Source organism: Nothobranchius furzeri, chromosome 14 (genome assembly GCF_043380555.1).
Source record: "Nothobranchius furzeri strain GRZ-AD chromosome 14, NfurGRZ-RIMD1, whole genome shotgun sequence".
Taxonomy (NCBI): Eukaryota; Metazoa; Chordata; class Actinopteri; order Cyprinodontiformes; family Nothobranchiidae; genus Nothobranchius; species Nothobranchius furzeri.
Window position 1 is genome coordinate 15,914,833 of NC_091754.1, and position 576,716 is coordinate 16,491,548.

Here is a 576,716-nt window from a genome sequence, read left to right on the forward strand (position 1 = left end):
CTCCACGATTTCCCCAGCCATCAAACTACAAATGGCCCTACAGCCTTATCCAAGCAGAACAAGCCACTCCAGCCAGGACAAGCAGAATCACCTAGCAACAGTGGTGTCGACTCTGCTGACTCAGCTAGCAGCAGCCCTCAGGACAGGCAGGGATATCACGGCACCAACCCCTCTTCAGTCCTCAGGTCTCGAGCCAGTCCAGCTGTGGTCAGTTCAGGGGAGCGAGTTATAATTGCATCACCGGGAAGCGGGACTGGTGTGACGACAGGGATGAGCCGAGCAGCTCCAGAGAGGCCTGCGAGCCAGGAGATGGTGCGTGTATTTGGACGAGAGGGCCACGAGTTGCGAGCCTTCCAGTGCGAGCACTGTCGAGTGCTCTTCCTAGACCATGTCATGTACACCATCCACATGGGTTGCCATGGATACCGGGATCCACTAGAATGCAACATATGTGGCTATCGAAGCAAGGACCGCTATGAGTTCTCTTCTCACATAGTCCGCGGGGAGCACACTTTCCAGTAAGAGGATGGGCCGTAATAAAGGAGAAGCTTCAGAAGTGAAAGGAGCAATAGTCGCTGATTACCCTCCAGAAACGGAATAGTTGAATGGCACTGTAGACACGTGTAGCACAATCATAGACTCTTTTTAAGCTACTTGTAAATTGGAACTATTGATCAATCATATGAAGGTATGGGCCAAAGACACATTTTCTACCTATTTAAACAGAGAAAAGAAGTTATGTTTGTTGAATTATTTCTTTTAAAATGGAGCTAGGTCAGCAGCCTTTATGGTTTTAAATAGTTTTTTTCTATTCCTACATGAAAATAGCTTTTTGTGCTTTTGCCTTCACTAAGTTTGTGTTTGTGATATGAATGTTATTGTGACTTACCACAAAGTTATTGGCCTCCATCGTGACTTACTTATCAAAAACCGCAGTGAGCCTTGATTTAGCTAATAGGTAAATCAATAAATGAAGACAACTTAAAAATTAGAAAAAGAAATGAAAGAAATGAATGTTTGTGATTCAAAACACACAAAGGTAGGAAACAGCCTTTCTGTGTGGAGTTTGATGTTCTCGTGCACTCGTCTTTGGGTATTCCTGTTTCCTCCCACAGGCCAAAAACATGCATATTAGGTTAAAGGTGTGGTTCCCTGAAAACCCTTTGTTTTTTTTTTATTATTATTTCTGATTATAATTGCTCACTCTGAGTTTTTGCAGCTGAACGTGAAAATAGTCTCCTACACCTATCTTCTACATTCGATTCTGATAGAAAATATACAGTGAAACTCTAGGATTTGAAAAGCCTGGCAGATCTACATCACACTGTTATTAATGTTCATGGACTCACCCATCTTGACTCACGACGGGGAAGGGCTGTTGTTGTTTTAGCATCCATTAGCATTAGCAACTTCACCACATGGCAGAAGCTCCTCCAGGCTTGTGTTATTTGTGGAGATAAAACATCAACGTTGCACGTTAGTGGTAGGGTCACGTTAAAAAAGATTGTTATGTCAGAGGTGAGATGTCCAGATATCAGGAAATGTGACTTCTGTGATGCAGGTAACTGCTAGTTCCTGGAAATGGTGCACCGGTATATTTTTTCCCTCCTTCACTACGTGCAATGCATTCATTCCTACTAGAGACCATTACAAATGTATTGATTAAACAAGCGAGCCACACCTTTAAAACAGGAAATTGCTTTGGACAAAAACATAAGCCAGTTTAATCTTTCTTCCTCACAAAGTACTATGAACAAATATATATATTCAATTAGGTTTGTTTTGATTATTTCCAGTTTTGTTCAACAATCTCATGTTCTTTCAACTCAAAGCTCAGCATTAGATCATCAAGTTGTTGTTTATCAAACTGGAAAGATTTCAGTGATGATTATTCATTTTTGTTTGGGTAACATTTTACAATAATGGTCCCTTTATTAACATTACTTAGTGCATTATTACGCATTAATAAACTATTAAATAAAGTATTAACAACTGCTTAATATTAATGTTATTATTAGGTAATGCATCACTAAGCAGACACCCCAGCCCACTGTCCTAACCTTAAGGACTCTTAATAGCTAAAAATTTTGGGAACATTAATAAAAGGATCCTTTGTTTATTAATGCTTAATAATGCACTAAATGACGTTAATAAAGGAACCCTCATTGTAAAGCATTATCTTTGTCTTAATTTTTTCTGCTAACCATTTTAAAGTGACACATTTACTTTACTACCTGGCTGTACGATGGTGCTTAGTGACATGTGATCAAAGAGATCGTCTCGATGTACCTCACTTAATGGTTCTATGGAGTTTGATCCTTTTGCTATGAGATCCTGTTTTGAAAAACTCTGTGTTTTTTGTTCAGTTTGCATACCAGGGTTAGCCTTTTTTGGTACACAACCACAAAACAAAGAAACGTTTATTGAAGCTAATGCCTGTACGTTGCTATGCTACCTTCCTCTTATTGTATTATTAAGCATATCCTGCCTGAATAATGCTGCTCGCGTCTACCTTTCTTCAACACCATCTCACAAACAAGCAAGTACACACTAATGTCGGTTACTTTCTCTAGTCTGAACCTTGCTCGCTGCATTGCTTTATGTCACCACATTCATGCATGACCTTTCAGAGCAAAAATCAAGAAAGGGACAACATGAGCAAGAGGAAAATTTAACAGTGTGTGGTTAAAATGTGCAGCAATACTACTCGGAAGGCACTTATGAAAACTATAGCAAATGTTCTAGATAACCTCAACTAACCTCTAACATTTGAGGCTTGTATAAAAATGTGATGTAAAAGTCATAGTAGTACTTGTAGTAGTAGTAGTACTAAGTTAGAAAAATGTTGTTTCCTGCAAAAGGATTCAGAGCTGTTCTAGGTACAGCTGGTCTTGGTCATGCACTTTATGTAGGCTATATTAACAGGCAACTTATTATTATTATTATTATTTTTTAATTGCAGGTAAAATAGAAAACAATGCAGCTTATCTGTAAAGCAGTCTTGGGGTAAAACATGTAGGACTCCTTTGTGGTTTTATCGTTATGTCCTATTATATGTGATTCTAGTTTAACAAATTTCATTTAAAACAAACCTGGCATTACACATCACTTTATATATTTTCTCAAAAATCTGCAGTTGCTTTGAGATAATTTCTTTGTTTGTTGTCAACTTTTACTCAAAAGGCAGCTTTTGCTTTGTTTACTTTTTGCTTCTTAGCATCAACACACGTTGCAAAGTTTTGGTATTGGAAATAGTTTACACCTTGCAGCTGTTGTAATAGATTCTGTACATTCGTATTATAAAACGACCGCTGTAAATATTTGCAATCTGACAATTCCTGCCGACACGGGTCCAACATTCATTTAATGTCAGCTAATTCTACCCAGATTTTCTGTCCTTTTTTATCTTTGTAAATACAGTAAGAAAAAAATCTTTAAAATGTATCGATCGATTGATCTCTTGATATATTCATCTATCTATCAATCTATCGATCTACCGATCTACGGCAGCCATACAACCACAAAAACAACCGTCTTCTACTTGAAAAGTCCACTCGTTGCTACTGCTACATACTGTGGGGATGTGTTTTGTACGTTTTAAAGGTGAGTGTTTGAAATGTCTATTTTTCTGCTGAAATGCCGATACAAATAGTTTTGTGAACTTTGAGTGACATTCTGAAGTATGAACATGTTTACAAAAATGTACAAGGCAGGGTTCTGGGTGCGTTGTATTTTTTAATAGCTATTATTGGTGCAGAACATTCCCCAGGAATCTGCGCCGACTGATCAGTCTGGTTTTGATATCGACGTTCTGATGTGAGGGCTCTCAGGTATTTGTAAAGGCCTTGTATTTTTTTTATTATTTATCATAAAGATGCTCAGAAATGTTTATTTTTCTGTTGCTTCTTAACACTGAATGTGGTGAAGGAAGTTGAATGATGGCTCAATACTGTGGGTTTTTTCTTTTTATTATTATTTTTCTACAACGTTGACCTTACATGAAGACAGACTGCTGTGAAGATTACTATGTATATTTTAGGCATGGCTTTCTCTTGAATAAAGAACTGGTTTTACTGCTTCACGTGTGATGTGAACTTTCACACAGGAAGTCGGGAGTTTTCTTCTTTCATTTAAGCATTTTTAATAATTCACTCATTCGATTAAAAGCTTCAATAGCTGGTGAAAATGTGGAGATTAGCATCAAAGGTTCTGAAACAAGTTTAAAAAAGGTTTTTCTACACATGCAACCATTACGGTTTCAAAATAAAATGTTCTATTTTAGTGAAATCATAAATTAGAGGAATTATAACATTAACTATTTAAATCACCACTCAAAAAATATTTTGTTTATTTAGGATTTATGTCAAATTTTGACAATTACGCTTATAGCAAAGTCAAGTTGAAATAAAAATAATAATATTAAAGATAATTTAATCATAATATATGAGAATAATCATTAACTTATTATTCCTTGTATATTTATTTTAGAAATAATCAGTTTTGTATATTTCTGTTTTGTTTTCTGCTTTTTATTTTCATTTCTTAAGTAACTGAGAGTTGAATGTGTTCCACAAAACATATCTACAGTCGAGACAGTCATCAAAGTTGCAGTTTCAATATGTAGATAAATTTAGATTTGATCCAAGTGACTTAAGAAATGAAAATAGGAAACCTTCATTTGTCCTCAGTAATTTTCATGTTTTGCAGCAACAAACAGAAAATATTTCAAGTGGAATAATAATAATATATAAAATGAGTCATCCAGATAATGAAATGACAGGAGAAAATGGGTGTTTTGATGAGCTGAAGCTTTTCCATTTTCCAATTAAACTTTACTTTGATTATTTTTATCTATTACATTTTCAGTCAATTGCAGAATAATGCAACAACATTATATTGTGCTGTATGTATGAATATATTTGCAATGCAATTTTTTTTACTGAGAAATTTCAAGTACAAAAACTGACTTAGTTTACGTTTTTCTGGTTGTGTTTGTTCCTCTTGAGTCTTTGTCTATGAACAGGTGGGCGCCACCGCTTGTCGAAGTTTCTAAATGTCAGAGCTGTCTCCTTCACCCCCTTACTTCTTTAATCTATGCAACACACACACACACACACACACACACACACACACACACACACACACACACACACTTTACCCAGCAAGCACACACAAATCAAAGCTACCTGAAGGCGGTAGCAAAACCGTGAGGTGTAAACGCCTGAACAGACCCCAGACTGTATCGTTTCATCTTCAGATTCCGCTATTTACCTGCTTGTCGGTTGATTGTTTGTTCCCATCTAGATCTAATCTCAGTTTGAGTCATACTTTCAACAAAGGGAGTGATACACCTGCCTTTGCTTTGAGTCACTTTTACACCTCGAATGCTTTTCATACAAACCTGTTGTTAAAGACAGATTTACAAATGATGGAAACGTTGGATTGTTTTAAAAAAAATCTCAGTTTGATTTAAAGTTAACATAGAAGTTACTTTTCCCTTTGTGATGAAGGACAAAGGATAGAGTATTGGAATAAAAATAACTCCAAATGACAAAATCTGCAATTCTGTCCATTTAGAAAAATATTTTAAGTACTTTGTGCATGTGATATGGCTCACTGTTAGACAGAAACATAGCATAGACTGACTCTGACTCTCTAACCCCCCCCCAAATATACATATATCCATCAATTTCGGACGCTTATCCAGGGCCTGGTCGCGGGGGCAGCAGCCTAAGCAGGGAGGCCCAGACTTCCCTCTCCCCAGGCACTTGGACCAGCTCCTCCGGGGGATTCCCAAGGCATTCCCTAACCAGCCGTGAGACATAGTCCTCCAACATGTGCTGGTCTTCCTTCAGGCCTTCTCCCACTTAGACCTGCCCGTAAAACTTCACCAGGGAGGCGTCCAGGAGGCATCCTGACCAGATGCCCGAGTGACCTCAACTGGTTTCTCTTGATGTGGAGGAGCAGCGAATCTACTCCGAAACCCTCCCGGATGACCAAGCTTCTCTCCCTATCTCTAAGGGAGAGCCCAGCCACCCTGCGTAGAAAACTAATTTTGGCCATTTGTACCCGCGATCTCATTCTTTTGGTCACTACCCAAAGCTCGTGACCATAGGTGAGGGTAGGAAGTTACGTAGATTGACCTGGTAAATATATATTTAGATAAAGCTCCTTCTAAGCTCAGACCCTCTACCAGAGACCTGGGAGCTTGAGGGTTCTGTGCAGTATCTGAGCTGTTCCTAGAGCTATATTTTTCCAGGCTGAGATGTCTGATGTTTTTCCTAGGATCTGCTTTAGCCACTCCTCCGGTTTTGTGGTTACTACCCCGAGTGCCCCAATGACCGAGAGCACCACTGATGTCTTCACTCTCCAGACTTTCTCAAGTTCTTCTTTGAGGCCCAGGTACTTCTTTAGTTTCTCATGTTCCTTTTTCCTGATGTTGCCATCACAGTATTGCCATCTCAACCACAACAGCTGCTCTCTGTTGTTTGTCCACCAACACAATATCCGGTTGGTTCGCCATCCCCATTTTGTCAGTCTGGACCTGGAAGTCCCCACAGGAACTTGGCTCTCTTGTTCTCAACCACCTTAGGGGGTCTTTACCACTTTGACCCTGGGACTTTTGTCCCATAATCTGCACAGATGTTTCTGTACACAATGCCAGCCGCTTGGTTGTGGCGTTCAATGTAAGCTTTCCCTGCCAGCATCTTACAACCTGCAGTTATATGGTGGATTACCTCAGGGGCTTCTTAGTACAGCCTACGCCTTGGGTCTTGTCTGGTGTGGTAGGTCTGGGCCTTTGTTGCTTTGGTGTTCAGGGCCTGTTCCTGTGCAGCCATGACGAGTCCCTCTGCGTTGTCCTTTAGAGCCACTCTTTCTAGCCATTGTTGGGATTTCTTGATATCAACCACTTCAGTTATGCGTCAGTGGTACATAGCGATGGGTACCGAATTCGGTACTTTTTAAGGTACCGACCAAATTCCATAGTACCGACTGAGCACCGATTCACGTCATTTCAAACGGTGCCTCGTTTCGGTACTCATCCTTCATAACGAGAACTTGCCTAGACAGCTGCGCATGCGCAAGAGCGTTATGTCGTCGGTCGCTGCGAGCCAGTTGTAAACAGAGCAGCATGGTAGAAAGAACGCACGCTAAAGCTTGGGTCCACTTCACTAAATGTGATGGGTAACTGGGTGATGATGAAACCAGCGACAACAATCTAAGTGAGACATCCTCATCTTAATCTGCTCCGGTAGGTAAATAAAATGTTTAAGATAACATTAGCTTGATATGTTAGCTTCTGTTTCGCTAATGGTGCATTCACATTCTCCTCGGAACTCAGAATTTCCGACTAGAAGAACATGAACGCGCTCTAAAGTTTGGCTTCACTTTACTAAATGCGACGGGTGATTGGGTGAAGATGAAACCAGTGACAACGATTTAAGTGTGAGGCATCATCGTTTTAATCTGCTCCAGCAGCTAAATAAACTGTTAAAGATAACGTTAACTTGATATGTTAGCTTCCATTGTCACCATTGTTATCAGCTAATGGTGCGTTCGCTTTCCCCTCGGAAATTCTAACTTCCCAGTAGGAAAAATCAAATGAAAAAAGACGGCAAAAGGAATGAAGATACACAGTAAATTTAGTTCACAGTAAAGCTGTTAGCTTCAGTTTAATTATCAGCTTATAAAACTACAAGGACAATGTTAAAATACAAACAGTCGTATGTTATTTATCGTGATATTTATCAAATGTTGTTATATATTGAGAAAAAAATATATTTAATTATAAAAGAGAATTAAAATAATAAACACTCAAAAGTATCAAAAATTGGTACCGTTAAGTACCGGTATCGATTCCTAGGTACCGGGAAGTAGTACCGGATCGATTCAAATCAAAGGTACCCATCCTAGGGGTTTGTACTCCCACAATGGTGCTTCCAGCGCCTCCTCCTCCTCTCTTCACTGCTGTCTGAGACATTCACTGAGCATGTCATCTGTTGGGGCCTTGTCCTTGATGTACTTATGGATCCTGGATGCTTCATCCTGGAAAGTGGCTCTCCCACCCATTATTAATAACTACCTGACCCATGCGTTATATAATGTAGTATGCATATCTATATATATATAGATATACATACATACATACATATATAATGTGCATTTTATATATATATATATATATATATATATATATATATATTGTAGTAAATATACATACTACATTATTAAACGCCTGGGTCAGGTAGTTATTAATAATTATATAAAGGGTGTTTTTAAATGGGCCATTCTCAGAATACACTGGGTCAAACAGCTGCAGCAGCTTTGTGGTTGGACCAGACTTCCTCTGTTGGTTTCCAAGGCCACGTCTTTCACATATCTTGTCAGACACCAAAGACCAATGGAGGTATCAAAATCTCTGAAACCATTCCACTCACACCTAGACTCAGTCTGCCCTTTTCAATTAGTCAAACACGTAATGGGACAAAATGTTAGTTGTAACATGGCATGTTATTTTGGATTTGAAGAAACACACAAGGAGCAGTTCCAGGGTGAATCTTCCATGATGTTGCTTAACGACCTTGTGACGAGTCTTATTCCAGTTTTTCCTGCCAGGTGGATGTTTGGACAGGCCCTTAAACCTTTACACATGCCAGAAAAGATTTGTGTGCAAGTACACACACACACACACACACACACACACACACACACACACACACACACACACACACACACATACACACTCCTAGTTAGTTTCTGTTACACACCCATATTTAAGAAGTTAGTAGGGCTAGTTGGAGCATGGTTGAAAAATGATATCAGAAGCAGTAACTGTGTGAAATGTTCACGTCACATGCATTTGTTGTAATGTGAGAAAGTGGGAAAAGATGAAGTCAATAACTGTTATGGTTGAAACATAAGCAATAAGTTAAGGTCAGGGGAGGAGCAATTAAGCTTTAGAATATCTGGGCTACACAAATGTTTATAGCTTTTACGCAGTTTTTTCATCGTGTCACTTTTCTTACTCAAAGCCACACCAAAGACATTCCCTGCTTCTTCATCCTACTGGTTGAAAGCAGAATTACAACTGTGGTAAACAATCCTGCAGCAGCCTGCTGTAGTTAGTGGTAACAAAGAGCTAATGCTAACACGAGTCAACCGGTACTAAAAAAGCCACAAAGTAGAAAGGACTGCACTATTGGAAAAAATATATATAACAAGTCCAGTAGCACAAAACCAGGGGAACATTGATTTTGTAGCCTCTGTCAGCTCCCTCAAATGTAGGCCGCGCCTATGTTCACCCTGTTTTTAGCTCTTTGCTTCACCTCCGAAGACATTACTCTCTTACTTTTACTTCCAGGCTCTGCCATGATGCCAACATAAAAAGTGAAATTCTACTTCTTCTCTTTGGTGTGCTTTTTATTTATAGGCAGCAAACTACAGCTAACTGCTAGCCTTTATATTAGCTAGCGGTGGAGTAAACAGCTATTGCCGTAAAGCAGATAGAGACTTCCACCTAGTGCACCTATCAGAAACAGGCTAAATGTGCTTTCTGGTCAGCAGAGGGCTGCAGACTGCTGTCCAATGTGAAGATGATCTATTTTCAATGTTGAGAATCACTGATACCAGTTTGAAAGCAATAGCTTAAAGTGTTAAAAATATTTATTGTTGCTTTAAATGTGTAACTTGGGATTATTTATTCATGCAAAGAAGGATAGTTTTGTAGCATTGTTACTGAGAAAGATAAAACTAAAATTAAATTTTAATTAAGTTCCTGATTCAAGCTTCTAAGGCCAACTTTATGCAAACACTGTGTTAGTTGTGTGTTGGTGCAAAGGCTTCTGGGTAATGGTGGGCAGGTTTGTGGTTGAAGACCGAGGTCTACATATTATTGTGGGGAGGAAGGGAACTTCCACTTCCCTTCCTATGCTTACCCGCGTTGTGAGGACTGCGGGGTGAGCAACAAGTACAAAGAAACAGGTGGAGGAATGCATTTTTGTAAAAAAGACTAAAAGAAGTGCAGCTACAAATGACTGTGGAAAAGTCAGAAGAAGAGCAAACTAGATAAAAGAGAGCGTGCAGGCAGGAAGGAAGAGTCTGCAAAGTAAGCCGAGAAACACCCCAGAGTTGCATTAGTTGCTTCTTGGGAAGTCAGACTGAAAGAAGGAAAGACATTGTGAGAAAGAACAACAGAGAAACTGAGTCAAGAAGACAGAGTTAGAAAGAGGTATAAATGCATCTAACACAGGAAGACAGCATGTGACAGAAAGAGAGAAAGTAGGGGTTTGTGGAGCGGTGCACACCTGCAAATCGGCTCGAAACTGTGAAAATAAACTGGAAAACAAAGATACAGTCTGAGGCCTGCCATTCAGCAGTAGCACCGGTTTACTGTGGGACACTGGGATGTGGGGTTGCAAACACCGGTGGTTTTTGGATAAATGGATACACAGCTGCTAAGAGCTGAACTGAAAACAGGGAATAAATGTGAACACAAACCCATTTTTCAAACATCACAAATAAAGAGAAGGAAGTGTCATCAGTTTAAGGCTTAGTGCAGCCTAATCTGAGTTTCAATTGTGGACTGACAAGCACATGTAAACACTGAAATTATTAAGATAGGAAGAGCTCAAATGTTTCCCTTTTTTTAGTTTTTTCAAGAAAGCCACTCTCCCACTTCAGAGTGTAGCACTTTTTGGGGGTGGGACCTAAAAGTGGTCGCACGAAAGGAGTCAAAATTCAAACAGTAACCACATGTTCAGCAAACCAATATGTGTTAAGCCAAAATAGGCAGCCTTAGCTGTTCCTCCATCACATCTTCTGCTACTGATGGCTGGGTTGAAAACACATCTCGCCTGTCACTACTGTTGAGCTCCGCATTTAAGAATAAATGATCGAAACACTCAGAATCAGGCAGATTTTTGTGCCTTTTGTGTTCTGCTTCGTAGAGAACTTGTGACATACGGATCATGCAATGTTGCTTCTGTGAAAAAATGCTGAGAAGTTGCCAGGAAATTGGAGATGTTTGGCTTGACTGTACTTGTCAGAAGAGAGGAGGGACACAGCTGGTTAGTCCAACTGAAACAATACATTTTTAGGTTTTTAGCCTTGCTGTGTGTGTGGGTGTGTGTGTGTGTGTGTGGTTTCACTGCAGGTGACAAGATACATTGTTTTCTAATATATATATATATATATATATATATATATATATATATATATATATATATATATATATATATATATATATTCAGTCAAACCAGAAGGTCTCAAATTAAGAACATTAATAACTACTTTGTCAAATAGAGCAAAATAAAAGAAAAAGACTAAAGAATGGAACAATCGGTGCAACAACTTCTGTCACGCTTCACATCACTTTTTTTTAAAAGTCAGCACTTTTGTGGTCACACATTCTTGGGTCAAGAGGAGAGTGGAGGAGACGGAAAGACTGACACACTTTGAGGCTGTTCTAGTGCCTGTAGAAAAAAACAAGACTTTAGTGGAACATGTTCTAGTTCAGCCACACGTTTTTGCCTCACTGAGTTCAGGATGTGGATACTTTATCTTGATAATTCATTCACATTGAATTTAAACAGATTTCCTCCTATTTCTCATTTAATTTGGATTTAGATGAAACAATGGTTCTGGAGTCGTCCTTTTTAGTCACATCTCTTATTTTTGAACATACTCAAACATTAAACTTTGATTTAGTTTTGGAGCCAAATTGAACAACTGTCCAAACTAACAAATGCATAATAAACAAACACATGAGTAGAGCTTCTGTTTTGGCCGCTCCTGTTCGGACCCTTTCCTTTACTGCCATCTAGTGGTGATTCACTGATCAACACACTGAGACTTTGTCTCTTTTGCTTTGGTGCATTTTACAAAACAGAGATACATTTCTATTAACTGTTATATCCACCTCCAAAGCACTTTGTCATTTGTCATAGTAGCAGATGATCATTCCTATCAACACATTAGAAAAGCTTCTGGGCGTGCTAATGTTATTTATGTCATCATGTCAGTAAAAATCAACTAAACTTGAATAGTTACCGCATGTATTCTTAATGGGCCTCAATTATCTACCTCAGTTAGTTGAAGTAAAACGTTGAACTTGTACAAGTTGGGGCGTATGTAGGGGGCGACGGTGGCACAGGAGTTAAGTGCTCGCCCCGTAATCGGAAGGTTGCAGGTTTCGAGCCCCGCTCAGTCTGTCGCTGTCGTTGTGTCCTTGGGCAAGACACTTAACCCACGTTGCCTGCTGATGGTGGTTGGAGGGACCGGTGGTGCCAGTGCTCGGCAGCCTCGCCTCTGTCGGTGCGCCCCAGGCCAGCTGTGGCTACATCGTAGCTCATCACCACCAGTGTGTGAATGTGTGTGTGAATGGGTGAATGACTGATTGTGTTGTAAAGCACCTTGGAGGGTTCCAGGACCCTAGAAGGCGCTATATCAAATAAAGGCCATTTACCATTTACAAATCAGTCAATTTTATGCATTTCTGGATGCTGTGATTTATTACTTTGCTTTTGCGCAAACCTTTGAACAAAAGAATTGCAGAGAGTCCATCCATCCATCCATCCATACATCCATTTTCAGCCGTTTATCTGGAGTCGGGTCACGGGGGCAGCAGTCTAAACCTGTACGCCCAGACATCCCTCACCCCAGCTACTTGAGCCAGCTCTTCCGGGGGAATCCCAAGGCGTTCCCTGGCCAGCCGAGAGACATAGTCCCTCCAGCCTGTCCTGGGTCTTCCCTTGGGTCTCCCCCCAGTTGGACGTGCCCGGAAAACCTCACCAGGCAGGCATCCAGGAGGCATCTTGACCAGATGCCCGAGCCACTTCAACTGCCTCCTCTCGACGTGGAGGAGCAGCGGGTCTACTCCGAGCCCCTCCAGGTTGACTGAGCTTCTCACCTTATCTCTATAGGAGAGCCTGGCCACCTTGTGGAGTAAACTCATTTCGGCCGCTTGTATCCGTAATCCCGTTCTTTCGGTCACTACCCAAAGCTCGTGACCCTATAGGTGAGGGTCGGAACGTAGATCGACCAGCAAATCGAGAGATTTGCGAAGAGAGTATGAAACAAAAATGTTTAACATGCATATTCAGTGTACCTCACTAAATGCAGCAATATTTAACTTAACTTAATTCCAATGGTTGTGCAAATATTGTACAGTGTCGTCTTGAGCATTTGTCTCAGCAAGATTTGGCTTTTTGCTTTGCAAAAAATCTGCAGAGTGAACTGTCTTGATGACACCATGACAACCATGAACATTTACAAATCACTATCTAAAACAAGGACTTCAGGAATTTTCTTATTTGATGACATTGACTCTTTCATACTTGTTTTTAAGGACTGAGCTTTAAATCGTGTGCAAGTGAAAGACTTTTGCAGGTTATCAGCTAAGTTTTGCAGTCGGTTCTAACTGTTCTGGGAAATGCAGCAACCGTTGATTCTGATCAGACACGACCTGTCTGAGGTGTCTCGGCGGTAGGGCACACGATCCCACAACGATGGAATTGCTTCTCTCCTGCAGACTGTTGATATTAACTAGCACGTCACATGTGTTTACTCAGATTTTTACCAATAGGAGGCTCATGTATGAGCAGTAAACATGAAAAAGACTTTGCTATAAATGTTTTTGGGGATAATTAAAATGAAAAGATTCACACGTTGAGTTCCGGGGGACTTCAACTCTATAGTGTTGGCTCTAGTCTTGCTCTAAACTCTCCATCCAGTAGATGGTAGCATTGTAATACCAACCTTGATGTCATTGCTTCCACCTCATTAGCACAGTAAAGCTCATTTAGAGCAGCATTAATAAGTTGAGAAGAGTTGTCTCTCTGCTTTATGTTCAAGTATAACGCAACACAGCCTCATTAAAACCTCTGACTGCCCTGAAATCTGCTGCGTAAGCAATCCAGTTTACAACACATTCCCAAGGGCGCATGGCAGCGATTATTCATCAGTGACTGGTGTGTGAGTGTGTGAGAGAGTTTGAACATGATACCTTACAGAAATGATCACACACACACAGGAGAAACCAACCTTCATCCAAGCTTCTCATGGCTGAATTAAATCACAATAAAATCACTTCAGAAAATCAACAAATGTGAGTTTTTTATTTTTTATTTTTCCTGCATTGCAGTGAAAATAAAGTGAAGTGTTTTAGCCCAGCCCCTCACCGATCTGATGGTTTGGGGAAACTGAGTATTTCCACTCACAGCTGAATTAGCCTGCTTCACTCAGTGGACAGAGAGCATTCGTCAGCGAACTGCAGTAAGATGCAACTCAATGGCAGTCAACATTTCCCCTAATGGGAAACAATTACACACTCAGTGGATTCTTCACTGACTTCTGATGAGACTCATTCACTGAGGAAATGGCCACGTAATCATGTGTGTGTAATGCGCCAACGCTGCCGATTGCTCACTGAATCGGGCTCGTGCAGACCCAGTCGGAGCTTCAGATGACTCTTTAGACATGATACGAGTGACGGCGGAATAAACGTGGAGTGAAATGGCTGACAGTACAGCATATGTGATCAGAGGAGTAGCATTAGTTGTTTTTTTTTTCATTTAAATGGGTGAACACAAGTCCCCCACAAAGCCAATAAACTCTAATGCAGCTCTTTCTCAGGAGAGCAGCAGTGTGAACAAATTGCAGCGGGAAAGAGGCACTCTGTGGGATTTATTTTTACTGACATACACGCATCGGCATTTTTCTTCCACACAGAAATCCTTGACATCATTTTGTAGATTTAGTGTTTGTTTTTGTACCGACTGGCTCAAGAGAGGCTTTGCAATCTCAAAACTAGAAAATGTGTTCATAAATATCTTTGCTCAAATTTTGACTTAACCCAAAAGTACTCCATCAGTAAGAGGAATTTGGTTCTTAGCTGTTTTTACTTTGATGCAAAGGTGACATTATGCCAAAAAAACTTTATCATACAGAAATGTTTTGGAAAAGAAAAAAAAATCTAATCAGATTGTTTTCATGACTTGAGTTAGCTATACTCTATTGAGTCAGTCGTTAGTCTGATTGCATCAACAATGTAAAACCAAAACAGAACATAAACAGTTGTGAGATTTTATCTTATTTATTATTAATTTTCATCCCTGAACGTGTTTTTTGGTTTGAAAGTCGTGATCCCGAGAACAAAATGATCAGATGTTTGTGGTTTAGTGACATAATCGTACGTTTATCTGTCATGTATGGATAAAATCTTCTCTAAAATGATTAATAACTACGTTTTCTAATGCCACCATTCTCTTCTGGACTAAGGTTTAATCCTTCAAAGCTTGAAATAATTACACATACATGCATGTGCGCATGCACACACACACACACGCACTCAAACAAGTTCATTTAGTAACTGCATTGATGCCTAACCCTCCCTAGTGTATTCCTAAGCCTAACTGTAACAAAACTCAATGTGCGTCTCACCTCTAAACCTCCTCCCTAAGCCTAAAACAGGGGCTCCACCATATTAGGATTGGATTTTGGTCCTAAAAAGGGCCATCGGTCTTCAGGAGATTAGTGAACATGCCAGTGTTCACACACACACACACACACACACACACACACACACACACACACACACACACACACACACACACACACACACACACACACACACGTAGGAGCATGCATGCAAAAATGTACACACACACACACACACACACACACACACACACACATTGGTCCTTTCCAACTGTAGATCCTCCACTAGAGGGCAGCAGACTTGTACATACGACAGGTTTACGTACCATAGAAGATACTAATACTAATCCCCCATCTGGACCCTTTAAGGCCAGAATTGGTTTAATGGGAATTTGCAAGAAGTTAGATGTTTTAGTGAGAACTTATTTTCTGATTTACATGTCAAAGCTTTCACTACCTAAACTTTTCAGATTATTACAGAACAGATCTAACAGAAACCTTTTTAATAAAGTTTTGCAGTTGCACAACTACTGACCAAACAATAGATTAGAATTCACATAGAAATGCAGTTAGTAAGAAAGCACATAACTTAAACAAAACAATCTGAGTGAGGATAAGCTTTGTTGTCATATTTACACGACTGATTATTCTGATTTGGTCTATTTTTGTGCGTGTTATGAACATTTTTATAACATTCCGTATGAAAGAGACTCGAGCTTTTATTCTTGTTTGGTGTCAAATGTGTAAAGCCTCAAACCGTTAAAGATTGTTGAACCTCGTAACAAAAAGATTAGGCTTAAAATAAATAAATAAACAAAAGCAAAACAATTAAATAGTTCTGATTAAAATCCCGTCCATCTAAATACTAAAACCATGTCTCATTTGAGCAGAAACAGTACTTTGAGGCAAGGACCCAAAGTCCTCTTTGGGGGATGCTGGGTCCCAGGAGATAAAACTTTTAGTTTGTGACTTTTTAATAAAAAGAAGAAAATAACTAAAAAAAAGCACATTATGCAGGTGTGAAACATACTCCTTTTAATCTGCGACTCATTAGAAAATGCAAGCAAACTGTAAAAATTCTAATTAAACCAACAACTGGTTTGACCAACAAGAAATTCTAACCTAATTCGACGCGATTTTTAAATAAATGCAAAAATAAAATGACCATTTCAAATTGTAAAAACCATTAAAGCTTCTTTCCGAGTATTTCTCTTATCCAATGGTACCATCTAGTGGCTGACAAGCGTTTCACACAAAACGCTGTTCCTATGTTATTTAAGACGGCGACTTCACGTTTCTGTTTATAAATGTGCTTCTGTAGCCGACAAACAGAGCTAAAACACGTTGTTTTACGAGTATTATTCTCATGTCATGTTGTGTTTTCATATATTTATATTTTAGAGACTTTCTTGTCCGTGAAAAGTTCCTCAACTCTGCATCAGCCCAGGTATTCCTTACATGTGAAGCGTCTAAGCGGTAGTCTAACGCTATTGGTTAGCTCTGGTCGGCGCTCAGTTTCCTATTGCACGGAGCTCTGCCGGGCAGGGGGCGTGCTTAGCAATAATAAAAAAAGACGTATTGCTTATATTATATCACAGTTCATGATAAGATAATCACTTTTACGGATTTCTGACAAATCAAACATAATTTCTGAAAGAGGAAAACTCCGGAAAGCAGCTTTAATAACAGTAAGGGAGACTCTGAAGCAAATACTATTCCTTGATCCAAAGTTTGTCTCCTTTTAAAATGTAGAGTTATAATAAAATGGTTTAATAGAAATCAGACACAAGAATATTAAAACCCATGGAGTTTCGACACTTTAAAATTCAGACTTCATCTTTTTGAAAAGAAAAGTGTCCATTAGGAATGAATAATCACTGAGAGGAACAGGACGGTGGGGGCGGCTGCTGATTGAATTTTTATCAGTCAACATGTCGAAGGATGCGTCATTGCTGTTTATCTTGTGAGACTTGAGAAGAGCCCCGCAGCCTGAAATGTCAACCGACATAATCAGTGGTGATCTACATAAAAGAAAATTCTCATTATTTCTGTTTGTCCTTGTGATTATGGAACAGGAATATGTCCAGCCCTTACATCTGATCCAAAGTCATTCACTTATCCATAAGTACGTTTTAAATAGGGGAATGTGGGCTAAACCGACAGGTAAAAGAACAAAAGGAGCTTTAGCAGGAAGGGAGTTAAAACTATGTTTTCACCGAACTGTGTTCACGGCGATTAATGCAGGTGGCCACCCTGAAGGTGATTTGGTATTCCAGCAGTGTATAAGAAGTCTGAAACACTCCGAGGTGTTGTCTTTTAGATTTTTCATTCCCCAGACAACTTCAGTGCTATCTATTAAAACAAGCCTCCTCTTTTTTCTGAAAGAACAAATACCTCTCAGTTGTGCTTTTTCTGAAAAAGACAAGTTCTTTCTTCTCATTTCTTTTTGAGAAGTCTTTTAAATACATACTCCTTTTGTATTGTTTGGGGGGGTATAAGACACACTGAAAGACATGAAAACAACCTGCAGCACTACAATAACTTTTGTAGGAATATGCGAAATAAATAATACCAAAACATGTTTTGTTTTCTTAGTTTATCATTTTTGAGCTATTTACTGAATACTGCCTTTCAAATCAGAGACTTTATTTTAAAGGGGACATATTATGACTTTTTCTCATTATAATAGTTCTATGGTCGACATGTATGGAGTTCCCATTCACGTGAAGCAATTTTAGCAGTTTGGTGACTCTTGAAATTTTCAGTATATTCCAAAATGAGCCATTCCAGGGCTCTGTTACTTTAAGAAAAAAACTTGGAGCAGGCCACGCCCACCCATCCCCCACTTAAACTGCCTTAAGCAAAGAATCTCTGATATGCCGGAGGGTCTCAGAGTAGAGCCGCTGCTCCTCCAGCTACTCTTTCTTGCACGTGAGAGGTGGTCCTTTTCTAATTTCCGCGCTTGTGACATCACAAATGGGGATTTTTTTCAAACGGCTTGTTGTAGGCAAATAATTCTTAAAACTAAACACTGACAAAAACAGATGGATAGATTTTGTTCATGTTTTGAATGTGTATAGAGGCAGTATTGACCCACACTGCATCACAAAAGAATGTAAAAGGTGAATTTTACATATTATGTCCCCTTAAAGAACTGTTTTCTGCAACACTGTAATTATATAGTCTTGCCAATTTAAACTTGCATAAATAACACACACACACACACACACACACACACACACACACACACACACGCAATTTGTTACCTGTAGTAATTCCTCACCACATAAAACTACATAAACCCCCTCATTCAAATAAAATAAAAAAGGCTAATGAAAAGCCAATCACTAGCGTTGTTGGGTATGCACTCCTCTCCTATAAGCCTCCTTTCCTCTCTGCAACATGTGGCTGGGACAGTTTATCTTACTGAAGGTTTATCTAAGTGTGCGGGAGAAGTGTTCCGCTGCAGGGAGAGATTGCCTTTACTTGCACGGCACCACCGGAGCAAAACAATGTGCCGCATGATAAAAAATGGCTTCATAACGCTCATATTGTGTGTCTGGCATCATTATGAGGCACAATAGCCTCTGGAGGGCCAGGCTTTTATTGGCGTGCTTCTTGCAGCAGCAAAGTCTCATCTATTAAACAAATCAGGGGGTTATGTATTAGATTAGCAGTACAACAGGCGCTGGGGAACGGCTAGAACACATGAAACCCCTTCTTACTCTGTCTCATAATCCCTGGAATAAAATACCTAATTGACAGCATTAGTTTGACACTGTCAGAGGGTGCCTCCTTAAAGCATAATGAAAACACACCGTGTTGGTAAATTGCATTTTTGGTATTAAAAGTGATAAACGGTAGCCATTTGGGGCATATTTAGAGTGAAGCCTCTCCTCATAGCCTGCTGCCAGATCCAATTTTTCCATATTTCTTAATACATTCGAGGTGTCACTGATATTAAAAGCTCAGTTCTGCTGAGAAATATTTAATAAAGCACCTGCATGTGATGGGAAGCCAATGTCAAAGTGAGAGACAGGAAACTAGCTGGTGGCAGGTTGGATTGCCCCCCACCTACTGTGCCACTTGCTGGTACTGCGACCTAAGTGAGGAGAACCGGACTGCCCCCCACTGGTTAAGGGTCAACTGCAGCAGAAGTTCAAGAAGTGCCCCTCACAGTTCAGTGCACTATTCATATCAAAGCCAATGATAGTGCTTTGACTTTGCAGCTTTGTTTGCAAGAGTGTTGGTTGGACTTGGAAGTTTTTCTCAGTTTGAGATCCAGCATTAAGGCAGAATGGTGCGGGTGAGCAGGATAACTCCCTGTTCGTGTACAGAAAAGTACTCCATCATCTCTGGGGAGGAGCGACCTTCCAACTGCTGTGAGAGAGTAATGTTTATGAGGCGGTTGCTCACACACATAAGGGAGGAAACCCTTTTCCTGCAGTCTTTATAAAGCTAACTTAATTCCAATCGCAATAAAATGCAAACTTTGGTATTTTAAGATTTATAAATGTAATTTCCAGATGATGCACCTGCGTTAGATTTTTAAAAATTAAATAAATATAACAGAACTGCCCACATATCACCTATGATAAGGCTCGTTGATACTGAATGACAACGTTTTTTTGACTTTTAAAGTTACATATTTTAAGTGTGTGGAAGTTTTTTATGTGTCAACAGAACTGAAGGTGAAGGAGGGTGAGAGGATGTCAATGACATCAAAAACCTGTCCAGATGTGTGGACATACTGGAGCTCCAGGAGGCCTTTAACCTGCTTCTGAAGTTATAACCTTTTGTCACATTGTTTGCGTAACTTAAATTTCTCGTTGGTATCTTGCAGTCACTGCAAAGTCATTTTCTTTTAAATAACTGTGGAGTAGAGAAAGCAAATAATAATAATAATAATAATAATAATAATAATAATAATAATAAATAACAGCCTTATAACCACCAAGCTTTTTGATTTCTCATTTATTTGTGTTTATTTATTTTCTTTAGTAGAACGATGTGTGTTAATTAGGAGTCTACAAAACAGTTTTTATTTTTTTTAAAATCATTATTACTTTGAGAGAGATGGGCCCATTTGTAATGTGGACAAAGCGCATGGGTCCCAACAGGTTTTGTCCACGGTTTCTATGGTGGCCCCACAGGGTTTTGAATGGGCCAATGAATGAGTCAAACCATCTGGGTCCCTCTGAAAACCTATTAAAATCTATGTGGGCAGACCCCGATGGGGCCATCATAAAGCTTGGTTTATGCTTGACGCATTCACTTTCCGCGCGGTGATGCGGCTCGCGGATGGAACGCGCTTCACAACTCGTAGCTTTTATGGTTCGTGCGGCTCGTCTCTGCGGCGAGCCAATATTCTCCCAAACTGTAGGAGGCAGCATGGAGCTCTACGGCAAGCATCCAACACTACACCGTGGTAGAAGTAGAAATTACTGTTTACAACATGGCATTCCAGCATTTTTAACAGCGTCCTCGTCTTTTCCGACAGTGCGAGCTATTTCTCTCCAAGAATTATTAACAACATGTTGATCCCGGTGATCTCTGAGAGCTGAATCATACAAATGTCTGTATTTACGAACCTCTGCCATACTAATTCTTGCCGGTCCGCCATGTTTTTCCGCGTCCGTCCGTCCGCGTGGTTAGAAATTTTCCGAGGTGCGCGTTGCGGAAATTCTGGGCCATGCGGAGACGCGGTGGAGGGGCGTGGTTGTTAAAATGACGCAAAATTACGCAACTTTTCAGCGTGGAGCCGTGCGGACCTCGCGGACGCGTCAAGCATAAACCAACCTTAAGAAACCATTGTCAAAACCTCTTGGGACCCATACAGTTCCCGAATATATTCCATATGTATGCAGGTGAAACTAAAAAAATTTGAATATGGTGCAAAGTTTATTTATTTCAGTCATTCAACCCATAAGGTGAAACTAATATATGTAGACTCATTAAATATCAGCAAAGCGCATGGGTCCCAACAGCCACTCACCGTGTGAAGCTACAATGACATTCTGCTGAGTTGTGGTGCTCTCATGGAGGGGGCCATCATTTTGAACACTGTTGCTAAACATTCTCCCTCTCCTGATAATAACATTTTACTTTCCTCGAAATTGAATGTGCTACTACTAGTTTACCCGTTTAATTACAGATTAACTAGGATAAATACAATAAAGTTTATCTCCCACCAAATAGAATATTTACTAAGAAATCACAATGTAACCATAGACACATTACTTGATATATATATATATATATATATATATATATATATATATATATATATATATATATTGTGTGTGTGTGTGTGTGTCTTCTCGATCGTGAGTCGTGGAGGATGGCTGCTTATGAGCCAGGATCCTCTGTTTCTTCCTGTTAAAAGGGAGTTTTCCTCTCCACTGTCCCTAAGTGCTTGCTTAGTATGAGGATTGCTGTAAAGTCACTGACACTAGTCAATGACTTGATGCAATTTGCTGGGTTCCTTATATAGGAAAATTTTTTTCTGATTGGCTTAATGAACTGACCTGGATTGGAATGTTTATTATGTGAAGTGCCTTGAGACGACTCTTGTCATGACTCGGCGCTATATAAATGAACTTGAATTGAATTGAATTGAAATGCAAAACAATATTTTTCAAGCCTTAATTTTTTTAATTGTGATGATTATGGATTACAGCTTATGCAAACTCTAAATTAAAATGTCAGACAATCAGAATAATGTGAAAAGGTATCTCTCTATTCAGCAAATAAATCCAGAACAGCTGCAAAGGGTTCCTGAGCCGTTGGATCAGTTTTTCCTAAACGTTTTTATTGAGGACCCCCTTGTCGGTGTCCAAGAGAAGCCAGGACCCTCAACCCCAGCTCCTGCATGCATGCACACATTAAATGTGATTATTTACTAACTTTGTACATACAGAGTTAGAACTTCTGAATGAAGTTCTGTTTATGCCGTATGGTGTGTTCATGGGATTTCATAAATTTTGTTTTTACAGATAAATCTTCCTAACCTCACACCCTCCACATAGACAAAATTGTGGGGAGCCCAGTTTAGGAATTACGGCTTTAGATGGTCTCTCAGTCTAAGCTGAATTACTGAAAAAAATGACTTTTTCATCATATTCAAATGTATAAAATTTCACTGGTATTTTTGCTGCAGCCAACGTTTGACCACTCATGTCACCAACTATTTTGTAAAATTAGGCAAAAAAAGGTAATTATTATTATTATTTATAAAAACAGTACTAAATTAGAGTGCTGTTGTCATCAACAGTTCAAGTTAAACTAAATCATGCTGAACCCTGATCAGAATGTTCAAAACCACCTGTAGCGCTAGTCAGCTCTGCTTTACTTATTACACCTATAACTCCTTCTGGCAGAATATTTCTCCGCTGTGTTCGGTGTGACAGGTGCACCAGAACCGACGCACGGATTCAGGAGGTTTCTGGATCCCGCGCCAACCAATCGGTTGGTGCGTCAGGCTGTGGCTGGTGGGGTTTGGGGTGATCGCCGCGCCTCTGGTCCAATCACGGCGCTGGTAGGAGGGCTTCAGGGGAGCCGGGGGTGTGTCTGAGGAAAGCGAGTCTGCAGCTGCACATTGTGTCTAAGTCGGGGAGTAATGGCTTGAGTACTGCTTCACCCAATTTAGGGAAGCTTTTTTTTTAGCGCGTGAGTTGGAAATTGATACCAGAGTGTTTCTGATTTCACGTCAGTCACTAATTGCGCCTGCAGGGGCTGAGAGGCGACACAAAGAACACTTGGACAAACTAAACTTGTGCAGAAGCAGCCAAAGTCCCCAAACTCGCAGGCTGAGGGCTCGTCGGGCGCAAACGCGTCTTTATTTCTGGCTATAGGGCAAGAACACGTCGCTGGACATGTGAATTTAAAGGAGATACCTTCCAAGCACAACAATGAAACCAACGACTACCCTGGGCTGCCTCTGCTTCCTCCTGACAAGCCTCCTGTTTGGGTTCAGCTGTTCACAATCAGGTGAGTAAAAGCCAAGTGCCGGCCCCCTGTGTATCCGTGGACGGTGGAGCTGGTAAGTGCGCGCGGAGCGCAGCGCAACCAACCACCGAGCGCACTAAGTCTTTTTTTATCAACACTGTTCCTTCTTACGCACCAGACAGCTCTGTTGGGGGTCAGAAGACCCGAAAGCGTCGGTTTCTAATATTAAAGATTTGGCTCAGATAGGAAAGGGAGAAAAAAATCCCTGCGCTGGTTGGAGCAGATGGCAGGTTGTGGCAGTGAGCTAGATCTGAGGAGCTGCAGGAAACACGGCGAATGACTTCCTCTGTCGTCTTCTTTCACAAAGCCACACTGTTGATAAAGGAGAGCATCTGGTGTCCTTAACACGCGTCGGTCAGACAAACACAGAGCTTGGTGAGCTGGCTGCTCCTGTGGATAAACAAGCTGTCAAATGCGCAACTGGGCTAAAAGTTGCCCAGAACTGTGCTCCTAATTTATTTGGGATAAAAAGCCGCGACACAGTGGTTCCTGATTTAATTAACACGCCAGAGTTCGTTGGACAGCAGGTCTTTGCAGCGCTGGTTCAAAGGACACTCGTATACGTTAAAAACTTCCTTGTCTCGGTTGTCTGGACGTGTGGCGTTATTTATGATCATCCTTCAAAATGCATGAATTTATCAGCTTAAAAAATCATGCAAATCACTAAGATTTTACTCATCACCTGAGGGATCATGTGGACTTGAGTGCTGCAGCGCAGAGCGTTCACACTGACAGTGGCGCTACTGTTTGTACAGTGCAGTGACGCTCTTTACGCACGGGGCGGCATAGGTGCTCTCACAAGTGTTCCTGAAAAGCATGGAGATCAAACCCTCATCGTCATCATTGTGCACAATCATCTTCATGCAGGACTAGGATTGATCATAAACATAAACAACATAAATATTTATGATCAGACATAAATTAGCTCAATTATCCTCTTTTAGAAACTATTTTTATTAATTTATTGAACTTTTTATGAAATATCGCCACAAGCACATCATGCAAAGGAAAACAAGGCATTCATTCTAATGTGAATATGGAGTTGATTGTAATGTTTATTTGCGTAGAAGAAAACACATTTAAGTGTGGTAAAATTTTGATTTTGTTTAGTGATTAGTGTAAAAGTTTTTAAACATTTGCAGATTTTAGTTTATCTTGTAGAAAATAAAATAATGTTCCTTGAAAGAATTTGCTCTAAAACTGAGTTGGACTATTTTGGAGGCATGACTGTTGACAAGATGGGTCAATAAAAGGGTAAGAAGGAGAGACACACACGTGCATGTGCACGCACACACACACACACACACACACACACACACACACACACACACACACACACACACACACACACACACACACACACACAGAGAAACATGTTCACACACAAAACATGATACATGCATGCAAAGACATACATGCTCACACACATGCACACACCAAACATGATAAACACACACACTAAAACATTGCATTACTGAAAGTTTTCTTTAACCAGGATCAAAATAAATGAGACAATAATTCACTTTAAAAGAAAAAAAAATGGACTTTTAGTCACCAGTAAAGCTCCAAATTATGGAAATGCATGTGTAAGAAAAAAAGCTGCACGAAGGAAAGCTGCAGAGAAATGCAAAAAAAAAGTGGATTATACAAATATGAGTGTGAGAAATGGCGTAAACAGGGATTAACTTTTGTCAGTAAAAAAATGAAAAGACAACATCCTTCCTGTATGTGCGACCACGCAAACACATTGCCTCGTAAAAACACGATTCTCATGCACCTTCCTCTGTAATTTTATTTAGCTTTAAGTCTTCTAACGACTCAAAAACAAATTAGAATACAATCCTTCAACTTTTGTATTTTTCCAGCCTTTCTTTTGTTAAAAAAAACACTAGTGACGTTCGCAAATATTTAATTTCTTCAGTAAATTAGAAGTTTTCTAGACAGAAGCAGGATCTACCAACTGTAATATGCTGAGTTTAACATAAGTCCCTGCTCTGCACACTTCCTCTTCATTTGTCTGAAGCTGGATGAGCTCAGGGAAGCATACAGCTGTCAGTACTCAACCATATGCTCAGTACTCCAAAACTATCTGGCAATATGAATATTGATATAATGTGTATGAAGGAGTGCATCCACAGTGTATGTATAGAATGCAGCTGTTAAAAAAATCATCATAATTAGTATCACTTTCATGTTTTACTTGTTCCATTTCACTGCTTTTGACTTCAGTGTGTCTCAAAACGGAGGAAGTTGAAGGATATTCTGCTTGTTTCGCCCCTTTATCTCACGTTTGCACTCGCGGTTTACTGGGCTGAAATCGACAGGGCCGCTCCAGTGTGAGTTTGTAGTAACTCACAATGTTTACAAGGCTTGAGTGCAGCTAAATGAGAAAAAACAAAACAAATAAATAAAAAAATCAACAAGAGTAAAGGGAAAAATTAGTTTTTTGTCCTCTTTCCCTTTTTGTCAGATTTTTGTGCTTTTACAATGACCAGAGACTTTTTTGTGGGCTTCTCTGTGTCGTGTGTATTTTTCTTTACCAGCTGAAGCGCAGGGAAAGAATGGTGACACATTTAGCAGCCTACAGTGTTCCTCTGTGTCACAAAGCCCTCTCACAGTCATATCTGCTATTGCCTGTTAAAGGAGCTTTGACCCTGCACCGACACCAGGCTTTATATTAGAAGAAAGGCGGTCTTTGATTAGGTGGTGATTCACTTCCATTTATTGGGGGGAAAAAAAGGAATCTGAACCTTTGTGCTTTTGTCCCCTCTGTCCCCATCTGGGTTGGAGATGAAAAGCAACATTTAGTTATCGATCCGCTATAAAGAGAGTTCTGCTTAATTTAATCTCAACTATTTCTTTACTGCCTGTATAAACAGCAACATTTCTGTGGTAAATATCTCGCTGCAGGAAGGATGTAAGAAACTATTACTTATAAATCTTTAGATTATTGTCTGTGTCCCTGGTGAGTGTTTGTTGGCGTTTCCTCCGTCTAACAATGCTGAGAAAACAAAGATGGACCATCATTTGTTGTGTTTTTTCTCTCCTGAGGGTTTCACTCTGTAGACAGTAATAAATGATGAAAACAATAAGTGAGCTTTCTTTGTTTGGAATGCAAGATTTGTGAGAATTAGTTGTTTAGAAATCTGAGCGGTTGCATTGAAATATATTAAAAAAAAATAATATGGAAGAGAATTAGGGCCACTGAAAAGAAAAAAGGACATGAAGATAATTCTAACTTTAATCTCAGATTTTTTTTCTCAAAATTCTGACTTTAATGTCAGAATACTGAATTTATTCTCGGAATTCACACTTTATTTCTTAGTCAAAAAATCTAAATTCTTAATTCTGAGAAAAGTTAGAATTCTGTGAGGGGGGAAAAACCGACACAAATTTTGAATTCGAATGGAAAAAGAAAATCAAAATTCTGAAAAAAAAAAGTTGTCAGAATTCTGTGTTTTCTCAGTATTCTGATATTTATTTATATTTTTCCTCAGAATTCTTACTTTAATCTCAGAAATCTGACTGGTCTCAGATTTCTGAGATTAAAGTCAAAATTCTGACAAAAGAAATCAGAAGTCTGACATTTTTCTGAAAATTCTGAATTTAATTTCTTTATTAAACTTATTTTCTTTTAAAAAAAATCTAAATACTGAGTCTGAATTCTCAGATTCAAGACAGAATTTTGACTTGCATCTCAGAATTCTGAGATGCAAGTCAAAATTATCTTTCTTTTCCTTTTTTTTCTTTAGTGGCCCTAATCCTCTTCTCTATTACGATCATTAACCCTCTCAGGCTCAGAATAATGTTTGATAAAAGGACGAACAACTAAGTCCTTCAGCGGTACTTCATGAAACATGCATGTGGAGTAACCAGGTAGGTAGGTTTTACCTGTTGCAAATCTGCAACGCCTGCCTCCAGAGGGCTAAAACCCCTAAAAATCACAAAAGATTCTCTTAGCAAAACAAATATTTTTGTGCGTCATCCAAACGTTTGTTTCCTCGTGTTTTTTTGAAATGCGTTACTATCACTTGTGCTTTGAGTTGTTTTTCGTCTGAAAATAAAATAGCTGACATGTTTCCAGTTTGACTTGTTGATGGGCTCATAACCGTCCTGTTTTCAGACAGCAGAAATGATTGAATCGTATCCTCCATGACCTTTACAAACTCCCGCACCCTCATTTATCACACGCAGTCGTAGATGTGCCACACGTGTGCATGTGTTATATCATGTGTCATTATCACCATGGCTATTACATGTCCTTTTAGTGGGAGACGTCACAACAGGACTGGAGCATCATCCATGTCTGCAGTATGTTTCATTGAGCCAGCTGTTTATCACGTATACATTTAAAATGCAAATGTTGTGTTCCAAGCATGGATTACAAACAACTAAATTACCTCTGATTTTATAAGGTGTATTAGAAATGGCCTGTTTATTTCCTGGTAATTTGTCACCCTTTTTGGTGTTTTGTCTGCTTCTCCTTTGGTCTGCTGTAAATTGAGCAAACATTTATTTTTGCTTTTGAGAGCGGGGAGGAAAAACCAAAAAGGAAAGGAAAAAAAAATGGAAGTGCAGCCAACCGTTTTGCAACACAGGCCCTGAGTGTTGAATACCCGAGTCCTTCATTAACAAGGTAGTGCAGCAAACACTCATACGTGCAAACAGAGTAAGCAAAGTCCTGCTTTATATCTTTTTATTCCACCTCTAGGCAGGGAAAAGAATCAGCTGCACTTTGATTAGGTTGCTGAATGTGCACTTGACCACTCGAAAGAGCTTGAAAAAGGACAATGTTTTGTTTCTGTTAGCGTTTAGGCGTCTTGAGTGTGATGCAAAACAACAAACACAAACAACACTCCAAGAAGAAAGGCCAAGTGATGAAGTGTCATGCACGGTGAAGGCGCGTGTCATTCATAGATCTTTTCATAGGATTTGTCTCCCTGGAATTGCTGTTGCTGCAAGGTTCATGTCTGCTATTGTGGTACGGCAGTTCTTTTAACAAAGACTCAGTCATTTATTCCAAAGGAGAAAAAAAATTGTTCTGCTGCGTAGTCGGGAAGAATGTTGTTCCCATTTTTTTGTCTTCTTACCCCTTCTTTCCACCGGAGCCGTCAGCAGCACATCATAGCTGCTGATAGGAACCGCTGTGGTCAACAGAACCTTTTCCACTGGAGCCGTCAGCAGCGCGAGTCGGCCGCGTCTCAGGAGCAGCGTGTCGCGGCCTTTACGCGCCGGTTCTAATACGCGCGACGCCTCTGAAACGGGTCAAGTTCAACATTTTTTGGGGAAGGAAAGACAGGAAATCAGACGCAGAAAGGAGCGGAGCTCCCGAAATTTTCAGAATAAAGAAACGTACTGCCTTCCGGTTGCTTTAATAAAAAAAAAAGTTACTGACTGTGCGTCCCTGTGAGAAGTTATCACCTAGCTAGTGGTCTCTTTTGTTTTTCGGGTCCATATTGGCGATTATAAAACGGACAGAACATAAAACACAAACCTTTTGGAGCCGTGTTGGAATTTTCTCCTGCTTGTTGTTGTGTTTACTGACGAAGTCACTCGTGTGACTTCGTGCTCGGTCGGTGACAGCTGCTCCCCTGCTGCTTCGCGTCTCGTGGGAAGGGCCAAGCAGCAGCTTACGCGAGCAAGACGTGCTGCTGCAGTAACGTGCTGCTGACGGCTCCGGTGGAAAGAAGGGGTTAGAATAAACCTTTGATTACAACTGGTGGTGCAAGTTCTCATGTAGGATGTCGTGTTTCATTCAGAAATAATCACGCAGCGGGTCACGTTTGCAGTGATGATGCATTCTGCCGTGTCAAGTTGGCAGTGCTTTCTGGGATAGTGGAGACGAGGCACGTAGATCTAGAATTTGACTACAAATATCTTTGGACCCCCCCCCCCACCCCCCACCCCCCCCCCCGCAGACTGCACCAATGTTCACTCTGGTTTTAGTTCTTTGCTTTATCTCTGAAGACGTATCTCTCTTACTTTTACTTCTAGACTCCACCTACCAAAAAGGGTGTTTTTTATTGACAGTCCTCAAACTGAAAAAGCTAAATGCTAGCCTTCATATTAGCAACAGGCACAGTCAAGAGCTCCCAAAGGTGTTCCAATTAGGGGTAGACCAATATATTGTTCAGCCGATATATCAGTTTTTTTTGTCTTTATTAAAGCAATTTTGAAGTCAGGCACATCCTCGGGCAGCAGTGCTTTTGCAGAATTTAATTTAAATGTATTTTTACATTCACTAACATCTGCATAACAAATACTCTAAATGAACTTTATTTAGACTTTAACACTGAGCAGCGCACAAAGTTAAGATTTAACAGTTAGTTAAATTCCAATTTCAGTTCAAAAACTGATTTTAGCTTCAGAAATGTACATCATCTGATGTTAGGACATTTTAGCAAGAAAATAAGATGGAAAACGTCGAGAATTCAGTGATGAAAATCAGCCCATTAAAGTCTGCAGTACATAGCAACCCTCGGCTGACCATGCTTCCTACATATCGGCATCGGTATCGGCATTAGAAAAACCAATATGGGTGGATCTTTAGTTTCAACCCGAACCACAAAACTGTTAAGTGCAGTTTCTGGTTAGCAGAGGGCTACAGAGGGCTGTCCAATGTGAAGACGCTTAGAGATGCACGATATATCAGCATCAATATTGGTATTGGCTGATGTTAGTCATCTTTTAATATCTGTATCGTATCGTGAAGTAAAAACCGGCCCGAAATTGACAACCAATATTTTTTTCCATCTCGTCTCCAGGCGTGTTGATGCGTAATTGTTTAGTCATGTTACATTTATGATAATCGTTTCAGAAGCGTAAATGTGTGTGGTGTGTGTATATAAAATCATATATACAAACGCACGCACACGCGCACGCACACACACACACACACACACACACACACACATACATATAAATATCGGTATTGGCAAATATTGGTTAATGGCCATAACAGCTATATTAAAATCAAATATTGTTTTCGGCCCAGTTTTCATATTGGTGCAACCATAAAGAAGCTCAAGAGCCACTGAAACCAGTTAGAAAGCAATAGCTCAAAGTGTTAAACTCTTAAGTGTATAAGATTTTGTTTTCAGCCATTTACACGTCTTCCTTTTTGACATAAAATGTTCAGCTTTTGTCTTTCTGGGAACATGGTCTAACTACCGCTCAATAATGCGGACTCGATTGGTTCTTTTTCATTTTGTCCCACCTGTTCCTTCCACTGAGTGGTTGTTTTGTCCATTCCACGCATCTTTCCTGCCCTCTGAATGGATTTTTGACATTGTCAATTTTCGTCTCATCAGCGAAAAAGTCGATTAATTTAGTCTGTTTCATTTTAGTCTTTTTCCAAGTGTTTTTTTTTGTTTGTTTGTTTTATTTTTTTCCGCAAAAATAGATTTGTGATGACAAAAGGACAAAAATATTTAACAACAGAATTTTCACTCAAAATTTGACTTTGCGATGGATTACTATTTTTAGTATAATTCATTAAACGTGCTTGTTTATGCCAGTCACTCATTTATGAAAACTTGCTCCCACACACTTACAAACACACCCGCTGCCTTCACCCTGAGCTTTCGCTTGAAAGTGGAAGCAAATGTGCACGTTCCAGACCCTCGGAAGCCTCACTTCCGACTTGGCTAAACAACGTAGATGTCTGGAGCCTGAACGCACCATGTATGTCTGTCACTTTGCAAGGCTTTTGATCTCTTTTGTTGTTGCTGCTACTCTTTTAACAATAAGCCCGTCTATCCTTCTGGAGGGCTGCAGGAGGCTTTCAGGCACAGACCCTTTTTGACAACCACATTTTGAGGGCTTCAAAATGTGGCGAAAAGTGTGTGGAGAAATGTACGTATGCTGTGTGTGTTTCCCTGTGCGGTGGTTGTGTCCGTCAGCGTGCACGTGAATGCATGGTTGGAGGGATAGAGGGTGACTGACAAGCTAACCAAGCTCCAGAGACTCCCTCTCTGCTCCAGTGTCTGCTTGTTCGTCTTCCTCCGCCCACCCTCTGCCTTCATCTTTGGCTTTGTAAGCCTCCACATTATGTGGGAACATTAAAATGACAATGGAAATTATGGCTAATCTTTGCTAAGACACACTCATTACCGCCACGTTTTTAGAACGGGAGTTTGATGATAAGAGTCAGTCTGCCATGGGCTTTTCTTTTTCCCTCTTTCCTTCTTTTTCCCTCTGAAGAGACAGTCTGACATATTGGAGTGATGTGTTTTATTCTCACTTTTTGTGTTATTTTTCTATTCCCGCTCGCAGTTAATAATGGTGGCAAATATATGAAAAGATGATAATAGGCTGACAACTTGGGCTTGAAAGACTGGCTCCACCTTCAAACGAGCTTTTCATGCCGTTCGGCATGTGGGTGTGTGTGTTAGAGGTCTGATTTCTCAACTCCTTCTTTCGCCGTCTCTTTCCTTTTTTTTTTTTTAGTAATCCTGTTCTTCTAAATTATTCATAGCTAATCTGCACGTACGACGTAATTACAGGCAGATTTGAGTGATATGACCGGCAGAACACAAGCTTCATGCAAAACCTTCATTTGTGCGCCTGAATAAACAGACTTTGAATGCTATTATAGGGCTTAGAAATAAGAAATAAGGAATAATACACTAGATATAAATGTAACTTCTGTGAGATTTTGCATCGTGAATATCTAAAATTTTGATTTGACAGAAAAATGTTTTACCTCCAAATTCATGCTTTGCCCATAAGATATGTCACTGAATCACCACTCATGTCTTTCTGCTTTGCCCCCAAGGCTCATACCCTGTTGGTATCTTTTTTGTGCCGCTGGCCTCTGATTAATGGAGCGGTGTGCCCTGGATGCTATTCTTGCAGGTTGATTTTTCACTTTCGCTGGAAGGCGGGGTGGAGAGGGATGTCCTTTTTAAATGAAGCACTTGGTGTTTGTGACCTGTAATAAATGAGTTTGTAGTCCATCATAGCAGCTGTAAGGAGGCATCTGGGAGTGAGGATGTGAGGAAAAAAAAAGAGGGAGAGGGGGTTCAGACTTGGTTGGGAAACGGTTTACACATGCAAGGATGAAAAATGACTGCACCAAACATGCTTTCGCTTATTGATGTAAGAAAAAAAAGTCCTTTGCAATTTTAGGAGTTTCCCACTGATAAAGGAAAATGCAGCAACCCTCCAAAAAGATGTACATGTCAGGTTTTTCAAGTGCAGTTCCACTAATCGCCCAGCAGGGCTCTGAGATCCTGAGGAAACAGTCAGCAGGTAGAATCCCGGGTCAGAACCGGACAGGGTGAAGCTGCTTTTAGCAATCATGCTGCACACAGATGGAATCAGCTTCCTCATGTCCTCTAATGTGCCCCAACTCTAACTTTGAATCAAAATAAATAAAAAAAACCTTCATGTTTTCATCAGTCTTTGATTAAAAGTTTGTATGTTGTACATTCTGCACTGTAACTGCTCACCCTTTAACTTTAACTTGGTTTCCTTTTAATTTTGAACTGTATTTTCTGTCCTGTTTTTAACGTTCTTGGGGACGGTGAAATAGGAGTTAAGTGCTCGCCCCGTAATCGGAAGGTTGCAGGTTCAAGCCCCGCTTAGTCTGTCGCTGTTGTTGTGTCCTTGGGCAAGACACTTAACCCACGTTGCCTGCTGGTGGTGGTCGGAGGGACCGGTGGCGCCAGTGCTCGGCAGCCTCGCCTCTGTCAGTGCGCCCCAGGGCAGCTGGGGCTACATCGTAGCTCATCCCCACCAGTGTGTGAATGGGTGAATGACTGGTTGTGTTGTAAAGTGCCTTGGGGGGGGGGGGGGGGGGGGGGACTCTAGAAGGTGCAATATCAAGTACAGGCCATTTACCATTCTTGCTATTGTTGCTAATGAAGCATATTGATTTGCCTCTGTATGAAATGCACTGTATACGTAAATAAAGCTGCCTTCCCATGCCTAATCACAATAATTTACTTCCTGTAGAGACAAAAAGTTATAGCAACACTTTAGAAGTTTCCCGTTTTCCCTCATTTGTTGAAAACAGAGTTTCAACTGTTGTAAACAACCCTGCCATAGCCTGCTTTAGCTAGCACTAACAACAAGCTAACACTAACGTGGCCTACACTGTAAATTGCATTTACCCCTTTTTGTTGTCCCAACGTTTGATTTCGTGTTAATATAACAAGACTTTTGTATTGTTGTTGTGATAAATTAGAATAATTAGTTAAACACATCTCAACAACACTAAAAATGTTAAACAATAATTTTATGTCCAGTCAAATAAATTATCCAAGTCTACTTGACTTTTGAGCATTAAAATGTATGTCCACTGGGTGGCGGTAAGTGGCACAAAGTTTGTTTCGCATGTGCCTATGATGACGGAAGAAGAAGTCCACGGAGTTTGGGCTCAGTCAAGCAGTCTCACGTGGGCAATGTTCTGTCGGCTTGCTTCAGAAGGACTAACGACTCCAATTAGGGTTAAAACCAACTACTTTGTCCATCTAAAGGTGACACTGAACCAGTTCAACAGAGGCCCACCACTTTGGTAAGTTTTCTTTGGTTTTATGTTGAATGTGTTAGTTGTTAAATAGCATTAGCTCGATTAGTCATAGTGTAATGAATAAATAAAAGGTCTGAACCTGAAAGTAAATCGTGTAATTCTAAGTTTAATGTTGAATGCAACTTAGTATATCTTATATTTGAACGTTAGAAGTAGGTAACTCGCTGTTTGTTGGTTAGCATAGCAGGGTTGGCGGGGAAATTGTTTTGGGAAATGTTTACTCAGTAACACGTTAATTAACCTTTTTCCCGAAAATGTATACTCATAAAATTAAGCTAAATGCTAAATGCTCAAAGCCGGGTCCACATGGGCGCATCTGTGGCGCGAAACAGCAGCGGAATCTCGCAGCATCTCAGCCGTTCTCCTCGCTAAACTCGCGCGATCACAATCCCACGAGACTTCGAATGTCTCGGTTTGTTTATGCCATCCGCCATTAAACCAAGAAGACAATTTACATCACGTTTAAGATCTCTGTTTGATGTCATGTATACTGCCGTGCCTCTCCACTACCAGGGTTAAAACCGTGAAAAACACTTGTCGAACCATGCTGAGGGTAAATCAGCCGTGAGGTTACACGCGTGGACATCATCTACATCGATAATAAATCGCATCTATGTAACAGACTTTTATTTTGACACTACCGGTCAATTTAGACTTATGCTGTGTGTGTGTGATTTCCAGTTTGCTCAGCTGACATCTGTTGACCTAAGAAGTCTTTCTTCAGTGGACTGGATCAGCATTTGCCAAGGTTCCTGGAGCTATTCAAGGCCAAGAGTGGGAAATCAGCTGGACTAAGCAGGCAGCTTAAATGTCTTGATGACGTAAGCAAATAAATGTTCACATATTTTTGTTAGTATTAGTAACATTTCCTTTGGAGATTATTTACAGTTTTACCAGTTTTCAGTATTTAACAGTATTTTCTATTTTCTAATATAGAGAAGAAGAAAATTATGTTAACATTTTGTTGGGTTATTGTCTTTGGGTGAATAGAATTCAGTCATGCCTTTTAGGAAATCCATCAAATTGTAATTATCTTTGAAACAATCTGCCTGTGTAAATTTAGCAAAAAAAAAAAAAAAGCATGTTTCTACACAGAATTACCACAACCCCGGTAGCTTTCCTATAGTGATAGGTCAGAGTTGGAAAAACTTATCAGAAAAATTCTATTCCGAAAACTATAGTATTTAGAATTAAAAAAATGGCAAAAGGCTGCCGAATCCCCCTCCCAATAAAACAAAAACAGAAAAACTGTCAGTCAACACAAATTCTGTAGCAGACTTCTATTGCAGTACAGGTTTGAAAGAATTATTTGAAGTGAAAATGTCCAACTAATCAATTGAATATAGAAAACAGAATAAAAGAATCAGGATATCAATAATTTGTTATTCTCTTTATAATTAGTTGTTTTGTCTTTGTTTTTTCTCAGTCCTCTATGCTGAGGAAGAGGTCAGTTGTTCTTCCGGTGCCTTCCGTATTTTCTCAAGGATGATCCTTCAAATGCATTCAAGACTGTTCAGGTGAGCATTTGTATCAAAAATGATCTGTGAACAATTTCTTTATAAGTGAAAGTAGTGATGTGATATTAGATGTAGTTATACAAAGAAGGGTTTTAAAGCCATACTATGCAACTTTTTCACATTATTAAATCACTTTCTGGAGCCAGTATGTGCTAAAATGAACCTTTGCTGGGGTGATGAAATGTCACACAGACCCTTAAGCTTGGTTTATGCTTGACGCATTTACTTTCCGCTTGGTGATGCGGCTCGCGGATGGAACGCGCTTCACAACTCGCAGCGTTTATGGTTCATGCGGCTCGTCTCTGCGGTGAGCCAATATTCTCCCAAACTGTAGGGGGCAGCATGGAGCTCTACGGCATGCATCCAACACTACACCATAGTAGAAGTAGAAATTACTGTTTACAACATGGCATTCCAGCATTTTTAACAGCCTCCTCGTCTTTTCCGACAGTGCGAGCTATTTCTCTCCAAGAATTATTAACAACATGTTGATCACGGTGATCTCTGAGAGCTGAATCATACAAATGTCTGTATTTACCAACCTCTGCCATACTAGTTCTTGCCGGTCCGCCATGTTTTTCCGCGTCCGACCGTCCGCGTGGTTAGAAAATTTCCTAGGTGCACGTTGCGGAAGTTTTGGGCCGTGTGGAGATGCGGTGGAGGGCCGTGGTTGTTAAAATGACGCAACTTTTCCGTGCGGACCTCGCGGACGCGTCAAGCATAAACCAACCTTTACCGCCCTCTGTTCTGCAGCTCTCCATGAGAGGGGGGGTGGGGGGGTTGCACACGTTCCGCTGCTGTTTCTCACCAGTATCAGCTGATGGAGGACTGTTGTGCAGTTCGTGTCGGGGAGAGGGGGCGGGCATGACGCTTAGCCTGGCGGATGGGCAAACAAAGCCTGCTAAGCGCTGGGGGAAACTCTGAAATATGAAAAAGTTGCAAAGTATGCCTTTAAAAGGGCAAACGCACAGCGAGGAGATACAGTACGTTTCAATTCTGCTTTGACCACAGACAGACACCAGGGGGCACTAAAAACAAGCAAAACCGCCTAGTCTCCTTTTAACAAGGTTGTCTGTAGAATTATCCAAATATTGCAAGGGGTCATAGTGAGTAATTTGCTTTATAACTTGTGTAGGCCATTGACGAGGAAGCCACACTCACTCGGGGAATGAAAATTGGAGTTCTGCTGGTGAAAGATGGAGAGGACATCATTGCCACATCAGTCATTCTTGAGGAACAAGTGGTCCTGCCTGATGTGGAAGACATTCCTCATGCCATTGCTCTACTGATGGGTCTGCTTTTTGCCTTTAATATAGACTATCCAAAGGAACTCAGGTACACATTTGAAGTTTTTCAAAAGGTCCTGATGAACATCGGCGGAGGTCAGTGTTCCCTTGTGCATGGTTTGAGAAACAGACTATTACAAAAAACCATGTAGATTCTCCTGAAATGTCTCATCTCATGACTCATGGATGTCTGAGCTTTTTGAAAGCACTCAACGTTTCCTGTTAAACATTGTTCCAAAGGTCATATAGAAGTTTGGCACATGGTTTGGAATTCTTGTTTTGTTATTTCATCTGTTTAGGTTTATTCCATCAGAAAATATAGTCATATCAGTTCAAAGCCAATCAAATGCATAGGTTGATAAAAAGTATTGCAATAAAGAGGTCAACATAAGACCAAACGATAGATGACAAGATTAAAATGTGCACTATTTGTTTAGAACTACTATTTTGAATTGTATCATTTTGAATTTTATTTTATTGTTTTTATTTGTGCAAGGTTTTGTTAGATGCTTTAAAAGTGTATGCACTTGAGTTAATGTGCAATTACTTGTCTCATTTAAGACACTTAATATGTTCTAACTATAAGACCTTGATGCTGTGTTAATGTTTTTTTTTTGAGTGCAGACTGTTCTAAAACGTTTTCACTATTCATTACAAAACAAAACAGCTTCAGTAAATGTTGCAGAGCTGTAATTTCATTACTGCAAAATAAATAAATAAACTAGCTGAGCTGATGAACATGTGTGTATTGCTTCTGTTTTTAGAGGTGAAATTTATCACTAAATGGATCATTTTGTGTGAAATGTACATAAATTAATCATATAAATGTTTTAAATTTCCAATATACAGTGCCCCCATCTTTTTGCGATATGGCAAATGTTTTAAATGATTTAGTTAAGTTGACTTAAACATTTCTTCCAAATGAATTGATACTTTTAAATTGAGTCAACATACATTTATGGATTACACGGACTGTACCAGTCAGTTCTCTCAATACCCAAACTAGTTTTGACAACGTAAAATTATTAATTGTGGTTAAAGTTAAAAAAACTAAAAGAAGTTGAATCAACTCTTGATTATAAATTAAACTAACTTAAAAACATGTTGGTATAACAAGAGAGTTTAATTTGTGATAATATATGGTAATGTTAAGACAACAAATTTTGTTTTTTCATTTAACTCAAAATTTTAATGCAGCCCTTTCACTCGTATTTTTAAGTTGAAACAATATGTTTTATTTTACAGTGTAGTGATACTAACATATGATAAAGTAAAACGATCCACACTGTTGGACAAAAATGTTACAAGTCCAGTAGCAACAAAGCCAGGTCACCATTAGTCCGTGGTTTCATAAATTCCTTCAGCTCCCTCAAACACGTGTAGGTTGTGTCGATGTCCACTCTGGCATTAGCTCTTTAGTTCTTCAGTGTGAGATGTTGGAGGTGTGGCATGAGAGCCTGTGTACAGGGTCAAGTGTATGTTTTTCATGCTCATTGTGTGACAGTTAGCAGCCCTGAAATACATTACTCTCAGCCCTGAAATACATTACTCTCTTACTTTTATTTCTAGACTCTGCCCTGTCACCAACAAAAAGTAATATTCTTCTTCATCTCCTTGTGATTTTCATTGATGGTTGTTGAACTGAAAAGGCTAACCACTAGCCTTTAATTGCCGGCACAGTACTGTAAAGTTGGTAGAAACCTCCCTCTAGTGTTCTACTGAAAACTATAAAAGTGTTCAGTGCGATTTCTGGTCAGCAGAGGGCTGTCCAATGTTACATTAATCAAGTTTCTGGCTCAAGAACCTCTGAAACCAGTTTGAAAACCCTTTAGTGTTGCTTTAAAAAGAAAAAGAAAGTTTGAAAAGTAAAACATCTGGCTCGGTTGCCATGCTCGCATTTCCAACATTCAAGCTACCATAGTTTTCTTTCTGCCAGCTTGCTACCATCTACAGAATGACTACTAGGATTACTGTTCAACTTAAAGGGCTGGTCAAGCCTGCCTCAGAGTCCTTTTCCACCCACATATCAATTTTGAAAAATGCAACATTAGTAGGCGTTGCCTGGCGGACCAAGAGGGCGGAGCCGCAGCAGTGACAAAGCTAGCTTTTTTTCACTCTGAGCAGTTATTAGAATTGGAGGACTTTTCTCCCCTTCCTTACCCAGACAATCGAGAAGAAAGGGACCAAGTTTATTTGGAGGAGACAAGCGGACCTGAGCCTTATTGTTTTGAGCTTGTGAGTTGCCTGAAACCACCGGAACCGACCCAACAGAACCAGCTCTGAATGGTAGGTAGCTGTTAGCCGTAGCATTAGATTAGCTGCAGGGTTCTGCCCCACGACCTTAGAGAGCTGCTATCCAGCATGTTTTAGAAGTTTTTCTGCTTCAGCACACCTGATATTAATCAGCAGCAAATAGCTGAGCTGCTGAACAGCTAATCTAACATGTTAAAGCAGAAAAAGCACCGAAACGTGCTGGATAGCAGCTCTCTAGGACACGGCCACCTACCCTGGGCTAAAGTTACTGTCTGCTGCAGAGAAAGTTATAAAAATACCCCATGAGGATATTATTCTGTAATATTTTAATTTATGTTACACAATCACAAACAGCCCACTAAAACTGCCCTGATTTCATTATTCATTTGCTGATACCAGCTGTTCTCTTGGTCGTAGGTGATCCTCTGGTGTCAGCTACTGGGTCTCCTCTGGTGGTGTCTTGCCTTGGAATGATTCCTTCCTTCTCTAAACAGTTATTTGTTATATAAATTAAACAAATCCCAGTGAATAGGAAAGAGGGAAATCAGTGGACCCTGGGGAAGGTGGAATAGGTAGGGAGAGCAGAACAAGGAGAGGGTGATGAAGGTCACACAAAAGCCAGCTTGAACAAGTGAGTTTTCAGTTGCTTTTTAAAGGAGACCAGTGAGTCCACTGATCTCAGGCTCAGGGGGAGAGAGTTCCAGAGTCTGGGGTTCACAGCAGCAAATGATCTGTCACCTTTGGTCTTTAGCCTGGTGTGCTGCACAACCAGTAGGCTTTGATCACTGGGCCTCAGGGACCTGCTGGGGGTGTAGGGACTAAGAAGATCACCAAATGTAAGACGGTGCTTGTCCATGTAAGGCCCTATAGACCAGAACCAGGATCTTGAAATGAACCCTGAAGTTGACTGGCAGCCAGTGAAGCTGGAGGAGAAGCGGGGTGATGTGGGTGTGTTTGGAGGACATGGTCAGAAGCCGAGCACAGGCATTCTGAACCACCTGTAGACGGTTCAGGGAGGTTCTGCTCAGACACGTGAAAAGAGAGTTACAGTAGTCTAAGCGTGAGGAGATGAAGGTGTGGAGAACTGTCTCAAGTTCAGAGCGAGACAGAATGGGACTCAGCTTAGCAATGTTCCTGAGATGGAAGAAGGAAGAGCCAACAAGAGAACTGACATGAGAATCCAGGGTGAGAGCTGAGTCAAAGGTCACACCAAGATTCCTGACGGAAGGTTTGGTGTGAGATGCAAGCTGACCAAGAGAGTCTCTGACTTTGGGAACCAGCTTGTCTGGGGCACAAATGAGGATCTCAGTCTTATCTTCATTCAGCTGTAGAAAGCTCCCAGCCATCCAGGTTTTGATAGGGTCTAAGCAGGTGTGTAACAGCTGCAGCTTAGACATCTCATGGGCTTAAAGGAGATGTAAAGCTGGACTAATTATATATAACATCACGGTGTTGTGGGAGGAAGCTTCCAGAGATGACGAGAAACATGTGGAAAGCAGAGCAAGGATTGAGATGCAGGTTTTTCTGTTAGATCAGGAGGCCCTGAGGTAAAATGGGAATGTTAGTGTGAGTCTGGGAAGATACTCCTCTCCAGCAGTGACCAGCCAGGCTGCATGTAAGGAAAAAACAGAATACAGAGTACAATAATCAGATGAAAGCTGCTCAGAAGCTCTCCACCACACCTGTGTCTGTTCAGGAGTGTAGAAGCTGCTCTGGGTGGAATTGCCATCATGGTCCCAGTGTCACACACATTGTGGTGGGAGGCTATGTGAAATATAAAGAAACAGCAAATATGTTTATAGTTGTTTTTAAGAGCAGTAACACACGTGTGTAACAATAAGCTAAAAATAATGACATGTTAAAACAACAAGGTAAAGGTTAAAAATGCTTAGGCTCCAGCCTGGACCGGTGCAGGCTGGTGGAGGACTACATCAGTCTGACAGCAGATTTATTGGGCAGATTTAGCCTGAAATTAATAACATCACCTTGTTGTGGGAGTTTAGTAACTTAGATCATGTACAAAACAAACTGTCTAATATATGTGCTTTATAACATGGCTGGTGAGTGATCTGACTGCTCTCAGAGCTAACTCAGGGTCCAGAATCAGACATGTTCTAATGAGAACCGAGAACCGGGAACCGGTCTGCTTTTTAGCTGTAGGAGGAGCTTTTCCTCAGAGTCCCTCCTGCTCTCCATCAGCGCTGATAATTTCTAACTGGCACAAAATCTTAACCCAAACTCGTCTGTGACATTATAACACACAAAACTCGCTCTGAGCCTGCGGCAGTGTGGTCTGATACTAGCTAAATTCTGTTGAACCACGTCCACATCTCTCTTACTTTGCATTTATAAATATAGCAAGTATAGTTGCAAAATTATTGGTAGGGAATGATCCTTAGAAGCTGTTAAAAGTAATTATTTTGCTTACTCGCCTCAAATTGGGCCCAAAATCTCCATTTTGGTGAAGCGGCAGCTGGTGGGATCTGACTAATTACTGGAATGGCTTGGACTAATATTAGAAAATATTAATATTAGAAAATTATAATATTAGTAGCAAGTAAGTAAGTAAGTAAAGTTTATTTATATAGCACCTTTCACAGATATGAATCACAAAGCGTAGTACAACATGAGTAAAATCAGGGCAAATACCTCAAACCAATAAAAACATCATAAAAACAAAAGCAGTGACAACAATAGTAACCAAAATCAGGAGTAAAAACAAAGTCAAGGTGTGAACAAGAACAAAGCCATCTTTTAGAATATTTAGCGGGGGAAAGCCTGGATGAAAATGTGAGTTTTAATATGTTTTTTGAAGACCTCTACAGATTTCAAGAGACGGAGATTTGAAGGCAGACTGTTCCAAAGTCTGGGGGTAATAGTCTGAAAGGCCCTGTCCCCTTTGGTTTTTAGTCTGGTTCGAGGAACAGCCAGGAGGTTTTCAGATGTGGATCGGAGGTTCTGTGAAGTGGTGTGTGGGGATAAAAGCTCAGATAGGTAGCTTGGAGCCTGGTTGTTAAGAGCTCTATAGGTCAGGACTAAAACTTTAAACTGAATTCTAAATTCTACCGGGAGCCAGTGGAGGGACTGTAAACCTGGGGTGATGTGAGCTCGTCTGCTGGATTTGGTTAGGAGTCTGGCTGCTGCATCTTGGATGGCTTGAAGGTGTGAGAGGGAGGTTTTGCTGAGACCAGTAAAAAGAGCGTTGCAATAGTCTAAGCGTGATGACCAGTGGCGGCTGGTGAAAAATATTTTTGGTGGGGCTGTGCTATTTTTTTTAACAAACTTGTGCTTTCTGAGCTTTGTCTACAACTCCACTATTTCCTGAATTAAGCACAGCTCTTTTATTTCCTGTCTTACATTATTGGACAAAGGGATTAATCCACGTGTGTCTGACTATTGGCACGCTGCCTTGCGGACCAAGGTTGAAAAATACTGCATTAAATTGCACATAAAATAACATGACCATAAATGGTCCACATCCACATTACTGTTTGTGAATCTAACATACTGGAGAATTTCATCACAATAATATTAAATAAACAAGTACGTACCTGATCTTTTGCATGCTGTTGGTGAAGCTCTGGATGACCCCTGTCAGATGTAGACAGAGTCAATGTTCCTCTTCTGCAGCTGGTTGAACAGCATGTCCACATGTGGCATGATCTTGTGACACAATGCCAGCAGAAAGCCGAAATCTTCTTCCTCCAGCATTCTCACAAAGCCTCCTGCCTCTCTCTCAGTGATTGGATCAAAGTCATCCGAGTCTCTGATCATCTGGAAAAATCTGAGGAGGTCATCCTTGTGCTCATACACTGTGTTGACATCTCTCTCTTGGACAAAATGTGCCGGTTCTGATCCACTTCTTCATTGTGTTTATTCACTGCAAGCCTGTGTCCCTCGTCTCTAGCTGCAATGTTTCATGTCCGTAACTCCTGACTCAATCCATGCCTTATCTGTCCCAGTCGTTTTGAATAACAAACACGGAAAGCAAAATAACGCATTAGCGTGATTGCATCCAGCTAGCCAAGCCTTCCTGGTGTACCAACTTCGGTAGAAGCCTCGTGTGTACAGTTTACCTCTCTCCTTCTCCTGCTGGCTTATCTTTACGTCGGGCTGATCTGGTCCAAGCTCTTTGACATTAAGTTTTTCCACCATAGTTCTCCTCTCGAATGGATACTGGAGAAGAGACCAAACTGAATTCAGTGGCTGCTGAGATCCGGTATCCATGCTGGTTGTTGGCTCACTGGCGGCGTCCATGTTACATCTGCGTCACGACCAAAAACGACTCTGCCGAGTTCTACCGAACACCAACGAAAGCCTTTGGCGGTAGCTCTATCGCCCATCATGCTTCTGAAACAACGTCGACGCTGATTGGATACATTCCCATTCCTACCGTTTGATTTTCTTGTCAGCAATTGGTCGGCTGGTTCCGTGCTGTTTGGGCGATTCAACAACAGCCTACAGCCTTTCTGTCGCCTCCACCGCTCGGCAGAGAGCTTCTCATCAATATGGATATATAAATATATGATTTGTTTTTGTTACAAAACACACAATTAACTTAGAATATGTGATTGTTGTTAATTTTATTTTATTTTTTTTTAAATAAAAATTAAAAACACTGGGGAAAACTGGGAGGGCGGCGCCCTATCGCCCTCTACTGGCCAGCCGCCACCGGTGATGACACAAAGGCATGGATGATTTTTTCCAGATCTGCAGTAGAAACCAGTTTACGGACTTGTTTCTCAGTTGAAAGAAACAAGACCGGGAGATGGTTTTGACGTGAGTCTAAACTTAAAACCGGATCAAAAATAACTCCCAGGTTTCTAATGTTGGCCTTGGCTGATGGGCAAAAGGAGGCAATTTCCTGCTCGATTTTTGGTTGAAGTTCCGGGGGTGCAGAGATCAGGGTCTCTGTCTTGTTGGCGTTGAGAACAAGAAAGTTGCTGGAGCTTAGAAGCTTAGCTGGGACCCACACTCAATGCTAATGCTGACTACAGCTAAGCTACAGCATAAACCCTCACTTGTGGCCAATCCGAGTCCACTGCCACAAGGCTGAGGTTTGACACCTTACAAGGGACCTGGTTACGTTGCATGGGACGTTTGACCCATTGGTCGAGACAGATTTCAAACTGCCGTTGTAAATTTGTGTAGAATAATTTAGAGCTGAAGAGGGCTCTGGACTGAAGGTTTTGGGCTGACTTTTAAGTTTTTAAGAAAATGCACCAAAATGCAAAAATAACTACACATGTCTACAACACTATAATACACTTATTTTTACAAGTTATCAGCAAACTAAAGTAAATTATGGCGTGCTTTGCACTTTAAAAGGATCAGCTGAGTTCTGGTTTGAGGTAGGTTATTTTTATTTATTTTTTTAGAGGGATATTGATTTAGTTCCAAAAAACAGCATACACTTGCTACTCACTGCTTGCTGGAGTGATCATTAAGGTGTTAGTATTGATCAATAACTATAAAACACATTAAGACCAGTCACATCTTTTAAAGGTCCATCAGAAAGGCATCTTGTTTCTGTTCATTTTGAGGACTTTTTGCATCATTTGCTATTGGGATTCATTAAAATTGGAACAGATGCGAGTTTAATTAGAAAAAATCCCCACATTTGTTCACAGATTTCAATTATTTAATTTGAAGAAAAAAAAACCTACATGCTCTTTTCCTAGGCAGCTGCATTAAGGGTGGCTGTCGCTCCTGCAAAGCAGCAGTCACCTTGCAGCAGAGCAGAAATAGCGCAGCTTCTTTTCCCTGGATGTGAAGGGACATAAAGCACAAGATGAGAGGAGCAGGAAAGGCAATTGACCTTGGTTGCTTTTGGGGCTGGCTATATAGCCATCCAGTTGTATGCTATGGTTCTGCAGCAGAGAGGGCGAACAATAAAGGTACTAGGCTACGAATGATAGCTTTAGCTCACATGAAATGAAGAAACTTTCACCAAAATCTTGCATTTTCTCTGTTGCTTCAGAAGTTAATTGGAGTATTTATTTTAGGCTTTTGTGTAAACTAGCAGCTGTTTTTATATTTTACATGAGTGGTTATTTGATTAGAAGCATGCGTGCGGTGATATGAGACCGTGACCGCCGGGAGAGGAGCTGACTAAGTGCAAAGCAGGTCTAAAGTCAACCTTGCCATTTTGCCTTGCTGTGCTATAGTGTTTACCTGCGACAGGGGTGCTTTATCTCAGCCAGTCACCAGAGCATGTGTAAACACACAGGGGGGAACACACTGCGTATCATGCTGTTTTCAGCCCTCCTGCTTTTGTTCCAAAACCTCTCTCCCATAGAGAGACATTATCCCCCGACGGCAAGGTGAATGGGGTGCTGATGTAAGGTTATTTGTAGCAGCCAGAAAAGCAAGGGATAGAAAGTGGGAGGGGGGAATTCCTAATTATAGCCAAAAAAAGGGGCAGACATCAGCCTGGTTCGTGGCAAAAAGAGTCGGTTTTGTTGGAGGATGGGACACGGGTGAGTGTCTCGGGAGTCCTGGTTAAAACGGTTGCTATCACAGGAGCTGGATGGACAATTAATCAGAGGCAGCCCATGGGGGAAGTTGAGGCTTTGACGGGGGCACTTCATTCTGCAGGACACACATACCGTAGCTTTGTCACCCCTGTCTTTTTACTTTTGTTCTGTCACTATCTTATTTCCTCCTCCTTGTCCTCTTTTCTGCTCTCATCTCCTTTTCTTAAACTCATTTTTTTTTCATTCTGCCCTCTTCACACAGCAGTTTCGCTTCATTCTCCCGACTTTGCCTTTCCTTTTGTGACTTTCCTCTCCTCTTCTCAAACATGTGTTTAGGTCTGGGAGCCTTTTGATTAGAATCAGTTGTGAGTGCCTTTTGTGACCTGACAGCCGACACTCCAAACTCCGCAAGAGTTGGGAGTTTTCTTGAGGCTCGTGGATGGAAGGAGTCAAGAAGGTTGGCATCGAGGCTGAACTGCTGGCTGTTGCTTACCTTACACATCTCCCCTCACGCTACGTTCATCCTTCCATCTCCGCCGACCGCTTTGTCTTTTTGCGGCGGCCACTGAGTGATTGATGGATTCAGGTTTGACATGGCCCTGTTCACCCGAGGGCATCAGCAAGGACGCTGGTAAGACAGATGCTGGGATGTTTCAGAATGGGGAAAATAAACAATAAAAAATGGAATGAACGCATAGCTGGAGTTTGATGGCAAAATGCCTTTTTTGTTGCCCTTTGGCTTACACATTCTTGTACAAATGGTAATGCAATCTGCTTTGTGCCATTCTTTTTAATTATTTCATTTTCAACTTTTTTAGAAATTTAAACTTTCTTTTAGAAACATCCTAAATCCATTTCAAACCCAAGGTCACTGAGGGGGAACCTCTGATTAATAATGTGTCTATGCTAAGTCCGAGGTATGTGTGTCACTGTGAAAACAGGCTGCGTGCTGTTTCCTCTCCAGGGGGATCCTGGTCCTCCCAGTAAGCAAACATCCATTTGACATGGAGCTGACAAAAAGGGAACAAGGCCCACAGTGTCTCTCCCTGTTCCAAGTGCTTTGTCCTGAAGGCAGCTCCTGACACGGCTCCAGGCTAGCATCACCCCGTGACGCGCCTGAAGATGAGTGGAAGGGCTTTCTACTTCATGTCGAGTCCACTTTATGTTGCAGAAAAATACCACCCAGAAAAAGAAAATTCACTTAAGTCCACGCAATATTCACTTACATTGGGCTCAAAAGTCACAGCAGCACTGAAAATCCTGAGAACCTGCATAGATGGGGAAAAATGTGACAATAAACTTTACAAAGCAGCATATTTAAGAGATTACAAATGGTATTCTGGAGTTCTAAAAGACATTTTAAATGCTGACTAAATAAAAGAAACCATGTCCGTATAAGAAGCCTAAGTCACGCCTATCTACTGTCAAGACCAAAAAATGAATGGGAGGCTATCTATCGTTAAGTTATTTTCTGACCTTGTTTAAAATGTGCCATTGATTTAACATATGATATAAAGTGCTCATTTTCAACAGACTGCAAACATTATTTTAGGTTTTGAGTGAACTTTACTACAGTCGGAGGAACAAACAATCACAAATGATTCATCTTGTAACCCTCAGCCGAACTTCTCTTGAACTCTACACTACACCTTTACATATATAAGCAGTGCTCTGTCGCCCCCACGTGGTCGGTTCAGTACACAACATTTACAGTGTTCCATGTCATGTCAATACCACATATACTAATATTTACACTTCCCAACAAATCCCAAAATGGAGACCAAAAAAATCAAATAGACCTTGTGGCTACAGAAATGTACTCAAAGTGTGGGTGTGCCATCTCTGCCTCACTGACACCCATCCATCTATTTTCAGCCGCTTATCTGGGGTTGGGTCATGAGGGCAGTAGCCTAAGCAGGGAGGCCCAGACTTCCCTCTCCCCTGCCACTTGGGCCAGCTCCTCTAGGGGAATACCAAGGTGTTTCCTCTCTGACAATATATATATGTATGTATATATATATATATATATATATATATATATATATATATATATATATATATATATATATATATATAAATACACTGCCTGGGGGCAAATTGTCATAAACAATTAAATGCAATTAATCAAGATTAATTAATTACAAAGCCTCTGATTAATTAGATTAATGTAGCATTAATTATTGGCTATGTATGTATTAAATGATCAATAAGATGTGATAACTCCATATAAATATGACATATAAATCTGATTGATCTTTGAATGTTTAATCAGAAGTCTCTTTTACTTATTCAGGAACCATGCACACTTTATATTAATTTAGACAGAGTCTGGTTTATAATTAGGAATTTATCTCTATTTCCCTAAACTAATGATTATACAAAACAAGATATGAATACATCGATGGAATGTAATGGACAAAGTGATTGAATGGAATGGATGAAGTGAATGAATGTAATGGATGAAATAATTGAATGGAAGCTTGATATTTTAGCAAAACCCTTCTTAAGTATCTGAGAGAGTTTGCGGAGTCTGGGTTGTAAAATCAATTTGGCTGTATAGTTTGATAAGCTAGAGATTTGTTTATAAAACCATCTGACGCAATTTGTGCAGAGTCTATGCACCCTTGTGTGAAGATCCCCAAGCGATCCAGGGCGTCAGGAGGTCGAGATGGACACTGCCGATGGCGTGGACCTCTGGTATCGGAGCCCGTAGACAGCTCAGAATACGATCCTCCTAGTCTGAATAATCTTCAGGTAACGGTAGGAAGCTGGAGAGTCTATTTTGCAACAAAGACTGTTCGGTAGCTCTTAAAAGAGCTGTTGTGTCTGTAATCAATTGCAAGTATTGCAGAGAGGCTTTGACCTTGAGGTCAAAAGAGAGGATGATTTCAAAATGTTTGTTTACCAGTTTGGCCGAACCGGGTGGCAGCTAGAAACTGACTAGATCAGAAAATAATTTTGTTTGATTACCTACCTTGTTTATAAACGTGTACAAATCAGAATTTGACATGTTTGACGGCATTACTAAAGTACCTCAGAAGCCACGCCTTCAGTCAGATACTCAGAGAGGTTACGCTTAGTGAAGTGGAAACGTTTTTAACATTCATGTGAAGTGAATGGTAAAAATTAATAACAATCTTCTTACAATGTGTATGAGTATGCTGATAGATTAACTTGTTAAACTACACCAGATCAGTACTTGTTGATTTAAGATCTGAAGTGAATCATTTCAGGAAAAATATTCCTTTAAAAAAATCCTTGATTAAAAGCACAGATTATTCAAACATTTTAGGATTTAAAAATGTTGTTCATTCAACACATTTGATTATTTCAACCTATTAACTGTAACCTATAAACTGTAAAGTCATTTATGAACTTTATTCAGAGTGAAAAATTTGTTTCCGCATGAGGCCTCGAGCAAATATATTATGGTTTCTTTGACTGGTTGCATGTCACATACCCTTTATTTATTTATTTATTTATTTATTTATTTATTTTTGGGAGGCCAGACAGAAGTAATGCTGCAAATTAAAAGTTAATTTCTGTTCATGTTGATGAAAACTTGACCATTCGCTACAATATTTTTAACTGAGTTCCGCCCCTAATATATATATATATATATATATATATATATATATATATATATATATATATATATATATATATATATATATATATATATATATATATAATATATGTTCCTCAAATTCTTGTGCATGCTCTATGATTGACATCTAAATGAAAGCAGATGTCTAGTGCTACTGGCTAATACTGAGTGGCACTCAATTGCACAGCATCTATATGGGATGGTGGGACAGGCTTAGCGAAAACAAAATGACATATTGCATACATTTGATCACAAAGCAGAGTAAGACTATGTTAAATAGTAATTCACTTTCATGGATTCCTAAAAAATCATACATAATTCCTGATAAGGATAAAACTCCACATTACTTTTATAAAGAAATCTATAACTTAAATTTTAAGTTTTAGTGTACCTGAAACATGATTTAAATAGACAAAATTACCTTTCCAACTCAACTTTAGCTCTTTCACTGATTTTGCCCTTTGAGGAAAAAAAATTCAGCCACATTTGAAACAACTTGACAGTTGTTATCCCACATTTCATAAACAATAGACCACCGAAACCCCACAAAGTGGCAGATTTATCCTTTTTTGTGCAGCCGGTATCTTTCAATCTCCATCTGTAAGCTAAGTATGTGGTGTGTTTGTGTGTGTGTGTGTGTGTGTGTGTGTGTGTGTGTGTGTGTGTGTGTGTGTGTGTGTGTGTGTGTGTGTTTGTGCCACCTAGCTGTCTCAGGGATGCATGGGGCTATCTCCTCAGTAAACACAACAACAACAGGTGTCTTCTGCTCTTCCTCACTGCCGCCTACCACACTTCAGGCTTTTGCTCTCTGTCTGGGTTGGCAGCAATGCAAAGTCAATAGGATGAATAAAACATACCTGAATCAGAGCCCTCTACCCTGGGAAATGTCAAGCTGTCAGTATGACTTAATGGGAAAACATAGGGCCTTTCCCAAGGGTCAGACAGTTTATTGTGTTGCTCCTACAAAAATGTTCTCAGGCCAGTTGGGTTCTTTTGTGCATCACAAACACACGAGCTCCTCGCCTTAGCCGAACTTACCATAATGCAATGCTCCTGCATGTTTCAGAGAGACACAGATGACTTACTGGAAGACATTCAGTGTTCGCCAGGGATTTTAAGAGCTGGAACTTGTGTGCACCCTTAAAACTGATCATACTGCTAACCACTTTGGGCAGACACATCATCTAAACTGCATATGGTAAGTTCATTGAATTCAGCTGGTCTATGGCTGAATTACTGCCATTTATCACACATTAGTACACATATTACACAGTTCTTGTCTCAGCCGGTAGTGGTGGTGGCTAACCCCTGCAGCTAATTAGCTTTAAATTAGGTCTGAGGTCTAGGTTTAATTAGGCCTAGCCACAAGGAGGGTTGAAACTTAACAGTAACTCCAGCAACATGAGCTGCCAAACCTCATCAGCCTAATAGACACTCAACCAATGAGGGCCCTCGGGGGCTTGACAGGGTAGCCTGACTTTCTGCCTTTGCGCTAACCAGGGCTTGCACAAACACACTCGAACACACATGCTACTAGCTGCACAAACACCAGCCAGGTGATCAAGACCAAAAAAAAAAAAAAAAAGCATGAACGTGACAGGTTGTGCGTAAATGTAGCAGAGAAATCTGACTTTTTAATCATGTTATTCCAACATAGTTGTGTTAACGTCTTTTCGCCTCTGCTGCAGGGAGTGCAGCTCAGGAAAGTGCAACTCTTATCTCTGTTGCCACTAAGTGAAGATGATCAACTTTAAGGATCTGAGGACAAAATAAAATTGTTTATACATCTAAAAATTCAAGTATAAAAAGGATATTTTGATCAGCCAGGCTTCAAACCTAATGTCTCAAATGCTCGTTATTGCACCCAAAACAGATTTAGTCCTTGTATTGGACACATTTCAACTGATGTTAGTTAAGTAAGTAAGTTAAGTTATAATAGTTCTAAAAGCGATAAAAACATATTCATGATGTTCTGTGCTCAAAATCCTCCTTATGCGAAGCAATTGTAGCCGTTTTATTTTTAACATTTTCAGTACCCTCCATAATGAGCCGTTTCAAGGCTCTGTCACTAAGAAAATAAGCTGGATCTGGCCACGCCCACCCATTCCCTGTTTAGGCTAAAACTAAGAAGTTGTAATGTCAGGGAAAGGCTTGGAGTAGAGCTGCTCCCCCTTCAGTAGTAGTGGCTCTACTCTAGATGAGAAGTTGTTCTATGTTTTGTGACATCACAAACGGGGATTTTTCAAACTGGCTTGTTTTGTCCTAAAACCAAACACTGACAGATGGATACTTGGAGTGTTTATAGAGGCAGCAGAGACTCATATGTTATCTCAAAAGGATGCAATAAGTGAGTTTAGCATAATATGTCTCAGAGGCAACAGTGTAAAAAGATTCATTTTGATGCGCAAATACATTTTAAACAAATTGTGAAAAATGGTTCGCTTCAGCATGCGTCACATTATTAAGGCTCATCATTTTTTCCCAGTCGGGAAAACACTTTTAGTTTTACCCTTTTCTCTTAAGTCAGGTATGTGTGCCAAACCTTTGACAGTGATAAATAAGACTGAAAGAAAACACATCTTCCTACAGCATTAATGCAGCTTTTTCTTTTCTGTAACTTTTCTTGCCTGATTATTGTAGTAAAAATATTTTAGTTTTGTTTACGCTTCACTGCATACTTCTTCTATGCATGCATACCAAGCTGAAGACTTCTGGCATAAAACAAATCAATTAAAAGTGTTTCTAAAATGTCGACATGACATTGGAGGCAGAGGTCATGAAATTAATTTATGCACTTAATAACTGTCTGCATTCACATTTGTTAAGAGTTCAAGAAATCACCTTTATTCTTACTGCTAAGTCATTCTGGTCAGTGATAAAGAAAACAAAATGTTTGGAAATAAACAGAGGTAAGAGGAAATTAGTTATTTTTTGGGGGTGGGGGTTGGTTTTCAGTGAAAATAAATTAAATTTGTACCTTTTGTTTTTTTGACTTCACCACTTCCAGATCTGAGCTTTGACAACGTATTTCCTATAATCAGCCAAACAACAACATATTTATTAGGTGGAGATGCTATATTTAAACTAGGGGTAGGATGTGATGGAAAAAATCTAATTAATTAGAGGCTTTGTAATTAATTAATCTTGATTAATCACATTTTAAACGTTGAAGACCATTTGTGCCCAAGTTGTTTTTTAAATCTAAAATAATGTCAATGAGACACTTTTAACTCATCAACTGCCGGCCGTTTCCTAATCAGAAAAGTCTCTCGCTGCCAGCATATACAGTATATATATATATATATATATATATATATATATATATATATACTATTATATTATGTTATGCAGGGCATAAATCGTAATACAATATTTTTTGGCCCCCAACTGACGAATTAAACTTTATTTTAAATAAAATAATCAACCATATTTAACACGTTAAATTCACACCTCTTATGTGAACATATTTAATCAAAATTTCTTCCAAATTTGCAAATGAAAGATTTTTGCCTCAACCTCAAAGAATCGTCTTAAACCAAAGACATCTGAAGAAACTGCAGATGGAGTCTCGATGCAACTCTTTGATCCATGCATTATCCTGTCATCTCTTCTTCAGATGCTGATGGTAAATAGATAACGGCTGATCAGAAAATTGGCAGTAGCTGTGCTTGTTCAGTGCGCTCACGGCATGTTGGCTGCCTCTCTCCACCCTCATCTAGACTGTCTCAAAGGATTGAGTGATGGAGCGGTGTTGTGAAGCTGGCACGCTGCTAATGGATGTGACGCTAATCACCTCCAAGCCAATAAACAAGTGCTCCCTTTCTGTCCCCTCACCTCTGATCTCTGCTTTTGTCTGTTCAACAACCTCACAGGTATGAGCCGGTGAATTCAATGACGATGATTAAAATGTTATTTTAGGCAAGTAAGTTTCTTTTGCCGACAATCTTATTTAACAGACCGATAATTCAATTTTTTTGTGTTTTGTCTACACATAGCAACAAAAGATTTAGTAGATGCATTTTACAGAAATTCTGGACTTTGCACACAAATCTATAACAATAGAAAACCAATATTGTCTTGGAGAAACACAAATTAACCATTTGTGCTGATAAAAATGCTTCCTCGTGCCTTTTTATTTATTTTTATTTTTTAACAACCCCACTTTGGTCCCCTTTTTCCTGCCCCGGAGAAATGTCACTTGAGTGAGCATCGTACGTCAAACTGGCATCTCTGCCAGAGTACTCGACTAAAAGGCCATGCTCTGATTGGCATGGGATCCCCTGGCTGTGCCGCCTCTGCTCTGCTCCCCTTTTCTCAATTTTATCAGCCTTCTCAAAATGCTGACTTCCTGTATGTCATTTTTAAAATAAAAATGTGCAATTTTTTTCAAAACTTCCATAACGTTTGCATGACAATGAGGTCAGTGAACATATATATATGTATATATAATATAACATATAATCATATAAAATGACTCTGTTAAATACAAAATGTAATATTCACAGAGTAAAGTATCCTAGTATTATGTACCTGACAGAATACATACAAACATATATGTAGAAGTGTTGTTGCAGCAAAAACCACAGTTACTAACAAACTTTGCCTTTTCTAAAACATAAATTTCTGACATTTAATTTTAATTATATGTCTCACACTTCATGTTCAATGTGGGCTTTCTTCCTTTAGAAGGTGTTACTACAGGATTTATTTAACTCAGCAGACTAATGAGCAGATAGTGGGCTTCTGGATTAAAATTAGTCTATGTGAAAGACACCTTCTGTGGCTTAAAAGACATCTTAATTCACAGCTTTAATGGACTAAAATAATAAATGCATTTTAGGTCATCTGCATTAGATGGTGACAGTTGTAGATAAAACTTTTAATTTGCTCCTATATATTTTTAAAATTTTTTTTACAGCGCCAGTGGAGTTCAAACTCTTCAGGATATAATGCATTGTTCTGCCTAAAGAGCACTGAAAGTTATTTTATGTCCTCAGATTACTACTACTACTACTACTACTACTACTACTACTACTTTTACTACTACTACTACTACCACCACTACTACCACTAGAAGAAGAAGAAGAAGAAGAAATAATTTCTATAGCGCCTCTTAAGATAAAAATCAAGAGGCACTTCACAAAAACAAAAAATGTAAAAATATAAAAAAGAATTTGGAAAATGGTTAAAATATATTTAAAATGAGCAAAAATAGACAATTGTGATTAAAAATATGTTAAGAAAGAGAGAGAGTGAATAGGAAAGAGGGAAATCAGTGGATCCTGAGGAAGGTGGAATAGGTGGGGAGAGCAGAATAAAGAGAATGTTTGCTGCCAAACTTCAGTCAGAAACAGAAAATCCAGGTTTTTAGAGAGAATTAGATCAGGGCAGGAAGGACTTATTGTTAACAGAGCGGGTATTTAATAGAGCCATGCTGAGTGAGGTGGAGGAATCAGAAACTACAGAAACAGCTGGAGTTAGAGGACGTAAATTAGCAGGGCTAGATCCACGCTTTTTATAAAAACCACTTATGGAGGGAACAGGAGGAGAAACCACTGAGGAATGAGGAAAAACCAACCTTAAAAAACTAGGATGGAGAAACTGCACCGCAATGTGGCCTGGCGGGAATGCGCAAGTGGCACTCAGGTTGCCAAGCAAAGGACAAGAAGCTAGAAGATCATGCCGATGTTTACTAGATTAACCATGCTTGAAGAGAAGTCTTATTCTCACCTGGATTCCTGCTCGTTTACCTCTTTTCCTCCGATGTTTTCCCGGGACCGGATAAACATCGCTGGAAGCGCCATGGTTGGAATCGTCTTTTGGCTCCAGGCCAGTGCGCTACTCAGGTAAACAAACAGGCTACGACTACTACTACTACTACCACTACTACTACTACTACTACTAGTGCAGCTACTACTGCTACTACTACTACTTCTACTACCACTACAACAACCACTACTACCACTACTACTACTACTACTACTACTACTACTAGTACTGCTACTACTGCTACTGCTACTACTACTACTAATAATAATACTACTAATACTAATACTACTACTACTAGTACTGCTATTACTGCTACTACTACTACTACTACCACTACCACTGCTTCTACTACTACTATTACTACTACTACTACTAATTACTAATACTGATACTACTACTACTAGTACTGCTATTACTGCTACTACTACTACTACTACTACTACTACTACTACTACTTCTGCTACTACTACTACTACTACTACTACTACTACTACTGCTACTACTACTACCATTACTACTACTACTACCACTACTACTACTACTACTGCTACTACCACTACTACTACTACTACTACTGCTGCTGCTACTACTACTACTTCTACCACCACCACCACTACTACTACTACTACTACTGCTGCTGCTACTACCACTACTACTACTACTACTACTACTGCTGCTGCTACTACTACTACTTCTACCACCACCACCACTACTACTACTACTACTACTACTACTGCTGCTGCTACTACCACTACTACTACTACTACTACTGCTGCTGCTGCTACTACTACTACTTCTACCACCACCACCACTACTACTACTACTACTACTGCTGCTGCTACTACCACTACTACTACTACTAATAATAATAATAATAATCCAGAACAAAAATGACTAAATCTGAGAAAGGTATTTTAAATAATTGTTATCCTAGAAACAACATGTTTAATTTTAGTGAAAAGAAAATTGTACAATTCCCAATTTACTGTTTTGATTGTTTTTATTCTAGGAAATAATTTTTACAATGAATGCTACATGACTATTGGCTTTGTGTCATTGATAGCAGGATGTCTCATTCTTTTTCTTGGGAATTTTTTGTTTCATACAGTGATTAATATTGATCCCCCAAAAGGTCAATAAATCTGAGTTTCTGTGCGACTCTGTGGGCAGGTTTGAGGCTTGTTTTCACAAGGATCTGATTCTTTTAACGATCAACTTTAATCATGTTTTGAATACATCTGCAATGATCTCTATAGAAAGCAATGTCTTGTAAGTCGTACTGTAGGGAACAAAAGCTCTGATGTTCCTGTTTGAGGATGGAGAAATAAGCTGCAGGAAAAAATAGCTTCAGACAGCATGATCTGTAGTCTTATTTTGACATCTCGCCTTTGATTGGCTAACAATAACTCAGCTCAACCGCTGACTCCGTTTGATCTGCAACATGGATGTTTTATCTCCAAAAATAACACAAATCTGGAGGAGTTCTGCTGTGTGGTGGAGTTACTTATGCTAACGATTAGCTTCTTCTAGTCTAAACGTCTGCTGTTTCCTGGATGCTAAACCAACAACAGCCTTCCCCGTTGCAAGTCAAGATGAGTGAGTCCATGAATGTTAAGTCACAGTGTGATGTAGATCCTTTAGGATTTCAAATCATAGATTTTCACCTTTTATTTTTTTTATCAGACGCTAATGCGGGAGATGGGGGCAGGAGAAGTTTTCATGTTCAGCCCGCATGAAAAACTCAGAGTGACCAATTTTAATCAGGGATATTTAATTAAAAAGTTTTTTCAGTGAAGCTGACATTAGTAAATGTGACCAATTAAATTTGACTGAAAGTTTTTCAATCCAAACTACAATCTCACCCAGCTTTGTTTAAGAGACATAACTTAATACTAGAGTTAGCTGGAAGACTTTCCATTATTGACTATTTGTTGGTGACAGCAGGAACTTTATTCTGATGATTTAGACATCTGGGTTGCTCGTCAAAGGGCAGTCGATCTTCATTTGATTTCTTTTTTCAGTTGGTTTGTTTACTAATTTATTCATATTAATATCTCTGCACCGCTGATTGAATCTCACAGGTAAAATAAGCCAGAGGTTGTTTCATGAGTCAAAAACCTTCAATAGACATCAGACCAAAAGTTTTTTTTAAAGATACACTCATGAAATATTCATTATATGAGAAATTTTAAAGATATTTAATGAGACTTGATGGTTTATTTCCATTATAATGCCAGAAATGCACAAATCAAAATCCTGAAAACTTTTTCCACTAATCAGAATTTTTAATATAGTTGTGCTCATTTGGATGATTTACAAGGTTTACTGCATATCGGTGCCATGTGTGAAGCAGCAGAGCAGCCAGATTAGTGGGCAAAGTGGATGTTTCACCAAATGCGTCAGTTTGATTATGTCACCGGATGCTTGCACCCATCTCTAAGGTGAACTTGCTCACACAGTACATTAGTCTGTTTATGCATGCGCAGATGTGTTTGTGCACCCATTGCAAACCAAAGCATCTGTGCAGAAAATGATTTTATTCCATTACATCTGTTTGGAGCATGGTATAGTTTTTCTTTGCTAATTTACTGTGCCATGTGCTCATAGCAATCTTTGGAAGTCACTGAGTTTGTTCCTTTTGTGTGCTTTGTCACCAAACCACTAATGCAACCTGGGCCACGAGAAGGACAGATGGGTGGGTGCAGCAGTTTTCTCCTATTTATGCCATTTTCGTCTCTTATCTCTGTTCATGTACACGCGCTTGTGAAGTGGCAACCTTGGTTGGGGCGGCAAAATGTTCAGCTTTGGAAGTTGGGCTCCTAATTAGCGGAATTAGAGGTAGATCAAAGAGGACAATTAAGGGGGGTGTATGTGGTAACAAGGGCTCATTAGCATCACAACACATGGACACGGCAACGAAAAAGAGCGTGGCAGAAGGGATCTCATTATGTAGCGCCGCTGTGTGCATACAGCAGGCCGCGTGCAGACAGATTGAACATCAGAGGAGTGATCGAACAAGTAACAAGATACACACAGAGGGACATGGACGTTCTCGCACACTGCGTAACGTAGGAGATGATAATGCCTACGGCTATGGGTAAAGTTTCATGAACTCTTTCCCTCTTGCACGCACGCAGAGTAAGATGCAGCTGGTAATGTTTGGCACAAAGGAAACAAAACCCAGTCTCTTCCTGCTCTCATCCAATTTCATCTTAATTAAGAGGGGAATAAACTTTGATCCGTGCAGTGTAGGAGCTCTGCAGCCAAGCGCGTAGACAAAGCAAAAGCCTATAAGTATGCTTAAACCTCACCCTTAAAGTCAAACGTGGACTGTTTTCCATTCATACGCCACACACCGTTTGAAGTCAGCACAGATAAGGACAGGAAAGGTTCTATTAGGACTACCTGAGCCATCCTTGTTAGCCGAGATCTAACAAACTCGTGGCAGCAAGCCAATGTGTGTGGCTCTCCACACTAATGGGTATGCAAGAACAAAAGATCAAAGGTTTTAGGATGGCCCTTTACTTTAGCGGCTCTTTGGTCCAGTAACATGGATTAATGATGTACTAGAGCAGATGCTTTTAAAAAGGGCACAGGAAATTTTAGTGTAATTTAAGGCCCTGTCCACACGTAGCCGGGGATCTGCCAAAACGTAGATATTTTTCTACGTTTTGGCCTGTCATCCACACGAAAACTGAGTTTTTTCACACGAAAACAGATCTTTTTAAAAAACTCCGGCCAAAGTGAAGATCTGCGTTTTCTCCGTTTTGGGTGTCTGCGTGTGGACAGACAAAACCGGAGTTTTAAGGTCCGCAACGTCACTTTCCTCGACAAAAAACTGCTGACATCACGTGTGCAACCTGTGTTTACACTAGCCGACAGCATGGAAACCCTCAGAGCTGCGCTCACTTTATCAATTGTCCAAGCGCTTTCTGCTTGTTTGTTTTTGCAAGCGGAATTACTGCTCCTTGCGGAAGACCACAGACGAAGGACGAGGTTAAGAACGGGGGAAGTACTGCCGCCTACAGGTCTGGCATGTCCTTAACAACGTATTTATCCGGGTACGTGTGGACAGAGTTTGTTTTTAAAACACGGTGGTGTGGATGCAAGTTTTTGGAGGGGCGGATATTCGTTTTTAAAAAAACCCGGCTACGTGTGGACTAGGCCTAAATCTAAAAATCTGACACAGATATGCAAAGATCTCTTTTTTCCCCCCTAAAGACCACACAGCTGGGCACGATGTGTAGGCAATGCTCAAACTCTTAACTTATGCAGATGTGTCAAATATTACTTTGTTGTTATTTTTTGGTGGTTTGTTCCAGCAGACAATATCCTCCTTTGTGGTGAAGATGCTGGAATAGGGAAGCCCATTTTGGCAACCACAACCTCACAGTGGAGACAGAAGTGGCACAGAAAGGCAATGGAACATGGCTGTGTCAAGCAGAATCCATTATAGTCAATGGGGGTGATTCAAATCAGTCGTGGCCCTGAAATTTTCAGGTGCGTCCCAGATGCAGCATGCCACGCTGCAGCTCTAAAGATAGGATTGGTTTCTATTTTTGACATTTTTGGGATGCATCAATTTCCACAGTCAACATAAAGCTAGACAGGAAATCCCGCAGGGTTTCAGTGTAAAACATCTGGTAATTTTTAAAAAATAAGACTTGCAGTGATGTGATTTCATACATATATGTGCGTAGATTATGTCTGTAGGTTTCGTCTCGTCTTCTGCCTATCCGGGTCGGGGTCGCGGGGCAGCGTCCCAACTAGGGTGTTCCAGACCATCTTCTCTTGCTTTTGTTTGAAACACTCTTATTAAATAAGAAAAATAGTTATCTCATTATTTAAGCTATTTGACCCAATAAAAGATCAACAAACCCATAAATCAGATTATCTAGATTACTGCATCCTCCGATATCCAACCTCCAATCTCCTCCTCCTCCTCTCTAGCTGCTTTTCTTTCCTGTTGAGAAGTTTCCTTTTCCCTCCAGTTCTTGGGAAGGCTGTCTGTCTATCAGAAAATCCCTTCAGGCTACAGGAGAGGGGGGCAGTGGGATTTCAGAAGTGATCGGCAGGGGTAGGAGTGGGTGGTACACTCAGATTGACAGGATTGATAATCTGTGTAATAGGTGCATGTTTAGGAAAGTGGGAGCAAAGCAGATGTTTCCTAAATGCCCCCCCACTGCCATCCGGTTTGGTGACTGTTTCTCTCTGAGTTTGAGACCAGAAGAAACGATGAAATGAAGACACAGGAAGGAGGTAAGATGAATAACAGGAGAGGATGGTAAGGTAAAGGGTGACAAGATGTTCAGTCAGACACCAAAATTTAATTCATCTTCTGAAGTAGCTCTCTGGAATCAGCTCTCTGGGGATTTGGGTAAACTAGATGCACCTGAGAGAAAGTTTTAGGGCCAGCCAGAACAGGAACTCCTGAAATCAATTTAAAACAGAACAATTACTTAAACACTGTGGAATAATCATTTCAGATTATTTAAAGGGGAACCAGGCAGTTTTGCATTGCTTTTAGCTCCCCCTAGTGTCCATTTAAAGAACTGAAAGCAAAACTTATCTCCTCGCTGTGCGTTTGTCTATTTAACGCATTAATCTAACAGCTGAAACGTCTCCCCAGCCTTCCTTAGTGTCTGCAGGAGATATTCGTCACCAAATGTAACAAATCAGCTGTGTTCATGTTAGAAAACATGCTGGAGCCAGACTGCAGCACCAGGTATGTTAGCTAACAGAACAGAATAAACATTGGGTGTTTCTCAATGCCAAGGAAACTTACCTTGACGTCTCGGCCCCGCCCCGGTTGCCTAGGAGATACATTATCAGGAACCGCCAAGACATGTTCCAATGTTCATGTTCTACTGAGGCGTGTGCTCTCCATTTGTTAGCTGTATAGCTAGCAGAGCAAGAATACATGAGAGGTGTCTTGTAGCCTAGGCTTAGTCAAAAATTTCCCAGAATACACCGCGGTATCTTCAAAAGGATGACGGATCAGAAGCTGGCAGCTAATTCGGGGGCAAATTTCAAGTTTAAAAGTAAGTCAACTAATTGAAAATGTTTTTTTTTAGATCCATAGAAGTTAGCTATAGTTGGTTAGTTGCTTATTAGTTGCAGCTTCGGTGGCTAGCGGGTAGTAACTTGCTTAAATATGTAACAAATATAAACATAATAAAAAAGTAAAAGGCTCGTTATATATTTATATTGAAACTAATACGTATAAAATATAACATTATCTCCCATGTCACGTGACGTTACGTGACCGCCTTGGAAGCCGCGGTCACATGATACAAGTCTGTTCCATTTAACAGTTTTCTTTGACCAAGGAAGGGCAGTGTCCCTGTAAGCAAGGCGCCTGGCCTTGCAAGGCCACAGAGGTGACAGGGGCTGCATTAACCCTGTAAAGGGGCATTTTATGACATACTAGCTCAAGAAAATTATTTAAAATTATGAAAAAGTTGCAAAGTATCCCTTTAAATTATTTAATCACAATCTTGGACCAACACTAAACAGAAAATGGTGTAAATTGTGTAATTTGGTGTAAATTATTTATCTCGTCGACTCCCCCTGCCTCATCCAACGGCTGGACAGTTGAAATGGGGAGCCAAAGGCAATGCATGGGCCAGCGCTCGTCATCCGCAGCTCTTTTCTCCTTATTGACTACCAAATTGTTTCAAGAGTTGTGACCCACCTTGGTCTAGTTGGCCATTTTATTCATCTATTTCCGCTGTAGTGTTGTACAGGACAGTGTTCCAAGGGTGATATTCTTAAAAAAATATATCTACTTTGTTCCATGTTATAATCTTTGGGCTACCGTATGCAACTCCGGAGTACCTAACTGGTGTTGGTCCATCCCCATTGAGAGTCAAAGAGCGAGGTCAGGTGTTCCTGTAGTGACCTTAAGGTTAGAATTCTAAGCTCAGGGGTAGGGTTAATGTCCCTAAGGGTCAGGTTTTTTTTTAGGGTTAGGGGCCTGTTTAGTGTCCTAGAGGACACTAGGATAAGTCAGAAAATGATTTTATGTTCCTTAGAAATTTAGATAAATATGTTCTCTAGTAGTTAGACATTTGGGCAGGGTTCCTGGCCACCCCGAGCCCTCTTTTGGGAGCACCACAAACTTTTTTCTACACCTACATTAGGTGCATTTTATAATCACTTTCCCTTGTGAACTACATCTTCCCAAATGCTTTGCTTTCAAATGCATTGCTATGTAATAGAGGAAAAGAACAAAAAGACTGTAGTAAATTGTGTTATAAATTAGACACATTAAAGTCTGGCACTTTTTTGTTAAAGAAAGTTGCTAATTACATTAAAGAAAAAAGAAAAAAAGAACAGCCCCTTTCATGGTTTTAGTGTAATTTTTGTTCTGATTCTACCTTTCATCCTCATTATTTCTGTTACTCTTTTCTTCCCTGCCCCTCTGTTTTCTGCATTCTCATTTCCTGTTTAATATCTGCTCATTACACCAAATAAATTGCATTTTTTTGTGTGCATGCTGAATATAGCAGTTATCTTTAAACACACAGCTGTGAACACACAGATATGCCTATGCGGAGTGACTGGGATTTGTGCTGGGCCTTTGAACTTCAAGCACAGCTAATCATATTTTGTCCACACCACTACCAGGGCCTGATCAGTGTTTATGTACTACAAAGTACTGCTAAGCTTCTCTGTGTTCCTGCTTGGATGTCTGCTTTAAAAGGACATTTAAAAAGGGCACTGTACTGACTTGTCTTTACTTACTCTTTTCTTTTACTTTCCACCCCAAAAATGGACAGTTTTGTAATTTTTTTGTGTGTATGGATGCAGCGCATTCTGTGCATCACCACCCAAATGTAATTTACTTTTATGCCTTGCTTTATCAATTATTAAAATTTTGCTCAGGACAGAAATTCCAGCATGATTCTGTAAAACATTCATCACTAAGGCAATAATTAAATTACAACTTAATCATTTCTAACTTATAAGCTTGAAAAAGAAAATTACTGTAAGAACAATTGAAGTTAGTCACACAAAACCAACACAGGAATGTGTGTGGGTGTGTGTGTGTGTTCAGCCTTATTAACCCTGTTTTGACATGAGACTAGGGCTGCACAATATATCGAAAAATTATCGTCATCGGGATAACAGGACGTGCGATAGGCCCATCGCAAAACACGGCAAAAACAGTGATAAATGTTTGGTTCAAACATTTCCATCCTTGTCATACATCAGCTTTTTTGTAAACCAGCTCTGTTTTTTACGCGGAAGTATTATTTGACCAATCAAATGTAGTCCTTCTGATATGCGGCCAGTCAGATGGTTCCGTTCACGTAATACGCCCGCCCCCTACATAGACCCTTTTGGAAAGCAACACCCGAACTGAGTTAGCGGCGCCGTTCCCTTGTTCGTCATGCTGGCTCAGAGCAACAAACACACTTTGTGCTGATGTTTCTGGATTCAGCGCTGAACGTGAACGTGAGTCCGCTCGGTGTCGTTAATCATTTTTACCGGGCTGACTCCGACACGTGCCGGTGAACCAACCCACCTTCATGTCGCTAGTGTTAACCCCAGGCTCCGGTTAGCTTCCAGCTAAAAGGCTACAGCACTCTCCTCCCAGTCCCACCCTGCTAAAGAGGGCCTGGAAAAGTTCCCCCACACATCAAAGTGATTTTTCATTTATGAGCTTTTATAACCTTGTTAATCAGGATAGTTGATTTGCTGCTGCACATAAACTGTCAGTCAGAAGCTCTGCTAGCCGGTTATCTTAAGAGGAGCTAGTTCAATTTGTTAGCTTGTTATCAGAATCATAGTTGCAGTTTCATCATCTGAGCTGCTTTTTAAGATCTAGGTAAACTTGTTCAATTTGGGGTTAAAAACAAACGTTTTAACATATTTTCCATGTAGTTTTTTGCCAGTTCCTCTTCTGAAAGGTAGACCAATCGTTTTTCTCTTTCCCTCAAAAAATCTTAATATTCTCCTAGTTTGGCCCAGCACAGTTCATTCCCAATTACAGCAACAGCCTTATATCATAACCACATAAGTGGAGAAAATGCTCATTAGCAATGAGAGAATTTGCTGTTGCATTTAAGTGATGTTAACTATTATTTAACATTTAAACTTATTTTCAGATTTTTTTATTTATTCAAAAAACCCTGGTAAGGGATGTTTTGCTGCTAATACAGTAGCAGGTGCAGCTGCATATTTTTGCAATAAAAATGTTATGTTGTAATGGAATTCATGCATTAGTTTTTGTTTGCTTTGAACCCAGAGCGGACGTCACACGCCAGACGACATCAACACCGCACACTTTAGTATTTGTTCATTTATCGCGAGTAAAATTGATATCGCAATATTAAGCACTGTTATCGAATATCGCAGGTTTTCCTACTATCGTGCAGCCCTACATGAGACATTTCTCATTTTTCAGAAACGTTGTCCTTTATTTGAGTTTTTAATACTTTTATATTCTCAGTGTTCTTAACACAGACAAATGCAAAAACTTCTAGTTTAGTAATTACTCATTTACTGTCGTTTCCACATCAGTTAGAAGACCACAGAAGGGTTTTCAGATATGAGGTGCACCCTGCAGGTTCTGAGCCTCTGTGGTCAACACTGGGATCCATTCATTCATTTTAATTTGTCTATCTGAAGTCGGGTTGCAGGGGCAGCAAGCAGAGAGGCCAGACTTCCCACTCCCCAGCCACTTGGGCCAGCTCCTCCGGAGAATCCCAAGGTATTCCCTGCCCAGCTGAGAGACATAGTCCATCCAGCATGTCCCGGGTCTTCCTTTAGGTCTCCTCCTGATTGGACATGCCCAGAAAACCTCACCAAGGAGGCATCCTAACCAGATGCCCGAGCCACATTAACTAGATCCTGTCTATGTGGAGGAGCAGCGGGTCTACTCTGAGCCCCTTCCAGATGACCGAGCTTCTCACTCTATCTCTAATAAGGATAAGCCCAGCCACCCTGTTGAGAAAGCTTATTTTGGCTGCTTGTATGCGTGATCTTGTTCTTTTTGGTCCCTACCCAAAGCTCGTGAGGGTAAGAATGTAGATTGACTGGTAAATCGAGACCTCAGCTCTCTCTTCACCATGACAGACCGGTACAACGCCCACATCACTGCAGACACAGCACCAATCCGCCTATGGATTTCATGCTTGATCTTTCCCTCACTCGTGAACAAGCCCCAGAGACACTTAAACATTGTGATACTGAAGGAAAAAAAGACATCCATGCAAACAGACATAGTCCTGCTGTTACATGTCATTTCATAATGAACCAAATCTGCATGGTTTTGGATTGTGTGCAGAAGCTTTATTTCTAAAAAAAAAAAAAGTTGGTAAAATATCAAGTAGCACTCAGAGGAAAAGGCTTCATTTGCTTGAGGCTCTCATCAGGATCATCCTCTGTGCGAGAAATCTCTACATTTCCTAATAAATCTTATGCAGCCTTAAACACATTTGAGATTTTCATACAAAAAGAAGTAATGGTATTCAATTCTTGTTGCAGAAAAATAAGGAAAACATGCTTTTGCCAAAACAACTACATTGTTTTCGCCTTTAAAGGTGCACACGACTCATTTAAACGTGAAACCGTGGTTGTGGGTCAACGCTCAGGGTCACGAGGCCTGGCAGTCTGTTATTGTCGGATAAATATAAAACCTTTGAGAAACAATTTGGAGCCACTGCAAATTGTGCAAGATGTTCATGCAGATTAATTAATGAATTAATAAAAAATACAAAGATAATGCAAAACCACTTCATTTAAAAGCTGGACAATTCCATGTTGTAATGCAGACCCTAAAAATATATTTAAACCACGATCGGACAAAATGCAAAACATACTTTCCTCATCCGTCTTCTTAATTTTAATACACATTTTTCTTCAGTTGCAATTTACTGCTTTTCTATTTCCATCCATCCACTTTGAGCCGCTTATCCGGAGTCGGGTTGTGGGGGCAGCAGCCTAAGCCGAGACGTCCAGACTTTCCTCTCTCCAGCTATCTGGGCCAGCTCTTCTGGGGGAATCTCAAGGCGTTTCCTGGCCAGCCAAGAGACGTAGTCCCTCCAGCGTGTTCTGGGTCTTCTCTTGGGTCTCTTTCCAGTTGGACATGCCCAGAAAACCTCACCAGGGAGGTGTCCATTAGGCATCCTGACCAGATGCCCGAGCCACCTCAACGGGCTCCTCTCGATGTGGAGAAGTAGCGGATCTACTCCGAGCCCCTCCCGGATGACTAAACTTCTCACCCTATCTCTAAGGGAGAGCCCAGCCACTCTGCGGAGAAAACTAATTTTGGCCGCTTGTATCCACGATCTCGTTCTTTCGGTCACTACCCAAAGCTCGTGATCATAGGTGAGGGTAGGAACGTAGATCGACCGGTAAATCGAGAGCTTTGCCTTCCGGCTCAGCTCTCTCTTCACCGTAACAGAGCGGCACAACGCCCCTATCACTGTAGACGCAGCACCAATCCGCCTATCGATCTCACAATGTATTTATTTACATTTAAAGACAAAAGGGGTCCAACTTTTCAGCTCTGGGCTAAATGTGCTCCTTCGTGACGTTTTCTAAGACGTTTTGTTGTGTCACCTGACAGCTATGTTACCGAGGTCGTGTTTCCCATCAATCAGCCAGATCTAACCGCTCGTTACGGCCTGACAGCACTCTCTTATTAACCCATGCTCATTTGTGTATTTAGCAGGTCTGCATTTGTTTTGTAATTGAGTAATTATTTTTTATTTATTTAGACGATTTTGTCAAGGGTCCTACTAATTGATGATCAGAAAGAAAGAAAGCGAACTTGTGACAAAATACCAGAAGTGGTACTAAAGTAAGAAAGATCTTTGAGTTATTTTGCTCTGTCCAATTAAATCAAAGCCTCCTGGATCTCCCTGTTCTTCCCCCCTGCTTTCCTGATTTATTAATATTTCCCCACAGTGTTGCCCACTTTCATTCTTATTTCCAGCTTGTTATCCTTGTCTTTATGAATTTAATTTGCATCCATTTAGAAATAGATGAGATGCCAGTTCACATATCTTCTATTTTTTTTTTGTTTCTAAGTGATGGGCAACCCCGTTCTTTATCTAGTAGTGATTAGTCTAGCCAAATAGCTGGAATTAGCAATGTAAAAATCTGCTTATCCTGCCAGCTGAAGCAGATGCTCAAATTAAGCATCAGTGCCAAATTTTTAGCTGGCGTGAAGCTAAGCTGGAAGGCCAGCGCTGAGGAGGAAGAGAGGAGCAAACAAGAAAACGGGTTGAGAAGTGGATGATAATAAAATGTGCTTGTGAGAAAGAAACAAAGAGAAAGACAAAATAAGCGAGTGGGGCTAGGGGAAAAGGAGCGCGGGCAAAAGAAATGGCAAATTCTTTAGTTTCAGCCAATTAGGCTGAGAAGCCACTGGTAATTAACTCTCGAGGGACCCACTGAACAGTCATGCACCTCGTTTACATAATGAGGATGAGAGGCTTTCTCTCTCTCTTTTCTCTTTTCTCTCTGGTTTTCTGACTTTGGCCTCTTGAACAAAAGCTGAAATTGACTTTTTCCCATGTTTCATGACAGATGTCATTTAAATCCTTCTGACCTGATATCACAACTTCTTTTCGGATCAATTCACCATCAAAATGGCATCCCTTTTATGACGGGTCAGACCCGTTCATCAGTTTAGCAGGTTACAAACCTTTTAATGCATGGATGTAAATATTAGAATATTAGACACCCTGTTTGAACCAGACAAAGAAACATATTTCTAACCATTTATCTGGTGTTTTCTGATTATCATAAACTCTTTAAAGCATAATTTTTTAAATCCTCTATGCTTTTGTGAAGTTTAATCACTTCTCTGGGGCAACGGGAACGCGATGTAATATGAAGAAATGTCTATCTTTAGGTTGTATGATTTTTGTTCAGTAGTTGTGTCCCCCCCACCCCCCACCCCACCCCGCACACCCCCTTCCTCTGCACCTCCTTTGATGGTTGACTTGGGATAAAAGCTTTAAGCTCCCTTCCTCTTTTATTAAAGCTGGTCTAATTTAATTAGCTTGCGCTGCATGAGCCTGCTATCAGGCTCTTCTGTTCCTAAACCCAAGGTTTCTGACACTCTGAGGAGGAAAAAAAGAAACTATCTGTTGGTCTCAAAGGAGGAAGTGTCCTTTTAATCAGACTTCTGCTAAGATCCCATTATCCCCTGTGAGGAAGGGAGGGCATTGCAGAGACAGATGGACAGACGTACATGAGACGATGAAAATACGAGCCAGAATTCTCAGGACTAAGGACACTGGGATTAGACGGAAGTGCGGATGGCACATTGTGAACAAAAGTGCCACAAGTGTACAAAAATGTTTCTACTCTGACTTTCTAGCATTTTACTTTTCTTTTTGTGGGGAGCAAATTTTGCTAATTTTGTGCTAATTTTATTCAAACTCATTAGGAGTTGCATTTATTTTAAAGCATCCATTCACAATTACAATTTACAAAACTTCACACAGTTAATTGTATTTTTATGCTTCCAACACTTACATACTTCCAAGAAGTCTCCTCAATCTTTTGCACGGAGAAATTCTGAACGTAAAACACAGAATGCAGCATTTCTGTGTGAAACAAAGGATGTCATCTGCATTACATCGGTGAAGGAGAAGAGCAGTCGGATTCTGTCACTACGTGGACAAACTCGAGTCATACTCATGAAACTACTAGAGTAAAATATTTAACTATAATCCATCCATTTTCATCTGCCTATCAGGTGTCGGGTTGCGGGGGCAGCAGCCTAAGCAGAGAGACCCAAACTTCCCTCTCCCCAGCCACTTGGGCCAGTACCTCCGGGGGAAATCCCAAGGGGGTCCCTGGCCCGCTGAGAGACATAGTCCCTCCAACGTGTCATGTGTCTTCCTTTAGGTCTCCTCCCAGTTGGATGTGCCTGGAAAACCCCACCAGGGAGGCCTCCATCCTAACTAGATGCCCGAGCCACCTCAATTGGCTCCTCTAGCCGTGGAGGAGCAGCGGGTCTACTCCGAGCCCCTCCCGGATGATCAAGCTTCTTACCCTATCTCTAAGGGAGAGCCCAGCCACTCTGCGGAGAAAACTCATTTCCGCAATCGTGTTCTTTTGGTCACTACCCAAAGCTCGTGGCCATAGGTGATGGTAGGAATCGAGAGCTTCTCCTTCTGGCTCAGCTCTCTCTTCACCACGTCTGACCGGAACAACGGCCACACTACTATCCGCATAACTGTCGAAGAAATTTTATTGATAGTATGTATTAAATACTTTTTAGAAAGTCTTTTTCTTCCAGATTTCTAAGAGCACTTCTAAAGTGGTCATGGGCAATATTTAGAAGCTTTTTTAAGGTTTTCAAGGTTTTTTCTGCTTTTCCTTCATGGTATGTACTTTCAGTGTTATCCTTGTCCCTGAACATTTGTTCAGCCACCTGACACACATTGAATAACTCGAGCATAAAAAACCACAGAATCTGGAGTGATCAACCTGTGTTCAATGTTCACAAAAGGCTAAACAATTAGGGACCTTTTTAAATGTGTTTGCATTTTGTTTGATGCTTGCAAAACTCAAATGTCAAATTTACAATAATAAATATTTCACTTTAGACCAAACTGCATTCACTGGTGCTCAACTTCGTCACGTAGCCATCTCATATTTTTAGAGATGTGCAATGCCAAGTTACGCCATATTTTCAGCATTCACTTAAAATGGTCGTACCGCCTCATCGTTGCATCTTAAGCTTGAGATTTTTGGCCTGATTAACACTTTTTCTGAAGATAATTTGAGTGAAAATTGTTACCCTTTAGTCATGTAATGAACTTAATCATTTTCTAGTAGTGGTTATTTTTCTACCACCATCTCTAACTTCTCTGAGTTTTGGAGTAAGTTGACAGAATGCCCCCGTCTAATTTCCCCTGCATCTATCTAGCTTTTTAAGACACCACCGAGGCCTGGGGGCATTCTGTCAACCAGACGTTACTTCAAGGTTTAGTTCTCCCGATGTCAGAACCAATGTTGAGACGCACAGCAAATGCTGTTTTTTTCCGCTATTCTTGATTTTAAAGGTACTTACTTTTATTTTCTTTGATTATTTGACTTGAAACATTTTTTTCAGACATGCAGGGATATGCCTGCACTCCATGAGACTCATGCAAATTATCGCTGGAAATGGGAAATTAGTTAAATATGTTAGTAAAGCACAAAAATTATTCTGTTTGCATGCAGTTTATGAATCTCTCTGTGTGTGTGTGTGTGCCCGCGTGCGTGCGTGCGTGTGTGTCGTCATTGGGTTTATTTGACTCTTGTTTCTTTAACCTCCAACTAAACAGTTATAGGCTGCTGGACTTACTCGGGTTTAATCAGTAGCATAATGGCAGCACAAACCAATCGTTTCATGTGGCCTATCCCACGTTTATCTTGAATGTAGTACAGAACAGAGTAGTCATACTCGAGGAGTTGATGAATATACATGCAAATTAAAGCACAATAAAGCATTTAGCACAGCAGTATTTTGCAAAAAGAGTAAATTAAATAACATTATAAATATTCTTTTCATGCTGCTATCTCTACCAATTCTTACCCTTTCTCTGGATCCAGTGATACATTTTTCTTATTCATTTTTGTCCTCCTTTTCAGTTAAAATTTGTCCAATTAAAATTGCTCCCACATTTTCAAAGTTAACACACATCTCTTTCAACAGTGACAGTTTTTGCATCTTTACTGTTCCCCTGCTTCAGCCCTCCCCCCTCCCCCCGCGCAGCGGTCTCAAACTCACTGATGCGCCTGCTGCTCTAAACATTAAAATAATTATTTCATTTTCTGTTCCTCACTTCTGATTACCTTCAATGGTGTCTGTTTGTTGCAACCACCAGGTACAAAAACTAACTTGTTTTTATTTGACAAGTTTTCTGTCCTGTCTGTTTATTATCTTCCTGCATCTCCTCTCAATCCTAAAGAAAAACTGCTACCTGGCTTCATATATTTTTCACCTCATGAGTTACCTTTGAACTGCAGTTCAAAAAGATCTACCGACTGCAAATATAGCGGAGTGCGCACCGGCTGCACTAGTGCGGTGAAGCCACCGGAGGACAAAACAGGTGATGCTCTCCGCTCCGCAACAGCAAAACTTATCAGACACAAATAAAAGACAGAAATCAAAAAAGGATATGAGCCGACATGAATGATTGCGTGTTACATTTGTTTTTCAGGTGGCGACACTTTGATAATGTTACTGTGGCTGTGCTCAGGACGCATCTGTCTGGAGCGCGTCAACAATCAGAGCTCTGTGCCTCTCAGCTCTAAATAATCCCCGGAGAGTCCACATGAATAATGTAATACAAGTAGAACCAGGATCGTTTCGGGCCCCCCCTGGGTGTGTTGAGGGCTTCCAGAGGAGCGTCAGATTTTGGGGTGAGACGGGATCCCTTCAGCTCACCCATAATTCGAACCCTGCACAAGCAGTTGCCGGAACGGTCCTTTCACAATAAGACTGTTCCCAGATCGTGTTCCGGCAAGACCTGGCTCAAATTAAGCCCTGCATTTTACATTGTGATCTTTGTAAAAAGGACACGATTGCGCAACATTACCGTCACGGTCTGTGCACTTGTAAATGGCCTGAGGCTCTCTGATGCCGCCACTGCATTGCAGCAAATTGGCGGCATTGTTTTCTAAAAGAGGCTTAAGAGAGAGCCCAACCACCCTGCGGAGAAAACTTACTTCAGCCACTTGTATCCTCAATCTCTTTCTTTCGGTCACTACCCAAAGCTCATGACCAGATGTGAGGGTAGGAACGTAGATCGACCGGGAAATCGAGAGCTAAGTATCTTACAGTTTTGTAGTGGGCAACGGTGGCACAGGAGTTAAGTGCTCGCCCCGTAGTTGGAAGGTTGCAGATTCGAGCCCCACTCAGTCTGTCGCTGTCGTTGTGTCCTTGGGGAAGACATTTAACCCACCTTCCCTGCTGGTGGTGGTCGGAGGGACCTCGCCTTGCCTCTGTCAGTGTGCCCCAGGGCAGCTGTGTTCACATCGTAGCTCATCACCACCAGTGTGTGAATGTGTGTGTGAATGGGTGAATGACTAATTGTGTTGTAAAGCATCTTGGGGGATTCCAGGACTCTAGAAGCCACTATATCAAATACAGGCCGTTTACCATTTTGTTCACCAAAAATAGTGGTGGTCAAAAAACAGCAACAAAACTCCTTTGTGCTACCAAGAGGTACACAACCAGCTCCACCAAGTGTTTGGAATTTCAAATTCCAAAACCCACATCTCAGTTTATTCCTTTTTCAAATAAATAAATATCACTAAGTCTACAAATTTTGTTCTTTTTTCTGAACATTTCTTAAGATATATCTTTTTTCAAAAAATCTTTAAACTTTCAGCCCCGAACACCCCGGCACAACAATCGCCACCAATTGATTCTACAATATTGAAGATGAAAGCAGTGTACCAGTGATTAATTTGAGCTCAAGGCTACATGGAATGGAGGCAGGTTTAGTATGCATGCTGGTGTATGCTGAGTTTGTCCGGATAAAAAAGAGCTCAGTGAACGTGTGTAGCAGTGGCATACAACCAAATCACCTGCACCATTGAGAATTGGCATCCACCTCATTACCTGCAGGCAGCAGAACATGAAAACAGTGGATGTAAAGTCAGATTTTCCTGATCATTGACTCTAACCTCTGCAGAAAGTGCTTTTCTGTCAACCCGACTCAAGCTGATACAATGGTAATGCTCAACACGTGCTCATTTGGAAATGTTTTCATCCTGTTTACCTCTGCAGTTATTGGGACAATGATTCACTTGGAAATCATTCAGGATTAAATTAAAAAAACAACAACATGCAATTTTTATATATATATTTTTATGACCATGTGGTGTAGTAGTGTAGGAATCTGAATGGGTTCAATGTGAGAACACAAGTTAACACACTCAGGCACACATACACACTGTTTCCCATACCGTTGTTTATTGTATCTCTCCGTAACTTGTACATGATGGAACCAGTTGCAGCTGCCTGCTGACATAAAGCAGCATTAAGAAGCCTTCTTTGTGTCTTTATGACCACTGTAAAGTTACGCTGAGCTTTGCCTCACCCAGTCTTGCTCAAATGCCTGAGGAAGAATAAATTAAGCCTGCTGTGCTTGTGACTGACAAAGTCCACACAGTTGACATCGAGAGTTTTCTGCCAGCAACAGTTAGTCAGCCACTACATGGCCCCTTTTTTGTCTTCTCTGTGACTCTTCCTTCTTTATTTTATGTACCCTTAAAGTAATGGAGGGAGTATTTGCAGGTGGGATTCCCTGGACAAGTTGCAAGGGGGACGCTCCAGGAGTATGGGGTGGGTGGCCTTTTGTTAAGGGCCATTCAGTCTCTTTACCAGAGGAGCGTGAGTTTGGTCCGCATAGCCGGTAGTAAGTCAGACCTGTTCCCGATGAGGGTTGGACTCCACCAGGGCTGCCCTTTGTCAACGGTTCTGTTCATTACCTTTATGGACAGAATTTCTAGGCGCAGCCGTGGTGTGGAGTGTGTCGAGTTTGGTGGCAGGAGAATCTCGTCTCTGCTTTTTGCGGATGATGTGTTCTTCCTAGCTTCATCCAGCTCTGACGTTCAGCTCTTGCTGGGTAGGTTCGCGGTTGAGTGTGAAGCGGCTGGGATGAGGATCAGCACCTCCAAATCTGAGACCATGGTTCTCGACTGGGAAAGGGTGACTTGCCAACTCCGGGTCGGGGAGAGGTCCTACCTCAAGTGGAGGAGTTTAAGTATCTCGGGGTCTTGTTCACGAGTGAGGGTAGGAGGGATCAGGAGATCGACAGGCGGATAGGTTCGGCGTCTGCAGTGATGCGGACGCTGAGCCGACCTGTCATGGTGAAGAGGGAGCTGAGTCAGAAAGCCAGGCTCTCGATTTACCAGTTGATCTACGTCCCAATCCTCACCTATGGTCATGAGCTTTGGGTAATGACCAAAAGAACGAGATCGCAAATACAAGCGGCCGAAATGAGTTTCCTCCGTAGGGTGGCAGGGCTCAGCCTTAGAGATAGGGTGAGGAGCTCGGACATTCGGGAGGGACTCGGAGTAGAACCGCTGCTCCTCCGGATCGAAAGGAGTAAGTTGAGGTGGTTTGGACATCTGGTCAGGATGCCTCCTGGACGCCTCCCTTGGGAGGTGCTTCGGGCATGTCCTGCCGGCAGGAGACCCCCGTGTCGACCCAGGACACGTTGGAGAGGTTACATCTCCAATCTGGTCCGGGAACGCCTTGGGGTCCTGCCGGAGGAGCTGGTGGAGGAGGACGGCCTGGAGCTCCATAGTTGGGATGCTGCCCCTGCGACCCGGACCCGGATAAGCGGAGGAAGACGACGAAAATGATATTTGCAATAAAGTCCAAAAGTGAAGAATTTATGTTATTTATTACTTGATTGTTCAAGCTACTTCACAGAAGTGATCTGTTGTTAAAAATTAAAATATAAAGGTAATTAGATAAAAAATAAGGAACACTCTGGAACTGGTCCTTTTCTTTCTTTCTTTTTTATGTGTCGAAAGTATCGGCTCGGGACTCGGTATTGGCAGATTCTCAAAATCAAATGACTCAGACTCGGACTCGAGGGCAACAAAACCTGATCGGGACATCCCTACTCTAAACCCACATTTCCCGTCATTTCTGTCCACTTATTTTCATTCTGCTCCTTATTTTGGTACTCCTTCAGTCGTGGGTGAATACATGTTAATATTTTCTGACTTTTTCCGCGATGCGTTTTTTAACCAGTTCTGTGTGCCGCTAAATATCCGTTTCTTTATTTATTTATTTTTTTCTTTTGAAGGGACAATTCTGGTGCTGTTGACGATTTTACAGGAAGCGGTGTCTTGACCATTTACAAGCTTGTGGTCTCTGTCACTTTTGACGGATATATAAACATTTTGGCATGTCTCAGTCACCGTCTGCGAGCCTGCTGAGGAGCCCTTGTGCCAATGCATAATGACGTACTGCACCGACGTAGAAGTATAAATTAGACTTAACACTAGCCAACCTAGAGTCACACAAAATGGGCAATACATATGTAAAATGAATTGAGAACTGCAATTAACTAAAGTCTTGCTTTTTATAAACCGAGAGAGCAGAATTACCCATAGAAAATGTACATATGTACAAAGAAAAGCTGCAAATGTCCAGAAAAAAGGCCCATTTCAAACCCAAACATCCATCCTACCTGAATGGCAGCATTACTGACTACTACACTACTTTTGTGTGGGACTGCTTCACATTTTGTTTGCTATTCATAGCTCCACACAATGATACAAAGATCTATGTTTTTACCATCGACATACATATATGAACAATAGGTTTCCATAGACTCCAATAATAAGTTTTTGTACTAAAATGGGAGGTGGCCACCATCGCCATTTTGACCGTGTCACAGGTTCCGTCAAGCCCATACAATTCCATGAAAGGGAAGAGAGGAGGAGCTGAGGGTGGGGCTGTAAGGCTGGGATAAACTGACGACACCCGGTCGAACTAGCTACAAGCTAACCTGAAGCTAACCCAAAGCTAATGCGGAGGTGGGAGCTAAGCTAACGGAGGTAGCAACCTAGCTACACCCGGAGTTAACTGTGCACAACACCAGAGCTTCTGAGTCAGAGATACGCTGGGCTGACCACTGGGTAAAACCGGGTGGAACACAGAGGTCTCCGAGACCTCCACAGAGGTCTCCGAGAGCTCCACAAGCCGGCAGCCTCACAGCAGACAAGCGCCGCTGCGATCTGAGATGCGCAGAGCTGCCGCTGGGGAGAACCGGGTGGAAAGGTTTCCATCCCAGAGCTCCACAAGCCGGCAGCCCGCGCAGAACACAGAAGCCGCGATCAGACAGAGATGCGCCGGGCTGCGGGGAGGGGAGAACCGGGTGGAAAACATCGGTCTCCCGAGAGCTCCACAAGCCGATAGTCGGAACCCAGCTCCACCAACATGTTATATTTCAACCCATTTTCTAAAGTGCAGCATTATGTTAAATGCACTGGGTTTTACCCTATTACACTTAAATTTCATGGTTAAACAGTACATGTTAAAATCTAAGCTCAGCTCAGCAGTGACCTAAAATACATAAATATAATTTTACTTACCGAAGCACATGCGGGGTGCCTCAGGGATCAATTCTAGGCCCAGTGCTTTTTAACCTCTATATGCTCCCTCTGGGCAGCGTCATCAGGAGACATGGGGTGAATTTCCACAGTTACGCTGATGATACACAGTTGTACATCTCCGTGTCTCCTGATGACGCACAGCCAATGGAAACACTTTTTAATTGCATTTTAGATATTAAATCATGGATGACTGAAAACTTTCTCCAGCTCAACCAGGGCAAAACTGAAGTTTTAGTCATCGGTCCTGAGGCCCAGAGAGAGAAACTTTTACCTAAACTACAGTCAATGTCTTTTTATCCATCACTACAAGTGAAGAATCTGGGCGTTATTTTCGACTCTGAGCTGACTTTTATCCCCCACATTAAAAACATCACAAAAATAGGTTTTCACCATCTTAAGAATATCGCCAGAGTCCGACCCATTCTCTCTCGAGCCAATACGGAGACGCTAGTGCATGCTTTTGTAACCAGTAGAATTGATTACTGCAATGCCCTGCTTTCTGGTCTTCCCAAAAAGAGCATCTCAGGTTTACAACTTTTACAAAACTCAGCAGCACGTGTCCTGATGAAGACCAGGAAGCGGGAGCACATCACTCCGGTTTTAAAATCACTGCACTGGCTCCCCGTATGTTTCAGGATTGATTTTAAGGTTCTTTTAATGGTTTTTAAGTGTCTTAATGATCTTGGGCCTTCTTATCTTTCAGAACTGCTTTTACTGTCTAAACCCTCGCGGTCTCTGCGCTCCTCTGGCAGCCGTCTCCTAGTTATCCCTAAAGTTAAGACTCACACCCACGGCGAGGCGTCCTTCAAGTATTACGGCCCTCGCCTTTGGAACGGGCTGCCGGAGGACCTTAGGTCCGAAGGGAACATCCAGGCTTTTAAGAATAGGCTCAAGACCCACCTTTTTAGCTTAGCTTTTAACTGATCACTATTTATCTATAAATACATATTTATCTCTTTTATTATTTTTATCATTTTATCTACATCTTAGCGTTTTTACATGATTATGTTTTCTTTTACTATCTTCATAATCACTTTTTATCAGTTACTTTTTATCATTATTAGCTTTTATTATTTTATATGTTATATATCTTAAATCCTCCAGTGTTTCCCCTGCGGAGCCCTCTGCCTTGGGGCCGGTGGTCAGGGGCGGCGGCGGCCAGGGCGCTCCCCGGGTAGTGCCCGGGCACTGGTGGGGGTTTCCGCCCTACGCCACTGGGTGTCATGGGCCGGTGTCTTGGCTGCTGCCGTGGATCTGTTGCTGCCAGGGCAGATGGCTCCGCTGATGATGTGTCGTTCATTACCTGACCCATCTGAACTCAGCATATTATTTCCTCTGGTGTTCACGAGTGTGTGTGTGTGCGTGTGTGTGTGTGTGTGTGCATGGACGAGTGTGCGGGTGATTGTATGTCCACTTTGGAAGTTGGGTGCGGGAGGGGAACTGTAATTTTTAATTGTTTTATACTTTGGGAGGGGGGCTGGGATGGGAATGTGGTATCTATGGGGCCATTTTAATCTGTAAAGCACTTTAAGTTGCATTTTTTGTATGAAAAGTGCTATATAAATAAAGTTGATTTGATTTGATTTTATTTGGAAAAATGAAGTGGAGACTCCTTGGATGCTCTATTAGTGCAATTATTGCCACAGCAAGTCATTTTGTCCAACAATTGCACAAAAAATATCCAAAAAAGAATACACAAACACAAAGACTCAAAATGCCGGAGCAGTTTCCAAGCCAGACCGAGGCTCTACTGAGGCCTTTCCACAGAGCTAGCTCTGTGGTCACGTGGGTCTGATGCTCATTAATTATACAGAATTTTAGGCTTTTAATACACTTAAACAGAAGAGTGAGAAAAAAATTCATCCCCTTCAGAGTAAACTAGATCATTTAAACCAAAAACATGTTTTGGTACCAGGCTGTAAACATGTTTATTTCTGCTGTGAAATTGGTATTTTTAACATGGGAGTCAATGAGGATTTGCTCGCGTCTGACACCAGCTCCCAGCGGATGAGGGTGGAACTGCAATTTTTGGTACTTCCGGGTTGAGACCAATTTCTGAGCTGCATTGTGGGGGCTTGGTTTTTACTGGATTTAAGTCCCCGCCCCATAACTACAGTGTTGCAGGTTTGAGCCCACTCAGTCGGTGGCATTTGTTGTGTCACCCTCTTTGTCTACTGTTGGTGGTTGGAGCGACCAGTGGTGCCTATGTACAGAAGCCTTGCTTCTGCCTGTTAGCCCCAGGGCAGCTGTGATTACAATGTAGCTCATCACCAACAGCTTGTGAATGAGTGAATGACTGGTTGTGTTGTAAAGCGCCTTGTAGAGTTGTAATACCCATTCATCTAATTTCTTCTAAAAGTTTAATGGTTATACAAATTACAGTATAAAGTTTAAATAGATGCCCAGATTATTTTGTTTATCTGACATCATAATCTAGTAGCTAACAGGTGCATCCAACCATGGATGACAGAGTATTGCCTCTTGATTATGAATGTGCTCCATGTTGTAGATATCAAAGGAACTGTGCTAGGCTGGTTTAAATCCTACCTGTCTGATATATTTAATTTTGTAAACATACATGACAAATCTTCATACTCCAGGGTTACTTATGGAGTACCACAGGGTTCAGTGCTTGGACTAATTATTTTTACTAGATATATGCTTCCAGTTTGGTAAAATCATTAGACAGCATGGGATGAACTTCCACTGTTATGCTGACGATACTCAGTTATATTTATCCATTAACCCTGATGAACCTCATCAGTTAAGTAGATTACATGCTTGTCTTGAAGACATAAAAAATTGGATGACTCTAAACATTCCGCTTTTAAATCAAGACAAGACTGAAGTTCTCATCTTTGGACCCAAAATTCAGAAAAGGATATTGCTTAGTCAATCACCGGACCTGAACGGCATTAAATTAGTCTCCGAGCACAATGTAAGGAACCTTGGTGTTATCATTGGCCAGCACATGTCATTCAAATCCCACGTTAAACAGGTTTGTAGGATTTACCTTTTTCACCTTTGGAATATTGCTAAGATTAGATGCATCCTTTCCAGGAGTGATGCTAAAAGCTTGTGCATGCATTTATTACATCAAGACTGGATTACTGCAATTAAATATTCTCAGGAAGTCCACAGAATGTAGTTAAGTCTTCAGCTTGTCCAAAATGCTGCAGCTAGAGTTCTGATGAGAATTAAAAAGGAACTGACGTATTTAAAATACGAAATTTAGAACCAGAATAAAGGAAATGACTATCTCTGTTAATAGCGTGAGAATATGGAACAACCTTACCAAAGACATAAAAGAATCAAAGTCACTAAATATATTAAAAAAATGCATCAAATCAAGTGTATCACAGAACTACACAAACCTAAATTCAGTTGGTGTCTGATTAGGTTTGTAAGTTACAAGAATTTGTTTTTTATTGAGAATTGTATGGAAGCATTATTAAAAAGTTTGGTTTGTAAATAGGGGCAGATATGATATTTCTTCCTTCTGCCCCTTTTCATTCAAATTGTTTGGTGTTCATGTTTATGTATGTTCTTTTTGTTTATATATATATATATATATATATATATATATATATATATATATATATATATATATATATATATATACATATTTAACACTTTGAATGAAACAAATAAAGAGAGAAAAAGAGAGATCATATCTCTCCTGTCTTAGCTTCCCTACATTTGCTGCCTGTTAAATTCAGAATAGATTTTAAGATCCTCCTTCTCACATATAAAGCTCTTAATAATCAAGCTCCATCATACATCAGTGACCTGATTGTTTCATATGTTCCTAACAGAGCACTTTGCTCTCAGACTTCAGGTTTACTGGTGGTTCCCAGACTATCTAAAAATAGGATGGGATGCAGATCTTTTAGCTATCAGGCTCCTGTCTTGTGGAACCAGCTCCCAGCTTTAGTCCGTGAGGTAGACACCTTGTCTACTTTTAAGACTAGGCTAAAAACATTTTAATTGATAGGGACTATGGTTAAGTCTGATGTTAGCCAAGATCTGGACAAGTGAGGGATTAGAGGGAGGTGGAGTGTACAGTGGAGAATACAGTCAGTAAAGACGGCTCTCCCTTGCTCTGCCTCCAACATGCCTCCATCTAAAAGGCTAGGTTATCCAGAGTTATCTCTGTAGTTATGCTGCTTTAGGCTTAGACTGCTGGAGGACATACTGACCACTTTCCACACTCTACTTTCTTCTACAATCTGCTCTTTAACTGCATTATGCCCTGCTATTTCAGCTGTTAACTTTATTTTTTCTCTAAGCGTTTTTTTCCCCAGAAGTAGCTACAGTGGTGTTCTGCTGAGCTGAGCTCATGAAGAGGGCAATCAGCTTGCACACTGCTGCTAACAACTTAAAACATTCTCCCTCTCCTGATATAATAAATTTTTATTTTCTTTGACATTGAAAGTGCTACTACTAGTTTACCTGTTTAATTATAGATTCACTACGATAAATACAATAAAGTTTATCTCTCACTAAATTGAATATTTGTTAAGAAATCATAATGTAACCATAGAAACACTACTTGGTATATATGTTGTGTGTGTGTGTGTGTGTGTGTGTGTGTGGGTGGGTTGGTGTTGGTGTGTGCGTGTGTCTGCTTTATTGGAGCTCTATGGGAAGGGGGGCAGGCTTAGTTAAAAATAAAATAAAATAAAAATAAAAAAATAAAATACTTATTTCCTTAATTATATCACAGTACATTAGACAATCACTTTTTTTGGATTTCTGAATATTGATACATAATTCCTGAAAGGAGAAAACTCTGGATAACAAATTTAAGTAAAGTCTACACATGGGGACAATTTAACAAACTCACATTCCTAGTGCTAATTGTGCATTTTTTATTGAATAATGCAGGCTAAAGTACATTTAGTTTGGGCTGAAGTCCCAGAAATCTGAGTAAAGTAACATTAAAGTACATTATGCCATTCATACAAAAAAAAAAACTAAAACATTTGTTAAAACTGTATAGATTCACGCTCTATTGTGTAACATAAATTAACTTTTGTACAGTAAACCTTTTTTCCATATCATTTTTGGTATTGAACCTTTCATCTTTGTTGATATTCTACACAAACGTCATCTTCACCTCAGAAATCATTGCTCTTGGTTGGTCCATAGCTGTAGCACACAATAGCAGATGAACAGTAAAAAGAAAGAGAGAAGTGAAAATGGGTTATCAGAGAAATATAGAGGATAATGATTGTGCAGTTTTAAAAGAAACAAATCTGTTTTTTATTATTCTCTTTGATTTCAGCCCTCATCATTGCAGTTTTTCTGTTGACAGATAAAAAGAAAACTAAATGTAACTGTTCTTACCACCTGTGCTTAGTGAATGTTATTTGATGTACATTGTAATTTAATGTATGCATTTTACTTTTATCGCCCATCGCTTATTCCCCACAAAGACCTTGAGCACATCTAGTCTCTGATGATGAAAAAGGGGCACCAGCATTATTCAATGATGAAGTGTGACAAGGAAAACAGGCCTGTTTCTGACTACTGAGGACACACTGAGAGTAAACCATCATTTAATCTGTCTGCAGCTGATACCAGAGGCCAAGCCTCCCCATCATGCAGAATTATCACCCTCGGAGATTGCTATGCCAACACATCTGGCAGTTTTCATTCTTAACAGCCAGTCACACTAAATAATGGGCTGCGTTGGCCAACGGTTACGGTGCCATTTCCGCTTTAGCAAGCACACTCAACGAAATGTCTTGAGTTGTTTGTCACCTAGCTTTGGATGCAGCAACCCTCCTTTAGCAGTTCGTGGGTCTCTCCTGGATAAAACTCATTATCCCAGTCTGCTGCTCTTCAGGAAACTCATTATCCCATCCATCACTAGTGGACTCTCAGACAACAGGATGAATATGCCCTCTCATCGTTTAATTAGACTGCTTTGCCCGGAGTTTGTGGGAGAGGACAACAGCAGCCAACACGGCTATATCAGCTGTAATTATCTACCTAATACAACATCTTTAGTTTGGCATCTGGTACTGTTGTTGGTTAGCATCGTCTCTGGGTTTCTTGTCGTGACACACACAGAATTACTTTATAGCGTGTACTTTTGGTGTTTGGTTGATAATTGGAGGGCTCAGGCATTAGCCGTCCTTTGAGCAGTTTTTTTCAGTTCATTGTGAAGTTACACAGAAGTTGCTGAAGTTTATGAAGGTAAATATATAAATGTAATAAGTTGAAAAAAATTAGTCAATGGATAAAGAAAAAAAAACTTACAACTTAAAAGCCTCTTAGCCCCCATGTTTTTGAGCTTATATAGTTAACACTTCAACTTCCACCTCCAAACAAACAACAAGGAAAATCACAAAGAAAGCCTGAAGCTATTAAAAAACCCAAGATGCCTCGTTAGACTCAAAAGTGCTCAAAGAAAACAGTGAGAACTTGAGTGAAAATTGTGCAAATACATTAGAATTACTTTTCTATAGTAGTCATTCTACTAGTAAGCACCCCGTTTTTTTTCTAAATAAAAGCCACGCATTTACAATAAGCAGCAAATTCAAATGTTAGTCAAATCAAAGCCAATTGCTTAGTTTAATCCAACAATATTATCATCAAATTCAGTTAATACAATTTTGCCCTTTAAAAGTATTGTACAAAGGGTGACTATGTAAATCGGGCTAGGGAACCCTGGTCCTAAGAGTTGTTTCTCTGCTTCAACACAGTTGATTCACCTATTCAGCAGCTCATCAGGCCCCGTAGAAACCTGTTAATCACCTGCAGATTAAAATCAGGTATGTTCAAGCAGGAAAGCCTCTAAAACATGCTGGATAGCAGCTCTCTGGAGTTTCCTACACTGATGTAAAGGATCAAAACTAGCGGACAAAAACTGCAAATCTGTCATTGATTTCAAGATTCTGATTGTTTTTTTATTTGTAAGAAATGCATTATTTCATTCCTTCCTTCATTCATTCATTCTTTGGAAGTATTTTTAAGAAAACTCTTACTCATTTGAGAACTTGTTTGGTGAAAACTAGATTCCTAATCTCCACATGTAGTTGCAATTGTCTTCAACTTCACACTGTTGGGCATGACTTTAGTGTAAAAGTAGCTTGGCAAATTACCATTTATAAGTAAATATAAAGTGAGGCCACAAATCATAGAGAGCTTGTTTGTAGGGCGGGATGTACGGATGTTGTTCAAACAGTCTCTGCACGCGATTGAACAATGCTAGAACCAATCAGAGCAACAATGTGACATATTCATAGTTACAGAAATCAGTCAGAGGGGCAGTCCGCCATCCTTTTTTCGAAATAAAATACTTGAGTAAGTATCTGTCCATATTTCAAAGTCTAAGTCATCCAACGTTGATGCCAAAGCTGTTTTGAATGAGCGCCATTTCTGAGACAACGCCCTTTTTGCAGTTTTGCTCAATTGGGAACCTAAGTCACGCCCATCATCTTCTGGACCATGGGTCCTCGGAAGAACAAATAACACATGCAAGCCAGTGAGGCTAATAACACTATTTTCTATTTCTGCTTGTTATGTTCCACGGATTTCACATATGGTGTCCATGAATATTAAAGACGCATTCTGATGCCAAGAACGTGCTTACTTTCGAACGAGGGGAAATGTTATTTTAGGTTTTGTGTGAAAATGCGTCCAGGACTACAAATACGCTTCACGAAAGTGACGTCATCGAACCGGACACGGAGAAAAACTAGCAAAATTACTGTAAGTTCAGCAAACTTTTAATCCTTACTTCAGGAGGAAAGAACCACCATAAATCTGGCCATGCGGTAAGTAGCAGCTACTGTACACTAGTAGAGAGGAGATTATGTGGTGATGTCATTTTTGCGACCTACCAACATCTGATTTGTCGTCATTTACAAGCTGATAAATCTCAAAGCCCGTGACTGGTGTGGTCGAGACAAACATCATTAGTTTGAAGTTGAAGTACAACAAAGGTGCGATCCAGGGCGTAAGGCAAAGCGGATTAGAAAATAGCTCTTATAGCCCGGCTTACTTTCATTATTCATTATTTTGTTCCTCCAGGAACTCATGAGCCGACCGGAAAGGGAGGAGTCTTAGGCTCCTTATTGCAGCTCTGGTGTCACACACACACACACACACACACAAAAAAAAAGCTCTGCCGTAATGGTGTTAAGCCTGCCCAATATATCTCTACAAACATAGAGCATTGTGATTGGCCCGGCCTCAACTTAGCTGAGACAATAGTAGACCTGCGGAGTGGCTAGACCGAACTGCAGAAAAAAAATCTTTTTCTACTGCAACGGTTGCTCTAGATTTTTAGGCTAGTGATAAACTTCTGCAATGACATCCAGGACAACTTGTGTGTTGTAATTTTAATTTGTAGACGTTCTGTATAACACGCTGCCTTTTGTAACGAGTCATCAAAGCAACGTTCGTAGAAAAGGCACTGTTGATTATCCAGAAAACAAAAAGATTGAGTCAATGTTTCTAATGGGCACAGTTATCTGGGAAAGTATTTTGCTTTACATCCAATCATCTGAAGACAAGTGAACACTTCATGCCATAAAGAAGGGCCCCAACCCGACCTTCACCAGATCATTGCAAGGCTCACTGCTGGCTGTGTGTGGAGCTGGTCTGCATTACGACCCATAATGAACTGTGACCAGAAGTCATTGGATAGATGGATGGTCTCTGGTGCCTTAGTCCCATCACCTCCCACCACTTCACTTTCTCCCTTTTCTATTCTAACTCTCCCATTCATCCATCCTCTGCCAAAAGGATGTCTGACAATAGAGGGCCCTTGGACGAGCTGGAGAATAGATTATTGACTGGGACCAGAGATTTACACTGGAGCCACGGGGCTAGGCGGCCCAGCAGTGATAAATGGGACATGTAATTGAGTTTTGTCACTCAGTTGTGTTGGAGTGTCTATGGCATTCGGTGCAACCATGGTGGTGCTGGGTGGATGGTTGTACTTGCGGTGGCAGTGGGGATGAGAAGCATGAAGGTTTATGAGCCGTACAACGTGGCACTGTCGGGTCAAACAGAGGGCACTCAGACACTTAAGTTGTATAGATGTCAGGACAATGTCACAAAAGATGGAAAACTAGAGGAAAAATGTGCCTTGCAGATCTTTAGAGACCATTTAAGAACAGAGGATTCATTCAGGATAGTGTCAGGACAGGAATTTTAACATTTGATTCATTTCCTTGCGCTAACAGGCTTAAATATCTGAGTGTGGGTGCCAGAGGCCTTTTATTTTGGTTTATTTCAATCTCATTTCATACAACAAGAATTAATTAGGTGTACAGGCAAAATTAAATAGAGAAAAATACATTCAAAAATAAATTATAGCAGTGAAACTAAGATTGGCTATAAAAACACAATTAAACAGATTAAGGGAGGAAAATATAGTAAGAAAAAGAAATAAAAGTACTTAAACAACCTGGTAACTTGTTTTGGTCAAGTTTTCCTCAGGAAATAGCAACAGGAAAAAACCTGACATACAAAAGTACTCTCTAAAGTCTCCTTTTAGTCATCATCCTCTTCTGCAACACTTCCAGATGAGTGAAGTTAGATTTCAGTTTTACTCTGGTGTGGAGTTCATAAAGGACTTGGACCAATGGGAGAGATGCACTGTTACCACAGTAACCAGAGTCCTGGCAGCAATATGCGCTGTAGATGTGGTTGTGTGTGTGTGTGTGTGTGTGTGTGTGTGTGTGTGTGTGTGTGTGTTCTTGCTAGTTGTTACTAGAGCAAAAGTTTAAAATGGTACAAATTTAAGACATTCTTATGGGTGTATCTAATGTTTAGCCAATTAATGATGATCGTTAATTGAAAAGAAATCTCAGTGTGTGTTGGTATGTCTGTGTGTGAGTGTGATGCATGCTGTCTGTATGGTGGTTGGTGTAGAGAGTGTCTGAACAGAGACTCGGTTGGAAAGGATCAGGGATGTTGCCTTTAGAATAACAATAAGATCGGTCGCCTCCTTATCATGGGCCCCGCTGTGTTAGCACCCAAGTAGATACGTATGTAAACTCAGGACATAGAAACACAGTAGCAACTAAACTACTTTGTTATGATTTCTGGCCAAGTTTGGCAAATCAGAATTTAAATGATAAAGGACCCGCGCCTCTCAGAGTAAGGACTCCAAAGCGCTTTACACTACAGTGTATCATTCATCCATTCACACACTCATTCACACACTCATTCACACACTGATGTTGATGAGCTACGATGTACTGGGGCGCACTGACGGAGGCGAGGCTGCCGAGCACAGGCGCCACCGGTTCCTCCGACCACCACCAGCAGGCAAGGTGTCTTGCCCAAGGACACAACAGCATAATTCTCTGTCCGGAGCCGGGATCGAACCTGCAACCTTCCGATTACTTGGACAACCCACTCAACCTGTTCAGCTACTGCTGCCCCCGACACGTCTCTGAGTATTTACCAACATCCCTCAGAAAGCCACGCCTTCCTTCAGATACAAAAATGTTTTAACCTTAATATGTATCTCATTGTAATGTGCATGAGTGTAAACAATGATTAACTTGTTAAATCAAGCACATAGTGATTTGTGATATAAATGGATCATTGTAAGAACAATATTTATTTCAAATTCATTGATTTAAGCACAGGTTATTCATACATTTGATTTAAACATCTTGTTCATTCGTCACACATGATTATTTAACTTATAACTAGAACATCGAGGAGTCTTCAGTTGTTCAGAGTGAAGAATGCTGACGTCAGTGAGTGCAGGAACCTTGGGTGAGAGGGTTTGTTTGAATGTTTTGTCTTCATGGAATGTCAACACGCGTTGAACAGAACGTTCTGGATTTAGAACGCCAAATGAAAAGTGCATTTATTTCTGTAGATGAAAGGTTATTGTGTTAGTCAATATATCGGAGAAAATCAGCCCTTTTAGACGTTACAACACCGATGTAGTTTATAAAAGGTAATTTTTTTTTACCATGACTTAATAGTTAAAATACAAAAAAACTGTTTTAAAGAGAATGATTTGATAACTGTTATGCTGCGTGATGTCACACACACACACACACACACACACACACATCTAGATAAGGGGATTTCCTTATCGCGTTTCATTTTAAACTCTTGTTACATGAAATCTGAGAGGATGGGATTCTTTTCCTTTGGCGGCGGTTAACTGTGTCACCTGCCATGTGTGTTGAAGCATGTGCGCTGCGGATATGAGCGAAAGGATTATCGGTGGGCCCACTGAGACCATATGAGCACACGGATCTCCCTCAGCTTGTCTTAAACCTTTTGCATCTCTGTTCACTGTTGTCTAAACGCATGTATTCTCCTAATGCTCAGCATCATTTAATGGTGATCAATAAAAACCCACACAAGTTATTTACACAGCTTTTGCACAATGTTGTTTAATTATAATCAGCATTACATAAACCACTTGTTCAAGCTTTTCATTTATTTATTTTTTTTACTTGAACTTTTCCTCTATGATGTGCTGTTTAGAGGCAATGTTTTGCCATGTATACAGTGGTATTGATTAAAATTAATTAATTATTGCAATACAAAGATGGTGTGAGATTATAATATGATGCAACACATCACCGAGCATGAGAACTTACAACCCTAATGAGTTAAGGCAGATTTACAATAATAGGATGTTTATAAAAACATGAGTCTAAATGCATGAGAAAGCAATTGCTAACTCCCCATTCCTCCCTGTTCGATTGCTTAAAACATGTTTAAAAGGTAATAAATAATCTAAGTATCTTTTTAAAAGTTTGATTCCCATTTCTCAGAATGAAATCGAACTGCTGATTATTAGTCTTCCTGATATGAAAGAAGGTGAGAAAATATCACTCAGAAATCCCGTCTAACAAATTTAAAAACAAAAGGATAATTGAGGCTAGGAAGTGAAGTTTAGGACAACGTGCACAATTCTTTTACAGATAAATTAGGGATTTTTTTGTAATTGTGGTTTAAAATTTCATGCATGCAAATAAGTATTGCCCACTCAAGTCATCAGAGCCAATCAAAGACCAAGGTCAGATTTATTAATTCATCAGTGTTTTCACTCCCTTCTCACCCAATTTACAATGTCCTCTCAACTTGTCAATTTTGATACTTTCTAATGGAGTTCATACTGGATATTAGTGAGGGAAGGGGAGGGGGTCTAGTAATTGATTTACTTCTTGAAATTGACCTGCACACTGCATGCATAAATACTAAAATGTGTAAAATAATAGGTTGAAGTTTTAGCATCTACTTAGTTTGCAGAAGGGAACCAATATTTACAGAGGCCATTTAACAACATTGACCAGGTTATGCTTGTTGTCAATCAGTTCTGAGTTTGGTTGGCTGAAACCAAAGAAGGTGAAAATCTGTAAAATCTAAACATTTTTCTATTGAACTGCATCATACTCTATAGATTTAGAGAATGAAAGAACCGTTAGTGCAACCTGACTGGAACAGGTTGATTTTAGGGACATTAATTCAGGCCTGGAATTTTGAAACCATCCCAGGCCACCGCTCAATTCACGCTAAACTCTAAAAGTGGGTCAGGTTGGGCGGCTACTGATGTAAAAGTGTAAAACAACTGAATTAAAACTTCACATGTGCCCTGATTCTTTCCTCTACAATATAAATATTTGTGTTCTGCTGCTATAATCTGTGCTTATGTTGCATAAACTGAAATTTTATTTTATTCTGTTAAACGTGCCTCCTGCACATTAGATGAAATAGGCCGGACACCATCATCCACCTGAACTTAAGACTCACAGGTACCAGACCACATGTCTGGGTCAAGAGAATCACACCACAAGCAGAGACATAAAAAGTGTGTGTGTGTGTGCGTGTGCGTGTGTGTGTGCGTGTGTGTGTGTGTGTGTGTGTGTTTGGGAGGGTCTCACCATTGCTAAATGACTGCATCATTAGTGTCATTTAGGTTTACAACGTAGTGGGCACAGATTAAATGGACAGCCTCAACAATGGAAGAAGCCTTTATCAGATGGACACATCTCTGACATCAATATATACTGGCAGACCAGTATATATGGATGTTTTCCTCATAATATTCATATAAACACCAACAATAATACTAGGAGTTTAAAGGCTACCAGAGGTGAAGGTTTATGCATTTAACAAGACATCTCATAAATGATCATCAGGGCTGATGTTAAATCTAATCCAGATCAGTCCAGGTCAGAATTATCATCTCATCTGTGTCATGATCAGCTGCAGCTGGATGTTCATGGCCACAAAATTTCAAGTCAAGCACACTTCTTTTATGTCGCGTGTTTGCTCACGATCCATATTTCCGTTTAGAAACAGTTTCTCCTCCATGGATGTACCTGCCTGTCCGAGCGTTTAACCACTGGTTGGTCGGCTGATGCTGCTGTCAGTCATTGCGGGAATGTGTACGGTGTGGGGAAACCGTTTTAATTTCTCTCCTCTGCCTGAGCTGATGGTGACACGCGGCGCGCCTCGCGGCAGTGATGCGCCTTTTGCGCAAAATGCGGCCCTTCATGGAGCTCGTGCCAGACTGTGGATGACTGACGTCAGAGGACACACAGATATCTTTTCAAAAATCTCTGAGATTTCGACTAATGAATACCTGGAAAATTTACCGGTATGCACTGTATCCTAGGAAAAGTCCTGACATGCTGAAAGATTATGTTTAGAAGTGGCAGCGGTGCTGGTACCGGTCCAATGCACTGCTCTCCGTTCCTAAAGGATGAGTCTGATGATCTGATCATCATGACCCGTTACTGACAGTCGCTGTTTCTCCCTCCCCAACCCACCCCACGTACCCAGCATTGCGCGCTGCGTGATAATTAAACTGGCCCAAAAAATCCACCTTAAACCGGTTTTCCCAACATTCCGGGAACGTTTGATTTGCAAATTAAGCACTGGTCCTCTATTTAATTCCGGTCTCATATTTTGCAATAGAACACAGCTGATGTGAGAGGTTTTCTGCTCAGTAACATCAGAGAGGGAGAAACAGCCGGCTGCTACCACTTCAACTTTAGGACAAACTACCAGAGTCCCAACAGAAAACCCACCATTTGAAGACAACAAAGGATGTTTGGACCTAGAGATTGGTGACTGGTGTTTAGCACTATCTCCATTCTTCTGGCATCGTGGGCTTCCAGTTCCAGCAGAAGCATCTTAGGGAGAATACCCAAGGGACATTGCTCGTGTTTGCATTCAAAACCTAGCTTATTGTTCTTGATACAAGTCCTCACTGGTGTGATTAGATTTCATTCTAAAGCCGTTTTTGACCCAACGTTCCATTTTCAACTCACACAATCGATTATCTCTGCTTGTGATTTTGTCCATTTAAAATTAGAACTTTTAGAATCAGAAACCACAACTAAAACGAATCAACAGACATTTTCACTAATGGATAAATTAGCTCCAGAGGGGAATACGGATCCTGGTAATCTCTTTACTAGATGGTGCATCTTAAAGGCCCCATGTGTGAAATCCATTGAAATAACGATGAAAAAATGTGACTCTTTAGCGCCATGTAGTTCAGAGAAAGTATTACAGCTATGGTGACTCACTCACGAGTTTGACAATATAATCAATTTCCAACCAGTCTAGCCTAATCCACACAATGCTTAAAACTACTCTACCGCTTAAAAAAGGCATTTTTAATTATAGCTGTTTATTACCAGTCCTGAATGAAGCAAGCTAGGTCTGTTAGATCTTGAAGCGGTCACGATTCACACACGGAGGAGGGGTGACGTCAGCCAGGAGGTCAGATGTTGTGAGAAATTGTGTTCCCCTGAAATATTCTGTCCCCCCGTGTCGGGAGATCGCACTTCAGGCCATTTTCACAACGTTTGTGATCAACTTATATTGGAAAATTATGTAGTGTAATGTAATAATGTTATGCTCGAGATTCTTTATATTTCCTCCTAAAAACAATAAAAACGATACAGTAAAAACGTTCTTGTTCACTCTTTTGCAGCTAGCTTTTTTTTATCATTTTTGAAAGTTATGTAAAAGGATGTAATCTCACTCAGTTCAACCATCTTTTATTTGAGGTAGTTTAGTCCTCATAATGAACAATAAGTTCTGTGAATTTGGAAATATTTGCTCTTGACTGCCTAAGGGAAACGGAATACTTTAGGGGAACATAATTTCCCTCAACACCCGTTTCACGTGGATCACGGTGTGCTCAGTGTAAACAAACTGGCTGCCGCTACCAGCTTATATGGAGCGATCACTTGCTGCTCGTTAGCCATGGTTGGTGAAAGAGGGTTGGTGAGCTGGGAACATGCTGGAGATCAAGTAAACAATGCTGACTTAGCCACCAGCTAGCTGTGGCTCACGGCCGGTGTGGTGGAGATGGACGCCACGAGCTGCTAGTCAGCCACAGCTAGAGCCGGGGAGATGCTGTGTATGCTTCGCGTGAACTCCCACGGATTACCAGCAAAAGGAGACCCAAGTCTAAAGGTAACGGTTGAGAAGAAGCCTTCCGAGTCAGAGAAGCGTGTCATTTCTGTAACGCGTGGAGGACTACATCACTGTTAGTAAAGCGCTTGTGGAGATAAAGTAAACAGCGCTGCTGAGCGCTGGAGCGCGTTGGGAGAGACGGCAGGCTGCAGGAAGAGAGGAGACTTGAGTAGAAGGACTTTGGAAGCGACCCGTTGGGACTAGATCGGGAGTTCTGGTACTGAGAAAAGACTAATGAGCAACTTGAGGTGAGTTTGGGAGTCGGACACTAACCCCGGCTTTCCACGGGAGCCGTCAGCAGCACGTTACTGCAGCAGCACGTCATAGCTGCTGATAGGAACCGCTGTGGTCAACAGAACCTTTTCCACTGGAGCCGTCGGCAGCGCGAGTCAGCCGCGTCTCAGGAGCAGCATGTCGCGGCCTTTACGCGCCGGTTCTATTTTCTTCGCGCGACGCCTCTGAAACGGGTCAATTTCGACATTTTTGGGGAAGGAAAGACAGGAAATCGGACGCGGAAATGGAGAGAAGCTCTCAAGATTTTCAGAATAAAGAACGTACTGCCTTCCGGTTGCTTTACTTTTAAAAAAGGTTACTAACTGTGCGTCCCCGTGAGAAGTTATCACCTAGCTAGCGGTCTCCTTTGTTTTTCAGGTCCGTATTGGCGATTATAAAACGGACAGAACATAAAACACAAACCATGTTGTAGTTTTCTCCTGCTTGTTGTTGTGTTTACTGACGAAGTCACTCGTGTGACTTCGTGCTCGGTCGGCGACAGCTGCTCCCCTGCTGCTTCGCGTCTCGTGGGAAGGGCCAAGCAGCAGCTTACGCGAGCAAGACGTGCTGCTGCAGTAACGTGCTGCTGACGGCTCCCGTGAAAACCCGGGGTAACTGTAGGCTGACATGCAGATAATAGTGGGCGGGGATCTGAACATATTCGGCTTCCTTGTGTTGGACATGATGACGAACTGACACATTTTATCTGTCTTTGGAATTAATTAATTATTCAAACTAACGAGTATAGCAACTATGTATTATTTTCTATTTCTTAGTTGAATTAGCAGACTCCAGGCTTCCAGGGCGCACTGCTGCCCTATGCTGATTCTTTCAGGTTTCAGTCACAGCATGCATAACATGGAGCTCGTATGTCCCTAAACCGCTACTGTATTTTAAGATGGTGGATGACTATGGAGTGTCGACCACAGTTTATGTATTTAAAAATGTCAAATTTCAAGTTGATAGGAATATTTAGAATTGATGTTGGTGAGAAATATTAGTGAAAAAGGGCACGTTTGTGAAGTGGAAACACAGGATTTGTTAGTAAACAGGTTAACATATTGCACACTGGGGCTTAAAAAAACGCTTTTTGAATATTGCTTCAATGTAGTCTAATTCTTCATCAGTTTAGTCCATAGAATTTTTGAAGTGGAAAAAAAAATCCCTGGTAGGATTTGAATCAAAAGGACTTTGTGCATTTCAAGATTCAGTGAGAATTACCTCAGCCAGCTTTTCTGCTGAATCTTTACTCATCCCAAAAGATGTAAAAATCATAGACATGCTTTTCCATTTCCCATCCGTAGCACAGTCTGCTTTTTTCTCTCCTTTCATTTCATATCTGACATGCCTAATTTAGCAGAATAAGAAGAGCTAAGTCCTCAGATGTGTCGTCAGAGCATTTTACCAGGTGTTTTTTTTTTTATTCTGCTGCCTCACTAAGGTGACTAAATTGGTCTGGGATACAAGTCCTCTTGTTAGTGACTCATTTTCCTTCCTGCTACCCAGCCATAGCCCTGTTGCTTTCTCAGCTAAGTAAGCTGCCTTTATTTCTCATCTTTAGGTATGAGCTGAAAAGGACTGGCAATGCATGCCCTGAAGACAAATGTACACGTAGTTTGTGACAACCCATGCATGACTGCGATGTGCTGGAAGAGTATTGGCTTTGTCAATAATTCATTAAATATATGTATTTTGACTCAACAGCTGCTATGAATTATTAAAACGGTGATGGTGCCATTTTAATCCTTTTATTTTCTCAGGGTGACACACAGGAGGATAAGAAAAATACTGTTGTCATTAAATTTGCTCTCCTGGGTGACGATTGAAGTCATAATGGTGCCGGGGTTAAGATGAGTCAAGCTTATGGATTTCTTGGTTTGACAGGGAAGTACATCATTTAGATTAACACCAGTCATGGTCACAATCTGGCCATTGACATCTACAGAGTCCTTTAGACTGCAAAAGGTGAGTGACCAGGAGATCCATGGCCTAATAGGAATGATTTACGTACAGGACGGGGAAAGTGAAACACTCCATTTACTTCATTCTGTTATAATTAAGGAGTTTTTTTTAGAGTGGCCAAAGAAACGTTAAACATACACAGTTGCATGACATTACTAATTATGTTATACTAACATTCCAAATAAATGAAAAATGCAATATGTAAGAATGAAGCAAGAATGACATCCTGTGGTCAAATATGGTTACTGCAGCATATTTTGTAAACAAAACATTACTTTGTTACTCCCATTGCATGAGTTTCATGGCTAAATCAGTGCCAGAATATTCTGGCACTGATTTGGATAATGAGTGTATACGCTCGTTATCCAGAATCTGTGTATACACAGATGTATTCAGAATCTGTAGATGAATACATGGTACTGGTACCAATTTACGGTAGGGAGCACTTACTACACTTATGTGGTAGTATGCCTCCTGCATTAGAGTGCAGTTGTTTGCCGTCTTGCTGTTAGCTTGCTGTTTTAGTTTTGAACGACACAAAAAAGGAACTAAATGCCACACTTGACTAATTATTCACTTCTCACATACATTTCACTGTAATATTAAGTTGCTGGTAATTTTAAAAAGTAGCTTGAGATATTTTTTGAACACTATTTGCTTCTTAAGCTTGGTTTATGCTTGACGCATTCACTTTCCGCGCAGTGATGCGGCTCGCGTATGGAACGCGTTTCACAACTCGCAGTGTTTATGGTTTGTGCGGCTCGTCTTTGCGGTGAGCCAATATTCTCCCAAACTGAACGGGGCAGCATGGAGCTCTACAGCATGCATCCAACACTACACCGTAGTAGAAGTAGAAATTACTGTTTACAACATGACATTTCAGCATTTTTAACAGCGTTCTCGTCTTTTCCGACAGTGCGAGTTATTTCTCTTCAAGAATTATTAACAACATGCTGATCACGGTGATCTCTGAGAGCTGAATCATAAAAATGTCTGTATTTACGAACCTCTGCCGTACTAGTTCTTGCCGGTCCGCCATGATTTTCCGCGTCCGTCCGTCCGCGTGGTTAGAAATTTTCCGAGGTGCCCGTTGCGGAAATTCCGGGCCGTGCGGAGGCGCGGTGGAGGGGCATTGTTGTTAAAATGATGCAAAATAACGCAACTTTTCCGCGCGGTGCCGTGCGGACCTCGCGGACGCGTCAAGCCTAAAACAACCTTAATTCACCTTAACACTGTTAGCTCTATGTTAGCCTCTAGCCAGCTTCACCCGATTTTAAACCAAAAGAAAAAATTGCTGTAGCTTCTAATGGGTACAAGAAATAACTTCTGGGTCGCTCCTGTTTACTGACTTCAGTTCTTTAAAGAACTCAGAACGCCAGCTGAGAAGAAAATATTTTTCAACTTAACCTTTTTAATCACGTTTAAGGCATTCGACTGTTTTGGGATTATTTCACTGTAGATTTCTTACATATTGCTCCTTTAAAATGTATAAAACATGAATATTTAGAATTCTATATAGCCCAAATGCCAAACATGGTATTTGCAAAAGTATAAGTGGATTCTCTTCAAAAGAAGAGGCTCCGTGCGGGCAGTTCTCTTCATGCAGGGAAGATGTCTAAATTTTAACAGATTCCAGCTGAGGAGAGGGTGAGGTTAGCATATGATTTTGGACAGAACCTTTTGTGCTCAGCTTCCCAAAGGAAAAGATGTTTTCTGCACAAATAATCCAGATGCAGCAGCTACAACTGATACGGATCCGTCTGTCAGAATAGCAAGCTGTTTTATCTCTCTGCACTTCTGAGAGGAAAGTTTCTGTGTGGCATGTGCATTTATTTAGGTACCTCATTACTTAATTCATCTTGAATTTCCAGCAATTGTTTGTGTATGTTTGCATACCATCATGAAAAATAAAGCTTCATCACACAAACACAAAATATTCACTTGTGTTTTTAGGACTTATATGTACGTATGTAATTGTGAATGTGCAACGTATTTAAGATAAAGTACTTTAATACAGGGAGTGCAGAATTATTAGGCAAATGAGTATTTTGTCCACATCATCCTCTTCATGCATGTTGTCTTACTCCAAGCTGTATAGGCTCGAAAGCCTACTCCCAATTAAGCGTATTAGGTGATGTGCATCTCTGTGATGAGAAGGGGTGTGGTCTAATGACATCAACACCCTATATCAGGTGTGCATAATTATTAGGCAACTTCCTTTCCTTTGGCAAAATGGGTCAAAAGAAGGACTTGACAGGCTCAGAAAAGTCAAAAATAGTGAGATTTGATTAACCCTTTAAGTGCTCCTTTTAGCACATGCTGGCTCAAGAAAATAATTTTAAAATATGAGAAAAGATTGTAAAATTTTACAAAAGATTTTCCAGTTATTTCAACATAAACTACGTTAAATAACCTGTACCTGTAGAAAACCTGCCCTGAAAGAGCTCATCACTCACTTACATCACTGTGGAAGAATTATGAGCAGCTCTGTTTACCTATTTAGAAATGTTGTCTTTTGTAAATTTGCATGTTTACCATCAAACAGAAGAGTTCATGTTCATCCCAGTGATTATAAGCTGTGTGTCAACAAAACAAGCTAATGCCATCCATCCTTATGTTTAAAGGTGCTCTTGTTGATATGTTATTTGCTTTTGTGGAACATGATGAATTTTCAGCATCGCCACTTTGGTTTTTCCTTCCGTAAGAGCTATTCTTCAGAAGTCTCCTGGGCCCTCAGACTTTCGTAGAAACAGTTTTATAATCCTTCCTCCGACCAAGTTAAGAATGTGTGTACGAACAGTCAAAAGACAGATTTACGAAGCATGCTGTGGCCTCTTGTACGCATGTTCCTCCGCAGTCGCCTGATGATAAATTCCACCTGTGCGTACCCAGGTGCTCGTGTCCGTTCTCTGTCGTTTGCAAACACAAACACCCTCAATTAACCATTTTGGTCACGCTACATCCTCAGCATGTGAGGGGATTCCATGTTTGTCCCCCCCCCCCCCCCCCCCCCAAAAAAAAAAACAATAAGAAAAACTTCTTTGACAGCGAGATCGAAACGCCGGTTGCCGATGTTGCAGAGGTTGTAAATGCGGTCGGGACAGAGGAGAGGTTTCTGTCGGGAATAAGCCGGGGAGGTTTGCAGTTGTAAAATATAATATGAATTGGAATCAGATTCTTGAGGTTTGTCTGTCGCGCTCCAATGGGTACCAAATCCCAGCATAGCAGAAGGATTGAGATCAGTGCGCTCACATAGAACGTGTTCCTTCCGGTGTGCACACTCTGTTAAATCCTCCAATAACACAGATTAGTCATGACACAGGCATAATGTCCGATTCCAGTCAGTCACATGTCATTTATTGGTTTTAGCACCAATTATGCGAAAAAGCCGTTTTTCCACCGACATAGTGAGTAAATATGATTTGTGGATGAGAAACACGCGTGGATCACTGAGACTTTCAGAATGGCTGTTTCCCCATTCGTCCACTAGAGGCTGTTCCTATGCATGGTAAGAGCTGCTCTTATATTTAGGTACATTTTCATGCACAGGCACAAATTGGTAAATACCACATAAAGTCTAAAATCGGTGCTACGCACAAAATACTCACAGATCTGTTTATGAGTACGGTTGATAAATGGGCCCTGGTCTTTTCTTATGCAAATCAGCTGGACTGATGAAAATATTTATTTAAACAATAAAAATCTGTTTCACATCTGGTGGGAAGCAGCGGGAATGAAATTTTCTCCAAATCTTAGGCAATGTTCTTGGCTGGAAAACAGTGGGATGCTCTTTCTGAGTTGGGATTGAGTCTTTGTCTCAAGCAAAGGAGTTAAAATATTTTGGTGTCATTTTCATCCGTGGATCTGGAAATGGACCAGCAGACTGGGGCCTTGTCTTCAGTGAAGAAGGCTTTGCTCTAGTAGTTGGTAGTGGTGAACAAGGAGTTGGGTCAGAAAGTAAAGCTCTTGATTCACTGGTCTGACTTCATTCCAGCTCATACGTATGGTCATGAAATCTAAATCATGACCCAGACAACAACTGGGTTAAGTCATTTTTGTCTGTAGAGTGGCCACGCTTGGATTTCGAGATTAGGCGAGGAGCTCTGTTGTTTGACTAGATCCACTTCTTCATGCTTGAATTTAGTCTGAGTTGGTTTGTGGAAAAGGACGGCTCTTGGTTGCTTTCTTCTGCCAACCCTAGGGGAGGCCCCAAACTCAGTTTGCATGGGACTGACTTATGTTCCCCCAGAATAAACTGGATAGCATTTGGTGTTTCCTTCCTTTACCTGTTATTGGGCCTTTCCACTGGAGCGTAATGTTAAAGAAGCATACGCCTTTCCACTAGCTTTGAACCCTTTTGTTTTGGATGCATCCCAGAAGCGTAGAGACACATTGATGGAAAGCGCTTTATAAATAAAGATGATGATGATGATGATGATGATGATGATGATAATGAGAAATTAACCACAGGCCCTTTTGGATATGTGCTCCTGTTTTTGTCCTTGCTTGTTATCACATGAATTTTCTAAATGTTGCAAATTTTATGTTCATTTTGTGACCTGGGGACCATCTGCGTGGAACACTGCTGTTTTGTGTCTGAAATGCTTTTGGGAAGTGAACGTGCGGGTAAAACTCATTACGTTTTGCACCACTTACACATCCATTGGATAGCAGGTGTTACTCTCCCAACATTTCTTCGAATAAGTGATGCAGATATTTGCAGATTTGAACACAGATTGAAATTCTAGGACAACTAATCAAGCAAAATGAAAAATATCCAAGATGGTCATAACTTATGAATACAGTATTTATTCCTCACATTAAAAGAAAAACGGAATACTTTTGAAATAGACCTGTAGCCTTTCACAGATTGATGGCCTTCAACAATATTCTGCTATGATCAGTTCTCCTCTTTTCAGCTATGACAAGGTATTTTGTAGGTCACATTGCCAAGTTTGGTGACCTAATGCATGTGTCTGTGTGTGTACTAATCTCACAGAAACAACCACTGTTTAATGCTCATGTGAACCCAGAAGCTATGTCTTTCCATCAAAAGCTGTGCTTCCTCTCTGCTCCTCTAACCACTCAATGGATGGGGTTTGTAATCTGTCTCAGGGGAAGCTGCAGGAGTTTGCTCAGAACCCCATCTGTTTAGCTAGCGAGTAAACCTGATGAATGGGATTCACTGGTGTCTCATGCTTACTGAGCTAAACAGACAAACAGAAGGAGGTTTGCAGGGTTGGTTGCAGAGAATATTTGCTGGAATGCTTGGTTTATATTTGTGGCCTTTTTTCTACCAAGCTAATAACAGACTGTCTGAAAATGCATTGAGTGATAATGAAAAGTAACTTGATTATTATGCAAAACATAAAATGCAAAACTCATTTTTTGCATCCTTTGTGCAGCTATGTATCTATTAGGGCTGCAGCTATCGAATGTTTTTGTAATCGAGTACTCTATCAAATCTTTTATCGATCAATCGAGTACTCTAATAAATTACTCTTTTGCGTTTTTAAACCATTATATCAAATAGCACGTTATAAAATATGAAAGACCTCTTGAAATGAGAAAGCAATTGCCAGTTATGCTTCAAGTTTTATTCAAAATTAGTTTTCAAAACTTTAGCTCTTCAACTTTACTTCACAGTAAACAAATGCGAGCGACTGCGGCCCAAACGGCATCAGAACTGCTCACGGCGCATGCGCAAACATGGCTCGCCAGCTGTTTCCCTATTAACGCACGTTCGTTTTAATTTCTACACTTTTTTTCTGTCTCACACTAACCAGGACTGTCGAAAGCATGTTTGCCGTGGTTATGTCAAATTATACTGATCACAAAACATTTATTTACTTTCTTTCGTTTTCCTCCGCCACTCATAAATACCCGTGTCCTCCTGCAGCAATCCTGAGGAACAACGGACATCAATAACAGCACAGTAAAAAGTCTGACGTGTTATAAAAACTGCTATTTTTAGCACTTTTTTAAGTCCGACGTGTTGCTACCAGATGTACGGTGTGAGCTGAAACTGAGTGCCACAAATGAAAAAGTCGCAGTGTCCGCAGAATATATAGAAATACAGGCTAAAATGCATTATCTTGTAGAGGCTCCGAGTCCGCATGCAGAAGTGACATTTACATGTGCTGCAGCATGGAGGATGCGGTGTTGTGGTAGGCTAAATCCATTTTACAGTATTTATGCTGGAGTACGTTTTCCGCCTTACGACGTGAAAAATGGTCCCACAACTTTGACTTTTTGTGTCTTTTTCGCACTCCACCGGGGTCCACATTGTCCACCATGGATTAAAAGAAAGTTAAGTTGCGTTCGCCACTCACGTGTGCATTCAGTGCAGTGTGTATGTGCGTCACTTATTTCGGTCCGGGTGAAACATGACCACAGGCGATTGCAAAGCCATGAATTAATTAAACATGAATTAAACGAAGCTTCGAGGCAGAGAATTTGACTCGAGGATTTTTTGTACTCGAATTATTCGAGGTACTCGAGGAATCGTTTCAGCCCTAGTATCTATTGCATCAATAAATACTCCACGTCACTGTTTGAGTTTAGTAATTATATGTCTCAAAAGCCACTTCAACCAGTCCCTGTTTGTGACATGACAAACTGGAAAACCCGCACAGACCCACCTCTCCTGGAGCAGAGCAGCTGCTGCTCCCGGATATCTGAGCTTCTCAGCTTATAGCAGCTTGAGTGGGAGATGGGTGCACTTGGCCAGCAACAGCTACTTAAACCTTTAAGACCTGCCATAGAACAAGTTCGCCAGAACTAATATTTACACTTTTACATGCTGGGGTGCCATTTTTTTTGAGTTTTTTAACTTTCTATACATCAATGCAACCCTTACATTCAACATTTTAATTATACAAATGTAAAATGTTCATAGCAACAAAATATTTTACTAAAAATGCAATTATCTATACATAAATTGAAAATTGTTTTTTGTTTTTACACATATTTTTCATTATACAGATATGCCACAGCTTTATCCCTCAAAATTGTCAATGGAAAAAAGTTTCACACAATCTTTTCAAACAACCACAAATTTATTTTACACTCATTTATTCAAACTGTAACAAAAATGAAAACATAAATAATAATAATATGCAAGAGTCTAACATAATAATGTTGAATATTTGTAGCTAATTTTTCAGTACTAAGTAGTTTTCCTTTTCTCTCACTAATAACAATAACAATAATAAAGAAAATTGCATGAATATATATGTGAGGAAACTGAAAGTGAAACTTAAACATCCTCCGACGCTGTAATGGCGTCAACTGCTTTGAGGAGGGAATATGTAATGTTAGCGGGTCTGTGAGTCATCAAAATGTCCATATTGGTGTGTGTGTGTGTGTGTGTGTGTGTGTGTGTATGAAGTTTGTAGTGGGTGTGTGGTGTGTGTAGGATGTGTTTGTCTAAACGTATTATTGCGAAAAAGCACAAGAGAAAGCTAAAAGACTGGTACTACAAAGAACTATACAATTCACGGGAAAATTACGTCAAAGCAGGTGATTGGGTGAGTGATAATCATGTGACAGTTCACATTGACAACATGATGACGTTTATTCTAGCGTGTGAAGCCATGTGAGCTGCAAATCAGAATGACACAGCGTCTGTGTCTGAATGAAAACACTTTTCTTACTTGTGCATTTTGGTTGTTTTTTACAAACTCATTAGCAGAAATCCGCACCACTAGGTGACATTTTCAGTGTGTGAAATTTAAGTGTAACTCCTCCGGTTTAAAATGCAAAACATTTTTTGTTCTATCTTGTATAGTTTCAGTTTTATAAGCATTTGAACGCATTTATGCACCAGTCTTAAAGGGTTAACAGAACCCTGAAACAACCAAGAATAAAACTGCTGAGACTGCTTCATGTGAGAGAGTTGGTGCACAGAACTTCATAAACATGTCTTTTATTCACTGTGGAATTGATATAACGTGAGAAAAAGTCATATGTTTTTTTTAAAACATTCGATTCAAAGTTAACTTTTCTCAAAGTTCTTTTAAGAGAACCTTAATAATACTTTTCTTTGCAGCCAGTGCTCTCTAACCCATGTGCACCTCAGTGTTTGCTTTAAAGAACTAGATATGAGCTGCAGAATTTATATTAAAGAAAAAAAGAGGCTTAGCATTGATTAGACCTCTGCTTAAAAGATATTTCCCTTTGAAACATCAGTACATCCATATTGTTAACAGGAGAGGAACTCATTTTACTCAAACGCCCAAAAATATTCAGTTTTCTAAGCTTTAGCCACTTATATTGTTCAAAACGTTATTGGCCAATAAAACCAAAAAGAAAAAAATAACTGTCATGTCTCAACCAATAAAGTGTCAATTTGTGTATTTTATTATTACTATATGGCAAGAGTTGAATGGATTTCTTATTTATGTCACCAGATCTAATATGTTTGTCATCTAAAGAAGTTAAAAATCAACTGAAACCTCCGATTTCAGTCCTGCTTCTTGGACACTTGAAAACATCATTGTGTGTTTACTGGTGTCACCTTTTCTCCTGTAAAGATGAGTTGTTAAAATCCAATCCAATTTTATTCATAAAGCGCATTCACACGGCATTACAACCAAACAAGGCGCTGTACACTAAAAGTGTTGTTAATTAAACCGACATTATACAAACATGTCGAACACAGATAAAAGATAAAAAGGAAAATACAACAAAATTCCCAAAAACTAACAGCTAAAAATCAATAAGACACAAGGAGAATAAAAAATTAGAAAAACATTTTAAATAAGAACCTCAATAGTACGGAAGTCGATAATTGTGGAGTCCATTTTTTAACAATGCAGATGTCAGTGAGGTTCATAATTATGTGGTATAAGCTAGGTTGAAGTAGTGAGTTTTCAGGCGTGATTTAAAAATGCTAGCTGTTGGTGCTTGCCTCACTAGCAGTGGTAATGCGTTCCACAGCTTCGGTGCACAGACAAAGAAAGCCCTCTCTCCACGGCTTTTTAAACGTGCATTCGGAACAGCTAGGAGGAGCTTATCTTCAGACCTGAGCGCACGCGGCGGGTTGTAGTAATGGACAAGTTCACACAGATATGGAGGAGCTTGATGGTTCAAGGATTTGTAAGTCAGAAGCATAATTTTGAAATTTATCCTAAACTGCACGGGCAACCAGTAGAGAGATTTCAGAATTGGAGAAATGTGTTGTCTTCTGTCAGCTCCTCCAGCTTCTGTCAGTTGCAGAGGAGCAACTCGTCTGCAAGTACCAGTACACAATCCATGAACAGATTTCGGAAATGAGCAGCGTTTCCTACTCTAGTGGTCCTAATTTGTGTATTTTACCTCTCCACCACTCTAGCCTCCACTGCAATGCAAACATTCAAAATGCATTTTTGCATACAGAAGTACACGGTGCTAAATAAGACACAATGTTACACCTGAGAGGTTTCATTGCAGAAAAAGTCATTGCTTTAACTTTTCTTTGAGTGCTTTTGTGCGTTAGGTTTAAGCTCTGGGAATGTTGCATCATAAACTCTCTGGGAGGGCTGACGAGATATTCACCAAGTATGTTGGATGTGTGTTGGAATACTAGAGCAGATGACGCTCCAGATGGCAGAAAGTGGCTGGGTTATGGGGGTTTGATTCGGTAGACCGGCCCACCGGCAGGCTCTGGCCGCAACACCAGCGCAGCCTGTGACCGTGTCCTCGGGGAGACGAATCCCATCGAGTGCTCAGTGTGCTCTGCGTTTTCATTTTTTGGCGACAAAGTATTGTGTGGATGAGTGTAGGAGCATGTGTGCCAGAGGGAGTAAGGGAGACTGTCAATGATATTATTAGCACAATACTCAATGATAAGCCATTTGCCACAGAAACACTGTTCCTCATATGTTCAGAAAGCTACACACACACACACACACACACACACACACACACACACACACACACACACACACACACACACACACACACAACCCCTAAATGACTCTTTCTGGCCATGGTTTCCCCTCAAAGTTCACAGTTATCAAAGCTCATATTGCTTCTACCCGACTGTCTAGGGCAGAACGATTTGTCATGATTTGTGTGGACGCAGAACTTCTCTTATTCTCTGTGGATGTGCTGTCTAGACGGCATGCTCTGCAGTGAGAAAATTCATACAGCTGACGCTGCCTTTATTTAATTTTTTGATACAACTATTTCACTTTATTAATACAGCAGACACGGTACACCCTGGAGGTAGTTTGGTGTTCAGACTGTACAAACTATCTACTACATGCTTTTGCAGAACAAAACCAATTAGCAGAATAGCTCCCTCCTAATAGGTTGTAAAGTTCAAAACAATGCATTGTTTAATATTTATTTTAATGAAGTTGTAACATCCAGTGAGAAGCTGTTAAATGGAACAGAAGTGAAACTGAAGCGCACATAAATGACAATTTTTGATTGTTTCTGAATAAGACAAAAGCCGTTATGATGTCTTTAGTAACACGTCGCAGGTTATTTTCACACTCTTTTCCAATGGGTAAAAATAGATAATATATTAAGAGATCACTGATGCGAGCAGCCTAAATGAGTTTTCTCCGCAGGGTGGCTGGGCTCTGCCTTAGAGATGGGGTGAGAAGCTCGGTCATTTGGGAGGGGCTCAGAGTAGACCCGCTGCTCCTCCTCGTCGAGAGGAGCCATGTGAGGTGGCTCGGGCATCTAGTTAGGATGCCTCGCCCCTGGTGAGGTTTTCCGGGCACGTCCGGAAGACCTAAGGGAAGACCCAGGAAAACTTTAGGGACTACTGGGCCATTCCCATCTGTACCGGGTCGGCCCGGGCCGGGTAGCGTAGGTTGTTTACATATCTGGGTGGCCTGGTGTTTTTCCGGGCCAACCAAGGCTCATTCTCAGCCCTCTTCTCGAGGGGGTCTGCTTCAGGCCGACCAGGGCCAACACACCCACTGCTGACAGCAAATTCACACCTTCCATTAGAGCAAGCCTCGGATTGGTGGGTAGAATCAGCCCACATGGGCTTAAGGCAAGGATGTGTGGAATCAACTGGGCCAGGCTGGGGCCGACTGGGGCTACCCGGCCCGGGCCGACCCGATACAGATGGGAATGGCCCATACGTCTCTCGACTGGCCAGGAAAAACCATAGGATTCCCCAGGAGGAGCTGGCCTAAGTTGCTGGGGAAAGGGAAGTCTGGGTCTCCCTGCTTAGGCTGCTGCCCCTGCAACCCAACCCCAAGTAAGCGGTCAACAATGGATGGATGGAGCAGAATAAAAATGCAAACTATATGTTTTTTCCTACTTCATCCCTGCATGTTTTACTGTTTGCATATATGGAAAGTGTGGGGTTTAATTTATGTAATAATAATAATAATAAAGTCCTAAACATGAATCTACCACACATTTAAATTTACATTACAGGATAGAATGGTAGGCGCCCTAAACCAGGCGTTTCTTGTTACCCAGTTTCACTTTGTGTATTTGACTCAAATCTCAAAGCAAAGTTGCAGCAACTTTTATGGACGGTTTTTGAAGAGCATTTGTAAAGAAATTCCCAACATAGCCACGAGTTGCAGTCAGTCTGTCACCAAAACTTTGATCAAATGTCCTCTCAGAATGGCCACAGTGTCTTTCTCCATTCTCATGTGTCCAAAATTGTGTTGATAAATATGAACAAACTTTTTATTTGAAGCATTTTATGGCTGAATTCAGTAGCGGTTTTAGCCGAGGGTAGACCGGGCGGCTGCCCAGGGCAGCATTTTTTCATGACACAAAGGGGGCTCAAGGGATGTCACGCCCGGGGAGTAATTCCATGTAGAACCGCCACTGGCTGAATTGAAAAGTGACTACTTGCATGGTTGCAGTTTGTATGTCTTTCTGTGACATAAATCATATGACAGGTCAATATTTCTATTATAATGACAAAAGTATCAATTCAGTGTGATTCCAACTCACAATTTGCGCCTAGTCTTACAATTCTGTGTCTCCAACCCAATGTCAGCAGCTGCTGAATTCTTTGCTTTTTGTAATTTGTAACTTCTTTTGTTTTTTCTCATTTCTGCAGTTTTTTTTTCTCTGAACTTGCAGCTTTGATCATATTGGATTTTTTGCAGCTTTTATTTTACACAATTGCTTTGCTGTTTTTATTTTATTTTGTTTGTTTGTTTTCTTTTTTTAGTTAAAATTTATATTTGAACAAATTAAAGCCTAAGTTAAAGATTGAGCCAGAAATTGGGACTTTAAATTACAAACATTTTCACAATATTTAGCTATTTTAATTAATTCCATCTATAAAGACAGCATTATTGATTAGTTTATTTGAAATGAAATTGCAACATTAAAAAGTGGGGAAAATGAAACTTTTATGCATTTTGCTGTTTCTTTATAGCAGCTGATCAATTGTGCATTTGTTCATTTTTATTTCAGACATAATTTCAAACAAGAGGTAAACAAACAAGAGAATTATTGAGTTTTCTATTCATGCCGTTGGTAGTTAGACTCTCATGCTTGGATCAAGACATATTTCAGTTGTGAGGAAGAGCCTGTCCCATCGTCAGGCGTGCTGAAGGTTTGTCTCGAGTCTTTTTGGATGTTTACCAGAACTTGCAACCTTTTGTCTCTGATGTTGAGGCTCAACCACTGCTGCTTTGTGATTATCAGAGCTTCCTGGTTTCACTTCTAAACACCAGAAACACAGAATAGCCGATGTTTCTGTTAGAGTTAATCTTTATAGGGACTGTGGATTATTGACCTTCATTAGGGAGCTGTACTAATGAGTAACAATGTCCATTTTCCATCAGTTTTTAGAGGAGGGAGACCACTTTCACCAACTCTAAATCGTTTTTTTCTGAAATTAGTGACATAAAGGGCAGAGGAAATTCAATGAAAACTTATAGTTGATTGCAGTCATGGTTGTTTGTTTTGGTGTGTGTGTGTTTGCTCCTTTAGGGAGAAAATAAGCTTGTTGAAATACAAAGAGTCCGAGGTTGCATCTGATAATACAGTAATTAGAACCATCAGATAGATGTAAGGAGGCGAAATGCTGTTATTTAGATGGTATTTCATGGTACTGGGATCTTAGCAGCAGAATGTTTCACATCTCCCCACAGCCACGTTTTATCTGGAGGTCAAACTTGATTTTCAGCAAATTCCAAAAGATAAGTTTATCTTGACCCTGCCAAAAATTTGAAAATGCATTGCTTGCAGCTACTGGCAAACTTGGCTAAAAGCTACCAAAGTCCTTGCAGACTTTCCCACTCGTGTCAACAAACTCAGACCTAAACCTAATATCTAAATGACCTATGTGCAGAAATTTTAGTTTTCCTGGTAAGATCTGCACACATCTCTATTCTTTGGGAGAAAACTGCAAACCTGTTTTCTTTTTCTTGCCATTTTGTCTGCAGTCTCTGTCAAAGTGTTCAAAAATCTGGTGGAATATTTTAGTCCAGTAAGTGTTTGTTGTGTCTTAGTTGAAAGCTAATTAATTTTAGTTTTCAACTAATCTCATAATCTTCATGACAGTCAGAAGGAATCCTTTATAAGAATGGTTGAGCTCAATAAAGGATCACTTTTTTATACACAAGAATTGCATACGAAACAAATCTTGCTGTTTTGATCTCATTTGTGAACTATTATACTCCAAAAATATTCAGTTTGCCAAAACTATAAAAAATGATGTTAGTTGGATATTGATAGATAGATTAAGAGAGCTAGACTCGGACAATAGAACATCGTCAGATCCCGAGCCTTGGGACCTAAAAAACAATCTAACTGAAACTGAATCTGGTTTTCTTCAAACACTCAAAGCCAGAAAAACACAACAAATATCTTGGTTTACTCAGGCTTCTTTGAAATATCATTCCTCAAAGGCATCTTTTATTTTCCTTTTTTAGGACCAGTGCCAAACCATACACTCACACACGTACAGTCATACACACAAAAAGGCATTATTACTATTCCAGTCACATTTGCCACATCGGCTATTTGGTGAGATACTGTTTCTGATGTTTACGGATTTGGAGGAGAAACTTTTTCTTCCTGGTGTTTTATTTTCAGGAAGTCTCTGTGGAACGTTGAAGAGAATTTGTGCAGATGCTAGCTGTCATTCTGAATCACTGCTTAAAGTGCTTTAGAATAAGGAACAAACTAGCATAAATGACCTGATTTAGCCTTTTTCTTTCATTTATTCTTACTGTATAAGGTTAGAAAAACTGTAAAGTGACGGTGTGTATTTTCCTGGCAATAGGGGACAGTACATATGGAAATCATTTCAAGGAGATGATTTTAGACTTCAGAAGAAACAGGGTGGAGTCAAACACTGTTTCCATCATGGGAGAAGAAGTGGAGGTGGTTGAGGAATACAAATACCTTGGAGTTCACCTGGACAACAGACTGGACTGGAGAAAGAACAGCAAAGCCGTTTAATAGAAGGGACACAGCAGACTGCACTTCTTTAGGATGCTTAGGTCCTTCAATGTCTGTAGCAAGATGCTGCAGATCTTCTACAAGTCTGTTGTTGAGAGTGTAATCTCTTCAGCCATCGTCTGTTGGGGTAGCAGCATCAGAAGCAGGGACCTGAAAAGGCTCAGCAGCCTAATAACAAAGGCTGGTTCTGTTCTGGGGACGACTGTGGAACCACTGGAGGAGATAATGCAAAGAAGGATTCTCCAGAGAATCAAGAAAATGATGGACAACCCTGAGCATTCTCTTCACAAGACTGTCCGACAACAGAAGAGTGTCTTCAGTCAGAGGCTTCTTCAGTTTTGCTGCAACACTGACCGCTACTGGAGATCCTTCCTACCAACAGCCATTGTAATATACAACAACTCTTTGACGACTTAATTATTATTATTATTATTCTGAGCTACTACAGGAAGCAATTTCCCTCTGGGATTAATAAAGTATTTTTGAATTGAATTGAATTGAAGTAAGCAGTATTTTTGTGTTCGAATAAGACCATACCAACGGATGGCCATTAGGGTCAAATATCCCTGGGAGCGCAAATTTCAAACCAGGAATTTGTCAGATTGTCAGACCTCCAGCAAAATGACAGCACATCAGACTCCCTCGTATCACTGGCATCGAGCAAAGAGGTAAATGTGTAAAACATTTACGTAACATTTACATAACCACTTGCTACTTATCGGTAAATGTATTTTGTTCTCACGGGCTCATGTAGAAGGCAACTTTGCATCTAATATGGCGTTGCCGACAGACTCAGACCCGCTCCCATGTATTTTAGGTCTTACTTTTATTATATATTTTTTAATGCCTGGGCATCATTGAAGTCCTTTTCAATGATAATTTGATGGATATTTCCAGAGATTAATGGTAAAAACTACACAGTGTCACTTTAAACTTGAGGTTCACTGAGTAACATATACCACTACTTCTGCTCATGAATGGCTCTCATTTGAAATGGTTTTGGCATAAACTTTAGATGATTAAAACTTGAGCATTTCTTTGAGACAAGAGCAGATAGAGGTACTTAAGTCCTTTATTAAGAAAAAATAAGTATTTTCTACTTCGTTTTCGTATATATATATGTCAAACTGCCCCATTGAGAGGTTGTTGTAGCAATGAATAAGTTGCGTTGTTCACTGCTCTGATTGGTGCTAGCTATGTGTAATTGCGCGCCGAGGCATTTTGATCTATATGTTTGGTCTTGAATTTGTCTTCTGGTTGAACATGCCATGCAAAGATGTAAATGTTTCATTGCATGGTGCTTAATGTAAATCTCCTAAAAGTTGCTTATGTGTGGGGTTATAAAGCTTTACAGTTTTTTCACGAGCTCAAACAGGCTTTGTCAGAAACTGCGCTCAACATTAACGGCACACATCTACACTTTTAACTACCCAAACAGTTCTGTCCCTCATTTTCAACAGTTATGTCCACCGTCTTTCTTTCACCAGATGGGGTGCTCATTTTCTTCCATCTTTACCAGCGAAGTAGCTGCCACCTGCGTCCAGGGAGTAAAACTACACAAACATTAGCCGTTAGCAGTGTGTCTAGCTGGCTGCTGTGTGACCTTTATGTTGAGATTATTTCAACCTGTTCTCAAATGTCTATTGAGAAAAAGTTAGTTTGAAATTTACATTGCTGTCATCTTACCGCGCAGCCCTAATTTAGACCAAATTAAAAAAAGCTTTCGTCAGTCAGTCCTGCCTTTGAACTTCAACCATCTTCATCTCAACCTTGACCCGATTTGTTAGTTTCTTCATATATTTTGTATTTATTTGTCTTCAAAGCATTATTAATGAAATACATTTTTTCTATTAGAATACATTTATTCTGATATGTCACCCCGCAGCAGCCCGTCCACGGCTGCAGGTTCCGGATACAAAGGGGAAAACAAGCGACTCATGGTCCAAAGAACAGGCAGGGGAACCACAGAACACTAAACCAATCGTTTATTTGGAGGAGCAAAACACCGCTAAAAGTTCAAGTCTTTAGAGGCTGAAGTAGTAAAAACATAAAAGCAGTCCTAAAAACTGTCTAAAACATCCTGTGCAGCACCAGGGGCGGGACGGTGTCCAGTACAAGGAGCCACCTCATGGCTCCAGCTGACCCGTGTTGACCCACGTAGCTGGGACCCAGTCTGCCCCACCTTGTCCTTTGGCTGTCAGGCACAAAGTCGACCTCCTGCAGCAACCTGTCCGTGCTGCCGCCATGGCTCCAGCGTCGTCCCCTCGCCCGCTGGCTGCTGCACACACCGCCAGTCTCTCTGCAGCCCCCTGGCACAACTCCGCTCCCTGGACACGTCACGCCCTCCTCGGCCCAAGGCCCTAACAAGACGCAGAGGCACCAGTACCAACATTGCACCACTCACATGGGGGAGGAGAGGGCAACTCACAATCCTCCACACTTGGTCGCTTGTCCACATCCCGGGACGGTGCTCCAGGTGCCGTTCTGCATTCCAGGGTGGTCGGGCGTTCGTGTCCCTGCCAGAGACGTCACCGTCCAGGGTGCGTCTCTCACTCTCAGACCTCATGCATGTCTCTGGTGTCTGCTGCTCTCCTGGACTCTTTCCTCGGTTCCTTTTATACCTCGTTTGGAGTCCATTGCACCTGTGGGCATTCCACACCTGTTCCCATTTGTTCCAATTAGTGTCTCTGGGAGGTACCACAAAGGGAAAAAACCATTCCAAACACAAAATAAGCATGTCAACCAAAAAAACACAAATCATGCAACTTAAACTAAATCCAAACTTTTCCACTTTGTGACAGATACACAAAGCAACTTTAACCAAAGCAGAAATGATGCAGCAACATATTCCAACCTTTTTTATTGGAGATAATCATTGAGGAGGACTGAATCCAATGTGTTGGAACAGAGAAACATCTGTTCAAGGTGGATCCTCAAGACCAAACCTAGCTAATATTTGATTAAGTCTTACTTTCTCTGTGACTGTTGGAAAAAAGCACCGACATTCCACCATTCACAGGAAGAAGCAGTTTCACAAGTTGAATAGAACACTGGTGGATCTAGGATTTGGGGTATGGGGCCACCAAGGGGTCACAACATTCATAGAGGGGACAACGTCCTTACACAAGATTTGGTGATTAACATCACTTGTGTTTGGAGCCACCTATAATCTGATCATCGTGCAAAGGACAGATGAGTGACAGAACGGGGGTACTTTAGGGGGCCAATCAAATTAAAGCAGGGCCGATGTCCCTGTGACCCTTCCCATAGGGCCACCACTGGGAAAAGAAAAAGTATTTTACTTTGCCTGTACTTCACCATACCTTCTTCTATAGATTCCTATGAAGTTTCATCTTGGCACACCCCTCTTTTCCCTATACACTTGTGTCTATATCATCATCTTATTTTTGTTTATTTTAATGATATTGCCTTATGTGTTTGTTCTTGACCAACACATCCCCTCTGCTCCCTTTCTTCATTTCTCTCCTTATTCTTGACCTTCTTTATTTCCATCCCCCTACCTGCCTCAGCTTTCTCTCTGAAATGAGGTGATAACACCTTCCTACTCTCAGTGGTGTAAAGTCAGGAAGGGTTATCTTGTTCTTCCCACCACTGTAATATGACTCCACCACTTATTCCTACATATTCATCTTCACACCGACTGAGTGGTTGCCTTCCTGTGCCATGCATCTCATCAGATTTCAGCATGTAGTAAAATCAGCTTTCAGACCTGTGAAGCTCAATTTTAAACATTGATATTTATCTCAACTAGATCATGAATAAATTTATTAGTGAATATAAATTTTCAAATATTTGCTTACCATCACCTGCTTGTGTAACAGCTTGACAGGAGCTGAAAGTTTCATTGATTTATGTTAAAACATGTTTATGTTTTTGTTTATTTATTTGGCAGACGCTTTTATCCAAAGTGACTTACACTTTATAACCTATAGGGCATGTTGTGATCTGTGGGGGAACCAGAGTACCCGGAGGAAACCCACGCATGCATGGGGAGAACACGCAACTCCACGCAGAAAGGCCACAGCCAAGTTTCGAACCTGCAACCTTCGTGCTGCGAGGCAACAGTGCTAACAACTGTGCCACCATGCAGCCCATGCAGTTTTTATGTAAAACTATTTCAGAAGCTTTTTTGTTAATTCCAATTTTTTTTTAGTTCTTAGGTTAGCGACATATCAAAAATTATTAAGCAACACTAAAGGAATTTTAACACCATGAGCTATTGCTTTCAAACAGTTTTCAGTGGCTCATAAGCCTGAAACTTGAGCAAATTCACGTTTAACAGCACTCTGTTAGCCTCTGTTGACCAGAAACAACACTGAACAGTTTTGTGGCATGGGTAGGTACAGTAAGTGGAACGATCTACCTGCATTATAGGTGTTAGCTGCTAACACTGCTGTCATCTAATATAAAGGCTAGAAGTTACTCATGATTAAACATCAGCACAGCCTACACTGTTTGGAGGGAGCCAAACGAGGTTATGAAATCACAGATTGATGATGACCTGGCTTTGTTGCTACTGCATTTATAAGTAATAACCAGTAGCGCCTCGTCCACTGAGGGCGCTACAGCATCGCCCCTACCAGTCTCCCAGGAATAATAATAATAAGATGGGAATAACAAAATAAAATAAAAAATACAAGAAAATTAAACTAAACAATCAACAACATACAAAGTAAAGGTGTTGTGTATAATCTGCACTAAAGTGTAGTTTGAAATGTCCTCGCACACTTTTACCACAACTAAAACGTCTTGTGATGTATTTCCTGTTCCTTTTGGGTACAGCAATTTTTACCATAAACCTATGCTATAACTGGCAGATGTACACTGGGTTCTCCTCCAATACAAAGAATAGGAGAGCCTTGGTCGCAGAGGTTTGCGACTGAGTGAAGTTGCGGCTCAGATCAGGATGTTCACCCGGAACTGGAAGCTCTACACGGTTCACTGTTATTTTTTTTTATTTTTTTTTTTTTAGCTCACTGTTCTTTAGTCATTTTCGGGCAGCTGAGTACACCTCGTGGAGATTTTTTGAAACTGACAGATTGCGGCGTCGGATATTTAAAAACAGCAGGTAAAACAAGAAGCCCAAAGCAGTAAAAAATCAGCTCAGTGTGACATTAAGACAAAGGATTACACAGACTTATAGAGTTTTTTATTCGTCTCGTCTCGTCTTCCTCCGCTTATCCGGGTCCGGGTCGCGGGGGCAGCATCCCAACTAGGGAGCTCCAGGCCGTCCTCTCCCCGGCCTTGTCCACCAGCTCCTCCGGCAGGACCCCAAGGCGTTCCCGGACCAGATTGGAGATGTAACCTCTCCAACGTGTCCTGGGTCGACCCGGGGGCCTTCTGCCAGCAGGACATGCCCGAAACACCTCCCCGGGGAGGCGTCCAGGAGGCATCCTGACCAGATGCCCAAACCACCTCAACTGGCTCCTTTCGATCCGGAGGAGCAGCGGTTCTACTCCGAGTCCCTCCCGAATGTCCGAGCTCCTCACCCTATCTCTAAGGCTGAGCCCGGCCACCCTACGGAGGAAACTCATTTCGGCCGCTTGTATCCGCGATCTCGTTCTTTCGGTCATTACCCAAAGCTCATGACCATAGGTGAGGATTGGGACGTAGATCGACCGGTAAATCGAGAGCCTGGCTTTCTGGCTCAGCTCCCTCTTCCCCACGACAGATCGGCTCAGCGTCCGCATCACTGCAGACGCCGAACCAATCCGCCTGTCGATCTCCCGATCCCTCCTACCCTCACTCGTGAACAAGACCCCGAGATACTTAAACTCCTCCACTTGAGGTAGGACCTCTCCCCCGACCCGGAGGTGGCAAGCCACCCTTTTCCGGTCGAGAACCATGGTCTCAGATTTGGAGGTGCTGATCCTCATCCCAGCCGCTTCACATTCGGCCGCGAACCTACCCAGCAAGAGCTGAAGGTCAGAGCTGGATGAAGCTAGGAGGACCACATCATCCGCAAAAAGCAGAGACGAGATTCTCCTGCCACCAAACTCGACACACTCCACACCACGGCTGCGTCTAGAAATTCTGTCCATAAAAGTGATGAACAGAACCGGTGACAAAGGGCAGCCCTGGCGGAGTCCAACCCTCACTGGGAACAGGTCCGACTTACTACCGGCTATGCGGACCAAACTCACGCTCCTCTGGTAAAGGGACTGAATGGCCCTTAACAGAGAGCCACCCACCCCATACTCCTGGAGCGTCCCCCACAGGGTGCCCCTGGGGACACGGTCATACGCCTTCTCCAAATCCACAAAGCACATGTCGATTGGTTGGGCAAACTCCCATGCCCCCTCCATCACCCTTGCAAGGGTATAGACCTGGTCCACAGTTCCACGGCCAGGACGAAAACCACATTGCTCCTCCTCTATCTGAGATTCAACTATCGATCGGACCCTCCTCTCCAGTACCTTGGAGTAGACCTTTCCAGGGAGGCTGAGGAGTGTGATCCCCCTATAGTTGGAACACACCCTCAGGTCACCCTTCTTAAAGATGGGGACCACCACCCCGGTCTGCCACTCCCTAGGAACTGCCCCCGATGACCACGCAATGTTGTAGAGACGTGTCAACCATGACAGCCCTACAACATCCATAGCCTTGAGATACCCAGGACGAACCTCATCCGCCCGCGGGGCTCCGCCGCTGTGTAGTGGTTTGACCACCTCAGCAACTTCTGCCCCCGAGATCGGACAGTCCATCCCCAGGCCTCCCAGCTCTGGTTCCTCCTCGGAATGCGCATTGGTGTGATTGAGGAGCTCCTCAAAGTATTCCTTCCACCGTCCGACTATAGCCCCAGTTGACGTCAGCAGCTCCCCATCCCCACTGTAAACAGTGTGAGCGAGTTGCTGCCTTCCTCTCCTGAGGCGCCGGACAGTTTGCCAGAACCTCTTTGGAGCCGATCGATAGTCTTTCTCCATGGCCTCACCAAACTCCTCCCACGCCCGAGATTTTGCCTCGGCAACTGCCACTGCTGCACCCCGCTTGGCTATCCGGTACCTGTCTGCTGCCTCCGGAGACCCACAGACCAGCCACGCCCTGTAGGCCTCCTTCTTCAGCCTGACGGCTCCCCGAACCTCTGGTGTCCACCAGCGGGTACGGGGGTTGCCACCACGACTGGCACCGGCCACCTTACGACCACAGCTAGCAACAGCCGCCTCGACAATCGCAGAGTGGAACAAGGCCCACTCGGACTCAATGTCCCCCACTGCTCTCGGGACGTGGTCAAAGCTCTGCCGGAGGTGGGAGTTGAAGACCGTCTTGACAGGTTCTTCTGCCAGGCGTTCCCAGCAGACCCTCACTATGCGTTTGGGTCTGCCAGGTCTACGCGGCATGTTCCCTTGCCATCTGATCCAACTCACCACCAGGTGGTGATCAGTTGACAGCTCCGCCCCTCTCTTCACTCGGGTGTCCAAAACATACGGCCGCAGGTCAGATGATACGACTACAAAATCTATCATCGACCTGTGACCTAGGCTGCCCTGGTACCAAGTGTACCGGTGGGCATCCTTATGTTCGAACATGGTGTTCGTTATGGCCAAACTGCGGCTTGCACAGAAGTCCAATAACAAAACACCGCTCGAGTTCAGATTAGGTGGGCCGTTCCTCCCAATCACACCCCTCCAGGTCAAGCTGTCATTGCCCACGTGAGCATTGAAGTCCCCCAGCAGGACAATGGAGTCCCCTGATGGAGCACTATCTAGCACTCGTCCCAGGGACTCCAAAAAGGGTGGGTACTCTGAACTGATATTTGGCCCATAAGCACAAACAACAGTCAGGACCCGTTCCCCGACCCGAAGGCGCAAGGAAGCTACCCTCTTGTCCCCCGAGGTAAACCCCAACACACAGGCAGAGAGTCTCGGGGCTAACAAAAAGCCAACCCCAGCCCTCCGCCTCTCACCCGGAGCAACTCCAGCAAAGTAGAGTGTCCAACCCCTCTCCAGGTCTCGGGTTCCAGAGCCAATGCAATGTGTCGAGGTGAGTCCGACTATATCTAGCCGGTACCGCTCAACCTCTGCCACAAGCTCCGGCTCCTTCCCCGCCAGCGAGGTGACGTTCCATGTCCCAAAAACTAGTTTTCTTGTCCGGGGATTGGACCGCCAAGGCTCCCGCCTTGGTCTGCCACCCGATTCGCATTGCACCGGACCCTTCATGTTCCTCCTGCGGGTGGTGGGTCCACAGTTGGACGAGCCCATGTATCCGGTTCGGGCTGGGCCCGGCCGGGCCCCATGGGCGAAAGCCCGGCCACCAGGCGCTCGCTCACGGGCCCCAACCCCAGGCCTGGCTCCAGGGTGGGACCCCGGTAACCCTCCGGGCCGGGTACTCCGACTCTTCGTTTTAACCGCCATGAAAGATCCTTCGAACCGTTCTTTGTCTCACCCTTCACCTAAGACCAATTTGTCATGGGAGACCCTACCAGGGGCACCAAGTGCCCCAGACAACATAGCTCCTAGGATCATTAGGGCACTCAAACTCCTCCACCACGATAAGGTGACGGTTCAAGGAGGAGAGTTTTTTATTATAATACGGATTATTAGCATCATAAACCAGCAAAGGTAAGACTGAATTGATGCTTTTAACTTCATAAAATTATCTTAGATTTGCTGCTGCGTTGCTCTGTGAGTTTTGCAGTTACAGTAATGGTACTCATACTATTGTAATGTGGAGAGTCTGGGCTTTGATTTAAAAAACTGCTTTTGTGGATAGGATCACATCGCACTGTTGCTACTGTGTTTTTTCAATGTGTATTGAGCCTTTTTGTTGCATATATTGGTGAATATTAAGCAAGTATTTGGAACAAATTGTTTTGCTGGAAGTGCGCATGAACCGGTCCGTTGGGTTCAAGTTGTGTGATGCATAAGAATGGTAATTTGGCACCCCCTAGAGCAGTGGTTCCTAAGCTGGGGGTCCCGACCCCCACAAGGGGGCGCCAAAGCCTCTCAGTGGGTCGCCCTGACCTCTCCACTTTAAGGGGTTAAAACTTCATTTATTACTTGTTTATAGCCTACATTTTGCTCACATTTTTTTCATGAGTGAAAAGTTTACTGATATTAAGACAGGAAATAATTAGTACAGAAAGAGTAACACACTTTTAAGAATATTTTGCTCAGCTCACTGTTTTATTTTCAAGTGTCAAAAGTTCATTAAAGATAGGACTGGTTGATTAATCACAGCCTTTACAGTAAATAATCTAGTATAAACAGTAATATACATGTTTAAGTACATTTTGCTCAGTGTATTTTTTATGTGTCAAACGTTTGTTGAAAGGAATGATTGATTTATCAGTGTTTACAAGAAACAATGTGTTCAGAAAAGTAATACAAACTGTCAAGCACATTATGCTCTGTTTGGTTTTATTAATGACTTTGTTCTGTACTGGAGCCTACTATTACTGTTATCTATTGAATCAAAGCATATTAAAATGTGCTTGAACAATTTTATCATTTCTTAATACTGTTTGTGCTGGAAGAGAGAATGGGAGGGGGTCGTCAAAAATTTTACTGGTAAAAAACGGGGTCCCTTGGGAAAAAGGTTGGGAACCACTGCCCTAGAGGATATATGTGCTTAGCAAACAGATGTCAAAAATGCATCCCACCCAAAAAATAAAAAGCAAATTTCACCAGCCGCCACTAGTAATATTTTTTTCATCCAACAGTGTGGGTCTTTTTAATTTAGGGATTAATTTACTTCAGTTCGCTCAGGTTAGCATTAGCTCATTTCACATATTATATTTATTAAAATTATGAATATACATTCATGTATTTTATTAGAACTAAACTAAAAATTCTTCTGCCAACAACGACCAACTGAAGGACATTTTGGTTTTTCATATTTCCATATTCTTGATGCTCTATCTTGTAGCTGAGTAAGTTAACAACACATTAAACAACAAAAAAATAAACTCACAGACTCACCTATCGCCACAGACAAGGTTTCATTCATCAGACTTCCTCAGAATATGTCACATGGTTTTTATTTGAGTATGTTGTTATCCTCTAACCCAATTTTTTGTTCATAATTAACGGGTTACAATAACATTTTAGTTACAAATAGATAGAATAAATATCTAACCTAAGTAAACCAAATGAAACAAAGATATTGTCATTAAAATTAGCTAACCCTAACCCTTCAGCATCTTGTGAAAAACAATGTAAACTGAACTGTTGGTTCAGCAAAAAGATCCACTTGAATGTATTGATTCTTTTCTCTATAAGTTTGACTAATAAACTCAAACTTGTCTCCAGAGTGTAAATATCCAAGACCGTTGTCAACCTGTTATATCCCGCTGGCATTCAGATGATTTAATTTACCTGCTTGAGGTCGGTCAGCAGGCCAAAGCAGTCACACAGTGTTTGGTTATTGCCCGCTAAATCTAATGGGAGCACATTGGCTGTCCACAGTGAGCTAATTATTGATGCTCATGGCCTATAATGCTGGCAGCGGCCAAAGAATAGCGAAGGCCACTGAGATAAACTTCTTAGCCTCTGCTACCAAGTGAACTAGAGGGTTTTGTGCAACGTGCACCCCCAACACAGAGCTTCTTCTGTTTTCCTTTTGTCCCTTTTTCTCTTTCATAGATCTAATAAACCCCTCCTTCTCACACACACACACGCATACACACTGCTCATTTCACACTCAGATACCCTAGTATGTTGTTAATAGGGGTCACATTGAGATGGGTGTTCAATGGGCCTTTTACACACTCCTGTATCTAATGGTTTCTCTTCATGATAACAAGAACTCCTTTTTGATGCACATAAGTGAAGGTTGATTATGCTTTTTGTAGGTCATCTTTTGATTCCTAACTGCATGTTTTCTTGTGCAAGTCATCACTATGACAAATGCCAGCAAGCTTGTGTTTGGCTGTTTTTGTTTAGCACAGTTTTGCTCAAAAACCATTTTTTGTAACATTCTGCGCATGATTTCCTTCTCCCTCCCTTTTATTTGTCTTAGTTATCTTTACTACTCCTGCTGTAAGTGTTGCAATTAGCAGATCTGTTGGTCCAGCAATACTTTAAACCACCCAACCATTTTGACTCAGTGCAGACAAATGGATGACCAGTGAGTCAGGCCTGCAACTCTGTCATTTCTTAGGTAGACTGATCGGATTTTATTTGTCTCTGCACGGCAACCACGGATAAACGGAGTGGAACTGCATGGCAGTTGGCCAGCACTGAATGCCTAAATTCTCTGTGACAGGAGTAGAGATTGAGAGTGTGTGTGTGAGAGTGAAGGCCCTGAAGAACACAAAGTTTCAAGGCCAGGTTCTTTACTGTGGCAGCACAGCAAAGATGATGGAGGAAACATGGAGCATGATGTGACTGAATTTTAAAGCTTTGTCAGGAAACTGCAGAAAGTTTTCAATGATTTATTTTTGGCACTTGAAGAAATCTGTTCCTGCAAAACAAAATGTACAAATAAAGTGAAACCGAGGTGTGACTATTGATTGGACTGGTTGGGTAACTTCACTAGTTTACGTTTACTGGCTTGAAATTAGTTACTAATTTTCGTGTTTCTTTTAAATATTTGCGGTGGACTCTAATATGAGCAAAGACCTTTTGAGTCAATCGCTGTGTGAGGGTAAAAAAAGCTCTGGCACTCCTGTTTCAAGAAGTAGAAGTTGGCCAAAAGAGTGGGGGTCAGAAAATGGCAGGATTTGGAGTTGGACATCTCACCTCTGATTGGCTAACGGCAACTCGACTCGTCTACTGCCTCCATTTGCTTTACAGCTTTGATGTTTTATTTCCACAAATAACACAAGCTTTATTTAGTTCTGCCATGTTGTGGAGTAGCTTTTGTTAGCTTCTACCAGCCGAGACACTCCCTGCTCTCTCCTGGATGCTAAACCAACACTAACCTTCTTTGGTTACAGCCAAGATGGGCGAGTCAATGAGTGCTATTCGCAGTTGGAAGAAACAACATTGTGATTGTTAACTCATTCGCAGCCAGCCGTTTCCTGATTGGTAAAGCCCTTTGCTGCCAGCGTCTCTCACCGTTTTCACTGTTTTTTTTAAGAGTCACAGAACGTTGCGCTCTAGGATGATGTCGACGCCAAAACAACCAAAACAAAGCGGAGACTCACCTCTTACATCAGGAAGAATCCACACGTTTCGAGATTTATCCGTTCTTTCAAAATCCGTTGTTGAATTGTGATTGGCAGAAGCTTTTCCGGTTCGTGCCTCACTTTTTTTTACAGCAACGGCCCAAAACAATCTCCTAAAGCCTGGTTCATGCTTCTCCGTCAGCTCCGCAAGGGACAGACACACACGGATTGACTGAAGCGTTTTGCTCTCATACTTCTCCATTTCCTGGAGAGTGCTGCAAAGCAATTCCCCGGCAGGACAACAGAGGGCGTAGCGCTGTTCTGTGGTATCCTGTCATGTATCGGTCCAAGATAGTGCGTTTATATTGTGTTTTTTGTATATAAGAGACTTTTTCACACAGACAAATTTGTCTCTCATTCTCCTCCACCTCTTCATGCGCTCGCCATCTCTAAACCCACATTTCCTGTCATTTCCATCCACAATTAAAACACTTGCTGTGCATCTTTTCACTCATCCAGTCACAGGGGAATTAAACGTTCATTCTTTTTTTCGTGAGGTATTCTTCAAGCATCTCCGTGTCTGCCGCTAGTTATTCTCGACTCTCTTTATGTTTTTGAGGGCACAATGGCGGCAATGTAGACGACAGCAGTGCCCTGACCAATCACAAGCTTGCGTTCTCCGTCTCGTTCGACAGATGTTTAAAAAAAGTGCGTTCGACTCCATACGTACTTGCGTGCCTGCCAGGGCCCTACGCAAGTAAAATCACAGAAAAAGAGAGCTGCTCGGGTCGAGCAGGCTGCTTCATGCGCGTTCACGCTCAGGCATAGCCCTCCGAACCGTTCTTTGAACGTTGTTTCAGCTGTCATCAAGGATATAAATGTCACAGATACAATAGATGTCATTAGTGCTTTAACTTGCCTTGTAAAACGTCGGACTTTCATGCAGAAGATCCGGGTTCGATTCTAGATGCGAACATAGATTTTTTAGAGTTTCTTTTTTATATTAATGGTATATTTTTTTACAGTAAGATGCCCAAATTTTTATTTGAGACTCGCCGAACGGCATTGAATTTACAGATAAAAAAGATGTGGGTTCAACTTTCATTTTGGAACAATTTTTCAAGCAAGGAAAGGGAATGATCTGAGCATGCAGGAGGACAGACCCATCATAAACCTGTGTCGGCTGTGCTGAAGAGAAAGGTACAGAACCAAATAATTGAACTAATTAGCTGCACATTCTCCTGTTTTCTGTCCTCCAGGACACACACACACACACACACACACACACACACACACACACACACGGTACTGTCTCAGAGCTCTGTCTCAGCTGTTATTTTCGTTAAGGAGTGTGCACGTACAGCATGTGCGCCTCGTGCACGAGCCTACTGTTGAAGCTGCCGTTACGCTTTTGGCCTGAGGGGGGCAATCGCGAGCATAAAAATTAAAAACTCCGTAAAGTCCCTTTAATAAAGGGATTGTTTGTTCAATAATTCTTAATAATGCACTAAGTAATGTTAATAAAGGGACAAATATTGTGAAGTGTTGCAGGCATATGTTCTTCACTTGACCCTTTCAATGGTCTAGTGGTATGTGTCTGCCCTTACTCCTACTGCACACTGGAGGCATCAGTGGCGTGCAATGACACTGCTTGAAATAGAATCCATTTTAGTCTATGGAGTGTAACAAACCAGCTGTGATGCAGCAATTTTAAGATGCGTCCCAGAAGAAGCATGCCACACCGCTAAAGATAGGATTGTGTTATATTTTGTCTGCGAGCCGCTTCTGGGATGAGTCAGTTACCACAGTTAGTATAGCTAGATAGGAAATCACACACATTTTCAGTGTAAAATCCCCAGTAATTTTCAAAATAAAAGTCTTGCAGCAATGCAGTTTCATATCTATAAAGTTTACGTGTGACCTAATGGCTTATTTACTCACAGCATCGCTGAAGTGCAGAAGTGTGTTTTTCAAGGCTTTAGTCCTGGCGGTGGAGAGGAACAACATCATATATGACATCAAACAGCAATAACGTGATTTCCTTCTTTTTGGTTTAATGGTGGAGGGCATAAACAAACCATAACCTTTGAAGTCTCGAGGGATCGTGTGATCTCGCAAGTCGAGGAGGAGAAGCATGGCAGATAAGCTGAGACTCTCCCGGCGTGCACTTGAGTGCTGTTATTGTCGTAAGTAAACCGATCCGCTCCGCTGATGCTTTCAGTGTGCAGCTGGGGTTAGACTTGGTGAGCGTGGGTTCAAATCCATGGTCGGATCATACCAAAGTCTATAGAAGTGGGACCCAAGGCCTCCCTGCTTGACACTCGACAGCTTGGGTTATAACCGTGATTAAATTACTAATCCTAAACATGTTAAGTCATTTTTGTCCTCTTACCATAAAAAGTAGGGTTGTGAATTGGCAAGAATCTGGCAATATGATACTTATGATACATCACAATACAAGGGAAACACCATGATATATTGAGATGATAAGTTAAAAAGAATCTCAGGTCAGACGCTTTCAAAGAGCATCCACTGTTATCCCAGGATCAGAGAAAAACTGCTGCCACCTAGCAGTCGGAGTTGGAATTGCAACACACAAAAGAAATACAGCAAATGTTGCCTTTTTAAAATATCAATTCAGTATCAAAACACGAAATACACAATATTTCAGTGTATACAGTATATATTTTCCTAGATCTTTATAAAAAAGTAAATAATAAAGTACAATCTGTCCACAACACATCTGTGAAATTGTTTTACCACAAATGTAAATGTAATATAAATACATTACATATATAAATATTAGCATGATTTATTAATTACTGCATTGTGAGTAAACAAGGAAATGCACACGTGAAGGTTCTCAGTCATCCAGGTCACGGTGATTCAAAAGGGGTTCAAATGAAGGCATCTTTTGATGCTTCCCATCCAAGGAGTTTTACCAGTTCTGACTGGACTATGGCAGAGTCAAACTTTTAAACTGTAGCTGTCTATTGATGCTTAACGAGCAGAAATTACCTATGAGTACCCCTCCTGCCTACCCCCTGATGAGTCTTTAGCCTCTATTGTATGGGATTCATATTGATTAGATGAAGGAGGGTGTGATGAATAGGTTCTGCAAAGATAAAACCATGAGGCATCCTCTGTTATGATCGTTTGTACACTCTTGCTGCAAATTATTGCATGGTTAATGATATTTTCCTAATATGTTTAAACCAGGGGTGTCCAATCCTGGTCCTGGAGGGCCGGTATCCTGCATGTTTTAGTTTGAACTCTGTTTCAGCACACCTGATTTCAATCAGCAGCTAATTAACAGGCTTCTGCAGAGCCTGATGAGCTGCTGCACAGGTGTTTCAACCACTGAATCAAGCCTGTTGGAGCAGATAAACCACAAAACCTGCTGGATACCAGCCCTCCAGGACCAGGATTGGACACTCCTGGTTTAAACCGTAAACATGTCGTCCATCTTTAAAAAAAAGCCGTAATAGCCTGTTTTGGTTACTGAGCATCGTTTTTCTGGTTTGTTCTGTAATTCTGTTGCACATCTGCTGCATTCTCAAATGTCTCAACACTGAGTTAATGATGAAGAGGAATATTTCTTGTGCTGGTGAGGCAAGGACAGGCCCTGTTAACTTGGCTCTCTGGTGAGTCGCAATGACAAGAGGCTTCACGGGCCATAAACCCAGAGGGATGAGGGAGACTTGAAAATGGCCGACCGTCTCAATTTTCTGCCACGCTGCCTCCACTCATTTTTTTCCCCACCTTTGTGTGTGTGTGTGTGTGTGTGTGTGTGTGTGTGTGTGTGTGTGTGACTCATTCTGATTATCACATCCTCTTTTTTATGTCTTTCAACTTAGGAACTGTTTATGTGAGATTCTACTGGAAGTGTGCTGAAACTCCACCCTGGAGGTTAGAAGATCTGTTTGTGAATAATAGATTCAGAGTTTGAGCTAAGTATTACATCCACAGACTATCTGATGGTTGCTTATGGAACATTGCAAAACCCGCTGAGCAGACTGGCAGCTTCATTATGATTGCTGCTGGAATATCAGGTCGCAATTATCAACGCTGGCTTATTCACTCTTTAATTGCCTCATTTAATTTGTTCACATTTGGTAGCGAACAATGTCAACCTGCCGCAGTTGAAAGCGATTTGCTCCAAGCACATGCCATATGCACAGACACAAAACTCGTGTGTGTGTGTGTGTGTGTGTGTGTGTGTGTGTGTGTGTGTGTGTGTATGTGTGTACAAACATGTATCTCAGCATGTGCTATATGCAATGAAACATTGTTTTGGGCTTCGATTGTTCATTTTCTTTTATTTTGAAACAATTTGCAGCGACTTCAGCTGTATAACTGAGTCTCAACACTGCTAAATATGTGTGACATGAATTATTTGACTCTGAAGTTAGATGCAGAATTATTAGAGCCAAAGCTCATGAAACAAGCTGCAAAGGGGTTTTGATCATGTAAAAGACACATATAAGATAATCCTGTTTTGCAAGAAGTCTCTTATAATATTATTGATTTTCTCATTACAGCCCAATATTAGAGATATAAATATATAAAAGAAGGGTGACCTGAGGGTGTGTTCCAACTATAGGGGGGTCACACTCCTCAGCCTCCCTGGAAAGGTCTACGCCAAGATACTGGAGAGGAGGGTCCGATCGATAGTTGAATCTCAGATAGAGGAGGAGCAATGTGGTTTTCGTCCTGGCCGTGGAACTGTGGACCAGCTCTATACCCTTGCAAGGGTGATGGAGGGGACATGGGAGTTTGTCCAACCAATCCACATGTGCTTTGTGGATTTGGAGAAGGCTTATGACTGTGTCCCCAGGGGCACCCTGTGGGGGACGCTCCAGGAGTATGGGGGTGGGTGGCTTTCTTTTAAGGGCCATTCAGTCCCTTTACCAGAGGAGCGTGAGTTTGGTCCGCATAGCCGGTAGTAAGTCGGACCTGTTCCCAGTGAGGGTTGGACTCCGCCAGGGCTGCCCTTTGTCACCGGTTCTGTTCATCACTTTTATGGACAGAATTTCTAGACGCAGCCGTGGTGTGGAGTGTGTCGAGTTTGGTGGCAGGAGAATCTCGTCTCTGCTTTTTGCGTATGATGTGGTCCTCCTAGCTTCATCCAGCTCTGACCTTCAGCTCTTGCTGGGTAGGTTCGCGGCCGAATGTGAAGCGGCTGGGATGAGGATCAGCACCTCCAAATCTGAGACCATGGTTCTCGACCGGAAAAGGGTGGCTTGCCACCTCCGGGTCGGGGGAGAGGTCCTACCTCAAGTGGAGGAGTTTAAGTATCTCGGGGTCTTGTTCACGAGTGAGGGTAGGAGGGATCGGGAGATCGACAGGCGGATTGGTTCGGCGTCTGCAGTGATGCGGACGCTGAGCCGATCTGTCGTGGGGAAGAGGGAGCTGAGCTAGAAAGCCAGGCTCTCGATTTACCGGTCGATCTACGTCCCAATCCTCACCTATGGTCATGAGCTTTGGGTAATGACCGAAAGAACGAGATCGCGGATACAAGCGGCCGAAATGAGTTTCCTCCGTAGGGTGGCCGGGCTCAGCCTTAGAGATAGGGTGAGGAGCTCGGACATTCGGGAGGGACTCGGAGTAGAACCGCTGCTCCTCCGGATCGAAAGGAGCCAGTTGAGGTGGTTTGGGCATCTGGTCAGGATGCCTCCTGGACGCCTCCCCGGGGTGGTGTTTCAGGCATGTCCTGCCGGCAGAAGGCCCCCGGGGCGACCCAGGACACGTTGGAGAGGTTACATCTCCAATCTGGTCCGGGAACGCCTTGGGGTCCTGCCGGAGGAGCTGGTGGACAAGGCCGGGGAGAGGACGGCCTGGAGCTCCCTAATTGGGATGCTGCCCCCGCGACCCAGACCCGGATAAGCGGAGGAAGACGAAGACGAAGACGAAGAAGAATATATAAAAGGGAACAAGTTATGCAAAACTCACATTTTACATTTGTTTGTGCTGCCATGCGGGACTCCACTGCCTCTATAGTATAAACACTCCACATGTGAAAAGAAAAGCTATTCACCCATTTTCTGTTAGTGTTTGGTTTAAGGAAATATCTGCCCAAAACAAGCCGTTTCAAAAAGTCCATGTTTGTGATGTCACTAATGGGGAAATTAACATAGAACCACCTCTTGTGCAAGAAAGAACTGTTTCTAGAGGAGTAGTGGCTCTACTCCTAGCCCCTCCTGGATATAGGAGCTTCTCAGATTATGTATGTATGTATGTATGTATGTATGTATGTATGTATGTATGTATGTATGTAATAGCAAAAGTCTACGTGTTTGATACGTGTTTTTGCAAAGTCCTTAACTGGTTTTACAAGAAATTAATACATGAGTATGTCAGTCAGGTCTTTGCTTGTGTGTAAGTTGAGTTAGTGCCATTTTTTGAGTCCAGTGCTGATGTGGGTCTCATTAAGATTGATGAGAAGGGCTCAATGTCATGGCTGGGTTAGCAGCCTATTGGCGAGCCAAGAACAGAGCCAAGCTCTCCGCTCTGCATTGCACCACATAATTATCTGGTTAAACGTCAAATGAAGAGTCTAATTTATTCAACTAGCTTATTTATGAGCTTAAGTGGGAGTGGTTTGGGTAAGCAGTGCTTGTTTCATGCCCTTTCCAAAGGTGAGACAAAGCTATTTTTATTCACCTTGTTAGGAAATAACAGCCAGAAAGATTGGATAAAGGAAATGAAGAGATTTCAGCAATTATTACACCAAAATATGACATTACCTTTTTACTCATAGGCTGATTTTAAATGTGAAAGATCTTAAAACTTCTTTTTAATACTACCCTTGGGGTTTTCACATATAGTTAAACATTTAACCCTTTTACATGTTTAGATTTTGTATTTTTTTAATGCAAACATACTTTGATTCATCCACTGAGTTCTTACCCTTTATTAACAAAGTGCCATGTATGTTACCTCAATTTCTTTCTAAGTCCAGCAGACCGGACCTGCACTCTGAAGTTGCAAATGCGGTATTCTGGCCACAGAGAGCAGAGGGGGTCTGAGTGACATTTCATTAAAGAGTCATTTTAGCACATACTGGATCAAGAAAATGGAAACAATTACAAAGTATGTCTTTAAAAGACTCAATCCATCATGCGTTTCAACATTAAAGCAGAAGTATGAAGTTTTACCCTTTTCAGGAATTGTGAACTTTTTTTAATCCATTAAAGTGATAGCCTGGCAAGCCAGACTAAACAAATAACTCTGTTGTTTAGTCTGTCTAGGCTCCATTGACAGCTCTCGTCCGTTGTGTGGGTTCTACCATTGTCTTTCAAACTATCTCCTGCTACTGCTACATGCTGATGAGCAACGTGGTGTATTCATCGTAACGAATGTCAGTCAGCAAGGCAGTCCGCTGTTCAAATAGGCAAAAAAAACACCCTTTTTCTAAATAAAGGTATATGCTCCTGATTGTCAGAAACACCAACTCCAAATAGTCCAAAATTGATGCAAAAGCTGTTTCAAACGAGCTGTCGCCATCTGGTTCCACTCCGTTGCATCATCCCGCCCACCAAACCAATAGACTGCCTTGATTAACGCACAAAGCTGAGATTGGTCCACCACTGTGTTCCAATCACAGTGCTCTTTTGGTTTGAAACTCCAATAGTGAGCTGTGACTGGCCATCCATAATGCTGCTAGAGGGCCATGGAGGTTCCAATTGAGCGCTACTAGAATAAACTTCACAAAGCAACAGTTTGGTCTAGTAACGCTCCTGTTCACTAGACTAAGTCTTACCCTGTTCTGTGATATAATATAGGAAATGCATCCATTTTCTTTTGCTAGGCCATCCTCTAGAGCTCCATGCTGTTTGAATTTAGTACCTCTCAGCATTGGCCAATAGCGTTCTTGATAGTGACTTGATGCAGTCTGCTGGATTTTTATACATAGGAAACATTTAACTAATTGGCATAATGAACTGAACTCAGTGATCTGATAAGTAGGTTCAATAGAACTGTTTACTTTGTAAAGTGCTTTAAGATGACTCTTGTGATTTGATGCTTTATATCCATCCATCTGAATTAAATACCATTCAATGTTTGCCTACGTCCAAATCTCAATCATGGAGCATGCATGTGTTTGCAGACGTATCTAGGCTAATGTCAAACATAATACTGTGCAATCATTATTCTCATGTTAATGTGTCTGTTCACATTTCTGTTTATGAACAAGTGCGTCTTAAAAAATAATAATTATAAATATAATTGAAATTAATTTCCCACTGTTTCAATTCCTAGGAATTGTTTGCCATTTTTGACAACAGCTCCCTTATCAATTCCAGTCCCGTGCAAATCACCACACATGTTACATGGCTTAAGCATTTACTCAGCAGGAAACATGGCACCTAAGCGGCGCAAACACTTGAAAGTGTGGTTATACTGTATGAGAAAAGATGACAACAGGGTAACAGAATGGACAATGCCATTGATATTGATCAAAACATATCGATTCCCACCCCTAACCTGGACGCTGGTTCAGTGACAATAATGTGATTGTGAAACCTGACCTCATATATTTGGCTTGAGCGAAGGGTAAAGTGAGATAGTGTAAAAACACCTAATAGACAACTTAGATTGTTTAGCACTTGATCTGTTTTTTTTAAATACCTACCCCGGCTTTCCACAGCAGCCGTCAGCAGCACGTTACTGCAGCAGCACGTCATAGCTGCTGATAGGAACGGCTGTGGTCAACAGAACCTTTTCCACAGGAGCCGTCAGCAGCCGTCAGCAGCGCGAGTCGGCCGCGTCTCAGGAGCAGCATGTCGCGGCCTTTACGCGCCGGTTCTATTTCCTACGCGCGACGCCTCTGAAACGGGTCAAGTTCGACATTTTTGGGGAAGGAAAGACAGGAAATCGGACGCGGAAATGGAGAGAAGCTCCCGAGATTTTCAGAATAAAGAACGTACTGCCTTCCGGTCGCTTTACTTTAAAAAAGGTTACTAACTGTGCGGCCCCGTGAGAAGTTATCACCTAGCTAGCGGTCTCCTTTGTTTTTCAGGTCCGTATTGGCGATTATAAAACGGACAGAACATAAAAACACAAACATTTTGGAGCCATGTTGTAGTTTTCTCCTGCTTGTTGTTGTGTTTACTGACGAAGTCACTCGTGTGACTTCGTGCCCTGTCGGTGACAGCTGCTCCTCTGCTGCGTCGCGTCTCGTGGGAAGGGCCAAGCAGCAGCTAGACGTGCTGCTGCAGTAACGTGCTGCTGACGGCTCCCGTGGAAACCCGGGGCTAGACTTCACAAAACTTAAGAGTGCACAGAGGATTGACCGAAACAGAGAATTCACATGGTCTGCGTCTGCATCTTCCCTCATGTGTCTCCTTGTGTTCGCCATTTGTCCCCAGATCTGCAGCCCTCTAGGTTTCCTTCCACCGGTATCCCCCTCCCAGGTCCAGTGCTCCCGTGGTCCCCCTTAGTCACGCCCCTGTAGTTTTTCTTTCTGTAGTGTTTTCCTTTAGTTTTAGCAGTTCATTTTATTAGTCTCTTTAGTGTGTTTTTCCCACCGGTGTTTGTGGTTTTTCCTCCCCATTAGAATATTATTTATGTTTGCTGCTCTTCTTGTCCATAGGTTTTACTCTTAGGTCATGTTAGTTTCCTCCCTGATTAGTTAATTGCTTTCACTTGGTTTCTCTCCCCACACATCTGCAGCTCATCTCCCTCTCATCCTCCCCAGTGTATAGAACCCTGTCTGTATCTCAAGGTTTTGTCGGTCCATTGTTTGTGTCAGCGTTGTTTTGTTCCCCTCCACTTGGCCTCTAGGTTTGTGCTCTTTAAGTGAGCTTTGCTCTCCAGGATTTTAGGACATTTGTTTTTTGGCTTCCTGCCCCTTTGGATTTCTTTTTGTTCCTGTTACGTCCCCATCAGGTGTTGTTAAAAAGTGAAGGATGGGGTAACATAAGACTGGACAGTGGATATTAAAAGGGTTTTATTGTAACAAAAAGGTTCTAAAAACATGCAAACAGATCTCTCTAAAAGGTTAACATCACAACCAATTATCAACTATAAAAACACCTGGTTAGAACTTTGTTTAAAAGCTTAACCGAACAGAAGGTGTTTTAAAATCCCGAAGTTGATAAAAGTTCCAAAACAATATACTGACTAAAACACCTGGTAAAAACTTATCTTAAAAAGCTTAACCACAACAAAGGTGTTTATAACCGAGGTCAGTAAAATTGCCACAAACAAAGTTAACCTTAAAACCAAACTGCAAAAAGATCCCACTGGATCATCCATAGACTTCTTATTAAGAGTTAAAAACTACCAAAGTTTAAAACAAACAAATCCAAACGAAAAGGGGTTGAACCTGAACCAAACCAAACCAAACCAAACCAAACCAAACCAAACCAAACCAAACCAAACCAAACCAAACCAAACCAAACCAGGAGGACAGCAGAACCCCTGCACTGCTGCCTCCCAGACTGCTGAAGGCACAGCCTTTTTATACAGGTGTTGGCAATCAAGGAAGATTCAGCTCAGCTGTGCTCCTCAGCAGCCCGGGAGAGAGGAGGAGGAGGAGGGGCGGTGTCAGGCTGTTTCACCGGAGCTGGGTGATCCTGGCTCCTGCTCTTCCCTGGCCAGACTGGCAACCGTAACAGTTCCCATCCAAATAAAGGGATTTTACTTTACAAATCACTCCTGCCTCTTGTCGTCTGGTGTGTATGCATTTTGTGTCCACACCTCCTCCTGGCTCACATCGTGACAAGAATCACAGCTTTGCTGATATAAGGAGTCTTTCTTTAACAAAGTGGGGCAACAATGTGGAATGGATTTCTTATGTAAGGGGAGTGGGTGTCTTCCTGTGGGGAGAGGAAGTGAGTGTAGAATACGGTTACCATCACCCAAAAACCTCCTCATTAAGAAACACCATATGGTATCACCACGCAGAAGCCTGAAAGCCAGTGAGCCGAAGACTGTAGCTGGGTGTACTTGTTGACTGAAAAACCACCATGGTCCAAACTTGAGAAGAAAAAACCTGATTTCATCTTTGCTGATCAGTCTAATTACATGTAAGGAAGGGGAAGCCTCATAGGTGCAAATGAGAGGAATAAAATGAGTTTGAAGCAACAAAATGACTGATTATTGTCTTTAATATTGTCATTTGATTTAAAATTTCATTCGTCCGTCATATGTCACTAAAAAGCATTCGTAAGTGTTATTTTTCTTTACAGTTCATACCTTTTATGATCGGGTAAGCCTGAAAGAATGTGTGCCTGCTGCAATATTGGTCTTGCTTTTGCAGAAATACAGATCGTTTAGAAGAAGGAAGATGGGAGGAAAATGTTTCATAACAAGGGTTCACTCTTTTTTTTAAGTGTTTCACCTTAAAATTGTGTTTTTCTTTAATGCTGTGTATAAATTGTAATAATCCGCTTTATTCACGATCTACTTAAAGGATATGGCTCAGTAGAGCTAGGTTAAAAGAGAATTTTTAACAAAATGTTTGCCCTTCAGCAGTTTATCCTGCTGGATGGAAACGAGAGAAAAACAATGTTTGACATTATGTCTCCATAACTTCTTCACACAGTTCATCCCAGTGGTTTTCCAGTGGTTATCAATGTGTAACAAGTGCTTTTCCCCTCTGGTGATATATAAGACGATAGAGATGGGGAGCAAACGTACGACATTTTGTATGATGAACAGATGTAACACGTGTTAGGTCTGTGTTGCAGTGTGCTGCATCATTCGTGCATGATGCATTTGGGTGAAATTCAGTGTTCCTTTTTGTAAGCATGAGAGCATCATGATAACAGAAAAGGCAGCTATGAATGTTGATGGAAACATTTTTGAAGAATGGATTACAAAAAAAATTACAAATAGATTAATAAAGTTTCTTATAATAGCACCGTTCTAGCACATCTTTAGTTTTATTATGTTTTATGTTCATGTTTTTTTATGAATCCTGCGGCTGCATCATCCCTAGGTTGCATTTTAATGCTGATTATGTCACAGCAAAGATACAAACCTGTTCAAATTTAAAGGAAAATCAAAAAGTATTTTCAGTTTTCCCAAAATTTGAGGGCAGCTGTATCTTCATTGTCAAAGGCTATCCCAGGATTCATTGTAGTTTTTTTTTATATTTGAGAGTAAAGAAAAAATAATTAAATGGCAATATGTGAGAATTGTACAGTTAAATAGTCACGAAACAGTCTAATGCAGGGGTGGGCTGGTATTCTGCACCTTTTTGTTGTTCCTTTTTCAACACAGTTGATTCACCTACGCAGCAGCTCATCAAGCTCTGCAGAAGCTGGTTAATCACCTGCTGAATGAAATCAGGTGTGTTGAAACAGGGATCCACTAAGGCCTAGTCCACACGTAGCCGGGTTTTTTTTAAAACGAATATCCGCCCCTCCAAAAACTTGCATCCACACCACCGCGTTTTAAAAAATAACTCTGTCCACACGTACCCGGATAAATACGTTGTTAAGGACATGCCAGACCTGTAGGCGGCAGTACTTCCCCCGTTCTTAACCTCGTCCTTCATCTGTGGTCTTCCGCAAGGAGCAGTAATTCCGCTTGCAAAAACAAACAAGCAAAAAGCGCTTGGACAATTGATGGATCGGGTAGTGACAGAGCGCAGCTCTGAGGGCATCCATGCTGTCGGCTAGTGTAAACACAGGTCGCATATGTGATGTCAGCATTTTTTTGTCGCGGAAAGTGACGTTGCGGACCTTAAAACTCCGGTTTTTTCTGTCGACATGCAGACACCCAAAACGGAGAAAACGCAGATCTTCACTTTGGCCGGAGTTTTTAAAAAGATCTGTTTTCGTGTGAAAAAACTCAGTTTTCGTATGGATGACAGGCCAAAACGTAGAAAAATATCTACGTTTTGGCAGATCCCCGGCTACGTGTGGACAGGGCCTAAAACATGTAGGACAGCAGCCCTCGAGGACCAGAATTGCCCACCCCTGGTCTAATGGCTCAATCCTTTTGGAAGGAAGTTTTGTTCTCAGGCAGCTGGGCGGGGTGGGGTGTGTGTGTGTGTGTGTGTGTGTGTGTGGGGGGGGGGGGGTGCTCAGTTTTTCTCCTTTCAAAAAAAAAAGTTTGTTTAAAATGAGTGAGCTGGTGAAGTTGCGGTAACTCTGCCAAGCAAATGCTGAAACTTGGCATTTGTTGTTCAACACCAGCAGGTAAAAAGCTCCAGACTTGTTTAATGAACCAAAGTCAGTAAACAGGAGCGACCCAGAAGTTTTTTTTTCTTGTGCCCCTAAGAAGCCACAGCATCCTTTTGTTTTACTCTAATATCAGGTGAAGCAGGCTAACATTGAGCTAGCAATGCTAAGGGTGAATTAGAAGCAAATAGTCAACTTTAAAAATATCTCTTTTAATGACCAACAACTCGATGTTACAGTGAAATGTATGTATGAAGTGAATAATGAGTCAATTGTGGCGTTTTACTTCCTTTAATAAGTTACACCAGCAAGCTAACAGCAACACGACAAACCTCCACAGTTTCTCCAATGTCGGAGGCATAATATCGTAATAAGTACAGTAAGTGCACCCTGTTGTACAACACCCAAGAGTGCTAACATCAGATGTGACAATGTATTTATCTACTTATCAACCTACTGTGTATGACACATCTTTGCTTGTCATCTAGAATATTCTGATGCAAATCCGTAACTGGCAACAGCCATGAACCTCATGGAACAGCAGTGAGAAAATGGTTTTTGCTTAGAAAAATGGACTGCAGTAACCAAATTTGACCACATGATGCCATTCTTAATTCCATCTTACAAACTGCACCTTAAGGGGGTTGTGTTTCAGGGCTTTTTTGAATTGCCAGTTAGTTCTTTAAATTTATTTTTTGTAAATAAATAATAAGAAAAATACTAAAAATTGTTCAAAATGATGGGTCCTGTATTTGCTCAAGTATTGCATCTAAGATTAGGTGAACCTCTGTTCAGCACCATCACGGTTGCTAGGCGATAAGACGCATGCTCATGTAAGGCTGAGTATAAATATGGACACTAGACTGTCTGAATTCACTGACAGTCTTAGCGGTCTAGGAAGGAACCAAACTATGCGGCTTGGGTAGGACGAGTCCTCAGATGGGGCATGTCCAGGGAGTGGCCTGGGCTAACACATGCCACCCTTAGAATCTGACTGGCAAACCCAACTGAATTCTATTTAAATTTGACTTTAGATTGCTCACAAAAGACTTGGGATTACAAACCTCAAGCATGTACCTTTAACATTGGTTTCTAGCCCAGCCAGCAGAACATTTCTGTTTTATTGGCATTATCCTTTATTCATTATCCTTTAATATTTATTATCTAAAAAATGCGAACAAAGGAAATAAAAAGCACAACCATAGATGCCGCCCAAGCATAAACAAGTGCCCCACCTGGGCCACTCCATTTTAATAGGTCGGGACACACCACTGTCCTCAGATAGATGCTACCACTGGATTTGGACACGCCCACTGATATTTCAGTACTTGTGTGTCCATCATAGAAGGGTGAGAAGATTTGTATGAAATGTCTTTTGGAAAACATCCAATTAGTAAAGGTTATATCAAGAATTTATCTATCTATCATCTATCTATCTATCTATCTATCTATCTATCTATCTATCTATCTGTCTGTCTGTCTGTCTGTCTGTCTGTCTGTCTGTCTGTCTGTATTCAAATGCATCATCACATAAAGAAACCACGAGAACCTGCCCGTCATGTCACTGATACTTCATTATAAATTTAAACCATCCTGCTCAATGACTACTAAACTTCACTGACCCCTGCTGCTCAGGTAATTTCAAAGGCTTCACTTTTAATGATCCTAATACTGAAGATTAGTCATTGTTTTATTAATTAAAATTTGGGTATAATGGATATATCTAAATGCATGCTCTTCATCACATTCTCTCTAAATATCAATGCTTAACTTTATTATTTATTTATTTATTTAATGAACTAGTCTCACAAAGCTCGCTCTCGGCTGCGATAACACACGGCCTCGCCTCAAGACAAGCCCAATCCTGAAGCAGTTACTCCACCACTCATATCCCCCCCCCCCCCCCCCCCCCGGAGTGATGTGTGGACACTTGTGAGTTCTGCGCTTGCTTCATCACACAGCAGGTTTTTGTGGCGCTCATTGATTTCTCAACACCAGTCGCCCTCACACTATGGGAAAAGAGCTGAACTGAGAATTGATTTTTATCATCATTGGCCCCAATCGCCCCACTGCACCAACAGTCACAGACCTGTCATAAAAAGGTCAGAGAAATTATCGTTCCTGCCTCCTTGCACTGAAGGATTCGGGTATTTAAGGGCCTATTGATTAGTGAATTTGTGAAATTCCTCAATATGTTTACATATATTTACTTAAAGAATAACATTTTTACGTTTACGGTAAATTCGATGAACATGGCGTGTTTTTTTCCACAGTTGTGATTATTTGGTTTGTGCGTTTAGGTGTGGGAGTTATTTAACCGTATCCATGTGTAAGTGCATGACTGACTTTAGATGTTGTTTTAGTCAAAATGATTTTAAACTATGTGCACAAGTGTTTGTGTACCTGCAGATAAAAAAAACGTCTCTTTCAATAAAAAGTTAATTTTAAATTTCACAATTTTTTTATCCTATAAAACTAAACTACAGTGAATGCATTTTTTTCCTTCTACAATTATGCATAGAGATGATTAACTGTTGATGGAAAATGTTTTGATATGTTAAACAATAGACCTCAAAGCATCCTTCACTATTTCCTCAAGTTTAGATGAAGAAAAACATAGCGTGCACACACGCGGAGTACGCTTCCATTCCCGCGAGTTGTTCCTGATCAATAGGTGGCAAACGGGGCAGTCATCGATCAGCTCAGTGCACGGAGGCTAATTTATGCCACCGCTCCAGCAATCCCTCCGCACCGAGGCAGCAGGGTGTGAAATTCAAATTATTATTACAGCCGGGCAATTCCATTATCGGGGGGGAAGGATATGTCGCTCCGGCACATATTGGCTGTCTTCGTTGTGTAAAGTGAGAAAGAGTCTGAGGAAGAATGCAGACCCAAAGCAGCCCTTTGTGTCCATGGCTGGAGAGAAACTCATTTCTCTAGGTTTTGATGATAGCATTTTCTTCTTCTTCTTTGGTGTCCTTGCACGCTTCCACGCCTACCATTAAGAAAATCAAAGTGTGCACACCTCTTTTGTAGCTGAAACTGCTGCACTCTATATTGATAGACAATGCATCTTCCTTTATTTTCTTACCTCAGGAACATCCCTTAAGTCTTCAAAAGATGCCCCGCAGAGTAGTTAAGTCTTCCAGCAAAATGTATTATCAGAGCACCATAAAGGGTTGTGGGACATGGATGAATCCCACATGAGCAGCCAGTTAAAAGGTTTACAGGGTAAGATAAATATTTTATTCAATACTTGAAGTCATTGGGTGGTTGTTGTAAGGTTTCCTTTAGATTGCTCATGAGACTTTGTACACTAAGCCGTTGACATCCCTGGGGTTAATGATCTTGCTTCAACATTTCTAGAGATAGGCCCGAACAGATGTTTCTCATTTGATTTTTTATTGATTTAACTGATTTCTAGTCTTTAAGAGCAGTTTTTCCTGTTAAAATTCACAGGAAGGTTTTAGTAAAGTGGCTGAGACTATTTTTTTTACAATAGTTTTATATTGAATCTGCATTATGCACATGTATTAAAGTGCTCCAAATCTTACACTGAACAGTCTTTTACTAGCAATGTCCCGATACAACTTTTCACTTCCGATACGATACAGATATTGCAGCCTTTAGTATGTCCAATACCGATATCAATGTGATATGACATCGGCACAAATTATACATACTTTTACCTATTAGGGAGTGTGGAATTTATGAAAGTGTTGCTCAAGTGATATTACTCAATTGGAGAACAAGAGCCAATGTCCGTAAGTCTGAAAAAAAAAACTTTTTTTTAACCATTGGTTGCATAAATGGGAACCTTAACGGACTGCTCATATCAGGTATTTTTGATGTCATCCGATGCAATGTTTTTGGACCAATTTCGAATTACTTCCGATATCGATTTCGGAACGGGACATCCCTATCATTTACTATGGGATAGGTTACTACTTCTCATGGACCGGTTGCTAATATAACTTTATTATTTTAACTGTAACTTAGAGAACCGAATGGTTGTGAATGATGGCTCGTCCATAGGGGGTGCTGGGGCCACCCTCATTGATGTGAAGGGAGAAAAAAATCTAAATGGTAAAAATATCTACAATATATCGACATATATTTACAGTGAATGTGTTATTTTTTTTATTATCTGTGTGTACTAATATGTAATGTGAATTATTTAAACATAATTTTCAACAGCTGCCATTTATTAAACAGGGGAATTCCTCCAACATACTCACTAATATCTCTCCTGGGACGCTGGAAAAAGTGCCCCTGAGCTGCAGCTAAACAACCAATCAGTGGTGGCTGTTGATTTTTATTTTTATTTTCGTGGGGAGCAATTTAACAGCTTTTGTAACGAAAAGAGCATGCCAGCTGATTAACATGACCCGTTATGGGAAGCTGCTTATGAAAAACGAGGTTGTACTATGAGCATGTTTCTTATCCATTTGCTTCCTTACAAACTGATAGTTTATGGGCAGATTCATTGAAAAAAATGACTGTTTAATTGAAAAAAAAATCTTTAAAAAATGTGTAAATTTGAGTCGCATTCCTGGTTTTTTTTAAACCAGCAAAATTCAAGCAGGCAGAAAAAATAATCTAAAAAACAAAAACTCATAGATTAGAAAATTGTTCACATTATGAATGTATTAAAAATAGCCTCATCACTCATAATTCTAATAATTAAGTCTGATATGTGCGGTTGTGACGACTGGGCTGATTTCAGATACACTATCCACATATCACCACCAGGGAACGCCAAACCACCATTCTTATGTGACACAAACAGACAGGTAACAGCAAAATAGTTCCAAAAACGTGCTTAATACTCACCGATAGATGCAAAAGCAGCATAAAAACCAAGCAAAGCTAATTTCACGAAGTTAAAAGCATGAACTTAGTCTTACCTTTGCCGGTTTAAGGTTGTAATAATCCGTGTTTTAGTTTTTTTTTTTAAATCCAATTTTTACATGCAGGAGAGTGTTCAAAGTCTCTGATACCACATTCCATCATTTTCGGGTTCTTCATAATAATAAAAAAAACTCCATGAGGTGTACGCAGCTACTCTAAAACAGCACAGCACGATGAACTGTGGATAATTTCCGGTTCTGTCTTGACCTGAGCTGTGACTCGGCACCTGCCAGTCTTCTGTGCTTTTCTTCACGGGCACTGTACCCGTGTACTGGAGAGGGCATCCTGCACACATGCGCCATTTAGCATTGGCCTGCAATTATGGATCACAGTTGATCTCATGTTTGATAGAAAATTTACATAGTAGGCTTGTGTATATATTTGAGTAATAGTATGCATAGTATAATATGAAAGCACATGAACAATCGAAGGCCAAGCATGCTGACCTGATGGCTGAATGTCAGAGGGATGGATGCACATTCTGTTGGGAGCCCATTGAAGTGGGTTGCAGGGGCTTTGCAGGCTAGTCTTTACATCTGGTCTTGGGATTCCAAAGGATCTGTGGACTGCACAGGCAAAGAGCCTTGGAGAACTTCATGGAAACAGCTGAAACAGCTTCATTTTGGCTCTGGTTAAGGAGGGGGGATGTGTGGTGTAGTGAGCCAGCTTGGACAGATCTGGGCCTAGTCATTCCCGGCCTTGAGATGAGTCTAGTCTAATTAATGTGTAAAATTGATTTTCTGTAAAACTGCTTATTTGGAGAAGGGAAACAACTGATATATTTTGGAATTGTAGTCATTTTACAATTGTTCATTTGAATACTTATAGTGGACTAAGAAGGGAAATTATTTCACAAATAGCCCCACCAAGAATTTTTGTTTCACAAGCTGCTACTGCTGGTTGTGCAAAGAATGTCCTGAGCATCGCCCCATCAGCTTGTTTATTTCATTGATGTGGGCCAGAGTGATAAAATGTAATTCCGTTTTTTTGTCACATCAGTTCTCAGTGAAGAAATGCTTCCGAGTGGTCCTTTTTGGTTTTGAATTCAAGGATAATCGAAATGCAACTCGCCACTGGAATAACTAATGGGCTACTTTAATAAATTCTAATGATGTCTCTTCATTATTACGATATACTTCATAATATGTTTTGAATCTTTAAAAAAATCGAGCCTTTTCTCCTTTGCTGCCTCTTCTGTGCCTTCCTCTACTATAATGAACACTTTCGATGCCTTTGTGTCTCTCTTTCCAGTATCACTCAACCGTGACGACTTTGTCTATGAATGCACTAGGAATGAGTGTTGTTTCTGCTTTGAAATTAATCCCCTAAAATTACAAACAAAGCAGGAGACTTTGCTTTTGTCTGTAATCTCCTTAGCCTTCAGGAGATGCCAACCTTGAGTTTTAGAGCCACGTTGTAACACTTGTAAAGTGTGTGGCAAATTGTGGCTTTTTGTAATCATGAGCCAATAAGTAATCACTGTTGTCTACAAAGTCACCCTGATGGAGTCATTAGGTAAGACCACTTTTATCCGTGTACATTTTGGAAAACAAGATAAGGAACCTATTGGCAGGAAAGCAACTAACTGAAGAGTTGGAAAACATGGCCATGACATGACAGATGAGGAAACTGCAGTTTTAGTGGAGGTCGACTCATTAAAACGGAAGTTCAGTGCAGTGCTGGACGCTACGAGGCTTAGTCTTAAAATGAACAGGCGTTTTTCTTGGCCTTGAGTCGCAATTAATTATCACCACAAGGAGCCTCAACTCTACACTGCGTGCTCTGTTTTTTTTTTTTTTTGTGTCTAAAAAGAAAAGAAGAAAATTTGATGAAAGACAAAAAGGCAAACGAGAGAACATAAGTCACAAAGAGAGGTGGGACTGCTGGTCACCATTGTGTTTCTGACATTTTCGCTTGTTTTTCAGGTGGTCATGTTCTTTTTTCTCTAAATTTCAGCTGGCATCAGTTAAACTCTCCAGTAGGATCGACGATGTGCGTGAAATGGTCAAATGCAAACATTTCAAAAGGCACCCTGAAAAATCCCACCCCGTCAGCTGCGTGATCATTAAACAAAATGTTTAATTATAAAATGTGTGCAATGGGAGAGTTCAATCAAACGAACTTAACATTTCGCATTTAGATGCTGCAAATCTGCAGGTGTGTTTGTCTCCATATTTAGAGTAAATACTCAAAGTTCTCAGAGGGAAAACTGATGGTGGCAATTTTGATTAGTAGGAAAAAAAAGTTGCCTCCTGGATTTAACTAAGCAAATAGGTTTGAGCGTCCTTTTGTATAATTACTGCATGGGTGATTATCTTTCAGCTGCAACAAGTTGTTTAACCTCAGCTGGTGCAACGAGTTGCTTCTCCTTTCTCAAACAACCTTGTGGAAAGACACATCTGGTGGTCGTGGAAAATGTGTTGGTTTGTTTGAGAAGGCTCAGATCATTGGCACCAAGCAGAGAAAACATCTAAGATGATGCAGAAACAACTAAAACTGGGTTAAGAGCAGCCCAACGCATTATTAAAAAAAAAGTCTGATGAGTCCAGATGGACCCTGTTCCGGAGTGATGGTGCATCAGGGTAAGAAGAGAGACAGATGATGTGATGCACCCATCATGCCTAGTGCCTACTGTATAGGCCTGTGGGGGCAGTGTTATGGTCTGGGCTTGCTGCAGTTGGTCAGGTCTAGGTTCAGCAACAGGATGTGCTCCAAGAATGAGGTCAGCTGACTACCTGAATATCCTGAATGACCAGGTTATTCCGGGGCTGCGCAGTGGCGCAGTGGTTAGAGCTGTTGCCTTGCAGCAAGAAGGTCCTGGGTTCGATGGATGGACCAGGTTATACCATCTTTCCTGGTGGCACCGGCATATTCCAGGATGACAAAGCCAGGATTCATGGGGCTCAAATAGTTTAAGAGTGGTTCAGGTAACAATTTTATTGTTTGTTTTTAAGGCGCTGAATGGCTTAGCACCACCTTACATATCCGAGTTACTCACTCCTGATGTGCCAGGCAGGACTCTCCGTTCAGGTGACCTACACCTACTACAGATTCCCCGTCTACGCTGCAAAACCCGTGGTGAACGAGCTTTTTCTGTATACGCTCCAAAACTCTGGAATGATCTCCCGCTGAATATCAGACTCTCCTCCTCCATTGGGGTTTTTAAGTCTCACTTAAAGACTTACTTTTATTCCCTTGCTTTTACTGCCTAGCTATTTTATCGATGGTTTGTTTACACTGTTCCTTTACTGATTTTATTGACTTCTGTTGTTTGGTTCTTTGTTCTATGCTCTAGCTGTTTTATTCTTTTATATTATTCGTTTAACCTTATATGTTTTTACTCCTGTACAGCACTTTGGTCAGCTCACATGCTGCTTTTAAATGTGCTTTATCAAATAAATGGAATGGAATGAGACATCATTTTCACATGTGGATGGGCCATCACAGAGTCCAGACCTTAACCCCATTGAGAATCTTTGGGATGTGCTGGAGAAGGCTTTGTGCAGCGGTCAGACTCCACCATCATCGGTGCAAGTTCTTGATGACACATTAATGCAACGCTGGATGAAGATAAATCTTGTGACATTGCAGAAGCTCGTCAAAACTACGCCACCGTGAATGTGTGCCGTAATCACAGCTAAAGGAGGTTCAACAAAATATTAGTGTGACCATTTTTTGGTGGCGACTCGTTATTTTTTTGGGCCGAAGGTATTTTTAGTTCAGTTATTTGATCTTTTCAAATAGATGTTTTCAAAGAAATCGTGCATTCATTCTGCCATATGGAATAAAAGATCAATTGGTTTACTAATGAATTGAGCTCAAAATGTTTGTTCATGAAATGGCCTGAAATTATTTTAAAACTTAGTATCAAGTTGAGTGTGTGTGTGTGTGTGTGTGTGTGTGTGTGTGTGTTTGTGTGTGTGTGTGTTGTGATTGCATCATGTTTGCTCTACGTCTACACAAGTCAAAGATGTCGACTATCTGAAGACTTGGCTTTCCTCTGACATTTTCCCGTGGTTGTCCTAATGGCTTTGACCCGTTCCTTCATCCCAAGGGTTTCCTCTTCATGACAGCCGCCACATGAACTGGTGTTAAGTGAACAGCTAACAGGATGGGGTTGTTTTTAGTTTATCTTTTTTTTTTTTGTCCAAGTGGAGATTGATTTCTTTGCCTTGCGACCTTGAAAGGGTTAAACATCACCTAGCCCTCTGTTACAGGGAGATTACATTTAGCTCCTGATGCCAAACCAAATAGGCGACCAGTCCGTCTGGTTCGAGAAGATTCAGAGAAAGAGAAGACTAAAAGAGGGCACAGCAAGAAAAATGTACAAAAAGATGAATGATACCTGGTGATGCCACTCTTGATTTTGTCCTTCAACTAACTCATTCTGTTGTGAACATGAATTCTTGCAAAAAAATGATCCAGACTGTTTTCTTTGAATGACACACACCAATATTTTAGCACTCAGACAACATAAAACTTAGATTATATTTTTAAAATAACCTTTTTGTCCTGCAGGAATGTTCTCAAATAGGATTTCTTTTATCTAACCATTTTGTTTTCTGCTCTTTTGTCTTCCAGGTAACATTCTACTTTTGTCATCCCTGTCTCCTCAGCATCAATGATGACCACATGTGTGATAAGTAATGCAGATTTACACCGCTGAGCCAAGCAGGCTGTTGTATGCAAAACAGGAGTGACACAGTAGCTGTTATTGAACTTGTGCTCAGGTGACAAGATGCACAAACACTAATCCATGCAACATATTTAAATGAAGTTTCTACTTTTTATTAGCTTCATGATTTATCTTACTTCAGAAATATTTAGCATTATCTTATACTGGGATAACGTAGTACTCTCAGAAAATACAAAGAGTCAAGAAGTGACCATTTTGTTGCTGCACATCTGCTTGAATGCTATTTTGCAGAATGTTGTTTGATTTTCTGTTTGTGGCACTGTAATAATATCTGAAGCATCCATGCAGGCAAACATATTGCATTAGTTCTGGTGCAAATCATTATGTTTCCTTTATTTGGTAGAAGCAAACATGAGCGATCTCTTTGCAAAGCATTTTTTTCTTGGATCGGCTGACTCACTGGGTAAATAATATTCTCAAACACAAACATGCTTCTCTCTTTTAATGCCTGAGCTAGAAATACACAAGATGCTAATATGAGAGAGTCATTTGTTGTGGTTGGGTTTTGGGCTGTAACGTAGTTTGACTGGTTGTAAAGGTGACGTATCTAACGTGATCTGTTCAGACTTGAAGTGCAGATGTTGAGGTTGCATGAACTTCTGATCTTTGCCGGTTAACTTTTATCCAATTTAGATTCTTAATGTTTAGTTTAAAACCGCAAAACACAAGACATGACGATACAAGTTGGATGCATGTAGATTTTAAGACCATTTTTGACTTCTTTTAAGAAGTAGCTGGATCACATTGAGTTATTATTTTTTAAAGAGCAGATTTGTCAAGAAGGTATTTATTTTTGAGTTTCACATAAACTTCTACCTTTATGTCTTGCATTAGCCTCCGATAGAAAATAGATAAGGAACTGCTTGGGTCAGAAAAAGCCCCACAGATCTACCTCACATAGCAAATTTGCTCTGTAGCGTGAGTGCAAGTTAATTAATTATGACCAATAAGATGTGATGATTCCATATAAATATGAAATATCAACCTGACTGATCTTTGAATGTTTAATTAGACAACAGAGAAGGCTGTTGTTGGTTTTACTTCTAGGAGACAGCAGAGCACGTCTTGGCTAGTAGAAGCTAACCGTTAGCATTAGCAACTCCAGGCTTTGCTTATTTGTGGAGATAAAACATCCAGCAAACGGGAGCAGTGGAAGAGTCACGTTGCTGTTAGCCAATCAGAAGAGAGATGTCATATCATGAATAATATTAAGGCTCCAAATGCAGGTCCCCCCCCCCCCCCCCCCACACACACACACACACACCACCTCCCTGACATAGGAGCGTGATAGTGTTTTTTCCCTCACCAAAAAACAACTCAAAAAGAATTACTTCATCCTAGAGACCACAGCAGATTGATAAAAACATTTAAGTAGTCATTAATATGTTTGTTTGACCTATTCATCAGTGGGTGTTGTCTAATGAGTCTTGGCTAGTTTATGGGTGTCCTCACAGAATAAAACATCAGCATTTTCATTTACTTGTTATCAATTATGCCTTCTTGACATTCAGGAACATGTGAAACATGCTGGATTTTGAGGTTTTTTGGGGGGAATACATGTCTAATTTCTCTTATCAATGAATGATGAAATTATTAATGCTTCAGAAGCTGCAATCCGTTTAAACTTGGTATTGAAACATAAAAAAAGCTAATAAATCTCTAATAATACATCAAGTAGTTGCCATGCAGTTTCATCAGGCTGTACGCTCAACATGGGGGAAGTTGTGTGCATCCAAATTTCCTGGCAGACAGAAGCTTCAGAGTGAGAAAGTTTCAGTATTGTACGTTTGACAAAGCGCTGTTAATGCAGTCATTTACGCTGATGCATCTGTGCGTGGAAGTGGTTATTCCAGTCGGTGTTGATCATAAAGATGTCAAAACACACACACACCCCGCCATCACTCGGCTGGCTGTATGGCTACCTGGTGCTCAGCCAGCAGTTGTTAAATTTTTGAGTGCTTCTGCTGAAAAGTCGAGGAAAAAAATGTGCAAAGCTCGAGCAAAAGCAACGCAGCAAAACCAGAGATCAGAATGACGTTTTACATACTGCGAGGGGAGAAACTGTGTAAACAAAGAGTGACAAATGTGAGTGAAAGAGAGCCTGAACCAAACTGAGTCACAGCAAGTCGCCCTGCTTTGATTTCTGGTCTCATCTTGAATTTAGAAATCTCTGTAGTATCAGGTTTAAAATCACATGGTTATGAGCACTGAAACAGAGTAATTGCCTTGAGCAGTTGCACACACAGTCTTGAATAAATTATCTTGTTTTTTTTAAGCACACTGGGAAAAATGTGGAGTGAGATGAAATCTTTGCATTCAAGACAGAAAAAAATCAGGAGAAAATGAGACGGCAAAATATAAGAAATCTATATGAGCCAGCTTTGGTAACAGTGTTAAAATCTGTTTGAGTTTGGTGAGCAGAAAATCAACACGTCCTCGTACCCAGGGGTTCAATTGGGTTGGGACGTTTTAGCACTCAGCCTTGACAGATCCACAGTGCAATGCCCTTGTGAGTCATTTAATGCTGCAACATCCATCTTCACCAGTGGGCAAATTGTGACCAACAGTGACTCAAAAATAAATAAATGAATCACAGCAAAAACAAAAAGTTTTAGGTTTCATGCAAAGCTCTTTGTTCTACATAATTTTGCAAACACAGCAACTGGCTGCCCTGATTGTGTCAAAGTCTAATTTCAGTAAGAGAAAAATTGGTAAAATGTGTTTCACTGCATAACATAAACACATATGTTATGCTGTAAGCTCATCAGAACAGTGTCAAAGCAAATGCAAACCATAATGAAACATGAAGGAATGGAGTCTGACTCCTCCTTTCCACTAGACACGTGAGCAGCATGTGACCTAATAGAGGCGTTGTACTCACGAGATTCCTTCCCACCGAGAGCGTTTCAGCATTTCCACACAGCTAGTCCCACAAGCTCACAAAGTCACGGGAGAATTGCAACACCACACGCAATTTTGGAGTTTCCATGACGACAAGCAAGGATGCAGACGACCCCAAAAAGCTCTGTGGTTTATTCTGTTGTTTACCTCCGCTACGAAGATTTCACAGGGAATGTTGTACGTTTTTACTACATTAGTAACACCTAAATTAACTTTTTTGCCGATATGTTACTGCTTTTGTTTTTGACTTAACGTCTGGCCCGATCTGAGCTGTGGAAATTGACATGTTCTCGAATTGTAGTGAATAAAAAATTGACTCAAAATGTAAACAACGCGTCCTAATGCTTTTGGGATGTGTCAAAAACGTAAGTTTGTGACTGGTGGAAGGACCCCATCTACTATAATGGCAGATAATTTCCACAGCGTAGGTTTTGCGGCCGTTTCGTGGTGATTAAGCTTCCGGTGGAAAGGAGGGGTTAGGCAAATTCATTGAAAATGCTTTGCATAGATCAAATTCACTTCTCTCATCTTCCTACGTAAAGGTGTCAACCAGAAATCAAACATTTGCCTGTATTCATGTTCCAGTGACCACAAATTCAGCCATTTTATAACAATTTTCCATTTTTGTTTGTATAAAATCAGTCTCGACATCAAAGGTTTGTCCTTTCTGCTATGAGGAGCTCAGTTTGTGCAGAGTTGTCTGTTAGCAGGAGGTCAGCAGGTCCTTGGGCTGACCTGGCCTCCCTTTTGACTGACCTGCTGCTCATTAGTGCTGACCTGTAGTTGGCAGGCGTGAAGGTGATAGGAAGGGGTCGTGACCTGAGTGGGAGTGAGTTGTGTATCTGCCTGGACTAAATAATTATGAAAGGGGACAGTGGCAGGTGAAAGAAGCACCTGCTGCACAACTTAAAGTAGATTCCTAGGATAAGAGCACTCAAAAGTATACAAAATCACGACTTGAGGTAAAATGACAAAACTGGATAGAAGATTGAACCTACAAACTGAGAAATGCATATAGAACAATTATAATTAAGCATCCTCTAATTTCTTAAATGTGTGGTTTACTCATTTATTCAATACATTTGCAGTGTTCTCTAGTGTAAATCAAGGCCTGATGAGTCATAAAAAAGCTACGATGCTCTTGTTGTGACATGCAAAAGTTTGCTGGTGTAGATGTGGGCTGGAAACAGCACGATTACTCATTATTATTAATCATTTGCACACACCTTGCTTCTGATTGGCCAACAGAACGTGTTCAGCCATTATGTAAAGTCACAATCACCAAGACACTCTCTGCTCTCTTTCCGTGTTTCAATTTTTTTTGTTAAAGTCTGTCTGTGGGCAGGCACGAGACGAGATGGGCGAAGCCATGAATTCAAATTCACAGTGTGACATAGATATGTGAGGATTTTCAAATCGTAGTGTTTCAACATTTATTTTCCATCAGAAGTTAACGCAGGAAGTAGGCGTAGAAGACTGTCTTCATGTTCTGCATGTATGAAAAACTCAGACTGACTGATTATAATAAGACATAATAATAAAAAATGTTTTCTCAGTCAACCACGCATTTAATTTTTTGTAACTATAGAGAATTTGAATAAAATACGCAACTTTCCAAAAGTTCCCAAGTTCCCAAAAGCCTCTCCCCTGGCCTATACAGCAAAACAAATGGTTTACATGAGTGATGACCAATAAAGTTGTGTATGAAGAGGGAACTGTCGGTCAATGAGAATGCGCCCCAGTTCCCAGCATACACTGTGGGTCATGTGGACGTGCCTCAGTCAGCTTAGAACACCAAAATAACTTGAATGATAACTCAACCTAAATATAATTAATGCACCATACCATACCATGCTCTTTCGACCTTTCAGGAAGGAGCTGAAAGTGATGCCTCATACCACACATGTGCAAACAAATGACACTGTAACACTAATGGACAGGCAATGGTTTTGATATGTTCTTCCTCAGACACACCTGATTCTAATAAATATGCAGCATTCAAGCAGGGAAACATTTAAAACCATCAGGAATCTGGCATGCTTGATGCTATCTGATGCTTACAGGCAAAACCAATCTGTAGTGTAAGGTTGAACTAAACACTGATCACTTAGCTCCAATTTTAGATTGAAGTTTACAGACCGATATGCTGGATGTATCAATCATACTCTGCAAATCCAGGAGTGAGAGAGCTTTTAGATTGGCAAGGCTAACTTTGGAATGCATAGCTGTTTCAGGTCTGACAGGCCTCCTTCTTCTCAGTTTTGAAATGTTGTTTGAAGACCCATTTTTATTCTTTGACCTTTAATAGTGTGGCTTGTATTGTTTTTTGTATACAGATTGACTTGTTTTATTGTGTGGTTTTAATGGACAGCTCTTTGCTGAACTTTTTTGTAATGTGAAGGTGCTTTGCAAATAATATGGTATGGTAGAGCAGGGGTGGAGGCTATAGGCGTTCAGATTTCAAAATCTTCTCCTCCCCTTGATGACACCATGCTACAGACCCCAGATTTAAGACCTATTAAAACCTTTCTTTGTTTTGGGGGAAGCGGCTGGTGTTGACAAATTGAGGATAATAGATGCACGGGCTAAGACTGAATAAAAATGGGTTCTGTTCAAATGCTGAGCAGTAGCTCAGGAGGTAGAGAGGGTTGTCCAGTAATCGGAAAGTTGCAGCTTTGATCCTGACTCCCACCAGACTTGTTGCTGTTGTGTCCTTCGACAAGACACTTAACCCACCTTGCCTGCTGGTGGTGGTCGGAGGAGCCAGTGGTGCCAGTGATCGACAGGCCTCGCCTCTGTCTGTACGCCCCAGGGTAGCTGTGGCTACATCATAGCTCATGCCCACCAGCGTGTGAATGGGTGGATGACTGATTGTGTTGTGAGGCACCTTTAGGGGTGGTAGAACCCTCAGAAGGTGGTAAACACATAAAGGCCCCTTACTTTCTTAAATGTTGGATGACATATTTGATTTTGAATTATAGTTGATGAGATTTGTTTCCAGGATGTTTACTTAAATATGACAAATAACTGTTCAACACGATGAACTAAAAGCAGAATATAAACAACAAATACAGTTTGTGGTATCTAAGTCCCTTTGCTAAATTTCTGCTCACCCTTATGGAGACAACTTATGGAGCAATTAGGCTCAAGCAAATATGGCCAAACCTTGCAGATGCAAATAAATTCTTAACATAAAAATTAAGTGGAAAAAACCATATATCTGTTACTTTAAATACCACCCACCCCCCACCCCCCCACCACCACACACACACACACACCCTTCTTGTCTTAATAAATAATTCATGACCAGTAAAGTTCTAACAGTCCTTTAACCTTTACTAATTGATGTCTGTCAATTTCATCTTAAATCACCTGAAATTACTTGCTATGTTACAAGCAACTTCCTTCTTTGATAGTCTATTCAGGCAGATAATTAAGACAAAACCTGAACTCACACAATCAGGATAAAGATCAAGATTTTCATGATGTATCTAGAAATGTATTGACCGTAAGCTCTATAGCAGATCTCATGAGACCATACAGGTGCTGGCCAGTAAATTAGAATATCATCAAAAGGTTGAAAATATTTCAGTAATTCCATTCAAAACGTGAAACTTGTACATTATATTCATGCAATGCACACAGACCAATGTATTTCCGATGTTTATTACGTTTAATTTTGATATTTATAGGTGACAACCAATGAAAACATCAAATCTGGTATCTCAGAAAATTAGAATATTCTAAAGGCCAATGAAAAAATGTTTGTTTCTCTAATGTTGGCCAACTGAAAAGAATGAACATGAAAAGAATGTGCATGTATAGCACTCAATACTTAGTCGGGGCTCCTTTTGCCTCAATAACTGCAGTAATGCGGCGTGGCATGGACTCGATCAGTCTGTGGCACTGCTCAGGTGTTATGAGAGCCCAGGTTGCTCTGATAGTCGTCTTCAGCTCCTCTGCATTGTTGGGTCTAGCGTATTGCATCCTCTGCTTCACAATACCCCATAGATTTTCTATGGGGTTAAGGTCAGGCGAGTTTGCTGGCCAATCAAGGACAGGGATACCATGGTCCTTGAACCAGGTGCTGGTGGTTTTGGCACTGTGTGCAGGTGCCAAGTCCTGTTGAAAGGTGAAGTCTGCATCCCCATAAAGTTGGTCAGCAGCAGGAAGCATGAAGTGCTCTAAAACTATGGCAAGCCAAATGAGCATTTATTCTGATATCAGGATATCAGCCAGAATTGTCATGAACATGTAAGCCATTTCTATCCACTAGTTAACTAGTTAGACATGTTTGTGTCAACTAGTTAAATAGCGACAGCCTAAATGTCAACTAGTTAACTAGTAAGGCCTAAATTCTCTCTAGTTAACTAGTTAAAATGTTTCATATCTTACTAGTTAACTAGTATTGCTCAGTGTGTTCACTAGTTAACTAGTGGACAGATCAATGTCCACTAGTTAACTAGTTAAAACACATTTAGTTTTTACTAGTCAACTAGTAAGGTACAAAAACTCGTACTAGCTGACTACTGAATGTAAAAATCTCACTTGTTAACTTTGCCCAATTTGGCCAGCCGCTTGAGCATTAATTCTGATATCTTGTCAACAGGTCAACTAGTTAACTAGTGAGGGTCAAACTGTACACGCTAGTTAACTAGTGAACACATTTTGACCTTCACTAGTTAACTAGTTGACACAAAAATGGCTCATTAGTTAACTAGTAAAGGCCAAAATGCATACCAGTCAGCTAGTTGAAGGTATTTGTGTCTCACTAGTTAACTAGTCAGGGTCAAAATGAGCCCACCAGTTAACTAGTGGGAGACGGAAATGTTCACTAGTTAACTAGTGAACACATTTTGGCTTCACTAGTTAACTAGGTGACACAAAATGGCTCACTAGTTAACTAGTAAAGGCCAAAATGCATACCAGTCAGCTAGTTGAAGGTTTTTGTGTCTCACTAGTTAACTAGTGATGGCCAAAATGTGCACACCAGTTAACTAGTGACAGAAGAAATGCCCACTAGTTGACTAGTGAACACATTTTGGCTTCCTAGTTAACTAGGTGACACAAAAATGGCTCACTAGTTAACTAGTAAGGGCTAAAATGCATACCAGTCAGCTAGTTGAAGGTTTTTGTGTCTCACTAGTTAACTAGTGACAGTTCAAAGTGTCCACATGTTCACTAGTGAAGGCAAAACTCCTAACTAGTTAAGTAGTTGGAGTAGGGCAGTGCCACTAGTTAACTAGTGAACCATTAATGACTCACTAGCTAGCTAGTTGATTGTAGCAGGCTCACTAGTTACCTAGTTGATGCATCCATTGTCCAAACTAGTTAACTAGTGAGGACATAAATGTATACTAGTAAACTAGTTCAAGCCTACATTCACACTAGCTAGCTAGTTGCACAGAATTCTAATTAGGAGGCAGAGAATTTCTCAAATTGAGGCTTTCTATTGGCTCACTATGTTAAAATAAAATATGACAACCAATCACAGTGCGGAATTTTGCAAAATCCCACCCCAAACATTTGCATGCGGCACACAAGTTAACATGCTGGCCAGAGGAACCTCAGCTAGTAAACTAGTAGTGGCTTCAGTGTGACACTTACATGTAAACTTGTGAAGGCGGAACTGCTCACTAGTTAACTAGAGAGGGTACAAATGTCCACTAGTTAACTAGTGAGGTGCAAAATAAGTGTCACTAGTTCACTAGTGGGCCCCAAAACGCCCACAAGTTAACTAGTAGGGTGTGGATATGCTCACTAGTTAACTAGTGAGGTGCAGATTTGCTCACTAGTTAACTAGTGCACCCTTAAGCGCCCACTAGTTAACTAGTAAGGTGCAAAAAAGCATCACTAGTTAACTAGTAAGGTGCAGATATGCTCACTAGTTAACTAGTGGGCCCCAAAACGCCAACTAGTTAACTAGTAGGGTGCGGATTTGCTCACTAGTTAACTAGTGAGGCGCAGATATGCTCACTAGTTAACTAGTGACGTGCGGATTTGCTTACTAGTTAACTAGTGAGGCGCAGATATGCTCACTAGTTAACTAGTGAGGTGCGGATTTGCTCACTAGTTAACTAGTGAGGTGCGGATTTGCTCACTAGTTAACTAGTGAGGTGCAGATTTGCTCACTAGTTAACTAGTGAGGTGCGGATTTGCTCACTAGTTAACTAGTGAGGTGCGGATTTGCTCACTAGTTAACTAGTGAGGTGCAGATATGCTCACTAGTTAACTAGTGAGCATATCTGCACCTCACTAGTACCTCACTAGTTAACTAGTGAGCATATCTGCACCTCACTAGTTAACTAGTGAGGTGCGGATTTGCTCACTAGTTAACTAGTTGCATCTAAAAACACATACAAGCTGACCATTTTTGTCCACTAGTTAACTAGTGGAACAATTGAAATTTCACCAGTTTACATGTGTGGCAGTGCAGCAGCTCACTAGTTAACTAGTGCCTGAAACACAAATTATGCATATTCTAATGAGAAGGCGGGCAGAAGACTCCTGTTGGGTATAAGAATCCCACCCAGTCTAAAACGTATGTGCTGTGGCCTCACAATCACATACTGATGGGTGTCCCTGAGCGCCAAGGCTTGCACTCATTAGTCATGGTTTGACACCTACTGGTTGGTCGTTGCGGCGGGTTCGAATCCCGCAGATGGCATTCCGCAATTGCTGTAACATTATTTATTTTCTCTTTGTGTTGTAATGTTCAAAGTTTTATTGTTTTACTGCTTTTATTCCCCCCTCCCAAATCAAGTAAAGCACCTCGTTTGGTGTCGTGTAAGGGAGATCAGTTGGCGAGTTCAAGTCCCATTGAGGAGAATTGGAATTTAGTGTGCCAGTAATTTTATTGTAGTTCATTTTTGTTTGGTATTGAAAGTTTGGTATTGAAAAAGGCTATATTAAAAATAATTATTGATATATATATATATATATATATATATATATATATATATATATATATATATATATATATATATATCTCCATCCATCCATCCATCCATCTTCCCAAGAAATAGATCAAATGACACTGAGGGAAAAAACTGTGGTTATTTTGGAGAGGGTGCTGGCTGCAAAACCACAAAGGCGGAGCTGCACCCCGCCCATTCACGCAAACTCAGCCTAGCCCACTGACTTCCGTTTTTGTTTTCAACTTTATCGCAAACTGACCTGACCCACATGAATTACGGCTGTTACTAGTTTACAGTCGTTAATGCTATGTTCTATACTCCAATTAAACAAGATAAATATAACTTGCTACATGACAAAGACTGAATATATCTCGAAATGAAAAGGTTTCTTTTAGCGAATATCTGCCTACAGCTGGTCTAATAAAAGTGGTGTACAACAGCACTTCAGTCAATTGAATGGCCTCTGGTAGTCTAGTGGTAAAATCGTCTGAGTTGGTTTTTGCTTTCCCCTCAGCTGATGCTGGTTCGATTCTCGGTGGGGTCATCAGCAGTCTATTTAGCCACATTCAATTTGTTTATATTTTAGTTGTAATGTTTCTTTTCAGCAAAATATTTATGTCGCTAAAAGTTCTTTGAATTTGGTCGTTCCTAAACAGCATTTTAGTTGAAACTCTGCTCACAAATGGACTCACACTGGCTAAATAAACGAATAAATAAATAAATAAACACATTATATGTTAAACGGTATACCAGTAAATTGTTGTAAACATAGTACTGGCAAGTGTAGCTAGAAATGAAGAAAAGAGGTTGTAAACTACCTAAAACTTACACTACTCAGAGGCGAAACAGCATGTCAACCTGACTCCATAACCACTACACCACCACATCTGTTATAAATCAAGTGGCGTTACATGTAATTGTGCTGCCCAGTGTGTCTCTGAGATGGGATGTATGGTTTATTGGCGGTGTCTCAGTAGAAGTCATTTCAGAAATAATTTGTCAGAAAATTCACAGAATATCCAGATTTGAGAACCAAGACCAGACCCGCTTCGGGGGAGGAGACCAAATTGAAGCTGAGATGGGAGGAAAATGCATGAATGAGGCTAAAAATGGCTTTGGCGTGTTTCTTATGAGGAAATGACAATATAACATGATTAAAAGTTCCAAAAGTTAGATTTTTAATTATATGGAACCTTTACAAAAACTGTTCAATTAACTTCTCAACTCCGTCCTCAATCTCGCATTTTTTAGCTACAACACCCTCTTTGGTTCCAGAATGCTATCAAGTCTGACAACTGGAAGGAATTAGACTGACTCTAATGGAATGGGCGGGGCTGATTCTGGAATGGGCGGGGCTGACTCTGGTGCAGCTCCACCTTCTGGTGCAGCTCCGCCTTTGTGGTTCTGCAGCAAGCACCACTTGTTATTTTGAGCTAGTACCAGAAGACAGTGTAACCTTTTTTAGTTCTCTCCAGTCAAAACAAAACTTTAGACTTTTTTCTTTTTTAAATTTAACAGGGAACAGCAATCAATTGAACAGGGAACTGCAACCAGTAGTCACACAACAAAATAAAATCACACAAACAAAATAAAGTTACTCTCCTTTTTTCTTGGTGTCTGAAAAGGGCAGGGAAAACCATCAGACTCCAGTCACCCATCGAATGGACTCTTCACCCTCCTGCCCTCTGGGAAGCGCTACAGGAGCCTATGGACTAAGACTACCAGGTCCCGAAACAGTTTCTTCCCCACAGCTGTCAGACTCCTAAACTCTGCCTGCTGACATAACACCCCAAACCAGCAGCACGCTACATAAACTCTGTAGAAACAAGAAAGCCCTGCAAATCGATGCAGAGCGTCGCGGGATATGCCTGACTGGTCATATATATTACCTCTCATGACACTGACCTCTGACCCTATGAACTTGTGTATGTGATGAGTTTATTTACCTTTGATAGGGAGTTATGACCTCTGATTTTGTCAAAATCCTTCAACCCGTTCAGGAGATATTGCACACAAAAGCCAAATTTTCATATATATGGCCTCACACAACCTTGACCTTTGACCCTATGAGGTTTTGTACCTCATGAGTTTATTTACCTTAGATAGGGAGTTCTCACCTGCGATTTGGTCAAAGTATTTCAACCTGTTCAGAAGATATTGCACACAAAAACCAATTTTTCATATATACGGCCTCACACGACCTTTACCTTTGACTCTATGAGGTTGTGACCTGATCAGTTTATCTACCTTTGATAGGGAGCTATCACCTCTGATTTGGTCAAAATCATTCAACCCGTTCAGGCAATTTTTGATATATATATGACCTCACACAACCTTGACCTTTGACCCTATGACATTGTGTTCCTAATCAGTTCATGTACCCTTCATAGTAATAAAATACACAGGCGAGGGTCCGACTCTCTGGAGGACGCCATGTTGGATTCTATGTTTATTTAGCTGTATTTATGGTTTTGCTGGTGGTTTTTGACTCCTTTGAAAACTGTGCAACAACACTCTTCTTCTTCCTTTTCTCGTGTGTTATTTGGCGGATGGCACTCAACATAAAAAGATGCATTTCTCAAACAATTAATGTATTGGAGCGTGAACCTGAGTCATTAATCTCATATCCTAATTTGAGAGTTACAGCTAGAGTCCAGAGAGTTTTGTTGGCTTTATGAGCATTAGTTAGTAAGGTCCTCACTTGAACAAAAAATACAGCTTGTTTGCAGTGACTTTGGTATTTACTACCCCCTATTGCCAGAAATCTACACACTTTCCCTTTAAGCGCGTTGTCTCTTTAAGACTGGTCCTGGGTGACATTGGAGTTTACAGCGAGGCCGTAGAAATTCTCTGTCTGGATATTTATTGTGGAGATTAATGGACTAAAATGGGTTGCTGCACCGTGACTGTCTTCTCCTTTTTTTGGAGAGTAAAAACTATATTTTAGTTTTTAAATGCTGCCGCTGCACCGTATTAAGAAATCATATTACTGGTTGGTTCGAAATGGGTTGAAATGTTCACATTTCTTCTTTGCTTTACATGCTGATCACTAAAGCGTGCTTTAATTAATATTGCGTTTTCGTAAAACGTAAGAGCAAACAAGGGGGATTTTAATTGACAAAAATAATAAAATCAGCACATTTCCAAGCCAACTGCGGTTAACATTGGCACGTCGGCTTGAAAAATATCTCCTTTTTGCCGTAAATAACAGACATTTCATAGCTGTTGTGGGTTATGTATGTGTTCATCAGTGCTTGAGAACTGTAACTTTGGGGAGCGGGTCGTAATTGTGGGCTTTTAATGCGGTGCTGTCTGTGGCGAGGTGTTGGTAGGGTCTGATCGGAGCTGCAGCCAGAGCGTTTCTCCCGACCAGCGGCTGCTGGGAGCTGGTCCACGGTGAAGCAGCCCACGCAGCCGAATGAGGGCTTCCCGGCTAAGAGCTGACCGCAGCGGCCCCGACGACCGCGGGCCAGCGACCCGAGAAATAACATGGGGAGTCCTGCTGCTGCCTGCTGTTGTTTGTTTTCCGTAGTAAATACCTGAATATGCAGAGACTCAACAGGTCATTCAGTTGTGTGGTATCATTCAGATGATCAAATGAAATGTTGCAACATTAATATCAGTTTACCTGATCTTGATCAATAATCACATTGATGAATTGGTGCATGAATAACTACAGACCCTGCTTCCTGCAGCAGCTTTTTCTGCTCTAGATTTATGATCTGCTATTTGTATATTTCAAGGAAAAAGACGGAAATGGCATTAATTATTTAGATTTATTTGTGGATTTTTTTGTCGATGTTAACCCTGTTGTGTCTCAGTTCATGAAGCTGTTTTCAATGTTTCCCGCGATGCGAGCAGCTGATTGTGCAGCAGATGGCCGCGGATATGATCAATTTCGAAGTGCTAGTTCTGGATCAAGAGAAAGCCTGCTGTGCTGTGCCGATGATTTTATTTTGCGAGGATGGATTGAGGAAGGGGGACACACATGCTTAAATATCGACTGTCGGCAATAATCAGATTCATACTCATAAAATACTTGTTTACATGTTTTGTGTGTGTGTGTGTGTGTGTGTGTGTGTGTGTGTGTGTGTGTGTGTAACTCTGCCCACTAATCCGTTACGTATTTTGTTTCTTGTTGACATAAATACAAAAATTATGCAAAAGAAAAGAAGTGAAATAATGTACAAAACTAAAGTGTATGATCCAGTATCGAACCCACGACCTTCACCATTGCAGGCGAACGCGTTGGTCACTAGACCACCAGCACTAGGACCTACATCTCCACGCAAATTCATACCTTTAAAACACTATGAGTGCTGGCAGGCTTTACAGCATCGTATGTAAAATAGAGCCTTTTTTATCATTATAAACTTGTCGCTTCCGTACAAATGTGAAACAATATATCTGACGGAGATTTCTGCGGAGTTTCTGCACTTTCCTGTCAACAGAAACAGACATGCTGTCTGCCGCTGCCTTCCGCCTCCAGGCTTTTTCAGACTAATAACTGAAAACTAAAGACTGCACACGTTAACTGAACAAAGATTACAGCAATACACCACAACTTTCTCGCTACAAATATCGTCAAAACATATTTATGTGCTCAAACGATCTTAGTTTATCAAATTTTCTCTTAGAACAGCCTGAACAGAGTCCGCCATACTTTCTCTGTTTCTCAGTCCTACATGGACCAATCACATTGCTGTTCTGCATTTCTTCATTTGCATGTAAAGGCCGGATTTGCTCACTAGCTAACTAGTGAGCAGTACAGCGGTCGAACTAGTTAACATGTTACACAGAATGCCAGCCAAGTGTGTATTTATTCAAATTCCACAAATTTACTAGTTTTAGGGGCATTTTTCTGCAGCTAGTTAACTAGTGACAGTGTTTTGTGTTCACTACTTAACATGTAAGGCTCAGTTTGCCCTCTATAAGCTAGTGAGAAAAAATTATAATGCAGATATGCTCACTAGTTAACTAGTGAGTGCTTCCTGTCCCATTACAAGTGAACTAGAAAGGCCAAATATGTCAACTAGTTAACTAGTGAAGGTAAATTTGTCACTAGTTAACTAGTAAGAACACATTTTTACATAACAAGTAAACTAGATTGCTCCAAAAACAGCAACTAGTGTGCGTCTTGTGCGCACTAGTTAACTAGTGAGCATATCTGCACCTCACTAGTTAACTAGTGAGCATATCTGCACCTCACTAGTTAACTAGTGAGCAAATCCGCACCTCACTAGTTAACTAGTGAGCAAATCCGCACCTCACTAGTTAACTAGTGAGCAAATCCGCACCTCACTAGTTAACTAGTGAGCAAATCCGCACTTCACTAGTTAACTAGTGAGCAAATCCGTGCCTCACTAGTTAGCTAGTAAGCAAATCCGCACTTCACTAGTTAACTAGTGAGCATATCTGTGCCTCACTAGTTAACTAGTGAGCAAATCCGCACCCTACTAGTTAACTAGTTGGCGTTTTGGGGCCCACTAGTTAACTAGTGAGCATATCTGCACTTTACAAGTTAACTAGTGATGCTTTTTTGCACCTTACTAGTTAACTAGTGGGTGCTTTAGGGCACACTAGTTAACTAGTGAGCAAATCTGCACCTCACTAGTTAACTAGTGAGCAAATCCGCACATCACTAGTTAACTAGTGAGCATATCTGTGCCTCACTAGTTAACTAGTGAGCAAATCCGCACCCTACTAGTTAACTTGTTGACATTTTGGGGCCCACTAGTTAACTAGTGAGCATATCTGCACTTTACAAGTTAACTAGTGATGCTTTTTTGCACCTTACTAGTTAACTAGTGGGCGCTTTAGGGCGCACTAGTTAACTAGTGAGCAAATCTGCACCTCACTAGTTAACTAGTGAGCATATCCGCACCTTACTAGTTAACTTGTGGGCGATTTGGGGCCCACTAGTGAACTAGTGACACTTATTTTGCACCTCACTAGTTAACTAGTGGACATTTGTACCCTCTCTAGTTAACTAGTGAGCAGTTCTGCCTTCACAAGTTTACATGTAAGTGTCACACTGAAGCCACTACTAGTTCACTAGCTGAGGTTCCTCTGGCCAGCATGTTAACTTGTGTGCCGCATGCAAATGTTTGGGGTGGGATTTTACGAAATTCCGCACTGTGATTGGTTGTCATATTTTATTTTGACACAGGGAGCCAATAGAGAGTCTTAATTTGAGAAATTCTCCGCCTCCTAATTAGAATTCTGCGCAACTAGCTAGCTAGTGTGAATGTAGACTTGAACTAGTTTACTAGTATACATTTATGTCCTCACTAGTTAACTAGTTTGGACAATGGATGCATCAACTAGGTAACTAGTGAGCCTGCTGCCATCAACTAGCTAGCTAGTGAGCCATTAATGGTTCACTAGTTAACTAGTGGCACTGACCTACTCCAACTAGTTAACTAGTTAGGAGTTAAGCCTTCACTAGTTAACTAGTGTGCACATTTTGGCCATCAATAGTTAACTAGTGAGACACAAAAAACCTTCAACTAGCTGACTGGTATGCACTTTGGCCTTTACTAGTTAACTAGTGAGCCATTTATGTGACAACTAGTTAACTAGTGAAGCCAAAATGTGTTCACTAGTTAACTAGTGCACATTTATGTCTACCACAAGTTAACAAGTGTGCACATTTTGGCCATCACTAGTTAACTAGTGAGACACAAAAACCTTCAACTAGCTGACTGGTATGCATTTTGGTCTTTACTAGTTAACTAGTGAGCCATTTATGTGTCAACTAGTTAACTAGTGAAGCCAAAATATGTTCACTAGTTAACTAGTGCGCATTTATGTCTACCACAAGTTAACTAGTGTGCACATTTTGACCCTCACTAGTTAACTAGTGAGACAAATACCTTCAAGTAGCTGACTGCTATGCATTTCTGCTTTTACTAGTTAACTAGTGAGCAGTTTTTGTGTCAACTAGTTAACTACTGAAGCCTAAATGTGTTCACTAGTTAACTAGTGCGCATTTCTGCTGTCACTAGTTAACTAGTGGGCACATTTTCACCCTCGATATTTAACTAGTTGACACAAACATGTCTAACTAGTTAACTAGTGGACAGAAATGGCTTACATGTTCATGACAATTCTGGCTGATATCCTGATATCAGAATAAATGCTCATTTGGCTTGCCATATAAAACTTCCTGGTAGACGGCTGCATTGACCCTGGACCTCAGGAAACAGAGTGGGCCAACACCGGCAGATGACATGGCACCCCACACCATCACTGACGGTGGAAACTTTACACTGGACCTCATGCAACGTGGATTCTGTGCTTCTCCGCTCTTCCTCCAGACTCTGGGTCCTTGATTTCCAAAGGAAATGCAGAACTTGCTTTCATCAGAAAACATAACTTTGGACCACTCAGCATCAGTCCAGTCCTTTTTGTCCTTGGCCCAGGCGAGACGCTTCTTGCGCTGTTTCATGTTCAAGAGTGGCTTGACACACGGAATGCGACACCTGAATCCCATGTCTTTCATGAGTCTCCTCGTGGTGGTTCTTGAAGCGCTGACTCCAGCTGCAGTCCACTCTTTGTGGATCTCCCCCACATTTTTGAATGGGTTTGTCGTCACAATTCTCTGCAGGGTGCGGTTATCCCTAGAGCTTGTACACTTTTTTCTACCACATTTTTTCCGTCCCTTCGCCTGTCTGTTAATGTGCTTGGACACAGAGCTCTGCGAACAGCCAGCTTCTTTAGCAATCACCTTTTGTGTCTTGCCCTCCTTGTGCAAGGTGTCAATGATTGTCTTTTGGACAGCTGTTAAGTCAGAAGTCTTCCCCATGATTGTGGTGCCTTCAAAACAAGACTGAGGGACCTTTTAAAGGCCTTTGCAGGTGTTTTGAGTGAATCAGCTGATTAGAGTGGCAGCAGGTGTCTTCTATATTCAGCCTTTTCAGAATATTCTAATTTTTTGAGATACCAAATTTGGAGTTTTCATTAGTTGTCACTTATGAATATCAAATTTAAATGTAATGAACATTGGAAATACATTGGTCTGTGTGCATTGCATGAATATAATGTACAAGTTTCACGTTTTGAATGGAATTACTGAAATATTTTCAACCTTTTGATGATATTCTAATTTACTGGCCAGCACCTGTATGTAGACACACGGGTGTTTCGTACTATTCCCTGCAAAGTACATGTCAGCACCTCAAGAAATCTTTTATCTACTGGGAACATCTTACAAAACAGGGGGAGAAAACGGCATCATAGGGATCAATAAAGACAAACAGTTCGTCCTGAGGCAACACTATGTATAACAACTTCATCAGTGATTTTGAATGAACCTTGATGTTGTAGAACTTCTTTCAGGTCATAGAGAACAATCCAAATCTGTTGAAGTGAGAATAAAATCCAAGAAAAGCACTAAAATAAGACATTCCATAGAGTTTATCTATTTTTGTTGTTCAATAGCCATGAGTACAATAAGATACATTATGCTTAAAGGTGCAATATATAAGAAAGGCATCCTGTGGTTAAATTTGGTTACTGCAGCCCATTTTTCTAAATAAAAAGTTACTATCTCACTGCCTTTCTGTGAGTTTTATGGCTGTCGCCAATTACGGATCAGCACCAGAAGATTCTGGTTGACAAGCAAAGACAAGTCACACACAGTAAGTTGATTAGTAGATAAATACATTGTTATATCTGGTGTTAGCACTCTTGCTTGTTATACGGTAGGGAGCTCTTACTGCACTTATTACGGTAACATTCTTTCGGCATTGGAGGAAGTCTGGTTGTTTGCCATTCTGTTGTTAACTTGCTGTTATAGTTCTTAACGACTCAGTAACCCTCTGGAGTTGGTGGTATAATTAGCCACCTCATCAATACACAACACTATATTGGAGCAGGCGGAGGGAGACTAGGGGTTTTAGCACACCTCTGTTATTGTTTGGCTTCCTGGGGCTGGAGGCTAGGAGGGAGATCTGGCCGTCCGGTTGGGGTCTGGGGTGGTGGGTTGCTGTGCTCAGCGTTGGGCGGGGGAGCCTGCTCATCAGCACCCAAGCAGAAAGGGTCAAACTCTGGTAACCGGTGATGGTTGTACCCAATGTGCAGCAGTACCGGGACCAGAGTGAATAGGGTGTGTATGGGGAGCATGAGTGGGTGTCCGGTGTGCATTTTTGTAAGTCTTTGGTTGTATGTGTATGTGTGAGCATGAGGGAGGGAGTGTGTGACTGTGTTTGTGTATGACTGTATATGTAAGGTGGGGCCTTTGACTCCTCTCTTCTCCTGGGACTTCTTTTTATGATATAGATCTTCGTCTCCCCTCCCCCTGCCACACCTGGTGTGGGGTGTGGTGCCATGGTCTGCCTGAGTGTTCGTGGCTCCCGGGTCAGAGGGTTTAAGATTTTTGGTGCCTACCTGATCAATCCCGGTGGCTGCCTGGTGGGGTCTGGGTCCCTGGGCTCTGCTGGGTCTCCGGCGGGGGTGGTCACCCCTGAGTCCCGGGTCGCTGGGTCCCGGGCTCGGCCGGCTAGGGGGTGGGAGGCTGCGGGCGGGCCTGTGGGCTTGCCGCTGATATCTCCAGGGGCTCTGCCGGCTGCTGGTTGTGGCCCCCCGGGGCGATCCTCTGTGCCTCTCGAGGGGGGCGGGGGCCTTTCTGGTTGCAGCCTCCTTGGGGTTCCTGTGTTCTGGGGCAGTGCCTGGATCTTTGGGACTTGGAGCTCCCCCCGTCTCCTACGCATCTTTGGGGGGCGGATCTGTGGTCCCTCACACTCTCTGTTGGACGCTCCTATAGAGAAACCTTACATAAGCAAGTGCGTGTACACACACAGGTGCTCTCAAAAGTATGGGCTTGGGCACGTTCAACACATGTCTTAAGGCTGTCGTTGCCACTAAATGCACTATGATTTATTATCATGTGATTGTTCAGTTAAACAATGTTGATTTTATATTTCACCATCAGGTTGATGCGGCGATAGCTTGCTCCTGATGTATTGTTGTGTGTCCCATTTTGTTTTTCTTCTATTCTTTCTCTTTCTGCAGGACTAGAAGCAGACTCTTGTTAATTATTGTTTATTTTTGTGGAACCACCCCCACCTTTTGTCTTTTCCTTTGTCTTTCACCTCTGACTCCGTGTGTGGTCGGAATTACAAAGCAATCAAAAACAATAACAATCAAGTTTTAAGTATCAGGCGTGACATTAAAAGCAGACACTTTGATGCTCCACCCGAGAGTAAATCTTTAAGGCTTGTCACCAGCATTGCAGAACTAAACAGAGGACGAGTCTGGCAGACCAGGCTACAATATAACCTTCCATCCAACATAACATTAGATTGTTTTGTGATACTTTTACTGTCGAATTTTCACATATTGCTTGTTTACAGGAGCAGGAAATGGAAAACACAACTGGATCCTACTTCATAGTTAACGCTTATTATTTAATGGCAGTGAAGAAAATTATTAAGTGTTTTGCATGACTGCTTTAATGTGGGGATACATTAGTTTATGCAATAGTGAACACCTGCCTTTCACATTGTTCTGCAGACTTTTCTCTGCAGGTTCTGCTTTGATTTTCTCATCATGCTTCCCAGTAATAGATTTATCTGTATATTGTCTGTCATGCTTCCTGACAAGTCATTTTCTGTACAAGTGCATGTGAAATTGACAAGTAATGACTTGTTGGATTTCAGTCTTATGTGATTAGTTTTTCTAAACTATGGTAAAAGACTAGTTAAAATACACTTGGTCATTTCTTGAATTTCACTCCCATTCAATATTCATTGATGCTTTTGGCACACTCAATAAAGGCCTTTTGTTTTTGCTCGACTTCTGTCACAAGGTCAAACTTTTTTTTTTTAAATCAATGCTTTCTTGGATTTCACAGTAAACAGCTTATATCCACTTAAGCTAAATGAAATGTCTGAGTGAGACTTTGAGTTCAGGTTTTGAAGACTGGATTTGGGGGCTGGCTGGTGACAAATTCATCATGGGGATACATTAGTTTATGCAATAGTGAACACCTGCCTTTCACATTGTTCTGCAGACGTTTCTCTGCAGGTTCTGCATGTTTGTAAGTGTTTTGTTCTCAGTCCAGGGTGGTTTACTTAATTTCAATTAATCTCTAATAGTGTTTGACCTTTACATTTTGTATAAATTCACATAAAATACACTTTAGGCATAATCCTGCATATTTATGCCAACATCGTATTTTTCTAGTCTTTTATTTATTTATTTTTTGTGAAACAATTTTATAACATACAAAAGTTGCATTTAAATGATATATTTAAATTAGGCTTAGGGTCATTCATCCATGCACACACACACACATTCACACCCTGGTCGTGATGAGCTACATCTGACCTGGGGTGCACTAAGAAAACTTAGGCTGCTGAGCGCTGGCGCCACCGATCCCTCCGACCACCACCAGCAGGACAGTTGACTTTAGTGTCTTGCCCAAGGACACAACAGCAGTACTGTGATCCCTCGCTACTTCGCGGTTTGTTTATCGCGGATTCACGACTTCGCGGATTTTTTCTTTGGATCCTTATTCAAGGGAAATTTGCAGATTTGTGGTATTTTTCACCGATTCGCGGTATTTTTCTATGCGAAATATCAAGAAATTCCTGTTTTTTTTCATCAATTTCATCATAAAATGCACTTTTTGTAATAAAACTATAAAAAAACAAGTAAAAATACAGTACTATGTAAAGGGAGTGTTTTAAAAGTCTGAATACTGAATACGTACCTATTAAATAAATACTGTAAATATGGTGTCCCTACTTCGCGGATTTTCACCTATCGCGGCCAGGTCTGGAAAGCATCTACCGCGATAAACGAGGGATCACTGTATTGTATTATCTGCTGGGAGCTGGGATTAATCCCTGCAACCCTATGATTGCTTGACAACTTGCTCTATCTCCTGATCTACTGCTCCTGTGTACTTTAAATTTTTTAAATAAATTAACTTGGATACATTTTTTTATCTATTTTTTTCTATTCAGGATGTATAAAAACTATCTTGAACAACAACAAGGAGCATGTTAAAGACAGAACGCTGAGTTTGAAATCAACATTTTTATTGTATTGCTTAGTGTGCCTAAAATTTGTACCAAAAATATCGATCAACAATCTGTTTTTTTTTTTCAGGTAACACACACATATGAGCCGTCATAAGCTTGAACATCATGGAATCTAAGACTGTTCCAATAAGGGGCTTTAAAAGAAGTCTTAAAATTCATGAAAAACACAACAGTGTGTCAGTTTGTTTACCTATGACTCATATTCCTGTCTCCTGATGGCAGGAATGAAGCCTTCATAAGTGATGGGCGCCCTTGTAGTGCAGTGTGCTGCGAGCAGAATATTTAATAGACATGTTGATGCCGACACGATTAAAGAAAAAAACTTTTCTTTTAGGTTGTATTTGCTTTTTGCTTGTTTTGTCAACATGTGATGCATAAAACGAGAAAATGTTTTGAATCGGCGCAAATAAACCACAGAAACTTTGAAATTTCAACATCCAACTTCTAACAAGTATATGTTTTCTTAAAAAAATACTTATTTTTCTCTTTTGTCATGCTTTTCCACATCCAGCATACCTGCAGTCTTTTCCAGTCACATCCAACGCTCAATGTTTCCCTTTTTTATGTCTTCTGACATGTTGCGCCTCACGCAAAATCCTTCTAAATGTTTCCATCATCTTGAAGCTGTGTGATCACAGCAGAGATGTTTGCTCACATGCCGCCAGTGAAAGCTGACACTTGTCTGTTCATGCAGACGCCACAGCAGAGCTTCATCTGCCTGCATCATTTTCATTTTTTATTTATCTGTGGCTGTCTGAGAGCATATTGTTGTTGTGAGTGCGTGGTTGCATGAATGTAACGTTTACATTGACGTACCGCTCTTGTGAACGTTCATAGGGATGTCTCGGCTCAGAGGTGGGGAGCGGCAAACTGCAGGAGCAGGTTCACATGAAAAGTTGCCTGCAGCTGTCAAACATGATGCATGTTGGTGTGATGCGGAGGATTGATGACCCTGAATGGGAATGTGCACGAGAGGGCGGTGACTCTAATTTGTCCGTTTGACTCACATGTCTGTTTTCCAAAACCTTTGGCTGCTGCTGTTGGCTTCTATTAAATGTTCCTCTTTTTATATCTATATATTTTTTATTTTACTTCTGGAGGACAAAATGCACAACTATTCCGATGTGTAAAAAAAAAAAGTCTGTTCAGTCTGGGAGAAGGTACCATTAAAATATTCCAAGTGCAGGAAAAGGTGTGCTTTCTAAAAGACAAGCTGAAGATTAATAAAAAGATATGGTAGTGTATTATCTTGGAAAATCTCCCGGATTTGTTCAATAGAAAGTAACGTTAGGATGAGGCTGCATGTCTGGGATGATTTCACCGATTTCAGTGGTCACAGACAACCAGATGTTACACGTGAGTTGGTTTTTGATGTGTGAGATTAAAGGGATTTAGCACATAAACACCTTCTCGTCTGGACACTCCTGAGGACAAGCTCCTCTTTTTTTCCTCTTTCCTGCTTCCTGTCAGTTTGATGAATTCTAGACTTCAATTAAAACATTTTCTCACTCGTGATCTTTCGTGGATTTAAGCTTAGATTTGTTCTGGAATCTCCCAGGCTTCAGCTGTGCTGAAAGAGTCTGTAAAAGACTGGTGGTGGCCGAAGAGGTGGGTCTCTTGTGCTGAGGCAATCTGAGGAAATTATCGGAATAAAAATTAACATTTTGCTTCTTGGTGAACAATAATAAGATTTTTGGTAGAGAACAAAATAAGTAGGGGTGGGACTTGAAAAAAAAGGCTAATTAATTAGAGGCTTTGTAATTAATTAATCTTGATTAATAATTTCATTCTTTCAGAACAATTTTAGCCAAAGCAATATATAGGGCATATATTTTGATGCTAGATACCCCCCACCACCACCCCACACACACACACACACACACACACACACACACACACACACACACACACACACACACACACACACACACACTAATTGGGGGGTGCGTGGACTCTAGGGTTAAAAGCGATATTAAAACAGTAATAATCATAATAAGGTGTTAAATTTCCACCCCTAAAATAGTAAATCTATTTGGGGGAGGGGATGGGGGTGGTGGCTCTTGTATCTGAAAGCGTTTCTTGAGCGTATTCTACAACTACAGCGGAGGTTGTGATGTTTCTTTATCACACGATCCTGCCTAAAGGTGAACAGACCACAGAGGGCAAGATGGAAAGAGGGGCGTCGTGCCTAAAATCCAAACAGAGGAATTACAACTGATCACGCGGGTATTCTTGTGAAATGCATTAAAAACTAGCTCATAATTTCTGCTCTGTCATTATTGTTGCCTCTGATCTCAAAAAGCAAAGATTGGCAAACCTCAGAATGTTTCATAATTCATGAACAAACCACATTTTCTTCTCTTTCCCTTTGTAACACAGAACTCTCAGAACAGCCTTACCATGAAATCCAGTTTACGTATTGGGTCGTCAAAGTCTCCATTAGATAGGATGAGTGCTTCAAGACAGCGGGATTTTGAAGAGCTGACTTAGGGTAAAGGGATTGATTGTGCCCTGCATTCTGTGTCTTTCTTTTTCATCTTGAAATAGATTTTTTTACTGATTGATGAAAGCCCTCTTCTCCGTTTTTTCTTACAAGGATGGATCATATTGAGCTGTACAGTTAGTTCTCATGGCCTATTTATGCACGTTTATGAGCAGGGTTGAAATTGATCTTTAGGTTAATGAAAGTGTCATTGCTCACTGTTCTGGCTTGAAGTTTTTGTGTGTAAATGTATCCGAGTTTGTACTTTGATCATCTTCTGTGAGTGCAGACTTGCTTCTGCACACTTTTAGTTCAAGCACTGGTCCAAACAGGTGTAAGAGAGAGTTTGTAAGTGCATTTGCAATTAAAGTGTTTGCAGGCCACTGCAGAGCATTGATGCATGACTGTGTGTTCCACTTTATGATTGCAACAGTAGAATTTAGTTTTTGAACTACATTTGTGGTATTTTTTGGAAATTGGAAGTATTTTTAATCCATGCACTCTTCTGCTGAACTACTGTCCGGATGCTATTGCCTAGTTAAATCATAGGTTCAGGGTCTTGATTGGAGTACAATAATTAGGAGTGTGGGATTGTTTGTGTGCTTGCTTGTGTGGATGATGCATATCACGTTAACACTTAGTGCCAAAAATCCATTTGAAAGCCCTTCATCTTTCTAGCTGTTGGCATACGAGGAAAGATAAATTATTCAGCTACAGTCGAAAAGAGACTCGAGGGTCATCTAGACATTCATGGATAATCTTTTATCATTCTTATAAAAGAACATTAACACACCAGTGAGGCCTTTGGCTCTTCTCTTTCAGGGTAACATCAATTATCACAGATTTTGTTGCCCTTTTAAACATCATTCGTTGTCTGTAAAATGTGAAGTTTCCATATTCTTCCTATCTTATCTCATGCACCAGGGTATTTCTGCAGCATGTAGTGGAATTTGTGTTTTTCCTTCACTTGTAAGTGTTTTAATACTCACTTAAGGAGTTGTTATAGACGTCACACGTGTTCCAGGCTGGTATTTTTCATGGCAAGTGTCTCCTGCCTGCAGTTGAATTCATTATCTCTTTACATTAAACTTCTCTAGCAACTGACATGGGTGCTGTTTTAACAGTGGATAATTTCAACTACATTCTTAAACATGAGAATTGAGAAGTATTTTAGGATCATAAAAACTAACAAAGAAAATCCACATCAGAGTTCAAATGTTAGCATTACAGTAGCTTCTTGGAGAAACGTACTTTGGAACATGTTCTGCTCTGTCACACCTTTTTTTCTCACTACATCCATTTTGCAATTGGTGGGTTTTTTTTCTGCTTTGCTTCCAACATTGCTCTACTGTGTAAATACTGTCGAAAGAAACTGAAAAGATGGAATTTGGTGCAAAATTAGCAGCTCCACTAATATTGACTAAAAAGTCCTTGAAAATAGAATAAGTGCTCCGCCCACTATAAAACCCCCAAAGCATGACTCTCAGTGCTTTAAGAGCCTGTTGCACCACATTCTTAACCCTTACGAAATGTGATCTGCACCCTCTGTTTCTTCAGTTGAACAGACACTGTTGTGTTTATGCAACTTTCATTTTTTTCTTGATCAAGTTGCGTCTTCCATTTCTGCTTTTGCAAGAGCAGGCACTGAAATGTGTACGCCAACTGAGAATTGAGGATTTATGTAAACCATTTTGCCTCAAGCTGACTGGTTAGTGCATGTGTGTGTGTGTGTGTGTGTGTGTGTGTGTGTGTGTGTGTGTGTGTGTGTGTGTGTGTGTGTTTGCGAGGAAGGAAGACTGCAAGGGGGGGGGGGGGTATTATGAAGATTTGCTCACTTACTTCTTGTAAGTTCACAACCTTGAGATATTAATGATGCATGTCATTGCACAGGTTGATATGTTTGTACAAGAATCACCTGGATATTACTGGTTTCTCTGGTAACATATACCAATTTATTTGTAAAGCACCATTTCAAAATAGCGTGGCAGCTAACCAACATGCTGCACATAAAAGAGCCAAATTGAACAAATCAACAAAACACAATGAAAGCATGACAGTCAGGTGTAATATATAAAAACATAGCATAAATAATCAAGGATAAAATTCCTACAAAAAACAATAGAATAAGAGAACAGTTCACAGCACTATCAAAAATAAAATTAATGCAACGAATGATAAAAACCATTTGAGATGGCACAAATGAAACCAAACAAGCTACAAGATGGTGCGAGGTGTTAAAAGTGAGCTACAGAATCGTAAAAGCCAGAGTCAGAATGCATGGGAAACAAACGCTTGATCACAGTAAGAGTAACGTTTTAGGTAGCAAGAGGGTTAAGGTTAGGATGAGGGAGAGGGGAAGATTATAAATAGTGAAACGTTAAGGTTTAGGTGCGGTTAAACGAGCTGGTTCGGTGCCGCATCAGCGGATATCTAATCACGTCAGTTTTACGCTGCATTGGGATCTGCAGTTACAAAAGGGGAAAACCCCTTTTCGCACATAAGTAACGAAAAAGGGCACTTTTGGCGTCTGGGGTCTGACGTGGAGGGTGGCTGACCAAGCGTTTGTTTCCGACGCTCAGGGTGTGAGAATGTGTTGGTCAGATAGGATGGGGATGGGCAATACAAAGCCTTGTATACATGTAACAAGACCTGTAAATGAATCCTAAATTTGACTGGGAGCCAGTATAAATCTGCGATAATAGGTGTGACGTGCATGTGTCTGTCGGTGTTGGTTAAAAATCTGGCGGCAGCATTTTGAACCTTCTGTAGTCTGCTTAGAGCTGAAGCATTAATCCCAATCAGGAAAGAATTTGCATAATCCAGACGTGAAGTAATGAAAGCATGAATGACTGACTCAAGATGTGGGCGTTTATTTAAGACGTGATGCGGCGTAGTTGGAAAAAGCAGGACTTGACAGTGGCGTTGACTTGTGAAGTCACTGAAAGTTCAGAGTCCAGTTTCACACCTATGCTAGTGGCACATGTTTTGAGATTGAGTGAGGGGAGAGTTGGGACACCTAAAGCACCATTCATGTTAGTGGGGCTAAAAAGAACATGCAGGCTTTGGTCTCTGTGTGTACTTTAAATCATATGTATTTGAACTAGAGCCCTGAAAAATCAATACTGAATAATAAAATATGTTACGAATGGACTTTTTGTCAGAAAACTGATTAAGGTGGTAATTCATCAACATTTCTATTCCCTGATTCCAGTCTTTTGACTGAATGTTAATTTCTCTTCTGAAAATATGACTGCATTTATCTGGTTTACTCTGTTTTGGACCTTTTCTTTCATCTTATATACCGCCACACTTTATGATTTACTTCATGAAAAATGCACTTTATTTTAAATGGTGGATAAACAGAAGTCCGCTCATAGGCCAGTGTGTTTTGAGATTAAGATTTATTTCTGTGGGAGACAAATCTGTGTTGATTCTTTTTAAATGATCAAACACCCTGAGACTGAGAACTATTAATCGGATACGGTGTCAGAGCATGTGAAGGGTAAATTATAGGTTATCATGAATTATTGTTGAGCTAGTAGTTGTTTGAGAATGTTAACCTGCTCTTAAACTTCCTAAAACTGGATTAAATATGGCGGCCCTCTTGATGAAGCCAAGAGCCGCTTCTCACAGGGGGCTGAGCACCACCAAAGTCAAGTCCTACACTGCACAAACAATTTCTGTTTATCTAAGTTTTAGTCTAAAAAGAAAATCAAAGTTCTGCAAAAACATCACTATATAAAATCAAATGCATATTCTGAAATATAGCATTTTTGTTTGTTTTTAGTAAAAATAAAACTGCCAGTGGGGTAAGAAAAAGAGAAAACATATTTGCACGCGTCACCCTTCCCAATGGTAATTCCACTGTTCATTCAGTTCTTAGAAATTCTTACACTTGTTGTGAATTAGCTACATGTGCAGCAATCCTGAAATCCAGAAACTAAACTATCATTTGGAATTATTTGGAAATGTCAGTGTTCCTCTTTCAGGATGTTTTCCCCCCTTAATAACAATGCTATGGTCACTTCAAATCCCACTCACATAAAGCAATTTTAGCAGTTTTATTCTTGACATTCTCAGTACCTTCCAGAGTGAGTCGTTTCAGTGTAGAAAACAAGTTTGAGCTGGCCACGCCCACCCGTCCCCCACTCAGGCTGCTTTAAGCTAAAAAGCTCCGATATTCGAATTTCTGCGTAGAACTGCTACTCTTCCTCCACACGGTGAGACTGGGTTCTATGCTAATTGACCCATTTCTGACCTTGAAAGGACTTTTTTTTTGCAACGTTCAGTCAGGAGTGACTTGGGACACTTGTTTTGATTTCTTTTTTTTATTTTTTATTTGTTAGCCTGTATTTGTTTTTGTTGTTGGGATATGTTATGTTTATTTTTAGTGTTTAGCACTTTAGTCAATCTTTGCGTTATTTTAAAGTGCTTTATAAATAAATGGCTTGCTTTCTTGCTAAAAACTTCAGGCACATTGACATTTTTTCTTCACATTTGGAGTGTTTAAAGCAACAGTTGAGACCCACATGGCAGCACAAAAGGATGCAAAAGCAAAATTTGGCCTAATGTGTCACCTTTAGGATCGCCACTTGTCTGTTGCTGTGAAATATGGAGAATCTGTGTAGTCTGTTAAGTTCTGCAATTTTTTTTGCATACAAAAAACTTATTTTGTTGAATTTATCTAAAATAGTTTTTCCCCTAAATGTTATTTTTATACAAGTTGACAATACTTTAGCCTTATCAATGCTATTTTACCCTGAATTGTTCCAGTATGATGGGTATTCATAACTGAATATCAGTATTTTGCAAAGGTGTATAATGCCTATTTACTACTCTCAGAACGAAGCGTACCTATCAGTGGGTATTGGGGGAGTGTGAATTTAGTGCTGTGTGTGTACAGGACATAAATAGTGTTGGCAAGCCAATTAATTTGTTTATGAGTGTGCTCAGCGGGCTGTGTGACCTCGGAGCCAAAGCGAGTGAGAGTGCATTAAAGAAAGCTGATGGGTTCCAAATTAAAACTGCTTTGCGTCTATAAAAAAAAAAAGACCGGGAGGAGCGTGAAAAGGACTTGAATTGTTGTCATCCAACAGACATCAAAATGCTAATTTTTTTCCTGTGTTGTTTCTGATGGACATTCACGGCGTCCTTTTATTTAAAGCTCCAAAATCAACTCTGATGATTCTCATCCTTGTTGGATGATGGTTAAGACAGGTCCGAGGATGTGAGTTCATAGGTGCTGAAATTACGAGGTTGATCTCATTTTTTTATTTGATGACTTGCAAACATACCAGAACCCTACGGGACCACAGCATATTGTGATGCTGCCGAAGTACAAACACGCTTGAAAACTAGAGGATCGTAGTCTGCGACTGCAGACTCTGCGTAAAAATAAATAAAGAAATAAAACATAATACAAAGCAAAACCCTGTAACTGAAGTGATTTGAAATTTTTCGTATTGAAGCCCAAACACAACAACTCTGCCCCCACAAAGCAACAAACGGGAAGTCAACTACTTTTTTTGAATGGCACGAAGGCTGTCATCCGCCTTGGGATGCTGGATAATTGACACGGTTTCTATGGGGGTGTGATGGATTGCCTGATTAGGGACCCTGGCAGCAGTATGCCTCACAGATGGCAAATTAAACAGTAGACAGATGCCCCCAGACTTCCTGCCACCCTCTTATCCACCACACTAGTTCAGCACACCCTTCCTAACCTGCCTGTGTGCTAGGTTGCATTGCACTCTTTATGACACACTATCTGTTCTATTACCACCACTATAGCCTGGCAAGCCATCCTAATTATGTGAATTCCCAATCTGTCCACGACCCATAGACAGAGCTCAGTCATGTGGCAGAATCTACTGTTGTCTTTCAAACTGTCCCCACACGCTATTGGACAACAAATATTGTGACGTACTCACCGCTATGGACGTCAGTCAAGGGGGCAGTCTGCCATACACTTTCGAAGAAGAAGCAAATGCATCATTTTTCTAAATGGACTTACGTATCTCTACCTGAAGAAAAGCCCAAGTCTAAATACACCAAAGTTGATTCCAACACCATATCAACTGAGCCGTCGCCATCTTTGTTTTTTCACTCAGACACAGCGACATCCTGCCCACATAATCGAGCGCTGTGATTGGCAAGGCACAAGGCTATTCTGGCCTGCTGAGGTTCCTATGGAGCATGGCTAGACCAACCTGCAAGGCCAAAGCATTTTGCTTCTTCTACTGTCTGTCAAGATTTCTACTAAGACGACTTCTCGTCTACTTCTGATGTTTTTAAGACGCTGTACAAAAATGATGGCGTCTCTGTTAACAGAATAAAACAAGGGCACAGATGCACACACTAAAAGGAACCTTAATACCATTTGAGTGTTTAACTGCAACTTCTTTGTAGCATGCTGTCAGTGCATGGCTCTCCTGCACACAGGGAGCTTGTAACCACGGCCAGTGCATCATTAATACTGGCTCTGCAGATGTACCATCATCACCGAACAAATCGCTTGAGCTTGTCATCAGGAACATTACAATCCCCCGCACACTCCAGATGTACACATGTACCACGAAAGCGAACATACGTTTTCTCTCTTTTGCATCAGTAGATGCTCTGGCTCCAGGGTCTTGGTGAGGGCTAAGTACTTTAGGAGAAAAGTAGGCCTTCCCTCTAATGCGCAGCTAATCAAGCTTTGATGCGTTCCCTTGTCATACCCTCGACCATGTCTTTGTTTCATCTTGCTTGACTGAGTTTGTGTTTATTTAATTATTTCTTATGAAAAGGCCAGGCCTCCACACAGCAAGTGAAGTTCACGCTTCAATATCAGAGGATGTGGGCGACGGAGAAACGGTATTAATGCTATTGCACTAATGGCTTTTACCTGAGCGTCATTTTCACGGCCTGCCGCAAAATCGTACTGTCACTCCAGTGGTTTCAAAAGCATCTATTATATTCAGCCCACAGAGCAATCATGGGATTCAGGCAGAGCCAGGGCTCGTCACGTCTAAGGCTTCCTGTAAGTGCCCTTTGCAAATGCCAAAGACAATGATGGGTTGGAGAGAGCTGCTGCTCCATATCCATCTGCATCTGCATGCCTGACCAACCCAGTAGCTGGTGTCTCAACTGTTGTACTCACAGTGAAATAAGCTTTGTAATCCAATGATATCTTGTCAACTCAAATCTGCTGCTTGGGTCGTGAAGTTGAGCTTTCTTTCCTTTTTTTGTTGTTGTTGTTGTTGCAGTGCCTGGAGAGTAGCAAGAAGACATATTGAGATAGGTTGTGTGACTCAAAGGGCCGATAAGACTTGGTAATAAATTGGGTGAAGGAATAAATATTCCCCATACACATACACACTCTCTCATGCACGGATCTCTGCTATAGACAAGGCAGTCAGACTCTTTGCTGCAGGTTGCAAACAAAAATGCCCAAACATTGTGCATATGGGTTTAACTTTCCCTGCAAGCCCAACAAATCAATTTGCATGGTTTTGCACGAACAAAGACTCACCGCTTACAGACAACAAACAATAAATCATGCTAACTCAGCTGCAGACATCATAATAACAATCTCCTTTTGCAGTTTTCTCTGCTGCAGAAGTGTGTGCTCATACTCTAAATTACCATAACTGAATAGCACAAATGAGTCTAGAATGGTTTTGGATGAGCCGATGCACACACCGACGTATACACAAAACTGTGTCATCTTGAACGTGTTAAGATCCATCTGCCATGATTGGTTTATGAGTGGGTAGTGTGTGTGCCTCATCTTCCTCCAATCCTTCCCACTCACGCACACCTACTCACTCTGACTCTCCCCGTCTTTCCAGACTTTTGTACCGCTACTGATCCTCCTCCTCTTCTTCTTTCTTTAGTTTTTTCTTGTTTCCAATTTGTTTCTTCCTGCTATGTTGCCTGTTTCACCCAACCATGGTGCAGAAGGTTAATCTTAATACTTGTGGAGAGCTCTTGGTATTTTTTGGGTCAGATTTTGTACACGCGCGCACGCGCTTACACACACACACACACACACACACACACACACACACACACACACACACACACACACACGCACGCACACACACACACACACACACACACACACACCTGATGTAGGGAGCAGTGATGCAGGTTGTCAATGAAGCCAAATGTCTGCCTCTAAGTGGGCCGTTTGGGATTGTAGTAAAATTCAAGCTGCTTATGGTTTGTTGTCTTCTCTTTTTTCATTTCATCTCAAGTCTCCATTTTTATCTCTCCCTTTTGCATTTAAGCTTCTTCCTGACAATATTGTACATCTGTATCTTTTTGTTGTTTTTGTCTGGCTCTATGTCACATAAACAAAAGCGCGCAGACTCCGACTACGTATGCTTAGTACTTTTTAAATGTCAGTGTATCCAAGGCCCATGTAAAATGAATTATTCTACCTGGCATAGATGACCTTGTCCTTCATGTAGACCCAGATTGCATTAATGAGAAAATGTCTATACTGATGAATGAAAATGGGGGTTGTTTTATTTTATTTTTGAAAAGAAGCATTTGTGAGCAGACAATTTAATTTTAAAAACTCACGGACACTTTTCAGCCAGTCGATTTTTAGCTGAATGAGTCTTGATATTGTTCAGTTGAAAACGGAACTGAGTATTTCAATAAACTGTGTCAGTTTGGAGTGTTTTCTTCTTTGCATTTAGACACAGCAAGGCAGCTTTGTTTATATACCACACTTTATACATAGAGGCAATTCAATGTGCTTTCCATTAGCAAGAATAGCATGAATATTAAAATCAATTTGACACATTTAAAAAAGAAACAAAGTTAAAGGGTGAGCAAGCAGAGTGCAGAACATGTAGCATAAGAAACATTATTTGAAAGGCTGATGAAAACATGAAGGTTTTCAATTTTGATTTAAAAGATATGAGAGTTAGGGCATATTTAAGGTCGTATGGAAACTGATGCCTTCTGTGTGCAACATAGTAGCTAAAAGCAGCTTCACCCTGTTTAGTTCTGACTCGGGGTTCGACCTGCTGACTACTACCTGAGGATCTCGGAGACCTGCTGGGCATATGTACCAGAAGGAGATCCAACATGTATTCTGGCCCCATGCCATTGAGTAATTTATAAACTAGTAGAAGTACTATGAAATCCATTCTGTAGGTTACTGGTGACCAGTGAAGAGATGTAAGAATAGGAGGGATGTGCTTGGTTCTCTTGGTTCTTGTTAAGACTCTAGCAGCAGCATTCTGAATAAGCTGCAGTTGCTTCATGGCTTTTTTGGGAAGACCAGTCAAAAGACTATTGCAGTAGTCCAGCCTGCTGTAGATGAATGCATGAATGAGTTTCTCTAAGTCTTGTCTGGACATGAGACCCCTGAGTTGTGCTATTTGATGAAGATGATAAAACATTGATCTAGTTATAGCCTTAATATGACCAGTGAAGCTCAGGTTTGAATCAGTTATGACACCAAGATTTCTAACTTAGGTCTTCGTCTTTATTCCTCTGGGCTTAAGCTGAGCAATAACCTCCATCCTATCCTCCTTATTTCCAAAGACAATAACTTCAGTCTTGTCTTTGTTTAACTGGAGGAAGTTTGATTGCATCCAGTCCTTAACTTGTTCCAAACACTGACAAAGTCTAGAGGACCGCATTCACTAGGTGATGGAGCTAGATAGATCTGAGTGTCATCTGCATAATTATGATAGGCAATGTCGTTATTGTGTATGACCTGACCCAGGGGGAGCATGTAGAGACTGAAGAGCAGATTGGTCCAAGAACTGAGCCTTGGGGGACCCCACATGTCATGGTGATCAGCTTCAATTTGTGATCAACAGGAGAGACAACATAGCCCATGTTTTCAAGACAAGATTGGAACCAAATATGGACTGTGTCTGAAAGTCCCACCCAGTTTATGAGCCTATCAAGAAGGATGTAGTGGTCCACAGCATGTTTATTGTCATTGTTTTTGTCAACTAACATTAATATTAAGTAGTTGTTAATACTTAATTTAATAGTTTGTGAAAGCTTAATAACACACAAAGTATAATTAATAAAGGGACCCTCATTGTAAAGTGTTACAATAGTTGTATTAACAAGCACCATCTTAAAATATGACAGTGTTTGTTAAAACCTTAAGAGGACCATGTCTATCTTATTTTTCATTTATGAAAAGTAGAATAAAGGTAAGAAATAGGATTTTTTCCGTGAAATTTTTTTAGGACACAAGAAGAGATTGTTCATGTTGGTACCTAAATATACCCTTCCTGCCCCCTATCTAAGCAGAGCCAATTATTGTTTTGTCCACACGAGTAAACACAGGTGAAAGACCAACTACCCTACATTGTCTATTTTTACTTTTTGACTGGTTAAACCTTCATACAGCTTCCATGTCTTTGGATACTGTTTTTCTGCCTTACTTTCATCCACTGGCTCCATGGAATTGATTTCCACCCGCCTGTCTGCTGCCTTTGTGAGCAATGCACAATCTGGGGAAAAGGAAGAAGGGAGCGATGGAAGACCCTATATATATATATAAATTTTTTACCTCTTTTAAGAAGGGTTTCACATTCCTCCTGCGAAGGATGCATTTCGTCCTAACCCTTTCCGTTTTTGGACTAGAACAGAGAGAATATGTGGGCACATACGCATCAGGTTCTGTCTGGTGGGGTTAGGTGGTAGAAACTGAGAAGATGGGCAGCCTTCAACCCACAGAATCAATTCAGCAACAGGAACCTCCTTCACTTCGCTAAATGATAACACACCTTGAGAGGCTTGGCCCCTGACATTGGAGAAAAATAGCTGTGTAAAAGAACTGTCGTGGGAGATATAAACATATTTCTGACAGCCAGGCTGAAGTCGGCTCCATCATCTTGTGTAGGCATGCTTTACCTTTGGGGGCACCAGTGTTTTTCCTCTGTGCTTTTGTCTTCCAAACACAAAATTGTTTTGCTGTCTTCATTGTATTTTGTCCTGTGAGTGAGTGCTGGTTTTATCCTTGGTCTCGGTTTGTTATTTAACCGCCCTTACAACGATTTGTCTCTCGACCTCTTATGACGTTTCCCTTACTATACACTACCTATGCACTTGTTATCTAACATCTAACTACATTTAGTCATGTCTAGGCTAAACCTTCTTACACAAGTTGCGTTTTAAGTTATCACTCTAAGGTGTTGTCAGGATTTTATGTTTCCTTCCAATTAACATGTGGTTTATTACGGACACATTTTAAAAAGTCCTTGAGGAACAGTTTGTGTTCACACAAAAGCAAGAAAAAGCATATAAAGCATAATAAATGACCAGCTACAGCCACGAAGGGAGACAACAATCAACAGCAGAAAAACAAATAGTTAAATAAATAAAATGACAATAAATGCTGGAAAACTCTAAATTAATAAACATCAAAAACATAAATCCTTCTAGATATTGGAGTTTAGCATAAATATGTTAAAACAGATTTGAAAAACAAAATACAAAGTGTGATTTGGCTTTCAGATTTTCTCTTTCCGACTTTCTAGTAAAATCTATAAATTATTGGACTTTTTAATGATGTAATGAAACTATTAGAGCAGATAATGCATTTTGTATAGCGTAATCACACTCTAAACGTCCATCTTACTGAAAAAAAAAAGTTTTTTTTCTGGGTTTTTCATGCAGGCTGAACATGAAAATAGTCTCCTTCACCTATCTTCTGCATTAGCTTCTGATGGAAAGTAGATGGTGAAGCTCTAGGATTTGAATAGCCTCACAGATCTACGTCACATTGTAACTTAACGCTCTTGGACTCACCCATCTTGGCTCACGACGGGGAAGGCTCTTGTTGGTTTAGCGTCCAGGAAATAGAAAACTTCCTGACTAGTAGCAGCTAATTGTTAGCATTAGCAACTCCACCACAAAGCAAAACTCCTTCAGGCGGGTTAGTTGTTGAGATAAAACATTAATGTCGCAAAGAAAACAGAGTCAAAGGTAGAGTATCAGAGAATAGATATCCAAAAAACTAAGAAGCAAGACGCCAAATCCTGCCACGTCCGGCTGACTTCTACGTCCTCAAACAGGAGTCAGTAGTTGAGTCGTATTGCTGCTAGCCAATAAGACTCCAAATCCTGTTTTCTCCTCCATCTTACTTTTCCGTCCTCAAACAGGACCGCCTGAGCATTTGTTCCCCACTTACAAGGCATTCATTCCTAGTAGAGACCCCTGCAAATGTATCAAAATGAGTTGACCTTTATTCAATGCTAAAATGCTTTAACTGTAAAAAATACATAAACGGAAAACAAACCAAAAAATAAAATCTAGCTGTTAAGGCATTTTTAAAATTATTTTGCTACAATTCCTGTGGGTGAGTAAATCCCATGACATGTTTAAAAAAAGTGCTGACAGTGCCGACAAATCTATAAGGCTCTCTTTTTAAAGTAAACGTTTTTTTTTCATTGCAAGTTGTATCTGAGTTGCACCTTCACTTCCATTCACACTTTTTTAGTTCCTGAACATCACACCATCTCTGTAGGCTGCAGATCACCTAATATCTCATTTGCTGTGTTGCAAACTCGAACTTAAGGAGAAACTGAAGATGAACCAAAAAAAAAAAGGTGAATGCAGAGATGAGGGGGTAATAGCTGGAGCCACTACAAAACTTTTTAGTGGTTCTGGCATTTGATAAATCATGGTACAGAATTGTTAATGCATCCCAACATTTCTAAGCTCACTTGTTCTCAGAAATGTACTTCTGTTTGATTGTGTTTAGTGAAAAACCTCCCCCACTACCATTTCTAATTTAACCTGCAAGACAAGTCATTAGTTTGAGTCTAGTGTTCAGGTCCCTGCTGTGTTGGTTCAGAGTTGGAATGACTTTTTTCAAAGTCATTGTCGTGTGTTTTGGAGGTAGAGGCTTGGCGATAGAACTGTGTTCCTCTGCTTTGGTTCACTGCCAGCCTAGTTTGACTTCTAGTTGACTTCCGCTCCAGATGTTCCCATCGGTGTGTGTGTGTGTGTGTGTGTGTGTGTGTGTGTGTGTGTGTGTGTGTGTGTGTGTGTGTGTGTGTGTGTGTGTGTGTGTGTGTGTGTGTGTGTGTGTGTGTGTGTGTGTGTGTGAGTGTAGTTGGACATTTTTTCTACAGATGTGTTGATGTGACCATATGCAAATTTGTGTGATGATTATACATGTCAGTGGGTTCAGAGTTGAAAATATTGTTAAATATACTGTCACCTCACCACTAGATGCCACTATTTTTCATAGAGTGATTTCAGTGCATACAATAGCTCTGTTTCCATACTGTAGGTTCTCTCGGCCATTGTGTCACCACATTGCGATCGTTTTAGGAGTGAGTGATGTCACTGGTCAGCTCCACACACATTTATAGCCTTAAAAAGATTCAATCGGTCAAAATATTCTGTAATTTAGTCAATCCAAGGGACAAAAAGAGTTGTTGTGTGACATTAAAAGTGATGTTCAACAACCAGATGGTTCATTGTTTTTTACCATGCTCAGTAGAAGCCAAGAAAACAGCACAAATGACACCATTTTATGGGGATTTCCACCACATTTTACAGCATTGGGAGTTTATAAATGGTGGTTTTAAAGCAACATCAAGCAAGCTGCTTATTTTGTTTTTCTTGCATTCTTCTCCATCAAACAACTCTTTCAAATAAAAAACCGTGGGTTGTTTTGCAAGGTCTCCTGATGTAATTTGTTACTGAGTTACAACCAATCAGCATGATTTAACAACAAGACCCGCCCAGTGACTCTACCGGGCCATTTCCGAGCACCTACCCCAGTTCAGATACTCTGTTGGTCCCTGAAATCGTCCAGAAAGTGGTCCTTTTCAACCAGCCTGGTGGAATGGAGACATGTGCATGCAGGGTAGCTCTGGTAACATTTAAGATCTGGTAGTGGAAATGGGTCTAATTATGAATTGAGGCACTGAGTATAATGGGAATTCCCCAAAACAATAAAATATGCAGTGTGAAACTTAAATCAAGCTTTGTTTATGTTAGTGTTAGCTTTAGATTCGTGAATGTGCCCCTTTAATTTTTACTTTTGGAAATGAAACTATATTATGGTATTGCTCTGTTTTTCAATTATGTGGCTGAATTAGTCTTGGTGGAAGGTGGCTTTACGTTATTCTTCAGTGATAAGTGGTATAATTCAACACACGCAACAACCAGAATACATTTGGATTTTAAATAATTGTGTTTAATTTGGGCTAGATGAATATGGTGCACTCTGAACATCCCATTTGGGCTGCAGTTGTCACACTGGTGTGTGACATTTGTTTTCCTCAATTGACACATCCCCTGGGGGACCGGTGAGATGCAGATACAGCCGCGCTCTGCAACCATTTGTTGGTTCACACCCCCACCCCACCCCCCAATCGAACCCCTTAATGCTGAGTGTCAAGTGGGGAGGCAATGGGTCTCATTTTAAAAGTCTTTGGCATGACCCAGCCGTGGATTTGAACCCACGCTTTCCCAGTCTCAGGAAAGACACTCATGCCACTAGGCCACTGAGCCGGTTTGATATAGGTTTCAACGACGATGGGATTCAAACCCATGCATTCAGAGCACAATGGGTTAGCAATCCATTGCTTTAACCACTCAGCCACATCATCTAATCTTACTTTGTCAGTATTGTGTTCCCTAAACTCCCATTTTGTCACTTTCTAGGTTATGCTGTTAAATTACCTTTTTAATGCTCATTTGAAAACATCAGAGTTGATGTCCAGCCCAGGGACAATTTAGATTTTTAGTCCAAAAAGCTAATGAAGAACTGACCTTCCAACAAATCCTGAGCCAGAGCCATTCCTAAATCAACAAACCTAGAGTGACTGGGAAATAATGGTTTCCCTGCTACTGAATGAGGCAGCATCTATGGCTCAGTCGATTGATATGGCTTAATCATCTGCTCCTGCCTCCAAACCTTGCTGTGTGAGTAAATGGTTGATAAGTACCGCCTAATACATGAACAGAGAGCCCTTGTAGAGTGAGAATCATGGAAATTCATTGCAAACTGCTTAGAGTCAGAATCAGAATCGGTTTTGAATCAGTTTTGAGACTGAGGGGGTGCTGATGAAACCATATAAACAGCAAAATAGAGATGAAAGAAACCAGACAGTTCCTCAGGGAACGATGGAGGAGTTTGAACTGCTGGAAGTATTTGTCTTAAACAGTCCTGCCTTTCAAGGTTTACTTGTACTAGTCTCGCTGTAATGCTTTTTTGATTCCCATTCACTGAGTTGCGCTACATTCAGTGCTCTGCAATCCACTTCCCTTTTTCTTTCCCTCTCTTTTTATTGCATCTCATAAGCTATGGGGAAACATCCCAGCTGCTGCCGTGATGCCACTCACGGCCAATGTGCCCTGACAGATTCCAATTAAGTTGGGAAATGTAACGTATGAATATTAGAAAGTATTCTGACACTAACATCATCCCCTTCTTTTGTTGCATTATGCAGCTTGTAGTTGAGAGTTTCTGCTGGTCCACTATTTCCATAAAGTTTATTTCTTTACTATCTCCCTATTTTTTTTACTCTGTCAAGCTCTCTCTCTCTCTCTCTCTCTCTCTCTCTCTCTCTCTCTCTCTCTCTCTCTCTCTCTCTCTCTCTCTCTCACTCTTCCCCTAAGGCTGTTTGTTAACTGTTGTAAATATGCCCGCCATGCACACATAGACTTCCATTTAAGGCCCAAGATGTAATTTTGTCAATCAATGCATCTCTGTTTAGCTTCCTCTGCTTATTCAAATAAACAATGCAGCCTAAGGGTGAGAAATGGATGGTGGTTTGACACAAGAGAATGTAAAAAATGTTAAACCGTGATATCCCAAATCTGTGTGTGCTGAATTAATTAGAATATTGGCTGAAGGACTAGAAAATTGACGTTTTTTCAGGAATCACGATATATTTTTACCTGCCATTATGTCTGTACTCATCTGCGTGTCGCTGTTTAGGTCAAAACTAACTCTGTGGCTGTTACATTAGCACATGGTTTCACTCTGATAAAATTCTGTGTGTGTGTGTGTGTGTGTGTGTGTGTGTGTGTGTGTGTGTGTGTGTGTGTGTGTGTTCTCACTGGAAGCGCAATGAAGCAGAGTCATGGGTTCCATCACTGGACCGCTGACCATGTGTGACCTCATCTCAGCCTGGCAACCCATGTTACGTCAGATGGGAGAGATTGCCAATTGTATTGCTCACCCAATTGAAGAGCATCTGTTCCTTTATGTCAGTCATCTGCACTTAAGTTGATGTAATATTATTATTATATAAGACATATAATCTGATAACATGTTGACAGAAACTGAAAAAAAAACATGGAAGTCTCATATTTAGGACTGAATGGGTACTGCAGTATTGCAAATTAAATGCATCAAGATAAAACTCAATAGCAGTACTTGTGTGCTTTGAGTTAACGTCATTACCCTTTCAAACACAAAGCAAAATAAATGAGTTATTGTTCTTAATTTGATGCTTACTTAAATCTATTTGAATTGGCAACCTTTAAATGTTACCATCACAGACGTGTTTCTTCGGTCATTTAGCTGCTTTATTATGATGTACTGATCTGTTCACATCATTCGAGGTCAAGCAAGAAAAAAAAGGACAAAAGGTCCCCCTTTAGAACAAAGAACCACAGCCTCAGAAGTGCTAATTCATGTCCTTGTTGGTTTGCACCCGGCTGCACACAATCCCAGTTAACGCTTGGTGAAGCCGAAAGGGCCTACATCTGCTAAAAGCAAAGCTTTACTTAGCTCACTAAGCTGGATCATTCTGTATTCTTTGACAAAATCAATACATGCAACACAAAAACTGAGTTATCTCTAGTTAAACCTCCAGGACAATTACTGAAACTGGACACACCTCCTTTCTAAGTCCACAAAATACACATAAATATTGAGTAAATTCTTACGTACAAGACATATTTAGCATTTAAAAAGATGCTACCAATGTCATGTTCTGGGGCAAATGTCTAACCCAAGACACGCAGAATCAGGAGACTGACACAAATTAGAGGGAAAAATAAAATATTTTATTTAACGAGGAACTAAGGGCGCACTGGAAATCCAGCGGGTGAGCAACACATTCTCACACCCTAAGCGTCGGAAACAAACGCTTGGTCAGCCACCCTCCACATCAGACCCCAGACGCCAAAAGTGCCCTTTTTCGTTACTTATGTGCGAAAAGGGGTTTTCCCCTTTTGTAACTGCAGATCGCAATGCAGCGTAAAACCGACGTGATGAGATATCCGCTGATGCGGCACCGAACCAGCTCATTTAACCGCACCTAAACCTTAACATTTCACTATTTATAACCTTCCCCTCACCCTAATCCTAACCTTAACCCTCTTGCTACCTAAAACGTTACTCTCACTGTGATCAAGCGTTTGTTTCCCATGCATTCTGTCTCTGACAGTCAGAATCTGACTGTGAATTTTCGTATTTGCCGCCCAAGGGGGACATTAGAACATACCATCTGGCGAGGGGGAGGTTACACATATCCTCTACTTTTAACCTCCACCTTGGTAGTTGAAACCTCCCCCTCGCGTTGGCTCAGTCCAAACTCGACCAATCACGAGGCGGCTCCCGCCGTTCACTTCATAGAGCCGGCTTTTAGAGCGATCGAGACATCACTAATGTGTTCGCTAGCAAGATGGTTAAGGTTAGGATAGGGGTGAGGGGAAGGTTAAATAAGAGGATAAGGTTAAGGTGAGGTACAATGAGCTTGTTTGGTGCCCTGGCTGCGGACATCCCATCGTGTCAGTGTAACGCTGCATTGGGATGCAACGGTAGCGGACATCCCATCGCTTCAGTTTTACGCTGCATTGGGATCTGCAGTCAAATAAGGGAAAACCCCCTTTTCGCACATAAGTAACAAAAAAGGGCACTTTTGGCGTCAGGGGTCTGACGTGGAGGGTGGCTGACCAAGTGTTTGTTTTTGACGTGCTGGGAGTGAGAACGTGTTGGGGTGAGGGAAACGGGAAGCTGCATCTAGAGGGGAGAGCAAACAAATCAAAAATCAAATCACTTTTATTGTCACGTCACATGTGCAGGTACACTGGTACAGTACATGCGAGTGAAATTCTTGTGTGCGAGCTTCACAGCAACAGCGTTGTAAAAATACAGTAATGTAAAGACATGTAAAATATAAAAATGGCTAATCTAAATATACAAATGAATAAAGTAAACAATAAGATAACAGATATAATATATACAGTGGTTGGTATGTGCAAAACTGTGGCATTAATGTACAGTATGGAGCGTGTAATGTTGGAGTTTCAGTAGTGAGGGTGAGGTGTCTGCGATGTGTTCAGCAGTCTGATGGCCTGATGGAAAAAGCTGTCTCTCAGTCTGCTGGTTCTGGACCGGATGCTGCAGAACCTCCTTTCTGATGGAAGTAGTCTGAACAGTTTATGGCTGGGGTGACTTGAGTCCTTGATGATCCTCCCCGCTTTCCTCAGGCACCGCTTCTTATAGATGTCCTGGAGGGAGGGAAGCTCACCTCCAATAATCCTTTCTGCACACCGCACTACTCTCTGGAGAGGTTTGCGGTTGTAAGCGGTGCTGTTGCCATACCAGGCGGAGATGCATCCAGTGAGGATGCTCTCAATGGCACAGCGATAGAAGGTCCTGAGGATGCGGTGGCTCATGTCAAATCTTTTCAGTCTCCTGAGAAAGAAGAGGCGCTGCTGTGCCTTCTTCACTGTATTTTCCGTGTGCACTGACCACGTAAGATCCTCTGCCAGGTGAACTCCAAGGAAACGGAAGCTGCTCACCCTCTCCACAGCGTCGCCGTTGATGGTGATGGGGGGGTGTATTCCTCTGCACCTCCGGAAGTCCACTATCATCTCCTTTGTCTTTGTGATGTTGAGGGTGAGACTGTTGTCCTGACACCAGTGGGTCAGGGCGCTGATCTCCTCCCTGTAGGCCGTCTCATCGTTGTTGGTGACGAGACCCACCACTGTGGTGTCGTCCGCATACTTCACAATGATGTTGGAGTTTCTCGTGGCCGTGCAGTCGTAGGTGTAGAGTGAGTACAGGAGAGGGCTCAGCACACACCCCTGCGGTGCACCAGTGTTCAGTGTTACGGGAGATGAGGTGGTGCCGCCCAGTCTGACCACCTGGCGTCTGTCAGACAGAAAGTTCAGGATCCAGCTGCAGAGGGAGCTGCTCAGTCCTAGATCCTGCAGTTTCCTGTCCAGTTTCGATGGAACGATGGTGTTGAATGCTGAGCTGTAATCGACAAACAGCATTCTCACATACGTGTCTCTCTTCTCCAGGTATGTGAGAATGCTGTTTGTCGATTACAGCTCAGCATTAAACAGAGGTGAGTACTGGGAGTTGTAGTCCAACAAGGGAAACTGAAGAAGGGACTTACGGGTTCAAGGAGACCTGACGAGCTGGGGAGGGGATGAGCCGGGTTAATAGTCCAGGAGATGAATAGCATGTAATCCAAGAGGGTGAGAAGGCTTGTTTCCGAGAGGACAGTGTGAGGTTTGGAGAGGGAGCGGGGTACGGTGGAGAGTGGGTCGGTCCGGACAGGTGGATGGTGAACCAGGAAGCAGAGCCGGTGTGAGGTCTTATGGAGTTGGATGGAAATCCTGAAGTGAAGCCAAACCTGAGGTGAGTGATCCAAATAAACAAGAGTGGTTAGTCGAGGTCAGAAACGACACACACAAGAGTACAAAAACTAGAGACGAGTTTCGAGGGCAAGAGACTACCAGTCAGTAGTAATCACCCGGCGTCGAGTCGCGTTCACCATCCTCCTTATGAAGCAGACCCGCTGATTAGCTGACGAGGTACAGCTGTCGCTCCCTCTCCTGCAACCAAACACTCAGAGATTGTGAAAAGTGAGAAGAGTACTCAGCCCAGCTCATGACAACCAAAGCCTTAAACAATCGTTAGTTCAAACCATTTCATTAACTAGGGATGTGTATTGGTGAAATCATGGCAATGCAATACGTTTCACAATACGGGGTGATGATACAATATATTACGATATATTGCGATACGTTCAGTCAGATGATATTAGCGATTTTTTTGACTGACTTTATAATAGGAAAATTCAATAAACAGTCCAAACAGATACTTGACATCTTTAACATGAGATATCTGAACAATAATAGAGGGATTTATATTTCAATGGTGGAAACAAAACCCATTGCATACTGCTGCCAACTAGCGGTCAGTGTTTGAATTGCACCAAAAGAAAAGAAAATACACAAATGTTTGTATGCAAATTCTTCCAAAAATTAGATACACTACTTTTGAATATCGGAATAATGTTGCAGGAAAAAACATCACAATACATTGCAATGTGGATATTTTCGATACACTGCTTATGCTATCGATATAATATCGCTGATAAATAAACAAGATGTATTGCCATATCAATATTTTGTTGCTTCCATACAGTATAATTTACCACTGAAAAATGATTTAACCACCTGAACAGTTTACGGTTTACTGTTAGCCTGGACTTTTCACACTAGAAGGAGGATCTGTAATCTGTCTGAAAGTTTTCTTTTTTGGGATAAGCAACACTCCATCCTACTGCAAACAGTCGGGGTAATGCACTTTTTTTTTACTTCACTGAATTGTCTGATGGTATATCCAGACTTTCTGTGTCTAGTCAAAAGTTATGGTCAATGATCTCATCAAAATCCTTCCATGCTAGTTTTATTTCCTCTTCCAACTTCTAAAGTTGCACTCCACCAGCTGTCAGTTTCTGTAAGGACCAACTGTAGCCCCACAAACTTTGAAATTGCATAGAATAGTATTTGTTTTTTCTCTGGCAAAAAAAAAAAACTTTTCAAAGTAGATCATTGATAAAGGTTTGGAGGCTCAGTAAGCTGCTATTATGTATGTGTACACAAACGCACCAGTAAGCTCCTTTCCAGAATATAAACACAGCACCTGTCTAACACAAGCTACTGATGAGAGGAAAAACCTGAACAGTGAACATATATTTATATATAATGATATCTGGTGGAAAATGAAAACGTGAAAATTTCCACTCATTTTTCTTTCCCCAAAACATCCAACTATTTTCTGTTTCCTCAAACTTTAGAAGAGGGTAGCATGTCCAGGGTTTGCATAGCTTTGCAATTTGTTTGCATCTTTGTTGGAGAAGGTTCTCCACAAGTGCAACAGCTCGTAACTGTGTAACTGAACAGTTATTGGTCTAGGAAGGATTGACTGAACACATAGAAGACAACTTCATGTTACAGCATTTAAACTAAACATGTTAAAAGTTATACGTTCAGTATACAGACTGGCATGCAGTTTCACTTTGTTGCTATGATGTGACGTTACCAATGATTTTTCAAGGCTGCTTGTGCTATATCTCGTGCTATATGTGCATGAGCCAAAATCCCACTTGTGAAGCATTCAATATTATTTTCATGCCACATTATATGAAAATCAGTTAGCCTGCAGAATTCAAATATATTGTTCAATTGTAAAAGATTGGTTTGAGTGTAGATTGACATGTTAACACAATCCACTGTGTTTTATTTTTATTTTATTTTATTGTTTTTTCACTTCAAATAACGCATTTCTTTCACAAACATCACATAGTTGTTTACCTTGGGGCAAAAAGAAAACATTTGTCCCAGATTTTTGATGTGGATTTTACAATATGTTTGCTCACACATTTAGTCACATTCACAGCTATAATATCAAATATGTACAATAATCTATCTTAAAACATTGTAATGCCTCTTAACAACGTTCTAACATGGTCCAGCTATGAATATTTCTTGAAGGCAAAAAAACAAACAAAAGAAACAGGGAAGTGGTTTTCTTGCGTTTATTTAAAAATTTAGCCAATAACACGGCTCGGTTCAAAACCAATTAATGGACCATCCGGTTGTCTGTCCCACTGAAACACTGAACTTCTCCACTTCCCAGAAGACCCTTGGTGTGAGAGGTTCCCTGCTCAGTAATATCAGAATAGGAGAAACAGCCAGCTGCTTCCACTTCAACTTTATGACAAACTACATGAGTCCCAAAAAGAAAAACACAGTTTTAAGTTGCTGAAAACAAAATACATTTAGACCTAGAAAACTGTGACTGGTGTTTAGCGCCTTCTGGTTTACTGTGGCAATGTGCACTCACCATATGAAGTAGCCTAGGGATGATGGCAGATGGGCGGGGTGAGTGTCCTGTGACTATGTTTGTGTTTTAACCCTCTGATGCATGAATTATGAGATCTTCAACCATAATTTTTTAAACTATTTTTTCATTCATCTTATGATGTAAATGAAACAAATTTCAACAAATATTTTTGTGACATTTTGTTAATTTACAAATAATTTATTACATGTCCATCTCAGTGGACAGCGTGCATTCTGAACATAAAATATGTTGGCTTGCCTTACTGAAGTCCAAATGGAGGGGCTCACATGCAATAAAGTCTTCAACAGCTGTGCTTAACAGCAAAAATAAATAACAATTTTGAGTACCTGTCCACTGTAGTGACCATTATGCATCAAAGGGTTAAAGCTAGCTTGTTTAGCAGATTTGCCACTGCAGGTTTTACTTTCCATGTTTAAACAAATGCACAGCAGTGAGTGGTTGAGTGTGTTATCCATGTGTTGCAATTTTCTGCAAAATTACAAAATGTTCTTGTCTGCTGAATGCAGAAAAAAAGGCAAAATGCACAACTTGAAGCGTTACAATCAGACATTTGTCTTTGTTTACTCTAAAACTAACTGGTCAGTGATGTATTTAAAGGTGGACTGTGTTTCTGCAACATTTTCTCAGTATCCTTTGCACATTTGTACATTCTTTAATCTGGTTGATTTCTGACTAAAGCATAAAAAAATTGTAAAACCAAAATACCACGTCAACGAAAAAACAAAAACACTAAATTATCTTCTGAATTGTTCCTCTTAGAGAAGTGAACACAAGGAACAGAATTATACTTAGGTAACTTGTCCATCCCTCCCAGTTAATGTTAATAAACACGTGTGTGTGTGTGTGTGTGTGTGTGTGTGTGTGCGCACGCGTGTGTGTGTGTGTGTGTGTGTGTGTGTGTGTGTGTGTGTGTGTGTGTGTGTGTGTGTGTGTGCTTGCATGCGTGTACATGTGTGTGTGTGTGTGTGTGTGTGTGCGTGTGTGTGTGTGTGTGTGTGTGTGTGTGTGTGTGTGTGTGTGTGTGTGTGCGTGTGTGTGTGTACTTTATACAGGTGCTGGCCAGTAAATTAGAATATCATCAAAAGGTTGAAAATATTTCAGTAATTCCATTCAAAACGTGAAACTTGTACATTATATTCATGCAATGCACACAGACCAATGTATTTCCAATGTTCATTACATTTAAATTTGATATTCATAAGTGACAACTAATGAAAACTCCAAATTTGGTATCTCAAAAAATTAGAATATTCTGAAAAGGCTGAATATAGAAGACACCTGCTGCCACTCTAATCAGCTGATTTACTCAAAACACCTGCAAAGGCCTTTAAAAGGTCCCTCAGTCTTGTTTTGAAGGCACCACAATCATGGGGAAGACTTCTGACTTAACAGCTGTCCAAAAGACAATCATTGACACCTTGCACAAGGAGGGCAAGACACAAAAGGTGATTGCTAAAGAAGCTGGCTGTTCGCAGAGCTCTGTGTCCAAGCACATTAACAGACAGGCGAAGGGACGGAAAAAATGTGGTAGAAAAAAGTGTACAAGCTCTAGGGATAACCGCACCCTGCAGAGAATTGTGACGACAAACCCATTCAAAAATGTGGGGGAGATCCACAAAGAGTGGACTGCAGCTGGAGTCAGCGCTTCAAGAACCACCACGAGGAGACTCATGAAAGACATGGGATTCAGGTGTCGCATTCCGTGTGTCAAGCCACTCTTGAACAAGAAACAGCGCAAGAAGCGTCTCGCCTGGGCCAAGGACAAAAAGGACTGGACTGATGCTGAGTGGTCCAAAGTTATGTTTTCTGATGAAAGCAAGTTCTGCATTTCCTTTGGAAATCAAGGACCCAGAGTCTGGAGGAAGAGCGGAGAAGCACAGAATCCACGTTGCATGAGGTCCAGTGTAAAGTTTCCACCGTCAGTGATGGTGTGGGGTGCCATGTCATCTGCCGGTGTTGGCCCACTCTGTTTCCTGAGGTCCAGGGTCAATGCAGCCGTCTACCAGGAAGTTTTAGAGCACTTCATGCTTCCTGCTGCTGACCAACTTTATGGGGATGCAGACTTCACCTTTCAACAGGACTTGGCACCTGCACACAGTGCCAAAACCACCAGCACCTGGTTCAAGGACCATGGTATCCCTGTCCTTGATTGGCCAGCAAACTCGCCTGACCTTATCCCCATAGAAAATCTATGGGGTATTGTGAAGCGGAGGATGCAATACGCTAGACCCAACAATGCAGAGGAGCTGAAGACGACTATCAGAGCAACCTGGGCTCTTATAACACCTGAGCAGTGCCACAGACTGATCGAGTCCATGCCACGCCGCATTACTGCAGTTATTGAGGCAAAAGGAGCCCCGACTAAGTATTGAGTGCTATACATGCACATTCTTTTCATGTTCATTCTTTTCAGTTGGCCAACATTAGAGAAACAAACATTTTTTCATTGGCCTTTAGAATATTCTAATTTTCTGAGATACCAGATTTGATGTTTTCATTGGTTGTCACCTATAAATATCAAAATTAAACGTAATAAAAATCGGAAATACATTGGTCTGTGTGCATTGCATGAATATAATGTACAAGTTTCACGTTTTGAATGGAATTACTGAAATATTTTCAACCTTTTGATGATATTCTAATTTACTGGCCAGCACCTGTATGTTTAAGTGAACACATTTAGACTTAACCTCCATCGTGTGGACACTCCCACATTGTGGGGACATTTAGCTAGTCCACACGATGCAAAGCACTCTAACATTTGACTTTTGAGGTATGGTGTGAATTAGCTTTTACTTTAGGCTAGTTTAGGTTGGGGTTAGGCATAGAACAGCATTGATTAGGGTTAGGGTATGGTTCAGGCATATTGGGAACACTAAAATTAATGGAAGTCAATAGAGGTCCGCACAAGCATATAAATGTGTGTGTGTGTGTGTGTGTGTGTGTGTGTGTGTGTGTGTGTGTGTGTGTGTGTGTGTGTGTGTGTTGTGTATATTGGCTGTCAGTCTAAGCGAACCAAAGACCGATGCGTTTTCAAGTAACTTAGATGCTCTACTTTAAAGTAAATGCCCTCTCGTCCACCATCCTTTTACAAATCCCTCTTCCAGCAACGATCACATGATCTCCTTAAATCTTTTAGTCTGCGCTCTCTGTGCTGACATCCGACATTTTAACGGTCCGTTTGGTTACAACACTTTCCAAAAGAAATAGTGAGTAAGACTATGGAATGCCAAAACAATGGGGACAATTCTGTCACCTTAAAGCACACAAACTGACAGCAGAGATGCTTCATTTTGAGGCCAAACCAGACAGAAGCTGTGAATGTTTCCAAGGATGAACGTGACTGACATAAAACATTGTCTGTGCTCCTATCTCTATTACCATAGGCAGTCCATTATGTGTTGGTGGCATCCAGCTGCAAGCATCGCCTTGCAGTGATAGATTTATATTTCCTCGGTAACATTCTGCAGACAAATTATAGGGTTCCGGTGGACTTTGTCAACATTTCTCTCTGTTATTCAGTTTGTTCTCTTTTTCTTTCACTTTTTATTCCCACTCAATCTCTTTTTTTTTCCCCCAGTCTTTATTGCTCTTTGTCTTTTTGCCTGCTGGTCAATATTTCTTTCTCAGTATCTGCTCCCATCAGTGTGTATCTTATTCACATTCTCTCTCTCTCTCTCTCTCTCTAAACTCTATCACAAGAGGTCCACTAGAGTCTATCAGCTGAAAGAGAAAACCGTATCTCAACATATGTATTTTTGTCTTTGCCAAGAGAACTTCAACAGTAATATGTGGCCTGCTGTCTGATGCTAGCCTTGTCCACAGGTAGGCCTCTACAGCCCATTAATCTTTTGGGACACACACAAACTCTAAACACACTGGCATCTCTAAACACACACAATGCACACACACTTTACCTCTCCCTTCCTTGCATCACTCGCCACAGCCGGTTGACCTTAGCTCTAGTGAAACGGGTTTAGTGATGAGATCAGAAGCCACTGTCAGGCCCTCTCACCCACAATCACACACAGTGAGTGGATGAACGATGAACTGGGAGATTTAATCTAAGGCTACCGGGAAGTTGGTGAAGTGACTTTTACTTTAGAAGATCTGTTAATCACAAACTACAAGCAGCACTATGATGGAAAGAAACAACACAGGAAGTGTGCAACAAATGCACTTCTTTAGGCCTGATATTAGAGAACAGGTTCACTGAGAAACCATTTCTAATATTACGCAGTCACTCTGAGTTCAACATGGAGGCACACTGTCACTTAACATTCATGGACCCAGTTATCTTGACTCATGGCAGGGAAGACTGTTGTTGATTTAGACTCCAGGAAAGAGCAGAGAATGTCTCAGCTAGTAGAAGCTAACTGTTAGCATTTGCAGATCGCCACACAAGATAACTCCTCCAGGTTTGTGTTATTTGTGGAGAACAAATGGGCCATTCCCATCTGTACCGGGTCGGCCCGGGCCGGGTAGCGTAGGTTGTTTACATATCTGGGTGGCCTGGTATTTTTCCGGGCCAACCAAGGCTCATTCTCAGCCCTCTTCTCGAGGGGGTCTGCTTCAGGCCGACCAGGGCCAACACACCCACTGCTGACAGCAAATTCACACCTTCCATTAGAGCAAGCCTCTGATTGGTGGGTAGAATCAGCCCACATGGGCTTAAGACAAGGATGTGTGGAATCACCCGGGCCAGGCTGGGGCCGACTGGGGCTACCCGGCCCGGGCCGACCCAGTACAGATGGGAATGGCCCAATACATCAACATTCCAAAGCAAACCGAGTCAGTGGTAAGAGTCACATTGCTGTTCTACAATCAGAGTCAAGATGTCCAAATATCAGGAAATAAGACTCCAAATCTTGCTGTCTTTGCCACTTTCTCCTCCGGCTGACTTCTTTGTCCACAGGCACACCTGAGCGTTTTTTTCCCCCCATATAAAGACTAACAATGCATTCATTGTTATGAGTAAAGTTGATTTTTAATGTGTTAAATGTGTGAAACCCACTGAACCATCAGGGGTGAATGAAGAATTAAGGTTATCTTGTTTCTTCTAATCTGGTGTTACATTTTATTAGTTTACATCGTTTTGATGTATTTTATAATTTATAAATATCAGAAAGATTGCTCGCTGTTTAAATGTTGTCGTTGTTTCTGGCCTTTAGAATTTTGGAGATAAACATTGGCTCGTTGTTTTGAAAAATTAACATCTACTTTGTAGCGGTCACACTTTATAGCGTAACGACTGCATATTTAATTATGACCAATAAGATGTGATGATTCCATTTAAATATGAAATATCAACCTGATTGATCTTTGATTGTTTAACCAGAAGAGTTGCTTGTTCAGGGACCACACACACACTTAGTATTAATTCAGGCAGAGTCAAGTATAAAGTTAAAAGGAATTGTATTCTTTTCTAAACTAATGATAATACATGACAAGCTATGAATAATGATATGTGATGGAGTGTACGTATATGCGGGTATGAAATGTGAGTTGTAGGTGGTGTAAAGTAGACATCAGTTGAGACCTTGAGCAAGACACTTCACTCTCCTTGCCTGCTGCTGGTTGTCGAGAGAATGGTGGGGCCTGTGCTTAACAGCTTTGCCTCTCAGTTTGCCCCAGGGCAGCTGTGGCTAAACTGTCTCTCATCACCACCACTATGTGAATATGCATGTGAATGGGTGAATTACTACTCAGTGCGTTTACATGTAGCCAGTAACCCTTTTAAAACCCGAATATTCACAATAACCCGGTTCCGCACGGCCATGTAAACACCGCCAACAACCCGGATATGCTCATAACCGGGTTTTTAAAAACCCGGTTACTACACCTGGGGTAACCCTTTTCTAACCCAAATGTTTGGTCGTGTAAACGCATATCGGGATATCCCCATCAAAGCGTGTGTTCTGCGCATGCTCTGTTCGCAAGGAATCTTGGTCTTTTGAGTAGCGAGACGTCTTGTATGCGCCAGAACACCAGAAGTAAACAACAAGTTGGGAGCAACATGGCGAGTCGCGGTATGAGCTGCTGGTGGGTCAATACCAGCACTAAAGCGCAAACAAACGCGGTCGCTATCTCTTCCGAACTGGGAAACATGTTGTTTTCACGGATACCGGAACAAGAAGAACCGGAAATGACGCATATTGCGTCTGGACGTAGTCCATACGTCCTGACGCTATCCCAACGTCCGCATTTACATCGGGTTATGCAAGTTAGAGGTAACTCTTTCTATTTATGCTTGTAAACGGGTTATTCTGATCAACTCAGAAACCCGAATACCGACCTTAACCCGATCATAACCCGGATATTGGCTGCATGTAAACGTAGTCTACTGAGCAGTGTGAAGTGCTTTGGAGTCCTCTGACTCAGAAAGATGGTATACAAGTGAAGTGTAGGTTCATTATAATTATTAAAATAGGTAATATCATATAGGATGGTTATGGTCGAGATATGTCAATCATAATTATAAGGATATGTAAAACTACATAGTTAAGTTCTAGAACTTTCCCATGAGATGTGGTTTGATTTCTGGGGTTGTCTTCTGTTCTGTGGTGTCGGTGCTTTCCCTTGGGCAGAGCCTAAATCCTGCCTGTTGCTGTGCACTACCATCAAAGTCTTTCCGTTGCATCATTTGTGACCTGACAGATAAATTTTCTTGCAAAATATACCAAACTGTCCCATAACCTTAGGACGCTGTTAGTCGGGTCTCTCATGTGAAAATTGCAACATATTTGTTATAATGGCGTATTAGATTTGAAATGGGTGGTAAGTGTGAGAACTATCCAACGGTGGTAAATGAGGAGAACCTGGCCATGTAAAATCTCAGGGGATAAAATAAAAGTTATCTTTGGAACCAATATGGCTCTGAGAGCAAGTGCTGTGAGCTGACCAGTTATAATTTTCATGTTGGCTTTAGGGTTTGCTGAAAATACATCAGTCAGAAACATGAGGGCCATCAGGAGTACCAGAAAAGAAGACCTAAATGGAAGCTCACTGACATATTTGCCCTTTATCCTGGCTGTTAAACAAGTCCTTTAAAGAGTCAAGTCATACTCAAAGTACTCTTTGGGTTTTTATCTATATTTTTGTAACACAATAACCCTCTAAAGTCCTGAAACTGCCTGCCTCCCATCCTAGTTTAGCCTATTTTATAAATGTGTGTGTTTTAGAGGGAAATGGAATGAAAGCCTCCTGTGGTGAGTTTGTAGTGCATGAGGTCAAGCTTTGCTCCAAGACAGAGAGAACTGAAAGCAGGGCGGGGTCAGGGAGGTTACATGTCCTAATGAGATGGAGAGAGGGCGATCCTGGGCCCAATAAAACTTAAAAAAACGAAAAAGTAAAAAAAAAATCAATTCAAATCAAAAAAGCCAGCTCCTGCCAGAGGGGAGCTGATTCATTCATCAACACTTTCCCTTTAGTTTATTTTTCTTGTGAGCACATGTTCTGAGTTTGTTGAGCGAATCATGTCAGGTTGAAAGTCATTTTTAAGACAGAAGGTGGCTTTGGCTCAACAGGCAGAGCTCCCACCTCCAACGAGCCCTTCTTCTTAGGGTTCTTCTCTCATGATGCACCTCCAGATGGATTTTCTGGAAGTTAAAAAAACCAAATTCATTCTTTTAAGTAATTATAATCAAAATTTTTAACTACGATAGAACAGGACTGAGTCCAAAGCGAAGAACAAAGACAAAGCTTCTTCCATCTATCCTGTTTGATAACACCTAACTTTCTGGGGCTGTCTGGCAATCTGACCCAGGTCAAACTGACTGTTTTTAGATGTGTCCCTCCACTCCTTTATGGTTCCTGTCAGCCTCCCTGTGCTGATGTTAACAAATCAGTACATGCTCATGCCTCCACAGCTGAAGATGGCGCTGGTGGGTTCTCATGTCTGCAAACTGCTACAGAACCAAACAGTATTTTGTTTTTAATTCAGGCTGAATCAAAGTACTTTATTTGTGACTCAAAATTTTGTTCAGGGTATGAATTACACAAAGACTTCCGGGGGAGCCCCGTGAGAATATGAGCGGGGAGGTGCGCTGCACGTGCTGCTAGATGGTTTTGGTCGTCTGTCTGGGCGCAAACGTTAAAACTTTGCGAGTTGTTGAAGTGGATTATGCCAGTGTGCCAGTTGTGAGCTTCCGGGGGAGTCCATCATCTTTTTGGGGCAGCTGGATAAGGCTCCCCCTAGCTTCCCTGTAATTGGAACCCAGCTTTACCATCTGGATGAATCTGCTCCGGGAGCATACGCGATAAAGTTCTTACTTCAGTAAGATCCCTGGTTCGACATTGTCATAGTCCAAGGATTTGTGTATCTCCATCACTAAAAAACGTCCGTAGGCTTGTTCTGCTGGGCCAAAGACAGAGAGAGGTGATTTGCTGAAACATCAGCAGTAAATGTTCATCATCCTCCGTTTGCAGTGTGAAAACTTTGAGTTCAGACACCAGTTGACCTGTTGCTGAAGACACCTCTTTCTGCAATTTCATTGTCGTCGTGATCTGCTTTAGTCCATCCCTCTGCCAAAAATGACAGCTCCTTCACTTTTTGCCATAAATCTGCAAAATGTCGCTGCGCTTCCATCCACCTTTTTTGGACAGAGACACCTGATTAGTCGTCTGCTTGTTGTCATCCTGTTAAGCCTACTGCACACTGGAAGCATCAGCGGTGCGGAGCAGCAGTGGAACGTCACTGCTTCAAATAGAATCCATTAGAATCAATGGGGCTGATTCAAACCAGCTGCGACGCAGTAATAACCAGGTGCATCCCAGAAACGACACCCCAACAATTCCCGCAGTGAACATAGGGCTTGATAGGAAATTACACATGGTTTCAGTGTAAAACCCCTGGTAATTTTCAAAATAAAAGTATATTGCAGCAATGCAATTTCATATCTATGTAGATTACATTAATGCAAGTGACCCAACGGCTTATTTACTCCATGCATCGTTCCAGAAGTGCAGAAGTGTGTTTAGCATGGCTTTAAACCTGGCAGGAGAGGAATAACATCATATGTGACATCAAACAGTAATATAAAACATTCCGTCTTTTGGATTTAATGGCGGACGGCATAAACTCAAAGTACTTAACTGTGATCTCGCGAGTTACGCGAGGAGGATAGCGGAAGTCTCGAGGTATTTTGTGATCTTGTGGGTCGAGCAATGAGCAAAGCGGAGAGGCTGCGTCGCAGCTGAGACTCTCCTGGTGTGCACTGGAGTGTGGCAATTGTTGCAAGTAAACCTTTCCGCAGCTGTTCCACACCGCTGATGCTTCTGGCGTGCAGTAGGAGTTACTGTTTTGCAAATATGTTGATGTTTATGGAACAGAGTGCAAGTACTGCTGCCATCCTGTTGCCACAATAAAAGAAAACGCATAAAAATCAAAACTAGAGGGGATGAAGCCCTTGTTAATTTCAAACCCTCAATGCATATTTGAGAGACTTTATTCACCAGACTCAACAGACGGAGGCAGTCAATGTTAAAGCAAAGTTTGAATTTAAACTTCTGAAATGAAGCGGTCAGACACATGCTCAAATACTCTTCGTATTCTGAGTCAGCGGTCCAACAGGAGTGTGAAGTTATCAGAGATGGTCGCTTTTTTAAAGCTTTGCTTCCTCAGGAAAATGTCATGGTGATTCACCCAGACATGAAGACATTTTTAAAAGTTTAGAATGCATCATGAGCTGCACTGGGCTTCAAAACCTGAAAAGGCATGCTGGTGGGAGTTGGGTCTCTCACCGCTTGTATTTTCTCCCTATTTTGGATGTCAGTACATATTACTTATTGTAAAAAAGACAACTGAAGAGCACCACTTGCTGCCGGCCATTCTGGTTGATGCAGCATCAACATCATGACTTTTTATTTTGTGGAATGAACTTGGTGTGTGTGTGTGTGTGTGTGTGTGTGTGTGTGTGTGTGTGTGTGTGTGTGTGTGTGTGTGTGTGTGTGTGTGTGTGTGTGTGTGTGCGTGCTTGCGTGCGTGTAATGAAGCTGTAAGCCAGAGCACAAACACCGGAACAAAATCTATTTTTGTCAGAAAGTGACAGTGCCATCTGGGCAGTTTGGATATTTTGCAAGTAAATGTGGCAGCGTAGAAGTTGTAATGAAAAAAAAAATCAAAGATTATGCATTTCTTCTTAATTTTGTTCTGTTCCCTTTAAGGTGTTTATAATGAACATTTTCCATACTCTAGAGTAGGTGCAGTGCCATTCCATTCAACATGTTTACTTATCTGAAACATAACGTAACCTTAAAACGACGGTGGCAGATCTGCTTTCATCTCGTAATCAGAGGGTTGCAGCATTGAGTTTGACTCGGTCTGTTGCAGTTGTTGCCCAGTCTTTGGTAAATGGTAAATGGCCTGTATTTGATGTTGCACTTTCTAGAGCCCTAGAACTCCCCAAGGCGCTTTACAACACAATCATCCTCACACGCTGGTGAGGATGAGCTATGATGTAGCTACAGCTGCCCTGGGAAGCACTGACAGAGATGAGGCTGCCGAGCACTGGCGCCACCGGCCCCTCTGACCACCTCCAGCAGGGAAGGGGGGTTAAGCGTCTTGCCCAAGGACACAATGACAGTGACAAACTGAGCATGGCTCGTACCTGCAACCTTCTAATTACTTTGGGCAAGACACTTAACCCACACTGCTTGGTGGTGGTGTTCGGAGGGACCAGTGGCACCAGTGCTCAGCAGTCTTTCTTCCATCAGTAAACCTCATGGCAGCTGTGGCTACACTGTAGCTAATCAACACCAGTGTGTATGGGTGAATGACTGTTGTGTTTTGTAGTACTTTGGGGGGATGTATAATCCCAGAAGGTGCTACATTAACCTGCAGTGTTTCCCTTAGGAATTTTTGCAGCTGTGGCGGTGGGGCCGGGGGTGGGGGGGTGGATGTCCTGCAGTCAGTAACCTCTTCTTCTTTCATAATTGATCTTGCATTAGCCTCTTCAAACTTACTCATATCCCATTTTTAAAGGTGCAATTTGTAAAAATGTCAGCCTGTTGTCAAATTGGGTAACTGCAGTCTATTTTCCTAAGCAATAACATCACTGTCATGGCTGTTGCCAGTTACAGATCATCACCATAAGATTCACATTGACAAAGTCGAGTCATACATAGTGAGTAGATAAGTAAACAAAACATTGTCATATCTGGTGTTAGCATTTGGGTGTTTTACTGTAGGGAGCACTTTCTGCATATCGCTTAATGGACTGAACTGTACTGGAATGTTTGCTGTGTGAAGTGCCTTGAGACGACTCTTGTTGTGATTTGGTACTATATAAATAAACTTGAATTGAATTGAATTACTACACTTATTACGGTAATATTTCTCTGGCGTTAAAAGAAATGCAGTTATCGCCATTTTGCTGTTAGCTTGCTAGCTTCACTCATTCACTGTAATTTTGAGTTGTTGGTAATTGGAAAAGTAGCATGAGATATTTTTAGAGCAGACTATTTGCTTCTATTCACCGTTAGCATTGTTAACTCAACATTAGTGCTCCAGGCTGCTTCACCCGATATTAGAGTAAAACAAAAAGATACCATGGCTTCTTAGGGGTACAAGGAATGAACTCTGGGTCACTCCTGTTTACTGGCGTAGATTATGTAAACAACTCTTGAGCTTTTTGCAAGCCATGTCAGATTACAAATGCCTGTGCTACTGTGTTAGCTCACTGCAGACTTTGAAACTTCATAATATCAAAGGGTGCAAACGGTAACGAGGCCCCACCTTAGTTTTTTTTTTCTCAAAAGAAGGAAAACTGACAACCCCCCAGGTGACTGAGAATGAAATCTGTTTCAGTATAGAGAGTCTAAGTCCACTTCCTTTTACGGTCGGCTCATGGGTCCCCGGAAGAATGAAAAAATGAATGCAAGTCATTGGAGCTAAAAACGCTATTTTCTAATCCACTTTGCCTTACCCCCTGGATCGCACATACAGTATGTCGCACTGCAATTTAAAGGAAAAGTAATGATGGGTGTTTCAACCATGCCAGTTCCGTACTTTGAGATTCATCAGCTCGTAAAAGTTCGTAATTAGCATGACTACACACCAGAAATCAGCATGTCGCATATGTGACGTCACCACATAATCTCCTCTCTCCTAACATAGATGCTACTTACGAAGTGGTGAGATTTATGGTGGTTCTTTCCTCCTGTGGGAAGTCTGCTGATCTTACAGCAGTTAAGTTTTCTCCGTGTCTGGTTTGCATTTGTAGCCCTGGACTTATTTTCACACAAAACCTAAAAAAACATTGCCCTCATTTTGAAAATAAGCGCGTTCTTGGTATCAAAATGTGTCTTTAAAATTTACGGACATATATATGAAATCCATGGCACAAAACTGGCGAAATTAGAAAATAGCATTTTTAGCCCCATTGATGTGCATTCATTTTTCTGTTCTTCTGGGTACCCATGGTTCTGAAGTGATTTAGGCTCCCTATAACCTTCATTCCAACATGATTGAGACATTAGACTGTTTTGTGATGATTTCCCAGTAGAACTCTTACAAATTGCACCTTAAAAAAAGCATATAAGAACATGTTTTTTCCTCTGAAATCTCTTCAGATCAGGCTGAAACGCAGAGCTTTTCTACTAATAAAATCAGAGTTTTTACATGAACTGAAATGATTGTGGTTTGCAGATAGTTAAAGCTTCACTATGAATGGGAATTGGTGGTAAGACCTAGTACTCTCATAGCCCAGCGTGTTGTTGAGCAGGTCCACGAGGTTTCCTGCAGCTTTTCATTGAGTATCAACATCAATTCGCATATGATTGTGTAAGGGAGCCGCCATGGTACGAGCTTTAATGTGGACTAAAAAGTAGCGTGGAAAGGCGGGGGTGTGCTTTTTGTTGAAAACAGAAGGAAATGTCAGGCAAACTCTGGTAAATGGGGTTGTGATATTAATATTCCCCTGCACAGTATTGGTCTTAAGTTATCTCTGCGGAGTGTGTGGTAAACTGTAAATAAGAATACCAAAGGGGAGAAATGTCTAATCGCCCTTGAAAGGGATGTGCCACCGCTTCTTTTTTTTATGTCTTCTGCCACATTGCCCAGAGGTATTGCAGCAAGGTGGGAGGAGCTGTGTGGTGTGTATGTGTGTGTGTGTGTGGCAAGGGTGCCGTCGGTGCCGGGTGATGGGGCACTACTCGCGCACCATTGACTTTATTACAGCATCTTTCACATATCCATCCCTCACCCTCTTTAAATGCCCTTGCCAGCCACTAATTCACTTAATTCCATGATTATCAATTCTGACAGCATTCGGGCAGAAAGGTCAATGCTTTTTCGCGGTATGCACCTGAACTTGCAACAGTGATTTGAGAACGGCGCAGCCGTTTCATCAAGGAAAAGTTGAAAGGATGGAAACACGATGTATTGCAATCCTATGCTACTGGTTGGTTTCATTAAAATTTCATTGTTCAGATGCTCCCAGGCATATTTTAGGAGTGCAGACGAAAGGTATGCATCAGCACACACAAGAACAGAGAAAAAATAACCAGAATGCCCCCGCTTACACTATCCTAGACAGGCTACGATCGCCCAATTCTCTCTTGCTTCTCTTTCCCGTCTCTGATGCGATCGAGGTTGCCACGCCGTGACTGTACGCCGTAGACACACGAACAAGTGTTTCCCCCGAGGAGAGTCAATCTAAATGGGAAAGCAACATGACAGCTTTGCCACATAATCAAACGCCACACCCACAGTTACACACCGCCACTTGTGTTGGGGAAAGCTTCTCACTCTGCACCATGCATGTCAAATATGCAACAAGAGCTCATGTCATCCTCATCTTTGAAAAGACAGAATCAATTGGGGAAAATCCCCCATCTAAAAAGATGTGTGCTTTGATTCTTTAGTTTTATTGGAAACAAACCCACTGCTTAGGTGTGGCCCACCTTCTAATGCCTTGGATAAGGCAGCCGTTTTGAAGAATGTCACAGTCTGTTTAGCTTTTGCCCCACTTAGCTTAGATCTGTTATCGTAATAATGCGGGAATCTCATCCCGCTACAAGCCTGAGCATATCCAATTGCAGGTAAATATGATGATGACAGACATACATGATTTCCCAGGCTTTTACATTTCAGGCCACAAATCAAGAGGTGTCAGTTTATGACAAATATTTTCATAATTTATTCATTTTATGCAGTAAGATATTCAATGCCACATTTCAAGTTATAAGCCACTTCAAAGCTTTTAACTCACCACTTGGATGCATTTACATTTTACCATTCTTGTTACCCTCATGAAAGTTCTCACCTATGCAAAAGATCATTCTCCTAGATGATCAGAATGCACTATTAAAGCTAATGAACAATTGGCTAAATTGTCACAGAAGCATCTTGTCTGCCAGTACATGGCACTTAAAGAAAATCTATTTCTCAGCCCATAAAGTCTTCCTTGCAGCATCATTTCTGTGAGAAATGTCATTGCTAAAAAAAAAATCCTAAGTATAATGAAAAATCTTCAGGCCACTGTCTGGAACGAAAGTATTCAACTCATTCTATTATCAGAGAAGCTGTCAGTCTGGGTGATTGCATAGAGTTTGGGTACTGTTTAGTTTTGTGTACATAACGTGTGGGGGTGTTTGGTTTGTGCGCGATAGAGAGATTCAGAGACTGTGACAGGCGGATGGTGTGTGTTTAGTAGATGAGTGTGTCTGCCTGCATATGTGGATGTGTATACACCATCGACATAAATACTGACTCAGATATGTGAAGGGTAACATCTGACAGCCTTTGATGGAGCAGATAAAAGCAGAACACAGCACACCGGCATGTTTCTATCAGAGCACATTACACCGATTTACAATTACTGACTGGAATGTGGGAACAGATTACTCTAACCTAACCTTAATGCAAGCATAAATGCTAAAAATGAATGCATTTGAGCAAATGAGCTCTCTGTCTTCATTAGGACATGTCGGTGCATGGATAGACCTTCAGGTCAACAACAGTGATTGATACAATCGTATAAAACTCACATGCACACACACAGTAGGCCGTGTAGGAATGTTAAAGTGGTATCTGCTACACTACATGGGAATCACAGCCTCTGACAGCTTGGCTGAGCTGACTTGGCAGAGTAATCTGAGTAATTTGGCTTCATTTCTTTCTGTGTTTAATTCTCTCCCTCTTACCAACCACCTGGTCCTGTTGTCCATAGAGGTGGTGTCGGAAATGTCAACAGTGAGTAAAACATGATGGGCTTTATTAGTCTGGATTACTATATGAAAAACTGAAGAAACAGAAACTATTCCTGCAGTAAGAAAATAACAATTAACTCACAAATATTGGTGTGTAATACGCATAAATTGGTCAGGAATCTCCAACTTCTTGAACATACAGTACATTAAAAAATAAATAACAGATTCATTTTCACTGTAACTTGTGCTAAATTAAATGCAACTTCCTTTTTTACGAGCGCCACTATAGCTCCATTTTCTTTTTGTCCATAGTCTGAAAAAGCACCTTTTGAATCTTCAACAAAGCTTGTGTGTGTGTGTGTGTGTGTGTGTGTGTGTGTGTGTGTGTGTGTGTGTGTGTGTGTGTGTGTGTGTGTGTGTGTGTGTGTGTGTGTGATAAAAATATGGAATAACTTAAAGACTGATCACAAACAATGTCAACATATTCAGATTTTTAAAGCACACTACAAAAGAACAGTTTGGTTAAAATACATTACAAATGAGGATGGGCAATGATGTGAGTAAAGGTGTATGGGGATATATAATTAATGATATTGACAAGAATTGTTAAATTGTCTGGGCTACCATTATTATTATTGTTATGATTATGATTTTCTTTGGTCACATTTGTAAGGTTGTTGAATTTGAGTTTTTTCTACATATTGAATGTTAAACTATTAGTGAAAAATAGGGGTGGGCTTGAATAAGCTTGGCTTCTGCCCACTCCCTTTCAAACACGCCTACAACAATGTCAACTTGATTTATTATTGATTTATCTTGTGAGGTTTATTATTGATTTATATCCTTTTGTTAATTGTGACGTTATTGGCATGTTGGAAATAAATAAATGATGATGATGATGAAAGTTCGTCCAAGAGCTAGATCATTTCTAAACATTATCTATTTATGATGGCAAAAAATATTTTTTCATTAGAATTTTTATTTTTGCTTTCTTTTCACTCTCAGATTGAGATGTTCTATATGACATTTCCTGTGACCCATTGCACTCAAACATCAAGTAATGGGGTCAAAGAATGAGACGTCAGTATTTTTTTGTACTCATACGGGCTGTTTGTCATTGGCACGGAGACACCAGATATAGATATTCTTGCAAGAACTTTTTTCTGCAGCTGTTCTGTATTTGGCAAGATTTCCCCTCTCAGTAAAGACAGAAAACTGTATAGAACACCAAAATGTCTTTAGAAACAGACTGATTTTGAATGACTGCCAGCAGGACATGCCTGAAACACCTCCATGGGGAAGTGTCCAGGAGGCTGCCTAACAAGATGCCTTGACTCCTCTCGATATGGAGAAGCAGCGGCACTACTCCGAGTCTCTCCTGAATGTCCGAGGTCCTCATTCTATCACGTAAGCTGAGACCAGCCACCCCGCGGAAGAAACTAATTTTGGCTGCTTGTATCTATGATTTTGTTCTTTTGGTCATTACCCAAAGCTCTTGACCATAGGTGAGGACTGGGCGGTAGATCGACTGGTAAATCAAGAGCCTTGCTTTCCGGCTCAGCTCCTTCTTCACCACAACAGACCGACTGGTTCAGCGTCCGCATCACTGCAGATGCTGTCCCAATCCGCCTGTCGATCTCCACTTGAGGCAGGACCTCTCTCCCGACCTGGAGTTGGCAAGCTGCCCTTTTCCGGTCGAGAACCATGGTCTCAGACTTGCAGGTGCTGATCCTCATCCCAGCCACTTCACACTTGGCTGAGAACCTTCCCAGCAAGTGCTGTAGGTTAGAGCCTGACGAAGCTAGGAGGACAACATCATCCACATCAAGCAGAGATGAGATTCTCCTGCCACCAAGTTTGACACCCTCAACACCACGGCTGTGCCTCAAAATCCTGTCCATAAACATTATGAACAGGACCGGTAACAAAGGGCAGCCCTGGCGTCGGCCAGCCCTCACTGGGAACAGGTCTGACACTGCCGGCTATGAAGATCAAACTCACACTCCTCTGGTACAGGGACTGAATGGCCCTTAACAAAAGACCATCCACCTCTTACTCCTGGAGTGCCCTCCACAAGGTACCTCTGGGGACACGGTCACACGCCTTCTCCAAATCCACAAAACACATGTGGATTGGTTGGGCAAACTCCCATGATCCCTCCATCACCCTAGAAAGGGTGAAGAGTAGGGCTGTCGCGGTTGAGGAATTCCCCCTGCGGTGAGTCAGGGCGGCTCAATATTGCGGTATGCGATATTATTGCACCCTGTTTTTATTTATGTACTTAGCAAATTTGTTTGTTAATTACTAAACTCATGGCAATATTTCCTTTGAAACATTGTGCTTACACATTTAAAAAATGTTAGAAAAAATACATGGCCATTTTTAACACTTTATTGAATGCAGATCAAAGGGCAATAATGGCATTCTCTGACTGAACTTAAAAACAACATTCAGGAGGTTTAACTTTCAAATGCAAATTTGGCTGCAAGATCTAACAGAAATAAAAAAAATGTGCCCGTTTTGTTTTGTGGTTTAAAATGAAGTATACAAAATGAGATGTCCTAGGCACTGTCATTTCACTTTCACACACAAGAATAACTGTGGTTTATAACTCGGTCATGCCCTTGTTACGCGCAAGGAAAACCAGCATGTTAACTTTATGCGGTTTGAGAGAGGATCTGAGAGGGGTGACAACAATTCCAGCGACACTAAAAACCCTCTCGGATGGTGCGCTTGTTGCGCAAATACACATGTACTTACGTGCGACTTTGGAGAGCAATGGAAATCTCTCATGGTTGTTGCGCCACCATGTCAGGTTTTCATTAGGGTCAATGGGTTCCTCCTGCAGGTAGCGAGTGAGCTCCTGCTCGGCTCTAACTCTCTTCGGGACAGTTGCAGAAGACGTGCTTGTCCGTGGCTTCAGCAGGTCTCCAAGCGTTTTTTTTTTTTTTTCTTTGCCGCTGGTGGCAGCACTGCCTGCTTCAAGGTCTCTGGCTGGGCTGCAGCTGACGCACTGGCAACGCTCCCTCCATCTTCCATGTGTACTATCTTCTCGATCAGCGCGGACTTTACCTCTCAGCATGCGCTGTTGCGAGATTTAATCAAGTGCGGTAATGGCGGTGGCACGTCATGCAGCGCGGTGGGTTTCTTAATATTGTGATATTTTCTTCTTGCGGTTACCGCGACAGCCCTAGTAAAGGGTTGGTCCACAGTTCTACGGCCAGGACAAAAACCACATTGCTCCTTAATTTAAAAAGTAGCTTGAGAAATTTTTTGAGCAAATTATATGTTTCTAATTTACCATTAGCATTGTTAGCTCAATGTTAGCCTCTAGCCTTTTTCACCTGATATTGGAGTAAAATAAAAAGCTGCCAAAAATAACTTCTGGGCTGCTCCTTTTGCTGAACTGTGCATAACTCAAGAACTCTTTGCCAGTATAGGTACCTGATCTGCCCGCGATGCCAGATCGGCTCGTGGGCCTGCGCCTGCCGATGACATCACACTAGATGACTGGCTGGACGCATGACTTACGAAAGTTATTACTACATCCGTACAAGTTACGTTAGTGCATTGACAATGAGGATTTTGATTGGTCCAGATTAATTAGTGGCTGTAGTTCTTCGTAGGAAAATGGACAACTTTAAAAAAATAACTCCATCATCACCATAGCTGCATACAGTATACTGGCCAGTGTTGAAGTAAAAAGACAGATGCAGCAGAGTTAGCTGCGGCACAGACGTGATAACCCTGCAGGCTCACAGTATGTTAATCCAAGACCACGTCCCTCTTAAAAGGAGAGAACATACCAGGTTTAGAGGGAATGCTGTGTGCCTTATTTTAGCTAAATGCTTGGTCTTGTCCTCTGCCTGTCCAGGTGTTGTGTGCCAGGATCTTCATTAGCCCGGCCCTGCAGATGGACGCTGATGCCAACAAGCTTTTTGAGCTTCATTCTTTGTGACTGGTTGTTCATTAAAATCAAATTATGTGTCGGCAAGCATAACTTGTATGTACTGTAGTGCAGTTATTACTCAACAAGCTCTTTGTCTTGCATCACTTGGTGCCTGTGTTTGTCTTACACAGTCTGGCAGACTAATTCTGTGCATCTGATGGCTACATTTATGTCAGATGTTACTCAGATTTTTAGGCTTTTGAATGAGGGACATCTTTTGATTCTCTTTCTCTCACCCTCCTCTCTCTCTTTCTCTCTTTCCCCCTCTTTCTCTCTCTCAGTAATTGTTTTATTACTTGTTTTTTTAAAAGTATTTTAATAACTCTTTTTCATCCCATCTGCACCCTCCATACTAAAAACAAAAAGAAGGAAACAATTGCGAATAAATGTAATAGTCTTTGATTCACCCACATACCCCTATTGAATTAGCTAGCAAGTTCAAATCAATAGCAATGTTATCACTTGGCTCCAGGTGAGCAAGACATACAGAAAAAATCAGGTGTGACAACATTTCCTCGATCATCAGTAGAGTTCCCTCCTCTCCTTTTCCTGCCATTGACCAGATATTGACTGTTGATGGGGGAGAGAATTGATCTTCACTCTGACTCACTTTCACTTAGAGGTGACTCAACATGGGTAGTGAGAAAAAGACAATCCGAGGAATGGTTTAGACTGAGAACAAGGGAATGAAAGGAAAAGCACCGGGAAATTAAGTCATCCGAAGGGAACTGAGTCATCTTTAATTGGAGACTTTTGGCGCCTCTGAAGTAATCAAGGAGAAGAAAATCTTTCTTCAGGTCTGATAAAACTGTTAGTAGCTTCTGAAAGTTGAGTACAGGCATTTAGAGCTGTGCATAGCTCCCAATAAAATTTATAGAATGGATTTAGAGTTTGGCGAGACATTAACTGTTTGCAACAACACTATAAACGCCCAGCCAGCATCTCGTTCCCCTCCCCTTTCTTCATTATCTTTGAAAACATTTTACCAAAAAAAATTTAAGTGAAGGTTTACTGAGAAACCTGTGATGTTTGTTCTTTAAAAAAAAAGAAAAGATAACTCACTGAGTTTCACATGCATGCTAGACATGAAAATAGTCTTCCACACTTAATGCCAGTGAGGCGTTTGTGTCAAAAACACCATTCTGTCCTACGTCACAGGAAAAAATAAGGGCACGCCCACCTTGGCTCGCTCCCGCAGAAGGCTGTATGGGTTTAGCAGCCAGGAGAGAGAGAGCAGAGCACATTTCAACTAGTAGAAGCTAACTGTTAGCATTAGCAACTTTACAACATGGCAGAACTTCTTCAAACTTGTGTTATTTGGGGAGAAAAAATATCAGCGTTGCAGAGCAAATGGAACAAGGAAGAGCGAACAAATGCAGTGGAATAGTGGTATTTATTTTTTAGCCAGTGAGGTCATGAATATTAATGATGACTCCAAATCCTGCCAGATTTATTTTTTTCCCATAGAAAACAACTCAAAAATAGTGAAATTCCTGGTGGGATTTCTTGCCTCACTGAAGGTCTCATATTTAAATACATAGATTATCTCTCTGGGTGAAGTTTGTTTTCTTTGACTTTTCTAAGCATCATTTTTCCACTGTTGATAAACCTGCACGCTATGGTTGGTTTTCTTTCATGCTTCTGTTTTGGCATGGCGACCCGTTCAGGGCATCACCTGCTTCAGGCTTGATGAATGCTGAGAAAAGGTCCAGAAACAAAGGTCCTTAAACAAATAAAAAGTTCATGTTGAAAATTATTGAATAACAAAAATGTAAAACTAAATCCAGATTAAAAAACAAACAAATCTAGTGTACATGTAACTTGATGAGTTTGTCTAAACACAATGTTTTTTTGCTTTTGTTCTTTCTTTTTATGTTAGTATTTATCCCCAGAAAGGTCTTCACAGGAAATCATTGAGTCTTGTCAGCCGGCAAGAAAAGTTAGACCATCAAAGATAATTGCATGCTAATGTTCAATAAGCCTTGCAAGTTGCTGCAGATAAGTGTTGCAGCCAAACCCTCTTGCCACGGGAACGCTCCTCTAATCCCTTAGCTATGGCCTGTTAAAATTATTACCAAGTTCACTGGCCATCTACTTCCAGTGAAACAATTGCACAAGAGCCCACCAGAGCACAATTAATGAACAACTCAGGAGATGCCTAATGTACACATTAATACAAAGATGCATCTACCCACTAGCATTGCAAACAATTAAAATTAGAAACAAATAAAAGTGGGATGTTTGTTTGAGTTCACTGGACAGTGGAGTTCATGCAGATGGACCTTGATGTAAAAATTCATCATTCCTACCCCTTGCTTGCATCAGCATGGCAGCTAATTAAAATGTGCCACAACAAATACAGGGCTTGGAAATGAATATGTTTGAATTAGTGGCCAAAACGTTTTGTGTATTAATTTAGTGAGATGTTTTAGGTTTTTGTCAAATTGATATTTGAAGCATCATCACAATCCCACAATTTGCACAGTGTGTTTGGATATTTGAAGTACTTTCAATCACGGTCAATAAAGTGCAACCACTAAAAGATGTCTCTGATCTTGTATTTTTGTTTGATTGGTTAAGTAAAGAAGCTTTAGGACAGTGCTTTCATTTTTGAACAGTTCTGTACAACATGATAACATGTTTCCCAAGTGACAAGGTAGACAAAAAAAAATCCTAAATAGTTTAAATGCTTTCAGGTTTTCCATTAGCAGTTTGGCAAAAGTTACATTAACAGCATCACATGTTGTGTTTGAAGTTGCTTCATAAATAACAAGAGAAACATATCGTGCATCATTTGAACACATTACCTTTTCGTAGATTTGGCAAATAAATCAGATTCTGATATCCTGCCTAATGGTTTAATGTTTGTCTTCATCAGTGATTACATTATTAATTGTTATCAAGCCCCTAAGTCCCTTCTGCTGTTTTGTTACTGTCTTTAGCCAGAGAAAGACATCAGCGTTTGGAGAGTATTCCTGCAGCTTAGTAAAACCACAATATTTCCTCCAAAATCTCAATTTGAAGGTACAGTAAGTAACAATACTACAGTGAAATATTCACCAAACAGCCTAATGTTGGAAGAAAGGTTTCATTTAAACCAATTTCCTTCTCAGTTGACTGGGGTGGGGGGTGGGGTGGGGGGGGGGGAGTTTTTCTCCATTCAAAAATACAAAAAGACAAAATGACATAGTTAATGTTTATAATCAGTGACCCTGTGAGGTTCGCATGTCTCTAGCGAGCTAACGCTGCAGCTTGGCATTTGCAATTCGACCCCAGCTGGAAAAAAAGCTCCACAATTGTTTAAAGAACGGAAGCAGGAGTAACCCAGACATTATTTCTTGTACCCCTAAGGAGCCACAGCATATTTTTGTTTTACTCTAATATAAGGTGAAGCAGGCTAAAGGCTAGCGTTGAGCTAACAATGCTAACAGTAACATTTTTATATTTATTTTATATTTAAAATTTTTGGTTTTGTGAAACGCCTCGTGATTTTGATCTTGAGAGGTGCTATGTAAAAGATTGTTCTTTCATGTTTGTCAGCCCTCCTGTAAAACACTCGAGTGCTAGCACCAGACATGACAATGTCTTCATCTACCTATCATCTTACTGTATGTGAGTCACCTTTGTTTGCCATATAGAATATTCTGGTGCTGATCTGTAACTGGCAACAGCATCAAACTCATGAAAAAAGGATTGCAGTACCGTAATTTCTGGACTTTAGAGCGCACCTCAATATAAGCCGCACCGGGCTAAAAGCCGCAGATATCTACCGAATTGAAAACGTAGTTTAACTGAACGTAACTGAACTGATCAGTATCAAACAAAACAGAAAAGTTATTGATTAGTTTATTCATCGTCCTCCTGCACACTGAAACCACTGAAGTCATCTTCTTCAGTGTCGGAGTTGAACAGCCTCAGAAGAGCTTCGTCGCATACCTTTTCTGTGGCGATGTCAGTGTCACTGTCCGTGTTGCTGTCATCATCCCGGGGTGAAGCTGGGAAAACGAGCATTGCCGTTTTACTGTGAAAAAAATCCTCCTGGGCGCTTTCTGTAGCACTCCTTTAACCATTCCTTCATTAGACTTTCTAGCATCCATCCATTCTGGTTGACTAAATCCGCACCTCATTATGAGCCACATGGTTCAAAGCGTTGGAAAAAAGTAGAAGCTTATAGTCCGGAAAATACGGTAACTACTTTTGACCCTAAGTTGTCATTTTTACTTCATTCTTACATTTTGCACCTTTAATTACAAAGAAGCTCACATTTGCCTTCAAATTCAAAGAGCAAAACTGTCAGGCACATGCATAATCTGCTATTTTTTTTGGGGGGGGGGTCTGTGTCTTTTACAACATCTATGCATGGCCATTTACATTCGTCCTCTAAGCCGTAAAACAAATTATATTCGATCTGCTTTGTGATGAAAAAAGTGGCCCTACTGCAAGTTAACAGGAATGCAAGGTCACAAGGACAGCAGCATTACAATCAGCTTTTCTCCGGGTGTGTTGTGTAATAAAAACAGTCCATTAACCTGTGCATCTGCAATGCACAAGGAGTATAAGGCACATACAAAGAACTTCTCAGATTATAATCAGCTGTTTTCTCTCCACTGCAAAGTAAGTTCTACAGAAGTTTTTAACCATAATAATAAAATACGAAAATATTATCATTTAATTACTTTTTTATAAAATGTACTTTGTTGTATTTAATATAGATAATGATAATGGGCTAGTGTCACGTTAGTGCAATGAGAAACAAGCATTAATGCTCATGGAGCTCAGTGTTATGAAACTCCTTGTTATTCAAGTGAAGTTGCAGAAGGATGTGAATAACCAACAAAAAAATAAATAGCACATTCGCATTCAAACACACTCCTTACGGTTATTTGGGCTTTAACATGTCTGTTTTCTGTGTTTTCACAGGCTTTGCCTGTGAGCAATGCCTTTAGGCACCTAAAGCTGCTCGAATTCCCTTTCACAGAGCGACTCAAAATATTTGTTCAGATCTATAAATGTTTGGCACTTTGGCTGGTCTGCATGTCCATGTGTGTATTCCTAATTTAAGTCAGAATGTAAGTGAACAAGAAGTGAATAAATATGTAATTGCTGGTGCATAATCTTATGGTTTCAAGCCACACATTGCAGTCAGTCATGACTCACTGCACACTTAATGTTAAAAGCAATACACAACATATGTTAATGAGATTTACCTGTAGAAAGCACTTGGTTTGCAAGCATCCTGAGAAATTATTTATCTGCAAATGGGCAATGCGTGTGTGTGTGTGAGTGTGTGTGTGTGTGTGTGTGTGTGTGAGAGAGAGAGAGAGAGAGAGAGAGAGAGAGAGAGAGAGAGAGAGAGAGAGAGAGAGAGAGAGAGAGAGAGAGAGAGAGAGAGAGAGAGAGAGAGAGAGAGAGAGAGAGAGAGAGAGAGAGAGAGAGAGAGAGAGAGAGAGAGAGAGAGAGAGAGAGAGAGAGAGAGAGAGAGAGAGAGAGAGAGAGACTTTTTAATGGGGAAAAATGGGAGGCTGAGGAAGTGTTAGCAGAAGCAGCCAGGATAATTGATAGCAACTGTTTGGGAACAAAATTAAGATTCATGGGAACAACCACACATGGAGGATGGAAGCTGGTATGTGCTGGAGGCATGAAGGATATGTGGGACCATTTTGGCTGGACAGCTAGACTAATTGACAAATTGTCCCAAATGTAGTAAAAGTAAATAAATAAAAATTTACCAGTTGTTGTTTTTCTCTCAATTGAGGCGTCCAAACCTGGATCTGAGTAAAGAGTCACACAGGGCGAGGGAGAGGGAAAGACTGGGGTGGGAGAAATAAAGGAATTCAAAATAAAGTAGTTTGAGCCCAGGGCAAGAAAAGCAGGTTTGTGGGAGGTTACTGGTTCTTATCCCCAGACTGGCTGGAAACAGGCTGGAGGCAAAAAGAAAGTCTGCAAGTTGCACACTTCCACTCATCATCAACTACCCTTGAGGGGCCTTTCAGCAAGCTGGTGAAGCTTCTTAGTTCCTATCCATACAGTGTAACTCCTGCAGTGAAAGCAACTGTTTGTATGAAGAGTTACATGGAAAGTGAGCTCATCCGACTTTTCGTGGACTAACTTTTGATTATAACGTTGCATTTTCTTGTTCATGTATTTTACACTTTTGTAAAAGTAGCAAGCTCATAAGAAGCTTCTGTAATACTAGATGACGGTGGCTCAAGAGGTGGGAGTTAATTCTCTAACCAGTGGGTTACCGGTTCAAATCCGTGCTCCACTCGTCCAATGAAGGCAACAGGACTTCTTTGGTTTCTTGAAGACTTTTTGCTTCTCATCTGAGGAGCTTTGCCAATTCTAACTGGAATATGGGAGGGTCAAGCTTATAAACTGTAGCTGTCTATTGTTTCGTAGTGAGCTGAAACTACCTATGAATACCCCAGAGTGTTAGAAACAATAGACAGCTACAGTTTATAAGCTTGACTCTCCCATTTTACAGTCAGAATCAACTGGAATTGGATGAGAATTGAATAGTCTTCAAGAAACCAAAGTCCAGTTGCATTTATTCGAACCCCTTTGGATCACCATGACCTGGATGACTGAAAACCGTCACCAGCAAACTTGGGAAAGACTCTTAACCCACCTTGCCTGCTGGTGGTGTATGGAGGGCTCTGAGGTGTTGATTGTGTGGGAGCCTCACTTCTGTCAGCGTTTCCCAGGGCAGCTGTGGCTATGATGCAGTTTATCACCAGCATGTGAATGCATGTTACGTGTAAAGCACTATGGAGACCCTGGACTTGAAAGTGCTGAAACATAGATTTGTCTTGTCTTATTTTGTTTTACATAAAATGATCAATAAAAACCTGGCCTACTGTACTGACTGTAATTTATGCTGTAGTGAGAGGACCTCAGAAAATGAAGGAAGCAATGCACAGAATCTGCAATGAACAAAACTGCATTATAAGGGAAGGGGAGGGGGGCAAATGGAGGTCAAACCTGTTTTGAGTTGAGAAAATAAATCAAGCTCATTTGGAGTCACTTCACAAAAACAAATGATACTTGTTCGCCATAAATTCAGATTAAAATATAAAGTTGCTCATTGATGAAGAATTATGAAATAAAATAGCAAAGCACAAACATTTAAAAATGCTTTTAGAAATACCTGTGATCAGAATACCCCAGCTGACAAAAATATACCCAGAGAATGTTTCAATTGAAGGGACGGCTGAGGTCAATCAATTTGTTCTGAATAGGGGAAAGAAAAGAAAGTGACACCATGGATGGTCCAAAGAGCGCACCAAACCGAATGAGCACTGGAGGAGAAAAATAAATACAGACAGGACATTGTGAAGGACAAAAGGTATCCATCGGCATTGCTAACATCCCACTTCAGTGGTTTTAGTCCTACCTATCAGGTCGCACTCAATTCATTACTATCAAATCCTCCCACTCACAGCCCTCTTCTGTCTCTTCTGGTGTGCCCCAGGGCTCTGTCCTGGGGCCCCTCCTTTTCATTATATACATCCTTCCCCTTGGCAATATCTTCCGCAGATTCAATATTCATTTTCATTGCTTCGCGGATGACACCCAGCTCTATTTGTCCAGTAAGCCAAATTCTGCACTTCCTCCCTCCTCCCTCATCACCTGCCTTCAAGAAATAAAATCCTGGTTCAGTTCGAACTTCCTGAAATTAAATACAGACAAAACAGAACTTCTTTTGGTTGGTACCATGAATACCCTCTCAAAATTTGACAGTTTCTCTCTTACTGTTGATAATACTTCAGTTTCCCCCTCTCCCCAGGTCAAGAGTCTGGATGTCATCCTAGACAGCACACTATCCTTCCAATCTCATATCAATAGCATCACACGGTCAGCTTATTTCCATCTTCGTAACATTAATCGTCTTCGCCCCTCCCTTGATGTCCACTCTACTTCTATTCTTGTCCATAGTCTGGTTACATCACGTATCATTTATTGCAACTCTCTTCCCTCAGGTCTCCCTCAGAAAACCCTCCGTAAGCTTCAGTTGGTTCAGAATGCAGCAGCACGCATCATTACTAAAATTCCCATCTCTCATCACATCACCCCCATCCTCAAACAACTCCATTGGCTACCAGTGCACACCATGATTAACTACAAGATTCTCCTTCTCACCTTTAAGGCCATCCATAACATCGCCCCTCACTACCTCACAGATCTCGTTCACATCGTCACCTCGTCCCGTTCCCTCAGGTCCTCCTCCTCCATTCATCTCTCTGTGCCCTCCTTTCGTCTCAGCACCATGGGGAGTAGAGCCTTCAGCTGCACCGCTTCCAAACTCTGGAACTCCCTTCCCCCTCTCATCAAGAACATTAACTCATTCACAGAATTCAAAAAACAACTCAAAACTCACCTCTTCATAACCACATGCAGTATCTGCTTTGAATTTTAGAGTGCCTTGTTTGTTGATGTTAACGTATGTTTACTTACTGAATGATTTGTGTTTTTATTCTGTACAGTGTCCTTGAGTGACCAGAAAGGCGCTTTTAAATAAAATGTATTATTATTATTATCATTTGGTTTGGAGCTGGTGTCTTTAGTGACCCTTGGCTTGGAGCATAAACTTGAATCCACAATGATTAAAATGGCATTTTCCATAAAGAGACAATTACTAAATGTATACAGAAACGCGTGGGAATTTACATAACAACTTTGTCTAAACATCATGCCACAGCAATTGTTTTAACACTTTTCTTAACGAGTGGATTTGCAAGTTGCATGAAACATATTAGACATGTTTTTCCAACATGCTCAGCAGCGTGTCCCTTAAGACTGGGAGTGTTTCTACTGTGAATCTGTAGCAAGTGTTCCACGTAACTGGTCCTGCAAAGTTACAAAATCACTGAAGAATTGCAAGCTCATGCATGATGTTGGCAGTTCACGCAATAAAAAGCAAGGAAAAAAAAACCAGCAGCACGTTTATTCCCTTATTTAATTTTTTTTTTTTTTTACCTTGGCTATGGAGTATTGACATATTTTTTATACTAGTTAAGCACATGGAAAGCTGGGAGGGGGAGGTCCAGGAGGGGGGGGACCCAACCTTACCTGGATGTCCTATGTCTTATATATTCTGGAAGTTGTGCAAATGCAGGGATGGACGTAGATATTCTGCTGGGGTGGGGCTGGGTTGGTGCCCTCGGACTCTGTGAGGCTCTGCAGTGCTGCTGCTTTGGGCCCTGGCAAGATGGACTGGGGTCTCCATGCCCTGGGTGGCATTTTGATAACAGAGGTGCCTATTGGGGCCAGTGGGGGAGCTGGCTCCCTGGAGGGCTAAGCCGTACCAGCCATTCCTCCCCATCCCCGCATATTTTTCTCCTCTTGTTCCCTCATATCATCACACAAACATGCACATAGGACCTTGGGGGTGGAGAAGTCAGGGAGTGCGGGTATGGACCCCATTTCCGCATTCCTGTGGAACCTGCCCCCCAATTTAATTTGCACCTTAAACACTTCCACCAACGACATTCCACGCAAACACACACTTAGGGCCTTGGGAGTGAGCACATCCAACGGAAGTTGGCAGGGGGATTTCTCAGCCTCATCCCGAAAGCCGGTGCCCACTTCCAATTTTATACTGCACTTAGACACCGAGGGCTGTGGGTGCAAGTGGGGTGGTGTGGTGGCATCAGCTGGCATAGGCCAGACAATGCCCGCACTGCCCGCTCACCACAGCCAATGAATACACCTCATCAACACTATATTGGAGCAGGCGGAGGGAGACTAAGGGTCTTAGCACACCTCTGTTGTTGCTTGGCTTCCTGGGGCTGGAGGCTATGAGGGAGATCAGGCCGTCTGGTTGGGGTCTGGGTTGGTGGGTTGCTGTGCTCAGCGTTGGGCGGGGAGCCTGCTCATCAGCACCCCAGCAGAAAGGGTCAAACTCTGGTAACCGGTAATTGTTGTACCCCCTGTGCAGCAGTACTGGGACCAGAGTGAATAGGGTGTGTATGGGGAGCATGAGTGGGTGTCCGGTGTGCATTTTTGTAAGTCTTTGGTTGTATGTGTATGTGTGAGCATGAGGGAGGGAGTGTGTGACTGTGTTTGTGTATGACTGTATATGTAAGGTGGGGCCTTTGCCTCCTCTCTTCTCCTGGGATTTCTTTTGATGATATAGATCTTCGTCTCCCCTCCCCCTGCCACACCTGGTGTGGAGTGTGGTGCCTTGGTCTGCCTGAGTGTTCGTGGCTCCCGGGTCAGGGGGTTTAAGATTTTTGGTGCCTACCTGATCAATCCCGGTGGCTGTCTGGTGGGGTCTGGGTCCCTGGGCTCTGCTGGGTCTCCGGCGGGGGTGGTCGCCCCTGAGTCCCGGGTCGCTGGGTCCCGGGCTCGGCCGGCTAGGGGGTGGGAGGCTGTGGGCGGGCCTGTGGGCTTGCCGCTGATATCTCCCGGGACTCTGCTGGCTGCTGGTTGTGGCCCCCGGGGCGATCCTCTGTGCCTCTCGAAGGGGGCGAGGGCCTTTCTGGTTGCAGTCTCCTTGGGGTTCCTGTGTTCTGGGGCAGCACCTGGATCTCTGGGACTTGGAGCTCCCTCCATCTCCTATGCATCTTTGGAGGGCAGATCTGTGGTCCCTCACACTCTCTGTTGGACGCTCTTATAGAGAAACCTTACATAAGCAAGCGCGTGTACACACACAGGTGCTCTCAAAAGTATGGGCTTGGGCACGTTCAACACATGTCTTAAGGCTGTCGTTGCCACTAAATGCACTATGATTTATTATCGTGTGATTGTTCAGTTAAACAATGTTGATTTTATATTTCATCATCAGGCTGACGCAGTGATAGCTTGCTCCTGATGTATTGTTGTGTGTCCCATTTCTTTCTATTCTTCATCTTTCTGCAGGTCTAGAAGCAGACTCTTGTTCATTATTGTTTACTTTTGTGGACCCCCCCCCCCCCCCCCCCACACACACACACACACACACACACTTTTGTCTTTTCCTTTCTCTTTCACCTCTGACTCCGTGTCTGGTCGGAATTACAAAGCATTCAAAAACAATAAAGTTTTAAGTATCAGGCGTGACATGAAAAGCAGACGCTTTGATGCTCCACCTGAGAGTAAATCTGTAAGGCTTGTCACCAGCATTCAGACATCAATTCTGTTTGCTGCACAGCCAGACAGGACACGGGAAAAAAAGCACATGGAAAGCTGCACATGTCTTTTATTTTGAAAGTTGCCAGATATTTGAAAATACTCCCGGGTTTGATTTCCTGTCTGAACCGATCTGACCTGCTGAGATTTACGCGTTCTGGACTCGTATCACGTAAAAAAAAAAAAAAAAGACCCAAAGTGAACATTTATTGGAGTGACATGACACTTTTCTTCTGGGACTTGTCCAAAACACACCACTTCACAGCCAGTGGAAACACAGCTATTGACTCTAGCGGCAGCTATTAGTTGCATATTACGCTTTGTTGATGTTATGGCTCCGGTGGAAAGCCAACTAAGGCAAGCAAAGATGAACCAAACTAAGAGGTTTTCTGCCTGTCCCTAACAGGCTGTTATGTCCAACTCCGCTGAACCCCTGCCATCCTTTCCATCCCCAAAATAATTGTGATCATATATGAAAGCATTTTCTACCTGTGTTTCTTTAAATATGAGCTTATAAACTAACTTTTAGGTAATGGGATACATTATAATTGTACTATTTCTAATACGCAAGAGGAATAATTACCCTCTCCTTTTCACCACCTCCTGAGCTATCCTTAACCTTACTTACCAAATGTTTGACTTTTATTACTAAAGAGTTTCTAGTCATTTTGACATTCTATTTCATATTACACAATTTGTTTGTCGAGCTTTAGTGATTCTAGTGGAGTTTGGCGAGACTGGGCAGAACATAACATTCACTAATAATAACCACTGTGTAAGCATTAGGCTGCAGCATACCAGCTGCATACAATGCAATTAGAATATGTACTGCAAGTACATGGTGCACACCAGCAGCTGTGAGCTGTCCTCTGTGGAAAACTGTCAAAAGGTATCGGAAGCATTTGCACAAGTAAGAGTACGAATGCTAATTTATGGTGGGCCATATGGAGGCAGCCACAACATTGTTGGTAGGTGACTAGAGCTCAGAGGGCAGCAAGAGGTTGGTGTTACTGGACCATGGCGTCATTATGAACAGTCATCTAATTGTTGTTTCTGATGCTTATTAAGCTGCTCAACAGATGGACAATAATCTGGGCCATGATTACCATCAGAGGCAGTGGCTTGTAACTCATACTTACCCACCAAAGCTCAGATGGGGGACATTAGAGGACAATGGGCAGCTCTGACCTCAGACATAATTTTTCAGTGTGCCAGAAATAAAATGTAGTATTTCTCATGTAAGGAGGTGCTTCTGCTTCATTTTGACACGTTCTTCTGTTTCTTCAAGACCCATTAGCCAATCTCATCTGTTCACAGTGTTTTCTTATGTAAGTGACATTTGCTATTTTATTTAATTCAGTCAGTTACTACCTATTGGGATGACCTTTAGCTGGCTTCACTCGCAGAAACTTATAAACCTCAGAGGCTTGCCGGCTTTATAGGCATTCAATAATCGCACGAGGCAGTATTGATGAAGTTGTGTTTGTGAGCAGAAGTCCTGACAACATAGCGCCTATGTGATCTTTATAAAGATATTTATGAAATTGAAATTGATGAAAATGCAGCTAAGGGGGTATTTTATTCCCTTTGTAAACATATTTTTAATATATATTTATGTTATGAACCCACTGACTGTAGTGACTGTTAGAGACAGATGTATTGTGGTATTTTCTCGTGGCTATCTGCTAGAAAAATATAGGAGCTATTGGTCTAATTATCTGTCAATATGATAAATAAGCAGTTTGCATTATCTGGCTTCTCACATGCTGTCAATGTCAATGCACTTTAGTCAAAAATGTTATGCTTTTCCGGACGATATAAATCCACCAAGATGCTTTTTATCCAAACGACTCATAATCATTAATTGCATTTAATGGAAAATCTTGACTTATTTTTATTCTATTCACTGTGTAAATATATCACCTCCAGGATGGAACTCTACATAAACACAGTATTAGCTCACATGGGCAGACCCCACTATTTGAATGTAAGAACATTGAAGCACATCGGTACTTTTGGTTTTAAGAATTACAGCGAGTGAAATCCATCAAACAAATGAGATCGATTCTATTTTATGGAACAACCATAAGCTTTAAACAATTTGAAGATTCATTTGATCTCGCGGTCTATTACTGCCTCCTCGGCAGTATGTTGAACAGTTTGATGACTCTGTGTCTTAAAGCATGTCGACCCCACTAGGCAGGCTGTGAGGATGAATCTATGTTTTATACAACCTTTGTCATGATATACAGACTCAGTTGCAGCGTATTCAACATGGAAACAAATTGATTCAATCATGCAGTGTGAGCAGGGAAATCCATCTACAGGCATTTTATTTACAACCCATCCATGTTCACGCACCCACAAGGAGACATTTCACCACTAGGATTGCTAAGCTGTGCAGTAAATCTGTAACACTTCACACATGTTTTACAGTGTACATGCCCCAAAAAGCACAGATGGTTTGGTTGTAATTCACTTGGCAGACAGTCATATGTGTATTTATGTTATTTTTTATTGTAAGCATGCAAAATAAATTTGTGTTAGTCTAAAATATTAAAGTTTGAAAAAACAATTATTACTGAAATTGATTTAAACATAGATGTACATAGCACAAGATTTCCCATATGCCTACATCCAAAATACAGTTTGTTTGACTTATTTATTCAATCAATCAATCAATCAATCAATCAACTTTTATTAACAGACTCAAGGTTCAGAGCCAATAAAAACAAACATAAGATAAAAACTTCACAAGAAAAGACAAAGATACAAGGAATTCTATATAAATACCTATACCAATAATGCTATAATTCAGACTGATAGCGTGCGGTACTACAGTCAACATTAACCAAGCACTTAATAATAACATTTTCACATTGATTAACTCGACAAATAAACTTAAACATCAAGTTCCTCCACACAGCGTGGAATGTACTGATCCCAGAAGAGACAAACAAGCAACTCGCACTTTCCCAACGAGGCCTCTTTAGTGATATTCTCAGACGATCATTATATGCTACATTAAGACACCTAAGACTTGTTTGCTTATAGGAAGACCACAATTGAGCTGTATATAATTGAGTACCGTATACTTTAAAGAGTGTCTTTTTAACTGCATTAGTGCACATACTAAACCTACGCACTAACATATTGGCCTGTGCGTACATTCTACGGCATTGCAGATCAATATCATCATCATCAGCCAATTCATCATTAATAAAGTGCCCCAAATATTTATATTTGTCCGTCACAGGCAAAACATTACCACATAATTCAAATTGGGGAAACTGTAACCCTTTATCTTCTTTTGTTCTACAAAAAGAAGAGTGTCATCTGAGCATGATGACACTCTTACTAGAATTGTAATTGATGTCAAAATCCACCTCATACTTTGAGTAAATATCTAGCAGTTCCTGTAATCCCACACTACTAGGACTCAGGACGACAAGATCGTCAGCATACATAAGATGGTTGACTAGGGTTGATCCAATCATACAACCAATTCTGCAATTATTTAACTGCTGTGACAGTTCATCCATGTACAAGTTGTAAAGCACTGGAGAGAGTGCCCCGCCTTGCTTTACTCCATTAGTAGCACCAAAAGGAGCAGAAAATCTACTACTCCATCTCACCTGCATATCCTGATTAGCATACCAGTAGAGTAGGATTCTCAGAATGTACTTAGGAACCCCTTGTTGTCGCATTTTAACAAACTGTTTCAGATGATTTACACGGTCAATGGCTTTAGACACATCAATAAAGGATAATAACACAGACGAGTTGCCTCTTTGAAACTTCCTAATGATTTATTTTAAAGCAAATATGCACAAATCTGTGCTAAACTTAGTCTTGAACCCAAACTGATTATCTATGGAGTAGATAAAATCCTTTAGCCTACTTAGTAGCACCTTTTCCATAACCTTGGATACAATGCTTGCCAATGCAACAGGCCTTTAGTTGTCCATGCAACGTGCTCTACCTGCTTTGTCTTTTATGACAGGGACCAGAATAATAGACATAAGCGCATCAGGCAGAATGCCATGTATCAATCAACTAGTAAAACAGATGGCTAGTAGAGGTAATAACCTAAAGTTATCATATTTCAGATGTTCCGTGTACATTCCATCCAGACCACAAGATTTACTGTCTGGAAGCTCAATCACTGCTTGACGCACCTCACAAGCTGTAACACTAATGGACTCTGTGCTGTTTACCACTGTTACATTCATTTGTTCACTACATAAGCAGTTAAATACAAGTGGTGCTCGCTGCAGAACCACAAAGGTGGAGCTGCACCAGAAGGTGGAGCTGCACCAGGGTCAGCCCCGTCCATTCCATCAGAGTCAGTACAATTCCTTCCAGTTGTCAGACTTGATAGCATTCTGGAACCAAAGAGGGTTTTATAGCTAAAAAATACAAGATTGAGGACGGAGGTGAGAAGTTAACTGAACAGTTTTTGTAAAGGTTCCATATAATTAAAAATCTAACTTTTGGAACTTTTTATCATGTTATATTGTCATTTCCTCATAAGAAACACGCCAAAGCCATTTTTGGCCTCATTCATGCATTTTCCTCCCATCTCAGCTTCAATTTGGTCTCCTCCCCTGAAGTGGGTCTGGTCTTGGTTCTCAAATCTGGATATTCTGTGAATTTTCTGACAAATTATTTCTGAAATGACTTCTACTGAGACACCGCCAATAAACCATACATCCCATCTCCAAAGACACACTGGATAGGACAATTACATGTTACGCCACTTACTTCACATCAGATGTGGTTGGGTAGAGGCTATGGAGGCAGGTTTGCATGTAGTATTGCGCAGGTTCGACTCCCAGTGGCAGAAATCTTAGGTAGATTACAACCCCTTTTCTTAATTTCTAGCTACACTTGCCAGTACTGTTTACAACAATTTACTGGTATACCGTTTACAATATAATGACTAATGTGTTTATTTATTTATTCGTTTATTTAGCCATTGTGAGTCCATTTGTGAGCAGAGTTTCAACTAAAATGCTGTTTAGGAACGACCAAATTCAAAGAACTTTTAGAGACATAAATATTTAGCTGAAAATAAACATTACAACTAAAATATAAACAAATTCAATGTTTCAGCTGGCTAAATAGATTGACGCCGATCTCACCAAGAATCGAACCAGCATCTGCTGAGGGGGAAGCAAAACTTGCTTCAGATGATCTTACCACTGGACTACCAGAGCACATATAACAATCACCCATGCTGTTGCCCCTCATTATTGTTAGAGCGGCTGTGGGCAGATATCTGCTAAAAGAAATCGTTTCATTTCAAGATGTATTCAGGCTTTGTCATGTAGCAAGTTATATTTATCTTGTTTAATTGGAGCATAGAACATAGCATTAACATTTGTAAAGTAGTAACAGCCATAATTCATGTGGGTCAGGTTAGTTTGCGATGAAGTTGGAAAACAAAAACGGAAGTCAGTGGGCTAGGCTGAGTTTGCGTGAATGGGCGGGGCTGACCCTGGTGCAGCTCCACCTTATGGTGCAGCTCCGCCTTTGTGGTTCTGCAGCGAGCACCCTCTCGTTAAATAGAGCATCATAATGCTGTTTCCAATGCTCAACAATGCTGTCTGGTCCAGACATACCTTCAACACAGCGAGGCAAAACAGTTTTGTTTTTATTAAGAACTCGTATCTCTTTCCAAAAATCCAAGACATTTTTGATAGTAGTTTCCCAGCCAAGGAATCAGACCTCATTGCTTGTTCGTTCTTCTTAATGAACCTAATAGCATACTTATATCTAGCAAGTGTAAGCTTTTTTTTTTCATATAGCAGGCCTTGTCTGGGTCTACCCACTTGGGCCCATTCCCCTTGTTGCTACTTGGGCCTGCTCATGGAATCCAGCGACATACATGTTCCACCCGGGCAACTTAATATTAGAGCTGCCGACCACTTTATGAAGCGGCTTACCGCTCTCAATAAGAGCTCCGATTATTCGATCATAAAATGTGCAGATGTCCACTTTATGTTTCTTGTTTGCACAATTTGGATCAGTACACCTAATGGCCTCATTGGGTAAAACGTTACTCAATAATTCTTCCGTCTTTATAGAGTATAACCTCAACTCACTTTTTGTAACATTAGACCAATTCAAATTGCTTTGACACACTTCATCATTACCTACAAACTAGTGGTGGGCATAGATTAATTTTTTTATCTAGATTAATCTCACTGTAATCTTGGAATTAATCTAGATTAATCTAGATTAAAATGACTCATTCAAATTCTGCCAAAGGCATATGTGTGTGCTACCTAGATAATGAATAAAAGCAAGTCTTTGAGAATGGAGGCGTATTTCTTGTTTCAATAACGCATCACAGGCTGATAAAGCAGTTTTACTACGATAACTGATGATGAAAATAAATAATGATCAATAAGTATTTGTGTTTAATAGCTGTTTATTCAGTTCAACAAATTCTGCACTGTAGGTCTACAGAATAGGTCATGATTAACTATTTACAGTCAGTAGCATTTGGTCAATCAGTCCAAGCTCTATTTCTCCTTCTTCCACCAGTCACTCAAGCAGACCAGCTTGTTCACATTGTCTGGTGACAAACTAGATCTTCTCTTATGCACAATATGGCCTGCTAAAGAAAAAAGTATATATATATATATATATATATATATATATATATATATATATATATATATACATACATACACACACACATACATACATACACACACACAAACTATCTGGCCTGGGGAGGGGGTTAAATTTATGGGGCGCCCTTCCAATGCCCCCCTTTAGTTTGCATGTAGGATCGCCTCTGGTGAATAGGAGCGAGAGCTGGAAATGATGCCACAGCTCACCTGTATGAGCAGTAGCCAACTGTTGCTGTTGCTCTACCTGCTTTGTCTTTTATGACAGGGACCAGAATAATAGACATAAGCGCATCAGGCAGAATGCCATGTATCAATCAACTAGTAAAACAGATGGCTAGTAGAGGTAATAACCTAAAGTTATCATATTTCAGATGTTCCGTGTACATTCCATCCAGACCACAAGATTTACTGTCTGGAAGCTCAATCACTGCTTGACGCACCTCACAAGCTGTAACACTAATGGACTCTGTGCTGTTTACCACTGTTACATTCATTTGTTCACTACATAAGCAGTTAAATACAAGTGGTGCTCGCTGCAGAACCACAAAGGTGGAGCTGCACCAGAAGGTGGAGCTGCACCAGGGTCAGCCCCGTCCATTCCATCAGAGTCAGTACAATTCCTTCCAGTTGTCAGACTTGATAGCATTCTGGAACCAAAGAGGGTTTTATAGCTAAAAAATACAAGATTGAGGACGGAGGTGAGAAGTTAACTGAACAGTTTTTGTAAAGGTTCCATATAATTAAAAATCTAACTTTTGGAACTTTTTATCATGTTATATTGTCATTTCCTCATAAGAAACACGCCAAAGCCATTTTTGGCCTCATTCATGCATTTTCCTCCCATCTCAGCTTCAATTTGGTCTCCTCCCCTGAAGTGGGTCTGGTCTTGGTTCTCAAATCTGGATATTCTGTGAATTTTCTGACAAATTATTTCTGAAATGACTTCTACTGAGACACCGCCAATAAACCATACATCCCATCTCCAAAGACACACTGGATAGGACAATTACATGTTACGCCACTTACTTCACATCAGATGTGGTTGGGTAGAGGCTATGGAGGCAGGTTTGCATGTAGTATTGCGCAGGTTTGACTCCCAGTGGCAGAAATCTTAGGTAGATTACAACCCCTTTTCTTAATTTCTAGCTACACTTGCCAGTACTGTTTACAACAATTTACTGGTATACCGTTTACAATATAATGACTAATGTGTTTATTTATTTATTCGTTTATTTAGCCATTGTGAGTCCATTTGTGAGCAGAGTTTCAACTAAAATGCTGTTTAGGAACGACCAAATTCAAAGAACTTTTAGAGACATAAATATTTAGCTGAAAATAAACATTACAACTAAAATATAAACAAATTCAATGTTTCAGCTGGCTAAATAGATTGACGCCGATCTCACCGAGAATCGAACCAGCATCTGCTGAGGGGGAAGCAAAACTTGCTTCAGATGATCTTACCACTGGACTACCAGAGCACATATAACAATCACCCATGCTGTTGCCCCACATTATTGTTAGAGCGGCTGTGGGCAGATATCTGCTAAAAGAAATCGTTTCATTTCAAGATGTATTCAGGCTTTGTCATGTAGCAAGTTATATTTATCTTGTTTAATTGGAGCATAGAACATAGCATTAACATTTGTAAAGTAGTAACAGCCATAATTCATGTGGGTCAGGTTAGTTTGCGATGAAGTTGGAAAACAAAAACGGAAGTCAGTGGGCTAGGCTGAGTTTGCGTGAATGGGCGGGGCTGACCCTGGTGCAGCTCCACCTTATGGTGCAGCTCCGCCTTTGTGGTTCTGCAGCGAGCACCCTCTCGTTAAATAGAGCATCATAATGCTGTTTCCAATGCTCAACAATGCTGTCTGGTCCAGACATACCTTCAACACAGCGAGGCAAAACAGTTTTGTTTTTATTAAGAACTCGTATCTCTTTCCAAAAATCCAAGACATTTTTGATAGTAGTTTCCCAGCCAAGGAATCAGACCTCATTGCTTGTTCGTTCTTCTTAATGAACCTAATAGCATACTTATATCTAGCAAGTGTAAACTTTTTTTTTTTTCATATAGCAGGCCTTGTCTGGGTCTACCCACTTGGGCCCATTCCCCTTGTTGCTACTTGGGCCTGCTCATGGAATCCAGCGACATACATGTTCCACCCGGGCAACTTAATATTAGAGCTGCCGACCACTTTATGAAGCGGCTTACCGCTCTCAATAAGAGCTCCGATTATTCGATCATAAAATGTGCAGATGTCCACTTTATGTTTCTTGTTTGCACAATTTGGATCAGTACACCTAATGGCCTCATTGGGTAAAACGTTACTCAATAATTCTTCCGTCTTTATAGAGTATGACCTCAACTCACTTTTTGTAACATTAGACCAATTCAAATTGCTTTGACACACTTCATCATTACCTACAAACTAGTGGTGGGCATAGATTAATTTTTTTATCTAGATTAATCTCACTGTAATCTTGGAATTAATCTAGATTAATCTAGATTAAAATGACTCATTCAAATTCTGCCAAAGGCATATGTGTGTGCTACCTAGATAATGAATAAAAGCAAGTCTTTGAGAATGGAGGCGTATTTCTTGTTTCAATAACGCATCACAGGCTGATAAAGCAGTTTTACTACGATAACTGATGATGAAAATAAATAATGATCAATAAGTATTTGTGTTTAATAGCTGTTTATTCAGTTCAACAAATTCTGCACTGTAGGTCTACAGAATAGGTCATGATTAACTATTTACAGTCAGTAGCATTTGGTCAATCAGTCCAAGCTCTATTTCTCCTTCTTCCACCAGTCACTCAAGCAGACCAGCTTGTTCACATTGTCTGGTGACAAACTAGATCTTCTCTTATGCACAATATGGCCTGCTAAAGAAAAAAGTATATATATATATATATATATATATATATATATATATATATATATATATATATATATATACATACATACACACACACATACATACATACACACACACAAACTATCTGGCCTGGGGAGGGGGTTAAATTTCTGGGGCGCCCTTCCAATGCCCCCCTTTAGTTTGCATGTAGGATCGCCTCTGGTGAATAGGAGCGAGAGCTGGAAATGATGCCACAGCTCACCTGTATGAGCAGAAGCCAACTGTTGCTGTTGTTGTCTCTGAAAATGGCAAGGGGAGTTATCCTAGCTCAACTTTTCTAAACAAATATAAAAATGTATGAGTAAAACGTTTATTATTACAGGTGAATTTGAGTCGAAGCCACATGAACAACGACCTGTAGAAACAATTGATCACTTTCTCACAGTAAACAGCTGCTAAAAGAGCTAAACTTAGTTGGAAACCGCACCTGTCTGAGAAAGTCTTGTCTCGGTTTTCTCACATCCGAGCGCTGCTTCGGCCGCGGACGGTGAAGTGTGGCCCGGGAAAAGTCCGGCTGGAAATGTCGGAGGTAAACAAAACAAAATAAGAAGAATGAAAGTCGGATTTATGGATTAAACTCTGGTGAAAGTACATAAATTATTTACTTGTCCCGCGCGATGAGAAGGGAGAAGCGCTGCTGGTGGCGAAGGTGCGACTGTTCGGCTGCATGGGGAACATTAAACTCCGCGAGCCTGGCGTCCGTCCATACGTACGATGATCCGTGCTGAGTATACATCCGCGCCAACCAGGTATCCATCCGCGCAATGTGAAAGTCATCATAGCTTACTTAGTATAGACCCAGATCCCAACCCAACTTTGAGAATAGATTAACAGCGTCATTTTTTTTATCGCGCGATAAGAGTCTGGCTTTGCCGCAGCGCTTTAACGCCGATAACGGCCCACCCCTACTACAAACACCTCGGGAAGACGCTCAACTTTGACTGAGAATGAAATCGGGATATGATCACTGACGGCCAGGTTATATAGAATATTCATTGAACTAAGAGACCGATGAGCATCTGATGAGCTAAAACAATATTCTAGCCATGTAGTAGAATGCCAGACTTCACTAATATATGTATAACTGTCATGCGGCAGCATGAGCTTACTTGACATAATGTATTTGTGCTCTAAACAAAACTGACTCAGATGTTTGCCAAATTTGGAATTCACATTAGAGATATCGGCATTCATATCGCCCACAACATATATACTAGTAAAATTGCAACTTTCCATAAAAGAGTTTAAAAAAGCAAGCTTATTAAGATAATCTCCTTCGTTCTGTCGGCATTCATAAGGTAAATATACACATGAGAACAGAAAATCCTTATTTCCAAAGGACAAATGCATTCCAATACACCAATCTACTCCCATTTTAATAATTTTGTGCACTTATCCATAGTTTTTTTTTCCACAGTATTGCGACACCCCCAGGTATCCTCCCTCTAACAATACTGCTGTAAAAATCTGTAGTAGATTCACCCACCCCAAAAAGAAATTATTAAAAGAGTTCAGCTTTGAGAGGTCCTGCTGCACTAAAAATGTCTCTTGCAAACAGAAAATATCACAGTCAGTTAAAAGGTGATCAATGACCAGTCGATGAGCTTTATCTCCATCACTGTTTCCGAGCGGAAGCCCGCAACAGTTATAAGACAGAACTCGTAAGTCCATATGTTATCATTTTTCCACCGCAGCAGCTCCATTGTTGCCCTTTGTATCATTCAGCTCAAATCTGTCATGCCCAGCTCTCCTGGGCTCAAAATATCACAGAACAAAAGCCCCTTCAGGCCAGAGATCCGGATTGTACATCTCCTTCACATCATTGCATTCAGCAGAAACTTTAAAGGAACTGAAACGTTTATAAACAGTTTTGATCCTTTTACAGCTAATGTCTCGGCCGAGGTTTTCTTTCAGTTACATAGATAAAGTCAATTCGTCGACATCCGGTGAGAATCTGGAAGCGAAAACACTCACCAGCTTGGTTGTAACCATTCTAATGATTTTCACTACTCCCGTTCCAACAAAAGACTTAGTCCCAGGTCTCTTCACTTTTCCAGGAGCTACAGGGCGCTGTCGGGAAACTTCGGCCTCGGCTGCCGCTGGGCGAGATCTACTCTTGCCAGCAACCAGACTCCACATTGGAGACTGTGGCCTATCCACATTCAACTTTGTTGTAGATTCCACCAGTTCAGGATCACTATTCAACTGCATGTCCTCAGTTGACACAAGAGGGTCCAAGCCTCACACGTTTTCTGCCATGGTCACGTGAGACTCCTCCATAGTAGCAGCAACAACCTTATTAATTACATTATTGATTTATTTTATTTTATTTTACTTTTGCTAATTCCGATGCTGATATCTAAAGGACATGGTCAGCCGATGGCGAATACGTGCTGCCGATTTTTTCGGGCAGATTTTCATGGCTGATGTCTAGATAATTTTCACCTTATTTGCATGCTAACATGTCACAAATTACATCAGTTTGTGCACAAAATTTCTAGATTCAACCAACTGTTAAAGCTTGGTTTTATGCACTGTGCAGTGTTTAAATCAAACATCTAACTAAAGTTAATCAAACAAATCAGTTGATTGTCCAGGTATTAAAAATGTTCAAAACTGGAACTTAAAAAGAAATTTTAGTTGAAAAGAACGTTTAGAGCATTTCTTATGCAGATGTCGTTCTGCCCAGGGGTGTGTCTGACCTTGAGCTTCACTAAGGAGATTTATCAGCTAATGCTGATATATTAAAAAAATGGTGAATATTATCCCAATACATCAGCCAACCGCTCAGTCTACGCCTAGTCCAAAATGCAAAAAATACTTATGAAACCAAGTTTGCTCCAGTTTTGTTTTCCACACATCAGGCTAGGCTCCACTTGCACATAAAAAGAATATTTTAAGTGTTTTGAGATTCCACGAAGATTTAAAAGTATAAAAGAACATGTGCACAAAAACTAGCGTAGAGTGGGGAGACAGTTGCTCACCAGATGGAGACCACATTGTGTGCACCGGTCAGGCTGAACAAACTAATGGATGACTAAAGGTTAAAAAACCATGCTAAAGTTTATCTAACTGATGATCTACGTGCACAAGTAGCTCTCTTCACACACCACAAGGCTAGGGTGGAAATGTAGGATCAGCTTTTATGGATGGTGTTCCAATAGAAGTACACAAAAATGGAACAGAAGGTTCAATTCAATAGACTTTTGCTAAAAATTTGAATTGCTCCACTCAACTTTTATTTATAAAACACATTTATAAGGACAAATAAGATCCTGTATAAACAATGAAGACAAATCAAGAAACATCAAAAACAGCAACAATGTAAAAACCGTAAAGACATAAAAACAGCAACAAAATCAGTTATCCCGCAGAATTAAACGCCAGGGAATAAAAATGGGTTTTTAGCCTAGACGGAGGACTGTCTGATATTTAACTGCAGTTAATTCCAAAGTCTTGGACTTGCCACCGAAAAAGCTGTATCTCCCCAGTCTTGAGCCCAGACTTGGAGACGAAAAGCAGCATCAAGTTTTTGGAGCAAAGTGTCACACATCTGCAAATCAGATAGATAGACTTGAGATACACCATTTAAGAATTTAAAAAGCATTGGAATCATTTTAAAACACATTCTAAAATAAACAGGCAACCAGTGAAGCACGAGCATGTTCAAATATCTTTATGGAATTATGGAATTGGCCAGTCCAAACATACCACAGACATTGTCCCAATGAAAACAGAGGGTGGGTGGTATTGATATAGTTAAATGCCTTCCTGTTGATAAGAAAAGAATAAAAGGTGTACAAAGTAACTTTGTTTTCTACGAGATTTTTCAGAGAGAATATGTGTACTATGATGTAGATTAAAAGAAAGCTGGTGAAATAACAGAGGAAAAAAACGAAAAAGGAAATTTCAGATTCCAAGAGCGCATCCTAAGTGCATTTGACAAAAGTATTGCAAAAGCTTTCTGTTTTATTCAACTTCTGATGCCTTAGCACATCAATTATATTCAGTAAAAAAAAAGGGTAAAAAAAATATATATATACATATATAAATTTAGAGGTGGTGTAATTTTGAACTGATTTTAAACCAGAGGTAACTGGTTTTGACATCTCCCATATGCCTGTGCATCATGCTGAAGCAGACAGGTTTTGAAAGTCTGCAGAGTCACTTAAGCCTTTCTTGAAGAAGCATATGGGTGTAAAAAGTAAATTTCACCAGACATCACATGCAACAATGCCCCTTTCTTCTAATTTCGGCACCCTGCCCCAAGGGTGCAATAACAGTTTATTACACCTATCCTTGCTTTATGACCCTTCCCTACCTCTGCCCCGCTCCCCTCCAGCCCACGCTAACTGTTATTGAAAACACCCAGGCCTGCCATATATCATTTCTGAGCACCATAGTATGCTGTGTGCAACGCAGCCAATCAGCACATGTCCATATGGGCATTGTCCAGGTCACATTGGAATGGCTCCACTTATCTCATATGTGCTTAGATGTGGAAGTATTTATAAAACAATCACATTTGTCTTTAAAGCCTTTGGTGCTCCAAGGCTGAATCAGCTTTTGGCTCATGTGTTTGTTGTGTTATGGGAGAGTGGAAAACAAATGGAACTGGACCTATTTTACCACTTTATGTCTGTGGGTATGTGTAGAAAGGGTAAATACGTTTTGGCTTAATTACTGGAGAACACTAGTGTAAATGACGCTACACTAGAATATTGACAACTCAGCATTGCCCTGCTGTGGTTTTGATTAAAGTACTATGTATTCATAATGATATTTTAATGTGGGGGTGTTCAAAGAGATGTGTAACAGTTTATGGGTGACATTGTGACATGACCCAAGGAGGGGTTCCTCACCCCTCTGCCGCGGAGACAGCTCTACTGACAGGACAGACTACAAAGCACTATTTTAATATTTATGCATCACTTTTTCATTATTGCCTTTTTTAAATTAATGATAAACAGATGTTAATGCAGCTAACAGGAAATCTGCATGTTTATGCAAGGTCAGTCAACACCAGCTGATTGGACAGATGGCTACTTGGGTGTGCAAGGTGTTTGTTGGGGGGAGGTGGTTCTGTTTAATTACTTATCAAGTGGGCAGACTTGTTAGCCAGTAAAGACTTCTGGGGTGTCAATATATGATGGGGGAAGGACTTGAGATGCAGTGTGTGTGTGTGTGTGTGTGTGTGGGGGGGGGGGGGGGGGGGGTCTTATTATCAAGACAGATAACTGCATTAATTCCTTTTCCTTTCACCTTTTCTTTTCCGACCTTATAAGCACTTGTTAAAGTTAGGGTTAGGGTAGGGTAGCGTCAGAGTACATATTTTACTAATTGAGGTCCCAACATCCTGTTTTGTGAAATGCCAATGTATGTCAGTGTGCCCCAGTGCAGCTGTGGCTACTTTGTAGCTCATCACCATCAGCATGTGAATGTGTGTGAATGGATGAATGATACACTGTAGTGTAAAGCACTTTGGAGTCCTCTGGCTCTGAAAGGCACTATACAAGTGTGGGTCATTTATCATTGCCATTTAACCCTGTCCTGTTTTTATTTGTGTGTGTGTGTCTTCCATTTATTTTCAGTATGTGCTGGAACTGAGAACAAGCTGAGCACCCTGTCGGACCTGGAGCAGCAGTATCGCACCTTGAGGAAATACTATGAGAACTGTGAAGTCGTAATGGGCAACCTTGAGATCACAAGCATCGACCGCAGTCGGAACCTCACCTTCCTCAGAGTAAGAGAAAAACAACACGATGAAGCAAACTAAAAGTTTCTGACATGGGTTTATATTCTGAGACTGTGTCTCGAACACCAAGCGAGAGCCTCTGACAGTGTCTACAATAATTACAGCACAATTCTTGTTTCTGTACATATTATAAATGGATCACAGCAGCATTAACATTCAATACAAAGTCAGTGACTTCAAATATGCATGCTAATGCCTTAGATAAACTGCCGTTACATGCACACCAGAGGTTGAAAGATGTTAGACAAACAAGAAGGGAGTTTAACATTGCATCAGTTGTAGAATGAAATCTTTAAAATGTGAACTTTGTCATAATGGCCATTTTGCATGACCTTGTTGTGGAGAAATGGCTCGTACTTGGATTTTTGTCCACCAATCAGCAGTTGGACGAGTGTCTGTAAATCCATTAATAAGGATAGAAGTACTCTGTAATAATCAGTGGTAATCAGCCTTCTTCTCTGAGTGTCTGATTGTATTCTGCACTATTGTGGGACGAGGGACAAATTCATAAAAATCCCCCAAATTTTCCTGAGAAACACATCTTTTTTTTATTCCACTGATCATAATGACAAAGGAATTTAAAATAAAATGTCACCACAGACCAGGTTAGTTTTTAAAAATTACGACATTAGAAAAACCGGCATACTGAGCAGGCTGGTTGTCTGAATTGAGGATTTTTGTAAGTTGGACCTAAATACATAAAAGAAGCAAACATGATTAGGATATTCAGTGAAACAACTTTAATCATTTTTGCAGATATTATATATTTGGAGAACACTGTGTTGCTACAGTTACTGCTTGTTTTACTGTTGGGAGAGGTGAATGTTCAGCTTCATTCGTGACGAGTGGCGTGTCCGATGGTTCGCTGAACGTGACAGAAGCGGCAGCTGCAGGAGCGGGTTGTCGGCTCAGGAGAGCGTCCAGCGTCTCTTGTCTCTCCGAGGGCGTTTAGGCTCCTTGTGTGGGAAAATGGTCGGTAAAGCATTTAGCTTCCGCTTTCTCTTATACCCAGCTGCTCTGGTGAGCTCTGTAAGTAGTTGTGGTCGACTATAATGGGCCATTCCCATCTGTACCAGGTCGGCCCGGGCCGGGTAGCGTAGGTTGTTTACATATCTGGGTGGCCTGGTATTTTTCCGAGCCAACCAAGGCTCATTCTCAGCCCTCTTCTCGAGGGGGTCTGCTTCAGGCCGACCAGGGCCAACACACCCACTGCTGACAGCAAATTCACACCTTCCATTAGAGCAAGCCTCTGATTGGTGGGTAGAATCAGCCCACATGGGCTTAAGACAAGGATGTGTGGAATCAACCGGGCCAGGCTGGGGCCGACTGGGGCTACCCGGCCCGGGCCAGCCAGGTACAGATGGGAACGGCCCATAAGCCTCAAACGCATCAGGAGAAAAATGTTGGGAACACAGCCGCGGATCTCTGGGAAATTGTGTCCGTCCACAGGCATCTTCCCACTGCTTTTTCCTCTTCTTGCCAGTGGGAAAGCTGTGTAACTCACATCACTCACCTTGTTGCCCTCTGACTGGAAATTACACCCAAAAGCAGCACAGTGCAGCATTTTACTTAATTATTAATATGGTGAGCGCGTAAACAAACACTAGCGTTAATAGCAAGAACAACCAATATGCGTCATCGCACCCAGAGTGCTTTTCTGGCGTTACTAAAATACCTGTCTGTACTTATTTGATTGATGGTAGTTTTACTTTCTATTAGACTCCAAATGTAATCATTTGGCATGTTTCTAATTCATAATTTGTAAGAATGTAATCGGTGATATTAGCATCAGCACTCCTATGGGTTTTTCCATGTATATTAGCATTGCGCTAACCACTCGCTGCCAAATTGCAGCCTTTGCGATTAGAAAATCTCCTTTTGTCACACCGTAATTTAATTGCACATGCAGTTAATCGTTCAGCCCTAATATACATGCAGCTCTATGCTAAAAGTGTATTTTTAAAGAGGTAATGATGGATTTCTTCGTAAAAGTTGTCCATCTTTCCAACAGAAAAATTTGCCTGGACCAACGTAACGCGATAACAACGTAACGTGATTACGTAACTTCCCTATGGTTCATGTTCAGCCAGTCAACTACACTGACGTCATCGGCAGTCGAAGGACCCCGAGCCGATCTTGCACCCGAGCAGATCCTGTACCGACACCGGAGTTTCTTTTCAGATGAAGACGTGTGCTGCTGAGCAGTTAGGAGGGAGGGGAAGGCCCCCAACAGGGAGAGTGAGACTCAAATGATTGCTTGTCACTGTCACACTGCTGTTGTGGTTCTGACTTCAATGTTTGTAGGCCCTCTGGGGGGTCCCTTGCAGCCTGGGGGCCCCAAGCAATTGCCAGCCCTGCCTGTCAGCCCACAGCACCTCTGCACAAATTAAAATCTCACAAATTGTTGCACACAACAACAAAATCAACAGGGATGATTGTATAATTGTAGACATGAAGATGAAAGCAGAACTTTTTTTAATTGACCCTTTAATAACTTTCATTCTGATAAGGAAAACGCGTATGACCAGCTTCAGATTCCTGTGAGGCCTGAGCCATGACAGGCTAGGAGTTTATTGCAGGAAAAAGAAATGTTAGAAAAATAAACACAACCTACTTTTTTTTTTGGGGGGGGGGGGGGGGGGGGGGGTTAGTTGCTCACATTGACCTCTGTCAGACCTCCCCATCTAACAAACATAACCCTAGACTTTCCTGCCTGTGCTCTCTACTGCTAACTCCAATTGATTTCAGTCCATCTTGGGGGCACGGGAACTCCCGTGGCGTTACACCAAAGTGCTGACTGCCTTATTGGACCAATATTGCTGTGAGAATAAACTGGGCTGTGGAGACTTTGCAAAGGAGGCAGTACCCCCCCACCCCATTATCCCACTCCTGCTCCCAAAAAGAATGGACTGCTTTCATATTATATTTCCTACCAGCAGGAGTGATTTAAAGTCAGTATGACAGAATGATTTGCTCACATCACGAAAAAAAAAGTGTGGTGCACGATGTACTCTCTTGTATCTAGTTTGTGTGAACTCATATAAAAGGAATAATCGAGAGCAACACAACAAAACAGAATCATTAAGCGCTTTCCATTATGCAGAGCACTTCAGAAAACACACCTGGAAAACAAAAGCAAGATTATATTAAGAAAGAGGGAGCAATGAATGGCTAACTGCTACCATTAGACTCCTGCAGAGGCAATGGTTCTCACTGACTTAGATTAAAAAACGTGTTCAGGGTGCGTGATCTTTTTCTTTGTTTCTGTCTTTAGTGCAGTTGCATGTGTGTGGAGAGGAGGTTTCAAATCCAAATGTTGTTATTCAGCCACTCAGAACCAATTTGCACATCGGAACAATATCCTCACCCCTGCTTTATTTTACATGCACCCTTCTGCAAAGTCACCCGCACCAGCTTGCCATACATAAAGGGCAACTTTGCAGGTTCAGGTTGAAAGTCCATTAGCACAACCCCCTCTTTAGATGCCTATATTATAATATCAGCCATTTACAAAACATCTCCCTGTGGCATTAACTTGCTGAGGTCTTCCACCTTTTTCATGGTTGGCAATTAAAATGGGCTAATTGAAGATGCTAATTATGAACATGAGGTGTCAAACGGCAAGGGAGCCAAAGGGCAGGGTGCAGTATGTATTTTTAGGGATTATTATTATTATTATGATAATACACATTAATAACATCCCTCCCCAAGGAAAGAAAAAAAAATATAACCTTGAAGAAGGAAAAAAGACGGGAGAAAAACACTGTTGTGCAGGAGCTTACCATACCACCTGTCTTTGCAAGGTGATTAAAACTGATGCCTGTGCATTGGCTCCTTTTGAAGATAGCCAGGAGATTGATGGCTGCCTCCCAAAGCCCCTCAAACAGCTTTAGCAGTAAACAGAGTCCATCTTCCAAACTGCCACCACAACAGATGAATCAACGCTTGCTCGGTGATTAATAACTGCATTTCAGCACCCTCTCACATATGCACATTGTCCCCTACAGCTTTAACCACATCACCAGTGTGTGAATCCACATTCCTTCTTTTGTTGTGCTTCACATATTTGAGTCGTGTTGAATTTCAGTTTTGACGGTTTTTCCTTTTATGACTTTTGTCTGAAGGAGGCAGGAGGGAAGCTAACACATCTATTACGTATTAATAAAAAGAAAACTTCTTAATAAATTACAAAGGTACCCTTTAGAAATTCTATATGTTCAGTTGTTTCACAGCTTTTCTTGTCTTCTCTTGTCATGTTAACCCAGATTTCTTTTCCCATTTTCCACTTATTTAGACTTCCCTTCCACGTGGACGGTTATTGTTTCACAAGTGTAGATTATCATGATGAAAGAAACAAAATACTAAAAGCTATGTTATTAGGGTATAGCGGGAAATTTTGGGGGCACGTCCTACTGGTAGAGGACCTAAAAGAAGACCCAGGACCTCTCTACTTAGGCTCTTGCCCCTGTGACCTGACTCCGGATAAGCGGAAGAAAATGGATGGATGGACGGACGGATGGGCTTTCCTAGAAATGTGAACAGATGTGCTGTTAACTTAAATTAGTTCCACACATTTAAACTCCAGAAAAATAGTTTAAACTACTTAAATTTCACACCGACATTTAGTTCTTTCACTTCAGTAACTTTATCTGGACATCATCATTTAGTCTTAATTATTAAATATGATAAAAATAGATTTTAGATTGTAGTCTCAAACATACACACTTTCAGAAGGGCCTGTGCAGCATGAGTTACCCAGTCACAATGATAAAAATGTCTTGGAAAATGAGAAAAAGCATGAAAAAAATGTATTATTTATTTATTTGTTTGTTTGTTTATTTATATTCCAGACATTTTAATTTGACGCAGTTGTCTGAGAAGAAAAGCAAAAGCATTGCTATAAATGCTGTTTCTCTAACATCTGTCTTCTAAATGAGGCTTTCCGGGAATGGTGCTCTTCGTCTTTTAATGCTGTCCTTAGTGACTCTTGGATGAATTGTGCACTTGACCCTACACTTGTTCAAATAACTCCCGGCTGTCAACGTGACGCTCAGCAGATGGAGACCACAATGTGTGCACCAATGAGTGGGAATAGACTAATGGGTGACTAAAGGTTAAATATGTCTTGTAGTTTCAAGAGGAACAAACCATTGTCTTTGAAATTCAGACAATGATTTCCCCATATTAGACATTTTGCACACTTTAGTTCTTTCCAGCATGTGAGGGAGAATATCGTAGCTTGCTAACAATAGTAATGAAATGAAGCCAACGTGTTATCCTTTTATGTAGTTTCAGTTCCAGTTGATGTGACCTCCGTAGAGAAAGGGTCCATAATGGGTTATGAGGGTCTGGGGAGTGGGCAAACATTTTGCTTTAGGGAATCGTGTGCTCGTGTTAACCCTTTGATGCACGAATTATGACATCTTCAACCATGATTTTTTTTAACAATTACTTTCATTCATCTTTGATGCGTGCTGTGTGTGTGTGTGTGTGTTTACATATATACATACATATGCATATATATGTATATATATATATATATATATATATATATATATATATATATATATATATATATATATATATATAGATAGATATGTGTGTGTGTGTGTATATATATATAAACACACACACACACACACACACACATATATATATAGATATATATATATAGATATGTGTGTGTGTGTGTGTGTGTGTGTGTGTGTGTGTGTGTGTGTGTACTGTATATGTGTGTGTGTGTTTTAAAAAATTTAACTAAAATTAGTACTATGCATTTCAGAAATAGGTGAAACTACTTAAACCTCACACAGGCATATTGTTTTTTCACTTCAGTAACTTTATCTGGATATCATCATTTAATCTTCGTCTTCGTCTTCCTCCGCTTATCCGGGTCCGGGTCGCGGGGGCAGCATCCCAATTAGGAAGCTCCAGGCCGTCCTCTCCCCGGCCTTGTCCACCAGCTCCTCCGGCAGGACCCCAAGGCGTTCCCGGACCAGATTGGAGATGTAACCTCTCCAACGTGTCCTGGGTCGACCCGGGGGCCTTCTGCCGGCAGGACATGCCCGAAACACCTCCCCGGGGAGGCATCCAGGAGGCATCCTGACCAGATGCCCAAACCACCTCAACTGGCTCCTTTCGATCCGGAGGAGCAGCGGTTCTACTCCGAGTCCCTCCCGAATGTCCGAGCTCCTCACCCTATCTCTAAGGCTGAGCCCGGTCACCCTACGGAGGAAACTCATTTCGGCCGCTTGTATCCGCGATCTCGTTCTTTCGGTCATTACCCAAAGCTCATGACCATAGGTGAGGATTGGGACATAGATCGACCGGTAAATCGAGAGCCTGGCTTTCTGGCTCAGCTCCCTCTTCCCCACGACATATCGGCTCAGCGTCCGCATCACTGCAGACGCCGAACCAATCCGCCTGTCGATCTCCCGATCCCTCCTACCCTCACTCGTGAACAAGACCCCGAGATACTTAAAATCCTCCACTTGAGGTAGGACCTCGCCCCCGACCCGGAGGTGGCAAGCCACCCTTTTCCGGTCGAGAACCATGGTCTCAGATTTGGAGGTGCTGATCCTCATCCCAGCCGCTTCACATTCAGCCGCGAACCTACCCAGCAAGAGCTGAAGGTCAGAGCTGGATGAAGCTAGGAGGACCACATCATCCGCAAAAAGCAGAGACGAGATTCTCCTGCCACCAAACTCGACACACTCCACACCACGGCTGCGTCTAGAAATTCTGTCCATAAAAGTGATGAACAGAACCGGTGACAAAGGGCAGCCCTGGCGGAGTCCAACCCTCACTGGGAACAGGTCCGACTTACTACCGGCTATGCGGACCAAACTCACGCTCCTCTGGTAAAGGGACTGAATGGCCCTTAACAGAAAGCCACCCACCCCATACTCCTGGAGCGTCCCCCACAGGGTAACCCTGGGGACACGGTCATAAGCCTTCTCCAAATCCACAAAGCACATGTGGATTGGTTGGGCAAACTCCCATGCCCCCTCCATCACCCTTGCAAGGGTATAGAGCTGGTCCACAGTTCCACGGCCAGGACGAAAACCACATTGCTCCTCCTCTATCTGAGATTCAACTATCGATCGGACCCTCCTCTCCAGTACCTTGGCATAGACCTTTCCAGGGAGGCTGAGGAGTGTGATCCCCCTATAGTTGGAACACACCCTCAGGTCACCCTTCTTAAAGATGGGGACCACCACCCCGGTCTGCCACTCCCTAGGAACTGCTCCCGATGACCACGCAATGTTGTAGAGACGTGTCAACCATGACAGCCCTACAACATCCATAGCCTTGAGATACCCAGGGCGAATCTTATCCACCCCCGGGGCTCCGCCGCTGTGTAGTTGTTTGACTACCTCAGCAACTTCTGCCCCCGAGATCGGACAGTCCATCCCCAGGCCTCCCAGCTCTGGTTCCTCCTCGGAATGCGCATAGGTGGGATTGAGGAGCTCCTCAAAGTATTCCTTCCACCGTCCGACTATAGCCTCAGTTGACATCAGCAGCTCCCCATCCCCACTGTAAACAGTGTGAGCGAGTTGCTGCCTTCCTCTCCTGAGGCGCCGGACAGTTTGCCAGAACCTCTTTGGAGCCGATCGATAGTCTTTCTCCATGGCCTCACCAAACTCCTCCCACGCCCGAGATTTTGCCTCGGCAACTGCCACTGCTGCACCCCGCTTGGCTATCCGGTACCTGTCTGCTGCCTCCGGAGACCCACAGACCAGCCACGCCCTGTAGGCCTCCTTCTTCAGCCTGACGGCTCCCCGAACCTCTGGTGTCCACCAGCGGGTACGGGGTTTGCCACCACGACTGGCACCGGCCACCTTACGACCACAGCTAGCAACAGCCGCCTCGACAATCGCAGAGTGGAACAAGGCCCACTCGGACTCAATGTCCCCCACTGCTCTCGGGACGTGGTCAAAGCTCTGCCGGAGGTGGGAGTTGAAGACCGTCTTGACAGGTTCTTCTGCCAGGCGTTCCCAGCAGACCCTCACTATGCGTTTGGGTCTGCCAGGTCTACGCGGCATGTTCCCTTGCCATCTGATCCAACTCACCACCAGGTGGTGATCAGTTGACAGCTCCGCCCCTCTCTTCACTCGGGTGTCCAAAACATACGGCCGCAGGTCAGATGATACGACTACAAAATCTATCATCGACCTGTGACCTAGGCTGCCCTGGTACCAAGTGTACCGGTGGGCATCCTTATGTTCGAACATGGTGTTCGTTATGGCCAAACTGCAAACTCATTTAATCTAATTATTAAATATGATAAAAATAGATAAAGTCTCAAACACACACACCTTCGGAAAGGCCTGTGCAGCATGAGTTACCTAGTCACAATGACATAAATGTCTTGGAATGTCAAAACTTTTTACTGATTGAAAGCAGCTGAAGGTCCTTTAGTATTGCTATAAATGCAATTTATAAACCTTCTTATGATGTTGGTTTTAATTGACATTTCTTGTACAACCGAAGAGCAGCATCTTTTTAATGGACCCTGTCTCCTGACATCTCTCTTAATGATTCTTTTTGACTGGCAGATTTGTCCCCTGGGCACCATCGGTGCCCTCCCCCAGCTTCCTAATTTCTGATGCACTGTTAGATTGGTGCAGATTACGTTGGCCCCATGCTCCTTAGCAAACTCCTTCAATATTAATGAAGACTGATGAAGTGCTAGGGAGCCCCTGTCTTTCAGCCCCGACCCAGATTGGATTGACAGTTGCAATTAGCTTCTCCTCAAGTTCATTTCCATCACTTTAGTTTGACATGAAGAAGGACAGTGTGGGGCTGGAAGTGACACCTCACAGAGGGGGAAAGGGAAAGACAAGTCTTGAGGAGAATGGTTAGCAAGAGAGACAGTTTGACCAACAACTTCTGTGCTGCAAAAGAGAAGAAGCGTGTGACGGAAACCAAGAAAAATGCATGGGACTTCTTGAGCCAAATTGTCCTCACGATCTCAGCTGCAGGTCTCAGTTCAAATCCCCCTATATAGTCCTTTGCTTGTTTTTTTCTTCTTCTTTCTAATAACAGTGTTTGACTTCCCTAGTTTCCTCTTTCACCTGCGACTGTTTCCAAATATATAGCTTGTCAGCGTGTCTGTGAGAAAGATGAATGTGCGAGATACGGGGACAGCAGCCCCTGGAAATGAATGACTCTCCATCTTTGTGTGGAGGCGAAGAAGTGTAGCTGATAGTGAGAGTTTGGCTCATTGTCAGGTTTGTGTGTAATTCCTGTACGGTTTCATTTGTATGTGTCTAGATATGCACGAGACAGAAACTGTAACAGAGTGAAATATGACGTGAAAAAGTTTTTATTTTCCAAAGCAATATGACTCTTAAATGTCCATCAATCAAATTCTCTATTTGTGATGTCTGCATGGTTTCGGCGTACGTGTTTGTGCTTACACATTGGATTGAAATGAGTTTGACTGATCGATGCTGTAGATTTTTTTTGTCTTTGTTTCACTCTAAAAGCAGCCAAAGCAGGGCTGCTTGATTATGACAAAATCAATAATCCCGATTACTTTGATTGGAATTGAGATCTCAATAGTTTAACGTGGTTTTTAATCAGGGTTGACACATTTTTAAAAACATTGCTCTTTTTAGATATCCAAACTTTTTTTTTCTTTTGTAATTGAGACAAAATTCTCCCATGGGAATCAAATGAAGTGTTGCTATAGGGGAGTGTGAACAGTAGCGTGATGCAACATGTCGCTCAGATTAGACAAACTATTAACATTTATCTGCATACAAAATTGGTGTGGCGTGAAAGCGTGCAAAAACAGTCGCGTGTTTTTATTTACGCTCTTTGCATCCCTGATGAAATAAATATCTACGTTAGATATGTCTCGCTGTATCTTGAATGTATTTTCCTTATGAAACAACTGGTTTTGTGAGTGACTGAGATCCACAGAGAAAGAGTAACAACTAGTCAATAGATGTGATCATGTTGCATTCACATGTGGGGATCATTCCCTTCCTAATGCCTGGAAGGATGGTCAGGATCACAGGCAGTGGGTTTTTGCTAATCTGCAGGGAATATCGAAGATCACGTTTAATAGAAAGTAGCTATGGGTTCTTAAAATGCAGGCTGACTGAGAAAGCTTTTTTTTTAATGATCAGTAAATCTTAGTTTAACACACAGATGGAACGTGAAAATAATCGTCTACCCCTATTTCCTGCATTAGCTTCTGATAGAGAATAGATGGATACAAGCTTGGTTGAGAAAAGCCTGACAGATCTACACCACAATGTCACTAAGCGTTCATAGATCTACCATCTTGTCTCACGACGCAAAGGCTGTTGTTGTTTTAGCATCCAAAAAACAGCAGAGAATGTCTCGACTAGTTGAAGCCAACCGTTAGCATTAGCAACTCCACAAAGCTGTTCGAGCTTGTGTTTTTTGGCGAGCTCAAACATCAATGCTGCAGATTCCTGCTATAAACCACAGAAAACGTATTAAAAAGATGAGTAAGGTCGACCCAGTTGTTTGCTAGTGGTTAGTTAGAAAGGGTGACAACATTGCTAACTTGGCAACATTGTAGGAGGTCAGCTCAATTTGCATCTCAGAGTAGCATGAGGGTAAACCACGAAGGAGGAGCAAACAATTGGCTCATTTTGTTTTAATGATCACAGAAAACTCAGATTTAAAATTCAATTAATCAACCAGCTCTGAACCACAGTTCCCTTCTTGTCTTTCGTTATAAAATACATATTGTGGATAAAACTGAAATCAGAAGAATAAGAGAGGTAAAATGCAGTTTCAAAGAACATGAAGAAAGGGAAACTTTGCTTTTATTTGCTATCCTTCAAATGTGTCAGTCCACAATTCTCTAGTGGAACTGACCTGAATGACCTGTAGACCTTTGCAGGTCAATAACAAGTTTGCTGACTGGTTTTCTAATCAGACATTGTGAAGAAAACCTGTACTGAAAATCTCTCTCTCTCTCTCTCTCTCTCTCTCTCTCTCTCTCTCTCTCTCTATCTATCTCTCTCTCTCTCTCTCTCTCTCTCTATCTCTCTTTCTCTCTCTCTCTCTCTCTCTCTCTCTCTCTTTCTCTCTCTCTCTCTCTCTCTCTCTCTCTCTCTCTCTCTCTCTCCCTCTCTCTCTCTCTCTCTCTCTCTCTCTCACACACACACACACACACACACACACACACACACACACACACACCTCCCACAGCTTCAATATATACACTTATCGTAACGCAGCAGTGCCAGACAGAATACCAAGGCAGCAGACGGGAGAAACAGGACCGAGTTGTGACAATAGCCCACCCTGCTTCTCTTGTGACTTCCAGACTTCATATCTACCTCACTCTGTAGACAGGAAATAAATAAATAAATAAAGCAGAAATTGAAATATGAATGATATAGACCGACGTCTCTGGAGGTTTGAAATCAATTTCCACCCAGTGAGACTCAGCCGAGGGAGTTCCTTTAAAGAATGGCTGGTGTTTGCGCTTAAGGCCAGAGGAAGATTGTTCTGCTGGAACCAGCCTCTGTCCTCCTTATTAACAAAACCATGTTGATAACGCTACTTATTGAAAAAATCTGCACATATAATCCCCTCTGGTTTTATTTAGACTCCTACCCTTACAAATCTTTTTCTGCATTCACCTTGTGTTGGTAAGTCTATGCATAATAATGAGAAGCGTTGTGGTTTTGACTGCTTCGTCTGTGTGGCGGGGCGCTGTCACCTCACTAACTAGTTGAACTTTTTTATTAGTTTTTCGTATTTCTTGATTTAAGCCGTGGAAATCATAGTCGCGTTTTAGCAGCACCGAGGGTGTTCAACAGTGAGCTGTGACCCACTTATTTTTTCTTCAAGTTGATGATGAACTGAAAGAAACATCCTTGTAAAAACCTTGTAAACACTTTTATGAACATCTTTTAAAGTTTTCTTTGTGTTTGTGAACTTACCTTTTTGGGATCTTTTTTATTTATGGAGAGCAAATTAGGGTTTTTAAGCTGTGTGAAGTAACTTCTGACATTTAAAATTTAATTTATGGATGCAAGTTTGAACTGGTTTAACATTTGCTTTGGGTATTTTACGGTGGTGCATGGGTACAGAAAACTGTTGGCAAATTAATATATTTATTTGTTCATACCGCTGTTTCCTGAGTTTTTAAATGAAATTAATAATGTTTTTGAAACAGAAATAATCTTTCCCTGAGATGAACAGATTTCACCTTAAATAACATACACGACACTGACCGTTAAGGACGCGTTAGATGACGCAGTGGGTACCGCTTTTGCCTTGCAGCAAGAAGGTCCTGGGTTCGTTACTTATGACAAAATAGCATGAGGGGGATCAGGAAACAGCGTAAGGTCCCCTATATGCTCCACAGAAACACAACTCAGCTGAAAAATGGTGTTGCTGGACATTTTGCTCAGTTTTATGGCTTATTGTCAAACTCTGAACCAGGAAATGGCTGCAGACACTGAAGCAGAAGGCAAAAAACTCTGAAGCAACCAGCAACTCCACCCCCCAGCCAATCAGCAGCTAGAGTCTCAGTGCTGACCCAACTCGGCCTTGCCAGGTACCTCAACGGACCTGGGACTAAAAAATAGGGGAGGAAGTAGAGGGAAAACATCGAACCATGCCCTTGGAAGTTGTGGTCGGGCTGAGCTGCACCGGACCGAGTTACTCTAAGTAGTGCTCCTGGAAAACTCGCTTAAATTCTCTTTAGGTGTGAGTGTGAGTGTGTGCATGGTTGTTTGTCCTGTGCTGCTCTGCGATAGAATGGGTACCTGTCCAGGGTGTACCCTACCTGCTTGCCTGGAGACTGCTGGAGATACATATATATATATATATATATATATATATATATATATATATATATATATATACATTCCCTCTACTAATGACCAATAAGCTATGATACTCTATTTAAATATAGAATATCCACCATGCTTGGTCTTTATTGTATTTATCAAAAGATTCTAGGATTTTAGCTTTATTAAGTAATTCTACACACTTCGTTTTTATTCAGAAAAGAGTCAGGTGTATAAATTAAGAATTTATTTTTTCAAACAATTAAAACATGACTAGTCAACTAAGCATTTACTGTGAGTGGATGGAACTAAATGTGATGTAAAAAAAACCTATGTGTGAATGCGGTGTTAGTCAGAACGTCCATATCTAGGAAAGCTGAGTTCTGGATGTAAGAGAATTTGGTTTGCGTTAAGCTGTGAAGTTGGTTGTTATCAAAACACATCAGACGCTATCTGTCATGTCTACTTCACCCGTTCTCAGAGACCCTTGTGATAGATCCGGAATGTCAAAGTCCTCGGACTTCCAGGCGCCGAGGTCTGTAGAAGAAACTGCGGCCCCCACGAAACCGGTCTTAGAGTTGTCTCTAGGTCACAACAGAGGATGGAACCGTGCGTCTGGTGGACTCTTAAGGAGCCTAAGCAATATCAGCTCGTTTGCAGGAACTGTTTGCTTATCAGCTTTGCAGGTGCAAAAGGTTTGGACAACGTGTCAAAATCTTTGATGGTTAAAGAGGTGTGCTTCAGATGGCCGGTCTGAAACTTTCTCTAGAACTGCCGAATCACCCAGGGTGACCCAGTTTTAAGGTTTTGATGTTATGATTTGCACAGCCAATCAAAGGCTGACAGGCTTGAGAGATGTTACCAAGTCAACTCAGAAACACACCTTCGACCTTTGACCGGATGTTCTGACTGGGTAAAAGACTATTTATCTGTCAGAGTTTAACGTAACCGTACTTGTTATGGTGTGAGTGCAGATGTTATGGCCTTGCCACATAAACATGCGGAACCACATTGCAGTCTTAGACATTACATTCATTTCAAACTTCAATCCTTGAGCACAGGTTAATGAAGCATTTCATTATAATATATTTGTTATAAGTAGCAATAAACAAACATTTATCTAATGATTATCTATATTATAAGTCATGGAAGAAGTTCATATTGATTTAGGAAATCATTCTTGAATTTAGCAACTGATCCGAGCTGGAGTTGTTCCTTATGTGGAGGCCTTGGGGAAGAAAGTTATTGTTGACATGTCGTTATCTGTTGTCGGAGCTGCAGAGTCTGTGAGCTCCAGCTGGTATGAACGCAGGCTCATTTAAAGGGAACACATAGAGTCTTGTGTCTCCTGTTTGACCAGATGTTGAATAGATGTTGAAAGGTCAGACTGTACCTAAAACTGACCATTGCTGGACGTTACAGACATCCAACACAAATCAATCATTTTCCCTCACTATCTTCTGTTTCACACTCCTACCCTCCTCTGTCTACATAAACATGTTGCTTTTGCATTTCCATCATCTTTTCTTTTCCATCCCACCCCAAGTTCACGTTGTGCTCACTGGTCAAAGTGAGCTCATTAGATTTACATAGCCATTTAGCTAAGTGGCACAGGGTGTAGCTGTACAATCCATCAATTGCTGTTTAATAACACACTTGGAGGAGCTCAATGTTGATTAGCCATCAACCAATTTAACTGGTGTGTTTTGGGAATAAATAGTCAAGGGAGATCAGCCATAGTGGTGTGTGGCTGGTGGCCTTGGAAGGGTCCCTGACCCAAGCAAGCTAAATTAACTTGGAACGGAATGAAAAGGGAGTGTCAAAAACCAAGTTTTGTTTCTTTCAAGAGCCATTAGTTTTCCCACATGCTCTGCCAGATTACCACTCAACCAAGGACAATCCAGAACAAGGTTCAAAACAATAAAGAAGTTGTAATCTCCCAAGTTATTCTTAAATAGTTTTCATTTTAGCTGATGTTAAGATGTTAAGTAAATAATCATATTTGTTGGCAATGTTGGCACCAAGCCCCCATAATTCGGGTCTGAAATTGAAGCCAACAGTTTAATAGATCTAGTTTGCACTCATGACAACTCTGAGGGGGGTGAATTTTTTTGTCACTCTTCTGTTTAAATGTATTAAAAGCCTAAAATTCTGAATAATTAATGAGCATCAGACCCACGTGACCTCCGTGGAAAGGCCTCAGCCTGAGCCTCAGCCTCGCCTGAAAACTGTTCCGCGATATTTAGTCTCTCAAGTTAGACCATTAGTTAAAGTGTTTGTGCATTCTTTTTGGATATTATTTGTGCAATTATAGGACAAAATGACTTGCTGTGGTATTAATTGCACTAATAAAGCATCCAAGGAGTCTCCACTTCATTTTTTTCAGTAAGTAAAATTATATTTATGTATTTTAGGCCACTGCCGCTCTTGCACTAGCTGAGCTTAGATTTAAACACGTACTGTTTAACCATGAAATTTAAATGTAATAGGGTAAAACCCAGTGCATTTAACATAATGCTGCATTTTTGAAAATGGGTTGAAATATGACATGTTGGTGGAGCTGGGTTCCGACTATCGGTATGGACTTATAGCGGCAGCTCAACGCATCTCTGATCGCAGCGGCACCTGTCTACTGCGCGGCTGCCGGCTTGTGGAGCTCTCAGATGGAAACCAATGTTTTCTACCCGGTTCTCCCCAGCAGCAGCTCGGTGCATCTCAGATCGCAGCGGCACCTGTCTGCTGCGCGGTTGCCGGCTTGTGGAGCTCTCGGGAGACCTCTGTGTTCTACCCGGTTTTACCCAGCGGTCAGCCCAACGTATCTGTGATTCAGAAGCTCCGGTGTTGTACACAGTTAACTCCGGTTGTAGCTAGGTTGCTACCTCTGTTAGCTTAGCTCCCACCTCTGCGTTAGCTTTGGGTTAGCTTGTAGCTACCTCACTTCAGTTCAACGGGTGTCATCTTTTGATCCCAGCCTTACAGCCCCACCCTCAGCTCTACCTCTTTTCCCTTTTGTGGAATTGTCTGGGCTTGACGCAACCTGTGACACGGTCAAAATGGCGGTAGTGGCCACCTCCCATTTTGGCTTAAAAACGTATTATTGGAGTATATGGAAACACGTTGTCCAATATATATATCGATGGTTGGCACCATCTCAACAAGCGTGAAATAGTACAATTTACTGCAGAGTAGAATCTAAATCCACAGCCAAGGGCATTGATTTCTTTTTAATGATGGTGAGGATGTAAACATGTATTTTGAAATCGGGTGTGTACGATTAGTTTTAATTATTGTTTTTTAAATATTTACTTGCTTGACATTTAATTACAGTATGCACTGCAGTGTATTGACATGAGTTTAAAATTGGAGCTTTACTCAATAAATAAATGTAAAAAGTCAGGATCGATCCCACAAATCACTGATTACAAGAAAGGACCTAACCTCTGGGCCACAGCAACACTACAAGCTTTCTCTAAAAAGTACCCATAAAATAATAGCTTACCTGTATCAAGTTTTGATTAAGTCCATATACCCTCACCAGAGCTGAGCTGTGATGAATGAAAATTAGAAAAAATTGTTGCAGTCTTACAGTAGGACATTCCAAGAGAATAAAAAGGAGCCAATGTCCGAGAGCACAGTTAAATACCGAGCAGTTACCATGAAGAAGGTGCAGCATAATAAACAACCATTCAAAGGCTGATGAATACATGACAGTTATCAAGTTTGATTTAAAAGTTACTCAAGTTGGGGCAAATTTGAGGTCATGAGGAAAATGATTCCATGTGTGCAGCATAAAGCTAAAGCAGCTTCACCCTGTTTGATTCTGTCAGGGGTTCTACTAGCTGACTGCTTCCTAAGGACAGCAGCAAGGAGTTCTGACATGTATTTTGGCCAGTTTAGTTATGCAGGTTGTAGTTGAGACTCTAGCAGCAGCATTCTAAATGAACTAAAATTGCTTTAAAGCTTTTTTGAGAAGACCAGTCAAAAGACCATTGTAGTAGTCCAGCCAGCTGGAGATGATTGCATGAATGCATTTTTCAAGGTATTGCCTGGACATGAGACTTCTGAGTCTTGCTATTTGATGAAGATGATGAGAATAAGAATAATAATACCTTTATTAGTCCGTCAGTGGGGAAATTGCAATATTGCAATGGTTCAGGTACAGCAGGATAGCAGCAGTAGCACACAAGATATCGCACAAGAGTACATAATAAGTTAAGATAATTATTGCACATGGTAATGAGAGTAGTAGTTATATTGCACATGTTAAAACGTGCACGTGTTAAAACATGCACATGATAAAATGCTGATCTAGTTATAGCCTTGATGTGACCAGCAAAGCTCAGGTCTGAATCAACCAAGATCTCTAACCTGAGTCTTTGTTTTTATTCCTCTGGAGCCAAGTTGAACAATAACCTCTGGCCTAGCCTTCTTATTTCCAAAGCCAATAACTTCAGTCTTGTCTTTGTTTAACTGGAGGAAGTTTGACTGCAACCAGTTATTAACTTGTTCCAAACACTCACAGAGTGAGTCAAGGGGACCACAGTTACTAAAGCCCTTTTCAGACAGACATTCTGGAACATTTGCGGACAATTCAATCCGGTTTTTAACCGGAACTGTGTTTTCAGACACACCACTTTTGTACCGGAACTTGTCCTTTCGGCTGCGTTCACACAGCAGGGAAAAGTTCCAGATGTCTGACGGCGGGGGTGGGGGGTGGGGAATCGGACTTATGTTAAGAAGAAGATAATATAATTTCTATAGCGCCTCTCAAGATAAAAATCACGAGGCGCTTAAGCATAATTCTGCGCACACGAAGACGCATAAGAGACCTGGATGATGAAGCTCAATGGTTAAAAGAATCACTGAAGCGGTGTGAAGCGCTCCGTCGCGCGTCTAGGCGGTACCGTAGGAGGCGAGCTGCCGTGGTTCGCCGCATGCTACAGCAGCGGGCTATATAGGTGCGCACAGCGTCCCCCGGTCCCCTCCTCCTCCCCCTCCCTCTTGTCCGGAACTTTACCTCACCAGTCTGAGGCAGCCACCCTGTCCGTAACAAGTCCGGACCTGTTACTAGGGGCTTCGTCCGGATAAATTCCGGAACACGTTATCCGGATGTTTGTATTCATACAGAAAGGTCTTACGGACAGATTCCGGAACATTTCCGTTTTTCATGGCCTGTCTGAAGGGGGCTTAAGTGATAGAGCTAGTTAGATACGAGTATCATCTGCATAATGAAGATAAATAATGTTGTTATTGTATATGCCCGACCCAAGACGAGTATGTAGATTGAAGAACAGTGGTCCAAAATTTGAACCTTGAGGGATCCCACAGGCATATGGTGATTTATTGTTTAGGTTTTTTTTAAGGTGAAGTTAACTTAATACTTGCTCTTTCAGAATGGGTTAGGGTTAGGTTTATATAGTCTTCTTTCTCGATTTTCTGCATTAGCCGCTCAAAGTAAAGAGACAGAGAAACACTCACAAGGAAACTTACACAAAAATATTTCACACTGTACATTTGCAATCATGGACTCACACACATTGGCTTGCGAGTTGCAACTGAAGAAAGCTGTTGTTGATTTACCTTCCAGGAAAGAGCAGAGCATGTTTTGGCTAGTGGAAGCTAACCATTAGCAACTCCATAATACAGCATCCCTCCTTCAGGCTTGTGTTATTTGTGAAGGTAAAACATCAACGGTGTAGAGCGAACGGAGGCAGTGGAAGAGTTGCATTGCTGTTGGCCAATCAGAGATGAAATTTTTCAATATCATGAATATTAATGGGTAAGACTCCAATCCTGCTGTTTTAATGTATAATGTATAAATATTGATTGGTCTTTAGGTTCCCAAATGTAGACACTATATCTACAACAGAATGATGACTTGACTTAAAAAGAAAGAAGAAGTTAGTCACTTCCTGCTTTCCAAGTGCTAACATAACACAAATGTGACAGAGGTAAGTGGGAGGGATTTATATTGTTCTGCTCACAATGAGTCGTAGTTAAAAAAATGAATAAAAAATAGATGAGAAAATTACGTAATTGCTCTTTGAGTTGATGACACTGTTTTATTCAGATAATATCCTGTTGCAGGGAAGTGACAAAGTCTGCATAAAGGAGCAGGAAAAATAGATGGGAAAGAAAATAGAATGTACCAGGAAACAAAACTAAGATGAGAAAGCAAGGAGATTTAGAAAGACAGTCTCTGTTAGTATAATTGCAGCTTTTACCATGAAATGAATGCACTGACACTGCCAGCTCCACCCATGTGAGACATCGAGTCTTTATCACTAATGGACCAGTGACTACTACTGTAATTACATAGGTTTTTTTGTCTAGATCTCTGCGCAACTATCTTGGAAGAAAAAAATGCTCTGACTTTTTCTTTGACATCGACAGTAAAAAGGCTAACACCCCCAAAAAAGACTAGAGCAAAAAGGGCACAACATGAAAGACGTTAAAAGACAAGGAAAGCATATCTGAGAAGAAAAATAATAAAAAGGTTACAGATGTTACAGTTCACAATTTGGACAGGTATGGACTGTGATTGACATCTGAATATACTTCAGATATGAACATCAACTGACTTATGTTACGTAGAACCTCCTGGAGTGAACCTGACACATTAAAGGTGTGGGACACTTGAATGCATTTGCAGTGGTCTTTAGAATTATGTCTTGTGAGTCATACTTGGGAGGGAGGAATATACCAGTGCACCATTTCCTGGATCTAGGTTACACTCATCAGAGCTTTAGATGGCAGATTTTGGAGTCTTATTTCCTGATATGTGTACGTCTTGCATGGGATTGGATAACAGCAACGTGACTTCAACAGTGTCCCACACCTTTAAGATATTTGACCCAGGTCATGCAAGCAGTTTAGTCGTTAACGGCTTGTTTAGTAGGGCTGAACAGTCTATCGTTTTTAGACCAAAATTACGATTTCAAGCAAAATACAAAGCATTTCTACAATGTAGTTTAAACAGTCCCTCTGCTCAGAAAAAAACAGAAAAAAAATGCCTGACAAAACGATTAAGGACCACATACACACATTTGAAGCGTCTAAGCGGTAGTATAACACTATTGGTTAGTTCTGGTTGGCGCTCAGTTTCCTTTTGCATGGAGCTCTGCTGCGCAGGGGGCGTGCTCAGCAAAAAATAAATAAATAAATAAATAAAAAGACTTATTGCTTATATTATATCACAGTACATGATAAGATAATCACTTTTACGGATTTCTGACAAATCATACATAATTTCCGAAAGAGGAAAACTCCGGAAAGCAGCTTAAATTCGAGATCGAGAGAGAGAGAGAGAGAGAGAGAGAGAGAGAGAGAGAGAGAGAGAGAGAGAGAGAGAGAGAGAGAGAGAGAGAGAGAGAGAGAGAGAGAGAGAGAGAGAGAGAGAGAGAGAGAGAGAGAGAGAGAGAGAGAGAGAGAGAGAGAGAGAGAGAGAGAGAGAGAGAGAGAGAGAGAGAGAGAGAGAGAGAGAGAGAGAGAGAGAGAGAGAGATCTTCTATTCTACACTTTTTTTCTTTTGTATGGGGCTTTCATTTAAGCTATTGATGGACCAGGAATCTTATAAAAAGTGTGTTTTTTAAAATAATCGTTGGGTGTTGCATTGCATCATTTCTGTTTACTGTTATTTTAGCTGTAAGTGTTGCATTTATTCATCTTCTCTCCTTGTAAGATCTATCTATCTATCTATCTATCTATCTATCTATCTATCTATCTATCTATCTATCTATCTATCTATCTGTCTGTCTGTCTGTCTGTCTGTCTGTCTGTCTGTCTGTCTGTCTGTCTGTCTGTCTGTCTGTCTGTCTGTGTCTATTATTTTGTAACGGACCATTCCTCACTAGGGTTGAGGGGAACTGGTGCCTATCTCCAACAGTCATCAGGACAGAGGTAGGGAGACCTCCTGGACAGGTGTCCAGTCCATCACAGGGACACACACAAACCTAGGAAACATTTAGAACTTACATTAATGTTTCTTTAGCCTGTGTGAAAAAAACTCGATTGTCCAAAGAAAGCCAGTGTGTGCATGGGGAGAAAATGCAAACGCAACAAAGAAATGCCTAAACCAGGGTTTGATTTTAACCTAGGCAACAGTGTTTGTTTATTTATTTATTTATTTTTTTTATTTAAACCCTTTAAAAAAGGTTATATAGTAAAGGTATAATAATTTAGTGGCACGCTGCAGAGATGGAGCTGCTTCTTGATGGAAAGAATAAAGACTTCAACAGCCGCTTGAGAGAGAAAGAGTCCCGCTGCCTGGTGTTTCACTGCATGATACACAGACAGGCCCTGGCCAGCAAACATCTCTGTGAGAAACTAAATGAAACGTTAAAGACTGTTGTGAAAATTGCTAACTTTATTAAAGCTCGTCCAGTAAATAAACAAATCTTTGCACAGATGTGTGAGGACGAGACGCACCAGGCGATGGATGGTAGATGGATGGCGCTCCGCCTCAATACTCAGGTGTGCTGGTTGTAACGGGGCAAAGTGCTGGAGCGTTTCGTGGAACTTCAAAAGCCGATAAGAGATTTTTTTACCCTTACAACCAGAAACTACTAGAAGAAATGACAGATGAATTTCTAATTAAAGCATTCAATTCAATTCAAATTCAAAGATACTTTATTAATCCCAGAGGGAAATTAGAGTTTAAGTACACACAATTCAGAGATCAGACATATATACATACATACATAGGCATAGACACTTGACAAGAACTGGTGACTGTGGTCATTCGCAACTTGAGTCGCGCTACCTTAATAGAGATCAGAGGGTTTACATGAGGATTGGGTCAGGTGGAGGAAAAAAATGCACTTAAGTTACCCTCCACAGGGAAGGCAGCTTTGCTACGCAAAAAAACATCTCAGACAGAAATGCAACAGAATTCAGACATCACACAACATAAGTGTCCACTAGGTAGGGAGGTAGGGTTGGGGACTCTCCACACATCAGTGCACGCAGCTGTGATAAGCAGCGCTCGTCACCCCCATTTGGACCGGGGAGGGAGGCAGTTGGGTTTAGAAAGCACAGTGACTCCTGGAAACGATTCAATGGCCTTAACCAGTCGCAGTCCCTCCCAGGCTGGGATAGGGAGACAGAGTTACCACGGCAACGGCAGCATTCGACATTTCTGCTGAGGGGGAGTATTTACTTCAGCCTCATAGGCTCAAGGGCACCAGATTCAGAAAAGAACTTGTTTTGGGGCCAGACAGAGATAATTTTCTCTCTGTCTTAATCAATCAATCAATCAATCAATCAATCAATCAATCAATCAATCAATCAATCAAAGCTTTATTTATATAGTGCCTTCCGCAACCCTGTCAGGAAGCCCAAAGCGCTGAACATGGTACAGTTGTAAGTAATTATATTGAATAAATCAACAATAAAAGAAATACAAATTACAAAATACAAAATGGAAATTACAAGATAGATGAAACATTCCGGTAAAATACAAATGTGTGAAACACATTTGGATTGAGTGGATGGATTGAGTGTACCAATGAAAACTGTGGAGTGGATTCAACATAATAGAGGGCCATAATCAAACATGTTCTGGAAACGCCAAGCGGAGGAGGTGTGTTTTTAGGTGGTTCTTAAAGACTGGCAGAGATGGGGACAGCCTAACTGAGGGTGGCAACTGGTTCCAGAGTAACGGTGCTAGGACTGAGAAAGCCCGGTCCCCACGGGTACGACACCTAGACCGAGGGACAGCGAGCAGGCCTAGGTCAGAGGAGCGCTGAGTGCGTGATGGGGAGTGTCTGTTCAGGAGTGTGGCCAGATAGGGGGGAGCACCACCCTGGAAGAAATGATAAACAAAGACGAGTATTTTGAACTGTGAGCGATAGCAAATCGGAAGCCAGTGCAGGGAGGCCAGAACTGGGCTGATGTGGTCCCGTTTCCTGGTCCCAGTCAGGAACCTGGCAGCGCTGTTCTGCACAACCTGTAGGCGACGCAGTGATGACTGACACAACCCTGCATATAGAGAGCTGCAGTAGTCAAGCCGAGAAATTACAAAGGCATGCAGTACCTGCTCCAGGTGGACTCTCGACAGCATATGCTTGATTTTAGCAAGGCGTCTCAGGTGATAGAAACTGGACCGGATCACATAATTGATGTGAGCATCAAATTTAAGTCCTACATCAAGTTTCACCCCCAAACTGGTAACAACTGGTTTTGAGTATGGAGAAAGAGGGCCAAGATCAGCATAACGATCCACATTCCTGCTGTTGGGGTGAAAAACAATGAGCTCTGTCTTTCCCTCATCCAGATGTAGATAGTTGGACATTAGCCAAGACTTCACCTCATTAACACAGGAGACAAAGGACTGAATAGAGTGACCTTTCTCCTGACACAATGGAGAGTAAATCTGGCAATCGTCAGCATACAGATGGAATGATAGGCCATGTTTACGAAAGACTGACCCCAGAGGTAGCAGATAAATGGCAAACAAAAGTGGACCAAGGATCGACCCCTGCGGGACCCCCCACCGGAGCCCCTCCCAAGAAGAAAAAACATCACCCAGTTTAACACAGAATGTCCTGTTTTGGAGATACGATCTAAACCAGTTCCATTGGTCCTCAACCTCTCTAAATCCAATAATGGCGTAATTCGTCATTGTCGTCTTCGTCTTCCTCCACTTATCCGGGTCCGGGTTGCGGGGGCAACATCCCAACTAGGGAGCTCCAGACCGTCCTCTCCCCAGCCACCTCCACCAGTTCCTTGGGAAAAAGGTTGGGAACCACTGTTTTAGAAGTTTCTCTGCTTCAACAGGTCTGATTTGAGCCAGTGATTAACAGGCGTCTGAGCTCGATGAGCTGCTGAACAGGTGATTCAGCCATTGAATTAGATGTATTGATTTGTTGGATAGTGGTCTTTGAGGACTGGGCTTGGACAGCACTGCTCCAACTTCCTCTTTAACTCACTATTACCCCCAAACACTTTATTTATGTATTTATTTATTTATTTTTATCTTGCCATGATCCTCGTGCTGGATGCACCCTAGTACAGAGTAAGATCCACACACTTTCCCCAGAGATCTTATCACAACAGTTCCTTCTTCTTCCGCTCTTCTATCAAATTTATGGAGCCAAGAGGCCTATCAGCCTTTATTAGCTAATAATGCTTTTAGGGCCATTAAGCGTGGCTGAAACTCCCCCACAGCAACACTTAACCATCTCAGTGAGGTACTGCTGGAGGACAGAAGTAACAGGGCCGCTGTGTGACAGCTCTCCTTCAAGCACCAAAAGGTCTGTCGTAGAGCCCCAATTTGGCATCGCTAAGAGCAAGTTAACATCGCTAGGGGGTGACTGGTATGTCACAACAAAAAGGGAAATATGCCATCTGCTAAAAAACACCCTTTTTCTGTTTGGTTCTTGTTTTTCGTGCCTAAGATGATTGATCAGATTCCCCAGAAATTCAATGGTGTTTGTTCCACTCTCTGACACACTGAAGCACGTCTAAATCATATGAATACAACACTGACACAAATTGTATGATTGAGTGAAAGTAAACATGTTTGGATCAATAAAAAAAAATTGTGATGTCACCTTTTTATCATTAAAGGAAATAGTTTTGGAAATGAGAACAATACAGTAAATTGAGCAGATCAAATGGATAGTGTTGAAATGTCTGGCTTTCAAGCTAAGCAAGACATTTTAAATTATTTATGCATCTGTTCTAGTGCTTAATATCTGATTTTTTTAGGCCTAGTCAAAATAGTGCACCAAATAAAGAGTGCACTGCAGATAATTTAAATCTCCTGCAGGTGCTCTTCCGAGTGCCACGATGAAAAAAGGGCACACTGAAGTCTGGTTACTCCCAGGGCTGTGCTTGTTGTTTTTGTTGTGTTCTGCAAGGTCCAAACTTTTGGAAAATGGGCTGAGAATGGCTGCTGTTGATCAAAGCAGAAACATAATCAGCTAAGAGAGAGAGAAAAAGCCCTCTTTTTCTCCCTCCTTGCTAAGGGCTGAAAGCAAACTGTTCTGAGTTTAACACTAACAGAAAAACAGGGAGAGTACAGTTTGTTCTGTGGAGATTAAACAATTGGGTGATTTTGATTGAATACCTGGATGTGTGTCTTCATTTTAAAGGGTCTATATCATGCAAAATGTCCTCATCAAAAACACCCCCAAACTGTTTTTTGGCTTCATGCATGCATTCTGCTGTCTGAGCTGTAGCTCCTCTGCAGGTCTACAAAACTATTGCAAACGCCTAGATGGAATACGTTTGCATCATCATTCACTGTCCCTCCCCATTCAGGTAGCGTTGAATCTGGAGCCCTCCTTCCCTGGACTGTAAACATTAATCAATCAATCAAATTTTATTTCTAAAGCGCTTTTCAAACAAAGTGTGATTCAAAGTGCTTTACAAAATGACCCCAGATTCCCATAACAGGTTAAAAACATTTATAAACATATGCAAGCACACACACACGCAGACTCACACACACACACAAGTAAAAATTATATTAGGCTGAGTCCAGATGTGCCAAGTATAGTAACGCAAGGAAACGCCATCAGAGGAGCCATCTGCCCCGGCAGCATCAGGTCTTCCACACTAAGTCAGGGCGCTCAGTGGAGGGGGAGCATAGACCCCCACCTATAGAGCGCCCAGGAAGCTACAGTCGACCACCGCTCCCGGGGCAGAGGGCCCCCACAGAGGAAACACTGGATTAAAATGAGTAAAAATGTAATAAAAGAGCTAATATAAATGACAAAAATTAGAAAATAAGTAATAAATAAAATTATATAGACAGTAAAATAATAATTTAATAATAAAACTGTGCTGAAATATAATTATATAGAACATGCAAAGCAAGTAATAAAATATAATCATGTAAAAGGAGAAATAAAACTGAAGAAAATATTTAGATAAAAGCTAACCTAAAAAGATGAGTCTTGAGTCTTGACTTAAAAACATGAACGTTCTCTGTGGCCCTGAGGTCCTCTGGCAGCTCGTTCCATTAAGCTTCCAAACATTAAGCTTCCTTCCCGCCAGACGTGTAACATAATAGCAACCAGGAGCGTTGCAGATGTAAAACAGGAGAGAAAGTATTCCACACAGTCACAAAATCCTGGGAGAATTGCAACACCATGCATGATTTCATAAGTCTACACAATAACAAGCAAGAAGATAGACAGCTGCATGTATCCATAAAGGTCTGTGTATTATTTTCTGTTTTGTTTACATTGGCTACTGGAGGTTCACAGGAAATGACGTACGTTTAACTTCACGTGACTTTTATTTAGAAAGATGTTTTTACACTTCTATGCTTGACATCCTGTCTGGCCCAATCAAACTGCGGAGTTGCATGTGTTTTGGAAGTGTAGCGAGTAAAAAATAGACTAAAAACGGAATGATAGCATCCCTTCGCTTCAGGAACACGTCCAAAACATTACGCATTGCTGCCGGTGTAAAGGAACACGTCCACCTTAACAGTAGCTAATTGCCACGAAGGATGTAGCGCGGCCGTTTCGCTACGCTTTCACATCCAATGGAAAGGAGGCGTAATGTCCATTCTCTGAGTTGCAAATGAGTAATTTAATCTCCGCAGCTGTGAAGAAACAACTTCTTTCTTAATCTAATCTGCACTTTGACAATGTCTTGAACGCAAAAATGGTGGTGCCAATACTTTTTCCAGTATTCCATTAATAAGTGTAAAGACATTTCATGATACAAATTAGGTGTCGTTTACTTTCAAGTACGTTTTAGCCAAGCAATAAATATTTCAGCAAAGATGTTGGGTCAAATCCAAGGTGAACATTTTATGGTAAGAAATGTTTATGTTTATTTAGCGCTGGATAGGGATGCCTCAATACAGGAGAAAGGACACACTAAGATGAACTACTATGATAAACTTTTATAACAGAAAAATTTCCTTAAGAATTAAAGAAACATTAAAAACCGAGAGGACTTTGTATTCCAGGACTGATTAAGGAGCTAACCAGGCTACATGGATCCAAGATTTTCTCCTAATCCAACACCCTCTGTCCACACATCAGCTCATGGTAAAGGACTGTGGAAAAGTGATTACTCTCAAATTAAGACTTGTCTCACCGCAGATATATGTGTGGCATAATTAAATAATGGCTGCTTCACCCGAACAGTCCCAATGCAGACGGGTCTCCCAGCCCCGTCAGATTGGCGCAATATTAACCATGACACATGCGTAACCAGGCCGGTAATTAATGCACTGAATCAATTACAAATTAGTCAATTTGGAGAATTTCCCACAGGAGTCCATTCATTACCACTGCTCTGATGGAGTTGCATGTCCCCCGTGTGGGAAGGGGTGTCACTCAACTGTTCTCATTTTGTATCTTCCCTCATCCCCCTCAGTGTGAAACGTCAAAGAAGGAATTGTGGCTTTTGCATTATACCGCAAATGCAATTATTAGTTTACATCACTTGTTATAAAGTGCTGTGCATCAAGAACTATATGTAGAGTTAGCTGAAGTTAACAAAGTATGCATTTGTAGGAATTGTGACTTCATGCTTTCAAAGTAACTAATAAACAAATTTTAGGTCCATTTCATGGGTAAAACGCTGATCTTGGCCATGCAAATAACAATGACTTTGTATGTCTTCCATCCATTTGTGGTGCAAATCTGATGCTCACCTGTCTGATGCGTTTGATTGTCGATCAGTCAGTATTCCGACTTCCTGGGTTCTTGGGCTTCATTTAGTCAAAGCCTACAGCCCTTTTTAGAAGAAACACCATGCCGGCAAATCAGCATAATACTGCTTCCACTGTCTCTTATAAACGTGCAGTGGTGGCATGGCACTTGGGAATTTTGCAGCAGATAATATTGCCACAACACCGGACTTGTAAATGCGTAAAGTGCCTTGGCACAATAAAGGATGGTGTCATGATCATGTATGGAATTAATGTCAAGCTCTGGCAGGAAACTATATTGAAAATGAAAGTAAACACTGCAATAAGTTTCCCTATTTCAACAAAATCAGGCTGAGGTGGGAAAATGGAGCGATGCAGAGCTCAGAGCTGAAGCTCAGATCACCGGAGAGTTCACTGTGGATGACAGACTTCTTTAGTAGCAACTTGTGAAAAAAAAGGAAGAAAAAAAAAGATCACGGGTTTGATCGCAATCAAAAGCAAGTTATGTCCAAGTTTTACAGAAGTCTGCGGCAGAGCAGAGATTGTCCCAATACCCCCATCGCATACATCATGCCGCATTGCTGCAATGGTCTGACCACTTATAAACCACCTGGCTCCCTTATGCTGGCTCAGCACTGCAGCAAATTTGTGGCATTGTTTTCTAAATGAAGCTAACATTTAAGCAGATTGACCCCAAAGTATCTATTCTTATTGAACAGGACCAACGTTTGCTTCCCTCTTGCATCTCGAGCTTTGGCTACCCATAATCATGTCACCATTTTACTAGTTTATCTTCTTTAGACACATTTTTCTCTCCTAACTCTTTTATATCTCTTCACTTGTCAGTGATCATAATTTTATGGCTGATTGGTAATTAACTGTGTATTTCACAAGGACACCATCCTGAAAATTCAATGGAAGCATTGGATTAGGAGCATTAACGTGACTGCCAGACTAATGCACTGCTACAAGAAGCGAACCTCATTCATCATTGTCAGTGAATGAGTCCTGGCAAAGAAAAAGCACCATAGAGAGGTGTTGCTCATTTATTGGTATTTTTGTTTCTCAAGCACACCTAATTCCTGTTTATGCCTGTTATAAATGTAACCAATAAAAACTAAATTTAGCTTTGTGCCATGGTGGGAGTAAAAAAGTTCTTGAAACAAATCTGGTTTAGAGTTCCGGGTCCACTTTTACCCTCAGACTGAAGGTCACTGTGAATCGGTATACAGTTACTGTGAGTGATTTTCGTTATTTTCAAAGATGACAATCCCCGTCGTCCTAAAGGGCAACGCGATTTACTGAAAGCTTTAGGTTTTTGAAGTTTTTTTTTTATCACATTCCTGGGATTTCCAAGCAGGTACCTGATTCAGATAAACATTTATGAAGATTTTAAATAATGCAAACACCAAATTTCGAAATTTTAATCCAGATACTTTTAAAATTGTTATATGCCAATTGTTGAAGGAAATAGCAAAGCCTTAAGAAACGTTTGAATTTAGATTTATATCCATCACAGGTTTGACCAAGTCACTGCTTTGCAAGTCACAAGTAAGTCACAAGTCTTTCCAGTCAAGTCTCAAGTCAAGTCCAAGTCAAAGACAACCAAGTCCAAGTCGAATCTTAAATCAATGATATTGAAGTCCAAGTCGTCTAAGTCCTTAACTTTGAATTTTAAAGACAATGATAACAAATACATTTCAGAAATAAAGCTTCTTAAAGCTCCATTTATTTGCTCAAACAAGCAGAAAGTGCAGCTGAAACTGATTATAAACAAAGTGCTGCTGCATTTAGCAGTACATCAAACCCAGAGCGAAGAATGATTTATGATTTTTGTCCATGTCGTGCCACTTTGTGCTAAAATACCAAATATGCTCAAGTCATCATCAAGTCAACAGACGCAAGTCGATTCAAGTCGCAGGTCATTGGCGTTCAAGTCCGAGTCAAGTCGTAAGACTTTATAGATTTTATCAAGTCAAGCCAGAAGTTATTAAAATAATGACTCAAGTCTGACTCGAGTCCAAGTCATGTGACTTGAGTTCACCTCGAACATCCATTTTGAAACATTGATTTATATTGTTTATACTGCATGCAAATCCATTTTTTACAGACCACAATTTACTAAAAGCATGTGACCTGTAATTCTATAGCATCTTCTGAGGGTTCAACAACCCCCCAAGGAGCTTCACTGCTGCTCTACCTCCTGAGCTACTGCTGTCCCAGTGTTATGTGCTTGAGTACAAACACAAAAACTTTAAACCTACAACTTTATTTGTAAAAACTAAATAACACCATGTAACCTCTGGTTCTAGTTTTGTTGTGTTTTATTTCTATGTGAAACCGAGTTTACAGCAAAAGTGTAACCATACTAAAGAGAAAAGCATGATTAAAGCTGAGGTATGTAGCGTGACATCATTAGGGAGAGAAGGAGGAGATTTTGAAACTTGAACAGCTGTGTAACCCGACCCTGCTCCCCCTACCCTTCTAGAAGCTGAAAGCCACGCCTCAAACAACGCACACACAGGGACCACATTTAACTATGCTAATCCTCACGGTGCGGAGGCTCGCTCCAACGTCTGCCCTGTAAAAAAAAAAAATAATAATAATAAAATACAATTGACGACTTTAGTTTAACCCTAACCGCAGTAAGCTTGAGGTTTACAGGTTTACATTAATCCAGTGTAGGTCGGGTTTGCATTTAGGCTAGTGCCATATTAGCCTATGATAAATGTTCTATGCAGCATAAAACAATTACCTACAATATTGTTTATTTAATTTAATTAAAAGTTGGTTAAAAATAACTAAAATTAAACAAATTACTTAGTATTTACTTGTCCTGAAGAACCTCTTATCAGTTTTGAACCCTAGTAGATCATAAAGCTCCCTCCGTCTTCTAAAAATGTCTTCAATATAAATTCTACTCGACTGTTGTAAACGTCTCAAAGTGAGTTTTGCTGAATGACATTTAAACTGTTTATTAAATAATGAGTAGAAGGAAATCAAAGAATTTGTGACGTTAATACACCATTGTAAACCTCCAGCTTCTTCGTTGGTGTGCTGACTGACTGGGTCACATACCTGTTGATTGACAGCTCCATCTTTTGGATACACGAGTCTATTGGTCCACACTCTAGGCTTGCATCAATCATTTGTCTGGCTGTAGAGGCGAGGGGAGGTTCTTAACCGAAATATAAAAGGTTAGCTATCATAGAACAGGGTCAGATAGTAAAATGTAAGCATTTTAAGTTACTTTTAAACTACATACCCCAGCTTCAAGCCATTTAAAATCCGTTGCTTTAAAAAAAGTGCTGATTGTGTTTTCATACTGGGATCAGGTCATGAAGATTTTACTCGCCAATTTATCAAGAAGATTCTTGCTGAAAATGTGTTGTGTTGGCAGATAACTGAAGGCAGTCAAGTTCTTTTTTCGACCCAGAGGCCACCAAAAATTATAATCACAGATGAGCCTTGATTTTCTAGGCTGCTCACACCCTCTAGTTGGCTACTAAAATGGATCATTTGGCTCTCGGTGCTGTTGCTCATGTGAATGAAGTCGTACATTTCATAAAACAGTCTCACCCACCCTGGCATCGTTAAAGGGGTTGAGCCAAAAGGGAGCTCTTGATCCGTTGGCTGCTGTTGTGTTCCTGGTTTTAAATGTTTACTCTGTTGCAGACACTGTTTAACAAACCAAAACAAACAATGGCAGTGAGCACTGATGAGAGCTTTAGATGTTGCTGTGAACTGCTAAAAGAATACTCTTTATTCAGAACGACTGCCCACTGTCACCATGCGTTGGTGAAAGGTTGTGAATATTTTTTACACAAAAATATCAATAAATCAGATCTGATCAAGTCAAACATGCATTTTTTTTCTCTCTTGCCTTAAAACACCATATTCCATTCCGCATCAGGCCGTTTTCTAAGGAATACCTGCGCCAAAATGCATCTTACTTCTTTATTTTTAAATAACTTTTCATGTCTGTGTGGTTCTCAAATTATCCTCTGTTTTAAAATTTAGTGCTCTTTTTTATGGTAATTGTGCACTATTTTGTCAGTGATGCTTTTGCCTTGCAGGGATTTCTTGTCATTGTTCTTGATGAACAGACTGTCATCCTGTCGCTGCCAATGATGCTCAAACCTCAGCCGAGCTCCACACATTGCCTCTGCGTTAATGTCTTGCACCACCTAAAGAGGGGATTCGCAAAGTCAACCGTTGTTGCCAATTTTATTTGCAAATAACAGCAAAAGGACTTTGATCCATTAATGTTGCCAAATAATGAAAAACATGCTATACTTGTTTTACTGACATTCCATGTTTTTTGCAGAAACCCAGCACCCCTATTAAAGAACATATCTTGACGTACACACAGGCTTCCGGAGGAGCCGTGTAAAGCCTAATTTATGCTTCTGCGTCAGCTGTACGAGGAAGAAATGCACGCGCATTGAGGGATACGTTTTGCCTTTGGACTTCTCCGTCATCTGCATTGCAAAGCATCCCCCACCAGGACAACAGAGGGCGTAGCACTTTTCTGGGGTAGCCTGTAATGTATCCAAGATAATGTATTTACTGTTGTGTTTATATAATGTTTCTTGTATTTCAGAGACTTTTTAACACGGACACATTTGTCCCACATTCTCCTCCACCTCTTCATGTGCTCATCACCTCTAAATCCACATTTCCTGTCATTTCCATCCACAAATAAAACACTTGCTGTGTATCTTTTTACTCCTCTAGTCGCGGGTGAATAAAACATTCCTGTTTTCAGAGTTTTTAAGAAAGGTGTTCTTCGAGTTGCTCCACGTCTGCCGCTAGATATATTCGGCTCACTTTATATTTTTGTGAGAGGGCAATGGCGGTCTTAAGAATGCCATTAGAGCAGGGGGAGGGGTGCCGTCCATCCGATGACCTCCATTAAAACCCTGTTGGGGTCCATTTGATCACTTTCATCAGAATGCAAGGGCTGGGCTGGTGGGAATGTAACAGCATTTTGGGCTCCCCTGGGTGTGTCAGTTTAATGGCTTCTGGGAGGGTCCATCCCCTGTTTGGTGGAGAGGGCCCCCACCCCCCCACCCCACCCCCCCTCCCCCAGCCCCCTCGTAGCTCAAACCCTGTTGAAGGGACATTAGCTCTACAACATAGGCACATTTATGAAACTGGCATATCTTGAGTGAAAGGTTAACGCACATTTGTTAATTTTTTTCTTTCCCTGTTAAATTAATCTTGAAGTCATGAAGAGGCTTTCAGTGTCCAAATTGCCCATTTCCGGTAGCTAAATGTATTCATTTGGATGTGTGTTGCATTGGAAAGGATCTCTGGGAAAACTCAAAAGGATTTTCTCGGTTACACTTGTAGACACTCTATCCGGCTTCTGGGTCTGCTTACAGATGTGGATGCAAGCTTGAGCAGAAGATTTATTGAAGCAATACGGAAATCGAGGATGGGAGCTTAGCAAAAATAAATAAATAAATAAAAACTTTCAGCCAGCACAATACACCAGGAGCCTTGTGTATCTGGCTTTAATGATTTCATCCCTGCAAAGAACATTTCCTCACCTCAATATGTATGGAAATGGGAGAGAATCCTGATATTGTCTTTTCTGATCCAGGGAATGTTGTGCCTTTCTCCAACTTCTTAACATTTCATCCATGCCCTTTTGATGCTTGTTGTCCGATGTGGGAAAAAGTCATGATTTCAATTTTCATATTTAAATACAGGTAAACATTTCCTGATGCTTGACTGGTGCTCTCTTGCCATCCCTTGCACTTTAACGTCCCTTTCTTCCTTTACTTTTTCTCACCCCTTCACTGGTTCTACTCCTAAACCTTCCTCTTCTTTTTTTTCTCTTCAGAACTCAGGGATTGAAGGACTCAATTTCAAAACCGTGCACGTCTCAGTGACTCAACTGAGGGGTTTGTTCCGCTGCCACACTTCCGTTCACAAATGCTCCAGCTTGGAGAGGAGGGAAAAATCCCTGTTAATCTACTGAATCTGGCTCACTCTGAGTCTTTAGTGGACTGTTGCTGAGATCCTTTTGCATTGATTTAAAGGCATCCACGTGAGGTTGGGTGTTCTGGGTGGGGTAGTATACGACAGTGTAGAGGAGTCTTATGCCCATCTGTGTACACACATTTTTATTTATCTCCCTAAAGATAATTGTGCTGATTTGAACAAATCTCTGCTTGAGTTACACATCACTACAATGACATTGCAAATCTATTTTTACAGTATAAGGTTGATTTTCAGTCACGCTCTACACACCTGCATTAAAATAGTTCAAGGGCTATTTTTATTGAAAGAAATCCAGGATAAAAAGGGTTCACATGGTTAAATTTAGTAGGTAATTTACTAGTCTAATTTGCACTGGCTAATAATCCCAGGTAAAAACAGTGACTAAATTTAGCACCAGCAAAGAATTAAAAGTTGCTTTGAACTGGCACCCTTGCTACTGCATCTAACATTTTGTGTTTTCCGCCGTTTAAAGATTACACCCCTCTATTCCTCCAGGGCCGTGTATTGTTAAACTTGCTACAATCCAGGTGCCTCATTTTCTGAGAGTTGGCATACTTTGCACTCGATCTGCCTGCCCCAGCGGTGTTACCAGAGGGACCGTTTGTTCCGTTGATCTGTGTTTAATGAAAGTGACCATGCAAGGAGGAGATCTGGCTATTAGCTCAGCAAGAGCCTGTAATCACTACAAGTTGTTTCCCTTCTTCTATGCGCCTTATTATTGAATAAATAATGTGTGGTTAGAGCAAAAATAATGTGCGTGTATCTGCCATCTTTTTCCATTGTTTTATTTCCTTCTGCAAGACTTCACGTTGGAAAGTATTGATTTGGTAGCTTGAAAATAACAAACCAACAATGGTGCGAGTGGGGTAATAAACAGCCTCAGAAAAAAAATGTGTAAAAAGCACCCATGAGATGTGAGCCCTGAAGTAATTAGTTTCTGTATCTGCTCAGATAGTCAGTAAAATGTGTTTGTTCTTACTGCGGTGAGCAACCCTCCGCTTTTTCGCAGGAATAAAGTACCTGGACTAGGGCTGGACGATATAAAAAAGTATATTGATCAAATTTTTTTATATTGATCGATATCGATAATTATTGAAAAATATGTTAGAAATTGTAGAAAATATTTTACGTGAACACCTGGCCATTTTATTTTTGGTATTTTGATATTTTTTCTACACTCTTCTCGCTGCAACATCTTTAGGGCTGCTACAAACGACTGTTTAATAGTCGACTAATTGCCAGTTTTGTTGACGATTAATCGACTAATCGTGTCATTAATAAAGTATAGCTTATTGCACCAGGATGCTCTAATTTCCCCAAGATTAGCTTCTACTTTAAAGTGTGATCAGCTATGGGCCATCTAATAATAAAGAAAAAATGATAGCTTATCAAACAACTTTAACTTCATAACCTGTTAATACAAATGCTACAATGGAGGTAGGCACCTAAAACCAAAAATGACTTGTGTTCACAAGAGGCATGGTGGCAAGGTTGAAGCACTTCATTTTCCAATCTTAACTCAGGAAATGGCGGAACACACCAAGGTACGCCAGCAGCACAGCTGGGCCACACGTCAGCAGTCAGGGGGCCATCGACAGCTCTTAGGGTCTGCTTTACCATATAGATAAAAGATATTAAGTTAGTTTATTTACCAGATTAATAGTTATGTTATATCTAAAAATATTACCACTGTTTTGCACATACCAACCTCTGTATATTTTATATCTCTTATTTTATTGTTTACTTTATTCTTTTGTTAAATATGTATGTACGCATTATACACACTCACATGCACACACGTAGAAAAATAAAAAATAAAATGCTTAGCACACACATTTAGGAATGTATATACCTTAAATACTATATATATTATTACTTAGATCAGCCATTTTTATATGTTGCTTGTTTTTACGTTATTGTATTTTGCACAACTGTTGCTGTAAAGCTCGCACACAAGAATTTCACTCACATGTACTGTACCAGTGTACCTGCACATGTGACGTGACAGTAAAAGCGATTTGATTTGATTTGATAATGTAGGCTAAGATTTAACACAAAGAAAATGTTTTATGCTTTAGATATATTAGTTTCTTGATTGCTCAGTCAGCAACCATTTTATTTTATCATGCATCATATTCTAATGTTTGTTTTATTTGTGTCCAGGGAGAAACTGAGACGCCCCCCCACACACACACACCTTAAAAGTTGTTTAAGTCTTCTTTTCCATCATGGTGAAGTGCGATCAGCCTGGTAGGTAGATGTCGTGGTAACCTGGGTTGAGCTGCTTGATCATCCCTCTGAAACCTTGATACCGACCATGGACAGGATGTGACCACCATGCTCAAAATGGCCTCAGTCAAGACGTTAGCTTGTTGAGGTGTGCACGTAACAAGCTCATCCATTGAAGAGGAGCACTTTTATTAACACTGTAATGTAGTGGGATGAAATAAATCATTAGCGTTTGTAGTTAGAGCAAAATACGTGACATACAAACGTGTTCTAAAGGTAATAAAATCACCACCACTACTGGTGCCACTACAGCTATAAATACAAGTAACTCGGTTGATGTTAGCAGCTAGAGGTAATCTTACCGAGGTGACTGTTCTCGTGCTTCCTCTGAAGATACTCTTGCATCGTCGATGTGCTCCCGTTAATGGAGAGTTTCACTTTGCAGAGATTGCACTCTACCGCCTTTCTTTCGAATTTGTATAATTCTCCCAAACTTTTCAGCTACGTTGCGACTCGCCACTTTCTCCGGTGAAGGCTGAGCTGGATGCACACGCACATCAGAGCTAAAGCAACAGCTGAGCAGAAAGGCAGAAAGCAAACACCGAACGTGCCTCAGCAGGAGAGATAAAACATTCTTAAATAAAAGAAGGTCTATTTTATTTGTTGGCATTCTTGTGACGAATCAACTAATCGTGGCAGCCCTAGCCACCTTGCTGCGGCTACCTCACGCTCTGTTTTGGCTTGAGAGGGGAGAGCCTGGTGAAGTACTATGCCTGAGTCTGTGGTTTAGATTGGTTTGGAGTCAGTAGTGAGTCTAGTATGCTGCTACCTGATAGGGTATAATGAAAAAAGGAAACTTTTTTTAATCAAAGTTTTATCACCCCTCTTTTGTTATCTTTAACCCTACATGTCTATTGATAGATATATTGAACTATTGAATTATCGTCCAGCCCTAACTTGGTCTATAGGTGTATATACCATGGGACAGTGTTTGTATGAACATAGACTTATTTGGTGTAGTAGCAGGTTGAAAAGATCTTTAAAGGTGTTGTAAAATTTTTGCTGTCATAATCACTAAACTGTCTTATGTCTGAATCATGTTGGGAGGAAGGTTGCGCTAAAACAGATTTCAGTCTCAGATGTTTGTGTGGTTGTCAATTTCACTCCTTTCGGGAAAAAAATAGAAACAGGATGTAGTTAACCGTAAAAACTGTGATTTTGTGAGGTTGCTGAATCTGCAGCAGCACAGACGTTTATAATTCAACACCGGCAGACGAGAAGCTCTAGAATTATTTAAAGAACCAAAACCAGTAAACAGGAGTGACCTAGAAGTTATTTCTTGCACCCCTAAGAAGCCATGGCATTTTTTGTTTGTTTTACTTCATTATTGAGTGAAGCAGGCAAGAGGCTAATGTTGCGCTATCAATGCTAATGGCAAATTAGAACCAAAGTGTTGACTCATTAAATATCTCAAGATACTTTTTCAATTACCAATAACTCAATATTACAGTGAAATCTATGTGTGAAGTGAATAATGAGTCAATCGTGGTGTTCTACTTCCTATAATGAGTCGTAACAGCAAGACAACAAACAACAACACTTCCTGAAATGTCAGAGACAAACTACCATAATAAGTCTATTAAGTGCTCCCTGCCATCAAACACTCAAGAATGCTAACATGAGATTTGACAATGTATTTATCTACTTATAAACTCACTGTGTGACTCCTTTTTCATAACTCTATTGGTAACAGCCAATAGCTGTCATAGAAATCGAGTGAGATAGTTTTTTTTATTTTATTAAAAATTGGACCGCAGTAACCACATTTGACCACAGGATGTCATTCTTACAAATGGCACCTTTAAACCTTCAATACGAACATGAAATATCCAAAAGACTCTAACCTAAAGTTCACACTAAAGTACAATACATCGACATATCAAAACAGCTGTTTTATTTTATTCAGCATGATTTATACACATCCACAACCATCATTTAGTAGCTTTTGAAGGCTGAACTTTAAGACCCCCTAATATCCGGATATTTGAGTAAAAGAATTACCCCAAAACACAAAGAAACTATCCTTTTTTTTTGTTTTTGCAAGTTCTTAAACCCTAAAAAGGCATGGGCAAAGGAAAAAACTATAACATTACTTGCAAGCAAGCATTCGTTTAAACACACACACTCCACAAACTGAGTCTTCTCTTTTAAATATGGCCGTGACATCATGATGACCACATTATCTGACTGTTGTCAGCCACGACTAAGCTACCACGGACCTCCTTCGGATTTATTGTGACACGATACATATTTTGCAACGGCACATCACACACAGAGGTTTTGATTATTAGAATAAAGCGGGCCAGCATGGAGAAATTTCTCTGACCACTTGTGTGCTGATGGCAGACCGTGATGGTGGATGGGGGGAAAAGGACACAGCCTGTCACTTTGATTCACGCAACAGCAGCTCTGACCGCGTGGCTCCTTGCCAATGTCTCAACAGTCGTTATGCCCCCGCCTAAATGACATTTAAAGTGTGAAGCGATGGTTGTCCTTGTGGCTCAGTCACCCCAGGCCGAGCCCCGGCTATGAGCGCTGAACTCTGTGCCAAGTTTTCCAGGGAGGTCACAAACTGAAGTAAAATCTCCTGGCTCCAATGCTCTAACTTAACCCTCTCTGGCATGGTTGAATGTGTGGAAAGTGACCTTGGCTTCTAACTGATCTGGTGCAGGCCTTCCTCTTTCATTAGCCCTTCAGGTGTTTTCATGGTGACGTGTGCGTTTATTCATTTTAAATGACGTGTTTGTTTTCTCTAAGCTGCTACTATTGTTCAGTTGCTTACGACCACCAAATGATTGTTTTTTATCAGTCCTCTCCTTCTCGTGCTAGCACGATAATGCAAAGTAAAGGAATATAAGACACACCCGTGTGCCTTGAGCGAGCAGCTCTACACATGTCCACGCTTGGAAAAACATTAAGTAAAAAAACACATTTTACACTATATTTATCTGCAGTCAAACTGCATTATTGGCTTCTGGATTTTCTTCAGTTATTGAAAAGAAATGTCAAATATAGACAAGCTTTCTTCCTTGGTATTTGAATGTGACAATTACATTGCCTACGTTGACTCCGTATTTCTTCTTTTTTTTTTGCTTTTTTGGAATTTGCATCCATATTTTTTATTTTATTTTATTTTATTTTTACTTTTTTAGCATGAAGAGAAGAACTTTACTTTTGTAAATCACAGTGTGACAACATAAGTTCTAAGGAATTAGACTTATTAGATTAGAGTTCAAATTTTCTTTTTTTTCAGTAATTCTACTTAGACTGCGAGACCATTTAAAGTCTCAGGAGGTGTTTTGGATTAATTAGCTGATTAGAGCATGACACTTGTAAGTCTATTACTGTAAATTTTAAGTCTATTTAGAACATTTTCTCAATATTCTATTTATCTGAGATTTTGAATGTGATGTTTTCATAAGCTGTAAGCCATAATCCTAATAATTATAACAAATAAAGGCTTGAAATATCTGGCTTTGCATGTATGAGTCTATATCATATGATAGTTTCACCTTTTAATTTGAATTACTGAAAAATGTCTGCATCATATTCAAAGTTTTCGAATTCTACCTGTGGGGTTGTTTATTGTTCGCCGACATTTCAATTTATTGTCTTGAAAAAAGGTTTTCTCTTTCAAGCAATTCGATTCAAACATCAAATTATTTCGCAAAACTTATCATCCCAAAGTAGGGAGTGGGTGCATATTTCCAACAGCCAATAGAGTTGGGGGGGTGGTTCTGTAGACAGGTGGCCAGTCCATCCCACAGCCACATTAAGTTAGACGCCCAGGTACAATTACATTTAACCTAACCCTGCATTTGTTTCACTTGTGCAAAGACATTGTGATACCCAGAGATTTGCATAGGGAGAGCAAGCTAATGTTGCAGAGAAGGGTTGCAGCAACAGCAGGACCTTTTTTCATAATGTCTTTATGTATGATAGTACTAGGGATTACTAAAAGAACTGACACCTGTATTTTATATGCATATTTCTATCTACAGTCCATCCGGGAAGTGACAGGCTATGTGTTGGTGGCTCTGAACCAGTTTGACTACCTGCCTTTGGAGAATCTGAGGATCATTCGAGGAACCAAGCTGTACGAGGGTCGCTACTCCCTTGCAATCTTCCTCAATTACAGGCGAGATGGAAACTTTGGCCTGCGGCAGTTGGGTCTGAAAAACCTTACGGGTAAGTGATCAAAATGTTTTTGTTCAGGTTCATTTGCCTTTGGTGTGTCTGTCTGTGGGGATTTTTTCATCTAGTGTTTTTATCTCATGTTGATGCACTTTGCCTAGAGTGAGAAGAGCCGTCAGCTTGTTCAGGTTTGTGTGGAATGCTACTTTTGTATTTCAAAGATGAGACAAAAGTGGTTAATGGCTTTATTCCTCAGTGTGAGGCTTTGTGAAAAAATCTGAGCGCCATTTCAGAGTGCGTCTGTTTGTTGTCTCAGGGGTAATGTTCATAATGCGACTGAAATTATTTGTCTTTAGTTACACTCCAACAAAACATTGTCACATAACTGAATGTTGTTTAAAAGCATTATTATCTGTTTAGCCCTATCAGCCGACATAACTTCATCTAAGAGAATATACCCTAATTAAATCCTCTTTACAAAAATATTAGGAGTATTCACATTGAATATATTTAAACATTCAAAGCCCACCTACTGGTTAGTATGTATCTGCTTATTGGTTTACTTTGCTGTTCATACAAAATGGCTAAATATCTCTTTCTCTCTCCTTTTTTTATTTAACAATTTCCAAATTTATCATTGACTTTCTTAGACTAAAGTATGTACCACTGGCTCACAACGCTTAATCTCCACACATCAAAAGGTTTCTCCTTGCACATCACCTGATTCATGCCTCCTTCTTACAGCAAGCCGAAAAGATGGCAAATGTGATTGTTGATGAAATAGTGTAGCACGTTTGAAAGCATCACGTGGGCAGCTCTGTCGCTCTGTGAACAATGGATTGTGCTGCTTCTCATTCTTTCTTCTGGAGCCCTGATCTTAAGGTCGGTGTAAAATGAAGTTGTTGACTTGTAAACAAGGTGAAGAGCTGTTACACAACAGGGCTAAGTGCAGAGAGCCAGAGGAGGCTTACGTCGTGTTCCAGATCAAAGGTGCTATATACTTATTGCAAGGCGAAAGTCTATCTCATGACTTTGAAGAGTAGATTTATAAGGAAGGAAAGGTTTGACTGGCAGCTTGTAGCGTCATGAATCCTCGGCAGTGGTTTGTACTAAATGACGAAAGCTAAGAAATAAAATGTTTAAATAAAGATTAATTTGAATTATGTAACTCCTTCATTACACCAGACGCATGAGTGGGTAGAGGTGGTGGTAGCACTTTACAATAAGGGTCCCTTTATTGATGTTACTTACTGCATTATTAGGCATTAATCAGCAAAGTTTTCCATTATTAACATTGCTGATATTGTGAACTGTTAAGTGTCCTTAAGGTTAGGACAAAAGGCCAGGGGTGAGGCTGCTTAGTAATGCTTTACTTAATAAGATTAATATTAAGCAGCTGCTAATACTTTATTTGATAGTTTATTATTGCTTAATAATGTACTAAGTAACGTTAATAAAGGGACCCTGATTGTAAAGTCTTACATAAGGCATCGTACTGATCAGTTTCTTTCCAATCGGCAACTTTTTGGACGCAAAAAGGGAGTGAAAGTGTTTCACACATCTTGTCCCATCAGGTCAAAAAAATCTGTGAGAATTGTATCATCACATATATGTTTGGAAGTTCACACAATAACCTAGCGTGGCCTGTAAGACTCGTCCTCTGCGTAATTCTGCACAGAGAAAGAGTCTGGTAACTCACAAGCAGAGCGGCACATGAGGGGCGGGACTAGGCAGCTCAAAAATGACAAATCAGAAAAAAAGACTGAAATGCCGACTGTACCGCGCGACGCTGTAGGTTTTTAGCTGTAGTAAAAAAAGGCATCTGGCAACAGCGCAAACATCTTTTTTTTTAGAAGAAAGCCTTTTAGCGCTTCTACTTGTTATGGTTTTAAAGACATTCAAGTCATTTAGAACAGAGGAAAGATCCACAGCGAACTCCACTTCAGTCGCCATGGTCGACAAGCTCGGCGTTATGGTGTGTGACGTACGATACTCAGCGCTGATTGGCTCGGTTAGAATTCTCACGGGGTGGGGTTATTTGAATAGGAGAGTTCCCAGACCCTTTCTCTTAAGTAAATTAAACAGAGGAGGAGCCTGGCAGGCCAGGCTAACGACAACGAGCAAGGGGAAAGATGACTGCATATATCAAAAATGTCTGTGGTTTATTTACTGTTCTTTTTTTCTCATATTAGGAGGTTTCACAGAAAAGTATGTATGTTTTTCACTATGTAAGCAACTGGAAATCTATACTTGACTTTTATTTTGAAAGTTTCCAGATGTTTTACACAGCTTTCTTATTTGACCTCCTGTCTGGCATGCACAAAATTGTGGAATTTGACGTATTCTGGAAGAGTAGCATCGTAAAAAATAGACTTGAAACTAGAGATGTCCCGATCAGGTCTTTTTGCCCTCGAGTCCGAGTCTGAGTCGTTTGGTTTTGAGAATCTGCGGATACCGAGTACCAATCTGATACTTTGGATACCTAAAAAAAAAAAAAGAAAGAAAGAAAAGGAAGAACCAGTTCCAGAAATGTCCTTACTTTTTATTTAATTACCTTTTTATTTTTATTTTTAACAACAGATCACTTCTGTGAGGTTAGCTTGAACAATCAAGTAATAAATAACATAAATTATTCACTTTTGGCCTTTATTGCAAATATAAAGTCTAATATAAAAGCAGATAGCACTTCAACTTAAAATACCTGACAGGGGTCTATTTTGCCTCGGCCCCCAAAATGCTTAGATACGCCCCTGGGCATGGGACGGAGTTTTGAAGATGATCTGAATTGTATCAACTATATAAATACTACATGCTGATAAATTATTGCTTTATACAGGTACAAACGTGTAGTGGGATCAATCTACCTAGATTTTATTTTTTTAAGAACTTTGTTTTGTTTTCTTGGTTTTTATTTTCCTATCTTCCTGTCCTGTCTGTCTCTGATCTTCCTGCATCTCCCAGTCCTCCAGAAAAACTCCTGCCTGCTCCCTACTTTTTCACCTCACAAGTAACTTTTTAACTAGCAGATCAAGTTGATCTATTGACCGCAATAAAAGCGGTGTGCACCACGCTGCCTGGCTGCGCCAGTGACGAGCGCTGCAGCGTGAGCACGTCCACACGTCATGCTCAAGTACAGACAGAACTTACAGCTAGAACATACCAGCGAGAAAATGATCGGACACGAACGACTGTGTGTTAATTATATATATTTTTGGTGACGCCACTTAGAAACGTAGAAAATGTTACTGTGGCCGTGTGCAGAACGTAGCTGGAGTTCATGAATAATCAGCTGTCTGCCTGCCGCTCTCTGCATCTCTGCTCAAAAGAATCCCCACTACTCTGAGTCCATATAATATATATAATATGGGTAGAAAGTGGATCTTTTTTGTGCTCCTTCTGGGTGTGTAAGTTAAGGCCATCAGGGGAGCCTGTCAACCTTTAAGGAAAACCAAGTTGCTCTCCTGTAATTTGAACCCAGTATCCAGTCCGGATCGGGGCTTGGATCGGGAAGTAAATCCCGAGTCCCGATCGAGTCGGATTGGGACGTCCCTACTTGAAACGTAAATGTGTCTCTCTTTCTCTGCATTTTTTTGGTAACAATTGCCTATTTTTGCTTATTTTAATCATCTTTTTAATCATTTTTTAAAGTTCTTTTTTTATATTTTAAATATTTTGTTTTTGTGAAGTGCCTCGTGACTTATCTTGAGAGGCGCTATAGAAAATATCATGTTCTTTCTTTCGTTCTATGCTTCTGGGACCCTAAACCGTGACACTTAACAGCCAGTGGAAAGGAACCTGTCCACCAATGGTGGATAATTGCAGCAAAGTACGTTTTGTCGCCTTTTTGCAACACTTTCGTATCTGGTGGAAAGGAGGGGTAAGAGACAAAGAAAAGGATCTTTTATATAGCGCCTCTCAAGATAAAACTTACAAAGCACTTCACAAAAACAAACAAGCAAGATATAAAAAAGATTTCAAAAAAGGAATACATTTTTGTTTAAAATGAGAAATAAATGAAAAATTGTGATTAAAAAATGTGAGGAAAGGGAGAGAGAAAATGAATATGAAAGAGGGAAAGCAGTGGATCCTGGGAAAGGTGGAATACGTAGGAAGAGCAGAATAAAGAAATGGTGGTGACAAAGGTCGCACAAAAGCCATCTTGAACAGGTGAGTTTTCAGCTGCTTTTTAAAAGAGACAACTGAGTCCTATGATCTGAGGCTCAGGGGGAGAGAGTTCCAGAGTCTGGGGGCCACAGCTGTCACTTAGGGTTGGGCATCAAGCATCGATTGGAACTAGTTCCAACTGTTAGTTTTTCCCGGAATCGTTCAAAGTTTTTTATTTCGATTCCTAGTTTTGATTCCTAGAATGCCGTCCGGAAGAGGAATCCGCGGTCGATCTCCGTGAAAAATAAATGTAATCTGTAAATTGTGAGCAACGTTTTTCAGAGCTGATCACACCAGCTGTCTGTGTGCAGCACTGAGTCCCCCCTCCCCCCACCTGGCCCACAGCGGCCAAATATGTAAAGTTTAACTCCTGCAGCATAGAGGAAACTTGTTAAAATACATTAACACGGTGGATTTAATAGAAGCTTTAAAGAACAAACTCTGGATGGTGCGAGGCGAGTTTGTCTCACTGCAGAAATAAAAACACACACGGAGCGTCAGCAGTCAGACGCAGCCAGCTACATTTAAGTTTCACTTTCTGTTCTGACTGAATGCTGCTGCAGCATGGAGGTGTAGTTCTCAGTCATCCTGGACATGATCATCCTGAGAGTTTTAGCTGAAAACAGCGGGACGTTTCTGGATATGTTGGAGACATTTAGCCTCTCATCCCAGAGGCTGCTTCCTGACTTTGGTTGTGGTCAGAAACAAACACACTGGTTGTGCTGCAAGTCTTTTTCTTTTTGTCTCCAAAACACGTTTTTGTCTAAATGAAGGCGATGTTATTGTTCATAGAATTAAAATTCATGCTGAAGTTAAGATTATTTCATCAAGTAGGACCCGTGGTTAGCTGGTTCATATAAAACATGTCATGTCTTGAAAGAATCGGAATCACCCAGCTAACAAAAATTTGTTGTAAGAACGTTATGGGAATGTTTATTTTGAATGTTGTAAAAACGTAGAAATGTCCAGTTTTTTTAATGTTACTGGAACGGTTGTGTTAACGTTACAAAAACATTGCTGGAATGTTTGCTTAAAGTTGTTTGAATGTTATTTTACGGTTAGCATGACATTAACAGAACGTTATGGGAATGTTTACTTTAAATGTTGTAAAAACGTAGAAATGTCCAGTTTTTTTAACGTTACTGGAATGGTGTGTTAACGTTACAAAAACATTGCTGGAATGTTTGCTTAAAGTTGTTTGAATGTTATTTTACGGTTAGCATGACATTAACAGAACGTTATGGGAATGTTTACTTTAAATGTTGTAAAAACGTAGAAATGTCCAGTTTTTTTAACGTTACTGGAATGGTGTGTTAACGTTACAAAAACATTGCTGGAATGTTTGCTTAAAGTTGTTTGAATGTTATTTTACGGTTAGCATGACGTTAACAGAACGTTATGGGAATGTTTATTTTGAATGTTGTAAAAACGTAGAAATGTCCAGTTTTTTTAATGTTACTGGAACGGTGTGTTAACGTTACAAAAACATTGCTGGAATGTTTGCTTAAAGTTGTTTGAATGTTATTTTACGGTTAGCATGACATTAACAGAACGTTATGGGAATGTTTACTTTAAATGTTGTAAAAACGTAGAAATGTCCAGTTTTTTTAACGTTACTGGAATGGTGTGTTAACGTTACAAAAACATTGCTGGAATGTTTGCTTAAAGTTGTTTGAATGTTATTTTACGGTTAGCATGACATTAACAGAACGTTTACTTTGAATGTTGTAAAAACGTAGAAATGTCCAGTTTTTTTAACGTTACTGGAATGGTGTGTTAACGTTACAAAAACATTGCTGGAATGTTTGCTTAAAGTTGTTTGAATGTTATTTTACGGTTAGCATGACGTTAACAGAACGTTATGGGAATGTTTACTTTGAATGTTTTAAAAACGTAGAAATGTCCAGTTTTTTTAACGTTACTGGAAGGTGTGTTAACGTTACAAAAACATTGCTGGAATGTTTGCTTAAAGTTGTTTGAATGTTATTTTACGGTTAGCATGACGTTAACAGAACGTTATGAGAATGTTTACTTTGAATGTTTTAAAAACGTAGAAATGTCCAGTTTTTTTAACGTTACTGGAATGGTGTGTTAACGTTACAAAAACATTGCTGGAATGTTTGCTTAAAGTTGTTTGAACGTTATTTTACGGTTAGCATGATGTTAACAGAACGTTATGGGAATGTTTACTTTGAATGTTGTAAAAACGTAGAAATGTCCAGTTTTTTTAATGTTACTGGAATGGTGTGTTAACGTTACAAAAACATTGCTGGAATGTTTGCTTAAAGTTGTTTGAATGTTATTTTACGGTTAGCGTGATGTTAACAGAACATTAGCATAACATTACTGGAACGGTTACTGAAACGTTATTTGATTATTAGCATAACGTTCCCGGAATATTTTCATAACATGGCTGCAATACTGCTACAATGTTACCGGAACATTTTGTTAATGTTTGGAAAAACATTGTTGCAGCATTAGCAAAACATTGCTAAAACGTTAGCCTGACATTACCAGAACGTTATCTAAAGGCTAGAAAAATGTTTCTGCAACGTTATCTTAAGGTTAGCAAAACATTGCTGGAATATCAGCATAATGTTTCTGGAACGTTATCTTAAGGTTAGCATAACATTGCTGGAACATTGGCATAATGTTTCTGGAATGTTAGGGTTAGGGTTAGCAAAACATTGCTGGAACATCAGCATAATGTATCTGGAACGTTATCTTAAGGTTAGCAAAACATTGCTGGAACATCAGCATAATGTTTCTGGAACGTTATCTTAAGGTTAGCAAAACATTGCTGGAACATCGGCATAATGTATCTGGAACGTTATCTTAAGGTTAGCAAAACATTGCTGGAACATCGGCATAATGTATCTGGAACATTATCTTAAGGTTAGCAAAACAACGCTGGAACATCAGTATTGTCACGATCTGGGGATGTTTAGGACCCAAATATGCTGAAACCCAGGATGACACGAGGCTGGGGAAGATGTAAAGTGAAATCCTTTATTTTAGGAGTAACCAAAAAACAAAAGTAATCCAAAAGGCTGGGAGCCAACAGTCCAAAAATCCAGATAGAGATCTGGAGATCCAAAAATACAAGAGGCACGAGAAGACTAGATCCAAGCACTAGAGGCACGAGAAGAACTTGACAGAATTACAACAAACAACAATGGACCGACAAGACACAGAGACAAGACAGGGCTTAAATACACTGGGGCATAATGGGAGGCAGATGAGCTGCAGGTGTGTGGAGTGTGGGGGGAGGACCAGGTGAAAGCAATGACTAATCAGGGAAGAAACTAACATGACCTAAGAGTGAACCTAAAAACACAAAAGCAACCATATAACTAAAATTCTAAAGGGAAGGAGAACTACAAAAACCGGTGGGACAAAACATATTAAAGAGACTAATAAAAATGAAAAGCTGAAACTATAAACACTGCAGAGGGATGACTGGAGAAGACTAAAGGAACACAGGAGACACATAAATGAGATGCAAAGGACATATGAGGGCGATATGAAACACAAAAGGAGAACCTGGAGTGGGAATTGGAGGGGCTGGGGAACAAAGGGACACAGAACATGACAAGTATAATGTATCTGGAACGTTATCTTAAGGTTAGCAAAACAACGCTTGAACATCAGCATAATGATTCTGGAACGTTATCTTAAGGTTAGCAAAACAATAATGGAACAGAAGATTAATGTTTCTGAAACGTTATCTTAAGGTTAATATTACTTTGCAGTAACATTAGTATAACATTGCAAAAACTTTAGTTTCTGAAACCCTTACGAAAAAGAAGTATACTTTAAGTATCTAATTTCAAGTATACTTAAGTGTACATAAGTTTATTTGCATACTTGTTCTTAAAGTTTACTTAGAATTATACTCCTTGGGTCTAAATTGGGCCACTAAAAGTATACTTGAAGTATACTTCAAAGTAATAATTTAAGTTTATTTGTAGTGTACTTCTGATATAATTGAGTACACTTTTCTCTTTGAAAGTATACTTAAAGTAACATCACAAGTGTACTTGGAGTGTACTTCTGATATAATTAAGTATACTTTTGTCCTTGAAAGTATACTTAAAGTAACAATATAAGTTTACTTTTCATACAATTGAGTATACTTTTCTTCTTGAATGTATACTTAAAATATACTTTAAGTAATAATATAAGTTTACTTATAGAGTACTTCAGATATAATTGAGTATACTTTTCTCCTTCAAAGTATACTTAAAAGTAACAGTATAAGTTTACTTCTAATAAAATTGAGTACTTTTGCCCTTGAAAGTATACTTAAAAATAAACTTTAACATTATACGTTTACTTGCAGTGTACTTTTGAAATAATTGAGTATACTTTTCTCTTTGAATGTATACTTAAAATTATACTTAAAGTAATAATATATGTTTACTTGTAGTGTACTTCTTATATAATTGAGTATACTTACAGTTTTGAAAGTACACTTTACAGTAAACTTGACGTAATATTCTTTTAGTAAATTTTAGTATCTCTATTTTCTCTATAAACACATACTGCAAGTAACATTTAACATCTATTTGCTTACTACCAATACATTTAATTTCCACTATTTACTGATACTTCGTCTTTATGCAGAGAAAAAAGTTAATAAAGTAGCTAAGTAATTTTGTTTAAATGTATTAAACAGAGAGAATTAGAACAGAACAAAAACAGACCTGTTTACCAGGATTAATCAAAGATGAGAACGCAAACTGTTCTGAACATGTTTAACGCGTTAATTCTGTCCATTTTGAAAGACTTTTTAAAAATGCCTTTAAAAAAATCAGTCCATTTTATGGATCCACTTGCTTGGTTGTTGATGCCTTTTTGAAGTTTTCATTGTTGCATTTCTTTCGTATTATTTTTCTTTTATCTTGAACGCGCAGAGAGGGAAACTTCAACTGAGCATGCCCTGTGAACACACAAAGCAAAAAAATGAACACTTGGCACTGCCCCATCACTTTCATTTTTTAAATAGCAATTAATAAACATTCGATACATTACAATTTCCTTTGATTTCATTTTAAATAAATATTTAGAGTGCCCAGGTAGCACATAAAGAATGCAATTTAACGGTTTTCTTAAACAGGGTATATACAGCAATCCTTAAGTAAAATTTAATACTTTTTAATACTTTTTTTACTACCTTCAGAATTTTTTTAAAACCATCACAACACTAAATTGCAAGTGTTAATCAGCGACCTATTTACACATATTTTAACATATATAACATACAAAAAGAATAGACTTAGAGACTCACTGATGTTGACAACGTATTGCACATATTTATTTTACTTAGAAAATAAGCCAGGCACTTCTGTTCAGCGGTTCAGACAGTCGACCACGAGGCCTGAAATGATGCACAACGACCACTGAATATGACGTCATCATTATGTGACCGGATATGCTAAAGCAGGGCTGCTCGATTATGGCAAAAACAATCATCACAATTATTGTGACTGAAATTGAGATCTCGATTATTTAAGACGATTTTTCAAATTATGTAGATTTTTATTTTTTTATTTTTATTCAGTCATAAAACTGCTCAGGGCACAATCAGGGCAAAAGAACTCCTGATTCCCAGTATAAAAAGACCAATATACTTATAGCTCATAGTTTGACCCAAGGGCTGTAGACATTGGTTTAACTCATTTAAGTCTAACCAGTACAGACCCAAATACCAATATCTTGCAAATACTGACAGCAAGAATTATACAGTGGCATTTATAAATACATGCAAATTGCTGTCCACTAAATGTTGCATAGCATTTATTGAGTCGTGTCAAGGTGCTGTAGGAGTGCACTAGCACCATGTCCTCAGAGAGATTAGTTATTATTTATCAGCGTGAGGAACTTATTTCTACCTTATTTATAAACTATTTATTTACAAGTCCATCAGTTAATGTAATAAATGTCCCAACCACAGCTGCACCCCCACCCCCAACCCGGTCTCACAGCAATCAGGGGCAAGCTGCACGTGTGTTTAGCACGCCGCACGCGCACATTTAGCCGTTTTTATCGGCTCAGGAGTCCGCAGGTGCGGGTGTGTGTCACTCACTCTGGTTAATCCAACAGGGAGCCGGCTCCGAGAGCCGTTTCTTTAGCGACCGACACATCACTACATCATTCCCTTTCCTAATGTCCTGAAGAATGGTCCGGAGTGCAGGCGGAGTGTTTAGCTAACCTGCAGGAAATGTCGACAACAGTTATCCAGAAAGTAGCTAAGGGTTACCAGAGATGTTTCTGAGGTGTTCACTAGGTACTTTTAAGATTTAAAAAGTCAAGAAGGGGGTCTGAGAAGCTGCTAGAAATAGCGTCAAAGTCGCTAAGTTAACTTGGCAACACTGGGAGGAGTGCTTAATTTGCAACTCAAGGCAGCGCAAGTGGGAGGAGCAAATAATCGGCTTGCTTTGTTTTTATAATCGTTCAACACATTTCATTCGGAATATATTTCTATGACGATGTTCAGAATACGACATCTGATAGTCTGAAAAAATAATACCTAATTTGGAAAAAATAATACCTCTGAGACCAAATTTAACACTTTTAATGGCCTTAAATTTGACTATTTTTATTTATCACTTTTTAATACTTTTTAAAACCCCGCGGACACCCTGTTAAAATAGGAACGTTTAACCTGTGCGGCCAGAGCGCTCTCCTTCCTTCTGCTCTGCATAAACCTGAGCTGATCACCTACTTGTGCGTATTAATCACATGTCTATAGGGGACAAGATATAGCCATGATGTTCACTTTTACCTCAGACCGACTTATTGCTGTTTTATGGTGTGGCTGAATCTGCGATCCGCTGCCACGCGGACTGGAATAACAAATGCTGCAGGTTAGGGCTGTCGCGGTAACCGCAAAAATGAAATATCGCGATATGAAGAAGCCCACCGCGCTGCATCATGCGCCACCGCGATTACTGAACTTGGTTCAACTCAATGATGCATGTTGAGAAGCATGGCTGCACTGGTATCAAAACGAAACGTTACTTCGCTCCTGTGGGAGCGCTTTGGTTTTCAGTACGTCAGCTGCTGCGCAGCCAGAGTCCTTGGCCGAGACAGAGCTGCCATCGGCAAATAAATAAATAAACAAACGCTCGGAGACCTGCTGAAGTCCCGGACAAGCACTGCTTCTGCAGCCGTCCCAAAGAGAGTTTGAGCCGAGCTGGAGCTCACTCGCTACCTGCAGGAGGAATGCATCCACCCTAAAGAAAACCCCCGTGACATGGTGGAGCAACAAACGGGAGATTCCCTTTGCTCGCCAGAGTCGCACGCAAGTACGTGTGTGTTAGTGCAACGAGCGCACCATCCGAGAGGCTTTTCAGTGTTGCTGCAAATGTTGCCGCCCCTCTCAGATCCTCTCTCAAACCGTAGTTAACATGCTGGTTTTCCTTGTAGGTAACAAGGATGTGACCGAGCTATAAATCACCGTCATTCGTGTGTGTGAAAGTGAAATGATAGTGCGCCCGCCCCCCGGCGCGCGCGCGCGCCCGGTACATGTAATTTTTTATGCTTGATTTTAAACAACTAAACAAAATGGGGACTTGTTTCTTATTTGTTAGATGCTGCAGCCAAATTTGCATTTAAAAGTTTAAGCTCCTGAATTTTGTTGTTTTTAAGTTCAGTCGGACTCCGACTGTCGGAGAAACAAGCGTTACTGCGATCTGCGTTGTTACTGCCCTTTGATCTGCATTCAGTAAAGTGTTATTAAAGAAGGCACGGCAATTTTTAACCTTTTTTAAATGTGTAAACATTATGTTTAGATAGTACTGCAATAAAAAAGTGCTGCAATAATATCGCACACCGCAATATTAAGCCACCCTGAATCACCGCAGGGGGAATTCCTCAACCGCGACAGCCCTACTGCAGGTTCGGAGTCACTGGCTGGAGCGGACCCGACTCATCCCAGAAGCTAATATCTTAATTTGACCTTGAATGAAAAATAACCTCTTAAAAGTTTTTATCACGGTGGAGGCAGCGTTCATTTCTGCCTTCAGTCTGACGGCGCGCTGGAGTTAAAGCAGCGTGCGTGCTTATTGAATCTGTGTGCACGTGTGTGTGTGCGCGCGTGTGCAGCACAGCCGCTCAAATCACCGCGTCTCGCGCTATTTAAACCAATGTTGTAAAATGACTTCTGCCCAGCCCAGATGTGCTCACTTGTGCACCCGTGAGCCGTGGTTCAGCCGGAACGCGTCTGACCTCTGACAGACGCACTCTGAACTTCAGATCTTCAGCGCGCTGTTAATAGCCTGAATGGGAATCATTTCTTGTTATTTAGTTACATCCACAATGTTCTGTGTGTGAGGTTTACAACGTCAGAACACCTGCATGAGACAGGTGTTAATTACAATCTGCCAGAATGACTCGCCACCTTCAGATTCCTCCAACACCGTTAAAAATGATCAAATACGGAACATATCGGTGTGCGCAGGCCAGAGTGCTGAAGCTCGGCGCATTGTTATTATGAAGCTAGGGCACATGTGGAGGACACGCGCGCGCGCAAAAATATACTTGTTTTCAATTACATTTATTGTGCCCACTTACTTTTTCTTTGGCCCACCCACAAATGAGTTTCTACGCTAATGGTGACATATGACAGACTTCTCTGAGCTCCGCAGCCATTACACTTTTCACCTTGCGCACCCCCTAGCGGCAGCTCGCGCACACTTTGGGAATCCCTGGTTTAAAGCAACATCAGGATGCACATCAATTCAACATTAACAAAATATGAATTACACTAACCACTATCAAGTAAGTCAGTGAGTACTTTATGCCATTTGGCATAAAACCAGTCGAGTATTGAATCGGATTAGCCTATTAGCATTAGATTCTAATGGGCTAATCCGATTCAATTATTCATGCTAAACTAAAGACTAATTGGGATGCTGCCCCCGCGAACCGGACCCGGATAAGCGGAGGAAGACGAAGACGAAGAAACTAAAGACACAAATGGAGTTGCCAGACTCAGAACGGCTGGACGAACAGAGAAAAGGTAAAACTCAACTGTTCCTCCCACTGTCTTTATGGGTGACCCCGCGAGGAAAGTTGACCATTGAGCAGGGTTGATGGTTTATCCCTTGAGGTCCACGTGACAGGGGTGAGGTGGTGCTCACTCCTCACCTCTGCCATATAGACCCAAGGGATGAACCATCAACCCTGCTCAATGGTCAACTTTCCTCGCGGGGTCCTACCCATTAGGACAGTGGGAGGGTTAACTCAAGGAGGAGTGGAAAATGAACATATTTGCCCAAATGGTGGTGTGTTACTTTAACATCAACAATTAAAGAGCAGACAAATAGTAAATTACATTGTGGATGTGGACAATGATCTAACAGAGTGAGCCATCTGAATCCACCACTCTTTAAGATTTTGAGTTACACATGTAACATCAGGTCATTTTTGACTCTGCAGCTTGGGTGACAGTTTAGACCAAGTAAGATTTTCTGCGTGGACTCAAATGTGTTGGTCAGTCCCTTCGGATAATCTAGATGTAAGGCATAGATGAGGCCGAACATTACCAGGAAGGCATCAGGAAGCCTGGAGAGGTTGACAATCACATCACCCTCTAGGACAGGGATTCCCAAAGTGGGGTGCACGAGCTGCCGCTAGGGGGTGCGCGAGGTGAAAAGTGTAATGGCTGCGGAGCTCAGAGAAGTCTGTCATATGTCACTATTAGCGTAAACTCATTTGTGGGTGGGCCAAAGAAAACGTAAGTGGCCACAATAAATATAATTGAAAACAAGTATATTTTTGCGCGCGCGCGTGTCCTCCACATGTGTTCTAGCTTCATAATAACAATGTGCCGAGCTTCAGCACTCTGGCCTGCGCACACCGATATGTTCCGTATTTGATCATTTTTAACGATGTTGGAGGAATCTGAAGGTGGTGAGTCATTCTGGCAGATTGTAATTAACACCTGTCTCATGCAGGTGTTCTGACAGTGTAAACCTCACACACAGAACATTGTGGATGTAATTAAATAAATAAGAAATGATTCCCATTCAGGCTATTAACAGCGTGCCGGAGATCTGAAGTTCAGAGTGCGTCTGTCAGAGGTCAGACGCGTGCCAGCTGAACCACGGCTCACGGGTGCACAAGCGAGCACATCTGGGCTGGGCAGAAGTCATTTTACAACATTGGTTTAAATAACGCCGATAACGACGCGAGGTGACTGGAGCGCCTCATGGAGCTGTGCCGCGCGCACACACACACACACGCAGATTCAATAAGAGCGCACGCTGCGCAAACTCCGGCGCCCCAGAAATGAGCGCTGCCTCCTCTGTGATAAAAACTTTTAAGAGGTTTTAAAACATTTTTCATTCCAGGTCAAATTAAGATATTAGCTTCTATTTTGGGATGACGTATTAAAGTCGGGTCCGCTCCAGCAGTGACTCCGAACCTGACTACAACCCCTGTTGCAGCATTTGTTGTTCCAGTCAGCGTGGCAGCGGATCGCAGATTCAGCCACACCATAAAACAGCAATAAGTCGGTCTGAGGTAAAAGTGAACATCATGGCTATATCTTGTCCCCTATAGACATTTGATTACGCACAAGTAGGTGATCAGCTCAGGTTTACGCAGAACAGAAGGAAGGAGAGCGCTCTGGCCGCACAGGTTAAACGTTCCTACTTTAAGAAAACCGTTAAATTGCATTGTTGATGTGCTACCTGGACACTCTAAATATTTATTTAAAATTAAATCAAAGGAAATCATAATGGTATCGAATGTTTATTAATTACTATTTAAAAAATGAAAGTGATGGGGGAAAAGGTCGATCATTATTTTTAACCCTGTCTGTTTAGCTTGACGTCTGATATATATATATATATATATATAGCCATGCCCTGATGTGGTGGCTGGGGGGTGCGTCGACATGGTCGGGACATAGAAGGGGGTGCGCGGCTAAATAAGTTTGGGAACCACTGCTCTAGGATAAGAGATTCTCACTGGGTCGTACGTAACTGGACTCTCGGCATCATCGGTGATGGTTGTCAGGAGGACAACTGCTGCATCCCTGAGGTCCGGCTCATTGGTATCATCCTTACAAAAATGAAAGGGAGATCATACACTAATCATATTTGAACTGAAACTCTGACTGTGGCCATTTTTATTTCAGTAGATTGTCATGTAAATAACAATAAATGCAGACTGATAGACTCCTGTTTATGGCTGGGCAACATGTCAAAGATTTATCGTTATCCAAGTTCTTGTCTCTCATCCAGATAATTTTTCCCATGTCAATAAATTTGATAATAAAAAAATGAAAAGATGTGTAAGTTGGCCACATTTATGTCCGTTTAAGAAGCTGTAGCACCTTGAGTCATGTAAAATTTTAGTCAATGTAATACATGAGACAGCCCCATCTAGTGGACAAATATTGTTGCTACGCATTCCTGTAGTTATCGTCAACTTATCGTTATCGAGGTGAGATCTTCAATATATGGTGATATTGATTTTAGGCCATATCGCCCAGCCCTACTCCCGTTCAATCTGTTGCTTTGTGCTCTCATTTACGAATAAAGTGAGATGGCTCCAGTGTGTGCCAGTGTTATGCTAATGAAAGCTACTTGAATTCTTTGCAGTGATTGTTGATTTTTCTCAGTGCCTTAAAGCCTGCCACACATGAGTGCCATCTGCTGAGCAAACGGTCTCGAATGACCGCTTGGTCAGCAGATACCTCGCCATGTGCGCCAGATTTTCACTGAGTTTTCCACCTCATGAGACGCTGAGGTGAATATCTGACCAGTTAAGATATTTTCCGCCTCACAGGGGTAAAAACTCGCCGTGTGCGCATTACCGAGCTGCTGGTTGAGCTGAAATATTCTAGTGGACAACCAAAGCACGTTCTCCGCTCACATGACCCCAAGATGGCAGCCCCCTGTCTGCATGTCAGAAAAGAAACAAAACAGAGACAGAGCTGGAAACGGAGGAAATGCCTATCCTTTTTTTGTTGACGAAATGTCGCCGCCACCGGCATTTCAAGGTTAGGAAAATATGGGTATGGTAGCTGGAAAGATGGACCAGGCAAGGAGTTTATGCCAATTTACTCCGAGACACACCTGGAAGACCCAGAATCCTTCCGAAAGGGTAATGGAAACAGTGGGCCCATCGATCCGCAAGGTACCGTTTTGTTTATTTTTCAGACACGCAGACAGGGTAAGGGGCTGCATCTGAATACATCTTGGGGTCATGTGAGTGGAAAACGTGCTTTGGTTGGCCACTAGAATATTTCAGCTCAACCAGCAGCTCAGTAGTGCGCACACAGCGAGTTTTTACCCCTGTGAGGCTCAAAATATCTAACTGGTCAGATATTCACCTCAGCGTCTCGAGAGGCAGAAAACTCAGTGAAAATCAGGCGCACACGGCGAGCAATCTGCTGAGCAAACAGTCATTCGAGGCCGTTTGCTCAGCTGATTGCTCTCGTGTGTGGCAGGCTTAAACATCTTGCCAAAGGTTTGTAGTTGAAACAATGGCACATTTTCCAAAATGTTCATGTGCGTTGTCCTTGTGTTGTCTTTATGCATAAATAAATAGAATGATTTGTTCAAATTTACAATACTGGGACTTACCACACATGTCCTCAAAAATCCAGAGGTTTCCTCACGCAGATAGACAGGAAGGGCATGGAGAACAGTGGTACGCCTTGTGTGGACATCATGTAATTCCTAAGAAGATTAAGAGTGTAAATACTGTCAAGTTTACTAATCAAACTTAATGCCAAATTGCTCTGACCAATTTTCCAAGACAGTGATATCTGCATCTAAATCCAATGATAAACTGCTGAATTCAAAAGTTAATTTGAAGTGTTTAACATTACATAATACGGAGGGGTATTAGGGCCACTGAAGAAAAAATTCTGAAAATAAATAAAATTAATAAAGTCAGAATTCTGACATTTATCTCAGTATTCAATTGTTTCCTTCAGTGGCCCTAATACTGCCTTATTGCCTAAGAGTATTAGTCACTGAAGAAGAAAAAAAGAATTGAGAAAAAGACTCAGACATTTTCAAAATTCTGGGATTTAAGTCAGAATTCTGACTTTTTTCATAAACCTAAAACAAAACAAACAAAAAACTATTTAGGAATTTTTTGTTAAAAAAACCCAAATCAAAACAAACAAAAAAATAAAAGCCTGAATTTTAAGATTTAAGTCAGAATTCTGATCCCCCCTCATAATCTTCCCCAATTTCCTTTTTTTTTTTGTTTTAGGTACCAGTCAGAACTCTGAGATTAAACTCAGATTTATGACTTATTTTCTCAGAATTCTATTTTTTTTTCTTCAGTGGCTCCAATACTCATAGCATAAAGACATTACCTGTAAATTGTATATTCACCTGTGCATCATGGGCTTTGACAATGTCAGCCAAAGCATTTGCAGTCTTTCCAGTTTTGGAAGCTTTCTGTATGAATAAGGCCATCAAATGAGGAGTGTGGTGATTTAGCTGCGCATAAAAGGTGTTAGGACGGTTCTGGTTTGTGATTCGTTGAAACTCTGCATACACCTGCATTAATGAAAGAACAGTACAATAAAAACAATTATTAATTTATGATGAATGAAATACAGCAACGCTACACACAATGTGAAATAGCATGGTCAAAGATAAAACCAGATGAAAGAGCTGATCCTCATTACCTCAGCTGGCATATGAAGAGCAGGCCAGAGGTCCATCAGCTCTTTCACAGGAGGGCAGGACATGACTCGTCTGTCGTCTCAAGGCAAATGTTGTCTGCATCATCCGGCTAATAACACATATGTTTCTCTCAGTCTTCTTTACTTCCTCAACAACAGCCTGCCTCATACAGCCCAGACTAGAGGGGTCTTCTCCTTGAGGAAAGTTAGGCAGGAAGTTCTGCACGCTTGGATGTTTGAATGGGAAGGTTCATTCTCTGGGTTTCTTTGGCTTCTTTTCCCAGCATTTACGGAGACCTCCTGACATCCAGCTCTTCTCTTCTTAGTCCTGTAATTTTCCTTTTTGAACTTGATGCTGTTTTTCCATCCATTCCAACCACTGTCAGATCCTGCTTCTTTTAAACATGATGTTTGCTCACAAGACCATTGCTATTTCTTTGTCACTAGGGTAAGCCTTGAACCTACTGTATATATGGTAGATGCCAGATTCTTGACAACTGAAGTCTTTCATTCTTTTCAAATTCAGTATTCACATCTCTACGTGTCAGCTCAATGTCAAATGGAAATTTGGGAATCTGAAAAGGACCTGGGGGCCATCTGCTTAGACGCTCTGGGGATGACACATCTGAAAAGGTATCAGTTGATGCAACAGAACGGGAATCCTGTGTAAGGGAAATATGAACAAAGGATTTTTGTGGTAACTCCTCTATGTCAACAAGGCAAGTGAGCCTTCCATCAAAGTCTGGATCTTCGTATTTCAAATTGAAATCACAGTCAAGTTCCAGTTTTTCTTTTAAAATCTTAATCAGTTCATCAAAAGAGGCCGGACAGGAGTCAAGTTTTAATTTAATTACACGGTCAGATTCGACAGCACGTAGGATCATGTTTCGTGGGGCTTCAGCCGCCATCACTGTAATAAAGAAATGAAGAGATATTTAAGTCAAAAGCACCTTAATACAGAAAACATAGGGCATTCATAAGTTTTTTGAATGTTAACAATCATGAATAACAGCCTCTGTGCCAAAGCGACAGTTTTAAAAGACAAATCTGTATACATATATACATACATACATATATAGTCATGTTATTTAGAATGTGCCATCAAAAATACAGATTGTGAGAATTACTCACCAGTGTTCTTACTTCTGTCTCACTTGTATGAACCTCTTGGGGGTCAACAGCAGCATGCCATCAATCTTGTGTGCAGAAAGTGGGGTTGGATCATTGAAGTCTGACTTTAGATTCATAGACAGGCTTCCCAATGTGGCTGACAGCTCATAGGAACGCAGATACTCTACATTTACACATCTACACCAGGAAGCATAATCAGTAGAGAAAAAAAACTTTGTGAATCACAAGGTAGATCTGTGTTAGTCAGCAAAATTTAGGCAGTCCTCCACTATATATGAAGCTATGTGAGAAGATTCAAGTGTAATTTGACTTATCCACACAAAGCTAAAAACATAACATTTAAAGAAAAGAATCTGGAGCAACAGCGTACAGTAAGGACAAAATTACAACACTAAAATACTGTGAAATTAATAGAAACAGCGTTCTGCGGTTCAAGATATGTGCAACTGAGCACTAGTTAATTTGATGATAAAAACATTAACAAAATTTCGATGTATATGTGTGTATTAAATAAAACTTTTCACAAAAACTGACAAACTCCCGCCAGCGAACTGAACTTCCTGTTTTTTTTTTGTCCTCAGAACATCACGTTTTAAAAAAACTATGGAGGAGACAAAAATGGAGGGAAGGAGGGAACATATAGCATCGAGATCAGCACTGCTTCGTCTCTTGCGGTCACAATCCTCTTCTACGGTTAAAAAAGCAGGCTGCTTGCAAAGCTATGGCACAGGTGCTACGGGGAAAATAGTTTACAACACAGACTGATTTTTCATCGCTGTACAAGAGATCACTGCTCATTTACTTTTAATAAATGGACGTTTAAGTTTGACTTGGTGGCGCTGAGCTCCCGCTTTCATTTTTTTCTCAGAACGTCACGTTTAAAAAAAATACAATGGAGGGGACAAAAATGGAGGGAATAAGTCTCTAGAAGTCTAATAAAAAGTATCTAAAGTAATGCTAACCTTCAATAATGAGAAAGCGCTGCTCGTTTCATTTAATAAACGGACTTTAGTCGCACACAACGTTAATAACACAGCTAACTTACACGATGACTTAGCATATTAGCTTGCTACGTGGCCAACATTACTCACCATGTCCGTCTTAAAAACATTTAAGCAACTTTTACGGCGGCTACTTACATTTAGCTCAGTGGTGCAGAAGCATCGACTGTCAAGTGCAGAACAGAAGCGTGACATCCGACAGTTAATGCACCTCCGACCCTGCTCTTCTTCTCGGTCTGCCCAGAAGCTTCGAGAGCCGACTGAGCAAATGCTACAAAATAAAAGCACTTCCTGTGCGTGTAATTTCACAATAATTCGTAATTTCATGCTTAATATGTTATTTAGGACAGCCAGACAGAGTACTTTCTTCATCCCTATGAAAATTATTTTTACAGAAGTCCAGTACCACTCAATACTCACACTTAATTGACTAGTTATTTCGAAATAAGGCAAAGATTCAAGCAAGGATAAACTTAATATGGAGGAATATGTTAAACAGAAAGGACATGTCAAAAAAAAGGACTGATTTCAAAATATATAAAGCTTTACAACAGGATTTGACTGTTAAGAATACAGATATTAAAGAAAAATGGGAACTGGAAGTGAACATAATGATGACAGATGAGGAATGGGAGGAAACACTTGAAGCAGGCCATAAACTAACTAATAGTCTGTCTTGGAGGGAATTTGAATGGAAGGTGAAGGCGCATATTTTAAAACTCCACTTATCATGTCACGTATGTGAGAATGCTGTTTGTAGATTACAGCTCAGCATTCAACACCATTGTTCCCTTTAAGCTGGACAGGAAACTGTCTGGACTGAGCAGCTCCCTCTGCAGCTGGATCCTTAACTTTCTGTCTGACAGACGCCAGGTGGTCAGACTAGGCGGCACCACCTCATCCCCCGTCACACTGAACACTGGTGCTCCGCAGGGGTGTGTGCTGAGCCTTCTCCTGTACTCACTCTACACCTACGACTGCACGGCCACGAGAAACTCCAACATCATTGTGAAGTATGCGGACGACACCACAGTGGTAGGTCTCATCACCAACAACGATGAGACGGCCTACAGGGAGGAGATCAGCGCCCTGACCCACTGGTGTCAGGACAACCGTCTCACCCTCAACGTCACAAAGACAAAGGAGTTGATAATGGACTTCCGGGAGGAGCAGAGGAATACACACCCCCATCATCATCAACGGCGACGCTGTGGAGAGGGTGAGCAGCTTCCGTTTCCTTGGAGTTCATCTGGCTGAGGATCTTACGTGGTCAGTGCACACGGAAAATACGGTGAAGAGTGCACAGCAGCGCCTCTTCTTTCTCAGGAGACTGAAAAGATTTGGCATGAGCCGCCGCATCCTCAGGACCTTCTATCGCTGTGCCATTGAGAGCATCCTCACTGGATGTATCTCCACCTGGTATGGCAACAGCACCGCTTACAACCGCAAAGCTCTCCAGAGAGTAGTGCGGTGTGCAGAAAGGATCATTGGAGGTGAGCTTCCCTCCCTCCAGGACATCTACAGGAAGCGGTGCCTGAGGAAAGCGGGGAGGATCATCAAGGACTCAAGTCACCCCAGCCATAAACTGTTCAGACTACTTCTATCAGGAAGGAGGTTCTGCAGCATCCGGTCCAGAACCAGCAGACTGAGAGACAGTTTTTTCCATCAGGCCATCAGACTGCTGAACACTTCGCAGACACCTCACCCTCACTACTGAAACTCCCACATTACACACTCCATACTGTACATTAATGCCACTGTTTTGCACATACCAGCCTCTGTACGTTTTATATCTCTTATCTTATTGTTTACTTTATTCATTTGTAAAACACGTATATACACACTATACACACACTCACACGCACACACGTAGAACAATATATTAAAAAAAAAATAATAATATACTTGCATAAACATTTAGTAATGTATATACATTACAACTTATACATATTATTACTTAGATTAGCCATTTTTATATTTTACTTGTTTTTACATTACTGTATTTTTGCATAACTCTGTTGCTGTGGAGCTCGCACACAAGAAATTCACTCGCATGTACTGTACCAGTGTACCTGCACATGTGACGTGACAAAAAAAGTGATTTGATTTAAATAGTAACGTTTCAAATTTATGTTGGAGAAAATGCAGGCTAGTGGGAGACTTTTCACATATACTTTTGTTCTGCCCTAAATTCATACCATTCTGGGAAGGTGTTAGGGAGAAATTGAAAGAACCTGGAAGGTGAAATTACAATTTAAGTTAAAATGGTTTGTACTGGGAATGCTATACAAAAATTCTTACACACATAATGGAGACATACGTAATCAGAATTCTGCTTATGACTGCCAAGAAGTGTATTAAGGTTTTATGGCTGGACACAGAACCCCCAAGGGTGGCACAGTGGAGAGACAGAGTTAGACAGGTCTACAAAATGGAACAAATTAATGCAAGACTATGACTGGGACTAGTGAAATTAGAAAAAATGTGGGAACCAATAAAACAAATGTTAGAAAGATAGTACTCTCATGTGAAAATTATTATTATAAATGTTTTAATGTATTTTTGTCTTTTGGGTGAGTTATTTAGCTAGATCAAAGTAAAATGTAGAATGTATTAGAAAGCAGATAAGATGAATACAGAGAAAGCTTGTCAGAACTACAGTGGGGCAAAAAAGTATTTAGTCAACCACCGATTGTGCAAGTTCTCCCACTTAACATGATGACAGAGGTCAGTAATTTACATCATAGGTACACTTCAACTGTGAGAGACAGAATGTGGAAAAAAATCCATGAATTCACATGGCAGGATTTTTAAAGAATTTATTTGTAAATCAGGGTTGAAAATAAGTATTTGGTCAGTAACAAAAATTCAACTCAATACTTTGTAACATAACCTTTGTTGGCAATAACAGAGGTCAAACGATTACTATTGGTCTTTACTAGGTTTGCACACACAGTAGCTGGTATTTTGGCCCATTCCTCCATGCAGATCTTCTCGAGAGCAGTGATGTTTTGGGGCTGTCGCCGAGCAACACGGACTTTCAAATCCCTCCACAGATTTTCTAAGGGGTTGAGGTCTGGAGACTGGCTAGGCCACTCCAGGACTTTCAAATGCTTCTTACGGAGCCACTCCTTTGTTGCCCGGGCGGTGTGTTTGGGATCATTGTCGTGTTGGAAGACCCAGCCACGTTTCATCTTCAAAGCTCTCACTGATGGAAGGAGGTTTTGGCTCAGAATCTCACGATACATGGCCCCATTCATTCTGTCCTTAACAAAGATCAGTCGTCCTGTCCCCTTAGCAGAAAAACAGCCCCAAAGCATGATGTTCCCACCCCCATGCTTCACAGTAGGTATGGTGTTCTTGGGATGCAACTCAGTATTCTTCTTCCTCCAAACACAACGAGTTGAGTTTGTACCAAAAAGTTCTACTTTGGTTTCATCTGACCACATGACCTTCTCCCAATCCTCTGCTGTATCATCCATGTGCTCTCTGGCAAACTTCAGACGGGCCTGGACATGCACTGGCTTCAGCAGCGGAACACGTCTGGCACTGCAGGATTTGATTCCCTGCCGTTGTAGTGTGTTACTGATGGTGACCTTTGTTACTGTGGTCCCAGCTCTCTGCAGGTCATTCACCAGGTCCCCCCGTGTGGTTCTGGGATTCTTGCTCACCGTTCTCATGATCATTTTGACCCCACGGGATGAGATCTTGCGTGGAGCCCCAGATCGAGGGAGATTATCAGTGGTCTTGTATGTCTTCCATTTTCTGATAATTGCTCCTACAGTTGATTTTTTCACACCAAGCTGCTTGCCTATTGTATATTCACTCTTCCCAGTCTGGTGCAGGTCTACAATTCTTTTCCTGGTGCCCTTCGAAAGCTCTTTGGTCTTGGCCATGGTGGAGTTTGGAGTCTGACTGTTTGAGGCTGTGGACAGGTGTCTTTTATACGGATAATGAGTTCAAACTGGTGCCATTAATACAGGTAATGAGTGGAGGACAGAAAAGCTTCTTAAAGAAGACATTACAGGTCTGTGAGAGCCAGAGATTTTCCTTGTTTGAAGTGACCAAATACTTATTTTCCACCCTGATTTACAAATAGATTCTTTAAAAATCCAGCCACGTGAATTCATGGATTTTTTTTCACATTCTGTCTCTCACAGTTTAAGTGTACCTATGATGTAAATTACTGACCTCTGTCATCATTTTAAGTGGGATAACTTGCACAATCGGTGGCTGACTAAATACTTTTTTGCCCCACTGTATATGTACTGATTGGTGATTTGGTTAAGTTGTAGAGATCTTATGGCCACAAGGAAATTCGAACTTTGTTCAGGGAAACACTGCCCTGGAGAGGGGAAGAAAAAACTCAAATGCATCTCCATGTAAATGTTGTCGTTCTAATTCAAAAATAAAAAGTTCCAAATATATATATATATATATATATATATATATATATATATATATATATAACATATATATATTATATATAAAACATATTATAATATATTATATAAATATAACAACACTAAGAGAACTTTAATCAATCATAAATAACGTTGTTACCATGTTCCGAGAATGTGGTTCTAAAAATGTTCTCTAACAACGTTATGAGAACTTTCATCAATCATGAATAACGTTGTACAGACATTATAAGAACGTGGTTCTAAGAATGTTTTCTAACAACACTAAGAGAACTTTCATCAATCATAAATAACGTTGTGACCATGTTCCGAGAATCTGGTTCTAAAAATGTTTTCTATCAATGTTATGAGAACTTTCATCAATCATGAATAACGTTGTACAGACATTATAAGATTGTGGTTCTAAGAATGTTTTCTAACAACACTAAGAGAACTTTAATCAGTCATAAATAACGTTGTTCCCATGTTCCGAGAATGTGGTTCTTAAAATGTTTTCTATCAACGTTATGAGAACTTTCATCAATCATGAATAAAGTTGTAAAAACATTATAAGAACATGGTTCTAAGAATGTTTTCTAACAACACTAAGAGAACTTTAATCAATCATAAATAACGTTGTTACCATGTTCTGAGAATCTGGTTCTAAAAATGTTCTCTAACAACGTTATGAGAACTTTCATCAATCATGAATAATGTTGTACAGACATTATAAGAACACGGTTCTAAGAATGTTTTCTAACAACACTAAGAGAACTTTAATCAATCATAAACAACGTTGTTACCATGTTCCGATAATCTGGTTCTAAAAATGTTCTATAACAACGTTATGAGAACTTTCATCAATCATGAATAACATTTTACAGACATTATAAGAACGTGGTTCTAAGAATGTTTTCTAACAACACTAAGAGAACTTTAATTAATCATAAATAACGTTGTTACCATGTTCCGAGGATCTGGTTCTAAAAATGTTCTCTATCAACGTTATGAGAATTTTCATCAATCATAAATAACGTTGTTACCATGTTCCGAGAATGTGTTTCTTAAAATGTTCTCTAACAACGTAATGAGAACTTTCATCAATCATGAATAAAGTTGTAAAGACATTATAAGAACATGGTTCTAAGAATGTTTTCGAACAACACTAAGAGAAATTTAATCAATCATAAATAACGTTGTTACCATGTTCTGAGAATGTGTTTCTAAAAATGTTCTCTATCAATATTATTAGAACTTTCGTCAATCATGAATAACGTTGTAAAGACATTATAAGAACGTGGTTCTAAAAATGTTTTCTAACAACACTAAGAGAACTTTCATCAGTCATAAATAACGTTGTTACCATGTTCCGAGAATGTGGTTCTTAAAATGTTTTCTATCAACATTATGAGAACTTTCATCAATCAATAATAAAGTTGTAAAGACATTATAAGAATGTGGTTCTAAGAATGTTTTCTAACAACACTAAGAGAACTTTCATCAATTAAAATAACGTTGTTACCATGTTTCGAGAATGTGGTTCTAAAAATGTTCTCTATAAACATTATTAGAACTTTCGTCAATCATGAATAACGTAAAGACATTATAAGAACGTGGTTCTAAAAATGTTTTCTAACAACACTAAGAGAACTTTAATCAATCATAAATAACGTTGTTACCATGTTCCGAGAATCTGGTTCTAAAAATGTTTTCTAACAACGTAATGAGAACTTTCATCAATCAATAATAACATTGTACAGACATTATAAGAATGTGGTTCTAAGAATGTTTTCTAACAACACTAAGAGAACTTTAATCAATCATAAATAACGTTCTTACCATGTTCCGAGAATCTGGTTCTAAAAATGTTCTCTAACAACGTTATAAGAACTTTCATCAATCATGAATAACGTTGTACAGACATTATAAGAACGTGGTTCTAAGAATGTTTTCTAACAACACTAAGAGAACTTTAATCAATCATAAATAACGTTTTACCATGTTCCGAGAATCTGGTTCTAAAAATGTTCTATAACAACGTTATGAGAACTTTCATCAATCATGAATAACATTGTACAGACATTATAAGAACGTGGTCCTAAGAATGTTTTCCAACAACACTAAGAGAACTTTAATTAATCATAAATAACGTTGTTACCATGTTTCGAGAATGTGGTTCTAAAAATGTTCTCTATCAACATTATTAGAACTTTCATTAATCATGAATAACGTTGTAAAGACATTATAAGAACGTGGTTCTAAAAATGTTTTCTAACAACACTAAGAGAACTTTCATCAGTCATAAATAACGTTGTTACCAGGTTCCGAGAAAGGGGTTCTAAAAATGTTCTCTAACAACGTTATGACAACTTTCATCAATCATGAATAACGTTGTACAGACATTATAAGAATGTGGTTCTAAGAATGTTTTCTAACAACACGAAGAGAACTTTAATCAATCATAAATAACGTTGTTACCATGTTCGGAGAATCTGGTTCTAAATATGTTCTCTAACAACGTTATGAGAACTTTGATCAATCATGAATAAAGTTGTAAAGACATTATAAGAACATGGTTCTAAGAATGTTTTCTAGCAACACTAAGAGAACTTTCATCAGTCATAAATAACGTTGTTACCATGTTCCGAGAAAGGGGTTCTTAAAATGTTCTCTAACAACGTTATGAGAACTTTCATCAATCATGAATAACGTTTTACAGACATTATAAGAACGTGGTTCTAAGAATGTTTTCTAACAACACTTAGAGAACTTTCATCAATCATAAATAACGTTGTGACCGTGTTCCGAGAATCTGGTTCTAAAAATGTTCTCTAACAACGTTATGAGAACTTTCATCAATCATGAATAACGTTGTACAGACATTATAAGAACGTGGTTCTAAGAATGTTTTCTAACAACACTAAGAGAACTTTAATCTATCATAAATAACGTTGTTATCATGTTCCGAAAATGTGGTTCTAAAAATGTTCTCTATCAACATTATTAGAACTTTCGTCAATCATGAATAACGTTGTACAGACATTATAAGAACGTGGTTCTAAGAATGTTTTCTAACAACACTAAGAGAACTTTAATCAATCATAAATAACGTTGTTACCATGTTCCGAGAATGTGGTTCTAAAAATGTTCTCTATCAACATTATTAGGACTTTCGTCAATCATGAATAATGTTGTAAATACATAATAAGAACGTGGTTCTAAGAATGTTTTCTAACAACACTAAGAGAACTTTCATCAATCATAAATAACGTTGTTACCATGTTCCGAGAATCTGGTTCTAAAAATGTTCTCTAACAACGTTATGAGAACTTTCATCAATCATGAATAACGTTGTACAGACATTATAAGAATGTGGTTCTAAGAATGTTTTCTAACAACACTAAGAGAACTTTAATCAATCATAAATAACGTTTTTACCATCTTCCGAGAATGTGGTTCTAAAAATGTTCTCTATCAACATTATTAGAACTTTCGTCAATCATGAATAACGTTGTAAAGACATTATAAGAACGTGGTTCTAAGAATGTTTTCTAACAACACTAAGAGAACTTGCATCAATCATAAATAATGTTGTTACCATGTTCCGAGAATCTGGTTCTAAAAATGTTCTCTATCAACATTATTAGAACTTTCGTCAATCATGAATAACGTTGTAAAGACATTATAAGAACGTGGTTCTAAGAATGTTTTCTAACAACACTAAGAGAACTTTAATCAGTCATAAATAACGTTGTTACCATGTTCCGAGAATGTGGTTCTAAAAATGTTCTCTATCAACATTATGAGAACTTTCATCAATCATGAATAACGTTGTACAGACATTATAAGAACGTGGTTCTAAGAATGTTTTCTAACAACACTAAGAGAACTTTCATCAATCATAAATAACGTTGTTACCATGTTCCGAGAATGTGGTTCTAAAATTGTTCTCTAACAACATAATGACAACTTCCATCAATCATGAATAACGTTGTACAGACATTATAAGAACGTGGTTCTAAGAATGTTTTCTAACAACACTAAGAGAACTTTCATCAATCATAAATAACGTTGTTACCATGTTCCGAGAATGTGGTTCTAAAATTGTTCTCTAACAACGTAATGACAACTTCCATCAATCATGAATAACGTTGTAAAGACATTATAAGAATGTGGTTCTGAAAATGTTTTCCAGCAACATTGTGAGAACTTTCATCTATCACAGATAATGTTGTGAAAACGTTCCGAGTATAAGGTTCTATGAATGTTTTCAAACAACATAATGAGAACTTTCATCAGTCATGAATAACGTTGTTAAGACGTTCCAATAATGTGGTTCAAAGAATGTTTTCTAACAAACATTGTTAGAACTTTCATCAACCATAAATAACGTTGTAAAGACGTTACAAGAACATGGTTCTAGGAATGTTTTCTTTCAGCATTTTGAGAACTTTGATCAATCACAAAAACATTATATACACGTTCAGAGAACATTGTTATAAAAACGTTTCCTATCACCGTTATGAGAACTTTCATCATGCAGAAATAATGTTGTTACAACGTTCTTATAACAATCTTCTAAGAACATTTTCTATCAACGTTACAGCAACATTAATAACGTTCAAAGAACATTTTGAAAACATTACTTTAGCAACGTTATGTACTAACATTAAAAAAACTTTTAAAGAATGTTAGCGAAAGTTATGGGAACGTTCCCTGTTAGCTGGGCAGGAATCGATAGGAACCCGAATTGAAACGAGTAATTGGAATCAGAATCGGAATCGTTCAAAATCAAAAAATGCCCAACCCTAGTCACCTTTGGTCTTAAGCCTGGGACGCTGCACAAACAGTAGGCTTAGATGACCTCTGGGACCTGCTGGGGTGCAAGGACTGAGAAGATCACAATATATGATGGTGCTTGTCCATGTAAGGCCCTAAAGACCAGAACCAGGATCTTGAAATGAACCTGAAGGCTGACACTAAATGCACTGTGATGTATTATCATGTGATTGTTCAGTAAAACAATGTTGATTTTATATTTCCTCATCAGGTTGACACAGTGATAGCTTGCTCTAGTTGTATTGTTGTGTGTCCCCTTCTTTTTTTGTTGTTGTTGTTTGTTTTTCTCTTTCTGCAGGTCTAAAAGCAGACTCTTGTTCATCACCGATTGTTTATTTTTGTGGAACCCCCCTTCCTTTTGTCCTTTCCTTTCTCCTCTGTAAAAAAACAGAAAAAAAAGAAGAAAAAAGTTGACTGGCAGCCAGTGAGACAGGCTTTGGTCAGACTTGCAGAAATAAACATATTGGGGAAAACTAAAGTTGAGGATTTGCTGACACATCAAGCATCCTACAACAAAGTGCAACATTCAGTTTTGTGTTGGAACTTTATTTAGCGTTGTTAGAGGCATGCCACTGAGCTTCTGCCAAACCTCTTTCATACCATCTTTCTAAATTATTCAGTTGTCACTCATTGTTCTCCTCAACTGTTCCTTCCTGCTGATTCTCCCAAATTGAAGGAAACAACGCAGCCCTATTAGTCTGTATGTGCAGCCACAGTGTGTGCTTCTGTCTTCCACCCCATCTTCTATATTTTCTTACATTTTGCACCGTACTCAGGGAATTGCATTTGTCTGGCACCAACAGCAGCTTTTGGCCAAGCCAGCCCTTTTCATTTTGGTGCCATGTTGAAGCCAGTGCTGGGGGAGTTGGGGTTGGACTCTGCGAGATGCGGCTGTTTGATGTACCATCCATGGCCTTAAGCCATTAAGTTTTGGGGGGGGGGGGGTGGGGGGGGGGGCATATTCAGACCAACAAAAGTGTTGGTCTGAATATGCTCTACTTCACAACTCTGTGTCTTACTCAATAAATAAAAACACTAAAAAATTCCAAGTTTCTAGAAAAAAAAAAACACCCAGTGCAATGGTCTTTGCAATGTCACATGCTGATTTATTTTTGTGAAAAGTTCTTGTGTTTTTGAGTACTCTAATTGTGCATGGATGCATACCAATCAGCTGTTTGTGGGGCGGGGGACACCTGTGTTCAAATGTGCAATTTCCACATAGTGTCGCTGAAAAAGGAAATAAGCCTGACTCATCAGTTTGGATCCACTGATGTGCATCAGGCTGCACAGATCAAACCCTTTCCTTCCTCCTGGTGATGTAGTGAATCCAGGGCTAGGTGTCTCATTTATTGCAAAGCCTTTGATGTTTGCTGTCATATTAGCTCATTGTTCCTTTCCCAATGTCCCCCAGGAGAGGTGTAAAAAGATCAATATAATCTATAAGCAACATATATAAGAGGATAAAACTTATTAAGTACACAAGAGGCTAATCGAGAAGAGGTGTAGTGAAAGCCCCCTGCGGTGTTAAAACCCATACGCATTTCTACTTAAGTCAAAATTGCCCTGGGATGAAATCAATTTGTCGCTAGTATATTGTAGCTTTGCACTTATTGATTTTCCTTGTGCACTCTGTGCTTGCTGTGAATGGACTCGCTAGATTTAGGGAGACTGGTGGATTGGATGGAGGGAGGTCTTTGGCTGAGCAGGGATAGGACTCCCTCTAATGCACCTTTCAATCAAGCTTAGCTAAGTTATCCTCATGAATATGAAATATAAGGAGAGCAAAGCAAAGGGGTGAAAAAGTTAGGGGATTGTGTTTGTGTGCACAAGGGCGTATGGAATAATAACTATAAAAGACCTCCCCTAAGGATGGGAGGTTTGGTTGTTTGATTGAAAATACTTTCTGGGGCCAAATAAAGGTAAAACTTTGACTTTGAGATTTTTCATATGAGAATGACTTAAATGTGTCATCAGAAAGACCACTGCATGTATCCAAAATAGTCTGAGGTTTATCATCTGTTTTTTTATTGTATTTATTTTTTTTACCTCGGCTATGGAGGCTTCACGTGAAATGCTTTGCATTTTTTACTACTTAAGCAACTGGAAATCTGTAGGTGACTTTTATTTTGAAAGTTTTTGGATGTTTTCCCCTCCTTTCGGGTTAAGCCTGATTCATGCTTCTCCGTCAGCTCCAAAAGGAAGAGACATGCACGCACGGATGGAGACATTTTGCCCTCATAGTTCTCCGTCTCCTGGAGAGTGTTGCAAAGCAATTCCCCGCCAGGACAACAGAGGGCGTAGCGCTATTCTGTGGTATCATGTCATGTACCCGGTCCAAGATAGTGTGTTTATATTGTGTTTTTTTGTATATAAGAGACTTTCTAACACGGACAAATTTGTCTCTCATTCTCCTCCACCTCTTCATGCGCTCGCCACCTCTAAACCCACGTTTCCTGTCATTTCCATCCACAAATAAAATGCCTGCTGCGCATCTTTTCACTCCTCCAGTCACGGGGGAATTAAATGTTCATATTTTTAGAGTTTTTTCGCGAGGCATTCTTCAAGCTTCTTCGTGTTTGCCGCTAGTTATTCTCGGCTCTCTTTAAGTTTTTGAAGGCGCAATAGCGGCTGTGTAGACGACAGCGGTGCCCTGACCAATCACAAGCTTGCGTTCTCCGTCTCAACGGACGGATGTTAAGAAAAGAGAGCTCGACTTCATACGTCCTTGCGGGTCTCTCCAGCAGGCTCGCAAGGAAGGATAATTGCATTGTGTGTCTCCACACTGATGCAGACACAGAAGCATGAATCAGGCTTCAGGGTTCCTGACTTCCTGTCTGGCCCGATCTGAGTTTGATGTGTTCTGGGAGAGGAGCATGTAAAAAATTAATTTGAAATATATACAATGCATCCTTATGCTTCTGGGATGCATCCAAAACGTAACGGTGCACGAGCAGCGAAAAGGAACCTGTCCACTTTAATGGCAGCTAGCTGCTGTGAAGTATGTTTCATGGCCGTTTTGCAATGCTTTCACATTTGGTGGATAGGAGGGTTAACCCTCCCACTGTCCTATTGGGTGATCCCGCCGAGAAAGTTGACCATTGAGCAGGGTTCATGGCTTATCCCTTGAGGTCCACGTGGCAGGGGTGAGGAGTGAGCACCACCTCACCCCTGCCATGTGGACCTCAAGGGATAAACCATTAACCCTGCTCAATGGTCAACTTTCTCGGCGGGGTAACCCATGAGGACAGTGGAAGGGCTAAGAGAGGATTTAGTCAGAAATGCAGAAATGAACGCATTTTATATGAGGACCTTTAAAAGTCTCCTCTCAAACAAGTTTAACAGAGCTGTCATCTGACGTTCACCAAGTGTCTAGTTTTATTTTGATACTTCATCTGTGATAATCTCTGTGTTTAGGTAAATATTTTCTGGATTTACGATAATCCCGCACAGCTTCTGTCCTTTCACATGATAATTACAACCTGCTTTTAAGGCAAAAATAATACCAGCTTCAACAAGGATCTAAACACAGACAAGCTTTCTGATTTAATACATTTTGCTGCCAGTACCCCGCCCCCATTTCCCCATTTCACCCAGTGTTTTTTTTTACACATTTGTTTAGTGTTGTGGATTCATTCTTCTTCCTAACCACCCTGCGCCTGCACTGCGTCTGTTTAAAATGAAGCATCCAATCTGAGGCCCCATCTGCTGAATGATCTTCTCTCATGGCATGCATGTACACAGGCCTGTGTTTTACGCCAAGGCGTTATCCACTTCTTCATGGCCCATCTGCTCTCTCTTCATCTAGCCCATTTTTGTCTGTATTCCATCTCTTTATCCCTCTTTCGTTCACTGGCATATTCCAGTTAGCTATCTTGGTTTGTCTCATTGATGCTTTTCACAAAACCACATACAATATCCCATTGGCACCATTCTCCACTGTATACAAAACTCCTTTGAGCTCTTTTTGCGCTCTCCAAAGGCCAGTGTAGTTGCAATATCATCTGCTGAACATGTCCTGCTTAGTGTTGTGTGACAGCGATGCATGAGGGAGGCATTGAAAAGATTTGATAGGGCAAGGTGAAGGTGACAATTTAAGTCAACGTTGCCAACCAAACCCCACTGCCAAGAGACTGTTTAATGACATGACATAAAAATGGGCACCTTTTTTTTGTCCTAAAGACGTTTATTCATCATATAACTACTAAGTAATGAAAGAGCAGCTCTACCAGAGGAAGCGGGCCAGATTTGTTCAGTGCATGTCACCAGAATTCAGTTGAGCTTCTTCCCTGGCAGCTCACAGACCTCAGGTCTCCTTCAATTGTGTGTCTTAATTGATTACTTCCCATGCAATTACTCCCGTGTCACACTCAATATTACTCCACTTCAAGAAGGAGGCAAGAGGGACTTCCTTTTGAAGGACGACATTATACTGTCACATTCGTGACCCCTAATGTGTATCCTGGGGAGAGACATGTTAAATTGAAGAGTGGAACTGGCATCATTGGTAGTATTAATTGACTGCTGTGTAATACCACTGGTTTTTTATAAATGGTGGAACTTAAAGTCTTTTTTTTTTTTTTTTTTTTTTTGCTAGAAGCAAGAAAGACGGGTTGGATTTTTGAAGAATAAAAAAGGCCAGGCAGATAAAAATAATAAAAGGATAGGTTTATGATGGCGCCTGCTGTAATGGCTGCTTGTCTGCCATTCCTATTTTTGTTTCTTATTATTGTGTTTACAAACTGCTGGATTACCGACTCCGGTACTGTTATCTCATATGACCGACTTACCCTCGTCGATCTCCGGCAGAACCTCGGATCACTTCAGTTCCACAGTTGTGAGTTTGGAAGGTCTTTTGGCTCGCTGTTTGCTATGGTCCCAGCGTTTCTGCTCACCGCCCCGTGTCCAGTATGGTTCCAAAAGAGGCGCCACCGACGCAGCAGGCGGGGGGGATGCCGAGCAAAGCTAAGACCTTCACCAAATTCCTCATCTTTGATAACTGTCATTCCTCTGCAACTGGATCCTCAACTCTGTCACTGGCAGATGGAGTCCATTCAAACCCTCTGTCGGCAGACCCCTGAGAGTGATCGCATGGATGGTGGCTTCCGGCGAATCAGTGGGGCTAACTTGGCTAACCTTAGCTATCTTAAGGTGATCGGCTCTCGCGTGCGCTCCAAACCCGGCTCTAAGACGTCTGCTTCACTCCTCAGGATTGCTCTCATGAATGTCCGATCAATTGGGAATAAAACAGCTTTTCTGAAAGACTATTTCGTCGACCAGTCAATAAACCTGTTCTTTATGACGGAAACCTGTGTCCAGCCTGGTGAGTCGGCCCCTCTATCAGAACTTTGTCCTCCTGAATGCCTAGTCTTAAACGAGCCCAGACTTTTTTTTTTCTATAACCGTCTCCTGTCTGGCTGTGAAGCAAACAGAATTGATGTCTGAATGCTGGTAACAAGCCTTACAGATTTACTCTCAGGTGGAGCATCAAAGTGTCTGCTTTGAATGTCACGCCTGATACTTAAAACTTTATTGTTATTGTTTTTGAATGCTTTGTAATTCTGACCAGACATGGAGTCAGAGGTGAAAGAGAAAGGAAAAGACAAAAGGTGGGGAGAGAGGGGGGAAGGGGGTGGGGGGGTGGGGGGGTTCCACAAAAATAAACAATAATGAACAAGAGTCTGCTTCTAGACCTGCAGAAAAAGACGAGAAAAAAAGCAAAAGAACAAAAAAAAAGAATGGGACACAACAACAATACAACAAGATCAAGCTATCACTGCGTCAACTTGATGAAGAAATATATAATCAACATTGTTAACTGAACAATCACACAATAATAAATCACAGTGCATTAAGTGCCCACCATAGTCTTAAGACTTGTGTTTAACGTTCCCAAGCCCATACTTTTGAGAGCACCATGTGAGCACCTGTGTGTGTGTGTACACGTGCTTGTTTATGTAAGGTTTCTCTATAGGAGCGTCCAATAGAGTGTGAGGGACCACAGATCTGCCCCCCAAAGATGCATAGGAGACGGGGGGAGCTCCAAGTCCGAGAGATCCAGGCGCTGCCCCAGGACACAGGAACCCCAAGGATACTGCAACCAGAAAGGCCCCTGCCCCCCTTGAGAGGCACAGAGGTTCGCCCCAGGGGGCCACAACCAGCAGCCGGCAGAGTCCCGGGAGATATCGGCGGTAAGCCCACAGGCCCGCCCGCAGCCTCCTACCCCCTAGCCGGCCGAGCCCAGGACCCAGGGGCAACCACCCCCGCCGGGGACCCAGCAGAGCCCAGGGACCCAGACCCCATCAGGCAGCCACCGGGATTGATCAGGCAGATGCCAAAAATCTTAAACCCCCTGACCTGGGAGCCACGAACAATCAGGCAGACCAAGGCACCACACCCCACACCAGGTGTGGCAGGGGGAGGGGGACGAAGATCTATATCATCAAAAGAAGTTCCAGGAGAGGGGAGGACTCAAATGCCCCACCTGACGTATACAGTCATACACAAACACGGTCACACACTCCCTCATGCTCACACATGCACATACAACCCAAGACTTACAAAATGCACGCCGGACATCCACTCATGCTCCCCATACACACCCTATTCACTCTGATCCCGGTACTGCTTCACATTGGGTACAACCATCACCGGTTACCAGAGTTTGACCCTTTCTTCTGGGGTGCTGATGAGCAGGCTCCCCCGCCCAACGCTGAGCACAGCAACCCACCACCCCAGACCCCAACCAGATGGCCAGATCTCCCTCCTAGCCTCCAGCCCCAGGAAGCCAAGCATTAACGGAGGTGTACTAAGACCCCTAGTCTCCCTCCACCTGCTCCAATATAGTGTTGTGTGTTCATGAGGTGTATTCCATGGCTGTGGTGAGCGGGCAGTGCGGGCATTGTCTGGCCTATGCCAGCTGATGCCACCGCACCACCCCACTTGCACCCACAGCCCTTGGTGTCTAAGTGTGGTTTAAAATTGGAAGTGGGCACAGGCACCTGGGAGGAGGCTGAGAAATCCCCCTGCCAAGTGCCGTTGAATGTGCTAATGTGCCCTAAGTGTGTGTTTGCGTAGAATGCCATCAGTGGAAGTGTATAAGGTGCAAATAAAATTGGGGGGCAGGTTGCCACAGGAATGCAGAAATGAGGTCCATAACCGCACTCCCTGACTTGTCCACCTCCCAAGGTCCTATGTGTATGTTTGTGTGATGATGTGAGGGAGCAGGAGGATAGAAATATGCAGGGATGGGGAGGAATGGCCGGTTGGGCTTAGCCCTCCAGGGAGCCAGCTCCCCTACTGGCCCCAATAGGCAACTCTGTTGTAAAATTGCCACCCAGGGCATGGAGACCCCAGCCCATCCTGCCAGGGCCCAAAGCAGCAGCATTACAGAGCCTCGTGGAGTCCGAGGGCACAACCCAGCCCCACCCCAGCAGAATATCTATGCCCATCCCTGCATTTGCACATCTTCCAGAATATATAAGACATGGGCCTTCCAGGTAAGGTTGGGTCCTCCCCCTCTTGGACCTCCCCCTCCCCTGTGATGGAACAGCAGAGGAGCCAAGGTCTACCCGAGGCCCCTGAACATGGGCCAGGCACTGCTGCATTTTCCTGCCTTCTTCCCGGCAGCATACATGTCAGGACCCGACCCCCAAGGCCCCGCCCACCCACAAACCCCGAGCCCCCAGGCCCCCACCCAGACCCGCCCAGGGGCAATGCAGCTGCCACACAGTGACCCATGGTCGCCGCCAAGACCTCCAAGGGGCCCCACTCACAACCACCAGTAGTCCACCCCCTGAGGCAACCCATGCACCTCCAGAGGGGGGCAACAGCCCCCCCAGTCCCAGACACCCCCAGTGAACCCACCTCCAGGGAACATCCGGATACTCCAAACTCAGACCTCCCACCCCCCCACCCACACCATCCCGCAGGACAACATCAACGGTCCCCCACCCTCGCTATGTGATGGAACCGATCAAAGGAGCCCAGAGAGATTGATTTGAAGTGGAAGCAGAGGCTAAATCAAGTGTAATATGATCTAACAAAAGATTTCTATACTGGTTAATGCAGAGTTTTTCTCTATTTTTCCAATTCAAGAGGATAGTTTTCTTAGCGATGCATATGGCAGTCAGAACCACGTGAACCAAAGATGTTTCAATCGGGACATCGTCCAGGTTTCCCAGTAAACATAGAGAGGGGGAAGTTGGGATATGACATTTCAAACATTTTGACAGGTCTTCACACACTCTACCCCAAAATTCCTGGACAGGTGGACAGGACCACAGTGCATGAATGTAATTGTCAGGAACGTTGTTTGTGCAGTGTGTACAGGTGTCAGACGATACAAACCCCATCTTGAACATCCGATGACCTTTATAGTGTACTCTGTGTAGAATTTTGTACTAATTAATTGTAAATTGGAGTGTCTGATCATTTTAAAAGTTTTTAAACAAGTTTGGGACCAGGAGTTCTGGTCAAAGCTGACTGATAGATCCACCTCCCATTTTTCAATAGGGATTGCTATTCTATTGTCTATTTTGGACAGTGTCTTATATACTTTAGACAGTAGTTTGGGGGGGTTGAGATTATAGAAGTCTAATACCCTTGGTGGTGTTTGTAATTCTATTTTATTGAGCTTAAATTTTTGTTTGACTACACATTTAATTTGGTGGTATTCTAAAAAGCTATTGTTATCTATTCCAAATTGGGAGGCTATTACATTAAATGGGATGAAGTCCAATCCTTCATATTTGTGTTCCAGGTATAGGATTCCTTTCTTTTTCCACTCCAGAAGGTTCATCATTTTATTATTTTGCAAAATACCAGGATTATTCCAGATAGGTGTGCGTCTGCATGGTACTAGTGAAGACTCTGTCATTTTAAGATACTCCCACCATGCTGTCAGAGAGGTGCTGATACTAATACTTTTGAAGCCTTCATGTTTTCTTATGCTTGAGCTAATAAATGGTAAGTCTGAAAGCTCTATGGTATTGCAAAGTGTCTTCTATTTCTAACCAAGACTCATCTAGTGGGTTATTTTGCAACCATCTTGGTATATACTGCAGCCTGTTGGCTAAGAAATAATAATAAAAGTTTGTTAGATCCAGTCCACCTCTGTCTTTGGTCTTCTGAAGCATTTTTAAGCTAATTTGTGGGGGGTTATCCTGCCAAAGGAATTTGGTAATTGAGGAGTCCAGAGATCTAAACCAGTCAGCTGGTGGTCTGTTTGGGATCATTGAAAATAAGTAATTTATTCTGGGTAACACCATCATTTTAAATGTAGCAACTCTCCCCATGAGTGATATCGGTAACGAGCCCAGACCTTTGGTCGTGGTGGGGGTTTGCTTACTTTTAACAACTCCTTTCTCCCTCTGAAACCACTCTCTGGTTTTGTGACTCCCTCCAGTTTTGAGCGGTCAGTGTTTGAATTAGACTGCTGCCCAACTGTACTCTGTGCTCTCTGTTATCATCCACCTAAATATAACTCAGTCTTTCTAAATACATTTTCAGATGTTTTAGCTGATATCCTCCCAAAATATGAAAGAGGGATTATCCTTGGTGATTTTAACATTCATATCTGCTGTCCCACAAAGCCCTTGGTAAAGGAGTTTTCGGACATTTTAGATTAGTTTGATCTACAGCAACTGGTCAAAGATCCTACCCATGAACGCTCCCATACACTGGACTCTGTGTTTCTGATTTATTTGTAGATCACTTGTGTTTTTCTGATAATTTTTCAATCATTTTAAATATCTCAAACCTAGTATCTCTCCCCCTTCAAGGCATCAGGCTAAATGTTATGCTCAGTATATTGCTCCCTCACCCTCTGTTATGCTGTCATCTCGCCTGGAGGCTGGCCTATTAACATCTTTCTCCCCATCTACATCTGTGGGAGTAGATGGTTTGGAGAACTCCTTCAATATGGCTTGTTCTGTTGCCCTAGACGCTGTTGCACCGCTTAAACTCTGGCAAAAAAAGACCAACTCTGATCCCCGGTTAAACGACAACACTCGTGCTCTCAGATGCCAGTGTAGGACACTTGAACGTAGATGGAAAAAGGACAAGCTACAAATTTCCCTCCAAATGCTGAAAGACTCCCTGACAGCTTACCAAAAAGCTGTCAGATCAGCTAGAGATAATTATTTTGCCAACATCATTGAGAGGCATTGTGGTGATCAACGCAAGCTTTTCAGCACCATTAAATCTGTTCTTTCACTAAAGGAATCCACCGCCCCCTCCACACCAACTACAGCACTATGCACTGATTTTCAGAATTTTTTCATGGAAAACATCTGTACTATTAGACAGAATCTGTTGGGACCTGTTATCCAGAAAGATTCACCCTGTTCTCCTCCATTATCTGATTTGGATCATGTCTCCCTTCAAGATCTCGATAAATTAATCAGGTCCATGAAACCCTCAGGCTCCCCACTGGATGTCCCCCCCCCCAATGTTGCTACTTTGGGTTCTACCAGTAGCGGGTCCTTTTATTCTGAATATTTTAAATTTGTTTGTCATCTGGAGTGTTTCCAGAATCCTTCAAGAAGGCGGTCGTTCAACCGCTATTGAAAAAAAACCTGGCCTGGATCAAAATGATTATGAAAGTTTCTGTCCAATCTCCAAACTTCCTTTTTAATCTAAGGTTATTGAAAAAGTGGCAAATGCTCAACTCTCACATCTTTTACTGGAACATTCACTACTTGACCATTTTCAGTCTGCTTTTAGGCCAAATCATAGCACTGAGGCTGCACATATTTTTGTGTTAAATGACATTTTGACAGAAACTGATTCCAGAATCACCTTTGTTCTGTTACTACTGCTAGACCTATCAATGGCATTTGATACGGTTGACCATAACATTCTGCTAACCAGGCTGGAATCTTTTGTTGGAGTCACAGGGACCGTGCTAAGCTGGTTTAACTCTTATCTGTCTGATAGAAGTTTCAGCATTCACATAGGCGATTGCTCTTCTCCTTTTGTCCCACTCCCTTGGGGAGTTCCCCAGGGCTCTATTTTAGGTCCACTCCTCTTTTCTATATACATTCTTCCACTGGGAAACATCATTGCTAAATGCGGCTTACATTATCATATTCACGCTGATGACTGTCAAATTTATATGGCTTTAAATCAGTCAAGTTCCATTACTCAGCTCTCAGAATGTCTCTCAGAAATTAAAACCTGGCTAGCTTCCAATTTCCTGAAGTTCAATGAAAATAAGACCGAGACCATTCTTTTCAAACCAAAACATAATCTGCATACTTCTGCTGCCTTTGATCTCTCCCCTTCAACCTTAATTCCTGTGTGACCAGCCTTGGGGTTAAACTGGATGCTGATTTGTCTGTGAGTGCACGTTAATGCCACTGTTCGATCCTGCTTCTTCCAGCTTCGTCGCCTTACCCGATTAAAGCCCATTCTTAAGAGGCTGCACTTAGAATCTGTTATTCATGCATTTATCACTTCCAGACTCGACTTTTCCAACTCAGTTCTTATTGGTGCAAATGTATCTGTCCTAAATCATCGGCAGAAAGTCCAGAATGCCGCAGCAAGATATCTTTCCAATACAAATAGACGCTGTCACATCACTCCCATTCTGGATGATCTACACTGGATTCCTGTGCACTTTTGAATACAATACAAAGTTCTAACTTTTGCCTACAAAGCCCTGAATGGTCTAGCCCCCTTATACTTGTCAGAGCTGCTCACCCCCCCTAGCTTTTGGCCAATGATCGTTCTTTTATGCTGTGCCTCTGTTCCATTTTTTGTAACTTCTGTTTTTACTGACTTCTGTTTTCATTGACTTCTGTTTTTATTGGCTGCTTTAACTTTGTTTTGATTTTAGGTGTTTCTATTTTGTGACAGTTTTTAATTTGTGTTTTATGTATATGTATGTGAATTTGAATAGCTTTTTAGTTTTAACTCTGTGCAGCTGACATGCTGTTTTTAAATGCGCTATATAAATACAGTTGGATTGGATTGGATTGGAAAAAGATATATGCTTCTTTTAAAGTCAAAACTGTACTGTCTTTTTCTCAATAATAAACTACAAAAACTCCCTTCCATTCCCTTAAATGTGTCTATTTCTGTAGGAAGAAATGTGAAAACAGAATTTTCTGTCTTCATTTTTTTAAGTGACCACTAAGGCACAATAACAGTCTGGGCAACATGACAAGCTAAAAGTGCTCATAGGATTTGTGCTTTTTTTGATGTGTCTTTGAAGCAGATTTTAGTTTAGTTTAGTCACTTTTCATGGAAAAAAATTTAAACAATTACAGATCCATATTTTTTCTATAGATAATGTATTTTATGTTGCATTGCAGACTCTGTAAATGTGTTTACTCTCATAGAGATGTCTAAATTAACCCCCTACTAATGTCACTAATTCACATAAAACGTCTGGCATTAAAAAAAGCCAGATGGAGTATTAGGATTAGTACTTTCATCAGAAACCAGCCACATCCAGTGCTTCACGTGTCTGGTGGAGGATCCACAGGTTGCAAGGGCCAATTTTACACCATTAGTACACTTGTTTTTATACAACTATACAATAAAATATAATTTTTTATTGCAAGGTGGCAGCTTAATTTTGAGGAAGATCAATGTTCATGTATCCTGACCCTTAATAAACAATACTGAACTTTAGATTGGCCATCTACCATGTATATAAATAAATAATGACAGGACAGCTGGAAAACAACACCAGGCCTAAGTTCATTGAATCAACTAGGGATGCACATATATCGGGATTAATTTGGCCAGTCAGTCATTTTTAACATATCGGTCCGATAAACAAAAACTGGGCCAATATTAACAGCCGATATTTTTTCAATATTGTTTCCATTTATTTGTTTCTGTTTCAGGTGTGTGTTTGTGTGTGTGTGTGTGTGTGTGTGTGTGTCTGTGTGTGTGTGTGTGTGTGTGTGTGTGCGCGCGCGCGTGTGTGTGTGGTGGGGGTGATGTGTATTTGTTTAGCTATGAGACAGTGATTATAATCATCTCAGAAGCGTAAATGTATGTGTGTGTACATAATAGTGTAAATTCGGCTTTAATAATTTTCATTGAATACAAGATCTGCTGATTTTAGAAGCATTAATATCAGTATATCGGCATCGGCAAATATCAGTTATCGGCCATAACAGTGATATTAATATTGGTTATCGGTATGCCCAAAAATGTCATCGTTGCATCACTAGAATCAACTGAACTGATCAATGGGATACCTTAAATTACAGACGTCTCTCTTTTTTTATTATGCTGTTGAATTAAGAATTTTCTCAATTAGTGGTGCTGAAAGATTTGCCTTTCCCTTTCTTTTCTGGGTTTGTTTGTTTTCTTATTAGAAGAAAACAAGTTTGCAAGTTGTTTTGTACACCTCACCTCACAAGCATAAACACACACTTGTCATGTTCAAGCATTTCTGTCTGACAATAAATGAAATGAAATATTTATTTTTATAGCCAAGAGCATTTTGATCATTAGTCACAGTATGCTTATTATACATTTCGTTTTTGAATTGTGTTGGAAAAAAAACCCACTTGCCCTTTAGAATGTTTAACTTTTTGCATCTCCCTTGCCTTTGTCCTTGTGGGGGTGGAGTGTCCAATGTCTCCCATTTTTGTCTTTCTAATTTTTGGGGGGTGGGGGTGGGGGGGGTGGGGTGGCGAATTTGGATAGTCACCTCTCAAGCTTTGTATGGCACACAGGGTGTCTGAGGTTCGGTAAAGAGGTGTTACAATTACCCAGTAGCTTTGGAGGCATGGCGTTTCGTAATTGAATGTATCATTACCGGGCATCTAATATCAATGTGTTGTTCTAACTGAGGGGAGGTGTCTTTGCGATGAGTTGGATGGATATAGAGAGCTTCGTTTGTTTCTAGTTTTCCAGTGGCTTAACTCTTCTCTAGGCTGCCCTTTCCATGCTTGATTTCTTCACATTCAGCCAATCCTATTGTTGATCTGAATCAGTGTAGATGGCCTTTTGGTTTTACTGGATTATCACTTGTTGCACCTGTGTTGAGAAATTGCATGTTTATCCCTTCTGTGTCTGATGAGGCATTTAATGGTTGTGCTATTAGAGGTTTAAATGCTGTCTACTAGTTATATGTTGGTGATACGTTAGCCTCCTTTGAACCACTGGTGGTCAAGTTCCATATCCATAACTCACAGTTCTTTAGGTACAACTGAGGAGCTTTAAGTCCAACTCAGAGTGTTTTTAGCTGCGCCTGTCTCGGACTCTTCACAATGAGTTCTTGGACTGCCGCCCAGCTTCTGAGAAAGTTCTGAGTAGACTTTATACCCTGCTCAGCTCACATCATTGGTCCAGTCTGGATGTTTTAAAACAGAAATGGTAGCTAGACTTGGATATTGGATTGTCAGATGTGGTCTGGCACAAGGTTCTAAGGAACACTCAGAAATCCTTGATTTGTGTGAGACAGTGTTGTTCAGTTCCAAGTAGTGCACTGTTTGCTTTGGTCCGAAGACAGATTGTCTAAGATTAAGCCAAACTTGGACCGGACACGTGATCGTTGCAGACGGTCTTCTGCCACGCTTCTTCACATGTTGTGGACTTGCTCGACACTACAGGAAAATTGGTGGTCTATTTTTTTATGCCCTCTCCTTTGACTGCTTTGTTTGGAGTGATCACAGAGCACGCTTCTTTTGACAGGTGCCAATTAAACACGATTGCTCTTTGTTGGCCTAAAGCCTCAAATCGTATAAATGGGAGGATTTTCGTCGGCAACGAATTGGGTGAGGCTTTTGTTTTGTGTAGCTTGTTCTGTTTGAAACAATTCAAAAAATTTAATAGACCTTGTTAAAAAAAGAATATCTAACTTTCTGGTCCATCGTGTAACTTACTTATGTTTATGAGCACATATACAATCAATCTCAGGACGCAGATTAGAACATGATTATTTCCTCCTTAACTGAACCTTAGTGGTGTGCTGGAAGGGAATTTGGTCTTTAACCTCAGTAAAAGTTAAAGTAGCTGTGGAAAGAATTTGAACACCATTTAATAATCAAAACACCACTCTTTTTTCTCACTTGCTCTCAAACATTTCTTTCCCCTGAGGCAATGACTTAGATCTGAATGATCTGTTGTGATGTAGGTGTACAACTGCTGGAGACTAATCAGACGCTGTTCTGTTAGATCAGATCTTGTCTGAATGTTGTTTCGGCTTTTCCAGGCAGACATAGACACCTGTGGCGTTTAGAAATGTGTTTATGTAGACATGATATGCATCAAATTAACTATATTGATGCATTTTCAGGTTCTATATTTGACCCTTTGGTGTTTAGGAACTATCTTGCATTTAGCACCGCCAGTTGAGATTGGGGTCTTGAGTTGGAGAAGGGTAGAATGCCTCCTCTGGGTCAGAGACGAAGTCCTCCCTCAAGTAGAGGAGTTTATGTATCTTGGTGTCTTGTTTAGAAATGAGGAAGAAATGAGGCAGGACATTGATGAGTGGATTTGTGCTGTGTTTAAAGTGATGCGGGTGCAGTACTGCTCGGTCGTAGTGAAAAGAAAGCTAAGCCAGAAGGTGAGTTGGATCAATGTCCCAACACTCATCTGTGCTCATGAGCTTGGGCTAGTGACCGAAAGAATGACATCATAGATACAACGGTGTCTGGGCTCTCCCTTGGAGATGGGACGGACAGCTTGGTCATCCGGGAGGGGCTCTGAGTAGATCCGCTGCTCCTCCACATCAAGTGGAGCCATTTGAGGTGTCTGGTTAGGATGCCTCCTGGATGCTTCCTTTGTGGAGTGTGCCAGGCACATCCATCTTAGAGGAGGTCTAAGGAAAGTTCCAGGACTCTCGGCTGCCCTTTGACTACTTTAAGATTCCCCCAAAGGTGTTGGCTCAAGTGGCTGGGAAGAGGGAATTCTGAGCCTGTGTGCTCAGGCTTCTGCCCTCCAACATGGTTGAGGATAAGCAGAAGAAAATAGATTAATTAAGTCTGTTAAAATTGTCATTGTTATATTTGTGTAAAATTAATCAAGCTAAAAATGAACGATTAAAACTGAACTTGCACCTAAACTTATTTCTGCATCGCAATTCTCTGGTTGAATTTGTTTTTCCATATTCAGTATAATGGCGATTTAAACTATTATATGAGAAAGAAATCCAGAGGTTGACTCAATTTCATCATGTACTTTCTTTTAAAAAATCTTCTAAAATATTGTAAAAATAAATAAATTATAATAATAAAAATAATAATAATAACGGTGACATTCAAACAATCAAGCTTTCATTGTCATGTTCAATTTATGTCAATGACTGGCTGTCTTTACATCTTCACCAAGTCAGTGCAAGAATGTTCGGCCTTTACATTAGTTTCTCTTTGATTCTGAGGGCCAGATTGTGCTCATGACAGGTCTTTGATGTCATTGAAGTTTAGCGCTCATCTCAGAGGAGGAACAAAATGAGGAGGAAGGCAAATAAAGTACGAGTTGACTGGCAGCTCAGTGGGTATCAAAGCCTCTGTGAAAACTGTCACTTTCTATCCGCTTAGTTAGAAAACCCATAAAAGTATGACATAATATTTTCAGATGAAAATGTTTAACATTGGTATAAACAACTTTTTGGTTAGTGATGCTGTCTCACATTAAGATGGCCTCTGGTTTAAATCTGAAGTGTGCAGTTCCCTCTGTGTGAAGAGTATTGGGTGTCCCCTCCTAATCAGTCTAAAAACGTATCGTCTGTCTAGTCAAGGCGTGATTTCAAATTGACCTTCCGAGTATCTCACAATGATACACCTGTGGTTTCCTTCAAAGGAATAGTAAAATACTTCATTTCAAAGTATGTTGTATAGCCAGATGCCCTTAAGTCTTGTTTAAAAACACACTTTTATCAATTGGCCTGGGTTTGTATTGTTTTTATTCTTATATAGATATACTTTGTCTCTCATTTATCTATTTTTATCTTGTTTTTACATTATTACTTTTGTTGTTTGTGATGGTGTACAGCACCTTGGGCCTCCGAGAAAGTGGTGGGAGGTGCTATAGAGATGATGATGATGATGAGGATGATGATGAAGCACAATACCTGTGCTCAAACACAGAAAAGCATTCATACATGCAGAGGACTACTTTACCCCATTATACTTAACTTCTTGACTTTATCTAGCTGAATCAGACAAACCTAAAATCAGGTCATAACCCCAAAAACTGCTTTCTATCCTGCAAAGATTGGCTCTTTGAGTGGTTCCCAGTTAGATGCTAAACAGACACAAACATGCACACAACCTTTCAAGACTACAACTCATCCATTTTCTCCCTTGGCTGTTAAATAATTAATATGCTTATTTTTGCCTCTTAGGCTGATGCCTTGAGTAAGTGGAGCAGCTATTTATTTATTTTTCCCCATTGTGAGTATTATTTCTGCAATGCTGGTAATGCACATACGCTTTCAGTCAAAGTTGGTGTAAATTCACTGACTCAAAATTAAAAGGTGAGGGTGTATTTTGGCTTAGTGGTTCAAATGTTTTCCTCAGTTCTTTGTCTTTATTTCAGAAAGTTCTCTATATGTGTCAAAAATTAGGAGTCTTTAAGGAAGCCTCTGTGTTTTTTGTAACATTCTTGACATGGAGATGTTTAATCTAATTTTGTAAAAATACAGGGAGATTTAGGGATTAAATCCCTAAAACGGACAAAAAATTATTTCTGTCAAATTTATTTATACAAACAATCCCCCAATTTATTCGTACTAAAATTCTACAATTCATTTATTTAAATACAAGAACAAAGGAGACATTTGTTATAAACCAAAAGTGTAGGAAAATGATCACACCAACAGTCAAGCATGGAAGTGGACATGGTATGATATGGGAAGCCATTGCTGCATTACTACCTGGCCAGCTCACTATCAAACAGTCCATCATGAAGTCTAGAACATATCAGAAGGTGCTTCAGGAACACGTCTCTGTAAGAAAGTTGAACTGAAGCAGAGTTGAACCTTACAACATGACAATGACCCAAAGAAAGCTTGAAAAATAAACAAGAACTGAATAAAAGGCAGGTCCAGCAGCAGAGATGCTGTGGAGTGAACAATAGGGCTGTCGCGGTTGAGGAATTCCCCCTGCAGTGATTCAGGGTGGCTTAATATTGCGGTGTGCGATATTACTGCAGCACTTTTTTTTATTGCAGTACTATCTAAACATAATGCTTAGACATTTAAAAAAGGTCAAAAATTGCCGTGCCTTCTTTCATAACACTTTACTGAATGCAGATCAAAGGGCAGTAACAACACAGATCGCAGTAACGTTTGTTTCTCCGACAGTCGGAGTCTGACTGAACTTAAAAACAACAAAATTCAGGAGAAGGTTAAACTTTTAAATGCAAATTTGGCTGCAGCATCTAACAAATAAGAAAATAGTCCCCATTTTGTTTAGTTGTTTAAAATCAAACATAAAAAATTACATGTACCGGGCGCAGGGGGGTGGGGGGGGGGGCACTATCATTTCACTTTCACACACACGAATGACGGTGATTTATAGCTCGGTCACGTCCTTGTTACCCACAAGCAAAACCAGCATGTTAACCATATACCATGCTTTCGTTCTTTTTAAACACAGCTGGACAAAAATGTGGAGTCATTTACGAAATCCCATGCAAAATAATCAATAAAACATACATAGGAGAAACCGGACGCCAACTCAATACACGGACAATAGAACACAGAAAGGAGTGCGAGAAAGAGGCAAATCGTAAACACACAAGAGCAGCAAAAGAAGAAGCAGAAAGTACAATAAAAAAGTCAGCCGTAACAGATCATTGCTTAAGAGAAAACCATATAATGGACTGGGACAGCACACGGATCATAACCACCGAACAACAAAAATACAAAAGATGGATTAAGGAAGCTATCGAAATAAGGAGACGTGGATGTGGGACCATGAACAGGGACGACGGAGTTTACACGCTGGACCACGCATGGGACTGCATCGTCGGAGAGGGGAGAGCGGGCAGTAGAGGGCGACAACGTCCTCTGCTGCCCGCAGATAAACGGAGAAGGAAGTGACGCGCCACCATCAGCGTCAGCCTGAAGAAGCCGGCAGCCGTCGGCGAAACTGTAGCTACAAACAGGTAAACAAAACTGTTTCTGTGTTTAAAAAGAACGAAAGCATGGAATTAGAAAGACACAGCAGGAACACACCTAAGATGTTCGAAGATTAACCGTATACGGTTTGAGAGAGGATCTGAGAGGGGTGGCAACATTTCCAGCAACACTGAAAACCCTCTCGGATGGTGCGCTCGTTGCACTAACGCACACGTACTTGCGTGCGACTGGCAAGCAAAGGGAATCTCTCCCGGTTGTTGCTCCACCATGTCAGGGGGGTTTCTTTAGGGTGCATGCATTCCTCCTGCAGGTAGCGAGTGAGCTCCAGCTCAGCTCAAACTTTCTTTGGGGCGGTTGCAGAAGCAGTGCTTGTCCGGGACTTCAGCAGGTCTCCGAGCGTTTATTATTATTTTTTTTGCCGCTGGTGGCAGCTCTGTCTCGGCCAAGGACTCTGGCTGCGCAGCAGCTGACGTACTGAAAACCAAAGTGCTCCCAAAGGAGCGAAGTAACGTTTCGTTTTGATACCAGTGCAGCCATCCTTCTCAACATGCATCACTGAGTTGAATCACGTTCAGTAATCGCGGTGGCCCATGATGCAGCGCGGTGGGCTTCTTCATATTGCGATATTTCATTTTTGCGGTTACCGTGACAGCCCTAGTGAACAAACATCTTACAGCTGAAAGAATTCTATATTGCGGAGTTTGGTAAACTTTGCTGAGACTGATGTTCAACTTGTAGATAGCTACAATACACTCTCACAGCAGTTTTTTCAGCCACACTTGGGGATAGAATTAGGCAAGGCGTCTTCTCTTTTCTTAACCAACGCATGCGAGTAGAGGACATTCAAACTATACAGAGAGGTCACAGCCAGAATTTGGAGGGACCGGCGGCGCGTGCCCCAGGGCAGCTGTGGTTACAGTGTAGTTCATCCTCACCAGGGTGTGAATGTATGTGTGAATGGGTGAATGACTGATTGTGTTGTAAAGCACAATGTGTTTATATATTTCAGATACTTTATAACACGGGCACATTTGTCCTTCATTCTCCTCCACCTCTAAACCATGCTCTAAACACGTTTCCCATCATTTCCACCTATGAAAAAATGTTTGCTCTACAGGAAGTGGTGTCCTGACCAATCACAATCTTGTGATCTCCGTCACTTTTGGCAGATATTTAAAAATGTGGGCATGTCTCCATCACCCTCTGTGAGCCTGTTAGAGAGCCTTTTCACTGATGCATAATGGCGCAGATGGAGAAGTATAAATTAGGCTTAGGGTCGGGGTTGCTATCACATCAAGTGCCAGAATCATGCATGACCTTGCGAAACCAGCTGTGTTGAACGCTTTTGGTGCCGTTTTGTGTCTGAAACGCTTTTCTGCTTGAAAGGGAGCTTGCGAGTATGGTGTGTCTGTTATGTTATGCACCTTTTACACATTCAATTCAATTCAAGTTTATTTATATAGCGCTAAGCTTTCACAGCTTTCCACGTCCAGTGGAACCACATCCAGTGGAAAGCTGGGATTTGGGCCAGATTATCCTTATAAAATCCCAAAGTCAAAACCATATTTCTATTATTTTTGCAAATGCCTAACCTTGATTCGATCTCTCACTTCAACAAAGTGCAGGGAGACAGGGTGACCATTAAAACAGACTTTGATTTTCAGAAAGCATTAATTCAAGGCCTTGATAGTGTTGCACCTGGTTGCACAGACACAAGCTGCCAGCAATAGTTGTGTAATGAGAAAATGGACTTTCAAGTCCATAACTCCTTTCGCACCACATCATGTCTGGCCACTCACAGTAAAAAGTGGGTGTAAAGGTTGGGTGGCCTGTTTTGAAAATTGCATAATAGTATGATATAGAGTTCAAAATAAGTTCATAGTTGATTAATTTAATAGCAATCCCCCTGTGTTAAGATATGGCACCCATGGCTAATACAACTTAACCCTTTGATGCATGAATTATGAAATCTTCAACCATGATTTTTAAGCAATTTTTTTCATTCATCTTTATGTGTGAATGAAACAAATTTCAACAAATATTTTTTGTACCATTTTGTTAATTTACAAATAATTTATTACGTGTCCACCTCAGTGGACAGCGTGCAATCTGAACATGAAATATGTTGGCTTGGCTTACCGAAGTCGAAATGGAGGGGCTCACATGCAATAAAGTCTTCAACAGCTGTGCTTAATATCAAAAACTAATAAATAACAATTTTGTGTATCTGTCCACTGTAGTGACCATTATGCATCAAAGGGTTAAGCTGCATAAGACAGAACGAGTGACTTAAGCCAATATATCGGGTTTTTCAGCAAATCTGATTAAAAAAAAGTCTTTGGCAATGTGTTTATGCCTCAGGAAGCAATTCATTGACTAAGAATCATTGTTAAACCATCATAGTTTCTATGGATAGGAACTGTTTTCTCTCTTCTGAGTTTTTTTTTATTCTTCTGCCTTCTTTGACACTCTCAGAGCTGTTTTTGTCCATTCCAGACACTGTGGTTCATTTTTATTCAGCTGGCAAGGCTGATCACACTTCAGCCTTGATAAACTAAGTGGTCCTCAGCAGCACCAACCGAAGGTCCTTTGGCTCATTTTTTTTTAATTGCTCATTTGTGTGTCGCCTTGGTAATTTTTTTACTTTATTAGTTTTACTAGTTTGTGTCCTTCATAATTTCTTTTACTTATTTGTTTCCTTTCTTCCTTTAAGTGTTGTAGATTTGTTTAATCTCAAGGTATTATTATGTCATTTTCTCCCCGTTCTCCTCTATATTACCCATTAGGATCTGATTAACTGAGGTTTTTTTTTTCCACAGCTCTAGTAAACATAAGCAGGGATGCAACACTGCATTCTCACAACCATTCTGAAGTGATTTTATTTTCCCCTTCTCATGTTTAAGCAGAAACTTGGCCTTGCTCGTCTATAATTCTATAATCCCAAAGTCTTTGCCATTTTTCATAAAGACTCGTGGAAAAAAATTGCACAAGGATTGGACCAAATTTAATCAGCGGCCTTTGAATGCAATTATCTCAGAGGAAGAGAGGCGTATGTTTGGGGAATGGGGACCACGACCAACACCCCATGACATCTTCAAGACTTGGAAAAAATCTTACCACTAATTCTTCAAAGGAATGTACAGAACTAAACATATAATTATCCTTTATATGATGTTGATAAGATAACAATTGCCAACCTTTCAAAAACCTGAATTGTCTTTTTTCTTAGCTTCAATCAATGAACTCAAACTTTTAATCATTCTATGTTTTGAGATTACACCTATGTTTTAGTAAAGCGCGATACAAAAAGAAAACATATTGATTGTGTGTTTCTGAGCATTATGAATGGCTCCATGTTGGGATGCCTAGCCTACTTTATATTTTTGTGTCATGTATTCTCACAGATATCTGACACACAATGCAATTTAGATTTTTGAAGTTTAATTTAAAGGTTGAAACAAGAAAATAATCCATCCATTGTCTCCCACACAAGCGGGGTTGGGTTGCGGGGGCAGCAGTCTAGCCCAGACTTCCCTCTCCCCAGCCACTTGAAGCAGCTCCTCCAGAGGAATTCCAAGGCATTCCCTGGCCAGCAAAGAGACGTAGTCCCTCCAACATGTCCTGGGTCTTCTTTTAGGTCACCTCTCGGTTGGAGGTGCCCGGAAAACCTCACCAGGGAAGCGCCTCTAGGAGGCCCCCTTACTAAATGCCCGAGCCGCCTCAAATGGTTCGTCTTGATGTGGAGGAGCAGCGGATCTACTCCGAGCCCCTACCAGATGACTGAGCTTCTCACCCTATTCTCATTTTTAAAATTTCAAACAGCAGTATTGGATTAAAACCATTTAAATAAAAAAAGACCAATTGACCTAATGCATCAATACAGCAGAAACCATTTTGGTTTTGTTCTAATTCAACCATCCTTCCTCTCCTGTCTTTCCTGTCACCTTTAAACATTTAAACTGAACACAACTATATACTTTGCAGTGATATTTATCCCTCCCAAAACAAAAACAAAAGTGTGAAAGATTAATAAAAAATTGCAAACCAATGCATTCAAACCTAAGGGGTTTTGACTGCGATTGAACAAAATCAATTTAGCACACCAAATGCTGCAACACATTAGTGCTGTGCGCTCGGTATGAATGGTGGCTGTCTGTAAGCATGTAAAAATTAAAAATGCATCCACTCATACGAGTACCTGTATCTGTGAAACGTATTGATTGCTGTGCATTTGTCTTTGTAAATGTTTAATAGAAACCTTTGCTGTACACATCTAAATCACACACACACACACACACACACACACACACACACACACACACACACACACACTCACACACACACACACACACACACACACACACACACACACACACACACACACACGGAACCACCCTTGCCTTCTCTCTAGTGGACCTCTTGTAAAGCACTTTTATGTGTTCAAATTAATGCAGTTGTTCTGTTCAGGTCAAGAGTTACACCCATAAAGAGGAATTCCATTTGAATGGGTAACACCATCACCAATGTGAACTCTTTTAAAGTGTTTTTAAAAGGCATTCCTTTCCTGTGGGAGGTGCTCTATTCTTAGACTTAGCAGAAAAATGTTGATGCACTGATGGGATGTGTGTCATAGAACAGCACTCCTATTATGGGCCATTCCCATCTGTACCGGGTCGGCCCGGGCCGGGTAGCGTAGGTTGTAAAAGCCCCATTCCCATCTGTACCGGGTCGGCCCGGGCCGGGTAGCCCCAGTCGGCCCCAGTCTGGCCCGGTTGTTTCCACACATCCTTGTCTTAAGCCCATGTGGGCTGATTCTACCCACCAATCAGAGGCTTGCTCTAATGGAAGGTGTGAATGGGCTGACTCTACCCACCAATCAGAGGCTTGCTCTAATGGAAGGTGTGAATTTCTTGTCAGCAGTGGGTGTGTTGGCCCTGGTCGGCCTGAAGCAGTACCCCTCGGGAAGAGGGCCGAGAATGAGCCTTGGTTGGCCCGGGAAAATTCCAGGCCACCCAGATATGTAAACAACCTACGCTACCCGGCCCGGGCCGACCCGGTACAGGTGGGAATGGGGCTTTACATATCTGGGTGGCCTGATATTTTTCCGGGCCAACCAAGGCTCATTCTCGGCCCTCTTCCCGAGGGGTACTGCTTCAGGCCGACCAGGGCCAACACACCCACTGCTGACAGCAAATTCACACCTTCCATTAGAGCAAGCCTCTGATTGGTGGGTAGAATCAGCCCACATGGGCTTAAGGCAAGGATGTGTGGAATCAACCGGGCCAGGCTGGGGCCGACTGGGGCTACCCGGCCCGGGCCGACCCGGTACAGATGGGAATGGCCCATTAGACACTCGTCGTGTAATCTGCAGTTGTGTGTGTGTGTGTGTGTGTGTGTGGGTGGGTGGGGGGGGGTGGGGGGGGGTATCTCAGGGTGGGCCAGTGCCACCTTGACAGCAAGCCTGTGCCGCCCCCTCCTGCTGAGGGCAGAGTCAAAGCATTAATAAGTACTGATTTGTTGTGATATTTAGCCTAATGCAAGAAATAAAGATTGTGAATGTGTTTATCTGAAATTGAAAAGAGATACTAAAGCAGATACCTTCATGTCGTCACTGACAGATCATAACTCGGATGACCTGTGTTTTGCAAAATACCTTTATTTTGAAACTAACTGAAAAGCTGATGAATTTAAAGTAGTTGTAACTGTACTGCTGTTAATATAAATATGCAACTACTAAGATTAAAACTTATTTAAGCCTTTGTTTGTAAAGTTTTCTTACAAATGTTGCCCCCCCCCCCCCCCCCCACACACACACACACACACACACATCCCCCAATACTCCCTTTTATCCTAAGGATATTTTGATTTAGATGTGAAAAGATCAAACAGTAAGTCTGTTTTTCCATCTTCGGGTCTGGGATTTAAACATTTTAAAAAGTATGATTAAAAAGAAAGGGCAAACTAAGGATATGAAGAGTAACACAGTGATGTTGAAGTTTTGTTGGAGCCTGGATCAGGTGGGGAATTAAATTCCGAGCGCCTATAGAATGTCTTGGCCTGTTGCTCTTTAATGTTCAGGATAAACCGACTACTCCATAAGGATTTCTTTAAGCACTGCTAATTATTTGACACATATTATCTTTTGTTTCTTTTTTACTGGACTAAAAAGTACTGAACTGGCAGCTTTAATTATGAATGCAAATGCCTCACTGGCACCTTCTGCCTTTAAGAGTAACGTGATGTTTTTAAACTCCTAAATGTCCAACGGTCGTTATTTCCTTTAAGCATTAGTCAAAGTCAAAGTCAGTTTTATTGTCACTTCTGCCACATGTACAGGACATACAGAGAAATGAAATTACGTTACTCTCAAACTCTCGCTAGATAGAAAATATTAGTATAAAAAGAGTAATTCAGTTTTTTACTGAAAATAATTCTGTTCAAGTCAAAATTGTTTTCACATCTAATTTTTGTTAGAAAACAGCAAAGTCTTGGAAAAGAATTAAAAGTTCAAATCGAGGAAGAAACAGACAATTATACAGAGGAAACACACACACACACACACACACACACACACACACACACACCCATTGCATTATCCTTCTCTCTTTCACCTATTTGAACACAGACGTTCACGTGCACTCCTCATCTTTGTGTTCCCTCTGGATTTCAGCGTCACAGTGGTCACGGACGACTATGATGAAACTGTGCGGTAGTGGCAGATGATGGATGGGAGGGTGGTTCACCTATTTGTAGAGCAAAGGCAGAGATTTGCTGTGCCGACATCCACTGTGAGCATCCGAGCAGCTGGAAGGGAGGTGATTGACGCATCCCTGTGTGGCAAAATGAGCATCTGTACACAGGAAATTTCTTTTTACGCCGCTGCGTTTACTGTTTATCAGTAATGGGTTTGCGGGGAGTTATTTTTTTTTTCTTTTGTTGGGGGCAGGGGTCCAAGTTTTTCTTTCCTTTTTTTTTGAGACAAAATGTCTCCCTCCGGGAACACAGTCTCCCAGGTTTTGTTTGAAAATGTCTAAAGAAATGTAATACCAAATTCACACATGCATTTTTTTTTTCAATCCTTAATTCCTCTACGTGCAGGATTTAGGACTTTGGATGGAGGTCAGAAAGCTTTAGAAAACTCTCACAGGCCCATGGAAACCATGCTGCAAGTCCACTAAGAAACACCTCAAGGCAAGAGTGAACTAGGAACCTTCCTGCCGTGAGGCAAAAGCGCTCACAAACCCCACCATGCCACCCTGCTGTTTCACATGCCAATTTTATTTATTTATTTATTAAATACAGTTTTTTTTCTTCGCTTTTTCACCTCACTTCTTCTTCATTATTTCTCTTACCTTATCAAAACCACTTTAAGAGCAGTGTTGGGGCTATTTAGGTTACTTACAGTTGTTGGGTTATTTATTGGGTTTAGTTGTTGGTTAATGATGATTTTATTCATTTATTTTTGTTTTGCCTGTGAGAATCAGCCAGGAAGAAAAGAGGTGCTTTGTTTTCTATAAACATGGGGACTGGTGTTGGACCAGCATGCACTGGGGTGAGCCTATAGTTTTTCTACCAGAGCAGCAGAAGCTGCAGGAAATGGAGATGCATATAATACTTTCCAAGTGGGATGAATAAACACCAAAAATATTCAACAGTTAAGATCGTTTGGACATTGGACTTATTTTGCCTGCATACAAGATATCACTTCAGTGCAGCAGTGGCTTAAGGATTTCAAACCCTAAGGAAGTTGGTTGGACAAACAAGGAATCGCCACTGAAAGTAGGTCGACTAAGAAACCATTTTTTATTAATATTTTTAAAAGTGATCAGTCACTCAGTGTTGGGCATCTTACATTACAAAAGTAATTAGTTATATTTACAAATTAGTTTTTCTAAAAAGTAACAGCGTCAGTAACTCAGTTATCACATTGTAAAGGTAATTAGTTACCTAACAAAGTAAATTATGTTACTGTGAACGCAGCTACGTTATATAATATCTATAACCTGAAAGACCTTTTTTTCTCAACGATTCTTACGATCTAGAATGAACAGTTCATGGCTGAACTGTTCATTCAGTAAGAATGTTCTTTTGGTTATCTGGATTGTTTTTTTATACTAGGAACAATATAATAATAGAAATTTGGATAACATATCCAGTCTAGTAACTGGTAAAACGGCCTCCTTAGGTTTTTAGGGATTCTGATACTCTACTAGCCTAAACAAAACTATATAACTATAACTGTACTAACAGTGCAGCTGTTATTATGGCTATCTTTAATTGTAATTTCTGCCAGCAACAACATAGCTGTTGATGTCTTCGTTTGCAATTTTGACTAATAAAAATACAGTTAGGAAATTTTAAATGATTTCTGTATAAAAAAAGAATTACAGACAGGGTCCGATTGTTGATTAAATGTTAAAATGGCTCTCAGCGTGTTCTGTTTTCACTCAGATCCTCACCGTTCTGCAGTGCTGTTTGTTTTGCTTCCTTCCTCTTTTACAGATTTGTCTCCACCGATATTTACAGGTCCATTACGTTAATGTAATAATTGTCGATAATTGTTCTGTAATAGTTCCTTTACTATTGTGATCAAAAATATTTATTTTCTCAGTTCTGAGGCTGCTTTGTAAATAGTTTTCAAATAAACAATACACATATATTGTATTGATGTAAACCACACCCACCCTATTGGAGCAGGCTGAGGGAGACTAGGGGTCTTAGCACACCTCTGTTGTCGCTTGGCTTCCTGGGGCTGGAGGCCAGGAGGGAGATCTGGCCGTCTGGTTGGGGTCTGGGGTGGTGGGTTGCTGTGCTCAGCGTTGGGTGGGGGAGCCTGCTCATCAGCACCCCAGCAGAAACGGTCGAACTCTGGTAACTGGTAATGGTTGTACCCCATGTGCAGCAATACCGGGACCAGAGTGAATAGGGTGTGTAGGGGGAGCATGAGTGGGTGTCCGGCGTGCATTTTTGTGAGTCTTTGGTTGTATGTGTATGTGTGAGCATGAGGGAGTGAGTGTGTGACTGTGTCTGTATATGACTGTGTATGTCAGGTGGGGCCTTTGACTCCTCCCCTCTCCTGGGACTTCTTTTGATGATATAGATCTTTGTCTTCCCTCTCCCTGCCACACCTGGTGTGGAGTGCGGTGCCTTGGTCTGCCTGGGTTGTGACTCCCGGGTCAGGGAGTTTAAGATTTTTGGCATCTGCCTGACCAAACCCTGTGGCTGCCTGAAAGGTCTGGGTCCCTGGGCTCTGCTGGGTCCCCGGCGGGGGTGGTCGCCCCTGGGTCGCTGAGTCCCGGGCTCGGCCGGCTAGGGGGTGGGAAGCTGCGGGCGGGCCTGTGGGCTTGCTGCCGATATCTCCCGGGACTCTGCCGGCTGCTGGTTGTGGTCCCCCGGGGCGATCCTCTGCACCTCTCGAGGGGGGCGGGGGCTTTTCTGGTCGCAGTCTCCCTGGGGTTCCTGTGCTCTGGGGCAGCTCCTGGATCTCTGGGACTTGGAGCTCCCCCCGTCTCCTGCACATCTTTAGGGGGCAGATCTGTGGCCCCTCACACTCTCTATTGGACGCTCCTATAGAGAAACCTTACATAAACAAGCGCGTGTACACACACAGGTGCTCACATGGTGCTCTTATAAGTATGGACTTGGGCACGTTGATCACAGGTCTTAAGACTATGGTGGGAACTAAATGCACTGTGTGATTTATTATCGTGTGATTGTTCAGTTAAACAATGTTGATTATACATTGCTTCATCAAGTTGACGCAGTGATAGCTTGATCTTGTTGTATTGTTGTTGTGTCCCAATTTTTGTTTGTGTTTTGTTTTTCTTTGTTTTTTTATTCTCTTTCTGCAGGTCTAGAAGCAGACTCTTGTTCATTATTGTTTATTTTTGGGGACCCCCCCCCCCCCACACACACACCTTTTGTCTCTTCCTTTCTCTTTCACCTCTGACTCTGTGTCTGGTCGGAATTAAAAAGCATCAAAAAACAACAACAATAAAGTTTTAAGTATCAGGCGTGACATTGAAAGCAGACGCTTTGATGCTCCACCTGAGAGTAAATCTGTAAGGCTTGTCACCAGCATTCAGACATCAATTCTGTTTGCTTCACAGCCAGACAGGACACGGGAAAATAAATAAATAAATAAATAAATAAATAAATAAAAAAGATTACACCCACTCTGAGTATAGATACAGATAATTTAGATGGTTGAACAGATACAGATAGTGGTGTACTTGCTCATCCCTATTTGTTGGTTTAGCATTAGCATTAGCAAGCAGAGTCAGCGATTGTGTTGCTTTTAGCCAAGCAGAGGCAAGATTTCTAAATATCAGAAAATAACACTCCAAATCCTGTCGTATTCTGAGCACTTTTCCCCCGGAGTAAGACTTACAAGGCATTCATTCATACTCTAGACCGATGCAAATGTATTGCATAAAAATATGATGAATTAAAAAATAAATTTGAGTAAATTTGACCTAACATTTAATTCCTTAACTAAAACTAAATATCATTACAGCTACATCACTGTAATTGGTTGAACTTCAAGTCCACATGACACTGCCTCCATTTTCTTGTGTTGGCATAGATTTTTTAAAGTTATTTTTCACAATCACTTGGTAATTTAAGTGGCAGAGTGACAGTTGATGTGCTGTCAATCCCCACCCACATTTCTTCGGCTCTTGGGTTGGGATTTAATTCAGTGGCCCTCTGGTTATACGGCTACTGATAAAGTGAACTGGTAATTTAATTGACGCTCAAGGCATGTTTAGTAACGAGGTTCTCATTAATGTCAAGTTGGAGTTGTGTGTTTGTGAAAAAGCCTTGTTGGAGTGTGTTTTTGTGGCACACAAACATAACTTTATTAGGCATTTTTATTTTTTCTATTGAGCACAGCACCTTGGTAATTTGAGGTTTCCACTGTATTTGCTGTTATCTAGAAGTTCTGTGGTCTGACCAGTTGGCTACTTTTACCTGTAGTACGTTCTCATCATTCTATGGTTTCTCCCCCCTGCTCCAGTGAGCTAATAGCTCCCCTGAGCTGAATCCAAGTAAAAGCTCGGAGATAAACCCAGGATGGAATCCCTGAGCCCAGTGCAACATCAAGAAAGAAATGCTGCTGTCTTATTTATTGAATGCGTGTCTGTCTACTCTAATTGCCCGACTGTTAGAAAGTATTTCTGAATCGCTTGTTGTTTTCTCTCTTTTTTGTTTTACTTTCTGGCTGATTGTGCTTGCTTTCACTAATTGAATTTTGACCTCATGGGCTGAAGGATGAAGACAAAAAACAAAAAACAAAAAAAAAACCAGAACATTAATGGCCTTCGGAGGGTTTTGATAAGAATATTTTAGGAATGCATCAGACACCCGATTGTTTTTGACTTGGGGTGATAGCTCAAAGATTGTTTTGTGCAGCGGTTCATTGTCATGCGAGACAACGCATTTTCACAGCCAAAGCGTCAATAAATGACGATGGGTGACCAAACGTTTGTTTCCAACGCGTTGAGAGGCCCAGCACGCCGGGAGGCAACGCGCTGTGCCACAGCGTTGTTTCGACTGCCGCTGTAAAATGCACAGTTAACCAACATTTAACCTCTAAGCTCTTGCTATTTAACCTTCCCCTCACCCACATCCTAACCTTTACCGTTTTTCTCATTCTAAACTTCTCATTAGCCGTGTTGGAGAGGGGTGTTAGTAACAAAGTTTGTATGCGCAAGAGGGTTAAGGTTAGGATAGGGGTGAGGAGAATGTTAAATAGGGTAAACAACACAGTTCAGTGAAATCTCCATTTTACCGCGGCAGTCAGTAAACGACGCTCTGGCACAGCGCGGCGCCTCCCGACGCGCTGGGGCACCCAACGTGTCAGAAACAAACACTTGGTCACCCATCGTCATTTTTCGATGCTTCAGGTGTGAGAATGTGTTAGGGAGAACATATCAAGGTGCTGATGTTTAAACAGCATTACAAACTTTGTTAAAGCTGGACTGGCCTTGCTAGCCCCACATCCAGACTATGACTCCATGGTCTGATAGGTGTTGTTCAACCATAGAATTGACTTCTAGTAAGCATCAGCATCCTGCTGACCCACCACAGCAGGTAATAGTGTCAAAATGTGTTTCTGGCATGTAGAAATCAACAAATAACTTTAGCAGGCAAAGAATATCAAACTTTTTCTTCATAGTATTTGGCCAAAAAGTTAGTCAATGAATGGTTAAAGCCTAGTTTATACTTCATTCACTAGAGGCACACACACATGGAGACACACAACGACATAATCCGTCAACGCAGGCTCGCAAAGGGTGATGGAGACGTGTCCAACGTTTTCTCTTTTTTACTTTGTAACTACAAAGAGCAGAAGCCTGTGATTGGTAAGCACACTGCATCATATAAATTGATCAGCGCCCCCCCCCCCCCCCCCCCCCCCCCCCAGGTGAGGATGTACTCTGGCAGCAGACACACAGCAGCTGAAAACATTTCGAGGATGAAGTCTGACAATGAAAACTTTTATATAATGTTCACTGAAAGAGTACAAAGATATGGAGCAGAATTTTTTTGTAGAAAAAAATTGTGAAAATGTTTCTCGAATGCATGAAAAGGTGGAGGAGAATCAAGGTCAACTTTGTTCTTGTTAAAGTCTCTGAAATACATGTAAACAGAAGAAGAAGAAGAAATTTTGTATCGCACCTCTCATGATAAAAATCACGAGGCGCTTCACAAAAACAAAAAATGTAGAATGATAAATGGCCCGCGCCTCTCAGAGTAAGGACTCCAAAGCGCTTTACACTACAGTGTATCATTCATCCATTACCGCACACATTCACACACTCATTCACACACTGATGGTGATGAGCTACAATGTAGCCACAGCTGCCCTGGGGCGCACTTACACAGGCGAGGCTGCCGAGCACAGGCGCCACCGGTCTGTCCGACCTCCACCAGCAGGCAAGGTGGGTTAAGTGTCTTGCCCAAGGACACAACAGCAGAATTCTCTGTCCGAAGCCAGGATCGAACCTGCAACCTTCCGATTACTGGGCAACCCGCTCAACCTGTTGAGCTACTGCTGCCCAAAAATATAAAAAAAAATATTAGAAAATGGTTTAAAATATATTTGACATGAGCAAAAAATAGACAGTTTTGATTAAAAAATGTTAAGAAAGAGAGAGAGTGAATAGTAAAGAGGGAAATCAGTGGATCCTGAGCAAGGTGGAATAGGTGGGGAGAGCAGAATAAAGAGAGAGTGGTGAAGAAGGTCATACAAAAGCCAGCTTGAATAAGTGAGTCTTCAGCTGCTTTTTAAAGGAGACCACTGAGTCCACTGATCTCAGGCTCAGGGCGAGAGAGTTCCAGAGTCTGGGGGCCACAGCAGCAAATGATCTGTCACCTTTGGTCTTTAGCCTGGTGCTGCACAACCAGTAGGCTTTGGTCACTGGACCTCAGGGACCTGCTGGGGGTGTAGGGACTAAGAAGATCAGCAATGTAAGATGGTGCTTGTCCATGTAAGGTCCTAAAGACCAGAACCAGGATCTTTAAATGAACCCTGAAGTTGACTTGCAGCCAGTCAAGCTGGAGGAGAATATATATGGGCCATTCCCATCTGTACCGGGTCGGCCCGGGCCGGGTAGCATAGGTTGTTTACATATCTGGGTGGCCTGGTATTTTTCCGGGCCAACCAAGGCTCATTCTCAGCCCTCTTCTCGAGGGGGTCTGCTTCAGGCCGACCAGGGCCAACACACCCACTGCTGACAGCAAATTCACACCTTCCATTAGAGCAAGCCTCTGATTGGTTGGTAGAATCAGCCCACATGGGCTTAAGGCAAGGATGTGTGGTATCAACCGGGCCAGGCTGGGGCCGACTGGGGCTACCCGGCCCGGGCCGACCGGGGCTACCCGGCCCGGGCCGACCCCGTACAGATGGGAATGGCCCAATAGACTATGATGGATCAGAGACGAGACTACAATTGTAAAAAAGCAAATGGCCCGTATTTGAAATGGAGCCTTCTAGGGTTCTGCAACCCCCCCCCCCCCCCCCCCCCCCCCAAGGCACTTTACAACACAAACTTCCTAGGACACAACCACTTTGACAGATGGGGCTTAAAGCTGCAGCCCCAGGGTTATGGGGCGGACTCATAACTCCTCAGCCACTATCGCATTGGTTGAAGAACCCCTCTAGAAAAGTGCTACGCCCTCTGTCCGTCTGACTTTTTCACAGATCTAGATGTCTTTTCTTGCATATCTTGATGTATGATCATTTAAAAAAATTATGCTATGATATCAAATATGCTCCAGTATGCACTGGATGATACTTAATATTGCAGTCATCCAGCACTAGAGAAAATTAGCTATTTATTATGGTATTTCTGCTGTGCTACACATTTCCTCATACAGGAGTCCACACTAATTGACTCCCACAAAGTCATTAATATGTTTCTTTTCTCTGTTCATTGGCTTGCTGTTAGCCTCCCACTTTTAATCAAACTCATCTCCACATAGCAATAAGAGTGAGGGGGTACCACATCGAGCACTTACCATCAAAATAATTGCCTGCATACATTGGTTCTGCCTCCCTGAGTTTCATATTGTTTTCTTTCAATGGTCATGAAACCTGATATGAGCAATTGCTATACTTTTGGACCCACACACACATTCAGAGCTTTTCTGAGTTGCTCAGGAGGAAAGAGCAGGAGTGCAGGGAGTAGTTAAGATAAATGATCTTCTTCTAGATTTGTGAATAAACTAATTAAGACATTTTCTCCACCCACTAAACAATCAACAGCAGGATTTAACCACCGATCTCCCTCAGGTCACTAACTGCACACCCAGCAAACGGGGAAGTGGAGTCTTTACCTCTCATAGAAGCAAAGCCAATATGAGTTTAGCATGCTTTTTTTTTAAGTATTATGTTCTTGTTTTTTTATTCATATCTTCATGAGAGAGTTCATGGGAAATACAGCTGTCCTGAACGAGGTGGCAGCAAGGGACCAATTAAACTGATGTCCAGCATGTTGCAGAATGAAAAAAATGTTTTTCCTGTGTAGAACATGTTCAAATGCAGTAAGGGCAGATGAAAAGCAAGGATGTTGGTGCTCTTTGGACTGTATGATTGACCAACCGTTATAAGCCGTTTTAACAGTTAACTGCAAACTCCGCCTTATGTGTTTGGATTTTTGATTAGTAATATTGCTGGTGGAGTTTCTCAGTCATCCAGATCATGGTGATCCAAAGGGGTTTGGATGAAGGCAACTGTACTTGTTTGGTTTCATGAGGATGTTTCGCTTCTCATCCAAGGAGCTTTGTCAATTCTGATTGGAATATGAGAGTTAAGCTTATAAGCTGTAGCGGTCTGTTGTTAAACAACAACTACACAATCGAAAGGCACAACACAGGAGAGCCACCTCTTCAGATCAAGACTCTGCAGTCCACCTACACCTGAAGGACGAGGGACACACTTTTGAAATGGCACATTATACATTCTGGCCAGAGAAGATAAATGTTTTGAGAGAGGAGTAAAGGAAGTTATCTATGTCAAATGGGTAAAACCTACATTAAATAGACCCTTTTACTGTTTGTAAACAATATGACGTCAGCGAGAATGCGCGCACAGCTTGGCAACAGAGAATGGCGTTGTTTCAGGCTTTATCAAGCTACGCTGCGGGGTTATCACCGGCAAATCTTGAATGTTATATTATTAAAGTCACTTTAACGAATGGCAACAGACTCCCGGATCCCTGTGGCATTACGGAATGGGTGGAAGATGTAGGTGCGTGGCCAGATATCCAGTGGCCCGATATATATTTACGTTTTTAGTGCAGAGGCCCAGTAAGTACACACATGAGAAGCTACGGGCATACAAATCGTTAGATGCATACAACTATGTTGTCTGTGGCCACGTACATAAAGTAAAATATCACGACATAGACTCTGAGTTTTGCGTCTTGAAGGCAGAAGTCCTTCCTAGCCAAAGACAAGGACACAAGACTGCTATGTACGAGGCTTGGGTCATAGTAAACAAACCAGAGAACTACGTACCTGCATGGCAGGGTGAGTATAGCATAGGTTTCTTTTTTTAGCGTGCTCAGAGTACAATCGTGTTAATTTTTAGAGAAATACAGTTTATACTAATATGCAGTGGGAAAATACAGATGAATTAGAATGAAATGTTAATTTGATGCATGAAATAAAGCGTATAAATTTGTTTAATTCTGTCATTTTGATGTTCCAGACTTGGGTCATGCTGCAGCCATGCAGCAGCAATTTTATTCAAAGTTGAGCTTTGTGTTAGGATGGGAAAAACAGAAAACCTCGCCTGTAAATAAATAGACTGCTTAAAAGTAAACCAGCAAACGCAACTTACTTTATTTAATAGAACACGCGTTAACCAGCTTTCTGGTGTAATCTTAGTACATAATTACCTTACCTGATATAAAATGGGCGCTACAAACTCGAGCATTTCGGATCGTGTTTTCAGTCGTTTTCATCAACCCTTTTGATGGCCTGCAGCCACAGACGCCTCCGATTTTGTTGAAATGGATGTGCTCCCTTCGGAATTCTGTAAAGTTTCAGTCCACTGCTTGAAGAGAAGCGATTCTGGCATCCATACACGCAACAACCCGACATTTTTATGTGCTCAGAACTTCAAAACAAAGGGTTTAAAATGCTGTTTTAGTATCGAGTGTGAATGAGGAAGCCTTCACTCTCGTTGCCAGGCTGCGCGCGCAACTTTTGATGACGTAGGTAGTAAAAGGGTCTATAAAGGAGGAGGACTCGGGTTTCACCTTTCCAGCACCAACAATGCAGCTCTAAACCTAATTCCCAAGCTGTTTCAATCAAGGTCATATCCTCCTGCATCTAATCAACACGACCCCCACACCATAGAGGCTAACAACTCATCAGGGTGTGGAGAGGATGGGTATTCATAAGTAGTTTCTGCTCGTGAAGCAACAACAGACAGCTACAGTTTATAAGCTTGACTCTCCCATATTCCAGTCAGAATTGACAAAACTTCCCGAATGAGTAGAGAAACGTCTTCAAGAAGCCAAAGAAATGCAGTTGTCCTCATCCGAAACCTTTTGGATTACTATAACGTTGAATTTCTAGGTTTTAGGTCAACTGCTTCACCACTATGGAATTATTTATACTTGTTTTTCTTGGATTGTTATAAGTGCAGAAAACCGGTAACCTCACAAGATATGCTCTATATGTGAATACATAGTCTGGCCATGACCCGTAGTCAGAGCTCAGTCGTGGGGCGAAATGTACAGTTCTATTTTAAACTACCTCTGCATGCTATTGGACTACAAACAACATGATGTACTCATCGCTACTGATGTCAATCAAAGGGGCCGTCCACCATACACTGTTGAAGAAGACGAAAACACATCCTTTGTCTAAAAACAGAACTTAAGTACCTCCATCTACTCATGACTCAAAGAAAAGCCCAAGTCTAAATAGTTCATAGTTGATGCCAATGCCATTTCAAACAAGCCATCGCCATCTTTGTTTTGTTGTTCAGTCGCAGTAACATCCCGCCCACCAAACTGATGGAGCGCTGTGATTGCCGAGACACACAACTGGTCTGGTCTGCTCTTCTAATGAAGCGTGGCTAGACAAATCCATTTTCTTGTGTTACGATATGTCTAGATTTCTAGGGTAGCAAACCACCGTTTGCATCGGCCGAATGTTTTGTAATAAAATGATGCATTTAAATTCAACATGCATTTCTTGGAGGAAATAACGAAAATATTGTTTTTGCTAAAATGAGAAATAATTTAACAGAACTGCATACAAGCAAAACAAAAGCCTTGCAGCAAATTAAAGACCACAGAAAGGGTTTGAAAAATATAATAATATTGGCTTTTCCACTGTGGTGTCATTCATTTTTACATAATATGGTTTTCAAATGGGACTTGATTAATTTTATTTCAAAATATTTTATCTAATTTTCAGCATCCATTTTGTTTCATAAGCATCTGAAGGATAATAACAAAGAATAATAAGTTAAAATGTAAAAACTAAAACAAAAAGGAAGCTGGGATGTCATCATTGATTCCAGGATTCTATAATGCATGTCCAAGTGCAGTTCACTTTTGTGTAGCACTAAAGTTAGATTCAAATTATTTTATATTGATTTCTGCAAGGTCCGCATAATTTTTCAAGTAAGTAAAATATGCAATTTGTGTGGCCTTATTGTACTCCTTGTCACATGTGGCAACATATGTCTTCAATATATTTACAACAAAATATATTGTGCTTTAGCTCCAATTAGAAAGCAACCAGCCAGGATAAGTGATGGCAGTTGTTGGATGCTGTACAGTGTGTGTTTTGGTTGAGCAAGATAGAGAGGTCCTGCTGGCATTTCTGTCAAAGCAACTACTTTTCTTTGTCTGCTGGTTTGACCATTGCCCTACTTTGCCGGCAGCATCCTATTGTGAAAACAATTTTATTTTGCGACACGGCCTCCTCATAGATGAGTGATATCTCTCCTGTGGTGAGGAGCAGGATTAATTTATTTCACCAACACTATGTAGAAAGATAGCAAAAGGGAAGCTGGAGGATAGCAACCTGTGTGAGTTTACCAAGGAGCATCAGGCGTTGTGGGACGGTATTGCATTTGCCTGGTGTGTGGGGGGCTGGCTGGATGCCTCATACATGATTATGTGTCTCATCGGTTTTAGCCCTGTGTCGGTAATCTGCTTGTATGGAGATAGAGAACACACAACCTTCCTAAATAATGCAAATCTGCTGCTAGGCATGACTTTGTGTTTCTTTCCAAATATCCCTCTTTTCCATGGCTTCACGCCATCTTTATTTGCCTTTCTTTTTCTCTTTTATTCTCTTTCTGTCACAAATATAAATCAAGATTAAGTATTCTCTAAACTCCTGCATAACAATAATCTAAACCACCCTCTGTATCAAATCAATGTGTGTGTGTGTGTGCATGTGTGTGCATGCGCGTGTTTGTGCAGTAAAGGGATCAATCCTTCTATAAGCCTGATGATCACTGGTTTGATAAAGCAGTTTATGTCGTGAGGGTGTGATGCATCACCACTTGGATGAAATTTTAAATTACAAACTATTTTAGATTCTAGTTTATATCTGAGACAGATTTGTTGTTGTGATTGTAGCAGAACATAATGGATTGTGTCTCCTAAGGACTGGTGAAAAAAAACAAAAACAAATGGACATACAGATTAGGAATGATTGAGATATTATTCAGTCAAAGACATCACCCAGAAAGTTTGATACACACATTAAATGTGCCCTCTTGTTTTGTTTCTACAGAGATTCTTCAAGGAGGGGTTTATGTTGACCAGAACAAGTTCCTCTGCCATGCAGACACAATCCACTGGCAGGACATTGTCAAGGATCCAAAAGAGCATCCCGTTGTAGTGCCCACGAACAGTAGTGTCACATGTAAGTTATCCGAGATTAGCAGATTAAAAAAGAACTTGTGATTTAGTCTTAAATTTTACTTCTGGTTATTTTCTAGGATTTTGAAATCTATTTTGTATGTTTTTAAAGTGTTTAACATAACACCTTTATTGAGAACGTTATTCTGCACTTGTACAGTTGGGTCTTTGCACTGCAGTCCAATACCCTAATACATTTTTGTACTGATTTCGTATTGTGATTCAATATAACAGATATGATGGGGGGGGGGGGGGGGGGGGGAAGAAAAACATCAATTCTAAATAATGAAATTGATCATATGCCTCTGTTATGGCCTGACCAAGGCTGCAATTAAAACACCAGATCCAGCCACCTTCAATAAGTCCAGATTATCCTGGACGAGCCCCCATATGTTAAGGGGTGATGGTGGCGCAGGAGTTAAGTGCTCGCCCCATATTCGGAAGGTTGCAGGTTCGAGCCAGGCTCAGTTTGTCGCTGTCATTGTGTCCTTGGGCAAGATACTTAACCCTCCACTTGCCTGCTGGTGGTCAGAGGGACCGGTGGCACCAGTGTTCGGCAGCCTCATCTCTGTCAGTGCGCCCCAGGGCAGCTGTGGTTACAACGTAGCTTATCCCCACCAGGGTGTGAATGTGTGTGTGAATGGGAGAATGACTGACTGTGTTCTATCCTTGGGGGGTTCTAGGACTCTAGAAGGCGCTATATCAAGAACAGGCTATTTACCATTTTACTAAGACCCAGCTCTTGGGATTGCAACGTCAGGACGAGGTCTGGACACATGTTGAGAGTTTTAGGAGTATTTTAATTAAATTGGTCTCTTTTACGCCTCACAAAAATGCCACACAGGCAGGAGCTCCACATAGGTGATCTCTGCCACCACCGTGATCTCTATAAGTTGCACCAAGCAGGCTTTTGTGCTTCACCCACAGGTGCAGCCATTTAGAGCATTTGCAGGCTGCTAACAGCCAGACTAATGAAAAGGCAGAAGGGCGTAGGCTGGACATTCCAAGCAGCCAATCATCTGGTTGCACTAGCACAACAGCATTTGTTCGCTAGTTGGATGAGTGCTTTGTTTCTCCCATTAGCAGGAGCCATAGCAGTCTCTTTGTAAATAATGTAATATATATATAAATATATATATATATATATACATATATATATATATATATATATATGTGTGTGTATATATATATATATATATATATATATATATATATATATATATATATATATATATATATATGTGTGTGTGTGTATATATATATATTTTTTTTTCAATTTAGAGATGCTGTTGTACGACCAGCAAGCACATCTTCAAGCTACTTAAAGCTGGGGTCCATAGCAAGATATCATCAAGGAGATGAGGAGGATATTTGACGCTAAAGTATATAGAGTATAGAGCAGAGTATATTTTATTCTTGCTACGTTTTTCTTTTTACTCAGTCTTTCTATACCCTCAGTACTTTGTTTTACTTGAACACAAAATAATGCTTGCTTGCAATGATTTAGGTATGCATTGTCTTTTAAGCCCAACATAGTTTTTTGTTTATTTTACTCATTTTATCCTTTAAAAGTGTACAACTAGGATTTAAAGTGACAGTGTGTATTTTCCCTGGCAATAGGGGTCAGTACATACCTAAAATCATTGCAAGCAAGCATTATTTTTGTTTTCAAGTAAGCCCTTACTAACAGATGGCCATTAGGCTCAAAGTCCCTTGGGAGTGCAACCTCCTGCAAAATAACAAGAACATCAGATTCCCTTTCATCACTTGCAACGAGTGAAGAGGTAAATGTGTAAAAGAACATTTATTAATGCTGAAGGTTTTGTAACCATTTGTTACAAATCAGTAAATGCATTCTGTCCTCACGGGCTTCCATAGAAGGAAACATGGCATCCAATATGGCATCGCCCAGAAACCCAGACCCGCTCCCATGTATTTTAGACCAGATTTTTATGGTTACATGTTATGAAACTGCCAATATTTTTCAACAAGCTGGTATCTTTTAATTAATTTACGACAATATTTCAATGGATATCACCAGAGATTATTGGTAAAAACTGCACACTATCACTTTAAGGATGCAAACAAACTTATGGACTTATTAGCTAAATGCCACTGACTGAAATCAGGGTGAGTCTTACTCAGAGCCTTTGCAAATGTGTTTCGTGTGGCTGCAGGCTGAGGCCCTGCGGAGATGCCGGATCTTAGTCTCTTCTATTCACGGCTGATAAGTGGCTGCATGAGAGCAGTCATCAAAACATCAACCCTTGACCCGATCGTGATGTTCTGCTTACCATAACAATTATCGTATACTGCTTTCGCAAATCACTTTCATGCCCCACTGTTGCCAGTTGTACATGTTGAGTTATGATGAGATTTATTAGAGTAAAAATAAAAATATTTTAATGTGTTTGGGGGTAGGGGTGTTTAATGCAGTTGTGAGAGAAGTAAGAATAAATGTATTCACCTCCTCTAACGCTTTTCTGTTTATTCACTGACTAAATATTTAAAAGCTCGTCTTTCTCATTCTATTATTTCAGAGCTCAAATGGTTTGACATTTTTTTTCTCATCATCTTCAAATCCTATAATAAAATGCATTATCATAAAATAAAATAAAGACAGTAAACATATGTCCTTGGACGTCTTCTCACAGCACTTGCTTGAGGCATCATGATGCATATTAACTAGTCTTGGCATTGATATTCTGCTCAATCACCCTCCTCCTTGCAGCCCTGTTAGCCTTCGATCGACCCCGACTCCTGTGCCGAGTCGTATCTCCCACCCAAAAGATCAAGGGTCCCCAAATTTATAATCAACAACTGACAGCGTAATCTACATATCATTCTTTGGGGTAACACAAGTCTTGTAGTATTATTGTTTTTGCCGTTTTGGGGCCATTGTGTTATGTGGGTGGATTTCTTTGCAAAACAGCCCTAAGTTTCTAATCTCTGCATTGGTAAAAGATAGATCTAAGTGAAGCAGAGGCAGTGCACACTTACCACCGGTTGACTTTTTAAATTACAGTTTCTTTAATTCATAAACAAATTTTGTTTAAAGGCATGGAACAATGAAAACCCTGTTTTTAAATCTCATTTCTAATCATAATCGGTCACTGAGTTTTTCATGCAGGCTGAACATGAAAATAATGTTCTACAGCTATCTCCTACATTAGCTTCTGATAGGAAATAAACAGTAAAACACTTGGATTTGAAAAGTCTGGCAGATCTACGTCACACTGATGTATACTATTCACGAATTCACTCATCTGGACTCACGACAGGGAAGGCTGTTGTTTTAGTGTCCAGGAAACCGCAGAGACTGCCTGCAACTCCACCACTCAGCAGAAGCTCCTCCAGGCTTTGGGGAGGTAAAACATCAGTGTTGCAAAGCAAACAGAGTCAACGGTAGAGTTGCGTTGTTGTTGGCCAATCAGAGGTGAGCTATCCAAATATGAGGAAATAAGAGACCAAAACCTGTCATCTGAAGCTACCTTTTCTTGATTCAGGCACATCTGAGCACCCCGTTATTCCCACCCCTGAGTACGACTTACAAGGCATTCATTCCTACTAGAGACAACTGCAAGTTTATTAATTAAAAACATGTTAACACCTTTAAAGTAGCGTTCATGCACTCAAACATAAAATGGATAGAAACCAAAGTAGAGAATGGAAAACAATGAGGAACAAACCGAATGATTGCATTCATGTTTTTAGTAGAGACTCTCACTTGAGAACCAAGAAGAGGGAAAAACCTATTGAGAAGCTTGAATTGGTTAAATGAGTTATTTCAACACTTAATATTCTCAGTTGGAAAGGCTGCAGGACAAAGGACAGCAGTTTTGTAATTATTCACTTTATACATTTGGTTAATTGTTAGAACTTCAATTAGAAGTGACTGAAAACAGAACAGAAAATACTGCTAACCCCCTCCCTACAACTTTAGAGCTTTTTCTATACTTATGAGTGAATATCACTAGTTTTTCTTCACAGTTTAACTTTTTAAAGTTTTGTAATGCATGCAAGTGTTTTATGATTGGTCTCATTGTTCAGATGACATGGTCACAGAACTGTAAAGCATCCACCCATCCGTTTTCAGACGCTTATCTGAAGTCAAGTCGCGGGAACAGCAGCCTAAGCCAAGAGGCCTAGACTTCCCTCTCTCCAGCCACATGGGCCAGCTCCTCCAGGGGAATCCTAAGACGTTCACTGGCCAGCTGAGAAACGTAGTCCCTCCAGAGTGTCCTGGGTCTTCCTTTGGGTCTCCTCCTGGTTGGGCATGCCTGGAAAACCTCACTAGGGAGGCGTCAGTAAGGCATCTTAATCAGATGCAAGAGCCACCTCAACTTTCTCTTCTCGATGAGAAGGAGCAGTGGATTTACTCTGAGCCCCTCTTGGATTACCGGGCTTGTCACCCTATCTAAGGGAGAGCCCGGACACCGTGATGAGAAAACTCATTTTGGCCGCTTGTATCTCATTCTTTTGGGTACTACCCAAAGCTCATCACCATAGATAAGGGTAGGAATGTAGCTCGACCATTAAATCGAGAGATTTGCCTTCTGGCTCAGCTCTTTCTTCACCATGACAGACCAGTACAATGCCCGAATCATATCTGAACTGTAAAGCATTTAAGCTATTTAATGGACTACATTTTGCAGCGTTTTTCTAGCCTTTTTGGCCCCCCCAAAGTCTTACACATAATGAGTGATAATTATTAGCTCACACACATTCATATCCCTGACTTTCAGAACAGGGGGAAGCTGCTTGGGGCTCAATGTAACATAAAGACACTTAAACATGGGGTGGGGAACCACCAACCTTCCAGCTGGAAGGTGACCACTCTTCCCACTGTGCCACAGCTAATCCCATATCTGCTGTTGATTGATCTACTTTTAACTTTGCAATAAATGAATCACTAGTGGAATTTTTATGGATCTACTTTTAATATTCAAACTTCACACTAAAAAGATGGCACGTGCAAAATGTCAAAACACTGTTTTTCATTAAAATAGCGTGGCACCAATTGCTTGGTGCCTGTTTTTATTGTACAAAAAATTTAATTGCGTTGTTTATCCCATGCTCACAGAATACTAATCTTGCTGTCTTTTTAAAGCACTGAAACACTTTTTGATTGAATCATTATATGTTTAAAGTAGGGATGCACCGATAACAATACTGGTATCAGGCCGATACCTGGTAAAACTTAACCAATACCAGGAACCAATACCATTGCAGTTGCCTGAAAGTGGCTTCACTGTAACTTGTCATTTCTGTTCACCTAATATTTTAGTTTAGTGATTATTTCTATTAATATATTTTATTTTTTATCTACCTCACAGTATTTTCCTGTTGAAGCAGAGAAGAAAATCAAACCTGTATTCCAATTCAATGCATTTGTTTGTGTTGTAGAAGTATCGGTATCGACGAGCACCCAGATTCAAGTATCGGTATCGTATCGGTTTAGAAGCAAGTGGTATCGGTGCATCCCTAGATAATAGGTTAATTGTTAATTGTTTCATTCTCTTTTTCCTCCATTTGGTTTAACTCAGCCATCATTAGAGCCCTGGATGAGAAAGTCAGAACTTGTGGGTTCTGGACTTTTTAAAGTTAAACCAATGGTTTTGGACTAAACTGGCAATGTTTAATTAATTTTTTTGGGAATTTGCAGGTCAAAAGTGCCATCGTTCCTGTAACGGCCGTTGTTGGGGTCCCAAGGCAGATCAGTGTCAAAGTTGTAAGTATTTTGTTTATATATATATATATATATATATATATATATATATATACATATATATATATACATATATATATATATATCCATCCATCCGTCTATCCATTTTCATCCGCTTATCCGGAGTCTGGTCGCAGGGGCAGTAGCCTAAGTCGAGAGGCCCAGACTTCCCTCTCCCCAGCTCCTTGGGCCAGCTCCTCCAGGGGAATCCCAAGAAGTTCCCTGGCCAGGTGAGGGACATAGTCCCTCCACCATGTCCTGGGTCTACCTTTAGGTCTCCTCCCGGTTGGACGTGCCTGGAAAACCTCACCAGGGAGGTGTCCAGGAGGCATCCTGACCAGATGCCCGAGCTACCTCAACTGGCTCCTCTCGATGTGGAGGAGCAGCGGGTCTACTCCGAGCCCCTCCCAAATGACCAAGCTTCTCACCCTATCTCTAAGGGAGAGCCCAGGCACTCTTTGGAGAAAACTCATTTCGGCCGCTTGTATTTGCAATCTCGTTCTTTCGGTCACTACCCAAAGCTCCTGACCATAGGTGAGGGTAGGAACGTAGATCGACCGGTAAATCGAGAGCTTCTCCTTCTGACTCAGCTCTCTCTTCACCACGACAGACCGGTACAACGCCCGCATCACTGCAGATGCAGCACCAATCCGCCTATCGATCTCATGCTCCAGTTTTCCCTCACTCGTGAACAAGACCTCGAGATACTTAAACTCCTCCACTTGGGGCAGGACCTCATCCCTGACCCGGAGAAGGCATTCTACCCTTTTCCGAATCAAGGGTGTGGTTTACTCACAAGTTTTGCTGTTTTCCAGTACACACTGGGAGTGCCTGTGATGTGGAATGAATTCCTCGCTGTGGTCCATGCTTAATTCGCAAGATCATAAAGTCCCATTACACCAAATATAGGGAAATCATGTTTGATGTCATATATGAAGTTTTCTCTCCGCTGCTGTGATTTATGGCATTAAAAACCCACTGCTGCACTTCAGCCCCCTTAGACTATAATGGGATCTAATTTGATGCAGTGCCGTTACATGCCGCTGATGCTTCCAGTGTGAAGAATGGTTTAGAGTTATTGACATTCATGATTACTGCATTCTAATTTGGGTAACAAATTCTTGTTACATAACCCGGCCATCCCACTGGGTGCATAAGCGTTGCATAATGGCCGCTAAGCATAGTACTCAGCAGTTAGGCACCGTTAGCCAATGGGTGTATTTCCGGCCCTGAGCGTAGAGTTGCGTTGCGCCGTGTAATTTACACTTCAAGTCTATTTTTTATGTGTTAGTTGGACATTGATTGGGCCAGTTCAGATCAGGTTTAACAAAGTCAAATATGGTAGCTGTGGAAACCATCTACCAACTTTCAAAATAAAAGACACATGCAGATTTCCAGTTGTTTCACTTGGGGAAAAAAATAGCATCATTACCTGTGACGCCTCCATAGTCGATGTAAATGGAACAGAAAAGAAACCACAGATTGTTTTAATACGGTACATGCTGCTGTCTTTCTCCTTGGGTGTGATCGTGTGAGCTGGGTAAAACTTTGTTTCACAATTCTCTGGTGGTTTTGTGACCTCATGGGACCAGCTGCATGATTTGAGTTTTGAAGAAGAAGAAGAAGAAGAAGAAGAAGAAGAAGAAGATGAACAAGAAGAAGAAGAACAAGAAGAAGAAGAAGAAGAAGAAGAAGAAGAAGAAGAAGAAGAAGAAGAAGAAGAAGAAGAAGAAGAAGAAGAAGAACAAGAAGAAGAACAAGAAGAAGAACAAGAAGAAGAAGAAACAGAAACATTGTTCTGTACAGCACCTCTCAAGATAAAAATCATTAGGTGTTTCACAAAAACATTTAAAAAAATTAAAACTGAAAAAGATAAATAATAGGATTTAAAAATACCATAGAAATGGGAAAAGTACAAATTGGGATTAAAAAGTGTGAGGAAAAGGAAAAAGGAAATGAAAATGAAAAAGGCAATCACTGAATCTCGGGAAGGCAGAATTGGTAGAAAGAGCTGAATGAGAAGAACGTATACGTAGTGATGAAGAATCAACCATGTAAAGCCAACCTGCTGCTTTGTAAAGGAGACCACTGAGTCCACTGATCTCAGGCTCAGGGGGAGAGAGTTCCAGAGTCTGGGGGCCACAGCAGCAAATGATCTGTCACCTTTGGTCTTCAGCCAGAGCTCGCAGGGAAAATGCATCTATTACAATAATTATGCATATGGTGGAAAGCGAGGGTAACCCTTTCCTCTATGTGAAGTTGGTTTTGAGCGAAGAGGATATGTACATTTTTTTCTCCTTTTTGGTCTTATCAGCAAAGTTATTAGCAGTTATTTTTCAAACCAGAGGTGAAAAAACCTCTAGTATTTACTCATGTAAATAGCAACTGAAAGGCAGTGGCTCCCGTGACTGATGCTGCTGTCCACAACCTGTTCAAATGGAAGCTTCCAGGCATATTTCACGAGATGGATTCCTTCTCTGTTGTCACCAGGCACTTTTTCCTTTCCTTTTTTCAAGTGAAAGTTTTAAAGCCAGTTTGATAAACAGTATTGCATCTCTCTCTGGCAAGGTCATTTGTTTGACGGAGTGTCTTTAAACAAAGTAGGCCATTTTATTTTTGCCCAGGCACCGTTAATGGAATGGTGCTGATGGCATGTTAGGCATGGGGTGAAAAGTGTGCATGCGCTCTCGTGTTTGTTTGGCGACTTGGTTTGATGCTTGCATCTGTCAACCTGATAGTATCTTGTCAAAGAAACGCTGAACAAGGAATGAAGAATCCACAAAAACAGCATCTGCCAGCATTTCCAAATGTATACGTTTTTCCACATACCACGAAGGAATAACATTTCCAATCAAATGGATTACCAGAGCTTCAATTATTAGTCTTAATGCTCATTTAAGATAAACCAGAGTTCCAAGGGGTTCTTAGAGTTTATAATGTAACACGTGTGTCACAAATGTGTAGAACAATTTCCTGACGTGCACACATAACCCTTCAAATTATGGGGTATGTCATCTGCATATAGCAGCATCTTAACCTGCACATGTTCCACCATTCAGTTTCCTTCTCTCCCATAGACTCATCCTCAGTATTGTAATTTTTCCCGCTCTATCACATTAGTTCTACAACCGACACTTAAGCTGTCTCTCTTATCAGCTGTCCTTGTCTGCAGCATGTTCAATGTGCTTTGACATATGGCTTCTTAGAAAAGAAGCACGCGTCCATATGGTTGCCCATATGACTGCAAATGACTTATGAGGAGAGGGATGGGCACCTCTCCATTATGACAGACATACACTGTTAAATAGTAAACTTTAAGTGTATATCACATCCAGGAGGAGAATATTTGGAATGCATACAGACTGGGAATGTGATGAAAAAATGCAGTTATCAGAATGGCTTGTACAGCAGTGTAGGTTTTACACTTTCTATAGAATTTTATGTAGGTTTTTGTAACACTTGGTTGTTGTTTGAGTCTTATGTGTTAACCCTTGTTTTTCTCTCCTTTTTGCCAATTTAATTTGCCTAATCCAAAGTAACTAAGACGGTGTGTGCTGAACAGTGTGACGGGCGGTGCTTTGGCTCCTATGTAAGTGACTGCTGCCATCGTGAGTGTGCAGGTGGCTGCTTTGGCCCCAAGGACACCGACTGTTTTGTAAGTGGACATGTGCAATAAGTTATTTAAAATTATGCTGGGACCAAAAGTAAAGAAAATTTTATGAAACAAGTTATTTTCCTGATTTTTGTTCTTTTTTGTGTCACTTTTGTTTTATTTGTTAACCATTATTTTGCCTTTTCTACACACATACAAATACATGTCATAAATGTTGTTTTTCTTCTATAATTGTCACTTGTTTTCAAAATACATTGAATTATACTTGTTATTCTGAATGAGATCTCACTTATGGATTTGTTCTTTGGGTCTTATCTTCTTTATATTTGTTTTATTCCATGTGAAACGCCCTTACATTTTGAGATTCTGGCATGTAAATCATAGTCTTGAATAACCATATAAAATTAAATATCATGTCAATGTATTTCTTATTCATTTTTTAAAGTTTTACAGGGCTAATAATTTAACCTTTGAACTTCCTCATCAAGAAAAAAGCAATGCAAAAATTCCTCTTTTGCATTTTTTTTTATTTGGGCATTAGTTAAATGTTATTTAATGAGATTATTTTTAATGATTTAAATAATAATTTTAATAAAAAGGTCATTTTAGAACTTTTTTAATGTAGTAGTTTTTTTCTTGTTAAATTCATTTTTTTGCTTCAAAGACCAATTAGTTGACCAGACAGGTACATGACTAGTATAAAAACATATTTGTATGTAAATTTGCAAAAGCAAATGAAAATTTTTTTTTAGAAATATCTGAACTTCATTTTGACAAATATCACCAAGAATAATTCATAAAAAGATACACGTTTTGAAACCGTATGGAAATGATAATGTACTCTTCATATTTATTTAAATTTGACAGATGTAGATTACAACAACAAAAATAGAGGATATTATAATTTGCAAGTAAACTCAACTACTAATAAATTATGTTTTACTTCATTAATGCATTTTTATTTGTTTTGCATCATCTAAGAAATAAGAAAAATAAAAAAACTAAAGTATTGGAGAAATGTATTCCCTAATGCACTGTAACTTATGTAATTGGTAGAATTTAACAAAGTCATAGTTAGTCACATTTGTCTACAAAATTGTATACCCTTTTTTGTGCTTTAGCAACACTAAATACAGAATTTACAAATTAATATTAATTAAATTATATATATGTATGTGTGTGTGTGTGTGTGTGTGTGTGTGTGTGTGTGTGTGTGTGTGTGTGTGTTTGTTTGTCTAAACTAACTAAAAATCATTTAAAATTTACAGGCTTGCACAAACTTCAATGACAGTGGGGCATGTGTCACCCAGTGCCCTCAGCAGTCTGTCTACAACCCTAACACCTTCCAAGTGGAACACAATCCCAGAGCAAAATATACCTACGGAGCTTTCTGTGTTAAGAAGTGCCCTCGTAAGTTACAACACACAAGCTTCAAGGATGTACAAAGTACTTTTTACACATTTCTGGTTTAGGACAATTCAATAATGAATACTTTCAAAGTTTTTTTGTTTATTATAAACATTTCATTGATATATATAAGTATTTTATTGAAAAAAAAATAACAGTGTGCTGACTAACATATCCTATGTTCTATAACTTTTTGGTGGAAATTGCACTTTTTTTCATCTCTAAGCCTTCCAGCGTCAGTTTATAAAATCATTAGTGAAGAAAGTTCAACATTATAGACAAGATCAGAGGGCCATTTAGCAAAATACCAATGAGATCAAGTAAATTTTAACCTCATTCAGTATATTCTATAAAGGTGTTTCCTGTTCACTTGTATTTTTACTTTCTTTGCCAAGACCTGCGTGTTGTTTTATTGTCTATTCCTTTAGATGAACAGTGAACTGCAACAACATATGGGAATATTAAATGATAAAATGTATTAATTAAATGTTCATCATGGCCTGCTGTCTATCTGCAAACCCCCTACGTGAAGCCTGAGGGTGTGGTAATTGGTGCGTGCACAGCCTACACAGGTCCTAATGAGTGAATCAGCATCTCTCACTGATCTATTACCATTGTTATAAAACGGTTGAACACCGCTCAGCCAGCCACTAACCACTTACAAAACCCACAGCTAGTGGGCAACCCGCAGGTGTTGATGAAAAGGCCAACCAGCAGGAGTAAAAGTGTGACTTATTGCACTTGGAGGCAGAATTACTTTTAAACACGCATACTCTTGTGATGAAATGCAATATAATAGCAACAAAACGCAATGGGCATTTGCCACGAGAGGGTTTTGTTATTGCCAACAGAGGCGCTACATGCCGACAGGCAAGGGAGGCAAATGCTTGGGGCATCCACGCCCCTCCGCCAAATGCAAGATAGTTTGTTTTGCAGTCGTTGTGTCCATGAGCCAGACACTTAACCCACAATGCATTCTGTTGGTGGTTGGAAGGACGGGCGGCACCAGAGCTCAGCTCACTGCAGTCAGTGTGCCCCAGTGCAGCTGTGGCTACACTGTAGCTCATCGCCATCAGTGTGCAAATGTGTGCATGCATGGACTGATTATGTTGCAAAGTGTTTTGGGGGGTTGTAGCACTTCAGAAGGCTCTATATCAAGTATAGATTTACCCTTTTTACCATTTTTCTTGAGGGTTGCATTCTGGCTTCATGGTTATAGAACCAAAAACTTCATCAGAAATTTGGCAACTGATTCAGGCAGAACATTTCACTAAAAACCAGTCGCTGATCAGCACTTAACAGGTAAAACTTTATTTTTGCACCAAACCGTGTTTTATTGTCATAAGTGAAAAAGGACATACAATTATAGGTACTAATTTAGCTTTTACAACAAAAAAACAATACAAAACAAAACAAAAAGTCAACAAAACATTTCGATAAAAGTTAGGAAGGCAAGAGTGAACAGAAAATTAATTAGAGCTAATATATATATTTTTTTTTTTGCTATATGATTGCCTTGTATTTTAAGGCTTGTTTCTGTGTCACAAACAGCAGCCATCTGTATTTGACATTTACAATGTCCTGTTTTCTTTTTATTCCAGATAACTTTGTGGTGGACCGCAATTCCTGTGTAAGAGCATGTCCCAGTAATAAGATGGAAGTGGAGGAAAACCACATTAAAATGTGCATTTCCTGTACTGACATCTGTCCAAAAGGTAAGTCAAGAAATTATAAATGAACATAAAACAACTGCAGATGCCACAATATGTCTTTAATATGTTATTTATTTAAACTAAACTTAAAATGTTGGCTATTTCAACATCTTCACTTAATATTTGATCATCCTTATTAAAATCATATAACCTTGGTTAACAGACCTACATTTTTCTGCATGATATTATAATTAATATGTGTATTGTGTAGCTTGTGATGGAATTGGTACAGAAAGCCTGCAGACAGCTCAGACTGTGGACTCCAGCAACATTGACAAGTTTATTAACTGCACCAAGATCAATGGAAACCTGGTCTTCCTTATTACTGGGATCAAGGGGTGAGGACATCAAACTTACCAGAACAAACAGACGGAAGGGAATGTCTTATTTTAATTGTGGATGCAGAGTACAGAAACCAAACTGCAGTCCTAACTTTTATCTTCATTCTGATCTTCTGTTATCACTGACAGAGATGTCTATCACAACATTGAAGCTCTGGATCCAGAAAAACTGAACGTATTCCGCACAATTCGGGAAATCACAGGTTGGTGCATGACATCCTGCTCATTATTTTCTTTTTAAACAAATGAAGAAAAGTTACTCTCAACTGAATTTCTTCTCTCATCTTCTGGAGAGACACACCTCTGATTCTTGTGTGTTTTGTGTGTGTGTGTGTGTGTGTGTGTGTGTGTGTGTGTGTGCGTGCGTGCGTGCGTGCGTGCGTGCGTGCGTGTGTGTGTTTGGTCAAGTCAACCCACTCCCTTCACTTGAAACTGTCCACACCAAGGGCAGACATCGCAGCATAAGATGAATATTATATGAGTCTTTCAATCTCCTCTTGTCTTTCTGCTGCCTCTCCCTCGGGGACTCTGTAGCCTTGAGTCCCCCTCTGTCCCAGCTCTCCCTTCACGCACCATGAAGAAAAGATCCTCAACATGTGGTGCGCATCGGTAATCATCCGGCTCCCCTATGCCACCGCCACTTTTGAGCTCTGTGTACGCTGTCATTTTCCCACCCCAGACATATGACAATGCCATCAGAACATCACAGCCTGGATCTGTGATGTCACCTTCCCGTATTAAAAGAAGAACGAACAAGAGGCTATTGAAATGTTGTTGGTGAAGTATCTCAGTTAAGACAGAGGTTTAAAAAAGTAGCTCTGAATTTAAATAAAACCACAACTTCACCATTTGCTGTCGTTCATAGAGCCAAAAATAAGGTTCAAAGAAATTTAAAATGCACATAAATGTTTGTGTGTGTGTGTGCGTGTGTGTGTGTGTGTGTGTGTGTGTGTGTGTGTGTGTGTGTTTTGAATTGAATTACAAATTGAGAGCATTTTTTCAGAAATTAAAATAGCTTGAGTTTGCAATGTTAATGTCCATATTTATTGTTTGATTATGTCCCTCACTAAAATTATTTTTTATTTAAAAACAATTTGCTTTGGGGCAGGGGCAGATTAAGGACTGAAGAAGATCCGGGGCTTAACACACACACACACACACGCACACACACGCGCGCACACACGTGACACGCACTAGTCAACATCATATATATTTGTCTTGTACCACATAATTTTTAATCTGAAGCTACATATTAAGCATTTTCAGGGCAGAGTATTGTTCCTGTTAGTGTTTAGTGTGAGATGATAGTAAATATTCCCTTTCTTTCTCCATCAACTTTACCTGATAGTAAGCTAACTTTAGGCAAACCAGCAGTACAACAAATATTTTCAAGTAAGACTCACAAACCTGAGTCAACACCAGTCTCATCAAAGCTGGGGTTCTGTTGCGGTACTTTTTGTCTAAAAAACGTCCTTATGTCCATCTTCACACATGCGTTTCAGGCAGAGTGTAGAAAAAAACCAGGCACTGCAGAAGAAGCCGGCTGCTGAAGGGCTTCTTCAGTGGTGGAGGCTCAGGCAGGCTGTATACAAACTATTGCTAGCTGAACCCTCTCTGTTGGACTTTGGTACTGCATGTTACTTCCATGTTTGAGATCCGGGGCTTTTCATTAAAGATTCGGGACTTGAGCCCAAGTTGCCGGGCCTAACGCCACCCCTGCTTTGGGGGCAAATGTTCTTGAACAGTTAAATTGGTATTAATCGAGACTAATTAATCACAAAGCCTCTAATGATTAGAGAATGATTAGTCGTCAACGTCGTCGTCTTCCTCCGCTTGTCCGGGTCACGGGGGCAGCATCCCAACTAGGGAGCTCCAGACCGTCCTCTCCCCAGCCACCTCCACCAGTTCTTCCGGCAGGACCCCAAGGCGTTCCCGGACCAGATTGGAGATGTAACCTCTCCAACGTGTCCTGGGTCGACCCGGGGGCCTCCTGCCGGCAGGACATGCCCGAAACACCTCCCCAAGGAGGTGTCCAGGACACATCCTGACCAGATGCCCAAACCACCTCAACTAACTCCATTCGATCCGGAGGAGCTGCGGTGCTACTCTGAGTCCCTCCCGAATGTCCGAGCTCCTCACCCTATCTCTAAGGCTGGGCCCGGCCACCCTACGGAGGAAACTCATTTTGGCCACTTGTATTCGTGATCTCGTTCTTTCGGTCATTACCCAAAGCTCATGCCCATAGGTGAGGATTGGGACGTAGATCGACCGGTAAATCGAGAGCCTGGCTTTCTGGCTCAGCTCCCTCTTCCCCACGACAGATCGGCTCAGCGTCCGCATCACTGTAGACGCCGAACCAATCCGCCTGTCGATCTCCCGATCCCTCCTACCCTCACTCGTGAACAAGACCCCGAGATACTTAAACTCCTCCACTTGAGGTAGGACCTCTCTCCCGACCCGGAGTAGGCAAGCCACCCTTTCCTGGTCGAGAAATATGGTCTCAGATTTGGAGGTGCTGATCCTCATCCCAGCCGCTTCACATTCGGCTGCAAACCTACCCAGCAAGAGCTGAAGGTCAGAGCTGGATGAAGCTATGAGGACCACATCATACGCAAAAAGCAGAGACGAGATTCTCCCACCACCAAACTCGACACACTCCACACCACGGCTGTGCCTAGAAATGTTGTCCGTAAAGGTTATGAACAGAACCGGTGACAAAGGGCAGCCCTGGCGGAGTCCAACTCTCACTGGGAACAGGTCCGAATAACTACTGGCTATGCGGACCAAACTCACGCTCCTCTGGTAAGGGGACTGAATGGCCCTTAACAAAAGGCCACCGATCCCATACTCCTGGAGCGTCCACCACAGCGTGCCCCTGGGGACACAGTCATAAGCCTTCTCCAAATCCGCAAAACACGTGGATTGGTTGGGCAAACTCCCATGCCCCCTCCATCACTCTTGCAAGGGTATAAAGCTGGTCCACAGTTCCACGGCCAGGACGAAAACCACATTGCTCCTCCTCAATCTGAGATTCAACTTTCGATTGGACCCTCCTCTCCAGTACCTTGGAGTAGACCTTTCCAGGGAGGCTGAGGAGTGAGATCTCCCTATAGTTGGAACACACCCTCAGGTCACCTTACTTAAAGATGGAGAACACCACCTCGGTCTGCCACTCCACAGGAACTGCCCCTGATGACCACGCAATGTGCAGAGACGCGTCAACCACGACAGCCCTACCACCTTGTAAAGGGTTTAATTTACATATTATTTTGTGAACCATAAGACATGAGATTCCATGGAAAATATGAAATCAGCGGGTACGGGGGTTGCCACCACGACTGGCACCGTCCACCTTGCTACCACAGCTAGCAACAGCCGCCTCAACAATCGCAGAGTGGAACAAGGCCCACTCGGAGTCGATGTCGCCCCACTGCTCTGGGACGCGGTCAAAGCTCTGCCGGAGGTGGGAGTTGAAGACCGTCTTAACAGGTTCTTCTGCCAGGCATTCCCAGCAGACCCTCACTATGCATTTGGATCTGCCAGGTGTACGCGGCATCTTCCCCTGCCATCTGATCCAACTCACCACCAGGTGGTGATCAGTTGACAGCTCCGCTCCTCTCTTCACTCGGGTTTCCAAAACATACGGCCGCAGGTCAGATGATACGACTACAACGTCTATCATCGACCTGCGACCTAGGCTGCCCTGGTAACAGCCATATTCGAACATGGTGTTTGTTATGGCCAAACTGTGGCTTGCACTGAAGTCCAATAATGAAACACCACTCGAGTTCAGATCAGGCGGGCCGTTCCTCCCAATCACAACCCTCCAGGTCATGCTGTCATTGCCCACGTGAGAATTGAAGTCCCCTAGCAGGACAATGGAGTCCCCTGATGGAGTACTATCTAGCACTCGTCCCAGGGACTCCCAAAAAGGGTGGGTAATCTGAACTGATATTTGGCGCATAAGCACAAACAACAGTCAGGACCTGTTCCCCGACCCGAAGGCACAGGGAAGCTACCCTCTTGTCCCCCGGGGTAAACCCCAACACACAGGCAGAGAGTCTTGGGGCTAACAAAAAGCCAACCCCAGCCCTCCACCTCTCACCCGGAGCACCTCCAGCAAAGGAGAGTGTCCAACCCCTCTCAAGGACTTGCGTTCCAGAGCCAATGCTATGTGTCGAGGTGAGTCCGACTATATCAAGCCGGTACCGCTCAACCTCTGCCACAAGCTCCGGCTCCTTCCCCACCAGCGAGGTGACGTTCCATGTCCCAATAACCAGTTTCCTTGTTCGGGGATCGGACCACCAAGGCTCCCGCCTCGGTCTGCCACCCGATCCACACTGCACCGGACCCTTCATGTTCGTCCTGCAGGTGGTGGATCCACAGTTGGATGTATCCGGTTTGGGCTGGGCCCGGCTGGGCCCCATGGGCGAAAGCCCGGCCACCAGGCACTCGCTAACGGGCCCCAACCCCAGGCCTGGCTCCAGGGTGGGACCCCGGTAACCCTCCGGGCCGGGTACTCCGACTCTTTGTTTTTACGTCCATGAAAGATATTTAAAGTTAGATAAATGAGTAAATTATATATATATATATATATATATATATATATATATAAGTTGACCCTAAAGTAGCATTTTGAAGAAGTTTCTAATTGATATTTTTACTACTACTTGAAGCACATTTCCACAGAATAATCAGAAATGTATGAAACAAGTGTGAAGCATCAATCATAGTTTGCATGAGTTTCCAGTTATTTTTAAGTATATATATATATATATATATATATATATATATATATATATATATATATATCACGTGTTTTTCCTGAAATAATTTGATGTTCTGTTATTGTTAGTAAGGGCAGCTTTAGCGCAGTTGATGGGCCAGAAACCTGTGGCCATGTAGTCAGATGTGTGTGTGTGTGTCAGCTTGGCTTGTCCTCTCCCTGAGCTGTCAGGAGAATGTGACGTCTGACTGAAGCAGTCAACCTGCCTCTCTGACCCCGAGGTCACAACTAACATTGCTTTAGCTTTCAAATGAGCAGCAGATGAGGACAGCTACATTGTCCACACCAGCACTCCTATTTTTTCCTGCCGTCAGTTTTCCTTAGCTCCTCATTCCATTGGCTTCTCAAACCCATTCAACGGGTCAAGTTTCTTTTTAAAATGGAGTGGGCAATCAACACATCTGATTTAAGTGGGTTTATCAGTAGCATAGCTCAAAATGTAATCAAGACAACTTAAGCAACCTTAACATTTGCCTTTGAGCTCACAGCCCTCTTTGCTGAGAGTCTCCTGAGTACAATTTGCGGTCCAAATTTGAATGTTGAAAATTTGGCTCTCGGCATAACATGAACTGCTGTTGCTATGGCTTACAAAATCTGTTAGAGCTGAAAGGATTCAAAGCTGATTTCTGTTGGTATAAAACAAACTGCATTTAACATCATGTGGTGTCATAATATTGAAACGCCATGTTCTGATACTCTGGTTCGTTCGGTGGGTCGTTTGAGGTAAATCCAGCTTTTATTTGAAGTGCACGTCTTCTCCGATGGGCTCTTTCGTATCTTTCTTGTGTGCGGTTTGTGTCATTAGCGACTCTGGAAGATGCTGGCAAATTCTGATTCAGATGGGGTAGATGTGAGTTGGTTCAGTGCTTCTGAGAGGACAAGCAAATGGTAGGGTCATCAGAAACTCTGTCATCACGGAGGTCGGGTGTATGCTTGTGCTATATTTGGGACAGTATTGCTTTATTACTCCATAGTTACAAAGCAGACCATGTATGTCCTTTTACCTCAATAAAGGCTGATGATTGTTTGACTGAGTAGCAAATGTACCTTGTTTGTGACATGTTTAGTGAGTGCCTGCTTGCTATGTCAGCACAATCATGTTTGTGATGAGGCTTCAATCTGTGGGTTCAAAGTAATCTTGTAAAGCTGCAGTTGTTCCCTCTGGCTAGACTCTGACACATTTTCTAACTGGCTTGGGTAAATACATTTAAGTAGTGGCTTGTATGCGGGTCAGCATCATAGATATCATTCAAAAAGATCAAAGTAAGTGGAGATGGGTCTGATCTCCCCATGCAAGGCTCTGATGGCATTTGGCACAGTTATGCGGTCACAAATGACAAGTTAAAAATACTTTGAGGATTTAATTAGTAACTGGTTGACAGAAAAGGTCTATAACAAACATTGCAAAAGTGATAAGTAAGATATTCTGACAAATCAACACATTTTAATGCCAATATTATAATATCTAATAATATCAATAGGTGCCCAAATGTTTTGTGGATGTACATGCTTTTAAACATAGAAGGAAACACCAATAGGCCTACACTGAAATTTTGCAGTATTTCTTGTTATATGAATCCGTATTTAGGGCATGAACTTTTTTTTCGAAATGTAAAATTTTATTTCCAGGGTGTTATTGTGGTATATTACAAAAGTTTGCTTCTGTGTTTTCATACAGATAATCACAGAAAAAGAAGTAATCAAATATGAAAAAAAACCATCAACAAGCTAAATAAACAATCTAGAATATTATAAATCATTACAAAACACTTAAGATTCAACTAGCTAAACATTTCACTTGTAGAATACAGTGCCTGTGCTCGGCAGCCTCGCCTCTGTCAGTGCGCCCCAGGGCAGCTGTGGCTACATTGTAGCTCATCACCATCATTGTGTGAATGTGTGTGAATGGATGAATGATACACTGTAGTGTAAAGCGCTTTGGAGTCCTTACTCTGAGAGGCGCTATACAAGTGTGGGTCATTTATCATTTATCTTAGAATACAGTATTTTATAATTATTATACAACGTAGACTATTAATGAAGCAAATTATTGTAGAATAGTTTGAATTGTTTTGAACAATAATGATCATTTCAGATTCAAATAGGGTATTAGAATAATATGTATTAGAGTATCATCTTCCTTCTCTTGACCATGTAGAGCCCTGAAAGTTATAGTCAGGATTCTAAAATGAACTCTAAAGTTCACGGGTAACCAGTGCAGAGACAGTAGAATAGGAGTGATGGGAGCTCGCTGCAGAGTTTTGGACCAACTGAAGGCGGTCATGTTTTTTTTTTTTGTTCAAACACATGAAAAGTGTATTACAGTACTTTAGACGGGAGGAGATAAAGGCATGGAAAACCACATTTAAACAATGTGAAGGGAGTGAAAACATCTACATCACTTTTACGTTTAGAGATTAGGATTTAGGAATCTTCACCAACTCTTCTGCTTCCATATTGTGCACCATTTATTTAGCAACTTAAGTGAGAACACTCAAATGCCAGTTCAATTCTGGCAGAAGCAGAGCATCATTTACTGCTGCAAAAGGATAATTGGAGAAATGTAACAGTGCAGCAGTTCACTGTGTGATGGAAAGTGACAGTAAAGTGGTATCCAGTGTGTTGTTTTCTAACAACTATCCATATATTCGCTCATCTTCAGTGACAGCAAAAATGGGATTGTCTACTTCAAGCAGTCATCTTTAAGTTTTATTAGCCTCACATCAAACACGAGTGTTAGCAACATCCTTTTGCATAATACAGATCAGTGATTCATGATTATTGCTTTTATTCATCTCCAGTGCAGGACCTCTTCTATGCAGTGTACTGAAAGCGTGTTCTTCCTCCTTGTAGGTGTCATTGATTTACATTTGGTTTCTCAATGCATACTGTTTTCTTCAGCTGATTTCTCACACTTCTACCACAAACATTGAAATGTTCTTCTTTTTGCTGAACATCATCAACTTTTGAGATACACAACTCTCAGGTTTCTGCTCACTGGGAACTTTTATCATCTTTGTTCATTGCTGATGTTGAAAAACAATTTTAAATGAGCTATTCTAATCCTTTTCATTGCTTTTAATGAGCAGCTCTCTTCTATTGAACCTCTTCACTTGTTTTTTTGGACAAAATTATGTTTTTATATAAACTTTTTAAATAAACAACCTTAAACTGAAATTGAAGCAGCCATTTTTGTTTAGAGAGCAGATAAAACAGCTTGTAAAAGGGTCTGCAAACACTCTTTGCAGAGTGCAGACTAATTTGCATGTATACAAAGGTAACCGTTGGCAATACCTTGTTTGTATGTTTCTTTCATTACATTTTCCACTTCATCTTTGTGTAAAAGCAAAATAGAATTATTTGCAACTTTGCTGTTTTTGTTATTAATAAAGCCCAAATGATCAGCTGTTAAATGAATGTGCCAACATATAAAACCCTCACTTTCTCTCTTTTTTATCAGATCAAACCTCCTGTTAGTGTCTAACGAGTTGTACTTCCATTCTGCAGCATATGTCTGCTGTCAGTGCTTGATATCCATCATTACATTCATCATCTAGAACGGAGAGCTCCCCCCACCCATCCACCATTTCACAAAGATGCTGTTCTTCGGTGGTCAACTTAGGAGTGGCATTAGATAACGCTTTCACCTTTGATGCACATGTGGGTGCGGTTGTATCGTCCTCTTTTTACCACTTGCGACGTCTGGCCAAAGTGAAGTCATTTTTAACTAGATAGGACCTCGAGACTGTTGTGCATGCGTTTATCGCCTCTCGTTTAGACTACTGTAACTCTGTCTTAATTGGGGTGAGACAGAGTACGGTAGCTCATCTGCAGCTTGTGCAAAACGCCGCGGCAAGATTCCTAGAAGGGAAAAGGAAATATGATCATGTGACACCCATCCTGGCAGATCTGCACTGGTTACCGGTCATTTTTTGAGTGTGTTTTAAAATTCTTTTATTGGTTTTTATGGCATTGAATGGGATGGCACCAGAATGTTTATCTGACTTGCTACAGCCATATATACCTAGTCATTCGCTCCACTCAGACAGTCACCATATGCTTCTAGTCCCCGCAACCAGGCTCAAAACAAGAGGAGACGGGGCTTTTTCGGTAGCAGGCCCAAAATTATGGAATGATCTTCCATTATCTGTGCGACTCTCCACGTATTAGAGGTTTTTAAGAAGGCGCTGAAGACCCATTATTATAATCTGGCTTTTAAATCTGTGTGTTAACTGATGTTTTGTATTTTGCTGTTTTTAATTTTGTTTATAGGGTTCCTTTATATTCGTTGTTTTTATCTTTTTAGTTTAGTCTTGTGCAGCACCTTGGGGACATGATATATGTCTGTAAGGTGCTTTTATAAATAAAGGTGACGATGATGATGATGGTGATGATGATGATGATGATGATGATGATGATGATGATTGAGGTGATTTGTCACTACAGTTTATCATTAGGAAAATTACATTCGACAAGTACAATAATAACAGCTCTACAACATTGTTGCCTCTAGGCGAATTGTATTTATAGTGTCTCCAACTGCATATCATCAGAAATATAGTAGATGAAAATCAAAGGAGAGTTTAATAGCACTGGTGTTCGATTGTGTGTTTAAGAAAACAGCTATACCATTACTACAACTACCAATAGCTATGTTGGCCGTTATTCCATTCATAAGAAAAATGGAGAACATGTTACTTTTTACTTAAAGAGCAAGTCACCCCCTGCCAGATTCTTACTCAACTCCTACTTTCTGTTTGAAAAATGCAACAAATGCTGTTGCCTAGCAGACCAAGAGGGCAGAGCTGCTAACAAATACACACACACACACAGGCTCACAATGACATTGTGACATCATATGGTACCAGCTAACGTTCTAGGGTACCTCTTCGCCAATAGCGATGGCAGATTTAAATTCAAATGCAGTGCAGAGTTTTTGCCTAACGACGGTGCAACACTGACAGTTTTAGGCAGAATATTTAAATTTGAACTAAGATGCACTGAAGTGCCAAATTATTGACGACACGTGTCTGCAGCACGATTAGACACTCATTTATTTAGTTTATCAGCAAAAAAATTGTTTATTTGGGGGTGACTTGCTCTTTAAAGAGCAAGTTACCCCCAACCAGATTCTTACTCAACTCCCACTTCCTGTTTGAAAAATGCAACAAATGCTGTTGCCTAGCAGACTGAGAGGGCGGAGCTGCTAACAAATACACACACACACACAGGCTCACAACAACATTGTGACATCACATGGTACCAGCTAACGTTCTAGGGTACCTGTTAGCCAATAGCGATGGCAGATTTAAATTCAAATGCAGTGCAGAGTTTTTGCCTGACGACGGTGCAACACTGACAGTTTTAAGCAGAAAATTAAAAATTTAACTAAAATGCACTATAGTGCAAAACTATTGACTACACGTGTCTGCAGAGCAATTAGACATGCATTTATATAGTTTATCAGAAAAAAAAGTTTATTTGGGGGTGACTTGCTCTTTAAGATTTTAAATAACCTGTAGCAAATTATAAATTATCAAACAGGGAAAAAAATAATTTGCATCAAACTTTGCAAACTTCTTACTTGTTATTCTTCTGAATCATTTTGATTATTCATTCCCTATTTTTTCATCGATTACTATTAATAAAGAAATATCTTGCCTGAGTTTGACACAACAATCCAAATTATGTCTATAAACTGATGACCGTACTATTAACCCAACCCTACACTCTACCCTAACCATAACCTTGTTTTGTCAACAAGCCAAATTTGGATTATCAAAATAATACATCCAGAGCGAGGCCATCTCTCAGGTTATTGAATAGTGTCAAATACTGCTTATTGATTACAGAAGCTACAATAGATCTCCTTTCTCTTTTTCCTTTGACATTACAGCATTTTGTGTTTGCTCATGGTTATTTATTAAATCCCATTTGTATTTATTTCTCTTATATTTGTCTAGACAATAATTTGTCATTCCTTCCACTGTCCTCCTCCACCCGTCCTTCTATTGTGGTTTTAGCTGCGGTTTTTTAGCCTCGGCTGACTGTTTTGTTTGTCCTTCGGTGTTGTCTTGGGGATTGCGCTCGCCCACTGTTCCTGTACTAAATATTTCATATTTCTGAATCCATTATTAAAAATCATAAATGAGCCACAGCCACGCTCTCAGATTTTCATTTAATCATCTAAATGATTCAGCAGAAGAGAAGCAGAGACAGGAAATGCAGACGTATTGATGTGACGTTGCACGGAGACCCTCCTCGGTGGTTTTGTCATGCCTAGAACATGAAATTAGCCCTGAAAGTGCTTGGCTGCTTTCACCCGTGACTCAGGTGGTGTTGTAACATGACTGTGGATTTCTGATCATTCTGAAGAGATGCCACTTCTACCGGGCGGATGTTTTTTAACCCTGAGTGAAATGAACACATTAATAAACAGGTAAATGTGGTCTTTTCGCTGTGACACAGGATGCTCTTGTGTATATTTTGGTCACCATTTAGGTTACCTCAACATCCAGTCCTGGCCCGACAACATGACAGACTTGAGTGTTTTCTCCAACCTGGCAACTATTGGAGGAAGGGCACTGTACAGGTACCGGAAAGTTCTGTGTCCATGTGTATTTCTTTGCAATGTCTAGTTTAAATAATTGTTAAATATTAACATGTCCTTTTATCCTATGTTTAGGACTTTTATTATTATTATTATTATTATTATTATTATTATTATTATTATTATTATTATTATTATTATCTTCACAATTCTAAACTTGCATAAATGCTGCAAAAAAAAAAAGAAAGAATTATATACAAAAATATATGACCCAATACATTGGTAAAAATGCTAAATATATATAACACAGCTACATTCCCCAAACAAAATCTGTCACTTTGAGTTTAACATGCAGGCTAAATATAGATAATAGTCTTCTACCCTATTTCCTGCATTAGCCAGTGATAGCAAATAAACTAGAAAAAGCTCAGATTAGATACGCCTGTCAATCACAAGTCATAATGTCAGATTAGCATTCATGGACTCACCCATCTTGGCTCACAACAGGGAAGGCTGTTGTTGTGTTAGCATCTAGGAAACAGCAGAGAACATGTGTGTGTGTGCGTGTGTGCGTGTGTGCGTGTGTGTGTGTGTGTGTGTGTGTGTGTGTGTGTGTGTGTGTGTGTGTGTGTGTGCGTGTGTGTGTGGGTGAGTGAGTGCGTGAGTGCGTGTGTGTGTGTGTGTGCGTGCGTGCCTGCTCTGTCTTCTCGATCCCCAGTGAGTCGTGGAGGATGGCTGCTTATACTGAGCCAGGATTCTCTGGAGGTTTCTTCCTGTTAAAAGGGAGTTTTCCTCTCCACTGTCGCTTTATGCTTGCTTAGTATGAGGATTGCTGTAAAGTCACTGACACTAGTCAGTGACTTGATACAATTTGCTGGGTTCCTTATATAGGAAACATTATTTCTGATTGGCTTAATGAACTGACCTGAATTGGAATGTTTATTATCTGAAGTGCCTTGAGACGACTCTTGTCGTGATTTGGCGCTATATAAATAAAATTGAATGGAATTGAATTGTGTAGTAGAAGCTAACCGTTAGCATTAGCAAATCAACAACAAGGGAGAACTCCTTCAGGCTTGAGTTTTTGCAGAGATAAAACATCAACGTTGCAGAGTGAACGGAGGCATAAAAATAGCTGCGTACAATTAAAGGCAAGGTTTCTAAGTATTAGTAATGAGTCGTCTGAAGCTCAACTCTGAACTGGCTCACTTCCATTTCCTGAAACAGGAGCGTCACAGCTGCATTTCCATTGAGCTCAACTCACAAGCCATTCAATTAAGCTAGCGACCACTGCAAATAGGTTTAAAAAAACAAGTGAACTTGTCTTTACATGATTTAAATATTAATAAAATAATCATTACACATCTCAGGTGTTGAATTTTATTTTCTTAGAAATAGTAAAAGTGAAGCTAAGCTTTTTTTATATTGTTAACATAAATCTGAAAAAAAGGAGAAACAGGAACAGAAAAAAATGTATGCAAATAAATCTGGTTCTGAATCATGACACAAACATTATTATATAAACATTATTATATACCTTATATAACTGAATTAATTATTAATGGTTCATCTATCAGCCTGGTAGAGCCATGTCCCTTCCAGTGTAGGGCTAGGGTCAAGTAATGGAGTTTAATTCAGTGTGTCTTCTTAGGTTAGAAGCATCTTAATGTGAATTAACAGTAAATGTTCTTTGGCTATGCTTGTAGGATTAAGTGCTCTGCATTTAAATTTTTTACCAAGTGCAATAATTACTTCCAAAGAACACTGTGTGTGGAACGTGTTTCAGTTATGATTATGTTTTGACATTTAAGAACTCAGTAGTTTTAACCCAGCTGAACATAATTATTTATAATTTAGTTTTTACTGTTTTTCTTTTGGTCTTTTTATGAAAAGTGCTCTAAAATGTGAAGTGGCATTTGGATGGGAACAACGTGAGTCTTGGCTGATTATATAGTGTGTGTGTGTGTGTGTGTGTGTGTGTGTGTGTGTGTGTGTGTGTGTGTGTGTGTGTGTGTGTGTGTGTGTTGCACCTGCTTGCTGATGGAAGCAGCAGGCCTTACAGATTATAGCCTGCGTCTGACCTTTGACCTGTGTGTACTCTTGAGCTGCGTGATAGCTCCAACACCTTGCTGCCCTCTTGTCATAATTAAATAGTTTAAACGGAGTAAAGATGGAACTCTGGGGGGGTATTAATTTAAAACTAGTGAATCAGATCTTTTTTTTTTGTACTCATGTATGAAAATATTATCTTAGATACAATAGAGTTTGATGAGAAATAGCCAGACTTGTTCCAAATTCTAAATTAAATTAAACACAACATGAGAAAACATCCCATTGTTCTGTTTCCTCTGCTTGGCCTGAACTTTTCTTTTCTCCTCTTTCGCCCGGTTCCTGTCTGGCCCTCGTCTTCCTCTCACCTCCACCCGTTTCGCCCCGTCAGCGGGATCTCGCTGCTGGTGTTGAAGCAGCAGGGCATTTCATCGCTGCAGCTTCAGTCCCTAAGAGAGATAAGCGCCGGGAATGTTCACGTTGCAGAAAACAGCCAGCTCTGCTACTACAGCACCGTCAACTGGACGAGATTGTTCCGCGCAGCGAACCAAAAGGTTCTGATCCGCAACAATCGAAGCCCACAGGAATGTTGTAAGTCTGCTGTAACATCTGTGCAAAAATGCAACAGAATTAATCAGGTGTTGATGGAATATTAAAGGGTAACTGAAATCAATAAATAACTCTGAATGTGCACAATTATATGTTTTTTTTATAATTTTATTTTTAAAGATGATTTTGCTTAATTTTGTACCACTCCCACCATGCTCAGACATAATTTATTAATACATGATGTTCATTATGAGGAGGCATAATGCATTATTGAGAAAGCCTCCTTACACTGTTGATTGTGTCCTACGTCTGGGCAATTCGACTAACACACACACACACACACACACACACACACACACACACACACACACACACACACACACACACACACACACACACACACACACACGCATGCTGCACACACAAAAAAAAGGTTGAGGGCTTTTAGGCTAATTTAAATGTTAAACACTTGACAAGGATGTGTGTGTGTGTGTGTGTGTGTGTGTGTGTGTGTGTGTGTGTGTGTGTGTGTGTGTGTGTGTGTGTGTGTGTGTGTGTGTGTGTGTGAGAGAGAGAGAGAGAGGGAGAGAGAGAGAGAGAGAGAGAGAGAGAGACAGAGAGAGAGAGAGAGAGAGAGAGAGAGAGAGAGAGAGAGAGAGAGAGAGAGAGAGAGAGAGAGAGAGAGAGAGAGAGAGAGAGAGAGAGAGAGAGAGAGAGAGAGAGAGAGAGAGAGAGAGAGAGAGAGAGAAAGTGAAGGTATCTCAACACTCCCAACAAGAGAAACAGAAAATATGTATCTGTAGAGCCTACATCCAACATTTAGCCTCAGTAATGGACTGAGAACTTATATCTCTGCTGAGGTGAAATATGTAGACATGTCTCTAGATAACCAGACAAACCTAAAAGCAAACCCACAATCAAAGCAGAGTGTTTGAGGATATGTTTGAAATGCTAATTTAGTGTGATGAAGTGTGTTGTGGTGTTTTAACACGCATTTCAAAGACTTGGTAAATAGGTATTTAAGATTGACAGGAAAAAGACTTGCTCTACTGAAAAGTGTTCAACTTTTGTTTATGTAAACGTTTTTGCAGATGGGTTTTTTTTTGCACTCTGTTCTTTCTGGCATAAGTTTTAAGTGTGTATTTAACTAAATACTTTCAGGCAATTAAAGCTATACAGCTGACTATTTACCTAAGACAATTATTTCTTATCTAAAGTATCCCAACTCAAAGAAGTCCAGACACTTTTCTGGTGGTGCTCACTCCTCACCCCTGCCACATGGACCTCAAGGGATAAACCATCAAACCTGCTCAATAGTCAACTTTCCTGGCGGGGTCACCCATGAAGACAGTGGGAGGGTTAAAGAGGTCCTTCACAGAGAAAATGTCTTTTACTTGTTTTTTTTTTAAATGATCAGTCACTCTTGGTTTAACATGCAGGCTGAATGTGAATTGTGTTGCGCAACTATCTTCTGAATTTGCCTCTGAATAAAGGTGATGAAAACCTATGATTTGAAAAGTCTGACAGATCTATGTCACACTGTAACCTAACATTGATGGGTTTGCCCCTCTTGACTTGCAATGGGGAAGGCTGTTGTCGGTTTAGTGTCCAGGAAATGGCAGAGAACGTATCAGCTAGTAGAAGCTAACTGTTAGCATCAGTAGCTTGGCAGATCTGTGTTAGGCTTGTGTTATTTGTGGAGATAAAACATCAATGTTGCTAAGCAAATAGTGTCAGTGTCGCATTGCTGTTAGCCAATCAGATGCAAGATGTCCAAATATCAAGAAATAAGCCTTCAAATCCTGACACTGGAAGCTCAACTCTGATGTGGCTCACTCCTACTTCCTGAAACAGGCAACCGGAGATTTCTGTCCCCAGAGTACAACTTGCAAAGACATTCATTCCTACTAGAGACCACTGCAATTGTGTTAAAAATGTGAGTGAAGGACCTCTTTAATGCATTACATCCACATTACCTTCTATAGCTGCTGGTTCCAAATTCAAATAATGCAAATTTTACACTTTTATTGCTAATTAACATAATTAATCCATATTTTGGTTGTAAACTATATGAAATGTATCAATTTGTTGTCAGTTAAAAAAAGTATATCTCAGATGATAATGACCATGGCAGCTAAATTCAGCTTTAGAACAAAACAGAAGTGGGGATACAGTTTTCTAAGGCGAGACCATACCTACGATGTTTAATGTCCATTTATTTATTGAGATGTTTTATCTATATTTCTGCTTCCTCATTTTATACTTGAAAAGAGAAAAATGACAGAAATTGCTCATGTTTTTCACATTTCCTTTTTACTGTTATATTCATAATTCTTCACATTTTCATTTCTATACAGACCTTTTGGATAATTTGTTCTTTTCTTTCCTTTTCTCTGTAAAAAAAAGCCTTAGTCTCTCTGCTTAGCCAGTTCTGTCTCCCTCATGTCAGGCCTTTTCGTTTCCAACCATTTCAGACACATCTGAAGTTGCCATGTTTTTGATCTTGCTGCACAGTTAATGTCTTTTCTTCACTGCCCAACCTTTCTATTCTCCCCTTTCTTCTCTACCCATTCAGTTTACCTGTGGAGCTAGAAGCCCTGCACAGGTGGTTTTGTCTCTTATGAAAAGCAAAGCTTTCATCTTTTGCCCTTGAAAGTAGCAATTGATTTTTGTCTTTTTATTTTTCTATCTGCATTCCTTTTTCAGGAAATTGTAAGCATTGTGACACCAAAATCCATGTCCTACATGTTTCCTGGACAGGAAAAACATATCTGACCTTTTTAAATAATTATGAATAATCTATTAGGGAAAGAAACGAGAGAACAAGCTATTTAAAAATCCATTAACAAGGTGGAATTGACCACAAAAGGGATGTTTCTGTATCTCTAAAATCTTCTGTGCTTTTTTCCTCTTTTATTTATACTTTTTCAGTATAGAAATCTCAGATGTAGCAGTTACTTTAAAAATGAGACAAAGAACAAAGAGAAAAATCTGATTACAGGGCAGAGGAAATAGCCTGGAAAGGTCACAACTCCTTGGAAAAAGATGGGTGCTGGGGTCCAGGTCCAAGACCTGACACAAAAATGGCTTGTTCAACTTTTTGTTGTTTTTTTTCCCTTCTTTTACGTTGTTATTGTTCTTTGTCTTCTTTTTCATTTTTTTTCTTTTCTCAATTATTTTCTCTCTGCTTCTCCTTTTTTTGTTCCCTTTTTTCTCTTTTTTTCTTTTTTCTTGTTCTTTTTCATTTTGTTTTCTCATTAGTCTTTTTCTTCTACCTGTTCTTTTTCAGTTTTGTGCTTTTACTTTTCTTTTTTCATTCTTTCTTTCTCTGCTTCTAGTTCATGTTCTTCTTTTTGTTCCTTTTTTATTTTCCTTGTTGTTGCTGTTCTTGTTCATCTCTATTGTTTTTGTTGTTGTTGTTGTTCTTTTTAATTTTCTTCTCCTTCCACTTCTTCGAAAATCTGTACCACTAGGTTTGTGACACCTTGACCGTTTTGCCCTTGCTCAATATGTGGATACTAAGGAACTGAACTTTTTTTCTTCAGTTTATTCATTACTTTGACTCTATGGTGTAGTTTGACATGTTTAAATGCTGTCATTTTCTCCATGTTTTGTCCCTGTGTGTTTTGAGCAGCCAGAGAGCGAATGGTGTGCGACCCTCTGTGTTCAGATGATGGGTGCTGGGGTCCAGGTCCAGACCAGTGCCTGTCCTGCCGCCACTTTAGCCGTGGACGAATCTGCGTAGATTCCTGCAACCTTTATGAAGGGTAAGCAATGCAGGCAGGCATCATGCTGATATAGCTGGAAAGGAAAATGGCTGTTTGAAGCATGGAATCTTTAATTTTGACAGGCAATGTAATAATTATGGATGGATAAATGAATGATGTTTCACACTAAAACATTTTTTACACAGGAATATTAAATATGTAAAAAATATATTAAAAATGCATAAATATATATATATTGTATATAAATTTATTTATTATTTATGTATTTATTCTATTAGTGCCTATCACTGGTGATCACAAGTGTGTTTTTAACAAAGGCCAGTGATAGAGATAATATTTAACATTTTTTATTAGTCATTACTTTCTTTAACATTGTACTGTACCATGTTCAGCGCCTTGGGCTTCCTGACAGGGTTGCGGAAGGCGCTTTATAAATAAAGCTGTCATGTTGTGGTGAAGAAATCTAACCCACGACATACAGAATCAGATCAGAGATGGTGTAAAATGTTTAAATAAGGATTTATTAAAGGGAAACCAAGGAAGCAGCGTAAATGTAGCTGAGTTCTTGCACAAGGAAGCTGGTGCGGGAAATCTGTGGACAGATCGGGGTTAGATCCAATTTGCGGAGGGAATAAGGAATCAGACTTGTGCGGAGGACTTAGGGTCTGGAGAGGAGGGAACTGGTTTGAGGGAGGAGTGGTCCGGTCTGGGTTGAGAGGCTTTGCAGGGACTGAGATCCAAGAAGTGAGACGTGGAGGGAGCTGAGCTTGGGGAGGTCCAGGAAGTTTAGGTGAGCAGCTGGAGGTGGTTCTGGCCAGGGGTGAGGCTGAGAGGCAAGCGGGGTTGGAGATCCAGGTGGTGTGGGCTCCAGAGTTCTGCCAGTCTAAGATGAGTGTGTAGGTTTGTCTGGGAACAAGAGCAGGAGGTCAAAAGGCAAAAATCCAAAATCTCATTAAATTCTTAAAAATCCAAATTCCAAAAACACAATCTAATTCTCAAAAGGTTTGAAGAGCTCGAATAAGATAAACTAGTGGCTGTTAGAAGGTACCCAGGTAGAGTAATCATCCAGCGAGGTGTAGAAGTCTCCCAGCTGCTTAAATACCCCTGGCCAGCTGATGAGCAGATCTGCTGCAGCTTGGTCAACCTCCAGACACGCCCACCTGCAGAGGGAAAAACTCAAAAGACAGAGAGTGACAGCAGGAATCCACCTCAGGCCGTGACAAAAGCTTTGATTTGATTTAATATTTGATCATAATTTCACAAATCTTTTCATAATACTTTTTTGTTTATGTTTATTTATTTGTCAGATGTTTTTATCCGAAGCAACGTACAATTGTTAACCCATAGGGCATGTTGTGATTTGTGGGGGAAACCGGAGTACCCGGAGGAAACCCACCCATGCATGGGGAGAACATGCAACTCCACGCAGAAAGGCCGCAGCTGGGTTTTGAACCTGCAACCTTCTTGTTGTAAGGCAACAGCGCTAACAACTGTGCCACCGTTTTAAAATGCATGTATTTACCTATTTTGGTCAAATGAAATTCTACTAGTCTACAATTGCAGTTGAGGGCAAGGAGCAGTTTTTATTCTGAGTGTCCTTAGAGGGGTCAGGAGACATTCGATTAATTATGTAAAAATGACATACATGTTTATATATTTTCTTTGTATTTGTGCAGTTAAGTCAGCCTATTGCAAATCAAAAACATAAATACACAAATAGATTTTAACCAAAACAAAATTGTTAATCTTCGTAGATGGATAAATAGACACATGCACATAAAAATGAATGGAAATTGCTACTTTTGTTTGTGTTAGCATCCTTTTCTTAGCTAGAATAGTTACTACAAAGCAAATCTGCTGGTTTTCCAAATATAGAAGTGAGGTCAGAGGGACTGAATTTACTTTCTTCATAATCGGATCAAAGGTTTCCATTTTGTTCCTGGATATTTTATTCACCAAAGATTAGAACAGGAGGGCTGCATGGTGACATGTTTGAGTGTTTTGTTGTAACCAGGTATAATACATGAATATACACCTTTGTACAGTCAATCTTGATTTTTGTTTTTTTACATATGATATCATGTTTTTGCTTTTTAAAACACATTTATTATTAATTTAGTTATGACTAACTGACGGCATTTCCTTCTTTCCGGTTCCTCAGCAGCACCATATTTGGTCAGCCACAGACTACAAAGGGATATACAGTTGCAGCAGTAGAACATGTCTGTCAAAGCTCTATGGTAACAGAAAAGGAGCTTTTGAAGTGATGGGCAGGAGAGAAGAAAGTCCAGCAGCTAGTGAAAAAGAAAATACTGCACTCTAGCAAATGCCAAGAGCGAATAAAACTCACTTCAGTAGCATGAACACAATCAAACATGCCCCCCCCCCAACTAGGAAAGAAGAAAAACATAATGTTGATTTCCTCTGTTCACGTCTTCCAAGGAAACAGTTTGAAAAACCCTCATTAAAGCGGTATGAAATATACCGTTCCTTTTTATTTTTACTTTTTCACACGCAGTAAATCGTTGATCTGACAGCTTGCAACTCAACTATAAACTGATAACATCAGCAAGCGGTTTTACAGTAAACGATCAGACTCCAGGTTAAATGTTGAAAAGTGTCATCAGGTGAAAGGGGGGTTTTCAAGGTTGGTGCCAGTCAGCACTGTTGTTATTTTTAACCATTTTTCCTCAGTAGGGCCACCAGGGAGCTGGTGCTTACCCCCAGCAGTAATCAGGCAAGAGGCAGGGGACACCCTGGGCAGGTTGTCACTCCATCACAGGGTCATATTAGCTGGATTTCCACTAAAGGAGTTCCAGGGCATTAGTTGGAGGGAGAAAAATGAGCGGGAGATACAAAATTAAGACTTTTGATAAGATGTCGGGATATTGCAGCTGCACTGATCTGAGCCAAAGGCATCGACAGACATTACTAATAGAAGTCGACTGATATTGATTTTTCTATTACCAATATCAATGCCGATATGCAAAGGTCATGGTCATGGCCGCTCTGTGCTGCCGATGTTTTGGGCCGATTTTCCTGGCCTAGACATTTTCCATCTTATTTTCATGGTGAAATGTCACGGATAACATCAGCTGATGCACAAACGTTCAGAAGATGAATCAGTTTTAAAAACACTGAATTTAACCAGCTGTTAAATCTGAGTTTTATATACTGCTTATTGTTAAAATCAGACATCTACCTAACATCAACCAAACAAATCAGTAAACCGACCCGGTATTAAATATGCAAAACTGGTAAATGAAAAGATTTACTTTTAGTTGATAGATTTAGTTGGAAATCATTTTAGAGCGTTTCTTAGAGGAACATAAAAATAACCTCAAATAAAATTCTGCAGCAGTACCAGGCTGTCCAAGCATGTGCCTGACTTTAAATCAGCTTTACTAGGGAGGTATTTTGGCCAATATATAGAAAAGGTCATTTATTGGCCCGTTGCATTAGTCTACCCCATACGCCATAGTTTAATCCATTTGGGGGTGAAAGAACGAATGTGTGACGTAAAATGTTGCGTTCAATGACCAGAAGACACATTGGTTTTTATGGTGCTCTGTAAGGCAATAAAGCATCATGAATTACAGCGTTGGGGGGGGGGGTTTCCACCACATTTTTTGATGTCAAGAGTTTAAAAACAGCCATTTTGAAGAAGCATCAATGCTGTTTTATTTATTTATTTTTCCCTTACACTTCATCAGCAACTCTTCAATTTTACAAATGCTGGTTGTTTGGCAGCACATTCTGAGGTCATTTCCTACTGGGTCATAACCAATCAGCATGAGTTAACCACAAGTCTTTCCCAGAGATGATACACTCCTGAGCATTTCCGAGTACATTCCCCCAGTTTAGGCATGCCGTTGGTTCCTAAAAGGGCCCTGAAAATGTTCACTTTATTACGGCTTGGTGTAATGGAGAGACACGCTTGCCGGGAAGGTTCAGTGAAATTACCTGGAAGCTCCGATAGTGGAAAATCGTCAGTCACACATACCCAGTTCACCTAATGTGCATGTTTTTGGTTTGTGGGAGTTTCTGTGCATGCATGGGGGGGATATGCAAACAAACTTTTTTTTTTTTTTTAGTTTGCTTGTTTTGCAAAACACGGCAGTTATACAGTTTCCAAACTTCTCGATATTTTGAAACAAATTTAAAGCTGTCTATTTCTAAATAACAAATCAAACTACGCATTCTCTGAAAAGTTTTCAGAAAAATCCAATGTTTTTGTCATTTACAAGTCTAATATAATGTGTCTGCTTTAAGGGGATTATGTTAAGAGCCAAAGGGAATGAAGTACAATTTAAAAGTGATGGCAACAACACAAAAGCCCCCCTGCAGAGTTGAGAGATGTTATCTTCTTCCCCATAAAATAGTGAGAAAGCCTGCACCTTGGGCAGTTAATGGTTTAGATTATTTATTTATTTATTTGCCTAAATGTTTATTTCTCACTCAGATTTGTGGGATATATTTTTTATGGAGTTCAGAGTTTTTGACACACTTTTGTGGGCCACTTCTGGAGAAGGAGCAGGAGGACCTGCGGCTGCTGTTAGGACAGGAGGGCTAGGCGTGTCACTGCGTGTCACAGTCTCTGCTTGCGCACGGGGCCACGCCCTGCCTACCTGTCCACCTGCACGTCTGCACCACTCACGGCCTCAGTGTCACCGTGATGACCAGAACGTTATCGACTCAACGCTGACTTTCAATGAACCTTAACGTCTCCCACATTTTTGTAACCATTATTTTGTCACGCGTTAATATTCCTACTTCAGTCTTTGTTTTGCTTTGCGTACCTCATAGTTTATGCCTCTCTTTAAATTTTGTTTACAGCTTTCGGTTCATCAGAACTTATGAACGACTAAAAAACGTGCTCCAGATGAAACGTGCAACACAAAAAGCAAAGAGTCATTTCATATTTTAGGGTTGCATTGAGAGTTTTTATTTTCCTCAAGTGTTTATGTAGCTTAAATAACTACAAAAAAAACTATCTCTGACAAACAACACATAAAAAAATAAAAATCTCACAAAACAGTATTGATTCAAATCTAACTGTACATGTTTGATTTGAGTATGAGCAACAGAAGCACAGCATGGGTCGACTCTGCAGAAAACAAGAAGAATCTCCACGTTTTTGGTTGATGTTGAAAAACAGTTTAGGGGTTGTATTTGAAAATAGTTTAAATTTTGTGAATTTAAATAAACAATCCTGATGTTGCACTTTTTTTTTGATAATCGGCATTCATTGAACCATTGAGATAGTCTCCACGTTTTTGATGGTATTGCCTAGCAACTGAGGTACTCCACCTTAAAATACACCTGTATCATAAAACTCCACATTTCCTTGAATCCCGTTGTTTGGAAAGGTCAGCGTGGATTGGATCAGCAAAGAATTCTCTATTATTTAGTTTGATTTATTGCATGTATTGCATCATTTTTGTCCTAAAAGGAACAGAAAGCACAAGAAAGCAGAACCCAGTTCAAGATCGTGTAGCTCTAAAATCACAAATGATATCTTTTAGTTTTATTGCAGCATTTCGTATTTTAACCAGCATGCATACAGACGAAGGTTTTTACCTTGCATACCCCTTTGAAGGTTTTATGAAGGCCAGATGAAGCATAATTAATATTAATTTGATTGTATTCCCACTGGAACAGCAGCATTTCCCCCCTTTATTGCTGTTTTTCCTCACTAAGCAAAAGACCAGAACTCCAGTCTAATTTTCCTTCTCCTGTACCAGTGAAGGCAAAGTGCCAACTCTGATGCAGTGTGGTCCGATTTAATGACTTTCTGAGGCCAATCTAGTGTTCCACTATTGCAAAAAGATTGCAGAGATTGAATAAGTGCACTTCATTTAATTGGTTCTGAAAACGTTGCACCCCTCACGGGCCCTGCACCCCTCGACGGTTTCGACCCTGAGAGTTCAAAATCTTCAGGCTCCCTCAAAGCTTCCATCTTGTCGTTTTTGCTCTGGATTAATTCAAACAACATTGATTTAAATAAAATAAAAATAAAACAATAATTTGGAGCATGTCTTCAGTCATGAAAAAGGATCTTGGAAAGAGCATTCTGGAAGGAAAAATCTAAGGAAGTCTGACACGGAGGATGTAATCTTCTTATTAGAAGTTTCGAAAGCTAGTTTGGTTCATCTGCCTTGTTTCCATTAATGTTTAAGTCCCATTAGTCATCATCGCACACTGGTGAATTTACTCTGCATTTGACCCATCTCCGTTGGGGAGTGGTGAGCTGCAGCAGTGGCTGCGCTTGGGAACTATTTGGTGGTTTAACCCACCCAATCCAACCCCGTAAAGCTGAGCGTCAAGGAGGGAGGCATTGGGTCCCATTTTTAAGGTCTTTGGTATGACCCGACTGGGATTTGAACTTCAATCTCCCACTACCAGGGCAGACACTTTACCACAGGGCCACTGAGAAGGCTTCTCCATCAGGTGCCTGTCAAACTCCATTACTCCTTCTCTCTTTCTCTCTCTCTTCATTTTTAGGGATTTTCGAGAGTATGCCAATGGGTCGGTGTGTGTGGAGTGTGATGCCCAGTGTGAACGAGCAGATGACTCTTTGACCTGCCAGGGCCCGGTAAGCTTCCTCCAGCACTCAGAGGTAGAGCGAAGCTTTTAGCTGTTTTCTCCCTAAATAACAGATAACCAAGTTGTAAATACAAAGAAGTGCCATGCACTAATATTCTTTTTATTAGTTTGTCATTGGAAAATACACTACAACACAATCTTGTCACCCAAATAGGACAAGCCATCAGTTAGGAAAAACAAACCTCTTTCATTATTGTTTTAAGGAAAAAAAAACATTGTTTAAAGAAAAAATGAATAAATAAATAAATAAAGAACTTTGTGTTTTTATTTATTTTTTTGGCTTTCAACAAGTGAGTCAGAATATAGTAAAAAAAAAAAAGTATTTGACAGTTTTTTGTTTAGAATGTAACTCTCGCACCTCAGTAGCCTAAGGGTATAACCTGGGAAGCACAAAGATGAAGGCCTAAAAAAAACAGGATGAAGAAGAAAAAACATGACTAATCTTCCTACGCATTGTACAATGTTATTAGGAATAAACTGATGCAAAAAGATGTAACTGCATGCAGAAAATATCTAAGTTGTATCCCGCCATGGATCAACATGACCTAAATAATATTCCAGTTTAATCTTGAACGAAGGCAGTGAAAGGTGACTTTTTCAAAACACTTTGCTGCAAGTGCTCATAAGTATTTGGAGTTTCTGTAGAAGTCAGAATATATTCTTAAATTGTCCCTCCTCTAATTACTGAATCACTCCCTCATCCTTCAGATGACGCTGACTTTTGTTCACTGGAAATATACATGTACATGTTGAGCAGCACAAATACAACTTGCACCTTTCTGTCCTGCTGCTACCCTGCTTCTCAGCATCAATTATTACAATACAAGCAGCGCTTGTTTAGCTGTCACAAAAACACAATTGTTAGAGCATTTAGCACTCTGTGCTATCTAATTGAGCTGTGCAAACTAATGGGCTCGACACACGGGAGGCGACAAACGACCGCGATCAGCGAAATTTGTCGCTGTCGCTTTTATTACCTGTCACACGGGAGACGATCCGCGGCAGCGGCCAGCGGCAAAGCAGTCTACGCGTTCTGTTCCATGGCGAAATCGAAACTTCCGTTGTTCTGTTTGGCTGTGTCAGGTTGGAGGGAATTAAGGTGATTTAAGCGGTTCAGAGTTAATAAAGCGGTAGATATGATGTTTCACAAGGTGCTGCTAGAGTTAAGTGAAATCTTACTTCTGATTTTACTATATAAACATAATAATAATCAACTTCTCCTCCATGTTTGCTCGGAGATGTACGGAGCATCCTGTCCGCTCATTGGTCAGTGAATGAAACCTCCGCTGATTGGTCCTCGTCCGAGCGACAGCGATGAAAAGTTGAAAATGTTTCAACTTTCTGGGATCGCGTCGCTGGGTCGTACGTGCACGACACGTGCACGAGTGCAAACTTTCACACGCACGTTTTTCGCATTTCGCTTAGTAGGAGAGAGACCCGCGATTATCGCTTTGTCGCGCATGTCTCATTGAAAATGAATGGAGGAGAGGCGATGTCGCCTCCCGTGTGTCAAGCCCATAACGATGGACACAGCAGGGGCTAAAGTTGCAGGAAAAAATGCATTAGGATGAGCTGCAGGCGTTAATGGATGAAGAATAAAGTCACTTCCAAAATATAGCAGTTGTCAGACTAACAGATTCTCCTTTGCCGTCACTGGGTTTTGCTGGAGCTGCAGTCACTTGTTTTAATCAACTCTGGAGCATTCAAGCACGGAAACATCTGAAACCTGCAGGGATCTGGCACAAGTGATTCTAGCACACCCCTGCCAACTCTATCTGATGCTCCAACAGGCTAATACAGTCTAGCGCAAGGTTGAGCGCTATAGTAATCACTTAGCTCCAATACGCAAGATATAAAAATTATTTTGTTCCTATTTCTCCTCTTCCAGTAAGCTTGACACTTACAGACTGACTTTAATTCAATGCAGGTCAAGTTAGCATTCAAGCTAGGTTGGTATGCTTAGTTAACTGAGGCGTCTGAGGCCCCCAGTAACGAAGGTTGGACACTGGGGATCTGCTTGTTTGATTGAGAGCTCCTGCTTGTGGAAACACAAATCTACTGGTCAATGCTCTGGGCTTGTGTAAATGATTGGATTTTCTGTAAAGACCAACCATACTTACAAACAGATTGGCGCGTATTTCATGAGGTGGGAATGATGTTACGCATTGTGTGGCATTTAACAGTTTGTACCTGTGTGTGAAAATGTTACTAAATATAATAACAGCTCTGACCATGCATAGGAACAACATCTAGTGGTAGAACGGGGGAACGGCAATTGTGAAGGTCTCATCTACGCTTGTTCCTTATTCACAAATGTACCCAGTATGTAATTATATCGGTGGAAAAACAGCTTTTGCGCATAATTGGTGATAAAACCAATAAAAGACACACGGGAAATAAAATACATTTACTGACGGGAATCTGACATTATATCATGACCAGTGTTGGGAAGTAATTAGTTATAGTTACTGATTACTTTGTCAACAAAGCAACTGAGTTCCTTACCAAGTTACAAGCTTATAAAAGTAACTATAATTACCAACAAAAATAACTATTTTGTTACTTTTTTCATTAAAGAATGCAAGAACAACTGGTTCCTCCCCTAATTAAACTTAATTTATTATAAATTACTACAATACTGAGATATAAATGACTAATGACTGGAACATAATAAAATGTATGTCCAATTTTGTTTTCTATAAAACTGAATAACTGAAATAAATGGGCACTTAAACAGGAGGAACATCAAACGGGAACAGTACACTAATCTAGACATTTAAAATATCACTGTGTGATATTTAACAAGACCCCAATCATTTAAAATGTACAATTGTAAACAGAAACACCTGTGAAGGTTCCTGAGCCTTTAAATGGTCTCTCAGTCTAGTTAAATAACTGAAATAAATGTAATTTTGCACAGTATTTTAATTCTTCCAGCTTCGCATGATTGCGTGTTTTAGTAGCATTTCTGTTGCTGCTAATCTAGTAACGGTTAAATAAATAAATAAAATCCTTTAAAATGACACTAGAAGAGGCACAAATCTGATGGAGGACTTCAGTTAACTAGGGTCAGACCCAAACAGAGAACAGCTGAAGCTGGGTGGTAAAGACGTCCATGACGTCTGAGACTGATGCAATCAGGGTTACAGCGGGACTAAAGAAATGATCAGAAACAGGTAGTTGGATGATCTAGGAAGGTAGAAGATTATGACGTCTGTGCGGTCAACAGATGAGTGGATATTCGGGACGTCCCGCTGTCACGCCAAGAAGTGCATGGCTGCAAATTCACGCCTGCAGCAGTGAATCTGCGGGTCTGCAGCCGTAGATTATTCATCACGTCGTTCTTCACGGGTCGTGATGTGCTTGGATGAAAACATCCGCCTCTTTAGTTCCCTATCAGCTAATGACGGCTTCAACACACACACCGCGCTGCTGAATTAGTAACGCACGCATTTTCTTATCAGTAACGGAAACTGTGTTATGATAAAACAATTAATTAGATTACTCGATACTGAAAAAAAATTTGTTGTTATTCCCATCACTGATCATGACTAATCTGTGTTATCTGAGGATTTAACAGTGTGCTCACACTGGAGGGAACACATTCTTCTTGAGCGCACTAGGAATTCCTTCTGCTATGCTGTGATTTGGGACCCTTTGTGGCGCGACAGACAAACCTCACGAATCCGATTCCAGTTCATATTTTATTTTACAACTACGAACCCCCCCCGAACCACCTCCTGCTCCCCGATCATACTCGTAAACAGACTGACATCTCAGAAGAGGCTGAGGCTGCACTCTGTCAGACAACATTTCTAAATGAAACTAAAGCCCGAATCATGCTTGTGTCTGCATCAGTGCGGAGACACGTAACGCCATTATCTGTCCTTGCGGGCCTGCTGGAGAGCCTCCGCAAGGACGGATGGAGTCAAACTCTCTTTTATAAACATCTGTCTGTCGAGACGAAGAACGCAAGCTTGTGATTGGTCAGGGCACCGCTGTCGTCTACACAGCCGCCATTGCGCCCTCATAAACAAAGAGAGCTGAGGATAACTGGCGGCAGATACAGAGAAGCTTGAAGAATACCTCGCAAAAAAACTCAAAAAATATGAACGTTTAATTCCCCCGTAACTGGAGGAGTGAAAAGATGCGCAGCAAGCGTTTTATTTGTGGACGGAAATGACGGGAAACGTGGGTTTAGAGGTGGCGAGCGCATGAAGAGGTGGAGGAAAATGAGAGACAAATTTGTCTGTGTTAAAAAGTCTCTTATATACAAAAAACACAATCTAAACACACTATCTTGGACCGATACATGACAGGATACCACAGAACAGCGCTACGCCCTCTGTTGTCCTGGTGGGGAATTGCTTTGCAACACTCTCCAGGAGACGGAGAGCTATGAGGGCAAAATGTCTCCGTCCGTGCATGTGTGTCTCTCTTTTAGAGCTGACGGAGAAGCATGACTCAGGCTTTAACGTCCGTCCGTCGAGACGGAGAACGTAAGCTTGTGATTGGTCAGGGCACCGCTGTCGTCTACACCGCCGCCATTGCGCCCTCAAAAACATAAAGAGAGCCAAGGATATCTAGCGGCAGACACGGAGAAGCATTAAGAATACCTCGTGAAAAAACTCTAAAAATATGAACATTTAACTCCCCCGTGACTGGAGGAGTGAAAAGATGCGCAGCAAGCGTTTTATTTGTGGACGGAAATGACGGGAAACGTGGGTTTAGAGGTGGCGAGCGCATGAGAGGTGGAGGAAAATGAGAGACAAATTTGTCTGTGTTAAAAAGTCTCTTATATACAAAAAACACAATCTAAACACACGATCTTGGACCGATACATGACAGGATACCACAGAACAGCGCTACGCCCTCTGTTGTCCTGGTGGGGAATTGCTTTGCAACACTCTCCAGGAGACGGAGAGCTATGAGGGCAAAATGTCTCCGTCCGTGCATGTGTGTCTCTCTTTTAGAGCTGACGGAGAAGCATGACTCAGGCTTTAACGTCCGTCCGTCGAGACGGAGAACGTAAGCTTGTGATTGGTCAGGGCACCGCTGTCGTCTACACCGCCGCCATTGCGCCCTCAAAAACATAAAGAGAGCCAAGGATATCTAGCGGCAGACACGGAGAAGCATTAAGAATACCTCGTGAAAAAACTCTAAAAATATGAACATTTAACTCCCCCGTGACTGGAGGAGTGAAAAGATGCGCAGCAAGCGTTTTATTTGTGGACGGAAATGACGGGAAACGTGGGTTTAGAGGTGGCGAGCGCATGAGAGGTGGAGGAAAATGAGAGACAAATTTGTCTGTGTTAAAAAGTCTCTTATATACAAAAAACACAATCTAAACACACGATCTTGGACCGATACATGACAGGATACCACAGAACAGCGCTACGCCCTCTGTTGTCCTGGTGGGGAATTGCTTTGCAACACTCTCCAGGAGACGGAGAGCTATGAGGGCAAAATGTCTCCGTCCGTGCATGTGTGTCTCTCTTTTAGAGCTGACGGAGAAGCATGACTCAGGCTTTAACGTCCGTCCGTCGAGACGGAGAACGTAAGCTTGTGATTGGTCAGGGCACCGCTGTCGTCTACACCGCCGCCATTGCGCCCTCAAAAACATAAAGAGAGCCAAGGATATCTAGCGGCAGACACGGAGAAGCATTAAGAATACCTCGTGAAAAAACTCTAAAAATATGAACATTTAACTCCCCCGTGACTGGAGGAGTGAAAAGATGCACAGCAAGCGTTTTATTTGTGGACGGAATTGACAGGAAACTTGGGTTTAGAGGTGGCGAGCGCATGAGGAGGTGGAGGAGAATGAGAGACAAATTTGTCTGTGTGAAAAAGTCTCTTATATACAAAAAACACAATCTAAACACACTATCTTGGACCAGATACATGACAGGATACCACAGAACAGCACTACGCCCTCTGTTGTCCTTGCGGGGAATTGCTTTGAAACTTTTCCCAGGAGACGGAGAAGTATGAGGGCAAATTGTCTCCGTCCGTGCGTGCATGTCTCTCCCTTTTGGAGCTGACGGAGACACACGACTCAGGCTTAACTCCAAACAGAACGACTCCTTAAATGTAAATGAGAACCTGTTACTCTACGATTAATCAAATCCATATTCAGTTTTTTTTTCTAACGGCAACCTCTCCTCTGTCCCGACAGCGTTTATAACCTCTTGTGTGTTTATTTTTATTTATTTGTTTATTTATTGCGCTTCAACAGCCAGCGTCTCTGTCTCGTTGTCAATAAAGTTTTCCTTATTTTTTCTGGAAAAAAAAACAAATAGGGAATCCCCTCACATGCTGAGGACGTAGCGTGACCAAAGGTGGGATTTATCATCAGATGATTGCGGAGGAACATGCGTACGAGAGGCCACCGCACGCTTGAAACATCAGACTTTTGACTGATCATACACACATTCTAAATTTCGGCCGCAGGAGGGAATATAGGACAGTTTCTCCGAACGTTTGATAAATGAGGTCCCTGGGGATGGACTTAAGGGAAATATAAATGATGAAAGATTACCTATTTTATACCACAGAACTATTATATGTGATAATCGCATTTAAGAATTTCTAAATTTACTGTAAAATCATAAAGTACCCCAGCTTTAATGCTTACTGATCATTTCCCAGCTGTAATATTTCAACATGTTTAAACATTTAGACATTTGTAGAGGTTTCATGAAAGTCATTTCTTATCTTTAGGAGAAGTTACATCCACCTTCTTATTGACACTTTATTTAAAAATAAAACTAAGACCCATTTGTCCACACGCAATTCTTCCTTTATAATGTGCTTGCGAAGACTCACAATTTATTGTTGATTGTGGGTCTGAATACCTGTGTTACAACCCCAGGGGTAAACCTGAACACCTTCCAGCCAGCTTACCATATTGTTGCTGTTCAGCTCTGTTATTTTCCAGTTGTTTTCCTGTCAGGTTCAACTCAATGCAGTGAAGCCTGCTGAAGGCTCCACCCAGCTGCTCCCCATCACGCTAATCAGCTGCTGCTGCTACTTAAAGAGATTTTACGGAGTTTTGAATTTTTATGCTCGCGATTGCCCCCTCAGGCCAAAAGTGTAACGGCAGCTTCAATAGTAGGCTCGTGCATGAGGCGCGCATGCTGTACGTGCACGCTCCTTAACAAAAATAACAGCTGAGACAGTCCCTTGTGTGTGTGTGTGTGCGTGCGTGTGTGTGTGTGTGCGTGTGTGTGTGTGTGTGTGTGTGTGGGTGGGTGTGTGGGTGGCCTGGAGGACAGGAGAACGCGCAGCTAATTAATTAAATAATTTGGTTCTGTACCTTTCTCTTCAGCACAGCCGACAAAGGTTTATGATGGGTCAGTCCTCCTGCATGCTCAGATCATTCTCTTCCCTTGCTTGAAAAATTGTTCCAAAATGAAAGTTGAACCCACATCTTTTTTATCTGTGAATTCAATGCCGTTCGGCATGTCTCAAATAAAACCTTGGCCATCTTACTGTAAAAAATATACCATTAATGTAAAAAAGAAACTCTAAATAAACTATGTTAACATCCAGAATCAAACCCAGGTCTTCTGCACAAGAGTCCAATGTCTTACTAGGTGAGCTAAAGCGCCAGTGACATCCTTTGTATCTGTAACATTTATATCCTTGATGACCGCTGAAACAACGTTTAAAGAACGGTTCGGAACGAAAATGGCTATTTTGTTGCTAATTTGCAGGAAATATCTAGAAGAAAGTTCTGCAGAAAGTAGCTAAGGGTCCTCAGAAATGTAGCTAGCTTTGTCACTAGGCGTTAGGAACAGCGACAAAGTGGCACTGCCTCTCTCTCTGCTGCTAAAGCTACTGATAGCAAATGCTACGGGCTATGCCTGAGCGTGAACACGCATGAAGCAGCCTGCTCGACCCGAGCAGCTCTCTTTTTCTGTGATTTTACAGAAAAACTGGCGATCACAGTAAAAATGCCAGGGCTCATTCTACAGGACCAGGGCATTGCAGGAGAATGTATGAAGAAGAAATTTATTATTTCTATACATGTTTTTGGCTGTCAAACTTCCATATTGTCCCTTTAAGGAGCTGCTGAACTCTCATTCCGGGAGGCTGTAGAGTCAGAAGGGGGTAGAAAGTGTGAGTAGAGAGAGTAAAGAAGTGAAGTAGAGGAGTTTGTTGAGAGCTCAGGTGTTGGAATAGTCTCCTTTTGATTATTTGGAGACTTTATTAAACTTAGCTGCTTTTGTTTAGCCTTTTTGGCGTTTTATGAGACTTAGTTAAACTAGCAGCCTTCATTGATTCATTAGCTCTTGACATTTGAGCGCTTGAGCACTTTAAGTTGGAATACTACTGTGAGGCCCTTTTGTTTGTACCTTTTTTCAGAAAGAGAGTTTGTCTTTTGGTTGTTTGGGTTCAAGTAATACTACCCGTTAGCTCTATTAAGGTGAGCTCTTTATTTTTGTTGTTATGGTTTATGGTTGTTTACTCATTTTAGAAAAGAGTCACTTTGAGTTAGTCTCACCACAGCCATGGAATATACCTCATCAACACGCACCAACACTATATTGGAGCAGGCGGAGAAAGACTAGGGGTCTTGGCACAACTCTGTTGCCGCTTGGCTTCCCGGGGCTGGAGGCTAGGACGGGGATCTGGCCGTTTGGCTGAGGTCTGGGGCGGTGGGCCGCTTTGCTCGGCGTTGGGCGGGGAGCCTGCTCATCAGCACCCAAGCAGAAAGGGTCAAACTCTGGTAACAGGTTGTACCCCATGTGCAGCAGTACTGGGACCAGAGTAAATAGGGTGTGTGTGTGGAGCGTGAGTGGGTGTCTGGCGTGCATTTTTGTAAGTCTTTGGTTGTATGTGTATGTGTGAGCATGAGGGAGGGAGTGTGTGACTGTGTTTGTGTATGACTGTATATGTCAGGTGTTCTTTGACTCCTCCCCTCTCCTGGGACTTCTTTTGATGCTATACATTTTTGCCTCCCCTCCCCCTGCCACACCTGGTGTGGAGTGTGGTGCCTTGGTCTGCCTGAGTGTTCATGGCTCCTGGGTCAGGGGGTTAAAGATTTTTGGCGTCTGCCTGATCGATCTCAGTGGCTGCCTGGTGGGATCTCAGTCCCTGGACTCTGTTGGGTCCCCGGCGGGGCTGGTCACCCCTGGGTCCCTGGTCGCTGGGTTCCGGGTTTGGCCAGCTTGGGGGTGGGAGGCTGCAGGCGGGCCTGTGGGCTTGCCGCTGATATCCCCCAAGACTCTGATGTCTGCTGGTTGTGGCCCCCTGGGGCGATCCTCTGCGCCTCTCGAGGGGGGCAGGGGCTTTTCTGGTGTCCGTCTCCCTGGGGTTTCTGTGCTCTGGGGCAGCTCCTGAATCTCTGGGACTTGGAGCTCCCTCCGTCTCCTATGCATCTTTGGGGGCAGATCTGTGGCCCCTCACACTCTCTATTGGACGCTCCTATAGATAAACCTTACATATAAGTGCGGATACACACACAGGTGCTCACCTGGTTCTCTCATAAGTATGGACTTGGGCATTTTCAACACGTCCTAAGGCTGTGGTTGGTACTTAATGCACTGTGATTTACTATCTTGTGATTGTTCAGTAAAACAATGTTGATTTTATATTTCTTCATCAAGTTGATGCTGTGATAGTTTACTCCTGTTGTATTGTTGTGTGTCCCTTTTCTGCAGGTCTAGAAGCAGACTCTTGTTCATCATTGTTTTTTTTATGGTGGACCCCATCCCCACCTTTTGTCTCTTCCTTTCTCTTTCACCTCTGTCTCCGTGTCTGGTCGGAATTAACAGCATTCAAAAAACAAAAACAATAAAGTTTTAAGTATCAGGTGTGACATTAAAAGCAGAAGCTTTGATGCTCCACCTGAGAGTAAATCTGTAAGGCTTGTCACCAGCATTCAGACGTTAATTCTGTTTGCTTCACAGCCAGACAGGACACGGGGAATAAATAAATAAATAAATAAATAAATAAATAAATAAATAAATAAAGGTCAGAGCCCTTTTAGTTAAAGGTCTTTATTTTCAGGCCTTTAATTTAGCCTTTTTTAGATTTGAGCTTGGGTATGTTTTTGTAAGGAACCAGTTTCTTTTTATTTTTCCCTCAATTTTGATGCCCTTAATTTAACCAGAGCTGAACATTTCTGTAATATAGCTTCCTCTCTTAGTTTGTGACCCCTGTGTTTGTAATTTAAGTTTTGTAGAAGACAGCTGAGTCCAGTTACAGCATTTGTGAAAACATTTTTGGTTGATGTACAGCTAACCCGGTGACACTACAAACCCATACGATTAGCTAACTCAGTCATTGTAACATCACAGAAGAGTCTAAATATTGGACATCCCTCTCAGAAGCTCTTCGACTCCAGAGGGGCATGTAACAACCTGCAATTCCTCCAACTATCCTCATTTCAAAAGAGATACACTTCCCCTTTGACACGGGCCATTATCATGGAGACAGTTCTTTCTAGATTTGTTCCATTTGCATTTGTTGTGACAACATCTTGACGTTGTTAAATCCACATTTATCATTATTTCACATCCATTACATCTCATACGCATTGTTCATAGAGCTGTTTAGAATCTATATGACTCAGAGCAACCTGTTGGACCTTGTGTAAATGTTGACTGTGAGGGTGCAGACACACGACCGAATTACAGCAAGCATCTTGAAGCCACACAGCTCAGTGCAATTACTTTACAGGCTACATGCCTTGACTGGATTGGCTAAATGCGCTAGAAGATAGAGATGCAACAATAAGCATGAATGCATGCCTTGTTATGATCTGACAAGGCAGCAGTAAAAGATCTGAAGTTGTTACCATCATTAAACTTGACATTTGCCCAGTTGAATGCATGTGAACACTTTAGGTTGTTTTTGTTGGTTTAACAGTGAATCGAGTATGACATAGTTTACCATTAAAGTTCTTTACCGAGGAATCAAAACAAGACAGTCAAATATCCTTCCAACTAAAGTCAGTTACAGGAGCTTTAATGATTTCTAAAAAATTATTTCTTGAATGCATTTGTTGAAGCCACAAATCTGTCAGGACAAAGATTAAGAGAAAGACCGCCATCTTTTTTTATAAATGCCTTTTATTGAATAGGAACTGCTTCTGTACAGACATTAGTCACAATGTGAAACTGCAGCAACAATTCCTGGAGCCTTGACATCAAATGTTTAGTAAAATGTATTGCATTCAGTGTTTTGAGGGTGTTTTTAATCACATCTAATAGGACTTTTTCACTTCTCATATTGTCAGATTTATAACCACCTATGTGACAAAAGTGGACAAAATGAGAATTATTATTTTTTTTGAATATTTCTTTTTTTGGGTGTGATCATTTTCCTGTTGAAAGGTATAAATATCACCGGACTCCGCTAACAGTTTTCTGACACTTTTATTCCTAGAATGAAAATAATAAAGTAGATGGAACACACCTTTTTTTGTTGAGGACACAGGAAGACCAATTTAACTCTCCAGCAGTGAGCTCTAGTCGCCCTAACACCCTGCTGGACCAAATTATGTTTAATTTCTTTGTTATTTTTCTTTCCTGATGCGATAGGAATAATACACACACACACACACACACACACACACACACACACTCACACATGCACGCTAAATAATCCAAACTTTTCATTTGCATGATTATACCAGACTGAGTTCCTGCTCACATCCCCATTTTAAAAAGCACGTTCAAATTCAAACATGCATGCCTGTAGAAAATGCTTCAAAGTCATTTGTTCAGCTCTTTGCACTCACCAAAGAAAACTGATTATTCATACAGGATAAGAGAAGTGTTTTTTTCCCTCAAAAACATCGTTTATACCAACACTATTGTATGTGAAAATGCATGTTGTTCTGTTAATTACTGTGCATTTGTAACTGGATGTTAATTGGGTTCCAGACTGTGTTGTTTATTAGAGATTCGCTCTAGGCCTGCTCTTGTTAAGCGGTCTCTGGGAGAACTTGTCACCTCTTCCTTCCATCCCCCTCCCTCGCCTATATTAGCTCTGTAAATCCTGTTCTAGTCGTATTGTTATGGCCATTGTGTGTGCTGTGAGCGATTGTTATTATATGCCTGCTGTGCTCGCGTCACTTGATACATCTCGTCTGTTTTCTCCCTTTATTTTGTTCTCTCTTTTCCCTTGTTTTATATATATATATATATATATATATATGTACTGTCTCTACTCACCCCTCCATCCATGCCCACCCATCCCTTATTAGTGTTCAGGACTTCTTATTTACTTTCAATGTCTACTCAGTTCTACCTCCTGCTTTCCTTTTTCAGACTAAACAACAGTTGTGTTTTTGGTCTGAAAAATATTTAACAACTCACAATTTGTTTGTATTTGAGTTCTTATAAACTTGTACCAAAATTAAAAGTTTATGCATCATAAAGTACAGATCTGAAAACAATACGCATTTCCAGTAGTTACTGCAAAAATTGAGCTGCAAAATTAACTTTCTGTTTTTTATTCAAGATTTTTCTCAAAAACAAGCTTGTTTTTATTTTTTGAGGTCTGAGATTTGGGAATATCTGTTTTCCCACAGGGCCCAGAACATTGTGTGAAATGCCTGCATTTCAAGGACGGTCCAAATTGTGTGGAAAAGTGTCCCAATGGCTTGCAAGGTGCCAACAGCTTCATCTTCAAGTATGCAGAAATAAACAATGAATGCCATCCCTGCCATTCCAACTGCACCCAGGGGTAAGTACATTCGGCTCAAGAACAAGTCAATGGTGGATTTAAGTCTCTGTTATCCCCCAAACTGCAAAAACCCTGCAAGTCTCTTCATATTAAACATCAGTTTGTTTTAAAAAATCTACTCTTCTACAAGAATTACCAGACAAATAATATTTTGCATATTTTAGCTTGATTGAACTCTTTTAAATAAACAATAATAAGCTCACGGCATGGCACCTAAAGTGTGTAAATATAATAAATTACTCTACTTCCTTCAAGCCAAATGAGATAAATAAATAAATTGAGCAATAATGGAGAAAAAAAAGGATTCAGTGAAGTGAGCTGCCACTCTTCACTGCTCACAAGCCACTTATCACTCAGTGTAATATACAGCGACGTTTGGATGGACGTCATTTTGTGTTTAACTCCACAGGGGGTTTGTGTCACTCCCCCTATGTGTTATTTCTCGTCGCTTGAGTGACAGCCTCCAGCTTGCTTGAGCATAACAATGTGGCCTTAAATGGAAAACACTCAGCTGACACTTTGTCACAGGTAGAGAGATTCACATGCAAGTCTCAGAGAAAAAGAAAAGAAGATGGCAGGAAACTGAGATGTTCTGGGAGAAGAGAAGGCAAATGCCTAGAAACATGCCAAACTGACACTTCAACGGCATTTTGCAAACACTACCAGAGATGCTTCTTAAAGTTTCTACTTAATGCATCTAAAGACAAAAAAGCTAAAGTCGTTTCACTTAAAAGGATTTTCCACCCCTAAGTTGTAATAATCCCCAGGTAAAGGTATTTGTAACCAGCCCGGTCATTCTAATCTGGCAATATTCTGTTAGCTTTAGCTTAGCATTAACAGTGTAAGTGAATGGTAACAGCTAGCATCTCATATAAAAACAGTCATGAAAATAACTGAACAATTATTCTAATTTTTGTTTGTGACATCAACAGTCATATTGACTGAAAATCAAAGTAATACTACATCACAACGTTGTACGGCTGTAAGCCGCCGCTGCAAGGTGCAAGAATACAATGCAGCAGCCCCAAAAGACACCCAATTCATCTGTCATGTACTCTCATCTTTAGTGCAGCATACTATGCTGTTCCTATGCTGTGCCTAGCAGCTACACATATGTGCTTATGGAGGTAGGTGACTTATTAATTTAAAAGATTGAAATGCTAAATGTTGCCATTCACTTACATTGTTTATGCTAAGTTAAAGCAAACGGATTACTGCCTGTTTAGGAGAATGACTGGACTGGTTCCAAAAATCTTTTTTTCCCACTTATATAATGCTGGAGAATGAGGCAACAGACTAAATTTTACTTAAGTTTTTTTTTTATATATATATTTTTGGGTCAAAAAGTTCCAGCTTTGATGGCTTAAGCCTAATTTATTTTCTCTATTTTCATTTAAAAGGTGTATTGGACCAAGACTTCAAGACTGTATTGGCTGGATGGATAGGTAGGACATTTTCCATTAGAATATTAGTAAGCAGTAACACACACACACACACACACACACACACACACACACACACACACACACACACACACACACACATACACACGCGCGCGCGCGCACACGAGAATAACAGTAAGCAAAGTGCCTGATTAATGGATAGCTGTGAGCCACGGACTCCCAGTGAGTATCCTTAATGCTTCTCTCTCTCTCTCTCTCTCTCTCTCTCTCTCTCTCTCTCTCTCTCTCTCTCTCTCTCTCTCTCTCTCTCTCTCTCTCTCTCTCTCTCTCTCTCTCTCTCTCTCTCTCTCTCTCTCTCTCTCTCTCTCTCTCTCTCTCTCTCTCTCTCTCTCTCTCTCTCTCTCTCTCTCTCTCTCTCTCTCTCTCTCTCTCTCTCTCTCTCTCTCTCTCTCTCTCTCTCTCTCTCTCTCTCTCTCTCTCTCTCTCTCTCTCTCTCTCTCTCTCTCTCTCTCTGTGTGTGTGTGTGTGTGTGTGTGTGTGCACGTGCATTTGTGAGTGCGCTCGTGGCTTGCCCAGTCCTTGATAAATTGATAGCGCTTTAGCTTTTGTTGTGAGGCTAAGAGGGAGAAGAGGACAAAGAAATGTTGCTCACAGTTTACCACAAATGGATTCAAGACTTCATAAGTGATGCTGTTTGGCAGCAAGTGGTGGCAATTAGGGAAGGATTAAAAATAAGTCCTTAAAAAAATAGAAGCTGTTAGCAAGTGATGATGCCAATACGTCATGATGGACCTCCAGCACAACAAAAAGAAGACTCATAAAAGGAAGAGAAATATGTTGTGAAACATCTTTAACTCCCTTTAGGCTGCTGACGTTGAAGGGATGTTTAATCATTTCTGAAAAACAAAATTATGTGAGACTGAATTTATCAACATCTGGATGGCTATTTGAGGCAGCATTTCAGACCCTGTCATCAGAATAAAAGGAGGCTGCAGCAGGTGAATGAATATCACCAACCTGGTGAACTGATCAGCTCTTATCATGCCTCTGAGAACTCTGGCTAGCATGCAGCTGTGCCCCCTATCCATAGCTAAAAGACCCAGGTGTTGTGCTAATCTCCCACCTGTTGCAGGTTCCCAGCATGTCTGAAAGTAGCTTATCCAAAATATGTTATTACACAAATCCTGCTAAAGGCCATTGTTCTGACAGGTATTAACGTGCATCTTGTGAAGGGATCGTTTTCATATCTTCTTAAGCTGAATTAATGTCGCTTACACATGTCGGATTTAGTGTGCTAAAACTGAATAATGGCTCATTTGGCATGTTCTCATTTGGCAGTACTTGATATTTAAACTTGCATCTCATGTCCTCTCACCCCCATTGACTGTGCTTTTTAATATGTCGTTTGTCGCCTGTGAAGTGCCCCTCGCCTGGAAATGTACTAAAGTAATTCCTTTGAATAAAGGCGGTGACTCAAAAATTCTGAATAACTACAGGCCTATGTCAATAATCAACTGTGTGGTTAAAGTCTTTGAGAAATTAATCTTCAATCAACTTTATGACTATTTCTCCGACAATAATGTATTCACTCAGTGGCAGTCTGGCTTCAGAAAATATTTCTCTACTACCACTGCTCTCTTGAAATTTACCAATGATGTATTCTCTAGCTTTGATAATAATTTGTGCAGTGGTGCCATTTTCTTAGATCTCTCCAAAGCATTTGATTTAGTTGACCATTATCTTTTATTGGATAAATTGCATGCTATTGGCCTTTCAAGATCATCCTTACTTGGGTTTAACTCTTACCTACATCATCGTCGCCAGTGTGTGTGTTGTACAGGGGCTGTCAGTCCATATTTACTGGAATATCTAAAGGCATCCCTCAAGGTTCTTCCTTGGGACCTTTATTGTTTTCTATTTATGTTAATGATATGCCCATGTGCTGCACAGACTGTAATATTCATCTTTATGCTGATGACACAGTTATTTATTGTAGTAAGCCAACTCTCACTGAGATACATTTTTCGCTACAAAAAGACTTAAATTCTAGTCAGCAGTGGCTGTTGGCTAATAAACTTCTCCTTAATAAGTCAAAATCATATTCCGTACTGTTTCTTAAGAAAGCCCTAGATATTGGTGAAAAAAACCCAAACCTGAAGCTTTGTTTTCTCGACTCCTCTCCTCTGGAGACCACAGAGACCATAAAATATCTTGGTGTTTGGCTAGAACCTCATTTATCCTTTAAAACACATACAATCAACTACAAAAAAATTTAAATTCTCGCCTTAAAATCCTCTATCAATCTGTTAATTGTTTTAACTTTCTGGTTTGGAAAAGAATTGCCACACAGCTGCTTCTGCCTATTCTGGACTGTGCTGACATTATCAGAACACTTCATCCTCCTGCTTGCACTCTATTGATGTTGCTTATAATAGTCTCTGTTGTTTTGTTTTTCGTTGTCCATTTAGGACATACAGAAGTGTGGTTCGCACCTGCTGTCAGGAAACAGTTTCACTGGTTTCAGTTCATTTTTAAAACTTTTTAATTTAATTATCTGGATTATCTTAAAATACATTTAATTCCCTATAATTCACTTTACAGCCTGCGGCATAATGACCAGCTCTTTTTTGTTGTTCCTAGAGTGAAAAGAGAGGTAGGGAAACACGCTTTTGGTTTCAAGGCTCCATGTGATTGGAATAATCTTCCTTTATCTATTTGTTGTTTATCATCGTTCACTACTTTTCGAAGGGCTCTGGTCGATCATCTTCAGGAATAATTGTCTATTTGTTACTAATTGTATTTGTTCAACTGGCTGTTGCTTTTGTTTTGTCCTTGTTAGTTGGGGTCGTGTAGTGCGGGGTGAAATATTGTGAGCCTTTGAGGGTGTGTGTGTGTGTGTGTGTGTGGGTGGGGGCGGGGGTTGTCTGTAAATGATTGTTGTAATGTTTTGATTTAGATTTTTGCTCTGTTGTCTTGCTCTTAATTTTTGTTCTTCTTTTTGTTGTATAGAAGGACCCACTCGAAAACGAGATGTTTCATCTCGTGTTTATGCCTCCGTATAAAATTATGTTTAAATAAATAAATATATGCTTTGTATGTTTTATATTTCTATTACAAGCTTCTGCTGTTTCCTAAATATGCCCTGCCTCTAAGTAGTTTCTCCTCATCTGCTAAATTTCTGTTTTCAGAACCCCTCTGATTGCAGCAGGAGTGATCGGTGGCCTCTTCATGGTGGTGATCATGGCGTTGAGTGTGGCGGTATCCGTGCGCCGGAAGAACATTAAAAAGAAGAGAGCCCTTCGTCGATTTTTGGAGACAGAGGTAAGCCGAATGAATGGAATGTGGGAGAAAATTAGGTCAACAACCAGCTGAGCTAAAGTAAAATTGAATCACGCAAAATAATAAAAAACAACCATAGATTTTCATTTGATGAATGCAGCAACAACCAATAAATACAGGATAAGTCCATGCATGTTGTACTGGTGCAGATCTGTATGGATGAGGAGAAAAAAGTTTTTCAAAGGATAGAAAAGAGATGGAGAGTTAGCTCACATACACTAATGGTGATCATGGAAGTTTCAGAAACTCCAAGACTCAGCTGTTGACTTAGCCACGGGCGTATGTTGGAGAGGGCACTTCTTTTAGGAGGAGTTGAGACCCCACCATTAAAATGGGAGAAAGCACTCTTTCTCCGTGTTAAAACAAGAGAAGTGCGTCATCATCAAATGCACTCGTGCATCTGTGCAGTTTTGCTGCTTTTTTCTCTCCTCAGAGCAGAGAAGTATCAGTTAAGTGGAGCTCTGACATGACGTGTTATTATACTTCCCCTCTGATTCTGTTCTTTTCTTTCATTAGATGCATGATTACTGCCACTTAGGATATGGAACTTTTATGACTTTGATTTTTTTTATTTTTGAAGCATTTTAATCCACACAAAACATGAGGAACATGTGATTTTAGGAATGTTTAATGAACGGCTATAATTTGGTGATTTATAGAAAGTTGGAAAACTTGCAAAAGGTATAATGGCTTTTATATGAAATACAACAAATGCAATGGCCATTTGTTTTCTTGCTAAAATAATGGTTTTACTTAACTGTGTCTTTTCAAATAGGGACATTTGGTCTTTGTTTTTGATTGCTCAACTGCCAAAGGTGCAAAGTAACTGATTGAAGGAGTGAAATAAGTTGGAAAGAGAATAAAATGTATATGATTCAGACCCTGAAAGTTTACAAGGTTCATTGAGAAATCTTTAATATTATTTATTTATTTTTTAATACTATCAGTTACTCAGCATTTTACATGCAGGCTAAACATGAACATAGTCTTCTACCCCTATTTCCTGCATTAGTCACTGACAGAAAATACACAGGGAAACACTAAGGTTCTAAAAATCACACTGTTAAATTAGATGCATGGCCCCACCCACTTTTGCTTGCTTTTGTTGATTTAGCATCCAGAAGTGAGCTATCTCAGCTAGTAGAAGCTAACTGTTAGCATTAGCAACTCCACAACATGGCAAAAAATGTTCAGCCTTGTTTTATTTGTGGGAAAAAAACATAAATGTTTACCCAAGAAAGGAGATGGAAAGAAAGCTGTAGTTGCTTTGCTGTTAGTGAATCAAAGGTGAGTCATTTGCATATCATAAATATTAATGAGTAAGAGTCTAAATACTGCTATTTTCCCCCTCAATCCTAACTAACTTTCAACTTCTACTTCCTCAAATGGGGGTGCCAGAGCATTTTTCCCACAAGTATCTGTTTTGCTTTAAAGGGATACAATGCAACTTTTTTCATGTTTTTTTTATCATTTATTTGAGCCAGTATGTGCTAAAATAATTTCAGAGTAGCAGGCCAGTCCCTGGTTAGTAAAGTGGAGCTGACATGCTAGCACTGCAGTCTGCTTCCATCATGTTTCCTGCATGTTTTAGATCATGAATACAGCTTATTTGTTTGATTTAGTGATGAATCACTCCTGTAGACACTAATGAAGGCTGGGGAGACATTTCAGCAGTTAGATTAAGGTCTTAAAAAGATGACAGCACAGCAAATAGATGAGTCTCACATACGGTTTTACAACAATTGATTAATAACGGGCACTAGGGGGTGCTAAACACAAGCCAATACTGCATATATTCCCTTTAAAAAGGCAATACTTCTAAAGTATTAGCTGAACATTGATGAACTCAACTTATTAGGAATAAAATGGATTCATCTTGATGATAAAATAAACTAGCCCTAACAAATTAGAATTGTTAAATAATTTAAACATGAAAATATAATAATAATAATACTAAAGATTTGGTCAATGTTCTTGTTGTTTACTGTGTTTTGTAATTAATTCACAATCTAATTTTGTAATATTTCTTTGTAAAAAAATGTATAAAATGTTCTTATTTTTTCTCTTTTTCATTTCATTCAAAATAAAAACAAATCAAACATATAAACAATAAGAAATTCATAACAAAAAATCAAATATGAATAAAAGGGAGCAGAATGAAGAAAAACATCATATAATTTCGGCCCCCTTTTCCAGAAGAAATAATCAATTTATATACAATTTCCATTTGTCAGACACAGATTCATTTAAAACTTTTTCCTGTTTTAAATTCCAGTGCGATCATGATAATTGATTTAGTTTACATTTTCATAATTATTTAGTACACTCAGTGTAGTACATTTTTTGAATATATTAAATGACAGTTTTTGTAATTTCCCTTTTAAGGTTATTCCATAATTTAACACCATTTACAGATATATTCCGTTCCTTAATTTTAGTTCTAAATCTGGGTTTTGTAAACACATCAGTTTCTTTCAGCATGTAATTACTAGTTCTCTTTTCAAATAACCCCTGAATGTTTGTTGGCAGAGTACCTAAATTGGCTTTATACATGGTTTGTAAGATTTTCCAGTCTTTTAAATCATGAAATTTCTGTAATTTATATTTAATAAACAATGGGTTCGATGGATCTCTACAGCCACTATAATTGATGATTCTCAGAGCTCTTTTCTGTAAAATAAATAAGGGTTGTGTATAGTTTTTGTATGTTGCACCCCAGATTTCTACACAATAAGTCAAGTATGGTACAATCAGTGAATTGTACAATGCCAACAAACCAGAATTAGTCAGTAAAAACTTGACTCTATGTAATACTCCTAAGGATTCGGCAAATGTACCTTTTATGTAACTAATATGGGATTTCCATGACAAGTCTTCATCAATAAGAACTCCAAGAAATTTAGTTTCTTTTACTCTTTGAATTTCAATCCCATCTATTTCCAATGACACATCACTGTTCTTTTCATCATTAAACAGTAAAACATTTGTTTTATTAAGATTCAGTGTCAATCTATTTATATCAAACGAGTTTTTAATTTTGTCATGTATAGAGATATTTGCCATTCTTATCAGAGCTGCTACACAAGGTTTTTTATTGCTAGATGGTTTCTGTTCTAATGTGTCTTCTGTAAGGTTGCAGCTGCAGAGAGTCTGCATTTCAGCACCGCTGTAGCTGGACAGCTCCCACACAGTGAAATACCGGTTTGTGTGTGTGTGTGTGTGTGTGTGTGTGTGTGTGTGTCCTTTTAAGGACATCTATGTTGTGTTGTGTGTTTGTGACATCACGACCTTCTAGTTTCCGCTCAACCGAGGCTGATTTGTTATTCTATTTAAATGAAGAATGACTATTGTTTGTAATCAAATGGTAACCGTAAGCCAGAGGGACACTGGCTGTCGACCATAGCCAGGCTGATTTAGTTTCCTTCTGCTCCCCGCCCCCCTCCCTAATCTTCCAACATGTTTCTGTAATTCTTTGTATATTGCTCCCTCGCATATGCCCATGCACCCGCTGACTAATTCAGAGGCCTGCTTCTCATTTCTCAGTCTTATTGTTTTCTCTGCCATAGTTCTTCTACATTACATCCTTCCCTCTTGCCCAGATATAATTTCTCCTTCTTTTTCACCGTTTCATCTGTTCACTCCTCCACCTGAGCATCATTAGGGAAACAAACATCTTTTCAAGAGCCACAGTTACACACCTCTTCATTCTGTGATCACCTCCACCTTGGAATATTTAAAGTTTCACCTTTCCACTGATGTTATTTCTTCTAAAGCTACTCCATCTTTTGTATTTTTAATGTAGTGATTTTTCCAACTAATTTGGACCATAATAATTTTGTAATGTTGCATTTCAGTGTGTTAAACTAGAGTTTTACATTTCAAACACCACATTATAATTAGGATAATTGTTTTAGGCTGGACATGTTTTTTCTTTTCAGATACAATTTTCTATGATTTTGTGGACGAATAAAACACACTTTGTTTCTATACATGGTTTTTGCAGGATTGGTTTTCATCGTAAACACATTTTTTACCCATGAGGCATGTCTTAAGTGTGTCCCGGGGGCCATCTCAGGCCCTCTGGTTGATTTTGTGTGGCCCTCAATGTTGTCTCCGACAGGCTGTTGATGCCATTTAAGTCTTTTTTTTTTCTGCAGTAAAAATGAGACAATTCTGCATAAAATAGTTTTAACATTTTTATAATAAGCAACATCAATTTTGTGTGGTTTGGGAGGACTTTAACTTTTTCTCCATTTTAACCACTTTGGGCACCACTGAACCATGGTGTAGTAATAATCAGGTGGGATTAATTTATAGATATTAATTTGGGGTTTACATTTACAGACATTTCTGAGTATTTTGTCAGTTTTTGGTGTGTCTTTTCAGCTGGTGGAACCTTTGACACCCAGTGGAACTGCTCCGAATCAAGCCCAGCTTCGCATTCTCAAAGAAACAGAGCTTAAACGCATTAAGATCCTTGGCTCCGGCGCTTTTGGAACAGTTTACAAGGTAAAACCACTGCTGTTACTGGTCTAAATACACTCCCATGTTAATAAATGTTAAACAGCAATAGTAAAGAGGGCAGCAGTAGCTCAGGACGTAGAGCAGGTTGTCCAGTAAACGGAAGGTTGCAGGTTCAATCCTGGCTTTGACTGGAGAATGATGCTGTTGTGTCCTTGGGCAAGACACTGAACGCGCCTTCTCTGCGGGTGGTGGTCGAAGGGACCGGTGGCTCCAATGTTGTGAACGTGTGTGTGAATGGGTGAATTACTGATTGTGTTGTAGAACCCTAAGATAGTGATATGCAAAAACAAGCCATTTACCATTTAATGGTGTTCACTTATTCTAATTTATACTCTTGTCACAAGTTTTATGTGAAAAAAAAATTAACATCAAATGTCATAAACTCAAACCTTTTAGTAAAGTAATACTTTGAATTCAAATGATGACATGAATAAATGAATGAATAAAAGTCGAGAAAAACAAGAAAAACCTGTGAATCAGAATTATTTTCATTGTGCGTGTGTGTGTGTGTGTGTGTGTGTGTGTGTGTGTGTGTGTGTGTGTGTGTGTGTGTGTGTGTGTGTGTGTGTGTGTGTGTGTGTGTGTGTGGGTGGGTGCATGCATGTGTGTGCCTGTATTTTGACAGCTTGTGTTGTTGCCTGTTAGAGCCAGTGATGGCTCTGTTTTTTTCTTATTTAATTGGCCGACATGACTCTAGGATTGGGGCCACTGTGTGTTGTGTTGGCATCCTTGTCAGAGGACTGAGTCTGTAGAAAGTAAAACCAGTCTGAGGGTGAGCTCAGCTTTGTAAGAGGTCACTGACCCTGCTGACCTGATTTCCTCAGGCTGTTCATTCCACACCTTCAGGGATCTGGCTACAAATATGTTGTCTCCTTTGGTTTTTACATCTTCTCAGAAACAGATAAATATTTTAACACCTGATAATTTCAGAGGATTGTGTCTGACTGAAAGGGCATATATGTAGCATGATGAGGCACATCTGAAGCCTCGAAACTCATGTGGTGTCAGACAGTCCAAAGTTTTGAGAGAAATAGGTTGTTATCAGGTTTATCATTGTTAACATTTATCATCAAAGGCTTGAATTATAAAATAAAAGAATGCATTAGAGATATAAAAATGAAATAGGAGATATTTGAGGTTATCGCAGCTTCAGTGCTGGATCTGGCGAAGTCAGGGGAAATAATCTGAATTGAAATGAGCTCTAATTGTATTTTGATTTAATTCTAACCTGATTCATTTTCCCGACGTGGGGAATAACAAAGGCGAAACACATTTTTAGTGTTTTGACAAAGCTGAGAGTTCCTTATTGTATGAGCGTTGGACGTAAAATCACAAATTTTACCTGAAATGTTTGAGCGGTTAAAACGATCACATCGTTAAGCCATCCTTCAAGGGCAAAATGTACTTTTTGAATAGAAAGTGTTGAATATTGTTGGTGATAATATAAAATAATTAAAGTGGTTCAAAGAAAAAAAAGTAGAGATGTTTCTCCCTCTAAGATTTTACATGAGCAACTGAAATAACATTCATCTGATTAGAAGCTTTGTGAGTTGGATGTGTTTTACAGTTCTGTATGTTTTTTAGGGAATTTGGGTCCCAGAGGGTGAAACTGTGAAAATTCCTGTGGCCATCAAGATCCTCAGTGAAGCCACTGGACCCAAGGCTAATGTGGAGTTCATGGATGTGAGTACAGGGTGGACGATTGATCTCATGACATAATTTACTGCTTTTGTTTATTATTTAATTTCATTCAAACTGTTGTTAAAACCTGCATAACTGGGCTTTTATTGAATATATTATAGATATTTAAGACATTTGTGTTAACTGGATGAGCAACAGGGTGCAGCTGGATTATTGAGAATAAATGCACCTCTACTGACTAGTGGGAGCACTATGCCTCACCTGCGCATACACACACACACACACACACACACACACACACACGCACAATGCAATTTGCTTCACAGTGAACGAGGCCCGATTTATAAAACATTCACAGCGTGGCTCGTCTCAAAAAAGAAGTGTGCAAAAAAAAACTTAAATTATTACACTGTAATGATGCAATGCAGATGAAATAACTCTCATCAACACACATGCATTGAATGTGACCCACTTGCACTCATGTTTTGCACGTAGTTTGACAGTCTAAGAGGAAGACTGTTGGGTTGTTCGAATTTCTATTTTTATCGTGACGTCTTTGATGAATTTCCCTTGTGTCTTTAATATTACATTCCACGTGCTTTGGGGCCCCCGTTTGATGATCGGAAAATCAGATGGGTGCATCTGACACACATGGAGGTTATATGTTAAGGTACAACCTTCATGTGTCCACATATACCCTTTATGAATATCAGGTGAACCCATAGGTGCATAAGGGCCGTCTGAAAGGGAAGCTTGTCTTTCCTGTTCTCAGCACAGTTACCAAGAATCTCTTGTTTGGTGTGGAAGAGTTGGAAAGTGTCATTGGAGCAGATATAAAACAGTTATGCATCAAATAGGCACAAGTAATGTAAAGTTAAAATGTTTAACAGGAATTTGTTTGAATTTTAGTTTATGAAAGTGTACGGAGAACAATTATGGAAAATTAAGGCCTCGATGGTGGTACCTGTGGTCACGTGACCCTCGAAATCAGAGGGGGACTTCAGTAGACCTGCAGTACGATGTATGTAGATATCTGAAGCTTCCAAGCATCTGTTGGAGCATTGCACATGGGTGTGCATAGAATAGAATAGAATAGAATAGAATAGAATAGAATAGAATAGAGTCAAATCAACTTAATTGATTTCACAGTGGGTAAATGTACTCGTTTTTAGAGACAATGTGTAGTTTTTGCTGTTAATCTCTGGAACTATCCATCAAAATGTTGTTGAAAATAAATTAAATGATATCCAGTTGTTGAAAAATATTGGAGTCTTTGTAACTTATAATCATGAAAATTTGGTCTAAAATACATGGGAGCGGGTCTAAGTCTTCGGGTGATGCCATTTTAAATGCCATGTTTCCTCCTATGGGAGCCTGTGTGGACTAAATGCATTCACTGATTTGTGTCAAATGGTTACAGAATGTTCACCATTCATAAACATTGTTGTTTTACACATTTACCTCGTCACTCATTGCCAGTGATGAAATCTGGTGTGCTTGTCATTTTGCTGGAAGTTGCACTCCCAAGGATTTTTGACACTAATGGCCATCCGTTGGTTATCTCTTACTCAAACACAAAAATACCACTTGCTTGCAATGATTTACGTATGCACTGCCCTCTGTTGTCAGGGAAAATACAGATTGTCACTTTAAGGCAGCACATACACTTGGATAATAGGAAATAACTAATACAGAGAAATACACAAAGGCAGCAAATTATTATTGTATCCTTAAGCAATTAACCGTGAATAAAATTAGAAAATTGAGTTTTCAAGAAGAAACAGCATAAAGGACACAGGCATATGCATTAAAATGCTTAAATTAAAACAGAATGACTACATATTAAATGTTTATTAAAATAAACACTGTTATATCAACCTGCGATTGTACTATTTTGTGAAACATGACCATAAAATTTCTAAACAAAATAAAAAGTTAGACCCAAAGTTCATTTACAGTGAATAATGTTCATGGAGTAGGAGCACATTAGCGCAGTTGGTCCCTTTTTGGTGTCCAACTCACAATCCAAGAGCAGAAAAAGTCAACCGTGAACCTGATTTATTGTCGTCGGTACTACATCTCTGTGTCTTGAGGATGGTCACACCCATCTACTTCTGGTCCATGGATCTCCTATACTGCCAAAGGAAAATAGTTATTGGGAGTCTGTGGAAAGGTTGACAGAAGCCAGTTGCAAGAGGAGGAGCCTTAGAGTCCCTATTGGTAGAGAAATGATGTTGAAATCATTCTAACAAGCCTTGTAAATTCCAGGCTGTATTGAGTCTGCAGCTTTAGAAACGCCATTCTTGCAACCCCCAATGCATACAATCACCCCCAGCTGTCCTGTGTATTTTAATGCACAGCTATCCATCTCATGATAAATTGTCACATTAAGTCACAACACTTGTAGCCACTATGTTTTATGCATTTCTAGGCCTATACCGGCCTTTAGTACTATGTCATGTGAATAATATGCACGTTTTGGAGTGTATGATGTTCCAATCACATGCAATAGTGTGGACCAGACAAGCACATTTATTAAATGCACAACAACATGTTTATTGCTAACATGTATAAAAGAATTACACCATCTGACTTACAGAACCGCAAAGAAACAATTCTTGCTGCAGAGATAAATATTTTACAGCAGTCTGTGATGCTGTGTTTACAACATTCTTATCTTACTACGAGGAGCGTTTTGAAGTAGTGAGTCACTTTGATCTTTTACTCTGAATAGAAATCAGCTGTTTCTGACTGGAATTGAACCTTGCTGCTTACTTCAAGAGGAACTTCAGCCTTAAACAGAATAAAAGGTTCTGTGATCTCTGGCTCTTCTACACTTTTAGACTTGATGGACTCTGTGGCAGCGTAAAGAGTGTTTGAACGTTTGTCCTCGGACATTAATGGGAAGTCGACCTGGGATCAAGAGGACACATCAGGGACACTCTGTACATCCTTTTTGGTTCCGAGTACACATGTGGAAAGGAAAATACACTGGTTAGAAAATAAATTATTGGCTTAAATTACTGACAAACTTATCAAGTTAAACAAAGGAGAGAAAAACACTTCTTTCTCGCCTCAAACAGCTGGATCAGTCGATTCAAAGTGATTTGTGGCCAGTTTGTTAATTTACTGTGACATTTAAATTGTCCTGAAGGTAGAAAATAATGAATGATTTTGAAGAGTAAAATACATAATACACAGAAAAATATACAGAATTACTGAAAAAAATATGAGTTAGCAGCAATGATCTCTTTACAAAAATGGCTTTAATCAGTAAATTGCAATCTGCTGAGTAGATTTCAAGCAGATATCCTAAATGATAAGGATATTGTCAGAGTTAACATATTGAAATGAGACAGTTTCACTTAGCAAAACCTTAGATACTAGCAGTATACACAAGTCTATAATGTTTCTCTGTAATATTTTGTTCAACCTTAAAGGTGCAGTATGTAAGAATAACATCCTGTGGTCAAATGTGGGTACTGCTGCATATTTTCCAAAATTCAGCAAAAAAATTATGTATTCACTGCCGTTTGGAAAGTTTCATGGCTACTGCCAGTCACAGATCAGCGCCAGAAGATTCTAAATGACAAGCAAAGTAGTGGCATATACTGTAATTTAATTATTTGCTAGAGATGTTCTTATATCTAGTGTTAGCACTCTTGGGTGTTGTACAGTAGGAGCACTTATTACACTTATTACAGTAATGTTTCACAGACATTGAAGGGAGGGTGATTGTTTGCCGTCTTGCTGTTATCTTGCGCTTATAGTTCTGAACAACTGATTAAAGGAAGTAAAATGCCACAATTAACTCATTCACTTCAAACACACATTTCACTGTAGTATCGAGTTGTTCAAAAAGTAGCTTGAGATATTTTTAGAGTCGAATATTTGCATCTAATTCACCATCAGCATTGTTAGCTAAATGTTAGCCTCTAGCCTGATATTAGAGTAAAACAAAAGGCTAATGTGGCTGCTTACAATAAATAACTTCTGGGTCGCTCCATGCAGAGCAAAATCATTTTGCTTCAGCAACTGACGGTCTAGATTTTAAGGCTAACTGATGCCTTCACAGCAGAGGTGTACCTTGTTATCTAATAAGGTGACTTCTGAAGACAATTGATTGCAATGGATGTTGTTTAGGGGTACCAGAGTTCAGGGGGCTGAATAAAAATGTACGCCACACTTTTCAGGTTTTCCATTTGCTTAAAATGTTGAAAACTGTGTATCGGTTTCATTTCACAATTGTGTTCTACTTTGTGTTGGTCCATCAAAGAAAATCTTAATAAAATATATTTCAGTTTGTGGTAGTGAGGTGCCAAAATGTATAAAAGTTCAATGGTATGGATAATTTTCAAGGCATTGTACATTATAGACCAAATATCAGGCTATCACACTTAGATTTTATAGATGTATAGTTAAATGTTTAATGTAATTACAGTTACGTTTATAATCAGATGTTTTGTGATCACTCTGGTGTGGCATAGAACTTCCTGTACATTCTGACTGCAGTCTTCTGAGTTTCCAGCTTCAAAGTGGAGTTTCAAGTCTGCATAAACATGTAGCTTGTTCTCACTCAACTGGATTAGTTTGATTAAAACAAACTGGAGAGTTTGCTCTTTTTGTTGTGGTCGTTTGAAGAAAGTGTAGTCATCTGAGCCTCAGTGAACACCCCACAAGAAGGCTTGAAGGGAAAGATGGGGAGAAGTCCACTTTTAAATTAACTCTGGTGAAGTTTATGTAAAATATAAAAATGCTAAATTGGGGAAAATGTTTTTTTTTTTGTTTGCTTGTTTTTATTCCCTAAACCTTCTAAATATAGGAGCTAGGTAGTTTAATGTTCCTCAGTTCAGGCAAACTTTATATTCTGCTGCATTTTTGGGGAAATTTATAAGTATTGTTTATGGCAAATACAACAAGGATGTTTTTCATATCTTATTGTTATAAATAAACTGATGTTATCACTAAAGATATTCGAAAGTGGACCTGTTTTTATTTTTGGTTCGGACCCGGAAGAAACTAAAATAGTGAAAACTTCCGATGACAGAATTTTCATTCCTGCTCACTGCATTGCTTTAACTTTGTTTTTACGTTGTATGGATTGCTGTTATTGATGATTATAGTACATTATTAAAATAACAATTAGTTACTCATTCCTTCTGCCCCTAATGCCTGAGCATAAATCTGACCTGTGTACAGGAGGCTTTGATAATGGCTAGCATGGAGCACCCTCATCTGGTCCGACTGTTGGGCGTCTGCCTTAGTCCTACGATCCAGCTGGTGACACAACTGATGCCACACGGCTGCTTGCTTGACTACGTCCACGAGCACAAGGACAACATCGGATCACAGCTGTTGCTCAACTGGTGCGTCCAGGTAGCCAAGGTAAGAAAAAAGTTTGTGATTTAAGTGGCTGCACTGATGGCTGATTTATTTAGTTTGGTACAGACTTGCTGCATTGCACAGCAGGACCAGTGTTGGATATTGAATGCATGTGTAACTGTGTTTGGGTAGGTTATATTTCTCACACAGCTACCAACAGGTTATTTTAAGTCTTTGGTAATAAAGATGAAGTGGATTCCTTTGTTCCTGGACAGAGTTTATTAAGGCTGCAGAGGAATCCCAGCATCTCTATGAATAATTCATTGTCCTGCTTGAATTTGGCGAGGAAGTGTAAAAAGCCAGTTAACTTAGAGGTGACAGGTAAATATCCACAGTAACTCATTTGTCTCTAAAGACAAGATATGTGAATACATACATGTTCACCCAACCCAACGAGCAAACAACCCTACCACTCGATATGAAAAAGGTCTATTCTTCTAAAATATCTTATTTATATACCGCTATTTATATTAAACATTTCTATCAAAGCATGCAGCATTTTATCATACTCAAAAGAGTAAGGTAATGGGTCACAAAATAAAAGGAATTGGTGTAAAAATGTCTTAGTAACAGGTGATTTCTTCATTTTGATATTTTATACAAATGCTCTAGTTTATGTTCTTGGGCAAATCAGAGACCGACAATTCTCTGGTGAGTTTCTGAGAGAAGTATTAAATCATCGGCTAAATGTGAGACACATTCATCTTACCTCACATCAACTGCTTTTCTATATTATTATAGGTAATGTTGATACTGTTCTGATACTTAAAGAGGAACATTTTTAACATTTGCAGTGGTCTAAATGAATGCCTTCTGGAGAAAAAAGCTCAGGTTCGTCTATTTCAGCACGGGGAACTCAGCCAGCAGAGAAAGTAGCTTCAGACGACTTTGATTATTTCCTGGTATTTGGACATTTTGCCTCTGATTGGCTAACAGCAACACGGATGTTTTATCCCCACAAATAACACCATCCTGAAGGAGTTCTGCTGTGTGGTGGAGTTGCTAACACTAGCGTTAGCTTCTACTAGCCGAGACATTCTCTGCTGTTTCCTGGACACTAAACCAACAACAGCCTTCCCCGTCACGGGTCAAGTTGGGCGAATCCATGAATGTTAAGTGACAGTGTGACGTAAATGTGTCAGGCTTTTTAAATAAGGAGCTAATGCAGAAAATACGTGTAGACAATTATTATTTTCAAAAATAATAAGTACAACATGGTTTCTCAGTGAAGTTCCTTTTTGAAAAAGATATTGAAGGTGCAATGTGTAGGGTTATGATGTAAAAAATACGAATAAAATCTCACTAATTACTTTGCCTATAAAATAAATAAATATTGCAATATGTGCACGAATAAGTGTGCATGCTGGGAACAGTTGTCAACATGGAGAGATGTAAGATTTATGAAGAGTAGATATTATGTATTATTTAATGCTGTGTTGTCTCACTGTGTGTATCGAGAATAGTTGTTTCGTGTTTTTAATAATTGACTACAGCCACTGGGGACACAAGTAGCCAACAGGAGCCAGAATTAATAAGGTGCAAACACTCCATGCACAAACACACACAGTGTCCTCTATAGTGGGCTTATCTGAATGTTTGCAAGAAGGAGAATTAGGACATAGATTCTCACATGTGGTGCACATGAAAATGACTTGAGTCTCGACACATTTTCTTTCAATTTGGTTTAACTGCTTGCAGTTTCACAGGGTCTTTTGAGGCATGTGCGAGTGGCACGGCTCTTTTCTGAGGCTCCATCCCCGTGGACGTGGTCACCATCACAGCCATATTTTATTGATGACACGGTATCTGCTACGAGATTCATGCTAATGAGCAGATTCATCAGTGTTTCTTCACATGCAAGAATAAAATACAACAGAACATGTATTTACATTTCTTTCTCTGAAATTACCCACTGTATCAATTTCTCCTAATTATGTATGCATAGTAAATCTCCTAGATGACAAACATCTTCCTCGTGTAAACTTGTGCACAATTATTATGTAAATTATGTTTTCAGGAATTAATTTTCGGGTTGAATAAATGGACTGTTCTTAGTCTGCTTGACACATTATTAAACGTCAAACTTAATTGTTTTAATGACAAGATGTTCCTCATTGGAAATTGGCCATTTTCATAATAAAGGGACATTCTATTTGACCGTCTTATTCATGTGTACTCAAATATTTCTGCACACCATTTGGTTTGTGTAACTTGGGAAATACTCCTTTTTGTATTTAAATTGATCTGAACTATTTCATCTAAAAATTGGCATATAAGGCATCACGTTACTCTTTATTGTTTAAAAATGTTTATGCATTTTACCTCAGGGCTAATAATAGAAGCAATGAAATTAAATCTACCAGCAGGCACATACATTTAGACAGTTTTTATTAGAATTTGCTTGTTTGATTTAATTTATACCACCTTATAGACCTATAATACCTCATGTCATACTTCATGCTAATTCTCATATAGATCATAAGTAATAAAAAATGCAATCTTTTTTTTTTTTGCATGGTCTTTTTACAGCCGCATTTACAGACATTTTATCCTCCATTAATTCAAGAATATGGTGTGTTTTTTATAGTGTTCTATTGGTCTGTTTTCAAAATTACAATCTCAAATTCAAAATTTGTCTAGAGAATTTTTGTAAAAAAAATGCACAAATGCTCATGAAAGAGTGTCCAGGCAAATAGGGAGACACTGCCCAAACGGACAAAAACATCCTTAATGATGCATGAGGGTTAACACCCTTCTGCTGCAATGAATTAACTCAGTGATGAGCGATGCAACTTTATACCCTAGGACAATGCTTTTGCATTATGACAATTAAATAAATGTAGCAGAGACAGTTGGTGCATGTTTCTCACGTGTCAGCTGCAAACAATTGACAAATTACAGTTTGGGATGTTTTCATTGAGTTAAAGCTGCATGCTCAGTGGAGCAGATTAGACCTAAAGTTTCCTTTTAAATATTTATTGGGGACTCTAACAAACACTGATGTGGACCGTTGTGTTTCTTTGTTAGAGTCATGTATAGACAACATCCAGCACATGGTGGCTTTTCCTCCGTCAGCATCACAGTGATCTGGGATTCCTCTAAGTCCAGAGTTTGATTTTAAAAAGAAGAAAAAAAGAGTGGGTCATTTCTCTGTGTAAACCCAGTAAAGCAAACATGGCTCCCTCCAACTCATTACAAACCTCCCTAGGGTTCCAGAGGAAACTCACTTCATTCCTTTTTCCATTCTGCTCTCCCTACTCTCCCTTTCCTGTTCTTTTTTTTTATAATTTCAAAAAATAAACCCAACTTTCTCTGTTTTTCTAAAGATTATAGAAAAGAAAACAGACAGCAAACTTCTGTAGACTCATGTTTATTTATTTTATCTCTCTTTAACTACCTATTGCCATCTATTGTTCTGGCAAAAAGTATTAGTACTAAATGAAGTCAACACTTACCCCAAAATTCCACTGCCACCGCTCCGGCACGAACTCCGCAGCAAAAACGGTCCCGTTGTAGTCAGTCAGAGCAATTCCACTACTGCGGCCGTGCGGCGCCGTGCGCCACCCGCCGTTCCGCCATCCGGCCAAAATAGGATCGATTCTATTTTTGCTGGACGCCGGAGCACCTCCGCAGTCAATGGACAGGAATCACAACCGCCCAACAGGAAAGGGAGCAAGCACAACTTCCGATATTTCACAATAAATCGATAAACAAAAAGCGTTTCTTGTTTCATATGCACAGGTTTAACAACTTTTAACAACTATCAATGGCGGCTGAACTTTAAATGCACAAAAATAAGCCATAAATACAGTTTCTACTATCAAAGTAGTCACACTTTGTTGATCCAAACACTGCTGATCTCTCAGCACACATGATGGGCAGATTAAACAGTTCATTTCGATGCTTCTCCCACACAACGGGTGTTTGGATCTAACTTCCGCGTTTATTGCTCGGACTGTATCGCAAGATCTCGAAAATCCCGTGCATGCTTGTTTGCGCACCTCAGGTCTCCGCACCGGAGCGGAGCCGTTGTAGAGCGGGTACCAGTAAAAATTGAGTTCGGAAGCGAGCGGCTGCGGAAGGCGGGGGCGGAGCGGAGCGAAGGTAGTGGAATTGTGGGGTTATTTTGTTTGTATTGTTTTGTAACATTTATTATTAGAAGGGTTTTGCATTTTTGCTTAAGCTTAAATTAAAGGAGACATTATACTTTTTTCTATTGTGTAAAAGGTCTGTGTTTGATAAAAGCAAGTTTAGGAAGGCTATAGCACAAACTACAGTAACACTTTATGATAATTGCATTGGTTCTTTTAACACTGAAACGGATTGTTTTACCATCTTTTTTGTTGATGTTTCGACTACTCTTGCAGTCTTCTTCAGAGCTCGCTGTTGTTGGCGGTGTCACTTCCTTCTCCGTTTGTCTACAGGCAGCACACGACGAGTGTCACCCTCCGCTGCCCGCTTTCTCCTCCCAATGACACAGTCGACGAGGAGAACGCTTGCAGCAGGGGGCGACTCCATCATCTGCTAACGTCCACTTAGCTTACTTAGCATTAAGCTAGCATTCTTATCTGTTGGCTTGAGTTTGAAATATTCCAACCCTTTGGAAACATTGTGGCATTTCTTCCTGGGCGTTGTCGTCCTTATTTCCCCAGCCTCGTTTGCTCACACCGATCTGTTTGAGTGGCAGAACGAGTGTGCTTCCTGTTTACGTTGGGGAACCAGGAAGTCACACCAGGAGGAGACTGTATAACCCAGAAGTGACGCATGAAAGTAAACAACAAAAACTATTATTTCATTATTCAAAAATCCATTCCAGTTTCAGCTCTATCCCCATTTATTTCAAATAATATTTAAAGGGACTTTACGGAGTTTTGAATTTGTATGCTCGCGATTGCCCCCTCAGGCCCAAAGCGTAACGACAGCTTCAATAGTAGGCTCATGCAAGAGGTGCGCATGCTGTACATGCACACTCCTTAACGAAAATAACAGCTGAGACAGTCCCTTGTGTGTGTGTGTGTGGCCCGGGGGACAGAGGACAGGAGAACGCGCACCTAATTAATTAAATAATTTGGTTCTGTACCTTTCTCTTCAGCACAGCCGACAAAGGTTTATGATGGGTCAGTCCTCCTGCATGCTCAGATCATTCCCTTCCCTTGCTTGAAAAATTGCTCCAAAATGAAAGTTGAACCCACATCTTTTTTATCTGTGAAGTCAATGCCGTTCGGCGAGTCTCAAATAAAAATTTGGGCATCTTACTGTAAAAAAATATACCATTAATGTAAAAAAGAAACTAAATAAAACTATGTTAACATCCAGAACCAAACCCAAGACTTCTGCATGGGAGTCTGCCATCTTACTAGGTGAGCTAAAGCACCAGTGACATCCTTTGTATCTGTAACATTGATGTCCGTGACAGCTGAAACAACGTTCAAAGAACGGTTTGGAGCAAAAATGGCTATTTTGTTGTTAATTTGCAGGAAATATCTAGAAGAAAGTTCTACACAAAGTAGCTAAGGGTCCTCAGAAATGTAGCTAGCTTTGTCACTAGGCGTTAAGAACAGCTACAACGCGGCACTGTCTCACTTTCTGCTGCTAAAGCTACGGATAGCAAATGCTACGGGCTATGCCTGAGCGTGAACGCGCATGAAGCAGCCTGCTCGACCCGAACAGCTCTCTTTTTCTGTGATTTTACAGAAAAACAGGCAATCACAGTAAAAATGCCAGGGCTCATTCTACAGGACCAGGGCATTGCAGGAGAACTTATGAAGAAGAAATGTATTATTTCTATACATGTTTTGGCTGTCAAACTTCCATAATGCCCCTTTAAAGAAAAAAACCTGAAAAGGGTTTATAATTGTGTGGATGTTTTTTCATGGATTTTATCAATATTTAAATTATTTCATATTCAAAATCAATTGACAAATATATTCATGATCATTTAGTAAATCATTTATAAATCCCTGGTGCATCATAATCTTACATATAACCAACGACAATTGTGACTTTAGAAAGTTTTGCATAATCTATAAACTATTATCAAATGTAGAAAAGTGGGTCTGTAAATGTTTAGTTAATCATTGTTTAAACATTTAGCCTCAAAATTAATTGTATACATTACCTAATACATTGTAAGTGATCTAGTAATGGCTTACTAAACATTTACAAATGTATTTGTAAATGTTTGTATAAGCTTTATAAATTCTTTGAACATCATTATCTAATACCTTGCAAATGATCTATTAATGACTTACTAATGAAATATTAATTACTTATAAATGTTTATTAACAAAACACTATTATTAAGTGTTACCCAAAATCCCTCTCACTCAAAGCATTTTCAGCAGTTTTATTGCTGACTTTTTTAGTACCTTCCAGAATGAGCCATTTCACTTTAAGAAAACAAGCCGGAGCTGGCTACGCCCACCAATTCCAACTGAGAGTAGAGTTGCTGTTCCTCCAGCTTGGAGAGGTGAGAGGTGGTTTTATGCCAATTTCCTTTATTTTGTTGTCACAAACAGGGATGTTTTTTAAGACACATGGCTCTTACATCCAAACAATGACACACACACACACACACACTAAAAAAAAGATGGGCAACGTTTTTCATGTTTGGAGTGTTCATAGAGGCAGTAGAAACCCACATATTGTTACAAAAGGAGGTAAAAGGCAAGTTTTATACTTTTAAAACTACTGCATTCATACTTGCTCATTTACTAAAATATTAATTAGGATAATTAAGAAACAAAATTAACATGAGTGGGTTATGCCACATTGAGTGGTAATGCTTTGGTATCACACCAATGATGTCCTTAAGGGCTATTACCTTTTATGTTTTTGTTGTTTCCCTTCTCCAACACACCTGATGCAACTGCCCCATTACTTGTTTAGTATGTTAAGGTTTGCAGAAAACTACTAATCACCTGTTAATTCCAGTCAGGTGCATTGGACCATTGAATCATTCAAATGCAGAATTGTTACCATCAATCTGTGCAAAGACCTAGTTTGGATGTCCTACAGACGTGGTCTGGACCGACGGACTCAATGTAGACGTGATCTGCACGTCCATGCAACATTGACTGTTTGCAGAGATTGTGTCTGATTTAATCTTTGTCCTGGAGGTTTAGATAGAAGGTATTGAAGAAAAAAAGAACACATTAACACATGCCATACTGTTTTTATAGTCTCATGGAGGAAAATAACTTATATAAAACATAAAATCCTTTCATAATGTTGAATCCAATCATCCACGGCAGACACCATCCCTGCTCCGAGACTTCACATTAAGACACGGAGCGAGAAGCAGATCACAGACGTCAAGCCTTTGATTATAACAACTCTTAGAAATGTCAACAAGTGTCCGCCCATCTTCCTTCTCCTCGCCCCATTCCTTACTCCTGCTGGTCTCTTTCATGTCTCTACTAATTAATTTGCAGGCATTTTTGCCAGGGTCTTTCATGACTGCATAAGTAAGTCTATAAGTCTGTGTAAGCAACCAGAATACCTCAATTCCTTTGGGTAAATATTTAATTTATTTCAAAAAAGCAGCATTATGCATGTTTTTCACCCTCTGCAAATCTCATTGGTAAAGAAGGATTAATGCATGTTTGAATTTTGACTTTTAGTGATGTTGAAGCACAATGAATTGTCATATCAGCATGGTAGCATTAAAGCAAAATTAATAATGGAAAGAAGAAATTCATCCAGAAAGGACCTTCATGAAAATGTTGTAATAACCAGAGTAATTATAATATCTCCGTTCTTGCGTTAAACATAGATGAGTATGTCATACGTGTTTGGGTCTTATTTATTTTACTCAACTGAAATCCTTTCTGAAAATCGTCTGAACTCATTAGGAAGTCAGTAAATAAAACAAAGAAAAATTGAATCCACATGACTTGACTGACTTCGTTTCAGTTTCATTAATGTATCGGCTTCTTCTTTAGAATCATCTTTAGAGGCATCTGTTTACTTCATCTGTGGTGCAGCGACACGTGTTCAGGACTGAAATCATACATGTTTCTTTAGTGCAATTCAAACTCAGACTGCTAGGTGGCAGCAGTTTTCTCTGCATTTACGAGATCTTGCGATAACACTGGATGTGCCTTGGAAGCATGTGGCCTAAGTTCTCCCAACAATCTCATTCGTAAAAGCTGCAAATACCATTGTGCCATTAACCCTCTCAGGCTAAAAATAAGTTTTGATGAAAGGATGAACAACTAAGGCCTAGTCCACATGTAGCCGGGTTTTTTTAAAAAACGAATATCCGCCCCTCCAAAATCTTGCATCCAAACCACCTCATTTAAAAAAAACTCTGTCCACACGTACCAAGATAAATACGTTGTTAAGGACATGCCAGACCTGTAGGCGGCAGTACCTCCCCCGTTCTTAACCTCGTCCTTCGTCTGTGGTCTTCCGCAAGGAGCAGTAATTCCGCTTGCAAAAACAAACAAGCAAAAAGCGCTTGGACAATTGATAAAGCGAGCGCAGCTCTGAGGGCATCCATGCTGTCGGCTAGTGTAAACACAGGTCGCACACGTGATGTCAGCATTTTTTTGTCGCGGAAAGTGGCGTTGCAGACCTTAAAACTCCGGTTTGTCTGTCCACACGCAGACACCCAAAACGGAGAAAACGCAGATCTTCACTTTGGCCGGAGTTTTTAAAAAGGTCCGTTTTCGTGTGAAAAAACTTAGTTTTCATGTGGATGACAGGCCAAAACGTAGAAAAATATCTACGTTTTGGCAGATCCCCAGCTACGTGTGGACAGGGCCTCAGTCCTTCAGGGTTACTTCTGAGTTAAAAAAAATGCTCACAAAATACGTATGTGGAGTAACCAGGTAGGTAGGTTTTACCAAATCTGCAACGCCTGCCTCCAGAGGGTTAATGAAAATATATCAAATTGCATGCATGGTATTGCCAGATTCTTGCCAGTGCACATCCCTACTCATGAGAGCTCTTCAGAAATGTTTTTGCTCCCAAACCTGTATAAAAAATTGTCATTGCTTAAATACATCAGCAGCATTTGTATGTCTCTGGAAAGGAAATGAGTTCAAAGGAGGACAAAATAGAATCCATGAAATTTCCGGCTTTAGGTTACTATATGGTGGTAAGCTTTGAGTTAGTAGTGTGAATTAGATCAACCTGCCAATGTGTCTTGGAGTAACGCTGTTGCCTCTTGATAGTAAGAAGTACCAGTTTTAAAGCTTTAGAATGGAAACTAGAAACCTGCTTCTGCAGGCGTTTGTTGGAATGTCGGATTGATGAGAGAAGGAGAGGGCATAACACGGTGTCGGTTTACAAAATCTGCCTGGAAACGCCTTGGGATTCGTCTGAGAAGAGATGGAGGACTTCTAGGAAAAACGTCTTCCAGGCCATCTCACTTGTTGAGGGAGCTGATTTAGAGACTCAAAACAGACCAGAAGTGACATATGAGCCGAAAAAATATGAACAGATGAGCAGTTGTATGGTCTCGGTAGAAACCGTAGGAGTATTTGATTAGTTTAGACATTTTGTTGCAAAGAAATTCAAAGGAAATTGCCCTTGTAATGAAACTTAGCCATCTGGAATGACCCCTAAATGCAAAATGTCACACCCCCAGGCAGCAGACAGATGAATAGTAAGTCAGGACAGTCAGATCTAGAAAGAATATTTGGCCTTCTTTGATTCGTTGCTGGCTCTGTTGTCCATCAAATATCCAAATAAGCCAAGAGGAACACACTCCCTCTTCCTTTCTCCTTCTTCCTCTGTTTGTTTCTCAGCCAGTCACTTACACACCTACACACACACCCACACACACACCCACACCCACACACACCCACACACACACCCACACACACACACACACACACACACACCCACACACACACACACACACACACACACACACCCCTACACACACACACACACACACCCCTACACACACACACACCCACACACACCCACACACACACACACACACACACACACACACACACACACACACACACACACACACACACACACACAAACACACACACACACACAAACACACACACACACCCCTACACACACACGCACACCCCTACACACACACACACACACACCCCAACACACACACACACACACACACACACACACACACACACACACACACACACACACACACACACACACACACACACACACACACACACACACACACACACACAACGGTGACACAGTTTTAACACAGTCTGGCTTAGCAGAGATGGATGTGACCAAGTAGGGTGATGGGATAAAATGGATGACTGCAGGCAGTCATTACAATGGATGGGACTGGCAGTTTACAGCGACAGGTTGACACTAATGAGTTTCACACACGCATACACACACACACACACACACACACACACACACATACACACACACACACACACACACACACACACACACACACACACACACACACACACGTTCACCCAGGTTAAATGAATCTTTGTAGATGCCCGAACTGAAAACATAAAGTAATAAAAAATAGTCACACAATCAACACACACACCTAAAAGGCCCTGACACATGCGAGAACATCTCAAACCTTTTGATTATATTTCTCTTACTATACACCAACTCTCCAACTCTCCGTGTCAAGAGCTAAATTATTTATTTACTACTTAACCTTCTTTTAAGACAAACAAACAAATGACCATGTCACAGATTTTGTCTTTGCACAATACTTCACGTCAATCCTTCGCCTTTTATTTCCACCTCATATCTTATGAGAGAACTGTGAGATCCTAAATATACTTCCAAATGCTACAGTAGGAGATTTTGCATTGCAACACTGACATGCTGCAAACAGATGTGTGAGAGAGCTAAGTCTCTTTTCGTCTAAATCATTTGCAGCTTAGAGGCTGCTTATTTGTGCTCCCTTATGGGCCATTCCCATCTGTACCGGGTTGGCCCGGGCCGGGTAGCGTAGGTTGTTTATATATCTGGGTGGCCTGGTATTTTTCCTGGCCAACCAAGGCTCATTCTCAGCCCTCTTCTCGAGGGGGTCTGCTTCAGACCAACCAGGGCCAACACACCCACTGCTGACGGCAAATTCACACCTTCCATTAGAGCAAGCCTCTGATTGGTGGGTAGAATCAGCCCACATGGGCTTAAGACAAGGATGTGTGGAATCAACCGGGCCAGGCTGGGGCCGACTGGGGCTACCCGGCCCGGGCCGACCCGGTACAGATGGGAATGGCCCATTACATTTTACACTTGAAAATTGGTGAGTTATAGCCAAGAGTCTGTCAGGCAGTGGAAGCAGTGTTCATACTCTGTAAAAACAATTTGCCACGTTGCACTTTTGTAATTGTTATTGATTGTCCTGTGTGCTGCTGCAATGTTTAGGTTAAAGAATAAGGCTCTGCTCAAGCGTGGCTTTAAGCCTGTTTGGACCATTGCCAGGGATTTTTGTAGATGTTTATGTTTTGCATCACTGTAGAGAATCATCAAACTGCAGAGAATTATGGGAACATTCAACTAAATATCTAAATACTGTACTTATTAATAAATAACTGCATTCAGGTCATATAGTACCCTGGTATCACAGGTCTTCTTTAAGTTGTTTTTTTTTTTACTCTTTGTTTTTTTCAAGTAATTACAATTTTAGCATTTACAGTTATAAATTCATTCAGGTATTTATTTTCTAGATGTGAAAGAACAATTGGAGGTATCTAAACATTTTGGCTAGCTGAGGGTTTGGCAGTAAAAAATAAAAAAAGACGATACAAAGCCAGTTTCAAGACAGTTTTATGCCTAGCATTAAGAAACCATCTGGTCTCTTAGCAACATTTTCATGTATTTATTTGTTTTCTTTTCTTTTTTTCAACAGAATACAAAACACAACCGAAATTCTGAAATCTCCTTGCATGATCAACAGGGCCCTTGCTCTGATGGTGCTGAAATTATTTAAATGTTCAAAAGCTTTGAGTGACAAATTTCTCTTCAAAATAATTTCAGTCACTGCAGGCATCAAGAACCTTTCATAGACTATACAGTGAGGAACATTTGTATTTGCGATTTTGCAAGTTCTCCAACTTAGAAATCATGCAGAGGTCTGAAATTCACATTGCAGGCACATTCCCGTTTAAACATTTAGGATATAGCATTGTATGATATTTAAATAATTTATTCGTTTTGCACTGCTACACATAAGTATTTGAACACCTAGGAAAATCAGTGTTAGTATTTGGTACAGAAGCTTTGCTTGCAATGACAGAAGCCAAAGGTTTCCTGTAGTTCTTGACCATGTTTGATGCTCTGCAACAGGGATTTTGGCCCACTCCTCCACACAGATCTCCTATAGATCTGTTAGGTTTCGGGGCTGTTGCTAAGCAACACAGAGTTTCAACTCCCTCCAAAAAGATTCTATTGGATTTAGGTCTGGAGACTGGCTAGGTTACTCCCGAACCATCATATGCTTCTTGTGGAGCCACTCCTTTGTTTTCTTGGCTTTGGGTCAAGACCCAGCCACGGACCATATTCAATGCTCTTACTGAGGGAAAGATGTATGGCCCCATTCCCCAATGCATGGCACTTCCACCCCATGCTTCACAATATGGATGGTGTTTTTGGTATGCAACTCCTCCTTCTCTTTCCTTCAAACAAAATGAGTGACGTTTTGGTCTCATCTGACTACATGACTTGGTGACCTCGCAGGATTAGCTGTGTGGAACACTTTCACTCCTGTTTTGTGTCAGAGTTGCTCCCAGTTGGGAATGAGAACGCTGCTATGGCGTTACACGGCACATTCACATCCAGTGGAAAGAAGGGGTGACAGTCATCTTTAGCTTCTTCCATTTTCTAACAATTGCGCCAACAGTTAATCTACTTCCACCAAGCTGCCTGGCAATTGCCCCGTAACCCTTTCCAGCCTTGTGGAGGTCCACAAATTTGCCTCTGGTGTCTTTAGACAGCTCTTTGGTCTTGTCCATGGTTGTAGTCAGAGTCTGAATGTGACAGGTGTCTTTATCGGGTTTAGACAGGTGCTACTAATTTGTAATAACAAGTGAAGTAGAGGAGGACTTTTTAAAGGCAGAGTAACAGGTTTTTGAGAGAGAAATCTTGCTGATTGTCAGGTGTTCAAACACTTATGTGCAGCAGTGCAATACAAATGCATTCTTTAAAAATCATACAAGGCAACGTCCTGAAATTTTTAATGCTGTCTCTCACTGTAGGAATGCACCTACAATGTGAATTTCAGACCCCTCCATGATTTCTGAGTGGAAAAACTGGGTGTTCAAAGACTTGTGTCCCTCATTGTATATCCATATAGGGCACAACTATGTATGCTTACTGGATACTACTATGTATGACAAACAGATAGTGGCCAATTTATACCTGTGATCTAAGTGTTCATATCTCTGTGAATTTGGGTTTCTGTGCTGTTTTTCATTTGATATTGTGGAACTCCGCGTTATTATCCGTTAGCTATTATCTGCTATTATCTAAGAAAAGATGAAAATGAAATCACACCATAGAGCACCCGTCACATCCATTTCTCCTAATCAGGAAGCAGACTTTGTCTTTAAAGAAGCTGTTATCATGACTGCAACAGGATCGTCCTGACACAATGCAGCTTTTCCTAGAACTTTTTGATGGGATACAGGCACATCTGACACTCCGTTTGGCAAATCTGCACTGACTATAAAATCTACACACACACACACACTCAAAAACACATGTCAAGAACCGTCCCAAAGAAGTTCAATATAAATAGCAGCTCTTGGTCCGTTTTTTTCCAAGCTCACACACAATCAAACATCTCAGACATGCAGGAGTGTTCATGTTGATAGGTGTGTGTGTTTAAACACACAGCTGTTGGATTTAGAAGATGCATGTATTATTGACTGGAGACGGACACATAAATGCCAAATGAGTCTGGGACGTAAGAGACAAAGGCAGGAACGTGAGGAACAGATGCAGAATTTTTATTGTTTGGCCTGTTGATAGGTTAGTTGCAGTGCTTAAATTGAGCCGGATCTTGCCGGAACAAGATCCAGGAACTATCTTATTTTGAAAGGGGCGGACTGGGACATTAATTCAGGCCGGGAATTTTGAAACCATCCCAGGCCACCGCCCAATTCACGCAAGACACTAAAATTGGGTCAGGTTGGGCACCTACTGATGTAAAAGTGTAAAACAACTAAATTAAAACTTCACATGTGCCCTGATTCTTTCCTCTACAATATAAATATTTGTGTTCTGCTGCTATAATCTGTGCTTATGTTGCATAAACTGAAATTCTATTTTATTCAGTTAAACGTGCCTCCTGCACATTAGATGAAATAGGCCAGTCACCATCATCCACCTGAATTTAGGTACCAGACCACATGTCTGGGTTTGCGCAAAATGCGGCCCTTCATGGAGCTCGTGCCAGACTGTGGATGTCTGATGTTTGAGGACACACAGATATCTTTACGAAAATCTCTGAGATTTCGACTGATGAATACCTGGAAATTTTACCGGAATGCATTGTACCCTAGAAAAAGTACTGGCATAGTGAAAGGTTGTATTTAGAATTGGCAGCGGTGCTGGTACCGGTCCAATGCACTGCTCTCTGTTCCTAAAGGATGAGTCTCATGATCTCGTCGTCGTCGTCATCTTCCTCCGCTTATACGGGTCGTGGGGGCAGCATCCCAACTAGGGAGCTCCAGCTCCATCCTCTCCCCAGCCACCTCCACCAGCTCCTCCGGCAGGACCCCAAGGCATTCCCGGACCAGATTGGAGATGTAACCTCTCCAACGTGCCCTGGGTCGACTCGGGGGCCTCCTGCTGGCAGGACATGCCCGAAGCACCTCCCCAGGGAGGCGTCCAGGAGGCATCCTGGCCAGATGCCCAAACCACCTCCACTGACTCCTTTCGATCCGGAGGAGCAGCGGTTTTACTCAGAGTCCCCCCCGAATGTCCGAGCTCCTCATCCTATCTCTAAGGCTGAGCCCAGCCACCCTATGGAGGAAACTCATTTTGGCCGCTTTTATGTGCGGTCTCGTTCTTTCGGTCATTATCCAAAGCTCATGACCATAGGTGAGGATTGGGACGTAGATCGACCGGTAAATCGAGAGCCTGGCTTTCTGGCTCAGCTCCCTCTTCACCACAACAGATCGGCTCAGCGCCCGCATCACTGCAGACGCTGAACCAATCTGCCTGTCGATCTCCCGATCCCTCCTACTCGTGAACAAAACCCTGAGATACTTAAACTCCTCCACTTTAGGTAGGACCTCTCCCCCCGACCCGGAGTTTGCAAGCCACCCTTTTCCGGTCGAGAACCATGGTCTCAGATTTGGAGGTGCTGATCCTCATCCCAGCTGCTTCACACTCGGCCGCGAACCTACCCAGCAAGAGCTGAAGGTCAGAGCTGGATGAAGCTAGGAGGACCACATCATCCGCAAAAAGCAGAGACGAGATTCTCCTGCCACCAAACTCGACACACTCCACACTACGGCTGCGCCTAGAAATTATGTCCATAAAGGTAATGAACAGAACAGGTGACAAAGGGCAGCCCTGGCGGAGTCCAACCCTCACCGGGAACAGGTCTGACTTACTACCGGCAATGCGAACCAAACTCGTGCTCCTCTGGTAAAGGGACTGAATGGCCCTTAACAGAAAGCCACCCACCCCATACTCCTGGAGCGTCCCCCACAGGCTGCCCCTGGGGACACGGTCATAAGCCTTCTCCAAATCCACAAAACACATGTGGATTGGTTGGGCAAACTCCCATGCCCCCTCCATCACCCTTGCAAGGGTATAGAGCTGGTCCACAGTTCCACGGCCAGGACGAAAACCACATTGCTCTTTCTCAATCTGAGATTCAACTATCGATCAGACCCTCCTCTCCAGTACCTTGGAGTAGACCTATCCAGGGAGGCTGAGGAGTGTGATCCCCCTATAGTTGGAACACACCCGCAGGTCACCTTTCTTAAAGATGGGGACCACCACACTGGTCTGCCACTCCACAGGAACTGCCCCCGATAACCACGCAATGTTGCAGAGACGTGTCAACCAAGACAGCCCTACAACATCTATAGCCTTGAGATACCCAGGACGAATCTCATCCGCCCCCGGTGCTCCGCCGCCATGTAGATGTTTGACCACCTCAGCAACTTCTGCCCCCGAGATTGGACAGTCCATCCCCAGGTCTCCCGGCTCTGGTTCCTCCTCGGAATGTGCGTAGGTGGGATTGAGGAGCTCCTCAAAGTATTCCTTCTACCATCTGACTTTAGCCCCAGTTGACGTCAGCAGCTCTCCATCCCCACTGTAAACAGTGTGAGCAAGTCGCTGCCTTCCTCTCCTGAGGCGCCGGACAGTTTGCCAGAACCTCTTTGCAGCCGATCGATAGTCTTTCCCCTTGGCCTCACCAATCCCTTCCCACGCCCAAGATTTTGCCTCGGCAACTGCTACTGCAGCACCCCGCTTGGCTATCCGGTACCTGTCTGCTGCCTCCGGAGACCCACAGACCAGCCACGCCCTGTAGGCCTCCTTCTTCAGCCTGACGGCTCCCCGAACCTCTGGTGTCCACCAGCGGGTACGGGGGTTCCCACCAAGACTGGCACCGGCCACCTTGCGACCACAACTAGCAACAGCCACCTCAACAATCGCAGAGTGGAACAAGGCCCACTTGGAGTCCATGTCCCCCACTGCTCTCGGGACGCGGTCAAAAATCTGCCGGAGGTGGGAGTTGAAGACCATCTTAACAGGTTCTTCTGCCAGGTGTTCCCAGCAGACCCTCACTATGCATTTGGGTCTGCCAGGTCTACGCAGCATTTTCCCTGCCATCTCATCTAACTCACCTCCAGGTGGTGATCAGTTGACAGCCCCGCTCCTCTCTTCCCCCGGGTGTCCAAAACATATGGCCGCAGGCCAGATGATACGACTACAAAGTCTATCATCGACCTGCGACCTAGGCTGCCCTGGTACCAAGTGTACGGATGGGCATCCTTATGTTCGAACATGGTGTTTGTTATAGCCATACTGGGGCTTGCACAGAGGTCCAATAACGAAACACCACTCGAGTTCAGATCAGGCGGGCCGTTCCTCCCAGTCACACCCCTCCAGGTCAAGCTGTCATTGCTCATCTGAGCATTGAAGTCCCCCAGCAGGACAATGGAGTCCCCTGATGGAGCACTATCTAGCACTCATCCCAGGAACTCCAAAAAGGGTGGGTACTCTGAACTGATATTTGGCCCATAAGCACAAACAACAGTCAGGACCCGTTCCCTGACCCAAAGGCGCAGTGAAGCTACCCTCTCGTCCCCCGGGGTAAACCCCAACACACAGGCAGAGAGTATTGGGGCTAACAAAATGCCAACCCCAGCCCTCCGCCTCTCACCCGGAGCAACTCCAGCAAAGGAGAGTGTCAACCCCCTCTCAAGGACTTGGGCTCCAGAGCCAATGCTATGTGTTGAGGTGAGTCTGACTGTATCAAGCCGGTACTGCTCAACCTCTGCCACAAGCTCCTGTTCCTTCCCTGTCAGCGAGGTGATGTTCCATGTCCCAAAAACCAGTTTCCTTGTCCGGGGATCGGACTGCCAAGGCTCCCGCCTCGGTCTGTAATCTACCCAACCGATTAGGTTCATCGGGGTTAATGGATAAATATAACTGAGTATTGTCAGCATAACAGTGGAAGTTTATCCCATGCTGTCTAATGATTTTACCAATTGGGAGCATATACATAGTAAAAAGAATTGGTCCAAGCACTGAACCCTGTGGTACTCCTCAAGTAACGCTGGAGTATGAAGACGATTTGTCATGTACATTTACAAAATGAAATCTGTCAGACAGGTAGGATTTAAACCAGCCTAGCACTGTTCCTTTGATCCCTACAACATGTTAAAGTCTTTCTAAAAGAACATTGTAATCAACTGTGTCAAAGGCAGCACTGAGATCTAACAAGACTAGAACAGACACAAGATTCTTATCTGAGGCCATGAGAATATCATTTGTAACTCTCACTAACGCAGTTTCAGTGCTGTGATACTCTCTAAAACCAGACTGAAATTCCTCAAACAGAGCATTAGTGTTTAAATGCTCACATACTTGGATGGCCACTATTTTCTCCAGGACTTTGGATAAAAATGGAAGGTTAGATATTGGTCTATAATTCATTGGGTCATCTGGATCCAGAGAAGGCTTCTTAAGTGAAGGTTTGGTTACAGCAACCTTAAAATCCTGTGGTACATATCCATTTACTAAGGATAGATTGATTATATCTAGAATGGGAGCAGTAACCAAAGGAAATGCTTCTTTAAATTATTAGGTTGGGATTGGATCCAAAATGCAAGTTGAAGGTTTAGATGAAGCTAATATTTTTGATAAATCTGAAAGCTCAACTGGATCAAAACGGTTCAAGCACAGATGAGGTTCTACATTCACCTCTGATGCCGCCTCACTTACTGAGGAAGAAGAAATCACATTAGGGAGGATGCTAAAGATTTTGTTTCTAATAGAATTAATTTTACTTGTAAAAAATCCCATGAAATCATTGCTGCTGAGGGCTAAGGGAATAGATGGCTCAGAGCTACGATTTATGTGTAAGTTTAGCAACTGTACTGAAAAGAAATTTAGGATTATGCTTATTCTCCTCAATTAACACTGAGAAATAAGCAGTTCTAGTTTGTTGAAGCTTATTTTTATAAAGCACAATACTATTTTTCCAGGATAGGTAGGCCTTCTCCTGGTGCGTAGAGTGCCATATTCTCTCCAATGTCCTAGAGTTTTGTTTAAAGGCTCATAAATGAGAAATAAACCAGGGAGCCAACTTCCTGTCCCTAATTACCTTCTTTTTTAAAGGGGCAACATCATCTAATGCCACACGTAAAGAGGAATTAACATGATGAACTAAGGCATAAATTTGTGAGGGGCTAGAACTGAAAATATTGCCCTCTGCTACGTTCCTCTGAGATGCTGAGGACAGTAAAGATGGAACAGTTGATTTAAAAGATGCAACTGCGTTGTGAGATAGAGACCGACTATAGTGAAATTTGCTTTCATGTCTCGAGAACTCAGTTATAAAAAGCTCAAAGGTTATCAGAAAGTGGTCCGAGAGGACTGGATTATGTGGAAAGATCATTATTTCCTCACACTCTATGCCATATGTCAGCACAAGGTCTAATGTATGATGCAGGAGTGGGTGGAGCTATGTATTCTTTGAGTAAAACCAATTGAGTCTAAGATATTACTAAAGGCTACATTGAGGCTATCATTTTCAATGTCCACATGAATATTATAATTGTTGGGTATTTTCATAATTGTACCTTTTTGAGGCCTAAAAGTTGCCCATTTTGTGTTAACACTTCATGAATCTTTGTGCTGGCCAACTGTGGGTGTTCATGAAAGGTTGAGCAAGGATGTTGATTGTGGGTTTCCAACTGAAAACTGTACCTCTGTAACCTGAGAAGGCCCCGCCTTCTCCCCCATCCTTTGCTGAATAAAGCCCCTGGTTAACTGAGGAGACTTGGGAGTGACGGGGGAAAAGCCTCGGAGGAGATTTTTCCCTGCGTTAACTCTCCTTTATTTTGGGGACTCAGGGTAAAATGTCGTCCATGTTGTCAAGAGTGTTTATTTCAGGTTCCAGGGTTATGGAGATTAAATATCACTTAACATTTAATTACCTAACATCTTGGTGGAGGATGCGGGCATGCAGAGCTGGTGAGCTGAAGGCTTTCCCCAGGAGCAGAGGGGGCCTGGTTAGCTCCATGGAGGGGGTTTCTGCGCCCAGCTCTCGCATGACGAATCATGGACATTACAAATAATCTCTCTCTCTCTCTCTCTCTCTCTCTCTCTCTCTCTCTCTCTCTCTCTCTCTCTCTCTCTCTCTCTCTCTCTCTCTCTCTCTCTCTCTCTCTCTCTCTCTCTCTCTCTCTCTCTCTCTCTCTCTCTCTCTCTCTCTCTCTCTCTCTCTCTCTCTCTCTCTCTCTCTCTCTCTCTCTCTCTGTGTGTGTGTCGTCCTTTAAGGTAATATGGGATAAAATTAATTACCTATCAAAAATCCCCCACTACAATGACCTTATCAGTATTTAGCACCAAATCAGTTAAAAAATCAGAGATCTGATCCAAAGACTCAGAGTAACGGCCTGGTGGACGATATAAAACTACAAACAAGAGTGGTTTTACAGTTTTGCAATCTGGATTAGGAAAACTAAGAATAAGATGTTCGAACGAACTGTAGCTATTAATTGGTAAGGGATTGATTATTAAGTCCGAATGAAAAATGGTTTCTACTCCTCCTCCTCGCCCTGTACTTCGAGCAATATGATGATTTAAATAATTAGAAGGAGTCGACTCGTTTAAGCTAACATAGTCCTCTTGCTGCAGCCAGGATTCTGTGAGAGAAAGCAAAGAGATCTGATTATCACAAATCAAGTCATTAACTAACAAAGTCTTAGAAAAGATGGATCTAATGTTCAACAACCCACATTTAATTTTTCTAGTTTTCTGCTCAGTTGAATTTGTTCTAATATTTATGAGATTTCCATGATTTGTTTTATTAAGCCTGATATTTAATCTGTGTGATTTTGGCCGTGGGCAGGACACTGTCTCTATGGGGTAGTGGGTGGGTAACAGTACAGAAGCTGCAGAGGGGTGTGATACCCCTGTTTTCCACAGGAGCCGTCAGCAGCATGTTACTGCAGCAGCACGTCATAGCTGCTCATAGGAACCGCTGTGGTCAACAGAACCTTTTCCACTGGAGCCGTCAGCAGCCCTCAGCTGCGCGAGTCGGCCGCGTCTCAGGAGCAGCATGTCGCGGCCTTTATGCACCGGTTCTATTTTCTACGCGCGACGCCTCTGAAACGGGTCAAGTTCGACATTTTTGGGGAAGGAAAGACAGGAAATCGGACGCGGAAATGGAGAGAAGCTCCCGAGATTTTCAGAATAAAGAAACGTACTGCCTTCCGGTTGCTGTACTTTTAAAAAAGTCACTAATTTGCGGCCCCGTGAGAAGTTATCACCTAGCTAGCGGTCTCCTTTGTTTTTCAGGTCCGTATTGGCGATTATACAATGGACAGAACATAAAACACAAACCTGTTGGAGCCATGTTGTAGTTTTCTCCTGCTTTTTGTTGTGTTTACTGATGAAGTCATTCGTGTGACTTTGTGCTCGGTCGGTGACAGCTGCTCCCCTGCTGCTTCGCGTCTCGTGGGAAGGGCCAAGCAGCAGTTTACGCGAGCAAGACGTGCTGCTGCAGTAACGTGCTGCTGCCGGCTCCGGTGGAAAGAAGGGGTTAAACTACGACTCTGCTTCCTGGTCTGGACCCTGGGTTGTCATGGAGGACTAATAAAACTGGCCATGTTCCTAGAAAGAAGAGCTGCTCCATCCAGAGAGGGATGGATGCCGTCTCTCCGCATTAGACCAGGTTTTCCCCCAAAAGTTTTCTAATTATCAATGTAGCCCACGTTGTTTTCAGGACACCACCTAGACAACCAGTGGTTGAAGGACAGCATGCGGCTAAACATGTCGTCACTGGTCCGATCAGGCAGGGGGCCAGAGAATATTACGGAGTCCAACGTTGTTTTGGCAAACTTACACACCGAAGCATCATTAATTTTAGTGACCTCCGATTGGCGTAACCGGGTGTCTTTACCGCCAGCGTGAATAACAATCTGACTGTATTTACGCTTATCCTTAGCCAGCAGTTTCAGATAAGATTTAATGTCACCCGCTCTGGCCCCAGGTAAACATTTAACTATGGTTGCTGGAGCCTCTAATGCCACGTTTCTGACTATGGAGCTGCCAATGATCAGAGTCGGCTTGGGTGCATCACTGAGCGGGGAAAATCTATTAGAAACATGGACGGGTTGGTGGTGGCCCACAGGCTGAGTTCTATGCTTCCTGCGTACCGTCACCCAGCCGGCCTGAGGTCCCGGCTGCTCAGGTTCTGCTGGAGGATCACTACGGGGTGGTTCTGAGCTAGTTAGCCCCACGCTAGCTAAGTAGCTATGGCTGTTTACTGGTTTTTCAACAGCGCGGAGCCGGGACTCCCATTCCGACACCCTCGCCTCCAAAGCTACAAAAATGCTACATTTATTACACGTACCATTATCGCTAAAGGAGGCAGAGGAGTAACTAAACATCTGACACAGAGAGCAAGAGATAGGAGACGGAGAAGCAGAGACAGAAGTAGCCATAGCCGTGCTGAGGCTAAGCTAACTGGACGAGCAAACTGTTCAACACCAAATAAACTGCGTGCGAACCTAAAAGCTAGGTGGAACAACAGAAAATGTGTGTTTTAGCGTGCTTATGTGCTACAATAACTCAGAGATATCCTAGTACAGAGAAAGTAAATCAGTTTTAGCGAGCCCCAAACACCAAACAGCTACACGTAGTGCAACACAGGAAACAGGAAACGCCTTACCGCCAGGTGCCAGGTTCTTGATGCATTCAGGATGTCCTTTAGGCCAAGATGTTGGCAGTTAAACCAAGAACATCATTTTACAAATGCATTCTAACCCATGTTATAAAACCCAAATGACATGTATTTAAAAAAACACCCAGTAAACATTTTTACCCACTCCCTACTTCAGCCCATTCCAGGGATTTCCTGCTCGATTGCCAAGCTGCCTTCCTTACAACAGATCAATCATAGATCACAGTTAATGTCTCCCGTTATGGCACGCAGTGATTGCCCTGTTATTATCCCACTAATTATGACTATCATCATTATTATCATTTCTCTATTATGGTTCATTACTTCAGAGCTGGAAAAGGATGGTGTAATGGTCTAAGTCAGTCATTCATTGACTGGCAGGAGTGTTGTCACAGTCTGTTTTCTCCTCAGACTGAAGATGCTTGCCAGCTGATAAGGCTTGCTTGAAACTTGACCATTTATCGCTTGATTTGGACAAAAAGGGAGCATTGTATTAAACACACGGTACACAATAAAGAGGTTGAACACTTGCTTAAGCAATATATTTGCAATGATCTCTGTAGGAATGAATGCCTTGCAAGTTGTACTCAGAGGAAAAAATGCCTAGAGGCACCTGGTTCAGCATGGATAAGGCTGCTGCTGCAGGATTTGGAGTCTTTCTTTTCTGACATTTGGACATCTTGCCTTTGATTGGATAACAGCATCGTAACTCTACCACTGACTCAATTTGCTCTGCGACATGGATGCTTAAATATCGCAAGCCTGAAGGAGCTTCTGTTGTGTGGTTGAGCTGCTAATGCTAAGGGTTATCTTCTGCAAGCTGAGACATTCAATGCTGTTTCCTGGACCCTAAAACAACAGTCTTGTTGAGATGTGTGAGTCCAAGTGACCACTTGGCATACTGTAGATCTGTCAAGATTTCAGATTTGTTTTCTATCAGAAGCTAATACAGGATATCAATCAATCAATCAATCAATCAAAGCTTTATTTATAAAGCGCCTTCCGCAACCCAGTCAGGAAGCCCAAAGCGCTGAACATGGTACAGTTGTAAGTAATTATACTGAATAAATCAACGATAAAATAAATTCAAATTACAAAATACAAATTACAAAATACAAAATGAAAATAACAAAATAGATGAAACATTCCGGTAAAATACAAATGTGTGAAACACAATTGGATTGAGTGGATGGATTGAGTGTACCAATGAAAACTGTGGAATGGATTAAACATAATAGAGGGCCATAATCAAACATGTTCTGGAAACGCCAAGTGGAGGAGGTGTGTTTTTAGGTGATTCTTAAAGACTGGCAGAGAAGGGGACAGCCTGACTGAGGGTGGCAATTGGTTCCAGAGTAACGGTGCTAGGACTGAGAAAGCCCGGTCCCCACGGGTACGACACCTAGACCGAGGGACAGCGAGCAGGCCTTGGTCAGAGGAGCGCAGAGCGCGTGATGGGGAATGTCTAGGTGTAGGAGACTATGTTCATGTTCAGCCTTCAAAAAGTTAGAATATAGAACGTGTTGGGGGTCTTTTATACATCTAAACTATCCTCTTGTTGTTAAATAATTGACATTAAAGTGACAGTGTGTATTTTCCCCCGCGATAGGGAGAAGTAGATACCTAAATCTTGACCCCACTTGACCCCATTCCAACCAAGCTGCTCCAAGCTATTGCTCCTACAGTAGCCGCAGCAGTCACACATGTGATCAACGCTTCACTGACATCCGGTAAATTTCTCACCTCTCTCAAGCATGCTCAGGTTAAACCGCTGCTAAAAAAAAAAACCTCTCTTCCTCCAAATCATGTGAACTACCGACCTATCTCTCTCCTCCCTTTTCTGTCCAAAATCTTTGAAAGGGTGGCTTTCAAGCAGAACACAGAACACCTCTCACAAAACTGTCTGCTTGACCCTTACCAATCTGGGTTCAAAAAGGGCCACTCCACTGAAACTGCTCTGTTAGCAGTGACGGAATCCTTAAAAGAAGCTAGAGCGACTGCCAAATCCTCAGTGCTTAACCTGCTCGACTGATCGGCTGCATTTGACACTGTCAACCATGGCTTCCTTTTATCCACACTCTCCAGCATGGGCATCACAGAGAAAGCACACACCTGGTTTGAATCGTACCTCACAGGACAATCATTCAGTGTATCTTGGTTTGGACAATCCTCTACCGTGCACCATCTTGCCACAGGAGTCCCCCAGGGCTCTGTACTAGGATCGCTTCTCATTGCCATACACACCACCTCACTGGGTGAGATCATTCGATTACATGGCTTCTCCTACCACTGCTATGCAGACAACACCCAGCTCTATCTGTCATTTCCACCAGACAACTACACTGTCTCTGCACGAATATCAAACTGTCTCTCTGACATATCAAAATGGATGAAATCCCACCATCTCCAACTCAACCTCTCTAAAACTGAACTACTTGTCATCCCAGCAAAACCATCCATACAGCACAATATCTCGTTCCAAAATGACTTCCTATCTCTGGCTCCTTCAAAGGCAGTTCAAAATCTGGGTGTTGTGATTGATGAACACCTGACCTTTAAAGATCATGTTGCCTCTGTTGCTCATTCATGCCACTTTACGCTGTATAACATACGAAAGATCAGACCATACCTAACACAACATGCCACCCAGCTCCTGATGCAATCTTCTGTCATCTCACGCCTCGATTACTGCAATGCCCTTCTAACTGGTCTTCCAGGCTGTACTGTGAGACCTCTTTAAATGGTCCAGAACGCAGCGGCGCGTCTGGTCTTCAGTCAGCCAAAAAGAGCACACGTCACCCCTCTGTTCATTGAGCTCCACTGGCTACCGCTAGCAGCACACATCAAATTCAAATTGCTAACACTAGCATACAAAGTCCGAGATGGTACGGCTCCCATCTACCTGAATCCTCTTGCAAAGGCTTACTTCCCAGCCCGGCCGCTCCGGTCATCACAGGATCGTCGGCTAGCAGTGCCTACACCACGCTCAGGACAATCCAGACTCTTCTCATGCATCATTCCACAAATGTGGAATGACCTACCAAGCACTACCAGAACAGGTGCTTCCTTTTCAATTTTCAAGAAACTCCTCAAGACCCTGCTCTTCAGAGAGCATCTTCTTAACTAGCACCCTCCCTGCACCCCCCCCCCCCCCCCCCCCTACTGTCCACTCCTTGTTCCGTCCTCTCCATAATTGATGTCAAGTTGTTGTTGTTATTGTTGTTGTTAGCCTCAAGGGCAACATGCCGATTATCACTTGTAAGTCGCTTTGGACAAAAGTGTTTGCTAAATACATAAACATAAACATAAATCATTGCAAGCAAGCATTATTTTTGTGTTCAAGTAAGACCTTACCAACGGATGGCCATTTGGGTTGTAGGAGCCTAGAGCCGTGTGCGTGAGGTTTAGTATCCTGTTTTCCAGTCCAGTTTGCACAATTTCTAGTAAGACTACCATTTATCACGAATGTTTATCAGATGTCAGCGCCAGATGGTTCCTGCCTTGCTGGATGGGAAAGTCTCCCCAAACAGTTTCCAATTCATGTGTATGTGGGGCCCATTTCCTAAACTAGGATTGTGGGTTTGAGTCCCATCTGGGGTGCCAGAATGTGGTTCTTTTCCTTATCAAAACACAAGAGTAAAATCCCTGGAAGTGTAACCTCCAGCTAAATAACAAGAACATCAGTCTCTCTTTCATCACTGGCAGCAAGTGAAGCGGTAAATGTGTAAAACAAAATATTCATTTATTAATGGTGAAAGTTTTGTATTAATTTGTTACAAATCAGTAAATGTGTTTTGTCCTCACAGGTTTCCATAGAGGGAAACATGGCATCCAATATGGCGTTGCCCAGAGACTAAGGGTGTTTCTTAATGTCAAGGCGTCTGGCCTTGCGAGGCGATGTCTTGCGAGGCCAGGTGCCTTGCTTACAAGGACACTGTCTTGGTCTTTGAAAACGGTTAAATGGAACAGCCTTGCATCACTTGACCGCACCTTCCACTGTGGTCAGGTAACATCACGTGACACGGGAGATTACGTTATATTTTATACGTATAAGTTTTAATAATAAATAAATATGTAACGAGCCTTTTGCTCATTAAATTGTGTTTACATTTGTTAAATTAAATATATAAGTGAGTTACTACCCACTAGCGACCAAAGCTGCAACTAATAAGAAACTAACCAACCACAGATAACCTCTTTGAATCTGAAAAAATATTTTAATTAGTTGACTTAATTTTAAACTTGAAATTTGCCTCCGAAGTAGCTGCCGACTTCTGATCCGTCATCCTTTTGAAAATACTGTGGCGTATTGTGGGTAATATCAAGACTCAAGATTAGGGATTTGACCAAGGTTAGGCTACAAGACACCTCCCGTGCATCCTAGCTCAGCTAGCTAAACGGCTAACAAATGGAGAACACATGCCTTGGTAGGACATGAACATTGGAACATGTCTTGACGGTTCCTGATGACATATCTCCTAGGCAACCGTGGCAGGGCCAAGACCTCAAGGTTCCTAGGAATTGAGAAACACAGTTAGACCTACTCTCATGTAATTTAAAATAGATTTTTATGGTTATATGTTATGAAACTGCCAATATTTTTCAACAACTGGGAATCTTTTATTTCATTTACAGCATTTTGATGGATATTTTCACACATTAATGGTAAAAACTTCATATTGTCACTTGAAGCTATTACCACACATACTGTCCGATAACCTAAAAAAATATCATGCGGTAAGCAAAAGAAGACTAGATTATTGTAAAATTGTATTCTTTCTTGCTTTTTAATGCTGTGCTTGAATCTAAAAAAGAGGGGGTTCCCTACCAAAACTTGGTGATCATGTGCATATGAGCGTCCATCTTGTCTGGAAAAAATGTTCTTCCCCTGGGCAACAGTGCAGTTCAAATCAAGCTGACGTTTACACAAGAGGTGTCTCACCAGCATGGTTCAACAAACTCACCCCTTTGCAAACAACCTGAGGCTATCTTGATGCACTCCATCATTAGACAGCACAAACATGCCGGGCTATGATGCTCAAACACAAGTAGAAGGATTGTCCACTAGATAGGATGACTCCTATCTTCTGTGATCTGATGCTGTCCCTAACGCCTACCTTTGTCATCTACTTTTTCATCAAATACATTTTTTAATATTTCATGTTTTTAAATGTTACAGCATCATTCCTCACGTTTCTGTGACATCCTTGTTATCCCCTTGTCGAATTTAAGCTTGGAGTAAAACTCAAACCCAGATTTGAAACGCTGACGCAGATGCATGTTCTAAACGTATTCATTTTTAGAAACATGTGGGCGATGTCAGATTTTCTAAACATCAGGTGTTTCCTGAGCCAGGGAATACTCACCGTACATCTGTAAGCATCACTGACTGGAAAAACGAGTTTGAAATACAAAAACCCCAAAACAGGATTTAAAAAATTAAGATTGGAAGAGTGGTCTGGAATCATGTCAGTGTGTTGAGATCATCACAAGAAGCCTTGGTGTTAAATTTCACCCGATTTAGTAATGCGAAAGAAAGTCTTTAGAGGTTGTTTTTATAAATACTTAGATATTGTTGAATTCCCCCTCAAAATAAATTGCTTTCAAATTCATCATTACTAGTAATTTTAACTCTATGCAACACTCTATTATGACAGCACTTTAATGGGTTTTTGGTATGTGTGCATAAAAGAACTCTCGTAAAACCTCTGTTTTTACAAATTACAGTCTGCTGTAATTAAAGGCTGCACCCATTTCTCTCATTTCTGCTACAATTGTGAATATTTGTCCCTGCGGTTATTTGGTTACTGACAGAAGCTGACGAGTTGTTTGTTTGACTCATGAAGCTTTGAAAATGACTTTTTGTTCTGTGTGCACTCAAAGAGAAAGAAAGAACAAGCCAGACTGAAACAGATCACACCACATGCCAAATACATTAACATATCCATCTGGTATCTCATTCTTCTTCAATTCTCACTCACCCCATTGGCCCCAGTTGCCCCATTACTGGGCCAGAGTGTGTTCATCCAGGACAAGGTCATGTTGTTGGCGTATGTTCTGAATCTGCCACCTGATCCCAGAGATGCCTGTAGGGAGCCGGTGCACCGGCATGCTGGCAGGGTGGCAGTAGTGACTCTGTAGTATTTAATCACTGAGATAGAAGGATGGAGTGTGCGTTTACACGCGTGTACACACACACACACTATATGTATGTAGTTATACACTGCTAAAAAAAAATAAAGGGAACTCAAAATAAGACATCATAGATCTGAATGAAGTAAAAATTTTTATTAAAGACTTAGTTCTTTACTTATTTGAATGTGCTTATTATCAATGGAAATCCAATTTATCAACCCATGGAGGTCTGGATTTGGACTCACACTCAAAATTAAAGTGGTAAAATACACTACAGGCTGGTCCAACGTAGATGTAATGTCCTTAAAGGGATATTTTGCAGTTTTGGCTTGCTTTTCCACCCCCTAGTTTCCAGTTGATATAAGTGCATTTGTTTTTTTGTTTAAACCTTAATCTAACTGCTGAAATTTCTTCTCTGCTTTCATTAGTGTCTACAGGAGTGGTTCATCACTAAATCAAGCAAATCAGCTGTGTTCATGATCTAAAACATGCAGGAAAGGAGCTGGAAGCAGACTGCAGGGGCATTATAGCTCAGGAGATAGAGCGGGTTGTCCAGTAACCAGAAGGTTGTAGGTTCAATCCTGGCTCCCAACAGAGAATACAGTTGTTGTGTCTTTGGGCAAGACACTCAACACGCCATGCTTACTGGTGGTGGTCGGAGGGACTGGTGGCGCCAGTGTTTGTCAGCCTCACTTCTGTTAGTGCACCCCAGGGACTACATCGTAGCTCATCACCACCAGGCAGCGTGTGAATGGGTGAATAACTGATGGTGTTGTGAAGAGCCTTGAGGGGTTGTAGAACCCTAAGAGGGTGCTATAATCACAGCCCTTTTGCTATTTACCACTGTTTTTTTTTTATTATTGAGTGAGATGAGAGTGAACTCAGAGTGAATATATTTGTTTGTTGACTTTAATTGCACCAAAAGTCATTTTAATCACTAAACAGAAAATTATAAAATTATTTAAATAAAACTTGAAGTGCAATCATTTTCATTTTGCCAGTAATTTTAAGAGAATGTGATCATTTTAGTTAACACGTTCAGAAATCTTTCATTCCCTTCAACCATTCCATATTTTCATATCACAATTTAAACTGTTTTATTAAAACTAGCATCCTATGGTGTCAAAATGAGGACCAAATTACAACATTTTCACAATACTTCTTCCGGCTCTTGGAGAGTACAGATGCTTTTTTCCTCCTCTCCTCCCTATCTTATCCCAAGGCTCTTTGTCTGTCTCTGGGTGTACGGCTGCTTCTGCATTTTTTTCTGGAAACTGGAAACTGAAATTACTAAAATGGACCTGGTGAGTTGGTCACTTAACGCGAATGACAACATTTTTTCAATGATGAGAACGGGAGAAGGGGCTCCCGGGTGCCCCTATCGGACAGATCCAGTTGGGCATATCATGGACTCCTGGAAACAGTGGAACCTGATTTGCCTATCTCAGCTGTTTGTAGAGGATTCTGAAGACGTCTGGATATTTGTGGTGTTGGTGTCAAGTTTCCTGCTCTTTGGCCTAGGTGGCTTCCTGGCTTACTGGAAAATTAACGAGCTGTCGAGGAATATTGGTGCACTCCCTGAGCTCAGGGATGGATTACACCGCGCTGTGAATTTACAGACTCATATAATTGTCGAGATGAGTCGTAAGCTTGGAACTTTGGCTGAGATTCATGCGTTGGTGTGACAGTGCGCCCTGGCTACTTGGCCAAGGGGGATGTCCCTTTGGCTGACTGGTTAGAGCGTATGACTCTCACCCGGGAGTATGGGGATCGAATCCCGCCCGGGTCCTCGTTTATCCACCTTGCCACATTTGGCGTTGTTGGCAAGATCCATGTAGTACTGTCAAGTAGGTCCATGGATGTGAAGTTTGTGGCACCCTGCGCGGGAGCACGAGGACGTGCTTGGGGAAAGAGGGGGGAAGATGTGACAGTGTGAGCGTCCTGTCACAATGTCCCGATTGATCATGCGCCCTGGCCACTTGGCCAAGGGGGGTGTCCCTTTGGCTGACTGGTTAGAGCATATGACTCTCACCCGGGAGTCTGGGGATCGAATCCCGCCTGAGCCCTCGTTTATCCACCTTGCCACATTGGCACAAAAGATGGATGCCATCAAGGAGCGAGTGGACGAATCAGCACGGATTGGGATAGATTAATTTACACCATTATTGGGATTTTGAGAGGTTGGGGACCAACATAACTTTAAGACAGAGAGGAAATTAGCTCTGTCTGCCCCCAAAACAATTTATAATCTGAATTTGGTGCCCTTGAGCCTGCGAGGCTGCAATGAATACTCCCCCCTCAGAAGAAATGTGGAATGCTGCCGTCGCTATGGCAACTCTGTCTCCCTATCCCAGCCTGGGCGGGACTGCAGGCTGTGAAGGCCGCCGAATCGTTCCAGGAGTCACTGTGCCCTCCATACCCCAACGACCTCCCACCCCGTCCAGACTGAGGTGATGTGCACTGCTTATCGTGGCTGCATGCACTGACGTGTGGAGAGTCCCAAACCCACCACCCCACCTAGTGGACACTTGTGTTGTGTGATGTATGAAGTCTGTTGCATTTCTGTCTGAGGTGTTTTTTGCATAGCAAAGCTGCCCTCCCGGTGGAGGGTAACTCTGAAATGCCTTTTTCCCTCCACCTGAACCAATCCTCATGTAAACCCTCTGATCTCTATTAAGGTAGCGCGACTCAGGGTTGCGAATGACCACAGTCACCAATTCTTGTCATGTGTCTTTGCCTATGTATGTCTGATCTCTGAATTGTGTGTACTTTAACTCTAATTTCCCTCAGGGATTAATACAGTATCTTTGAATTTGAATTGAATTGAATATTTTTTTAACATAGTTCTCATATACAACTGCTTCCAACCATGCAATTTATTTGCATGGCCACACCATTGTTCTTTATTCCTCTTTGACAGCCTGAGTGCTCCCTTCTTCCCCTCCTTTTGTGGGTGGTGAGGTCAAAAGATGCCCTTCATGCATTCATTCATAAGAGCAAGCTGCATGAAGGACTTAAAAAAATATGAGCTCAGTATCCTTTCCCAGAAGGAAAGAACTCTTTCTTCTCATTTTGTTTGTTTTTGTAATTTAATGGAAAATCCTGTTTACTTGACTGTTGATTGTGAAATTCTGATGTATATATAAAGTAAAAACCCTCAATACATAAAAAAATACAGTTTTTAGTAGATTCACAGTACGAAAGTAATAAAACTAAAAGCCAAAGAGTTAATATTCTGACTTTTATTAAATTTTCTGATCCCGAAGCAACTTTGGTATTAAAAAAAAAAACAAATAAAACTTGGAAATTTCTAATTTTTTATTCTAAGGTTTCTCATATTTCATTCAAAAACATCATAAAACCACCTTACTGCAAATAATTTGTTTTTTTTTTTGGGTTTTCTTTTTTTTGGGGGGGTAAAAAAGTGTTTCTTTCCTGCTGAGTGTTATCAGAAAAAGGCCAAACCAAGATAGGTGTTAATTTAAAAGATCTTTAATAAGTTTGCTTTTTCTCCGTGTAAAAAGACGCCAATCCCTTTAACATTCAGAATTATAAAAATGTAAAAGCAGCTGTTTTGCCCTTCAGCTGAACATAATGTTTGTTTTGCTCTGAGTAGAGAAATTCACTCGTCTTTTTCAAGAGATTTTCTCAGAAGACCACAGCACAAATAGGAGCACCACAGATGGTGATCAAACTAAAGTAGAGCTAACGATTGCATTTGGTTTAGAGTAATTTTGTTTTTTAAATACAAAAACAATATAAAAGAGCTTATTAAACTCCCAACTAACAGTAAGATGTTATATGATGATTTTATTTTAATGTTTTGCACAACCAGTGCCATGCATTCAGGATGTTCCCTTTTCCATAGACCAATGAAGACATCAAGTTCTTTTTAAAAAATGTGACACCAAACATTTCTGTCAATATAAATTCCAAAGCTTTTAATAAAATTCATGAGGTGAACAAGCTGCGAGGCAGCAGTTATGAATTCCATGACAGCAGGATTGTTAAATTAAAATAAATCTACTGGCATGAAGAAGTGAGGTCATCCCTTGCCACATTTACAGCCAAGAAGCTGAATCTCATTTGGAGTGATGGCTGCTAGACAGCTTCACAGCTACAAGTACGCTCCATTTCTCCTCCTCGAATCCAAACACCTATCTACCTTTTCATCACTTCGTCCAGCTGAAAACGCAATATGAAGGTCCCTCCAATCTTTTCAGTATTACTTTCTGTTGTTACCAATAAAGCTAATCTTGTGTTTGAATCAAGACACTTGTTTCGAAACCTCTAGCTGGCAAACAGACGTCCTGCTGAGTGTGTTTTTAAGTGAGGTCTGATCTGACTGCAAAATGGAATAAAAAGATAAAAAGAATGAAAAGTCTGTAAACGTCTCAACTTTAGTTTTAGTTTTTAAGCATTGGGAGGTAAAATACATCTTCAATATGTTCAAATCTCCAAAGTGTACATGAAATTTTAGCCTGCGAGCCATCCTATATTCTGGTAACGACCCGTAGACAGAGCTCAGATCTGGGGCGGAATCTACAGTTGTCTTTGAAACTCTGTACACAATTGGACAGCGCTAGGACCAATGAGAGCAACAAATAATGTACGGAAATCAGTAGTCCTGTCAGTCCGCCATACACCAACAAAGAGTTAAATGCAAACACACACACACACACACACACACACACACACATATATATATATATATATATATATATATATATATATATATATATATATATATAGTTTGATTTCTTATTTTGCACATTAGTTCACTGTATTATGTTTTATGTGTCAAAGGGGCGTAGGATTTAATAAGCATCAGCTTCTTCCTACTCCTTTTCGAACTGAATATGATAATTACATTTTTTGTGTGATTATCAGTGTAATTTTATTTTTAATGTCTACTATGACCTTGTTATTATTATTATTATTGGTATTATTGTTGCTATTATTATTTTTATGTTCAAAATAAAGATTTCATTCATTCATTTATCCATTCATTCATTTTGTATAATTAATATCAAAATTTCCATTGAATATTAATTTTCATATTTATCCTACAAATCAAATATAGAAAATAGTCTTACTGTAAACACATTTAACAGTTTGTAATTCAATTTTTTTTTATCTTTCATTATTCCATATTTTGCTGAGCTCACCCTGAGAGTGCAGCCTGATGCTTGTATGAATTCCTCTTTTCTCATTTATTATCACTGAATGCCTTCGCTGCCTCAGTCGCAGCACAGGTCGCTTGGTGGGTAAAGCTTTTGACTTGACCTCAGCTGGCATTCGAACAGCTTTTCTCACCTCTTTTATTAATGCTAAAGCCGAGGTGGCAGCGATAGACAGAGATGAGAAACTTAGTTCTATAAAAAAGGAGGAAAAAAGGAATCAGGCCAGCTCTCTGCTCTGAGGCATCTGTGAATACTTAATGCACAATTGAGAATTGTCCGGGCGTACTAATGCATTTATGTGTAATAATTTCAGCAGGATACTTGCTGAATTGAAATTCAGCTGCTCTTCTCTATTTTTTGCCTTATTTTTGTGCAGCATATCATATTTACATGCAGAATGTGCAATGAGCTGATAATGAACATCTCTCTGAGATATGGAGAAAATCCTGCTCACATCCAACTGGTCAAAAATCTCATTCATCATCAGTCCGGCTCTTTGATTGCTTTCACCCATAAGTGTGTACATATGTATTTTTTCTTTTATGTGGGATGAAGCAAAATCCTATTACTGATGTACAGGAATTTGCATTGAGGGTTTGTTTGAATGAATAAATATGAAGGTATGAGGTTTTGCCTCACCGAGCGCTAATCCAGAATGAGCACAAACAAACAGTTCATAATAAGACTGCTTCTTAATTCGATTGTCTAAATTCAGTCTGACGTGGCAGCTCGAAATGAAATGAAAGCCTTCCTCTGTCGTCATTAGCGCTCCCTTTTTTCCTCCAATTTGTTTCACCTCCTTCCTTGAACAGTGATTCGCCTTATTGTTCCATGCCTCATGGGGTCTTTTTATATCCAGACGACACATTAAACATGAATTGTCCCCTTCTGATGTCGTGCTGATGTCACAGAAACTGCAAAACTGCAGCTTTATTCAAAATGTGTTTACACAATATAGACAGTTTCCAAATGTCCCATGCCCGCTAGCGAACACCAGCATCCATGTAAAATGAGCCAATGAAGAACAATGAACAGACACAGATGAGATGGATGAGTCATGTGTTCATGCCGCACGCAAATTTTAACTCGATGCATCCGCTGGGTTTTCAGGTCTTTCTGGCATCTTGTGAGAAAATTCTGCATGCCCTGTGCTCCTTGTGCATGATTTGTCAATGCATCTAAAAAAAGAGGGACCAGATTATGTGTTTTGCATCAGGCAATGAAAAGTCCCTAAAGATACTATTTAAAATCGATCAAACACAGGTTTGTGCTTTTATGCTTCGATGATTCACAGTTAAAGCAACACAACAGTTTTTAAAACGTTATTTTATTCCTTTCAATTTCAGTGATTCTGTAGGTAGACACTTTACCAACGTCACATTGAACAGCATCTGCTGACCAGAAACCTCACTTAACAGTTTTGTGGGATGGGGAGGTGCCCTGGGGGGAGGACTCTACCTGCTTTACTGCGGTTTGTTGTTTACTCTGCTGGCTAATATAAAAGCTAGCTGTTAACTTTTTCAGTTCGCTACACCTCAATAAAAAGGATCACAAGAAGATGAAAAAGACATTTGCTTCTTTGGTTGGCGTCTTGGCGAAGCCTGGATGTAATGTCTTTGGAGGTGAAGCAAAGAGCTAAAAGCAGAGTGAACTTTGGTGTGCATAAAGCAGCTTCCTGTGTCATAATCTGTCTTGCAATAGTAAATAACCAAGTGAAATTCTCATCAGTGAAAAATGGCCACCCCTTCTCCTCACACTCATCCTTATTGATTTTATCTCTAGTTTTCTGCAACCTGCAGCCACATGTGTCTTCACAAAACACATTGGAGGGCAATTCTGTCCACTCAGGATAGGATTGGCCCTGTAGCTCTGTGGAGTAAGCGTAAATACTAGTGGTGGGAGGTCGGAGTATTTGCTGGGGGAGTTGGAGTTTATATTATTCTGAGTTTTTGACTGTGTGGTGCAGCACACTAAAACCTGTTGCACGGCTCTTATTTATTTTCTCTGTTTGTACGAATGACTTCAGGCAGACTTAGTAACTTCTGCTCCCATCAGAAAACGGGAATCAGCAGATTTTGGTTTCTCTGGGTGATTGCTTGTAGATCATGCAGTTTGGACAAGGTGGAACGTTTGGTTTCATTCATTTAGCAAAAAAAGATTAACCTTCATAAAACACTATACAAAACTGTCCGTGGTTAAATGTCTCTCCAACCTTTTCTGGAATCCCGTGGATTAGGACATTATTTCTCATTCCACAACATTGTAAGTTTAATATATTTGAATCTACTGCCTGTTTGTCCCTTTTTTTCAGTTTGCAACTTTGGGTCATTAACTTTCACTCATAACGAGTCATTATCCTCTTTCAACGCCTCGATCATGATGTTATTGAACTCCAGTGAGTTCTCTATTATCGCAGCAAACATCGTCTGTAACAGAACAACTTTTTCAAATAATTCTAGCATCATGTCATCATTTAAAGCTTCCACAAACTGCTTTTTGCTCTTTTTCCTCACTGTCTCAAATAAAATCCCTGTGTTCAGAGTTTAAGACACAAGTGTGATCCTTGCTGTGATCCCATGGATTTCCTTTTGGTTATACACTCACTAGCAAAACACACTCGCCATGCTAACATCTGTCTGGGTGTCTGATCCAGTTTTACCTCAATTACCATCCTCTGGCAGTGAGTTCTTCTCATCGTGTCCACATGGGAGGGTCGTAAATGAAAGCAGCGAAGTAGAAAAGAAGAGGGAGAAAAAGAGTTTGTTCCTTACACACACATGCAGCCACTTCCCCGTCTCCACACACCACCACCTCTCCCTCTCAGTCTTATTGTCCTGGTAAATTAAAATTCACGGGTTGCCAAGCCATCCATTCACCCTCCGCTGCTTAATTGTCTTGAAAATTGAAGGGATTACTGGGTGCGATTTATGTATAAATAAGAATCTGTCAGAAATTTGGCAGCAGTGCCTAAGAGATGAAAAACAGCCCTGGAGTAAATGATTTAAGAGCTGAAGGTAATGGCCAACACTACATATGTCAAATCCTCTTTTATCCATTTCAGTGTTACCATTACTGCTCCACTTTTGGACGACACTTTAAAATCCTGGATGGAATACCCAAGTGGGCTTAAAAATGCAAATTAAAACACATAAGTGTGCTTTGATTTTGATTCTTTGTGACCACATTAGTCTCACTGTTATCAGCACATAATGAAATCAGGAAAAAGCTGGCCTCGGCTGTTGCAAATGACGCAGGATTAGATTTTGGATTAGACATGTAAGCTGTAAAATCTGCATGCAGAAACATTTCATGTATTTAAAACTGGAAATCAGCAGACATCCACTGATGTTTGATTGTTCTGTATGTTTTATTAGTCACAGCCATGTATCACATTAATCTAGTTACGAACTGTTGGACACTTGCAACCTGGGGGTGCATCTTTATGCGACAGGCACGTCTGCAGGTGCGTTTCGGTTTGTATGCAAATGCGCAGGTGTGTGCTGAAACCACACAGATCTCCCTGAGAGGGAGCCAAATGAGGCAGTGTGATTAAAGCCTTACCGATGTAATTTCACATTTTAGAGCGTTGAAGCTCAGCCCCGCCCTCCACTGCTTCGCTCCTCTGTACCCCTCCATCCATTCCTCGTTTCATTTCAGCACATTCTAGCTAAATGCAATTTGTTATGGTTCCAAATAAGGCCTGGTTTTTCAGTCTTTTGCGCCACTTCAAACAAAGTGGCTTATGTTATTGCTTGTCCAATTTGAAATAGTCCTCACCCCTCCCCTCGGCCCCTCATCTTTCATTTTCCTCAGGTCCACTACTGCAGGTTTGTACAATTGGCAGTAAAGACTTTAAATCTCTGGCACAAGCTGTATTGTAGGAACTGAAAAGGCTTTTAAGCTACTGTACAGTGGTGTTCTTTTTGCAGCTTGAGGGCATTATTGGCAGTTTGTGTCAGACTGAACAGACCCACTGAGATCTGTCTTCTGGTGGCGATGCAAACAGACCTTTTAACCATAGGCGTCATTTTAACCGGGGACGCCGGGGACATGTCCCCTGCAAAATTTGTGATTGGCAGCTGTGTCCCAAAAAAAGCCTGCTGATGAGGATTTTTGTTTTACCATCTCAGATCTTATACCAGGGGTCGGCAACCTGTTCCCATCAAAGAGCCATTATTACCCATTTCCCACAGTAAAGAAAACACTGGGAGCCACAGCGGCCGCAGTGTTGTGGGCGGGGCCTACCCTCAGACAGCAGAGAGCTGCTCACAACCAGGTGACAGCAGCCGGTACCGGTCGCTCGCATGGGCGTCGCACCCGTGGGGGATTCAACACCCACACCTTTCCAGCTGTTTTGCTCACCTCCACACCAGCCTGGTTTCTTTATGTCGCACTCACTCTGTTTGCCTCATCTCCTTCTTCCCCTCCCGCTTCTGACAGCCGATGTCGGGTTTCCAGGAGAGCAGGAGAGGGAGGGACGGAAGAGCTCGACTGAATTCATCATTTTACATCTTGACATTAGCTGTACAAAGTCTTGAGTTTGATAAAGTGAAGAACAACCATTTGCAGAGGTTTATAACAGGCACAGCGCCAGGTTTTCATTTTTGGGTGGGCCACGGTAATTCTGGATGGACCTTAATAAGCAGTGACTTAGTGAAGCAGGCAGGACGCGCTAGAAAATTTAGTTTAAAAAGACGTCATAAATGTTTTCCCCCGTCATTTTAATATCTAAAATATGAAGTAAAAACTCCCAGTTTAATTTTCATTCATTTGTCATTGATATGTAGTCTACACCCGTGCGTTAAGTGGACCATCTTCCAGTAAAAGCAAAGCATCCCGCCCACCTCTCCAAATGCGTAAAATGGTCACCACAGCCGTTAGGCGCGCCGCGCGCACCGTCAGCTACGTCAGTCCAGACAAGAGCAGAGCAACTAGAGAAAGAATAGAGGATAATTCTGTCTGGATGTGGATGGAGATTACATTTTACAGCAGCCTGATCATCATTCAAACACTTAAACCATAACCTGGCTTCTAGTCCATGCTATCAGCATTATTTTAATTGGTGTGTGTGTGTGTGTGTGTGTGTGTGTGTGTGTGTGTGTGTGTGTGTGTGTGTGTGTGTGTGTGTGTGTGTGTGTGTGTGTGTGTTCCACTTCAAACACTGGTCTAACCAACCAGACCAGCGTGTCCAGTAACATATTAATGTTACGCTTCATGTAGGCTAGGAACATTCCACCTGCCATGGCCCGACCGCTTCTGCTCCACATAAACTTTGTGCGTAATCAAATGTCTCTACAGGTGCTTTATGAGCTGAAGAGGCTATTCTGCCTCAGACTGGATGCGTAATGCGTCTCCATATTAGAGACGGGAACAAGCGCTGTTCAGCCAAAGTTTCATAATTTCATAAAAAGAACATTTTTCCAAGTGACCCATCCCTCAGAGAGACCGGGTTTCCAGACCGCTTGAGTGGGAGGAAATCTTATTGCATGCACCGTGGTTCTGCACTGCGCTGCGAACCCCTCTAGATCTTCAGCCCACTGCCCACCGTGGGCGCTTCGAGCTGCGCTGAACACAGTGTCCAGTATAAAGCTCTGATGTTCTGATGGGAATCAAGTTACCTCTCTGATGTGCATAACGATTAAAATGTCAGCTCATCCATGCGCATCAGTGTGCGTCGGGGTAATTCTTTCAAAACAACCAACATCCTTGAGTTTATCCGTCAATATGTGGCAAGGTGGAGAAATGAGGGCCCAGGCAGGATTTGATCCCCAGACTCCCGGGTGAGAGTCATACGCTCTAACCAGTCAGCCAAAGGGACAACCCCTTGGCCAAGTAGCCAGGGCGCATGATCTATCAGGACATTGTGACAGGACACTCAAACTGCCACACCTGATTATGAAACTTTGGCTGAATAGTGCTTGTTCCTGTCTCCAATGTGGCGACGCATCCAGGAACCTGTCTGAGGAGAAGCCCAGAATCTGACATCCTCCAGCTCAGGAAGCGCCTATGATTACGCACAAGCGTGACGCGTCAACCCGGTCTCACAGTAAGACCGGGTTGGACATGTTCAGGTTTACGCGGACAATCTTTACATTTAGAATTGGCATACAGATGTAAACTTAATGCAGTAAAATATAAAGCTTTTTATTTAAATATCCATTCATTATTTTACAAGCACAGAGAGCCGCATCAGATGGATGGAAGAGCCGCATGCGGCTCCAGAGCCGCCGACCCCTGTGCTAGCCTACTTTATTGTCCCCAGCAATTTTTAAACCCCACTCAAGTGTATGGTTATTGTCCCCAGCAATTCTGAAAACAAACTGACGCCCTTGCTTTTAACACATAAGCATAGCCGGGTTGAGGATGGGTTTATATTTTGCTTAACATCTGCATTGCATTATGATATGAGACAATGATAATGTATCACAATTTGATTCAAGCAAACACAAACAGTGCACGAATAGGCTTGCATTTGTAGGACACCTGTAGCAGCTGTTTGCGGTTTTGTATTATTGCTGACACACACCTGGATTTAACTAAGCTAATAGGTACGAGCCTTCAATTGTATAATTACTACATGGGCGATTGTTATTCAGCTGCAACAAGTTATTAAACCCCAACTAGTGCAATTAGCTGCTTCTCATTTCATAAGCAACCATGAGGAAAGACACATCTGGTGGTTGTGGAAAAGATGTTAGTCTGTTTGAGAAGGGTCATATGATTGACATGCATCAAGCAGAGAAAACATGTAAGGAGATTGCAGAAATGACTAAAATTGGGTTAAGAACTGTCCAACGTATTATTAAAAACTGGAAGGATAGCGGGGACCCATCGTCTTTGAGGAAAAAATGTGGCTGCAAAAGAAGTCCTGAATGATTGTGATGGTCAGCACAAAGTGACAATGCGTAGATTTTACTGTTGTTCTCTGGAAATATCCATCGAAATGTTGTTGAAAATCAACTAAATGATACACAGTTGAAAATATTGGTGGCTTTATAACCATTAAAATTGAGTCTAAATTGCATGGGAGCAGGTCTGAGTCTCTGTGATGCCCATCGACATACACATATATGGACAATGGTTTCCATAGACTCCAATAACACGTTTTTGAAGACAAATGGGAGGTGGCCACCACCGCCATTTTGACCATGTCACAGGACCAGACAATTCCACAAAAGGGAAGAGAGGTGGAGCTGAGGGTGGGGCTGTAAGGCTGGGATCAACTGACGACACCCGGTCGAACTAGCTACAAGCTAACCTGAAGCTAACCCAAAGCTAGCGCGGAGGTGGGAGCTAAGCTAACAAAGTAGCAACCTAGCTACAACCGTAGTTAACTGTGCACAATACCAGAGCTTCTGAATCAGAGATACATTGGGCTGACTGCTGGGTAAAACCGGGTGGAACACAGAGGTCTCCCGGGAGCTTCACAAGCCGGCAGCCCGCGCAGCAGCAGACAGGAGCCGCGATCAGACAGCGATGCGCCGAGCAGTGGGGAGGGGAGAACCGGGTGGAAAACAGAGGTCTCCCGAGAGCTCCACAAGCCGATAGTCGGAACCCAGCTCCACCAACATGTTATATTTCAACCCATTTTCTAAAGTGCAGCATTATGTTAAATGCACTGGGTTTTACCCTATTACATTTAAATTTCATGGTTAAACAGTACATGTTAAAATCTAAGCTCAGCTAGTGCAAGAGCGGCAGTGACCTAAAATACATAAATATAATTTTACTTACTGAGAAAAATGAAGTGGAGACTCCTTGGATGTTCTATTAGTGGAATTAATGCCACAACAAGTCATTTTGTCCAAAAATTGCACAAATAATATCCAAAAAAGAACGCACAAACGCTACAACTAAGTCTAAGTTGAGAAACTGAAAATGACTGAACAGTTTTCAGGCGAGAACGAGGCTCAGGCTGAGGCCTTTCCACGGAGCTAGCTCTGCGGTCACGTGGGTCTGATGCTCATTAATTATAGAGAATTTTAGGCTTTTAATACACTTAAATAGAAGAGTGAGAAAAAAATTCACCCCCCTCAGAGTTGTCATGAGTGTAAACTAGATCATTTAAACCAAAAACATGTTTTGGTACCAGGCTGAAAACATATTTATTTCTGCTGTGAATTTGGTATTTTTAACATGGGAGTCAATGAGGATTTGCTCACTTCTGACACCAGCCCCCAGCGGATGAGGGTGGAACTGCAATTTATTTCACTTTCAATTCAATTCAGTTCAATTCAATTTTATTTATATAGCACCAAATCACAACAAGAGGCATCTCAAGGCACTTCACATAATAAACATTACAATTCAGGTCAGTTCATTAAGTCAATCAGAAAAAATGTTTCCTGTATAAGTAACCCAGCAAATTGCATCAAGTCACTTACTGGTGTCAGTGACTTTACAGCAATCCTCATACTAAGCAAGCATATAGCGACAGTGGAGAGGAAAACTCCCTTTTTAACAGGAAGAAACCTCCAGAGGATCCTGGCTCAGGATAAGCAGCAATTCACCACGACTCACTGGGGATCGAGAAGACAGACCACACACACACACACACACACACACACACACACACACACACACGCACGCACGCACGCACGCACGCACGCACACATGCACACATGCACACACGCACGCACGCACACACACACACACACACACCAAGCAATGTGTCTATAGTTAAATTGTGATTGCTTAGTAAATATTCTATTTGGTGAGGGACACACTTTATTGTATTTATCCTAGTTAATCTATTGTTAAATGGGTAAACTAACAGTAGCACATCCAACGTCAAGGAAAGCAAAAAGTTATTATAAGGAGAGGGAGAAAGTTTAAGTGGTTAGCAGCAGTGTGCTAGACGATGGCCCCCTCCATGAGGCCACCACAGCTCAGCAGAACATCATTGTTCTTCTGCATTGGACTCAATTTCTGTCCCGCATTGTGGGGGCTTAGTGATGCCATATTAGACACCATGTTTCCTTCTAAGGAAGCCCCAGAGGACAAAATGCATTAATGATTTGTAACAAATGGTTACAAAACTTCTCCTTGAACTGTCACCTTATCGTGGTGGAGGAGTTTGAGTGCCCTAATGATCATAGGAGCTATGTTGTCTGGGGCACTTTGTGCCCCTGGTAGGGTCTCCCATGACAAATTGGTCTTAGGTGAAGGGTGAGACAAAGAATGGTTCAGAGGATCTTTCATGGATGAGCTATCAAGGAGTCGGAGTACCCGGCCCGGTGGGTTACTGGGGTCCCACCCTGGAGGCAGGCCTGGGGTTGGGGCCCATGAGCGAGCACCTGGTGGCCGGGCTTTCGCCCATGGGGCCTGGCCGGGCCCAGCCCGAACCGGATACATGGGCTCATCCAACTGTGGACCCACCACACGCAGGAGGAACATGAAGGGTCCGGTGCAGTGTGGATCGGGTGACAGACCGAGGCGGGAGCCTTGGCGGTCCTATCCCCGGACAAGGAAACTGGTTTTTGGGACATGGAACGTCACCTCGCTGGCAGGGAAGGAGCAGGAGCTTGTGGCAGAGGTTGAGCGGTACCGGCCAGATATAGTTGGACTCACCTCGACACATAGCATTGGCTCTCTAACCCAAGTCCTTGAGAGGGGTTGGACACTCTCCTTTGCTGGAGTTGCTCCGAGTGAGAGGCGGAGGGCTGTGGGGTTGGCTTTTTGTTAGCCCCAAGACTCTCTGCCTGTGTGTTGGGGTTTACCCCGGGGGAAGAGAGGGTAGCTTCCCTGCGTCTTCGGGTCGGGGAACGGGTCCTGACTGTTGTTTGTGCTTATGGGCCAAATATCAGTTCAGAGTACCCACCCTTTTTGGAGTCCCTGGGATGAGCGCTAGATAGTGCTCCATCAGGGGACTCCATTGTCCTGCTGGGGGACTTCAATGCTTACGTGGGCAATGACACCATGACCTGGAGGGGTGTGATCTGGAGGAACGGCGCGCCTGATCTGAACTCGAGTGGTGTTTCGTTATTGGACTTCTGTGCAAGCCGCAGTTTGGTCATAACGAACACCATGTTCGAACATAAGGATGCCCATTGGTACACTTGGTACCAGGGCAGCCTAGGTCGCAGGTCGATGATAGACTTTGTAGTCGTATCATCTGACCTGCGGCCGTATGTTTTGGACACCCGGGTGAAGAAAGGAGCGGAGCTGTCAACTGATCACCACCTGGTGGTGAGTTGGATCAGATGGCAGGGGATGGCGGACACCTGGCAGACCCAAATGCATAGTGAGGGTCTGCTAGGAACGCCTGGCAGAAGAACCTGTCAAGACGGTCTTCAACTCCCACCTCCGGCAGAGCTTTGAGCGCGTCCCGAGAGCAGTGGGGGACATTAACTCCGAGTGGGCCTTGTTCCACTCTGCGATTGTTGAGGCAGCTGTTGCTAGCTGTGTTCGCAGGGTGGCCGGTGCCAGTCGGGGTGGCAACCCCCGTACCTGCTGGTGGACACCAGAGGTTTGGGGAGCCGTCAGGCTGAAGAAGGAGGCCTACAGGGCGTGGCTGGTCTGTGGGTCTCCGGAGGCAGCAGACAGGTACCGGATAGCCAAGCGGGGTGCAGCAGTGGCAGTTGCCGAGGCAAAATCTCGGGCGTGGGAGGAGTTTGGTGAGGCCATGGAGAAAGACTATCGATCGGCTCCAAAGAGGTTCTGGCAAACTGTCCGGCGCCTCAGGAGAGGAAGGCAGCAACTCGCTCACACTGTTTACAGTGGGGATGGGGAGCAGCTGACGTCAACTGGGGCTAAAGTCAGACGGTGGAGGGAATACTTTGAGGAGCTCCTCAATCCCTCCTACGTGCATTCTGAGGAGGAACCAGAGTCGGGAGACCTGGGGATGGACTGTCCAATCTCGGGGGCAGAAGTTGCTCAGGTAGTCAAACAACTACACAGCGGCGTAGCACCGGGGAGGGGTGGGGTGGGTGGGTGGGTGGGGGGTGGGGGGGGGGGGGGGGTGGGGGGGGTGGGGTGGGGGTGAGATTCATCCTGGGTATCTCAAGGCTATGGATGTTGTAGGGCTGTCGTGGTTGACACGTCTCTGCAACATTGTGTGGTCATCAGCGGCAGTTCCTGTAGAGTGGCAGACCGGGGTGTTAGTCCCCATCTTTAAGACGGGTGACTTGAGGGTGTGTTCCAACTATAGGGGGATCACACTCCTCAGCCTCCCTGGAAAGGTATGCTCCAAGGTACTGGAGAGGAGGGTCCGATCGATAGTTGAATCTCAGATTGAGGAGGAGCAATGTGGTTTTCGTCCTGGCTGTGGAACTGTGGACCAGCTCTATGGGAGTATGGGGTGGGTGGCTTTCTGTTAAGGGCCATTCAGTCCCTTTACCAGAGGAGCACGAGTTTGGTTCGCATTGCCGGTAGTAAGTCAGACCTGTTCCCGGTGAGGGTTGGACTCCGCCAGGGCTGCCCTTTGTCACCGATTCTGTTCATTACCTTTATGGACAGAAATTTCTAGGCGCAGCCGTGGTGTGGAGTGTGTTGAGTTTGGTGGCAGGAGAATCTTGTCTCTGCTTTTTGCGGATGATGTGGTCCTCCTAGCTTCATCCAACTCTCACCTTCAGCTCTTGTGGGTTTGTGGCTGAGTGTGAAGCAGCTGGGATGAGGATCAGCACCTCCAAATCTAAGACCATGGTTCTTGACCGTAAAAGGGTGGCTTGCCAACTCCGGGTCGGGAGAGAGGTCCTACCTCAAGTGGAGGAGTTTAAGTATCTTGGGGTCTTGTTCACGAGTGAGGGTAGGAGGGATCGGGAGATCGACAGGCGGATTGGTTCGGCGTCTGCAGTGATGCGGACGCTGAGCCGATCTGTCATGGTGAAGAGGGAGCTGAGCCAGAAAGCCAGGCTCTCGATTTACCGGTTGATCTACGTCCCAATCCTCACCTATGGTCACGAGCTTTGGGTAATGACATAAAGAACAAGATCACGGATACAAGCGGCCAAAAGGGTGGCAGGGCTCAGCCTTAGAGACAGGGTGAGGAGCTCGGACATTCGGGAGGGACTCGGAGTAGAACCACTGCTCCTCTGGATCGAAAGGAGTCAATTGAGGTGGTTTGGGCATCTGGTCAGGATGCCCCCTGGACGCCTCCCTGGGGAGGTGTTTCGGGCATGTCCTGCCGGCAGGAGGATCCTGGACACGTTGGAGAGGTTACATCTCCAATCTGGTCTGGGAACGCCTTGGGGTCCTGCCGTAGGAGCTGGTGGAGGTGGCCGGGGAGAGGGCGGTCTGGAGCTCCCTAGTTGGGATGCTTCCCTCGCGACCCGGACCCAGATAAGCGGAGGAAGACGACGACGACGACGACGTTACAAAACTTTCGCCACTCATAAACATTGTTGTTTTACATGTTTACTTCTTCACTCGTTGCCAGTGATTAAAGGGAGTCTGATGGGCTTGTCATTTTGCTGGAGGTTGCACTCCCAGGGATTTTTGACCCTAATGGCTATCTGTTGTAAGGTCTTGATCAATTGTAAAAATTCTCCTTGCTTGCAATTATTTAGGTATGCACTGCCCTCCATGGCCACCATCACTTTCAACATTTGGTGAAATCAAATGGAAGAAAATCAACAGTAAAACTCAGGGCTGTGTTTAATTCAATTCAATTCAATTCAATTCAAATTCATAGATACTTTATTAATCCCAGAGGGAAATTAGAGAATAGTGAAAGTAAGAGCATTTCCACATGCACAATATAGAGGGAACTCAAGGGATTGGGATTGAACAGCTATGTAGTCATAAGAAAACCACTAATCAGTGAGTAAAATAAGAAAAGGATTCAATTTGCTAGGGAGCATACAGATCGGACTCTGGAGCAATGTAAGAAGGTCGTATGGTCTGATGAGTCCAGATGGACCATGCTCCAGAGTGATGGTTCATCAAGGTAAGAAGAGACGCAGATGAGGTGATGCACGCATCATTCCTAGTGCCTCCTGTACAAGCCTGTGGGGACAGTGTTATGATCTGGGGTTGCTGCAGTTGGTCAGGTCTAGGTTCAGCAACAGGATGTGCTCCAAGAATGAAGTCAGCTGACTACCTGAATATACTGAATGACCAGGTTATTCCATCTTCCCTGATGGCACGGGCATATTCCACAATGAAAAATGCCAAGATTCAATTAGTGAAAGAGTGGTTCAGGTAACATGAGACATCATTTTCACACATGGATGGGCCACCACAGTGTCCAGAACTTAAACCCATTGAGAATTTTTTGGATGTTCTGGAGAAGGTTTTGTGCAGAGGACAGGCTCTACCATCATCAATGCAAGATCTTGGTGAAACATTAATGCATCACTGGATGGAAATAAGTCTGGTGACATTGCTTATGGAAACAATGCCACAGTGAATCTGTTCAGTAAACAAAACTAAAGGCGGTCCAGCTTAACAATATCACTGTGTGTGACTTTATACATCTTTTATTTATTTATTTATTTGTGGTCATGAGTATTTTTTGGCCAGGCAGTGTAGTTTCAATAAAGTAACATACCTGGTTAGTTTTAATGAGATTTTTTAAATTAATAGGCAAAAATCTATATTTTAATTAAAATGTGCCTTCAGGCTAAGTCTGCAATTTCGCATAACATGGCAGAGAGTTTTCAAGGTGGTGTGATTTAGAGAAGACACTTTGTCATTCATTCATTTTTTTAATAAAATAAACAAAAAATATTATGTTTTTGTTGCATATTTTAGTTTTTATTTCTTTGTAAACTGAAAAATGTTACATAAAATCCCCTGGATTTTATGACATTGTTGATTCATGTAAATTAGCATGATAAAAATAAGTATGGAGTTCAAATGATGGGGAAACAGAGTGATGGTAGCAGGGTTGATGGATATGCATGCAGGTAGTGATGCTCAAAGGCACTTCAGCTGCTGATACTTCGTATCCTTTTTGTGCTTTTACACATTTCCAGGGAATGATGTATCTGGAAGAGCGCAGGCTGGTCCACAGAGATTTGGCGGCCCGAAACGTTTTGGTCAAATCTCCAAACCACATCAAGATTACAGACTTTGGCCTGGCTCGGCTGCTGGATGTCAATGAGAAAGAATACAACGCTGATGGAGGGAAGGTGAATACTCTCTGGAATGTTGTTTACTCTGTCTCACATATAATCAAATTGAATTAAATGCTTTTATTATCTGTATTTCTACGATGACAGTTCATTGTATCATTTGTGCAGATGTGATGAACTCTAGATCTGTTTCTTAATTCAAATATATTGCCAGTGTTGGCTTGATCTAGTTATTTGCTTCTTTGAGTAACAATCTCTCAAAATGAGACGCAAATTGCTTCAGATGTACATTAGAAAAATGACGGAATTCTACATAGCCCAACAAAAAACAAGCTATCATAGCAAACTTTATTCTTAAAAAGGTATTTGTAACATAATGTTCAAACTAAATGTACTATTTAGTCATGTCAACAATATGAACAATAGGTGGGAGTAAGCTTGTGAAGCCATGAATTGAATTACCCTGAGAGACCTAGTGTATGTGTTTTTTTTTCCTCCTTCAAAATAAAACAGTAGAACCTAATGATGGTTTATAATCAAGGAGCATTATGAATTGTAACATCCTGTGCTGCTTGCTGGTTTTAGAAAAACATTACTTCAAAATGATCCTTGCAGACATTAGCATTGACATGCTGTACATAAAATAATAAGCATTAGCATTAATGAGGGTTTCATATCCTGAGGGAGGAGAATTACCAATCACAAAGAACAGTTTTAGCAAACTGAAATGCTATTCTGCTCTAGTGAAGCATTTTATTTACCTTTGGGGGAGAGATCTCAAAACCCTGTAAACAAAGTAAACAAATCTGTCCTTGGTGCGCTCTGCACACAGGTCTCTGACCTTTTCTCTAATCTTTGTTTATCCTTTGCTTGACTTGTAATTTGTTTTGAAACCCTCCTCTCGCAAGCCGGTGGATTTCAGCCTCTTTCACTTCCTGTTCCAAATCACGGTTTATGTCAGCTCGGTGAACACGGCGGTATTATCCCCTTAGCTGTGAAAGAAAAGCACGCTGACCTTCGACATTCCCCCACCTCTCAACCTCTAACACTGTAATCAATTGAATTGGCCTTCAAATGTAATAACAGTGTTAAGCTCCTTCCCAGACCACCCCTTATTTATGTATCACCTCATTTCAGTACAGTTGTGAAGTGTGTGTGTGTGTGTGTGTGTGTGTGTGTGTGTGTGCGTGCGTGCGTGCGTGCGTGCGTGTGTGTGTGTGTGTTTTACTTAGCATGTTTCCTTTCAGTCAGCCTTCACTCTCTAGACTCCAACACGGTTGGCATCGTCAGTTCTGCCCAAACAGTTTCCTTTACCTCACCAACAAAAGTTGAAATTCAAATGTGGAACTTGGAAAAAAATACAACAAATTTTCTTCCACTTGTTTTCATGACAAATATGACACGTATGTATTGATGACGCGCGACTATTCTCCCTGACAGATGCCCATCAAATGGATGGCTTTGGAGTGTATCCATTACAGGAAGTTCACTCATCAGAGTGATGTTTGGAGTTACGGTAAGATTTCTGTCCTTTTTAGGGACCTAATAGTGGTCATCTGGGACTTTGACTTTGCACTTGCTGTCTAACTGCTCATGGGAGCACCTCTTTCGCCATGTTGGACGTCAAATGAACTCTTTCCATGCATTAAAACTCTTGTTAAGCTAGTGCTAAATAAGCCAGTTTGTAGCCTGAATTGCTTTGATTTTGTTGATTTCACAGTAACATGGTAATAGTTTGCTGTGTGGTTGGCTGCAGCTTTTTATCGTACTTATGATGGAAACAGCAAACAGGGATGGCTAGCTGCTATTAATAAAATAAACTGGTATTTGCAGGTTTGCAGCTAACATGTTTTATAGGGTAACATTAAAGTTCATAAGTTTTATAAGAAAGACTATAAAAATGACATATGTGATGTGTTTATATTATTCATTTAGTATCGATAATCCTATATTTCACTATGGTGGACATGTGTTTCCGTCCATCCATGTGAATTTCTAAATACTAATAATAATGCTAAAACTTAGGACTACGTGTGTGGAAATTATGTTATTTATTAGCGAAAGAAGCCCTTGGTCCCGGTTGCCAGGCCATGACTAAAAACTGCTGAATCTGGACTTTTAAGCCAGCTCCAGTGCAAGATGTGATGTTGTTTATTACATATTGGTGTAAGTGGTGGAGGACGAATTCTGAAAAGTCAGCGCCTTTATCAAATATGTGAGCGCGACAGCAAGGAGTTTCTCAGCTTTAACTCTTGTAAACACAACTCCCTGTGAGCTCCAACCACATGCTACTTGTGACAACTGAACTGGGCTTGAACTAGTAGAAGCCAGGCTTAACTTGTAAAATTAAAATTAGTTTAAAAACATGTTAATAATAATACATTTGGGGTAAAAAATAGTTTAAGGAAAATTGTGCAGCTGCTGTGATTGAATGGACAGAGAGGTTGTCCTATTATCCGAAGGTCATAGGAGCGATCCCCAGTCCTGGCAGGCCGCATCCCGAAGCATCTTTGGGCAAGATTACAAATGTAAAGATGCTAAAAAAGATGCTAAATGCAAGATGCTAGACCCCAATTGCACCCCAGACACAATAACATTTGTAGCCCACTGCTCCTTACTATGGAAAGGTCAAATGCAGAGAAAAAAATTCCCCAAGGGGGATCTCAGTCGCCACTTTTGCGGTTTGTTCAGTACTCCAGTAACTTACTGCTGACATCCACCATGACAGTCTCACGTGCAGGTGACTGAGATGCAAACGGTCAATATTCATAGACGGATGTTTGACAGTCTTTAAAGAGGAAATGTTCATACAGATGAGCTTCAAAAGTGTTACTGACAATAGCTTTGTTTTAAGTGTTGCTACTTTGTGACTTAAGGTGTAACGATATGGGAGTTGATGACCTTTGGAGGAAAACCATATGATGGAATTCCCACTAGAGAAATTCCTGATCTGCTAGAGAAAGGAGAGCGTCTTCCTCAGCCACCAATTTGTACCATTGATGTCTACATGGTCATGGTCAAATGTAAGTATAATCAATTAGATATTTTTATTTTGGTCCTGTAACTCAGAAGATCGTTGTTGTTTTTTCTTTATCTAATCTGAAATCAAATCATGGTTCACCTCTAATTTCCTCAAACTCAACAGCAATAAAACTGAACTTCTTCTTGTTGGCACTAACTCCACCCTCAACATCTGACAGCTTTTCTTTAACTATTGACAGCGCCACAGTCTCCCCCTCACCTCACGTCAAGAGTCTGGGTGTCATTCTCGACAGCTCACTTTCTTTTCAGGCTCACATTAATAACTTAATTCGGTCAGCATACTTCCATCTATGTTCCATAAACCGTCTCCGTCCCTCACTGACCCCTCACACTGCCGCCATTCTCGTCCACAGCCTCGTCACCTCCCGTATCGACTATTGCAATTCACTTCTTTATGGTCTTCCCAACAAACTCCTTCATAAACTGCAACTGGTCCAGAATTCAGCAGCCCGTATTATCACCAGAACCCCTTCCTTTCACCACATCACCCCGGTTCTCCAGCAGCTTCACTGGCTCCCAGTTAAATTCAGGTCCATCTTCAAAATTCTCCTCCATACCTTCAAAGCAATCCACAACCTCTCTCCTCCATATATCTCAGACCTTATAAGTATTCACACCCCGTCCCGTTCACTCAGATCTTCTTCTTCCATCCATCTTGCGGTTCCTTCTGCCCGTCTCGCTACCATGGGGAGCAGAGCTTCCAGCCGCTCTGCTCCTCGTCTCTGGAACTCACTTCCCCCAGACATCAGGAACGTCGACAGTTTTACCCTTTTCAAAACAAAACTCAAAACACATGTTTAAATCTGCCTACAACCTCTGATTTTATTGAAATGTTTCTCTCTTTTTTTGTTCTTTGGGTTTTATTATTGTTTTATTGTATTTTATTACGTGTTTTGTGTAAAGTGACCTTGGGTGTCCTGAAAGGCGCTTTGAAATAAAATGTATTATTATTATTATTAATCCTGCAAATCCTTATTTTAGGAGTAATTTTGAGATTGACTACCTGTAAACAATACTGAAATGTCCAGAATCGATTGGAAACATTAATGAACAAAAAAAAGGCTAAGATGATGTCATTGTTTACTTTACAGTTTGTGAAAAGAATTGCAAAACTGTTTTATGTGATGGGGGGGGGGGGGGGGGGGGTCAGCTATAGAAGAAGTCTAGGACAGATTTTTCTGACTGGCTTTGTGCGCCAGTAGCAGGACATTGAAAGTCCTTGTTGGTCACTATGACATGCCATCAGGTGGCCCTGTAACAGCTGGTCGCTGCTGCCAAGACAACGACTTGGTGCCAGTTTCACCCTGGTCTTGTCCTCTTTTCTGTGGGCTGGAGCCTCTGGCTGTCACTGCTACCTTGGCTTTTACCGTCACCCTGAATCGCCGCCAATCTGGCAGGCAGACCCATGAGCAGTGGAAAGTGGTCACCGTCTACCCACCATTACCTACAACACTAAATATACTGAATATAAACTCTGTTATTTAAACATGCTCCACCAGGTCAACAGTTATGAGTGAAATTTGTCAGACCCTTCTTTTTGTTATTTATATATTTTTAAACCCCCATCTCTTCATGTCCACCTTGTATTATTATGTGCTAGATGCACAGGCAAATTCTAATCATGGCCAGTTCACATGATCGCTTTGGTGCTACTCCAGTGTGTCCTCCAGGAAACTGGCAGAAGAGCTCATTGCGCCATATGGCCATTAGTGATGAAACAGTGTTTATATTCTATTTGGAAAAAGCTGAAGAGAATGAGAAAATTGCCTTTTTTTTAAATAACTGCTGGGAATGTGCTATATGATGAAAAATATTTTAAATGTTTAAATATCTGAACAGGTGTATGATTTTAGAGTAAAGTCAAGCTTGCTAGCTTTCACTAAGAAAATGTCCATAAAAGTATATAAATGAACTGACCAGATTTTTTTCATGCAAATACGTTTATGTTAAAGCTGATATCCGTAGTGTGACGTCATCGAGGGGATTTAGAAGATGCTAACATTTGAATAGTTCCCGCCCCTGTGAAAGCCACACCTCATACTTCGCATGCCTTGTAGCGCCAGCAAAGGGCTGCAGTGCCTGCTTGTTTTTGATCAGTTCCTGCTCAGACATACCTGATTCCTACTGCTGAATGATCTCTTTAACCTTTATCAGGTTTTGCAGGAGCTGCTAATCGACTAAATTCTGCTGTGTTTAAGCAGAGAAGCGTCTAAAATAGAATGGAACCTTGCACCTGTAATCCTAGCTAATGCTACAATAGTCCAAAACAAGGTTGAATGCTATGCTAATCACTTAGCTCTTATACATAAATATGAATCCCTTTTATTCCCTTTCCTCATTCTCCACAATTAGTTGGCAGTTCACAAAGTGGCATTAATTTATTGCAGGTTGAGTTAGCATTCAAGCTAGTTTGATATGCTAAGTTGACTGAATTTCTGTGCATCACTGTGTCACCCTGCTGGGAAATGTGGTGCATTCTTGTTGACTGGTAACTCCCTTTTGTTTTTTGCAAGCTACTTTAAAAGATTTCAACTACTTACCCCAGCTTTGATATTGATTGGCTGGTACTGTTGATTAAAGACAGTCCTTAACCCTTAACTCCATTTATATTCAGGAGCTACAGGAAAAATATCCAACTTCTGAAAGTCAAACGGCAGGTATTTATAATGCTCCCAACCACTAACAAATACACTTTTATTCTCAGGCTGGATGATTGATGCAGACAGCCGACCCAAGTTCAAGGAGCTGGCAGCAGAATTCACTCGGATGGCTCGAGATCCCCAGCGATACCTGGTCATCCAGGTGGGTGAATCTCACTGACAGTTGAGGAATAAGCACAGATTATTCTTCTGGTTTTATTATATTTATCTCGTTATTTGTTGCAAGGTTTGAGTGTACAGTATGTCTATATCTGAAAGTCAAAACCTTTGTGTAATTTATTGCACACACACATTTCACCAGGGTGATGACCGCATGAAGCTGCCCAGCCCCAACGACAGCAAGTTTTTTCAGAACCTCTTAGATGAGGAGGAGCTGGAGGACCTGATGGATGCTGAGGAGTACCTGGTTCCCCATTCAATCAACATTCAACCACTGGCATACACCCCTCGCACATGCATCGACTCCAACAAGGTAATTTGTTCTGGCACTCTAATTTGTTGTGCAAAACTCCAGGAATAGAAGTCTCATTTAATCGTTTTTTTAGTTTGGCGTCAAAATAACAACAACAGGAAAACAACATGTTATTTTCCTTCCAGTGTGACCTCTCAGGAACAATGGTGGGGAAAGAAAATGAGGAATTAGAAAATAAATCCTGTGTAAAAAGGAGAGAAGCGAGAGATAAATCAGTGTAAAGCATCACGGGAGGTTAAGAAAAATGCTTTTGTTTTATTAGTGTAGATATAAACACACACAGCAAGACACAGCTGATATGGCTACTTTAAGCTTTTTAATTAAAATTATTTTAATTAATTTGTCCACAGTAGTCCAGGTGCTCTATCATATCCCTGTCTGTCATGTTTAAACGTCGGAATTAAATAAGGACAAATGTTACTTAAATTTCCACTTTTAAAGCTAATACTGTTTTAAATGGGAATTTTTGGGGGGGGGGGGGGGGGGTTGTAATCATTTATGTACGCTACACAAATCATGTATTTAACCTACATAAACAGTACAAATACAAAACTAACTTCGACTTAATTCTTAATAATTGTCTTATTTTCACATAGTAATAATAGTATGAGTAATATTTATTATTTGTATGATTATGCAAATGGATAACCAGATACTGTTATCGACAGTTTTCTCTAACAAAAACACTTTTTTCCAACTCCCAATTCCATTCAGAACCAATTTGGCTGCCAGGATCCCAGTTTCAGCATGGAGGATATGCTGGCCACTCTCCCTAGAGTGGCTCCCTCAGCATGTGGAAGCAGCCATCCTCCCCAGGAACTCACTGTGGGGGGGCAGATTAGTGGCGGATTTGGCCGAGGCAACCAGGGTGACCCTCGTTGCAATGGTACCCTGCGGAAACAGTCGTCCCCAAGGTCAAACAGGCTCGGAGCTGGTTCAGCTCTCAATGCAGGACAAGGTAAGGTGGTTCATCATGGCGAAAGGATGACAAAGGATACTGAAAGTATTCCACTTACAACAGTTTGACTTTTGTAATCAATAAAACAAATAGATAAGTGTGGATTTCTTTGTTTTTTGTGGAATAGTACCCTAACTTTGCTCGGACACCTTGAATAATGTTACTACATGTTGTTCTGTTAGTCCAGGTACTGGACCAGCTCCATACCCTTAGGGAGGTCTTGGAGGGTGCGTGGGAGTTCGCCCAATCAGTCTACATGTGTTTTGTGGATTTAGAGAATGCGTTTGACCGTGTCCACAGGGCGACCCTGTGGAGGGTACTCCGGGACTTTGGGATACCAGGCCCCTTGAAACAGGCTGTTAGTTTCAGAATCAGAATCAGAATCAGAACGACTTTTATTGCCAGCGTTCCAGCGATCCAGAGCATAGGAACTTGACTCCACAGTACAGCCTGACCAAGATTACACACACACATATAGACAGGACAGATACAGGCAGACCGCGAGAGCAGCCATAACGGCGCTCATTTCAGTAGATGAAGAGGGGATTACATGAGGAGAGTTCGGGGAGGGAGAAAAAGGCATTAACAGAGCTACACCGGCCGGGTGTAGCTCTACTATGCCAAAAAACACCCAACATACAAGCACGAACATCACAGTTCACAACATGAGACCCGGTAGGTAGGGGGAGGGGCTGGGACCCTGGTTTCCTCAGCGGGAGCAGCCTGTGTGGCACTCGGCCAACTGAATCCACAGGTGGGAGGGAGGTCACGGGAAAGCACAGAGCACAGCGAGTGCCTCCAACTTGATGACCTCGGTGCGAGACCACAATCTGAAGGCGGGGGGGGGGGGGGGGGGGGGGGGGGGGTAGGTAGGGTTTTCACAGCATTTGTCTGCATTCCTTCCATCGTGGGGTTTTTTGCACACAACTCCAAGGCTGCTTATGGCGTCAGATTCGATAACAAGACTTTGTTTGGGTCAGGCAGAGATAATTTTCCTCTCTGCCTTAAAGTCTGCATTGATCATTCAAATAAAAAAAACACACTTTACAGAGAATTTATAAAAAACAGAACGACAGAAGCAGAACAAAAGTACAAAAGATATAAAAACAAACTCATAAATATAGTGAGAAGCTGTAAACGTGAATATTTTATTAAAAAGTTAGAGCACAATAGAAACAACATAAAAGGCATCTGGAAAGTATTAAATGGCGTAATTAGGAAAGAGACAGGGAATAATAACTATCCACAACATTTTATAGAGAGAAAAAATAATATTACAAACATGAATGAAGCAGTGGATGAATTCAACAAATATTTTGTAAACATAGGATCTAAATTGGAGGAAAAAATAATAGTTGATGAGATACAAACGGATGCCACAGAGTATGTTGAAAGAAATAAAAAGTCTGTTTTTTTAAGAGCAGTTGATGAGAAGGAGATTTATGAGATAGTTAGAAATATGAAGAATAAAACCAGTACAGACTGGAACGATATTGACATGAAAACACTGAAATATGTGATTGAGGGCATTGTAAAACCATTAACACACATTTGTAATCTTTCTTTTCAAAAGGGGTTTTTTCCAAATAACATGAAAGTAGCAAGGGTAATTCCTATTTACAAGACAGGAGATAAGCATCAATTTACAAATTATAGACCTGTGTCAATACTATCACAATTTTCCAAAATATTAGAAAAACTGTTTGTTAAAAGATTCGATAATTTTGTTGATCAATGTGAGTTGCTGACGGAATGCCAGTATGGCTTCAGGAATAATAGGTCAACAGTCCAGGCACTGATTGATCTTAATGAGGAAATAACAGAATGCATTGACAAAAAGAAGCATGCAATAGGGTTGTTTTTAGATCTGAAGAAAGCTTTCGATACAGTAAACCATGATGTATTGATGAGAAAAATGGAAAAATATGGTTTCAGGGGTATAGTATTGGACTGGATAAAAAGTTATTTATCAAATAGACAACAATACGTGCAAATAAATCAACATAAATCAGGACTAAGACAGATACAATGTGGGGTGCCTCAAGGATCAGTCTTAGGACCTAAACTATTCATAATGTACATAAATGACATTTGTAGGGTTTCACAAGTTTTGAAGTTTGTATTGTTTGCAGATGACACAAATGTTTTTTGCTCGGGGGTGGAATTGCAACAGGTCCTGGATGTGGTCACACAGGAAATAAATAAATTAAAAAAATGGTTTGATGTAAATAAACTGTCACTAAATTTAGAGAAAACAAAATTTATGTTGTTTGGTAATGAAGGAAGACATAATGAATTAGATATAGTAATTAATAATGTAAAAATTGAGAGAGTATATGAAATAAAATTTCTTGGGGTGGTCATAGACAGCAGAATCTGTTGGAAGCCACACATCAAATATGTTAGGGGGAAGCTTGCACGGGGCATTGCTTTATTGGGGAAAGCTAAGTATATTTTTAATCAGAAAGCACTTTATATGTTATACAATACGATGCTACTGCCATATTTGAGCTATTGTGTAGAGGTCTGGGGAAACACGTACAAAAGTCATTTACAGACATTAACAACAATGCAGAAAAGGGCTATCAGATTAATAACAAATGCAGGATATTTGGATCACACAAATGAACTTTTTATTAAAACACGGATAATGAAGTTCCAGGACTTGGTTAAATACAAAACAGCACAAATAATGTATAAAGTAAGAAATAAATTAATGCCTGATAAAATACAGAAACTGTTCACAGAGAGAGAAGGAGGATATAACCTGAGAGGAACACTAAACTTAAAGATACATAAGTTTAGAACAACATTAAAACAGATGTGTATCACAATAATTGGGGTTAAATTATGGAACAATTTAGAAGAAGAAATTAAAGTAAGTACAAATATAAATGTGTTTAAAATGAATTATAAAAAACATATTCTGAACAAGTATATAGTAGAAAATAGATGATTTATGTGAGTGTCCTTTATTCTAAGGAAAAGTAAATTGTATCAATTGTAAAAAGATGTTTTTTTTTTCTTTTGTTGTTTTTTTTCCATATAATTTGGTGGTTTTTGGTGACTTGTACCATTTTGTTTGTTTTAATGTCGGTTTTGTGTTAGATTTAGTAAGCAAGTAAAAATTACTTGTATAAAGGGGTAGGGACATATAAGTTTCCACTTCAGCCTACTCCTTTTCAAACACAGAAGAAGGGATGATATGTATTTTTTCTGTTTGTGGTATTTTTTTAAAAAAATGTATGTTTTCTTTGTTTGAAATAAACTAAACTAATTCTAAAATTAATCCTCCATTGAAGCCAATTCGGTGATTAAACATCTCCACACCGTCCGGTGACCCTCTCCGAGATGAGATCCAATTTGCGCACTAACACCGGTAACGCAGCTAAGACATTGTCCAGCTTCCTCTATTGTCTGTGCCACAGTTGGTCCACATTGCCGGCAGTAAGTCGGGCTCATTCCCAGTGAGAGTGGGACTCCGTCAAGGCTGCCCTTTCCACAGATTCTGTTCATAACTTTTATGACGAGGATTTCTTTTGAGTGACCGAAAGAACAAGATTGCAGATACAAGTGGCCAAAACTAGTTGTCACTAGAGAGTCTGGGCTTTCCCTTAGAGTTAGGGTGAGAAGCTTGGTCATTTGGAAGGGGCTCGGCGTAGATCCACTGCTCCTCCTCATCAAGAGGAGCCAGTTTAGGTGGCTCAGGCATCTGGTTAGGATGCCTCCTGGACCCCTTCCTGGTGAGGTTTTCTGGCCACGTCCAACTGGGTGGAGGCCTAAAGGAAGACCCAGGACACACTGGCGGGACTATGTCTTTTATTTGACCAGGGAATGCTTTAGGATTCCCCCGGAGGAACTTTCCCAAGTGGCTGGGGAGAGTGAAGTCTGGGTCTCTCTGCTTAGGCTGTCCTCCCACTGAATTGACCCTGGATAAGCGGAATAAAATGGATGGATGGCTAGCCTATTGCTTAGATCCTAATGCTTGATGATTAAACTCTTTAATGCGATATTGAAAAACACAAGTAAAAATTATTAAAATACTTTTCAAGTGAGTAGAGAACCACAATTCTAAGGAAAAGAGAAAATGAAATGAGCCAGTTAATAATTTCCTTTTGCATCAGGATTTAGTCTTACTCTACGTGCTGATTATTTTATTTCCTTAATGTATTATATACACTGTCTTTGCATTTGAAGGTGGAGGGGAAGACAAGAGCGGACAGCGCTACAGTGCAGATCCCACCGGTCTTTTAGCAGAACGAGGTGAAAAAGGAGAAAATAACTTCATGACGGTCAAGAGAGACAAGAAAACTTCAGGTCTTTATTGTGTTAATAGTCAATAAATAATTGATTTCAGTTTAAAATGCTTGAATGTTTCAGTTTTTAATGGCAAATGATCCATTTTTACAAATTAGCTGCGTAATCCTTACGATACATAAAAAAATATTTATCCATGCTTTTTTTTTTTTTGTTTTTGCTTCTATTTACAGATTTTCACCCTGTTGAGGAGAACCCATTCGTCACACGTCGTAGAAATGGGGATGCCCACGTAGTGGTAGATGGAGCAAGTTACCACACCTTACACTTAGCTGGCGCTGCTGCTGCCCCCACAAACCAGTCCTCCCATGTCGACGATGAGTATATCAGTGAGCCACTGTACCTGAATACATTCTTTAACCCTGGGGACAAAAATGGATTAGCTGGTGCAATTTCCATCTCTGGTTCCACATCATCAGCTGCAAAATCAGTCCTGCAGACAGGAAACCCCTCCACATCAAGCCACATCATTTCCCCTTCTGGATATGTTCTAACCCCCGGCACAATCTCCGGGCCACCGTATCCATCACAAACCTTGCATCCGGGGCATTCAGGACAAACTCTGCACTCAGGCATTACCAGCAACACGATGATGTTTGATAAAAAAGGCAAGAAAGCCACTTTTGACAATCCCGAGTATTGGCAGCACAGTCTCCCCCCTAAGTCCACATTGCACAACCCCGAGTACCTGCAGGACTGCAGCACACGTTTCTTCTACCGGCAGAATGGACGCATTCGCCCTGCTGTGGCTGAAAACCAGGAATATTTGTCTGAAGGTGCCATGAAGGCTGGAAATGTATTGCCACCCCCTCCGTACAGGCAGAGGAACACTGTGGTGTAGTGACCCACCTGGAGGGATGAACAGAGAGATGTTAGGTGATGATAAATGGTCATGTCTTTTATATGGCGTACTTCCCCATCTGGGTTCCCCTTGCACCTTCTCTGAACACACCTTTTTTGTCCCACCTTATCACAGACTCACGCATGAGTCTGCCTTTTTATGACAAAACTACAACACTGTTCTCTGATGGTTTCATTCAGGAATCAGACCATCTCTGTCAACGTGACCCCTCAAGCGTCGGCATCTTTAGCAACAACTCTTGAACAGACAAATACGAGATGTTATTAGAAGAAAAGAAGTAAATCAGAAGTTACCCTAAAGAGGAGTGTTTTCATGACCCTAGAACACTAACTAATGCATCCATAAGTCATTCCTCATCTTATGCATTTCTGTCCAGTTACAGTGTTTTGTTTAAACACGAGTTTTGTGTGGGTGCAGCTTTTCATGTGTTTTGTCTTGACTGCAGCAAACCTGTAGACATGTTGAAAAGGGCAGATAAGTTATCCGTGACTGCCCACACATTTCTTTGACTTTTACATTTTTTTTCTTTTTCTTTTCATAATTCAATACAAACATTTGCACATGCTTGGATCATACCTGGAATACATTTACAGATGGGAAATGTGGACTCCTTAATCTTAAACATACATTGGTTCACCTTGTGCTGAAAGGGCAAATGTGCAGAGAAAAGTGGTGCAGTGCATGAAAAGGGTCTAAATGAATGGAAATGTTGCCTCATTGCCTGGTGGAGAGATTTTAGTAATTATGTCCGATCTGGGTTGAGAAATAAATATCTGATTTAACAGAAGATAAAGTTAAAGTCCCATAGTCATTATCACACACTGGTGAAATTCATCTCCGCACTTTACCCATCCCCATGGAGGGGAGCGGCGAGCTGCAGCGGTGGCCGCACTCGGGAACTATTTGGTGGTTTAACCCCTCTAATACTAGAGTGAAGCAGGGGGGAATTGAGTCCCAGTTTTAAGGTCTTTGATATGACCTGACCGGGAATAAAACCGCGATCTTCCAGTCCCAGGGCGGACAATCTACCACCAGGCCACTGAGCTGGTGAGAGTAAAGATGACCCTTTAATTATGACTTTTGCATTTTAGTCATGATTCCAATCTATTAAAACTTTTGGAGAAAAAGAGAAAAAATAGTTTTCACCATGCAGAGTAGCATTTTCTCTTTGATTTTCTCTTTCTTTTACATCGGGAATCTGTTTCCTTTGTTGTGATTTCTTACAGTGGACTGTAATTTTTACAAGTGAAGATAAAAACAGCACAGGCAACCAGCACCAAAAGAGCACTCTGGATATGGCAGAATGGCCAATCATTTGGAGCTGTAAATAAGCCAATTATATGTCATTACAAAGCAGACACAATTGTAGGGAAAGATGTAAACGTACATCAAAGATGAGCATAAAAGTTGTTTTGCACCACAATGTTATTATTATTTTAATGTCCTCAGTGTTCAGAATGAGCTTTTGTCTAAATGGACTTGTTAGGGATGAGGACCTGCCAAAACTCTGAAGACACCTTCATTACAATTCTATATTCAGAATCAAAAAATAAAATTAAACATTCAAAAATGTTATTTTGAATGCTGAAAAATTGCTGTTAGTCACTGAATTTACTAATGGCTTTCTGTATTCATGCAATACTGCCAGATGTCACATGTAAATGTATTGAAAGCCTCTTGCATTTATCATCAAATTACTTGTGATTTGTGTGCAGCTGATAAGTTAATAGCACTTAATAGGAGAGTTAATTTACTTCAATGAAATCAATTAATGAAAGAGGTACTCTAGTGTTTTTAGGTTGCACATGTTGTGATGATGGTAAAAGCATTAGAGGCTTAGATTCGCTTAACTAATGACAAAAGTTTAGGGTACATTTGCAAAATCTTTAATTAATATATCTAAAATGCAGTGTCTCTGTATAAATCTTTTCACCTCAAATACAATGTTATTTAAGCTGCTATAGCGAATCTGCAAGCAAGCTAGGTTTTGAATGCAAACATGGGGACAGGACACTCTGCCCTCCCCTCAGATGTCTTTACTGGTTCTGCGTCCACCTGAACCAGAAACCCACCATACAAACACAAATACAGGCCATTTACAATGCCGGTGGAAACAAAAGAGCGCAAAACAGCAGTCGCTGTTTTTCTAGGTCCGAACGTCTTTCATTTTCAAGTTGTGTTTTTATTTTGAGACTTTAGTAGGTTGTCCTAAAGTTGAAGTGGTAGCAGCCGGCTGTGTCTTCTTCTCTGATATTAATGAGCGGCTAACCTCTCATACCAGTGGTGTTCTGTTTTAAATGTGTGAGCGCATAATGAATGGAGGACCCAAGGAAGTGTGGTGATTGAGTGAGACAGACAAACCAATGGTCTAATAGTCTAATAATTTTCTGTCCGAACCGTGTTATTGGCAGAGGTTTTCAGACAAATGAGAGGGCAGGGGCAGTCCTAGATCGTTTGGTGTCCTCGGCAAACATTTTCTCATGCCCATTTGACCCCACCCCACCCCACCCCCCACCCCCCACCCCCCCTTTGATGCCACACTGGGTCATTGCCCAGGTCACTCTTATCAAAAACTGCTACTGTGTGAGCCATTAAATTGTTTTAGTTTTATCTTTCTAAAATAATTCTAGCTATACTTTGTTACAATATTAAGAGGCATGAAAACAAATGTTTGAAGCTAATTTGTTTTCTAAATTTGCTATTGCAGCTTTAATTTTCTTGTTTTGTTAGCTCTGTCTGCTTTTTTAAATTGTTTTTATTTTTGTATGAGACATTCACAATTCACCACTTTTTGACCCCTAACTCACCACAAAATTGTTGATCGAGAATGTCATGATCGAAAAAGCTCGCGATTTAAAGATGGAGGTTTAGTAAATGAAAAAGGGGCTGGGCATTTAAGTTTATATAGCCTAAATAAACTATATTCATGTAGGTTTTTATGTTGTGGTGTGACGTGAAATGCACCTTTTTAAGTGGTTCATGTATCCAACTCCTTCAAACATTTAGTCTCTTTTTTTGCTGTAGTGAACACCATTACAACAGAGTGTGCTTCGCTACTGTCTCGTGGTGTTTTCTTTGCACATTTCAGATCAAGTCTTTTGGACTTCAAAGCACAATGGAAGCTGATGCTTGTTGGAAAGCCTGTGCATTGAATTTAGACACTAAAGATTTTTGAACAAATGTCCGTCTCTGGTGATTTGGGAAGTGAAAGTGGGTTGTCAAATGCCTGGAATGGCCCGTGTAGTGAAAGACTCATTGGATTTTTCAAATTAGCTTGATGGACTTGCCAGAATATTTACTAAATCACAATATATTGTTACGCATCAATGCACAAGCACTGTTAGACAACCTAGTGCCTCTATAGAATAGATTATGATAAGCAGCGCTGAAGATTTACTACTGTACAAAGCACAGATGTTGGCCCGGCACAGTGTTTTCTCTGCCTCTCAGGTTTTACGGGGAATAATAATCATCCAGATGAGCTCCAGCCGAGGCAGGAGTTGCCTACTCATAACAGGATAATAAACTTACTGAAATTAAAGTATAATGGAGGGAAGATTAATGCTGTAATACCGTAGAAGAAAAACGTGCAACCTAAAGAAAATGTAAATTTTATACAGAATTTTACATTAAGTACAGTTTATGAAGGCTTTGTTCTTTTTCTAATTAAATTTTATTTATATACTTCAGATATCTCTGAGGTTGTGCTTGGTCTACTGATTTTTCTTTTTGTTCACTTATATCCGTGTGTGGGGTAGACCTACTCTCCCTCTTTGAAAGTTAGCTGTGGAAGCTTATCACCCATGACGTATTCCTGTGCTTATAGATCACTGCAAGGCCATGAATCCAAGATGAGCAGCAGAGTCACCATGAGACTTCTAAATGGATCTCTGTGGAAAAGTAAAGCCAATCTGTTGAAGAGAAACCCTGGTGGTGCTCTCACCTGGCAACCCTCGCTGGGGCTTTTAGCATCTTTGAATGCTAATTCTACTTTCACTTGTTGTTCTGTGGGGAAATCATGTTACTCAACTTCCCACCCAGCGCACCATCTGAGAAACCCTGAGCAACAGGCAATAGGTTGTAATCCTGATGTGAGGTTAAAACAACGGTATTAGCATTCAAGATGTGTTACCCAACCAATGCATCAATGTTACAAAAGCCAGCACTGTAACCGGCCGTGGAGCAGAGTAAAACTGCCATTCTTTATTCTCCTCAGAGGTGATCGGTGGATTGTACGTAGTAAATGTTGTTCTACAGCAGTCACAAAGGGAATATTCATCACGATCACTGTTTACTAAAGAAGCGGTTACCGTTTAAATAATGACTACGCACTGAGATCTCTGATACATTTATTTATTTGTTTGTCATATTTTGATGTAAAAAAATTATATCTTGTGTTAATTTACTGTATTTTTTTATATTTTTTCTTCAGGGTCAGATATTGTACTTTTGCTTCATAAATAATGATATACAGTTGCATCATTATGTATCAGTCATGTTCTGATTTAATCTCCATTGAGACTGCTGGCTGTGTAAAGAAATTAATAGAAGTTAGGTGTTTTGTTTTGAACTCGAGTCCATATGGAAAGTGCATGTATGTGCCAAAAAATAATAACAAAAAATGCTGTCACGGATTATCCAACATAATTTGATGACCATGTTTACTCATTTTTTCAACACATTTGCAGTGGTCTCTAGTATAAATGAAACCTTGTGAGTTGTACTTAGTCTTTAGAGAAAGATCTGTCACTTCTGCTTCAGGAAGTTTTATCTCCACAACTAACACATGTCAGAAGGAATTGTTCCAGGTTGTAGAGTTGCTAATGCTAACGGTTACCTTCTACTAGCTGAGACATGCTGTGTCTTCCTCATCACGAGCCAATTAATGCTAATGTTTAACGTGGCATACAATTGCCAGACTATTCTATTCCGAGCACTTATCCATTTTCTACGGACGGCTAATGCAGGTAATAGGGGTAGAAGTCTATTTTTACTTCCAAATTGTGGTTCTTTTTAAAACACAGGAAATGTTTTTCTTTACCTTGCTGACGTAAATTCCGTTTGCCGACTGCAAAACATCCTCAGAGCTGACTCTGATGGTGGCGTCACTTCCTACTCCGTTTATCCGTGGGCAGCAGAGGACGTTGTCGCCCTCTGCTGCCCGATCTCCCCTCTCCGATGATGCAGTCCCATGCGCGATCCAACGTGTAAACTCCATCATCCATGTCTCCTTATCTCTATGGCTTCCTTTATCCATCTTTTGTGTTTCTGTTTTTCGGTGTTTATGATCCTTGTGTTGTCCCAGTCCATTGTATGGTTTTCTCTTGTGCAGTGATCTGTTACGGCTGACTTCTTTATTGTGCTTTATGCACAAGAAAAAAAAGTTTGCTTTTTTTTTTGTTACTGTCAAGGTGGAGCCTGGAAGTAAAATTCAGATGGATATGTCTTTGGAAGTGAAGCAAAGTGCTAAAATAGAGTGAAAATTGACACGGCCTACACTAGTTTGAGGAAGCTGAAGGAGGGTATGAAATCACGGACTGATGCTGACCTGGCTTTGTTGCGACTGGACTTTTTTATTGATTTGTACCTCATTTAGTATCAGTTGGCCCATGTTAGTGTTAGCTTGTTGCTAGTACTAGTGCTAGCCACAGCAGGCTGCTGCAGGGTTGTTTACGACAGTTGTAATTCCACTTTCAACCAGTAGGATGGAGAAGCTGGAAACTGTTTAGTGTTACTTTAAACTCAGAGTGACTGATCATATTTAAAAAATAGCAAGTAAAAATGGTGTATCAGTGAACCTTGCCTTTAAGAACGATTTTACAAAATCTGTAATATTTAAAATTTTTACCGCTACAGGTCTGACCTCACAGTTGAGACCAAGTTTTGAACTGTTGAAATATTTAACAATGTTTAATTGCTCAACATGTTGGATTAAAACATGTCAGTTGATAGAATGTCAACAATAAGTACCAGTACAAGTCATGCTTACGTTATGAAAATAGTCTTTACTATTCTAACATTTTGATGCACAGCTGTTTAGGCTTTGAATAATACAAAATATGAATTCCTCCAAATCAAAAGTTGAGTCAGTTTGCCAACCGTAGTTAGTTGGACCTTTGAAATGGGACATTCCTTGTCTGTCCGTAAAGACCTTGCTTGCCTAGAAATGAGGACTTTGGAGGTTTTAACTGTTGATCTGGGACAGAGAGGCTATATTTACAGAATCTGCTCTATTTCTATTATTTGAATATTCATTTCATTAAAACCTTTTAAACAGCACAGATTAATCCAATCCAACTTTGGTTTGAATGGCCTCACTATTTTAGAGAATCCCATTAAATTTCAAATACAATTATCAGTTAAATAACCCAACTAGAGATGGCTTTGAAAAAGCACTGTTGATTTTCAAAGGAAATAAAAACACAAAGCAGTGCACAAAAAGTAATCCTACCACTGATGGTGTGATGTTTTGCACTGATTTGTAATAAATGTAAACATGTCAATACCATCAGGAATGGGGTTGAAAATAGCGGTTAAGTAAGCACAGTCTACGGTGAAAGAAACTGATGATAAAACTGTAAAATGGAAATAATTGTCTTTTGGTCAGAAGATTTTAAACAAGAGCTGCTCAATGATTTTACAAGAAAATTAAATAAACAAACTTAAAAAACATGTATAATATTTTTATAACTACAATAAAGTTTCCCCAGGCATGTCTGTAAATTGAGGATTGCTCTGCTGATGATTTTGTTTCTAGATTTTGTTTTTGTTTTTCTTGCTTTACTGCAATTATGTGGCATACTGTTTCCTAATGTTTACTTTGGGAATTTGTTGTATGTATATAAATATACATATATGGTAAATATAAATATATATATATATATATATTCTGTAAATGCAATTTTAGAAGTAAACTCTGATGTTCCCAGCGCCCTCGGGGTGTTGTCACCCACCTCCCCAGTCATCCCCCTGTGATGTTGTGATGGTGTTCACCCACACAGCTTGGTGGATTTTGTGTTTTCAGACTCTGCTTTTGCTCATTTTGTAGAACTGACTTTGCTTCTTTTTACTGAATATATTTTACACACATTACCTTTCACACTTCCTTCAGCATTATCCACCTCTTAAACTCCTTTGGTTCTGCCGTTTTGTACACATGTTTTTGCAATGTTATGAATATTCAGTATGGCATTCCTAAATCCACCAGTGTCACTTTACATGCTGAATTTGGAGGACCTACATTGTACAATATCTTGAGTACATTCTGTTCTTACTTACCTCAGCCAATGTTTTTTTTTTTTTTTTGATTATTTGTTTTTTTTGGGTGAAAAATAGGCCAATACTTATTTAAAGGTGTAGCAATATCATGTTAGGGGCCCAAAACTGATGTTATATTTAAAAAAAAGGAAACAGTTAGCTTGAGCAGAATTTTTTATTTCATGTTATTTGCTTGCACAGGTGAAGCCTGGCTTTTCAAGAACTCGCTCTTTTGCAGGAAATTAGCATTCTCAATTCGTGGGATCTTCAAATGACTTTTGGGGCCCGTTTTCCACCACTGTGTGATGTGAAAACTGCCACCAAAATCATCCTACTACTTTTTTTAACTGTAGCAATTAGGTCTGCATCAATCAAGTAGTGAGGGTTAGGGTTGATTTTACCAACTGAAACTGAAGGGTGTGGATTTATTGTGTAAACTTGGTCGCTCAGAAAGCTTTTCTTGCATCATGTTTTACCTGCAGCCTCTTTTTTTATTATTTATGCAGTGAACCAAACCAACGACTGTTTGTGTGTCGTTTTCTGACAATGTTGTGTTTCTAACCACGACACATGTTGGGTTATCTGATTAGTTCTGAATATAGACAGTATTTTACCCCATAAATGTTGCATTCTGTAGGCTAATTGTACAGTTAGAACTCCTGGCTTTTGCATCCAATGACTTTGGTGGCAACCCTGTATTTTACAAATTTAAGCATTTACATGTTTATGTGGGAGTCGGGGAAGGGGGGGGGGGGTTGTTCTGTTCACTGATGTAAACTGAAGTTTGGAAGAAAGGGCATTCTGTCATGAACTCATCGGTTCTTTGTACTGACTAATTAGATGGATTGACAGCTAAGTTTCATAGGACGTACTTTGTCACATTAACAGTTTTACATGATTCTTCAAATTGACATTTTTCCTCCAGCTACAACATTAAAATACATATTCACTCTGTTTTGTTACATGGATCTGTCAAAAGTATATTTTTAATTCAATTCAAATAAAGATCTGTCAATATTTACAGGTGGGTTGTGCTCGGTTTCTGAGTGTTCATCTCTAAGAGCTCCACTAGTCCACAGTGAGGATAACATCCACCATGATGTAAATAAAAACTCAAAAGACGTCCAACTAAAACTTTCCACATAAAGAATTTGAGACTTAGCAGTGATAACCATCTTCTATTTAGTAGAATAAACAATGTTTAGTGTTATATCAGCTGCTAAATTGCTATATTTTAAATGAGCGATAAACAATAAAAGCTATTAAAATTTCAGTAGTTGGGGAAAAAAATAACTAACTAGCTATCTTGTGCTACTGGAGTTTTTATTTTTTTATTTTTATTTTTCCCCCCGTGTCCTGTCTGGCTGTGAAGCAAACAGCATTTATGTCTGAATGCTGGTGACAAGCCTTTACCCTCAGGTGGAGCATCAAAGCGTCTGCTTTTAATGTTACACCTGATACTTAAAACTTTATTGTTATTGTGTTTGAATGCTTTGTAATTCCGACCAGACACGGAGACAGAAGTGAAAGAGAAAGGAAGAGACAAAGGAGGGGGGGGGGGGGGGGTAACCCGGGAGCCACGACCCAGGCAGACCAAAGTGAGGCAGGGAGAGGGGAGACGAAGATCTATATCATAAAAAGAAGTCCCAGGAGAAGGGAAGGGTCAAAGGCCCCACCTGACATATACAGCCATACACAAACACAGTCACAGTTTATCTGTAAATTTTATAGTTGACTATCTGTGAAACAGCTTTTCTGAAAAAGGGAAATAAATTATTTTAGAGTTTTTTTTTCAGCAGTTAATTGAAATAATTATAATGGACTAAGGAGGGAAATACTTTCATAAATAGCCCCACCACCAGCCCCAAACTGGAGCGTGAGATCGATAGTCGGATTGGTGCTGCATCTGCAGTGATGCGGGCGTTGTACCGGTCTGTCGTGGTGAAGAGAGCTGAGTCAGAAGGCGCAGCTCTCGATTTACCGGTCGATCTACGTTCCTACCCTCACCTGTGGTCATGAGCTTTGGGTAGTGACAGAAAGAATGAGTTCGTGGATACAAGCGGCCGAAATGAGTTTTCTCCGCAGAGTGGCTGGGCTCTCCCTTAGAGATAGGGTGAGAAGCTCGGTCATCCGGGAGGGGCTCGGAGTAGATTCGCTGTTCCTCCACATTGAGAGGAGCCAGTTGAGGTGGCTCGAGCATCTGGTCAGGATGCCTCCTGGACGCCTCCCTGGTGAGGTTTTCCAGGCACATCCAACCGGGAGGAGACCTAAAGGTAGACCCAGGACACGTTGGAGGGACTATGTCTTACCTGGCCAGGGAACGCCTCGGGATTTCCCTGAAGGAGCTGGCCCAAGTGGCTGGGGAGAGGGAAGTCTGGGCCTCTCGACTTGGGCAACTGCCCCCGTGACCCAACTCTGGATAAGCGGATGAAAATGGATGGATGGATATGGCCCCACCAAGATTTGTTTTACCAGCCACCACCATTGCATTCCATTTGAAAAAGTTCACCATTGTTCACCAAAATGCTATTTAGCTGTCATGTTGGGCTGTAGCTTTGTGACCCACGACATGCAGAATCATACACCGAGACAAAGGTAAGTAAAAAAAGGTTTGATTTTTTATGTACGATGGGAGATGGAGATGATGGTCTGAGATCAGGTGGTTCCGGTGGAGTTCTAGAGCGGAGACAGGAGTGAGTATTTGCAGATTGACCGTGAAAGGAATATGAGTTTGTAGCTTACGGTTTCCTGGTTGTTGGTAAGGCTTAGAGGGGGTAGGCAAGTCCCGGCTGGCTGAGCTGGTCGAGTGAGAGTCAGGTGTGGCTGGGAGCTGAGCACCAGAGTTTGGGTTGTCCAGGTTGGCAGGTGGGGGTTGGAGAGCAGGCGGTCAGGGGGGAGCGACGGGGCTGGCAGACAGGGTTGGAATCCGGTGAGTTTTTCTTCCAGCTGATGGAGGTTTGGTTGGTGGAGGAGAAGTTTCCTGAGGAGGTCGTAGGAGAACAGGACAGATCATTTCAGGAAGGCGAGACACACAAAAGATAAACAAATTTCAGACATAGGCAAGGTGCTGGCAAGAGTTCTACCCAATGCTGGGTATCATCCGGCACTGATGAGTTGTCCCGACGCTCCTTAAATCCCCTGACCACTGATGAACAGATAGGCAGCAGCTGCTCTCCAGGCACACCCACCTGCACACAGAGAAGACTCAGCACAACCCATGACATTAGCAAAACTCCATCTAACTTTCCTCTGCTCAGTTAACCTATGGGCTCGTTTTGACATCCTCATTTTGATGAGAACCAAATTTACTCCCATCTCCACAGTTTATTTTTGCCCATTGCATGATCTCATTTAAAATGTCACTTTATTCCCAAGTGTTTCACCCAAAAACATGAGCGCAAGGTTTCTCCTGTCGTCACAGCATGACATCTTCATTCTGCAAAGATGAGGCTGCAGAGTCGCACACGGACGCTCCTCTCTTTTCAGCATAACTTCAGATCTTCAGCATTTTCTTCCACCCTGCCCTTAAAGCGGCTGTCTCTGTCTCTCGCACAAGCTTGTACGCTTGTCACTGAATCACACAGGAGCGCCAGTAATAAAGTGTCACAGCTCTGACACTTGTGCTCGCATGATAGATGCATCTCTTTTTGAGCTGATGACATTTTATGGCATTATCATCAAAAATCCAATAACAAGATTAGCATCTCGGAGCCCTCACTCCATGCAAAGTCAAATCACCTGCCTTTAAACGGTAATAGAGTGTGATCGAAACAATCTGTCACTGCCTGTCCCCTCACCATCACCCGACAACTCCTCTGACAAACTGTACTGATTTTTACCTGGTATGAGTGATGATCAGCACAGTTAAATGTAAACAATCTTAATCTTAAAGGGTTTATTTATTTATTTTATCAAATGGCACTTTTTCAACAAGTGAAAATATGATTTAATGTAGTTTACCATTACACATTTATATCTATGTAAATAAAGACATAACACCTTCCCCCTGGTAAGTCAGCCCTCTGTGTTGGAGCTGGAAACCTATACTTTATGACAAGAAGTCATTATATTTTCAACAGAATGCCATGCAGTGGATACAGCCTCTGTCTCTTAAACATTAATGTGCTAGTAACACAGATGTGACATGCTGCTTACATTTAATCGATGCGTGTCACTTTGCAGCGGTTTTGCAGCAATCACATAAAGTGATGCAATCACAGCAGTTTACTGATGTAAAAACATGACAGCAAATTTTGAAAACTTGTTTCTGTTGTTTTCGATGCTTTGGCATTGTTATCTCTTTTTCTCAGAGAGCTTCTGCTCAGGGTGGCTGCCTCTAAATCCCAGCATGTTGGAAGTCTTTGATTGAATGGACTGTACAAACCCCACTAAGCGGTATGCAATCCCCCTTGAGAGCTTTCATTATAACCAGCATATTGGATTCTCTTCATGGGCTGTCTGACTCTGGAAGGCACAGTCTTTCTAGGAATGCACATACAGAGCATCATACAAAACAGCATGTAGTAAACTAAAGCCTAAATCCAGGTGGATTTTCTTCTTCAACTGAATCCAGGTTCTTCCTGCGAATGTAAAACATCTCCTGAAACTGTCATTACTGAAACCCTTCATGACTTTTGTAGTATGGGGTCAAACAATAAGGTAGCACCTGTATGTTGATGGTGGGATCCAATAACAGCAGCCTGTTCCTCTGTGCTGTACACAGCTAAAAAGTACCCTGCCATCCTATTGGAGGTTTTCAACAGCAGACCACATTTAACTGAAGTTGCTTGGCTGGAGTTCGGAGTATGAGCCTCAACCCCTTCCTCAAGCATTTCTAAGAAACAAGCACATAAGAAACAGAGAAGGATGTTCTATTGAACTGACATTTCCATTTTGGGGAAGATGTACTTTTACTGTCATGGGGTGCTACTGGGAGTGGATTTTTTCCCAACCCAACACTAACCCTAAACCTGTTAGCCTTTAAATCTTAACATATCATACTAATTCATTTATTCATTCATTTATTTATTTATAAAGCACTTTAAAACACCCAGCACAGGACCCGTAAAGCGCTTTGGAGTCCTTACTCTGAGAGGCGCTATGCAAGTGCGGGTCATTTATCATTATCATTTATCATGATGTAGCCACAGCTGCCCTGGGGCACACTGACATTGACGGAATATTGAAGGAACATACTGAAAACATGTCCATTAACGCTACAAGGCTATTTTTGATTGCATGCGCTGTATGATGCATGGCTTTCAACTTCTTCAAGAAAAGAAGGGGGAACAAGGATAGACAATAGTGCTGTTCAAATTTCAAAGTCTCATCCTCCTTGAGTGATGAAGGCTCTCTGATGTGTGGCAAAGGTCACATTTGCCCAGCTGGGTCAAGCTGGGTCAAGCAGTACTTTTTGAATCCACAGATTAACCCAAGGAGCCACGATGTCTGCTCAAGATCACAACATCATATCTGCTGTTCGGTCCAGAAGGACACTTCAAGCCACGATGATAATAATTAGATAATAATTAATAAACTCATTGATTTTATTACTGTTTAATATAATCATCATAACATGATCACTTTGTTCAATATAAAGGTATTTTAATTACATGAAATGGGTTATTATGCTTTGGGTATTAATAATAATTGTTATAAAGATTAAAGATGTGTTTACCAACAAGGTCAAGTCACCCTATTCAGCTAACACAGAGTTCAGATAAACAGTAACTGCATCACATGTTTTTGACGCATGAGCAAGCTTTCTTCCGGAGAGAGTGGGAGTGGTTCTGAGAGCTTTTGGTAAAACTAACCATCACAGATTCACGTTCAGTTCTGAAACTAACATCAGCCTGAGGAGACGGGACGGCCGCCCAGACCCTCTGCCAAGCTGTTCTGTCACGCCGACAAGAATAGCCAAAGAATAAACGGAACCGTAAACCAGCTAACGAAAGACTCTACCAGAGTCATTGATTTCTGAAGACAACAACGTTCATCTGCCAAACGCTTCATACACCGAGTGACCCAAGAAGACATCTCAGGACCGATCTGGTCGTGCTAGAGGTTTTTCTACCAACCTCGTGCCTGGAGGAAACCCATCTCCACCTGGACACTTCAGATCCAAACGGGGGTCTTCTGATTGGGTGAGGTAGACCTCGACAGAATGTGTTTGATGCTGTTTCTCTCAAGATAACTCAGTTATCCGCAAACCATCATTCCACCCAGAACACTTTCATTCTCTCTGAAAGAAACCTTCTGAGAACTTCATTCACACATCCAAAACTCATCATTCTCATTTTAGCTCCATTCAGTCACAGGTTTACTTTTAAACAAGTAATATCAAAACTGTTAAAGATTGTCATTAAAATTGCCATCCATGAATTGTCATTTTATAATTGTCGTTTCAAATCTTCAGTTTAAAATTGTTAGTAATAAAATGTCTTCATTTTTAAACTTGCCTCATTATTGAAACAAAACACAGAAAAGGTAAGAATTCTGGTTATTTGAATGCAAAGATCCTAGCTTCTGATTTAAAATAACTTTTGCTATTAAATTTAATTATCTAAATTAAACATTAATCTTTGGATTAAAATTAGATCAAACAGGTTGATGTATGAACTTAGATCGATATATAAGTATCTGGGATATTTATATATATTATATAAGCTTCATAGATTAATTTGATTTGTCATTTTTGGAATCTCCACTGAATAGCACAGAGGTGATTCCAGTGTGCAGAATTACTTATAGAAATAATAAATTTCTTCTTCATACATCCTCCTGCAATGCCCTGGTCCTGTAGAATGAGCGCTGGCATTTTTACTGTGATTGCCTGTTTTTCTGTAAAATCACAGAAAAAGAGAGTTGCTCAGGTCGAGCAGGCTGCTTCATGCGTTTTTACGCTCAGGCATAGCCCGTAGCATTTGCTATCAGTAGCTTTAGCAGCAGAGAGTGAGGTAGTGCCATCGGGTTGTTGAGGGTCTGACCTCATGAGGAAATTACTATGCAGTGATTTTCTCCAAAATGACTGTGCTTAAATTGCTCTGAAAAGCAAATAATCACATCAGCGCCAAGAAACTTCATTTCCCATGATGCTTTGCACACGGAAGCATTGTGATGACGTCACCGCCTAGTACCAGAAACACGTTCTGCGCATGTGCGGGAAGCCGTGGAGCTTTTCCCGCGAACTAAGACCATAAATCTTCAGCAGAGACAAAGAAACCTTGTTCTTTTGCCCAGGATACCTGGCGGTAAGGACACGCTTGTCAACGCTCCGACAACTTGAGCACGCGGAAGCTCTAAGTGCCAAGTTGAGCCCACGGAACTGCTGGAAACTAAACTGCAAGCCCATCAGATCTGCTCGTTTCTGCTTCCCTCCAGCTGATGTTTGAGGACACAGAACTGCGGAGGAAAGCAACAACTCCATCAAGCACGCTGTAAGTTATAACTCAGCACAGAAAGAAACTTTGCTGTCTCTGTCCAGCCCGTGGAGAAACACTCATGAACGCCAAACAACGGAGAAAGCATCAAACCGACGGACGACGCCGAAAGCTGCGGAGAAACACGGAGAACCGTCAAATCAAAGAGGGAGGGACGCCTCGCTCTTCTGGTGATCAGCAACTCATCTCTTTCTCTCTCTCCTTCTTCTTCCGTTAACTCTATAGTCCAGAATAAGCAATAAAACCGCGCTATTGCTTAAAAAGTAGCTTCGTGTTTTCCTCTTTCGTCCCAAACACGTCCGTCGGGTCATTTTGAAAGAATAAACTGCTTATTGATCATTGTTTGGTATCTTAAAATGGTTTCTGTCATGGCCAGGCTGAAACTAAAAGATATTAATTTGTGATTAATCTTTTGTGTTGTTTCATGATCTTTTGAAATGTTTTGAGTGATTTAAGGTTAAGTTACTACTGATTCTAAGTGCTTTGGAAGTTAAAGTGCAAGTTGCCACCCACACTTTAGCCAGACAAAGGGGTCAGCCATCTTGTATTCAAGACTCCATTTTGAATCCATACACACGCACACACACACACACACACACACACACACACACACACACTACTCCTTTGTGAGAACAAAGGACCCCATTCATACATCCTCCATCACATGCAAACACATCCATCTTCAATCATATCACACGGTTATTATTCATCTATTCCACTGTTTATTCATTTGACAAATTGTTAATTAAATGTTATAAAATTCAGATTTTTGTGTCCAGTAGCTTTGTTGTGTCGAAGAGAAGTCTCTGCTCCGAGGATTCTACGAACTTCAAGAAAGACTGATAAGAGTTTTGGATTCATTTCTCTTTCTAATTAAAGGGTGGTGCCCCGAAGATATCTAAGAATATCTTAATTAATTAATAAATCAGTAAATAGTTCCATATTTACAGAATTTATTGAAGAATCCAAAAGTAAGTTAAAGCTTACGAATTGTTCGCTCCTAATAACCCCAACATTTTATTGGTGCCCCGTGTGAGGCTTGGATACACAGAGATTTCTATCCGGCACAAACAAACAAATAAATCCAAAGAGCTTGAATTAAAAATAATCCGTTGTTCAGCCTTGAACCAGCAACAGAGTGGTGCTGATTTCGCTGAGCAGGAAGCTGCATCGAACTCTCACCAGTAACTCAGTGCTTCTTTAAAGGTGCAACGTGTAATTAATTCTGGCTAACCTTTTAGGTTAAAATTCAGCTTTTCCTTAAAGGTGCAACGTGTAATTAATTCTGGCTAACCTTTTAGGTTAAAATTCAGTTTTTCCTTAAAGGTGCAACGTGTAATTAATTCTGGCTAACCTTTTAGGTTAAAATTCAGTTCCTCATTAAAGGTGCAGCGTGTAAGTAATTCTGACTAACCCTTTTAGGCTAAAATTAACTGCTAATTTAGCGACTTTAACTCACAGTGGCTATTATAACTAACTGAAACCTTCACTCAAAGACTGATAACACCTTGTTTGCTAATATTCTGAAGGAATAACTAGCATATTTAACACTGCAAGTGTTGTAAGACGTTGCTACGGCAACGCACCAGCTTTTGCTAAAATACTGAAAGGAATAGTATTTTAGGCGTTAGTCACGGCATTCCGTGCAATCTTAAAACGCTAAAACCTGTGCGCACAAAGGTTAATTTAGTGTTTTTCTGCTACAAAGCTAGCAGTTGCTGCCCAAAAGGTGCAGCTTGAGCTATCTGCAGAAGCTCTACTAGGCTATTTTGGTTCGGTTGTTAAAAATGGAGGGACAGAGTAGTGAACTGACCAACTCCCAGCAACCAGGTGGCGCTGCGGCCCACGACTATGAACCTGGCCTACTTTCTGGACAAATATTGTCCAAACTGGTCGCGGTTGCTCGAGAACCCGACTACCCTTCTAGGGATTTCACTGAAGAACAGCGTAGCGACGAGCTAGACGCTGTAATCGATCAAATAGAAAACCCGGATGGTACAAAACCAATCCAGGTTCACTTAGCTAAGTTAGCCCTGATCCTCTATCAGAGAGGACTCCAACGTGGTCAGAAGATCATGAACCTCCAGAGTATGCTAGCTGAAAAACAGCGAAATGGAAGGCTGATCGAGGAAGACGACACCCGCACCGATTCTGGGGAAGATGGGGAGGAGACCCCGCCCCCCTCTGCTGATGACAACAGACAGTGGGAAGGGGGGAAACACCAGGACTCTCTGGACGGACGCAAGCCGCAGGGGAGAGATGAAGCTCATCTGTTCCAACCTTCGGCCCCGTTCCCTACACACACTCTAGGGCATTCAGGACCATCTAGGGGCCGAGGGCAATTCGCCCTCGAACCCCAGGTTGGACCACCACCCTCATCTTCACGGCCTTCTCAATCTGTGAGAAGTCGACCAGCTGAGCGGCACCTCTATTTAGACCGCTCCCCCAGTCCACGAAGGGTGCAAGGTGCCGATTGGGGTTATGCACCCCAAGCTGCACCTCAACCATCCACCCATCCTAGCTACTCCGGTATTCAGCATGCCGGTAACCAGCTGCAGGACAAAGTGTATTACGCAGAAGCCCCAGTTGAAAGACGCAGGCTGCACTACGCAGACGTGCCCCGGGAGGAGGACCTCCCAAGACACCCACGTGACGTGCCAGCAGCCCGCCACAACATGCCGGACCCCGATTTGGGCCCCAGGAGTCAACATTGGGAGCCCAGAGCACACCAGCGATATCCAGCGCTCTCTGAGACAGACCGTGGGTCAGAGTCAGAGGATGACGCGCCGTACCGTGAGTCAGGGCTCCGTGTACGTCAAATTGAATCGCTAGCTAAAGACATAGAACGCTTTGATCCTAACACCAATGAATCCAATGTCGACGATTATCTCAGGGAGATAGAACGTTGTCTGCTTGATCTTCCAGCACCCTCTTCAAGGGAAAAGCTCAAGCTAATTTGGAAAACCACATCTAGAACGGTGCACGGTTTCATGGAAACTCTACCACCTGACATTCGAGATCGGTACTCCTCGCTCTGCCGAGCGTTGAGGGATGAATACGCCACTTATGCAGACTCTGCGTCAGCTACAATGGGGGCCTTCTCCATCAAACACGGGAGGAACGAACCCCCCAGAGAGTATTATCGCCGACTCAAAAGTGCTTACTTCCAAGGTCGAAACGGCCCTGGGCTCGAGGAAGACCCTGCCTTCAGATCCCTGTTCATTCACAACCTGCACGAGTGTGTTCGCTCCGAAGTCTCAATGTATTGTCGGATGAAAAAACTGACAACTCAGGAGGTTAGGAGATACGCCCAACAGGCTTGGGAAGCCGGCGGAAAGCCCCAAAAGCCTGACGCACGTCACCGCGTCATGCACCTAGCTCCCGACGCCGAGCCGCGTTTGGAGCTCGAAGGCACAGAAGCTCCACCCACTAAGCAAAAATCTGCTAAACCTAGACCTGCTAAACCGCAAAAGCAGTCCCAATCTCCTCAACAGGGGAAGGGGGGTGCTGATTGGCCGCCTAGGTCTGGACAATCAGACAGGAAGTGGCCCAACCAAAACCAACGGCAGGCAGGTCGGAACAGTGGAAGGTTTAAGGAGCGCCGCCAACAGGTAAGTCCCGAACACAAGTCCGCAGGTGAGTACTTGACCAAAGCCGACCTCCAGGAGATGTTTCAGCAGTTCCTAGCTAAACAGAAGGAACAGCTGAGATCTGCAGATGAGACCCCTGCACCAAAGTCTGCTTCTAAGAAGCCAGACCCAGAGCCAACGTCCGCATGACTAGGCGTGGCTCAACCTCCCAGCGTGGCCAGGACCTACCTGATCAGCTGGGGGAACACTACTGGTAGATCACAGGAGTCTCCTGAAATCTACCCCCCAGAGAAACCTGATACTAAATTTCTGAAGTTCCTTGGTGACTTAACAAACCATGATCATGCTCGCCGTTTGTACTGTAGCACCAACGTAGGTGGGTGCATACAGGTTGATGCTCTGCTGGATACCGGCTCAGAAATCACCCTGATGTGCTCCACACTGTTCCATCGCGTGTCTGACACCATGCGGTCGCTCGGGAAACCAGTCCAGGTAGAACCCTGTGACCTGAAAATCACCAGCTACACCCAGACCCGGGAGTGTATCACTCACCGGGCGTGGCTGGATATCACCTTCCAAGACATGACTCTGGTTCACCCGTTTTATGTCTGCCAGCTAGACACTGAACCACTTCTCATTGGTCAGGACCTGCTTGAACGTCTAGCTCCCCTCATCGACTGCCAGAAGGGTCAACTGTGGGCCCAGGTGGAAACACCTAAGCCCTGGAACCCGGATAGCAGCCGACCATCCTCCATTCTTGAAGTCAGCATAAGTGAGCAGCAAAACCCTTGTTCCAAGGTCATGCCCCTCCCTACAGCTCCCACAGACGATGTCCGCCTGCAAAGGCATGAAACCGCTCCTGGAACTCCGTTCCGCACACATTCATCTTTTCTCTGCTCGCTGAAGAACGTCAGCCCACAGCCATATGCACCACACATAGTTGGTGGTCTTACCATCAACTGCACCCACATCTCAGATGCTCGCCTTGCTCTTTGGTCTGAAAAGTCAGCCATCAGCCAGCAGACGTTTGAACACCTGCATCAGAAGGACCCCCTTCTGGTCAGTGTGACACGTAGCCATCGGCTCTTGTCACCTACTTGGCCGCAGAGGCTCCTGAAAGCGCCAGAGGTCTGCTCTCTGACTATCCAACTTGGAGCAAGACAGCTCACACATACATTCAGCATCATACCACAGCTTGATCCACCTGCACTCATCGGAGCAGATCTGCTGGTTCGACTCGGTGCCCAGCTGGACACTTGCAATCAAGTCCTTTGGGCCCGAGCCACACCATCCTCTGAGCCTTGCTCAGAAGGCCCTGAACACTTGCTGTCCGGTCAGACCATTCCACAGGCCTGCCGTGCAGTGGTTGAGGCCAGCACGGTTCTGCCCCCACTGGTCAAAGGAGTGCCTGTTCGTCTGACTCTGATGAAGCATCAGAAGCTGCCAGGCACACAGGCCTTCTTCCAGCCATCACCACACTTCTTGGAGCTCAACTTAGCCGTCTGTGGCACGCCACTCTTGGAGCTGAACAATCGTTCTGCCTACTTGTTGGTCGAAAATCCGACCCGGAGTCCTATCCACATGCCGGCAGGAAAGCCCTTGGGCATGCTGATAGATAGCTCATTCCATGACTTCGAACTTTCAGTCCCCGTGATCGGACAACTTCCGTTGTTCTTGAACGACAGACAGGTTGGTGTAGACACATTCATTACTTTCCCTTCACAAATGATTACCATCAAGCGGCATGAAGCCCTTCCTGAGGAACCCATTTGCAGTGCAACCTTAGATACTGACGGCGGTCAGTGTCTAACGGTTTTTGCAATAAATACTCAACCCTCTGAGTCACCGGTTGAAAGCCCGGAAGACCAGAGACCCTCCTCCTCTGAACCTTATGACGGCTTCGAGGCCGAAGTCAGCCAGCAGCTTGACAAAGCGGATGCACTGGAGTCAGAGGTGCAGAGAGCAGCGCTTAGAAGCCTGTTCTATGAGTTTCAGTCCATCTTATCCAGGGACTCCCTGGACTGTGGACTCACAAACCTGCACACGGTTCGCATTCCGACGAACCCGAATGCCCCTCCTACTTTTGTACGTCAGTACAAGATTCCCCTCGCTGCTTATGAGTCGATCCAGGAGATCCTCGATCAGCTGAAGGAGAAAAACATCATCAGAGAGTGTAACTCCACTTACAACTCTCCCATCTGGCCGGTTCTGAAACCGACTGGGAAATGGCGTCTCACCATAGACTATCGTGCACTGAACAAACAAGTACCTCTCTCCAGGTGGCCTATGATCCATTTAGATCAGGAGCTAGCCAGAGTCAGAGATGCTCGTTTCTTCTCTACGGTTGACGTAGCCAACGGCTTCTGGACCATGAAGGTTGAGCCGGCGGACCAGTATAAACTGGCTTTCTCCTTTGGAAATCGCCAATATACTTGGAACCGCTGCCCCTTTGGCTACTCTAACTCACCTGCCGAGTTCAACATCTTCCTCCACAAAGCCATGTCAGATGCTGCTTCCAGAGGGAACCTCATATATGTCGATGACAATTTGATGAGGAGTCGAACCTTCGAGGAGCACCTGGCCGAACTCCGTCACGTGCTGCAACAGCTCGCTGACGCCGGAGCTAAATTGGCGATTCTCAAGGGACAGTGGTGTCGAACCAAAGTGGAGTATGTTGGACTGCTGGTTGGCCCTAATGGAGTCGAGCCCCAAGCGGGACGCATTAGAGCCATTCAGGACATCAAAGCCCCAGCTAATCTGACTGAACTCAGGGGCTTCCTCGGAGTCTGCAACTACTCCAGACAGTTCATTGAGGAGTACGCTGAAACAGCCAGGCCCCTCACTGAGCTGCTTCGGAACGACACACCTTTCGTGTGGGACAGACCCCAAGAACTCTCCTTCCAGTTCCTAAAACAGAAGTTGGCGTCCGCACCCTGTCTGGCTTACCCAGACAAGGATAAAGAGTTCTACATAGAGGCTACTTTCTCCTCTCACTGCCTGAGCGCTGCTTTGAAGCAGAAACACGATCAGGACATGAGAGTTGTGGCATACGCCAGCAAGCCTCTGAGCAAGGTGGAACTCCAGTTCTCAGACTGCGAGAGAGCTCTCCTCTCTACAGTCTGGGCCGTCGAACACTTTCGTAGTTACATCGGTGGACAGAAAGTGATCATTGAAACGTGTCATCAGCCCGTCACCTTCCTAAACAGCCAGCGTCTGCGCGAAGGAAGAGTGTCAAACAGCCGCATTGCGACGTGGATGATGGTGCTCCAAGGATACAACATTGAGGTCAAGTATGGTCAGAACACCAAGCTAGCGCTAGGACAAGGGCTAGCAGGCTGCCAGCACTGTGACTCTGACTCCGTCATGGGCCCCCTGAACACACCTGCCGCAGTCTACCCAACCGCATCCAATCATCGCTACTTTGATGAGAATGTTTGCCAAGGGCTTCCGAAAGTTTACACTGACGGATGCGCCTACCTTCACGAAGGCCAGCTCCGTGCCGGGGTTGGAGTCGTTTGGGTGGACTGTGACACTAAGCAACCAAATCACTACCGGTTGGGCCAAAAGTCTAGTCAGTACGCCGAAATTGCTGCAGTGTTGATAACCCTCCAGCAGGCGGCAGCCTTGGACATCACTCAAATCGTCCTTTGCTCTGATTCAAACTACGCTAGACACAGCTTCATCTCTCACTTCCCCATGTGTAAGGAGAACCACATGAAAAACGCCAGGAACAGAGACGTGAAACACTCGGAGTTATTCCTAGCGTGTGATCTGCTCACCACTGAGAAAGGCATAATGGTCTACTGGAAAAAGGTCAAAGGTCACTCCAGGACCCTAGGTCCGGAGAAAGATGGTAATGACGAAGCGGACCGCCTTGCTAAGCTCGGTGCTGACCAGGGAACCTGCTGGGAATTCAAAGACGAGTGGCTTCCACCCAAGGCCGTTCACAAGGTCTGCGCGATTACTCGTCGCCATGCTAAACAGGCAGACGAACCTCGGACCGTTGAGGTACCAGTGTTTCTAGGCAGACAACCACAGGACGTGGACCTAGTCACCATGCAGGAACAAGATCCTGACCTGAAGCTCATCCGCGAGCTTCTCCAAAAGGGCCCGATGTCTAAACAACCATCACCACCTATTGGTGCAAGCCAAGATTTGGTAAACCTGCATCGTCAACTCACGCACCTGAAACTACAAAACGATTTGTTAGTTTACATGCGTGACGATCACAGCCCGCCGCGCTGGGTTGTTCCACTCGACCACAGAGGAGTGATGCTTGCCTACGCCCACGACACTCCGGTTGGAGGTCACCGTGGAGCAAAAGCTACCCTCGCGTCACTGACAGAAGTAGCATATTGGCCATCGATGTCCAAGGACGTACACAGCTATGTCCAAGGCTGCCTCATCTGTGCCCAGTTTCAACCCTCCCAGCCACTTGCTAGAGCACCACTGCAACGCAGGGGAATAACCTTCCCTTGGTCCCACCTGCAGATCGACTGGGTTGGACCGGTTCCCAAATCGGCAAGAGGAAACAAATATATGCTAACTGTAACTTGCAGTTTCACAAAGTGGGTTGAGTGCCTTCCAGCGCCAAACGATACAGCCGTCACAACCGCTGTACTGCTGATTAACCACGTTTTTAGTCGATGGGGACTTCCACTCTGCATTGACTCTGACCGAGGAACTCATTTCACATCCAGGATAATGACGTCCCTGTTTGAACTTCTGGGAGTGGAAGTGAGATTCCACCTTCCCTATCACCCACAGTCATCCGGACAGGTCGAACGGATGAACCGCACGGTCGTCTCCATGCTCAAAAAGTACGTCTGCTCCACTGGGAAGGACTGGGACGTCAAGCTCCCTCTGGTCCTGATGGCCATACGGTCCACTCCACAGCGATCCACGGGGGTTACGCCCTTTGAGATGATGACCGGCAGACTGATGACTCTACCACTGCACCTCCTGTATCACCCAGATGATGTCAGTGTTGCCACTGCCTATACCGCCCATCAGTATGTGGCAGACTTGAAAACACACCTCAGAGCTACGTTCGCGCACGCTCAGAAGAAACTGGAGACCAACGTAGAAGGCGCTAAAGCCTACTACGACCAAAAGACAACCAGCCGCGAATACGAGGTGGGTGACAAAGTATTCTACTTTCGGTTCGCCCAACCGGCACGCAAACCTAAGAAGTTCCTGCCCTGCTGGTCAGGACCATTTGAGATCGTGGCAAAACTCTCTCCAGTTGCATACAGGTTACGCATCACCAAAGCGAGACAGGAGCCTGTCTACAAATGGTTGCATGCAAACCAAATCAAACCCTACGTCAAACCATCCCCGCGGGTACAGAGACCAGACTCCCCGCAGGAGGTAGACGTAGTCGCTACATAGTTCTATGCATGGAAATGGAAAAGGGGGGGAAGTGCACGTTTAACCCACTAACATGTACTAACCGACAAAGAACCAAGCCCCCCCCCGCCGTCATTTTCACTAACCAAGAGAAACTCCTCCTAGAACGCTAACAGGAAGTACTTACTAAAACCTTACAGGGTACTCTTGTAACTGTCAACCTACATTCTGCTCTGATTAATGAATCTCTACGTGCAATCAAGACTTTGTCTGAAACCATACATCAGGATATTGTGTACACATGAGTGGTGAGAGATTTGATGCAGGACCTGCTCAGGGAAGTAAGTTCCACGCTGGACAGCTTGGTTGAAAGTCGTATTTCCCCGTACTTGGTACCACTGGACCTGCTCAAAGATAGCTTGACAGCTGCTACCCCTCTACTGTGCACCTTTCACAAATCCACCTAGCGTACAGCCTAGGCAGTGCAATTCCCATTCACGTTGAAAAAAAATTAGAACTCGGTTTCCTGTTAAACGTTCCCATAATTGTGACACCTCACATCTATAGGTTTAGGTCGATGCTGAACATTGGTATTTGAAAGGACGGTAGGCATTTCCACTTTGAACTAGAAACCTGACACTCCATCACCTCAACCTCGAACAGCATGACTCAGAGATTGAGATCATGGACGCTTTCCGGGGTTGTAACTTTGCCTTCGATTTAGAAACTGACCAACAATTACTGATTGAAGGAACCAAATTTGCTAAGTTCACACAAAACCCGCGTGAACTTACTTTGACGCCCAAGACGCTACATTGACACAGATTATACGACTTTAATCTGCACATTGGTCGCCCTGGGGATGGGATGGCTCATCACGGCCGTGATAGCTTATTCCGCCTACAGGCGTGTTAATAAACTCCAAGATAACATGCACTTGCTCACCTACGGTGTGCCTCGTGACCGCGTTCGGGGAGAATCCAAGCGTGAATGTACCACACCTGTCTAAAGGGGGGTGAGCAACATTTTCTTTATTATTTTGTAACCCTAAGAGTAGTTCTCACTTTAGTCTACCTCACATTTTTATCTGAGTGTTGCATTATGTCACATTCTTTATAAGCTACACACTGAATGTATGACCTAAGAATGTATTTTATGAGACCTCAAGGTTGCTATGAATTTTCTTGGGTGTTATATGTTTTTTTTTTTTGGGGGGTTTTCTGTATTTTTGTTTCGTACTTGGTCACATATTAACTAGTGGTTATGTGCCGGCCCAGCTCAGTCTGTCAATGACTCTGTCTGACGCACCAGCACATTGTGGTACCTCTTAGTTTTATGGTCCTTGTTTTAGCCCAAAGACTGTCCTGATCCACCCTTTGGACCAAAAAGGGGGGAATCTTGGGACCACATAGGTCAATGCGCGTTTGCGAACTATGGACCTCGTACATCACCGCGTGCTCCATAAACTGAACTGTATGGCCGGCGGTGAGATGCCTTTGTGTCCCCTCGTGGAGTTAACCGCCCACCGACCTTCCTCCTTCTACACTACTACCTCTCGCATGGACGACATCATCATTGCGTACCACTTGCGTGAGTGGCTTCTTCTCGTTATGCGCGTTGGGGACTATCCCGTTTCCTATCCTCTTTGTGCCTGACCAGGATCAAAGACCAAAGGCGCCAGGATCCAAGACAAAGACCAAAGACAAAGGCGTCCAAGGAGACCAACGTCCTAAGGGACAAACCCACCTGTGCTTCCGACAATCAAGTCGACCTACGTTCCTAAGGGACAAACCCACCTGTGCTTCCGACAATCAAGTCGACCTACGTTCATGAGGAACAAACCCATCTGTGCTTCCGACGATCGAGCTTTGGGCGCGATCCCCGAAACCAAAAGGGGGAATGTTGAGGGTCTGACCTCATGAGGAAATTACTATGCAGTGATTTTCTCCAAAATGACTGTGCTTAAATTGCTCTGAAAAGCAAATAATCACATCAGCGCCAAGAAACTTCATTTCCCATGATGCTTTGCACACGGAAGCATTGTGATGACGTCACCGCCTAGTACCAGAAACACGTTCTGCGCATGTGCGGGAAGCCGTGGAGCTTTTCCCGCGAACTAAGACCATAAATCTTCAGCAGAGACAAAGAAACCTTGTTCTTTTGCCCAGGATACCTGGCGGTAAGGACACGCTTGTCAACGCTCCGACAACTTGAGCACGCGGAAGCTCTAAGTGCCAAGTTGAGCCCACGGAACTGCTGGAAACTAAACTGCAAGCCCATCAGATCTGCTCGTTTCTGCTCCCCTCCAGCTGATGTTTGAGGACACAGAACTGCGGAGGAAAGCAACAACTCCATCAAGCACGCTGTAAGTTATAACTCAGCACAGAAAGAAACTTTGCTGTCTCTGTCCAGCCCGTGGAGAAACACTCGTGAACGCCAAACAACGGAGAAAGCATCAAACCGACGGACGACGCCGAAAGCTGCGGAGAAACACGGAGAACCGTCAAATCAAAGAGGGAGGGACGCCTCGCTCTTCTGGTGATCAGCAACTCATCTCTTTCTCTCTCTCCTTCTTCTTCCGTTAACTCTATAGTCCAGAATAAGCAATAAAACCGCGCTATTGCTTAAAAAGTAGCTTCGTGTTTTCCTCTTTCGTCCCAAACACGTCCGTCGGGTCATTTTGAAAGAATAAACTGCTTATTGATCATTGTTTGGTATCTTAAAATGGTTTCTGTCATGGCCAGGCTGAAACTAAAAGATATTAATTTGTGATTAATCTTTTGTGTTGTTTCATGATCTTTTGAAATGTTTTGAGTGATTTAAGGTTAAGTTACTACTGATTCTAAGTGCTTTGGAAGTTAAAGTGCAAGTTGCCACCCACACTTTAGCCAGACAAAGGGGTCAGCCATCTTGTATTCAAGACTCCATTTTGAATCCATACACACGCACACACACACACACACACACACACACACACACACACACACACACTACTCCTTTGTGAGAACAAAGGACCCCATTCATACATCCTCCATCACATGCAAACACATCCATCTTCAATCATATCACACGGTTATTATTCATCTATTCCACTGTTTATTCATTTGACAAATTGTTAATTAAATGTTATAAAATTCAGATTTTTGTGTCCAGTAGCTTTGTTGTGTCGAAGAGAAGTCTCTGCTCCGAGGATTCTACGAACTTCAAGAAAGACTGATAAGAGTTTTGGATTCATTTCCCTTTCTAATTAAAGGGTGGTGCCCCGAAGATATCTAAGAATATCTTAATTAATTAATAAATCAGTAAATAGTTCCATATTTACAGAATTTATTGAAGAATCCAAAAGTAAGTTAAAGCTTACGAATTGTTCGCTCCTAATAACCCCAACAGGGTAGTGCAAACTCAGCGACTTTGTCACTGTTCCTAAAGCCTAGTGATGAACCTAGCTACATTTCTGAGGACCCTTAGCTACTTTCTTCCAGATATTTCCTGCAAATTAGCAACAAAATAGCCATTTTTGCTCAGAACTGTTCTTTGAACATTGTTTCAGCTGTCATCAGGAATATAAATATTACAGATACAAAAGACATTACTGGTGCTATAGCTCACCCAGTAAGATGGCGGACTCCTGTGTGGAAGACCTGGGTTCGATTCTGGATGCAAACATACTATATTTAGAGTTTATTTTTTACATTAATGGTGTATTTTTTACAGTAAGATGCCCACATTTTTATTTGAGACTCGCCGAACGGCATTGAATTCACAGATAAAAAAGATGTGGGTTCAACTTTCATTTTGGAACAATTTTTCAAGCAAGGGAAAGGAATGATCTGAGCATGCAGGAGGACTGACCCATCATAAACCTTTGTCAGCTGTGCTGAAGAGAAAGGTACAGAACCAAATTATTTAATTAATTAGTTGCACGTTCTCCTGTTCTCTGTTCTCCGGGCCACACACACACACACACACACACACACACACACACACACACACACACACACACACACACACACACACACACACACACACACACACACACACACACACACACACACACACACACACACGACTGTCTCAGCTGTTATTTTCATTGAATGTGCACGTACAGCATGCACGCCTCGTGCACGAGCCTACTATTGAAGCTGCCGTTACACTTTTGGCCTTAGGGGGCAATCGCGAGCATAAAAATTCAAAACTCTGTAAAGTCCCTTTAAATTTTTTTATTTGGATTGGATTTGTGTAGTTCCCGTTGACTCGGTTCTCACTATAATCGTTAGACTAAAGTGTACAGTGTAAACAGCCATTTTAATAATAGAAGAAAGTGACTATATCATAACTGAGAGAGCTGCTAATTAAATTGTGTGTAAGAGCATCCAATAACTCACATGAAAGATTAATCAAGGACATAGTGGGAAAACAAGCATTTCCTTGTGTCTGCAAAGTTAATGGTAATGAAGTGAGATTTTAAAATGACTTCCACTCATGGAATATACTAATAACATGTGAGCAGAGTGATAAATGAGACCAATTGTGGGCAACACTGCATTTTAATTAAGCAGCAGACTTAAGTGAGGAGGCGTCATTGTTAAAGTCAACTCTCTATTGCAATTATGCTGCTCCATTCATGTGTAACATAATGGCTTGATGACAGTTCATTGTTGGCTTACAGTGGAGATATAATTGTGTTCTTTTGCACATGAAAAAGGCACATCTCAATTTTGTTCAACTCTAAATAACAGTCATTTTATAATAAGGTAAAGGTTACATTTTTTAAGATAATTGTGTTATTACTGCAGTATTTTACTTGTGGAAAATTGTGCACATTGATTCCAAGTGCAGCTTTTCTTTCCACAGTTCTTCTCTAAATTATACGCTTTCCAAACTTGTAGTCCTTGGATACCCCCAACAAGAGATTGACTTAAGCTTGGCAAATGCTTAAAAATCTAACACTGCAGTGCATCATGTTGAACTAGCAACCTGTGACTTTTGGATACATGACAACTTTGCAGATCAAATGCACTTTCAGTCTAAACATTTCAAAACATTGCAAAACTTCTAAAACCATAATATATTTAGCCATCCTCATTTGAATTTTGTACCATTGTTTTTCCACTTTCAGCTTGAATTAAAGTCAAGCTACGAACATGGACAAAATTGTTAGTACCCTTTAATCAATTAAATAAAAACCCACATTGGTTACAGAAATTACTTGAATCTCACCAAAGTAAAAATGCAAAAATATTCTTTGAAATTTAACCAAAAAGTCAGACATTGCGTTTCAACTAACGTATGCTTCAATGGAATAATTAAAAAAAAACGTCATGGAACAGGCCTGGACAAAAATGAGGCCTCTAACTCAATATTTTGTTGCACAACCTATTGAGGCAATCACTGCAATCAAATGATTCCTGTAAGTGTCAATGAGATTTCTGCACCTCTCAGCAAGTGTTTTGGCCCACTGCTCATGAGCAAACTGGTCCAGTTGTCTCAGATTTGAACTGCACCTTTTCCAGGCGACATGTTTCGGCTCCTTCCAAAGATACTCATTAGGATTGAGGTCAAGCCACTTTAGAACAGTCCAATGTTTCCCTCTTAGCCATTCCTGGCTGGGTGTTTTTAGCTGTGTGTCCTGTTGCAAGACCAGTGACCTACAACTTAGACCAAGCTTTTTGACACTGGCCAGCACATTTCTCTCTAGAACCCCTTGATGCTCTTGATATTTCATTGTACCCTGTACATATTCAAAACGACTTGCGCCACGGGCAGCAAAGCAGCCCCAGAACGTAATATAGCCTCCTCCATGTTTCACAGTAGGGACAGAGTTGTTTTCTTGATATGCTTCATGACACTTCATGACAGTGTCATCTGACACTGATGTTCATGGAGCTTGAAGTTCACCTTGGATCGCTTAACCCTCCCACTGTCCTAATGGGTGACCCAGCGAGGAAAGTTGACAATTGAGCAGGGTTGATGGTTTATCGCTTGAGGTCCATGTGGCAGGGGTGAGGAGTGAGCGCCACCTCACCCCTGCCACGTGGAAGAAGAAGAAGAAGAAGAAGAAGAAGAAGAAGAAGAAGAAGAAGAAGAAGAAGAAGAAGAAGAAGAAGAAGAAGAAGAAGAAGAAGAAGAAGAAGAAGAAGAAGAAGAAGAAAAGATCTTTTCTATGGCGCCTCTCAAGATAAAAATCACGAGGCGCTTCACAAAAACAAAAAATGTAAAAAATATAAAAAATAATTTAGAAAATGATTAAAAATATATTTAAAATGAGCCGAAATAGACCATTGTGATTAAAAATGTTAAGAAAGGGAGAGAGTGAATAGGAAAGAGGGAAATCAGTGGATCCTGAGGAAGGTGGAATAGGTAGGGAGAGCAGAACATGGAGAGGGTGATGAAGGTCACACAAAAGCCAGCTTGAACAAGTGAGTTTTCAGCTGCTTTTTAAAGGAGACCACTGAGTCCACTGATCTCAGGCTCAGGGGGAGAGAGTTCCAGGGTCTGGGGGCCACAGCAGCAAATGATCTTTCACCTTTGGTCTTTAACCTGGTGCGCTGCACAACCAGTAGGCTTTGATCACTGGACGTCAGGGACCTGCTGGGGGGTGTAGGGACTAAGAATGTTTATGTTTATGTATTTAGCAGACGCTTTTGTCCAAAGCGACTTACAAGTGATAATCAGCATGTTGCCCTTGAGGCTAACAACAACAATAACAACAACAACTTGGCATCAATCATGGAGAGGAGGGAACAAGGAGTGGACAGTAGAGAGGGTGCAGGGAGGGTGTTAGTTTAGAAGATGCTCTCTGAAGAGCAGGGTCTTCAGGAGTTTCTTGGATATTGAAAAGGAAGCCCCTGTTCTGTAGTGATTGGAAGGTCATTCCACATTTGTGGAAAGATGCATGAGAAGAGTCTGGATTGTCCTGAGCGTGGTGTAGGCACTGCTAGCTGATGATCCTGTGATGACTGGAGCGGCCAGGCCGAGATGTAAGCCTTTGCAAGAGGATTCAGGTAGATGGGAGCCATACCATCTCAGACTCCCCGAAGATTACCAATGCAAGATGGTGCTTGTCCATGTAAGGCCCTATAGACCAGAACCAGGATCTTGAAATCAACCCTGAAGTTGACTGGCAACCAGTGAAGCTGGAGGAGAAGCGGGGTGATGTGGGTGGGTTGGGGGACTTGGTCAGAAACCGAGCACAGGCATTCTGAACCATCTGTAGACGGTTCAGGGAGGTTCTGCTCAGACACGTGAAAAGAGAATTACAGTAGTCTAAGCGTGAGGAGATGAAGGTGTGGATAATGGTCTCAAGTTCAGAGCGTGACAGAATGGGACTCAGCTTAGCAATGTTCCTGAGATGGAAGAAGGAAGAGCGAACAAGAGAACTGACATGAGAATCCAGGGTGAGAGCTGGGTTAAAGGTCACGCCAAGATTCCTGACAGAAGGTTTGGTGGGGTAAGCAAGCTGACCAAGAGAATCTCTGACTCTGAGAACCAGCTTGTCTGGGGCACAGATGAGAATCTCAGTCTTGTCTTCATTCAGCTGTAGAAAGCTCCCAGCCATCCAGGTTTTGATAGAGTCTAAACAGGTGTGGAACAGCTGCAGCTTAGACATCTCATGGGGCTTAAAGGAGATGTGCAGTTGGATGTCATATGCGTAAAGATGGTAGATTCCTTTGAAGGAGCTCAGGATGTGCTGAAGAGGAAGCAAATAGAGGTGGAAGAGCAGAGGCCCCAGTACAGAACCTTGAGGGACATCAAGGGTAAGAGAGGTGGTGGAAAACCTAAACTTGGAGACGGCCACAGAAAAGGAACGCTCAGAAAGATAAGAGGAGAACCACTCCAGAGCAGATCCTGATAGGCCTACCCAGTAGCTCAGCTTCTCCAGTAGCAGGTGATGGTCAACAGTGTCAAAGGCTGCAGTCAGGTCCAGCAGGACCAGAACAGAACAGTCCCCTGCATCACTGTGAGTCAGAAGGTCATTAGAGACCCTAAGAAGAGATGTTTCAGTAGAATGAGCTCTATGAAAACCTGACTGGAAGCTATCATAGATGTTATGTTCACCAAGAGCAGCTGTGAGTTGTTTAGCCACAACGTTTTCCAAGATCTTGGAGATGAACGGAAGTTTAGAGATGGGTCTGAAGCTGCTATGGAGAGAGGGGTCGAGACTCGGTTTTTTAAGAAGCGGGTGGATTACAGCGTTCTTAAAGTAAGCAGGGACCTGACCAGAAACCAGAGAAGAATTAATAATGGAGAGCACGCTTGGACCGATGGACTGAAAAGCACTTTTAAACAAAGATGAGGGTAAGATATCGAGGGGGCATGCAGAGGTCTTCATAGAGTTAACTAGTTTGGTTAACTCGGGCAAAGAAACAGGAGCAAAGCTATCTAGGATGATGAGTTGGGTTGGAGCCGGGAGAGGAAGAGATAAGTCTTAGGGAGAGATACTAGATCTAACCTTATTGACTTTGTCCACAAAGAAAGACAGAAAAATTTCTCCGTCTGCAACAGAGTGGATGGAGGCTGTAGGAGAGGCAGGGGAGACAATACTGCTGATGGTGTTAAACAGCACCTGGGAGGTTCCCTTTGCTCTGGGACACCAGGTTGGAAAAATAGGAAACCCTGGCATCTCTGACTGCGGAATTAAAGGATGTCAGAAGATCCTTTAGGTGCAGCAGATTGACGTGGAGATGGGTTTTCTTCCACAAGTGTTCAATTTTTCTGCATTGGCACTTCAGGCTGCAAAGGCTGTCATTAAACCAGGGAGTAGGGTTCACTGCAGGAACTGATCTGGTTCTGACTGGACAGATGCCGTCCAGACTGGAGAGGCAGTGCTCGTTAAACTGAGAAGTTAAGGAAACTGGGTCGTTATCAGAAGAACAGGGTGGATCAAAAGCAGCAGAAAAATTGCTAGCTGTGCTCTCATTAAGAAAACGAGAACTAACCAGATGGCGAGCAGGAGGTGGGGACGCAGAAACTGACAAGTTAAAGAAAATGCAATGGTGATCTGAAATATAATCGTCCTCAGGACAAACACTGTCATCATTTAGACCCAGGGTAAAATTAAGGTCCAGAGTGTGTCCCCTGGTGTGTGGGGGGCCAGAAACATGCTGGATAAAGCTGAAGGTGTCCATGAGGCTGGAGAAATTCATGGCACAGTGGTCTGAGGAATCATCAATGTGGATGTTAAAGTCATCAACAATCACCAGTCTGGACAGCTTCACAGTGGAACATAGAAAGTCACTAAACTCCTGAAGGAAAGAACTGTTTGGACCAGGTGGACGATAGACCACAGCCCAGTAGAACGGGTCCTTATGCCCAACTTTAATAAGCTGCAGTTCAAAGGAAGCAAAGTGGCCAGAGGTTGAAGAGCTACATGGAAGATAGTCTCTGAAAACAACAGCTAGGCCTCCACCATGACCAGAATCCCCCGGCGCTTGCTAAAGAAAGAATAACCACTCAGGCGTGGAGGAGTTTAAGTATCTCAGGGTCTTGTTCACGAGTGACGGAAAACTGGAGAGTGAGATCGATAGGCAGATTGGTGCTGCATCTGCAGTGATGTGGGCATTGTACCGGTCTGTCGTGGTGAAGAGAGAGCTGAGTCAGAAGGCAAAGCTCTCGATTTGCCTTCTGACAAATCTACGTTCCTACCCTCACCTATGGTCACGAGCTTTGGGTAGTGACCGAAAGAACAAGATCGCAGATACAAGCGGCCGAAATGAGTTTTCTCCAGAGTGGCTAGGCTCTCCCTTAGAGATAGGGTGAGAAGCTCGGTCATTCGGGAGGGGCATGGAGTAGACCCCAGAGGAGCTGGCCCAAGTGGCTGGGGAGAGGGAAGTCTGGGCCTCTCGCCTTAAGCTTGGTTTATGCTTGACGCATTCACTTTCCGCTTGGTGATGCGGCTCGTGGATGGAACGCGCTTCACAACTCGCAGCGTTTTTGGTTCACGCGGCTTGTCTCTGCAGTGAGCCAATATTCTCCCAAACTGAACGGGGCAGCATGGAGCTCTACGGCATGCATCCAACACTACACCATAGTAGAAGTAGAAATTACTGTTTACAACATGGCATTCCAGCATTTTTTAACAGCGTCCTCATCTTTTCTGACAGTCCTAGCTATTACTCTCCAAGAATTATTAACAACATGTTGATCACAGTGATCTTTGAGAGCTGAATCATACAAATGTCTGTATTTATGAACCTCTGCCATACTACTTCTTGCCGGTCTGCCATGTTTTTCCGCGTCCGACCGTCCGGGTGGTTAGAAAATTTCGTAGGTGCGCGTTGCGGAAATTTTGGGCCGTGCGGAGGCGCGGTGGAGGGGCGTGGTTGTTAAAATGACGCAAAATGACGCAACTTTTCCGCGCAGAGCCGTGCGGACCTTGCAGACGCTTCAAGCATAAACCAACCTTTAGGCTACTGCCTCCGCAACCCGACTCCAGATAAGCGGATGAAAATGGATGGATGGATGGATGGATGCTTGTCAAAAATGTTCTTTCCAATCTCCCGGGATAACTCTTTCCTTCTTTTCCTCTGGTCCATGTTGAGTGTGGTACACACCATGTCACCAAACAACACAGTGACTACCTAGAGCCCCATATAGAGGCCCACTAACTGATTACAGGCTTGTAGACACCTGTGATGCTAATTAGTGGACACACCTTGAATTAACAAGTCTTTTTAAGGGGACCATCATTTTTGTCCAGGCCTGTAAGTGAAATATGCCTATTTTTTTTATTTAGTCAACTAAATGAAGACTAAAACGAAAACAAATTGGACAAATAAATCATGAAATCATGAAAAAAGTGTCAAAGGTCTAAGACCAAAACAAAATTTAATTTTTTGTCAAAATTAACACTGTAACTGTACATTACAAAAAATATTTTTGTATCAGTTGGGCAATAATAATAGTAATAATAATAATAATAATAATAATAATAATAATTATTATTATTATTATTATTATTATTATTATTATTATTATTATTATTATTATTATTATTATTATTATCATAATGATAAACACAATTTCAAATCTTCAAAATATTTTTCTCTTCATGTAAATCTGCCCAAACCATAGCAGTCTAAATACATAAAATAATGCTTTATAGCAAGGATCGTTCAGCATGAATATATTAGGCCATTGTGGTTGGCCTTGGTAATAAGCTTTATTCTGAGTGATTTTCCTTTATTCTGTCCATAAAGGATAGACAGACATTACCAAAGAGCCCAATAACCTCTGGCCTTGGAAGGAATGAAAGCAGACTGTCTATTTCTTGGAAGGATGGACATGGTTAATGGAACTATTTCCTTTTTCTTTTTAATCCAAAGTCCATCTTAAAATGGCCGTTTCATCTTCATGCACCATTACAGAAAGAAACAAGAGGATGCTGCATGTAAAAACATAAGTAATGATGAAAGTGAATCTGATTGGCGCCATTTAGTTTCCATCCCTTTGGAGTGCCCTCATCTGTAAACTGAAATAATTTTAGATGATTTAATGTCAGGTGTGAATGGGAGCAGGTACGTAGTGCAGTTTGGTGGTGGATGGTTGCCGTTGACTAATATTTGGTGCTTGGTAAATCAAGGTTACTTTGTGTTCTTCATCATCATCTCATGTTTAAAAGGGCCATATCATGGAAAATCCTCATTTTGGAGCTTTTTAGCATGTAATAGTGTTGTTTCCTCATGAAAATCCTAGCCTAGTGAACTAGACCAAATTCTTGCTTTGCAAAGTTTGGTCTAGGAACGTTCCATTGGAACCTCTGCAGCTCCTAGCAGCATTCTGGCTGGCCAATCACAGCTCTCTATAGGGGTTTCAAACACCTAGAAAACTGTGATTAGTCCACAGTGGTGGACCGGTCATAGTGCTCTATCCACTTTGTGGGCTAATCAGGGCCCACTATTCAATTCTGGTGGGCGGGATAATCCAACATATTGGAACAAGATGGCAACAGCTTGTTTGAAATGGCTTTTACAAAAATTTTGGGCTATTTGGACTTGAGCTCAGCGCTGGACTGACCATAGGGTATAGCGGGCAACTGCCCGCTGGGCCGACCCTTTCATCTTTTATGGGCCGGTGTCTGTTTTTTTTTTTTTTTTTTTTTTCCTGGCCTCTAGTTGTTGCGGACAACTTGCCCGCGCCGCCCCACGCGACGCCTCGTAAAAGTTGGTGGATTGGCCAATTGGTAATAATACACTCTGGGCTGGACCAATAGCCAGAGGTCTGATGCACCCGCCAGTTGTTTGTGAATCTCAGTAAACAGACAGACGAGCTTTACAAAATGGAGAGCAAAAAACGGAAAGGAGGAGCGGAGAAAATTCGACTAAAAAAGAAACTGGCCCTTCAGGCTGATGCTGGCACATGTGTTAAAATCTCACAGTTGTTTGGTAGTGAAGGTTCAAGTAAAATCAATTTAGGAAGTGATGGAGCCTCAGCCCAGCGACAGGTTGGAGAAGAAAAGAGGGAGGAGGAGGAGAAACCCGAGCCGGTGTTGTGCCATAAATTGACTCGCTGCCAAAAAATGATTAGCCACCGCGGGATCGCGCACGGTTAGGCAATTGCATTTCTAGACAAAATTCCCAGGATTTCACCCTAAAACTCGGCATATCTAGCAATATGGACATTCAGAAAGCAAAGGTAACCTCTTCCGGTACTTAAACAGATGTTTATCGCGGATATTAGTGTGGCAGTGTTTGTGGCACCCTGCGCGGGAGCACGAGGACGTGCTTGTGGAAAGAGGGAGGAAGATGTGGCTGTGTGAGCGTCCTGTCACAATGTCCCGATTGATCATGCGCCCTGGCTACTGGGCTAAGGAGATGTCTCTTTGGCTGACTGGTTAGAGCGTATGACTCTCACCCGGGAGTCTGGGGATCGAATCCCTCCCGGGCACACCTTTCTGCACCTTGCCACATTAGTTTTTCCAGTTCGGAAGTTGTTTTAAGTGTTGCTATTTGTCTTAAACGTTCACAATGAGGATATATTAATCCTTTTTGCAATATTTGCGATTGAAAGATGGTTTGTGCCACAAACTTTGTGGTAAGAACTGGCTTTCTTTATGTTACAGCCTTGATACTAAAAAAATAAATAAACAATGTAAAATGGCACCCTGTATTGAATGTAAACGTTGTATAAATGGAAATAAACAATTCTCAAGCGATTTAATTTTTTCCCCTTCCTTTCTTTAGTCCACTTGACATGGAGCCACAGTTAACTAGTTTGGGGCACATTTTTACTTGGAAAAATAGTATTTAAACTGATCAAGCTTTGGCTTTACATTGACACTGTGTAGGTTACTATCTATACATTACGTTGCTCTATTTAAAAGTAACAAGATAAAAGCTCTTCAGCACATACAATTAAGATTGTCACTTGCCAAATAGACTACACCCTCCCGTTTACCTATAAGAAACGCCTCAAAATATCTTTAAATTCTTTATTGATTATTTAATTGTAGACAACTAAAATGGCATTTTACTTGCCAAAAAGTGATTGAATCGCTAAGATTTTCATGGAGGCTAAAATTGACCAAATAAGGGTTTTATGTATTATCTGTTGATGTTACTTTACTCATACTGCCTACTGTATCATCAAAAACACCCCAAAAATGGCAAAAAAAAAAGAAAAAAAAAAAAAAAAAAAAGAAGATAATTTCCCTTGCCAAAAATTGATTACAGTGTCCTGGTCACATGTAAAGGGTTACATTTACCTAAATATTACTTTATTTATTATCTCTTGATGTTATTAGTGCCATCACAGGTTGCTGGGTGTCTTTCACATTCATAAACACTTCAAAAATGGCAACAAATGATCATTTCCCTTGCCAAAAATTGATTACAGTGTCCTGGTCACGTGTAAAGGGTTAAATTGACCTAAATATTACCTTATTTATTATCTCTTGATGTTATTAGTGCCATCACAGGATGCTGGGTGTCTTCCACATTCATAAACACCTCAAAAATGGCAACAAATGATAATTTCCCTTGCCAAAAATTGATCACAGAGTCCTGGTCACCCATAAAGGCTTAAATTGGCATAAATATTACTTCATTTATTATGATGCTGGGTGTGTTCCACAATCATATTCGAATAAACGTGAAAATATTCCGTCCGAATTTCTGTTTCTTGTTATAAATATAACAGCTAGAAGGATTTACAGTTAAAATAGGAGAAACACGTGACTCCCCAGGAAGGGTCGTAACACCACTTGCCTCATGCACATAAGTGAACAAATCAAAGCAGCATGGAGACACTCCGTCTCCAACCACCTCTCAGGCAGAAGCCTGCACTCCCAAGTTCTACACGTCACCAGAACATAAACAACCGCAACACAATAAAAGCAGTGTTATACAAAATGGAAGGCCTGTAGTGTTTATTCTCTTACAGTAACAACTTATCAATTTTTTGGAGGAATTGATTTGAGAATTTTTGGGTTTTTATTAATTGTGCAATAGAAAAATAATCGCTAGATTAATCATCTAAATAGTCATTAGAATAGTCGACTATTCGATAAAATAATCGTCAGAATAATCATTTTAAAAATAATCAGTTACCCCCAACCCTACTTTTTAGAATACCAGGATAGGAAGGATGGTGTAGGTTTACGTTTATTAGATTGATACATAAATACTACCAATAAGAAAGTGTACGTTGGTGTGTGTCAGAAACAGCGTAAGGCTTAATGTCTTTTCCAAAAAAAACAGGTGATGGGCCGGTCTCCAGTCAAAATGCCCGGGCTGATTTTTTGTCCCAGTCCAGCCCTGCTTGAGCTTCATTAGAATCAGGAGTAGGTGGATGTATTTAAGTTCTTTTTTTGAAGAAAAAAGGATGCATTTTTGCCTTCATCAACAGCGGACCACCTCGTTTATCCGTTGCGGTGAGTTTGTCACGTTGTTTTATTTAACAGTAGCATGCAGAGATAATTTGAAAGACAACGGTAGAACCCGCCCCTCGACTGAGAACAGTCAATGAACTAAATAATGTCAGACTAAATAATATATGTATTTAGTCTGTCTTGCCAGGCTAACATTTTCCTGTGTCAGCTGCAAATTTTGAATTTTATTTTGAAATTCCTGAAACAGCAGCGGTATTCAATAAGTGGCCGCCAAACCCCACGCGTGTGAATCCATGTGAGGTGAGTAGAGTAAATCAACTAAATGCTGCTTGGAAATGACCGAATTAAAAAATGTTTAGACACAAAATATTTTGCAGAAAATTATCAATAATTACCGGAAAATGGTGGCTTGCCAACTCCAGGTCGGGAGAGAGGTCCTACCTCAAGTGGAGGACTTTAAGTATCTCAGGGTTTTGTTCACGAGTGAGGGTAGGAGGGATCGGGAGATATACAGGCGGATTGGTTCGGCGTCTGCAGTGATGCGGACATTGAGCCAATATGTCGTGGTGAAGAGGGAGCTGAGCCAGAAAGCCAGGCTCTCGATTTACCGGTCGATCTACGTCCCAATCCTCACCTATGGTCATGAGCTTTGGGTAATGACCGAAAGAACGAGATTGCGGATACAAGCGGCCGAAATGAGTTTCCTCCGTAGGGTGGCCGGGCTCAGCCTTAGAGATAGGGTGAGGAGCTCGGACATTCTGGAGGGACTTGGAGTAGAACTGCTGCTCCTCTGGATCGAAAGGAGTCAGTTGAGGTGGTTTGGGCATCTGGTCAGGATGCCTCCTGGACGCCTCCCTGGGGAGGTGTTTTGGGCATGTCCTGCCGGCAGGAGGCCCCCGGGTCGACCCAGGACACGTTGGAGAGGTTACATCTTCAATCTGGTCCGGGAACGCCTTGGGGTCCTGCCGGAGGAGCTGGTGGAGGTGGCCGGGGAGAGGATGGTCTGGAGCTCCCTAGTTGGGATGCTGCCCCCGCGACCCGGACCCGGATAAGCGGAGGAAGACGACGACGACGATTGTGCAATAAAACAAAATTTAAAAAACATGAAATTTGTTTCGGCTGGCTAAATAAATTACTGCTGACACCACCGAGATTAAATGCCACATCAGCTAATGGCAGAACTGAGGTTAATGGCTGACACCTTTACCACTGAACTACTTTATCCAACACAGCACCCTGCATGACTAAGACATTAATGTAGGCACGTTTTGTCAGAGCTGGCATAGGCAGTGTTTCAATGAATCAAAGCATGTTATTTGTGGGTATAAATTCAGGCTGACGAAAATAACTCCTATTTAAGATAAATGACGATATGTGTAACATGAGGAAGTATGGGTTTTTGTGCCAAAGGTCGTATTTGCCCGGCTGGGTCAAAGCTGGGTCACGCAGCACCTTCACCCACAGATTAAGACCTAAGCCGCCAGCAAGTCTGAAGGACTCCACAACAGCTAAACACCCGCATCTCCAGAAGAAGGACTTCACACACAGCCTAGTCATAATAAAACAGAGTCTTAAGCTTCCTTTATTTTATTAATGTTGAATAATCATTTGATCACTTTGCTCATTATAAATGTTTTTTAATCAAATGAATGATTATTATGCTTTGGGTAATCATAATGAACTATAATGAATCAGTATACTTAATTAAATAATGTTTTTGACGATGTTTAGCGATGACCTTCACACCTGCTCATACAGGTCCGTATCCGCAGTAACTTCAAAACACATTTGCTCTGACGCACAACAATTTTGCTTTGGGAAGAGAAGTGGTTTCGGTAAGTTAGTCAGAACGAGAGTAAGATCGGAAGAGAGCAGAAGTGCGGAACGAACGCCACGGGAAAGAGAGTCTGCAGGCTCCTGTTCCCCCACCACGCTATTTCTGTCAAGCCAGACAGAATAGCTGAAATGCAACCCGCTAACGCAGACTTGTCCCAGAGTCTTTTGATTTCTGAGTTAATTTAAACTTGAGAAAGCGCATCTGCCTAAACGCTTCAGCAACGTGGTCAACTCTGGACTGGACCGTCGGACACCTTTGTCTTCTCTGCCAGCCAAGGTGTCAGCTGGAGAACATCCTACCGAGGTCCGGATCTAAAAGGGGGTCCTAAGTACGGTGAGGCAGAACACGATAGATAGCGTTCTGATGCTGTTTTTCTAATAAGAACTAAAGTTTAATTGCAAAACATCATTTTTCACTCAGATTCACCTTCTCTCTCCCTGAAGCAATCTCAGACACCTGCAAGCACGCATTCATAATTGCATCATTCTCAAATCTTAGCACATCCAACACAAGGTCTATTTGAGCAAGCTTAAAATATCAACTGTTAAAGGTTGTCCAACAAGGTTGCCAATGTTGATTGTTTTTCCTATGATTGTCATTTCAAATCGTTAGTTTAAATTGAAGAAATAAATCTCTTAAAATTTAAACTTGCCTTTTCATTGAACTGAAACACAGACAAACGGATATGATTGTCAGTTTATTGATGAAAACAACCTTTGAGTCTTCTTATCTCTATAACGTTTGGTTATTAATTTGTAAAAATTAATATTCCAGATTATTATGTAGAATGGTTCATCTTTTATAAAAGAGCCAACAACCATTACGCTACAACTGATTATGTAGCATAGAAACAAACAATGATACAAGTTCAATACCTGATTAAAGACGACCCTTCAGCTTTCTCTGTATCTGATGCATCCAAACTTGAAAGTCACAAGAAACCACATGAAAAAGTCAGAAATGCTCACATTTCAGATATTTATGATGCAGAAATGGTGCCTCATTGGCTCAAAGCAATTACAAAATTAACACACCCAATTACACATACACACACTCACAAAACTACGGCCCATAGGCAGCCAAAGAGAGACAAATTACCTTCTTGTCAAATAGAATCAGACTTGACATCATTTAATTAATTTCATTTTATATTAGCATTTCTTAATATGATTTTTTTTCCTGTAATTTTGCTGTGTCTTTGTCCTTTTCTTTGACTTTTCCTGAGGACAAACAGCAGTCTGGAATATTGTTTCTGTCTGGTATTTGTACTACAGCTCTTTCCAGTGATAATTTTTGTTCATAAATTTAATAGTTCTGTTTTGTTTGGTGTTGTAATTTTGAAAACCAATGTGTTGCTCACTGCTCCTTTCATTATAAACAAATCAGTGTTTAACGCCTCCATTGTAACACTGAAAAAACTGAGAAACGATGCATTTGTTTTTAGATAATTTGATTTGTGCTTCACCTAGAATGAATTTACGTCCTAGAAAATACACGTTTGTTTACATGAGGATGAACCATCTTTAAATGGGTTCCTAAAGTTACACGTTACCATAAACAGCTGTAAAGAACAACAATAAGAATGTGCAAGTTCTGTAAACTCTAGCTGAAGTGTAACGTTCCATTATTACAAAGAAATTCACATTCTTGGTTTGGACCATTGATTCCGAAACCATTTGAGACATAGAATAATAGAGTCTCACTAATCAGCTCTCTAATCTCTCTTCTGCTTGCATGGTGGCATGGTAATTCATAATGAGAGATGTAATTCCCCTGCTACAATACAATGGCTTCTACTAATGCACTTCTACACTGAAAGATTTAGTGTGTGTGTGTGTGTGTGTGTGTGTGTGTGTGTGTGTGTGTGTGTGTGTGTGTGTGTGTGTGTGTTTTCTGCTTTTTCTTTGCTCGCTTTGTGAATATGACAACAAACACACCGAGGTGATAGTGCTGCTGTCTGCTGATGTTAATTAGCATTTTTGCAACAATTATGGAATAAAAAATATAATATGCAATTCTTCTTTTTTCTTTTTACTTTAACTAATGCATGTGTCCTTTTTTCCCCCACGAGTGCGACACCAAAAAGTGTATCTTCCCTAGGGGATGCGACAGAAAATAAATGAGAAGAGCAGACATTGGGCAACTTTTAACTAGATTTTGTTTCTTTTTTAAACAACTAAATAGGCAGATTGGAACTGCATCTGCAGTGATTTGGATGTTGTTCTGGTCTGTCGTAGTGAAGACAGAGCTGAGTTGAAAAGCGAAACTGTCCCTTTATTGGTAGATCTTCCAACCATCATCCATGGTTACGAGCTTTGGGTAGTGACTGAAAGAATGAGATGGCAGAAACAAGCAGAGTTTTCTCTGAGGGGTTTCTGGGCTCTTTTAGAGGGTGAGAAGCCTGGTCATCCAGGAGGGGCTTGGAGTAGATCCCCTGCTCCTCCACATGGGGAGGAGCCATTTAAGGTGGCATCTGGTTAGGATGCCTCCTTTCCTGCCTTTCTCATATTTGATTGGCTGGAAGCATAGGCGGAGATCCCAGGGGGGACGGGAGGGACGGGTCCCCCCCACACAAAGTTGCCCCCCCCCCCCCCCCCCCCCCCCACAAAAGTTATTGTAAACACATAAATGCTATCAGTAAACCTGTATTGTCTTCTAAAACCACAATGGAAAAGTTAGTCTGCAAATACAAAACAATGTGTTTTTAATTGTTGAGAAATTATAGTCCACCCCCCTAATTCCTCAAGTTGGTACGGTCGGTCCACACGCGCTGTTTCCAATGGGCAGGGCTGACGGCTCGGCCCCGCTCACAGCTTCACAGCAGCCCGCAGGCTCACAGGAAGCGGGAATCAAAAAGCCAGCGGTTTCCAGCAGTAAGTCAATTATCTCACGCTTGTTCTACAAACTTACATATGTATGTCAAATGTGGTCATAAATGTCAAACATAGACGTCGATTATCTTTAGATTTTGATCACCGGTCGGAGATCCCTTTATGACAGACCACCACCACCACAGTAAAAAAAAAAAAGTTGTCACTTCATGTTCTCTGGTCATTCCAGGATTATTCCACTATTATTATTCCATTCACTAAGGTGATCAAAAGTTCCTTTTCCCAGACACGTACGCTTTCACGGTCTGCCCCTGGAATCTGCGGAGCATTTATAGATCAATGAAAATGTTCGCGTTTCATCCTATTTAGCAGATGAATATGGTAGAATCAAAACTAACTGGTCCGATGTATGGAAACCCACAGCATTTAACCGCTCTTATCCCGTCTTCACCAGGCTCTGCAGTTGTTTAAAATATGTCAAAGTGCAGGTGCACCGTGCAGCTTAGGGATGAACTGGTTGCAGCAAATGTGTGGTGGAGGCACGTTGCTCAAAGCTCTCAGTGTAAAACATAGAGCCAAAGATCCCGTTGGCCACACAAACCCAAAAACACTATGAAAACTGAGAAAAGTGAGAGATCGGTTAAATTGAAAGATAAACTATAGAGTATGTATATGTTTAGTGAATTTGTAAAGTAAATGTTTTTAGTTTTTATTATTAAAATGAAACAAATATTTCAAGAATATATTTTTAGATTTTGTGTATATTTTCGTTCAGTAGGACTTAGATAAAGTTATTAAATATTACAGAGTTATTCTCTAATAGCCTACAAACATTTCTATGATTTATTGAAGAGATTTCAGTCATTTTGATACTTGACTTGTGAAAGCTGATTTGAAGTTTGTTATTTTTTCTAGACATATTTAGAAGGAAAATTTCAAATATATTAAAATCAATGTGGAACTACCTTAAATCCTTTAATACAGGCCCGGGCCTGTATTTGACTCAAGCTCATCAAGCTCCAGGCCTTTATTGGAAGGAGGGCCAGTATTAGAGGCAGGCCTCTATTTCTATTTGAGCAAAATGAACTAATGGTTCGCTGGAGTTTTTGACAATTAAAATTGCGCCCACATTTTCAAAGTTAAACACATTTCTTTTAACAACGGTAGTTTCTGCTTCAGCCCTCTCCCCCTTCCCCCCGCGCAGCGGCCGCAAACTCACTGATGCTCCTGCAGCCTCTCGGAGTTCCTGCTGCTCTAAACATTAAAATAATTATTTCATTTTCTGTTCCTCACTTCTGATGACCTTCAATGGTGTCTGTTTGTTGCAACCACCAGGTACAAAAACTAACTTGTTTTTATTTGACTATTTTTCTGTCCTGTTTGTTTATCATCTTCCTGCATCTCCTCTCAGTCCTAAAGAGAAACTGCTACCTGGGTTCATATATATTCACCTTATGAGTTACCTTTGAGCTGCAGTTCTAAAAGATCTACCGACCGCAAAAACAGCGGAGTGCTCGCTACTTGGTGGCCGCATCAGTGATCGGTGCGTCACTGGATGACAAGGTGATGCGCCCCGCTCCACAGCAAAACACATCAGGCGCAAATAAAAGACAGAAAACATTAAAGGAAATGAACCGACATGAACGATCGCGTGTTAAATTAGTTTTTGAGGTGGCGACACCTGATTTGACAATGTTACTGTGGCCGTGCTCAGGAGGCAGATCTACCGACTGCAGAAACAGTGGAGTGCTCCCTGCTTGGTGGCCACATCAGTGATCGGTGCGTCGCCGGAGGACAAGGTGATGCGCCCCGCTCCACAGCAGCGAAACACATCAGGCGCAAATTAAAGACAGAAAACATTAAAGGAAATGAACCGACATGAACGATCGCGTGTCAGTACCGACGCTCTGGCAAAGCGCGTTGCCCCCCCCCCCCCCCCCCCCCCCGAGCGCAGGAGCTTGTCACCTGCTGACAGCAGGCTGCTGTCTTTTCCGAAGGCTGCATCTTGCCGGTCATTATCACGTGACAGCGACTAGTCGATGACAGGCATAAAAAGTCACTATAGTGAAGTCGACTAATTCATACAACCCCTATTGCTCCCCAGTGTTCTGCAGCGCACATTCTTTTTGAACTTGATATCAAATGTTCGCCTCCTCTTCGTCTCCGCACGGTTAAAGTTACCCTCGTGGTCTATCACTCGCAAATCAAAAGTGAGACGATGACACAACCGCCCCCCGTACTTGCTTGTTACCACATTCCACCCGGCCACAATAAGAAACCGGCCATTATTCACCTCCGCCGACTCCGACACCGGCCAAAATATGAGACCTGGCCGTTAATTGAATACAGGCCTGTATTAGAGGATTTACAGTATTTGGATTTTAGTAGCTTTCATGTTATGTGATTTAAGAAAATTTTAATTTGACATGTTCTGTCTCTTTGTTGTGAAAAAGTTAGATATGTTTTAGTACTTAAAATTAATGCTTTGCATCCGTCCACACGTGTAGCTGCTGGTCAGCTATTAGCCATGTCATTTCAGGACATTTTGCTTCAACTATTAACAATCTACTTTTAAATCTTTATTCTGAATTGCTTATTCCGTTTTAGGCCACAGTGTTGTTATTGAAATGAAAACAAAAAAGAAAGGATGCTTATGGAGATGTACAAAATTGGCAAGATATTATTGTTGATCAATATCCTCCAGCTCCGTTCTAATGACAATATCCCATCTGTGTGTGTTGTTGTCCAACTGTCAGCAGACCAGGTCAGTTGAAATGGCAGAGAAACGAAAAACGGCAGACATCAGGTCATTTTTTTAATGTTTCAGAACGTCAAGTAGAAACTTGCATTTTGATAAAGACGTCTATAAGAAAGAAACGAAATGCCTATGAAATTGTTTCTAAATGGTTTCATTAGGCAAAGTCCAGTCACTTGAGCACAGGCAGCCAGAGCCTGTCAGACACAGGCACAGAGTCACAGGTCAGTCTCTTATAAGGATATACAGTGTTGTATGTAGAGAGCATTTTTTTCATGTCCCCCCCAACAATTACTCTCTGAAGTTTTACTGTTTATTGTCCCTCCCAAAATTTAAACAGGATTTCCGCTCTTGGCTGGAAGGACTTTCCCGTGATCGGCTATTGCATGTAAGAGGAAACAGTTTTCCCTCGCTGCAGCTTTTTATGTTTACAGCTAGATCTTGAGGAGTTTTTGAAGAAAATGTGAACTCATTGCTTTAACAAACATTCTTTCCTGTTTTGCAACAAACCCGTTTTGGTTTCTTTCATAAAAAAATTGAAAAACGTCAAATGTGAACTTGTAATAAATCTTGTTGCATTTTATCACACTGACTTTTAATCTGTTGGCTCTATTAGAGTTACAGTGGTGTGAAAAACGATTTGCCCCTTCTTGATTTCTTGTTCTTTTGTATGTTTGACACAAAATGTTTCTGATCATCAAACACATTTAACCATTAGTCAAAAATAACACAAGTAAACACAAATACAGTTTTTAAATGATGGTTTTTATTATTTAGGGAGGAAAAACATCCAAACCTACATTGCCTTGTGTGAAAAAGTAATTGCCCCCTGAACCTAATAACTGGTTGGGCCTCCCTTAGCAGCAATAACTGCAATCAGGCGTTTGCGATAACTTGCAGTGAGTCTTTCACGGCACTCTGGAGGAATTATGGCCCACTCATCTTTGCAGAATGGTTGTAATTCAGCTTTATTTGAGGGTTTTCTAGCATTAATCACCTTTTTAAGTTCATGCCAGAGCATCTCAATAGGATTCTGGTCAGGACTTTGACTAGGCCACTCCAAAGTCTTCATTTTGTTGTTCTTCAGCCATTCAGAGGTGGACTTGCTGGTGTGTTTTGGGTCATTGTCCAGCTGCAGCAACCAAGATCGCTTCAGCTTTAGTTGACGAACAGATGGCCGGACATTCTCCTTAAGGATGTTTTGGTAGACAGTAGAAGTCATGGTTCCATTTATCCAGTGGTGGGCAGTCAGGGCCAGCAAAGCCTTCTCTGCTGGCCTAAACGTACTCAAAAGCGTAAATGTATTTTTTTTTCTTTTGGTAATTATTTTTAAATTAAAAAAAATGTTCATTGGTCTATTTTCTTTATATCCTATTATACCCACTTGGCTGTGCTGCTTCCAGTGTTAAAATACCAAGGCTGGGTGTTATCCAATCAGATTTAAGCTAGCTTGTGTTTTCAGGCAGATTAAGTCTGCCCTAGGCCTTCAGAATCAATCGAGAAGCCCGCTGTCCGCTGTAAGTGAACAGAGACGATCCAGTTGCGATAGCCAATCAGCTCACGAGTCAGCTTGGCCCGGGCCAGCTAGCTGGCCTCATGCAAAAGTTGACATGAACGCATCCTGTGATTGGATAAGCAGTAAGTTAGAACTTTTCTAGCAGCATTAAGCAAAATATCAAAACTAAACACAGAGATTTGTATCTATAGGCAGCTATCGGTGTATTTTTGAACACATGATGGCTGAAAGAGGAGAAGGGACGGACTTGGTTGCAGATTTACTTGCCACACCATTTTCCAGACGGACCTTTCAAGAAAAAATGGATCTTGTGAGAACAGGTCGTCCGACTCCAATGCTAGCTGGCTTGTCCCAGCAGGGGAAAGGATTTGTTCGTCATTTTCAGGCAAGCAACTATGAACGGTACCCATGGCTAACAGCTTCAGAGAACCGCTGCAGGTTATTCTGCTGGGAATGCCCGTTGCTCGCATCAGATGGATTTGGTAGCATTAAAGTGCGTTAAAACGTACGCCAGAAACACGACCGGGCAGACACGGCTTTCAGCATTAGCCTCCATGTCCATAGAAAAGGACCTACTCATGGACCTGAAGCACACAGATAAACTGTACAGAGCCATTGAGGTTTTCCTGAGGAAAGAAAGAAGGATGGATTTTATTTTCAAATGAGCAGGAGAGGAGGAGATCCATGCTGGACATTTATGTTGGTGAGTAGAAAGTATTTTTTAATGTTTTGTCATTTCATTTTGTTAATAATAAATGGTAACGAAATAAAATGGCAAAATGAAATTATTCTGTGTTCTGTTTCTATGCAATTTATATTGTGTATAACGTGGTGTGTGCAGCTGCGCCAACATGTTCAATTGTTTCGCGGTGCAATTTTCTCCAAAACAAATGCAAATAATGTGTTTGCTTTACTTATTTATTTTATTGTCTCATCTCTTAAACCCGTCTTTCATTTTTGAGATTTGACAGTATCCGTGGTCTTAGCTTCCTACTCTCAATTGGGAATGCGAGTTTGATTTTAAAGGCTCCGGAAATGACGTCTTGCCCAGCCACTGGTGTGTGTGTGTGTGTGTGCGTGTGAGAGAGAGAGAGAGAGGTTTCTCCAGCTGTGATGTCTGTAACCCAGAAGCTAGAACCTTAATGAGGTATTAACTAATTGGCTTACTAATATGATCCATCCTCAATTTAGATAAAATATAAAATATAAATTAAGGAAATTAACAATACTAATTAATAGATATCTAATTAACTAATAGATAATTTCATAATGAATTATTGGAAGGGTGAATTACTAAAATAACGAGTTTAATATTAAACATCGGTTAAAACAAGAATCTTGAACATCACTAACAGAAACAGAATAGGAAAGCTGTATACTATTGGTCCAGGTGGGAATCTGAAATTTCATTGGCTGAGAGAAATAAGTCCCGCCTCCGCGAAATAAAACCGTGCGACGCAGCTGAGCGAGAGGAGAGACAAACGGCTGTGCAGCACGCAGATACAGAAAGCAAAGACTGAGCGGTTAGAGAGAGAGAGAGAGAGAAAAAAAAAACAACGGTCGAGGCCGTGAAGAACCCTGATTTGGGTGCCGCATAGATAGAGGGAGAGGCGGACTTGACTCCTTCTAATAAGAGCTAGGAACTTGGAACCAACGCGGTGAGTAAAGAAAAAAGAAGAGAAAAAGCTAACGATGCAACTTAAAAAAAAAAAGGAAACTTAAATAGCTTATCAAATTAATTCCATTCTTATAGATTTGTGTGGAGACGACAGAGTGAACCAATCCTCTGTAGGAGGGAACCGTTGGAGCGCGTTGGTGAGTGAATGAGATTAAATTCAGTAAATTATTAAATTCAAAAAGCTAATTACAGCAACCGAGGTGACAGCAGTGGGCTGCTAGACGTTAGATCCCAGGAGTTAACATCTCAAACTACCAGTTAACGGTGGTAGGGCATATAGGAGTTAACGGCTCAAACCGCCAGTTAACGGCGGTAGGGCATATGGGATTCCCAGGAGTTAACGGCTCAAACCGCCAGTTAATGGTGGTACGGCCTAGATGTACAAGGTCCTCAGGGGCGTTATAGCTAACGCCATAGAATTAGCAATGCGTCCCTTAACCAAACATTTAATAATAAAAAAAATAGATAAATAAAAATAAATAAAAGCTAACTGATTAGGGAGGAATTATTTTACAAAGGTGGACCAAAGGACCAGAATTTATATTTTGTTGAATTTTGTTATAGAACATTTTATTTATTTATTTATTTATTTATTTATTTATTTATTTATTGTGTTACAGATATACAAGGTGTCACAATGCTGTATAGAAACACAACTAAATGTATCCTTGTTGTCATGAATGTATTTCTTGTTGAATAGTGTAGAGTAATAGAATCTAACTGAGCCTATTGAGCTGAACAATTGTTGTCATATGTAATTATATTTCCAGAGCTACTGAGAATTATTTTAATAGACAATCAAATTGATGTTATGTTAGTTGAACTGTGAACCCAAACATGATTGGCTATGCCAATAGAGTGAAGCATTTGTTTAAGTCTGTAAGACTTTATGCTGTGATGTGACGAGAAGGGTCGATGCCAACTCGCTAACAGTCCTGTTGTTTACAGGCTGGGTTTTTTTTTTTTCCTTGGGTTTGATCCCGACTCCTATGATCACTCACTTGGAACGAGAACTGGATTTCTTCCTGACGAGGGAGATGGCGAGCCTTAACCACTGAACGAACCAGGACATCTCAAGTAACTGAAGAGCAGACTGCTCTCTTCTGTGAACAATCTCAACGGTGCGGTAGGAAAAAATCGCACCACCGGACTCTGACTTTCACCCCAAGCGTGGGGATTTGACTTGACGCCGGCTGACTTGTGACTCATATGATCAAATCTCATACCGAGCATTTTACTATTGTCGATTGTTTTCATCTGTTTTGTGTGTTATCTTTATGTGTTATATTTCCCATTATTATTAAAATTTAGTATATAAACCGTTTCATGCTATACCCGTGACTCCAGTCATTCTTAAACAACCTCCAATTCTCCCCGAACCTAATTATTGGCCCATTTGTTTATGTTTTCTTTTAATTATCTTATTGTATCCTGTAATCCGGTTACATGTCCTATTGATGGTATTTTAAGGTGTGTTAATTTAGATTGGACTGAATAGGAAATCACTGAAGGCCCAGGGGTGGAACGCACCACCCGCAACTGAATTTACCACAGCAAGCCTTCCAGTTCCTGAAGCAGCAAAACAACCCCAGACCATCACACTACCACCACCATATTCTACTGTTGGTTTGATGTTCTTTGAAATACTGTGTTACTTTTATGCCAGATGGAACGGGACATTTGCCTTCCAAAAAGTTCAACTTTTGTCTCATCAGTCCGCAAGGCGTTTTCCCAAAAGTCTTGGCAATCTTTGATATGTTTCGTAGCAAAACTAAGATGAGCCCTAATGTGGTTTATGCTTAACAGTGGTTTGCGTCTTGGAAATCTGCCATGTAGGCTGTTTTTGCCCAGTCTCTTTCTTATGGTGGAGTCGTGAACACTGACCTTAATTGAGGCGAGTGAGGCCTGCAGTTCTTTAGAAGTTGTCCAGGGGTCTTTTGTGACCTCTCGGATGAGTTGTCTCTGCGCTCCTGGGGTAATTTTGGTCGGCCGCCCACTCCTGGGAAGGTTCACCACTGTTCCATGTTGTTGCCATTTGTGGATAATGGCTCTCACTGTGGTTCGCTGGAGTCCCAAAGCTTTAGAAATGGCTTTATAACCTTTACCAGACTGATAGATCTCAATTACTTTTGTTCTCATTTGTTCTTGAATTTCTTTGGATCTTGGCATGATGTCTCGCTTTTGAGGCGCTTTTGGTCTACTTCTTTGTGTCAGGCAGCTCATATTTAAGTGATTTTTCACTGAAACAGGTGTGGCAGTAATCAGGCATGGGCATGGCTACAGAAACTGCATGCAGGTGTGATACTCCACAGTTGGGTTATTTTTTTAACAAGGGGGCAATTACTTTTTTCCACACAGGGCAATGTAGGTTTGGATATTTTTTTCCCTAAATAAAAAACATTTAAAAACTGCATTTTGTGTTTACTTGTGTTATCTTTGACTAATGGTTAAATTTGCTTGATGATCAGAAACATTTTGTGAGAAAAACATGCAAAACAATAAAAAATCAGGAAGGGTGCAAATAGATTTTCACACCACTGTATCTCATTACCTAATTATTAGGCTTTCCTATGTCTTCACTATAATAAGTTAAGGCCATTTACAAGTTAAAGCACATCTCTCATCAGATTAAATGCATATCATTTTATCATAAATTAAGTTAAAGCTGATTAAGATTTAGACCAATTTTTCACCAAGTTTCATTATTTTAGAAAAGAAACAGACCTGATGCACACAGCTGGGCAGATAAGCGCAGTTTTATTAAGTTCCATACCCAGGTAAGGCACATATGTCTATCCTATGTACTGTGTGAGGGATCAAGCCAAATCAGTGGAGGAACACAGGCAATTTACAAAAATAGACTCTTTAATTTCCTTTTTGTTTTAAAATGTCCTCACAAAAACAGCTCGAGCTCATAAAAGAGGTCAAACAAACAAACAAACAAACTGAAACTCAGTAAACTTCTAACTTAACATACAGACTGACTGAAACCATAACCGACCTAACAAACAAAGACACACAAGGGTATATATACACGCTGGCTGATCAGACCATATGAACAATAGGGATTACTAGACAAACATTTACTAACTAAAACCAAAACCACAAATCAGTATAGTCAGATTGTTAATAAACCTAAACATCCTAACCCATAAACCTAACTATTTAACTTCAAACTTAAATTAATTAACAAATGACAAAATAATAAACTAAAGGAAATTCTTCAGTCCCCTCTTCAGGGAGCGATTGGTTTGGTCCCATTAGCTCCTCCTGTATTTAGCTGACAGAACCCCTTCAACCCTGTTTGCTTCGCACTCCTGCACAGTAGGTGGCGGTAATGCACCTTAAGTTGGTTGCCACCCGCCATTTAACCGGAAATGAAGAAGAAGAAGAACCCTGTTTGCCTGTCCCATCTCAAGAAGCAGGAAGTGGAGAACCTCAGCACCGGTAAGAGAAAACAAATTAACTTAAATTGAACAAATGGAAGGCATAAAATACAGCAGTTAACTAAATGTGCGCACTTACAATTAGAACTAATGCATTTAAGCCATCTAAACAATAAATCCAAAGAAATATAAACATACAAACTGCAATCATAAAAGTGCAAGAGTGTACTTAACGTTCACCGTTGTGTGGACATGGATGTGGTCATCACAACTGTAATGCTTGAGAGCCAAGAGATGTAAAGTAAGTCCAACTGTTTGATAAATGCAACAAGATTATAAATTCACATTTTACATTTTTCACTTTTTTTATGAAACAAAAAACATTAAATATTTAGCAAATCAGGTCTGAATGGTTATTATAACGCTAAGTTCACATTTTCTTTACAAAACTCCCCAAAACAGCTTTCTGCTAGTGGCAGAGGGACAGTCTGCACTTAGCGAGGACAACCAGTTTGCTGCTAAATGAAATAGCCAATCGTAGTAGAGCCTTTCTATCCAATCAGAGGCCAGAAAGGCGGGATCTTCCTTAGGTATCCTAGGATTCCAAATGACGTCTCCTGGACGCCTCCCTGGTGAGGTTTTCTGGGCACGTCCAAATGGGAGGAGACCCAAAGGAAGACCCAGGACACACTGGAGGGCCAATGTCTCTCAGCTGGCCAGGAAATACCTTAGGATTCCCCCGAAGGAGCTGGTTTGGGAGAGAGAAGTCTGGGCCTTTCTGCTTAGGCTGCTGCCCCCACGTCCCGACTCCAGATGTGTGGATGAAAATGAATGGATACACTGATGGATGGATATGAGAAATGATTGTAAAAGGCAGAGCAAATGCTGACTTCCGAATGAAGTTATCAGCTCAACCTATTTGTTCAGTTCAGTTCGGAAAGATCAAAAACATTTAGATACTTACTTTTGATTTTATGTTTCCAATGAAATAGTTGATGACTGTCTTTGTCAAAACATATTCATAGTTGTTATTCTATCTTTGCAGTTGCTGTTTCTCTACTTTGTTTCCCTTTTGTTTGGATGTTAGGTAATCCTCTCTTGTGCACACAGAGTCACGACCAGACACTTTCCCATGCACTCGACGCCACCCGGGGATGACACCATCTGATGTCTTCCTGGCAGATTAAGGCCTTCGACTCCAGCTTCATAAACAAGTTCCTGATCAAAGCTCTGTGTCACGGATTATCTCCTTCAGAAACAATATCAAACTGGCATAGGTAAAGCTTCGAAATGTCAAGGAATCTTGGTCCTAACTGTTTTTTTAACAGATTAACTCTTGCTGAAAAAAGAGCGAAGAAAAAAGAAATAATCAGCAGACAGGAAGGAAGTTAACTGGCTCACAGTGCCTCACAATGAGAGGATCGCAGGTTTGAATCCCGGCCTTTCTGCATGGAGTTGATATGTTTTCCATGGGCATGCATGGGCTTTCTCAATGTACTCCAAAACATGCATTTTGAGTTATTTGTGACTTAAATGATTCTGTGTTGCATGTTCTTCCTAAACAGTAAAAAGAACACAAATGTCATCCTTATAAGTGGATATTTAAAACACATTCTCACTCTGTCAGGATGCGCTGGTGAGTGGAGCGGAGGTGAGGATCCAAATGCTGGGGAGGAAGCAGGCAGGCGGACAAACTGGACCACTTAATTGGTTTTAATGATTCACACACGCAGGACACGGAAACAATGAGGCAACAAGAGACACAGAACTGGAGGGGTTTAAATACAGGTGGGCTGGGAGCTTGGGTGATTGGGAAACGAGAGGCAGGTGGGAGCAATCAACAGAGACGCAGGCTGAACCAAATGGGGAGACAGGACAGGGTGTGACACACTCCCAGCACGTCAAAAACAAACGCTTGGTCAGCCACCCTCCGCGTCAGACCCATGACGCCAAAAGTGCCCTTTTTCGGTACTTATGTGCGAAAAGGGATTTTTCCCTTATTTGACTGCAGATCCCAATGCAGCGTTACACTGACGCGATGGGACGTCCACAGCCACGGCACCAAACAAGCTCATTGTACCTCACCTTAACCTTATCCTCTTATTTAACCTTCCCCTCACCCCTATCCTAACCTTAACCATCTTGCTAGCGAACACATTAGTGATGTCTCGATCGCTCTAAAAGCCGGCTCTATGAAGTGAACGGCGGGAGCCGCCTCGTCATTGGTCGAGTTTGGACCGAGCCAATGCGAGGGGAAGGTTTCAACTAAAAGTAGAGGGTATTTGTAACCTCCCCCTCGCCAGATGGTATGTTCTAACGTTCCCCTTGGGCGGCAAATATGGAAATTCACAGTCAGATTCTGACTGTCAGAGACAGAATGCATGGGAAACAAACGCTTGATCACAGTGAGAGTAACGTTTTAGGTAGCAAGAGGGTTAAGGTTAGGATGAGGGTGAGGGGAAGGTTATAAATAGTGAAACGTTAAGGTTTAGGTGCGGTTAAATGAGCTGGTTCGCTGCATTGGGATCTGCAGTTACAAAAGGGAAAAACCCCTTTTCGCACATAAGTAACGAAAAAGGGCACTTTTGGCGTCAGGGGTGTGACGTGGAGGGTGGCTGACCAAGCGTTTGTTTGTGACGTGCTGGGAGTGAGAATGTGTTGATATTTAAGTCCAGTTTAGTCTATTTTTAACAGTGAAATATTGATAGCTCATAATGTATGATTGCAAAATCACTTATTGTATGTAATTATAAATGAAAAGTTTTATTAGGAGCATTACTAAAACCTTTAAATTCACACAAAATAACATGCATCGTATGTTTAATACAGGGTACAAACCAAAGTCACAGAAAGTCTCTAGCCACTAAGTTTTGTTTTATTCACAAAGAAAGCAATGTAAACATAAAGAAGCATGTTTTTTTTCTTTTTGCAGGGGGAGTTTCAGGATCTAATTGATGAATAGCTGCCATAACTGGGAGCTGCGTCCTTCAATTGAACTTTAATTCAAATGTGCATCAATCATTTTCCCGCTTTTATAACATAATGGATACTCACAGCTCTGATTAAAGTACGTTTTGTCCTTGTGATTTGACTGTGTGTGTGTGTGTGTGTGTGTGTGTGTGTGTGTGTGTGTGTGTGTGTGTGTGTGTGTGTGTGTGTGTGTGTGTGTGTGTGTGTGTGTGTTGCATGGCCCTGTCTGTCTCCATTATGAAGCAAACAGAGCCTCAGCTGTGCTGCTTCCACGCCCCAACACTCAAATATTGTATTTTTTGAATTTTTTTGTCCTTCATACGAACCAGTCACTGCGACTTCAGCAATCAGGGTAAAAACAAGCAAACAAAAATATGTCTGCGTAGTAACTGCTCAAACACCTGTGTGTGTGTGTGTGTGTGTGTGTGTGTGTGGTCCAATATCATATGTGATCACGAAATTAAAAAGGTTTCCGCACATAATGCCATCATTAAAGTGTACAGGAACATCTTTGTCCATTATAGTGACTTTTATTCACTTTTTTTCAATTTTTTGTGAACAATTGAGTTAATATTTCAAATATTTCAGATAAGATAAAATACACAACAGTTGTATTTTTTGCTGTAAGACCTTCAGATGTGAGCAGTAACACCTACTTATTTCACTAATATTCTAATAATTGGTAAAGGTAAGGCACAAGCTCCTAAAATGAGTTTGCTTATCATCCACTTGCTTGCTAATGAGCTAACTAATGTAATTCATTACCGTGCCATACAGGGATTTGACTAATGAGACTGACCCTTTGCAGGATGTAAAACTCGAGTTTGACAATAGCTGGGGGCTATAGCAGGGTAGGATACACCAACTCAGCTGTGCTTTCTACGGCTATTATATTTTCAATAAGTTTAAAATACATTTTTATTGACCCCTTTATGAGAAAAAAACAGGGCAACAACAGGGCAGTCCATTGAAGAAATCAAAGAAGTACCTCTATCTGTTATTGTCACAAAGAAAGTCTAAATTGTACAACGTTGATGCGAAAGCCGATGCAAACCAGTCCCTTTCCTGAGATGCCATCTTTGTTGTTTTGCTCCAATAATGGTGTTAAATTCACAGATGTCATATAGGTAGATGCCTCTTGGACTTGAGCTATTGGAGCTGCCAAATTTGCCCGTCGCTATTTTGGATGGGTCCCCAGTGAATTTGTCTCTACTGAGGAAGGTGCTTAGTTAACTAAAAACACATTTTATTATGCATTTTAACAAAACCAAACAGATGGTTTGGCACAATGGTTACAATATAAATATAATATTTTTTTTAAGTATTAAATTCCACAAATAGGCTAGAAAAGATGCAGAGAAGTCCCACGTGATTTATTTTCAATAGTGCACCGGTTGTTGCAACCAAAGGCTGTACAAAAAAAACCCGGCATAGTTGCTAACTCTGCATTGACTCCAATTGGGTTTTTCTAATCTAGTAATAAACAGCATGGCGGTAGGATTATGAATTTTAGACCGTCATTGGTGCAGAATTCCAGGATCGTTAAATTATTTAGTGGCACCTTGGGCGTTTAATTTTTTTTGCTGTGACATAAAAATAAATGAAAACAACTAAACAGATTTTTGCAGATTTTCCAACATATGACAATAAAATCAAGCCCAGATGATAAAACTGGTGTCAAATTTTGTTCAAACTCTAAATGTCTTGGTTGATAAAAAGGAAAAAGCAGCCTTTTGGAATTAACTGGCATTTTCTGCCAATAGGAATAACTTGATGATGTGACTGTGGCCTAAACCACGACATTCCATTGAATGATTCTTGTAAACAGCTTCCATTATTTATATTATAGTTATTTTTTTCATTTAGAACAAGTATTGAAATATAATTCACTTTTATCTTCCATTTTAGCCAGTTGAATCTGTTTAAAAGGCAACAAGAGAAGACATTCACCCAGAGCTTCGTGACCCCTTTTATATCTGCCTAGTCCATATTTCTATGCAAACACAGAATTCTGCAGAAAGTCTATTAAGGCCTATCTTAATGAATAGAGACTGAGCACAATGACACCCTGAGAAAGAGGAGTGATGATCATAAAGGTGGATGAGGAGTCTAGCATATCCAGTGATTCCCCAGTGGGCCGGCCAAGGCTTTTGACTTCACTCTACGCTGGTAGAGAAGGACAGGTGATGAATGGAAAGTAAGCACTGCTGGATCTGTCATCTAAGCAATCTCATCAGCCCTGTTCCCAATAGTGATAAAATATTCACCAGCTTGTCAGAGGTATCTGTACATCCCACAGTAGTTTAGCTGAAAGTTTCCTGAATTGGAAAATGAGGAGTAATTTAACTGTTAACTGTCTTTCACTTATATTTTAGATTGTCCTTACTCACAGCAAGGACGTCAGTGACATAAGCCAAGCACTGTCTAAAATGGTTAGGCCTGCAAGAACCTTAAGCTGTTGTATTTTTGCTAAGGGTCATATTGTGCTCAAATTGATGAGCATTTTGAAGATTTGCTATTTTAATAATGGATTAATGATGTGCTTAATGAGGCAAAACTAGGATTTTGATTTGAAAGAATTAAGCTTCGGTTGCATTGATGGGTCTGGAACAGGTAGGAGTATGTTCAACCAACCTGGGCGGCACCATTCATTAGGTAGTAGGTCCATAGCGGAATTGAACAGTAAAGCTAGGGCACAGCGGTATGGCTGGAGCAGAGCGGAGCCGAGCCGGGAACAGGAAAACGTCAATGCTTGCGAGAAGCAAAGAAACACCATAGTGCTGTTGTTTGTTAAATTATTTGTACACAGATGTGAGAAGGTGCCAGCAGCAAGTTTGGCTTAGCTTCAGAACCAGAAACATTCCTCACTAACATTGAGGACAGCCACATACAGAATTGTATGCATTTAGATTTACCCCCGCTTGCCAGATGAGTCCAACTGATGATCAAAATACTCTCCTGAAATCATAGACCCCGCCCCCTTTATAAAAGTTAGAAATAATTACAGCCACGCCCATTACAGATAGCTGCCTCAGTGGTCTTGGTCTCAAACAAAAACTATTTGTCATATGTGGGTGTTTGTTTTGGCATCCGTTTCATGTTATTTTTGTTGTTTTATTGCTTCGTTTCAGTTTTTTGGTCAGCTTGTGTTTTCTTGTTTCCAGAGTTTACTTTTTTTTTATAATTCATCTTCAGTTTGTCAGCCTGCAATCCCGCACAGCTGCTTCGTTTTTCCCTGATTCCCTTCTGTCGGTTCCCTTCCCAGCTATCTCCACTTGCACCTGATTAGTTTTCCAGGTTCACACCTCATTCTCCAATGCTAGAACTCAATGCTCATTGTTACTGGTAATCTGGTGCTCCACCTTGTGTGATTATTTGTCTCGGATTGCCCTAGATGCCTCCCAGATTTTTGTCAATCCTGTAAGTACCTCCGTTGTTTTCTAACTAAAAATGACTTCTATCAATTTTTCTTTGGTCCTGTTAGCATTGTGGTCCCCAAAACAGGGACAGTTTTACAACCGACAGAACTGATAAGCTAAACCAGGATCAAAGTGTTTTGCTGCCATCCAGAGATGGGGAATTGTGGCATCAACAAGTCATCTCCATGCTGTTTTTCTTCAGCTCAGCAACCAAACTAGGTGATTCCAATCAGCACAATGAATGAACCTGGCTCAGATGCTGAGCAGAACAAAAACAAGACATGGAAATGACTTGTTGATGTGACAATTCTCATCTCTGCTGCCATCCCAAAACAAATATGTTATAGGCTGCTCCTTCTGGTTGTTTTATTTATGTATTATGTGCTCTCCCTTTGCTTGTTTCTGTGTTAAGAGCTGTGTTTTTATTTCTGTGCAGGTCGGCTGTGGCTCCTGAGTAGCCTGCCCCTCTGTGGAGCACTTGGAGTGTCGCAGCTGACTGCAGTTTTCTAGATTGCCACCACTTGTATTTAAGCAGCTGGGTCCAGTACTCAGTGTGGCGTTATACTGAATAGTCTGTTTAGAGTCTGTGGATGTACTGCTGTGATTCCTCTGCGAGTGACCTTTTGAGTTTCCCACTGGTGTGGTGATTTTTTGTTATTAAATCTCTGGATGTAAACCGGGTTCTCTCTGCCTCCTGCATCTGGATTCATTCTGGTGTTCCCCGCCGTGACATTATAACGCCACCATGTCAAATCCAGCAGGAGGACTACCAGCCACCGGCGTTCCCTTACCTATTTCAGAGCAGGACGAAACTGGAGGAGGTGGACTGATGCCGCTGGCTCAGGAGATAGGGGGCTGCATGTCTGGGATGCAGCAGCTCCATGGACGCCTCTCCAGACTGGAGCAGGCTCCCTCCCTGTCCCGTCAGGTACACCTGGGAGCTCCCAAGCCTTTGGATGGCACAGCTGCGGACTGCAGGTCATTCCTCGCCTCCTGCCGGCTGCATTTTGAATTAAACTCCGGTGAGTTCCCCACCGAACAAAGCAAGTTTGCTTTCGCCATGAGCTTCCTGACCGGACAAGCCAGGAGGTGGAGCCTGGCAGAGTGGGAACGGGGAACGGATATCCGCCGCCCTTTTTGAGAGTTCTCCTGCCAGCACTGTGTTCGACCCTACCACACCTCATCGAACCGCTGCAGCTGACTTACTCCGCCTGAGGCAGGGCGGACGCAGCATTTCTGTCTGCACCATGGAGTTTTGAACGTTGCCACCCAACACCCGCTGGCCCGAGGAAGCACAGGTTGACGTTTTTCTTCAGGGCTTTTCCAGCGCTCTCAAGGACAAGCTAGCTGCTCGGGGAGGTTCCGTAGGACCTGGAGGAGCTTATCGATCTGGCTACGGGCATCGACCGATGGAGGATGGAGTGCAGCAGAGGAGAACGTCGCTCCGTGGATCTCCACCCACGACATCTGTGCCTTCGCTACCACTCCCTGCCGCATCTCAAACTTCACCCCCCGTGGAGCCAATGCAGCTTGGAGTGGGGAGACTCACCCCGGCGAAACGACAGAGATGGATTTTGACTGTTTCTACTTTACCCTTTCTTATCGCCCTGGCGGCAAAAACGTCAAACCCGATGCCAATATCAGCAGGATGGTGGGTCGATAGGGACCTCGGACAGCACCACCATTGTTCCCCCTGCCCTGGTACTGGGGGCCACCCGCTGGGCCTTGGAGCAAAGGGTCAAGTCTGCAACCACTGATGCAGTCCCTACTCCTTCTGGATGTGCTCCCAACTGTCTGTTTGTGCCTTCGAGTATGCACCCCACAGTGTTGAAGTGGGGGCACTCTTCACGTGTGGCTTGCCACCTCGAGGTGACGAGGACTGTCTTCCTGGTGGCTCAACGGTTCTAGTGGCCAACCATGTCCTCCGACATCCGAGCATTTGTCTCCTCCTGCCCTGTGTGTGCCAGTGTCAAAGTACCCAGAACACCCCCCTGTAGGACTCCTACAACCCTTACCAGTCCCTTCCAGACCATGGTCCCATATAGCCATGGACTTCATCACTGGACTGCCTTGTTCGAGAGGTAAAACTGTGATACTAACTATTGATGACAGGTTTTCCAAGTTGGTTCATGCTGTGCCCCTACAGAAGCTACCCTCTGCTAAGCAACTGGCTGAGTTGGTAGCACGACATGTGTTCCGGCTGCACAGACTTCCAGAGAACATAACCTGCGATTGGGGCCCACAGATCGTGGCAGCATTCTGGAAGGAGTTTTGCCAGTTCCTTGGGGTCTAGGTCAGTCTGAGCTCTGGTTTCCATCCTCAGACCAGCGGGTAGGTAGAACACTTTAATCAAGATTTGGAAACCACCCTACGAGCTATGTGCTCAAAAGACCCCAAGACCTGGTCCACACAGCTTCCCTGGGCAGAATACTCCCATAACTCCCTTGTGAACTCTACTGGTCTTTCCCCTTTTCAGGCTGCCTATGGCTACCAATCGCCTCTCTTCCCCCATCAGGAACAATCAGCGTCTGCCTCCAGCTCTGCGGCGTTTGTGAGACACTGTCGACGCACCTGGAATGAACACTGCTCGCGATTGATCCGAAACCAGGAGACGTTTACCTCCGTAGCGAACCGTCAGAGGTCCGTCGTGCCAAACTACAAGGTGGGTGACAAAGTTTGGCTCTCCTCGACTGATGTCCCAATGAAGGGGGGTTCGAGGAAGTTGCTTCCCCAATACATAGGCCCGTACCCTGTCTCCAAGGTCGTCAACCCGGTAGCGGTCAGTTTGGATCTCCCCCGCTCCCTGCAAGTGCATCCCGTTTTCCACGTCAGCTAGCTGAAGCCATGGAAAGCTAGTCCCTTGCTTCTCCCCCCGTGGGTCCACCGGCTCCCCACATTGTGAATGGCGGCCCAGTCTACACAGTCAACGAACTTCTAGCCTCTGTGTTTGAATCACAGTATTATATACTATGGAAGGTGGGTCGGGACATCCAGTATCTGGTGGACTGGGTGGGTTATGGCCCGGCGGACCGCCAGTGGGTGCCAGAGCGCCATATCCTGTGCCATGACCTGATCGCCCGCTTCCACCGGGACAACCCGGATCAGCCCTGTCGTCCGTCTGGTAGCTGGACCTTGTGAGGGGGGTTATGTTATGGGCTGCTCCTTCTGGTTGTTTTATTTATATATTATGTGCTCTCCCTTTGCTTGTTTCTGTGTTGAGAGTTGTGCTTCTATTTATGTGCAGGTCGGCTGTGGCTCCTGAGTATCCCACCCCTTTGTGGAGCACTTGGAGTGTCGCAGCTGACTGCAGTTTCCTAGATTGCCACCACTCATTTAAGCAGCTGGGTCCAGTACTCAGTGTGACGTTATACTAAATAGTCTGTTTAGAGTCTGTGGATGTACTACTGTGATTCCACTGCGAGTGACCTTTTGTGTTTCCCACTCGTGTGATGATTTTGTGTTATTAAATCTCTGGATCTAAACCGGGTTCTCTCTGCCTCCTGCATCTGGATTTATTCTGGTGTTCCCCGCCGTGACAAAATACCATAGTATTCAAACTAAATTCAGGCTGTTACACCCCCTCCTTGCTTTACCACAGGGGCATTTAATTCTGGTCCTGCAGGGCTGGTATCCAGCAGATTTTAGTGGTTTCTCTGCTCCAACACACTTGATTCAGTGGTTGAATCACCTGTGCAGCAGCACATCAAGCTCTGCAGAAGCCTGTCAGTCACCTGCCAGTTGAAATCAGGTGTGTTTAAACAGGGTTCAAATAAAATCATGCTGGATACTGGACCTCCAGGACCAGAATTAAATACCCCTGGTCAAGGAGGTCCAAGAGGGAGTAACACAGAAAATAAAAATATGGAGGGAATGAACTAAAGACTCAGCAACCATTTCCAGTCCCAAGAAATGAAACAAATGTGGTTCACTACAATACTAAACAAAGAGAGTCTCCCCAGTCTTAACAACAGGAAAAACTAGCTGAAACTAAACCGACATAAAGGTAAAGTTAAACTATGTCAAATACTAAGATAATGCTAAATGGGAATGTGTCTTAAAAGCTCTACCAAATGTTTGAAGATAAACTAAGCAACACTATAAGCCCTCTGGTTAAAGCAAAAGGGTTACTCTTAGAAAAAACACCACAGCACCTGGGAGAACGACAAACTAGCTCTGAGTTTCTCTGTTGTCAGGAGAAGGTTTAGTGGCTGATTTGCTGCAGCTGGTGCAGAGGCACAGTGTGTCTCTGTCCATGGTGCTGAAAAGGGCCACTGGAAAAGAGAGGGCAGTGGGCAAGAGAATCCGGGGTGCAGAATTACATACATACAGGGGTCGTAACACAGGCTCTTTATTATATACTGTTGTACACTTCTAGGCCCCCCAAAAAGTCACCACCTGTAGGTGCAATCCTCCTATTGGATAATTACTGCATGGGCGATTATTTTTCAGCTGCAACAAGTTATTGAACTTCAGTTGGTGCAATGAGTTGCTTCCCAAGTGTTAAACAACCATGTGGAAAAATACATCTGGTGGTCGTGGAAGAGATGTTCGAGAAGGGTCAGATCATTGGCATGCATCAAGTAGGGAAAGCTTCAAAGGAGATTGCACAAATGACTAAAACAGAGTTAAGAATTGTTCAACCTGTTTAGCCACTAGCTGTGGGGGCAGTGTTATGATCTGGGGTTGTTGCAGATGGTCAGATTAAGTTTCAGTGAGGAAGGAAAAAAGCCAGAGGGTGGGGGGGTGGGGGGGGGATTATTTTACTCCTAACCGAAGCCCTTTAGGAAGCTATCTATAATGTCCAAAATCTCCCTTTCAACTTTTACTTATTCAATTCTTATTCAAATAACCAGGAAGAAAAGATTCAATGAGGATCTTGAGAAAATTCATGCATGCCTTCTAGCCTCATGCTTTTTAAACGTAACTACATCATAGGGTGAGTTGGGTATTAAATACAAATGAATCAATTACATCAAACATCTCAAGAATTCCACATGTTGTTTGTAAACTTCAGCATTTAATTAAACTGTTTAAAAGTATATCTTACTTCCTCTTTTACTGTTACAGCCTGCTCCAGTGGAGAGTATTTGATGAATGGTTTTCTTTTGACTAATGCTAACAGATTGGACATCCTGCTACTCTTGGCACTGTGCTGGAAGAGCCTCACCTTCATTCCAGGATGTTGTGCCAGGATTGGGGGCCTGCTCTAAGACAAAAAATAGTTATTTAGTGGAGAGGGATGTTCCCATTAGGGTGATGAATTAACTAATTACTGGAAGTAAACAGTCCCTGAGAGATAGAAGACAAACTGAGGTCTACCACAAGGGATGTGTAGTTGTATTACAGGCCCCATCCCGCCTGGATTAGGCATGGATGCACAGCTTGAGGATGTGATGTGTGTCTGTATGCACGTGTTCTTGGTAGTTTTCTGAATTCCTTGTTACTTGAAATTCGTTGCATCGATAGTTCCATCCAATTGAGTCATCTATGTTAGTTTCTGCAGCTATGTTCCTGATGACATCTACTCTCAAACATGGGTTTAGTTTTGTTTGTTCACCTTTGTGAGTTGCTTTAAATATTTCTGTGATTTTCCCTCTGAGTTACAGTCTTTCTTTGCTTTTTTTAAAAGTCTGTAACAAGATCTCCCCTGTTTGGTTTTACTTTTCATGCTTGCCTGTGATTATCTGCACTACTTGAAAATGTTACTTCCTTTGTTTTGGCAGCCTCTGAATCTACAAAGTCTGCTTTCCTTTTGTGTGTGTGTCTGTTGACATCACCTGTTTAATTCCTTTGTTTTATTCCTGAATCTCATGCTCTGTTTTAACTTTCATGGCTGTTTGACATTCCTTTGGGTGCTGTTTGTTTATTTACTTATTGGGATAGCTTGCATCAGTCTTATTGTGTGCTTTGAGTTTTTATAAGTTGAAATGTTTTTGTATTTTTTTGCTACAACTGTCTTCCAACTGTTTCCCACTTGATCATTTATTTGCAAGAGGAGACACGCTGAATGCCAATCGATTTATTCTCTGTAGGTATAAAAGTTTTAGCTGCTTGTTATTAAAATCTTTTTTCAGAAAACTAGGAAGGGTTTTGGCATAAAACACAACTAGATTGCAAGAGAATTGGACAGTTTAGGTGGAGTCAGACACAAAAATCCTGTTTTGTAATGCTTGTTTGTCCTTTGGATGCAAAATCAACCATTTTTTTAATGCCAAAGGGGGAAATCATCTTTAGATTTAATATTTTAGAATCTCACTAAAGTTTATTTGCTTCCATGGATTTAATCACACTAAATCGTTTTACCTTAGTTAAAGTGAGCTCCTAAGACAAACTGATTCTCTTTAATTGATCCCAGCACCCTAGGATTACCGTTGTGAGGTTCAATGACTGCTGTGTAGGGAGATTAGGTTTGTGGACTGAAGCGAGCCCATGCAAAGTAACTGCATGCACTTCCCTAGGAGTCTTTTTAAATTGAAGATGAAGGGCTTCCGCTATGGAATGCTGAGCTAAATCCAGATTAACCTGGATAACTATTTATATTTACAACATGCACTTCTTTCCAGCTCTTGAATAATGTTCTTTTTCTCCCGTTTTTTATTGTCCAAATAATTTTCTACTGTATTGTTTTGTTTGTTTTGTTTTTCTTTTGTGTTTATTTTGCCTTTGTTGGAGCACTTGCTCAGGTGTGGCAGATGATTAGTGCCAGGAGAAGGAAAATAATTCAGACTTTTTTTTTATAGTCGGAATTCATGTTCTTTTTTTTTCCTTTTCAGTGGCACCGCTTCCTTAAAGACACACTTTGCTTTCTTTTAGCACCCCCTAGTGTCCATTTAGTACAACCAAAAAGTTTCTCCTTGCTGTGCGTTCATCTTTCTAACATCTTAAAAGGATACGTTGTAAATTTTTCACATTTGTAAATACTTTTCTTGAGCCACTATGTGCTAAAATTACCCTCTACAGGGTTAATGACAGGCCACCCAGCCCGTATCATCCCCTGTGGCCAGAATACTGCACTTGCAACTTCAGTGTGTCCAACTCCTGTTGAAAAAAATTGAGCTGACGTACCTGGTGCGGCAGTTTGCTTCCAGCATGTTTCCTGCATGTCTTAGATCATGAACACTGCTCATTTGTTTATTTCAGCAATAAAACCCCGCATAACTATTTCAAGGTCTAAAAGACCTTGCTTTTTTCTTTGCTTGCTTTTTGCCTTTTTTATGGTGTTTTAAAAGCTGGAATAAAAACACTTCTCAAATAAATGCTGGAGATTAGATACGGGACATTTGAATATTATGAAACAGAAATACATAGAGGAATTTCATCAAACCTGAAGCTTGCTGACCTTTAAAAGTAGAATAAATTCCAAACAAAACTTTAATTATTTTTTTTGTGGAACTGAATATCAAAATGTGTTCAAACCAAAGATAAATTACATTTCCAGCCTACACAACATCCTTGGATGACTGAGTTCAATCCAGTGACCATAAAGTAGCTGACGCACACGACATCACATGAACCCCCATTAACTCAGTCAATGTCCCTTGTACAGCGCTGCCTTTTGGTCTCTTATCCAGACTAAGCTATTCAGCATTTCTTATGACCGATTACACATTTAGTCAGGGGAAGCCACTGGTCCTTTTGGGACTTGGGGAAAAAATATCATGCTGCCACTCACTCCTATTCTGCATTAAATGCTTGAAAAGCCCTTCTTCAACCTTGATCGTGAAATATGAAGATCAAGGCACCTAATAAGTGTTTTTTCATTGTTCACAGTCCCTGTGAATTCATAAATCACTCCTCACCTTGTCTCGTCAAGGGTACAGTGGACAGTGCAAAGCAAGGTGTGGATAAATGTTTAAAGTTAGTGTTGAGCCACACTATTTCGACCACCACTCTACAATTGTTGTTGTTCAATTTCACTATTAAGAATAGCTTGTGGTCATTATGCCCCACAAGTGCAAAATGTGCAAACTCTAATTTGTTATGGATTCTTGTTTGGAGCTTCAGATGATCTGTCACGCTCATACAGCATCATGGCGCCTGTGTTCGGCCACGCCACTGCTTGACTCCTGTTTTTGATTGTTTCCGCAATATACGCGGGCATCTCGGCCCAATTATCATGTGGCTTTGTTTCTGCTGTCCAGAGTTACGATTGTGGTTCTCTTTTTCATATAAAAGAGTCTATGGAGTTCCTCGTGTTTGACCAGCACAAGTACCAACAAACATTTCCACCTCCGTTTGTTTGTTCACTCCACTCACCTGAGTTCCAGCTGGTGTGCCACGCCCCGGGGAGAAAGAGGAGATTGAGGAAGCGGAGATGCAGGTCTGGTGTTCAAGTCAAGCAGAGATGGGCTCCTTATTTGGGGATCGGTTCTCTGGATCACCTGACCAGATGTTTGTGGAGGATCCCTCTTGTCAAGCTGTGCTGTGGTGACCATGGTGATGGGACGCCCTCCCCGTCGTCCTTTTGGATCATCGTGCCCGATGTCCTGTAGCCGGTGTGGTGTTGGTACTTTGATTTGGATGTGTCGTTGCCTTACAGCCCTTTGTTTACACCGATGGATCAGCTGGTGTCCTCCCGGGTCAGCTGGAGATCACGAGATTGCAACCAATCCTGCCGAATTTAGCTCCTAAGCCAGTGACGACACTCTCTTGCCGATTTGGTCTGTTTAATGCTCATTCTATTGCAAACAAGTCATTTTCCTTGAATGAATTTTTTTTCCAGTGAAAAACTGGATTTCATGTTCCTTACTGAGACCTGGCAGAGAGAAGGGCAATATATCCATCTCAACGAACTCTGTCCTGCTGGCTGCTCTGTTTTTAGGAAGCCCTGCCCCTCTCGCCGTGGAGGAGGTCTCGCAGTTGTTTTCAAGGAGACTTTTATTTGTAAAGTGATACACACTCAAGCTTTTACTTCTTTTGAATCACAGATAATTAAGATTGGTTCATCTAATCCATTTTACTGTGTGCTGATTTATCGCCCGCCCAGTCCAGCTACTGTCTTTCTAAAGGATTTTGGTGATTTTTTATCTTCTATCATAAAGGTGGAAAATGTTTTAATTCTGGGAGATTTTAATATTCATGTTGATGACAGCACTTCTGGCCTGGTGGTGGAACTTTTAACAATGACTGAATCTTTTAACTTTGAGCAGCATGTTTCTGGCCCCATCCATCAAAAAGGCTACACTTTAGACCTTGTGTTTTCACTTAATCTTAATATTGCTAATCTTTGTGTGAATGATGTGCACATGAGTGGCCATAGCTGTGTTTTATTTGATTTGCTCTTCAATCCCATGTCCACTCCTTCTGAGATCGCATCACAAAGGCGCACCATTACAGAGAATACAGCAACAGGATTCTCTGAGTTGTTTGACTCTAATTTGATCTTGGAATCTCAGGATGTGGACATCTTTATTCACAGCCTAAACAGTCTCTGTAAATCCATTTTGGATGAGGTTGCTCCTTTTAAATCAAACCTGGTACCTTGGAAATTGTTTTGTCCATGGATAAATGACAGCATTCAGAACATGAAAAGACTGTGCAGGAAAACGGAATGCCTGTGGAAGTCTACTACTGTAAACTTGAGGTCCATAGGCTGCACCTTAAGGACCTTATGTCTTCTTTAAATGAACTGATATAAAAGACCAGGTCTGACTACTTCCGTCAGCTGATTATCCGAAACAAGAAAAAAACACAAGTTTTTTTGACACCATCTATTGTAAGTCCTGCTGCTGCTCTTACACCTGTTTTTAACAAAGCTGATGCTAACACATTTCTTAATTACTTTGTTGGCAAAATTCAGGATATTAGGAACAAACTTTCATCATTCCTGTCATGTAACGATGATGTTGATGAACCGGCTGCTCATTCGTGGCCCTCTTTTTCACCTGTAACACAGGATGATATTTTAGCCTTGGAAACCCCAGTGAAGCCTTCTTTTTGTCTGTCTGATGTTTTACCTTGTAAAGTCCTTTTAAAAGAGTTTGATGCCATTGGTCCTTAGGTTACCAAACTGATTGATCTCTCACTTTCTTCTGGTGTTTTTTCCTGTTGCTTTAAACATGCTTTTGTGGAACCTCTTCTCAAAAAATCAAATTTGGACCCAGCAGAACCTAAAAATTTTAGACCAATATCAAAACTCCCATTCTTGTCTAAAGTTTTAGAGAAAGTGGTCTCTGAACAACTGGTATCTTTCTTACAGGATCACAATGTTTTTGACAGGTTCCAGTCCGCTTCCCGTAAGCACCACTCTATGGAAACTGTGCTGCTTAAAGTGTCCAATGATATTCTGATGACTGCAGACACTGGGAAATGCACTGTGCTAATCCTGTTAGACCTCTCATCTGCATTTGACATGGTCAACCATGAGATCATGTTGAGTAGACTCCGAGGTTTGGTTGGGATGTAGGTCCAGTCCTGGCATGGTTTTCATACTATTTATTGGGTAGAAGCCCAGTCAACCAGATCTTGTCCGACTCAACTCAATTGTTGTGTGGAGTACCCCAGGGCTCTGTTTTGGGCCTGGTTTTGTTCTTGCTTTACATTCTTCCTTTAGGAAAGTTAACGCTGGAGTTTGCCGATGATGTTTCCTATCATCTATTTGCTGACAGTCTTCAGCTGTATTGTTCCTTTAGGCCCTCTGAGGTTCAAAAATTGAATTCCTTGTTGACTTGTCTCGAGCGCATCAAACAGTGGCTGGGTGCAAATGTCCTACAGCTGAATTCATACAAAACTGAGTGCTGGTGATTGCCTCTGATAATGCTATTCCAGGGATTCACCAGCACTCAGGTGATTTGAGCTTGACCGTTAAACCAAGCCTTAGAAATGTTGGTGTTTTCTTTGACAAAGGAGTGTCTCTTGAGCATCACTCAAAGCAGTTGACTAGACATTGTTTTTACCATTTGAGAGAAATTTCCAAACTCAGAACAATGGTATCCAAAAGTGATCTTGAGTTGATTAATCACACCTTTGTATCGTCCCGCTTAGACTAATGTAACAGTTTATTTTCATGTCTAAACAAAAAAAGAGTTGTCCCGCTTACAAGTTCAAAATTGTGCAGCTAGATGACTGACCCGTGCCAACACAAGAGCTCACATTACCCCCATTCTAAAAGCTCTTCATTGACTTCCAATTTCTTCTCGCATTCGTCTTCGTCTTCGTCTTCGTCTTCCTCCGCTTATCCGGGTCCGGGTCGCGGGGGCAGCATCCCAATTAGGGAGCTCCAGGCCGTCCTCTCCCCGGCCTTGTCCACCAGCTCCTCCGGCAGGACCCCAAGGCGTTCCCGGACCAGATTGGAGATGTAACCTCTCCAACGTGTCCTGGGTCGACCCGGGGGCCCTCTGCCGGCAGGACATGCCCGAAACACCTCCCCGGGGAGGCGTCCAGGAGGCATCCTGACCAGATGCCCAAACCACCTCAACTGGCTCCTTTCGATCCGGAGGAGCAGCGGTTCTACTCCGAGTCCCTCCCGAATGTCCGAGCTCCTCACCCTATCTCTAAGGCTGAGCCCGGCCACCCTACGGAGGAAACTCATTTCGGCCGCTTGTATCCGCGATCTCGTTCTTTCGGTCATTACCCAAAGCTCATGACCATAGGTGAAGATTGGGACGTAGATCGACCGGTAAATCGAGAGCCTGGCTTTCTGGCTCAGCTCCCTCTTCCCCACGACAGATCGGCTCAGCGTCCGCATCACTGCAGACGCCGAACCAATCCGCCTGTCGATCTCCCGATCCCTCCTACCCTCACTCGTGAACAAGACCCCGAGATACTTAAACTCCTCCACTTGAGGTAGGACCTCTCCCCCGACCCGGAGGTGGCAAGCCACCCTTTTCCGGTCGAGAACCATGGTCTCAGATTTGGAGGTGCTGATCCTCATCCCAGCCGCTTCACATTCGGCCGCGAACCTACCCAGCAAGAGCTGAAGGTCAGAGCTGGATGAAGTTAGGAGGACCACATCATCCGCAAAAAGCAGAGACGAGATTCTCCTGCCACCAAACTCGACACACTCCACACCACGGCTGCGTCTAGAAATTCTGTCCATAAAAGTGATGAACAGAACCGGTGACAAAGGGCAGCCCTGGCGGAGTCCAACCCTCACTGGGAACAGGTCCGACTTACTACCGGCTATGCGGACCAAACTCACGCTCCTCTGGTAAAGAGACTGAATGGCCCTTAACAGAAAGCCACCCACCCCATACTCCTGGAGCGTCCCCCACAGGATGTCTCTGGGGACTCGGTCATAAGCCTTCTCCAAATCCACAAAGCACATGTGGATTGGTTGGGCAAACTCCCATGCCCCCTCCATCACCCTTGCAAGGGTATAGAGCTGGTCCACAGTTCCACGGCCAGGACGAAAACCACATTGCTCCTCCTCTATCTGAGATTCAACTATCGATCGGACCCTCCTCTCCAGTACCTTGGCGTAGACCTTTCCAGGGAGGCTGAGGAGTGTGATCCCCCTATAGTTGGAACACACCCTCAGGTCACCCTTCTTAAAGATGGGGACCACCACCCCGGTCTGCCACTCCCTAGGAACTGCCCCCGATGACCACGCAATGTTGTAGAGACGTGTCAACCATGACAGCCCTACAACATCCATAGCCTTGAGATACCCAGGACGAACCTCATCCGCCCCCGGGGCTCCGCCGCTGTGTAATTGTTTGACTACCTCAGCAACTTCTGCCCCCGAGATCGGACAGTCCATCCCCAGGCCTCCCAGCTCTGGTTCCTCCTCGGAATGCGCATTGGTGGGATTGAGGAGCTCCTCAAAGTATTCCTTCCACCGTCCGACTATAGCCTCAGTTGACGTCAGCAGCTCCCCATCCCCACTGTAAACAGTGTGAGCGAGTTGCTGCCTTCCTCTCCTGAGGCGCCGGACAGTTTGCCAGAACCTCTTTGGAGCCGATCGATAGTCTTTCTCCATGGCCTCACCAAACTCCTCCCACGCCCGAGATTTTGCCTCGGCAACTGCCACTGCTGCACCCCGCTTGGCTATCCGGTACCTGTCTGCTGCCTCCGGAGACCCACAGACCAGCCACGCCCTGTAGGCCTCCTTCTTCAGCCTGACGGCTCCCCGAACCTCTGGTGTCCACCAGCGGGTACGGGGGTTGCCACCACGACTGGCACCGGCCACCTTACGACCACAGCTAGCAACAGCCGCCTCGACAATCGCAGAGTGGAACAAGGCCCACTCGGACTCAATGTCCCCCACTGCTCTCGGGACGTGGTCAAAGCTCTGCCGGAGGTGGGAGTTGAAGACCGTCTTGACAGGTTCTTCTGCCAGGCGTTCCCAGCAGACCCTCACTATGCGTTTGGGTCTGCCAGGTCTACGCGGCATGTTCCCTTGCCATCTGATCCAACTCACCACCAGGTGGTGATCAGTTGACAGCTCCGCCCCTCTCTTCACTCGGGTGTCCAAAACATACGGCCGCAGGTCAGATGATACGACTACAAAATCTATCATCGACCTGTGACCTAGGCTGCCCTGGTACCAAGTGTACCGATGGGCATCCTTATGTTCGAACATGGTGTTCGTTATGGCCAAACTGCGGCTTGCACAGAAGTCCAATAACAAAACACCGCTCGAGTTCAGATTAGGTGGGCCGTTCCTCCCAATCACACCCCTCCAGGTCAAGCTGTCATTGCCCACGTGAGCATTGAAGTCCCCCAGCAGGACAATGGAGTCCCCTGATGGAGCACTATCTAGCACTTGTCCCAGGGACTCCAAAAAGGGTGGGTACTCTGAACTGATATTTGGCCCATAAGCACAAACAACAGTCAGGACCCGTTCCCCGACCCGAAGGCGCAAGGAAGCTACCCTCTTGTCCCCCGGGGTAAACCCCAACACACAGGCAGAGAGTCTCGGGGCTAACAAAAAGCCAACCCCAGCCCTCCGCCTCTCACCCGGAGCAACTCCAGCAAAGTAGAGTGTCCAACCCCTCTCCAGGTCTCGGGTTCCAGAGCCAATGCAATGTGTCGAGGTGAGTCCGACTATATCTAGCTGGTACCGCTCAACCTCTGCCACAAGCTCCGGCTCCTTCCCCGCCAGTGAGGTGACGTTCCATGTCCCAAAAACTAGTTTTCTTGTCCGGGGATTAAACCGCCAAGGCTCCCGCCTTGGTCTGCCACCCGATTCGCATTGCACCGGACCCTTCATGTTCCTCCTGCGGGTGGTGGGTCCACAGTTGGACGAGCCCATGTATCCGGTTCGGGCTGGGCCCGGCCGGGCCCCATGGGCGAAAGCCCGGCCACCAGGCACTCGCTCACGGGCCCCAACCCCAGGCCTGGCTCCAGGGTGGGACCCCGGTAACCCTCCGGGCCGGGTACTCCGACTCTTCGTTTTAACCGCCATGAAAGATCCTTCGAACCGTTCTTTGTCTCACCCTTCACCTAAGACCAATTTGTCATGGGAGACCCTACCAGGGGCACTAAGTGCCTCAGACAACATAGCTCCTAGGATCATTAGGGCACTCAAACTCCTCCACCACGATAAGGTGACGGTTCAAGGAGGAGGTTCTCGCATCAACTTTAAAATTCTTGTGCTGACATTCAGAGCGCTGCATGGTCAGGCTCCACTGTACGTTCGAGACATGCTCTGTCCTTACATGCCTTCTCGAAGGTTGAGATTGTTGGATCAAAATCTTTTTATGGTCCCCCGTACTTAATTCAAGACACGAGGAGAATTCCAGGCCGTCGCGCCAAGGCTCTGGAATGAGTTACCTCTGTTCTTACGTTCACTCAACTCAGCTGATGCTTTTAAGAGCAATCTGAAAACCCATTTGTTTCTCTGGGTATTCCAAACATATTTTGTATGTGGATTGGCTGTATACAACTTTTTATGTATACTGTGACTGTATTTTATAGTAGCCTATTTATGTGTCATTTTAACTTGTGAAGCACTTTGTGACCTTTTTGTCTGTGAAAGGTGTTATATAAATAAAGCATACTTACTTACTTACTGACTGACTTACTTACTTCAAATGCAGCCAGGTGTATTCTAGGTAGATGTAGGAATGGCACTTCATGGACAGCTCTTGGACAGCAACAACATTGTTGGTTGACCTTAAACGGTCTTTGGTTTAGGAATGGGATGCCATTCCACAGCAACATGTAAAATAACCAGACTGGCAGCCAACACAAAGAGGAGGAGCCAAGCTTTACATTGTCCACATGCACCTGAGACACCGGGCAGTTGGGAAATGACTTGTTTAACCCTTTGATGCATAATGGGCAGGTACTACAGGTACTACAGTGGACAGGTACTCAAAATTGTTATTTATTTATTTTTGCTACAATTGTTGAAGACTTTAATGCATTTAAGCCCCTCTATTTAGACTTCAGAAAGTCAAGCCAACATATTTCATGTTCAGAATACATGCTGTCCAATGAGGTGGACATGTAATAAATTATTAGTAAATTATTAAATGTTACAAAAATATTTGTTAAAATTTGATTCATTCACACCTAAAGATGAATGAAAAAAAATCATGGTTGAAGATTTCATAATTTATGCAGTAAAGGGTTAAAAATGACCAAAGTGTGTTTTTGTCCTTGTTTCAGTGATAAAATGTGATTATCATTCCACAAAGCAACTCAGAAAAAAGACAAACCGCAATGGGAGGATATTTCTGTGGAGTTTTGCACATTTTGGAGAGAAGGCATGATCATTACACGAGTGACTGATGAGGCTTTACTACCATAGACGCTTTACTGCAGAGAAGCCCAATAGTCCTTACATTTTGAGATTTATTCATTGGTTGATCAGAGAATATCACATTCATGTGAATGTCACAAACACCAAACTTGGTAGTGGGTGGAGCTAGCCCATAGCATCTCTCAGCCCATCCATTGTTTCTGTCCTTTTAAAAGGAGGGTAAAGAGGAGGTTGCCAGCTTCCTTGAGAGGCAGTGCCACAGCAGACGGCAAACCAGCAGGTGGCATTCTGGAAAAGCGCCGGTAAAGTACAAACACATTGTGGTAGGGAAAAACTCGGCATTCCCTCCTCCTTTTCTCACACCTAAACCCACTTCCCTCACCTTCAGTCTTATCCACCTCCGCACAGTATGGACTGTTTCATCCCACATGAGGGTCTACATGTTTAGTTTTTAACTATCTAGTCTACATCTTCCTCCTTATCACTTATTTCCTTCACATTTCTCACAATACCATTACGGTAGGGCAATATGGCGCCAGTTAAAGCATTAGACAGAACGTCCTCACTACAGGGTTGTGAATAAGACATAAACAAGACCAGGGAGACTCTTTCTCTGTATGTCTTTTGATTGAGCTCCCAGTGGGCTGAAAATTAGCTATACTCTGAGATAAAAGCGAGGAGACATTCAGATGGCACAAGCCTGAGGTGGCATTTTACAAGTTTAAAGGACAGCATTGACACAGACGGGACACATTGTTGGCTGTACTGACTGGGACACACCTTCTGTTACAGTTCTCTTGTTCGTTTATTGTGAACATGAAAGGCCGTCCCTCCTCATCGTCTCCCACTGAGGAATCCGTTTATTTCTACAAGCCCAAAGCAACAACAGCCCCCCACCACTGCCACCCACCCTCGCCCACCCCCCTCATTCTAGATCTGAAGTGTGGCTTACGGGAGATGAAAAGGCTCAGGCAGGTGAAGCTCTCCTCTTTCCCTCCACGTGGATTTGTGGTAGTTATTCATTCATGACAAAACCCATTCAAGCTCTGACAGCCTGTGTCCCTGCTGATGTATAGTGTCATCTCCTGCCATGATCCTCGTGACGTGTCGTGGGTCCGGGGTGACTCGCTCCCACCCCATCCTCGGCATATCACTTCAGCTCAGGCAGGATGTGACGTTGGGTTTGGGGCTTTATTCACTTACACGACAGCTTTGATACATGACAGGAAAAATGCGCTGACGGGGGGTGAGCGCCAAGAAATCTGTTTAAGATCACACGTCTGAGAGCGATGGCCCCACCGTGTGAATGCGAATGAAGGTGGGAAATTAATGTGCTTGCCTCTTCTTGCCTCTCTCTCTCTCTCCTCGTGTTATTTATTCACATTTCATTGTGTGAGCGCAACCCCTGCAGTTTCTCGTGCAGACCAGGCAAAAACAGAGCGAGGCAGGCCGCACGTGAATATGATTGTCCTCTCTGTTTTCCCTGATGCTTAGATAAGAGGGACTCAGAACTGTGTTGTAATGATGTTTGAGATGTTAAGGCTCAGCTTGTCAACCTGTTTTGTTACCTTTAGCTGTCATTTGCATGCAGAACACAGAAAAACAAGTGTTACCTAGAAGAAGCTGCTCCCTGCAGTGGCTCGGTAACGTCTCCATGCCCCTCTGCATTCGCCGCACAACCTAAGCAAGCGACTGCCAGAAGCATTTAAGACTTTCCAGTTCATTGTTCTGGTTTTATGACCCTTACCTCAGCTGCTTTGGTCTTGTCGGTGTTGGCTTGTTTCCAGCCAGTTTTGTAATTTGCATTTTGAAGTTGAAAGGATTCATGGCAACTGCAAAATGAAGATTAGATTATGATGAGACAAAAAGGGGGACATGTCAGTGGCTTTTTACTGCTATAAGTTGACTTTCTGCTATATAATTGTGCTTGTTTTGTTCAGCTGAGACAAATTAGACCTGTTACTGAGTGTCAAACATGCAAATGTACATCAAAATATAGAATTAAAAAGATTAAACTTCTATATAATTCAGTTTTACAAAACATTTGTGGATCATGGATTGGCAGACCAGGGTGGTCGTCCAGGGTGTGTTCCAACTACAGAGGGATCATACTCTTAAGCCTTCTCGGTTATGTCGATTCAGGGGCTCTGGAGAGGAGGGTCCACCGGATAGTCAAACCTCGGATTCAGGGGGAACAGTGTAGTTTTCTTCCTGGCCGTTGAACACTAAATCAGTTTTAAATCCTTAGCAGAGTCTTGGGAATTCACCCAACCCAGTCTGTATGTGTTTTGAGGACTTGGAAAAGTTGATTGACCATGTCCCTCGGGAAGTCCTGTGGGGAGTGATCTGGGAGTATGGGGTACCAGGCCTTTTACTACGGGCTGTTTGGTTAGGGTTCAGTTCCACAGCTTGGTCCGCATTGCTGGCAGTAAGTGCCAAGGCTGCCCTTTGTTACTGATTCTGTTAATATCTTTTATGAACAAGTATATACTTGCCTACTGTCAGGTTTGGTGGGCTGAGCTGGAGTGTGGCTATGAGACCCAGGCACAGAGAGACTGGTGTTGGATGGTGACTGTTATGTGGCAGCGTGGGAAGTTCTCTTCCCGTGTGGTTTTCAGAGTTCGTAGAGTTAGTGTTTTAGTTCTTAGAATGGGTTGGTGTCTATCGTTAGATGATGACTGAGTGCCGGCTCAGCTGTGAGAGGTTCTTAAATAGGTCCAGCGGGATGACGTCACCGTGTTGCATCGGTGACGGGGATGCTGGGAGATGGAGTGCAGCACCCTCCAGGCCCGCGGAGGAGGTCAGGAGGAGGAGTTCATGACACCTACTAAGGTGTTGAGGGTATCCATTTTAGTGTTCTAAGCATTGGGTCTGCTTTTATCAGATGATGTGGTCCCGTTGGCTTCTTCAGACCATGATGAAAAGCAGCTCCTCCATATCAGAGACCATGGTCTTGAGTCGGTAATGGGTACAATGCCCTCTGTGGGTCTGGAAAGAGTTCAAGTGGATGAGTTTAACTATCTCAGTGTCTTGTTCTCCACTGAGTGTTTGGGTTAGAGATAGGGTGAAAAGCTCTGTCATCCAGGAGGGTCTCAGAGTAGATCCGCTGCTCCAGAGGAGGCAGTTGAGGTGGCTCGAGCATCTGGCTAGGATGGCTCCTAGATGTCTCCCTGGTGAGGTTTTCTGGACATGTTCAACCCGGAAGAGACCTAAAGGAAGACCCGGGACATGCTGGAGGGACTAATTATTTTCTCAACTGACCAGAGAAAACCTTAAGACTCTCCTGGAGGAGCTGGCCAAAATGGCTGGGGAGGGGGTGGTCTTGTCCTTTCTGCTCGGGCTGCTACTCCCAGGGGGGCTGCCAGAGATTTTGGGCCCCATGAAAAAATATCAAGTTGGGCCCCCTGGGGGCTTGTCCATAGCTGGAGCTGGGGTTCCACCCTCCCAGATTCGAAGGGAGGAAAAAAATATAATATATATACTTTAAATTAGTGTTTCAGTTTTGTTTAATTATGTAGGTCTACATGCATTCTTACTTATTTACATATCATTTTCACCGGCTGTCTCTCATTAAACAGTGAATTTCCTTCAACAGAATTAGCAATATCACTGCTGGAAAAAGCAGGAAATGCACATGCTGAAGGTGTTAATCTCCTTTTCCCTATTACTCCCTTAAAATGTGTTTATTTAATCTAAAATTTTATTTGATGATAAAATTCAAATTTGGATATCTAATTAAATTTCCATGTTGTGTCAAAGCTTTCCATAACTACATTTTCAGCTGTCTTTCCTCTTGAAATCAAGTATTTCTGTATGACGGACAAAAATTAAGGATTCACTGCTCACAAGGTGACTTCTTTATAAGTCTTCATGGCTTCATCATAGACACAAAATGAAGAAGCACACAGTTCAAACCGGAGTCAGTTAGGGTTACATAAAATTTTAAAGTTGGACAACTTTGCATGAATACGTATATAAGTCTCTAGACACCCATTTTTCTCAACAACAAAAAAACACCAAAAAAATATTCAGCCTTGATTGTACACAGCAAGATTTATCATTTACAGTGATATAATTAATAATGCTCCTGAGTGACATACTTAGTGACGTACTAAATAACAATGCTTCAACCTGCCCAGCATCCAAAACAATCTATACATTTTTACTGATTGATATATATAATTATCATTATGTGGAAAATCAATGTGTTTATCACCCAAAATAGCCTTTTTATATTCCTTTGTAATAGTAGAGAAGAGAGCCTTAAGTGATTCCCACAGACCCCCTTAAATGAGGCTGCTAGCTAACATGCTACATTGCTCACCTTCTTGAGGTTCGTTGGGTTGTGAGGGGACAGCTGCTGACATATCGTCAGCTGCTGATTCTGGTAGGGACAAGGACAACAACCCATTTATCATAATTAGATGAAACATAGTTCCTCTCACTGTGGATATCAGAGCTAGCAAACAGGTTGAATTTAACCACTCAACCAAACCCACCTTTCTTTGAGAAAAACTGTGTGACATACTGACGCCCTCTCTTCTGCCTGTCCTCTTTCTCCTTTCTTTCTTTCCTTTTCTGTGACCCAGACTTTGTTTTTGCAGACATATTTACTGCAGCCCTGGCGCGCTCTGCTGTCTGACTGTTGCATGAGCTGGCCTCGCCTGCTACGCGCCCCTCGGCCAGGTGGACTGTACCATTTTACGCCATTTGGGGGGGGGGACTAATTAATTAGTCAAAATAAAGTAGGGACCTCTGAATAAATATACATTTCATAAAGACTAAAAGATTGTTTGTTTACTGTCTTAATTGAGAAAAAATACTGCAAAGTAAAGTACTTGTGATTTTTTAACTTTTTTTATTTTTTACTCTACTTTTAAACTTTTTTGGGCCCCTGACAGCTGTGGGACCTTAGAATCTTCCTAGTCTTTCACCGCTTTACGGCGCCCCTGGCTACTCCTGTGACCCGATCCTGGATCAGTGGAGGAAAATGGATTGATTTATGATGTATGGAACATTTCCAGATAAACTCAGTGATCAGTCCCTCCTCCTGTCGTTTTAGGTATTTTCATTGTATGCATTTGTTGAATAGAGCATTCCCTTTACAAATGAAGCACCTGTCCTTATTGTCCTGAAGTTACAGTAAATTACATGTCTTCTTTAATTAGCACTTTACTGTGTAAAAATCTAGACACTTTGGAAAATAGTGGAAAATAATCTGTTTTGGCAAAGAAGCATGTCGGTTTATTCTAAGCTCTCTACCCCACTCTTTCATACTCCCACTTACTCTATTGTGAAGCATCTGTTCTTGTGTGACAACACCCCTTAGTTTTGTTTCAGAGGATTTTTGGTGCACATTTGAATTTATTATTAAGCTAATGTGGATTACAAACTGGCACAATGTTTTAAAACTAACAGCCATAAAAGAAAAGGACAAAAACCATAAATGCAGCCAATAAACCATTAGTATGAAGTGCTGAATCTGCCTAAAACAAGTATTAGTAAGATCTCTAATATATTTGCTAATTTGAACAAGTTTCCACTATTCCAGGATGGGAAGACAAAACAAAACAAAACAAATAATAGGAATTTTTAAACCATTTCCAATAAGCACTCTAATCTAAACATTAGAAATTGTTTTTTTTATTTTCCAAATGGACTTCTTAAATGTTTAAGGTGTGCTCATATTTATAAATTGAACTTAACAAAATGCTGTGAGAGATTTTAAAAGCATCAACTCGCTCACTTGGCTTGTTAATTTATAGTTAAATAAGCCTCTGAATTTGAGAGTTTTCCCGATGGGCTCTCGACATGACCACGGGTTTTCATTCATATCAGCAGCCGTAAAGCAATGGCTCACTGAACCCACTCAAAACAGTTTAGCTAAGAGGATTTGGTTAATATCTCATTAGCTTAAAGGCAACAGCTCATTCTGCCCTCGCTTTTATTTAGACGGAATTGTTGCGGATTAACAATCTGAATAACAAATGCCACCAAGCCAGTATATCTGGCTTTGTTCACCTTAATTCAATTTTCTTTAAAAAGTTTTTTTTCCTTCAGTTGTGAAAACTTGTCCGGATAAGGATGAGACTTATCTGAGCTTAGCACCGGTTTTGTGTAACAATCAACGAGAAATGTGCAAACATTCCAGTATCAGTACTGTACCAGCTCTAGGATAATAATGCATTGCATGGCTAGCTCAGTCACAAGCTAGCAAGTGCTGTCATCCTGTTAAGGCTCTGAGCTACACTGTGCTTGAGTCTGTTTCTTCGGATCACAATAGAACATAGAAAAAGATGAAGAAAATGCCCTTTTATGTTATTTTCTGTCTCTGGGATTTGCGTCAGAGCTGTTTCTTTTCATTGACATTGTCGTGCAGACGCGTTTCTAGTTACTGTCTGCACTGATTTGCAACTCTGACTTGTAAACATCAGATCTGGATGCTTTACAGTGTCGGAGCAGATTTACTCTGCATCAGGAAGAGTCCTAGACATTCATGCTGCTGCATAGTTAACTTCACTGAATTTATGGAATGATAAATTGCATCTGAGTAGAGCTAAAAAATATATAGAAAGGGGATCGAGAAAGAGAGTGCATTGTGGGGTGAGTAGAGGTGTGGGTGAGGGTGGAGAGAGACTGTGCACATCCAAAAGTTTTTTTTTTACTCCAACTAATTTGTCTAAATAAAACCATGCATGACTCCTGAGCTCGAATGTCTGTTTTAAAGCAGAAATCTGGAGAGGGTGCTCGCTGCAGAACCACAAAGGCGGAGCTGCACCATAAGGTGGAGCTGCACCAGAGTCAGCCCCGCCCACTCACGCAAACAGCCTAGCCCACTGACTTCTTTTTTTTTTTTTTTTTTTTTTTTTTTTTTATTTTATCGCAAACTAACCTGACCCACATGAATTACGGCTGTTACTACTTTACACATGTTAATGCTATGTTCTATGCTCCAATTAAGCAAGATAAATATAACTTGCTACTTGACAAAGCCTGAATATATCCAGAAATGAAAAGGTTTCTTTTAGCGAATATGTCTATAGCCGCTCCAACAGAACCAGACTAGAAAAGTATTTAAGGACAGTTATTTTGTGGGTTCTGGACTGGTAGTCTAGTAGCAGCATCGTCACACTTAGATTTTGCTTTCCCATCAGCGGATGTTGGTTCGACTCTCGGTGGGGTCGACAGCTATCTATTTAGCCAGCTGAAACATTTAATTTGTTTATATTTTAGTTGTAATGTTTATTTTCTGCAAAATATGTATGTCTCTAAAAGTTCTTTGAATTTGGTCGTTCCTAAACAGCATTTTAGTTGAAACTCTGCTCACAAATGGACTCACACTGGCTAGATAAACAAATAAATGAAACAACAAACACATTAGTCATTATATTGTAAACGGTATACCAATAAATGATTCAAAATATAGTACTGGCAAGTGTAGCTAGAAAAGAATAAAAAAGTTTGCACCGTTACCGGATGGCGAACCTGCGCAAAACTACATGCCAAGCTGACTGCACAACCACTTCACCTCTACATCCAATAACAGACCAGTGGCATCACATGTACTTGTACCATCCAGTGTGTTTTTGTAGATGGGATGTATGATTTTTTGGCGGTGTCTCAGTAGAAATCATTTCAGAGATAATTTGTCCGAAAATTCACAGAATACTCAGATTTGAGAACCAAGACCAGACCCGCTTCGGAGGACAGGACCAAATTGAAGCTGAGATGGGAGGAAAATGTGTGAATGAGGCCAAAAATGGACAACAGTACTATGTGGCCTAACCCACTTACTGTTACCTGGCCGTTTACCTGACTCCAGGAGCCCACAGCACGTCCATCTCAACACACCCTAAGTCTGCACGTGACATATAACATGAAAGACAACCATGCACACTCACAAACAAACAAATTTGTGTAACCTGAGATAGAAATCTGTGGAACCAACGGGACTTATTTTTCACCCCCCTTTTGAAGTCGGTAGATTGTTGTTGTCATCGGCCAAATCTGCGGAACCCTTGTGCAGTTTGATATGGTCCCTGTGTACCCATTTGTAGACGGGTGCCCTGTTTTTGCCGGTGATCTTGATCTGATACACGACCGGAGAGATCTTATCTGTTATCAGGTATGGACCCGACCATTTGGGCAAAAGTTTCTTAGCCAGCTTCCCCTTATTACCACCCGTTTTGGGAGCGAAAATGTAGTACCAGGCTTCATCACCCACCTCGAGTTCGGAATGTGAGGCTTTCTTATCATAATAAGTTTTTCTGCCCTCAGCTGACTTCTCCAGAGATGCCTGTGTGAACGAGAATGCTGCAAGCAGGTGAGTTCTCAGGTCCTGGTTGTAGTAGTCTCGCTCGATCCCGTTGGTGAGAGCATCAGCTTGGTCTATGACCTTCTCAATCTGGGACAGAACTTCAGGTGGCTTCCCGGGCGGCTTTGAGTGTGGTGGTGTGCCCGTAATCACGGCCTCACCCGAAAGACTGGCCACAGAGTAGTGGAAGTCCTTGTCAGGCGGCGGTTTGTACAGCTTAGGCTTTTTCACACGCGCAAACAGTTCCCCGGACTTGTAGCTGATTTTAGCGTCCAGGCGCCGGAGACAGTCCAACCCTATGAGCATGGGAAAGGGCATGTTCTCATCGATGTACACGGGGTGTTTGAAGGACATGGCCCCTATCGAGATGTTCACCTCAGTCTTCGAAGACGCGGTTCCTGGATCGCCACCGAAATCAGTGAAAATCATCGGGCCGGTAATGGGGCGGGGGGGGGGGGGGGGGGGGGGGGGGTGAGAGGCCCTCCCCCCTTTTGTCGCACATGCTGTTGTAAAAATCCCCACTCATGAGCGTAATGTCCGCACCTGTGTCCAGTAACGCGACACAGCGATGTCTCTGATTTACAGTGACCTCAACTGCGGGCCTAACAGACCCCGTCCTCACGACCAGAGGTGCTAGCAAAACTTTGTCAGTCACGGCGATAGCGGTACCGGGGTCGTCGTCCATGGGTGTATCGCCTAACATCGCCACGGATGGAACGACCGGTGAGGTGTTGTTGCTTTCCTTTGAGGTTTTGTTGTTTTCCTGCGAGTCAGAACCTGTGAAAACATCAGCCTGCAGCATCTTTGTCTCATCCGGCGGCGTCTCGGCTAAACACAGGGTTACCGCCCGTGTCGCCTGAAAATAAAGCACAGACTGTTTGACGCCCTCGACGTCCTGCTGAAGAGTGCTGAACATGTTCATCATGTTCCTCATCTCAGTCATCATCGGTAGGAAAGCACTTTGCATCATCGGTAGGAGAGCGTGTTGCATCGCCGCCTGAAGTTCGGATGGTAATTGCATTGTTTCCTCTGAGCTCATCTTCCAAATTGGTAATGTGTTCTTTAACTTACTAATTCCTCCAGAAACAACCTTACCTGTAGACTTATTTAAAAAATTAGTTACAGGGAAGCTTGGCTTTTGAATGAATATTTTGGGCAAACTCGTTTAGTAATGCCAAAAAGTAACATTCTCGTTTGACCTACCCAAGATGGTGGGTCGAGCTACGTGTCAGGTTACCTAAGATGGCGGATCGCCGCGCATGCGCCGTCCGTCACTCGGCGTTTCTCCCGGTAGCAATTTGCGGTGTTACACACCGGATCGGAGACTAGAATCTCCGCTCACTGAACCGACTGTACGTTGTACCGGAAGGGTCAGCGGAATTTAGGACGCAGATTTGCTGCGTCGGAATGGTTAAAGACAGCTTATCGGGACGCGTACCCGAGGCTAAACCGAGGTTTCTAGTTAGCTCTTCGGCTAATGCTAGCTGTTGTCTGGAGCTACCAGCACAAAAAAATGCCCGATCAATTAAACGTCTCCAGCGACGAGGTAATTTGGGACTTTAGCGACTGCACTCTGGTGTGCAGATGAGGTCCGCGGTCTCTAACCACAGCTTACAGCTTACAATATTAGCGAGTTGAGCTAACGATTATGCTAGCGCGGTTACCGGAAAAGTAATAGGCTCTGATAAGTAGCCTCACCGGAAGGAAATGAATCCCGACGGGGAGTAGAATCTCCGATTCTACTAAAGATTTCCACACAGTGTCACAAACACAACTACAAACAATAAAGCAGACAGTTTTCAACGTACCAAGACAGGAAAAATATATACCTTCACACATAGGCCACAAGATGGCCGCACGCCACGTCACGTCAGCTTTGTGGTGTTTTGATGAAACAGCGCCTCCTTTGGAGGGTGATGAATGTGCACCCCCCTTCAAGATAAAAGCACTGCCCTAAGCTGAAGGAGGAAAAGATCGCCTTTTCCTTTCTCCTCTTAACTCACACTGAACAAAAAAAAAATCCCAAATATGTCTCAAAATCGGCACAAACTGTGCAGATATCAGGCTAGGCTCGCCATAATGTTGTGATTTGAAGTGGTATAGTTATATACTGTAATTAGATAATTTAATTATCTGATTTTGTATATTTATACGCTGTAATTAAATCAATCAGAAGTGGCTGTTTTTATCATCAGGGAGTTTACTTAAACACTTTGTATTGACTGAGAGACAAGAAAGAGAGAGAGTTGGGATCGTTTAAGAATCTTTAATTTCTATAATTATAAATTCTTACAATCTACCAGGACTATCTCAATGATGAATGCATATGGATTTGGATGTTTCGTGTTGGTGTGTGTGTGTGTTTTGTTCAGAATCTCTAGGCTGAGTAGCGGATCTGGTTGTTATGACTAGGCTACCACGAGGCTTCGATTGCTGATGACATGAGCCGCCATTTTGTGCCGTGACCACGTACCGTAGGGAGTCTCCCGTGTAGATCAGGAATTGCCAGGTCCTCGGACCTTCATGGGTACTGGAGCTGGTTGAAACAGCAGTCGCAGCACACAAAGCCCGTCTGAGGATAACTCCGGTCGTAGTCGGCAGGCGTCAGCAAGTTCACCCTTATTTTGAAGGAAAGTCGTTTCGTTGGTACAAACGACGGAAAATCTCCAGCTTGACAGATTTCAGCTCAAAGTAGGAAGTACATCTAGCCAGTCTGCACTTCCTAATGATGACGATGGAAATCCTTAGGAACTCGGATGTCCTGGAGCTGAGTTTGACATGTAACTGCTTAAAGTGGAACTTAACGTGGAACTGACTTAAAATGGCGTTGCCTTCTTTTTATATCTCCCAGTTGTTTAAGAATCTTAGTAAACCGGATTGGACTACTTTCATAAACAAACCAGATTCTGCCCTACCACAGACGAAAGTTCTGATTGGTTGAAAACAATGTGTCATGCGTTTCCATGGTAATGCATATCAGTGTGACTGATGCAGCCCTGTTTATTCATTTAAACACATAACTCATGACATCTTTATTTCACAGATCATTCACCTGATTATTAATGATCAACAAATGCTTTGATTAGCTTATCACAAATAAAGTACTTTGATTAATCAATGAAAAGCGTTCTTCTTCTGTTCTTCTGTCTCTTCTCCTGGAATGTAAACATACTGAACCAAGCGTCCGACCTTGGCGGTGTTACTGTGTGAAGGGGCAGCTGTTAAGGGCAGACCATTATAAGCTTCATAACGCTACACACATGAGGAAACGACAATATAACAAGATAAAAAGTTCCAAAAGTTAGATTTTTAATTGTATGGAAGCTTTACAAAAACGGTTCAGTTAACCTCTCAACTCAGTCCTCAATCTTGCATTTAGATGATATTAGCTATAACACCCTCTTTGGTTCCAGAATGCTATTAAGTCTGACAACTGGAAGGAATACGACTGACTCTGATGGAATGGGCGGGGCTGACTGGTGCAGCTCCGCCTTTGTGGTTCAGCAGCGAGCACCACTTGGAAATCTGGAGTTTTTGTTTTCTCAGAGGCAGCGCCGGCGCTCCGCACACGCACACCACGCACAGCGCGTAGGGCACCACGCCGGGGAAGGGGCACCAAACTCAAGCTTATGAAATATAATATATATATGATAAAGACAGATTTCAATTAGAAGATGTGCAAAGCAAGTTAACAGCATGTTTACAGAGAGAAAACAATACAAAAAGGAAAGGAGATGGACCATGTTCACTTTTCACTCTGTCCGGACGTCCGGACTGGTTCTTGTATTGATGAAAATGTCCGGCTTTTCATCCAGGAGCAGGGATGGGGGAGCTGTATATCCTACACATCCAGGGGACCTGGAAAAAATTTTTCTACCTATATTGCATCATTTATGGACTCTTTTGAGCAGAGAGCACAGAGAGCGACACAGCCCTGCGTTGTTGCGCAGCGATCCAGGCAGCTGCTTCCAGCGCACGGTCCATTCTCAAAGTGGCGCAACCAAAAAACTATAATTAACACACGATCGTTCATGTTCTTGACTTTCTGTCTTATTTGTGCTTGAAGCGCTCTGCTACTGCAGAGCTCATCACCTGTGCTGCGGTGATTTCACCTCACTGATGCAGCATCGAATCGCGCTCTCCGCTTTGCGGTCAGGAGATCCCTTTGATCTGCTCAAAAGTAACTGATGAGGTGAAAAAGTAAGAATCCAGGCAGCAGTTTTTCTGGAGAGTTTAGAGGAGATGCAGGAAGATGAGAGACAGACAGGACAGGAAATGGTTCAATAAAAACAAGAAAACAAAACAAAGTGTTGAAAAGTAAAATGTAGGTAGATTTATCCCCACTATGTGTTTCTACCTGTATAAAACAATAAGTTACACACATGCAATATTTATACATCTGATACCATTCAGATCACCTTCAAAACTCAGTCACACACCCAGGGCCGTTTCAAGACATTTTGGGGGTCAAGGCAAAATGACCCCCCCCCCCCCCCCCACACACACACACACACACACACACTAAATATCAATCCTACTTTTTGGAAAATAATAAGCAGTTTGTGCATACAAGAGAATTAAAGAAAATTGAAGGTGAAGCGCTTGCACATACTGTGTTATTGTGTTGTTTTTTCTGTATGTGTGTGTGTGTGGGGGGGGGGGGGGGGGGGCACCACGAAGCCTTTGTGCTTAGGGCACCAAAATAGCTAGCAACAGCCCTGCTCAGAGGTCCCCATCTAGAGGTGGAAAACATGTATTGCACCTAAAGTCCCTTTTCCTACTTCTGACTACAGCTGGAAGCATTGCCTCCTGTTTGTGAACGGGCACCTCCAGCTCGGCAACAGAGTTTTACAATTAATATTCTCATGTTATGCTGATTATGATGCATCAATCTTGTCTAATCTAGACAAACCTTAGCAGTATAGCAAAAAGACTTTGCTTTGCAGGTGGGTATAGCCACACTTCATTGTAGCCTCTGTCAGCATGCCCCAGGGCAGCTGTGGCTACATCGTAGCTCATACGCACGAGGGTGTGAATGCGTGTATAAATGGGTAAATAACTGATTGTGTTGTAAAGTGCCTTGGGGAGTTCCAGGACTCTAGAAGGCGCTTTATCAATTACAGGCCATTTACCACTGTCTACCGTTGGATAGAAAAATGTTAGATCAAGCAAATCACAGCACTCTGTGTTTGTAGAGGGATGATTTGCAAGCTTAGCACTAGAGGTACATCTGAGGAAAAATTTTAAAAAACTACAACTAGCATCAGCTCAGTGACGGTGCTCGGCTTTCATATCAACTTTGAATGATTTAAACATTTCTTATAGACGTGCAGATAGAGGCTTTTTCTTCTTTTATGGTGTATGGCGGACTTCCCCATTGACTGATTGCCGTTGCAATGAATATGTCATGTTGTTTGTTTCTCTAATTGATTCTAGAGCTGTCCAAATGCATCAGAAAACGTTTGAAAACAATCGTAGATTCCGCCCTATGATCAAGTTCTGTCTATGGGTCGTGGCCAGGCTATATATTTACATATACAGAATGGTTTGCTAGGCTACATCAATATGCAAGCCCACAAATGTGCACACAAGTTTTTGTAATTGACATTGGTATGCTATCACTGACCGGCACTCAATTTAAATTGCTTGGAGCTCTACGGGACGGGAAAAACTTAGTAAAAAATATTTTTTTCATATATTTTATATTAAATCAAAGCACAGGCTAAGCTTATCACTTTTGCACATTTCTAAAAAAAAAATAAAACCTTGCATTATTCCTGAAAAGGGAGAAAACTCTGGATTTTTGCTTTAAACTCTAAATCGGTCTCTAGACTGCCTTAAAATGATGGTTTTTAGTACGTCATCACTGTGTTCATCTCAAATATTGCAAGAAGATTCAGGAGGCTTGTATAATTACTTCTTCAGCTGAAGCTTTTAAATAGTGCAGGTATAATTAATATGTGCTTTATGGAGTCCATGTAATTAAACTGATTTTAAAGCTCAGAGCTCAGTATTAGGTTTGCATCTTTTCACCTCTCGGCTAGAACCTCGAATACTTGTATGTCACTTAGAAGTAAGCATGCAGTTTGACTCTTTGTCTAAATCACAATGTGAGACAAGCCAATTGAGACTACACCACCATTTTAAGAGCATTTCAGTTTACAGTAGAGCCTGCAGGAGCTGCACAAGCTCACACCGACACACTGTCATACCCCTTAGCCTTTTTTCTTGGAGAAGACATTTGCTATGCTGCCACTTTACCCACTCGTTGCCTTCTGCTTGTGCCTGACACATTCTTGTTGTTCATTTCTTATACATGCTGTCTTCCCCAGTAGCAGCCTCAGCCAAAAGGCCCATTAAATTGGTGTTTACCCTCAGCAGAGATTGTGTCCCAGTCTCAGAGAGGATATGAATAAAGTATGCCATTGGTTTGAGTGGGTAGTGATGGGAGGGAGCGGATCCTCGGTAACCCTGGGGTAGTATCCTATCAACTGACCTGGCTCAGCCTACTGGTGGCGTACACCCAAAATAGAAATGCAGGAGTTCATGAAAAAGGAGGTCCTGCTTTTATATACTTCGGTGAGTAAGCTGACCCAGTGAGTAAGCAAAATGTGACATCTAGCAGCAGCGTTACAGAAAGAGCAGACACATCTCATTACCCTTCAGAGTCGGGCTGTGGCAGACGCCGTCTAAACAAGGTAGCTCTGTGTCACTTCCTGTAAATCTCCCTCAGGAGATTTTTACTGGAAAAATTTCAACAAAACAGATGATATTGCTTGTTCCTAGCACCTTGATAGCAATATGTTAGAAGATTTAATAGACCTGGCTGGAAACATTTATTCTATTTGACAATTTTTATTTGTTTATGTTACTTTGTATATATATATATATATATGTAATATATATATATATATATATATATATATGTATATATATATATATATACATATATATATATATATATACACACACACATATATATATATGTCTGAAGAACATATCATTATCTGCTGCTGTTCCGTCCCAGAAGAGGGACACTTCAAGTTCACGATAATAATTAAATAATAAAATTAATAAACTCGTTGACTTTATTACTGTTTATTATAATCATCATAAATAATCACTTGGTTCAGTATAAATGTATTTTAATTACTGAAATGAATTATTATGCTTGGGTATAATAATGATTACTATGATTATGGTTAGTAATATGTGTTCAGCAAATCAGAAGGACAGCTTCCACTTATCCATCTAACACAGCGAGTTTATCCAGAGTAAAGGGTAACTGCCATCACATGTTTTGACGCATGACCAAAGCTTTCTTGCTGAGAGTGGGTGTGTTCTGAGAACTTTGTAAAACTAACTACTCGCAGCTTTCACGCCAGTTCGTGAACCAACCACCATCAGAGGATCAGAGGATCAGGGAACGGCCATCCCTAACCTCCCCCTGCTGTTCTGTCACGCTGATAGAACAAGCTTTGAATAAACGTAACTGTAACCAGCTGACGCAAAAACTCCTTCAGAGTATTGACTTGGAGACGCAAATAGTTCCACCAGTCGAGTGACCCAAGGAGACATCTCAGGACCGATTTGGTCGTGCCAGAGGTTTTTCTACCAACCTCGTGCCTGGAGGAAACCCATCTCCACCTGGACACTTTGGATCCAAAAGGGGGTCTTCTGACTGGGTGAGGTAGACTTCGACAGATTGTGTTTGATGCTGTTCTCTAAGTAAACCACTCAGTTAGCTGTGAAACCATAATTTCAACCCAGAACGCGTTCCTCTCTCTGAAAGAAACCTTCTGAGAAATCCAATCACGCATCCAAACTCGTATTTTCATTTAGCTTTCATCCAGCCACAGGTTTGCCTTTTAAAACACGTTTAATATCAAAGCTGTTAAAAACTGTCGTTAAATTGTCATCCATGAATTGTCATATATATTCAAATCGTAAAGTTTAAAAATTGTTAGTAATAAATTTTTCATTTTTTAACTTGCCTCATTCTTTGAAACGAAACACAGAAAGGTTTAATTATTTCTGTTTATTGAAAAAGCAAATATTCCTAACTTCTGATTCAAAAATAAACTTTTGCTAGTAAATTTAATTACCTTAAATTAAACATTAATCTTTGGATTAAAAATAGACCAAACTGGTTGGTGTATGAACTTAGATCGATTATATAAGTATCCTGGATATTTATACATCATATGGGTTCATATATTAATCTGCTTGGTCATTCTCAGAATTAACAACTGATAGCAAACAGTGTTGATTCTAGTATGTAGTAGTAGTATGTATATATATATATATATATATATATATATATATATATATATATATATATATATACATATATTTGGAGTTTTTGTTTTCTCAGAGATAACAGATAACATTAGTGTTTTTCATTAAACAAGTCAAAAGAATCTGCCACATGACAACATTAGAATTTGTATTTTTGGATAGATTAAAGCAAAGACCCTGCCTTATGTACTTTTCCCAGCTTATTTTCCAAAAACATTAGATGTTTGTGGCAAATACACATGCTGCTTCTGCAGCTTTAACGCGAAAGCAAGAAAAAAAAGACAAGTAAAGCTTTTCCGTTTATCAATCAATTTAATGATCGATAAGTTATTTTAATGCATCGCAGTTAAAACTTGAACATACGTTAGTCAATGCCTCAGATAAAATACGTTATTAAAGCAAAGGGGCATTTTGCTCTTATATATCTTTCTGAACCACTCTCGTCCTGCACCAAAAGTGCTTGCACATTAAATTTCCTGACGTACCTTGCTTCCATGCACTAGCTCCTCTCCAAATGTGCATGTATCTCTGATATCTACACCCGAGTGTCAAGCACTGAAATGAGTTTCGTACTTCCAAATAAAAAATTGTCAAAGTACGAAGACATTTTTCAAGTTGGAGTGAGAGGAGCTTTAATGTGCCTGCAAATAAGCTCACAAATCTCATAGGCCACCGTGGTGCACTGGTACCGCAGAGGAATGTTTTCTCTGCAGAAGACGTCTCAGGCTGCAGGATTAAAAGTTCCCAATGTGCAGATCTGATGTTTGATTTATTTTAAAGCAAATCTACTGACCAAATATATCTAACACCAAATTTAAACACGTTTAGATGAGAAATGGTTTGATTTTGACTTTTCCTCTGCAGGTTGGCTTTAACTCACTCAAACTTCTGTTGTAGTGACAGACAACAAGGGAAATTAAGTAATGGGCTCCGTGCCGTGCAAAGTGAAGGGCTAATGATAGAGACTCCAGCAGATGCATCTTTCGCTACCTTTCTTCCTCTACTGGGTCTTTTAACCACTTCACATCGACGCTCTTAGTACAGCCAAAGTGCTGCTGTGCTGTTTATGTGTGAAAGTGGGCTCCATTCTGGGCCATTATTTCACTCTCTTATTTAATTCCCTCCCTGTTTGTGTCACAGCTCCGAGTCGCGGTCCCTCTTCCCTGCAGTTGAATGGCTGGATAAAGAGTGCTCATTTCTTCAAAGCCACGTGCATATCCAAAATTTTGAAATATTTATAAGGGTTCATTTCAAATAAGAGGATGAGGTCACTTTTGCTGTTCTTGCAACACCTCCTCCTCCACCTTTCTCTCAGTGCCTTTGCACGAAACTGAAAAACATCTGCCTTCAGAGACTTAAGCAGGGGCCACATGCAGGTTTCTGTGAGTAATCTTCTCATCTTGTAAGCCGGGATGGAGGTGACAGCTGAATGCAACTCTTGTATTTCTATTCAAGAAGGCAGAAAAAAAGAGAGGATGCAGAAGAGCTACTGCCCTATTCTGACTCCCTACAGCGCCCTCGCCATCGTTCTATCTTCTTTGCTGTGACAGGTGGTTGAGAGCAAAACAAGCGACTCTAACAAGCACTCGGAGAATAACAATGCAGCAGAAAGTGGGTAATTAACATAAAAATGCTTTCTTGTGCTGTGCTTCAAATAAAAAACTCAGCAGTGAAGCCATACCGGAAAACACCTGAAGCTCGGGTATTTATGTAAGGATGTGTTTACCCACAAATGTTAATTATCTCTTTTGTTTCACTCATAAGCACTCCTTTTGTCTGTTTATTCCTGTTCTGTTCTTAAAAAAGGCATTTTTTTTATTTTTGCATCTATATTTTTTAGATATTTGGAAAATACAGAGAAAATTGAAATGAACAAAACTCAAACTTTTAATTAATAATTAGCTGTACATACTTGTATAACTTTAGAAAAGCTCTACATACTCATTTATTTTGCATTTTCCTCATCACAGCATTTACCTTTCTTCTCATTCCATCATTAACAAGCATTTTATATATATATATATTTTTTTTATATTTTTAATGTCAGATAACTTCATTTACTGATAAATGAGAGCATCCTGCATCCAAAAATAAACATAACTAGGTTCTTCCTGTTTAATAGAGCCATTTCAGAGAACTTAACTCGCATTTCCCATGAGAGCGTTGCTGGCAAATCCTATTTATTTATTTTTTTGTTGCTTACAAGATTCCTCCATTAGCTGACTTGCATCAAAACACCACAACAATATTTCACTCTTTTCCATTATGTGATTTTTTAAAGGTTGGTAGTAACTTCCTCAAAAATGCACGCCAACCTGTGCAATTAGTTTCTTTATGAATAATATGAAAAACAAAATGACCATAAAAAATGGAAAGATTTATGTGGGTGTGTGTTTGCTTAGTTTATTTAGGATGCTCACCTGAGGGGGAAACGTAAAACCGCCACACTTTTGCTTTTCTCAGATTCTGAGCGACACTCAGTGGAAAGGCATGCAGGAAACATGCAGCAGAGTGTCCTGTGAGCTTTTAAACTCAGAAAGCTCGCTTATTTCACTCAAGAAAGACATACTGATTAAAAAATATTTAAAGAAGTCATGCTTAGCATGCAGTAACCATCATGGGAACGAGACATAATTTATTGATCCTGGCTGGTCCGGCTAAACATTCGCCCATCCAAACGGCTGATGATAAAAACATAGAGGCCTAAATTGTTGAAGATGTTTGAGGATTTGTGTTTAAAGTTGTTAAAATGAGTAAATTAGTTTCCTGTGTAGTAGACCTTAAAAACAAGCTTTACACACTGGACAAAAAAAAAAGTTGGATGCACGTCAGTTGTCATTGTTGACAGCTTTGTATTGCAAGCAGGCAGACTATGGAGGCTGATAGACAAGCGTCTACCCAGCAGCTCTTTTTAAAAATACCATCAAGCTAAAAAATGTCATTTTTAATGATTGTTTCTGAAATTCCTTTCTCTCATCCTTCGTACACTTAAAACGCATCCACCTCTGTGTGGACAAACGTATCAAAGAAAGCCAGGAGCTGTTTAGCATAAAAACGATGGGTTGATTTTTGTTCTTTTCAAGGAGACATGCTCTAGACGTATTTCTAGTCTTTTTCTGTTTAAGATGTGTTAGACTGTCTAGGGCAGGGAACCTCAATGGCGGCCCGCGGGCCAAATCCTGCCAGTCAGACCTTCCCATTCGGCCCTCCAACTCTTTGAGCACTAATGTGCTCCAATTCAGGCAACATTTAAATCAATCAAAATTGGTTAGATGGGAACAAAGTTATTTTAAACATTGCTTTCTTTTAGAAAAGCATCTGCTGGGAAAAAAAACTTTGGCCCTTGAAGAAATTTTTTTGAGGACCCCTGGTCTACGGTGTACACCACCTCTTGTTCTGTGATAGCTGAGATAAACCCCAAACCTCACAGCACGGTTAGTAGGAAAAATAACAAATAAAACATTCAGAGAATTTAGCCTTCATAAGCTCAGAAAAATAATGGTTTGCTCTTAAAGGGGATGTATCATGCAAAGCTTGCCTTTAGTAGCCTTTGTGCTGTCATGTTGGTCTCTACTATCTCTATAAAATCTTTAAATGTAAAAAAATAAAATAAAATAAATAAAAATCAGATCAGTGTTTGGCATGCGGAATTATGTGGCTAAAATGAGCTGTTTCCAAAAGTCCCCATTTGTGATGTCACAAATGGCCTGTATTTTAATATAGCACCTTCTAGAGTCCTAGAGCCCACCAAGGAGCTTCCACTTATGTACACACACGTTCACACCCTGATGGTGGTGAGTTGCAATGTAGCCACAGCTGCCTTGTGATGAAATGACTAAGGCTATGCTGCCGTATACGTGCGTCACCAGTCCCTCTGACTGCAACCAGCAGGCAATGTGGATTAAGGACACAGCAGTAACAGACTGAGCAGGGATAGAACCTGTTGTAAAGGACGGGTAGTTTACATCGTACTTATGAATCATAAAATGTGAGATTCCATAAAATATGAAATATCAATCTGATGGATCTTTTGAATATTTTGACCAGAAGATCTGAACTTTTTATTGTAGGGATTAAGTGACACTTCGTATTAATTCCAAGGAAAGAGAAAGAGTCAGGTTTGGAGTGAGACGTGAGATGAACGATGGTGTGTGTGTGTGGAATGTTATCAGAACCAGCGGATCCAGAGAAGTATTTAGTTCTGAGTGGGAGTGAATGTTTCGCTCATAACACACATGAAACGCCATCTGTCGGTCTACGTACCCCAGGGGAAGCCTCCGTTAGCTCCAGAATGTCAGTATCCTCTTGGACCCTCGGAACCAAAGCCAGTAGAAAAGCAGCTGTGCCGACCAAACTAGTCTTGGAATGCTTTCAGGTCCCAACAGGTTCGTTGGCGTCAGCGAGACCCTTAAGGGATCATGAAGTTCAGCTTTTATTCCGAAGGAACCGTTGCGGTCTGGTGTAACTTGCAACAGATTTTATCCAGCTTGTCGAGGTTCTTTTTGGCTGAAGAGGAAGTACGGATGGCCGGTCCGAAACTTCTCTAGAATGCTTTGAACTAAAGAAAAAGTGGCGTGGAATGGTTTTTATAATTGTCATATTTTGGTTTACTGGCGAATCAGAATTTGACATGCAAAAGAGGGTTTATACAAACACCACTGAAAACCACGCCTCACGCCAGAAATGAAGGTTCTGATTGGATCAGACAAAAGGAAATGTGTTGTGTGACTTCAGCATTACTCTGTGACATCAGTGTCCAGTGCAAATGTCCAGGATTATAATTACTTGTAAAATACTACAGATCACAAGATTATAATATCAAGTAATAACATTGTCATTTCACAGACTGATTGAACATTGGGCTCACATTATTATTGGTAATAACAAAGTTGTTGATTATTTGTTTATCAAAAGAGTGTTTCGTCTTCGTCTTGAGCTGTAACAGAGGTGAAGCAGTTCAGATGAGCAGAGTGCATGAAAGACCTTGGCCACTATCTCATGTAGATTAGCCTGTCAGAGACTGTATGTCTCTGCTCGAGCAGACACAGCAGATCATGACCTTTAGGTCAAAAACAGGACATTCATGATGCTACACCTGCAACCATCTGATTACTAGCTGGACACCTTACGTTAAAGGGATTTTATGTAAATAATTAATGAAAATATGTCTTAGAAACCATTGGCTCCAAACTTCTTCCGTTTATGCTGCACTCTTACCGTACATCTGGGCTCTGACAGAAGCTTACCTTGTGTGTTTACAAGCATTTCCCTGAAACTCATAGCTAATTTTCACTTGACATGCAGCATAAACTGGAACGTGTTACACCAATCAGCCATGGCATCTGTGGTTGGAAAAGCCCAATGCACAAAGACCCTACCCTTCATTTCAAAGAACCCTGAAGAATTTATTGCCAGCATGCTGATATTTAACACTACCATATGTTCATGGTCCACGCCCTTATTGATAAGTACTTAGTCAGTTGGGTGGCTATAATGTGTGGGTTAATCTGTTTATATTGACAGTTGTATGCTGAAGAAAGCCCTGGTGCGCTGCTGTTCAGAGATTTCTTAACTCATCTAATGGCGTGAATAAAAGCCTGTCCTCTACCAAGAAAACAGATGCATCCGTGGGTGACATTTTAGAAGTGTTGTGTTATGTTTGACAGTGTATGTTTGAGTTTCAGGTCAAAACGTGTAAGTGTTTTGCTTTTCACCCACACAGTCCATAGAATTTCAGTAGAACATTGATCTTGAGGGTTTAGAGTCTGTGTCAGCTTCATAAAAGCTTTGGTGCTGGCTTTGAGATTTTTTTCTTAAGTAGTTTGTGTTTTGGGACACCATCATGCAGAGTTGTGGACTCGAGTCACATGACTTGGACTTGAGTCAGACTCGAGTCGTTATTTTAATGACTTCTGACTTGACAAAATCTATAAAGACTTACAACTTGACTCTGACTTGAATGCCAATGACTTGCGACTTGAATAGACTTGCATCTGTTGACTTGATGATGAATTGAGCATATCTGATATATTAGCACAAAAGTGGCACGACATGGACAAACATTATAAATCATTCTTCATTCTGGGTTTGCTAAATGCAGCAGCACTTTGTTTATATTCAGTTTCAGTTGCACTTGTTGTCCATTATGAGGACTAAACTACCTCAAATAAAAGGTGGTTAAACCGAGTGAGATTACATCCTTTTACACAACTTTCAAAAACGATAAATAAACTTGAGTGAGCAAATGAGTGAACAAAAACGTTTTACTGTATCTTTTTTATTGTTTTTAGGCGGAAATACAGTAAAGAAATCACAAGCATAACATTATTACATTACATTACATAATTTTCCTGTAAAAGTTTATCACAAATGTTCTGAAAATAGTCTGAAGTGCAATCTCCCGACACGGGGGCACAGAATATTTCAGGGGAACACAATTTCTCACAACACCTGACCTCCCGGTTGACATCACCCCTCCTCCGTGTGTGAATCGTTACCGCTTCAATAACAGAACTAGCTTGCTTCCTTAAAACAGTCATATAAACGCTTTTTTTAAAAAGGTCGAGTAGCTTGTTTTAAGCTTCGTGTGGGTTTGGCTACACAGGTTCGAAATTATACAATCAAACTCATGAGTGAGCCACCGTAGCTGCAATACTTTCTCGGAACTGCACGGCGCTAAAGAGTCACTTTTTTTCATCATGATTTCAATGGATTTCACACATGGGTCCTTTAAGAAGCTTTTTTCTGGGATTTATTTATTGTCATTGTCATTAAATTGAAGTTGGACAGATGACTTGATTATGACTTGAAAATTCAAAGTTAAGGACTTAGACTTGACTTGGACTTCCATATCATTGACTTTGGACTCAACTTGGGCTTGGTTGTCTTAGACTTGGCCTTGACTCAAGACTTGACTAGACTTGTGACTTACTTGTGACTTGCAAAGCAGTGACTTGGTCACACCTCTGCCATCATGCTTAGGACGGTCCCAGATGGTTAGCAGGGGCTTTTTGGGAAAGGGTGACTAATTTGATTCTGCAGCAAAGGCTCTTGTTGTTTCCATCTGCAGTGTATGATTCTCCGTGCATATTCCTGCAGGTTTTCCTAGAGCACTACTCAAAATGAAAGGAAAGTCACAATGGACTTACAAAGTACAACTGCAATTGTGTTTGCTGCTGAGTCACACCACATCTGTGGGGCTCTCTGACATTTCTACATTTTTTTTTCAAACACTACTATTATAGTGATGCAGCCCTGGTTAACATTGAGTCTTTACACAACTGTTACTCAACTCCTCACCCAATCAGCTCCCTGAGAAGGGATGAGCTGCAAGAGCTCCCCCTAATGGAATAAAGACAGTTTGAACGTTTTTTGTCTTACACTCCACAGATCTCCCTTATTATGTGAATTCTAGTCAGGGTTGGATTTTAAAATACTTACGAATGAGCAGCAATATTAGTTCACATCACATTCTGAGTAGTGATGACTTCTGTGTTTTGAAAATAAAAACATGATGACGGGAACAAAATGAAGGGAACCACTTCCAGGACATTATGTATTTCATTATGCTTTGAAGGTTCAATACTGCAAAGTGGACAGTTGATCCAGATGTGCAAGCTTGAATAAATACGGAACATTTTAGTAAAAAGCTATATTTAAAAAAATAAATCAGTTTTATTTTTGCTGGGCACGACACAGGATTTATGTTTACATCTACCAGCCACTAGAGGGTACTGTTGCACTAAAAAGTCTTCTCAGCAAGGCGAGGCTGGGACTGTGTAAAATGGCAGACTTGCAATGAGTCACTCAGGTTAATCCTGCTTTAACCGGAGTTGTTAGTTGTTGTATTGTTGTTGTGTCCCTTTTTTTTTTTGTCTTTTTCTGCAGGTCTAGAAGCAGACTCTTGTTCATTGTTTATTTTTGTGGAACACCCCCCCCCCCCCCCTCTCTCTCTCTCTCTCTCTCTCCCCACCTTTTCTTTTCCTTTCTCTTTCACCTCTGTCTCCGTGTCTGGTCGGAATTACAATGCATTCAACAACAATAACAATAAAGTTTTAAGTATCAGGCGTGACATTAAAAGCAAACGCTTTGATGCTCCACCTGAGAGTAAATCTGTAAGGCTTGTCACCAGCATTCAGACATCAATTCTGCTTGCTTCACAGCCAGACAGGACACGGTAAAAAAAAATAAAAATAAATCCTGCTTTAATCGTACACAACTGGTCCATACTGGTTTTGATTTGTAAATAAGTGTAACCTATTATAAATAATCTTGTCTCCTTACCATCTTTTCATTTTCTGTTCATGTAACATGTTAAAAAAACATCTGTATTTAATGAAACTGGTGATAAAATCAATGACCAGAAAGAGTTATCAGTTAGTATTTGTTTTAGTAAACGTGTTCAAATATCAAACAGTTAAATAACATTAACATGATGACAGTAGAAGGCCTTTCTCCCAGGAGGACCACCAGGTAAAGCCTCTCCTGACCCTGGACACCTGCAGTCCTACAGAGAAAATCAGATTGCAGGTGACAAAAAGGAAATAAACACATTTTTACATATATCCACATGAGAAGATAAAAATTATATTCTTCACACAATTTTTACTTAATTAAAACATGTCAGCTGTGTAAATCCCTGAATGTAAAACAACTTTTCACAGCAGAACACAGAAGAATTTCTGTGGTTGTGTGTGTAAACAGCTTCAGTCTTCACCTTTAAGCTTAATAAAAATGCTTCTTTGCTCTGTTGTCCTTAAAACAAATGACAATTCGCGCCACACACACACACACACACACACACACACACACACACACCCACGGGAATAACTGGGACCGGTGAAACAAACTCGTTCTGGCTGATTTCTGCCTAAAATTTAATTTAAAAAACAAATACACAAACAAAAAATGTTTATTAACTGAACCGCTTTAATATTTTTGGTTTCTATGGCTAGTTTTTAACAAACTTACGTTTAAAACTTTCGTATCTCTCCCCATTGTCTCTTCCTGTTGAAAATCCAGAGGCAGCGCGCAATGCATGCTGGGATAGCCTTGTTCTGTGAGGATACAACAGACCCGTCCTCGAAATGTGGGCGGAGCGAGGACGCATTTGAGGACGCGAGAATGAGTATTCTTGGAATTCGGACAGTACTCGTCGCTGCGCTGCGAGGTCATCGACCTCAAAATGCACTCTAACAAGCATCCTTCCCGTGGATTCGGGCACACCCTGAAACATGAAAGAACCAGCAGAGGGCAGCAGTGTGCCCTGGAAGCATTGAGTCTGCTAATTCAACTAAGAAAAAGAAAATAATAGCTACACCATTGCTGTACTTGTTAGTTTGAATAAAAAACAATTAAATCAAAAGACATAAAATTTGTCAGTTCGTCATCATGTCCAACACAAGGAAGCTGCATATATTCAGACCCCCACCCGCTATTATCTGCACGCCAGCCTCCGATTAGAGTCTCTGACTCCCAAACTCACATCAAGATGTTAATCTGTCTTTTCCTACTACCAGAACTCCCAATCCGGTCTCGCCTGCTATCTCACCCAACACGCTCATCCGCTGGCCAGTGGCTAATCATCGTTGTTAACTTTTTCTCATCAACACTTTACTAATGGCAATGTAGTTCTCCACGTGTTACTGAGACGCTCCGACTCAGAAGGTTTCTTCTCAAACTTTACCTTTAGACTGGTCTCCTTTTGCTGGTAATCCATGGATGTTTACAGCATACACAGCATCTCCCCGGCTCTAGCTGTGGCTAATGAAGAGATTAAACTACACACTAGAATCAACACTGTTTGCTATCAGTTGTTAGATTCTGAAAATGACCAATCAGATTAATCTATGAGGCTTAGATCGTGTACAAATATCCCGGATACTTATATATCGATCTAAATTCATACACCAACCTGTTTGGTCTAATTTTAATCCAAGGAATAATGTTGAATTTAGATGATTAAATTTAATAGCAACTAGACTGTATAGGCAGTTATCCTGGTTAAACCACAAAAGTTATCAATACTATTGAAAATTATCCAATAAAGAATTGATTGAATTTGGATCGACCCATCAGGTAATGGAGACGTCCACTTCTAACTGTTATGTTCTGAAAACGCATGACTATCACAACCACAGCAGACCACAGCCAAAATTCACAAAGCCTGTGCGAAATGTTTAGACATGTCCATGCACACATATAACCACGACAGGACACGCATGATCCGAAATCAGAGACCCCAGCGGGAGCGGACGGAAGTTCACCCTCCTTTCGGCATGATTCGAGTTGGTGGTTAGCTATTTTGGTGGAAATGGTATCTAAATCAATAGGATTTTTGTGCGGTTTAAAATTGGTTTTGTGGATCCATAGATAAATGGGTGCTTTGTTACCTTTGGAGATGTTAATGATTTGAAACACGACAGGAGGGAGTTGTTTTGGGTACGGACCTGATCTTTCCTGCAAAAGGTTATTAATCAGATTACCAGAGGTGACTGTTGTGTGACCAGGATTTGGAGCAAACTGTAGGTCAGGAGGAGAAGCCCTCAGATCATGAGGAGTCCTACTGCCCCCTGCTGGTATCTTATGCCATGTCTGTGAAACAGGAAAAGCAGAACAGACAGGATGCAGATTGTTACCACATGCACGCTCACTAATGAAAGGCACATAGCCACCAGGCTGATCTGGCTGGAACAGCAGGTGATGGATGGACATGAAAAGATCTGGTGGTCCTGGAAGTGGGACCTCTGAAGAGGACCCAGATACGAAAGGTTAGAGGAGGCTGCAAAGAAAACACAGCCATGTTTAGAATCAGACACAGACATGTAGCTAGCAAGAGGAACATAGTCTGTCCTGGAAAGTGAAGCCAAGGATGATTTAGGCTAAAGACAGGAGCAGGTGCAGGCTTACGAGGATCCAGAACAGATGTGCTCTTTGCAGGACCCCTGGTCGACACCAGGGGCGGATTTAGGACTGAAGAAGATCCGGGGCTTAACACACGCGCACACACGCGCGCACACGTGACACTCACTAGTCAACATCATATTTGTCTTGTACCACATAATTTTTAATCTGAAGCTACATATTAAGCATTTTCAGGGCAGAGTATTGTTCCTGTTAGTGTTTAGTGTGAGATGATAGTAAATATTCCCTTTCTTTCTCCATCAACTTTACCTGATAGTAAGCTAACTTTAGGCAAACCAGCAGTACAACAAATATTTTCAAATAAGACCCACGAACCTGAGTCAACACCAGTCTCATCAAAGCTGGGGTTCTGTCGTTGTACTTTTTGTCTAAAAAACGTCCTTATGTCCATCTTCACTCATGCGTTTCAGGCAGAGACTGCAGAAGAAGCCAGCTGCTGAAGGGCTTCTTCTTCAGTGGTGGAGGCTCAGGCAGACTGTATACAAACTACTGCCAGCTGCGCCCTCTCTGTTGGACTTTGGTACTGCATGTTACTTCCGCGATTTAGTTCCGGGGCTTATCATGAAAGATCCGGGGCTTCAGCCCAAGTAGCCGGGCCTAACGCCGCCCCTGGTCGACACACACACATGCGATCAGAAAGACCAGGGTTAGCCAGTAAAGATACAGGGTGACGTGTGATTATTGCAATCAGGATAACTTAACACAAGCTGTTGTTTGTCTCGGTCGACCACTGAGGCAGGAGTTTCAGCTATGTTAAAGAAATGAGCAGAATGTGACTGTGATGGAAGCTGAATCTGTGGTGGCACAAGTTCTGAACCAGGTGGCAAACATGGTGTTCCCACCTGCTCAGAGCTACCAACCGTGAGACAGTGGAGGTTCGGAGGCAGGGCCGCGTTTGAAGGCAGGTCCCCTTCTGACCAGAGCTCTCCCCTTTCCTCATCAATGAAAGCATTAATGCAACTCAGAAAGTCCATGCCAAGGGTGAAATCCATCCTTGCATGGTCGGAGATGTAACCGGGTGTGTCAGAGTCATGGGACCGAGTGTTATCTGGAGATCGAATCTAGAAGACAAGATTGAGTCATGAGAGGAAGTCCTGTTAATTACAGAACATAGTGTGATTTCTGGGGGCCTGACCCCCCTCCACAAGAAATGCAAATGCGATCGAACATGGCTCGTGTTACCAGTGTAAAGTCTGAACTCGTGTCAAGAAGTGCGTCGCAGAATAGATTCTGGGTCAGCTTAACTGGCACCAGAGATTTACCACCTGTCGCCTGGGGCACTAAGTGTCCCAAGAACTTTATGGGAGGCTCTGCGACGGGGTGGACTTCAGGAACAGGTTCTGTTTCCTGATGGACGGACTCTTCTCTTTGCAGGTTTTGTTCTGGAAGCAGATCAATAGAGAGCTTTACATCTGGTATAACAGAATGATCTTGTGAAATTATGTCAGGCTTGTTAGTCAGAGATGAGGATTTTTGCTTTAGATCAGAGCCAAGTAAAACATCAGAATATTCTGATTCTTGTTTATCTGGTGGGAGATCAGAGGAACATGGAGTTGTCACTCGTTTCCTCTGCATCATGTTTGTTTTATCTTGAATATCTGTTACGTCCTGACGCAGTTTGGAGAGCTGAGTTATCATCTCCGCCGTCTGCATTTGAAACTGGCTTCTCATCTCAGCGAGCTGAATTTGGGACTAGCTTCTCATCTCTAGAATAAGAGTGGTTAATAGCTTGATTTCCTCTGAGCTCATTTTAAAAACCCAATGTCCAGCCCTTTAATTTATTTTAAAAATTGATGGAAGCTGACTTCAGTTGTTAATACTGAGCTATGTTACAGGAGAAATATTTGTTTTGACACATTGATAATACACCAGGAACCTTATTATGAGAAATAAGCATTAGTAGTGAAACAACAAAGAACAGAAAGGAAAAATGAACTTTGTTGAGCCGGGTGTTAAAACCACCTTAAGATGGCAGCATCGATCGGCTAAGGAACTGTGGTTGATGGAGGTAGGCCTGATGCTTCACTCCTTAACCAGAGTCATGGACGAGCAAAACAGTTGAAGTCTAAGCTCTTGGTTTTGGCCAAAACACAGTGATTTTACTGAATATTTACCCAAAAGGATTCCGCGGGACGCTGCTATCAAAGGCGACCTGTTTGATCGCTCAGTCTTACCTAAGTAAAACCTATCCCTTACCACGAATCAAACAATCCTTGGACTTTTTAGGTATTTCCCCTTAATAAGGTGATTCCCTCTTCAGCTGGTGCGCCGTGCACAGGCTGACGTCGGCTTAATTCAATTCAATTCAATTCAAGTTTATTTATATAGCGCCAAATCACGACAAGAGTCGTCTCAAGGCACTTCACATAATAAACATTCCAATTCACAGTTCATTAAGCCAATCAGAAATAATGTTTCCTATATAAGGAACCCAGCAAATTGCATCAAGTCACTGACTAGTGTCAGTGACTATACAGCAATCCTCATACTAAGCAAGCATGCAGCGACAGTGGAGAGGAAAATTCCCTTTTAACAGGAAGAAACCTCCAGAGAATCCTGGCTCAGTATAAGCAGCCATCCTCCACGACTCACTGGGGATCGAGAAGACAGAGCAGGCAGACAAAGACACAGACACAGACACAGACACAGCCACACACACACACACACACACACACACACACACACACACACACACACACACACAAGTAATGTGTCTATAGTTATATTGTGATGTCTTAGTAAATATTGTATTTGGTGAAAGATAAACTTTATTGTATTTATCCTAGTGGATCTATAATTAAATGGGTAAACTAGCAGTAACACGTCCAACGTCAATGAAAACAAAAAGTTATTATCAGGAGAGAGAGAATGTATTAGTGGTTAGCAGCAGTGTGCTAGTCGATGGCCCCCTCCAAGAGGCCACTACAGATCAGCAGAAAGTCATTGTAGCTTCTTCTGGGGAGAAAAACACTTAGAGAGAAAATAAAGTTAACAGCTGAAATTGCACAAAATAGTACAGTTAAAGAGCAGACTGTAGAAGAAAGCAGTAGAGTGTGAAAAGTGGTCAGTGTGTCCTCCAGCAGTCTAAGCCTATAGCAGCATAACTACAGAGATAACTCCGGATAATCTATCCTATTTAGATGTAGGCATGTTGGAGGCAGGGCAAGGGAGAGCCGTCTTTACCGTCTGTACACTCCACCTCCCTGTACTCCCCCACTTGTCCAGATTTAGGCTAACATCAGATTTTAGCTATAGGCCCTATCAAATAAAAATGTATTAAGCCTATTCTTAAAAGTAGACAAAGTGTCTGCCTCACGGACTAAAGCTGGGAGCTGGTTCCCCAGGAGAGGAGCCTGATAACTAAAAGATCTGCCTCCCATCCTAAGTTTAGATATTCTTGGAACCACCAGTAGACCTGCAGTCTGAGAGCGAAGTGCTCGGTTAGGAACATATGGAACAATCAGATTACTGATGTATGATGGACCTTGATTATTAAGAGATTTATATGTGAGAAGAAGGATCTTAAAATCTATTCTGAATTTAACAGGTAGCCAGTGTAGGGAAGCTAAGACAGGAGAGATATGATCTCTCTTTTTAATTCTCATCAGAACTCTAGCTGCAGCATTTTGGACAAGCTGAAGACTTTTAACTACATTCTGTGGACTTCCTGAGAGTAATGAATTACAGTAATCCAGTCTTGATGTAATAAATGCATGAACTAGTTTTTCAGCATCACTCCTGGAAAGGATGCTTCTAATCTTAGCAATATTCCGAAGGTGGAAAAAGGAAATCCGATAAACTTGTGAAACCTGGGATTTGAATGACATGTCCTGGTCAAAGATAACACCAAGGTTCCTTGCTTTGTTCTCGGAGATTATAATAATAATAATAATAATAATAATACATTTTATTTCAAAGCGCCTTTCAGGACACCCAAGGTCACTTTACACAAAACACGTAATAAAATACAATAAAACAATAATAAAACCCAAAGAAGAAAAAACAGAGAGAAACATTTCAATAAAATCAGAGGTTGTAGGCAGATTTAAACATGTGTGTTTTGAGTTTTGTTTTGAAAAGGGTAAAACTGTCGACGTTCCTGATGTCTGGGGGAAGTGAGTTCCAGAGTCGAGGAGCAGAGCGGCTGAAAGCTCTGCTCCCCATGGTAGCGAGACGGGCAGAAGGAACCGCAAGATGGATGGAAGAAGAAGATCTGAGTGAACGGGACGGGGTGTGAATACTTATAAGGTCTGAGATATATGGAGGAGAGAGGTTGTGGATTGCTTTGAAGGTATGGAGGAGAATTTTGAAGATGGACCTGAATTTAACTGGGAGCCAGTGAAGCTGCTGGAGAACTGGCGTGATGTGGTGAAAGGAAGGGGTTCTGGTGATAATATGGGCTGCTGAATTCTGGACCAGTTGCAGTTTATGAAGGAGTTTGTTGGGAAGACCATAAAGAAGTGAATTGCAATAGTCGATACGGGAGGTGACGAGGCTGTGGACGAGAATGGCGGCAGTGTGAGGGGTCAGTGAGGGACGAAGACGGTTTATGGAACGTAGATGGAAGTATGCTGACCGAATTAAGTTATTAATGTGAGCCTGAAAAGAAAGTGAGCTGTCGAGAATGACACCCAGACTCTTGACATGAGGTGAGGGGGAGACTGTGGCGCTGTCAATAGTTAAAGAAAAGCTGTCAGATGTTGAGAGGGTGGAGTTAGTGCCAACAAGAAGAAGTTCAGCTTTATTGCCGTTGAGTTTGAGGAAATTAGAGGTGAACCATGATTTGATTTCAGAGAGGCAGAGTGTAAGGGAGGATGGTGGGAGAGTTGAGTTGGGCTAACTGGAAATGTAGAGCTGGGTGTCATCCGCAAAGCAGTGAAACTGGATATTGAATTTGCGGAAGATTTTGCCGATAGGGAGGAGATATACTATGAAGAGGAGGGGCCCCAGGACAGAGCCCTGGGGCACACCTGACTTGACTGGGGAGGGTTCTGAGGTAAAGGATTTTAACTGGATGAACTGAGTGCGGCCAGTAAGGTAAGATTGAAACCAGCTGAGGGGGGTGTGAGTGATGCCTAAGGAAGAGAGTCTATTGAGGAGGATGGGATGAGAAATGGTGTCAAAGGCCGCACTCAGATCGAGGAGAATAAGAATGGAGATTAAACCAGAATCAGCAGCAATGAGTAGGTCGTTAGTGATCTTGATGAGAGCTGTTTCTGTGCTGTGGTGGGGACGGAAGCCAGACTGAAACTGTTCATAAAGCTTATTGCGGGTGAGATGTGAATGGAGCTGAGATGTAACAGTTTTCTCAAGGACTTTGGAAATGAAGGGAAGATGGGAAATGGGACGGAGGTTATTGAAATCATTGGGATCTAAACCAGGTTTTTTTTTAGAATAGGGCTGACTGAAGCGGATTTGAATAGGGATGGGACCGTACCAGAGGATAGTGAGGAATGAATAATGGCTGTTATAAAAGGGAGCAGAGAAGAAAGGCACGATTTAACTAAAACAGTTGGAATAGGGTCCAGTTGACAGGTGGAAGGTTTGGATTTGGTGATGTAATCTAATATTTCTGAGGGATGGGGAAGTTCAAAGGAGGAGAACGGAATGGTGGGTTCAAATAAATCAGGAGAGGGAGGGGAGGAATGAGGTAAAGAGAGATGGATTCTATTGACCTTCTCATTAAAAAACTGAAGGAGAGAGTTACAGGTTTCTGAAGAGTAAAGATGGATGGGTAAGGAGTCGGGAGGCTGAAAAATGCTGTTCATGATGGAAAATAATGTTTTAGTGTTGCTGGAGTTGGACGAGATGAGACCGGAGTAATACTGAGATTTGGCATGGGAGATGGAGTCCTTGTAGAGAGAAATCTGAGCAGAATATAAGTCTTTATGGATGGTGAGACCGGTTTTCTTGTAGAGTCTTTCAAGCCTCCGGTTGGTAGCTTTCAAGGAGCGAAGGGCAGGGGTGAACCATGGAGCAGACCGAGTAAAATGTACAGAGCGGGATTTGATGGGAGCAAATGAATTAAGGATAGAAACCAGACCGTTATTGTACTGAATGACAAGATCATCGGGAGTAGAGGACAAATTAGGGGTCAAGGTGGCAAAACTGGAGGACAGGGAGGCTAGATCAATGTCCTTAATATTACGAAAAGAAATGATACGTGGTGACTTGATGATGGAGAGACGGAGGGGAACAGAAAAGGAGATGAGGAAGTGGTCCATGAAAGGGAGCGGGTCAGCTGTACAGTTGAAGGGG

General features: G+C 41.4%; 2 protein-coding genes and 4 long non-coding RNA genes across 9 annotated transcripts in view; 5 read left to right on the top strand and 1 right to left on the bottom strand.

The window, feature by feature from the left end:
- Positions 1–4,078, top strand: part of ikzf2 (IKAROS family zinc finger 2) — a 27,202-nt gene extending 23,124 nt beyond the window's left edge. For both annotated transcript variants that reach the window (XM_054747268.2, XM_015966703.3), the window contains exon 8: positions 1–4,078. This exon is cut by the window's left edge and continues 287 nt beyond it. In XM_054747268.2, coding sequence (XP_054603243.1) covers positions 1–522 — 522 coding nt within the window. In that variant the 3' untranslated portion in view covers positions 523–4,078.
- Positions 4,079–23,000: 18,922 nt separating this feature from the next.
- On the top strand, positions 23,001–476,698 carry erbb4b (erb-b2 receptor tyrosine kinase 4b). Of its 2 annotated transcripts, XM_070543942.1 has the most exons (29): positions 23,001–23,424; positions 142,746–142,894; positions 234,689–234,840; positions 274,569–274,755; positions 342,226–342,357; positions 348,019–348,084; positions 351,618–351,736; positions 352,963–353,104; positions 354,703–354,816; positions 355,025–355,151; positions 355,284–355,357; positions 366,442–366,532; positions 368,931–369,130; positions 372,723–372,855; positions 379,321–379,411; positions 391,967–392,121; positions 393,522–393,566; positions 396,713–396,845; positions 401,250–401,372; positions 402,972–403,070; positions 408,228–408,413; positions 456,011–456,166; positions 457,550–457,625; positions 458,986–459,132; positions 461,856–461,953; positions 462,113–462,283; positions 462,998–463,241; positions 467,439–467,558; positions 467,732–476,698. In XM_070543942.1, exons 3-29 carry the CDS (start codon positions 234,784–234,786, stop codon positions 468,397–468,399), a joined length of 3,954 nt encoding a protein of 1,317 aa, XP_070400043.1. In that variant the 5' UTR covers positions 23,001–23,424; positions 142,746–142,894; positions 234,689–234,783; the 3' UTR covers positions 468,400–476,698. The 2 variants fall into 2 exon arrangements, with proteins under 2 accessions (XP_070400043.1, XP_070400042.1); XM_070543941.1 differs by lacking the exon at positions 142,746–142,894.
- On the top strand, positions 33,243–47,508 carry LOC129160948 (uncharacterized). 2 transcript variants are annotated; one of them, XR_011516179.1, is made up of 4 exons: positions 33,243–33,961; positions 34,658–34,797; positions 35,403–35,493; positions 36,629–47,508. It is a non-coding gene; the product is annotated as an uncharacterized lncRNA (long non-coding RNA). The 2 variants fall into 2 exon arrangements; XR_008561386.2 differs by having other exon boundaries at positions 33,243–34,797.
- Positions 476,699–516,946: 40,248 nt separating the features above from the next.
- On the top strand, positions 516,947–518,833 carry LOC139062620 (uncharacterized). The gene is made up of 2 exons (XR_011516181.1): positions 516,947–517,479; positions 517,575–518,833. It is a non-coding gene; the product is annotated as an uncharacterized lncRNA (long non-coding RNA).
- Positions 518,834–520,094: 1,261 nt separating this feature from the next.
- On the top strand, positions 520,095–523,925 carry LOC129164965 (uncharacterized). Its single transcript, XR_008564440.2, has 4 exons — positions 520,095–520,946; positions 521,996–522,162; positions 522,513–522,673; positions 523,818–523,925. It is a non-coding gene; the product is annotated as an uncharacterized lncRNA (long non-coding RNA).
- Positions 520,954–522,593, bottom strand: LOC139062748 (uncharacterized). Its single transcript, XR_011516298.1, has 3 exons — positions 522,505–522,593; positions 521,613–521,725; positions 520,954–521,196 (listed from the first exon to the last, which is right to left on the bottom strand). It is a non-coding gene; the product is annotated as an uncharacterized lncRNA (long non-coding RNA).
- Positions 523,926–576,716: the final 52,791 nt, after the last annotated feature.

What these genes read in the sequence shown, in the direction of transcription:
- erbb4b (XM_070543941.1), top strand. Translation starts at nt 23,346, where the DNA reads ATGAAACCAACGACTACCCTGGGCTGCCTCTGCTTCCTCCTGACAAGC. An exon ending in CCAAGGACACCGACTGTTTT is followed by an intron (nt 351,737 to 352,962) that starts GTAAGTGGACAT and finishes TAAAATTTACAG; the next exon opens with GCTTGCACAAACTTCAATGA. An exon ending in ACAACGCTGATGGAGGGAAG is followed by an intron (nt 456,167 to 457,549) that starts GTGAATACTCTC and finishes TCTCCCTGACAG; the next exon opens with ATGCCCATCAAATGGATGGC.